We start from the raw sequence: 555,781 nt of genomic DNA on the forward strand, positions 1-555,781 counted from the left end.
GTGTCTCAGTAAACACTGTCAATATTTATGACGTCATAGCGTTGGATGCAGACTCGGATCTTAAAATTGCTTCGCCACCGCCATTTTTCTTTTTTCACGTTTTCTCGCCTACTAAGCATCTTCTCGCGACGAGCGTGGTAATTTTTGAATTTATTGATTGTGGAGTTTAACTTAGAAGTGTGGCAGTTTGGGCTAGTTGGTATGACATGACGATATTCATAGCGCGAGAACAGAACGACGACAAAGAGACAAGAAGGACATGTCTGTGTCGTTGTTCCGTCCTCACGCTATAACTATCGTCATAGAGTTTAACGTTCCAAAACCACCATATGATTATGAGAGATGCCGTAGTGGAGGGCTCCGGAAATTTCGACCACCTGGGTTTCTTTAACGTGCACCCAAATCTGTGCACACGGGCCCACAACATTTCCGCCTCCATCGGAAACGCAGCCGCCGCAGCCGGGATACGATCCCGCGACTTGCGGGTCAGCAGCAGAGTATATTAGCCACTATAGACCACGGCGGCGGGGCAACTACACATAAAGAAGCTGTGTGCAAGTTGGGGGACTCGCATCCTTACTCCTTGGCAAAAACGCAACCACATGACGGTGTCACAGCATGCTTTAGAGCAGTATAACAAAAATCCAGTTCAACTTTCACGAAAATTCATAATAGTAGATAAAATTTGAATTCACCATTGCACACAGGGTTCAAGACAACACTAAAATCAGTGGACTGAAACCGGCTCCTCCTCATCAACGAAAGCCAAGTTGGTTCCTCAGCAGAAAAGGTGATGGCCTCTGTTTTCGGGGCCGCTAAAAGCATTCTGCCTGTAGAATAACCCGAAAAATGTGACAATAACTGCGTAGTATTATTCGAACCTTTTAACACGATTGGATCAGAAAATTTATGGGAAAAGACCAGATTTGCACAAGATGAAAATCGGCTTTCATGAAGACAATCCACCGGTGCACAAAGGGCATATTGCAATGGATAAATTGGGACGACTTGAAGTAAGAATTGTTGGAGCATCCCCCCCCCCCCCCCCCTCTATTTTCCTGACTTGGCCCTGTCTGACTACCGCCTGTTCCCAAAACTCAAAATCTCTGTGAGCAACGTTTTCCATCATATGAAGAAGCGATTGCTGCTGGGGTACGAGTACTTTTAAGTACTTCCATAAAGTCATTTTAAGAACAGAATCCTGGCTCTGGAACATGGACGCACCAAGTATGCAGAGTTGAGAGGAGACTATGTTGAAAAATAAAAATAATTTCGAAGGCCCATGCTTTTTTTTCTACATCAGGTGGAGAGCTTTTCTGACCGCCCTTGTGCACTACCCACCAACGATCGCAGTGCCTCATTTCCCTCTCGTAGATGTTGTGTAAAACTGTCGTAATGTACACGTGACAGCACGTAAATAGCTTTAGGTCTCGCTTTCAGCAACGTCACAAAAAGAAAAAAAAATTCAAGGGTGTATCTATGCGTGCTTCTGAACCCTCCCCCCACCCCCAAAATCTACCCCTTGGTGTGATCCGTTCATACGGCACTGTTATAACCAGATGAAGTGCATTACTATGCTAGTACGAAAGTAAGTAGGAGAACGTCCGAGGGGCTTGTTTTCTGCATTACAAACTAGTGATACAACTACTCGGCGAGCTTTCGAAAAATATTCGTACCCACTTCAATATCGGAATTTGCTTCGCACCCAGAATTTCGATATTCGCGCACCTCTATATGTTTCAATACCACCCAAAAAGTGAAAGCATGAGAAATTTTTATGAGGTCATAAATCTCCCAAACCCACCTCACCCCGCACATCATTGTTAGGGCCCTGTATCAGGGCCGTACCCAGACATTTTTTCCAGGGGGGGGGGGGGGTGAGGAAGGGAGCACCTCCATTATTCTGGGGAGGGCACCCCTTAAAATGGTCATTTTCCGCTCTCTATGCCATGGTGAAAAAAGTTTCCGAGGAGGGGGGGGGGGGGCACGGGCCTGGTGAAGATTTTTTTTTTTTTTGCCGTTGCACTATCTCTTTGATCTCATGCGTTGCGCCGATGCTCCTAAGAAAAAAAATTGCCCGCAGCTTCCCTCGGGGGAACACTGAGGAGGATGCGGACCATATAATTGGTTAACGGGTGTTAAAGTGCGACTTACTTGGGTCGATGGCTAAATTGGTTAACGTGGTTGTGAAATGGGGTGTTAAATTGCGACTTACTTGGGTCGATGGCTAAATTGGTTAACGTGGTTGTAGGAGGGGGTGTTAAATGAGTGAACACGTACGACACGTATGCGAAAGGGCGGCGCTGGTCGAAGGGACGTCGATCGTTGTGTTTGTGGATTCGTTGGAATTCATTTCACCGCGACGTTGGACGTCGACGCGCCGTACAAACCAACCGACGAGCGGCAACTGAGCGAGCGAGCGCCGACCTTGAGTATATATACAGCACGACGGCGCATGCACTGTCAGCTGTTGAATGTTCTCGAAGCGCGACGCCACATGCGCGTCCACTGGAGAATCAGGAGAATTGTAGATGTCGAACGCGGTGTGTAGAGGAGGAAGGGTGCACAGATGGTGGAGGAGTGAAGCGCGCGCGGTTTGTAGAGGAGGAAGGGATGCACAGATGGTGGAAGAGTGGGCGACGGCGCGACGGCGCATGCGCGCGCGTCAGCTGTCGAATGTTCGAGAAGCGGTGCGGACGGCGCGGACGGCGCACTACAAGGCGCGAGTATAAGATGCTTCCACATCTAAAAAAAAGGGGTGGGGGAGTGATTTTTAAATGAAAAGAAGATATGAGTGCGCCCCGTAATATTATCTCATGGAGAGGACACCTCAACAGTAGCTCACGAGGGATGGGCGTGAGGAGGGATTAATAGGATAGGGAGGAATTAACGATATAGAGATAGTGGGAGGGGCAGGGACATCCACATACGGAAGTAAGGAGAAGATAAGAAAGATGAACCCGGTCGCAGGAGTCCGAGGACGGGGCACCACTAAGCGAAAGCTCTTGTCGGCGTCAAGAGATGGCGTAGGGCGAGCCAGTCGGCCACAGCTGCGCTGTCGTCGGAGATCGGGTGGGTACAACTGGTCAACACGAAATCCAGCGAGCGACTGCCAAGGAAAAGTCAAAAGGATTGGCCTTACATAAAGAAGCTTCGAGTTCCAAGGCCAGTTGCGTGAATTGCTCTCTCATATATCGTTTCTCTAGTCTGCAGGTGCTGATGGTACGAGATGTTTTGTGCAGATGCAAGACCGAACCAACTGTTGCAGATATATGTACCTGTGGGGCGGGGCGGTCGAATGTTGCCAGGCTATGCTGCTACAAGAATAAATGGACCTGGGAACATTTGGCGGCTTCTGTACATCGCCGGGCTGATGCATTCGCTTTCTCTCACTCAAATTTCCCGGTATAACTAAAAATGTAAGATTCTACGTGCAAGACAATAGAACGGTAGCGCCATCTCTTTTTGTTTTCACAAAACAACGTAAGACTTCTTAGAGTGCACTTTTTAATCAAACTAGAACTGCTAGAACGTCTCGGAGTGCCTGAAGAGCAGCGTGTACTTCTTTTGTTTTAGCAACAGATGGTACTACATTGTTTTTAACTTTTATTTTTTTTTTCAATTCATCATCATTATCATCATCAGCTTGATTTCGCCTACTGCAGAACAGAAAAGGTCGTGTGAAGGCCTGCACACAAAGTACTGTTCATGCTGCGGCGAGACTACAGTTGTACTTTTGTATAGGAATTTGCGTGAAGATAACAAAACACATGGCGAAAGCACAACAAGGTCGAAACCAGAGCCAACGTTACTAGATTACTAGTAACGTTGACCAGAGCGACCTGAACTAGCGTTGCCTTGAAAATAAGCACAAGCGTTATCTTACCGTCTATGTAGCGACGATTCGCCTGTCTGTGTTTTGGTCGTTTCGGCAATTTTTCGTTGATGAGCATGGATGAAACGAAGCTGCCTCAGAAGCGATACTACCGACAGAGAGCTCATTCAAACCCGATAGCCGACCACTGTTTCGTTTAGTGAGTACATCCATCACTTTTATAGCTGAGCACTCGCGTGGTGCAGTGTTTACTACAATTCTCCCCCACGTGCTCTGCGAAGTGCTTGGGTCCGCATCGCTTGTAAAATGCGTTCTGTCGATTCATAGCTCGAAATTGTATTAGTGGCACAGAACCTGCGTTTTTTGCGGAACTGCCGGAATACGGCTGTTCACTCTGGATTGAGTGTTCGGAAATAGGTTAGCACCGTCCGGCATCTTTAGCGTAACTGACAGCTTTCGACTGGAACATCCATCCCATCGTGGAATACCCGAGTACAGGTCGCCAAAAACCCTGCAGGACAATGTTGTAAAGTTTCAGCCAAACAAATAACTGAAGTATTTGCGAAATTCGATATTTCTATGTGACTCGCCTGAACTGTATCTTTCAAGTACAGTGGCTTGGCTTCTTTGAAAATATTGGCTGCTTATTATTAGTGATACCACTTGTTATCTTGATGTAATGTAGTGAATTGGGCTACTTGGAACATACTCATGACGACCAGCGCAAAAAAAAAAAGACGACGAAAAAAACAAGAATGTACACAACACAAGTGCTGTCTAACAACTGAAATTTCATAGAGCCATAGCTAAGGCTACAGACTTGGTGAAATTTCTTTTTCGGTTTCTGTTCACTTCAAGCAAATAAAAATGAGGCTGTTGACGTGGCTCGCAGAGAGCGACACATCGAGTAACGCATCAATCAAGGTAGTGTTTTCAGCAATGTTATCATATGGAACACTACCTTGCCAAATGAAGGCATGCTTATTATGCGGGATGTTCATTTCGTCCAAACCCCACCAATCGGCACCGATTGCAAGATCAAGTTGTATGCACAAATGTGTACACAGCAAGTTGGAACGGTCGGACAGTCGTAATCAAGATTATGGCCCTCTCTGAATTTAAACCTTTCTTTACACTCACAGTCCACCGTGCCCCGATGACATGGACTGGGGCAAGTACTTTCCTCAACCAGACAAGCCGGTGGAGTTTGCAGACATTGGATGCGGGTATGGGGGCCTTCTCGGTTAGTCTCTTTTTTTTTTCTTCTATTCTGACGCTATCTTTTCCAGTGTTCCATGGCTTTGTTACATCAATGGGGAATATGGCGCAAGCATTGTATTGTTTGTATTTCCTTATCTCTCTATACTGGGGTGCCCTGCATGCTCACACCTGATATCGCTACTTTTGCTAGTGTACTCCATGAAAAGGCAGTAATCAGCGTTCTGGTTGATAGTCTAATGAGCTTCCTAAAGATTGAAGCCGGGTACCTGATGGCTATTTTTGAAAATTCGGCCACTAGAGGAAATGGGGATCAATGCTTTTGTGTGCATTTGTCACTAAAATGTATCATTTCTTTTGATACATTCTAAGAAAGGGTAATGATGTTGCAATGTGGTCAGATTAACTGGATTATAATCATGCAATTTGCTATTGTGTGCTGGGCAAGGGACAATATTACAGAAAGTAGAGGGAGATAAGAAACACATGTATAAAACACTGCTTGCACGTCATCCGATTGCTATAGCACAATGCTGGTGAGTGAATAAATCGTCTGTGCAAAAGTTTGCAGAACCAATTATGGAAAGATTGCCCCACCGTGGTGGTCTAGTGGCTAAGGTACTCGGCTGCTGATCCGCAGGTCGCTGGATCAAATCCCGGCTGCGGCGGCTGCATTTTCAATGGAGGCGAAAATTCTGTAGGCCCGTGTGCTAAGATTTTGGTGCACGTTAAAGAACCTTAGGTATTCAAAATTTCCAGAGCCCTCCACTACGGCGTCTCTCATAATCGTATGGGGGTTTTGGGGTGGTAAACTCCACATATCATGAATTATGGAAAGATCATTTGCCAAACCTGTCACGTTTCAAGAACACCACAATTTTCGAGAAAGTTAACCACGCACTCAAGCATACATTGATAAATATTGGCCTATCAATGCTTTATATATGATGAATTCACTGTTGTTTTCGGATCTCAAGCGATGTGTTAGATTTGTGTCAGTCTAACTTGACTGTGTGCCCTAACATTCTCAGATGAAAAGTGACCAAGCAATGCCTAAAATGTGATGAATTCAACACTGCTTTCAGATCCAAAACTGTGTGTTACATTTGTGCTCTATCTAGTTTGACTTTGGTTATTCGCGTAGGTAGATACCAGTTATGCTATTCATTGCAGTCTTGATATCTGAACTTTCTTCTGTTTAATATGTTACCAATATTTCTTCATTGTCACCCCGCCATGCTAGGTTTTACGTGCAGGTTCAAATACGGGCTATGGCCGCCTCATTACAGTAAGAGTGAAATGCATTAACACTCATGTATTATAACTTCTGCAGCTAAAATAACTCCTGATGGTCAAAATTACCCAGGCATTCCTCACTATGGTGTGCTTCGTAATGATGTCATGTTTATGCCATATAGAAGCCAATATATTATTATGTATACTTTTTGATGCAAAATAGTCTATTTATTATTATATACAATTATTATATTACTATATAATATATATTATATTATTATAGTTGGGCTGAACATCCCAAAACGACCGTCTGATTATGAGAAACGCTACAGTGGAGGGTTCTGAAATTTTCGACTTTCTGGGGTTTTATAGCGTGCACCTGAATCTAAGCACACGTACTTAAGTATTATCACCTCCATCGAAAATGTAGCGAGATTCAATCGCGTCACCTGTGGGTCTGCAGTTGAGCGCCTCAGTCACTACTAGACAACTGTGGCATGTCTAGTTTATTTATTCTTGACAGTGATGCTCTTTTAAGCTTTGACAAATAAGCGCAGTACCTTTTCATAATCCGTTTCAGTAAATAGTTGTGTGAAATAGCTCAGTGTGGCTTGTAACGAACTTAAGCGTGTGCATCATAATAACACCTGAATTTTGACGTGCCCAAACTATGGTATTATTATGAGGTGAGCCATATGGGAGGTGTGATGTAGTAGCTTAAAAAAATGCAAGCATAGCAGACGACAGCGCCACATCACCTGGAAGATGAGAAGAATGAAAGGGCATTGCAGCGCGCCCATTGAAAAAAGAAGAGGAAACGCTCGCGGAGAACGAAGCTGTTCGGACGTCGGCAAGACGATGCAAGGGAGCCTAGGGCGATCCCGCAACTACGCGCGAGGTTCGAAAGGCCGGGTTCCTGTCCTCGAGCCATTGACGTTCTCGGGGCATGGCGTGGCGATGCGCGAGTTCTGGGTGAGTGGTCCTGTGGACATCTTCGGTACGGCGAGCGCCCTCGAAAGACCGGAGCTGCTGACCACGTCCACCGAGCCGACGTCGCTGACAGTGTGCGGCTACTGCTAGACCTGGTGATGCCCTCGACAGTGGTATGCTGACCTGGAACCCAAGCGACGACAGCATCCGAGCACGCAACGGGTCCCACTTCAAGGCACCGGTCTACGGCACAGACTGTGAGACTGTTTACTCTTTTCTTTTGTGTGTGAACTGCGTGCGTGTACGACTTATAGTATTGCATGTGCAATAGTTTTTTTTTTTGTTCGTCCAATATAACTTCCTTTTGTTTTCCTCATTGTTTCCATCTTCCTCACGTCACACGCCTTGCTATGTGACGAACCTAACCACGACATATCTGGCGTCCGCGAGACAGGACTACTCTTGTTACATCTAAGGAGAGCATCACATCGCATATGTGTGTGTGATGGTCGATGATGGAGGCAGATAAGCTGACGGCAATCGGAAAGGAATTGGGGTTAAGTGGGTCAGCACTAAAAGAATGGATGGACCAAGAACACGCACGCAAAAAAGAGGCACGTGACGCTCGTCTGGCTGAACCAAATGCCGCGAAAGAAGCCGAGGCAGAGGCAGTTGCTAGATTACAAGCAGAGAAGGAAGTTCTTGAGCTCAAGTTAAAGTTGCATCAGTTAGGTGCGACAGCAGGTAGCACAACTACTGGGCAGCTTACCGAGGGTGCGCCCGTAGGCACCACGCAGAGCTACCAAAGTCCACATAAACTCATCCCAGCCTTTAACGAGGAACGCGATGAGCTGGACGCATATATACAGCGATTTGAACGCGTCGCTACTAGTCAAGACTGGCCGCAAGACAAATGGGCCCTATCACTAAGCCTTTGCTTGACCAGAGAGGCCTTGAGTGTAGTTGGTAAGATGGCACCAGAACATGCCACAGACTACATAACGTTGAAGAAAACGCTACTACAACGCTTTAGGTTCACAGAAGAAGGCTATTGGACAAAATTTCGATCAGCCAAACCAGATAATTCTGAAACGGGCACGCAGTTTGCCGGGCGTCTATTAGGTTATTTTGACCATTGGCAAGAAATGGCCAAGACAGACCGGACCTACGATGCTCTGCGAGACAAAATTGTCTCGGAGCAGTTTCTCGCACCATGCCATGAGAAACTTGCTGTGTTTCTTAGAGAAAGAAACTGTGAAAGCCTTGAAAAACTTGCGGAGGCTACAGACCACTACTTGGAACCCCAGGGGTTGATTAACCTTGGCAAATGTAAAGGCGATATCCTGAGCAAGCCTCCAGATCAAGCTCGAACGTCTGAGCGGCAAGATGACAAAGAGAGACGGCAGTGTTTCTTTGCAACAAAAAGGGTCACAGAGCTGCTGATTGCTGGACCAACACAAAGGGTCCAGGTACAAAGCCACCCTTTTGTGGAAAATGCCGCCGCATTGGGCATAAAACAGGTGACTGTTCCAAAAGAGCCAACAGCGTTGAGAAGGCCTCATGCTCTTTTCAACAAAGAGATGGAGCCAAGATAATTAATTCAGAGTCGCAGGCTTCGCTTTGTGTTCCTTATAGTCCGGAGTGCGCAGAAATGCACCCAGCCAAGCTGAAGGAAAAATCGATGCCCACGGGCGAAGGTGTACTCGAAGGATATCCCGCAACAGTACAGCGAGATACCGGAGGATGCGATTCAATCATTGTCAAAAGGCCTCTTGTGGCGCATAGCAAGCTGACTGGAAAGATTTCCTCGATTTACATCCTGGACGAACGGTTGACGAAGCTGCCTGAAGCACACGTGGAAATTTTTTCACCTTTCTTCACTGGCAAAACTCGAGCCCTTTGTATGGATACTCCTCCATATGATGTTGTCTTGGGAAATGTGGAAGGCGTTCGAGATGCTCACAATCCTGATAACGATTGGAAGAGCCGTCTTAACACCCGAAGCACTGCAGAAGAGTATTCTGGCGCAGAAAAATCTGGTTCTGCACACGGATCCTTGTATGCAAAGACTTCGATGTCGGCTGCAAGGAAAACATGTTTCAAGACAAAAATTGCTGCAGTAAACTGACAGGCAGGAAATCCACATATACTTCCGGCTCCAGTTATTAACTCCTTAGACATCAGCCCACAGGACTTTAGAACCAAACAGGAGGAAGACAGCAGCCTGCGGAAATGCTTCGAAGCCGTTAACAAAGAGGTCAAGACAAGGTTTGCTAAAATATTGTTCTTCTTGGAGGACGGAATCCTCTATCGCAAGTACACCCTTCACTCTAAAAGGCAGGTGAATCAGGTTGTGGTACCAAGGCGCCTCCGACAATTTGTTATGAAAATGGCCCACGAAGGCATCCTTTCGGGCCATTAGGAAATTAAACGAACTACAGACCGGGTACTCGAAAAGTTCTACTGGCCAGGGGTTCAGTCAGACATCACACGATTTGTTAAATCGTGTGATATATGTCAAAGAACTATTCCCAAGCACTTGGTGGGTCGTGTACCTCTCGGCAACACTCCTATAATTGACACCCTCAAGAGAGTAGCCATTGATATTGTGGGTCCATTATCACCAATGTCAGAGGGCGGAAACAAATACGTACTGACAATGGTGGACATGGCAACGTGTTATCCTGATGTAGCACTGCCGAGCATCGAGACGGAGAAAGTCGCTGAGGCACTTCTGGAGATGTTTTCTGGGGTAGGTGTCCTACGAGAGATAATCAGTGACAGAGGCACGTCATTCTCGTCACGCCTAATAAAGGAGCTAAGCCGACTTCTCTCCTTCAAACAATTGCCAACAACCCCATATCATCCAATGGCTAATGGCCTTGTAGAGAGGTTCAACGGCACCCTGAAACAAATGATAAGAAGAATGTGTCGGGAGTGTCCGAAGAAATGGGACCGGTACCTGGCGCCCTTACTCTTCGCTTATCGCGAAGTTCCCCAGTCGAGCTTAGGCTTCTCCCCGTTCGACTTGCTCTACGGCCGTTACGTCAGAGGTCCCCTGGCGATATTGAAAGAAATACGGGCCGCCGATCATCTTGATGATGATGTAGAAACATCCTACGTATACGTAGTCGAACTGCGGAATCGTCTTGAAGACACCTGCCGTCTAGCAAAGGAGGAGCTTCAGAAAGCGAAGATAGTACAAAAGAAGCATTATGACCAAAAGGCCAGACCACGTCAATTATCCCCTGGAGACAAGGTTCTGCTTCTGCTTCCATTGGATACCAACAAATTAGTTCTGACGTGGAAGGGACCCTTTAATGTCCTTGAGAAGAGAAACGATGTCGACTATTTAATTGACCTCGGTACCAGAAGCACGCTATTTCATAGAAACCTACTGAAAAAGTATGAGGAACGGCCGCCTGCACCACCGCATGAATCATCAGCTGTTTGCCAGGCGGATGACACTGAAAGTGACGAGCTACCATGCGTACCATTCCAACGAAAGGAATCGTCTGCTGACGTAAGCATATCGGAGTCACTTTCCCCTACCCAGCACGTGCAAGTCACCAACTTATCGACCAAGTACGACAACGTATTTGTGGATGTTCCTGGCAAAACGCACCTCGTACAGTGCAAGCTAAGATTGACCACGGATAGACCCGTAAGCATACTGCCATACCCTATGCCATTTGCTACCCAAGAAGCGGTACAGAAAGAAATAGCAGACATGCTACGACAAGGCATCATAGAACCATTGGAGTCTGCTTTCATTTCACCTGTAGTAGTTGTGAAAAAGAAGGACGGAACGATGCGTTTGTGGATCGATTTCAGACAACTTAACAAGATTATAGTCAATGATAACGAGCCTATACCCCTTGTAGACATCATCTTTGGTAAACTTGGACAAGCAAAATACTTTTCAAAGTTTGTTTTCGCTAAAGGCTACTGGCAGATTCCCATGGAACAAGGCTCAAAACCAATGACTGCTTTTTCGACAGAATCAGGACTGTATCAATTCAGATTCATGCTGTTTAGCATTAAAACCGCCCCAGCTGTGTTTAACCGCCTCATGAGGAAAGTGGTAGCATACATACCGCACGTTTATTACTACTTTGACGATGTGCTCATTGCTACTGAAACCTGGGCGGAACATATAGCTATACTTGAGTCTTTTCTCAAGCGAGTTCGCGACGCTGGTTTGACGATTCGGCCAACAAAGAGTGAGATTGATCAAAAGTCAGTCAAATTTCTCGGTCATCTCGTTGGGCAAGGCGTTATTCGACCGCAGGTCGAAACGCTCGACAAAATACAGGCTGCGAAGCATCCACAAACTAAAAAAGAGGTACGCTCGTTCTTGGGCCTTACAGGTTATTACAGAGATTTCGTGCACAACTGCTCTGAAGTTTCTTACCTACTGACCGAATTGACGAAGAAGAGGGCCCCAAACAAAGTCCTCTGGGGAGAACGAGAACAGAAGTCTTTTGATGAACTCAAGGTTTTGCTATCTACGCCACCCATTCTAAAAGCACCTGATTTTTCAAAACTGTTTGTACTCCGCACCGATGCATCATCGAGAAGTGTAGGTGCCATACTCATGCAGCGTCATGAAGGAATACTGCATCCAGTGTCATACGCAAGCCGTAGACCACAACCACGTGAAGCTGCTTACGCTACAGTAGAGCGAGAGGCCCTGGCTCTTACGTGGGCGGTTTAGAAATTTCACATCTACCTATTTGTACGCACATTCATTCTACAGAGTGACCACAAACTGCTTCTGTACATCAAGTCAGCCAAGCATGTGAACAGCCGCATGTTACGGTGGAGCCTCATTCTTATGGAGTACGACTTTTCGGTCGAGTATATCAAAGGCAGAGACAACATAGGCGCAGATTACATGAGCCGTTTGCCAACTCTGTGAGCAACGTCTATATGAAGAATCGATGCTCAATGGTATTCGTAGCTTATGATGTGAACCTTGAAGTACGATACAAGTATCATGACGCTTTAGTTCTGTGACTTGTTTCTTTTTTTTCTGGTGTGTACTTTTGTGACCGAATGTGCCAAGTGTGCGGGGCTCGGAACTGCTATATTGTGCAGTGGTGCTTACGTGTGTGCTTCCAACTGCGAACCAACATGTCCCCAGTGCCCTCAAGTTCTTCTACCGGAAGAACTTTTTTAAGTGGGGGGTGATGTGATGTAGTAGCTTAAAAAATGCGAGCATAGCAGACGACAGTGCCACATCACCTGGAAGATGAGAAGAATAAAGGGGCATTGCAGCGCGCCCATTGAAAAAAGAACAGGAGACGCTCGCGGAGAACGAAGCTGTTCGGATGCCGGCAAGACTACACAAGGGAGCCTAGGGCGAGCCAGCAACTACGCGCGAGGTTCGAAAGGCCGGGTTCCTCTCCTCGAGCCATTGACGTTCTCGGAGCACGGCGTGTGGGCGTGGCCAGGCGCGAGTTCTGGGTGAGTGGTCCTGTGGACATCTTCGGTACGACGAGCGCCCTCGAAAGACAGGAGCTGCTTAGCACGTCCACCGAGCCGACCTCGCTGACAGTGTGCGGCTACTGCTAGACCTGGTGATGCCCTCGACAGTGGTATGCTGACCTGGAACCCAAGCGACGACAGCATCCGAGCACGCAACGGGTCCCACTTCAAGGCACCGGGCTACGGCACAGACTGTGAGACTGTTTACTCTTTTCTTTTGTGTGTGAACTGCGTGCGTGTATGACTTATAGTGCTGTAAGTGCAATAGTTTTTTTTTGTTCGTCCAATATAACTCCCTTTTGTTTTCCTCACGGTCTCCATCTTCCTCGTGTCACACGCCTTGCTATGTGACGAACCTAACCACGACAGGAGGGCTTCGGAGATTTCGATCATCCGATGTTTTTTAACGTGCGCTGACGTCGCACAGAATACAGGCCTCTAGCATTCCACCTCTGTCGAAATGCAATCGGCGTACATGGGTGCTTTGTAACTAACAGTGTGTTTCCGGCGTTTCCAGTTGCCCTTTCACCAATGTTTCCCGACACACACATGGTTGGCATGGAGATAAGAGTGAAGGTGTCTGACTATGTGCAAGACAGGATCAAGGCCTTGAGGGCGCAACACCCGGGACAGTACGGAAACGTAGCCTGCATACGCACCAATGCCATGAAGCACCTTCCAAACTTCTTTAGGAAAGGACAGGTAGGACTTCCTTTGTCATGAGAAGTGTGTGTGTTCATTGCGGGAGACAGCAAGGTCTCCAAGCATGGACAGAACTGAGGAGACTATAGAAGTGGCGACTATCCTAAAGGGTTCTATTCCCGATGCTGACTGGTAACCCACCGGTCTGGGTTCTATTCCCGATGCTGACTGGTAACCCACCGGTCTTAAGGGCAAAGCTCCTCAGAGAAGAGGCTTGTCCCCCGTAGCGTCGTAGCCACCCTGTAGTACTCAGAGTGCTCACTAAATGGCGCTCGGGCGCTCGCTTTCATCACCAGCTCTTTCACGCAGCAGCAACTCGAGAGCAACGGGCGCGACTCCTCGTAGTCACCCTATAGTACTCGGAGTGCCCTCTAGATGGCGCTGCGGCGCTTGCTTTCATCACCAGCTCGTTCACGCGGCAGCAACTCGAGGGCAGCAGGCGCGAGTCGTAGCAACCAGCAAGTACTTCGAGTGTTCACTAGATGGCGCTGCAGCGCTCGCTTTCATCACTTGTTTGTTCAATATCATCAGCCTGACTACGTCCACTGCTGGACAAAGGCCTCTCCCATGTTCCGCCAGTTAACCCGGTCCTGTGATTGCTGCTGCCAATTTATTTCGCAAACTTCCTAATCTCATCTGTCCACCTAACCTTCTGTCTCCCTCTAACCCGCTTGCCCTCTCTGGGAATCCAGTTAGTTACCCTTAACGACCAGCGGTTATCCTGTCTATGCGCTACATGCCCGGCCCATGTCCATTTCTTCTTCTTGATTTCAGCTATGATATCCTTAACCCCCGTTTGTTCCCTAATCCACTCTGCTCTCTTCTTGTCTCTTAAGGTTACACCCACCATTTTTCTTTCCATTGCTCGCTGCGTCGTCCTCAATTTAAGCTGAACCCTCTTTGTAAGTCTCCAGGTTTCTGCTCCGTAGCTAAGTACCGGCAAGATACAGCTGTTATATACCTTTCTCTTGAGGGATAGTGGCAATCTACCTGTGATAATTTGAGAGTGCTTGCCAAATGTGCTCAACCCCATTCTTATTCTTCTAGTTACTTCAACCTCGTGGTTCGGCTCTGCCGTTATTACCTGCCCTAAGTAGACATAGTCTTTTACAACTTGAAGTGCACTATTACCTATCTCGAAGCGCTGCTCTTTTCCGAGGTTGTTGTACATTACTTTCGTTTTCTGCAGATTCATTTTAAGACCCACCTTTCTGCTCTCTTTTTTTAACTCCGTAATCATGAGTTGCAATTCGCCCCCTGAATTACTCAGCAATGCAATGTCATCGGCGAAGCGCAGGTTACTAAGGTACTCTCCATTAACTCTTATCCTTATGTTCCCATTCTAGGCTTCTGAAAACCTCCTGTAAGCACGCGGTAAATAGCATTAGAAAGATTGTGTCCCCCTGCCTTACACCCTTCTTGATTGTTATTCTGTTGCTTTCTTTATGAAGCACTATGGTAGCAGTTGATCCCCTGTAGATTTCTTCCAGGATGTTTATATATACTTCATCGACGCCCTGATTACGCAGTGTCTGCATAACGGCTGATATTTCTACTGAATCAAACGCCTTCTCGTAATCTATGAAGGCTATGTATAGTGGTTGGTTATATTCTGAGCATTTCTCTATTACCTGATTGATAGTATAAGTGTGGTCGATTGTTGAGTAGCCTGTTCAAAATCCTGCTTGTTCCTTTGGTTGATTGAATTCTAATGTTTTCTTCGCTCACACGGCACCAACTCGCGAGCGACAAGCAGGAGTCGTCGTAGCCACCCGCTAGTACCCGGAGTGCTCACTAGATGGCGCTGCGGTGCTCGCTTCCATCACAAGCTCGTTTACTCGGCAGCAACGAATAATGCAGAACTTTTGCATCAATGGAAAAACCGCGCATGCCGTAGTTCTTTATCCACGTGGAATCTCGCACAACTTGAAAAAGGTTGGAGAGCGGGCCGATGTAAATGTGGTTTTTTCTGCCCCAAAAAAGCTCTCGTACTTGTGTATGAAAGTTGTTGCAGATGCAAAACCAGGTTATTCTCATAGGCACGAAACTCTGGTTGTCACGTGCGCAGAAAATATAATCTCTCAGATACCTGGTTCATGCGGCAAGCACTACATAGGACAAACTGGCCGCTGTATTACTGACCAGCTCTGTTAACAAACTTGTAAAGTCAGAAATGGTCGCGATGGTTTTTTTGGCACTGCATTGCAGCACGTGTGGCTGCAAGCCACGTTTTCATGATACCGTGATTGTTGGTAAAAACAGAAATAAAATGAAAAGGGAGATTATTGAGGCAGAGAGTATTTGCAGATTAGGGTGGAAATGTGTCAGCACACCCTGCCTCAGTCTTTGTCAAAAAAAAAAGGTGTCCTTCCTGAATATTGCGCATGGAAATTGTGTGTTTCTAATCTGTCTTGTCTGTGTTTTCCCATTTTGTGAGCATATAAATAAATTTTGTTGGAACTAAGTGCTCCCTTTTGTCCCTTTCTTTGTTCTGTGACACATATTTAACGCGTTATATCATTAGTTATTCTTGGTGGGTTTAGCCATCGCCATCATGTTCCATATGTGTGTTTGGGTTCGAGCAGTGTGCGGCAACTGTCGAGCGGTGACAGTTGTTAGTTTGCACGCATCATGTGTACGTTCTCTTCATGCATCCTTTGTACTTGAGTAGCATGCTGCAAGTTTCGGGCTGCTTGCCATTCTTCGCGTGACATTCCAATTAGTTTCTATCGAATTATCTGCTTTGCCCTTGCAGCAAAACTCTGACCATTTTTTTTCTGTGTAACTTGTGGTGTGATTTCTATTACTCTATTTAGATGGGATCTGTCAGTCTTAGTAATTATCAGTAGCAGTAAATGTAAAAACACGATACCAGTACCTTTCTGCCATTACTCTAGCAGCCTGGTTTCATTATTTCTTTTTTATATACGAACTCAGAAAAGAGGAGCGGAGCACTTGCATCACTTTTGCTATTGTACGCTAGCAACAAATTGCGGTGTCAATAATAAATGCGATGCCACATAGTCCTTTATGAAGGTTCAACTGTAACCTGCGTTCTCTTTCTCCTCTAGCTTACAAAGATGTTCTTCCTGTTTCCTGACCCCCACTTCAAGAAGCAGAAACACAAGTGGAGGATCATCAACAGGCAGCTGCTTGCCGAATACGCCTATGTACTCAGAGTCCAGGTGTGTTGTACTTTGCACATTCTTTGCTTCTGGTGTATGCACTTGGAGTAGACAAGAGAGGTGCTTCTATTCAGGTGACCTTGATTGCACCTCTTTTCATTCCTGGAAGACCTGTTCCCGCTTCACTCATACAATTCGTCACGATGCTTCCCCCTCTCCCACAGTCCTGTGTTCACAGTTTGCCCTCTCCCCTCCTTTGTTAGGATAAAGGAGAGGGTATGAAGTGTAGACACGCTATCGCTAAAGAAACGCTAGCCTAGAGAAAGACTAGTCTGCTTGTCGAAACATTGGCTTGAGCACACAACAGCTGTTCACAAATCTTTTTATTGCATAGCGGACAGGTACATAACTACTTCAGCGCATTGCTTTATTTGCGTGGGATTGGTATTCCGTCAGAACACAGCCTGATCCAAGTATGATTCTGTAAAGCATACATCATGCCACTTACATATTGCACATACACGCAGTTATGGAGGGCCAATGTTGTGATTTCATTGCCTACTTTGTCACTTCTCAACCTGTTACTTTACAAAGTATCGAAGTGAAAATGTTTTAGCACGCATATTACTGTTTAATAATGTTTATTACTGTTGTTTATTAATGCATAATAATGTTTAGTAAGGTTAATAATGTGTAATAATGTACATTACTGCATATTAATACTTAGCACGCTTTAAGGCTCACGCTAGTTCTCTCCTCAGTTGAACAACATTGTCAAGAGTCAACTTGCAGCTGCCGGTGAGATTCACGCACTCAATCGAGTCTTTTTGACTGATTTTTACACTTTTGCCGGTTTCTACATCAATCGCTGCTCTAGATACACTATGTCAATTGATGGAAACAAGCACGCGCATCGCTCAACACAGCAGAACTTGCCCGCTGGATTTCGTGCCGACCAGTTGTGCCCCCGCGATCTCCGACCACAGCGCAGCTCTTGTTTGCTGGCTCTCCCTACGCCACCTTCTGGCGCCGACAAGAGCTCTCGCTGAGTGGTGCCCCGTCCTCGGACTTTTGCCACCGTGTCCATCTTTCCTATCTTCTCCTTACTTCCGTATGTGGCTGTCCTGGCTCCTATCTCTATCCCTATGTCTGTTTTTTCATCATCATTATCATTCATTCATTATTATCAGCCTGACTACGTCCACTGCAGGAGAAAGGCCTCTCCCATGTTCCGCCAGTTAACCCGGTCCTGTGCTTGCTCTTGCCAATTTATACCCGCAAACTTCTTAATCTCATCTGCCCACCTAACCTTCTGTCTCCCCCTAACCCGCTTCCCTTCTCTGGGAATCCAGTTAGTTACCCTTAACGACCAGCGGTTATTCTGTCTAAGTGCTACATGCCCGGCCCATGTCCATTTCCTCTTCTTTATTTCAACTATGATATCCTTAACCCCCGTTTGTCCCCTAATCCACTTTGCTCTCTTCTTGTCTCTTAAGGTTACACCTACCATTTTTCTTTCCATTGCTCGCTGCGTCGTCCTCAATTTAAGCTGAACCCTCTTTGTAAGTCTCCAGGTTTCTGCTTCGTAGCTAAGTACCGGCAAAATACAGCTGTTATATACCTTTCTCTTGAGGGATAGTGGCAATCTACCTGTCATAATTTGAGAGTGCTTGCCAAATGTGCTCCACCCCATTCTTATTCTTCTAGTTACTTCAATCTCGTGGTTCGGCTCTGCGGTTATTACCTGCCCTAAGTAGACATAGTCTTTTACAACTTGAAGTGCACTATTACCTATCCCGAAGCGCTGCTCTTTTCCGAGGTTGTTGTACATTACTTTTGTTTTCTGCAGATTCATTTTAAGACCCACCTTTCTGCTCTCTTTTTTTAACTCCGTAATCATGAGTTGCAATTCGCCCCCTGAATCACTCAGCAATGCAATGTCATCGGCGAAGCGCAGGTTACTAAGGTACTCTCCATTAACTCTTATCCTTATGTTCCCATTCTAGGCTTCTGAAAACCTCCTGTAAGCACGCGGTAAATAGCATTGGAAAGATTGTGTCCCCCTGCCTTATACCCTTCTTGATTGTTATTCTGTTGCTTTCTTTATGAAGCACTATGGTAGCAGTTGATCCCCTGTATATTTCTTCCAGGATGTTTATATATACTTCATCGACGGCCTGATTTCGCAGTGTCTGCATGACGGCTGATATTTCTGTTTTTTATTCCTCCCTATTCTTTTTAATCAATCCTTACCCCCATTTCCTGTGCAGAACTGTGGAGGTGCCATCCATTGAGAGAGAGGCAGTAACGGAACTGCGCTTATTTCTTCCTTTTCCCCTTTCAAAAGTCACTCATCAGACGAAGCAGCAATGCTGATGACATGGCAGTAGGTGGCCAGGATGTTATTGGTATTCGCACTCACCTGATAGTGTCTGTTCATGAGTAGGCCAAATACTGTCAAAACCACACACCTCTTCTGAGTGCTCTTCGGCATCGAAACTGCCTTCGGTCGTAACAGACAAGCATGTAATTAAACATTCGTCTCACAATGGGGCAAACGAGTTTTATTGCCGCTATTAACTAGTCACTAACCACTGATTAAGAGAAAAAAGGTACAGAGGCTCATAATTTCACTGTCAACCCTTCTACTACTGAAAATGAGCTGAGCTCGTCCACACGGTATTTACTGCACTTACTGAAGTGGAGTTGTGCTCATCCACCCTGAGGAGAGCATTTGGGGGTGCCATAGTTAGGCTACCTTAATTCTTTTTTCTGTGTTCTGCTTCGCTCCAACAGATGGTACAATAACATATTTTAAAACGCACTGAACCGCGCACTTTTTAATGAAGAATGACTTGATTCTGGTAACCAAAGTGAGGAAATCACATCTCCCTCTCTGCGCGAGCAGTGCATGCATGCCAGTAACAGCTTCGTTCTGAAAAGAAAATGCTGTTGTCTGCCGAAATTTTGTGAAACAAAGAACTTCAGTTGCTGTGTGAGTGTGGCAGCAAATGTACATAACAGAGCTTTGTCTCTCGAAATCATCAAAATTGGACGATGAGGATGTCTCGGCTAAGCAGCAGTGGACGCGGTTAGATGCTAGCAAACTCCCATGGGGTGCGCGAGGTTTGTATTCACATACTGACTTGTCCCTGTACATTTCGAGGAGACATTTTCCACACCAAACACTGGAAAGGTTAGGTCACTTTCTGTGGAGCAGTGCGGTGAAGCGAATACAGCGCATCTGAAGCGAATCTTGTGCATACAGCACCTTTTAATAATTTTCTCGTATGTTTCAAGATGCATCAAATCAAAGAAGTGAATAAAAAATCTCTAATTTTGTATCGTTTTCAACAAAAAATTTCGCTAGGAAAAGGTCATCATCACACGGATGTATGTATCCTGTGTGATGATGTGCTCATTCTTGGCCACACTGGAACAGTATAGTGGCATGCCACTGCGGCCGTGGCTCATTCCACCCAGCTGCTCGCCCAAAACACATGCGACTATCATGGCTGTACTGAAACAAGCAGTGTTGATAGCAGTGCTGCTGTTCATGACATGCCCGCCTTGCTAGGGAAGTTTGGCAATCTGCTGCAGTGGAGCAGTAGTTGTGGCACTCAGCCGCTGACCTGAAGGTAATATGCTCGATCCCAGCTGCAGCAGTCGCATTTTGGTCAAAGTAAAACGGTCCGGGCCCATGTACTCTGTGATGTCAATGCGCGATAAAGAACACCAGATTGTCTAAATTTGTGGAGCCCTCCACTACTGCATCCCTCACAATTGTATTGTAGTTTTGGGATGTATAGTAGGCTCCTGAGGTGGGACTAGCAGAATGTGCTTTGCTTAACAGGAGTTTCACCTACTGAGAAATAAAAAGGGTGCAGAATTCAAATTCAGAACGAATCATATTAGAGGCAGTTGTTTCATATAGGTGGCAGTTTCGTTTTCTGAAAGTCTAATGTCAAATCCCAGATATTATTGTCAGAGAAGTTTGGCAAAGGCGTTGTAGCATCTATGCCCTCTCCCATCTGCACAAGCACACAGTAACACTGGTTACCTTTTCCTCCTCCGAGTGAGCCTTTCTCTTATCACTAGAGGCAAGCCACACCGTTCCTCTCTTCCTAACACACCTTCACTCTCACCACACCACAAGGCCACACTATCCATTGGAGTCACAGCCTTCACGCGACAATCAGAGTCCTCCTACGGACATGGATAGCCCCTATGCAACTCCCCTGTTAAAAAATAGTCATTGTTTCACTCCTTGTGGATGATTACAGAGCAACGTGCACAGTGCATTACTAAAATACGGACAAATTTGTTCAAAAGTTGCTTGCTTAACCATTGCTTGCCCACTTCTTTTTAGGGCCTCCTGTACACAATTACAGATGTCAAGAAGCTCCACGACTGGATGGTTTCTCACTTGGCCGAGCATCCACTCTTTGAACGAGTGTCTGAGGAGGATTTGGTGAGCAGTGATACATATTTCTTTTGTCTGTGATTACTAATATCGGTTGCCAGTCCTCCCCTGCCCCCCTAAAAAAAGGCCTAAAATAAACTTTGTCTCTCATGAAAAATGGTTATGAATGCTGGAATATTAACCCTATTTCACAAAACTTCTAGTTTGAGCATAGGGCAGCCCATAAATTGTAGAACTCGCTCAGACTCCCTCAAGATATGTATCTCACGCTTCGGACGCACTCAAACTCGCCAAAAGTTTCCCAAGCCAGGCTCATTAAGACACGCTCACACATATTTCCTTCAACCAAAGACACTTGGACTCGAACTCATCAAAATATTACTCACCCAAACAGTTGCAGACTTACGACTCAATCTGAGTCTGATTGAGCCAACTCATGAGTGAGTTTGCCGACCTATGAGCGATTGTCCGTGATATATGTAGCTTCTTAAAGGTTGCTAACAATTTTCCCCACGGGAAACGTTGCCGGTGAACCTTGAAGAGCCAGCTGCACTATTCTTGAAACTGCAAAGCAAGAGTTTTCCACCCCTTCTTGTGGGGCCCGCATTACAGGGCATTGCATGGCATCCCTCATTTTCCAAATGAAGTAGCAACTGTTCGTATGACACATTCAGAGGTGTAGCTGAATTTTTCTACACGCAAAAGGAGCGCACAGAAAGGTTGAATTTTTGTCTGACAACAGTAATCATCATCTTTGTTCAGCGCCTTTTCTCGTATTTTTGCCATGCGCCGCTATTTAAGGGTCAAAAGCGGCCTGTGGACTGTCACCGTGACATAGCATTATTGATAGGAAAGTGGCGAGTGATGGGTTTTTAAGGAAGGACTTGCAAGCTAGCCAGACGATGATTGTTGCCGTGGGACAGAAAGACACCCTTGTTAAGCTGTCTTTCCTTAGAGCGTATAAAACCTATAGCTCTTAATGCTGAGCATAATGTTATTCTTGTCTTCAAGTCACCTTTCGACCTTATCTCTTTCGGACGCTTTGTACGCAATTGTGCGCACCGCTTGTTCTTGCTGCAGTGTCATGTAGTGGCTAAGACGGCATGAGATGCATTGAGGTTTCGATGAAGTCGACTTCCTGCGTAATGAATGTGTCTGCATTTAACTTCACTTCATGGTATACTGTTGAACACGGTCACTTTGCTCAAAGTGCTACCATATTCAATGAGTAGGCAGTTCGACATGCCACTTCGCCCAGGCCATGATAAGACCCTAATTTCTTTTGCTAGAATTTCAAATTACCAAATGCGAATTTACATTGTGCTTCTATAGCCGGTCATTTGGTCCCTTTTATGCAAAAATGGAGCAATAAAGACTTGATCATTAGGTGTGTAAGCACAATTTAGTTAGGATTAGTTACTGTAAGACATATAGATCAACCTGTTATGACAATATTTTTGATAAAATAAAATATCTACTGTATTGAAGCAATTTTATGTCAATTTATTGCATTTAGAGAGAGTTGTTTATAGACCGTTTCCACAGAGAGGAGGAGCAAAGCCTCGAACCGGTGCATTTTCGTCGCTCTCTCTCTCTCTCTCCAACGGCCATTTGGCCACTGCCGCTAGTGTGTGGGGATTGCCGCACTGTGCATGGGCTGCGGGTGAGAGATCACTGTGTTTCCTTTTTTGTCTTCTTTTATTTGGTGCACTAAAGCAGTTGTGCTTCCGAAAATCGAGATATTGATCAGGAACAGGTCGACAGGCTACCACAGCGCTGTGTTTGGCTGCGACGACTATCGCAAGCACGAAAGGCTGACAGCTGAGACATGCGAAGTGCACCTTTCTTCGAAATGACGTTACTTAGGTCACAGGCCTTCTGCTCTGACAAATATTTTATTATAGGTAGTGTCTGTCCTCACGGTCATTCCTTCATTACACCAGTTTGTCATTCTGGTGGGTTACTGGCACACTCCAACATCTGAAGTCAAAAGAAGAAGTGTTAAAGCCGACATGAAATGTTTGCATGAAATGTTCTGCCCAGAGTTCTTTTGTTGTAACATCAACATTCCCCATTTCTATGCAACAGCACATGAGTTACAATGCTTGGGGCTTCCAAAATCGAAGTGCGTACAATTTCAAGATTATCGAAATAGCACTTTCCGAACTGCATGGCAGAAAGGCCTGCATGACACAAATGCTCAGGAATATTCCTTTAGCACTTTTTCGACGGCATGTAATTTCTTGACTTGTCGATTTTGCGTGAATAACTGGGGCAGTTTTATGACGACCGCACTTCTTTTTTTTTTCGCAACGGCCTGAGTATCGCGAAGCCCACCATTGTTAAATTTCGGCGTATCGTCAGTGGGGGCTGCTCACGCCGAACTGAACTTACGCAATGCCGTGCTTCCAGATGTGCGAGACGTTTATTTTCATTTTCTCTTTGTGTTGCTTTTACGAGGAACTTTGAGCTTATCTGTCAGACATCCGTTTTTTATCATGCCCAACTATGATTACAATGACGACATGTGCAGGCATCAACGTAGGCATCGGTGTTTGTTTTTCCTTCGTTTTAAAAGCTTTCTTTTGCGGCGTTCTGAACCGAACCAGATGATCTGCCAGCAACTGTAGAGTTACGTTAAACTTAGCAAATCACGACAAAGAAACCCGACAGTCATTTTCAACCATAGTGCACGCATTTAAAGTGCAGCTGGACAATAACGCACATATTCGGTTGTCTGCGCTAACGTTTCACCCATTATGGTTCGAGAAATGTACGAAAACTTAACGCTAGTGCATACTGCCAGAACCCCACGAGGCGAGCTATAGTAAAACATACTGGACAATTACTCAGTTGCACTTGCTGCTTAAGGAATTCGTCGAAATCCTACTCAGCTCCTGTCTATTATTGGCACCACTGCGGGAACGTTTCGTGGGTCACCGCTGCTTTCTATTTCAGCCATTTCGAATCTGACAGCTTAGCGATTACTTGCTAGTGCCTTTACACTCGCGAAGCGTTGCTGTGTTCTGACTGTGTACCGCGAAGTTACAGCAATGCCATGTGTAGTCAGCACATACGCTGTGTACACTGTCACTGATCACCGCCCACTGACTCGGCAGCACAACATCGCAGACGCTAGACGGCACTGTGGGGGAAAAAATTGCAGCCTCTTTGTGAAATTGGTCTATAGGTAACGTATGAAAGGGCTATTAACAAATGTCTGTCACCTTGTAACATTGAATGCTGAGGGTGATATTAATTATGTGTTTGAACTACATACCACCTTTCGATCAGTTTGATTTCTCTGTGCACCTCAGGTTTGTGAAAGCACTAAATGAGGTAGAATAATTGAGAGGCTTATTGTTTAGTCTAGGAACAATACTGCTTTCATGTATACATGATTTTACTTTTTTTCCGCAACCATCTTTCGCTGCGCAGCTATTACTGTTGTGAAGTCATCACTCAGCGGAAGCCATGCCTAATGTATCCACCTTTTACATTGTTGCAAGAAAGTCACAGCCGTATTTTTCACTGGTTAGGCGAGCAGCACTGTCGATACAATGAGCTCATGCCAGTCTATCTTCTGTCGTCTTCCTCTTTATTGGTTTGGGTGCGGTACCACTGGCACGTAGCAATATTTACTCTACAATCCCACTTATTGTTATTGGCAACTGTTTTCAGAGTTTTTGCTTGTCCACAAACTTAGCAGTGTTTGGCAGCCTGCGGCCAATGGGCCAGATGCAGCCTGCTTGACAGTATTATCTGGCCCCTAGCATGACGTAAGAACTCCCCGTTCACCTCAATCACATCCCACGCGAAAGTCGACATGGCAGTTTCGACTTTGAATGGGACCAGACAGGAACAAAAAAAAATTTCTTCTAGTTGGCATCATCCCCCTTTCTCGCACTTTGCCGGATAAACTATTTCTTATTTTAAGAAGGTTCAAATGAAGGGTGATAAAAGGTTTGTCGAAACACTAGGCCAGGAAAGGACGTTTATTCCAAAATCTCCGTGTTTACTTCAAAGGTTACTCATCCCCCAACCCAACACAATGGGTGACTCTCCTCGTTGTACCTTAGTGAGAGTGATGGTGAATTAGCTTTAGTTTTGTTGTGATGCACCGCTTTTTTGTGGCTAAGGTTGTTGGAGAACTAGCCCCCAACAGCTTAACAGCAAATCAAGCTTGCGTTTTTGACTAACCAATAAACACTGTGATTTTCCATGTCTCTCAGGGAGCAATCTATTTGCACGTTGGCAAATAATTTTCAGCACCAAAAGTTGCATTGAAAGAGTTGGCGATTTTCGCTTGTGACCTTCGTTTGTAAATTGCAATCTTGTGACGTGCGTGCTCAGTTTGAACATCACTTCTATTTCAGTTTTGCACATTACTGTCAATTAGCCGAATTTTTCTCTTTGCCTGCTAAGCACTTCCCCCTAAACCGCACAATCGGCCGCGCTACTCCGACCATGTTGTCTTCACGCAACTCGGCCCTGCCCCTCAAGAGGCTGCTTGCCTGTCCCCTGTCCTTAGAATTTGTGGAGTACCAATTTACCGAAAGACAAATCAAGAACGGCCGGTTATGCTGCAGCATTTGGTGGTCACCGTGGTGCTGTCATCAATCACACAAACACAACGACGTGCATGGCCTCCAAAATGACCCTCACGCCAGTGGATGGCTGCAGAGGGCAGAACATAGTCTTCACGCTTGCTGAAGAAATTCACAAGGGGAGGGACAACTTGAGAAGAGTGGTAGCACTTAATCAATTTTAGTGTCCATAATGCCACATGCCTTGGTTACTGACACATGCTCAGCGAATATATGCCTATGTACATTGTGAATGCATTAAGAAAACAGATGTTCTGTTCTTGTTAGTAATTGACTGGTTGATATGGCACATTAAATTATCGTGTGAATGATTTTACTTGCTGCTGCTTATGTAATATAAAAAACCGTGACAGGTATGCTTAAAATTGAGTAGATCACTGCATACCTATATTCAAAACTACCACAGGCTGGAGCGTTGGTTTCAAGGCTATGTCTCGACAGTCTGTGGGAATTCCTTTTTACCGTAAGTTAGGTTTCATATATATTTGTGCCCCGCTCAATTCGTGTGTGTTATGTTGTAGTACAAATACACCACAGTATCAATACCCAAAGAAGTTATTTTGGAGCTCTTTGCTTGTTTCACATCCTCTTCAACTACAGTTCCAATTATTTACTGTGGGTTTCTTTGCTTTCTTAATGATGCGAATTCTACGTCATCTCCTATCGCCATTGGCTTGCTGAATAACCATATTGCACTTACGCAAATTTTTTGCAGAAAACGGATGTTGTCGTCGAGAAACTTTACGAGAGCACCGAAGAAGGCAAGAAAGTGACGAGGAACTCTGGAGAAAAGTTCTTGGCTGTGTTCAGGAGGATAGAAGATCCTTATGCTGAAAGTTCTGGTCAAGAGTCTATTGAGATGAAAGATGACTGTGAATAGGTGTTGACTGGCAGTGCCAACACGTGATCGGTGTGGACATTTCGGGGTGCGACATTTGATATTAAATACAGTGCTTCATCTTCAAACTACATGTTTATAGGGTTGAAAATTTGTGGCACGAACCCTGTTACTTGCTTCCATTATTCATTTGCTGATTCTGGTTGTCATTTTTAGGTTCACTTTCTTATGCCGAATTCTCTTTATTTAAGCACTATTTTGCACCTGTATTTTGAGATTTATGCATATGCCTATGCTATCTTCCTTGATGCACTGCATTCATGGGCAAGTTAATGGACCTAATGTAGACAAGTTTCTTTTCTAAATATCTGACAATATGCAGGGCACAGAACCTACGAATAATTAAAACCATATCTAGATATGAGCTCAGTAAGCTGAATCTTTTTTTTTATGAACAAGTCATGCCTAATAAATAACCTGTATTATATGTAAAAAAACTGCGGCGACATTTCGTAGGCGTTCCATCATGTAGTATGTTTGTCCTCCCAGTAGGCGATTTCGAGAGTCATCCGTACATGCCCTGTTTATTACATTTGCATGAGCTTTAACAAACTGTATCTGACATCTGCGTTACTATGGAGACGCACAAGATGAAATCAGCTGTGGTGTGGGCATAATATTGCCCGCACCGCCAAACAAAGCTTGTTCATTGAGGCAATTGAAGCTTCCATCATGTTCGAGTAATAGTTAGCTCATTTAGCAAGCCGACCCATGCAATGACCAACTCAGTCATCACATATGTAAAGCTTTCAAGTAAATCCTCTTGCAAAGACTCATGACAGATCCACTTGATCAGTTGTCAAGTATATAAATCCATGTTTATTGTTCTTGAAATGTTGTACATTTCAAAAAGCTCGCAAAGGCCATCTGTGAGCACAAAAGCATGTGCGAAATATAAAAATCCAGCATATGGTCTGTTACATTATGTTACAAAAATATTACACAGCACTTTTGTGGACTACATAGGTATTGCATGCTTTTAAAGCAGTCACATTTGGTAGATTGTAATCATTGCAGCTTAAATAGGTTAATTCAATATGTGGGCTAAGTATATAATAAAGCTTTGAAGGAGGGTTGATACATATACGTCAAAGCCTTCTTTCGTATGAAACGTCACAACTCTTACATGGAATGCTATACACAATTAAGTGACTGCACGCAAAAAAAAAATTAAGAAATGTAAGTATATAACGCAACAGCAAACTTCCATGTGTACTACACCTTGTAATTGCCCAAGGCACTTTATAAGTGCGTTAGTTGTCACTGAGCATAAAATGCGTGCACTTTTGAGTTCAGTGCATGAAGGTAGCATTACAAATGACGAATTTGTCCCGTTCATCTCAACATCAAAGAATAAGGAAAAGTTAAGATTGACACATCTGGAATACTACGTGAAGATATCACAGGCCAAGACTCGGCATCCCAGCATCCACAGCAGAGAAGTTCAGTATAAGTCTTAAGACATGGCTCCCACCATCAAGGTGAATTACAAAATATATTAAAGTTTTGTTCAAGCAAAAAAAAAGTGCGAGCAATCGCTTGCATTCACTAAATCATGTGCTTTGTTAACAAAATGTTGGTGTCGCTTACTAAAAAAAAAAGCGGTGCTTGTTCACGATACACAACTCCTTAGGATATATTGCTTCTATGAAAATTCCACAAGTGCACTGACTCTACTCGCCGCTCAGATTTGAAACATGTCGTGTGTTTCTGCTTCCAGCATCATCTATGACTGCTGGTGTGTACGTTAGAAATCTATAGAAATCTAAGACGGCGCCATTTTCGAAGGTCAGGATAAGCTTTGACCACATTCGAATTGTGTGCAAATGCTGTCATGTGTCTGGGCTCACTACTCACAGCAGTATTTAAGTGGTAGCCTTGTATTGAGTGTACAAAAATGTAAAATGTGCAATAGGCGTCTGAAAGAAAAAAATAGTACAGTTAATAGAATGGCCGGTTTCTCAACACACATTCAAAGTTCTTATCACTTAAACGGTGCCTCGGTAAGTGTTGGGCAGGCTTGTTCAAATGCGCACACCAAGTAATCTTGAGTAAGATACATGTTGCATGCAAAGAGACGCACTGAACATAGTAAAAATGTGCAAAATCGCACAGCATTGTGGAAGCTAGCAATTTTCAGCCAATCAGGGGCAGAGCTGAAACTGATCAAAACAATAAATGCATTGCGACTGGTTAGCCCCTACGTGCCTGGGCAATACCGGTAGCTACGACGCCAGCTAATCACAGGTGTTCACACTCTTGGTACGGGTCCTTGTTGCCAAAAAGGGGCATTGGAAAATTATACATTCCGAATACAAATCAAGCATTTCATTCTTCTTAATTCAGGTTTTTTGGAAAATCTGACTTGTGTATTGTTGCCGAGTAACAGGGCAAGATCATTACTAACACCCAAATAAGGCAACTGGTGGCTATATAGAAGAGTGTCACATAAAAGGTTTATGCAATAGCAATTCTTTTGCTGTTCATGTATTACATTAATGACAATGTACACCCTCATAACCTAGCTCAGCTTTGGAAACATCCATTTCTTTATTTTACCATTTTCTTGATCAAATTACCATTATTTAATTTAATCTTCAAAGCACCTGAGTATGTATACCCTAAATTACATACTGATAAAACAAATTCATGTAAGGAACATTCATCAGGTTTCTTTCTCGCCCACTGTATCCTTGTTGATGTATACATAAATATACCAAATTGTTCAATCTCAAATGCTCACTAGCGATTAAATCCTGATTTTAAAACGATTTCATCCTCTACTCCACTGGAAATGTTCAATAACGCATAGCTCTGCCTCTCATGAGCTAACACTGACCGCAGCCTATCACAATGCTGCACAGCTTCAGCCAATACGGCAACGAGGCACATTCTGGAAAAGCCACCTCGGTGCTTTCAAATGGGGTTACCATTAAACAACAGCACTTGGTGTGCAGTCGTATAACAGAGTGAATGAGTGGCTTCAAAGAAAATGGCGTTTGTTATCACAATCAATCGACGACAGCAAGTTGTCTTGGTCTCAGTTGTGGGTAACGTAAGGCATTGCACTGTAGTTGACTCCGGCAGATGACAATCGATGGCACTTGGGACTTTCGCGATGCCAAGCAAATGGAGGGGCAGTTTGCCGCAGTCGGTCTACTTTGACGGATCGTCGGACAACTCCGGACTGCCACACTCCTGCACCTTCCTTGTTGGCAATGAGTTGCGTATTTCATCTAGCTTCCGTAGCTGCTCCTGCAATGGGGAGAAAAGTCTAGCTTCATATATAGGGAGAAGAAAAATGGACTACACGAACATCAGCTATCAAATTACTGAAATGCCACACTGTGACAGAAAGAATGACGTAAGACTTATACACATATTCAGGAATTGAACACTGTTCATCAATCTGCGACGTGCGAGTCTGCACAGATGATAGCTGCTAGAAGCACGGCATTTTACCCTTGCACAAGGTGATCAGAGGCTTTCTTACACACTCAACTCCACTGATAGTGATATGCCAAGCCTCAACTACAAGACATATTTCTTCATTCTGTGTTTGCGTAAAAACTGCATTTATCACATTTCGGTCTGAATGCGCAATCATGGCAGTGTAAGAAAACGATCAGACACTGATCCTTTAGTGGACGACTTTTTACGCTGAATTAATAAACGGTGTGTACAAAGACCTGTGTGTCCTACGTAGGGCAACCACAGCTGAAAGTAACCTCACATGATACATGCATGTATAGAATTCTGTAAACTCAGTGGTAAGCTTCATGAAATTCATGTCAGCTCGTTTTTTATCATTCACCAAGCTGCACACGATTTCAGTCGATAGATCCCACATGGATTATCTGTTTCCCCATCTTTCGCGTCGATGTCTGCATTGCTGTTTCTACGATAACTGGCCCCTGACTCGCTCTAGTCTCTATCATCCAAAAAGAAAATGTAATACTATGCTTTTTGTTACACCAGGATGCATTCACAAATGCTATGACCATCGTGAATGGCCTCTGCCTTTCTAGCGCGTGCATCCGCCGTGATGGAGCGGTGCTTGGCTGCTGACCCGGAGGTCGTGGGTTCGATTCCGGCTGCGGCAGTCACACTTCAATGGAGGTGAAATGCCAGAGGCCTGTGTACTACTGTGGGATGTCGGTGCGTGTTAAAAAACACCAGATGGCAAAAAATTTCCCGAGCCCTCCACTACGACATCTCTCATATGTCATAGTCTGGGGACGTAAAACCCCAGATGTTATTATTATTATTTCTAGTGCGTGCAACACAACTACTTTGTTGGCGCATGCTCTCATCATCCTCTTCATTTCCTGCTCCGTTAACCAAACATGTGCACCGGGGGCACTCTCCCGCTGCTTCCATTTCTTCAGCATGAATTGCAGCAACTAGTGCGGGCGGGAGAGCGAGTACAGAAAGAGAGAAAGAAATAGAGAAAAAGAGAGAAAGAATGACGATAGTGTCAATGAGCTCAGTTCACAGAAATTCCAGAGAAGGTGTTGTAATCTTTGGTTGCGAGCGAAAAAGCAGCATTGATGTAAATGAGGCTAAGAGCTGAAGTAAGGCAATAAGTGTGCATGCATGTGTGCGTGCGCGGGGGGGGGGGGGGGGGGGCAGGCATAATGATATCGCTATCATATTCAACTATAAAAGGCGATGACTAAGCGTTTGCAAATTTTTCTCTTCTGCTTTCATTTTAAACCGATAAAGTACCTCTTCGTTATCATGTGTCTGTCATTTCACATCACCTCATAGTTACATGCACTGTAGTTATTGACATGTCATGGAAGACTGCATAACATTTGGATCGCTCGCATTACATGACAACAGTGTTTGGTCCAGCGACAAATATATCTTCACATATCGTCACGTAAGTAAATAGTGAAATACCTAACATGTTAGCAAAAGTGTTACCATAAACACATGGTGAAACGCAGAGGCAACATAGGTAATACATATGTAATTTGATATTTCGTTCTTTTTGCTCCCAATATTTAAAACATCTACGAATGCTTTGTATTCAACTGTTGTGAGAGTGATTTGAATAGCGTGTATTATTGAATTCCTATTCAATTTCAACATTCATCATTCCAATTTGTCAAATACCCACTTCACTCGCCTAGGCGAGACATTTTTATAAACACTTGTGGCTTCTCGCACATAACATAACAATAGCATCTGTTTAGGAATAGCGCAGGTTGTTGCAAAGTTCAGGTAACTGCTGCTGATTAATTACCAGTTACATATTCAGTGACAATTGCTTATTTTTAGACAAGTCATACCCAGATTTGCTGTGTTCTATTCTCAGTCTCGCCATGTCAGACATACAGTGCCATAGTATAATACACTGCTCCAGTGGCCACGACATTGCATTTGCATTGGTCCATAATTTTCGCTGCATATATTATTAACATATGGGGTATTACATCCCAGCTATACGTATTATTCACTAAGCATTCATAAACACGTATTCAATGCTTTTTGTCAGAATGCACTGAACTTCATTATGCTTTTACCGATATGTGGGTGCCACATGACGAAAATCATTACGTGAATTATGAGCATGCTTAAGGTTCCGAGAAAGGTTAGTGCGCTTGTCCAACCAACAGTCGAGTTGGTGAAATGAGGCCGTGTGGAGAGTGCTACTAATTCTGGAGCACAGTGATACTCAGCCATTGAATCTAAATTCTTTACATCAGACGTCTTACCATTGATTAGCCACTACAACCACGTACTACTCGTCTCACTGTTGAGAGGTAAGCTTTCCTGCACAGTTCCCCTGCTTAGTGGCTAAGCAAGCTGCGTTGTAAAGTGTGAAACTGAACAGAATGGCCCCAGGACGGAAGTATTGGAAAACGTACATTTGTTCACAATGATCGATGCCAGCGTCCGCTATCAGTAAAAAGGCTAGAACCATTGCGCGTTATGCTGACCATTTAATGCATGTATTACGTGGACATTCCTTTTTAATTTAAGAAGCATTAACTTTGACGGTGACAATTCCTATTCTGCAGATTTAGAATATTTTTTTTTATCAAGCGAGTATGTTATGCCGTTTCAGCTATACCTCACTATATTGGCCAGTGCATATCTTTTTACAGGATATATCCTCACAATCGTCTTCCCTTAGATGGGTCTTTCATATGCAAACTATCTACATGTAATAAGACATTATGAAAGGCGGGTTTATATTTCATTGTTTATTCTTTGCACCACTCACTACTTACCTTGACAGCTTGCATGTGCTGCACTCTCTTGGCATTGATGACTCTCATCGGGAAAGGATTCAGGTCACCAAAAGCAACCTGCGTAGTGATAAGAAAAAAAAATGCAGAGAGTTAAAAAGCAACGTAAGAAACTAACCAATAAAGAAGTTTGCTACAGGAATGTTTTAAAAAGACAACTCCTTCGCCCTTAAAAAGGCTGCAAAACGAAATCTGCATTATTATGAAGATGAACAATCTGAAATCAGCAGTGATATGTAATTGAAGTGTAGCTGTACGCCCAAGAGCATGTGTTGATGCAGTGGAGTCATTAGACATACCTGTTGTGCTAGCGAACACCAGTAACAGCGTTTGGGACATTTGAATATGGCGCGCTAACATAATCGCTACGTCGCCGCATTTAGGCCTCCGAGATAGTAAGGCCTCAAAGACGCTCAAGGCTGCGTTGGCAGTCTTTGAGGCCACTGCGATCGACTCGTATTGCCTCGTACGGCACGACGTGGCGCTACCATCGCACTGCATGATAACGTGCGGCTTGTTTTGTGGCCTCCGAGATAGTCAAGCATCAAAGACCACAGAGGAAGGAAAGGTGTCAAAGACGCTCAAGGCTGCGTTGGCTGTCTCTGAGGCCACAGCACCCGATCCGAGTTGTCTCATACAGTGGCGGTGTGGCGCCACCACCGCACTGCGCAGTGTTCGGTCCGGCAAGCTTTCAGTTACATATACCCTCTCGCCTTTTCTCTCTTTCTTTATCATCCATTCTCCTCTCTCCTCCGTATTTCTTGGCCAATCCCGCTCGCGGGACAAGTTTTGCTCCGAGAGAGAGGCCAGACGCCCGCATCTCGCGCATAGCGTGCTGCTGTTCGGTCGCAACCGCCACCGCCGACCAACCTCTCGTCTCGTGCTTCGACGAGGAACGAGTTTTCTTTCTCTTAGGCCGTCGGTAAAAAGCCGAGCGTGCACTAGGGTAGTTAGAGCACGAGTGTGTTGCTGCCGGCACCCAATAACGACGACAGACCAAACCATCGGCTCGGCGGATTTTTCGAGTCTTTCCTCCCACTTTCGGGGAAGCTGGTTTTGTCTTGTCACAAGTTAACGACGACAACGGTTGTTCCGCGGAAACATGGCCCGGATCGCTCTATACCTGGCGGCCGTCATGCTGGTCACCTTTGCCTGTCTGTCCGCGCTGGCTAGCGCAGACCACCACGAACCGAAGGTAAGCCGCTGTTAGCTTGCTCTCCTCTCGCCCCAGTCGCGCTTGGACTGTGGCCTGTCCTCGCCAAGTACCGTCTCCCGCCAGTTTTTTTGTGTTCTTTTCGAAGCACGCCGCTTCGGACGTAATCCGTGAAGAAAAAAAGCGGGAGCCGTGACGCCCGTGTGCCGGTTTTGGGACACTAAACTTCAAAGGCATTCTTCCGGCGGCTTAGTGGTGCTAAGAGGATAAGCGACGCGTGCCACGACGAATGACAGTTCGAGAGACGGGCAGTCGGCGGGCCGCTGTGTATATTGTGTATTTGTCTTGCTCCATCCGTGCTTTATCGCGCAGCATTGCTACATGTCTTCAGTAATGCACCGAATTATTTGAATAACTTTACGGCCGCTGCTTTCGCAAGTTCGCTCACGTGCGTTTCAGGTGTTCCAGATAGAAGAAAGCAGCGTAGCGAAAAATGTTGAAGACCTGCCTCTCATTGTCATCCGTATGATGCCTCAGTGGCTTCGTACGGGTCGAGTTGTGTTGCGTTGTGAATGCGAATCAGCGCATGGCTTTCCGTTTCACGTACGGACTCCAAAATAAAGCGACGGAAGAACAGGCGCTGAACTGTGAGGGACGTGCTCGTTCCGCGTAAAAGCCGAATTTTCCCTGCCGCGAACAAGAGTCGAACAACGCGTAGGTGCGCAATAGTGTTGCACGTTCTGTTTCACGCCAAATCTTGGCCGGCAGACACGCCTTCAGGGTGAAATTCGTCGAGTACACCGGCGTAGCCTGCCGACCTCGGCACGAGGGCGGACGGCGAAAGTGGCCCTACTGTTTCGTCGTTAATTCAAACGCAACGGACCAAGCCCGTGCATTGCGACACGATGTTCAAGCCTACTTCGAAATTCCAGCACCCGTCCAATGCGCCGGCGAGATAACGCAGCATCCGAATAAATTCTCGCACATATACGGAGTAGAACGGTTTTGCACTTCGGACGTCTGTCGATTGATAAGCCGCACCCGCCACGAGTTTCGTCACAGCCTTGATCTTTACGTCCAATTTCTTTTACTTTTTTTTAAAATTTAGATCAGTTATCACGGCACACTTATCTCTAGCGGTATAACCGACAACAGGCCGAGTAGTTTGAACGCATAGGCTCGGCAAAAGATTCAAGCAACTCTTAACTATTCTACCAGAGCACAATTGCTTTTCTGAAGCCTAGTTTCGTGTCACTGCAAGCGAAGTTAGTTCTCGACGACGCTCTAACAGACGTGACAGTCAAACGACAATTAATTTGACGATTCGCAGTACCCCGTACAGTTGCGGCCTGGCGCTCTTGGCCAGACATTCGCGAATCGAACGGCACAACTTGATTTCGGCTACAGCTCGACGTATGATCTTGTCGTTATCTCTGTTCGTGCACGCAGAGGGGCATGTAGCGTACGTTTATGCGATTACAAAAAAAATATACGTGGAAAATACTATAAGAACGCGCGTCGCACGGACGTCACATTTAACTCGTAGCGTGCTTGACAGTGAAGCAGAACTTTCCAGCTATTGCACTCACTGTGAAGTAAGGAAATGAATTTCTCTGTTACTTTTTGGAGGGGGGGGGGGAGGGGTCGCTTGTTTAATGTCCTAGATGAGTCTTTTTTTGGGGAATGGCTGCTTCAGAATTTCCGAGATTTTGTTTGCCGACATATCCCAAGACCGATTATTTGGTTTAATAACACAACCAAAAGGATGGTACACCCACCGACGGACAGGGCAATCTTTCGTCCACTTTAATTATCTTTAAAACTACGCCATAATTATCACGTTACTGCTAAGAACAACGACCAATAGCCATGCGCGATTTCCCTGGTGTAATTGTCCGTTCGACGCACTTGGTTATGCCTTACTGTGGAGTAAACGACATAATTGGTTTCGGGGATAACTCTCCAAACGACCCCTCTGAAATTCGCAGGCAGCCCTTTCTACGAAGGAAGGGTGAAATGAAAGCGGAAACTCGGGGCTTGTGATGACTTTATTGCCGGCATAAAAAAGGCGAGAAAAACAGCGGCTGTGTATATTCCGCGCACCACAATTTGCATATCGCCGCCCTTGCAGACTAACGAGGCTGCAGACCCCCCCCCCCCCCCCCCCATTGTTGCTGTATTTTCTTAATGATGGCTAATTCCATTCTCCTCTTTTTAGCGCTTTAGATTTGCGCTACGCGATCCGTGAGGTACATCGTCACACATAACCGCGTTCGCTATAAAGAGAAACGAAGAAATAAAGAAAAAAAAAGAACCACAAAGGACACGTCGTTGGGGTCCCTCTCTTCATTAGCCATCCCTGGCAGTGCTAAACTGCCAGACAATTTTATCTTTATATTTTCGGCGCCATAAACACAATCGCTTTACAGTATAAGTAACGTGTTTTTGTTCAGAAAAGGTCGCGGCCGGCTAACGCCCCCAGGCGAGGCCCCTGTAAGCGCTGCTCGAAAAAAATCGGCGACGGTCCGGTGCCACTGACCCACATAATCGCGGTGGGCGCTTTTACGACTCCTGGTGCGCCATGATGGCCTTGCATGGAGGATCCCGAACAATGCGGGCATGCGCCGAGCTGTATCGCGAACGTTTCGCTTGTGCACTTCTACCTCCCCCCCCCCCCCTTCCTTCCCACATATGATGTAGCTCCGCAAAGTAAGGCTCTATACGATTGAATGAAAATACAGCCTTAAATCGACACTATAAAGAGAAACAACGAGTTCTTTTATTAGATTGATAAACTGCACTCTGAGAACTTTTATTGTCATAAGTTTCCGTGTCGTAAGTTCATTATTAGCGAAAAAAAAAAAAGAAGGGTTGAAGTTTCATTTTCGTGAGGCAGCGAATTTCAAAATGTATTTTTTCGAATTTTCGCGAGATTGGCTCGATGAAATTTTCCGACACTTTTCCTCTGCTCAATCGTCTGTTGGTATTCCTTGATTCGAATCGTTAGAACAGCTAAGAAACGCGGCATTTAGGTTAGTGGCATCCGATTCCAGCTGACATGCACGGGGTATAGCGAATGGATTTTAATATGCCAGCATTTATAGGATTCGCAAAAAAGCGTATCAGTGCACGAGTTTTCTGCATAATATCAGCACTGCTGTGTGGCTGCCGAACTCTCGTCAGCTACTCGGGTAGCTGTAGCTAATTAGAAGCGAATAAAGGTAATATTCACGCATTTCGTTCAAGATTCACGTTTTTTTTTATTTTTCATTGGTTTTTATTTAAGCTTCAGCTGTCGGCTGCACTTACCGTGGAATTCCGAGCAAGCGCCATAATCTTAATCACGTACTGGGTATAGTAAGAAGACGTAAGAATATAGTAAGAAGACAAAGTTTGGTTTTCTGGCTATGTTTAGAGCTCTACGCGGGATACACGAACACACACTTCTTTCTTCTTGAGACATGTCTGTCTGCGAGAACATTCTCCCGCCAGACAGTAACCTTGACGCTGCTCGTGAGCAACGCTGTTGTCCTTTAAGGGTAGATGATATACACGTTCCCGCTTAGCGTATTTAGCGGAATCGCTTGGCTTCACACAGACAATGACTGGCAGTGACTAGCTCAGCGGCACTCGAGTTCGGTCACGTGTCAATCAACGGCGTGGACGGCGGCCTAAGTTCCACGCGTCCCTGTTGTAGTTAAGAAGACGAGTATAATTAACGATCACGCTGACTGTGCGTGGCTATAAAAAGGGCCTAGTAGTAGCGCTGGGAAGCGCGTCACTGTTTATTCCAACAGACAGTCAAGCATACCGCACATTTTGGCAGCTAGGGGTCGCGTCACCCATGCGTAACTTCACGTGTGACGTCATCTGTAAAGCGGGCACGTCGCTATCGATCGTGGCAGTATGCGGATATCATTCCGCGTCGCAGTTAGTTCACACGCCCACGATAATCGTGCAACACGGACTGACGGCTGCTATCAGAGTCCGATTGACGGACTCTCGGGTGCTATGGGTGCCTTTGAAAATGGGGCGGTGAATCGTGCGCCAGCAAGATCGAAAAAGAAAAGGCTGCTTTTGTTTGAAGTCAGCCTATAGTACCTTGGGTATACGTCTATTAAAACTATCATCTTGTAAAAAAAAACTTAAAACCTATAACTCCCTGCGCCTTACGGCACACTGACCTCGTTTGTCCGATCATCTTTGTCCTTTACAACCCCACTGTTGTGACACCAATCCAAATGTTTTCATCATCATCATCCCACCGCCTCTTATTTCTGTCGCCGAATGACGACGATCATAGTGATATCTGTGGCCAATTTGTACCGGGCGGACTCGCTATTGCTGTACCTAAGGCTGAAAACCCGAGCGCCATCTACAGTGAAGGTTGGGTGAACGCTAAATCAATTCGTCTCTATCAATGTATTAGTTTCGAAGGCCGATTTGACGCGCGCTTTGTTCTGGACCAGAAGCGTTCAAACTCGCCCCAGTCCCGAAATGTAAAAAAAAAAAAAAACGAACGTATACACAAAAAAGTCTACATTGTGGCAAAGAGATAAACATTCCTCCTCAGTGCCCTCGCTTCTGCCAGCTCTCCACTTCAGATGGAGTCTTTTTCCCCCTGGTCTCAGCACTCTGCGCCAGCTCGAGCGAAGTTTGCGGAATACACACACGTTTGAACCAGGGCGTCGGCAGGATTTCCTCTTGAAGGGTGCAAACCCATGTTGCATTGCATCGCGGGAAAGAGGGAAAGGAGGCAAGTGCCCCGCTGCCCCCTCCCCGCCTACGCGTTCTTAGCCTACGGCTTGATCCGCAAAAACTTCGGAGTCGTTGCTCCACGACGTTCGAAGCAGGCAGGTCGGCTAGCAGGGCCGTTCAAATAAACAGGGCCGCTAGCGGTCCTCTCGAAGCTTTTTCGCGCGCTTCGGCGCTATCTCGAAATAGTCCTTGGGAGGTCGGGCGAAGGCGTGCTTTTGAAGGAACCCAAAAGTCCTCGGAGTGCCTGTCAGTTTCATTTTTTTGCTTGCTTATTTTTTTTTCTTTCGGCGTGTGGTAAATCCCGCGGAGAGAGAGAGCGACGTGGTGGTTTTTATCGTCTCGTCTGACGGGTGGTGTCGTCGTGTCGCCCCTTCACTGCCCTCTCGTTTTTTTTGTTTTTTTGAGGTATTCTTTCCCTCCAGCGAACGTTTAGCGAACGTCACCTCAGCCCTTCTCGCTTGCAAACGACGAACGCGAAGCGTTCGACCTGGCGGCTGTCGCAGTTTTTTTTTTTTTTTTTTGCCCGCGGTGTCAAGTTACGAAACCGGGCTGACTCCGACGGGCGTAGTGACAGATTCGATGAGCAAGAGACCAGACATCGACATGGAATTTGCTTCCGTTTTTGTGCTGCATCTAAAATGATACACTGAAGTAATCTACACTGAGAGCGAGAGAGAGAAAGTCCTCTGACTTGTTTTTGTAAGTACTAACCTTACCACGAATACGATTCTCTTTAAAGGACCTTAAAGATAACCATAGAAAATGTCGGACAGCGGAGAATACCAAAAAGTGAGTCGACGTCTCTTTATGAAGACTCGTTTGCGTGGCACGTAATGAAGTCACTGAGAACAGTGACACATATTCTTTTTTTTTTGTGGAGTATAGCTCAGTTTTGAAAAAAGATTGATTGATCTTCGTTGAATTAAGGTTAACTGATACTCTCGTTCAATTATTCAAAACTGAATTACATTCACCTACCCGCGCGTACAAACCACAGCGTACCATTACCATATTAACATACGTAACCATGCGAAAGGGAACGATAGGTGTAACCTTCAAAAAACAAGGCGATGACGGAGTGGGTCTAGGAACAAACGGGCATCAAGGACATCTTAGTCGAAACCATAAACACGAAATAAGCAGGGCACGTAGCGCGAAGGCGAGATAAGCGCTTACCGCTTGGAAGAACGGACTGGATTTCAAGATTAGGCCCAACTCGGTAGGAAAAAAGTCCGGTGGGCAGATGAGATTAACAAGGTTACGGGTATGGCGCGTAAGCAGTAAGCACAGGACCGGAAGGAGGGGGGGGGGGGGGGCAAGCCTTTGCCTCAGTGTGGGCGTAGTCGGGAGCTGATGGTGATTCCGAAGAACTATAAAACAGGTGTGGGTGAATCCCAACGGGAAAACGACCTGAAGTAAAGTTGGAAAACGTCAGATCAATGTGTCCTTAGTTAGTTTATTTTTGTCCTTGTCAAGTAATTTCATGGCTAGGTTATCATTTCATCGGTAATAATCACCGCATCTCGTTCGTCTGACTGCACATGCTGGCCGCTATAACTTCCTGATCGAAGGTCGTGATGCTATATCCAAAAGAAACTACATGCAATGCGAACTTTCTTTCGCTGATAATTTGTATGTGCTAAAAATAACGGCTGTTCCTGCGCATACCTATAATTTACATTTCTCGACGGCAGATCAATAATGCCGTGAGCGGGCGTATTTTCCGTTCTTACTCCCCAGGCCTTCCCCAGGTCGCCTCTCTCGTTTCGTTACTTCACGATTTCGTATTCTTAGTTTGTGTTTTGGCCTTTCCTTTCAACCTCCGGCATGAACCCTTCGAGCTCCTCCGTCGATGAGCGGCTGTACCTTTATCGCGCGTTCACCCTCGCTGAAGCGGATATTCAAATTACGCGCATATTCGAGCGCGCATAACGCACCTTATACTCTCATTTTCTTCCCCCCTCACATTTTTTTACGAAAAAAAGAATATTAGCGAAGCTATACAACTAAGCCGATGAGAACGCTGCTTTTTCTATGCGCCGTCTCAATTCCCCGGGAGGCTATCTCTTTTTCACAGCTCTGACGCAGCGGCGCTGTAGCTGGTGTGTGTACACATTTCATACCACGTGATCCCAGTTCTGTTTACCGCGGGCCTCAGTCAATGGGATCTCAGTGAAGATGACGTGGAGGTTGCGCTGTACAGTGAAGAGGCACACTGATGGTCCGCAGTTCCGGTTAAACAAATCGCGTTGTTATGACCGTTACAGAACTGTTCTCGTGTTATGAGTGATGCACTGATCTGTAGAATAGGTGAATAAGTGAAACAATAAGTGAAAAGAGAACGCAATCGTATTTTTACGTAATGTTGTGCGTTTGAAAACGAATTGTTGCTCGTGTCGTGTGCACGGCGACAATGAATTTATACGAGATATGTCGATCGCACACTGCGCCTAAATTGGGAGTCAAGCCAGTAAGTTGAAACCGGCTGAAAACAAACAAGATTAGCGTTTGCAACTTCCCATGTGACTCGCGTTTCTGGCAGAGCGGATGAAGACCGGACTCCTTAACTTCTTAGCTACACCTTCCAGATCACCTAATGGCAAATCGCGACCACCAACAACTGGATTATATCAGTCGCCATGTCATATTACACCGAAGATCTTTGCACCCCCTCTTTCTGTCAACGTTTCATAGAAAAACTGCGCGAAGGAGAAGCGGAGAACGACAAACAACGACATGCACTTTCAAGCGTATACACTCATCACGTGAACCAACCGGTCCGTCCAGTGTTCGACTGAAGGGTACAAATGCAGATCGTGGACAGGTACATCGATCTAATCACACCGCCAAAGAGAACTCTCATTACAGCCGCTTACTACCTTTTTACAGAACAGAGCCCTTTGTACGCACACCTACGTGTTTTCCTCATCTGACGCGTAAAACGAGTCGGGCATTACCGAACGCCCATCTTCTTTAACCCTATACTGCGAAACGGCCACTTACGTCGACGCATTGCAGTAAAAAAAAAAAAAAAACTCCGCCAATCCATCAAAGCGGCTTCGGGTTTAGCCACGCCGCCGTCTCTATGGGTAAAAAAAAGGAAAAGGCGACGACCCAGCGCGTTCACGTCAATACCACTGTCGAAATTCCCGGTGAAGACTTCCTTTGCACATTCATTCATTCATCTATTGAAGCGAGGTCAGTACAAGCTGCGCAACCAAGTTTCACGAAACTCGATGATAGTTATAGCGCGAGAACAGAACGAACACACAGAGACGAGAAGGACATGAAGGACACTGCGCTAGAACAGAACGAACACACAGGGACAAGGACACGAGCGCTATACTTGCGCAACGTCCGTCATGTCCTTTTTGTATCTGTGTGTGTGTGTTCTGTCCTTACGCTATAACTATCATGTCATACCAACTAGCCCAAGCTGCCACACTTTCGAAACTGGTCGCGTTGTTCGAGAAAAGGTGGCGGTTAGCTCGAGTCTCAATTAGGAATTACTGACAGGCCACCGCCCTTCACTGTTGCTGCCCGCTCTGTTGAACGTACGTGGCAGTGAGCGTCTCTTTATCATAAGTTTCTTTATCGTAATTTCTTTTTCAAAGTGCAACTTGCCGTTTCCGCCCGTTAGTCCTCGTTCGTGTCTTTCTATTCAAGTGTAGAAGCTTGCGCTAGTTGGTATGACATGGTGATTGTTATAGCGCGAGAACAGAACGACGACGCAGATACAAGGACACGAGCGCTCGTGTCCTTCTTGTCTCTGCGTCGTCGCTCTCGCGCCATAACTATCATTTCTATTCAAGCCGTCTCTTGGCTATCTCCTTGAACGTAGGCTACCCTGCACAATCGAGTTTCTTATAGAACACTCCAACACCACCCGCATCCATTGAAATCTTCTCGCTTTCTCTCAAACGAATCGACTGCAAACTCGAACTGAAACGACGCGTATCCGCGAAGCTCGAAGGAACGCGTCGGTGCGCATCGAATCGAAGCTTTTTTTTTTTCAACGTGTCTTACTGCGAAGTCCATGACCAGGCGAGCGCTATCTCTGTACCAACGTCGCTATATTTCAACAGAATCGCATGCGAACGCAAAATCGAATACAGACAAACATCGGGAAGACTCAAACGAATACGTCGCAACAAGTCAAAGCAAAACAGAAGCCGTTACACCTAATTTACAGCGATATACTCCTCGTCTGTCCTCCAAGATGTCACGGAGTTCGAGAAACGCTTTCTGGAGAAACGCTCTTCAGAAACACACTGCAGAGTGTGTGTGTGTGTGTGTGTGTGTGTGTGTGTGTGTGTGTGTGTGTGTGTGTGTGTGTGTGTGTGTGTGTGTGCGCGCGCGCCAGGGAAAGGAAGATAAAACGCACGACGAAGCTGACGCGCGAAGGGGGGGAGGGGAGGTAAAGGTTAATGGCTGCGAAACCAGATAAGCCGCAGACGACCTTGCTGCCTCTCGAGAGATAAATGAGAAAAATGCCGCAACGGAACTCTCTTTGGCAAGGCGAGCACCTTTTGTTCGGCGCGGCGACAAAAGAACTGCGACTAACTCCCCAAAAACAGCCGACCCCCCCCCCCCCCCCCCGACCCCCAACTTTCTCCCCTCCTAGCTCTCGCGTGCGGAGGATCACGGAGAAAAGACTAATCACCTTCGTGACAAATGACTAGCGTATAGCTGATATACGTATAATTTACTCTGTACGTTGTAAGAGAGAGGTTGGAGAGGGCAAACAAAGTGTTGTTTGTTTCTTCTTTTTGTTCGAAGACGAGTCGACGACTTTCGTTCTCTCCCTGTAGTACGTTCATTTCTCCAGCGCGAACAACCGACACGAAGCGCTAGCTACTCTACACTGATTTTTCAAAAAGAAAAAAAAAACCGTTAACGATCGCGAGGCTGAGCCATCCTCCGCCCGCCTGCCCCCCCCCCCCCCCCCGCCCTCCTCACGGTAATCGTAGTTTCCCCGCCAGCGCACTCGGTTTCCCGCTCGTGTTGCCGCCCGTTAGTGGTGTGTGTAATCTTCGATCGTCTCAATTAAGGTCGTACGATTCATACCGCGCCAGCTTCCTCCCGTAGCTCATCTCCTGGTACTCTCCTCCTCCCCCACATTTTTTTCTTTCAACTTTCTCTCTCTCTCTCTCAATTCTCCCCGGCATCACGTTGGTGCTTACAGTTCGCCAGACCACCCCCATTTTGCCTCACTCTCGCCCATGGCATGCACTTGCACTTCGCCAGATACCACATCATGGAAGCTTCAGGGAAAGAACTCGAAAGCTAGAAGAAAAAGGGGAAGGGTCTGATGAGCTAGCACCAGGATCGCCGAGTTTTCGTGAAGACGCTAGACTTCGTGGTGTACTACTACACGTTAGGGCTAGTACGTACTCTGGCGTCCGCCTATACGAGGCGCTTTCGAGAGCTCAAGGTCTCTCCTTCTCTCTGCGAGACGAACGGTCCCGCAGGAACCATTACCCTAGCTGACACAGTGCCTCAGGGACGCCGACGCGCCTGCTATCGTGGCGCGGTCAGTACAGTAGGTGTGTGTGTGTGCGGCGGGGGGGGGGGGGGGGATGAAGAACGCTTCGGCGTTGAATTGATGAACGCGAGGAGAGAAGCCGGCTGCTGCTTGCTGTCTTGGCTGTGCTACGACTTTGACTTCTACTTCGCCCAGATGAACAAGGGGGAGGTGAGATGATCGTTCCCGTCGATGGTGGCGTCCCTTCGCCCAAGGCCTGCATGGTGCGCTCCACGCCCCCGCGTCAAGATGCAAGTCTGGCGATTCTGAACGCTAATGGTTGGCTGCGGCATCGGCTATGGCTGGGGTCGAGCTATGTGAGAGAGAAGGAGGGGGTGAGCAAGATATAAGGGTATATACGTTATAGGCAGGCCCTTGGGGGATTCGCTCGCAGGATTTCGAGCTGGACGGTTGTGCCCTCGCGATCTCCGACTTCAGCGTAGCTCCCGCCGACTGGTTCGCCCTCCGCGGTCTCCTGACGCCGTGTAGCTCTCGCATTGTGGCACCCCGCCCTTGGACTGCTTCGACCGGATCCCCACTTTCCTATCTCCTTCTTTTTTTCCTCTCGTTGGCTGTCTTCTTCTGCTTCTACTTTCCTTCTATTCTTTTTATCCCTCCTTATCCCCACCCCTATAAGGCACTGCGCCGTGTCGCCTGAAGGCAGACAGAAATTAGGTGCCTTTTTCCTCTTCATTCTAATCACTACCACCACCACCACCAGGCCCTTGCCCGGCCAAGGGACGATGCTTATTAGTGCAACCACGCACAACACGGCTGCATCGTTCGTGGATGAGAGGTACCTGCTCTATCCAAAGGTGTACAGAATTATGATAAACTAGAGCGCTTTTTTTTTTAACGTGTATCTCGCGAATGAAGCCGAGGCGCTGTTGGTTTGAAGTTATGTGCGTACAGAGCGCAATAAGCATTCAAATGGGCGTTGCACAATAAAGGTCATTTTCAAGCGGAGGCTGCATTCCCGAGGTATACATCGCATTCAGCGTACAAACCTCTGACGTTCGTTTGAACATACTGATCGGGTGAATTTTAATTGGTTCGAAGCTTGTCTGCTGGAATACGTTTTTTTTTTCTTTACGACATGAGATTGTCCACGACTCTGCGTTAAGCTAATCAGTAGATTGGCGCACATTCATGCACAAAAAAAAATGTCATCTTCGTTTAAAAAATAACTCCACTACGGCGTCTCTCATAATCATATAGTGGTTTTGGGACGTTAAACCCCAAATATCAATCAATCGTTTAAAAAATAAAACTGACAAAATAGTGTAGCCACACTTGACGAATATGCTTCGCGCACCTACACCGCGCGCTCGAAAAGTGAAACGAAAATGCGATCGAGGAACTCACTGTCGGATATCAAAAGAGCCGCGCAATACGACCAACCTGTTGAAGCACGTTCTTCCGGCCGTTGTATGCGCACGCTTCCGGTTTATGAGATCCCTCGCCTATGCGAACGAGCGTATCCCACTGAATATTTATACATCACAGAAAAGTCGCCGCCGTCTATTTGCTCTCTTTTGTGCGAAACAAAAGCGTGAGTGTACACAAGAGTCGCCGTCTTTACTGCACGCAACTAGTAACTACACACCAAGCACGGTGCAGAGTTCGATGGCGAGGAGGAGATACGATTCGAGGGGCCGTTCTTGAAATTCTCTCGGGAAACGAACTGAGTTATGCTGATGCCTGGCCGATTCGCTAATGTATGCGTGAGAGTATAACCCTGGAGAGATGACAATAAAACAAAAGCTACGAGCTAGAGAGAGAAGGAAGCGAAAAAAAATGGAAAAGTTGGATCTATTGCGCATTCCCCCCGCGCGTTCCGTCGCCGTTCAGTCGTCTTTCCTCTCTTTCCCCACCTCGAGTCGAGCCTCTTCTTCACCTCGAGCTCGAGATCTTCGGACGAAAGAGCGAAGGGGGGGGGGGGGGGGACAAAGAGAAGTTTTTACGGGCTTTAAACCTCCCCAGTGACGGTGATCGAAAGCACCCGCGCGACTTCGACCGTGTAAAGTACCGAAGACGCTGAGCGATGCTATGGCGTGAAGAAGAGAACTTGGGCTGCTGCGCGCGCAAGAACGCAGATTCGGCAGATCGCTGCTGTGCAGTTCTTTAGAAGGAGCGAAGGCGGGGGGGGGGGGGGGGGTACACACTTATTTTTCTTCCCAGAGAGATAGAGAGCGCGAGATTAGGAGACAGAGACGTTAATGTCGGCTGTAGAGTTGCCGTAAAATTTACAGCGTTTCTCCAGGGGATCACGGATCTTAAGTCATGTTCCCGCTCTTTCACTTACGCAACCCCCATGCACACTCACTCACTCACTTTCGTCAACTGCTAAATAAGGAATGCCGCCTTCATTTTCTACCGTATAACAGTCTCTGATATATAGACGCAACAGTGTTGCTGGGGCTATAGTACATCATTTGCACTGCCTGTAGCAGTACCTACCGTAAACAAGCGGGGCGCAAGCTATCCGGCTTCTCGCGAACTACACCGTTGTCCACAATACAACGGGCAACACTGGCGAAAGTTCAACAACATACCTATCTATGCTGGCTCTCTCTCTCTCTCTCTCTCTCTCTCTCTCTCTCTCTCTCTCTCTCTCTCTCTCTCTCTCTCGTCCCGAAATAAACTCACGCCATCGCGCTCGAATCCGCGTACACACCCGCTCCCAGGTACACACATCATGGGCTCGCCAGCCGATCGCGCCAAAGAGTCGGTGGTGTTTTCCAACAACGCGGACGGACCAGCAATGGATGGCTTTGGTAGGTGCGCGTATAAAGCAACCGATGCAGCGTGGGAAACCACGCACCTGTTGGGGGAACAACCCGCGGCTGGGTGAATGCGTGGTGTTCCTTTTCCTGGAAAGAAAGACCACCCGCTTTGCCGACGCACGCAGTCTATGCTTCTCACGTCAGCAAGGTTTCGTGTGACCGAACGCCGATGCCCCACCGGTATCCCGCTTCAAAGTTAGCAGTTCCCGGTTCTTCCTTGTATAAGAGGCGCACACACCGTCTTGTACGAGATAGATCCCATCCCATCTGTTTGTACGTACAATAAAGTGGGCGGGCATATATCGCCTGGTCGCTACACTGTCGTAATTGCAGCGCTCATTGCGTGCAGGGCGCTGCGAAAGCTGTAACAAGAGGGCGTCCGTTGCGTACGTTTCTTTCTTACTTATGAGTTCGTGTTTGCAACATACTCTCGTAATCTACAGTTGTTTCTCGCTGCCCGCCCTACTGAAACGTTCCGTATGCGATGTCCAATAATTCCATATGTTTCCGTAAGAATCTTACGGAAATATATGCAAAATATATAGGAAACATATGCATTCTTTATGGAAACATATGGAATTATTGGACTCGCATACGGAACGTTTCAGTAGGGCGTCTATTGCTGCAAGAGGGTAACATCGCATAGGCTGCCCACTTGTGTCTGTACCAAGTGGAATCAATCAACTGGAATTTCATTTCACCAGAAGATACTGAGGGGTGCGGGGGCGAAATGTTACCCCGAAAAACGTGTTATCTAGAATCGCATAAACGGCATCTCACAGTAATGCTGATTGCGAGACGAACGTTGACCAAGAAATAGGTCTGGTTAACTGCCCTGATAAATCATTTATTAATCACAAGCCGCGAGCTACCGGTAAATTAGCGGAAGCCGAAAAGCACCAGGCCTTCGAAGGCCTCGCGTAGTGGATGCACGCTGTAGGAATGAACAGTGCAGATCGAACGTGTTTGCGTGCGTGTACTGATTGGGCATAGCTTGAATGACAATTCTGGGCGCTTGAGTTTAAGCAGCGAAATTATGAAGCCGGCCAGAAATGGCAGCGGAGAACGAAGTGCACTTCGTTCGTGCTGATCTTCTCGCTACAAATCAGAGCGTACGTAGGACGCTACGCAAGAACATGAACACGAAACCGCAGACGTTATGCATGCGCCGACGCGAAAGGCACTCAACGTAAGGAATGGTGTTGTCAGTGTCTTGGGATGACATTGGATGTGTTACAGGTGGCGAGGGGGAGGGGGTCCGGTTTTCCGCGAATGTGTTCACCTGGGCTCACAAGTTATGGTCTATGTCACATCACGTGACCTGCTTTCGCACTGCCTTCGTGATCGGCCCAGTTTTGACTAAGCGAAGGAGTCATCCTTTGACGTCATTGTGTGACGTCGTGAAGGCGTTATCACGCTATCATGTCTTGAATAACTCGCGTCGACGGCGCGGGTCGATTTCAGCGTCTCATGATGGCATCTGAGGCTTTCGCGTTAATAGAGAGTTTTAGTACTGCGGACTGGTGCTACGTACGCATCACGCAAGCGCCTTGCGTTACGTGGCGTCGTTTGCCACTAATCGGCTTTTAGTACGCCGTAGTACCCGCGTACGTAACGAGCGTGAAGCGTGTTGCGCCATCTGGAATATCAAAATAGAAGCACGTGTTGTTGACGGCCAATGTGAGCCAATCGAAGTGTTATAGCCAGTTTATGGCCATATTTTGAGCCACAGAGCTGGTCGGTGCTTGCCTTCGATGCCGCCATTTTGCAAAACGAAGTCTCGCGCTGTCGCGAACTTGTTCGAGAGCGGCGCGATCACCTCATACGTACGCACGCACGCATCTCATGCGTGCGTACGTAGCGGCTGCGTACGTAACGCGATACGTGCGCGTTGCGGTCTGCGCATGCGCACTACGCAGAACGTGGCGTCCTTACGTACGCAACGCCGCCACATACGCAGCGTACGCAGTACTAAAACTCTCCAATAACGTGCGCTGCTCGTTAGGATGATATCGCGTACGGCTCGCAAGCCTCGATGCAGTGTACAGTGCATGACACAGCAAGCGGCCCCATCGCGGGCTGTTTGCCTGCAGGGCACCTCCGCGGAGCGCCAGCCACCTATGGGCCTTTCCGCTGGCACGCCGGGACCGGTTTCCTTCTTGGCTGGCTCGGTCGCGTATCCAAACAAGCACAACGGGGCGCCCGCTCCATTGGCCTCGCCGTAGAGCGAGCAAATTACTGCCGCTACTCAATGAGTGCGGCCAGAACGGCCGCGAAGAGCTCGAGCAGCCCGGCTGGTGTTTGTTCGACAAGGGAGCACGCCCGAGTTGGAATAGGAAAACGAAACTTAACACGTGGGCGCAGCGTGTACCTAAATTGGTTGCGAAGGGTGTCACGTTTTTTTTTTTTGTGTGTGTGTGTGTGTGTGTGTGTGTGTGTGTGTGTTACATGTATGCGCCCGTGTGCAGCAGCACTTTCCCGGTGTTTTTGTCGGTCAACGGTATCGAGTTCGACGTTCAGCGAGTTCGACGGTCCTATAGATGCCTCATCGAACGTCAAAAGCGACCGTCGGTGGCGTCAACCCGAGTGATGCTAGAAATTTGTGCGATTACGTCACCATAAGGCGTCGCCGATATTTGTGACGTCATCGCGACGTCTCAAGACGCGAAGGCGCATGTCGTATGCTTCCGTCAAAGGTGAGCGGATCCCGGAGGCGCTGCATTTCCTATATACGTAAGGTGCAAAAAGCTTTCAGCGCCTCCGATTCCCGAGGCAATGCAAAACAACGTCAGGTAGAGGAAGCTTTTGGAGGGGATCAATGCAATCGACTTGAGAAGACGGATTTCGCCTTCCCGTCGTCTTCCGCAAATGCATGAGAGACAGTGTGGGACTTTTCCAATACCGTGCTGTGTGAAATCACGTTGCCCGAAAAGCGTCGCGACGGTTCATTGCCAGACGTCTTTTATTTATTTATTTATTTATTTATTTATTATTTTTGCCAGGGTGTATGTTGCGTGTACGACGACAGCGCGAACAAGGTTTGAAAAGCACGTAATCCCACGGAAAAAAGCCAGAAATTTGGGGAGGGGGTGAGTGGGGGGTCAACCATAAATTGTGTGCGTTCGTGCGTGCGTTTGTATGTGAGCGTATATGTAATATATATGCAAGCAAAATTGAAAATTTTCAGGGGAGGAGAAATTACCCCCCCCCCTAGCTACGTCACAGCAAGCGTACGACTACACATTTCAATCAATTGATAACCGTCCAATGCGCCCGTGTTCCGCTTCGTCAGCCTTTGTGCAACGCAGGAAGCTGCCACGAACTGAGACGATACAACTCAAGGATTAACGGATATCACTAGCCATCTCGGGACGAATAGAAGTAGACGCAAATCTTCAAGCTCTATCCCCGTACAGTCATCTTGGCTACTCCTACCCGTATATATTCTCTTGGTAAACTAAAGCTGCAGTTTCAACAATCACCCTCCGTTCACTATGCTCACACACGTTGTACGTCACTCACGATTTGATAACCGTTTTACGCACCTCTAGCGCACGAAACTTCAGGCCCCTATACAGCCAACAAAACTAATCGTCGGGGCCACACCCCATATCATAACGAAGCGCTCTTAGGTGATCGCTGGCCCTTGCGCCATCAAACATGGTATAATCATCATAATCCGTTAACTACAACGGAAGGGTTGACGGTGGCGACCCGTTATATCTCGCCTCGACCACGAACGAAGTGCACAGTACCGACAAAAAAAAAAAAAAACACGAAAAGAAACCACGAATCACCCAAAACGCAGGGCACACTGTCACGTATTATGTCGCTGTTGTACATCGATGGACGAAGCTTTTTTTTTTTTCTTGTTGGCCGAATTGACCGGAGCTGTCATCTTTGCCGAGATCGATTAAAACGAAATCGCGGCACGCAAAGGCGACTTGAGGACAAGTGTGCTGCGGTTTGTTTTGCCGGCGCCGCTGCAGTATAAACGCGACCATCGATTTATTCCGCCGTCTTTGTGCTCTCTGACAAAAGCCTTCTTTCTCTCTCGTCTTGCGTTCTCTCGCAGGAGGGAGGGCCTCCCTTCCCTTAATTCCGTCGGCGGCGGCCATACATTGTGGCCTTGACGTGTATAGCTGCGTCGTTCTTTGTTCCAGCAAACGTCTCGTTGTTCGGCGGCGCCTTCATTACAATTCTTGGCTATCGTCCCGCCCCGCCGCGGTGGTCTAGTGGCTAAGGCACTCGGCTGCTGACCCGCAGGTCGCGGGTTCGAATCCCGGCTGCGGTGGCTGCATTTCCGATGGAGGCGGAAATGTTGTAGGCCCGTGTGCTCAGATTTGGGTGCACGTTAAAGAACCCCAGGTGGTCGAAATTTCCGGAGCCCTCCATCATACGGCGTCTCTCATAATCATATGGTGTTTTGGGACGTTAAACCCCACGTATCAATCAATCAATTGGCTATCGTCCCGTTCGCTCAATGGCTTAGCTCGACTTGACGCGCCGTCTCCTTCTATACCGCGCTCATTTCGGCTTCAACACCATTTCGGCAAGCAAATTCACGGCCTCGTCCGCACGTATGCAGGGCCTGTACGACGTCGAAAATTATGAAATCGATAACTTCGATCTTCGGGTGTCCCGTTTCCGCGTTACCCGTCGCAGTGGTTTATAGGTATACTGTGACTTTCGACTGCTAACCCTAACGAAGGTCGTGGGATCGAATCGCGGCCACATTTCGACGGAGGCAAGATGCTAGACGCCCGCCCGCCTTGAGTCACTGTCATCCGTGACTGCAACTTTTTTTTTCCGTATATGTTCAATTGACGTCACTGAGAACGTCTCCGCCGTAACTTACGATGCCAGTTTCAAGTGATGCCGGTACGGATAACGTTTCCGATAAATTATGAAGAAGGTAATCTTTTCGCACTCCCTAACTACCACTACAGTTTCTAACGACTTATACTGTGGTAACTGTTGCTGAAGGTCGCGGGATCGAATCCCGTATCGGCGGCCACATTTGAATGGAAGAATGATGCTAAAGGGCCAGTGTGCTCAAAATTTACGGATCCCTCCGCTACAGCGTCTCCTCTCGTAACTGTATCACGGTTTCGAGACTTGCAACACCAACAAATGTTTACTAAAGCGTCCTTATTAATGTGAACTGTTTCGTTATCTATAATGCTGTGCCTAACGAAGAAAACGAGCCTTCGAATTTCCACTTTTTTTTCCTTCATTAAGGCTTCTAGTAATTCTAGTAATTCTTGACCTAGAGACAGTGTGATCGTTGCAACTTTCTAGTTTACAATGAGTTTTGCACTGTACAACGTTTTTTTTTTACCTGGAAATGTGTGTATGAATGTATGTATGTGTGTATTTGTTTATATATCTATACTGTTCGTGTGTATGACCAAAACATGCTAATTGATATGTATTCGCCGCTATCATGCGATACATGTAACTTTCCCATCTGCCCTCCTGCTTGGTCCTTGTAGGACTGCAGTATGTAATAAATAAAAAATAAAATAAAATAACAAGAAGATTAGAACGAAGACGGCACTTTTTTTTTCTCCTTCCCTTTGTCACGTCTACACGCATGGATAGATGGATGGATGGTGAACTTTATTTACTCTTTCGGAGCGTACTGTAGCACGTTGCGGGCCGCTCCCACGTCGCAACAAAAAGACCAAGTCTCTGCTGCCTGTGTTCAAATCCGGAGCTTGCAATAGCACCCTCCCATTTGGACGGCGTGATGACTTCCCCACAGCGTAATGCGGGGCACCCGCCAGAGCGTATGTTCCAAGGTAGCTATGTCGTGGCAGTAAGAACGTGTATTAGTTGGCCGTATTTAGGGATAAATTTTGTTCAATAGCGCGGTATTAGGGTACGCCCCGACCTGAAGAAGCCAGTGTCGGAGCCATGAAGTCTGCTTAGTTTTCTGTGCGGTGGACGGTATTGTCTCCGCGCCGTGTAAATGATGTTTTGTCGATTCATCGTACGAAATTGAAGGGTCACGGTTCTCCAAGACATGCAGCGCCGCGCCCCTGATAGCTACGCGGTTTACTATAGTCCTCGCACAGCTATGTCTTGTCTTGTAGCCTAGATCCGACTAAGACAAGACATGCATGCACTGTTCAAATACTGACAATGACATCATCAACAAACTGCCGCCAGAGTGTACAACAAATGAGCAAATAACGCTCTCAAATAAACCCGAGCCACACTCGTACGACTCTGCCTAATGTGTTACAAGCCTAGTTGAGTCTTATGTGTCTTCAAGTCTCCGCAGCCGAGACACCTGAAGGAGAGGGGGGAGGTCGGAAGCTGAAACCGCTGTGCTCTGTGCACACTTTTATTTTCCTTGGCATTTTTTCCCTTTCTTTCTTCACCGGATGTCCGCTTTCGCGTGCTCCGCAGCTAGCGCCCCCGCCTCCCGTGCATTTTTTTTTATTTAACTTCTTCGCTTCGCCCGTTTCTATAGCCACCGTCTAGCCTGTTTTGTTTCGACGTAATTTCCTTTTCTCACGCATGGCTCAGCATGCATACCGCGGGGAAACATATAAGCCTGCAGAGACGACGAGCGAGGCCCCCCCCTGGCGAACGACCTTTCGTAAACTCTCCCGACGGGGCCACACCGCAAAGACAAAAAAAAAAACGAGAAAAAAAGTTGACACTACGAGAAGAAAGCAGCAACGGCAAGAACCCCGCATTTCTTCAAGAATCGGGGAAGGGGAGCTGCATTGCGAGGCCTAAAAACAACCACCTTAGCTATGCCACCACCCCTAGAGGAGTGGTGTTCCACCCTGAAAAATTTTTTTGGCTACCTTTATATTTCCCTCCCACGCTGATGCGAGGGAACATGGCGCGACGTGGTTTTTGGTGCGGAACCGTGCAGCGCTCCTGAAAAAAAGTTGGCACTTGTTGGCGTGTCACGCATGTTTTACAAGGCGTCGCGACGATTGCACGTAACTACGTGAAAGAACGAGAAAGATATAGTAACCGCTCATAAATGATGTTCGCAAGTATAAGTACAGACGTAGCGCTAGAAGTTGCGTGCAGTGGCTCGATCAAAGTCAACGAGATAGGACAAACAGTGTCTGACTGCTCGGTTGACTCCACTGTCACGTCAGCACCGACTAACGTGGATGTTCCGAGCACGGGCGCTTTGTTGAGAAGCACGAAGTCGCGGGTTCGATTGCAAGCGGTTCTGCACGTTCTCTGATGGGGAGGAGGGTAGGTGAAAATGTATCGTGTTTAGCGCATCCCGTGTGCCTTAACATAGGTTTAGCAGGTATAAAATATTCTGGCTCGTCTGGGAAGCGCAGGCAGACTTTGGGCCACCGTTTGGGGGGTATGGGGCAAAAGCCACCGAAGCAGCTGCACCTTGCAGTCACGTGGTAATACACTCTGAAACGCAGGTTAAAAATCACGTGATAGAAAACTCCCTACGTGGTAAAACTGGATTTTGACATCCTTTTACTACTTGCCTGAGAGGTGGTGGTAAAACTATGTCATGTACCATCTTTTACTCCTCTACACGAGGTAGTAATTTTAAACGCGAGAGAGTTTTCAGAGGTCATGAGCCGCAAAAACACCGAACTTCGATAGTTTTCGCTTACAGTGTATGGGCGCGTCGCCAGTATACAACGTCTCTGCGATACGGCGTCCTCGGGACTTTAGGTGCCGTATTTTTACGACTTCGCCAGCGTAACTTGCGAATGCACCGGCCCCCTACAATAATCTAGACTGTGTGGTTCGTGGTTAAATGTCACAAAAGCCCTGGATGTATACAATGGGACAAGCGGAAACATCACACCCACTACGCTGCATGATCATAGCCTTTAGTAGCACAGCATTATATATATGGGCGACTCACGCTGACGTATTTGCTCGGCGCACAGGGCAACCAATCAGAAATGATAGAATTTTTTTCCCTTTTAAGTGTAATCAGGCTAGACGTGCGGGTCTTGGAAGCACCGCATTCCCGTCGCTCGTTCGCCACAGGGGGGCGAACACAATAGCGAACTGGAGGTAAGCGGAGCGAATGGTTAGAGCGACGGGAGCACAATGGTTCAGACTGCGTTGGTGCGTGCTTTAATGACATTCTCACCAAAACCACCGGCAGTTTTTTTTCATAAGCTACCGCGAACGATAAAAACAAGATATAGGTCTGAAACCAGTTGGTTCTTCTGGTTCGACGCATTATCATAGCGTGCAGTTTGGGGGGGGGGGGGGGGGGCGGTATCTTGAAGCTTTTAAAGCTCACCTCTCGACCCCTGGTTCGGCCAGAGGGCGCGGACCACCCACGTAGAATGTTTGTCCTCTGCATCCGCGCTGCTAAAGTTCTGCAGCCCGTAGAGGTTATTTCGAAGGTGTAGAACCTCGGCCGAACCCGTCGCGCTTGTTGAACGAATTCTCATCGACTGCACCACATTCCTGAAGGCGTACCCCTCTTGCAAGGTCGCGTGAAATTCTAGCCATGCACCACGATCGAATGGAGAGGAGAGCCCTACTGGCAGAGTAATACACTGCAGCGAGTATTTACGATAAAGTATTGCCACTTATAAGTTATTACATTATTTCGAAAAGGTTGCATGCAAAATTGGCAGCGCAACGACTATGCAAGGATGCAGAAGAGACGGACGAGGGCTAACTTAACTTTTCAACGTGGCCAACAACTTTCCAAGTATGGACCAACTGGCCCAACAAAAACTTCTATTGAACCATACACACGCGTATTCGCGACGTCGGCCGATTTTCATCTAAACATATGACCCTTGTTCTGCAAGGCGCTCGAAGAATAAACAGCGCTTTGTCATCGAGTGAACCGGACAACGTGTCACACGTAGTCGACGTACACGTAGGCAGCGCACGCATTCCGTTACCACCTCGTGCACGACTCCCATTCATTCATTCATTCATTCATTCATTCATTCATTCATGCCACCTGAGTGGCCGCGCCCCACATTCTTCGCGTGGACAAGGGCGCGCGAAATACGCAGAAAAGGAGGGCCCGCGCTACGCTAGATGCACGCCCCTTAATATGGGCTGGCCTCAACGCGGCACAGTTGTGGGACTCGCCTCTGGAACGGTAGCTGCACAGCGGGCTGTTTGCCGCCGCAGCAGAGACAACTCCACCCCTTTCGCCCCACGCAGAAAGAAAACGCTCAGCTCGGCCGAGGTGCACCCCCCGCCGGTAGCTTTCAGGGTCACCTCGCCCTGCACCCCTTCACGTTCTCTCGCTGTCAGCGGGACGCCATTTTCGAAGGAGCGACGGACGACGGCTGAACGGTTTCACTGTTCACGCGAAGCAACGTACTTCCGAGCCGTACCGTGACAAAGCGGGGCACACAGCGACTCCTGACGATCCGCGAAAAAAATGCATGGTGCACCTGGGTCGCTGTCTTTTCCTCGCCTATTCTGACACCCAGAACAGGCAATGAGGCTTTATAGTACGTCGTCTGCTCTAAGTTGTCGTCTGTATCACCGTTCACAACAGACGACCGAACCGAGAGGTGCGTACCGAGCTGTTCTTGCAGCCGGAACAGACGCCACCATCATTAGGTCGTCTCGTCCTTTGTCCTCTCTCTGTCCTGCTCAAGACGTGTACGAAGGATACTGCAAATTAGTTCTGCTGAATCCCGCAAGATGGCGGATTGGCTATGATAAGAATAGTCGATAAGCACCCGTTCGTGGCACGAAGCCGCAACGCATTCCGCGCGAATTTCACCGAACGGAAGGCATCAAGTTCAAGAAAGATTCGGCCAGGTCCGGGGATTGAACCCGGTAATTTAACGGCTGGAGGTGGTCGCTCAACCAACTTGAGCTAACCGGGACGCTTTGTACGAAGAATCTACGCTCCGACGCGAAGGAACCCCTTCTCACAAGTCGTACACACGGAACTTGGAGGCACAAGGGCGTCTTCTATATACTCTCGTTCACGCCTATAGGTAGTGCACCTCGCGACAATAGACTTGCACCCAGACGGAACAAGCGGTGCCTCACGTCTAGGCTAAGCCTTCCTTTTCTTCACTCTTCTATACGCCATTCTGTTTATTCGATTTGCCTTTTTTTTTTTTTTTTGAGCACGCGTGCGACCGACATCAGTCTCCTACATATATACTCGTTTTCCCGTGCGCGACTCTGCGACCTCGTTTGGCTCGAGATTCGACGATATACACGGCCGCCGATATGAGGAACGGGACGACACATCGCCAAACCCCTTTCCCACTCAAATGTCGTCTATAACGGGGGCCATGAGCCTCCGGCAGTATTCCGCAGAAGCAATGCGTTTCGGTTAACCGGCTTTGCCCGTGATTGAGTATAAATCTGGACCAGCACTACGTCTGCCGAATCTTGCGTAACGGGTTATACGCGGCGCAAAAAAAGCTGCCATCCTGTGCAAATTAAACGGGCCTCATAATTATAGGTCAATGTTCTTCGAAGATGTGTAGCGCTGAGAAGCCGCGCGAGGTGCGGTGCTTCAGAACTGCATTAAAATTGATCGTGTAGTATCTTCTATTGGCTTCCATAAATGCTATAGACAGAAGGCCTAGGGATAACTGCCCAATACCCGCGGTCGAAGTGATTTCTAAGCGATTTCGGTATACCTGTGAGAATTCAGCGCGAGCCGCTCTCACAGAGGACCGCTCTGGGCCTGTTCACGTGTATCACCGCAGTCCGATACGTTGTTTTCGATGACGTATTGTGAAAACATTTGCCGAATGTAACGTCACCAAATGAGCACGCGTGATTGGCTGCACGGTGAACTTACGCGGGGCGAGTTTAACATGCACTCGTAAGTTGTCACCGAGTAGTTCCATGCCGTTATGAAAAGCGCTCAAAATCGTGCAAGGCTGCACGCGCGCTCTAATAAAAAAAAAGCATATGCCTCGTAACTCCGCATCAGACGATAGTTACAGCGCGAGAACAGAACGACGACACAGAGACAAGGACACCAGGTCTCGTGTCCTTGATGTCCTTCTCGTCTGTGTCGTCGTTCTGTTCTCGCGCTATAACTTATCGTCATGCCATACCAACAAGCCGAAGCTGCCACACTTCCGCATCAGAATGGCCGCGCACTGACGGTATTCCGTAATAACACTTCCTGCAGCATCTTTGTTGTCCTCGCAGTGGCCACCTGCCCTGACATCATCTATCTACAATGCTTCCACGCACGCACACGGGCACACGCATGGCAGCCAGCCCGCGGACAAAAGCATTCGATTGTCTGAGCGTCGCCGCGTCTTCTGCAGCCTCTCGCGTTGAAGGCGAATCGACGACGACGCAGCGAAGATTCTATGATGACGTCATCGTCCTTTCTGACTGAGATATGTCACCGCGCTAGCATTGTCCGCGAAGTCGCCAGCGGGCGGCGACGCGCACAGTCGAAACGGGACGAATAAATCAGCGTGCCAGGGAAAAAGAAACGGCGAACAAAAAGAAAAGTCCCACTCCATGGCTGGCCTACTTATAATATATATATATATATATATATATATATATATATATATATATATATATATATATATATATATATATATATATATATATATATATATATATATATACACGACGCGATTCTTATTTTTCACTGGTCGGCCTCGAACGTCGGGAACAGCTCGAGGCGAAGCAAACGCCATCTATCGGAGAAGCTATTTCGCGTGCGCGGCCCGTTTATTACACTTATCGCTGTCACCTATACTATATTATTTTTCGTTTGTTTGTTTAGACGTTCTATTAATCGCGTGACGTTGCTGCATCGGCGTGAACGAGAGAACAATCGCAATTTAACGATGTTTCATATGAAAAGCGCATGAAACGAGAATATATATCCGGAGTGGGGACATCTGTTACGGATAACGCGCGATAGGTGAACAGATTTATCTGAACGGTTGCGTATCTGTATAGATAAAGAAACCGCCCTTTATGTATATGGGCGCGTGTGTATATATATATATGTATAAGCGAAAACGTAAACATACGAAAAAAAAAAAAACCTTAGCGGGTTTTAACATCCACCTTATAGGCTGGTAACCGTGTTTCTTAATATATATATATATATATATATATATATATATAAGGGAAAGAAGCGTATACCTAAGGGCTCGTTTTTCCGTGTTTTTAACACAATAATAATGAGATATAACAGACAGTAATGCCAAGGAATGTACAGGGGAAGTTATTAACATTAATGGAATGTAAATAAGAAGAAAGAAAAGTGGATGAAAAAATTACCAACTGTAAGCAGGAATCGAACCTACGACCTTCGAATTACGCGTTCGATGCTCGTAATTCGAAGGTCGTAGGTTCGATTCCTGCTTACAGTTGGTAATTTTTTCATCCACTTTTCTTTCTTCTTATTTACATTCCATTAATGTTAATAACTTCCCCTGTACATTCCTTGGCATTACTGTCTGTTATATCTCATTATATATATATATATATATATATATATATATATATATATATATATATATATATATATATATATATATATATATATATATATATATATATATATATATATATATATCTCGCGAGATGAATAAGGCCGTGAAACTTAGAATATATCAATCCAATAGCTTTCATGCGCATGCGTCAACCGCAGCACTGTTTGCTTATTTGTTGAAGATAAATTGGCAATGACGGCAGTGAAACCCATTAGTAAAATAATCTATACCAGAACACAAAACACGCAATAGCTCAGCCCACCAGACTAAACGAAAAGACATTGAATTCTCGGCTGTTATACGAAGGTTCGAAGCTACAACTATACCTGATCGGCAAACAAATTGGAACAACGATTTCTTGCGTCGCCGGAAGCGCGACCCACTGCCGAGTATGTGATCGCAGGTGCATACAGTGGTCCAAATCTTCGACTATTGCATACGAACGGCAGTCCTTGCTGTGTGTCTTGGCCATATGACTGAATCAAGTTCCAAGAAGGACGAGGAAAAGAGCGTGTCCACAAAACACGTGCTAACAAATTATTTTTTTTTTTGTAACTAGGTTCCGTTCACATGTCGCTGACCGACCGAAAAGTCTGGTTTGCATAAGATAGTTAAAGGGGGCGCTAAAGAGCAAAACGATTTTTCGCGCATTATTGTAAAGTACAATTTCACAATCTCGCAAACACAACTCTTACGGCGACACGACGCTTAGCGAGAAAGCGCGCGAAAAGAAAAAAAAAAATGCCGGTGGAGACGCCACCTTGAGATTCCCGCACCTAACTCCGTGACGTCACAGATTTTTGAAGGCGTCTACTGGGCCCCACGTAGCTTCTTAACGATAAAAATGAAGCGCATTTTGATCTGTGGGTGCGATAGAACTAGCATACGAAGTTTCGGAAGATTTCATCGAGCCAATGCCACGAAAATACCGGAGTACACATTTCGAAATTACTTACGTCACGCGCGGATATTTAGGCGCGAAATTTAAAAATGAAAATTCGACCTTGATTTTTTTCCCCTCTAATAATGAACTTATGACGGCGAAACGTATTCCATTAGAGTTTTCAGAGCGCAGTTTGTTAATCTAAACCAAGTCATTGTTTCTCTTTAGCGTCCTTTTAAAGATTGGGGTGGCTGTACGCTACGCAGCGCTAAGCGGTTAGAGACGAGTCGCAGTCTCGCATTTCCCGCTGTGCGTGGCCGTGACCCACGTGGCGGAAAAGCCGCGCCAGCGAACGTTTTCACGCGCCGGTCTGTAAAGGAAAACCGCACCGTGTGCATGCGAATATGCGGCGCGCACAATTTCGACCTTGCGGGCGTCGGCCTTGGCATGAAACGCAATCTCCGAAGACAAATAAAATCGTATGACGATGCCTTTTACTATGTATCGTCGCCCTTTGCCGAATCGGCTCAGCTTATAGCGGCTATATAAGGTGTTGCAACTGCTGAGCTGCTGTCGCATCTGCTTGTTAAGTGGGCATTAAAGTTAGACAGTGATTTTTCTTGACTGAGTTGCGCAAAAAATTCAAGTACAAAAGGAAGACACCCGGAGACACAGTTTCAATTTTTCGCGCAACTCAGTTAAGATGAATTGCCAACTCGCACAACAGTCCGTGCTTCTTAGACCGTAAATTGAGTTAGACTGACCAATCATATACTATGAAGACTCTCGTGTCGTTAATTTGACCACCACATCAGTTTATTAACAGATAAAAAAAATCGATTTCAAAAGTTTCGCTTTAAACTTTCCAGCCGAAGTCTCCGATGACGCTCTCACGGATTTCAAGCTTTTGTTTATTTATTTTTTGGGGGAGGGGGTCACATTGACCCAAGCAAATTTCTTGAAAGTTGGTACGTTAAGCCACTGGCTCTCTCCGAGATGACAACGCACTTCAATTTTACTCATTCGAAACTACGCAGGACATTGTAGACGCCGACAGCATCTATGACGCCATGACCTTCGGCGCATGAACTCCAAGGTGGCGCGTCGCCAGCCGCATTCCCTTTTTGCGCGTTTTCTCTCTTATACCATGCGAGCCGTCTCGCACTGCCCTCCTCAACTGCTCATCACTAGAGTTTCAACGGGCTCTGTTGAGACGGGCGCGAGTAGGGGCCTCGTCATGCGGTGTCCCGGACTAAGGACGCCGACCATGTAGCGGGGTCATGCTTTGGCCCCGTACCTCTCTCTTTTATAATAAATGTTTTTCATCATCATCATCATCATCTCGCAGCAAGCGTACTGATTTTTTGATGTCGTGAAAGAATATTTAACTAATAAGAGAAGAATCTTTTCTCTTCAACGTCCTGCAGGCTGTCAGAATTAGTGTCCCTTCAATATATTGAAGCGCCTGTTCCACTGTTTCTGAAACCAAAGCTAAAAATCCAGGCCCCACCTGCGTCGAGTCTAGGGGGGACTTGTATACGCGAACGCCGTCTTCAAACTAAATACCGTCGACACCTCGCAGCAGCAGCAGCCGGTGCGAACACGCGCGAAACGCAATCTGTTGCACGCGCACTTTTTGAGAAAGGGGGGTGGCTGGGGAGGAGGGCCCTCTTTTTCTGAAGTGGCCGGTCCCCGTACGCATTCTCCTCGGCGTCCCTTGTTTCGAGTTTTCGACACGTTCGCGCCAAAGTCGCGTTTACGTATGCGTATACAGTACGTACACGATACGCAGGTGCCGCCACATTGCCCGCTCCGTGTAGCGCTTTGTGCGTAAACAAAAGGGAGTAGGAGGAGGAGGAGGAGGAGGTAGTCCCGTCTTACTTCGTACGGCACGACTCACCGGCGGGCGTACTATAGAAGCAGCGCGCGCATCCGAGACGCTTGTACCGTCCTTTCCGCGATGTAACCAGCCATCGACTCACTCTGCGATTCTCGGGTATGCGTGTACACGAATCAAGTCATCTATTAAGAGAGAGAGAGACGAGAGAAAGGAAACGAATGGCGCAGAATCACCGCTGTTCATTCGGATTGTAACAGGATAACACTTCTCAGTGCCACAGAGTTTTTGTTGTAGATGCCGTTTAATCGCCGCCAACGTCGCTGTTTTGTATCTGGGACGACTGAGCGGTATAAGCGCACTATAACGTAGTGAGACCCGCGAAAACGGCTACTATATGGATGCATTCGGCGATAGATGACCCATGGTTATCTTCACAGCGCGGCGTACAAAAAAATTATGCTGAGAAGTCGTACGTTTAGAGACACAAGATGGCAGCGCCTATGACAATAGCGAACGCACACATGGCTGCACGTCTCGGCTTATATAGAGAGTATTGTTTAGGGAGTATATGGAGTGTCAAATAACACGTTTCCAAAGTTTGCAGACGCATACCACTGGTCATATGGCACGCATGATCAAAACATGAAGCGATTTGCCGTTATATATCTATCCCCTTTCCGACCCTTTTCCCCACCCCCGTACAGGGTAGCAAACCAGTTCGTCTAGGTTAACCTCCCTGTCTCTTCCTTTTAATTATCTCTCTCTCTCTCTCTCTCTTGCCGTTATATCGAACAGAAATGTAAACCACTACAAAAAACTAAAAAAAACAAACGAGAACGAAAGAATACCAAGACACTTGGGTGTACTCTCGCTAAAAAGCTCGTACAGAATCGAGGGAGACCAGTCCGATTGCATGCCACACAGCCTGGTGTGGAAACGTAGTGAACTGTGGACCGACCCCCTTCGCTTCCAAGCTTCGGCAGCAACAACGAAAGATCTATTTCGTGCGCGAGGGTCCGGCTGCGCACGGCGAAGCAAAGGCAATTTCGTGGCGAACACGTTTCAGCGTTCTGGGGAAAAAAAAAGAGCCGCGCGAAAGATTCCCGGCGCATCGAGCGTCGCGCGTTTCACTAGCGCCGCTCCATTTTCCATAAACTGAGGCTGTGTTCCAGTACTCACCGTAGACGGCTAAATAGACAGCTAAATGAACGGCGGCCATTTTGAGTCTCATTCCAATTCTCACGTAGCCGGCAAAAATAGACAGCTCCGAGGAGACCGCATCGTAGAGAAACACGATGCAGGCTACTCTGCTGTCTAAACAAGATGGCGGCCCAGCGAATCGCTCGGATAGATCAAATCTCGCCGGAATGGTCGTCTGCACACGGACACTTTCCCGGACGCTCAATGTGAGTAACGTTTATTTGTTTTGTTTTTATTTCAACACGAAATAAACCAGAAATTACAACTGTTGCGTTTGTTTATCTTGGCTTCTTCTTCTCGACGCGAGGTGGCGCATCGTCACGTGAAAACCGTCTAAATGTGTTCCATTTCTCGGACAGCATGGGCTCGGTGCTGTTTTCTAAGCAGTCGTTGTAGACTGTCTACGTGCAGTCTTAGAATTGGAACGCAGCCTGAGTCGTTTCCCACTCGGGCCACCGTCCGGCTGCTCTAGAAAATGTTCCCGAGTTTTAACGCGCCGACTCGGCGCTACAAGAAGCTCTTCGCCGGCTGATTTATGCGCGCGCCGGCTCGCGCGCTTTCAGTAAACAAAGCTGGGCAAAGCACGACGGTGTTTTAGCTAGCTAGTTGCATCCCTGCAGTGTATAGCCGTTTGCAGGTCGTATACAACACGAAGCTATACACACGACTTGACGACGTGCGAGAAAATGAGCGTTCACTTTGGAAACGCTAGTTGAACGTACCGAAAGTATTACTAATCGTTGCTGTGTTCTGCTTCTCTGTAATGTCTCCTTTCGTTGTGCACTATAGAGCGACCGTACGGGTTCCTTCTATGCTTTTCTCGAAGAAAAATTATTGAAGGACCCCCCCGTACGATATTACCAGGTTACTGTGTACTACCAGGGCTCATTGCTTTATTATTTATTACTTTATTATTTATTAATTATCACTTTATTAATACTGCGGGCAGTTAGTATACGTATCCTCTTCACTGGTACATTATCATCATTATCACATGTGACTCATCATAAATGCCGGTGTTGGAAAGATTCTCAAAAGTAGGTAGAGTCGCAGGAATGTCGGGAGGTAAAATGAGAAGTTGTACATGTTGGGCAAAAGCACACTGAAGCGCCCAGTCTCCTCAAAGTATGCAATGTTCCGGAGAATTATCACCCCTTCACACAGGAATCCAACAGGAAACAGAGGAATCCACACAGTGTACCGCAGCCAGGTACCGCAGCCAGGTACCGCAGCCAGATAATGATGATAATGTACCGGTGAAGACGATGCGTATACTAAATGCCCACAATACCAGGGCTTATTACTTTGTATTACGAGGGCTTATTACTGTGTGTTATTACTCTGCATTACTATGTGCGATATTACCAGGGCGATATAACCGTACGATATTGCCAGGAGGGGGGGAGGGCTGCCCCCTCACCTCTGACAAGTCAACCCTAGTACTGCGGCACCCACGCGCTGGAGTTGAATATGTGCCGCCGCATATGACGCCTCCCCACTCCTCCTTCCAATGAAGGGAGAATTTAAGCTCCGTGCATTCCCACATGAATGAGAACGCGTGTATAATAATGAGTCCCGTGACGCGTTAAGTTACAGATGCACAGTTTCCAACGAGGCGATACCATTAGAACGTGTACTCTCGTCGAACAAGAACAGCTTACCCGCTATTTATTTATTTACATAATACTGCAGGCCCAGTGAAGGGCCCAAGCAGGAGCGACGTATTTACAAAGCTCGTAATAAGGACAACAGAAGATCAAGAACATGAAAAGCGCGAAGAATAAGGACATGACTCAAACAATGAATAAGAAAGACATTTAACACTTGAACAATACAGGTCAAGATACAATATGTTCAATTGAGTCTATGCTATTTATGAATAATGCTGGTAATTGATTCCATTCGGTTACAGTGCGCGGTAAAAAGGAGAATTTGAAAATGTTAGTTCTAGCATCGAAGGGCGTTTCGCAAATGTGCGTACGTGGCACTGGCTCGAAAGCTTGTACGCAGGAACACGCGCACTATACTTCGCGAATGGGTTTTGGCGCCGCCACGTCGGGCAGTCAAACATTGCCGCTTTGTATCCTTACTTGTAACAACTAAGCGAACAATGCTACACGGTAGATGCATGAAAACGGTTGGGTCGGTGAATTCGACGATGCGTTGCGTTATCGATTCGCGTCTCGGCGCGCACAACGATAAGCAAACATTCCTTTTAACGTCCCAAGCTGGCCGCGCCCGTATCTTACGCAAGTTCGTCTAGGGACGATTACGCGAAACCGGTAGTGCGGTGCGCTGCTAAAAGTCCTACGCGAGAACAAGATTTTAAAAGCGCAGCCCACGTTCGGGGGAAAAGGCCGCTAGCAGGCACTTTCACAATCGCCTCGTGTCTCTCTCCTTTTAATATCGCCGTGGTCTGACACGCTGCACCTCAAAGGCACCATGGCTGCAGCCCAGTGCGTATAACTTCTCCTTTCTAAGGGCCGTAAAGGAAGCGCGCCGTAACCTCCTCTCCCACTCCCCATTTCCCTACTACATGACGTTGTTTCCCACTCATGATTTACCTGTTGCATGCCGCTCCCCTTTGCCCTCTTTTTTTCTTCTAAGTTCTAAGCCGTCGTGCGCATCGCAGTTTCCTCTTCTACACATGCTCACCTCTTTATTCGGCGACTCAAAAAAAATTAAAAAGCAAGACGCGTCGCTGCAGCAAATTGTTGCTTCCAGCCCCCGCGAGCATCGCCTCTTTGTTTCCGTGGACGTCAATCCGTTCTTTCATTTTTCACCCTTCACTCAAGAAAAGAGCCGTACCTTCGTTGCGTTGTTTCCCGCGGCCTGCCCGACCCTGTATTTTACGCTTGTCCTCTCGCCGCCCGTATTCCTTCCCTGCTGCGAAACACCGCCGGCTTGCGGCGAGCAATTTTGCGCGCCAGGCGCATGCCTCACTCGCCTTCTACGCGATCTCCTTTTTTTTTTTTTAACGAGAACAAGGACATCATCCCCGGTGCACGCAATAATGGGAACGGTTGAGAGGCGTCTTTATATTGGCATGCCGAGAATCGTGCTTCGTCTTTTTCCATATACAAGCGCGCCCAAGCGCTTGTATATACCCAGTTTCGGAGAAGCAAGTTGGGAGCAGCGTTGTTGAAGCTACGGTTACACTGCGATAACGACGCGTTTATACGATCGAGGACAAAAGCCGCGCGGTCTTGGTTCAAGATGCATCTCGTATTGTTATGCGACGGGCCGGTAAACAACTGCTTACATTTGATGCCCTCGGTTAGAAAATAAACTCAAATACAGAAGAAAGCTTTCGTAGCATGTGGATGTATTGTGTATTGGACTCTGCGAGTGCGTGGTGTATCTCATACCTGGTAAACATGTGCGTATTAATCAAGCGTGTAGGCGCTCCGCATTGACCGGCATCCTTGCGTAATCCACGAATGAGCATATCTTGTCAACTATCCGACAAAAGCCCGTTGTGTAGAAAAATAGTTACGTACTATAAAAGCTAGAGGAGAATCTATAGCGCTGGTGGGTGCTTCATGACGCCCGCGTGTCGCTTTGTGTAGAAAAATTGACGAACTTTAAAGAAAGGCGAAGTATATAGTCTACGAGACTTCTATTTCTATACGCGATTTCTTTACAACACACGGTAAACGCTCAGGCCTTTCTAAAAGCAGCTTCGCCATGAGATAAATTGCGTTGTCTACTTATTATTACTGCACGGAATTCCGGTCGACATGAATCAGACCACAATGCGTATTGAAGATATCAAGTGCATCTTGTCAGCGTAATGTGATCCCGATGTCTACATTTGTAAACGTCTTTTTGCAGCGGTTTATATACAACTTCCGCCCCGCCGCGGTGGTCTAGTGGCTAAGGTACTCGGCTGCTGACCCGCAGGTCGCGGGTTCGATTCCCGGCTGCGGCGGCTGCATTTCCGATGGAGGCGGAAATGTTGTAGGCCCGTGTACTCAGATTTGGGTGCACGTTAAAGAACCCCAGGAGGTCAAAATTTCCGGAGCCCTCCACTACGGCGTCTCTCATAATCAAATGGTGGTTTTGGGACGTTAAACCCCACAAATCAATCAATCAATATATACAACTTCCAGAAACTCTTCATGTGTTGTCAAGGAAAGCAGACTGAAACGTATACAGACCGTAATATGAAACACAATAAGGCGTCAAAAGCGACACTGTAGCGTTCCCATAACGTACATGCAAGGACAGCACGATTTTTTGTTTCTACAGACTACGGAGCATACATGCATAAAGCGCCCAAAGACGTTCGTCGTATCTGATAAGAAGGCTATCGCAATACACGTATGTGCGAAGGTTCATTCGCAATGACTTTACATTAAATTAAGGAACTCAAGCTATCAAAGCTAGCAGAACGGAAACGTAGGCGTCAGTATATATGCGTCAACAGGGCTACAGAGCGTCAGCATCAGCTTTACAAAGTCGGCTAATGAATGAATGGGCATGCATCCTCGACGCCGGCGTATTGTGTACTGATCAAAGCGTCGTGCCGCGCGATCACAACCTTGTTGATTGTCGAAACCTTGTATTCAAATTTCAAGTTTCTTCAGGTATTTTACATGTCTTACATCAGTTTTGTTTATGTCCTCTACAGTTTGCTTCATTTGTCGGACACGCATATGCTTTATTGATTTCATTGCCTGCGCAAATTTTCGCTCATTTATGTTTTCCTGTACATGTTTTGCATGTAGAAACTTATTTATGCGTAATTTCTTATTGACTCTTTACTTTACACTGAGCACTGTGTTATTTTAGTGGGTTTTGTGTTTACAGGGGGCAGGCGCTTTGTCAGGCAAAAGTTTTATGCCTTTTCGCCGGTCCCCTAGGCAAATTGTACCTTCTTTTTTTTTTTGCTTTTGCCTGAAATAAACTTCAACTTCAACAATCTCTCAAAACATCACAAAAGGCGCGGCTTCGACACATAATGTATATACGCGCAAGTCCAGCCATGCTGCCTCGTGGGCGCTCCGTTGAAAGGTTCGCCGTGTTTCCCACCTGGCGTGGGCTTGGCGTGTCCAGAGCCGTTGCACGCCGCTGCCTACGTCCAGCTCTTTGATATATACGGCGCGGGGTGTGGTCAATACGATGGCCTCTATTAAGAGACCACGCTCTTACAGCCCACCACGTCTCGTCTCGTATGGAAGCAGGGGTTTTACTGCCGGCCTTGTCGTAATTTACGAGGTGACAATCAAGCCCATGTAATTCGGGCTATTTGTGCACAAATTAGACCCACAAAGCACAGGTCCGGCTTGGTGTGTGCACGACGCTATAGAGGTCCTGATCGATTCACCAGCGTGCTTTTGTTTGCACGGTTCATCGTTTAGCGTAGATATTTAATGCAGATACGACCGTTTTTTTCACGTGTTCTGCGTATATACACAAAGCCACATGCTTAGCCTTTCTCGTCTAACTTGTGTGTGCGGATCTGCCGCTGTATCGGCAGTTGCCTCTTGTGCCGTCGAAGCTATACGTGCAACCGCAGCCACGTGAGTGTAGGTAGCACGCGAAGAGCCGGTTTTCGCTCCGCGGGGAGAAACCTCGAGTCAGTTTCGGGCTCTGAAGTGCTGTATCAGAAGCATGTATAGCTGTCAAGGCTGACCGCATCAGAGCCCGAAACTGCCTCGAGATTTTGCCCCGCGGAGCGAAAACCGGCTTTCGCGTGCTCTATACACAGACGTGGCCGTGGTTCTGCAATTAGCAAGACTCATTGCTGGGCCAGTTGACTGACGTTATAAAGGCATGCGTATATTAGCGTAAGCTGGGGGAATTGTCTGCTTTCTCCTGTTTCCTTCTCCAGTCTTTGTTTCCCAGTTAACGCTAATGTGTTTCTGATTTACATACCGACTTCCTTGAAGGAAATGCCTTCCTGGGATTCTCTCGCATGCTTTGTGCAACGCGGGAAATACGATTATGTCCGCGATCAATCGATAACATCTGACCGAATTCAACGTGCCTCTGAAAATGACCTTCCGTACACTCTAAGCCAAAACGGAGCAACAGGGGTATAGGGGTTGCTCCTTTCAGAGAGCAATTGCATTGCCACTCCCATTACTCTCCTAAAAGGAGTAACTGCAGAGGGAGGAACCGTTGCTCTCCTTTCAGTTCCTCCTTCGGGGGATGAACAGTTACTCCCTCCAGTTCCTCCCTGCAGACCAACAGTTACTCCCACCAGTTGCTCCCTGCCGACCAACCCTTACTCCCACCAGTTGCTCTTCTAAGAGCAACAGTTACTCTTTACCGTTCCTCCCACGTGTTTGCAGTTACTCTCTGAAAACCAACTGCACATGCTTCCAGTTACTCCTTGGGGAAATGAGTATTTATCTCGAGTATGCTTGTCACACGCTTAACACATGGCGAGAGCTCCTTGGAAGAGCACTGCTTGGGTGCTTCTAACACAAAAAGTGGACAATATTGAAAGGAAAATAAATGCTTTATTGTTCTTTTTATGAGGCGACGTGTGACCACACGTAAAAGTAGACTTCGCCACACCACAGCCAGCACTAAACAAACACCATAATACATCAAAGGTTTTCTGCGTCATCCGTGGAAAAACAATCTTGAATTTCTAGCATAGGGCAGTCTGTGTCATCATTGGTGAGAGAAGGGCAACTTCTCCAATTCTGAAGAACTCAAGTTTCGCAGCTGGTGTTTCCATCAGGCTAGCGCAGCAGAACGTCACCGCAGGCATATGTGAAGCATCTCATTGCTGCAAGAAAAAAAATAGAAGTGTGAGGTTAAACATGCCAGAATCAATTCATAACAATGAGTCACACACACTGAAGCAGCGCTTACATTCTAGGATGTCTACTGCAAAACGAAATGTGAAAAAAAGGAAGGTTCGGCCAAACGTTACTTGGCAAGCCATATAAATGCTGATGTGGTAGACGCTCTTCACATGATGTCTCGGACAGCAATATTCTGGAAGAAAATGTGCAGCACCTCAACAAGGCATATTTGTAGCAGTTAAAGATACCCTTAGGTTCAGTTAACTTGTTTCCTATACACAGCTGAGTTACATTTCTATGAGCCCAGTCACCAATGGGCATTCTAAATGAGGTCATGTGTGTGGCAAATAACACGTACTGTCCGCTCATGTTAAAATACTTATTTAGCTCGTGCACATAGTTGCTCTCGATTCTACTGTTCTATCATACGCTGCTGCGTCTTGAATTGTGCAATACCTGTAGGCACAAGCCAAGCATGCAAAGCCTGCTTGAAAGCAACCATTTGCAGAGGCTACATGATAATCTTCAGTATATTTCTTTGTACCTGACGCAAACGGCTGGACAAAACTATAGACAAATAAATGTAGACCGTGCTACCTTCAATAAATGCTTTAAACTTGGAAAACTAGGGTGCATTTGTTCACTCGGTTGACGAGTCACAGCCACGAGATATGTAAACGAAGCAATATATCTTAAGGCATGCACAGATATTCTGATTCTTTGTTTGACAGTATCACAGATAGCTTGCCAATACATATATATTTGAAAGCAACAAGATGTGAAGCTTTTATTAGTTCAACGTCTTGTTGGTTCACAGCCAAACAGGTTACTGCTTGTTAGACAAATTGGAATAAGCACACCATGGTTTCCAAAAAAAAAAAAAGCATTATTAGAAGTTAGCTCCCGGTGTGAATGTCTGCCTATTTATTTTGTACTGCCTTCTACATGTGCCACAAAGACATTTGTTGAGGATGTGCTACCAGTCAAGCCAAGATCGCATACTTGGTCAATGTGATGGAAATACAAACATTAGAAACACTGCCACCTCTAGTAAGAGCATAACACTTCAGTATCTTGGACTAGCAAAGAGGTGCACAAGAAAGTTAAGCCCACTCTTGCGGAACTTTGAACGCGAATATTTCAGAGTGGGGGAGGTCAACATGCTGTGGCACTTTTAAACCCACGAAACATCTGCAGAAAACAGGGTAAAGGCAAGTCAAGAAACGCTGTAATGAAGGCCTGCGCATGGACAGCTTTGTGAATCTAGGCCCAAGTGTTATGCTTTGTGCAAGCCAAAATCCATGTAAATAGGGAAAGCATACTTTTAGGAGTACCAGCGTAAACAAATCTTGGCAGTTGGCTTTTTAGTACAAACAGCAATCCCTGCAATGAAAACATAAACATTTTATCTTAACGGTAACAGTGTGAGCACACACACGGGCCAGCGGAGCCATGTCGAATTGTCAGTGCCAGTGTAACCATGTGGCATAATGAACTATTCTCTGGCCAACACATGCACAGTTTGCCCCTAAAAAGCGATGCTTTCATATACGTAGTACAAAAAGTCTGCACTTACCAAAATTCACTTGCTTTCTGTACTTTAGCATCGTTGGGAGCATCTTTATCTGCAGTATAACCAAATTTGTGTCATATCCCTGAAAAAAAGTAAAAGACATGCATCAAATATTGTTTCATTTGGTAGCAGTGAAGTCAGGTTAAGAACAGCCAAGTGGGAATCAGCCGAATTATGTGCATGCGGCGAATCCCAAATGGCGTTATTGAGGTTGTCGAAATTTTCGTCGATTGGTATTAACGTCGATATGTGACTTCAACGGCATGCCAAGTTTTCACAGCGCATAAAGATTTCATGATGCAGAATAATGACAGCGCTAACGAGAACATACAGCATTTATGATTGTCTTTTACAATATTCAGTTTTGCTAAGGTTTTACATCACTAAAGAAATCTGAAAGATTTGGGTCATTCCTCCTCCAATTGTTCTGTCAATATGTAAACTGCTCGCTTGATGGTGCGCTTATAAAATAGTACGTTCAGCGCAGAGGTGAAGCAAGTGACGCAGTGATGTGGGCAGATTTTTTTTTTTTTAGGCGTGCGGGGAGGGGGGGGGGGGGTCCGCTTATCTGAATAGGCCGGGCAAGCGAATATGGTCGTCAATTTGGGCTCCCTACGCACGGCTTAAAAAAATTCTGTGCGCAACCGCCTGGCTATGCCAGTGAAGTGATGCGACAATAATTTGTTCACTTACTGATTTACATACACTTTACATCTCTAAAAAATGCGGTCCAAGGCCCCAACACTCAGCCGTTAACATTACATAAAGCCAATGGTAGAAAAGTGCCAGTATGAATGCAGCTACAACCCCGCCCCAATGTTTTTTCAAGCGAGGTAGTGTTGCGGAAATGAACTTTTAACTGCAAAAGTACACTGGCACTGCAGTGGTGACAGGGGAAGCAAGAGGGTATGCAGGCGGTAATAGAGGTAATTTAGTCCGATACGGCTAGCAATGGATACGGTGAATAAGAGCAAATCATTTCTCTTTCAATAGCGCAACCACTCAACAATGTATTGTAAGAGCATTAAATGTTGCTGGAAATGCCACTCACCTGCACGCTGATGCATGCACAGTCCTTTGTCCGACGAGCGAACAGGCTTGCAGATAGCTGAAGACGTGTTTACGATGTGTTTGTTCCACCCAGCAGCAAAATCCACAACTACTTCGCGCTCCATAAAGATAAATATACACTAACCTTCATCACGAATAAGCAGAAACGCAAATCTGCGGCACACACACACGATCAAAACATAGCTCACAAGCTCGCCCGTCCATGTGCTCGCCAACCACAGACCATATGAAAATGAGTAAGTAGTGCGAACGGGAACCTAGTTGCGCCGAAAAAAAAAAAAAACGTCCAGCAGTGGCAGCACAGGCGTCAGCGCAATAATTTCAGTGTGTTCTCCTAATACAATTATAAAAAAAAAACTAAGGTACACTAAAACTCATAAATAAATATAAAAAGTTGAGTGTAATTTTTATTTAGTGCTAGTCAACATAAACACTGAATAAAAATTACTTTGTAACTTATATCGTTTGCTACACCAGCGCCACTTTTGTCGTGCGGGCGCAGATGGCGCAGATTTGTCATTCTGCCCTCAAACTACACGGTGAAGCGTGCTACTAAGTGTATGGCTGATGAGAAGCGCGTCTGGGTCCGCTTTTTTTTTTTTTCTTCTCCGATATATCTGGGCGGGGGGGGGGGGGGGGGGGCTCCTTATGCACGTGTTTCGGTGCTTGATCGACTTGACGCCCTTACTTCGCGGACGAACGGCGTGTCTAGGCTTTTTTATCGTTGTTTTGCACGTGTTTCGGCATTCGGTCCGCTTTGACGTGCCAACTCTCCATTCTGCTGCTGCGTGTGTTAGGTATTTGCCGTACTGTATTCTCAGGCCTTCTGTGTTCAGCCAGCGCTGCTATCTTATTATCTACGGATGCTAAAATAAATCACTGTTTTGGTTTGGTGAAGTTTGGCACACAGAACCAACAATAATCTGGCCCATGAATATCAATGTGGGCGGCATGCATATTTTGTGTGCGGTGTCCTGCCGGGGAGTAACCGTTGCGTGACGAGAGCATTTACAGCGGTTCCTCCTTCCGTTGCTCCCTTACAAACTTTAGATGAATACAGTTGCTCCCCCATTCTCGAACAAGTCGGCCATCTTGTTCCGCTTGGTCTTTTCGGAGAGTAACAGTCGGTCTGAAGGAGTAAAAACAGCCGTTGCTCCCATTTTGGCCATTTTTGGCTTAGAGTGTAGCCAGCAATACCGCATTTGCTCACACGCGACTATAGCAGTGGCTAATTTTAATGATTGATTTGTGGGGTTTAACGTCCCAAAACCACTATTTTTGATTATGAGAGACGCCGTAGTGGAGGGCTCCGGAAATTTTGACCACCTGGGGTTCTTTAACGTGCACCCAAATCTGAGCACACGGGCTTACAACATTTCCGCCTCCATCGGAAATGTGGCCGCCGCAGCCGGGAATCGAACTGTGGCTAATTTTAGCTGCTAGATAACGCAAGACGTTGTCTTTGTTAATCCTCTGTCCAATGGCTGAGCTGTTCTCTTTTGCTGCTTTTCAAGGCTGCAATCTTCGCCGATTTCCAATGTTGAACGCGCTTTAAGCGATCCGTGAAAACTGGACGTGCCGCTTCAATGTACCGCTTCGGTTTCGTGGATTATATGCGGCAGGCCATATTATAGTGGCTGGCCACTATAGTTCACGCACAGGCTTGCTGACTGACTCTAAGACGGTGCAGACTATCAGCACTTTCTTACACCTGACGTTTCGGGGCGGTGTCTTCAATCGCTAAAAAGTGAGAACATTAAAAAAAAAAAGAGCCAGGTCTTCCCTGTTTGCCCATTTACATGCTGTATACCCGCCTGATCTCAGTGAACATATGTTGTAGGAACCGTAGAAAGTCTATGAATGTACAGAGCTTTGTGATCACGAAGTCGCATAGGGACGACCAATCAGTTCGTTATGTCCGGTATTCGTTATAACAGTAGAGGCGAAACTCGTGTCCAACGAATCAGCGATGTGGCTCGCGGAAGAGTCCTAAATACGGAATCGCATATATTGTGGCCTCGAAACCCATATAAACGAGATAATCCTTATCTGTCGCGTAGTGGCATTTTATTCCAAATAGACCAAAACATTCGAAGGTGAAATCGTAGAACGAAGTTTGCTCGGGAAAACAGGCCTGAAATGACAATTAGTTATGAAAAATGCGGTTGTGAATTCGATGAAAAAAATGCGCTTGCGAAGTCTTTCAATTTTAGTTTTTATTTTTTCAACCTATATTTCGAGTTTAGGCCCTTTTCGCAAATAATACATTTCTTCGTTACAGCCGATAGCTTGACGGCTGTCGCGTTCTCAGCTTTGTAATAAAAAAAAGAAATGCCACTGAAACGAAGCGTGACCAACCGACGTTCGTATTTAGTTCGCTATAACCGATAATTCGCAATATAGTATTCGTTATAACGACTGTAACGACCGTAGGTTAGACCGTAAAAAGAAATGTTGACCGCTATGCATGGTACATCTTTGACCTGTTCGACCCAAAGTTTCGCGTCGAAACCTAGCGAAGTCAGTTTTCTTTTCGTACCGTTTTTGCTACCCGTCAAAGGCGCGCTAATTACCGGTAAGAGTACACTGCGACCCAACAGGCGACCCGACAGGCCCATCGCGGCCCGTCAAAAAATAAAGCAGAGCAACCGAAAGTGCAGTAAAGTAACCAGACAGTAGCCTCCTTATAACCGAACCCCTTAGGTGCATCGCGTTTTTTTTTTTTTGTTCGTACCCCACGTGATACACGAACAGTCATCATCACCGTGGATGGGTGCATTCCGCGGCATCCGAAACGGGCAAGCGCTGTAGCCAACAATCTCAAAGCACAGCGCGAGTCTCTGTTCACCGCGTTACGACCTCTCTCCGTTGCCTCTGTGCACTCCTTTCGGTCTCTCAAAGGTTGAACAGTCATCAAGGGGAAGCCGCCGTCAAGGTCTTCTCAGAAGGCGCGCCGTAACCCCCGTCACGGATGATCTCCCGGCGTAATCACCGGCTGCTCGCCCACGTGTACAACGTTAAGAAAGACAGGCCCAACCTCTTGCAAGCCTTCTCGACAGCTTCGTCAATGACGGCTTGTCTGCCCCCCCCCCCCTTCCCCCACTTCTTCTTTCTGCCACAACGCAGCATCGACCGCGGCTCGTATTTCATTTGCAGTGGCTGGCTGCGGCTGAGGTGAAGACTGGAGGCTACCGAGAAGAGAACTAAAGAGAGAGGAAAAAAAAAAACAAACGACAAAGCACGAGAGAAAGCGAGAAGCGACGAGAGTATATAGGCCCACGGAGAAAACGGGGAACGTCTGTCTGGTCAGGCCAGACGAAAGACGTCGACCTCTTCTTCCAAATACGTGACGCAGTTTCGCCGCTACGTGACGAAAGCGAAAGAGAGGGGGAATAAAGGGGAGTACCAATAGACGGATGCTCTTAACTTCGTGACGTCACTAGATCGAAGTCTGCGGCGTTTACTGCAAGCCATGCCAAGCGGTCACCCACTGTTCGCAAAGTTTTTCGACCGCGAGGCTGACGCTATGTAACGCGTATAAGCCGACCGTCTGACGCAGTCGGGCGTATGTACTATACGCGTTGGCAGGTACGCGGTATACACACAAGCCGCGCCCCAACACGATCTTCATCTACCCGTCAATCAAAGCGTCGCTTGGCCGGTTGCCCGCAGCGGCGGGGTGTCCTTGTGTGAACGCTACCACCATTGATGCCCGAGGTGTACCGGCGGGGAGGGCTTTGGACTTAAGCAAACGCTGCGCTTGAGCGCAGGCCCTCCAACGTACGCGAACTCGCTTACACGGGGACGCGTGATTGCGGTTGTTCGCACCCGAATGGGGCACTTCTGAGTGCACTCACGCGCGACTGCTGCAGCCACTCGCTTGTTCGTCATTAAACGCCTCCTCGCGTCACCGGCCACACGCGACGACACGCGAACTTTGCACACACACACCTTTATGTACGTTCGCACCCTGTATAGACGGTGTACGCATGGGAAAAACCCGGCCACACCGATTCGCGCGTGTCAGTGCTCGTGTGTGTGTGTGTGTGGTTGTGATTCATCCACAACCGACTCTGCGCGAATATGCTGGCGTCGTTTTTTTTTTTTTCGCTAAGTATAGTGTCTGATTGCAGCTGTCGTCGCTCTGCTGTGAACTCTCTCGCTTCGTCTGTAGGCTTAGTCACCTTCTCGGTAGGTTATTGGCCCTTTTTCTTTCGAGCTCCGCGAGAACAAACGAGAAGAGACGAGAGCGTCGCGCACGGATTCGAAGTGAAAGTGTGGCTGCTGTCGCGGCGGCTTTTTATGCTCCGTGAAAGCACAGTATGTATAAATGTAGTGTCACGCATGGTCTACAGGGTTATCCATTGAATTTAGGGTATGTGGGGGGGTGGGGGGGGGTCGCGTTTTACCGCAGTGAGCCCCCTGCCCATGAGTCGAGCGCGATACAAGATTTGAAATTCACGCAGAAAAAAAGAAACTATCGAAATAAAGAAGAGGTGACGTAATTTTCAAAAGACCTTGCATGCCTTCAAGGCCCGGATTTCGAAACTTGCACAAGCCCGACTGAGCAAATGTGTAGAACAGACATGGCCCCCTTTTTGTTACACGCACACCTCTGGTGTCACGTTTATAAGTGGGAACACATAGACCGAGCTTCTCGCTTCGTGTCGGTGTAACTTTGGTGCTTCTGGTAAGCAATGTACGCTTGACAGTGAAATCCGTCAAATACGCTTTCGTAATTTGTACATTGATTAGTTTGTTTATAACTACTTTATCTTCTCTGCCTTCGGTTGCCAGGTATTCGTATACTTCTACGACTTGAACGTACCACCTAAACGAGCGCCGGCTTGCTCATATCATTACATAGAAGCGGTTCTTCTACCTAGTTCTATAAAATTCGCAAGCTGATTCCTGGCACTATATTTCAGTAGGTAGAAACCTCCCATGGTCCTTGTCGCCACTAATCACCGTGTTCAATTTTAGCGCTGCATCACTCATCAATCCGCAACTCTTCTAAGGTGCACAGCTTGAACCGCGGACAGCCACCGAAATTCGCAGGAACTACCTGTCACATGTTCGAGGGCCATCGAGCGCACAGAAAGGGCACCGCACGGACTGGAGGACGGAAGAGTTTAGAGTCGAAGCGCAGCACCGAAAAAAAAAAAAAAAAAGGTGGCCGGACAGCCAGCGGCGCATCTCGTGCGAGGGAGCCACGCTCAGCGTTGCGTGCGTTCAACGGAAGTACAGACAGGGCGCCTTTAATAGGGAACACGTATAGAGCGGCGCGCCCCGTATTAGCGAAACTACTGCCGCGGTGGCGTGATTCGTGGGCGGCGTCAACTCCCAACGGGAGAGCAGCAAGGGTGCGGGTGCAAAAAAAGAAAGGAAGACCAAGAAGAACGAAGTGGCGGCGGCGTTGATTGACGGGAAGGCAGCACAAGCGAGATGAGATCAAGGAAAGTGCCGGTCATCCAAACATCTTTGGTTTTTTTTTTTTTGTTTACCGTCTGCATATCGGACGCCTCCCTCTATGTGATGTTAAGCCTTCTTCACCGCAACAAGCGCCCGTAGGCGTGGACGCTTGCAGCAGGGTGACAGAGAGAAAGAAGGAAGGAAAGGGGGACATGTCGAATGCTGTAAGAGTGAAGCCACCATGCAGCGGCGGTCGTGGTAGTATAGCAACAAAATTTGCGGCAGGAAATTGCCCCGACGCACAAGGCATTTCGCGTGTGTTCCTTCGCCGTCTCATCCATATGTGCCTCAAGTCATCTTGTATAAACCTGACGACCCTTCCTCTCCCTCTGTCTACGTCTTTCGTACACTTACAAGAGGGCGAGGGGCAAGGGGGGGGGGGGGGGGGGTATAGGTCGTCAGACGTCTAGACGGGTGAATGGCTGCTCCTGTCCACGTCTATACAGTATGTTGAAACATAATGTATCGGTATCGGAGTAAAATACAGAAAGGATAGAATAAAACGCCGACGTGTATGAAGAAAGGGTTGATTCAGAGGCCGAGTACGTCGGGGAGGGAGGTGGATGGAGGAGTGAATGTGGAGTAAATTGATCGTGGGGTTACCGAGAAGTGAGGAGTAAATGGGGAATAAATTAGTCGTGAGGTTAGAGAAGAGAGGAGTAAATTTGGAGTAAATTGGTCGTGGAGTTACTGAGAAGTGAAGAGTGAATGTGGAGTACATTGATCGTGGCCTTATTGGGAAGTGAGGAGTAAATTTGTCGTGGTGTTACCGAGAAGTGAGGAGTAAATGTGGAGTAAATTTACCGTAGGGTTACCGAGAAGTTAATAGCCGTCACGGTAAGACTTACGACACACTTTCCGGGAACGATGCTAAATTTCTTTTAGGCCTTAGAGAAACGACTGGTCGAACGTTGGGTGAAAGTCGCGGGATCGAATCCAGGCAAACTCTTCGACTGAAGCGAAGTGCTACGAGCCCGTCTACTCAGATATAAGTGCTCGTTAGAGAACACCAGATGATAAAACACTTGCGGAGCCTTCCACTTAGGCGTCCCTCGTAATCATACGGCGATTTTAGGACGTAAGACGCAAGCAATTACTGTTATTATTAAAGCGATCAAAACAGTCGGAAGAAGGCATCGCAGCATGTGCTCCCTTGCGTGGCTCTGCGTTCGACTCTCCTTCCCTCAAAGACGCTCATACAGCGCGCATCATCGGACCCAACACAAGCCCCCCCAACTTCTGTGCGTGCCGGCTTCGCAGTTCAGGAACACGAAAATCATTTGCATGCGGTTTGTATGAATTAACCTTCGCACCGGCGGCACACCGTTCACAAGACCACCCGCCACGATTCGCGTCGCTCACGCCACCCCTGCGCAGCACGCGAGGTTTGTTTACTTCGTCCGTTTATAATACACCCCCTAACTCTCCTCCTTCGCATGCATCGTAGTTTCTTTTTTTTTTTTCACCTCGTTCTCGCTTTCGATCATCTGACTACTATCGCAAGCTCGGAAGATTCGTTAAGCCTGGTGGTAGCACAAGTCTGCACGTACGATGTATACAGTCGGCTTGGCTGTGCCTGCAATGACCGGCACGTAATGCTTGTACGGGATAAAAGGCTGTACTGAAACGAAAATGTGCGGTTGTCGTTGTCTTGCGTCAACTAAAAGACCAAGCACTTGAAGAGCCTATAGAAGATGTACTGCTAAGCGTGATCGCAGCCTATAAAATTAATCAATTAACCGGTTTTTAAAACCTACTTTCATTTCCTGTAATATACCCCGACGTCACGACACGCTATACGAGCGTCCCATCACGTGCTCGCTCAAGAAAGCGTGACCTTTCCACGGCCGCTCCGGTCAGCCAGCGTCGCACAAGCGGCCATATTTAACATGTCTGACACCTGACGTCATCACAACTAGCAAGGCTGGTGCGTGAGGTCACCATAATAGACACTGCAATCTAACGTCACGCCAGTTTAGATTTCAGCAGGTACGCCATGCGAAAATTGAATGTAACGTCAAGATATCCCACCAGGCCCCGCCGCGGTGGCCTAGTGGCTAAGGTACTCGGCTGCTGACCCGCAGGTCGCGGGCTCGAATCCCGGCTGCGGCGGCTGCATTTCCGATGGAGGCGGGAATGTTGTAGGCCCGTGTGCTCAGATTTGGGTGCACGTTAAAGAACCCCAGGTGGTAGAAATCTCCGGAGCCCTCCACTACGGCGTCTCTCCTAATCATATGGTGGCTTTGGGACGTTAAACATATAAGATATCCCACCAGAATTTCCCGAGCTTCACACTTGCTCGGAGCGAGTGTGAGCGGGAGGCCTTTATGGCGGAGTAAAGTCGGGCTCGGATTGTGGTGTTCGTGCCCGCGTAAACGTCACATTAACGTGCCCATTTAAACGCCCTTAAACGTTCCCATTCAAACGTGATATACACCGCACAACCAAATCGCTATACCACCCTGTGCATGTTCTTCACAGGACAAAGACATCTTTGACACCTATTTGTCCATTCAGTTACCTTGCTCCTGAGCATATCCACTCCGCCCTCTTCATACGCCTGTGTAGCTGCAGATGGGCTAATCTTATCCCGATCTTTCCGCACCTATCCGTCGTGACGTCACACGCGTAAATTGATTGATTGATATGTGGGGTATCATATCCCAAAATCACCGTATGATTATGAAAGACGACGTAGTGGAGGGCTCCGAAAATTTCGACGACTTGGGGTTCTTTAACGTGCACCCAAATCTGAGCCCACGGGCCTACAACATTTCCGCATCCATCGAAAATGCAGCCGCCGAAGCCGCGGGATTTGATCCCGCGACCTGCGGGTCAGCAGCAGAGTATCTTAGCCACTATAGTGGCTAAGATACTCAGCTGCTATAGTAGTATAGCAGATATAGTATAGTATAGTATAGTAGATACTATAGAGGCTAAGATACTCGTCGCGGTGGTCTCTATAGAGACCACCGCGGCGGGGCGTCACACGCGTAAAGAGGGTGAGCTATAGCCAATACAGTTTTTTGAAAGATTGCATAAAAAGTTTTGGAAAGCATTGTTGCATTAATATGACAAAAAAATGCCTTCAAGACCTTAACGTCACATCTACATTCACATCAGATCTCGGCGCAAAACTCGAACAATAAATTCTACAATGACCAAGCAAAGGACAACACGGTAGCGTCTGCGAATAATTTTAGCCTAAACAAATTGTCTGTTCCGCTTGGATTGACTTTTCATCCCCGGTAAACGAGTATACTGTAGTTTGGATGACATTCTTTACTAGTATAAACTGATTTGGCATTGCCCTGGCCCCGCTGTCGTCCGTTCAACGGCGGCACTGAAACGTTGCTTTGTCGAGGCTCCACACAAAGGCCTTCCATAGCGAGACGCTTTGTGTATGAAACTGCCAGGCTATACAGGGATGAAAGCAGGCCGCCATTCGGCGCTTCGTTAACTCACTCGAAAAGCCTTTAGTTGTCTGGTTTACCTATTCTATAGGCGCTGGTTCGGTTGTTATACTAGTAATTGTAGCGGACTATGTGGAGCGTCTCGCTCAGGCGAGCATCGTCGTTATCGAACATATATTTTCAATTCCTCCCGCTATTCATCCGTCGGCTAATGTACACGCACTATCCAATCAATCAATTAGGCGCATTCGACTTCGGCTTTGTACCGCGCTGGCCAGCTTTCTGACAGGACCATTTATATGGCGTCGGTTTGTCGAGCGTCTCCGAGTTTAGTGAATGCTGCTGCCTATATATGCGTGCAAGATTGGGAACCTCATTGCGATCTTTTCTGGACGATGTCCGCCGTGTTCTGAGCCAACCAGAGATGATGTATAGCTGCCTCGACGATCTGAGCTGCCAATAAGGCAACGTCCAAGATCAAATTTACTATCATAATGTAGATTCAATATCACTCGTTTCAGTCTGTTTTGGTCGTTGCGCCACTAAAGTTCACTCATCATCATTATAGCTGCCACTATTTTGTAGGCTTGATTTAGGCGACGAGGAAGGGTGTGTGTGATCAGTTCGGTCAGTCAATCGGCGCCCATGGATATGACGAACTTGGCAATGTGGCGAAAATTTTGAGGTGTGCACAAACGCACACTCCTGTCATTTCCCCTTCCTCCGTTTCGTTGCATCCAGCACTGACATCGTACTGACACCAAGTAGACTATACACGGATCAAAAAGCAGCGAGCCTAAAAAGAACAAAGCTAAATAAGCAAGTGTACAAAAAACCGCTGTCGCTATGGGTGACGGTTTTTCGCCTGTCTATTATTTCGTGGTTCCATTTCATTCGCAGCACCTCTATTTCTTTCTTTCGAAATCAACTGGCAATTAGACTTTTGCTTTCGCGCTCTACTTGCTGTCCGTTACAGCAAAACACTGCAGGTGCGTTTGCGTACGTGCGTGTATACGTAGGGTACATCTGCGTATAGTGCGCGCTCATTCCACACGGTCAGAGTAAGTGTACACTTTCCAACGTTTACAGTTCCTCCGCAAACACGAGAGGAGAAAAAAAAAAAGGGAAGCAAGAGTTATCGAAACAGGACAAACGATACAGGGCGGGGGATTTTTGCAACCGAAGTAAGTATAGGCAATACACTCCTGCAGACCTGGTCCGAACAAACTGCATGGACGGCCGCCGTGATTCGGCCAACGGACCGTGCATCGTAAACCGCCGTTTTCTCTCTCCAATTACTGGTGGAAAACTTCGGCGCTTTGACCCTCGAGCCCGGATAGGAATTACGTAGGTTTGGAGCGCGGATGTTTTCTGTCTTCTGGCTTGCGGATCGAAACGCTTGAACGTGGATTCACGTAGTGCACAGAGACGGTTGTCTAAAACAAGGCCGCTACGATATACGTTTTCCGGCAACCGTGATTGAAAGGCGGCCCTATGTAGCGGCACACAAAAAGTATATATATCCTCTAAAATACGTGGATTTTCTTCTAGATTGTGAAGTAGCGTTCGTATTTAAACGTCGCAATATCATCGCATCTGTGGCGCAGCTGTAGAATGAGCACTGTGAAGACAGTTTTCCATATCCAGAAGCTGGAAGTTAGAGCAAGTCGCCACGCTTGTATATTCCAACATACACAGTATATACTTGAAATGTTGCTCCTGTCGCATAAAAACGTTACGGTGAGGCTTTAAAGAACAACGTAAGAGGAAGTGCTTCTGTCCATGCCACTCCTGTCGCATACAGTCAAGGGCGCAAGAAAATTCACGTGGACATTGTTGAACCTTAGCGCCCTGTGTGCTTGTAGCCTTGCTTCATTTGTATCTGCGGCTATCACGACCTTATTCAAAGATGGCATACCTACGAGCCCGCATCGTAACACTCAAGTTACTTCATATGTATACCGCTGTATGTACCATCTTGTACGATTTTGTTTTAAAGGAAACTCGAAACACCTCCCAGATTGACTGCGCTCGCAAAGTCAGAGTTTTATGCTATGAAAGGCCGAATGCCTAGGGATATTTCGGATGTAGTACTGTACGTACGCTACGCACAAATACAGCGAACTCTCCTACGTCCGTGCAAGGACAGCCTGTAGTGCAAGAGCGCGCAGAAGAAATGTAGCAAGACTAAGTGTGCGTACGGTATTCACTAATCAACGAAGCGAGGGCGGCTTTGAAGGCGAGGGTAGAAAGAACTGTGCGACAGGTGTGTTCGCGTTGACGCGCGCGAATCCAGCTTATCCTTTACAAAGAGTCCCGCGGCCCGAAATCAAACATGGCGGTTCACGGCTGACCATATAGAACAGACAACAGTCATGGTCAAAAAAGTCAAGCGCCAAGCCGGACGCGGTCTCTGCTGTGTTGAAAAAAAGCGTTGATTCATGGAGCTAATCGAGCGCGTGCGTGTTCATCTTTACACATGTCGTCCAGTCGCGATATACCGTTAGAAAGCTTCACATACTACAACCGAAACTGGCGAAACGCGACAGAAATACCTGTAATGATTCCGACGACGGACTGCGGCGAGTGAAGCGTTGTACGCCATAAAACTTCCGGTCACCTCATTTACCGGTTCCCAACGCCGAAACTGAAAACACCTTTTCAAGTTCCTTTTAAATGTGAGAAATGTCCCTCATTAGTTTTTCAGATAAAATAAACGTGTGTGAAGTTCAAGGGAATCTCTTCGGATTATTATGTAGCTCAAAAGAACATCTATTTCGATAGATTTTGCCAAATAAGGGGGAAAAAGTGTAGAAAAGCAGCGGGCTATTATTTTCTAAAGCTCTTCGTGTCCACCTATGCCATTTTGGCTGGACGAAACCGGACGTCATCGAGAGGCTGTAAACATGTTCTTTCAACGTCATCTCATATCCATGTTCATGTAAATGACGTCTGTCTTGTCATCATCGTTAGAGTGTCTAAGACGGAAATGTTCTGTTGAGTGTTATTGACGTTTGTGGCAATAAATTTTTTCTAAACAAACAGTGAAATAGTCTATACAGAACTGGCAAATGGACGCGACCGCGGCCTCTGCCGATGACAGGAAACTGTCGCACGCTGTTGACCGGCACGGGCGGCTGGTCTATATGACGCCCCAGGCCATATTCCTGACGGTCCTGCTGCTTGCATTCAACGCTGTGTCTATAGTGAATCTGTGTTCCGGTGCTCGACTGGTGTCTGCCTTGTTTGCCGAGCCGTTCGGACGATCGACATCGCCCACTCTTAATAGTGAATGTGCTTTGGGACGGCTGCTGCGTTAGCGGTCATCACGATGGTTCTTCTACTAACGTGTTTGACGTCGAGTGGAGAGGAGGGTATACATACAAGGGATCGATTCAGCCGACGAGCCACAAGCGCCACAAGAGATCAATACGTTGGCTCGATGCTTAAGGGACCCTGCGAGTTTCTCAACAACGGAGCCGTTCCAAGTCGAGCCTGCGCAGTCTTTCTGTCTGTCCGGTTTCATGCACGTCACGTGACTAGAGGTAGAGTGGGAGGTGAATGAACAAATGCGTAAAGCTAAACGATGATGATGATGGAATTTTTTTCGCGGCAAACACACTAGTACACGCGTATCGAGCGGTCAAAACTAAATTGGGTCTTTTCATCACCGCGACACAATTCTCGTAATTGGCCCGGGAACTTCAATAATAATTGATAGATACTTAATAAATCAATCAATCGTATACACATGTACACGTCTCGAGCGGTCAAAACTGAATGGGGGCTTTTCATCACTGCGACACCTCTTGTAGTTGACCAGGCAACTTCAATATCGATCAATCAATCAATCAATCAATCGATCAGATACACATGTACACGTCTTGAGCGTTCGAAACTAAAATGGGGTTTTTCATCGCTCCGGCATCCCTAACAGTTGACCGCGGAACTTCGTTATCAATCAATCAATCAATCGATCGATCAATCAATTCGTGAATGCGCACAGTGGCCTTGTACACTTCGAAAACAATGTGAACGACAGACCTAATACGTTCCCAACGAGGCGTGCCCAGTTGCGCTATAGCTTTGACCAGGAGGGTCGCTATATCAACCCTACCCAGATATTCTCGCGAGAAAAACGAAGGAAAACTTGAAGAAAAGAGATTACCACGGAGCACGCACGAAAACCACGTATGAACGCAACGTGTGCATACACTTGTCGACACCCGTGTAAAAAAACGCGCGCGTCAGCCCTTTTAGCGGAACGCTGACGCGGCCCCTATTAAAACGGACATGCGCGCGAGAGGCCTGCAGCCTCGCTAAGTCAAACGTGACCCGTACGACGGCCCTCGTTTCGCGGCCTGTGCATGCACACGCTCTGCCGCACACCAGGAGACCCACCACAAACGCGGCGTCGTTAATATACCTGTAGCGCGCTGCGGCGGCCAGGTTAATGGTGTCGCCCTTTATGCTAATAGTGCGAGGAACCGCGCGGGTAGTACCTCCCTTCGTTATGTTCGTTCCCCCTCTCTCGGCAAGTTCCACGGCAAGTTCTTTTCACCCTCAAAGATTATATATATATATATATATATATATATATATATATATATATATATATATATATATATATATATATATATATATATATATATATATATATATATATATATATATATATATATATATATGCCCACGGCAAGTTATCTTTTCACCCGCTTTTCTTTCTTCGCATTTACCTTACAATTAGGTCTAATAACTTCCCCTATACTTTCCTTGACATTGTCTGCTAGATGTCAGTAATATTGTGTGAAAACACGGAAAAACGAGCCCTTAACTATACACTTCTTTTCCTTATATATATATGCATGTAATGTAGCGTAACAGATTTTCTTTCTTCAGGTTAAACACCCCTCCTTTCATCTCTCCACTCTTTCCCTTTGCTTTCTCCCTCTTCTCCGTTACACCTGATGTGCTATAGTTATCGTCACTTTTCCGACTGCGTATACTTCTACAGAAGGTGGGGCACCAAGCGTTCTCACGTTACATTCTGGTGTATGGCAGAACTTGTGGCACGGGGACGGAACTTCCTTGGACGAACTTTGTAATCAGCCTGGCGGTCCGGACAACGCGTGCGTCATTGAAGACGCGTTCGTCATATCCACACGGTCGATGCGAACATACCGCGCATGCCTCATTCCTTCGTTCCTCCCCCATAAATACATGCGCGGCATCTATAACCTCGTCTGACAACGCACAAGCAGCCGCTACTGTCACAAAGAATCTACATGAAAGGAACGCTGGTGGTCGGCATGTCGGATTCCTTATACTTTCGGTTGTTCCCACGTTTCCGTTGTCCAGAACTGGTATACAGTGTACGCTATAGCTGTTCTGATAGAAGCACAGTCGAGCGCGCGGTATACAGTCCTGAGTATAGTGCGGTGTGCTTGCGTGGCCTTCACACGAGCACTGTGAATACGTGCGTACAAATTTTTGCTGCTTGTGCTTTTTTAGGACTCCGTTGTTTGAATAAAGAGAGCAAATTAACGTGACAACATATGCGCAGGACAAAAAACGTCAATTGCACCTCGTGACCTTGAGCATTTTCTTTTTCTCCGAATACACGGCTTTGTCAGTGCGATCGCGCGCGCACGCGTGTACAAGTGACGGCCTCTCGCGGCGACCTCTGTAACTACCGAGTCCAATGGCTGATAGATGGGCTTACTGGGCTTATTTTCCGTGATTTGTCGAGAGAAGAGAAAGCTATTTTTTAGGTGACTTTGATAATTTACTGTGAATTCCAGGCGGCGCGGTGCGCTATAATGTTTGGCTCGCGTATTGTCGGGAGCCTCTACTACCGATCGGCAGCGTTTTTTTGACCATGCTCAAAATGTGTTGCAGGGCGCCTTTAAGATTTTGGTACTCTAGACTGTTGACCTCCCAGGTCGCGGGATCAAATCCCGGCCGCATCTCGATGGAAGCGAAATGCTTCAGGAGGCCCGTGTGCCTAAATTTGGGTGCACTTTGAAGAACCCCAGGTGGTCGAAACGTCGGAGCTCTCCACTAAACGGCGTCTCTCATAATCGTATTGTGGTTTCGAGACGTTAACACACCGACGTTAAGATAAAATTCTTAGATGTCTCATCAAACGCGAAAAGTAACCGGTGGCGTCGGCATCGTTAACACTGATGGTGCGAAGTGCATGACGTCATTGTGACGTCACGCATAGCTAAAATTTCTGACGTAAAAAAAATATGCCTTCCACCTTCCAGTCGTCTCAGGCAATTGTGCAAGAGGGGGACAGTGTGGCTTTATTATTATTGTCATTATTATTTTTACGGCAACAATGTACTGATTTTCAATTGAATGTTTAAGTCGCCGACTACTTTTCTATTTTCTAGAGGGAGGGACGTAGCACCGCACACACACACGTGTATATATATATATATATATATATATATATATATATATATATATATATATATATATATATATATATATATATATATAGGGTTCAGGTGTCCAAAGACGCAAGTATCCTTTGAGACACTAGACTTGCGGTAGTTTTACCTACACATCTCCCAACTTCCGTTTCTATCTTCGAATCGCCCACGTCATTGATGACTCGAACAACTATCTCATCGTCCTCCCGCCGCGAGGGGTCGTCATTTCGAGAGCAATCTACGACGTGCAGCAACCACAGCTAAACGAGTGAGACGTTAAAAACTCTCGCAAGATCGGTATAAAACGTCGCGAAAGTCGCGCCAAGCCCACCACTCTTCTCCGCCCGGCGTTGTACACATACCGGCCGTGCCGGAGTGGTATTTCCGTACCCGCGAGAATATGAAGTCATGAACTCATTGCGTGTGCAGCGTTGGCAGGAAATGTACCGAGAAATGGGAGTGCGTACACGAGACACACGGTACGAAACCTGCGACCATAAGGGCCCTTGCTCAGAGGAGCTCAGTGAAAATAGCTAACTTTTTTTCTTTTACGTAATAGATACGTTGTGTTTGGCGCATCACATACATGGCTTCGTTGCCTATTTGCCGTTAAAGCCAGCAAAATAAATCAAACGCAAAACTAAAATGTACGCGCGAATGCGTGCAGAAGGGTTGACGAGTTTTCCGTAGACTCAAAAATGGAACTAAAAACGTGAACACCAGGACATCGACGAAAATGAGACCCGAGTTGTTTGTATATATATAATAGCGGAGCTCTATTTGGGTCTCTCGAAAATGACTCCCAACAAGAATTGTTACTGCTACTGTAACAACAAATCCAACAACAAATCCAACAACAAATCCAACAACAAATCCAACAACAAATCCAACAACAAATCCAACAACAAATCCAACAACAAATCTACAGTGAACTAGAAGGTAGCAAATCCAACAGCAAATCCAACAGCAAATCCAACAGCAAATCCAACAGCAAATCCAACAGCAAATCCAACAGCAAATCCAACAGCAAGTGCAACAGCAAGTGCAACAGCAAGTGCAACAGCAAGTGCAACAGCAAGTGCAACAGCAAGTGCAACAGCAAGTGCAACAGCAAGTGCAACTGCAAGTGCAACTGCAAGTGCAACTGCAAGTGCAAGTGCAACTGCAAGTGCAACTGCAAATGCAACTGCAAATGCAACTGCAAATGCAAACTCAACTGCAAATACCACAACACGTACTACCAGTTCGCAACGACACTGTCATTTCACGCGCGCGCGGACGACAACGAGACCGGCGGTGAAGCCAACTCGACGAGAGTGCCGCTGCGCGTTTATAAGTACACTGTGCGCGCGCGCTCGAGAAAAACGTCAACTACCGACAACGACAAACAATAACGACAGGCATGCACGCACTTTTAGGAGCAAGGGATACACGTCCGGGTGGTGCGTATGCATCTGGCTCTGATCCCATTTCCTGGGAGCGTGCTCGCGCGGGGGGGTGGGGGGGGGGGGGGTCTGCGGCGTTTTATTGCTGTGTATTTGTATACATTTACTTCTAATACTGACTGTTTTTTTTTTTTTTGCTCGCGCAAGAACAGCTAGCGCATTCGACGTAACACGCGTCGCGAATTTCTCGTTGACAATCGTCGTCGTCTTCGTTGAGCAGGAGTTTTCCTCGGGCTGCGGGAGAAAGCAGTTTTTCTCTCCTCGGAATGCGTTGCAGGAAGATGCTGAGCATTAGTTTCGGGCGAGTAGCTATATCGTAGCAGAGGACCTGATGTGTCGTTTATGTTGATTATTATTGTTGATGATGATGGTGGTGGTGGTGGTGGGGGTGGTGGTGTTGTTGATGATGATCGTGGTGATGATGATGATGATTTTACGCGGCCTCCGGGATCGTACGAAGTGCAGGCTTTCTGCGTGAACTTGACGTGGTTTATCCAGTGCCTCCGGAAATGGGCCCGCCATTGACCAGCAACGATGTAATGTGATAGGACATCACATATTTTGAATACTTACGGCGGCACGACGATGTCGTTACATTTATTTTTTTTTCGCTCAACTCGCGTTTGACGTTGTCGACGATAGCAAATCACGTTCGATGAGACATTCAAGGTTTTCGCCGCCTCAATGATCAAAAATAAGTGTACGTCGTATAGGAAAAGCGAACGCGGCGAGGGCCCTCCCTGCATTCGGCATTTCCTCGTTATTGTACGCCTCCTCCGCCGCGCAGACAAGAAAGGCATTCGATTAAGTTCAAAATATTATTCCGATTCTGTCTCGTCACGAATTTCGCAACACCGCGTAATCCGTATACCACTGTGTCCCGCCCGACAGTGGAGGAGTAAAGAAAAGAAAAAAAAAAAAGTGGCAGATCCCACGTACAGTGGGAATCGATGATATGCGAAGCACAAATAAGAAATGTTGATATGTCACTTTAAACTCAGCACAACGTTACGAGGTGGAGGTAAATGATGCCGTACATGACTTTCGTGTCGCGATTATCATGTTTGGGTGTGTAGTTTCCCATCGTCGTCTATTCAAATCACGTGATACCAAATTTGGCATATGTGGAGCTAGCGAAAAGGCCGCGAGCACGTATGAGCGTGGTATGTTGTCATATCCTTGCATGACGCGCATCTCATGATTATCATGTTTGCACCAGTCATATAACTTCGTCATCCATTCACGTTACTGTAATACCAAATTTGCTATGGCTGCATTTCCGATGGAGGCGAAAATCATGAGCGTGGTATGTTAAGATAGATACGCTCAATGTCGCCGAGAAGCTCGCTAAGAAATGCTTCGCGTTTAAAACGAAACTGCATAATAAACAATGCATAGGTTTGGGGGGGGGGGAGGGGGGGTGTTCGCGAAAAACAAAGCGCATTATTCGGAATTTTGTTTTTCGCGGCGGCTGCTATATCCCACTTGCTTTCTTTTTGTCAACTGGCTCGGCGGGGAAGCCAGCTCAACTCGCGTTGCGCGCGTATCTACTACACGCTACGTCGTGACGACGCCCTACGTCGAAGCAATACATCAACGCTGAGCGACCGCGAAAGACAACGCACATTTCGGGAATAGAGTGAGGCAGGCGGTCTTGCACAAATAGCTGTCCGTACAGAACGGTCGTTTTTTGGGGTGTGGCGACGACGCCGTCAAAAACGCCATTCCATTACGTCCCTTAGTCCCGACATTTATGGAACGGCTTCAGACCCTCTTCCCGCATCTCCCATCCCGAACTTTTTTCCTTTCCCCAGCTTTCGCACTGGCGTCCATTCTCTGTTCCATCGCAGTAACCACAGCGGCAGTGGAGCGGTTTGAGCATACGCCTATACGATGTAGAAATGTACAGGGTTGGACTCCCAGGGGCGCTATAGGCAGTGGTTGTTTTGATGGAATACAAGCGGTGGTCATTAAGTCTGCCTGCATTCCAAGAGAAGGCAAACACCGTGTAAGGGAGACACAAAATTGGGTGTATACGTGATATTAGTGGCAGCAGAAAGCGTAGAAGCGGCTTGATTGGCGAAACAGGGGAAATAACTTTGGCCTGCAGTGGGCGTAGTCAAGCTGATCATGGTGATGATGATGCATTCGCTAGACTGCTCGCATCCTGATCTCGCGTGCAACATGACATACGTAATGACAGTAAAGTTCTTATTCTTTCGAGGCAAACAATACAAGCCTATGCAATTCTCATGTGATTCTTAAAGAGAAAAGAGAAAAGTGTGCCCCGTAACTGTCTGCATCAGAGTGCGACACCTCAACAGTGACTTACGAGGGATGGGGGTAAGGAGGGATTAAAAGGATAGGATTAAAAGGTAAATAGATGTGGAGAGAAAGGAGAGAGCGAGGCGCAGGGACAGCGAACGACGGAAGTAAAGAGGAGATAGGAAAGATGGACACGGTCGCAGGAGTCCCGAGGACGGGGCACTACTCGGCGAGAGCTCTTGTCGGCGTCAGGAGGTGGCGTAGGACCAACCCAGGCTCTCGTCGGAGATCGCGGGGGCACAACCGGTCGGCCCGAAATCCAGCGAGCGACCGTTAAACGCTGCAACGCTCCCTCGTGAAGTCGGTGCCCCAATATAAACACGTCGCAGGCTCTTTGGCTAATTCGACGCCCTATAGCGATAAGCGCACCAGCCGAGCTCGGCAAGTTGTAAGCCGGAAATAACGGTACAACGCGAACAAGCAGGCATTCTCGAGCACTCGAATAGGCAGCAGGCATCACCGGTGCTCGCGTTCCTACACAAAAACCGAAATGAATGAATGAACAACTTTATTTATCCCTTGTTAAAGGGAAGGGGGCAACAGGAAAGGGTGTGGTGGGGATGAACTACTTGAAGTAGTCCTCCTCTACCCTCTCAGCCCACTCCAGGATGGCCTCCTGGGTAGCGGGCCTCGAGCTGCGCAAGGCAGCCTCCCACTGCTCCTCACTAGAAATTAGGCGTTTCAGGAATGGGGGAAGAGGGTGCTTAGGGCAGCGCCACATGATGTGGTTCAAGTCTGCTGTGGAAGAGGCACAAAATTTACATGAGGGGGAAGGATAACAGGATGGATGAATGCGGTGTAGGAGGTAAGGCGAAAGAAAGGTGCGAGTCTGCAGCTGTCGCCACAGAATTTCGCACCTGCGTGAAGATTTGCGCGTGAGTGGCGGGAAGGTTAATCGCTCTAAACGGTAGTGTGTGCAAATATCGTGGAATGAAATAAGGCGATCCCGCGCTGTAAATGGCGCCTCATTCGTAGCGAATTGCGACACATCGGATGCGTGTGCCCGGACTGTGAATCCTCGGGCACTCGCATGAGCCGCCTCGTTTCCGGCAAGGCCCGCATGCGCGGGAGTCCAGATTAGTGCTACAAGTCGATCAAGGGGATGATGCAAAAGTAGGGAAAGGGCTGGCTTAGAAACCCTGCCCGCTCCGAAATTATATATAGCTGTTTTGGAGTCACTGATAATAACGGATGAACTAGGTATTGTCAGGGCCAGGGCTATGGCCGCCTCTTCCGCTTCCTCCGAAGAAGAAGCAAGAACGGAGGCGGCCGCAGCGACCTGGCCGTGAGAGTTGATTACCGATATTGCATAATGATGCCTGTTTCCGTAATCGGCGGCGTCAACATAGAGCACATCATTGGAGGAGGAGAATTGTTTTTTGAGGGCCCTCGCGCGCTGCATCCTGCGCTGTTTCTGGTGCTCAGGGTGCATGTTTTTTGGAAGTGGTGGAATGTATAGGTTCTCGTGTATGTGGTGTGGAATGGTGTACTTGACCTTAGTGATGGATGCCGGAGTGACAGAAAGGGTTTGTAGAATGTGTCGGCCTGTCACGGTGTTAGAAAGTCTGTTATACTGAGATGCAATATGGGCTTCTCCTAGTTCAGCAAGGGTGTTGAAGGTGCCAGTACGCATAAGCCTTTCAGTGGAGGTCCGTATAGGCACCCCTAAAGCGAACTTATACGCTTTGCGTAAAAGGATGTCTATCTGGTCGGATTCTGATTTAAGAAAGTGTAGGTAAGGCGTTGTAAAAGTTATTTTACTGATAACGAAGGCTTGGACCAAGCGGAGGAGTTCGGCCTCCTTTAGTCCGCCATGTTTATTACTGACCCGACCCAAAAGTCGCAAGGTATGATCAACGGTGGTGTGAAGTGTCTTTAGTGTGTATGTGTTGAGCCGATTGCTTTGAATGTGTAAACCGAGCACGCGGATCCTATCCACTCGAGTAACTGGTACGTCATCTAGAATTACCTGTATATTGGATATGTGTTTTTCGCCCCCTCTGTGAGATGGTAGGAGAAGTAGCTGAGATTTCTGTGGGGAACATGAAAGATTCATAGACCCTGTAAGTGCCACAACCGTATTTGCCGCAGCTTGCAGGGTGTCTTGAATCTCTCCATCGGAGCCGCCAGTCATCCAAAGAGTGATGTCGTCGGCGTAGAGTGAAAACTTGAGGTCAGGGATAGATCTCAATGCTTGCGCCAACGGCATCATAGAGACATTAAAAAGAAACGGTGACAGCACAGACCCTTGTGGCGTGCCGTAACTTCCCAAAGCGTAAGACTGAGATTGATCTGCGCCTATGTGTATGGTTGCGGTACGGTTGGCTAAAAAAGTAGCTATATAGTTATATGTCTTTGCGCCAACCCCTATGAGATTAAGCTCGCGGAGGATGGCGGAATGAGCAACATTGTTGAAAGCTCCATGGATGTCCAGACTCAAGATTGCTTGCGTATCTAGGCTGCTGTTGGGTGTAATGATATCATGCTTCAGTCGAAGCATGACATCTTGACATGACAGAGATTTTCGAAAACCCACCATTTCTGGTGGATAAACATTGTTGTCTTCCATGTATTTATTCAGACGGTTGAGTATAACGTGTTCAAGCGTTTTACCAAGACAAGAGGTTAGTGAAATAGGCCTGAGATTGGAAGTGTTCACTGGTTTGTTTTGCTTTGGAATGAAAATTACCCTGGCATCCTTCCAGGAACTTGGAAGGGTGCCAGTGTCAAAGCAGTGATTGAAATAATCTGTGATTGCCGTGACGGAGTTGTCGTCCAGATTGCGAAGTACTTTGTTGTTAATGTGGTCTGGGCCTGGTGCTGACGTTGTGCGCAGAGTGGCCATAGCATGCCGAACCTCTGCTTCCGTGATAGCGGCGCTCAATAACTCGTTGGGCTTTCCAGTGTACTTTGGTGTGTTATACTTCTGAGCAGGAGGCAGATGTTTATCGCGGAGGTCGTCGAAGAGTCCGTTTAGATCGTTTTTGTGAGCATATACAAGTTTCTTTATGCTCTGGTTTTGATGTGTGCGTGATGTGGTAGGGTCTAAGAGGTGGCGCAGTAGTTGCCATGTGCGTTTGCTGTCAAGGTTTCCCTGCATGCTGTCACACACCTGGCCCCATTGCTGGCAGGCCAGTTGTGTGGCGTACTCCTGGATCTGCAGGTCAAGCTTGGCTATTCGGAGTTTTAGCTTTCGGTTGTGCCGTCCTTTTTTCCATCTCTTCAAGAGAGACTGTTTGGCTTCCCACATATGTAAAAGCTTGGCATCAACCGTGGTGAGGGGGGTTTCGGGGGGCAAAATTGTAGTATGCACCCCAGCATCTGAGTGAAGTTGCTTCACCCATTCTGAGATGTCTTGGATGTTTCTGGGAGCTGATATCTGGCGGGCCTCTCGAAATTTGTCCCAATTGGTGTGACTGATTGGCTTAGGTGCGAAGGGTTTGTGCTTGAAATGTACTGTAGTAGTAATGATGTAGTGATCACTACCGAGATTAACTTGCAAGTTGCTCCATGTAACGTGCTGAATTCTGCGTGTAAGGGTAAGATCGGGAGAGGTATCTCTCGATACGCTGTTTCCTAGCCTGGTTGGTGCATCGACGTCATTATGTAGCGTGAGTCTGTGGTCTTGTATGTGTATCCACAGGGCTCTGCCCTTAGGAGTAGAAACAGTGTGACCCCACAACAGGTTGGGTGCATTGAAATCACCAAGAATTAAAAGGGGATGGTCTTTGGCAGCGGAAATGGCTTGAGTAAAAAGGGAGTCAAAGCGGTGATGTTTGTCTCGAGGGCGGCTGTAGACATTCAGAAGGTAAAGAGCAGATGTGTTATTCTTATGAGGAATAATCTCCAAAAAATCATGCTCTATAAAACTCCACTTGAGATGGCGCTGCATGCTCCCGGGATGCGAGAAGAAAAGAAACACCTAAACTTTCTCGAAGTTGTGACAAGTCGCCGCCGGGTGGTCGTTGTATAATGCTGGCGCGGGCTAGTTGGAAGCGCAAGCGTGGATGCTACGCGCTTTTAACATGGAAGGGAGAGGGTGGCGGGTTCGTAGGAATGGATGATTAGGCTACGGCCCCTCGTCTTTCTGTATTCGCCAGCGTGCGCTGCTGTTCTGGAAAGTTTCATTTGCATAACTACAGCCGGGCCGAAGTTTCCCAACATCTAACACCTCGACAGAAATAGACGACGTTAACAACATCCTGTAAACGATGTTTTTCTGTCGACGTCTGCGCAATTTAGGTCAAGGCGTAACGGTTTCCTTGCGTGAGCAGTTCAAACTAATTATCGTTCGAGCGTCCGTTTGAAAGTCGGCCGTTGTTCCTGTTTAACGTCCAGCGCTAAGTTAGGGGGAATCACACGACCTGCGTTCGCTCACCACGGGGGAAGCTATGTGCTATGTTTATACAATGGTGTTGTTGGATTCATCACAATCATGTTTTATTACTGAAGTAGTAGTAGTAGTAGTAGAAAACTTTATTATATACATAATCCAGACAGGCTTGAACTGAAATGTTCCTGCTTATATGTCTAATCTTACGCATTCAAGCTTGCTAAATTACTTCTAGTACATTCATTTGTATTCCGCTACTTTATCGTTGCTGCTGGTCATTTAGTCTACTTCTTCATCAATGTACTAATAGAAAGTCCCCCTGTCAGTTTTTTTTTTTTTTTCTCTCTTTAGACTCCGTCATCATCATCCGTCTGAATACACCCACTGGAGGGCAAAAGACTCTCTCGTGATCCGCCAATCAACTCGGTCTTCTGCTCTCTTCTACCACGTTATACTTGCAAACGCTTCAATCTGATCGGCCCACCTAACTTTCTGTCCACCCTCGAGCGTTTGCCTTGTCTGGGAATCCGGTCAGGTACCCTTAATGACCAGCGGTTATCCTGCCTACCCGCTACGTGTCCGGTACACGTCCATTTCTTCTTTTTTATTTCAACTGCAATATCCACGGTTTGTTCCCTGACCCACTCTGCTCTTTTCTTCTCTCTCAAGGTTACACCTATCATTTTACTTTTCATCGCTTGCTGCGTCGTCCTCAATATAAGCTGAACCCTCTTTGTATTAAGCCCCCGGGTTTCTGCTCCGTATAAGTAAGTACTGGCAAGATGCAGCTGTTATGTCCCTTCCTCTTGAGGGTTAGTGGCAGATTGACATTCATAATTTGAGAATGCTTTCCGAATGTGATCCGCCCCATCTTTATTCTTCCAGTTATTTCACTCTCATGGTTTGGCTCCGCGGTTACTGCCTGCCCTGAGTAGACATATTAGCGAAAGAAATAGGAAAGAGATGAAAGATGGTAAGAAGTCGGAGTTAGGAAGGTAATGAAGGAAATCGGGAAGTGATGAGGGAGGGCAGCAGTGAGGAAATGAAGAAATGAGGGAAACAGAAAAAAGAGAAGTACCGAAGGGAAGAAGTCGAGGAGGAAACCTCGAGAGTCTTTCCTATAGCTGTGCGGAGAGAATTTCGTGAGAGAATTTGAGGAGCGCGAGGAATCCTTAAAATGGAATCGAAGAAGTTAATACCGCCACACGTAGATGTCGCGCCAGAAACGGAAGCGGCGTGGCTGCACAGATACCGCGTCATACGCAAAACGTCATAAAATGGTTTCTATTGAAATTTCCAGGGGCCGCTGCGTTCCGGTATAGCAGCGGGTGGAAAAAAAAAAAGGCGAAGTCTGTAAAGTGGCCGCGAATCTTATTGGTTTTACACCGAGAACGAAGCACACACACCTTTTGTCAGCCTCACGACGGCTTTCTTTTTCTTTCCTTCTTTCTTTCTTTCTTTCTTTCTTTCTTTCTTTCTTTCTTTCTTTCTTTCTTTCTTTCTTTCTTTCTTTCTTTCTTTCAGTCCGCTCCTTACTGACACAGTCCTTTTCGCATCAGTCGTCACGTTTCTATACCCATATCCTATCAAGGGGGCCGCGCCTAGAGGCTGGACTTCAGCGTAGCGGCTTCCGCCGCCGCCTTTAGCCACGCTATCGCATACTTTTCAACTTTTAAAACAAAAAAAAAACGACGAAAGACAGAAATACGACGTCGACAACGGCTTTCCGTCCCTGGCCTCGTCTTTTCACGACAGCGTCGTCGCTAGCGGGACGGCGATTCGAATTGAATTCTCCCCGATTTTTTTTTTTTCTTCGGAGGTCGCGAGCATCAACTGGCGCGCTAAGAAGCAAGAGGGCGAGCGGGAGTTTTGTGCATCCTTGATCCTGCGTTTTGTTATCGCCAGGGTCTTCCTCTATCTCACACCGACTCTGTCCATTTTCTTTATTTTCAGTACTTCGCTCTCTCTCGGTTCTTTTTTTCTTTTTCTAATCTACGTCCTCTTTCTTCTCTTTTGCGTCGTCCCAGTCTTGTGCATACGTGTGTCTAAACTCTTCCGGGCAAACATCAGGATCTCCCCCCCCCCCCCCCCACTCTCTTCCTCCTTGTAGTGATAACTTGCGATGCTCTAACTACTCTCAACGGACATCAGTTTAGTTTTTCTTCCTGTGAACCTTGCATCTGTTTTCTTTTTGTTGCATTCTTCTATTCGTTTTACAGAAACTATTTCAGTATTTTGTTTTCTTTTTCTTTTGTATTGTTCCTCTACAATCAATCAACAATCTCCACAGACATCAATTTTGTTTCCTTCCCTCGTTGCCGTGAACTTCTTTCTCTTTCATTAATTTTTACAGTGTTACCGTCACTAGCGTCCTCACGCGGTCTCACACGGTTGCACCTTCCTTCGGCGGGCTAAGTGACGGGGAGAGAGGTCTGGCGCGTGTGCACCATTTTTATTAAAATGACAAAAAAATCGTCGACGCTTCCGTCTAACGATATTTGAAACCGTGTAGTCACTAGGACTCGTTTTCTTAGTCTCTTTTTTACTCTTTTTTTTTTTCAATATTTGTCCCTCGCTTGTCGTTTGCCTCGTTTGTCGATGGCTCCCAGTTGGGTTTGTCTATAGCCTTCGTCGTATTGGCGCTGTCAAATAGAGATGAACAAAAGAGGACAGAGGAAAAGGCCGTAAAGAAGGGTGTGTTTCGGACACTTAGCAATGAATGGCGCTACCGTTTCAGAAGTTGTCGCTGGGCTTCGTACCCTATATTTATTTATTTGCTCCGTTTTATCGCTTTTCTTCGCGTCGGTCGTTCGGTGTTTATTTGCACGCCCTTTCGTTGTTCGCACTTCCAATCTCGGAGGAAACAGAAAGAAAACCCCCGAGAAGGAACGGCTCCGCGGCGAACGCGCGGGTTTACGGTCATTAGAGAGCTCTAGTACTGCGTACGCAGCGTACGTGGCGGCGTTGCGTACGTAAGGACGCCACGTTCTGCGTAGTGCGCATGCGCAGACCGCAACGCGCACGTATCGCATTACGTACGCAGCCGCTACGCACGCACGCATGAGATGCGTGCGTGCGTACGTACGAGGAGATCGCGCCGCTCTCGAACAAGTTCGCGACAGCGCGAGACTTCGTTTTGCAAAATGGCGGCATCGAAGGCAAGCACCGACCGGCTCTGTGGCTTAAAATATGGCCATAATCTGGCTATAACACTTGGATTGGCTCACATTGGCTGTCAACAACACGTGCTTCTATTTTGATCTACCAGATGGCGTAACACGCTTCACGCTCGTTACGTACGCGGGTACTACGGCGTACTAAGAGCCGATTAGTGGCAAACGACGCCACGTAACGCAAGGCGCTGGCGTGATGCGTACGTAGCACCATTCCGCAGTACTAAAACTCTCTATTAGGAGAGGCGACACACATCGGCGCCGCTATTCGGCGTCCAGTGTTCCTTACGTCAACATCTTTTTCTTTTTCTCTGTCTCTTTTCTTTTCGCTGTATTCGTTCAATGGCGAAGAAGGTACGATGCAGTGCCGTGACAAAGGTGCGTCATCTGCCACAGCCTCTCTAAGTGACCGGGTTGCAGCATGGAAGCCGCGTTCCTTGAGTGGTACCGCATTCGTGGCCCCTGCGCTGAAGTACTCGCTTCGGCTGCGGGAGGTCGCGGGTTCGAATCCGACTGCCTCCGGTGACGCACCGGCTTTCCGCGAAATCGGCTCCCCTGGCATTCCAGTTTTGCTTTCAACAGCATCAAACAGTGCGGCCGGAAAACGTAGATTCGAGAGACGAATGAGCCAAGAGGAAAAAGTCCTTTCTTTAAATAACGCTGCCTCCGTAAAACGATGCAGCGTTGTGGACGGCTAGGGTCGGGTCCTATTTTATATTTTTTTCTTAAGGGAGCGTTGATTGTCGTAGCGTTCTTCCGCGCGGCCATAGCTGGTTATGCTATATCAACTAAGCTGAGCTAATCTACAGACTTATGCGACGGAGACGAGGATCTTCTCCTTCCTTGGCTCTTGCACGGCAGTACAAAAGTTGATGTCGCAGCCTTGGCCGTGCTTTTTTTTTTTTTTTTTTTTGGGGGGGGGGGGGGTCGATTCAGCATGTTAGCAACATCGCAGAGAGCATTGTGGCAGCGTCCAGGGAGCTTTCGTTGACAGTGTGCATACACTAACCCGCGCTAGTCATCGGTTCATGACGTAAAAATAACGCACCGCTGAAGAGCAACAAAACCAGCGCGTCTTCCTGTCTACTTTTTTGTGACTGCTGTTAGCAGTAGTACCGATACTTAGAAAACTTCACGTACATTATCTGTGGGTCAAGCACCGTGTTTTCTTTTTCGCAACACTTCCGGTCGGGCGCTTCCGGTTTTCCAAATAGTCGGGAAATTGCTCGGTAAAAATAAAAAAGACAAACGCTTTTTGTAAATCGATGGTTCTGAATTTAAGTCACGTTGGATGAACATGATGTCGGAGTACAAGTCTACTTATGAATGGGACCAATCAACTCTTGGAATAATAAATCAAAACTAATTCAGTTAGTTTCACGAAAGTGCAGACGATTTCTTCGTGTGCAGCTAGGAACATTGCGCCACCTAGCGGAGCAGCTCTCAACCACGCGCTGATTTCAACGTGGCCTCGGTGATATGCCTCGGCGGCGCCTCGAAACCAACCGAGTTACAGCGGTAGTCGTCCTCTTGTGCTTTTTATACCCCAATAAAGTGGACAGGAGCATGACCACCGCCGTAGCCCAATCAATACATCATCGGGCGCATTATCTCAATGTTTCGGGTTCGGTTCTTGTCGGCGACAAGCCATCTATTCCTCCACATTTAATCACATCTATGTCATAACTTCTGTAAGGTTAAATAACTTACAAATATTGTCCCTTATACTTTCCTTGGCTTCATTCATTGTGGGTATTCGCTGTCATAATCACGTCAGAGTTCTGGCACGTCAAGCATCATAAATTATTATTATTATTATTATTATTATTATTATTATTATTATTATTATTATTATTATTATTATTATTATTATTATTGCAACGACGCATTAACGACGCGCCGTCTAGACGGGCATGTTGCCTCAGCTCCCTGCGGTTGACAAATGTCAAGTCGGTAATAAGGTTCCCGCGAGGGCTCATGGATGTAAAGCCCAAAGTTTCGATATCCCCCCCCCCCCTCTGGCTAAGTACGTTGCGTTACCGCGCTTGCAGTTTCATCAAGGAATAAGCCGCAAGCTCAGCCGCTAGCGATGCGTCGCCTACGTTCTTGCACTCGTTCGCGCTTGCAGACGTTGCAAAGCCAAGAGAATTTTTTCACGGCGCATGCGTCGTCCGTGCCCTTTTCCGTTCGCGCGTCCCATAGCCGGGCCGCAAAGCGTTATAGCTTCGAGAACGCTGGACGCTTTTATCAGCTCGCTGTTTCTTAGTGCATCTTTTTTTTTCTTCTTTCCTTGGGGATAGTTCCCTTTGGGGAGTCGCCTACATCTTTTCTTTGGCGAAGTTCCTGTTTAGTTCCTTTATTTCCCTTAATCTTCTCCGGGGTCTTCGCGCGGTCTCGCGGCTCCGCCATCGATCTAAGCGAGAGACTGATTTGGCCATCCGCGGTCTGGTGGGTCGTCTCTTATCGTCTTCCACGCTTGCTTGATTTTCTTTCTTCCCGGAACGACCCCCTTTTGGGGAAAGGGGGCGAACGATTCTCTAGCACCCGGCTCCCAAAACACAAAAGCGGAGGAGAGGGAAAAAAAAGGAAAAGGGGCAACAGTCTTGACTCGCTCGCCGCCATTAATTTTGCGCCCTTTGCCTTGTAACGGAAGGGACACCGCTGGATGGATATATGTACCCTTTTCGTCCCTCTTCGTGCAGGAAAAAAAACTGATTTTTATTCGATTTATTTCTCGGAAGAAGCGTCTGTTCCAAGGGGTAAGTGTGTAGGGCTAGTTATGTAAGGCGCGACAACTCCAGGAAGGATTACTTTAGGGAAACCGAAACACATTTAGGGCTGTTCGTTCTCCTTACTTGTCGGGTTAGGGAACGGGCTAGAAAAATGCCGTGTTTGTTCGATCAAAAATGGGACCAAAATTAGTTTGAGAAGATAAACGCCTGCAACGTTTGTTTACAGACATCCGGCTAAGAAAGAACGGTGCGTTCTTTTTCTTTTTTTTGGGGGGGGGGAAGGAAGCGTAGAAGCAAACTGGAATTTGCAGCCCCGCTTTTGCATGACGATAGTTGTAGCGCGAGAGCAAAACGACAAAACTATCGTCGTGCCATACCAACTAGCCCAAGCTGCCACACGCCCTTTTGCAGCTAGAAGCCAAAAAAAAAAAAAATCCATAGCAATTTTCAAAAAGAAACCTTGCTGAAAAACTCGTCTTGGTGCGGGGATCCAACCAGGGGCCAGCGCTTTGCCAGGGCGGTCGCTCTACCGATTCAGCCAACTAAGAAGCATTAATTGCTCTCGGAATAAAGGGAGAGGCGAGTTAGTTGGTGGGCACTCGTGTTATCAAGAAGACTGATCGTGCCTACACGCGGACACATGCAAAAATACTGCGAGAAAAAGCCGAAGAAAACCGCGTATGCAGTGTTTTGCAACTTATCTGTTGTGTCCTTGTGTGCAGACGATTGGTCTCGGATTCGATCTCCAAGCCAGGAGGAATATTTTGGCAGCCAATAAGCACTCTGTGAAAAAAATCCGTATGCATTTCCTTGCGACTTCACTCTGGAGAGGGTGGCTTTCAATTCGCCCTTCTCCTCCCTTCCACCATCTTGGATGATTCCGCAGATTTGCAATACATAACGCCTTTTCTCTTTCTTTCTTTCTTTCTTTCTTTCTTTCTTTCTTTCTTTCTTTTTCCTTTCTTTTTTTCTTTCTTTTTTTCTTTCTTTTTTTCTTTCTTTCTTTTCTATTCCTGACTGAACATCTCGGCAAACTGAGTGATCTCCTGCAAACAGTAGTTTGCTCGAAGAGAGTGGCTCAAAAGTTCTTCACAATGCATTGTCTCTCTCTGTTTCTCTGCAGCTCTGCGTCAATAGCGTGCGGTGGTGCTTGTTCGCGCTTGAATCCTCGTTCGTCTCGATCCTCAACAACCTCGGTTTTTTTTTTGTTTTTTTTTTTGCCCGCGGTGTCTGGAGCACGGTTAGAGGCGAGCTTTTACTTCTCGCGGCGCCCACGTACTTGCGTCAGTTCAGAAAAAAAAAAGTCAGCGAATTATAACGGAAGGTCTAAAAAGAAACACGTGAAAACGAGAGAGAAAGAAAGAGAGATGGAGAGAGAGACGCACCGCAACTGCACACAAGTTATTTTCGCGAAACCTCCTTTTTTCAAAGCGTTGTTCTTTTGCCCCCCCTCCCCCTTTTTTTCCCTATATATTTTGTTAAAGATCCCTCCCCCCCCCCCCTCCCGGTGCGTTTCGCATTCGCACTCGGCGAGTTCTGTGCCCGAAGAACGTTCTGACGCCCACGCGTCAGCGTTCCCGGTTTAGAAACCGATTCGAGTGCGGGTTCGCTTTGACGACCAGGGGTGCAGTAAACCGAGCCAGACCCCCTTCTCCCTCTTTTTCTAAGCTGTCCGTGTTCTTCGACCCTCTCTTCTCTCTCACATCCTCACACCCATTCTTTCTTTTCTGCCAACTCCTTGGTTATCTCTACCCGTTTCGATAGTGGTGCCTCGGGGTGTGCAATGCCCCTGCCGTATCATTTTCGGCTTGTTTGGCATCGCTCCGCGCACGAGCAAGCAAGCGGTCGTGCGGACTTGAACCGGTCGCGTGTACCGGGCCTGCGCTTGACAGGCGTGAGCCGCTGCTGCTGCCTGAATGTCATAACGTGCCTAGTTCTTTTATTATTTCTTTCCTGCTTATTAACGAAGTTAGAAAGGAAGGAGACGGGCTGGGTGTCCCACGAAACCTATGGGCTAAAGCCATTTTTCGTTCTTTATTTATTTCCTTAATTTTTTTTTCCATTTCTTCGAGCATTACGCATGCTCATAATGGGTGACGTGCGGAGCATGGTGTGTGTGTGTGTGTGTGTGTGTGTGTGTGTGTGTGTGTGTGTGTGTGTGTGTGTGTGTGTGTGTGTGTGTGTGTGTGTGTGTGTGTGTGTGTGTGTGTGTGTGCGTGTGTGTACGCGTAGATGACTCCCTGTTGGGTGGCGCAGTGTTTTTGCTGAACAAAGTTGTTTTGGGTGTCGAATAACACGCATGGGTGCATACGTGTCCGCAAAACGGTGTATGACTGCGCGCGAGGAACTCTGCGCGTGCTGCAAAAGTCAGGCTAGCCCTTCAATATATATATATATATATATATATATATATATATATATATATATATATATATATATATATATATATATATATATATATATACGTAAATCCAGATGTCGGGGCGAAATCGTGCTCATCTATTACTTTTTAGTATTCCCTCCTCTGGACGAAACGTCATCTTGCGCTGGCGTTATATACCATGGCTTTCCTATTTTATAAGTTATAGCGGAAGTGAACGCAGTAGCGCGGGTACGATAGTTTCAGTTCGAGAGGCGGCGTCGGCATTTCACCACCCACGATTAGCGCGTCCTCTCGCAAGAGAGAGAGAGAGAGAGTTATACTAGTTCTGGACACATACTCCCTTCTCTCCTCCGTAGAGGGAGCCACTGTGAAAACCACCGCGGTGAAAACACAACTTATGCATTCTCTCTGGACTATCGTGTGTTGGCTCTAACAGGGAGCGCCCCCTGTTCCGTTTTGACTTTTCTGTGCGCGAACGCCGAATCCTGCCTACTATGCATTTCGACAGGGCTATACTTTCGAGGCGACGCGGTGGTACACTTCTCGAGGTGCGTGAACCAAGACGCGACGACGATTTCGCTTCGCAAGCAGAAAAATTTGTCTCAACCCTCGAAATATTGAAAAAAAAAAAACGAAAACAGTCCCAGGTGGTGTGCCCTTGCATAAATTTGTACGCACTCGCATGTATTTGTATATATTTAGCTGTCATTCACCCCCTCCCCCACCTTTACCCCCCTACTCTTTCCTTCATCCATATCTCCGCCGCCATTCGGGCGAATTCCTTTAGGTGGCAGTTTGTAAACAGCTAACGTCAAGGTTACTTCTAGCTGCTACGATCCGCCCATCATTTCCCTAAAAAAAATGATATTACTGGTTTTGCGCGCCGAAAAGCACGACACGCGTATGATATACACACTGCGCGCTTGATTCTCATTAGTGTGCGGACGCCTTGACCGGAAGTCGAACTCGCGTCCTTGGTCTTAGAAGCGCACGAAGTTACCGCTCCAAGATCATTTTCCTACGTCCTATTTCCTTTGTACACAACTGATTACCGCGGTACAAAAAACTTTGAGTCTGTAATAAAAATTAAAGCACACTTTGTGAATTCCAAAGTGTGATCGGCAAAAACACGTGATCATTCGACTGACCATGTCATGTCCTTACTTTTACCGTTTTTTTTTTCTTTTAACGACGATAATCTTTCTTGGGCTACTTCAACGCAGAAATTTTGGCCTGTCTGTCTGTCAAACGAAACGATTCAGCCAGCCGGCCATATAGTTTAAGCACTTGCTGAACGCCGAGCCATCTTGAACTGGTTGCTGCGTCAATACTTTTGAACGTAGTCGATCAAAATGCAAATATTACGCACATCAATACGTAATTCTATAGACCCCAGTGTTTCTGAGGCTGCGCTGAACATTCCACGCTCTGCACAAAAAAAAAAAAATGCTATCGTCTTTCGACGCCATTTGCAGCGAAGCACGCAGCTACAAGGCCTTGTTTTATAGTTTCCTTAGGTGTTTTTTCTATATGTGGGCACTGATATTACGTGATTGCTGGGAGAGTGTGAGGGAGAAAGGTAACACCCAGCACCGTTCCAGGGCACGGACGAACGCGAGTATGAGACATTAAAGCTTTTCGCCGTAATACATGAACTGGAGCCCGTTACATGGTGACGCTTGGCATATAGCTTCAATTTCCCACTGCTAATCGTTAGCACTTAATTGATGTGTATGTCTGCACGTGTACGTATAAGGACGCGATAGTTTCCCACCGAAGATATATCAGTTGTGCATGTCCACGTGTTCTGTCTTCTCGTTAGGCTAACTGGTCCTGTGCTCGTTTTCATACACGGCACAGCCACGAAGTAACACCACTCTTAAAAAGTGAAACGCCGTAGTGGCAATATGCGGCATACCACGTTAAATTTTTCACCGCATGCTTAAGAACATAAATAATGTGGCATTACTACACTGGTTACCCTAACGCGTTTGCTTCAAATAACCGAGTAGCTGTATTTCGTATTTTTGTTATACGATTTCGTTTTTTTTTTGCTTTATTTCACTAAGACCTTCAGAGGCGACGCTGCGAAGCGGCAGAAATCGGATTAACCGTAGGTAGCTGCATCGCCGCTCGAGCATCTTTTCCGTTGCCTTGGAAACCGCAAATCCGTTTATGATGCTACGTCTAGCCAGACGCAGGCTCTGCCAATATGGACGGTGTTGTTTCTGTGCCATTGTATAGCTTTTTTCCAATCCATTTTTAATACATATATTTTTTTTTTCGTTTCATAGCACACTGGCATGATTGTTCCTGTTGTTCATCTATGTCGTTTGGTTCTTTAGCCACCAACAGTCGTGCGGCCAGCTTAAAAGCTTACTCTAAACTTATTCTTCTAGCTTTTCTCTCGTAGCTCTCTAGTAGTATAGACAACTTCTCTGTTTTAGTCGTACACTACCAGCGTTGCCCTTGCTTTCTGCCCCTTCCCATAATGGATTTGTTCTTGCTTCCTACACAACTGATCTTCCTCTCCCTAGTGTACATCTGTTATACTTATATTACGCATAATTATTTAATCTACTTCCGTTATCACCGATCCTAACGCTATCGCACCAACAGTACTCCTCAACTAGAGCTTCTACTGATAGTCTAATATTCGTCTTACAGCATACTTCCTGTTCTCTCTATTATCTAGTGCCAACACGTACTTGTGCACCGCAAAAACAAATGAACAAACAAGTAAGTTAACTAATAAATCCCAGCTTCACGTATGTGCAACGCGTGTAAGCAGCGGAGCAGGCTAGCAAGTGCAACGGTGTGGTGAACGCAGATAGTTCTTTCTTCATCACCCTTCGTACTCTCCTCTTTTCTTCACGTTTTCTCACTTTTGACCTCTTTCTACATTACCCTAGCTCTTTTCTATACCTTCCCTCCTCCTAACTTTCTCTTTCACACCTCGATATGCTATACTATACGTAGTTTACCGTCATGATTTGGTCCCTCACCTCCTTCGTTCTGCTATCCTCACCATCAATTTCATTTTCCTTCCCTGTGCTAAATTATACTATACAAGGCTATCCCATAACTCGCCCTTTCCTTCCTTCCTCGTCACCACCGCATCACACCCCCTCCTTCCCCACACGCTCGCTATACTATACTTTGCGATGGTATCTGAGGAGCTGCTTGACACGTACCCACTGTATGTGGCGCATAAGCTCTACTACAGGCTATTCCATGCTTTACCCTCTACCCTCCTCCTTTCCTTCCTCCTCACTCGCTTACCTTTCCCACCCTCCCCCTTGCTATACTATACTAAGCACCACCTACACTGCACATACATCAGCCTTACTCCAAGCTTTAAAGAGCTGCTCTGTTAGAAAAACCCCGACGCAATTCGTTTCTTCAAAAGCGCTGGTCATCATTAACAGCCTTGTGAACGTTTCACAAGCTATATCAAAAGGGGCCAGCACTCCCACACTCTTTCACAGGCTCATTTTTTTTTTCGACACATCGCTGCTTTTGTTCACATGTCATTTCCTTTAAAAATGCGAACTCCACGATTCCCTGAGCCTTCGATAGAATAGCGACGTTGTACCTCATACTTTTTTATGTTACTACATTATTGATTATGCCTACAGCAAGCGAACATGTCAAAACTCCAGATGGAAAGAAAACACCAATGTCTTCGTATTCGACACCTTTCTGTAACTTTGGCAAGTTATGTTTGCTTGTTCTTTTGTTTTTCTCAGACTGTTTCGCGCTGCATCTTAGTTCTCTTTCTGCGCATGCGCCGAGGGAAAACCCCGCGGGCACACGATCGCACACAGACGCCCCGCCGCGACACACGTGACGTTTGTTAGGCCGCCGTCACTGGCTTCGTTCCTGACCTTGTTTTCTTCTTTTTTTCTTGGCTTCTAAACCTGGCAGATGGATAGAGAGGCGACCCTACCCCCATCCTATCCTTTTTGCCCCTACACAACACTCTGGCATTCAGTTTCTCTAGCTGTTCACCGTTTATTTTCATCTATGTCTTCACTTGCACCGCCGCTGGCGCTGCGGTGAAGTGCCCTTTCCATCGCGTGTCGTCTGCTGCTTCCAGATTTCTTCTGCTCCCAGAAGTGACGCCACTGCGCCCGACCGAGAAATGGGGGCAGCTACAGCCTTTGTGACAGCTGTCTCTGCGGGGGTGTCAAGAGCAGCGCGCCAACGGCGCCGAGATGATTGACGCTTAAAGTAAAAAATAAAATAAAATAAGAAACACAATCGCGAAGAGGCGACGACGTATTGTTGAGCGCGCTTTCCCGAGAGAGGACTGCTATTTGCAGTATATGACGTCGGCATGTTTTGAGGCGGCGCTCGCGCTGCGGAAAGCCGTCACCACACGTGATCGAACTGGACGCTTCGCGTTCTTCGAGGAGCTGCTTTTCTCCGAGGTTCTCGTAACGCGGTCTACACTCGGAAGGACGTGTTATCCCGAGCAGCCGCACTTCACCGAGATACGTGAACGAGATCGATGTCCGTCCGTCCGACCGTCTGTCTGTCTGGGGCATGTTACGATCTGATTTGTCGACGCAGTTGGTATCTGTTCGAAAAGTCCAACTGAACTCGACGCACGACTAAACCGAGGAAAGCACAAAGGACATCATTCGACGGTTTCTCTTTAGGTGCGACGTAAATTGAAAGCAATTGAAGTCGACGAAGAGGCACGCTTTCGCGTCTGCGGAATCCGAACGCACAACCTTCGAAAACCCACGAGATCCTGCAGCGTTTTCCTTACCTGTCTGTTGTATTTATTCGGATGGGTTCGTCGTCTTCGCGGACTACAAAGCACCTGCTAATCTTGAGGATCCTCTCTCGCCTATTAAGACAGTTGCACGGTTCCTGATTTCCCCTAAGACGACTCTAAGGCGAAAAACAATCTGTCTTCGCACTCGTTTGTGACGTCGGTGCAAGTCATCTATGGGAGCCAACTGTCTGTGCAACGAAGTAAACAAATGACAGACGAAAACGAGGGGAGGAGGGAATGTTAGAGGGTAAGGGGGGGCGGATAAATAGGACGCGGAATGCGCTCGCTATAAACCCTCTTCCTTCCTCGTAAATATAAAGAGGGCTGGACTGTTAGGTTGGCGCCACTGCACGAACGCTAGCTAGCTTTGGGCGACGATGGAGTCGTGAAAGCAGAGAAAGAGCGGTATCAAAGGAAGAAGAGAAAAAAATTTACGCTCGAGGCAAGACGTCTTCTTCTTCTTCTTCTTCGTCGTCGACGGCTTATGAGTCGGAATGGCGCATTGTAGCCGCGCGTGCAGACTGTGAACCAGACGGGGCGAGACGAAAGCGCGTTAGCGAAAACAGACGCGTGATTCACTGGCAGCCTTGCGCACGAATTGGGGACGAGGGTGCGCTATGCGCGCAAGCTGCTGCAATACGCTACACGCGCTCGTCTGAAATATGGCGGCTCCATTGTGCCTGTGCGCGCCTCAGTTTCGCTATAGTATACGCACGTACGCAGCTTGAGTTTGGTAATTCGATTACGCAAGGTTCATTCCAGCAGCGTAGTGAATGGCTCGAACGCAATGCACCCGCTATTTGGGGTCGCTAACCTAAATGTTATGCGTTGTATACTTGACCAACAGACGAGACCCAGGAAAAAGAAGACACGCTTTCTTGGGTCCCATCTGTTATGCTGCAGCAGTCCAAGTACTGTGCATTTCCAGCCAACTCGGCCAGTATATCATCCAACTTGGTATCCCCCCCCCCGCAACGTACATAAGCCTTACGGGGGGGGGGGGGGGCACACACGAAAGAGCCTTAGGTGGCATACCGCATGAAAAGCATCAGTCGCTGTCACTAGACACGGTGCAAGCAGCACGGAAAATAAACAAATACAGCTGCAAATAATAAACAAACACCCGGGAAAGCCTTACCCCCGTATTCATAAACCTAACTTAACCTTATCCTTATGACTTAAGTCAATAATTAGCCATAAGTCCGCCCTTAACGCGTTTCAAGATCCTACTTTGTACTTACCGCGGAACTTTCCTCGTACTTAAGTGTGACTCAGTTAGGGTAGTCTATGACCTACCTCAAGGCTTCCTTAACATGACGATAGTTATAGCCCGAGAACAGAACGACGACACAGTGACAAGAACACGAAGGACACGAGCGCTATAACTATCGTCGTGTCATACCAACTAGCCCACGTTGCCACGCTTCCTTAACATGGCGGAGGACGACAACTTTGCGTATTCCGTTTATGTGGACCGCAAAGCAGAAATATTGAACGGGACAACGCACGCGTGCAGCCGCGGCGAGTCCTCAACGATCGACGGAACCTGGTTGAGACGAATACGACAAGCAGGAATTTTTGTGCCACCCCCGCTTCACAAAAAAGTGCCGCGAAGAACCTGCTCGCTGTGCTGTTTCTGCGGGAAGATATACATCCGTGGTCGTGGGTTCGTTGTGCCCCGTCTCGTGCAGCTCCTCATCGCATCGCACTTTTATGTAGTCGGCACATTCCAACTTGGGAGCGATGCCCCGCCGCGGTGGTCTAGTGGCTAAGGTACTCGGCTACTGACCCGCATGTCGCGGGTTCGAATCCCGGCTGCGGCGGCTGCATTTCCGATGGAGGCGGAAATGTTGTAGGCCCGTGTGCTCAGATTTGGGTGCAAGTTAAAGAACCCCAGGTGGTCGGAATTTCCGGAGCCCTCCACTACGGCGTCTCTCATAACCATATGGTGGTTTTGGGACGTTAAACGCCACATATCAATCAATCAATCAATCAACTTCGGAGCGATGACCTTGTCAGTGTCTCGTAGCCGACTGTGTCACGAAGTCGAGCGGTAACCGCTATGCTTGCAAAAACACTTTCGCCCGTATACCGGTAAATCTTCTCGAAGTGGCGTAAACACTTTTCTAGTTGTTTGGTCAGCCGTTCACGGATGCACAGTGGGTCGGCTGTTGAACTCCATCACGAGCTGCTTCCGCGCTTTTTTTTTCGTTTTCTCTGAAAACACACGGCGTCCGTCTTGGTACTTGTTCACGAAATCCGTCGGGATGTAGCCAAGTTATCTCCAGTGCACCGTTCCACAATAAATGCAACTTCGTAAAAAAAAAAGTTGTAGAACTAGGCTGAAACTATCAAATTAATCTAGTGAAATTTGAAAAAAAAAACGAAAGAAAACAGCAAACGCTGAAGCGACCACGACAACACCACCGAAAACAGCAAACACATACAAGACGTCAAAATAACAAGTGACCAGTATCGACGGGAGGTGCAGAAAAGTGGCCAGACGACAAACGTGTATTTTACCAAAAGCTGCCGGTACGTAAACAAACATTGCTACTGTTCATGCTTGGTTGCTTCTGTGAGTACTGTTGTTGGTTTCTTGCAGTAAAGCTAATTTATTGCTGCTCGAGGTAATAATTTTGTAGCGAAAATTTACCTACCGCCCACCCAGGGGCTATACTTGACAAGTTAATGGCGCCTTTCTGAAACTCGCCTTGTACTTTTCTTATACTTGTACTTTTCTCGTTTTTTCTTAAGTAGCCTCACCGCCATAATTAAAGGTCGGTTCATGAATACGGCGGTTAGTCTCGTGGTAGCACGCGAGTTACTGCGTTCGAAATTGCGGAAATCTTTCTGGATTTTGCTTTTTTTCGCCTAAACAGCTGGCAAGACGACAGTCGCGAAACGTTAGCTAGGCGGGCGGTCGGTATAGGCAGCGATTTGTTCTCGCTAAATCTTCGCACGAATGGCGCCTTCGAGGTTCCTTCCATTGTTGCCAGATTTCGACGCCCGCCTGCGAGCGCGTTCCTAATTACGCACTTCGCCCGTCTTCCTGTCAAACCCGCGACGGCGAATTCTTCCTGGATCGCAGCACGAAATGCGCGCGAGCCGTGCCTAAACAAAGGGCTGATTTACAGTACAATACGAAGCCCTGGGCTGGGAAAGCTGTACGCATATATCTTTCAAACTCTCTCACTCTAACTCACTTACTCACTCATTGCATAAACGTGGTTATCTCGGACATGTAGTCATAGATTCATTGTGTAACAGCTAAAAAAAAAAAGAGAAAGCTCCGAATGAGATACAAACAAGCGGTGTTTGCGTCTTAACCACTGCAGCGGCTGTCTCTTCCTCTGGTATTTTGTCCTTTCTTTTGCGCGCTTCCGCAATGACTCAATCACTCTCTCTTTCACTCACTCACCTGCTCACAAACACAGTCTTCCCTCTTAGTCTCTCACTCGGGCATTCATTCACTCCGCTTGTCCGTCACTCTCATTAGCCCACTCTCTCTGTGTCTCTGACTCGTTCGCTCTTATCGTCACTCACTGAATCAGTCACTCTGTTTCGCGCTCGCCCATTCAATGTTTGTCTCTCGTTGACATTCGCGCGCTCACTGATTCACTCTCTTCGTCTAATCACGCACTCATTGAATCACTACAGTTGTCTATCGCTGACCCGTTCATTCACTAACCTCCGTTCTATACCTCTTCTATGGTGAACTCATTTAGCGACTAAGTATATATGTCTATCACTCACCGATTTATTCACGCTCCTTTCCACTAATGCTCTCCTCCATGCACTGTCTGCGTCTGTCACGTACTGATTCAGTCACTACATTTGTATATCGCTAGCTCGTTCGTTCATTCATTCATTCATTCATTCATTCATTCATTCATTCGCTCTCTTTGTCTATCACGCGCCCGCTTTCATTGCTACTCAATTTTCACATTCATTCACCCTCTGCATGTGTCGCGCACAATCGCCGTCTCTCACAGCCTCAATTAATTCACTCTCATTGTCACTCATCCTCTCATTCTTACTCACTCTCGTCTCTAACGCTCACTCATTTTCACCCCTCACTCACTGACTGGATTCCCCTTTGTACCTCGCACACTCTCACCGAGTCCCCTGTACTTCCGGCTAACGAAAGCCTCCCAATAAAGCGAACGTCTAATTGACCCAATCCGTTTTCCTTTGGAGAAAAAACGACACGGCCCTTTTCTCATCTTATCACGCTGGACAACGCAAACCTTTTTCTTTTCTCCTTCCTTCTCTCATTTTCCTCTTCTCACTCTTTCCCAAACGAATCGACAGAAATCTCGCCGAGGGCTGCTGGACTGAGACCATACCGAGAGACAAAAGGATAAAAAAGAGTCCGCCCTGTTCTTCACTCGTATTTGCACTTAAAACCCAGCGATAGCTTTCTTTTTTCTTTTTTCCTCGAGCAGCCCTAACTCAATAATAAAGCCGTTCTGTTCTTTCCTAGCTTTTGTTCTCGTCAACTTGCTCGTTTGCGTTACAGTCGTTTGCCACTGGTGTAACGAGCGGACTCGTCAACGGTGATTGGTTCTTCCGGTCACGTGACGTCGATTCGCCGCGGCAGCGCCCTCTCGTGGGCTTTGATGTAAAAGTTAGTGTATAACATTGAGAAAAAGGAAGCGTGGTACGAAGTGGTAGACTATACGAGGACATTCGTATCTATAAGGTTTTGTCTCCTGCACGTAATAATACGAGCACTGAATCGTACTCGTCTTGCCTTGGGACATGCTCTGCTCGCTGTGGCGGCGTCTCCCCCCCCCCCCCTTTTTTTTTTTGTTGCATCGTTACCTATGTAACCACTGCAACTTCGAATGACCTTGGGGCTACGGCAGACCTGCTATTAGTACCTTAGTACTAATTGGAAAATAATGACCAGAAATTAAAATACAACTATTGTATTGGGACAGGACGACGATGATGATGTGATAACAGCGAACAGCGACTGTTTCCCAAGGTAGGCACTACCAGCCGGTGTTAGCCAGACCCGGTTGCATGCGAAGAGATGCAGTAATCGAATTCGGTCACATACCGCCGTTACCTCCGTGATACCCCTCTTAAAGAGCGCTTCGAAGAGTAGCAGAAAGATATTGTCTTTGCGGAGAAAGCTAGTTCGTTAGGCTTCAAAAAAAAAAAAAAGTCTTGAAATGTTCAAGAAAGTGATCCTGGTGTAACTGGCATCAGCGTAATTTTTCCTTATTTTTGTAACGTTGGTGATTTCGTGAAACAGAGTTGGTTTCCGTTACTACTTCTATTTGACTCCTCATATCAGTTTTCTACCCCGCGGAGCTGTACAAACAGATGCACCGGAAAATTCAATAGGCGGTTGGCTTCGCCGCACAACAGAAATTTCGGTCGCCGTAAAGTTTGCTTCGTCGCACAACGCTGTCGCTTGCGGTGAAAACTCCTTGCCAGAAGCAATAAATGCGGGTTAAAAAAAAATGAGAGTTTTGCCTGGCGTGTTCTTTCCGACATTTATAGCACGTCCGCCCTTGATTTATCGCGACTGTCTTCGACGCGAAGGCGGAGGCCGCCTCGGGCGCCGCGTTGCGTTGTGTGTCAAATTCAGCGTTTTAACCAAGATTAACGCGTGTACGTTGACCTCCGAAAGCAATGAGGGGGGCCCCCTTGGTTGTATAACTTTAAATTACGGCTATTTATTTCTCTATGACCACTTCTTTTACGGAGCCTCCTTTTGTCCGCGTTTTACAGAGTGTGACGCATATAACAGACCCAAATGATATACCGCATCTATTCTCATACCATGAGCACTGGTTGACGCCTTTTAATGTTGGCCAAAAAAATTTAAAAAATGGTTAGTAATGTTAGTATTCGCAAGTTATAGGCAAAGTACGGCCAAGTGTTGCCATACGGTGGCTCATTTTTGGCTTGTATGGTAAAGTATGCCAGTTAAAGGGGCACTCAAGAAAATAAGATTGCTTTCATATATTGGTGATCGCCCCTTCCCAATACGGAAATCAACCATACTTGCCGAGAGGAGGCGTTTTGTAAGCGAGGAAACGCGCGAAAAGAAAAATGGCGGCGGCGAAGCCACCCTGAAATTCCCGCACCAAACGTCGTAGAATCTAGTAGACACCGTCAAAAATCTACGTAGTCCTCGAATCTATAAATATGAAGTGCACCGTTTGCTAAGGGGGCCATAGACTTGAAACATCGAGTTTAATTTAATTTCGTTGAGCGAATGTCACTAACGTACGAAAAATGGACCTCGAGATCCGCGACGTCTCACGCGAAGATTTCGGCAGCAACTTTAAAAATGAAACTCCACCTTGAATTTCTCCTCGGCTAATATGCCTAGGATGGTGAAATGGACATTAGAGAGTACAATTTATCAGTCTAATCCGATTCGTTGCATCACTTCAGTTTCCGTTTAAAAGGCGCGTTGGTCGTTTAGCAGTCGGTTTGTCTCGCACTTTCAACCATCGCACTCCTAATACCGCAGCCTCGAAGTATCAGTAACACAGTCAGCAGCGTACCCATTTAACAGTCATAACTGATGCGCAGACCTGCGAGGCGGGTCGCGATTTCGTGGTTGTGCCGAATGCAGCGCGCCCACCAAAAGTGAAACGCACGATGCTGGACCTGGCTCGTATAGTTTCGTTTTATTTCCCGATCGCTGGTTTCGAGCGTATGCAACAAAGCAATGAAAACGACGGCGTCTAAGCATTATTTAGAGGATCGCGTTATGCGTTTCTGCTCCCCCCCCCTTTTTTTTTTCCACTGTGCGCGCCTGTTTCTAGCGCGAACACCAACGTGATTCTTTGCCTGCCCGACCGTCGCAGAGCGGGCCAGCGCGCAGAGTGCTAATGGTTATATATCCATAGCACGCGCGGACGCGAACAGAAGAGACTGAGAAGGGGAAAAAGGCGAAGTGGTCTGCGGGAAACTGAAAAAGAAAGTGCCCGGGGCTGTTTATCACCTGGGAAAGAGTGGAGAAATGAAACGTAGTGTTGGAACTATGGCAGGCGCAGCGCAGCTCGGTGTTGCACGTACGTTGCCTAGTACGGTGCAGCCTTGCGAAGCTTACTGCGGCCGCGTCGGAGGAACGGAGGCGCTCGAGTTTATTATGTATTCACGCTCGCGAACTGAAGGCAGCTAACAATATGTAACATGCAGAAAATTCTAATTAACATTTGCGACTTAATTAAATTACTTTGTCATTTCGGTTTTAACAAATATGCGGCTAGTTTAACACTGTCGGTAGCCGGCACTATTTTCCTACGTGGAACGCAATAAGTTACCGTGAGCAGTAGCATCAAAGCATCCTCAGTGATATGGATCACGGGAAAAAAGATTGCCGAAACTTCCAACACCTCAAATGCTGCAGGGACAGTTTTTTCGACGCTAATACATTGGAGCGGACGCTTTGGAGTAGAGCTATCTTTTAGCTGCAACACTGGAGTTGACTAATAATATGGAGCGGCTGCCTTCGAGTAACATACATAGTGTGGTGACGGTCGGAATGGCCACTGAGCTGTGGCTACAAAGAACCAATCATTTTGGAGTGACCGCGTAGCAGCAACCAGTAAGGAGTGCTTACGTAGGAGTAACCATTACTAATTGACTACGCAGGAGTATGACAGTAACTGGGCCGGAAAAACACACGTAGTAGGTGCTCAGGATGAACCACTATGGGATACCCGCGTAGGGGAGTAACCGCTGTGGAGTGACTGCGTTCAAGTAACAGATACGCAGTGATCACTACACGGGAGTAACCACTATGGAGCGATTACTGAGCCGTGACCACCACGAACTTCGACCCCGAGCATTTCACACTCGCTGCGTGCAGCCTTCCGCAACACTGCTCGCTATTAGACACAGGAGCAGCATGGGATGGATGCCTGAACGCGTGGCGTACATTGGGGTCGCTTCACAGACGGCGCACGCAACACAACTCCGTTTTTTTTATTTTTCAGGAATGGGTCGGGGGGGGGGGGGGGGGGATGGAGCGTGTGTTTTCTCTTGGGAACGTTCTTGTCTCCACATTTTCGTTTCGTATTGTTTTTGTTTGTTGTTTTTTCTGCTTTAGTCTGGCAGCTGCTGCAATCCAGCGCAACATAAGAGCAGTCGCAATAAAAGAAATGACAAAGGCATTTTGCTGTTCGCCGCCGACTAGAGCAGCCTCTTGTGGGACCATAGTTTGTCTTCATTTCACCGCTACGCGCTGGCAGAGAGCTTTTATTCAAAAGAGGGGAGGCGACGCGCAGCGCGCGGTCTTGGGGGAACGGCTCGCGAGACGTGAATGGAGCGAACGAGAATGCGCGGGAAAGAGATGAACCGGCCGGCTTGCTAGCCAACTTGCTAGCCGGCTTTTTCCCATGCATGTCGTCATCCTCTTGGCTGCAATGCGAAGCGGACAAGACAGCGATGACGACAGGCGAGAGGGTACAGGGGGAGAAAATGCGGAAACGGAAACTATACAAAACAACGGAGTGGGCCGTCCGTACGCAGCCGACCGCTACGTATTTTGCGGTGGTTCTCGAGAGAATGCGAGAAGAAAAAAAAAAAACTACTTTCAACTCTTGTCTCGCTGTTCATTTATATTCCAGCGCTGCGTACTGTTCATCGTCGTTTTTTTTTTATTTTTTTGCCGTTGTTCCTGACGTACGCGGCTTCAGTGAATCTCGTTCCGGAGCTCTCACAGTGCGCGAGGGAAATTCGGGAACCCCGTCAAGAGTGAATAAGGGACCACGGTTTTTTTTTTTTTTGCTTCTTCTTTGGTATGATTCAGTGAGAGATGGAAGCGGACTTCGTGTGATTTATAAGCGAAAAAGACGCACCCGTAGAACAAAGAAAGTAAAAGTAAAAAGCAAAGAGAGGTAGGCGCGCGAAGGAAAGACACAGAGTGGAGGTAGGTTATTAGAAGAGCAAGTTGTACAGGCAGTCAACTTAACTAGGGGGGACTTCGTTAATCAACGAAAGCGAAGTACTTCCTACTCGGACGCACACACACACAAGAGTAGGAACGCGTCACAGCTAAGTGTATTTACTTATAGGTGGCAGCACCTCTGCGGTCCGTACGTGAAAGATGGCTTCGAGCGGCCGCCCTCCCACCTGTCGGCGAAGGCCTGAACTGTTCTCGCGGCGACGGAAATGAGCGCTTGACAACTTGCGAGGACCTAATAAAAATGGTCGGAGAATAACTGAGTGGGGAAACAGGTGAGGAACGCCCCGCTGTAGCTATACACGTGGAACATGGTAAGAACATTTTTTTTAGAGAGGTCATGAATGATGAAGTGCCAGAGACTAACGAAAAAACCGGTACCCTGTGGACCAATACGCATTCTAGGTCTAAAATTCATCATTTGGCGTCGCGAAAAAATGGCGAAGACGTCAAGTATGGGTAGATTGATCAATACACTTTTCCGACTGTACCGTACCGTTTATTGTATTTTGTGGTAAAATGTGTGGTACCGTGCGATTATACAGGTTTTTTTGTATATGCTATGAGGCGCAGCTCCCTGTTTCCTTTCCTAACGTAATTAAATATTACGTAGCTTGGTACGCCGTAAAATCCTTTGTAATTGCATTTCTGCTACAGGTACCACACCATAGCCTTGGCGTCCATGAACCCAGATGCTCTTACACGTTCGACGAAGTAGACATAGCGTAAGCCAGCAAAAAACGTTTCCACGCGATGACGTCGCCACATGACGTCATCGCGTGACGTCGTATGAGATGACGTCATAGATCGCCAAAAATATGACGACACGCGTAATCGCTAGACATCGTCACTGACGTTACCATACGACGTCACAGATCGCAAAAAACATCATGACGTCACTTTACGTGACGTACCATTGAGCGACGATGCCATGCGATTGCGTCGCAGTCAGAGGTGGGCCGATCACAGAGGCAATGTAAAGTCGGGTCAGACGCAGAAAGGATAGAACGCTTCCGATCACAGAGGCCATGTAAAACCACGTTAGATGCAGAAAGCCTTCATAAGAAGGTAGGTGTGATACATCAACTAAGAGAAACAAAAATACAAATCAGTGTCGCCTTGGAGTCGTCTTAGGCGATTGCTATGCACCCTGCGAATTTGTTCATCTTTCGTCCCTTCGTCTCCCCCCATTTACCCGTGAACCATCACATGAGCGCACATTTTTGACGCTTCAGGTAATCAAGTATCGTGTGGTGACTGATTCGATTGATCGATATGTGGGGTTTAACGTCCTGAAACCACCATGTGATTATAAGAGACGCCGTAGTGGAGGGCTCCGGAAATTTCGACCGCCTGGGGTTCTTTGACGTGCACCCAAATCTGAGCACGCGGCCCTACAACATTTCCGCCTCCGTCGCAAATGCAGCCGCCGCAGCTGGGATTCAAACCCGCGCCCTGCGGGTCAGCAGCCGAGTATACCTTAGCCACTAGACCACCGCGGCGGGGCTTCGCGTGGTGACGACCAGTGCCGTAAGGTAGTGTTAGACATCGTCATCACGCATGTCACCCATACACGCTCGCCGAGAGTCCGACCAATAGTGCACCAGACCGACGCAGCGGCAGGCAGGATGCGGTGCAGATAGCGCGGTGTCGTACATCGATCACCCCCGCTGGCTCGCCTTGTGCGACGCGCGTCTCCGGCGTCGGGCGGTGTTGCTTTTCGCATCCTGCATGCCTCCAGCTGCCGCCTCTACGCACGGCGACCACAGACGCTTGTCCTGAACGTCTCGCGGTATAGCGTTACGGTCTTCCGGTAAGTACACACCGCGGATACGGTATTACATTTCACGCCGAAACCACCGTCCGGCCTGGAAAGGAAATAAGCGCGGCTTCGTCCGTTATGCGATAGTCGCGGCGCTAAGGTTTTTTTTTTTTTTTTTACTGCGACCGCACGCGATTCGTTCGAGAGTTTACGCATATTCCGCGAAGCACTACCGTCTTACGTGTCTGATTTAAAGCTGACACATCGTGGAAAACGTCATATCCATGAAGTGAATGATTGAGCTTGCTCCGGAGGTTTAACCCCTCGTATTCTAGAACCTCCCTTCACTCAACGCTTCGCCTTCACTTGAGAAAGCCAATGGGAGCGCCATATCTAGGCACGTCACTGCATATCAGCGATAGTCTGCTGCGATTCTTGAGTAGCGCAGCGTCATTTTCAACCGAGTGGTGGCGCAGTGCTCAACTCTGTCAAGCGAAGGGCTCGAGTCGAGCCGAGGAGCGTTTGTGAACACTTGGGTAAGTCTGGTAAACCGTGAATCCTCCGTACGTCCACTCGACCATCATACAAAGACGCGCCCTATGAAGGGCAGCGAAGGTTTTAGGACGTTAAACCCAACAATTGTTAGATTATTATAAGACGAACAAAATAAGCAGACCACGGCTTTTACAAAACGAAAATGATTTCTCGGCCAAGTCGGACCGATGATGCGAGACTCCTAGTTCAGGAGCTCCATATATGAAAGTTACGAGAAACCAAACAACGCGGCATACCAAGAAACAAACAAATAAAGAGGTCGATGAATACGAAGGAGAGCGCGCGTTTGGGTGTGGAAACTTATCTAACGCCGTGTCAACGAAACATCCTATTTTGCTGGCTGCGCTGCGATGCTTGCCGTAACAAGTGCGACGTCCTGTTTTATCCCGTACGTCGCATGTCAATTGAAGTATCGATGAAGATCTGTCGCCTTTATTTGCGAGTTTCTGGTGCGCGTACATTTGATTACGCTTGTGCACGCACTTGGTAGTCAGTATAGTACCCGCTGTGAATCCAATTTGACCATCGTTGCTAACAGCCCAGCAGCACGTGCGACACGGTTGCTTGTTAGCCCTCACGTTTGTACACTGCAGCGGTGGTTGTCCTGCAAGAATGTAATTACGCTTTATCGCCCCGTACGCCCGAAACTAGGAATTGACCGGCGCTCATAGCGCAGATGCCACGACCGATCGTTGGGCGATTCCGACTGCGACCGATTCGCGACCGACGTCTTTTCGTCGCTTACATATCCGTCCGCCGTCTACATTATGCAATCGCACACACACACAACGAGTCTTCGATCCCAACACAGGCGGGTCATCCATCGTTTTCGAAAGACGGGGACGCGTGTTATACGCGGTTGACACGGATGTTTCCGAAGACGTCGACAATCCGATAACGAGATGTGACTGACGTTCTTCTCTCCCCCCCTTCCCCCCCTTTTAGTCTTCAGTTAAGCCATTTATGCGAGAGACGGGCAGCTTCACCGCGTAGCACCCGTGTTCTGCGTGTCGGCGGGCAGTATAAGAGACGACGTGCATGCAGCGTATGATAAAAAGTTTTCGCGCTGCTGCTGTCAATCAAACGGTCGCTGCGGTGTCAAGGGCACGCGCATACGAAACGAGATAAGCTAACGTGGATGACAGCTGCGCATGCGCCGATATGTAGCCGACGTCACAACCATACCCATAGGATTAGTAGACGGAACTCTGATGTTAGTGTCGTATATTTACTTTTTTTGCTCCGCGCGCATGTGGTGAAATCGCTAAACACCTTATACGACGCTTATTGATGCTCAAGATGAGCAAGGCCCGTTGTTACGCTTTCGTATAGCGTATACGGAAAAGAAAGCCGCACGGTGTTTGAACGTTTCTTGTTCGGCTCAGTGGTCAGATCTGACCAGTGGTCAGATTTGTCTCGGCGGAACCGCAGCCGTCTGCAAAGTGTGACGTGAATCATTACGAACACGAGTGAGAATAAAGGCGCCATGTGCGATATAAACGGGAAAGCCTTGACAGGAACTGTCGCAAACCTCGAACAGGGAGAAACCGTCAATCTTAACACAATACGGCGCAAAAGTATAATCTAGCACAATATGGTAAAATATAGTACAAAAGTGCAATCTAGTACAATGTGGCACAAAAAGGAGACGACATATACAGGACGTGACTCCGGCAGTGTTGTTCCAGTCTGGCCCTCACTGTCGTACTTTATCTTTCACGTCTTCCGGAACCACGTCATCCACGCTGTCTTGTCTTCCGGGCGGCCTATATTCTTCCACGTTCGTCTTGTCTTCGTAGCAGTTTACTCTGCCACGTCATCTTGTCACCTATATCGTCTACTCCTCCACGTAGCTTGGTATTCTATGTCCTCTAGTATTTCGTGTAGTTGGGTCTTCGGCGTCGTTTTTTTTTTTTTTTTCTGGCGCTTCAAACGAGAATTCGCGTACCCAACCAGGCCAACAGAACACCGTGCCATTCGTGCAGAAAGGGTGACCCACAGCGTCGAAATACAGCGCGAAGTGGCGCTTACTCTTCCTCCTAACAACGAAGACAGGCCGAGCGAGAACAGACGGAAGCGAGGAAGCGTACACACATATACGGGAAATACGCGAACGGATATTACGCCGTCCCGCCGGGCGCCCTGATAGTTCGGCAGCTCCGTCATACAGGCGCGAACGGAACAAGACTCGCAGAATGAACGGCCGCCGGGAACACGACGACGACGACTGACTGTGGCTGCTGGACGGATGATGGCAGGCCCTCTTTACGTAATGCGTGCTGTTCGCTAGGAGCCAGTCGCGATAGAAGTGCGAGCGTACGTGGCGAGGGGGGAGAAACACGGAACCGGAAATGACAGGCGGCTCATTCGACCGGAAGAAGAGAAACGACGATCATGGCAGCTTCCGCGCGGCCGCACGATGGCAGCTGCAGAGAGATGGGAAGCGCCCCCTGCCGGTGAAGATGGGCTAATTCAGGGTCGCACGCACATACACGTACACGCACCAAGATATATGTAGAAGCGAAACGATTAGGTCTATACGCGCGCGCGGCAAATGGTTAATTTCGAGGCTGACGCAAATAGAAACAACGGAGAGGAACGACTTGTCATCTCTCTGTTGTATCCTCCTAAACTCTCTCTATCGCCTCATTCTTGGCTGTACCAACCCTTGTCCGTAGAAGCTCTACACTGTCGTAAAGCGCAGGATGTACTACCTTGAGGCGTCGGCTAGGCCTAACGCCGTATCTTGCCTCCTTTATTCTGTTCAGGTTTTTTGTAGAAAGTATACGTAGGTATTTAGTCTTTCAGTTTCCATTTTTTTCCTTCTTTTTTTCCCCTGACCCTCGTCTAAATAGACGAGACGGACGGACGTGCAATACCGAGATAAAGGGAGAAAAAAAAAGCCATCCCACGGAAATGAATGGTAGCGACAGGGCGATAAAAATTGGCTCTGCGCCGTTAAGAGGGGCGGCAGACGAAGCGAAGCAGACGACAGCCTGGACGTTTTGCTCTAACACTTCCTTTTATAATCTTCTGTTCCTTGACATTTCCCGCTTCCTACGTCGTCTTCACGCCGTTCGGTTTATTCGCCGCTCAACGTTGTTCCGACGTTTGACGTGTCTTTTTTCTTCTTTTTTTTTGTCAACAGGGGTGTCGCGCCTCTTCTAAGGCGGTTGCGGCGGGCAGCTGCGCTATCGGTTTCTGCGAAAGGCCAGCAAAAAAATGACGGCCTTCGCTTGTAGCGTGCAATAGGCACCGACGACAACAACACACCCTCCCGATCTCCTGCGATGAAGGTAGTGGCGCGTCCGTTCTCGAAGTGGCCTCAATATCTCGTCGTCGAACTAAACGAAAAACAACCCCACCCACATCCCCCGACTCCTCTTCGCGCTAACTTCATTTCGTGCCCGAACAAACACGGCTCTAGTTGCCCGCGTTTTTTTTTTTTTTGTTTCTCTTTTTCTCTCCTGGGGGGTCAGTTTGGAGCGTCAATGTAGATTAGGGCGACTGGAGCGCGCTATTCTGTTGGCGCGCCGAACGCAGTTACGAAAGTTACCGCAAATGGTCGGGTTACCAGAACGTTTCCGCGCGTCCAGCATCCCGTTATACGCAATGGCGTTAGCGTAACATTGGGTTAACGAACGCAGGCCAGCAAAACGACGCAGGCCAGCAAAACGACGCAGGTCACCAAACGCAGGCCACCAAACGCAGGTCACCACACATTGGTTAGCGGACGATGCAGTTTTCTGTCACGAAAACTTCGCGCTAGCCGTTTCGACTACCGTGGTCCGGCACGGTGATACGGTTGTTACGGTGCTACGGTTGATACGGTTGTTACGGTTGTTCGACGGAGGCGAAACGCTATAGAAGCCTGCGTACTGTGCGATGTCAGTGCACCGTAAATAACGCCATATGACCGAAATTTCCAGAACCCTTCACAACCGCGAGCCTCGTGATTATGTCGTGGTTTCGGAACGCAAAACCGTAGTTATCATTACTTTGGTGGTTCCCGAGCGCGCTACATTGCAAAAATGAAGGCTCGCGAGTGAAACATCAATGTATAAGTGTTGTGGGCAAAAGACTTCCTAAAAAGAGATCGATAAGAATAATTGTTCGGATTTTACAAATCAAAAACCACAATATGATCATCAAGGACTAGTGAAAGGCTCCGAAAAGTTCGACTACGTAGGGTCCAATGTGTAGCTAAATCTAAGTATCCAGCTTATCCGCATCCATCGAGATGCGGCCGCCGCGGGTGGGACTTGATCGCACGACTTTCGCGGTCAGTTTTAAGGCAGCCTAACCACTAGTCCACCTAGGCGGATGATCCCAGACAGGTACCCTTGTATTTAGAGTGCAATTTGTCGTAAGCCCACTTTTTGAACCGCACTGCATTTACTTGCGCAAAACCGGCGACGGCTGATGCTGATTAGCACCGACTGAAGTGAGAGATAACACTGGCCATCGGGGTAACTACAGGTAACGTTATCGCATTTCGCTCGCGCTGAACGCGAATGATAGCCGTTCAATCTTTCTCGTTATAGACACAACGTCGGCGCAACCACACGGCGAGCACTCCACCATCTTGCCCTTCTAGGTCAGCCCTGGGTCGGCACTCCACGTCGGCTTCATCTACGCTTACACTCCCCGAAACAGCGGCAACGTGTTAACGACCAACCTTGCGACGCCGTGGTCTAAAGCGAAGCGTCGTACAAGGGACGAGGGGGGGGGGGGGGGGAGAGCAGTGACGTGCTTCGTCAAGCTCGTTACTTGTGTCCCCACGTATCGCCGGGCCGCTTATAACCGTCTACCTGCTATAGACGTGAAGTACCGGGACCCGTCAGTAAAGAGCGCGGCCATTAAATCAAGCGACATTCTCCAACGCTCTTCCTCCCTCCCGACGACGAAGGCGACAAGCTTTCGTTTATATATACTCTACGTAGCGTCCTTTACATTTAGTGTACGCTGCATGTCAACGCACGTCCACCTCGTTTTCACGGACGCAGCGCCGCGCGCCACGATGTAGTTTATACGTAAAATTAAAAAAAAGTGCCGCTATATCCACGAAGTGAATGATGATGAGTGGGCGAAGCTCCGGAGGTAAACCTGGTAAACCATGAATCCTCTGTACATTTTGCCCACTCGATTTTTATTACATCGCTCCCCCTAGCGTACGTCGCCGCACTAAATCGAACGATTGCCTTCAACCAGTGACACGCGCCATATGTGACATCATTCCTATTTTATAAGATCTCGCGTCTTTCATCAACTACAAGTACCGCTTTCTAGTTTATAACATCTTGCATCTTTTCATCATCAGCTACAAGTACCACCATCTAGTAAACACTACAAGAACTAAACTAGAGGTGGCTACATACAGGGGACGCACAGCCCACGCCCTAAGGAGCTTCGCCCCTAAAAAAAAAAGAAAGGTTGTGGAGCTTATAATTGCACGCTCCGTGCGTGGCACGTGCCGGGGTCGCAAATTATGCAAATTGCGACTCTGGAAGTGCACGAGTACAGACGGGAGTGTGCCTGCGCGTTTTCCCAGGCTAGTGACCCCCGTGGGGTAGCGGATGCTATAGCGTCTTATCGTAAGTTATCGTATGGACAAATCGAGCAAGCCGGATGGGGGGGGGGGGGGGAGAAGTCCCGTCTATGGCCTTTCCATCCTCACCCGCGGCACTTCACTGAGACGCCTGATCGAAACCGATATTGTAACCGATAATATATTATTGTAATATTTTCGCTATCATTACGCGCTATTTGTATCAATTTTCAATCCGCACCGCCCGTACGTGCTCCCATGCTTTCATATTTCTAAGCTTTTCTCTTGGCTGTTTGTTTGACACGTGTACCAACGTAAACGACATACAATGAAAACATGACATTCTGTGTTTTTTTTTTTACCTTGCTAATGCTTGGGGAGCGCTTTATTTTTATAATGCTATACTGTGATTTCACCTGCGCGTTTTTTTTTTTCTTATATTGCATTCAGCGTGTCACGTTTGAGTTCGCCTCTGCATTGGCACGGACTTTTTCACCACGGTGCAATTTCATCTTATTGTGCCAAAGTGAGCATTCCGTCTTATGCAGTATATGGCTATAAGTTGCATCATGCGTTTACTTTGCGTTTCATGTTGTTACATTGTGTTTGTGATTAGGTTATTATATTGCCCCTCAAGCATGGGCCAGCGTATGGGTCTGCATTATTAATAAATAAACGAAACATTGAATCTATAAAAATGAGCAGACGTGAATTCAGTTTGACGATGAACGTAAGCTGCACGCAACTGCAGGAACGTCGGCCGCCTTGGTCGCCATCGCAAACGGCCTCGCCACCAGTGATGGGCGCAGGTGTGAATGAGGTCTTTACTCAATTGCTCGCTACCCCCGCTGACACGCTTCGCGAATCTTGCCCTGATCCAGCCTACACTGAAGTGCCCCACACGCTCTAATCAGCAGCGTCCGTAGTGGCCTCTGAATCAGACTGCCTGGCCGCCGCCATTATCGCATTCAAGCGGCATCGGCGCTCCTGAAAGAGTATGGCAAACGAGCCAGGGACTCTTATCTTCATTCACGTATAAGGAGCCCCTTCATTACCGAGCACCCGACGGAAGTGACCCAATGTGCCCCCTTAGTTGTGCGTATAGTGCCTCGGCGTGACCGCGAACTCCCACACGTCAGCCTGGCTTCTTTTACGCAACGCCTTAGTTACTCTGATCGCGCGAGAAACGCCGAAAGTAAAAGAAAGCGATTGATTGATTGATTGATTGATTGATTGATTGATTGATTGATTGATTGATTGATATGTGGGGTTTAACGTCCCAAAACCACCATATGCGACCACCAAAGAAAGCGAGAAACAGACCTCAATTCGACGCCACATTCCCGACGAAACCTCGAGTTCTGTAACAAGGACGGAAGGTAGTCCCGGTGTTTATATATATATATATATATATATATATATATATATATATATATATATATATATATATATATATTGCAGTATCTAGAATTCTGCGGGCCAATTCCACGTTCCGAAGGGGGGGGGGGGGGGGCGTGGCAGAGGAAGCTGAGGTTAGTCTATAGAATATTACAGAGGTGTCCTCAGTGCCGCCATGCTGGGCTGCTCACCCTTGTGTTTTGCATCCATAACAACTAAACGAACAATGTTGCGGTATAGGCACTTATCCATGTAAACTAATAAGGTTGCGAAGCATCGTATATATGCACCTACTGAAACGTTTTCATCTCAATATAATAAGGAAACGTGTCGACTTAACACCCCAAGAAGCGGCGCCATATGTCTTAGATAAGACAGTTTATACTGAGGGCGTCGCCTATTTAGGCACTGCCTGAAATATAGACGGATATACTTCACTTTTTTTTTTCCTTCCCTCGGCTGACTACTATAACCGTGAACTCTGTTACAGAGCCTGCTCCTCTCATTGCGGGCGTTGAGAAAAAACGACGCAACGCGCATGCGCCCCCCCCCCCCCCCCCCCGCGAACGCACACGACACCTGAGGAGAAGAGCTCGAAAACGAACGACATTCACTCAGTTTCGGTGAACTGCCGCGTTTATTGCGCTTAGGTTTGCCCTATACTCTCCGAACCGCCAGCACTTTGCACTTTCGAAAGTGCACTTATGCACTTTCGCTGTACCGTGAATGGGTCAATTATCGAAACACGCTATAGATAGCGCGTACAGGCGTTGTAGTACAACGAACATGGATATATATAAACACATACTTGCCCCTTTCTGACCTACCTACCTACCTATACCTCTCTCTGGTGTGCGATTCCGCCTTAACAGCTAACCTTCCTCGCTTTTTCGCTCGGTTCATCGGCAGGAACTCTTTATTTGCATACCATTTTCGGGAAGGCGGGCGGCTCTTTTCCTAATTACTTAATTTCCACCGCGCTCGCGCGCCCCGTATCTCGTTCCCCTCCCCGGCTTTAATTAGCTTGGCGAGAGATAAGCGCGGTAACAAAATAATATACGCTACCCGTCGCGCTCCTGTACAGGGCGAGCGAGTGAGCATCTCTCGTAATGAGATAATTCCCCCATGTCCGACTTCCCTATTCTCTCATGCCGCTAATCGTATCAATGTTGGGAGTGAATGCAGGTGAACTTTTCGACTGTCCGTTCTGTGTTGCAGTTAAGGGGAGTGTGCGTATATATTCTAGTAGCGCCATCTATGCACTCTGCCGCGATAAGCGTGGACTCTTCAGTAGACCACCGCCCACTCCTCGTATCAGTCCTGTTTGTCTTTCGAATGTCTTTGACCCAAGCATCGTCATATCGTGGTTATAAAATTACTGGTGTCTTTTTTTTCTTATTCTTTATTTTTATTTTAACGAAACATCTATCCAACGTTTTTTTTTACAAGACCCACCTACTAGCTTTTCAAGAGGAACTGCCCTCGATACGTAATTTCTTCGATTTGTGAGATCTGCAAATGAAATATTACCTAAATTCTCCAATACGATCGACTGATAAGGAAAAGAGGTGTTTTATTTTTTCCCTTCGAGTCGCCTTAAACAAATGTATAAGTGACTGAGTGGATGATTATTTTTTTTCATCACTAGAGTTATTTGAACACAGCACCAGTGAAAGTTCGGGTGCCGCAGTGTCGTATAACGTCTTTTTTTTTTTTTTTTTGGAGCTCTTACTGAGCCATCATTTTATAGTATTTCGCTCGTAGACTATTTCTAAGCGCTCTGCGTGCCAGCTATACGGCGAACGCGTCGTAACTGTATGAGCAACGAGAAATATGACGTCAGAGAACGAGAAAACGCGCCAGGGAATGGGCGAGGGCGCGACACGTGCCTTCCTTGCCAGAGAAGATGAGCGGGTGCCAGATAACTATATAAACTATATTTTTACGACGTGTACTCGCGATTTCGTTTGTCGTTTGCGAAAATTCGGCGCACTGAGCCCACACACTGCTCTCGAAACGGCGGAGGTAACTGGACACGTTATAATTTCGCACAAGGTCGTACGTCTTTCCGAGCTATTATTATTTTTTTTTGAATCCTTCCGAATATGGTTATCAGCCGAATCGCGCAGCGCCGCGCGAAAATTCGAGTCTGCGGGGAATCGGATTACGTGCCCCGGCGTTGATTAGAAGAGGTGAGGAAAGCTATATTTTCGCTTTAATGTTTAAAAAGAAAATTCTGCGAGGACATTTTGATCCACAGCCGATATGACTAGTTGAGCATCCGTTACGGAAAAGGCGTGTTGCGGTTTAATTATCGAGTACAACCTTTACACACGAAATTCCATCGTGTTCCATTACATGTTCACATACGCTCATTTAAAGAAAGAAAATAAAAAGAAATAAAAGAACGGGTGTTCTCTGGGATGATTCTTTTTTTTTTACGATTATTCTCGCCTCTGTGCGGGCGCGCAATAAACCAGTTTGCACACCCTTAATGGTGCTTTCCGCGTCTATAACCAACACCCTATACACTATAAGGGTGTTTTGAACAAACCAAAATACCCATGCCATGGGTGTCTTGCTTTGTCGGAAACGGTTCTCTATAGGGAACCGACCTTGCTCTATTTTCTTCATATCCCTCCCCCTTTTAAGAAAGAAAAAAAAAACAAGGAAACGCTACTACTGCAAACAAAGTTTTTCGGACAAGGTGACGCAACTCTTCCGTTCGTACATCCCACACGCCTTCCAAAATGCGACAACCCCTTACACTTTCCGGAGCAGTCTCTGCCGAAGCAGCTCTGCTCGAGGCTCGGCACGTTCCTCTATCGAAACGTATTGTTCTAGAGGGTTTAGCAGTCCTTTCTGTTACAATAAGGTGTACCGCGTCAGACTTCCGAACTGTTTACACACGTGGCGGTGTATCACGTCCCCGGCAAAGGCTTTCACCTTCCTCCTCTCCGACGCCGGCGCCAACGTATTAAACGACGGGCCATCGGAATCACCGGGCGTCTGCTCAATGGCTCGTAGCGATAAGTTCACCCCATCGCGCGCGCCCTCTGGCCCTGAAAGGGACAGAATCGTGCACACGCCGACGCCCTCACGCCGCCACACACACGCACACGCTCACTCACTCTCTCTCTTTCTCTCTCTCACTCTTTCTCTCTCTCACACACACACTCTCTCTCACACACACTCTCACTCTCTCACACACACACACAAACGCGACGCGAGGTGGCAATTACTGCGAGTAATGGGTCACTTCGCAGCCGTAGCTCGCCGTATATAAACACGGCCACCAACGAGGCCTCGCTTGCCACAATGCGACGCCCTGTTTTTTTTTTTTTTTTTTTGGCCGCACGATTGCGCCCCTTTTAGCGCAGTGCGTGCGCGGCAGCGCAGTTTGTTGACCGTTCCTGACTCGGAGCAGCGAAAGAAAAGAACAATAGAGCAAGCGTATCGAGTCGTACGCGAGGAATAGTTATAGTTGTCGTTTTAACAGACTGCCAATGGCCTGTCCACTCCGAAGCATGCGAGCCTCGGGTTATTCCTCGAGGTTCGCGTGGCTTACAACGAAAGTACTGATCACTTCCGGCTCAGCGAAACGGCGAATTAAGCAACGGCGGTGCTGATTTGGTTTATTAGCCGGGCCTGTCCTGACTGTGCACATAATTTTATTGCACTATTTTCTTTTATCTCTCTTTCTCGTTACGATCGACACGTGCCAAATTCTTACATTCGGCAATAATAATAATAATAATAATAATAATAATAATAATAATAATAATAATAATAATAATAATAATAATAAAATATTAATCATAATAATAAAGACTGAGTGGTCTATAATATCCGATACAATGAACTTTGCACTTCCATTCTATTCCTTTTTGATTTTTATTATCTACCACTCGGAAACGGGCATTCCAGCAGATAAGTTAAAATCGTGCAGCAACAGTGCATGAGAGTGAGGCGGACTGCCCAGAGCAGTAATAAAGTGCGATAAGTAATTTCGCTGCAGTGTAATTAGTCGTTCGCTGCGTCGTCCTCAATTTAAGCTGAACCCTCTTTGTAAGTCCTGAGGACGACGCAGTGAGCGATAAAAAGAAAAATGGTCGGTGTAACCTTAAGAGACAAGAAGAGAGCAGAGTGGATTAGGGAGCAAACGGGGGTTAAGGATATCATAGCTGAAATCAAGAAGAAATGGACACGGGCCGGGCCTGTAGCTCGTAGACAAAATAATCGCTGGTCATTAAGGGTAACTAACTGAATTCCCAGAAAAGGCAAGCGGGTTAGGGGGAGACAGAAGGTTAAGTGGGCAGATGAGATTAAGAAGTTTGCGGGTGTAAATTGGCAGCAGCAAGCACAGGACCGAGTTAACTGGCGGTGACATGGGAGAGGCCTTTGTCCTGCAGTGGACGTAGTCAGGCTGATGATGATGATGACGACGATGATGATGATGAATTAGTGGTTAATTATTCTGACCTTTCTTCTTTCGCGGCTTATCTCTGAAGGGCGTACGCACTAGCGCTTTTACCGCTTCCGCCAAGTTAATTGTTCAAATAATAAGGTATCGCTCGCGTTCGAGTTGTCGTATAAGGTTGTTCCGACCGGCAGGACATATATATCATGCGACCGCGTACTCAGTGTCCAGGTAGTCTCAATTTCGAAACTCGTGCCCACGGCGTGTTCGAACAGTTTTGGGTGCGATCGGGAAAAGAGCTCGAAGATATTAATTCCAATTAGGAGCGCCGTGCCCGCCCAGTCCGGTCCGCTTCCTCGGTTTAATGTCCGGCGTAATAAAATCGACGCGTACGGCGGTATATCATTCTGCGGAGCGGGTTTCACCAAAGCCGAATCCCATAACAGGTGGCTCGCTTCGAGGCAAAAAAAGGGCGTGACTTAGGGCAGCCTACCCCCCGTTACTCTCTGGAAGGCTGCGCGGCTCCCCCTATCATTCAATCAATCAATCAGTTTATTATCATGTCATAAAAGGATGTTACAGGGAGTAAAATATACAGACGAGGGTCCCAAAGTAGACGACTGCAACGGGACCTACTTAATACCGTGCTCTGCTACCGACGATGTATGAGTAGCGTCCTAATTTAACGATATACTTGCAAGCTCGATTAAAATGCCGCGCTACAGTTACTGGGACATGAGAAAGTTGGGACACGCGTTATACGAAGTGGACAAGACACGCTTGTCCTGTCCAAGCTAGTCTGCCTTTTCTGACAAGCTTGTCTTGTACACTTCGTAACTGGTGTCCTCTCGGACTTTGTCATGCCCTGTGACTGCAGCGCGGCATTTTAATCGCGCAATACAAATTGGCCCAATACGTCACCTTGATGTTACTTGAAATCACAGCTTCAAAACGTGTGAAAAAAAGGGCACCGAACTCGGAGCGTTAATTTGTGTTCAGTGTGGTTATGTCCGGTGTCAATAGGTAGGCTGGTTCCTGGATGTCAACCTACAGAGCGTGGGAAAGAGGACCTCACGAAGAAGGTATCAAGTCTTCCTCGCCTTCACTTTTTCCTGTCATTAAAATGTCCCCAAAAAAGGGGTACCGCACGATACAATCATGGTCGACGTGATTGTACATGTATTTTCTCGCGTACAACCCGCATTCTTAATTACTTTCTCAAAATGATAGCCGCGTATTTCCGCGAAGCTAGCTTTGTTGCGTAGCTGTGAAGCACTGCGGTAAAGCCACCTTTGCAGCAAACCAGATATTGTGTTTTTTTTTTCTTTTTCTTTCGTGTTTTAATGTCACGCCTGTATAGTTCACGACACCACTTCTGTCTTGTACAGTGAGTGCAACGGTTCACAACGGACGCTAACTGAGCACAGTCAACCCTTACAGACGTGACGCAACGGTCCTGCCAAGAATATCGCGCGGAGGCGTGACGTATTGGGACATCGACAGCGAATACTCGTAATCCCTTATACAGCTGACGGACATGTAAGCTCGCACCTCCGAGTTATTTCATGCCGCCCAGTCGGCGGGCAAAAACATCCGCTAGCGTTCCGCAACGCTGCACGGTTTTTCACCAGAGGACGGGGACGCGCGTATCGTGTAATTCCCTTCGACCGCCCGCGCGCCCAGCTTCAATATGCAACGTGGCTCCACGGGAGGGCGTTGCGTCATTACGAAAGAGCGCCGCGGCGCGTCATATGCGTACGTGTGTAACGCATGCACGAAAATACGTAGGGACGCCCTTCCTCGCGGGCGGCAGGGTGACAGGTGTGCAACTACCTGATGTAGGTGGGCTGCGCGCGACACGTACATGAAAGTAATGAAGAAAGAAACGACTTGTTGTTTACGACAAGTCACGGGTCTTAGTCAATATTGCATGTTGTCCGCCCCATGCGGCGCTGTTTTGTCTGCTCTAGCACGGTGAGCAACGCTCGGACGCAGTGGTGTGTGTGTAAACGGTAAACGCGTGTTTGGGAGTGACCCGTTTGTGTTTGTGCGCTTGCGTAGTAGTATACGCGCGTTTGAGTGTAACGTATGTGAAGCTGCTTTCGCTACAAGACTTTGCGAGAATGATTAGTCGGCGCATTCGTGTGGCAATTGAAGGCTCGCAAAAGTGACCGACATAGTAATTTAACAGCCGAGCGCCACGGTACTGCTACAGCTGGAAGTCGATTTATTCCCGCGGGGAAAATGTATTGTTCCTCGTAATCAGACCTTCGCTTTTGCTACGTTGGACCACGTCAATTGTTTTTTTTTTTTCGGCGAAGGCCTACCATATACGAGACTATGCGCAGCGCGTATTGCATACGTGCGATGTATACATTGTGCATCAACGTAAACACCGTCCATAAGTTATCGTGCAGCCATGAATTATACACGAACAGCTGGCATCCGTGACACAGACGCCACCGTATGCTTCTGCGTTCTTTCATCTGTCTCCCTGAGGTAGTCTGCGGGTTCAATCTATCTCTGCGCGTTCATCTATTACTGCATTCGCATGCGCGTTTACCTGACTTTATGCGTTTCGCCGTCTCTCCGCTCGTCTGCCATTTATTCTCTGTGTCCGTCTGCTCACGGGGACGTCTGATGCTCCGCGCGTTCAGGTCCATTCAAGCGTCCAGGTCGTTCGTGCATGCGTTCAGGTCAGTCACATGCGCCCGCCCGCTGACACGTTTGACTTCGCTTAACTTAACAGTTGGGTGCGAGTGCACAAACACGCCGAACTTTCTCGCTGTTCGCAGCGTGCACTATGGCAGTTAATGGATCACCCCCCTCCCGCCTGTACGGGCTCCATTAATCCGTATTAATGCCACAACCTTTATTGTATACGCACTCGCCGACCACGCGTTATTCCGGATCAGTTGACCTCCCTCGAGAAACGGGAGGCGCGGTGCTGCGTTGGGGGTAGCTATGCGGCATAAAGGGTTAGGTCGGATTAATCGAACGCCGCGCGCGCCGAGCTGCTGTTAATTAGGCCGATTGATTCACGGCCGCTCGGGCGAAAAGGCATCGGCGCTCGCATTAAAACCGGCCCCGGTGTATACGTGCGCCACGCCTGGACAGATGGGGGCGTGCGATAAATCTTGCGAATACGCTAAGGCTATTACCGCGGCCACACTTACTGCATCCGAGGGAGAGCGACCCCGGCGGGCCACCGTGTGTGTTTTTGTGGCGATCGATGACTGCGAACTGACGCCGCGGTAAAGCAGGCTGTGAAGTTGAGCGTGCACGGTGAGGGGGGGGGGGGGTGTATAGAGGAGACGGCGCGAGTTTAGCATACCGTGACAGCGCCCCGCTAAGTGACGTTGATTATTACCGATCTTTCGAGTTACAGCAGAGTTACCTACAAAAGCTACTAGAGAGGCCAGCACTATAGCGCTAACCTGCCGTGCTGGCCAGCTGACCCTCGTGCTTGATCGCTGACCCGAAGGTAGCGGGAACGAATCGCGGCCGCATTCGTGATGGAGGGGCGAAAACCGTCGAGGCCCTCGTGTCCATAGATTTAGGCGCAGCTTAAAGAACCCCGGATGGTCGAGATTCCCGGGCCTCTAAAATTTTTGCCTCCGTCCAAATACGGCCGGGATCAAATCACCAGACCTTCGGCTTAGCAGTCGAGCAACATTAGACATAGCAATTGGACCACCGCGACGTTTAACCCACTGCCTCAAGCCATCCATGAACTGTAGTCGACTAAGGTTCCAGCTGATTAGTTGAAAGGTTCCAGCTGATTGTTGAAAGTTAGCGCCGTGTATGTGTTCTGTGTCTTCTTCTCTGTCCCGTCCTGGATGCGCTATACCTCGAACACCATCCATGAACGGCGTGGTTCATCTCGTCCTCGATCGTGTGTGCTGTGATAAACCGATAATCAATCAATCAATCAATCGAACAATCAATCGGCATCCCTTTCAATGCGTGCCCTTTTCGAAAAGCCCACTGAAAATTGTGGCAGCTTGGGCTAGTTGGTATGGCATGACGATAGTTATAGCGCGAGAACAAAACGACGACAAAAAGACAAGGACACGAAGGACACGCGTCCTTCGTCTCCTTCTTGTCTGTGTCGTCGTTTTGTTCTCGCGCTATAACTATATCGTCATCTTACTGAAAAAGTACGGGTCGACACCTGAAAGACGAATTTTTCAATCCGCTCAGGATGCCGATGTTCACCCCTGAAAAAAACGAACGCGCTTATTTATAAACGCGGTTCAAAGGCAGCAAAAAAAAAAAGAAAAATGCATGTCATAGTGACACCCGCAACGCGTTTCCGGAAAGCAGTTTGCGCCACCTGGCGACGTATCGCGTACACAAAAGCGCGCACGAAAACGGCGTTGCACGCACAAACGTCGGTTGCTTACTTATCCCGACTCTTCTGCGCATTACAGATTGACGTTTAAGCGTAAAAAAAATAAAAAAACGAAAGCCTGACAAGACATCCCCCAATTCAGTCCAAGCCTTGTCGAAACGCCGCGCCCTTTCTCGACGCTCGTCGAGGGAGATCGCAAATCGATCAGTCTGCAACGGATTCGTTCTCCGTAGCTCGTTTTTCTTTTCGCCTTCTAGCACACTTTCGTTTAGTGTATCGATACACCTGGCCATCACGTCATTTTCCTTCACACCATTACCTACTTTGCTCCCGCGTCTCCTTTCTCATTTTCGTTTTGTTTTTGATGTTCTAACACACTTACGATTCTCGCCGACATTCTTTTTTTTTTCACGCACCAATCTTTTTCTTGAGTCCCTACGGGCACGACTTCCTTTTTTTTTTTTCGTTTTTCTGATCGGCTCTTCCCAAAAGTACGTGTCCTGTCTGGCGCGCGACCTCTTCCATCTCGGGAAGAGACTCGTCGCCATGGCAACCTTAATGGCAGCGGCCTTGGGGGGGGGTGGTCCCGTCCGCGACCATGCTCGACATTATACGTCGTCTCGGCATCTTTAGTTGTAGTTGTTGTTGTTTGCACTCCTATCTAGCTGTCATCGCTTCCCACAAGGACTAGCTCTCTCACACACAAACACATACGCCGCACCATTTTCTGTCACCGCGCCTAACAACATCACGTTGGTAACAGCAGCAGAATAGCGCTGCAGCAAGGCGTCTTGCACAAGAAAAATAACGGTAGTCTCAGTAAATGTACCTCGCGTGTGGTAAGCGATCGCGTGTCCGACGTTGCAGCCATTAAAAAAAAAAAGAAAAACTGTTCCACGCAGTAAAGTCGAGTCAAGGCACTCGCCAACGCAACGGTAGAACGTACCGTATACGTTCGTGTGCGTCTGTAGCTTCCGAGAGCTGCAGTTTCCCTAAACTGCACCCCTCTATCCCCTTGCGTTGCTCCCCATGAATAATAGAAAAAAATACCTTCGAAGTGAAATTTAACCATTCGTCGTGCGTGTAGCGTATTCACGTAAGGTATGTGTGAATTTGCATATACGTGTATATCCAGTGCAAGACTTCCTACGTCACCAATGTAAGTTTGCGCTCAAGTAATTGTTGTCATTACTGAACTGCTTCTTCTTGCGTCCAGAACGCTCCCTAAACAGACTTTTACCGCGATGGCGTTAAAGAGCTAGCTTCGCAGAAATTCCGGTGGCGTCGGTTGTGAGCGAAAAATCATATTAATGTAACCGAAAAATCAAACATCTTTGCATAACCGGAAAATCGAGAAAGATGCAAATTAAAAAAAAATAAGAATCGCGTGTCCGAGTGGGGATCGAATGCGGGTCGTTTGTGTAGTGAGCGGGTGTTCTACCACTCAGCCCACGTCTCTGCTTGTGAATACGGCGAAAATAACTTTCTGTGTTCGGAAATGCAGTGCAAATAACTTTCGTGCTTTGCTAAACAGACGCGTTCTGTATACATGCTTCACATTACAACGCGAAACATTGGCGTTATAATGCGTGGTACAAGCGTACATTACCATCGGGCGTCAAAAGTTGGGATTTTCACGACGACTTCATAGTTTGAAAAGGCAGTCGTCCACTACGAAAGGCACACGCACTACTGTACCCTAAAGACCACGCACTGGGTGCATAGCAAGTTGGAAAAAAAATTTCATACACCCAGTGTTTGAAGTACGCACTAGGAACAGAACATCACCATCGATTTCAACTCTTAAAGGCGAATCTTGTAGGCGAAGCATGCGACTATTCGCAAATTCTGGTGGCAGCGGCGGCGTAGTACGTGTTAAACATCGGCACCTCTCGAAAAAGAAGGTAAGTTGGGCCAGTTGGTTAGGATCCATCGTGAATTTATTTACAGCGCAACACCAGAAAACACTGGAGAGGGAAGGAGCAGCGCCATCTTTTCTTTTTCTTTTGCTCCTTGCCTGTCTGTGTTTTCTGGTGTTGCGCTGTATATATATAAGGTGTTGCGCTGTAAATAAGTTCACGATGGACGTCTGCAAAAATGCGGCGCTCTGTGGTGCGCCGGTCACATTCGTGTTAGTCACGTGCCGTTTTCAGATGACTGATTCTCTCGCGACCCTTGAATTGTCGGTGGTCGGCCGTTCCTGTTATTTTATCGACCTGTCTTATCATTTCACGTTCCATTTCACGCGTTTCGTGTCGCGAGAAAAATTCTGCATAAAACATGCAGATCGCACTTATATCGATATCTCTTTTCGCGTTGAATTTAGAACGATAAGGTCTGTTCCTCCAACTGATCAAGTTCCACGGGACTTGGGCTTTAATACGAGGTCAAGCGCCGAGATTTGCATCGCCTTCGCCGATACAATATTGGAACAGCGTGGTGTGGAGAGTAAGCACATACACGCGCACACACGCGCGCGCACACACACACACACAGAGAGACGCCGCGGCCGACAAGAACCGTATTTTCCTAACCACCAGAGCGCCGCAGGTTCCCTAATTTCCAATACCGGGACCTTAACGTTATTCCCCGGCCTGCTTTCCCTACATCTCGTTTGCAAGGCTTTCCGCCATCGGCTTAACGCCGGCAGCAGCAGCAGCAGCAACGAAAATTTCGAGCCACTAGACCTTTAGTCCGATGGAGCCGCAACTCCGGGCCACCGAACGAACCGTGGGCGTCACATCGGTCCCTTGACCAATTTTCTCCAATAGCTTTTTTTTTTACGCTGGAGTGCGGAGCTTCCCAATTTCGAAGAAGTAGGGAAATGCGAGGCTGAGAAGGAAGGACTGAAAGGGGACTTGAGAAACTTTCCCGCGCGTCCCGTGCCCTCTTCATTCCTTTTCATTCACTGCCGGCCGCTCGCTACGAACGACACTGCGCTACACCATCCCTGCACTGTTTCCCTGAGCTTACAATCCTATACTTCCCTTAATTTCTGTTCCCTCTTCTTTTCCCGGTTTTCACGACTCCTCGGGAAAAAAAAAGTTCCTTTCTAAAGCTTGCACTTGGTGTGTCCTCTAATACATTTTTTTTTCTAAGCCTGTACGGCGCAGAGAAGCTCGTTACCTTCTCCTGCGCCCCCTTTTTTTTCTTTCCTTCCCGCGACACTTGTAGACCGAAACAATATTCCCACCATCCCTAAACCATCCCTAAACAGAGGTGCTCTCTGAAACCACTGTAAGTTCTCCCACATCCTCTCTTCAGCGCACGCTTTTTCTTTCGGTCAGTATATGGTTACACCTTTTGAGCCGCGACGGTCGACCCTTCTGCTCTTTCCACTTCCCCAATTTCCCGTTCTCCCTAAAAAACCTGCTCTCCAAAACCCTCTTCCTTGTCGCAATCGTCGCCTAGGCTTCCCGTTTGTCGATTGCCCTCGCGAGTCCATCTCCATTCCAGATAGCGCGGAAACCACCTCTCCCATCTCTCTCTCATCCTGTCTCCGTATAAGAAAACGCGCGACCTTCTTTTACCTTTCCCTCCCCCGGAATCCCGGCCGGCGCGCTCATTAGGGACTCTCCGTCGGGGGAAAACTGGTCACTCGCGCGCTACTGCTCAGGGAACCTGGCTCGCTGCCCGCCAGTGTGGTTGCCGTGGACACACACGGCGACGACGTTTGCGACGGCGCGCCGCGCATGCTTACAACACCGGGGAAGCGGCGTACTTTTTCTATCGGGGTCGCCCCAGCAAACCCACTCGATTTTTTCTTTCTTATCTTGTCTTCGGTAGTTTGCTACATGCGTGCATTGTTCGTGCGTGCAGCCTTTCTTTTCACACACTCTCTCTCTCTCTCTTCCCGAGCTTTACGCGACCCCTTTGAGCTGCGTCCGTTAAGCAACGCTAAGGACGAGAAGCAATGGACAATGAGGGAAGTGATGGAACACATAGAAGAGAAAAAAATGAACGAAGTAAAAACGCTGCGGTCACGAAGGAAGCCCCGAAAAAAAGCCATGAGATTATCGCGCGCCCAGTTTCTCTTCCCATTTAGCCTTTTCAGACCCTCCCACTTTTCCCCTTACTATTCTTCAGCATCGTCTCGTTCGGCCGTTCTTCGCTGAAGACTCTTTGTTTTCACGCTGAATACCACTCGCTTTTTTTTTTTTTTTTGCGGCAACACGAAACGGGGCATGTGCAACGGTGCCTTGCTTGCCTGCCTGCCTGCCTGCTTGATTGCTCCATTGCTAAGGACCCGTGCATTTTCATGCTGCTCCCGCCACTCTAACGGTAATGGCTGCGACGGGCCCCCTTAGTCGACGTTGCAGCAGGGCCTCCCATAAAGGCTGATCGCCACCGCGCTCATAAAGGACAGGACTGCGTTAGTGCTCGGATGAACTGCGTGAAACATGGGGTCATGCGTCGGGAGCGCACCGACAATCTCATCTCATTCGGCGCGTGCGTTCTTGGCGGTACTTACTGACAGTGCTCTTCTTGCACGCTTTCCGTATACTTTCTACAGCGCCACACGCTCTTTGGTTTGCCGGTTAATCGAGAGCTATACGCCTCTGCATCGCTACAGTCCTCGCTTTCGCCCCTCAGTGCGGCTCTGCGTGAATACACGCATTCGCAGTGACGGAAGCGACTTTGTACTTTTTGCAGCATGCTTCGGAGCAGGAAAAGTACTGCTTCAGAGCAGACGTGCCACGCCGCGGCAGCTAAAGTACTCGGCTACTGACCCGCAGGCCGCGGGATCGAATCCCGGCTGCAGCGGCTGCATTTCCGATGGAGGCGGAAATGTACGCCCGTGTGCTCAGATTTGGCCGCACGTTATTGGTGTTTTAGGATCAGATGTTAAATTTGACATATATGCATTAATTGGAGTTCAGAGCATTGTCGAAGCATCCCGTAAAGATCAATATTTATTATGAAATCTATTCAACGGACAACAATTATTGTAAATTTCATGTAGAAAACAAAGGCAGCTTGTCAAAATGTGCTGTGAAATGAGCTACGATACAATTATTGTAAATTTCATTTAGAAAACAATGGGAGGTTATCAAAAATGTGCTCTCAAATGAGCTACAATTTAAAATACCAGTATTTGTGGCAGAAATTGAATCAAAGCGAAAAAAACTGAGTACGACGTTTTACAAGTAACCACAGTCCCATATAACTGTTGCCAAACAACCAGTGGATAATCATTGTAAGGTAAAAGCAATCCTGCTCATTTTCACATTTCGCCACACTATATAGCCTGCATGTCTAGGTGAGGAAAAAAATAAACAGCCAATGGAGCTTAACACGCCAGTTCTTGTCGCACAGATGAGATCAGAGCCAAAATGCTGCACACTATAGTAGTACGGTGGGATGATAGTACACAAATTCTTTTCAGTTTCTTTAAGACTTATCAGTTGGTCCAACAGTATATGTTCGTCATTCTCCAAGTGCCATTTTGAAGCAGCTTTGGAGCAATTACTATAACAACAATTACTGTTTGAAGCAGCGTGTAGCAGCATTCTTCTTTTGGAGCAATCGGAGCAGCGCTTCCATCACTGCATTCACGTGCATATATGGTAAATCTGCTCGTTAGGACGCCGATGTTTCCGCGTGTTATCGCGTAGTTGTCTTGTACTTTGCCATCATGCGTGTTTCAACACACATGCTGGCAAAGTACAACTGCACCCTGTGGTTCTTATTTGGACATCTTTAACGGTATAAACCGGCAAGGCGATGATCACCATCATTACCGAGGATAGACCACCGCTCCCAACACAGACGCACTGATCGTTCTTTGTGAAACACTAAAGTATAACTACACCCTGTGGTTTTTATATGGACGACATCTTTAACGGTATAAACCGGCAAGGCGATGATCACCATCATTACCGAGGATAGACCACCGCTCCCAACACAGACGCACTGAGCGTTCTTTGTGAAGCACTGCCGTAGCGCCAGGGAAGTAGGTAGCCTTTATGTGCGCGCGCCAATACGGAGCCGGCACGCACATGAAGGCTCCCTACAGTGAAGTGGATTGAAACTATGCCTAAAACGTGACTCTCTCTTCATTTGAGAGCTTGCTGCCAGCACAAAATCTTGGAGGCCATGCCTCCTACCGCGTGTTGCGACCGTCCGCCGCGTGGGACCGCTCGCCTCCGTACCGCTCTGTCATGTGACATCACAGCTGCTCGGAGGCAACTGTGAGAGCATGATGTGTTCGCAGGAGGCGACCGCCACAGGCGTTCGCCTTCGTACCGGAGGGGGAGAGTAAAATCCGAGGGTAGGGCGGCGCATTCGCGGCTCATGTTCCAGGAATAATTTTTCTAGGAGGCGTTGATTGAACGTCCACCACCCGAAAATTTCACATGCGGAATATTTCTTAGTCGCACCACGTAGCGGATTCGGCGTCGGCGGCGCCGTACACACCCCCCACTGCGCATGCTCGCGTCTCGTGCCAACTGTCGCATCCCCCCCCCCCCTTCTCTCGCCTCGCTACCCAACCATTCACTGGCCCAGGATCGCGCGTTCGGAATTCAGTCCAGGGCGTCTTTACTTGCCTTTCGCTCGACTTGACGCTTTGCTTGACTCGAGTAGACGCGATGGAAGCAACAGTATACCTTCAACCAGTAGTGGGGCACAACCAAACATAAGCATTAGCGTCTCGCCGATTACGCAACGTTCATGCGATACCCTCCCCCTTTCGCGGTGCATTTGCTCGAGCTCCCTCTGCGGGAAGATGCGGGCGGCTTTTTTCCGCTTTTGCGTGTATACACACGCACACATACAAACACACGCAAGTAAATACATACACAAAGAGTGGCTGAACCCCGAAAAAATGTTTCTGGGTGCGTTCCTGCTTTTTGTTAAACAATTTTGAGCAAGACCAGTGCTGGTATAAGACATAAACCATTTTCGCTAGTATCGTCTGCGCTTCTATATAACTATACAAGCTCGAGGCCACGCTGTACGTATGCCAAGTTATGGCTGAAATTCCGGGTTATTTCTGCCATAGCTTTACTTTTTTTTCCCTCTCTTGCAGTACCGCCATCTATAAATATTTGCGACCAACGGAGGCGCTGGTTCACATCTGTCGCACGAATTCGAAGCGACACGGTCGATAGGCTTCGCGCTGGATTTACGCGCAGTCGCGTGAACGACTTTTACGCCACACTCGATATGGCCGCGCCGTTCTGAATCGGAACAATCATCTCTTCGGCACAGGACCACCATTAGAAGCGAACAAAGCCAGACAAAGCCGCAGACACGCGCGGATCTTTACTATCACAACAATGAAACGACGCGCCATTAGCCATCTCAATTTAACGCGTGCGATTATTTTATGAAATCACGTTTCGGCGCAGAACTTCCTTACAGTAAACAGTATAAGCTATAACGCCACATCAGGAATGCAGACGCAAAGGTACACCCGTATACCCTGAGGGATTTGGCCAAGAATCAGGTCAGAAAAAAAATTATATAGTTAAATCTTAGAAAACAGAATTTCTCGTTTTGTACACCGAAAAATCATTTTTGTTTATTTTACTTGCTTTTTGAAATTATGCACCAGCTCGAACATATTCAGTAGCGCTCCCTCCCTTTAGGAACAGAGCTGATCTTATTCAGTACTTTTATTTATTTATTTATTTATTCATTTATTTATTTATTTATTTATTTATTTATTTATTTATTTATTTATTTATTGAAAAAAAAAGGGTAGGCAGCGGCACTGGGTGAACTTTATCATCCAACATGGATATCAGACTTGCCTTGACTGTATATATGACGTATACAATGCGGCCTTCCTTGCCATATATATATATATATATATATATATATATATATATATATATATATATATATATATATATATATTATTTATTTATTTATTACCGCGAGTAGTACACACAAATATCAACCGGCGGCTGTTCCGGTGCACTTCCCCACCCGCCTCCGCATGCATCTATACGCTCCAAAGAGACTATTCTGTCAACGAGAGAAGTGTCCCAGGAGATGATGCTACATGGGAAGAGCAGGAAGAAGAAGAAAAAAGCAGGGGGGGAAGCAGAAGAATCTCTCTCCCCATGGGAAATGACTTCGTTCTGTTTGCTCCCGCGTGCTTCTTCAATCGCATACTATATACGCACTTGTTCTTCGTCCAGACGGCTTTCTCTTTTTGTATGCTCGCTTATGGCCTAACCTGGTTTGTGCTGCGCAGTTGTTGTTCGTTGTTCGGACGGTCAGGGTAGGGTAGTACCATATACCAACGCAAGACAAAGCACGGCAAAACGCGCGCGCAATCGCACAATATATGTCGCGGACTTCTGTTTGGCGAGAACGAATTCGTTTTCGATGTCTGCTGTTCGGTGCCAGTCTTTCGCCTCGAAAAACTGCACGGTTCAACGGTCGTGCCGCGTTTTCACGCAGCTGCAAGTTTCTTTCTTTGTTCAATACTGCAGACCTTATACAGATCCGAGCAGGGTGGGGGTCAAGAAAAAAAGAACAACAAAATGAAGCAAACACAAATATAGTTGATACAATTGCAACGATCTCAATGTGATTAAATGCTACAATGAATCGTTCCAGTCTGTTATGGTTGACTGCGATGTCGATCGGGCCGTCGAGCCCCGCCGCGGTGGTCTAGTGGCTAAGGTACTCGGCTGCTGACCCACAGGTCGCGGGCTCAAATCCCGGCTGCGGCGGCTGCATTTCCGATGGAGGCGGAAATGTTGTAGGCCCGTGTGCTCAGGTTTGGGTGCATGTTAAGAACCCCGGGTGGCCGAAATTTCCGGAGCCCTCCACTACAGCGTCTCTCATAATCATATGGTGGTTTTGGGACGTTAGACCCCCCACATATCAATCAATCGATCGATCGGGCCGTCAAGCGCTACGTTGGACAAGCGTCGCACGCGTCATTTCTTGACCCTCTCGATCCTCCGCGGTATAACCCTTATGAGGCGTCGCGCTTGCAAAGCACGAGGGCGCGGGTTCGATTCCACACGGTGCACAGCGGCCGCCTCTGGACGGGGGCGAAATTCAAAGACCCGTCGTGCTTAAATTTTAGGTTCAATTTAACCCCAGCTGGTCTAAAGTAATCTTGGCGTTAAACGTTCACATATCAATTTACCAATCAATCAATCAATCAAGTTAATTTAGAGTACCACACTAGGCGTCATGCCTCATTATCACGTCATCCCCGGCAATTATTAATATGAAACCACTGATAACACGCTTCTTCACGCTGGGATTCAATATAAGCGGACGCGAAGTTGTGAACAGTGAAATACCTCGTTGCAGCGAGAATTTACTTCTATTAGTTCGTCATATCGATGTCGAACTTTATAACGACCTCGATATAACGATAACTTCCCTTGAACGCACCGGCCAGGCCGCGAATTACGATCTGGAAACGCGCTTCGTCCTGTGTACGTTATAACACCGTCGACCGCACCTCAAGCGAACGCCTCGTTAACACTCAAGGCGGTACAACTATGAGATTTACTCTCTACTTCACGAAGGTTAGAGTTTTGCGACACTTATCGTGGCGTCGGTAAACTCAATATCTTTCGCATCATCATCATCATCATTCTCAGCTTGTGTTTGTCCATTACAAGCCTCTCCCAATGATCTCCAGTTTACCCGATATCCTGTGCGACAAATATGCACTAAACCTAAGCTTACGTGAGCTCTTGAATATTAACAAGGTGACCCCCATAGATACGGACAAGGCCCCGTATAGATGCGTGGAAACCGTGGAGGCTTTGCGTGTGCTGCCGAGTTCCTCCCTTCCGGGCGAAGGACCCTTGGAAGAAAAGATTTCGAAGTCCCTGAGGACGCGGCCGGCGCGCGGGGATTATACGCGCACTTCGTGCGTGCAATTACAAGGAATCTCTCTCTCTCTCTCTCTCTCTCTCTCTCTCTCTCTCTCTCTCTCTCTCTCTCTCTCTCTCTCTCTCTCTCTCTCTCTCTCTCCTTTTCTCTCTCTCTCGCTCTCTCTCTATCCTTCTCTCTCTCCTTTTCTCTCTCCTTTTTTCTCTCTCTCTCCTTTTCTCTCTCTCTCCTTTTCTCTCTCTCTCCTTTTCTCTCTCTCTCTCTCTCCTTTTCTCTCTCTCTCTCCTTTTCTCTCTCTCTCTCCTTTTCTCTCTCTCTCTCTCTCTCCTTTTCTCTCTCTCTCTCTCTCTCTCCTTTTCTCTCTCTCTCTCTCTCTCTCCTTTTCTCTCTCTCTCTCTCTCTCCTTTTCTCTCTCTCTCTCTCTATGTTCGAGTTAAACGAACGCGTAGATGAAGCTTCCCTGTTGTGAAAAAAACGAGCGGCTGATCGGGGACGCTATTCGCATGCAAAACCTCGCCGGCGTCCGCGCGAGGGATCGGTCTCGGACGTTATAGGACGCATTCTTGACAAGGCGTTCCGCCTCGCGGGCAGACAATCTCAAATCGTGACCCCCCCCCCCCCCTTCTTCACTCTCCATGGGTTTCTTCGTGATATCGCGCAGCGGCGGTGCGACCATTGCGATCAGCACACCACCCGCCCTTTGTCACGCACAGGAAGAGGAGGAGAACAACTTTATTTATTTAGGGAAAGGTGCGGTGGTGGAGTGTCAGAGGAGCCTACCCAGCGTAGGTCTCCGCTACCCTCTTGGCCCAATCCAAGATCTGGTCCTGGACCTCGGGCGCCGAGCTGCACGTAGCAGCCTCCCACTGCTCCTTACTATTAATGTGTAGAGCATTGGGTGGTTGGTTTCGAGTACACCCGCACATCATATGGTCTAGGTTAGCTCTTTGTTGACAGAAAATGCACAAAGTGGAGTGGTATATCGCAGGGTGTATAAGATGGCAGCGCGGCTTCTGCGTCCCGGGTACGTTCACACTCCTCGCGCTCTGAAGATCGGTTCAGGTGTGGTTCAGGTGCACAGCGCCCGTGGAAGCGTTCAGGTTAGACACACCTGCATGGCTCTTGAGGGTGTGGATAAGCATTTTAGAGCTGTCCTGTAATACTTTTAGAGTAGTCGGGTTAGTCACACCTGCACGCCTCTTGAGGGTGTGGATAAGCATTTTAGAGCTGACCTGTAATACTTTCAGAGTAGTCGTCAAATGGCGTCATTATAAAAGTGTTTGTTGCCTCGCGAATCGAATGTCGCAGAAATTGTTTGAATGTGCGAGTGGAGTTGCAAGAATTTGTCGCACACTTTAAGCACTTTTTTTATTTACCTTACTGGCGAACGCTCTGAAAACTCCACAAGGAGATAGAGGGGGTAAGAAGATCCGTGTCTTCGTCAGCGCGCGTCATAACCCTAAGCACGTTCTTTTTTATTTACTTTTCGTACGTGCGGCTCATTACGAATGGTGGCTCATTTAGCGCCTTTTTTTTTTCTTTTCTTTTCCTGTTTCACGAGACAAGAACGTTGCCTTAAGTGTATTGTTACTATTCATGGTGGCTTTCGTTGCATGTTTTCATTAGCAGAATGAACTTTTTTTTCCTTTATTCTAGTATGTTACTAATAAAAAACGGTTCTATGCATTAAGATACTTTATTAGTGTCACCTAGTATCGCAGTATTTTTTTTTCGTAACGTTTCCACCCGTGTGTGCGTTCTTTTTTCGTTTTGTTTTGGATGACTTAGTTATTTTCAAATTTTGTGCTTGTTTTGCCGTTTGTATTTGATCACTCTGTACAGAGGGTCCCGGTACGGTCCCCTGACATTCGGACCCTCTTCTGTATATCCTTCACGCTGTAACAACGCTATGCAAAAAAAAATAAACTTTGATTTGATTGATTTTGAAATATACCAGTTAATTGCGTACAATAGTCAAGCGAAACAATGGAGAACGGGCGCGCCACTCCATGGCAAAGCAGGTTAGCAGATAATTCACGACTGATATGAGTTGATATCCCTCATACACGAACCAACACGGACAGGGTGGTATTTTGCAATGACGATTCTGCAACTATCGATGAAATATGCCTAAAAGATATGATATAGATATGTGAGGGCAAGCTTGTATTCCATGCTTACATTGAGAACCTTGAGCCCGTGGCAACGACTTCCTAACAACTGACCAAAGTATATAGTAGCTTTCTACGTGCTGTTATTTCATCGCAAAGTTTGCGTTGAAGCCATAGACCACAGGCACGTCACTTCGCTGCACATGCCGCGCTTGCTAAGGCGGCGAGCTTTTAGGCTTTCTTTGTGTGACATTTTTATTTGTTTATATATCATGCGTCGCTTCGCGCCCTTGTGGCGAAACTGTGATGTTATTTTTTTTGCTTCTTTTCCTTTAAACAAACACCGACGGCTTAAAGCGTTCTGTTTTCCTTCTCGTTGCAGAAGCACCACTCCGAGAAGAAGGCGCACAGCGAACTGGAGGGCAGCGACACCTGGCGCAAGCTGCACAAGTCCAACAAGCACAGCAAGGAGCGCTTCCACCACCACGAGAAACACGTGAGTGCAGCAGTACACACGCACGCACCTCGTAGTGGTCCCGCCGCGGTGGTCTGGTGGCTAAGGTACTCGGCTGCTGGCTCGCAGGTCGCGGGTTCGAATCCCGGCTGCATTTCCGATGGAGGCCGAAATGTTGTATGCCCGTGTGCTCAAACTTGAGTGCACGTTAAAGGGGTCGTGAAAAGCTCGCTCTAAAGCGACAATGCGACGCCACCGACGTCCACACGCACTAACTAGGTGACGTCATCATAAGTAATGCTTTGCCTATCGAAGAAAGCGGAACTCTAGAACACTTGCGAGTGCGTGAAACCTGGACACCCATCAGCGTATTTGCCATACAAAATCGCCACTACCTCGAACTCTGACGTCATATCAAGCAGCGTTCTTGTGGGACGCGGATCGCGTATGGCAGACGCCGATGAGCGCCTCTTCCGCGCGCTCGATATGCCATATATAGTTCCGCGTTCCTCGACTCGTAGGCAAAGCATCTATGCAGGTCCGCTCGGGCTGATGATATGGTTGGCGCATGTGGCTGCCGATGGTGTCGCATTGTCGTTGTAAAGCGACCGTTTCACGACCCCTTTAAAGAACCCCAGGTGGTCGAAATTTCCGCAACCCTCCACTACGGCGTCTCTCATAATCATTTGGTGCTTTTGGGACGTTAAGCCCCACATATCAATCAGATTATTTAGGCACGGCTGGTCTCGACAGGCGAGCGGGCCCAGTCTGGGCTTGGTTTGGGCATGGCCTCTTGAGACTGCGCGCCGGTGGGTGTTTCGGAAGCCATGGTTTGGTGCATAGACTCTCATAATAGTACACCAGCGGGAAGCTTAGCACTAGCGTTTACGGGAGCTGCAACGCATCAAAAGACCCGCCAACGTGGTATTGACAGGTACATGAATTCGCCTAAGCTCGTACCGCATGCTAGGCCCTTCTGCTATAATTGAAGCACGAACGGAAGCTTGTAGCCAACGTGAAATAGAAGCTGCGGCCGACAACAGTGTCGACAGCAACGCGGTTTGCTGCGACAGTGGACCAGAGGGCGCGACGACGTTTTTTGGGCAGCCTCAGCATTGTTTGTATCGACCACCAAGGATACCAAGAAAATGAAACTCTCGCTGCACACAGAGACACGCCGAAGTGTCAGTGCCCTTTTTGGCACGTTTTCAAAGAACGCTTCCTGGGCGCTTACATAATCGGCCGTGACCACCTTGCTCACAACTAAAAAAAAGAAATTGATACGCACGTGCAAGTCTGGTTTTGGTGCGTCTACTCGCTAGGCTGTCTGTTCTGGCGCTATACCACCAGATCACGTAAAAACTACATTGCCGGGTGCCCATGAATATGTCCATATTACCCATCATTCCCACGGTGGCTGAACGATCGCAGCGCCACAGTTCCCTCTAGTGAATATTCTAAGGAAACTCTATGGTTTAGGGGCCCTTTAAGCGATTCCGCCGTGTCCGGGTTTCTCAAGTTTTCCGTGCCGGCAGACTGACAAGTGCTGCAGATTGGGCGAGCTGGTGCTTCTAGCGCTCATCCTGTTGTTTCTTTTTCCATTCTTCGCTGTTCCATCATTTTTTTTTAATGCTCAAACTGAGCTGCGCTATAGCTATACGGAAGACTGACGTCGGTGCTGTTCATTGCCCTAACTTATTTTATCTACAAAGCAGCGCGATGTCGTGACGAGAAACATTCCACCCTACCAGACGCGCTCGCCTCCAGACGCTGCATGGGTGCACGGCAAGAACGCTCACGTCCGATAAGATAACGCTCTTTGGCGGAAGCTGTGAAATCTCGGCAAAACGCGTTGCGATGTATGTACTCGCGTGACACTCCGTACCGCGTGCTGTAAATAAGACAAACCTTACACGCACGTCTGCCCCCGCGCTGAATGAAACTGTAAAAATGAACAGACTGTACGGCTGTATTTTTTTTCCTATGTGTACATACGGCTGTTGCTGAGACGACGTTCTCTGAAAATGCCCTTTTCTCTGTACATGTCGAATAAGGAAATTTGAGCATTGCGAGGGCTATGTGAGATGGTCCCTCATAATCATAGCGTTGTTTATGGATGTAAAACCCCAGATAGAGCTATTTGAGGAGATGAGAACGTTCCTGCTTACGCGGCTGATCACGCAAAAAAAAAAATATACACGTCGCGAAGATAAGACGTCATCACGGTGTAACGTACACGTTGATAAGCGACCACTCCGCAAATTCGTGAAGTGACTGCAAACACTAATATCTATACGCGGTGTGCTCTTCCAAACGATGTCACCGATGGTCTTTTCCGCACGCTGTTGAAGCGGTGTATGGTAAATATTTCTACCCAAACTTGACTACGTACTCACGTGCGGCAAGCCGGTATAATTTTTAATTTTTTTTAATTTGTAAATATACACACAAGCATACAAACGCACGCACGAACATACTTGAAAGGTCTTTGGTTGGTCGTAACCCCCCTCCCCCCACCCCTCGAAAAATGGCTGTCTACGCTCCGCGCTGCACGCACTGGCTAACGCCGACTTATAGTGTTTCAAGACGGTGCCGTAAGTAATTCATAACGTCGGTTAGTGACAGCTAACCATTATGACATGTTGGGTATATGCCCGGAACTCGCGGGCACATTCAGGTACACGAAAGGTGGCCACGATAGCCGAGGCGTTGCGTATTTTGCTCGCCGAACTTGTTGCACATACATCTTGCACTGAGAGCGTCGCACGCTCATTGAACGATGCAGGCGGAAATGTTAGGCCCGTGTGCTGAGATTTGGGTGCACGTTGAAGAACCCCAGGTGGTCGAAAATTTCCGGAGCCCTCCACTGCGGCGTCTCTCGTAACCATATGGTGGTTTTGGGACGTTAGACCCCACATATCAATCGACGCTCATTGAACGCAATAAGCATGCATGCAGCGTTGAGTTTGCGCCGCTTCATCTACTGTTGGTACACACGTTCGTGCAGCGGACGTAGCAGTTCTATCGAAATAAGTGCATGCTATGCATCGATTTCCCTATGCGTACCCATCCTCACAAGTGTGTTGCCTCACAAGTGTGTGTAGAAAAAACTCCCAAGCATTTCCCCGAGGGTGAACATGGTTAAGTGCGAATACACGGGGTGATGCTATGAGGGGTATTTATTAATTCGCACTATTATATTTATTAATCACACTATGGTGCCTTTATGGTGTAATGGTTCCTGGGAATCGCAATTTGATCACACGGGGGAGTTTACGTTAACTCACTGGCGAATGCCAACGGATTTTAACTTAACTCCCCCTCACGACCCGCTCTCGACGGGAGACTGAGAGAGAAGGCGGGCGCGCGAGAGAGAGGGGTGCGCGCGCAGCTGCAGCGAGCGAGGAGAGCGGAGGAGCGAGCGAAGGGGAGGGGGTATAAGGCGCGTTACTGACACCGATATCAGCGTCGCGTCCGTGGCTTATTCGGTAGAGCGTCGCGCTGCGGCCCGCCAAGTCCTCTTTCTTTTGAAGATAGAGAGAAGACTGCGGACGCCGCCGACGGCGGTGGATGGTTCGGGGTCGCTTATAAAGTGTATTCACACTTTAAAAAGTGGGTAACGATTTAGAGTACTAGGTACTCTATCTACCATTGGCGGGCGTCGTGGCGTGTGCGAAACAGGGAAGTTTATTGCGAACTGGTAACATTTCAGGTGAGTACAACTGTCTGGTGTAACAAAATCACTTCAGTGAAGTCTACAAACAAGAGAACATAGACAGGATGTAACACACAGCACTTCCAATATTCTCACAGATCACGAATCACTCAAGAAAACAAATGCGAGCGCTGACATAGTAGTCTCAACTGAAAATGGGGACGAACAAAAAAAAAAGAACCTGGCACCCGCGACCGCCATGAAATGCGTCCTACAAAGGTGCGCTAGTCACATGCGCATTTGTATGCGCCGTTTTCCGACACCCGACGCCATCTCGGTCGTGGTTTTGTCGGCGATAAGCCGTTTCTGGTATGACACACTGATGGTTTATCGAGGTAGCTTCACTACACTTCGGCCCCGCCGCGGTGGTCTAGTGGCTAAGGCACTCGGCTGCCGACCCGCAGGTCACCGGATCGAATCCCGGCTGCGGCGGCTGCATTTCCGATGGAGGCGGAAATGTTGTAGGCCCGTGTGCTCAGATTTGGGTGCACGTTAAAGAACCCCAGGTGGTCGAAATTTTCCGGAGTCCTCCACCACGGCGTCTCTCATAATCATATGGTGTTTTTGAGGCGTTAAACCGCATATATCAATCAATCAAAAAACAGTCAATCGCTACGCTCTACTACACTTTTTTTAAACATTTCCACACTTCCTTGTCAGGAGATTAACGAATGGCCGCGTCTTTGTTGCCTGTAGCAACTAAAGTATTGCGCTCCTAGTCACGTGGATGAAGGTGCATTTCCCGGCATCGAGGAAAAAAGAAAAGTGAGGACATTGCGCAATGCGATAGAAAGAAGGAAAAGAAAAATAGTACGTCAAGCACAAACACGCCAAGCTTACTCGATTGCCTCTATTTTTAAAAAAAAATGGGGGGGGGGGGAGGGCAAGGACTCCTGGTTATTTTTTTTTTCCTCGTCGCCGTGACTCAGTATTACGGAGTTGGCAATTGCTCCTTTGTCTCATCCACGCATGCATAAATTTGCTCGTGATAAATTTAAGCCCTTTCCGGGCGCCACTATATAGTTGCGGGACTACCACACTCTGGCATTGAGATATACGTTCTGTCCGCTGGCAGCGCCTCCGGTCTGTCTCGCTTCGTTCGCTCTAATTTATCACCACGTCCGAGCTGTATACGGGAAAGGCCGAAACTCGGCCGCACTATATATATATTCACCGAGGATATGCGCATCGCAATGTGCTGCGCCGACCGTCGTGGAAGTGAAACGGGGTGATACACACGTATATACCACGCAGAAGCGGGCACGCCGTATCAAAATATGCGAACACACGTGGTTTATACACACACTTCGAAAAGTAAGTCTCTACAATCTATACATAGATAAAAAAGGATAAGAAAAGCAACGTGAAGGAGACGGGACCATCAGTATACGGTTCGTATATTCCAATGTACCGACGGACAGAACGCGAAGAGGCTTGCGGAGATGAACTGGGCGGCTCCGGGGCTGACCGTGATAGTCTGCATAGCTCTTCATAAAGAACTGTCGAGAATATATATATATCGATGAGATGAGAAGAAGGCGGCATATTTTTCCCACTATGCGGCTAAATCACGATACAGGTACGCGCACGCGCCAGTGAGCAACGTCATCGATTCGCGTGTTTCAGCGATGCCAGAACATTTCGGCTCTATAGGCGACGTCGTCGCCTTTTTCAACATTTCCTATACGTTGGCGGCGGCGCTGTAGATATGTTTCAATCAGAACTGTATACGCCGGTGTTGAAATGACACCTGCCGAGCCCGTATATATGCAAAGGGAAACGAACGTGTCGGCGCGCTCTTTCTCTTCCAGCAGCTTCAGTTTTTTCTTATATCCTTTTTTTTTTTCATTTGCTCTGTGACGTACTTCGAGAGCAGGAGCCACGATCAGTTGCGGCGACGCGGGCTGCGAGTTTTCGCAACTCCGTCATAGCCCGATCTGTACTGCGCGTGCGCGAGCGTTGCCAAGTAACGCGCGCAGTATACACGGCTCTTATCTCACGCCGCGAAGTGACCGAGACAATGGGGAATTCGCGAAGATTACGTCGAGCCCCCGGATCTCGCCCATCGGTGTCGACGTCGCGTTTCGAAATGCGCCGTCTCCCCCCGAACGACAACCTCCGAGACCGTTCTGGCACCTCGAGATTTGGAGAGATCTACCGCACACTGTATAGTGGCTGGCCCAATATACGCCGCGGATGAATAGGATTTCTTCACGCCTTCGCCGCGTCACTCGCATTTTCGTGAAATAGCTATAGTTTCTCGTTTTACCCAATCTCCCTCGACTGCGAAATCAACCCAGTCTTCTTAGCACCCATCGAGAGAGAATACGACGCGTTATTACGTAAGAGACCGTGGTGACGTGGGCGGTGTGACGACACCGCCTGGAAGTGTGTATCATGTCCCAGATGTGTCCGAAAGAAGCAATCAAAGAAACACACAAAGAGCGAAGGATTTTCCAGAAAGGGAATGGAGGATAGACACAGAATAGCGCGAAGAGATTGTGGCCAGCTCGTCTGAAATCAGTGTAACGTATTCACGGGTCGCGCGCTGCTATATAACCTGCCGTTTCTTTCTGTCTCTTGCTTTTCTTTCAAAACCACAACAAACGAAATGTTCACGCGCACGTAGTCGCTTATATCGTATATACGCTGGGTAAACCATCTCGGAGGCAACGCTCGGCGCCCCGCTATGCATTCGGTAGTGCAGAATTCGAAATGTGAATGCACATGCAGCACTCGTCTGCAGCGGGCCAAGTGTGTGGAACCCGCGAGACAAGAAAACAAACACCGGCCGTCGCCGCGAACCGTCTGCCTGCCAATTTGATCTGCATGCGCGCCCTCTTTACACAATACGACGGCGCATGCGCCATTTTTTCCCTCTAGTCTCAAAACTCCTCTCAATCTCGGAGGCCTTCCTTTCTGTCGATACCAGTTGTCGCGGGCCCTCCTAGCGGAACGGCAGGGGGCAGCACTGGACGTGGAAAATGAGCGAAGTGGTGCGTTGTGCACCGCGTGACACGTGTAAGGTATCCCCAGGCGCCCGTCTGGTTGGGTCTCGTATTCCGTTCCGAACACGTCGCACCCATTGCCGGAGAAAACGAGCCGCCACCGGCCACATTGCGCAGACGCTACCGCGTCCTACCACCTCCGCGTAGTTTATCGTTCCAGATCCGCTCAGCGCCGCGAAAGGCGCACGATAGCGCCCCTACACGAACATTTATAAAATGGCAAACTCACGCGCAAGTAAGAAATCATAGTGCCCATTGCGGATAAGTGCGCTCAGGTCAACTTGTTGCATTCGGTCGTCGGAAGCGCGACTCTTCGACAGAGAGTTGACATGACTCTTTCTAAAGAGAAATATGCAAAATCTTGGAACACGGGCTGACGCTGGTGCCAACGTTTCGACGATCGGTGTTGTCTTCTCTAAGACAGCAGCTTCGAGAAAGACGACGACGATGATGATGATGATGATGATGGAGGAAGACAATAAGAGATATCTTAAAGAAGACAAGACTGCTCCAGAAATTCGCGTCTCATCAAGCTTCGATCTTGCCCTGAACGTCCACCTTCACAGACAGTCAACTATGGGACAAGCGAAGAGTCGTCAGAAAGAGTGACGGACAAACTTCCTTTTTCTCAGAGTGAATGTTTACCAACGACATACGTGCTAACGTAGTTATCGGTCGCTCGGCACCGAGGATATAATCAAAGCACTACTAGCCGTGCGGAGGAATACAAGTTACCGCTCTCTCTCCTCAAAGAGGACACACCGCTATAGCCGTTCTTAATGCCGCACCGCTTTAACGTACAGGCGGCTTTGCATAAAGAAAAAAAAATCCTTCTCCTCTCACATTATTCTTCTCCCATATCTACCTTTTCCGCCGCACTCTTTGATGTGGTTTGCACGCGTATACCGACTCCCCGCGTGAAGTGTCTCTCGTTCCGTGGCGGCAGCGCCCTTTGCGGTTGGCTTTCCTTTGATGCCTCGGCGATATCGTTGCAAGAAGTTCCTCTTTCCGCTGCGCCGAAAGGTATACTGCACATCCGTGCGGCGCGCATTACTATACCGGGGCGGCCGCAGTTTCAGTTTTTTACGACCCATCCGCGCGGGGACCATTTTTCTTGCTTATCCACGGCGTCGGCAATTTTCGAGTCGCTTCGTTGAAAACGGGAGGAGTGCCTCGGTGACGCAGTAGCGAGCTAAGGTGAATGGGACGGGGGCGGGGAAATGGGGGGTCTCCTTCAATGATTGCTGGCTGACGGACATTTTTGGGAGCGCATTCTGAGATGAAATAAGACAGGCTACCTCGCTTTCAAGCGCTTGCCAGTTGATAGTGTGCGCGAGATAGCGAAGCGTGTCAGCCGGGACCCACTGATGCAGTGATTTTTTTTTTTACCTCTATTAGATTAGGAGTGCGTGCGGGAGAGGCTGAAATAGTTGACGATGTTTACAAGCTAGTTTAGGTGCGAAATTCTTTTTTGCGAGTGCTGACTGGCGGCGCTCAATGAATGAGATTACCGGAAAAAAAAAAGATAACCATAAATTGCAGCAGGATGAATTGGCCCAGTTCACCGTACGCTGCACCGTACGCGCACGTTAAAAAAAAAACGCACCCACTTTATAAGCGAAGCAAATGGTTAGTAACTTGCGGATGATAGCATCCTAACTACGCGTACCACCAAAAATATCTTGTTAGCGCCCATAACACATTCCAGTGGCTACTTGACAGGCTTAGAAAAGACCGATGAGCTGATATACAAAGTATTCCTAGAGTTCTCCCAGATTACTGTGCACCTGGCAAAACTTTTAACCGTTCTACGCGAACCATATGGAGGCGCACTGCATTTATGATAACTTACCGATTTATGTGCAGCTAATCTGTAGCTTCAAGGCCACACAAGATGAAATAAAAGTTATATTTTTTATGATCTTGCTTATTCAAAATCGTATTACTTATGGATCAATAAAAACTCTTATCATGTCCCTTCAGCTCTATCTCGCTACAAGTCTGGCGATAAAGTTAAATGACTGCTTCTGGCTTGACTTCTGGCTTAACTTCTGTTTCCTTTCCAAATCCACCCTGCGGCAACAACCCTGGCTGGGCTATTCGTCCTTGACCGCGTTGCGTCACCGCGTAGATGGAATGGTGCGGACTCTATACCGGGCGTTTGTCTCCCCAAGTCTCGCGTCAGAGCGCGCCACAGCTAGATATAAAGTAAAAGAATGGTGTTGCACCACGGGAAGATCGAATTGGGCGGATTACAGCGGGACTTGACCCGTGCTCGGGTGTTCGCGTAGCTCGGGACGCTGACAGGGATTAAAGAGGAAATATAGGCGACGAAAGGGGGGCTTCGGGACTTCTCCGGAATCGCGGGGGGGGGGGGGGGGCAAAACCGCGTCGGCCGCTGATCTATCCGGCTTTAGCGTGCTCTATGTAAGCGACCACCACTCGATAGTTGCGTACAGCGTGCGGTGCTCGCTCCTTCGGTGGTGTCGGTTAGTCGGCATACCAATCACTCGTACAGCGGCCCTCGTTTGTCATCGCGAATTCGTAACACGTATACTCTTTCGCAGGCCGTCCTTCCATATTTCATTCCTTCAACGAATGCAAAGTACCGTTTCTTTTTACACGATTGGTCGTCGATACATTTTATTTGAATTCGAAATATGAAGTTGAACAGGTGTCCACCTATGGTCGAACCAAAACTAGTTTCGGTTGTAAGGACGACCGGCAACCGAATACCGAAACAAAAAAAAAAAATCAAGTACACTGTGGCATGGTTACGACGTTATGTTTACGCTCCGGATGTATATGTAATATATACCGTATTTTCTCGCGTACAACCCGCATTTTCAGCAACGATTCGTTAAAACAATTTTCTGAAAATGATTCCTGTCTATTGCTGCGAAGCTAGCTTCTCTGTAGAGTTGCGAAGCACTGCCGTAAAGCCACCTTTGCGCACCAAAACGTTTGTGTGTGTGTGTGTGTGTGTGTGTGTGTGTGTGTGTGTGTGTGTGTGTGTGTGTGTGTGTGTGTGTGTGTGTGTGTGTGTGTGTGTGTGTGTGTGTGCGCGTGTGTGCGTGTGTGTGTGTGTGTGTGTGTGTGTGTGTGTGTGTGTGTGTGTGTGTGTGTGTGTGTGTGTGTGTGTGTGTGTTATCGTAAACTAATTCACGTTACAAAATACGGTTACGTTTTTTTTGTTTTTCCTATCAGGACTTGAAGGCAAAAGCCATGTTTTTCCCCGTATTTTTCATCTTAGCCGATTTGAAAGCTTTGCCCACCTTACGTTGTTTTGCATTGCCACAGAGATCGCAGGCACTGCAAGCTTTTCGCACGTCACGGAACCTTGTGGTGTCTCAGAGACCGGTGCACTTCTGCCAAACAATGTCGTGTGACACAGCCATCTTCTGCCATCGTGGTGACGTCACCGATTTCTGCGAGCAGTGACGTAATGATAATGACGTCAGCCGATCGCGTTGACCCCGCCGACGACGACTGCCGAATTTCGCGTTTGATGCGGCATATAAGGCTGTATGCAACGCGTACGTATCGAAAAAAATCTTGGCCTCACTGTTGAGGTTGCTATATACAATGTGTACTCGCGAAAAAACAAATAACGCTGAAAAACGCAAACCAAGTATTGATTTTTCGCTAACCGAAGCTCGCAAGTTACGATGCAGCTTCAATAAAGCTTGCCAATACTTAATCAACGTTCTGACTAATAAATTTCTACAACGGAGCGTGACAGGGTAATCCAAATGCAACTATCATCACTCCAACCTGTACGTTTATCTGGTGCATACTTTATGTATTACTTGCAGTTTCTCTACCGCAGGCTTTCTTACTAGGACAACGGTGATTAGAGGCATAATTCATACCGTAATTCCTGCAATGCAGTTAAAATACTGCAGGTGATGTCCTCAAACACCTTCCGTGGCCTCGTTGTCAGTATAGTTTTCATTACCATATTTATCAGTGTGCAGCATACGCGAGTACACACGGAGGCACTGCACGGAACTAAAAGCTAGCCTTGCGTGTGACGTCACTGGAAAGGCTCAGGCAGCGCGTCGACATTACTTCTTGCAACATTCTTTTTTTCTCTTTTCTTTTTCATTGCGCTGTCGCGCGGGAACCCAGGAACAGCATCGCAGCCGCTTCGACACTAGTTTTCACTCCACTCGGCGATAGCTGTTGCTTGGATACCCGGGGAAAGACTGCCTCTATGACAGCGCGTTCGGCGAAAAGCACACGACAAACTGACGGTCTTCCCGTCTTCAATTATTATTTATTTCTGAATCTTTCAACAATGAGCAGCATCTCGAAAGTGCTTCCTAGCGCTGATTAAAAGGGACATTGGAGAGTGCAGCGCCATGTTTGTTGAAACTGTCTAGCTATTTCGCTTGAAAATTAAATTTCCCATTTATATGGAAGGTTCGTGACTATAGAGGCGCGTGTGTGTGTGTGTGTGTGTGTGTGTGTGTGTGTGTGTGTGTGTGTGTGTGTGTGTGTGTGTGTGTGTGTGTGTGTGTGTGTGTGTGTGTGTGTGTGTGTGTGTGTGAGAGAGAGAGAGGGGGGGGGGAGAGAAATTTCTAATGGAGGCGAAAATGTTGTGGGCCCGTGTGCTCAGATTTGGGTGCACGTTAAAAAACCCCAAGTGGTGGAAATTTCCGGAGCCCTCCACTACGGCGTCTCTCATAATCATATGGTGGTTTTGGGACGTTAAACCCCACATATCAATCAATCAATTAGTTTTGGGACGTTAAGCCCCAGATTATATTTCAAAACACGAATGAGTGCAGGATAAATAGACATTCAATCACAATTTCAGTACAATAGTTACCGTAAAGCACAAACATCGACGTATTATGAGCTTATTTTTGTGGCAATGAAATATCGAGTGTCTTCAATTAATGCGCAAATTTGACATTCATAGAAAGTTCCTCATAGAAGGCTGATATAGCGATAGTTCCTCATAGAAGGCTGATATAGCATATGACTTGACTAAATTACATTTGTTTAACACCGTTTTTGCAGCAAAGCTTACTTAATCCGGTGCAGTGGTTCGAGTGAATGTAAACCCCACAGATCAATCGGTGCAGTGGTTGATGATGGAAACGTTATCTCCGTTATTCCCGCGCATTTAGATAACAATCCCCGAGCTTACAAGCTTCCCAAGGTACTGCACGGAAGTACGTTATTCCGGGACAATTGCTGGCATGGCTGCTGGACGGGAAAGGCAATCGGGGCCGGCTATAGGCTTTTGTCGTACGGCGGCGGCGGCTCGCTTCTTGACTTTGGCGACGAGAAAATAAGGGAGAGGGGGGAGGATTCACGAAGTGCCGTATATATATGGAATCTACGAGGATAAGCCCTGTGCTGTAATATAGCCGGACCAAGCACTGAGAGAAAGGGTAAAAAGTATATAAAAGGGGGAAAATCCGATGATCCATCGGCCCACGTGCGCACAGCCGCGATTGGATCGCGCGAGTGTTATGTAGCGATCACCGGGGCAACAACGTTCTTCGCCTCCATAAACCGTGGGGTACGAAAAAAAATGGGGTTAAAAAAAAAGTGAATCGCGGGCAACCTTTAGTGAAATAAAAAAAAGTAATAGTAGCGGAAGGAATGAATGGCGTCAACACGCATATATTGCCCCTTGGGCTTCATCGTGATTGTGTGGCTAACAGAAAATCAAGCCTTTGATTCAATTCCCCTCTTCTCGTTCGTGATGGCATGCATATATATATATATATATATATATATATATATATATATATATATATATATATATATATATATATATATATATATATATATATATATATATGTGTGTGTGTGTGTGTGTGTGTGTGTGTGTGTGTAACTTTCTGAGAGGGCCTGCTTATCAGCTGAAGTCCATGAAGCTTGCCGCTGCAGCGAACTCGGCATCGTGAAAGGCTGTTAACGAGGCTCTCAGGATGACGCGACAGGGTCAGCTGGCAATATCTTCTAAGGCGCAAGCCTTATAGATGCCTCCTCATCAGACGTGACAAGTGATCGGCGTCGACGGCGTCAACCTCTAGTGATGCAATAAAAAATGAAAGCGAGTTGACGAGGTCACCCTACGACGTCATCACACGTAATCGACTGAGAAGAAAACAGTAGTACCTTTCTCCCTTGTCTTCGGTGAAACACATCAGCGACTGTGCGGCTAGGTCGATGAGAATTTTTTGGGGCCCGTAATGCTCGATATAAAGTTGATTCCGTGTGAAGGCACGCGTGGTGAGAACGCTCATAACTCGCGCGCGGTATGGCTGCGGCATATATATCGTATAAGTGCGCCGTATAACTAGCTCACTCATTGAACATAACGGGGCGCGAGGCTCGTTCCTTTAATGCAAATGAGGAGGTTTATTTAACGGTGCGCGCTACTAAAAGAGCACGTCTTGGTGAGAGCCATGAATTTTGATACCATTTTTCATGCTTATTTAGTTATGTCTCTCCGCGTGTGTGTGTGTGTGTGTGTGTGTGTGTGTGTGTGTGTGTGTGTGTGTGTGTGTGTGTGTGTGTGTGTGTGTGTGTGTGTGTGTGTGTGTGTTAAACGATGCCGTTCGGTCTTGCAAGATGTTTCCGTGTACCTTTCAATTTCCATTTCAGGTTATAGCACCCCCCTCCCGCCCCGCCCCCCCTCAAAAAAAGACCACCCGTTTTAATTGCAGACAGACCGGATAATTTCAGCTCAGTATTCGTGTAGTGCGAAAGTCCAGGGGAAGATGGAAGCTTGAATAGGCGAAATAATCTCTCGGCACACGACGGGATGTCGCGGTATCTGACGTTTCGGTAAGTAATCTTGTCTTCCTGATAAAAGCGGTACCTTTTGTCTTGAAGAAGAAAGTACCACTTGTCGAAACGTCGGCACCAGCGATACCCCGTCGTGTTCTCAGTTTTTTGTTGTTGTTTTTTTCATCAGTACAAAAGCTTGATTTAGCGTGAACTTACAAGCCACAAAGAGGCGCCTGAGCACGCCACATCCCAAACAAGCTTGCCAACATAGCAACCCTTATCATTAGTATTCGTGTAGCACCACTTTGCGAGTCTCCCGAAGGTTGAGTTGTTTTTGTTTGTTTTTAATGCGATTCTATAAATAGCAGCCCTGACAAAAGATCGATAGATTATTTGATAATGCAATACATGTGAGCGCACGGCGTGTAGAGTACAATCGATATGGACAGCGCCGCGCGAATATAATAAAGACAACAGACGTCGCCATTACGGAGCCTATAATAAAGACAACCGTTTTATGTATGATCCCGCATTATCACGAACTTGCGTATAGTACACGCCTTCTTTCCCACCATGGACTCGTCAGTTATGATAAAGAGGCATTCCACAACAAACCTCATCCCACCCAAACCCCGTACCACGAGTTAAAAAAAAAAAAAAAAGCGCGCCCGTATCTGTCAGCGTTTGAGACTCGGCGTTGAAAGAGGCTTCGACAGGACCGGCAACAAAAGATTTGTGTTAAAGGACCCACATGCAGCGTTGAAATCGAGCGAGCGCTACACATGGACGGTTCCGCTTTCTTTCTTTCTTTCTTTCTTTCTTTCTTTCTTTCTTTCTTTCTTTCTTTCTTTCTTTCTTTCTTTTTTTCTGTCTTTCTTTCTTTTCTTTCTTTTTTTCTTTCTTTTTTATCTTTCTTTTTCTTTCTTTCTTTCTTTCTTTCTTTTTATTTTCTTTTTTTCTACGTTAAGCATTCATTGCCACTAGCTTCCTTTCACTTCAGCGAGTCTGCGGAACGGGATCGAACGGAGATAAATTATTGAACGAAAAAAAAAACTTAATGTAATAAAACGAGCGAGGCACGGTTTGTAACCTCAAGGCGCGCGAATGAGAAGAGATATGACGACGACCGCGAAACAGCGGCGCGCCCGATGTCTTTATACGCAGCATAGACGCATGCATAAGCATGCATGCATGGCCGTGGTTGCCCGACTCGGTCGGTTATTGTGTCACAGAGGATATGCGGTTATTTACTTGCTCGTTTTTGTTTTTTTTTAATACTCGGCCCCCACGCCGCTTATAACACGCAGGTGTACGCAAAACGCGAATCTGGAGAACAGCCAGCCAGCTAGCATGCATGCGGAGGAGGCCACTATATAGATGCACAAAAAAAAAGAGCTGGGATGGCCAAGTTATATAAACCGTAGAAAGCAAACTCGCGCTTCAAAGAGGGAAAAGGAAAGTGGGCGGGCATGCGGCAGTGGTTTTTCTAAGCGAGTCTGTGGGCTCTTTTTTTTTTTTTTTGCGGGAACAGAAATGCTTGCACCTATCGGGCAAACAAACAAATGAATCCGGAACCGCCTGCTTCCTTTTGTTTTCTTCTTGCTGTTATTTTAGGTTGTCTATCTGTTTCATGCCTCCCACCGGCACCCTCGCTCCACAATCCCTTTCATTTTTTTTTTCCTATCTTTCACTCGGTGATGGTGAAACCGTTACTTGAATCGAGCGTTGTTTCCTTTAAGACGGCGGGCGGTTTTTCTCTCTCCCAGCTGGCTTCCTGGTGTTTCTTTTTTTTTTTCAACCCCTCGCTATCTTGGTCTTTTCTGGGTGTTCTGCGGTGTTCCCGCACAGAAAAGATCCTGATAAACGCTAGCGCTCGACACTGTGAAAAAAAAAAAACGGTGGCCTTTACGTACGGTACGCTACAGCGGAGAGATAGTGGGAAGACAACGCGTATAAAAGAATCGGCAAAAAAAGAAATTCTGAGGAATTGATGCAGAAGGCTGGAGCGGAAGAGCGGAGCGGAGTAGGTCGCGGAGCGTAGAGCGGAGCGGAAGACTGGAGCGGTGCCAAACGATGGTTGAGGAGGTGAGGGGGGGGGGTTGGATCGTCTTGCGTCCGTTGTCGAAGCCCCATCGCCAAATCTTCACAATACGTGGCGCATTGTTTGCAAGATCAGATGCAAGCGGAACCTAAACCAACCAACCAAACAAAGAAACAGCGGCCTCCGGCATGCGCAGCCACAACCGCCACCTGACCTAACCTAAACCAACCAACCAACCGGTTGGCCTCCGGCATACGCTGCCACAACCACAACCTTCACCGCAGGCAACCGCCACCGGCTCTAAAACAGATCCAACTCGCCTTTTATACGCTATAAGGCTTTACGTATCGCTACACGCCGCGCCAGAAAAGCAGCAGTCGCGGTAACAAAGAACTTGCGCACGAGACCCGGCCCATCTGATGGCGAGAGGAGGGAGGGGTCTGCATCCGAAATCAATAACAGGCGCGTGGAAGAACCTGGCTTTCGTTGCCTTATATACGCACTGTCAAAGAAGCCGCCGCGGTCGCTACCACCCTCCCCCCCCCCCCTCCACTTTCACTTCGTTTTCTCGCGCACACACGCACGCACATCGGAGCAATCCCGCTGGCTGTAGGCCGGGCCCGCCTTCTTCCCAACGTGCACGAAACGGAAGCGTTTGTTGACTCTCTCCTTTCTCGCTTTATTTACCGGAGCAAGAAAAATCTCGTCTCGGCGCGAAACCTTCTCTACGGATTCTTTGTGTCGGCAAGCCAGTACGGTAAACACAGGATTGCGACCGCGTTCTCTTGTGTTTCTATCTCTCGGAAGCGAGCGTGTGTGTGTGTGTGTGTGTTTGTGTTTATAACAGAGGGCTACAACGAGATCTAGCGGCTGCCTCTTTACGCTGCCAGCAGTGGAAGATTGTGGATAGAGAGAGAGATTGGCGTGCGTGCCATCCAAGCTTTAACGCTTTGCGTTTCTCGTTCTTGCTTTTTGTACGGGCGCACCGAAATGGCCTCGACTCTATACAGAGTGGGTGGACAACAAAAACAAACGGTCGACGTTTTTTTCTTTTTTCCGGCGACGACGACCACGCGCGCAGGGTTTTCCCCTTCCCTGCTCCTCCTCTTTCAAGCTTCTTCGTCCTTTTCCCACCCGTCCTGTTGTCCTTCACCGTGGCGCTCAGGGAGTTCTCGGGCGGGTCACGGTCTGAAACCTCGGAGACGGCTCCAAGACTGCGGGTGCACTGAGTGTACGCGACCACCGCGGCAGGCCTAAGTGTGGGTTCAATCCAGATGCGCCACGCAGTGTCTGTCTGTCTGTCTGTCTGTCTGTCTGTCTGTCTGTCTGTCTGTCTGTCTCTGTCTGTCTCTGTCTGTCTGTCTGTCTCTGTCTGTCTGTCTGTCTCTGTCTGTCTCTGTCTGTCTGTCTCTGTCTGTCTCTGTCTGTCTGTCTCTGTCTGTCTCTGTCTGTCTGTCTCTGTCTGTCTCTGTCTGTCTCTGTCTGTCTCTGTCTGTCTCTGTCTGTCTCTGTCTGTCTCTGTCTGTCCCTGTCTGTCCCTGTCTGTCTGTCTCTGTCTGTCTGTCTGTCTCTGTCTGTCTGTCTGTCTCTGTCTGTCTGTCTGTCTGTCTGTCTGTCTGTCTGTCTGTCTGTCTGTCTGTCTGTCTGTCTGTCTGTCTGTCTGTACTTCATTGTATCCTGTGCGGCCTCACTGTAAAGCAACGTACAGGTGGCGACGCTTCAGGGAGGAAAATAATGCTCTGCCTTTAGCCTTGCCATGTAAGGGCTTCTGTGTGTGAAACACTAAAATAAATAAATAAATAAATAAATAAATAAATAAATAAATAAATAAATAAATAAATACACGGTCTGCCATGCATTCACCTTGCGTGAAAGCCCCCCCCCCCCCCCTGTTTTTTTCCTTTTACTTTTCAATTGATGTTTGGTCCTCTTCATCCTAACCCGGCAACTTTCTACGCCGAACGTGTTTTTGCATTGCCTCTGTGATCTGGCCACGCGGAAAATTACACGTGATGACGCCGTTGTGTGACGTCACGCTGCCACAAATTTTGTGGCAGCGTGACGTTTGTGAGTGCGCGATAATTTTTTCTTTCTTCTACCACCCGTGCTGACCCCGCCCACCGAGTCTGAGCTTCATCAGTATATATATATATATATATATATATATATATATATATATATATATATATATATATATCCTGCTCATAGCTGGTAATTTTTTCATCCACTTTTCTTTCTTCTTTCTTCTTATTTACATTCCATTGGTTCTAATAACTTCCCCTGTACATTCCTTGGCATTACTGTCTGTTATATCTCATTAATATTGTGTTAAAACTCGGAAATACGAGCCCTTAAATATACACTTCTCTCCCTTATATATATATATATATATATATATATATATATATATATATATATATATATATATAATATGTGTGTGTGTGTGTGTGTGTACGGTCGAGGCGCCCGATTTGCATACAGGCACGTGACGCGCCCTGCGGCATCCGATGCGTCACCTTGAGACGACGACCTCTCTGTCGTCAACGGGCGCGTCGGCTGCTTCTCACGGTTCCGTTGTAACCCAACGCGTGGTGCGCGCTCGCGTGAATCCATGTGCCGGCATCAGCGCCGGCGTCGCTGTGTTTACCAAGACCGCCGCCGCCGGTACGTGTCTCGTCGTAATCGGAACTCCGGCAGGCGCTCCTCCTCCTCGGCTGTCTCGGGCGAGATAGCAGAGGAGATCACGAGGTAGTACACTGATCCGCCTGGGACAAAACTCTCTCTCTGTCGCACACAACAATGAGTTCAAGCTCGAGGAGTCTCCTGTCCTACATCTAATCCAGACACGAACGCACACGCACGCACACACACATTTCCGTGAACCTCCTCCCTCATCCTCCCCTTCCTGCCAGACTCGCAGGCAACCACATACTCCCATTCCAGAACCTCACGAGCCTAACCACGACAGATACCCGGTATCGTCTTTTCCAGTCAGGGCGGACGGGAACAATCAATATGCGCAGCCCGAGTATCCTTGGCCCTGCAATATACTCGTTATGTTCACATACATCGTGGGAGGCTGCCATGCGCAGCTTGAAACCCGACGTCCAGGAGGCCATCCTGGGTTGGGCAGAGAGGGTTGCGGAGGACTATCGAGCGTAGCAATCTCTCCTCATCTCTCTTCCATTGCACCTTTCCTTTACAAAGGAAAAATAAAGTTTATACCTACCTACCCACATACATCGTGCGCCCAACGTCGAATTGATATGTGCGAACAACGCGTCCCGCTCTTAAGTGTGTGTGTGTGTGTGTGTGTGTGTGTGTGTGTGTGTGTGTGTGTGTGTGTGTGTGTGTGTGTGTGTGTGTGTGTGTGTGTGTGTGTGTGTGTGCACGCCCTTTACGTGCATGTGTTTGTACGCTTATCAATGACCGTTCGCAATTTACCAACGTGCGCGATGACGTCAAACGGCGTTGCAAAACAAATTTCTTACCAGACTCCCGCAAAGCCCGTCACTGCGAGGTCGATTTCACCGCGAGTGCTTTTGGTGTATGTTTGGCAACGTGAAAAATTATGACGTGACAACTTCGACGGCGTGACAAAAGAGAAGCGGCGGGACGCTGTGGTCGCATCATTCGCTCGTGACGGTCACACATTGCGTCATTCCGCCATTCCAAACGTTAATCGAGTTCGTTGCATCGCAGTCGTAGTTGCGTGGGCATCCACTGTAGTACACTTATTTCAACCATCACTCGTTTTCCGGCGACGAGCTCGCTCCCCCGCGAACTCGCAGCTCTCCGATCTTGGTTCGTGACGTCGAACCCCCCCCCCCATACCATTCCGTGGGTGAACGAACGGTCAACGAAATTCGCGACGTACAGCTGACGACGACTTCGAAAAAAACGCCCACTTGAGCCTTCTTTAGTTTTAAAGTGTAGTCTTACTTGGTCTGTCTGTGTGTCCGTCACCCGATTCAAGCCATTTGGCGAAAGTTTAAACACTTGCTCAATGCCCGCCCATTTTGATCTGGTGGCTGCGTATATACTTGCGAGCATTGTCGGATCAAAAAGCAAGTATTACGCGTATCTCAGGCGTAACAGCAATGCGTAAGTATTAGGTGGTGTGTTCCTTTACTAGAAAATGCATAGATGCGCGACACTAAAGACACCTGTGTTTCTTACGGACTGCGCTGACGATGCGACGCTATGCACGAAAAATGCGGGCGTTTTCTACGATTCTATATAGGACAATACGGTGCTGCCACTTGCCAGTGGCTCTGCGTTCTACACAATGCTTCTGTTTCCCAGCATTACTGCCAGATGGCGCCATATCTGACGCAGCGCCTCCAGACAGAAGACTGTCGTCTTTCGACGACATTTGCAGCGAAGCACGCAGGTACACGGCCACTTTTTTTTTTTTTTTCACTGAAATAATATTCAGTCTGGAGAGGCTTCGCCCAGATGACCAAATCGACTGGAGAAATAGTTTCGTTCATGTACCCGACACTGTTCTCCGAAAGCGGACTCACCGGCCGTCATGAAGCCAGTCTGACGGGCGTCAGTTTGAGGTCCTCGTACCGGAACCAAGGCGTGACCAACATTCATGACGATAATGGCGGCCGAAGGCCCTGTGGCCTTCCAAAAACTGTACTTTCCATGTATATTTCAGCAAATCCAGGGACCAAAGGCAAGACCACTGTGAGAAGCACGCCATTGCTTCATTTTCCATTTTTCAGCCATTATGAAGCATGTTGTTTTTTGAACTCGACCAACAGAGACGGAGGGCGGGAAGGGGGTTCGAGGGTGCCCCTCCATTAGTGAAATACCTTAGACACGCCTATACGTACCCGACTGTATGCTGTTTTAGCGATACACTCGAACTTCGATATAACGAACGCCGATATAACGAATTATTTGTTATAACGAAGTAAATTAAGCACAGTCTTGCAATAAATATAGTGTTAGGAATGTATCTTTATAACGAATTTTCACATACAACGAAGTTATTTTGCTGCAAGGTCTGCAAGATACAACAATGTAGTAATGAAGTTATATACTGCGCATTGAAAATGGGTAGATCCAGTTAAGGTAGCGAATTCATCGCCGCAGGTCTGAAAGCCGGCGCATTGGAAACCTAACAACGAACTATTAGTATCTGGAACCATCCGTAGAAGCGACGCTTCTAAAGCGTGTTCGCGTAACGCGTGATAGCGGCTGTATCAGTATACGGCATGACGTAAATACTCCCGGCTGTATCGATTCGCGTGCTTTGGTAATCTGTGACGTTCGTCTATCGTATATCAACTGCGTACACGTCCGGAAAAAAAAGAAGGCAAGTGCCTAAGTACATACAGAGCAAACACATTTATGGCTTGTTTTTACGTGGCGCAGACTCGTATATAGGCAAGGCAGAAACTAATGGAAAGCTCGTCACACGGCAATCGCCGCTGTCGCAGAAACAAACGTATTTTTTTTTTCTTCTTTTCGCGCGCGTTTCGCTTCTCGCTATTTCCTTCGCGATTTTGTAGCGATTTCGCGGCGATTTCTTTTCGGGTCGGAGGGGGGAGGGGGGCTACACATTCCGGTGTTTGTTCTCACTTTTTTTTACGCGCTCGCTTTTTATGTATTTTTTTTGAGGGTGGGTGCACCACGGGGTTCTATCGACGGGAAACTGATTTCGTGGCAAGCTGTTGCGAGAAACGATGCCGCCGCCTGTTTTTTTTTTTTTGTGTGTGTGTGTGTGTTCGTGGAGACGTGCGGCTGAAAAAGTAAGGGTTGCGAGCTAGGTCAAAGGTTTCGTTCCTGTGTCGCTCTTGTTCTTATACTTGCCACCTTCGCGCGTCCCAAAAACAAACATCGTCACTCGAGGGCCAGTTCCGGGACCCGAAGGCGCAGCACCGCGCCGTACGTGCTTCGGTATTCTCCTTGAGGCAAGGTATAAGGACGCCGTGAAACAAATCAATGAGCAGACGACATATCAACATAACGCTGGCGAAGCGGCCGAGAAGTGTGGCTCGAGTAGGAGCCGACAAATAAGGCTTAACGAAAGAACAGCAGAGAAGGCTCAGGAAACGAAAGACAAAATTGCGAGGCCGAAAAAAAAGCGAAACATATTTACAGGCTTACGAAGCAGATGGCAAGTAAGGCTTATAAAAAAAAAAACATGAGACACGGCCCAGGAAACAAATTCCGCGCGACCAAACAACCAAAAGAAAAGTAAGGCTTAGAAAGCAGACGACAAACAAGGCTTAAAGAAACAGCAGACAAGCTCGAAAAGTGCCAGACGAATTACTCATGGCCGAATATCTAAAAGACAAGTAAGGCTTAAGAACTAAACGATAATAAACGAGCCTGGAAGCAGAGTAATGGTTGCAGCAGACCACCCTCGCCGCAAGGGCAGCGATACGTGCCGCCATTTTCTCGTTGTTCTCGACAATTTTCGATCGCGCGCTGGCGCGTACGTGCGTGCTGTGCCGATCATTGTTTCATTTCTTAAGCCTTTCTCGTGTCGCCGAGCGAGCCTGGATCGACGCGCGTGCCCGAGAAGAAGGTAAACGACGGTAACTGCAAATGGAAGTACTATGTCTGAGCGTTATAGTTGCACGAGGGAAGGAAGTTTGGGCAGAGTGGAACGTGATGGGGAGGACGGGTCTTGGCCTCCCGTATACGAACGTATCGAACTGAAGTTTTTCAGTTTTCCTCGCACTCTTCGTCGCTCGCTGTTACACGTGTGTGTGTGTGTGTGTGTGTGTGTGTGTGTGTGTGTGTGTGTGTGTGTGTGTGTGTGTGTGTGTGTGTGTGTGTGTGTGTGTGTGTGTGTGTGTGTGTGTGTGTGTGTGTGTGTGTGTGTGTGTGTGTGTGTGTGTGTGTGTGTGTGTGTGTGTGTGTGTCCGTAGCGCGTGCTACGACCATGGGGTTCACCAGATTCATTAAGATGACTGTTTCATTCGTTCAGCAGTGAAGTGTTGGGGGAACTTTTTTTTTTTGGTGGCGTTGCCCGTTTTTCACCAAGGCCGAACGGAAAATTTTATCCGCAAATGTAGCTATGCAGTGTAGAAAAAAAAAAACAATAGCACTGCCCGCCAAAGCATTCTTCGATATTAATATCTTGTTGTTGCGTGTTAGGCCTTTCTAAACACGCCGGTGAAGAAGGTGTACATTTGCCGCCCCGCCGCGGTGGTCCAGTGGCTAAGGTACTCGGCTGCTGACCCGCAGGGCGCGGGTTCGGATCCCGGCTGCGGCGGCTGCATTTCCGATGGAGGCGGAAATGTTGTAGGCCCGTGTGCTCAGATTTGGGTGCACGTTAAAGAACCCCAGGTGGTCGAAATTTCCGGAGCCCTCTACTACGGCGTCTCTCATAATCATATCGTGGTTTTGGGACGTTAAACCCCACAAATCAATCAATCAAGGTGTACATTTGCCGGCATGGAGGAGCGAAAGAAAGTTAGGAGAGAAAGCATCGCGAAATGCGATAGACAGAAAGGGGGAAAAAAATAACAGTAGCGTAAATCCGGAACGTGCAGTCGTTACCAAGCTTAACGCAAACGCTTCGACGCGTGACCTGGGCTATTTAGACTGATGCCAGCCGCGAAAAGCTGGGTGCTGTTGCCGAGATATCTCGAGATATGCTTGGGTAGAGAGTATCGACAAGCGCGGTTAACACGTCTGCAATCGAATACGCGGCACTAGCGCCAACCAAACTGTTTCAGGACACGCTGCGTAGCGTTCGCGTTAAGCTTGCCGACGACTGTACATGCCACTCTTCGCTTGACCCCGTTCTCCCGGAAGAAGAGCTCCTGGATTCGTTCTTTCTGGGGGGAAGCCGTATCCGTGGATTCACCCTGCGGCTTTGTGTCTCGAAGCGGTGGATGCAAGTGCTCCGCTCTCTATATCGTACTGTTTTTTTTTCTTTGTTCTTTCTTTCAAAAGAAAGAGCGTGACGATACATTCAGTTTCCGATAACGGCCAGCCAATTGATTAGTTCGACTTCCTGGCGGCACCGGCCGCTCCGCGACATACTTTTTCGTCGTGTTATGAACCGCCGCCGCTGCTGCTGCTTCAATCGACCATCGAGATACGCGTTTGTACTCGGGACCGAGCCCGTCGGTGGCCGAGGTCTATCGGGAGGGGGGGTGCCGCATATGCATAAATGCATATGCGGGCGGGGAATACCGTCTTCACCGCGCACTCCGCAAATGAGAGGCGCCTCCTTCTCGCCACTCGACGGACACGGCGCTAATTATAGTGCCCGCGGCGCGATGCCGTTGGAGGGTCGCTTCGCCGTTTCAAAACGGTGCAGCGTTGCTGAAGCTACGGAAGACCTCGGCCAGTCGGCAGGACGACCGACTACTTACGCATGCAACCTCGCGAAAGTCCGTTTTCCTCTATGTTTTTTTTTTTTTTTTGGAAAGCGTGAACGAGAGAGAGAACAGAGGGAGAATGTTTAAGGACGGCCATCAATTGATCGTCCGTTTTAGAAAGAGGGGAGGAGGACGATGGAAATTGGCGTAGGGAGGGGGGGGGGGGGCAAAAATTTACGCACTGCATTGTTTTGCACCGTAGAGCAAGCATAGCCAAACAAAAAAAAATCGACGCGATGGCGAATTGGGCTAGTTGGTGTAGGTAGTTGGTTCCCATTGAAAATAATTAAGATAAGGCCCCCCGAAGGAGTGGACAGAAGTGGACAGGACAGCGTTTACCTTGTTCACTCTCTACCGTATAAGCGTTGTCCACTTCTAATGTCCACGTCTTCGGTTAATCCTGATGTCAGAAAGACAAAAAAAAAATGATTCTCTGCCTCGCCATTTTCCCCCTTCCCCCCTTAAAGTGGTGGAGCAGCTGAACACACTTTGTGATATATCCTGTCTTTTGCGGATTGCGTTTGTCCATGAACGTTCCGTCGGAAGGAAAGTAATATCTGATTGAAAAATGTCATTGATATTCAACGGTGTGACGGAGCGCGCCTGCCGGCACCGCGCACTGGGCGGACTTGCCGCGATTGATACAGTCCGCCTGTTGAAACCAGTACACTACTGGTAGGCGTGCACAGAGTTCTATATAACGTGAAGCTATATTTCCCACAACGTGTGCAGGCATGTGCAGGGTTTTTCGTAAGGGAAGTGAAATACCGCAGTGCATCCCTCCCCCTTCTCGAGAGCCACTCACTGAGGTCTAAGGGTCAGAACGCAGGGACAAGTTAAGGTATTAGGGAGGTAGGGGAGGGGCAAGGGCTATGGAACGATGCGTGCTCCTATGGAAAGATGCATATTCACCGCTGCGCGCTCTACAGTGAAGAGCGAGGGGGGGAAGAGTACACTGTAGGCAGAAGGAGGAAGCCTACCCCCCCCCCCCCCCCGGTCTTCCCGACCCCCTTCCACTGAGGCCCGTACGACCAGAACGCAGTACAAAGACCAGGTATTGCGTAAGCTGATGGAAAGGGGTGAGTCCATAGAAGGGTTTCCTTTCGGGGACGGGGGGGGGGGGGGGAGGCGAAGATTCTTCGCAAGGCCCCTCCTATCTATTATGTGTATGTATATGGAGCTGACTTTGAAACCCCCTCTTTGGTGAATAAGGGGGACGTACCCCCCCCCCCCCCCTCCATGTGCGAACGCCTACGGGTGAAGCAACACAGCGTGCAAGCTCTGCGACAGTTGTGTTGACTCTACCACGAGCTTTCAGTACGTAGCGTGCTTCTCTGGCGCCACGGCGCCGCTAAGGGCACTGCACCGAACTAGAACAGATTTCAGGTTATTGCCGTCTGTACGGCTCCCTCCCCACATACATACATACATGCATGCATAGCTCTGACCCTGTCGAGCTCGAATGCCGGTTTGTTTGCGGAGCGCCTGAGAATACCGCGTCCGTTTTTGCGGAGCTGTCATAAACACGCGACCAATAAGCCCTCGCTTCACGACACCTTCTTCCCGTTCTACCGACGATCCCCTCCGTTTACGAGTGTTATCTGTCCATATGCGAGCGCATAAAACCCCGCAAATCGCGAAAGAATGAAAACCGTCGTACTCAACATTTTTTTCATCTACGTTCCGCCGCCGAACGCTCTTCTGTTCGCCCTCGTGCTCTCAAAACGCCCGACTGCCCCATCTCTTTCTCCGTTTTGAGCCCTCATTCACAGAAGCTGCGTACAAAAGGTTGGAACGTTCTGTAAGGACGTTAGTGCCGCAAGAGAGGTTCGTTTGATTGGTGCCCCCAACACAGCACATGCAGTTGGCCACGCCCAGTGGGAAGGACATAAGATTACGAAGTTTAGGGTCCGATTCCCGACTGGGGCTCTGTCCAAAGATTTATACACCATCACTAAAGCCCCAACAAATCCCTAACACAGACACAAGGGTATAGAGAATTTTTGGAGGGGGCAAAGAGAGGGGTGGGGCACCCTTAAAATTGTCTTTTTTTTTTTTGCTCTTTATGACATCGCGAAAGAAATTTCAGGAAGGAAAGGGGGGCATGGGCCTGGTGTGCCGCCCCTTGGCTACTCCACTGCATAGACACCACTCCGCGCACCCTATTATTCTACACCAAATTAACTCCACTCCTCTCTTTAAAAAACGCACTCATTCACACCCCTTTGCGTTCTGGCAACCCTCCCACCCACCTAAATATCGAAACTTTGGTGGATACACCTCTGGGTCTGCTGCGATTACACAAAAGAGAAAACGCAGGGAAAGGAAGGAGAGCCAGGGAGGTCAATCAGACACCTTTTTGCTTTGCTGCTCTACTCTGTGGAAAGGAGGTTGAGATGCAAGTTCAGGGTTAGTGAAAACCCGGCAGACATTCGAGACCAGTTCAAAGGCGCAACGCCGCAAATCGCGCGTGTGTACGCTTGCGGAGATGGTGCGACATAATGGGCAAGCCCAAGGTAATTACAATGATCGTTGTGATCAATACGTATGATGGTGTCGTTACCGGTCATACATTGGGAAGGCTTGTTATACTTAGGCCGTGCTTTGTGCGCATACTTTTAAAAGTTTGCGGATGACCACATAAACAAAAGTGACGAGGATAGTGGCACCACCTGGTGTCGCAGAGTTCAACCAGGCGAAGGCAGCTATAATTTTTATTTGCGAGCGTTAATTTGCTGCAGGTGAAAAATTTTTTGTTGCAGCATCATTGTGAAAATTTTGCACCTTTATATGTTTTTCCTCCCTAAGAAGACTCTTGAAACAAAAGGGGGGGGGGGGGGGGTGGATAACTTCTTGCACGACAAAACATCACAAGATGCCCCTGCCACCACGTGGTAAGTCTACATAACACGAGCACCCTAGCATATCCCAGGCTTTGACATGCTAAACATGTCTAGCACATCAAACTGAAACATTTAAGATGCAGATGCATGCTCCTTTGAGTCAAACAAGGTCTATACAGAACTGCATTTAGGTGATCTTTGAGTATGCACACGATAATGGGGAAGCTCTGCTTTCGAGAGGAAGGGTGAGTGGAATTCTGTTTTGCAAGTATAGGTTACTTCAGCACCACAGAGACATGCTAATCCTTGCAAACACGACTGCCCTTATTGATCTATGTACTATGCTCGTTGGTTTGCGATGTAGACTTGGTGAGAGGCTGTTCAAAGGGCCCCGAAACGACCTCCAATATGATTTTTTTTAACGAGTAGCACTTGAGATGAAGGTTTATAGATACTGAATTACCGCTGAATGCATGCATCATGTTCGGAATGCCATCACTGTTGGCAGTGCCAAACGCAGCAGTGCGACACGCTTCGAGTGTGCCAAAAAATAAAACTAAAATCCCGTGCTCTTGTTTTAGCTTTTCGGTATCCCCCCCCCCCCCCCCCCCCTCCCGAGTTGGTCCTATCATCACGAGTACAAACTGATAGTCTCGGAGCCAGAAAAAAACCTGTTCTTCTGCCTGCAAATACGCACACTCCCTGCTTACTCGCACGGTAGGGAAGAACATTTGGCCAGGAGGAGAAGCAAGCCAACGAATGAAGTGTGGTGAAGGAAAGGGTGAAACTATCGAAGAACACATTTCGATCGTCAAGCGTGTGCAACTCGCTGTTACAACACTGCTGTTACGGCACCACTTGCAGACTGGTGCAACACTGTAGCTCCACGACTAAATTACAACCTCTGGTTGGTTTGGGGTGACCATCATATTTTGTAGTGCAAGAGCCAATCTTGGCCTAAGAGCGCCAAATGGTACTTAAATTGTCGGAGATGACCTGGTCAATGACTGTGGCAGTGTGTAACAATAGCTGTATATAGGCCTAAATACTTCCGCTGTAATGTGCATAAAACAAAAATAGCTGTTAAAGGAATGTTAGGATTAATGAGACATACAATGAATGTGCAGATATAGTATGCATAAGTGAACTTATCAAAGAAATTGTAATGAAGAAAGGACATTATACCTTGTCAGGGTCCTTAAAAGCATGGACGACGAGTATGTGCTGTATAGTGTACAACCATCGCAGCAGCAGCCTTTCAAGGAAGGCTGTGCAACGATTTTTTTTTTTACTAATAATCAGTAATTTGGTGGTTTTTAAAAGGTACTGACCCTGCAAAGCAACTATAACCACTAGTAGACGAATAATGATTGACGATTGACTATCTCGTAGGGTGGCGAGAAAGAGCTGAAGAACATCCAGAAGCACGCCCTGGGCTCTGTATCCCGGCACGAAGCTAGCCTTCAGGGTGACACCCTGGTCAACCACAGGGCAGCCCACAGCAAGCGCCAGCGGGACCCTCATAGCACCGACATCCACCTCCAAGACCTGGCCCACCCTGCTGGACAACACCACGGCCACAACGCGGGAGGACACGCCCAGCCACACCATGGTAATGTATATGTTTCAATGCTTATAGTGTAGAGGCATATTAAGGAGCACACTAAAGGGAAAAAATAATTAGTTTGGACTGATAAATTATAGCCCGAAAACTTGAGCATGGCTGATTGCACTGCCGAAGGTTCATTATTAAACTCCTTAACAGTTTTTTACAAGATTTCATAATCAATATTTTGCTTCAAAACATGATGCTTCAAAACATGATAAATACAAAGCACATATTAAGTCAAATTAGCATAGTGACGTTTATTGTTCCAGGGCTTACTAGTGTCGTTCTCGATTCTCAATATGACAGAATCACCGAGAAACTGGCGAATATCATCAGGCTATGTTAAATGAAACGCCTTGGCACACCCGGAAAGAGTACCTAACCACAAAGGCTTCAGGGTGGGGGGGGGGGGGGTCAATTAATGCTGTGTTGGACCTGAAATTTGCGAAGGAAGTCCAAACATATGGAATGGCAAAGATTTTTGGCATCTGAAATTTCGGTCGTTCTTATATATTGATGCCTACAAAACAGATTTGTAATTCTGGACTCGAAAGCAGCACGCCATTGTCCCGCAACTACCAGTTGAGCTTCCACAGCTGTTGAAAGTGGAGGAGTGGCGGAGGAAATAGCATCTTTGGCTTTCACATGTACAGTGGTGTCGGCAACACTTCGGTTGCACCAAAACATGTGCATAAATACAACTAGGCCTCTGCATTGCCTCATTCTTGATAAAACAACTATAAAACTCCACCCTGCCAGCGCTTCATCAACCTAGCCAAAAGAAGCACTTTGGAATCCTCTACCAGATTTTTTTTTGCGATGTCACTTCGATGCCTTTGCAAAGTATTCTAGAAATATTTGAGAAATATTCAAAAGATATTGCATGCGATTCACCCTCGCACTTTAATATTCAAATTCACTTGACACTCAACATTTTGCTATTGGCACAGCTCTACCTTTAGTCCTTTCCAGTGAAGTCAGAATCATTCCACTACAGTTAAAAAAAAAGCAGCACATAAGGCTCCCTCTATGCTTCCCTCACTTCAACTGTTCGTTTGTTTAATTAGTTTAGTCCAACGTCCATACTTGTCTCTCTTCTTTCAACCCCCCGATGCACAGAGAGGCTGACGCACGCCAACAAGCCTTCCAAGCGGAGCCACGACAAGCAGCAGCACGAGCGCCACTACACGGTGTCGATGCCCGTCCGCTCGGGACACCAGATCCACCGGCCCGTGGCGCACCACTTGAAAGAGGCCGAGGATTCGCCGCGCCCCTACCGCCTGCACACCAACAGCCACGCCCGGGCGGCACTGCGCTACGCCAAGCAGAGTCGACGCGTCCACAAGGACTCTGGCAAGGAGCGCAAGTTCAAGAAGGCCTTCGAGAAGAAGCAGCATTCCAAGCCCCACTACCTCTGGTAAAGGGCACGAAAAACAACCACGCAATGCAACCTTGTAGGGAGGGGGACGGGAGGTAACACGCATCTCTTCTTGCGCCAACAAGCGAAGGAGAAAAGGGCAGCTTGCGCTGAACTGTAAGACGCAAGGTGACATGTACGCAATAATCGCAGCTAATGCAAGGATATAGGACACTTCAAGTTTTTCATTATGCGCCGAGTAAGAGTCGCAACCAAGAAGACGGACGAACAAAGCTTCACGTCTTCTTCAGTCTCCTTCTTGTGATTCTTTCGATCGGCACATAATCAAAACCCTGGCACGGATCAACTAGACCCAATTATAGCTCTAAAGGCACTTTTATGCAACAGGACTGAATGCCATTGCAAGTGAAACTGTGAACATTGAAAATGCAATGTATTCACATGCGTCAAGCTTCAGTCTAGAAAATTTATGCCTCATGCTTGTACAACTAGTAAGACGGAGGTTTATAGACCGTGCCAGAGCACTGCATGCTACTGTATTCGGGAGAGCGATACAGGCACAGCTTAGCACAGTGCCATAGAAGACTCAACATGCGAATGTTGAGTGTTCTATGGCACTGTGCGAAGCAGTGCCTGTATCACACACATCTGCTCGATTGTGTGATAAATGTCATTCTGGCACTATGGCCTTAACGCACAGTGCGCAATTATGAATGCACCAATGCCAAGGTGTGTAAAAGCGAGACGTTTTTTTTTTTTTTTTTTTCATAGAAGCTGTCTGTGTTCCATAAAGTGGCACCAGGAAAAGGAGGGGAAGGTGTAAACAAACCAAACACAGCCGGGCAGCTGTGCAAAAAATTATCGAAATTTGTGAGCATGTTGCGAATCAAATGTAGGTCTTCCCTTTCCACCGTCGCAATCATCCTCTCAGAAGTGATGTTCTGCAGGCGAACATCGGTCCTAAGAATTGAGAAGCAGGCAGGCGGAAGAAGTGCGTGCGGCCAGAATATGGGCGGCAAGCGTCGTACGTCATGTCTGCCATTATTGCGTAGATGCCACCTGTCGAAACAGGCCAGCTTTGCACGTTACAGACTCCTGCCACGAGTCTACATAATAGGCAGAATTCAAAATGTGTTCAAGTTGTGCTCCGTCACCCTCTGGGATGCCAGCGTGGCTCCGCAGCCTTGGGGAGAAGAACCCTTCCTCCCCCCCCCCCCCTTTTTTTTGTGGGGACTGAAGCTGGTGGGCGTGATTTAATATGCAGTGGGGGTATGCTCATCACAAGCTGTTTTTGTTAAGTGCATTTTGGCGGTCAGATGTTGTCATACAAAAGTAATTCTTCAGTGGCTTGTCTTCTTAGCTGGGACAGGGACACGGTTTTCAAACACAGGCGTTATCTTCCGTAAAAGCATTGACTGAATCTGTGACAGAGAACTTCAGATCACGTTTACAGTCCCATAGGTTCCCAGCCACAAACCTAAGATCACTAAATCATAGGCACGGCTAGAGCTAGAAGATGTCTGGCAATGACGGCTAAAAGTACATTTAAAAGCCATTTTAATAGTACTGCCTCACTGCGGGTGACTTTAGTCAACTGCACGGGATGACAGCAAGACTGCTCGAAATGTGCTCAGTGCAATGTAGGCATTTTACACTTAAAATTCACTTTCCACAAGCATAGCGTCGCGCTTCATAGTGCACAATCGTGACTGAACCAACCTGTGCCAATGCTACTGTACGATCAAATGAGAGAAACAAAACAAAGTTTGAGAGACAGACATTAAAAAGTCTTTGCTACAAGCAAATATGTGAAAGCTTACACCTTTTTTTTTTAAGCTTCGACATAAGCTTGCAGGAAGAAAGCACCCTTTTTAATAGGTCTCTACAACCTCTCAGCGCGACTGATAATTGAGTAGGTTATACACTTGTAGCTGCAGCCACTGTTTCCAAAGAAACAAAAAGGCACACCATAAGCCCATGCAAGATCAACTTGCAGATGCATTTGGAAGTGCTGTGATTTCAAGCATGTTACTTAATAGCACGAAACAGACTCTTAGAAATACTTCGCCCACCAGAACATCCTTGTTTATTAATATCTGCTTTGTGTTTAAGATTGTTGCTTGATTTCTGTTACTTTTCGTGCATGTTGATGCCAATTACTTAGACGGTTCACACTTGCATTTGCTATCACATTTTGTACTCAGTGCAAGTAGCTCATGCAGTTGTGAAATGTTGCTGGACCTTAAGTGTAGCATTTCGAATTAGCATGAAAACTGCATATTTTCCATTTAGGGGGCTTCCTGACAGCTGCTTGTCTATGTTGACAACTTTTGTTGCTTGCATAGCGAATGAAGTCCAACACCGCTGAGAGCCAGACAGGCCTCAATGTTACTTTTGCCAGATGTGTTAGCGCGGTTTGTCGCCAGTTCAATTCTCAAGAAACGGCCTGCTTACAATGTTAGCACGATGTGCTTGTTGAGAGGCATCGCAGAAATGTTCTCCTTTACAATGACGCTGCTCTTTCATTACGATCCCGCTGCTTAAGAGATGGTTCATGACGAAACATGAAGCACTTGACGTTCCAGCAGAGGCACGGCCTTTTGTTCACTGCATCGAGGCAAGCTATAATGGTCGCGTCGTCTATCTCAAAAAGGTCGACGACGGGGCCACCTGGTTCCTTATTATTGTTGCATCTGGTATGCGCACTATTTCTACCCCAATCCTTCGATAGCATATACGCATATAATTATTATCCATGCGCATGCATGTTGGTTGTTTTGGTGGAGGTTTTGTAGCATTCTTTTTGCCTCTTCCTCAAGAACAAACTTTTTCGCTTTCCGTGGTCCGTGCGTTCCTTATTGCGTGCGTGACTTTGTCCGTGGTCACCATTTATGAAATGCTCTGTACAACATTGCTAGGTGTGTTTTTTTTTGTAGCTTTCTCTTTCAGTGTACGATCAATTCTTAATAAAAAAATCAAACACTGACAAGAACTGTCATCTTGCACTTTGTTCTTCACTGAAACGTCCAACAACACGACTGATACTCAAGCCGGCTATGGCAAAACAGGACGCACAGAGTATGGAATACCTGTTTCGACATGGAAGGGTTTCTTGGGTAGGTTGGCAAAAGTGTTCAGCCAAAAGGTCTCAACCAAAGCTAGGTATGGAAAGCACATGACCGATCCCACAGGTGCACACAAGGGCTATCACATCAGAATAGTCTGCACACTACGTAAGCTCATCAACATCTTCAACGCGTAGTCATCAACATGGCATCTAATACCCGTGTCGCACGGGTGATTTTAAAGGCTATAGAGTCGGTAGTCTGTCAACAGAACACCCCACACCTCTGTTGAAGCTTTGATGGATATTGAGTGACAAAAACAAGTGGTAAACATGTGGCCACAGTTTCACTGCTCACCAACTTAACCAAAAAATTAAGTAACTTAGTGAAATGTTTAAATAAATATAAGAGGTGCATGTGTGCTCTTAAGAGTACAGTCGAACCCCGCTACAACGAAACTGACGGGGCGCGGAAAAAATTTTGTTGAAGTGAAAATTTCGTTGTAGTGAAATCGAAAAAATATAGCTGATCTGAGCTAGCGAAACAAAAGAACGTTTATTCTCAGAATTTAAAAAATGTCCGCGGCTTCCTATTCGTTCCCAGCAGCGTCGGGACGCGATTCTCATCCATGCATAGCGAAGCCATGGTGAAAAGCATGCTGAAACACCTAAAACCACCTTCGTGAACGAACCAAACAGTTGCATTAACACGTTAACACCGGCAGCTGTCTGCCGTCAAAAGTATCCGACAACGCCGTGATGGAGGCAGGGTAGGCAGGCAGATGTAGCTGATTTTGTTGATAATGCAGATGAACAGCCGCTCTGATTTGTCACCACACTGGCCAAGTGCGAGCATAATGATAAACATCTGAATCTGAAAAGGCATCGTTCCGTGGTTGCACCCTGCAGCTTCGTGAAAGGAACCATGAACTGAGCAACTGAGCTTCAGCTTCGTGTCGGCTGCGACTCAAGCAAGACAGAGGCAAAAGCAGGGCAGTCTCATTGCCATCGCTATCGAGCAAAGGTGGCGCCCGTGCTTGCTGAACAGCGGCGGTATAGCGCCGGTTCCTGGTGGTGCCAACGCTTGTATTAAACTTACCGTATTTACTCGATTCTACCGCGCCCTCGATTGTAACGCGCACCCAATTTCCACCGCGAAAAAAAAAAAAACGTAAGACATCGATTGCAACGCGCACCCATTTTTTCTCGCTGGCCCGCATGATCACACCACTCGAAAAAACGACTCCTTTCGGGAGCGTCTTCCATTTAAATATGAGGTACGGGCGAAGCTTGTGCCCATCTGACGTGTAACAGAGCATTGCCGTCACTGTAGTTTTACCGTGGACCGATGTCAGCACGCGAACTTGCTTCGCCCCCTTCTTCTCGACGGTTGTGGTGCCAGGCATGTCGAAGTAAAGAAGCGTCTGATCAGCATTCCCGATTTGCCCAAGCAGGTAGTTGTTGTTGCGCCGCAAGTTTAGGACGAACCTCTGAAAACTGTGAAGCTTTTCATCGTACTCCTCCGCAAAACTTTTCGCATATGCATGTTCCCCTTCGGAGGGAAAAGCCTTTCCTCTTCATAAAGTTAGTTAGCCAGCACCTGCTCGCTTAAAACTGGCTCCGCATTAGACATTTTTCTAAGACTAATTGCATAGCCCGCACTTGGAGCAGTTCTGCCGTCACGGGCCGCTGTGCTGCTCGCTGCTAAAGCACATACTCGCCGAGCAGCTCTTTAATTTGCGGAAACCGACCCTGCTGTGGTCCACTGAAGCCTTTGCATAAAGCTTTGCTGTCGAAAATCTTCTGCTTTTGTTTCCGCCGGTCCCGCACGCACGTTTCGGGAACTCCGAACGACCGCGATGCGGCCCGATTTCCGTCCGTTTCTGCACATGCGATGACTTTTCTTTTAAAAGCGGCATCATGGTGCACTCGAGTTTTTGGAGTCGGCCATTCCACGCCGTCGATGCTAATGCACTACTAGATGACGAACTCCTCAGCACACGTACGAAGTGCCGCACATGAGAAACACATAGGCAGAAATGGACGACGCGCCATGCCGACGCACGTAGGGGGCGGCCATTTTCGATTTGCCGATGGCAATAGATTGGCCGTAATTTTTTTTGTTCGTACTCGATTCTAACGCGCATGCGATTTATGAACTCGCTTAACCGGAAAAAAGGTGCGCGTTAGATTCGAGTAATTACGGTAGATGACGCATTTTCAGGCTCTGAAAATGCACCGAAATGTTAAACATTGGTTTTACTGCATAGAAATAAGTATCTAAGCCTGGAATTGCATTGTAAAATTTCGTTGAAGCGGGATGATCGAAGAAAAAGTGTTCGTTGTGGCGACAATATTTATGCATTGACTCCTATCGACTGCTGACGGGGAATCGTGAATTTTCCTTGTAGCGGAAATTTCGCTGAAGCAGAGCTCGACTGTATCTACACTAATTCACTTGCAATAAGATGGAAACAAAAATAAAGACTTGCAGCACCAGGCAACTTCTGTGAGAAATCTCTGCACGACTCAACAGCCATTGAAAACTGCCAGGCAGCAGCGCGACAACTCTATAGAGTCAATGGAGCTGCGTTGTTTTGATGGCCGTCATCACGGCCTTTCAAATGTGCTCATGTGCACAGTTATAAAAAGTGGGCTGAATGTGTGGCATATCAGTTCGCCTTACATTTCTGTGGAGGCACTGTTGCAGCAGGATGCATAGTGATACTTTAATGCCAAAAAAAACATTCATGTTCGCATCTTGCAAGAACATGCATGAGAATACTCGGAAATGTTTTCTATTTAAATATCAAAGAAGCCTAATGCAGTCCTTCGATGCATGTGGAGATAGCAGCAGTCTCTTCAAATTCCTTGTCACAGAAACCATTTTTATTAATCCAAACGCAGAGGTGAGCCGTCAAATGGTGTCATAGGCTCACATGAAGCTGTATCCAAGACTGCCGGGACAACTCAGGCCAGCACAAAGCGCACTACCATAAAAACAGAGTACAAATATCGTCTTTCCTTGAATATGGTCGAGTGGTGGTGCCGCGGAGGTTATTCAAACGGTCAAATTATTGAGTGCCGACAATTAACGGAGAAATCGAATAACACATACTCAACTCCCATATCAAACTATTTGCAGAACTACTGTTCGATCTGTATTTGAATATTCAGGTATTTGCACACCTCTAATACTAACCCAAAGTTTACAAAGATGATATGTGGGTTTTAGTGGCCGAAATGCACCATGAACAAAGATGTCCAGAGAAAGGTAAGTGGTCAATTGGCCTTTTTCTTCAACTTCGGCACGCTCGGCATGTGGTTAAGCGCTTCGGAGCCTACCGTCAAGTTCTGGCTTGGAGCATGCGTATCCGAAACATGCGCACTCTACCTGAGCAAGCTGTCGGATGTCTGTGATCCTCTCGGACATGGTTCGCAGGTAGCGGTTGATTGCCATGTAGTCCTCCTGGGCCAAGATTTCGGCCTCGCAGATCTTGAAGATGGCTAGCGCAAAGCGAAAGAGGACCTGAAAGCAACAGCCAGAATCATGACATGGGCACTGCTGTTGCACCCTGATGTAACAAATGCTGATACACTGAATTAAGGAATACTAATTAACAAGACAAGTCATGAATGGTGAAAATTGTAGCTTTCAGTTTTCTTGATTTTTTAATTGTACACTGCGATCGAAAGGACTTTGTGCGTCGTCTTGCCCCTTTTCTGTTAAAAATGTGATTTTTCAAAATTTATCTCCAATACAAGCATGTAAAAAATAGTATAACTGATTAACCTTATCTAACAAGTGTTTTTTCATTGGCTGCTATTTTGCTGTAGGCCTGACTGTGTTCGTGTCAGGCATTTACAAGGTGTCGCACTAAACTCGTACTTCTAGGAACCCTAAACATTGGAAAAGTTTCCCGATTAAAGACAGGTGCACAGAAGAAGACAAGATGAAGCGAAGATCGCAAGCACTGAAAAATGAAATGGTTTCTTTCGCATAACTTCGGGCTTTAAATACATGTGTTAAGTACGCCTTTTAGTGTTTACTATGACTACTCTTCACACTGCCACACATCCCATTTGTCCACAGCTGGTGTCTAACAAACATGAACAACAATCTTCCATGCTGCGAGCTCAGCAGTGAAATTGTAATCTCTTAGCAACCTTCATTTCGGGTAAAGGCACGGCTAAATCAGGGCCAAGGATGATCAGCGTGCCTTACATGAACAGCGTCCGCTGTTAACATGTCGGCACCTGACTGAGGCTCTTATGTCGTTCAATTTTTCATCGCGTCATACATAGCGTTGTTTGCAAGTGTAAGTTCAGGTCTCAATTTATGCCAGCTATGACTGGTACGCTATGGTAAACAGTAGCATAGACGTTTGGGTGAGTTGGTATGGTTCCATTTCGATTAATATAATAGCACGGCACTAACGGAGACGAAGAAAGACCATCCAAAAACAAGCACCGATATGTCCACCTAAACTTCATTATAACAAAGTTGAATTTTATGCGAAAATAGGTTCATTACATCCAAACATTCGTTATGAAGGTATATTCCTAACACTCTATCTATTGCAAGACTACATTTCGTTTACTTTATTATAACCGATATTTCGTTATGTCTGGGTTCGTTATATTGAGGTTCGAGTGGCTGTCCTTGCATGTCTTCATCTTTGTTAGTGCTGCACTACTCCATTGATCAAAATGGAACGTTATGTGCGTGATTAACAAATGCCAAACACAAAAAGACATGCTTACAGAAAGGAAGCGTGACCCTAAAAAAATTGCGAACCTTTGAAGAAACTCGACTTGTTCTACTGTACACTAAGCACCTTGTTTCCTTCGTAGAGGAACACGTCCCAGATGTAGAGGTACGTCTCAGCCGGTATCGTGTCCACGAAAACGGTGAGGAACCAGTTGAAGGTGAACAGGGACAGGTCCACTTTGTTGGCCTCCAAGTGGGCACTGAGGCGCGGCAGCTTTTCGGCCATCAGATCTTTGAGGACTCGCTGCACGAAGCAAACAAGGTTCCGATCGAGCCATGTACCCCTGCTCCTAGCTCCTTAATTAGACAAGCTTTGCACAATCTGGATGCACTAATTCCATTGGGCCGCTACAAACATTTGGATATCATTTAGATTTCGATGTGGCGACGTATTAGTTGGAAACACTACTGGCGATTTATAGTTCACTCTCTCCTCTTCATTTTGAGATACGGCGCCCGGCAACATACGTGCGATGTTTGAACCGCATAGCTGGCAGCACCCGTGCCCAGCAAGATTACTGTGCACAAATCAAGCCAGTACAATGGTCTGTACGATTAGTGGCAGCATTTATGCTTCGTTATCAAAGGAGTGTGAGCAAGCCATCAGCACTTTCACAGGTACGTTATCCAGCACTCTTAAAGGGGTCTTCAGCCTATTTTCATGTAATCATCAAATTACTTAGTATTAGAGTTTATTGCCCTGCCAATTGATTGCCGAGAAAAATTACTCGAATTGATCAAGACGAGCGGAGTAATGGGAATTCCTTGTGCGCTTCCTCTGTTCTCTCAACCCGAAGAGCTCACGGGAAGCTACTCAAGGACACGGTGGAAAGGTGTTACATTGAAACATCATTATAACAAAGTCACATCTGCCACAAAAATACTTCATCAAATCTAAAGTCATACGTGCCATGAAAATGTTTCATTATTGCTAAAAGCGATTATTCCCAACACTGTATCTACGACAAAGCTATTCATCACTTTGTTATAACTGATAATTAGTTATATATAGGTTCGAGTGTACATTGGTTTGAGTCATGACGACGCCTCCTCTATTTTATCAATGCCAGCGAGATGCGCCCGATCCAGCCGTTTACCACCCAATCCTTCAGCCTTTTCCTGCTCTCACCCATCGCCTAGCCTTCACGTGTGCTTTGCGATCACTGGGCAGAGAACCCCTCGTGCAGTGCCTCACGATGAACATCATACGAAGTAATTTCTTGTTCAGTTGTGTACAGATCCATGGGGTCGCATCTTGCATTCCTCGTGTTCACAATGATGTGGTAATACTGGCTCTGTCAAATATACGGCGTTTTGAGATACCCTGCCGCCATTCGTGGCACTCTGTGGGCATCCAATGGGAAGTGTCACAGCAACGCACATGCACGCGTTGCTCTGTGATGCGGCGGCGGCATTGCTTCGAGCGACAGAAAAAGGAGCACGAAGGAACTAATCTGACAAACGTACAATATTGGAGTGGGAAATGTGTCTATCGCATCTCTGGAAAATGCGTTTGGAAGCTCGTGTGATGCAAGCAACGCCACACATCATGTAGCGTAACATCATGACCACTCTCTGAACTAAGGCAGACAGAAGGCTCCTGCTGAGAAGCGCGCGTTTGCACTGGCATTGAAAGAAATAAAGGAGGCGTTGGTCATGACCTTGAGCGCACATCATGGAACACTATCGCTGTCTCTCAATGATATTCCCTACACGAGTGTGGCTCGCTCTGTAGTGTTAGCAGACTATGGAGTGTGGCACCAGAAAATGGCTGAACCTCATGGCGAAAACGCATCTGATACAAACACGCTTTTAATATTATGTTGGCTACTGTCCAATGGCAAGCTATCTGTCACTCCAAATCAAACGACAGGCGCCAGTAGCTCTGAATAGAATGAGATCGAGCGTTAGTATGAAAAGAGGGAACCCGAGGAAATAGCAACACTGCGTGGCACTTGTAACTGTTCCATCCTTCACAACTGCAAGATTTGGCTTAACTGCTCGTAGCAGTGTGTACTATCCGCAGGACATGTATTCTCACCATCCCAAAGAGTTGTTCTTGAACTCTTCATAAAAGCTGCTACTAGGACGGCTTACCAAGTAGCCCAGCTGCAAGCTTTTCTAGGTGACTCCCCCAGGAATCGAAAAGATGGTTAATTAGAAAGCAGGCCCAAGGCAGCTATTGCAGTACTATGGTAACCTCGCACAAAAAAACCCAATTAGGAATGAAATCTAAGGCAAAAGTTTTTAAAAAAAGCCCTTTAAAACCAGATGCAACTATTGCTAAGGCTTACCTGGTCGACCTGAGAGGCCTCCAGAGTGCGGCTGTAGTAATCGCGCGGCATGATGTACTCGACGACAGCAACAAGGCACCAGAAGGCGTCCTCTTCGGACATGAAGAGCAAGGCGATGGCTGCCAGCCTGTTCAAACCCTGCACATGACCACATTTTAGGGTTATTCTCTGCTGTAACTTGCACCAATCCTATCAATTATCAACATGTTATCAATTTTGTGTGAAAGGTTGCGCTACCGACACCAACAGCAAGAAATTACCCCTTCAATACTTTGTCCAAATCTACCCCAATAAAAACAACTGTTCAGAGGAACTTGATGGATGTTTATTTCTTGCCATTGACGTAGTGTTTAATTTTTTAAGCTACAGTACTTATGCTGATTGGGGTGCCAGAATAAAGACTGATGTGGCTGTGTTGCATTGTCAGAAGGGGCCCGACAACAGACTGCAAAGGGTTAAAGTAAAAAAATGCAAAGTTAGGCTCATAAATTTAGACAGCGTACTTTCAATACTCTTTTACTAACTAAATAACTGGCATTATGCAAACATTGATAAAAGAACATAGCTCACTGACCAAAATGCCATGCAAACAATTGAGAGCACGTTTATTTTCCCCAGGGATGAGGGAAAGAAATTGGGAAGCTGACACTGTGTAGCCAGCTTTTAGAAGCAGATATTTCATGCCACATCTCAATCTACCATTTCACCGTGCCAAGCCTCAAAATGGCAGATCATGCGACCCCCAATACACTCAAACCTCGTGATAACAAAATTGCAACTTACACTAAAATAGGTGTTAATCCGAAAATTCATTATAAAAGCGCATTCATAACACTATTTACTGCAAGGATATTCTTCATCCACTTCCGTTACGACAAATATTTCGTTATATGCAAGTTCACTATATCGACGTTTGAGTAGTTGCTACAGTGGAAGAAGGCACACATCCATCTGGTGCACGCACACAAAAAGAATACCACAAAAAAAAATGTTCTGCACTAACATTTCAGCAAACAGCCAAATGTTACTAAGCATCTAGTTCCAGAAGTCTTTTTTTTTTTTTGCCACATTAGGTTGGGTTTAGTGTACAGACGCTAGAACGTCGTACAGCAACGGCACATGTGCAGCTAGAGTATCTGTACACTTAGGTCACAATCATTCGGAAACACAACCCCTCTAGCATTTCTTCAAATCTGATACAAGTTTATTAAACAGCAAAACCTGACAAGCGCTGCAGCTGTACCTGGCAGTATCCTACAATGAGATTCCTTCGGCTGTAGGCAAGCAGCACTCTACGAAGAGGATTGATTCCAGGAGCATCGGGAGTTTCGTAATGCCGGTTGTTCGGCAACGTTCTCAGCAGGTCGAGTTCGATCTTGAAGACACAAGAAAAGGCAACAGTTAGTCAATTGCACCTCAATCTACTCGGTAGCATTTGAAAATTCCGCTTTGAAATAAAACCTTGGAGTTTTTCGTTTGCAGCTTAGAGGAAAAACTTATGCGTACTTATGAATCCACATAAATATACATAGATTACACTCAACTTTTCTACTCTGATGTCAACAAAATCACTCGTAGATATGGGAACACAATTGTACACAGTCATGTACATCAGTTTTAGTTCTTTGAAAGAGGCCGTGAAAAGATGAAATCGTACCGAATTATAAGGGTTCAAAGGAGCGCTGCAACACTTTTTCCAAGTAACCATTGAACAGCTTCATTAAAGAAGTTCATTGCCCAACGAATCGACCAGCACAAATATTTTGACAATCCAACGAGTATGAGTGGAGTTGCAGATATCAGGCGCACGCTGCAATTGCTTTCTCTCTGCTCTCGTCCCAACAAGCGCGCTGGAAGCTAAGCAGGGAGGGGTGGCACTGAAAATGGCGTGAGAAAAAGTTATGTCATGCGCTCGTCATGACCTTAAGTACTTTTTATTTCTTTTTTTCCTTCGAAAGTACAGCTTCGTTAGCCTGCGACCATGAGTACGCACGCGCTGACATGTGGTGGCCTCCTGTGTCCGCAGCCCAATACACTCAAATCAGCCAATGGTCGTGAACTTCAGGTTTATGGCGCAGTCATTCGGGTTCATGGCATAATTTGTAGAAAGAAGAGGGAACCATTTCTAGGTGACTGAGAATTGTTTTTAAATTCCAAGCCTCGTGCTGCGCTATAATGTTTGGCTCGTGTGTTCTCGGGAGCCTCGATTATCGATCGGCAGCATTTTCTGGCCGTGTTGAAAAAGTGTTGCTTGCAGGTTACAAATGCGGTTATTGTGTAGTTAAGGCACTGTTCGGTATACACTTAAACCTCATTATAACAAAGTTGCATCTTATAGAAAAACAAGTTTGTTGTATCCGAAAATGAGTCATAAAGGTCTATTTCTAACACTATAACTGTTGCAAGACTACTTTTAATGTACTTTGTTATAACCGATATTTTGTTATATCTGGGCTCGTTATATCGAGGTTTGAGTGTTGGTTTAATGTGGTGTCGGTACTAACCAATCCTCAAAATGTCTTGTGTCATAGCTTAGCATGATTTTAGGTCATTTTGTGGGCAAACAAAAGATCAAATCACCTGTTTTACAGCGGGGTCGCAGGTATTTGTCAGAGGCGGGGACGTCACCAAGTCTTCGTAGTAACCGGTACCTTTTTCTGCTCTTTCCTGGCCAACGTAGAATTCAACACACCTGATGATCAGATGTGTCAACAATTATTTCATCTGGTATATCGCTGGGCGAATTCAAACCAAAACACCAACCGAAGTACTACGTAGATTGGCTTGCTAGATGAAAAATATCTCTCACCCTTTCCATATCTGGCTCCTGAACTCTTGGGGAATGCTTGTTCGTATGAGGGCCTTCAGCTCTGGAGTCTTTTGGAGCGGCCGCCCAGGGGCGATGTTGGCTCTGTAGTTCTCCCATTTCACTCGCCACGAGATTTGAAGTGGGTCCTTCAAGCAAAGACAATGACCAAGTTCTGTTGAACACTTTAGCAGCTATAGCACCGTAAACATGTACAGGACTCGCAGATTTAAAAGCGAAAATTTGGAGCTATGTAATGCTCATACCTTCGTTTCCAGCGTCTGCGTTCAGTGTCTTATCGGTGTGATTTTTGCTTGAACAGTTGCATCGCGGCGAAAATTACATTAAAGCCCGATTTGCAGCGACATGACACGGTTATCATGAGCAATCACTTATAGCAGTCATAACAAAAAAACACTGCTTTTCAATTGGTGAACCCTTTACGACAAGTGCACATACAGAACCAACATATGTTTTTTGTGGTTGCAACTACAGCTCGTGCATTTTAATGTAACACTATCGTGATCAACATAGCATAGTAAAACATAGGACAAGAAATACTTCAGAGGTCTGTTCGGATGATGAACAACCAGTTCACGGTGCACTCGCATGTTGTACTCGTGACATGTGCAGTTAGATTCTTGTCGGTCGCAATGGAGGTTGGCCAGCAAGCCCAACTCTCATCTTTTCTACATTATCAACCATATTCGTAGCGAAATGGCACAGGAGTTGGTGCAGTTCAACGAGCACAGCAAAAAATCCGCAAAGAACATTTAGTTATAGCATACGAGGTGGTATAGCATTCTTTCACTTATGTTTAAAGCAGTGAGAGAAGTTGCCGAGAGGCGATTTCCTCAGCCCTTTGGTCATGTGATTGAAATGTCCCGACTAGTAATTGCGCAGTTTTTAGGCAACTGGTATAAAATCCATACCTTCAAGCTATTGTCTATGTGCCGCTAAGTACTTGGTCATTGGTGATTGATGATGCTAACTTTTTTTCGTTTTTTTTCCCCCATCTGATGAGATGACAGTCACAATCTAATCTTGAATGTTAAGTTTAAGCTAGATAGTAGTATAGATTTTTTTCTGCACGAGTTGCACGAGTGCGGTATAAAGAGAACGAACTGCACCCCACTTTGTCAGTGTCTTCGTACTGCTTTTGTGTAATTTTCTCGTTGGAAAATACTCAAATCATAACTTGCTCTGAGCTCTAGCTTTGCCTCTGTAATTTCACTTGTTTCACGAAACCTACAGCTTCATGGTTACAGCCATGAGCAACACAGACTAACACTCCCCAGGTAAGAAGCATGCACATAAATACCCTGCAAAGTGGACAAAGGGACGACTGCTGCCGTAGCTCAATCATTAAGAGCATTGGGAGCATAATCCGAAGGTTGCAGGTTCAAATCCGTGCTGGTGACAAACTGTCGTTTTGTCCACCTTACTGCCTTCCCATATGTATAACAATTATTACAATACACAAAAAAAAACTGCACAATTAATGCTTTCACTGTGGCAAGCTTTCTTGAGGTCTCATTTTATGTGCGGAGTGACCCACCTGTGGACTACAGGGCATATCTTACAGGTAGGCAGAGAACCATCAATGGGTCGCCAGTGGGTCATGGCATCTAACACCAGAAAAAGTATCTTCTGACAGCTAGCGCATGAGTACTGGAACGTCAAGGCCGCACGGGAGGAGCACATTCCGTGAACTACTGGCGATCCATGCTGCAGTGCTCGTGTTAACGTCCCCTATACCTTTCTTGGCTTCACTATTTGCTGGCTTTCATTAAGGTTATGTCAAATAACATTAAATTAAAAATCCACGGGGAATCTTCTTTGAGAGTTGTCTAAGTGGTCTGTAAGCACTGCATTTTACTGTACGTAGCGGCTGTCCCTGGAACGCCATTTTCGGGCGGCATTGGCATTGCGTCTGCCATCTCTTAAGCACTCGTGTACCTGCCATGGGACACTGTCCTGTCGCAAGCACATACCACTGAAACGAGTGTCATCTGAATTTTGCAACACTTGGGAATCTTTCTGATGTGTAGTCTTTCCAGTCAACTTTACAACTTGTCCTGCAGAGGACAACTCCAATTGCACAAACTGCAACAAAACCCTCATGAAGAGTGTTATCATGATGTGCTTGTTTTGCACCACAGGTATAGGCAGTCATGTAGGTCACATATGTTCACATTTTGTATAACGTAGTGGATAAGACACTTGCCTTCAAAGAGTGAGAGTTCAGGTTCAAACCCATGCACCAGAGTGAAAACTCATTTTCTTTTGATTTATTCCATTACAATGTCGATCATCTTATGCAACAGACAAATGGCAGACAGAGAGATTTTTCATTTGGTCTACATAAATATATGCTTGTGCATTTATATGTCAAGAGACTTCAAATAAGTAGGCTTGTGCGATTATTCAAATGCTTCGAATATTTGAATGAATAGTTGAGTATTCGAATTCGCTTCAATTCGAATTTAAATTATCGAATATTTTCGAAGCATTTGCAATAACCGAATAAATGTATATTAATCCGCTTGTAAAAGTGGTTTCACTGCAATGTAGGGGTGCTAAGCCGTGAAAGCAACTATCCAAAAAATTAGTTTTGCCACGAAGCCCCCTTTCTGCAACACTTACTGAGCATGGTCTGAAAACGCTGCCGATCGGTAGTCGAGGCCACCGAGAACACGCGAGGCAAACATTATAGGGCAGCACGCGGCCTGTAATTCACAATAAATTTTCAAAGCTAGAAATTGCTTTCTTCCCTCAGCAAATGACATTACAAGCCCAAAGGCACTTGTCGCAGCCAAGAAGCTAATTTGAGCGTGAAGCGCTCGTCGTTTACCAAGGCCGCTGCTTGTCCACGAGTATGTAGGCGATCACACTGAAAAGCCGCCTATTCAAAAAAAAAAAAGGACATGCTCAAGGTCACGAGGTGCCTGTGGAGTATTTCTTTTCGCCGTGCCATTCCTCTCTGCTTAGCTTCCAGCTATTTCGTCGGGAGGGACGAGAGTAGAGAATGCAGTTGCAGCGTGCAACAAATTTTTGGAACTCTGCTCGTACTGGACTAATTCTAGAAAATTTGCGGCGTTAAACTTGTGAGACAACAAGCATGTTTACTGGTTCCACGGCTACTTGAAGAAGTGTTGCAGGGCTCCTTTAAAGGAATTTTTCATTTTACTAAACTTGTTATGACTGCTTATATGCTCCAAGTATAATAAATTTTAAAACGTTAAGTATCTTACAGCTTATCACTCGCATCCTACGGAAACTACTGCTCAAAGTTGTTTCGACTTCCTTCGAATGAAAAAAATAAATGGCATTTGCACAAAGCCCCTATTTCAATTCAAAAGAAATATTGTGCAGGTTAGTTAGATCATGATAAATATTCCATTTTTTTTATATGTCGTACATACCATGCGAATTTGATACGAAATTATTCGATCAAAATCACTATTCGCTTCGAACCTAAAAATTCACTATTCGCACAAGCCTACAAATAAGGCAAAGTTGTGAAAGTGACTGGAAACTCCAAATATGGTTGTCTTCTCGTGAACAAGTGCAGTAGCGCTGAAATCATGCAAAGCTCTTTTTAAACATAGCATGCAAGACAACCAGCAGTTCTCCAACTTATCTGCTCATCTAAGTGTCGCACAAATGATATTCATAAATCAACCTAATTTTTATTTATTTTGTGTTAATTCAGCCATTGAGAAAGGTATGGCTAGATCATGAAGGACTGCGCTTAAGTTGCCCGCCAACTCTGTCTCAGCCAATCCGAAGTCAGGCTGCCAGGTTTATTTTGGGACTATGTAGAAACAAAACAGCGGAAGGGGGAGTAGTTGCACGACAATGAAGCATGGACTCTTGTCAAGTATCCCTGTCTGCTCATCATAAAGAACAGAGGTTGAAGCTCTTCTGATGAACTTACAATAGTATAACCAGAATCAACAAAGAAACTCTCGTAACAACACCACAACGTAAATTGAGATATAATCATCATGGCTTCCAAATCAGAGTGTAGGAAGCGAAGGCTAGTACTTATGCTAATTACTTTTTCATCTGCAACAGTAAACAAGTGAAACAGGCTCAGTGAAGACATCTACTGTACCAATGAAGCTAGCTTTTGCTTTTACACCTTAGGGCATTTCAGGTTAATAAAAAAAAACATCCATTTTGTGGCCTTATGTCAGTGCTTGTCAGCGGAGCGTGAAGTAAATTACTGCCTACCGCCAAGAGAAACTCACTTAAACTTACCAGCCATAAAAGTACCCGCAGAGAATTATTGACACCAAGTTATACAACATCAAAATGGTGGCGAGTTTCTTTCAACCTTGGCACAACTTCAAGAAGTGCTTTTTTTTTTTGGAATTTGGAGGCACACGAAACGGGTGTGACACAGTTTTGTTGGCGGAGCTTGACACTAAATTTTTAGTCTAATAAGAAATGATGGGCAGCCTTTAAAACATAGCAATGCTGATGGACCTTTTTTCCTAACTCGGGTAATCTCCAAGAAATGGGTCGATCGAACGGGCCAGATAAAAGTGCACCTGGCTTGCTATCAATCGCTAGTGCCGTGCATACGAATAGCTGTTGTGACAGATGCCAGGATCACAAACTGTTTTTCGGCTGCTTTAAGTCGCAACGAGTTTCTAAGGCAGGTTATAGGGGACAGCAGAGAGGTCAAACTCGAGTAACAAGTCTTAGGTCAGCATGCAAGCTTGCCGATTTCTTCTAGTGCGTGTTCAAGTTCTATTGTCGCGCTTAGAGGCTCAAGGCATCTGGTAAGTCGGTATACTGCAGCAAGATCCTGTAATATCATCCTGACCTCTTAGAGTAGCACTTAGCATCATTACAGGAAAAAGTCTAGATTGGTCAACATCAGTGCTTCACAAGCACCCTAAACAGGGGCCGATATTCCAGTGGGGAAACTATTTTTCAGCCATCTGCACAAATGCAATGATTCGAATTATAGTATGCAGATTTTATGCGAATTGTTTCTTGTCTGCATAATTGTGCAAATTCACTGACATATTACGGTTCAAATCTCCATATTACGGTTCTGCATTATGGTTTGAATCATTCAACATTACACCTAATATAGTCAACAATTTCATTTGTAAAAACAAGGGCTGCTCAATTACCTTCATCCGTGTTCAGGCACTGAGTTCGAGTGCTAAATTTGGTGTTTTCATGGCGGTAAGGCATAGCCTTCAATACAGTTGATTTGTCGGCCATCTTTTTTGCGCTTGTGCAGCGTAATGAATACTCTAAAACCATTGCGAAATGCTTGCCAAAGGTTCGACATTATACCTTCTAGTGTGTCACAACTACAGAAGATAGACAAAAGCTATGAAAAAAATGCAATTCTTGCTGCATGACGACTGCATATTTTTATGATCCTTTTCTGGCCAGCGCACCTCCTCACCACACTTGGCCACTGGGAGAAAACGTGGCGCTGCATGTTTGGAAAGATTAATAGTGTACCTTCGCAACTGTATTTATGCGAATTCCCAGAAACACTCAAGCAGACAACACATTTCTCCATATGAAAGACACCACCGTATGCATTCCCACTGGATGGCAACATTAACGTCAAAAGTAGGATTTGTCTCGCTTGAACGCACTGGGAGATAACAGGCGTCTTTCCGTTAGGACCTCCAATGTTAAACGAATCGCAAACTCTTGACCACAGGCTAAGATAGGTGAAAGGGGATGCTAAGAACAGATAAGCTTAGGCGGGTAAATAATCTTTCAGAGCTCAATTTTTGTTAATTTGGAGATAGATTGCCTGTGGAGAGAAAACAAAAAAAAAAATGAAGCAGGCATAAGTTTCTTTTTATTTCAATGGTACTTGAGCCCAAAAATCGAGACCTCTGGCTTCTCGCTGCAAGAGGGCACATTTTGCAGTGTCTGCTCATACTTGGAGCAATATTTGTCCATATGCGAGATAATTATTTTGAAAACCTTCCAAGCTGATTCTTTCTTTTTTACTTTAGAATACGATGCACCAAGTTTAATCACCAACAAGATCATCAAGGCACAAGCAGATACGGATGATGTCGGCCACCGACGATATCGTGGCATGGGCCGTACAGTAAGCCACCTGTCTTTGAATTTTGCTCTATTTATGGTAAGGCTGGCTCTGTTAATATTTTGAATGGTTAATTAACTAACATAGATCAACACAATTGTCCCCATTAAGTACTTTTAAACACCAAATGCTGTTATTTCACACACATTCCCCTCATTACCTTTTCCCTTGATTATCCTGTTTAGCTCTCTATAAGTGCTCATTTCACTACACAAGAACAAACAAGTTGTCGTTGTTTTTATTGAATAATTTGAAATTGCGTATGCATAAATAGTGTATTAGTCACCGGCGTAGGCACTCAAGTTGGGTTTTAATCTTCCAGAGGCAGCTTTTATCAACACTGTCCCAAGGCACGAGTTCGCGTCAGCTACGTGCGGAAGGCTTTGGATCTCCTCGAGTTTCTACCTGCATGGTGCTCGAGATGTGCTCGGACTTCCTCCGCAGGTTCTCCGCCTTGGAGACCACGACGTCGCACTCCTTGCCCCACTTTCGGTTGAACCCATACGAGTCGTAGACATCGTCACTGGAGTGAAACAGAGTAGTTAACACGAAGCATTTTACAGAGCCAACAAAGCGACCACCACTCTGACTCTTAATCAACCAAACTAAGAAATGCGCTCGTAAAAAAATATTGATCGATGTGCTATCGATGAGGCGTTAACATATACATGCACCGAGGTCAAAGCATTAGTCTACAACACTGCACGACACGCTACAGCACAATTCAGCGTGCTATATACCGATAACAAGAACTTTAAGACAGCCCAGACTTGAGTATTAATCCTTAGCAGCCATGCGTGCTATTATTTGGGCTCTTTCAAATCGGGTGCAATCTGCAAGCGTTAGTGGAGTCCAGAGTGTGCCGTTGGTGGCTACTTTGCACCTAATTGGCTATTTTACTACCCATCTGGTGACAAGAAATTCTTGTTGGCACCGTGTGTACATTCCAGCTAGCTTGAACTCTTATTCCGATGTCCAGCTAGCTTAAACTCTATTCTGACACATTCAGTAGCCATTTTTCTCATTATTTGCAGATGAAGTACGGAGCAACGTTACGGCTACCATTTGTTTCCAAGCTTTTCTGAGGTGTCAACTCGCATTCGCATGTCCTCCCACCGCCAGCAGGCTGGTGCCCATTGAGGCACCTCAATGCAACACGCATCACGCCTGCTAACACGGAGTGATGAAGTTCGTCTATAGTCAATGTCACTCACGCTCATTGTGGGGGGACTGGCCAAGAATCTGGCGGTTCTATAAATTAAAAAAAATTTTAATGGGGAGAAGGTTTGCACTATAGCTTGGGAACTACAAGATTGACTTCTGCAAATCAAATATGAAATTTGAGTGCGCTTTTTGGCTATCAAACTGATGATGTTGCGCGCACGTTGGCAAACGCATGTCTGGCACGCTGTGAACGCTGTCCACCATCGATGCTGGCGCTACGAGCCAATTCCTAACGGTGATGCAAAGAGCGTGTTTCCATGTAAACTTCACATTAACAGAGATCTGCAACAAAATGAAGCTGGACAGGTAATATTCAACCTAATACCACTACATGACGCTAAACTGGGATTACGGTAACCACAGCTAATTTTCGGTCGGTGGCTTCAGGTACGACCCGCTTCTGCGATTAACGTTCCTACTGACTGTGCTGTTGTAATGTTCTATTCTTATTGTGTCGGGCAATTGCTTCATCTCTTTTTCACGGACTATATGCAGGCACACGGAACTTGTAATGCATTTGTTTTCAACTCTGTCGTGGCTTGAAGGCCAAGCAAGAGGAGAAAAAGAAACTGTGCTCTTATTTTTATTCTATTGCCAATTCAAAATCATAGTGTTCATTGTTTATTACTAAGAATAAATATATTTTCATTACACCGCTTTTGTGCCAATATGCTATGAACTACGTGACAGGATTAAATGGCTTGCCTGCTTTGGCCACTTTTAGCTTCACTTGTGGCTCCTTTTCAAAACTACCCGACGGCAACTCTGGTTCCAGTGTTCTAAATGAGCGTGCAAGTTCTAGAGCTCTGTACATATATGCAACACGTCTAATATACAACACCATGTAAAATGCAACAGGAATAAAAATGCCATTGAAAGCATGATATGCACAGGCAAACCTCAATATAATGAAGTCAATAGTGTTGGCTATTTACTTTGCTATCTGAAACTACATCAAATTAGAATTCAACATTCTAAAACAATGTACATTTGCCACAGGCTCATTTTTTGCTCAGGGTGTGCCACACTATTGTTTGAATAATATGGCAGTAACAGAAAACTAACTTCAATAATGTGAAAAAGCACAAAAGCAATTTTCTTAAACCCGAGATCTAGCGACCTCAGCTCAATGCTGTATCGTCAAAGTCCTCTTAACAGCGGCTGGATGTCGCACGTGAACCCGAAAGAAATGTAACTTCAATGCATTGAGGTATTGCGGGATAAGCGAAGCTAATCGTGCCTGTTCTGCCACGGTGAAATCAAAATCTCATGTGTAGCACAGATTAGTGTGATACCGACGCTATCATATTTGCCGAGGCGAACCACTTGCTTACTTACTTTGATGAATACGCATCAAAAACCATCGTATGCTACAAAACTAATAGAGCTGCGAAGTAATAGAGGTGCCTCGTTTTTGTGCAATTGCACAATAACGAGGCAGCAACTTGAATTACAGCACCTCTCTTTATGGTAGCAACGTTTTTTTGTTTTGTTCTTTGATATCCCGTGCACATGTGTCCAAAGAATCCAACAAGACTCGCTGTGGTGGCACGAATTTCAGCCACTGCTATCGACTGGTTCAACAGCAGTCTTGTATCCCTGAATGTCCACGTATAGTAGGTCCTACTCCTTGCTAATCGAGATCGCTTGGAAGTACCAGTCGTGCTGGTAACGCAACCTGAACAATCGCTAAGAGGGCTAGTCATGATTGATTCATTCATATGTGGGGTTTAACGTCCCAAAGCCACCATATGATTGTGAGAGACGCCGTAGTGGAGGGCTCCGGAAATTTCGACCACCTGGGGTTCTTTAACGTGCACCAAAATCTAAGCACACGGGCATACAACATTTTTGCCACCATCGGAAATGCAACCGCCACAGCTGGGATTTGATACCGCGACCTGCGCGTCAGAGAAGAGTGCTAGTCATGGTGATTAACTGTTCAATCAACTCATTCATGTGATCGCTATAATGCTAGAAGCCAAATAATGAAGAGTCATTGCAGTATTAGAGGTTGTGCTAATAGTTCAAATACACTAGTGTACTTCTGGACCTAATGTAATTTTTCAGGGTTCCACTGCGTGCATACCTGGTCTGGAAAGACTCCTGAACCTCTTTAGGAACTGTCGGGTCGTGCATGGCTTCTTCCAGAAGCTGGCTCACGATGGCCTGGACACCGGCTTCACCTGAGTGAACAGCATCCATTATAAAAACACATCAGTTCACATTATCCTAGTCTTACAACGAACAACAGTCGGCAGCAAGTGGCTTAAAAATACCGACACAAATTTTCGTCGGCAAGTTCACTCCGCCTTATAAATTTCCTGTACACGGCACTGAGCAAGTATAAAGTCCAGTAAAAGCTCATAAGATATGTTGTTCTGACATAACAGTCAGTTTTCGTGTGGATGCGCCTGCTGGAATCGACACTATAACGACGTCGGGCTGCAGTATCAATTTCGCCGACTTCACACACCAGTATGGTTAGTGGTGATTATGTCGGGTGCCAAAACCTTCAATATGGCGTATTATGCATCACCGAAGACATTGAAAATAGCTCCATGTGCCAATGGAATCGCAAATCGGAACAACCATGGAAACATCGCAACATTTAGCGGGAGCACATGATGAGAAGCTAATGCAGAGTTGTCACGTCAATGTACAGCCGGACTGAAACTAGTTTTTAAAAGCTTACTGTAATTAATTTTTCAGGGTGTACTTGCACTTAGTGGTACATTTTCTAGGCTCTTGAGGACCTGTCCTTTTATTTTACCCCCCCCCCCCCCCCCCAAAAAAAAGAAACTGAATATTTTCACGTCGGCATGCCTTTAAATGCGAATTTTTCTGAATCCTTGCTTATATGCACACATTACTTTTTCTAAGGCTTGTAGTCCAAGTGTAACAGGAAGAGAAATAAGCAAAAGTATCGGAAAGTTGCATTGAGTAGCGCAGTTAAAACACGAGTCGTACTAAAAGTGTTTTGCGCGAGACCTTCTCCGATCTTGGTCTTAAGTGCCTGCCTCTGTTGCTGCACAAACAACCTTCCATCACTGATACGCAATACCAATTCTCGTTTATTTCAATACCACAGCTAACATATATATAGCCTGACAGCTACACATCAGATCTAGCTTAAGCCGTCTCAGATTCTAAACCTCTGCCTTCATTGCATGGTTCAAAAGTTGTAACATTCTACCACCAAGCCAGAGGTCACCAGTTTGATCATAGCTGCGTCAAATGTAAAAATGCTTAATTTCTTAGATTCAGATGCATAATGAAGAACCCCCGATTACCAGACCCTTTCATCACTAACAAATGCACTCCCATAAACCACATTTTCACCCAACAAATGGTTAAAGTTGTGGTTTAGCTGAAGACAAGCTTATAGCTGCACGTGCTGGGGTTTGGCTATTATGCATGTTTTTGTATTACAAAAGCAAACTCAAAGTTTGCCACGTCATGGTGCAGGAAAACTGCACTCGTACATGCTGTTTCAAGATATCACTGCGGCGCCATTATTCTGGCAAATTTCTGTGTAGGAAAGTCAGCTTTAACACTTTCACAACAGGATATTACGGCGCTTTTTTTTTTCCCTGCTCTATATTTACTCATTTACATTTCACCTACATCGCCGTGAGGCATTACGTAGGGGAGGTACACATAATAATTTGACTACATAGTTTTCAATCGAAACAATAGATTCAACAAATAAAACAGCACTCAAAATATTTTAAGAGAAGAAAAAAAACGTTCGAATATTGTTATGCAGAAAATTTCTCTTATCAATATAGCAGGATGCTGTTAAGGACATCTATACACTTTTATAGGGCTTATCTCATTTAAAAAAAAGTAGCAATTATTACAGGCAATGAATTTGTAAGCTAAATAATTGTTTGTAAGCAATTATGTACCAGCCTAACGCTTTCAGATGCTACCTATGAAGCGCTGCCTGTAAATGTGTCAAATCACAACGTTACTTTAGGGCAGTCAATAATATTCTATTACAACAAGAATAATAAGATAATGGTTGAATTTATGTGTGCTGTAGTAACTCACCCTAATTAAGATGTAACTAAATATATCCTTACCCTGTTGTCATTGATGCTTACTTTTGGCATAAACAGAATAAAATCTCAGGCTAGAAAAATATCCGAAATTCGTCTTTGGTTACGTCTAGTTTGAGAAACAAAAAATTCTGCTTTTCACGTCTCGCAGCAAGCGGCACGTCACAGGACTCGTCGGAACGCGGTAGTGCGTTCCAAAAAGTGACCACATGCAACAGTACACTGCAAAATGAAGTTATATAAAGACCAGCTTACTACGCAGGAGGTTCTATTAATCCAAAGTACGATATATCTCGCTCATTTTCAGCCTCTACTTGACACAAATAGCAAACACGGGTGGCGTACACTATGGCGTACATAGCATCTTAAAGTGTTGAAGCTGCCGAGTCAATAATTATTCATTTTATTCCTAGTCCGAAGCAGTCAAGAGCTTCTGAATCCCGTTTTCAGTCTCGTAGCGCACACACCTGCCATGCTGGCTAGCTATGGCTGCACTGCCGAGACGCTGGCAAAGAGACTCATGCCAACGCTGACATGCAAGCACTCGCTCGCTCTTTCGTCGAAAAATTTTACCACAAAGTGTTTGTTTATGCATTCTTCCTATAGACGGCAGGACACACCAGAATTATTATTTTATTTCCTTTTACAGGAGTTGTCTCGCAAGTAGCCAGGAGGGATTTAGAGAGGCAAAACGAGCATAACAGGATCAGGAGGGCTTGTCCGTAAGTGTTCGCCCGAGTTATTTTGGGACGGGCAGTGAAAGGGTTAATTAATACTCAGAAAAAGGGAAGGCTTTGCCGCCGCTACAAGACGCCTCACAGTTACACTGCCGATGCAAAACCTCGTCTTTTATAAACGATCTCGTCGGAGGTTTCGAAGATGTTTATTCGCTCCTTCATGCACGACTACGTAAAACGCTTCCAGCTGGTGTGAGAGCAGTAAGATGTGTGAAGCGAATCCCCGCTTACCTTCCTCCGGACTGTTGAGCTCCTTGAGGAGGAACAGAAGTTTGCTCTGGGTCTGGTAGTGCCTAGCTTCGGCATTCGAGCATTTTCTGGCGAGTGAATGGCAAAGGGAAGAACGAAATCGAGAAACGCTCGGTGTTCTCTACGATCGAGACAAAGTTATTTAAACAGCGAGCTCGTGCGAACGAAATGCTCTCACTTGAAAAGAAGCATGCAAAATGTAGATGAGCAAGCTGTGCTTTAAAATGTGTGCACAGTAGTAGGAAAGCGAGGGCAATTTTCAAGAGCTCTTTTTCATTTCTTTGTTAGACACAACATCACTGAAAACTAAAAGACAATAATGCCAAGTATAGAGTATACTATCACTTCCAGAAGTTATGGCATCAATGCAAATAAATGAGAGTGGGCAAAAAAGATGACTTGCCGTCGGCAGTGACCGAACCTGCAACTTTCAAATTATGGATCTTTCTCTGGAAAACTCGATCCCTTCCCGTAGAATGCGAGGGGTTGTCGGTCAGCCGCCAACGCATAAAGAGTTCGCGTGCTACGTTACGCCAACAGGCAAAAAAAAAAGAGTGATCTACGCTCACTGCCACGGCTGCAATCGGAACTGACTACCACTCCCAGGTTTAAATGCACGGACATACCCAATGAAGTGAACAGGGAGATGACCGCCACCGTAGCTCAGTTGGCAGAACATTGTACACTACACTCAGAATTTGATATAATGTACCCGAATATAACGAAATATCGGGTATAAGGAAGTAAATTAAGAATACTCTTGCAATAGATATAGTGTTTGGAATAAACATTTATAATGTATTTTCATACATAAAGAACTTCTTGTGTAAGATGCAACTTTGTTATAATGAGGTTTGAGTGTATTGCATCTGACTGCCAATGTACGGGAGCTGGCCGAGAAAGGTGCAGACATAAGGAGAAAACTTTGGGTTCATTTGCATTAGAGAATTAGAGTAAAATAATATGATGGTTTGCCCGTGGAGACACATCATTCAGTCGGCAGCAACTCGTACGCTGCGAACCTCAGCCATGAGAAAACGATCTCTGTTGATGGTTGTCCTCCTCATAAAAGCCTTAAATCGCGTCACTTCCAACAAATCGCTAAGTGGGGCGACTGACGTCACGTTCGTCCAATCGGCAGTCCCAAATAGATGGCGTTACTCTCGGCCAATGGGAGACCCAGGGCCGTGTTGCCGGGGGACTGCACTCTTTGCAGTAGTGATCCGCTTTTACGCAAGCAAGCACCCGGAGGTGGTGACAAGCTTGCGTCCTGCTGCACCAAGGCAAGGCCATCGCCCTCTGGTCGCGGAACATAGAATATCAACCATCACAGCTCTAGCGAGAAGGCGTTGCTCAGAAGACGGCTCGCAGCGCCAGGCCTCCGGGTAAATGTCCCTTACCCACTGAAAAGGCCAATACTGAAATCATGTGCAGTCTGTGTCTCACGACACTTCATCTGAAGGTTGCCGGTCCGGCCCCTGTCAGCAGCAAGTTTCCTCTTAGTCCATTTCACCATATTCATATATATATAGTAATAACTACCAATGGGATTCTTTTCCGCTCGCTGGTTTTATTAATAAGTCTTTAGTTCTCATCGATACCGTGCACAATGAAAGATAGGTGGATGGCAAAGAGAGCACGAAATGGAGATAACAACTGAGACAGAAGAAAGTAGACGGAACAAACGTGTTCTTTTTCTCTACTCGAACTGAACTTTTTGAACCAGCTTAAAATGTATCTAGAGCACAGTTTCCGTTAAAAGAATACCATAGTGATTTACATAATGGAGGTGTGCGAGAATAGTAGTACTAGTGAGCAATTTGAAGCTTGTGATAGTAAAACTGGCATACTGACATAAAGATTGTTAAATTCTGAAGCCTTAACAAGCATTAGTTATGAACTTACTGCACTCACCAACAATAAGCTTTTAAGTAAAAATATAATAATCAAAACTGAAGTTTTCAAATCTTTACAATGAAAGAGAGAAAACCACTAGAACACATATAAAAACCTTATCAGACTATAAATGAATTGCCTTATTTATATGAACGGTATGCACTAAACTGATGCAAACCAGTGCGAATTCTAGGAAAACATCGTAAATAAAATATTAAAATTCGTGCTTGATTTCCTAAGCCTGGGCCATAGTAAGCAACAGACTGACTTTGTTTTTCCACTTTTTTTTCTTTGTGAGATGATCGCCGAGCGTTAACACTGAATTCAACATAAATTTACCGACATAAAACAATTTACAAAAAAGTAACAAAAAACTGTTGTAGCAATACATTTGTAGCCTTGCAGGGGCAGAGGCATAATTTTTTTCGGGGGGGGGGGGGGGGGAGGGCAAGGGGTTGGTGTGTTATTCCTTGGCTAAGCTTCTGAATATCTGGTAATATGTGGTTACCAGTTCACAGTGCACTGAGTAGTACCTGTCGGAGCTTAGCCCCAAATATGTTTTTGGCTAGGCCCCTGGAGGAGCTCTTTGGAAACGTAAACAACAACAAAAAAAAAACGCTCGGTGCTGCTACCTAAATCGAATTAAAAAAAAGCAGACGACCCTTTGGTCTGTATTCCTTACACATACGCGTACTGGGGCACGGCCCATCGCAAGAGCGATATCGCCTCAATTCACGCGCCCTCGCATACTCCAGCCAACCTTCCTTTGTCAAAATGCGACGAAAATAAACCGATATACTCACAGACGTCTCTGCTGGCCCGCCCCACATTACGGTCGTAGTTTACGCGCAAGTAACAACGATTTACGCCTTATCTGAAAAGCCTCGGTAATGCCTTTCTCGCTCCGCTAGGTCACTAGCGCCTGTTTTCGCAACCGTAGCTTCGCGCCGGACGCGCAAGCACTGGCAGGCAAATCTGGCACAAACCGACAGCTACAGCTAATCAAATGCATGTTGTCGCGGTTTGACACCGCAGGCGGGCACTTCAACTTGACGTAGCGATGGTAAAAGCAAACGCAAAACGAGGACACCGGGTCAAAAGGCACTTTTCAAAACGGACGGCGTGTTTTGTCTGCCTTATTCACAATGTACAAGAAGCCTAACCGACAAACCACGTTCTCAGGTTGCTCTTTTAAACAGCTAGCTGAAGGTCGCACTCCGGAAGCTGAGCAAATTGATTCTTTCCTATTCCGCGCCGAAGTTATGTGGAACAGAAACTTGAGAACGGAAGCCAAAATCGCGACACATGCGCGGCATGTCGACAATCAAACCGATTTGCCTGCCAACTTTGAACGAGTGCGGGTGCGCGAAACACGGCGGGCAGCAAAGCGCCGACAGGCTTCCGCCAACGGGAGGACGCGATTCCAGTCACATGAGCTCGCCTCGCCAATGGGCTCGTGCGGGAATTCGTTACGCGTAGGATGAAAACGCGAAGGGATGTGCTGCGTACGCGCAGCGTCAAATCGAGCCAGCAGGTCACTATATTTTTAGCAGGGACAAAGCTGTCGTGACAGAGAAAGTACAGCACTCGCTATTTAAAAGAGCACTGACATCAAATTTACTCATGCCAAAATTTTTGCGTCAGCGAGTAGCTATAGACACCCCCCCGTAGCATCGATTCGCGACCTAAAACGCAACTGAGAGATGAATAACTATCTCTTTTGTTGATTTATATTACTGGGATCTAGCACTATTCAAAAACGGCCGGCAATCTCGCCACTTTTAGCGCTGGGAGCACGAGCAGTGGCGCTACCTCGGGGTCACTTCCAGATCATGCCACAGCTAACCACTTCTCCACAGAAAAGAGTGACGTCAGGCTCAGCTGCTCCACAAACAACTCGTCTGCTAGGCAGACACATTCAATCATGCCTAGTTACCTGCATTGCTGCCGTCACTGTACAAAGTGTCGACTCGGGTTCAATACGATAGTCTGGAGCTTGGAATCCCCGCGATTCGCGATGCCGCGAATTAATTTTGCTTCGATCGACCTTTTGCAGAACAGTGATTTCGAAATGGACGCCATTCCAAGCACCACTGCAGAGGTGCCCGAGGATGCACGCTTCAGCCATGTTCACTCGTGTGTCTCAGTTAGCTATTTCGGTGTGTTTTGGCATGCAAAGCATTCAGGTATACGCAGAGGGGCCAATGCAATATAACTATCGCGAATGAGCATCAGCGAAGAAATAGAATAAGTTTCCTGCTTGTGAGGTTATTTTTTGCGCCTTCAGATGGCCCCACCTGTCCAGCCTCTCGCGGTTAACACGGTATTACCACTTTTACGTGGAAGCAAAGTCTACAGACGAACTAAAATTCAAGGATACTTGCATGATACTTGTTAGCGATGATATCTCATTACTCGCTCTTCCACTTTTGATAGCTTGTGGTCGTGTTGATGTGTAACACATACGTGATATGAAAAGATACCCTCATTGCGCTTTTTCCATGCTTCGAACTAGACGACTGCAACTCACCTGCAACTAACAGCGATTCCCCGACATGCTGATTGACAAGCACACGTTTAATCATGCTCTTTTCTTTCGCCATTCTTTAAAGGTGGTGTTTATCATGGTAATTTCACGAAACCATTCAAACCGGTGCGATGAAGATCAGGCGCGACGAGCCACGGCCAGGCTAGACTGCATGTGCGCGCGCTAGCACGCCGTGGACGAGCGAAAGCGTTTCTGCACTTCGGCGCCAGTCGGCACCACAATAAGAACACTCGGATCGTACACGTCATCGCTACTAGGGCATCGTCACTCAGTGTTGTATTTGTGGAATGTATCACACCGAACATGTAACACTAGTGTCGATGTCGCAGGGCAGCCTATTTTTCGTTTTTCTCCTTAGTTTTTCTATGCTGTTTGGCATCGAATTAATATACCTTCCACGCGACGGATGCCATTCAAATTTGGCCAAGAAGACCTATGCATACCACGTGATCGAATGATGGGCACATCTCGATCGTGAAGTTTGATGTCAGTGCTCCTTTAAAACAAGACATTGTTTTTCGTTAGCGTAACAACTGCTATGAGCAATTGCTCGTAATAAAAGCGTGATGACGTCCCAATACCTGGCCGCTAAAGGTAGTGTTAGGGGTGCGATCAAATATACACCCATATTACAGTGGCTATTCTAGCTACTGTACCAATATGGCGCGAGCTGGTACGCCGCGAACGAAAGTACGTGCATTACTCAAGCCTAAATTTTCGCATCTCAATCTATCTGTGCCTCGCAAGGAAATGACATGGCGCTGACAAAAAAAAAAAGTCCCACCTGTGTGCACACGTCGCTAAAACTTCATTTCGCAACGGTGATTACGACTAAATGATCTCAGCAGCGAAAAGTTGCGATGCTATAGATAATTTTCATCAATAAACATCACCATGATCGCCATCTTAGGGTACCAGCTGCTTAAGGGTACCCAGCTGCTTAAAGGTACCAGCTGCTACTCGAACACAAGTAGCAAGAAACCGTGACATCCGAGTAATACTCGTCCCCCTCGCGGTGCTTTGTGTTATCCCTTGGCGCGGCTGGCGAACAGTAGAAATGGGTGAGAATGACTGCAACATGTTCGCCGCTTCACTGACACACTCTGAGATAAAATTTCACGGTGGGTCGCCATATTGAGGTACCCTAGCGCAAAGAACCTGTTTGTGGCGTCACATGAAAAGTATATATATATGGTGAATATAGCAAATTTGCTCATGCAACTCGTGCATCAAATTGTTTGTGCTGATTTTATAAGCACCTATGCACCCTCCAAGAGAATCGTCGTACACAACAAAAATGTTCAGATTAATTTGCTATTTTTTTCTCGCAATATTTGGTTTCTAATAGCCACTTACATTTTAAACTTCGTTAATTTAACTTGAACCAACTAGCTTAGTTTAATTAATTTATAGTTGTACAATATGAATGAAATAAGGCAATTGCTATGCTTAATGTAATGGGTTCCATTCTTTGGTATAGCCAGGGGGAGGGATAAAAGTGACCCCCTTCCAGAAGTTTATTTTGATTTTGCATGTGGTGTGTACATACTCATACAAATGCACAAGCAAACATGCATAAAGTACAATTGATCCCCCCCCCCCCCCCAACCTCCCAAAAAAATATTGCTGGCTACGCCAGTGGTCCCGCTATTCTGTTCTTCTCTCCATTAGGAATATCGTTGATAATGTGATTGAAACCACATTGGCAGGCTTTCCAGAAAAACTTTGAATGATTGCATCGTACGTGAACCGTGGGACGACACCTTGCCAAATGATGTATGCTGTCTTCATAAAACACTTTATGGCATGGCTAGCACCTATGGTATCTTAAATACACACACAACTGAACTTAAAGGAACACTAAAAGGAAAGCTCGTTTTTCTCATATTTATAAGTTGTTTTTTCACAAATTCAATAAGTATGGCTTCTGCTGCAGGAGAGACAACTAGCGAAAAAAACTTTCAAGTGGCAACACCTCCTTAAAGTTTGCACACCAACTAGCCATGAAATCGTAGATTTAAACAGCATTTGCTTGGACCTACAAGTTTTATCAGTAAAAATGAACTACATCCAGATGCAAATGAGTAGGAACCTTAACATAGTGGCAAGTCTATAGAAATTTTACTGAGTTGACGAGACCAAAAGACACACTAGAGATCTGTGACATCACAGTGACACTCGGGTGTTAGGGTTACTATGCGAAATTCGAAAATGAAACCATGACCTTTGTTCTCTCTTCTCATAATGAATACATGGTGGTGAAATCAATGATAGCAGAGTTCACAAAGGGCATTTTGTCGGTACATATTGCATTACAGTTCGAGTTTAGTGCCCCTTTAAGTACAGATAAACACATGCGAACGATACAAATGCGAAGAGACCAATTAGCACAAACACTTACATGATGAGCTGCCGTTCTCTCTCCTCCGAGTTCCACCGAAGTTCGTTCAGTTCGAGAATTTCCTTGTTGAGGAACTTGTTTTGCACGTGGAATGCTGCAACTGCATCCTGAAATGGGAATTCGCGAAATCCAATATAGAGAAGGCAAGGAGCGAAAAAACTATGACAGTTGTTATTACGAATTGAAATCGGAAGGGCCAATCAAAATCGGGAGAGCCAATCAGACTTTTGTATTCATGAATGAGCCTGCTTTTGGCATTCAAGCTCATATTCACTCAGCAGCACCATGCGGTGTTCTCACTAAATATGATGCATGTCAGCGACATTTTGCAGTGATTGTTACAAGCAGCCTTGTCCGGGAACACGCATTTGAATATGTAGCAAGAGCAGTTAGTTCAGACCTAGTGACCTACAAATCGTCGTGGCATCTTAACGAAACACAGCGAACGCTTTGATCGAGGGGCAGCACTGTCACTCACTTTTTCGCGTTTTTCGACCTTGAGCACTTTCTTTTTCTGTTTTCTTTGAATGCAGAGCTCAGTTCCACCGCGTTCACGAGCGCTGTGGCGTAATTTTGGCGCAGGACATATCACAGCACGCCCTGGTGGCCACGGTAACTACACAACTTGCGATGCTCAAGTCAGTCAATTGGTATATGATTCAGTTGATTTTGGGTATATGGTATGATTTGCTGACAGAAGAGCGAGGAATTCTTAACTGACATAGAAATTTAATTTTGAATTGCATGCTGCGCTGTACTGTTTGGCTCACATGTTCGCATGAACCTCATCGACCGATCGGTGCCATTTTCTGACCATGTTCAACACGAGCCACAGGGCTCCTATAAAGCTTTTGCGGATACGCATAGCAACAACTACTCAGGTGTGCCACAAGAGGGCTCGTTAAAGTGAAGGTTAAAGGAGAGAACGGCGACTACAAATGAAGGAATGTCGCACGTGCCTTTAGCTGCTCTATCTCCTCGGCCATCTTTGCCATCTGGACTCGACAGGCGTTCTCTTCTGCCTGCTCGGCCTGCATTATGGTGGCCTGCTCTTCCTTCTTCTCCTCCTCGATGTCGTGCAGTTCGTTGGTGAGCGACATGAGGAGCCTGTCTTTTTCTTTCAGCACCTCCTGGTACAGAGAGCTCTGGTCTTTCAGCTCGTCAAGTTCCCTCTCTACGGAACTACGAGAAGAAATATATGTCGGTGTCAATGAAAAGGTAATGTCCCATTAGAAGAGTATGCGTTGACTTCCTTATATATGATTTAACATGTTCTGGCTTTTCTCTCTCGTTTTTTAAAAGGACACTGAGAGAAACACTGAATCGGTTTGTACAAATACTACGTCACACTTTGAGAACTCTTTTGCAATTAATTTCATTATTATAGGTTGCCTACAAGGTTGATGTTTTGAAACGCCAGCACCTATATGTCTGCGGGATGTTGTGAATTTTAAAGCTTCTTTTTTTATCTTATCTTTTTTCTTAGTTCAACACAGTATCTTGATGGAATTTGCCGAATCTTGCCATGTTTAGTCTATGGCTGTCCTCGTACACAATTCAGTTAGTTTTACTAATAAAGAAATACGCAGGCCTAGCAGACATCGTCGAAATGCACGTCGTCACGGCAAGCTGGTGCGGGGAACTGGAAGGAGGTGGTGTGACCTGTATTTCCTTCTTTTTGGAACTTCTGGCTTCTCAGGAATCTCCTCATGGCAAAAGTGGTGTTTATCAGTACTTCAGAAGGATTACTTACTGGTGACACTAGTGAAACTATGCTTTTCTCTAGCGTCACATTAGGCAGAACTACACCAAAGCGAAAAGCTATAGTAGTGGCAAGTATAATTGGTACTCGCTCGACCCGAGACCTGATTATCACCGCCGTCAAAACCTGCACCATGACACTGGCATCCATCGTTAATGACTGCTTTCCTGTGACTAATTCCCGACGAATGACATGCCTGTGATAATTTCAAATGCTGTTAACATGCCCTGCATCAAATTTTTAAAGAAAAAACTATGAGAAAATTCTATCTCGTGACATGGACAGATGCTAAAACAAAGACTTGACAGCAGAAAGGCACTGACAAAGGCTCATGGACAGAAAATGTGGAACTTAGGTACAGCAGACTTTTGATAATGCAACCACCCAAAAACCTCAAGATTTTCTGGGATTTATCGTAAGCTTGAATTTCCAGAAGTTTTCAAAGGTATGACTCGGGACAATATTACCACATTGAATATGCAGCACGAAGAGAACAACGAAGAACACGCGCAGCGAGTGAAGAAGACGAGGTTCTCTTCTGATCAGTTTACCTGTATTCTAATACAATTAAAGTGAGTTCCCTGGATTCGACTGCTGCTGTTTCTGCATTGTGACACTGGTGGAGGCGCTGGGTACATGTTCGGGACGCCTGACAACAGCCCCGCATCTGGTCAAGAAAGACTTCCGCGCATCGACACCCCCGTTCACCGCAGCAGCCGGCGCCTGTTAGGCCTCAGCCCGGAGTTTGGTCCATTGCGGGAAAGCGTGACTGTGCCAGAAAGCATGACGGCGCCTGGAAGCACTGGCCCCAACATGTCCAGCCCAAGAACGACACAGGTGACTGTTTTGAACCCTCGACTTCCGGTTGACTTCCACGGAAACGCATATGAGGATGCACAAGACTGGCTCGAAGAATTCGAGCACACAGCGAATGTTAACGGTTGGAACACCACACAGATATTGGGCTACGTTTATTTTCCGCTTCAAGACGGAGCCCAAACGTGGTTCACGAATCGCGTGTGGTCGTCTTGGGACGAGTTCCGGCAGAAGTTTCTCGACACGTTTGCGAGCACTGAAAGACAAGAAATTGCACAGCGTCTCCTCGAGTCACGAATTCAGAAACCAAATGAATCCGTTACGATGTTTGTTGAGGACATGGCGCGGCTATTTCGTCGAGCAGATCCTAATATGCCCGAAGCCAAAAAGGTTAGCCACCTCATGCGGAGCGTTAAGGAGCAGCTGTTCGCTGGCCTCGTACGAAACCCGCCTACAAGTGTGGATGAATTCTCCAAGGAGGCGACATCTATCGAACGCGCACTGCATCTACGTTATCGCCAGTATGACCGCCCAACCCACAGTGCACCGATCAGCGTGGCAGCCTCTACCACAGCAACAACACCCGACGAAGGTTCTTTGCGCCAACTAATACGAGAAATCGTACAAGAAGAGGTCAAGAAACTCGTCGCCAAACCGAATGACTGCGCGATCGCCTCAGTAACGGAAGTTGTACGCCAGGAGATTAGGCAAGCGCTCTCACTTCCTGAGCCGAACACGAGCACTCCCAGGGCAAGCTATGCAGACGTAGTCCGCCGACAGCCAGCGAACGTGCCGACACCACATTAGTACCACCAGCAACATCCGCCGACAGCGCCTTGGTACTACAGAGAAACTTCGATGCCGAGGCGGCCACCACTTCGCAAAACTGACATCTGGCGTACCCCTGATCATAGGCCCCTGTGCTTTCACTGTGGGAAAGCAGGCCACATCGTTCGGTATAGCCCGTATCGCGCCGCAGGGTACCAAGGGTTTCCTTCTACGGTTCCTCGGCGCCATTTCAACGGAACACCTGACGTCGACACGAGTGTCATGACCCCGCGGGATGTTCCTCCTGGGTTTCGGTCACGCTCACCCTCTCCTGGGCGTTATTCTCCATCCTCTAGACAGAGCACCACTGACATGCCAAGAGGGAGATCTCCTAGTCCACGCCGGGGAAACTAAAAGCAGCGACCTCAGGGGGGAAGGTTGCGAATCTCGAAGTGCTGAAAATCCCCCATTACTGCCGAGCGAAGAGAGACACATTTTCAATGAATCGACGAAAGATGGGGTTGTTACTGCCGAAGTTGCAATTACGATTGATGGACATGACGTCATGGCATTGGTCGACACTGGCGCGGACTTCTCAATAATGAGTGAGAGTCTGGCAGACACGCTCAGGAAGGTTAGAATGGAATGGACAGGACCGCAGATTAGAGGAGCTGGAGCGCAGCTACTCACACCTACCGGAAAGTGCACCGCAAGAATGAAGATAGGGGATGCATCCTTCGTCGCAACTTTTGTTATCCTTTCTGAGTGTTGCAAACAGGCAATCTTGGGGATGGATTTCTTCGTGAATATGGTGCCATCATCAATATTCCGGACGGTGTACTGACCTTTTCAGTGGATCAAAGCGCAGTGCTACACCGAAAATTTTTACGAGTCATTGACGATGTGACCGTACCTCCGTTATCGTGCCGCCTTGTTTCAGTCACGTGCAGTGAGCAGAATACTGGAGAAGGAATCGCTGAACAAGTATTGACGCTCCTACTCTCTCGCGGTGTTGCAATTGCCAGAAGTATCGTCAACGTTGTGTGCGGTGAAGCAGAGGTTCTGTTAACGAATTTTACCAACGAGCGACGACACATTACACAAGGCACTACAGTTGCCTACTTCGACGACATCACTTAAATCCGCGAGTGCTGTGGAGTACAACAGGACGAGCCACAAGCCACGTCAGCCCCACCACCTATTGACGTAAGCTCGGATTTGTCACCAGCACAGAGACAGCGTCTAGTAGATCTTCTTCACCAGTTCAAAGACTGTTTTTCATCGACCTCGAGGGTCAGTCAAACCCCACTGACGAAGCATCGGATAATAACGAAGGAGACGGCAAGGCCAATACGACAGAACCCATACCGCGTAGCACCGAAAGAGCGTGAAGCAATCCAGGAACAAGTGAAGAAAATGCTCGATGATGACGTCATCCAGCCGTCAAGAAGTCCTTGGGCATCGCCGGTAGTGCTGGTTAAAAAGAAAGACGGAAGCTTGCGATTTTGTGTCGACTACCGCAAGCTGAACCGTGTGACAAAGAAAGACGTGTACCCATTACCGCGCATCGATGATTCACTCGACAGGCTGAGGTATGCACGCTACTTTTCGTCAATGGACCTCAAAAGTGGGTATTGGCAAATTGAGGTCGACGAGCGAGATAGAGAAAAAACGGCTTTTGTAACGCCTGACGGGCTTTATGAATTTAAAGTCTTGCCATTCGGATTGTGCTCAGCCCCCGCAACATTTCAGAGACTGATGGATACCGTTCTGTCAGGCCTTAAGTTGCAGACATGTCTGGTCTATCTGGACGACGTCATTGTTTTTTCAAAAACATTTGAGGAACACCTGAGCAGGCTGCTATCGGTATTCAGGGCAATAAGGTCTGCCGGCCTGACGCTGAAACCCGAGAAGTGTCATTTCGGTTTCAAGGAGCTTCAATTTTTAGGCCATGTGGTAAGCCATGAAGGTGTTCGACCTGATCCCGATAAGATTGCGGCCGTCAGAAAATTTCCGGTACCAAAAGACAAGAAAGCAGTCAGGCGTTTCCTTGGCCTATGAGCATACTAGCGAAGGTTTATTGCCAATTTCTCCCACATAGCCTCGCCGTTAACACGACTCACAAGAGAAGACGTTTCGTTGACGTGGGGCGACGATCAACAGGTGGCATTTGACGATCTCCGACAATGCCCGCAGACTCCACCTGTGCTTGCTCACTTTAATGAGGATGCTCCTACCATGGTCCATACAGATGCCAGCAACGTGGGTTTAGGCGCTGTACTCGTCCAGTGGCAAGACTCAGCCGAGCGTGTGATCGCATATGCTAGTAGGACGCTTTCCCGCGCCGAGTCCAACTACTCCACAACGGAAAAAGAGTGTCTTGCTGTCGTATGGGCGGTTATGAAGTTTCGTCCGTACCTCTATGGTCGTTCCTTCCACGTAGTCAGCGACCATCATTCCCTCTGCTGGCTGACCAACTTGAAAGACCCGTCTGGTCGGCTCGCACGGTGGAGCTTACGCCTCCAAGAGTTTGATATGACGGTCGTGTATAAGTCCGGACGGCAGCACACCGACGCCGATTGCTTATCAAGGTCACCGATAAAGCGCGACGATGACACAGAAGATGACAGCATGGCGTTTGTAGGAGTCGTTGACACCACTACGATTTCGTGCAAACAGAAAGAAGACAGTGAGTTGCTTCCTCTTATTGAATTTTTGAGTGGCCGGACAACAAACGTCCCTAGAAGATTTGCAAGGAGCCTGCCGTCATTCTGCTTACGTAGTGGTGTTCTCTATAAGAAGAACTTTTCTCCCAGAGGAAGCACCCACCTACTTGTCGTTCCGACGTCACTTCGTGAGGAGGTACTTTGTGCTTGCCACGATGAGCCAACGTCTGGTCATCTCGGATACACACGCACATTGGCCAGAATCCAACAGAAATACTACTGGCCAAGACTTCCAGCTATTGTGAAGCATTACGTGCGCACGTGCCTCGATTGCCAACGACGAAAATCGCCACCGTTAAAACCAGCTGGGCTATTACAACCAATTCAAGTGCCCACGGTACCTTTTGCCCAAATTGGAATGGATCTCCTTGGACCATATCCGACTTCCCATGCTGGCAACAAGTGGGTAATAGTCGCCACTGATTATCTTACCCGCTATGCCGAAACAAAGGCTTTGTCAAGTGGCACCGCCGTTGAAACCGCACGATTCTTCGTAGAAAATATCGTCCTGAGGCACGGTGCTCCAACAATCATAATAACGAATCGAGGTGCCGCTTTCACGGCCGCGCTCCTGAAGACAGTGCTTGAGCTAAGTGGAACCGCCCATCGGAAAACCACTTCCCATCATCCACAAACCATTGGCTTAACAGAACGCCTCAACAAGACTATTGCCGACATGTTGAGTATGTACGTTGACGTGGATCACAAGAACTGGGCCGACATTCTACCGTACATCACGTTCGCCTATAATACAGCGCAGCAAGAAACTACACGAAGAACGCCGTTCAGTCTCCTTCATGGCGATGAAGTGACGACGATGCTTGACGCCATGTTACTGCACGACTGCAATGACATAGATTTGGACGCTGCATCTTTTATCCAACGAGCAGAAGAAGCAAGGCAGCTTGTGCGCGTCCGAATCACCCAGCAGCAAAATTATGACGCCCAACGTTATAATCTGCGACACCGACATGTTGTCTATCGGGCCGGCGACAAAGTCTGGGTATGGAGTCCTATCCGCTGCCGGGGACTGTCTGAAAAATTGCTGAAGAAGTATTTTGGCCCCTACACAGTTTTACAACACCTGAGCGACGTTAATTACGTGGTCGTTCCTGACAACCCCTCGACAACTCGCCAGCAAAAACCAGAAATCGCGCACGTTGTGCGAATGAAGCCCTACTTTTCGGACTGATTTACATCATACATCTACTACACCGTCTCTTGTAGAAGAGCATCGGGACGCTGCTCTCTGGAGGGGGGGCAAATGCCACATTGAATATGCAGCACGAAGAGAACAACAAAGAACACGCGCAGCGAGTGAAGAAGACGAGGTTCTCTTCTGATCAGTTTACCAGTATTCTAATACAATTAAAGTGAGTTCCCTGGATTCGACTGCTGCTGTTTCTGCATTGTGACAATATGACTAGCGTCATTGTTTCTCAGTGCCGTGGCAACAACGTAGACAGCACTGCGAAATTGCCAGGGATGGCTTTGGATTTCAGGAATCATACTGGTACTTGTTGTCATTCAATGCGTGATTCCATGTGTAAATAAGGGATGAAATGTATTGCATCTAGTGACAACTGGTAGCCCCCTTCCCATTCTTAGGAAGCTTTCCTGCATGACACAAGTATACCACTGCTGTACACCTCAGCCAGACCATTCCAGTTTTTTTTAGGGGCGAAGCTCCTTAAGGCGTGGGCTGTGCGTCCCCTGTATGTAGCTACGTCACGTTTAGTTCTTGCAGTATTCACTAGATGGCGGTACTTGTTGCTGATGATGAAAAGATGCAAGATGCTATAAAATAGGAATGATGTCACATATGGTGCGTGTTATTGGTGGAAGGCAAACGCTCGATTTAGTGCAGCGGCGTACGCTAGGGGGAGCGTTGTAATAAAATCGAGAGGGCAAAATCTACGGGGGATTCATGGTTTACCAGGTTTACCTCCGAAGCTTCATCTACTCATCATCATTCACTTCATGGATTTGGCAGCGCTTTTTCGTTTTTCTTTTTTTGTTATTTTTTCTTAGTTTACATAGGAATATTAGTGCATGCAGTTTGACAATGGGCTTTATCAGCGACTGTTAGTGACAATGTTCAGATTGAAGCAACAAACCTTGAAGATATTTCTAGCCGTGGAAAAGAATAAGTTTGAATATACTGGATCGGTGCAGTGGGAATGTTTGAATGAAGCGGCTTTGATTAAAGTACATGGAAAGCATAGAGGGTCAACCAAAAATGTAAGATTTGTTTGAATGAACTGGAGGTATGAATTATCGAGAGTCCACTGTGCTTCTCCTAGTAATATTAGTATCTATAATGCATTCCATGCAATGGCGCATCTCCAAAGCCTGCTAAGCAATAGCGTGGCCACTTACCATCGCCTGTTCTGCGTGGTTTCAAGCTGCACCTTGCACATGTATAGCTCATTTCTGAGCTCTAGAAGGAGCTTGTCCTTCTCGTGAAGCATCCGCGTGTAGTTCTCGTTGCTTGAATTTGCATAGAGCTTGTTTCTGCAAAACAAGGGGCGGTTTTAACTCTGCCAAAAAGGGTAACGGAGTTGATGTAGATGAAACATTGACACCTATCTACCAATGGCATAGCTAGGAAGCCTGGGAGGGCCCTCCTTAATGATTTTTAATTTTGTGCATGTACATATACACAAATACCTACAAACCCATGCACAAGCATAAGAAAAGCATAGTTAGACCACCCCCCACGGAGAAAAATTTCTGGCTACACTACTGGTATCGACACATCTGTGTAACATGTACTGAAATGAAACTGATCCTGTTTTTAAGAAGCCATGATATGGTCACCAAGCAATTTAGGGCTTACAGCAAAAAAATAGAAGTGCAGGGCCTGTATATAAATGGAAAACAGACTGTAAAAAAATATTTACAGTTAATGGCGCGAGTAACGTGATGTGGTCCATGTAGTGGAGCAGTTGTCTCCTACCAAAGTTTCAGCCGGCACAAATTGTTTACTTTCAGTGCCAAGCTGAGAAAAGACGAGACAGCTCGATAGCACGTGCTACTTACCATGGAGGGAAATCGCTCGGTGAAATGCAGGCGCTCGGAAAGTGAACAGCTCGTTACATCTCACCTTACGAGTACATTGGTCTTGCCCTAACCTTAGGCCGCTCGCGCATTTGTCACAATAGTCAAGTTAAGTACTTGACCAAATGCTTTGAAATTTTGCCAGTTTATGTTTGAATGCACAAGGATTAACCCACATAACAGAGATTAAGATGAAAATTTGGGTGTCATGGCATCTTTACCAAGTTACACGCGATGAAAGTGCAATATTAAGAAGTGTAGAAGTTGCCGATCCCTTCGGCCAACCCCTTGTTTGCATGATCACTACTCTTAATCAGTCTCAGACAACAATGCATGCTATAATCTGAATGTAGTGCACTCAAACCTCATTATAAAAAAGTTGCATCTTGTAGCATAGTAACTTATAACTTCGTTATATCCGAAAATTCCTTATATAGGTATATTCTGAACACTGTATCTATTGCAAGACTATTCTTAACGTACTTCGTTATAACAAATAATGCATTATATCCGCATTCATTATATCGGGGTTCGAGTGTACATCAGGAAGCAGGATTTCGATGAGATAGCAATGTGGTCATTCAGAAACATTGCTTAACAAAAAGAACAGCTTACAGTGTCTCTTGTTCCCTGCTTCCCAGCTCCAGCTGCTGACGGAGGACCTTGATCACTTCCTTGCTCGCTGTCAGCTCATCGTCTTTACACTGCAGCTCCTCACGTAAGGCACTTGTTTCGCGTTCAAACTTAAAACAAGGACGACGCGAAAAGAGTCAACGACAAGCAGGAAATAAGTCAGATACACGATACTGAAGACAATTAGTGTCAATGCACAGTGCAGCTGTGGACAACATACACGTTCAACGCAAGCCAAGCAAGACCCGTTTATTTCAGCATGCGCTCACATATCTATACAATCAAACCACAGTACAACAGTGACGTCTGCCATGAAAATACTTCATTACATCTAAAGCATAACAGCACGAAAATAACACACGGCGAACAGGAAAAAAATAAGAGAGCGCTTGTCCCGTCTTTTTTCTGTTCGCCGTGAGTTATTTTTGTGCTGTTGACCTTAAACGAGCACAATCAACTAGCCCCAGTGAGACACTTTGTTATATCCGAGAATTCGTTGTAAGCAATTATTTGTAATGCTGTATATATGACAAAACTATATATGACAATAACAGAAAGTAGCTTTGAAAGACATACTCTAATTGCTTTATCAGGGCACACTTAAGCTCACCAATACATTTTCTAGGCTCTTATGAGCTTGGCATTTCATTAAAAAAAAAACTGAAAATTTGTGGCAGAATTCCATTTGAATTGGAATGCGAGTTCCCACATCAATTTACCTTCCAGCCCTCTACTACATACCTCTTTGCACTTGCAGCACACTCCTTCGTGGAGCTTTCGCAGAATCGGTGGAGCTGATGTGAACATCTCGACTTCTACCTTAGGCCGAGCCCGAAACGAGTCCTGCAGCTTCTTCTTGAAAGACGTGAAGACCGCGGGCGACTTTAGCTTGGAAGGCGACAATGGTGTATCGCAGTCTTCATACTCATAACTGTCGTCCTCTTCTCCCGTGTAGAAGTGGCTCAGTCCTTCAGTTTTCCCGTCTGCAAAAGGTTTTGAAAATGCTGGGAAATGGCGCATGACATGAAAGGCTGGGACGTGTTCTTGTGTCCCTCTGCCTGGAGAGAAGCAGCCACAAGTGAAACCAAACAAATTATCTCTTTATTCCACTGCAACTTGCATTAAAATTGATTTTCAACAAATGCAGAAATATACATAATTTTATGCCAAAGCACTGGAAACTTAATTCAAAGCAAGCAGCAACATTACAACAAATTATAGTGAATTCTACAGGTAATCATTGTAACTACAGGGGAAATTATTCTCTAATTACTCTACCATCAGTCATGCTATATTTCTTCATAACCCAAATTTAGTGACCAACTCAAATTGCACGCGAGTTACCTGCTGATAGCTAGCATTCTGGTAGCTGGTGTACTAGTTTCTTTTAGACATCCAACTCTTAAAAAAGACAGATAAAAACTGCCAAGTGATAAAAACTACCAAGTGCAATAGTCGAGTGTTTTTAAAGGAAGACAGTGCAGAGATATTCCACAAAGACTGCATATTCTTTAAATGAACGTGGTGTTAGCACTCACCGTCGCTGCTGAGAGACCGTTGCTTCTTTTGAAATGAGTGTTTGAAATTGGAGAGCACGTTTGAGGCAGGGGGAGCTGGCGGCGCCTGCACGGCGACGTGCTCTCCCACAACGGTCGCGGGGCACTCGACCGGTGATAAGAGCAGTCCTCGGTCAGTTTCCTCGCTTCCGGACACTTCCTCAGCCTGTGGTGGCTTCTTGTGCAGAAGTCCACTTGTCGCCTGCAATGATAGTTGCCGTCACCCCCCGTATTTATGTACGGCCACTCGTCGACATAGGGACAGAACACACTGATGAAATAGGAAGGTCGGGTGTCGGTTTATTTCAAGCTACAGTCCGCGTTTATCACAGTAACCGGGGCTGGGACAGTGTAACTATTCCATGCCCATGAGACTTCTCAGGCTCCATCGGTAGTCAGAGCCCAAGCTGAACGTCATAATCGACTGGCCATAATAAGAGCAGTAGCACAGATCAGCATGTCAGTAGAGTGTGCTGCTCCCTACTGCTGAGGGATCCTGAGCCCAGCCTTTCCCCAACAGCAGTTGTTTTCCTGCTTCATAGACGAAAACAACTATGGTCTCTTGTACGGCAGCAGGCAGCAGTAGTAATCAGATTAAGGTCTGATATACAGATCTGATACCTAAATCTCAGTGACAGGCTTTTGATAAAGCAAGAGATGTTAACTGATGCCAATCTGCAATATCACAGAAATTATAGTGTTCTCTACACCGTAATGCCCGGGCTTCTTCAAGTGTATGCTTTGACACACAAATGATTACACACATGCTGTCTCAGTTATGTCTAGACAAGTGAACTGGGTTAACATTTTAACACTTCAAACTCACAGCCTGGTTCAAATCATGGTTCAAAAGATACCGCACAAGGATGTGAGCTGTACAAATGTTTCTGTCGTTGAAGGGTGAGGTCTTACTACTTCCAGGATAAGAACGCAAGGCTGTGTGATCTTCATATGCATGCAAGCTGTTTGTTACACATCTATTCGGACATTCCCACCAACTCGCACTCTCACGAATCCCCCGTTGATACTAACAACAGTTCATGAAGCTCTTATAAAGTGATAACCAGTCAGCGCTCACCTGAACAAGCCCAATGAATGACGGAAAAAATAAAGGAAGGTTTCAGGTGCCAACTGCAATCCACGTCGCCCGCCTCTCAGACGACAGCAGTGGCATAAACATAACTGCCCCATCTCCAGGAAAGAATGAATGACAGATAAGGATGGCTTTCCTGAAGACCGACCCACTTCTTATCACTGGAGGGGTTTTTTTTATCTTGGATGCTGTTTCTGCTTACAAGAACGCAGGTAAGCCTGGAAGAATGCCGGAGAATGTTTGTTTGGTCGGTCTACAAACTGCAACTGTCTAGGCTTGGCCGCACGTTGTTCTCAAGTTTCACTTTGTAAGCCTGTCTCTCTCAAGAGTGCTTTGGGAAGTCATCTTGCTTACTTCGTGCAGCTGAGATGCTATGTGAAAGACACAGTTCAACGTCAGATAGTTATGATACCAAGCGGCACAGTGTGCTTTCAGGTGCATCCCAGCATGCTTCAGCCGTCTCTTTTAGCAGTATCTGTTAAGGGGAAGTAGGGGTGTTCTTGATACCCCCCCCCCCCCACTTGTCCCCGGCTGATACTTTAATACCTTAATACTGATACTGATAGTTTAATAGTCTTTGGTCCTAGACATATTGCATCTCTCTATAGATAATAGCCTTGTACATCAGATGGCTTTCTCCTTTGTTTTTCTTTCCCTCAATTTTCTGTTCGTTTGGACTAGATAGTTTTTTCTCAAGATTCAGTCAAGAATGAACATTCAGCTAAAATACAGGTAGCTCAGAAGCTCTCGAGGCTAAACTACTGATTAATACATATCCACACTTACCTTTAGAAGTATGCAGCATTTCCTCCTCAAAGGCTGATGAACCGAAACTGATGTCACGAGCAGTATAACCGGTGACCCCCCCCCCCCTTTGGAGTACATTGCTGAGTGCATGGGCAGGACTATTTCTCAAGTCAGAGAGTCAATTGGCTGTCGTGCTTAGGTCATCCAAACAAGGCCTCTCTGGGCCCGAACTACTATGGTTAAAACAATTAGCACAGCTTCAACTTGCCCTCGTTTTCGACCACTAAACTATATTTTTTCATTTACGATCATCCCCGCATGCATGCCCCGTTTTCATGTGGAAACTGCAATGAGTTGTGGAAATGAGGGCTAGCAAAAGCCACGTGCAGTCTTTGGACCTGTGAGGCCATGCACTTCTGTGTTGCAATTCGTATTAAGTGCAACTGTACGTACACATATGTATTTGCCTGATCTCGTCTGTGTCTCGATTCACTCTTCACATATCAGGATATACAAAGCAAACTAGTAAGGTTGCCATGATGAACTGTACGTACACATTTGTATATGCCTGATTTCGTCTGTGTCTCGATTCACTCTTCACATATCAGGATGTACAAAGAAAACAAGTAAGGTTGCCATGATGGAGAGACATTCACAGCTTTACAGAAACTTCATCGCTTTCATACGGGTGCACATACCTGCGAAGATGAACATGTCTCGGAGACCGAGCGGCTGTGTTTTAGGTTGAGATTCCTCTGAAGGCTAAACGCTCGACGATGCCGCTGCAGTTCTTGCAGCCAGTACAAGCTCGCCTGGCGGTCTTTGGCTTCCAAATGGTACTGCCGCTGAGGCGTTCTACAAAACCACCGTGCCAGAAAAATCAAAAAGACATGGTTTGCCTGTTCCGCATAACAAGGGTCAATAAATAAAAGCAAAAAGAAAAAAATAGACTATAAATGTAGCACATGTGAAAACATTGTAGCCTGTCAACCTAATAAGATTTGTAGAGTCATCGCAGTTTGCATTTTGGAACGGAAAAGATGCATCGCACCAAAAAAGAGGTGAGATATTTATCAATCTAAAGCATACTAGCGTGAACATGTCTGTAGCAAATTGCAAGTAGTGACCTTGTGACAGCCATTTCAGAGTTTACGAGACATTCATTATTGTGCACAGTACACGAGCATTTCCAGAATCCTGATGCCATCTGCAGGAACATAATTGAGGTGTTTTTTTCCTTTCATCAAAAAAGATGCATTGGGCAGCACACTCAAAAACATTTCTGATCTGTCACAGCTTCATTCCATCACTTCATTGCAAGATTCTGCTCCCAGATCCTGAGTACAGCTACCACAATCCTGGAATGTCTGCCCAAGCATACATGCCTGCTATTGTTGAATTCGCTATTTAATCATGTTGTCTTATCCAGTTCTTGTGCTTACAGATCATGAAGACTGGACTGTTACATGTCTCGAAATCCCATTGCAAAATCTACTCTAGAAGTATTCTAACGTAGAAACCTGTATGCATCTTAAGTTCGTAGCAGCACAACACTTTGCATGGGAAAAACGAAGGAAAGTGAACAGCATTCTGTTTTGTCTAGTGTTGCACTGTCACGAAGTTCAAGATGCATCCCAACCAAGTGGCACAACTTGTGGTCTAGCTACGACGGAAAGCAACATTAGATATGCATACAGACATACAACTAGAAAAAGAGTTTTTCGGTGATATCGTGTTTCGGAGTTGTCAGTACTAAGTGTGTGACTTAGTCGGTGGTACGCAATAGACAAAAAGCCATTTATTTATTTTTTTTTCAAAGCCTCTACTTTCAACCACTGAAGCACCTTAGTGGTGCCACGCATTGAAAAAAAAAAGTAAAATGTGGGCGTTCGCAGGAACATAATCCAAGGTAGACAGAAATCTGAAGACGCGCAGGTCTCTTGCGCAAAACTGATTCTTTCCTTCTTTCGTGGCTCGCAGTTGAGAGGTGTGGCTCGGCGGACGCGTACCGATCGAATAAATAATTCAAGGAATGTCGGCGGGCGGCGAAGGCGCGTGCAACGCGACGGCAAACTCGGCGATCTCCAAAAGAAGAAAACGCCGAGCAGTCGTAGGTGTCGATCGACGAGAGAAAAAAATATATACTAAAACAAGATGGAGCATCAACTTTCCCGGTGTGCGCAGAACGATCGTAGCTCCGGAAGCGAAATGACTTGATTCGCTTCAGTCGCGAACGCTCTTTCATCCTCACCTGTGAACAATCGGTTCAATACGAATCGCGCGATCAATCGATACTGTTATCGATTGTACTTGTGCAACTCGTTTCGTAGGGGAGGCGTCAATGCCAAGCGCTCGGCGTGATAGGTTCGCGCGTGCACAGCGACATGAACGTTTTGAAAAGCTCGCTTCTTTTATGTTTCAAACTGACACTTGGCAAGCTTTCCTGCCGTAGTAACACGGTATTGCGATCTTCGGCGCAATCAAACAGCGGGCAGTCAACTTGGCGCTCAAACTCGAAAAGTGTCAGTCACAGACACGTCACACTGACATCTGGCTATGCTAGCAGGTGGCCGAGCGAGACGAAAGCGATCGGGATCTGAAGTAGGTTGATACGGCGTGGGTCTGCGCTACTCGAGAACCTGTCAAACCACGACAGGAGCTCAGCCGACGCCGCAAGTGCAACTAGCGACTCGTCGGCACGCGCGTGTCGGAGACCGACACCACTCTATAAAAACTCACCGGATCACGAATACCCCCGGCTTTTCCCAGTTCGTAACGTCGAGGTAGAAACTGGCCGACTTGATGTCGATCTCGCCTATGGGGTTCGCGTCGTCCGGATCGCGGTAGTAGTACAGCTTGCAGTTGCTCTCGGCGAACTCGAACCAGCGGCGCTTGTAGACTTTGACCAGGCTCGTGCTGCTCAGCTTGTTCAGGAAGCCGCACAGCTGAATGCCGGGCGCTGCGGACCGTGACGCCGGCGCGCTAGGCTGCGACAACTCGCCACCGGCAGCCGCACAGTCGTCTTCGTTGGAGAGAGCGATCACGTTGCTGTCACCACCGTCTCCACCGCTGCAGTCACCTTTGTCGCTGGCCATTTCGGGCGCATTCCACTGCCCGACAGCGAGGCGCGCAGTCGGGAAAGTAATCGGAGACGGACCCGTAGGAAGCCAGTGACACTGACCACCCAAGCAACGTCGACGTCGGCAACGAGACGCGATCGAGACCGCGAGGGGTCACGACGTTACACGTTCGGCTCGGGGAATCGTTTCGTCCTTGGGTGCTGTTGTTTCGAGCGCGCCGCGACACATTATACGGTGCCCGAAGGGGAACTCGGACCGCGCTTAACGTGTCAAGATCCTCGCGATCACTTTCATGTTTACAGCTGCGATGCACACGCCCACGTGCATCCAGTTTTGTCGGCCAATGGGACAATAGGAAGTGTTAATCAGTTTCGTATTCAGTATTTATTATTTGAATACTGTTATTGAGACTACTCAGACTTTAGTACTGTAAATAAATTGATTTATATTATATTTAAGTTTCGTTTAAGGTGGTTTAGTTTAGAATACCTAGATACGAGTGTTTTCTCAGGGCAAGGACAATCTCGTCGTCTGCTAGCGCATCCGCCATTTTTCTGCGTCCGCCGGTCGCAGCTCGCGCGTTGGCGGCAGCAGCGGCGGGGCGCGCCTTCGGTAGGGTGGCTAGAATCCACCTTAGCAGCGGTGAATAATGCTTCCAGTAAGCGCGGACATTCTACTTTAACTAGAATATATTCATTCCTTTGCAAGAGTGTATGGTAAGTAAGGGTAGATTCAGTGACGCGTCCACTAGTTCGACGATATTATTTTATTTGACACTACATGATTCTATAACGGCAAACTGTGTCTTGCATACACCAGGTTATCAAAACAGGCTTACGCGCGAAGGGGTACATTTATTTAATACCTTGGCAAGGTATTCTGTCAGCGAGCGCAGTGTAAATGTGTGAATTGTTTGTTTGGATAAATCAAGGTCCGTTCATCCCTCACATGTTCTTTGAGAACCATTGCTGGCTGCGCCAAGGATGGCATCCTTGCATTGAGGACAGAATACGGACTTCAAAACGCTTTTTAGAATGAAGCATTCAAGATAATATGAAATGCAGATTCTGTTGACGTCAGCGCTCAATGAATAAAATCTTGGCATCGTGCATTTCTTATAAGTTTTCTGCTAAATCAACGATATCGAACAAACTGAGACCAACACGAATGTATTTCACATGCAAGCGTGAAATTGAGGCGCGATTCCTCTCCAAAATTTTTTATCCCTCATGCGCGGCTTCTATTACATATCTAATGAGTTTGAAAATGTGTCTTCAATAGCATGCTATTTTTTGTGCAACGAAACCTACAAAGGACATTAATATAAAACAACGCGGTGAAATGCGAGCACAAAACAACATCCCAACAAAGCACACGTTGGATCTCCCGAAATGACCCATACCAAATTTGGGTTTCTTAAAAATTGAGGAAATGTTTTTTTTTTTGATATATACAAACAACTAGAAGGTTTCTAAGAACCAAAATGAGTTCCAGAAAGTCGTCGCATGATGAACGGCTTTCACAAAAACATGCAACAGAAGAAAACAGCCCACACTTATCCGCGAAATGGCCTTGTGGGAGCTAAACACTTGTGTGAGTGAGTGAATGAAACGACTTCATTTTGTCCACAATAAGCGTGAGTTAGCTTGACGTCACCTGGCTAGGTCGAGTCAGGGAAGGTCAGGTTAAACGTGACCGCCCTCACGCAGGCCCTCTGGGCCGCCAGGTTCTGGGCCTTAAAGGAACACTAAAGTCAAATGGCAATTTAAGTCGGAGAGAAAGGTCAATGTATGACAACATCTAAAATGACAATATTTTCAATAACAGTGCTTTACTTACCGAGAAATTACGGTAAATGCCTAAGAATGCATGCGCCAAAGTAGGACATTCTCAGAATGATCCTGATGACATCAGACGGACCACCTACAATTAATCACTAATATTCGATCTAGCTGTCCTAAATAATTAAATTTCCGTGCATCAAGAGACGCAATCAAAAGCTACATCTTAGTTCCTGTTTGATTCATGGAAAAAAGAACCGCTGGACGTTACTATGGAGATAGGCGCGAGTGGTTCGAAAAATCAATTTTCGCGTAGTTATACTGGACAGGTGGTGCCATCTAGCGGGGCCTAGTTGAACCAAAAAAAAAAAAAGACGTCTGCAATTTTGGAGCCAATGGCGGAAAATTTATCATTGGCCATTGTTGCTGCTGTGGCTCCTGTTGCTTTCGGTCTGCTGCTACTAGCGCAGTAAAGCCGGGCAACGTTGTGCACGGTAACAGTTACGTGAGACGGTCCGGTTGGTCCGCTTTTTGAGGCGGGTAATTTGAAGTGCGCTAGCCCGATGCGAACCACTAAAACGTGATTTTATTTCAAAATAGGCCTTTTTTTGACACAAAAGTGATATTACGGGGTTTCCGGACCACTATTTTAACAACCAACGTCGACCTAATAGTTGACTTTAGGGTCCCTTTAATGAGATTCGTCATTTCGTGTTGGTGGAAACTGGGACCGGCAAGGGTGCAGCCCCACAGGATATGCTCGAAGTCCGCATAACCATTAAACAGAGGGTAGTACGGTATTGGGAACCATTCGGAGTCGGCTATAGGTGGTTGCTTCGAGCAATCTCGCAGTGGCAGCTTGGGCACTGCACAGCGAGGAGTGTGCCTGGGGCAGCACTCTTCTAGAGAGTTGATGGTGCTTGCATATATCTCGTTGTACGAAAAAAAAAAGGGGGGGGGAGCGGTGAACCATGCATGCGCACTTTCTGTATAGCACGTGTGCGCTTGCTTACGTGCTCAGTCTTCGTTGTCTGTCCTCTTTGTGAACTTTGCAGTGCTGCCTTCATCTTCCGTTGTGCAGCCGCACTTTTTCGCTTGGTTTCTGTGCTCCAGTGCGTGTTCTGTAGATTTGTGCTGTTGCGCAGTAGTCATCGTCAATATGGTTTTTGTGAATCTGCATTGCTACAAAAGGTATGTACGACTATCTTGGTGCGACGAAGTTGCATTCGGACGTTTGTGTAGTGCCTGAAAGTGGTGCAAGCTCAACAAACAGTGTGCGCGAGTACGAAGTTCCGAGTTCTCCCCTGCTGTCTTTGTTTCCTTTTTCGTACTCGGAAGGAAATGCGGGCGCAACGAAAACCTAACCTAAGAATCAGTATGTGGTGATCCGTGCCTTAATTGGCTTGTTTTAGGCTCTATTAATATGAATAAATGTTGTCTTGACTTAGGCTTTGTTCCGGAACTGTACAGCCGCCTATTTTTTTTTAGATGCGAACCAGCTCTGAATCACGTATGTAACGCCGTACGTACGTGCGTCCATACGAACGCACGTACAGCCAATGATCGCCAATATACTGCTAAGTCGCGCGTACAAGAATAGTTTGATGGCTGCGACTTGTCCCGCTTAGTTTTCACAATCTACATGAGCCGTCTTTTTTTTTTAGTTTGCGAGGAAACTAGAACATTCTGAAGTCATTTTAGGTTTGTTATAGTATACGGAACGTATAGTACCAAAGCAACCTGTATACTAGGTATAGTACCCAGGTGCTATATATTGTATAATCAATTTATACATATAACTTATTAGGGATTGAGTGGTCACACAACTTCAGAGCGGGAAAACGTCCTTGGAAGCGCTTGAATAAAACGTTCTTGGATGACTTGAATGGAAGTGCTCGAACTATGAGTCCATAAGTTTCAACGTCCTATAAACCAATGGTATAACGACCTTGAACTCTAGAATCAGGGCTGCGGCGGCTGCATTTCGGATGGAGGCGGAAATGTAGACCCGTGTGCTCAGATTTGGGTGCACGTTAAAAATCCCCAGGTGGTCGAAATTTCCGGAGCCCTCCTCTACGGCGTCTCTCATAATCATATGGTGGTTTTGGGACGTTAAACCCCACATATCAATCATCTCTAGAATCTGTCCCATTATATACTCTGTTAGATGGTGAAATCTCATGTCATCCGGCGTAACGTGACAAAGCTCATAGCGTCTCGCTTCTAGACACAACGAAAGCTCCTGATTTTTTTACCAACGATTTATTTGCGGCATCTGACCCGGTTCTATCACAGACTGTATGATTATCACAAAGGTTGTACGTTTCTCCCCATTTCCGTTAACTAAAACAAAGAGAGAGAGAGAGAGGAAGAAAGATATGATGCGGAAATGCAGAGGGGTTCAACCGGGACACAACTATTTGGTTGGCTACCATGCACTGGGGAAGAACTAAAAGCTAAGCAATACAAATATTGCTGTTAAGTTAGCACTGGTAACGTGTTCGGTGGCTTCTTTGGGTTCTGCCCGTGAAATGTGGCACGATATTTGTCCGCAAAATCGAACTCCGCTTAATTCTAACAGCTTTATTTAAGTCCCCTTCGTGTTTGCTTGTACTAAAAAGTTACTGTCAGAGTCATTAGTACAAAACGACAGGAACTGACGTAATTTTCTTCCGTCACACACCCCGTTGTTTAAAACACGCACAGTCAGACAGGCGGACAAACACGCGCACGCGCATGTATTAACGCGATAGCGTTAAAGAGCTCGTGTCGCAGAAAACCCGCCGCTGGCGTAAGCCCCGTTGGCTGTGAGCGGAAAAATCAGCTGTGCGTCTGTGACCGAAAAATCAAATTACCCAGATAGCCGCGGGAGGCCGCTACTTGTCCACGCGTGCGCGGCCAATCACACGGAGAAAGCCGCGCATTCGAATAAAAAAAAAGTGCTCAAGGTCACGAGGCGCGGTAGTTTCTTTGCCCTGCCACCCCTCCCTGCTTAGCTTTCAGCGCTTTCGTCTGGACGAGAGAAGAGAAAATGAAATTGCAGCATGCGACAAACCTTTGTAACTCCATTCGCAATGGACGGATTCTTAAAGTTTTTTGGTTCCGCTCTTCAAATGATATAACCACCCCTTGAAGAGCACTTTCTTTACAGGGTTGTAGGTGAGAATATTTTAATGTCACTGCGCAACTTATTGCACTATTTAGCACGTGTCTACCATTTAGGATACGTTCTCTATGCTAAGCCTTTTCGTAACTTTTCTCAGAGCACCTCTACACACTGGAGGCCAAAAGCCATCATTAGCCTTTGACTAAAAAAAGCAGGTAATGGCAGTGGATTAGCAATTCTATTAACACATAGCTTTACGTGGACGTTGGCTGTTTCGTCGAGCACGCCGCTGCATATAAATGAGACAGAATCACATGGAACCATGGTATATGCGCGCGCGCACTGCCATACACAGCTATACTGTATTTAATGCGGGCGCACCGCAAGTATAGCGGCGGAAGCCTGCCGGCTGTCAAGGCTGCCGGCGTGATGGGGCAATTGGGTTCAGCAGCTGGAGCACGCCGAAGAACAATGAGGAATACGGCGCCACTTCGGTGCGGAAATCGTGCGCCGAACGCTTCGACAGGCACGACGATTGCGTCCGCGTGGCGTTCGTATCGATTGCGAGTGTGTGGGTTGGTACAAACACGCAGGAATGCCGCAGTTGTTGATTGCTACGTTGGCGCTCTGTTTCTTTTTTATATTTCTTTCTTTCGCTCTGATTACATGTCGTTCTGTACGTGTTTCTATAGTGTAATTAAAAGTAGCCGATGATGATGGTTATGCAGCCTCGGTAGCACAGGGCGGCATGGTGCCCCGCCGTGGTGGTCTAGTGGCTAAGGTATACTCGGCTGCTGACACGCAGGTCGCTGGATCGAATCCCGGCTGCGGTGACTCCATTTTCGATGGAGGCGAACATGCTGTAGGCCCGTGTGCTCAAATTTGTGTGCATTTTGAAGAACTCCAGGCGGGCGAAATTTCCGAAGCCCTCCACTACAGCGCCTTTCATTATCATATGGTGGTTTTGGGACGTTAAACCCCCCATATCAATCAATTATTCAATCAACCAGGACAGCGTGGTGTTGGCACTGCAACACCGTTTTGCTACGTTGATGCTTAATAATAATAGTGCTACGAGACTCTTGTAAACGAGGTTGAACATACCGTCAATTTTCCAAGGAACCCCCACCCCCCCCCCAAAAAAAAAAAACAAAGTCGTAATTGCAGGTTAAGCGGCGAGAGGGGTGCTATCTCGGAACGGCACCAAAATTCAAGATGGTGGCAGAATATTTCATGCCAGAAAAAAAAACGCAGTGCGCATGGATTAAAAAAAATTATTGCAGTGAACATTATTTAGGCCCACGATTTGTTGTAGCTTTTAATAGCTTTCAAAAGCATCGAAATACACCTCCGAGTCACTTGCGAAAAACAGGTCGCAGCATTCCGCTTAAAGTCCGCCATGGTCTTCTTAGGGTTCCTCGATGCGGTGGAGGGGGGCGCGCGCATCGAGGAACTTTCCTCTAAGGACCTATAGGAACCCTACTGCACCACAGCTCCAACATCGGCCAGTCCGTTGCGCAGGTCGCCGTCCTCAGGGCCATCGAGGGCGTTACTACAATGCCGCATTCCTTGAAGGACCATGCCACTGTCTCGCAGATGTTGCCGCGGCATTTTCTTCAAGCTTCCTTTCGGTGTTCCTGCTTCCTACGCATACACTGCTCCCACAAACGGCGCGAGATGGACTTGAACGGTCTATTCCAATACACGTCAGCAGGCTGCAGGATGCTCGGGCACCCCGCAGGCACGTTAGTGTCGTACACCTCTCACCGCAGGCACAAAGCAACAAATGGCGGGCTATCATACTCGTATCTCTATCATAAGTTCATAGTTAGCGGAGAAAATCAAGGTTCAAGACTCACCTTTAAATTTCGTGCCGAAATCGTCCGCACGTGACGTTAAAATTATTTTTCGTCTTTTCGCGACGTTCGCTCGATGAAATTTTCTGAAACTTCGTATATGCCAACTCTGTGGCACCTACCGATTACAATGTACATCCATTTTTATCGAAAAGAAGTTACGTAGAACCCAGCGAGTGCCTTCAAAACCTAGCGCGTAACGTTGTTTGGGACCGGAATATCCAGCTACAGACTAAAACATTTGCCAATCTAGTATCACTTCATAAATTCTACCCGCAGTGCGACGCAGACCATTTCCCCGGCTGTGGAAACTCGCCCACGGCCTTCCATGTCTCGATCGAGCGCACTGCAAACATGTTCCCTAGCTCCCTTACCTGCTTTCCTTCACCCTTTACGTAACGAGGAGCTGTGGGATGATGCTCTCCGCGATGGACTTCCCGAGGTCCTCCGAGCTCTGATACAGCGGACCTGACTCGTCGCTCAAGTCGTCCCAGGGACCCCGTACTAGGGGTTCCTCCCACGCCCTCCTTCTCCATACTTTTGTGAATAAAGACGTTTCTCTCTCTCTCTCTCTCTCTCTCTCACTCACTGCGGCGTCCTCCCGCGTTTTTTTTTTTTTGTGCGCTTTCTCGCATACCAAGCGTCGCCTAGAGGTAAGAGTTGCCCTCTCGAGACGGCGGTATTGCACTCTACTAATGCGCCAAAAATTACTTTAATAAGGTCGCACGGATGACGTAGCCGCAGCATGTGCATGACTGGTTTGATTGGACAAACATGGAAGATGACTTTGTCCTGTGGTACCTCCACTGGCCCTCATCTCAAACTTGATAGGTCACAGGCTCTTACGCTCAGGCTACTGCAGAGATGGACACAAACCGTAACCTGAGCTCCCTTCACGCTATTCATCCAGACGCGTTCCGCAATGACGCTTGTCCCCGTATGTGGGGACGTATAGCCAGGCTGGAGCACATGCTCTGGGAGTGCAAGGCATGTACGCTAACCCCGACACTACTTTGGTCAAGCGGCAGGTGGCTCTACGAAGATCCCTCCGGGCCGACCAACTTTGCGCCGTCCAGCAGGCTCGCCGAGCGACAGTCCCAACGTGGGAGTCACCCGCTGCGCGCACCTTGCAGGACCATATGATAAAGTTTCGCAACCAACCAACCAACTTGCAGTGGACGGAATCAGAGCGACGATGACGATGATGATTGGCGTTCCGAACTGATTTCGCTGCCGTTCGTTATACAATAATAAAGCACACCACTCGCTGCTTCTATCCAAAGAGACAAGGCGCGCATACAAAAATATAAGATGGAAGCCCCGCAGGACCCCACCAAACGCTCACTAACAACTGTAGCTGCGAACAACGGTGGAAAGGGCAGAAGGCATGAAAACTTATCTACGCATGATCGTGCGATATGCGAACCTATCATTCCGGCACACATGGGGGTCTATATGGAAGATGACTGTTAAGGTCTTTGATTTCATTTTTATGCAAGTTAATAACGACGGTTGGTTCACGCATGCGCTATCACTATTATCGGGGCCTCAATGATCAGACGCGTTTCTTCATTCCAATACAAAACTGCGCATTCATTGAACCTTGACGTGCTTGTACATTCTCGGCCATGTAAATAAGGATTAACAAAATGACAATATCTGGGGTTATACGTTCCGAAATCAGGATATGATTAGACACTTTTAGTTGGGCGTATGGGGAACTTGCGTGCACTGTGAAAATGAGGTTGCGCACGCTGCAAGTGAAACGTGCAACGACACTTTTCGTACCTTGATGCGTTTCAGTCAACTAGGCAAGTGGTATTCGAGATGCAAGGGTTTGGAATGCTCATAAGCGTCACCCACGCTAGAAGTATACATGCTATAGGTCCCAGTGGCAACGTGGCCTCTGTGATTTGCGCGAAAAACATTCATGACCTTACGACGAACTACCAGCACATTGAAGGCGTGAAATCTCGCACAACGACCAAAGCGTGTTACGTTGCACCACGAATAAAAGTGTACGTACAAAGCTGCCGTTTTATTTACGGGTTCATTCGCGGAGAGGCCTGGCGGAAAAGGACGCGTTCCCGCACACAGCCCATCGGAGTCGATTCTTCAGGGTTTTCGTGGGACGCCAGGTGATTTCTCCTGGACCACCAGGATGCCGAACGTACCGCTTGAATTTACCTTGTCGGTCATGAAAACATCGCCTTTCATTGTGAAATACACGTGCCTTGAATCAGATCCGCTGTTGCGGTTTGCATCGAACGCCACTGCTGCTGCTGGTGGTGGTGGTAGAAACATTTTATTACAGAAAATGTACCAGAGAGTTGCGGCATATTGCATGATTGAGTGGCAAGACCCCGGGATGCCAATGGAGTTGGCCGCTGCTCGAGCGCGCCTCACCAAGGAGCGTTGAGCATACAAGGTCGAGCAGGTACTCCTTCCAAGCCTCTCTGCTGTCACCACGTGCACCCGTTCTGGTTTCTCCGAGATCTCGCGAGAACGTAACGTAGTAGGCATTGCGTTACGTATACGCAGCATCTTGTTTCGAGCGCACGCGCGCCTCTCTGAAATAGGTACGCTACGTACTGCACATGCTTAGTTCTCTCCCGTGGCAGTGCTGCGTACGTGGGCTCGGTACGTACGCCCAACTAAAAGTGTCTATTATGAGAGACGCCGTAGCGGGGAGCTCTGGAAAATTCGACCGTCTGGTGACGTAGCACGCTGTACATGGACGTCGACCATTTCGACTCCATCTAAATGCGAGCGCCATTTTCGTAACCAAGGGATCAAATCCGCGAACTTTGGATCAGCAGCCGAGCACCGTATATAGGCGCTGTTCAACTGAGGTGGACCAATGTAAAGAAGGATTAGAAAATGAGCTTCCGGCTAGCCATCTCTTGAGTTTCAATAATTTGTGGTCAATGCACGTCTTTTCAACGTAGAAGCCACTGCAGCTGAAAGGGGCCTCATAAAATAAACTTGCACAGCAATTAATGATTATATTGGTGAGCTTTAAGAAACAAATATCGACCCGCTTCTTGTATTTTATTCCATCATTCTTTGTCTGCACTGCGGCACAAATCTTATACCTCGGATATTGGCAGCCGTACAAAACAACATTAACGCCGTATCTACATGCTACTTTCTTTAGCCTGTGAGATACGCGATTCATTACGTCTCTTCTCATAGCTTTCTGCATCCATGCTCGGACTTGACATAACGGACGTTTTCATATGTTCGGTGGCAGTGGCTGGTGCATCAAGTGGATAACCTAAAACTAAAATATGTGCGACTTTTGCGCTTAAGTTGTCACTTACTTAGTGCTCACACAGCTGCGCGAGGGCCAACTGAAGGCAAGACATGTACCGTTTTTTTTGCAACCATCAGGAGCTTTGAGGAGAAACCTAACAACGGTAGTGAAGATCTTGGAGCAAAAGTGGTTCATGTCTATAGGTTGTACTGCACTATTTTGAGGCAATTTTTCAGTAAAACTTTGGCCCTCCTCCATTTCATACAAAATTTTTAATTTCAAGGCCCTCACTACTACAACAATCAAGTAATACCCCACATAACAAAATACCTAAATAGTAGGATCACCTCGTAAGGAAGAAATATTAAGAACGCAACCCACATAGTCACAAAAAAGAAATGCGACAGGATGTAGGGCACGCACGAACATATTTAATGATCGAGGTTGGGGCTTATATACGCCAATGCACCGGTAAATGAATAAAAGTGCTTGCCTTCGCTTTTTCTCCGTGTGTGTTGAACGTCCTTTTGTTTGCCAAACGGCATCACTTGCGCAACAAAAGATGACCAAGAATTTTGCGCTTCCTGTGAAGGAAAACGCACATGAAGCCGTAGAGCACCAAGTATGGCCACTAAAATAAATTTAACTTCGCCGGGAGCTCGTTGTCTTCTCGTCTTCTGTGTGCGTCTCTCTCTCTTTTTTTCCTTACTTACTTTATTATTATTATTATTATTAGTATTGGTAGTAGTTGAAGTATTTGTAGAGCAGTTAGATTCATTTTAATATAGGTATGGATGTGTGGAACTTTGTTTACAGTCCTTAGATGTGAAGCAAGCAATTACTACAGCCTACAGGGACTGTGCTACAGAATAGAAAACGGCCACTTCGCGCTCTTGGGTCTCCCACGGGTGTCACTAAATTTCGAGTGCCCCAGCTATCCTTGTTCCTGTCTGTACGCGGACGACAGCGTACGCGACCGCGCGCCCACCACTCGCGATCTCGCTGGACAAACCCGTCCGCTAACGTTTTTCGCTCCTCGCAAGATTTCTCGCGCCTCACGTGACATTTCGTGACAGGTGCTCGTCACCGTTGGCGCGTCCCGTTGTGGACCGGTCGATCGACCGTAGCGCGGGGCACAAGCAAACCCCTTTCATCCATATCACTGTGTGTGTTTTTTTTTTTTAGTTGTTCGCACGCGTCGACTCGCCGCTTGCTTACAGCGCACCAGCTTCAAGGGAGGGGGTACAGGTGAGTGGTGGGGGAGAGAGAGGATAAATCAGAAAGGGAAAGAAAGGGACGATGACGTCAGTGGTAATCATTCCGGCTACGGAGAGGCAACCAGCGGAGCCGGGGGAGGCGGCGGCTGCTTTGCGGCGAGAGAGCCAGCGACGCGGCGGGGCAGTTGCTGGAACGGCGGCGTCGACGGCCCGACTCGTGCTCGACGGCCGCACTCTCACAAGCCAGTGCGTCGGCCCGAGCGGTGGTGGTGGCACAGCGAACAGGTTTGGCAATATGGCCGCCTAGACCGCGCTTCGTCGCCGTCGGCTCTGTGTGGAAGAAAAAGGAAACCGCAGATGCGAAGCAGGACCGTTTCGTGAAACTTCTTCGGCGATGGTGAAACCTTCGTGCCGTTTTCGCGTCGACGACGAGTGATTTCCGTTTGGCGGTGTGTTCGGTGTCTGCGCCCCCCCACGGAAGGGGAGTGCGTGTTTGTGTGTGTGTGTGGCCGTGAGAGAATCTCGCCCCGTTCAGGGGAGTGTCCGGCGACCGCCGCCGCTTGTGGTCGGTGCACAGCGCGACGCCGGGGACCATGAATTCGTACGAGAACAACTGCCTGCGCTGCGGTCAGACCGTCTACCAGGTGGACAAGGTGGGACCCCTGAAGGACTTCACCTTCTACCACCAGGGCTGCTTCAAGTGCCTCGTGTGCGGCACCAAACTGACCCTGAAGACGTACTTCAACAACCAGCAGAGTCAGGAGGACAAGGAGGTCTACTGTCAGAACCACGTGCCCAAGACCGGACCGGGCCACCTGGACGGCATGTCGGTGGGCATCAAGGCGGCGCTGAGCGTGCCAAAGACCAACAACCTGGTCAACGACCAGATTCGCGGCTCGGGCAAGGGTACGTTCGACGCGGACGCGCTTGGCATCAAGTCGGCGCTCACCAGGAACCACCAGCAGCACCACGAGCAGGAGTACAAGCACGCCGTGAACAGGGCCGGTCGCTTCGACGCCAGCGCGCTGCACATTACGCACGCGCTGAACGCCACCAAGGTGCACCGGGGCAAGCTCGCGTACGAGCGCAACATGGACGAGTATCTGGTGAGTCTTCCAAAGTCGTTTACGGGCCTTCTAATCTCGTGGCGTGTCGCTCGTACGCAAAGCTTCAGTTTCTATTATCTAGGGACGTCACATTTTGTGATGGCACACAGCTGAGCGGAACTTCCGCCTCCTCGCTGGAGCTCGTTTCTCCAGCGCTTTCACTGAGGCGTGTTTGCCGTTGGACACGAGTTTTCGAACGTCATGGTTCGTCGTTGACAAGCAGATCGCCAAGTTGCGATCATGGGACTGTCATATTGTGACATGTATTGACACAGATGATGCGGAGGGCCTCCGCGCTGGCGTCGTCTTGCACTTTCGAATCGTCGTGTTTTCAATTAAACATGCTCTTCAATGTCATGTTCTCTCTCTTGTTTACCCGTGAAGTAAAACACGTGAATGAAAGACAGCGTCATTAGACAAATAACGTGGGAGGTGGTTCGCACTAACGTAACCAAATTTCTGGAGGAGTTTCTGGTTGTTATCTCGCGCTTCCTATTATGCGACTCTCATTGGACATGTTTCTGAAACTCTGGATCTATCGCTGGCAGTGTTTGCTCGAAAATGACTGCTTCGGGCTTCATTCACACTGTGACGAAAAACATCTGAGTGGACGATTCCAGCAACGTTGTGTTTTTTGATATAAAGAACGTAACCAAATCGCAGGACAAATACAAGGGGTGCTTTTATCGCTCGTGCAATTTGTTGAGGCTGCCATGGGACAAGACATTGAAACCTCATGGTTTGTAGTTGGGGTTGAAACGTGCAACAAGCGAGTTTATCGTCAAGGAATCTTGTGGTCCTCAGCGGCTCGCGAAACTTACTAAATTGCTCGATTAGGGACTCGTAGTGCGTGTGGCGTTCTTTTGCATTTTTACTTTGTCGTTGATGTCTTTGTTGCACTTCTTCGGTTCGTGACGTGCCGCTAATCGAGCTGTCCTTGCTTTAGGACTTCTGGTGTCAACGGCCAGATTTTCGATGCGACGACTATAGCCGCTACGAAGGTGCTTGCGCTGGAAAGAAAGCAGCGTTTTATGAGCAGGTTTTTTTTTTTTTTTTTTTCAACAGCTCGCAAAGCGAACACTTGATATCGCGCTGACGCTGTTCACCGTTCGTGGAGTACAAAGTGCAAAGACGCTTGCCGGGGGCTATATCGATCGAATCGAACCGGTTACACTGCGCCAAGTTGCCCGCTGCCCATTATATACGGGGACGCTCAACTGCAAATGCTCAGCTTCGCACAGCTAAGCACTTCGCGCCGCAGTAAGGAAAACCGCGCTAGCTGGTGTGTAGTTGCATTGCAGAAAAGAGCAAAAGAAAAAAAAAACAGGCAAGGAAATCGTACAATCAATCGTCTTTTATGAAACATGGCACGTACGAAAAGTTACTTGTACCGCAAAAGGGCGTGACATTCATACCTACAGTGTTAATGAGAACAGACAATGATTAGAAGGGAAGTGTAGGGGATGTCATTGGCAGTAATTGTAATGTAAATGTGAAGAAAGAGAAGTGGACGAAACGATGAAATGCCTCCGGCAGGGGTTGAACCCGCGACTTTAGAACAAATCGTGCGACGCTCTACCATTGTCTGTTAGTTCTTTTTATTATTCCGTCTAACAAAAGCAAACCAGCCCTTAAGTTTGCACTTCTTCCCTACTAAACCCTACGGCGATAAATGTGGCAACTGAGAGACAGTAGAGCACACAGTTTGAACGTGCTGCGTACCAGGACGAGTGAAGTGACAATTGCTTGAGCGACATATCCATGATTTGCTATCATAGGTTAACGTTATGCAGCCGGTTAGGTTCAGTGTCCGGCCCTGTAGAACGGCGAGTGTGTTTTTCAACTATTATTCAATTACCTGTCAGAATTTGGCCAATCCGAAAAGCTTTAATGATTCACTATTTAGTATAGAAGAGCCTATAGACTTGCCTGATATCCCAGTTGTCAATGCTAAGTGTCACTTGCGCATTTCATATGTTTATATCCATATTTTATATTTATGTTCCCTCTCTTCTGGAACCTTCTAATCTCATTCCCAATCTCCATACTGACCAGCATGCATGCCAGCGATTATGAGTGCAGGCAAGTATCTGATTTTGTGATGTTTTTTCTCACTTAGGCTAGACTGATGTCACAGGCGCTATTCTATACCTGTTTCCATGACCTTTGGCGCTGTTACTGTGATCAAACACTTCTTGCTCGTGACGTGACCCTCGTAGCCTTTTCAACGACTTTATCAACCGCAAGTTTCACTAGACCATGCCGCAACACCTGTTTGAGCATGGCGAAAAGCTGTGTAAGAACAAGTACCAGATACCGCCACCATGCCTCCTCCTTGTATTGAATCCGGTCGTCAAATATTGTAATTTATATTTCTCCTTTTTTGTTATACGCCTTAAATAGCACCCCGACGTTGACGCGGGGGCCCGTGAATAGGCTCCTTTGCTCTACTTTATCGACTTTATCGATTTGACGCTCATGCAGCTACCGGCAGATCGCGCTGATAACGCTGCCGGGGCGAAGCTCTGACTACTGAGGAAGCGCGCAGAGGAAGTTAATTGGAATGGAAGGCGGCAGATTATATTCGCCGATAAGCTCCTTTTTTATCGGACAGTGACGTTTTAGTGCATTTATCTCATGTTCAACGAGACCGACTTCCGCGTGTCAGACATCATCCCACCAATGCGGAACCGATATGGTATATTTTAGATGCGTTTGTGAAGCCGACAGTTGCTGAGGCTTTTGGCAACGTTGTGCAGAGCACGTTCCTGTCCAGCGGTAATGCAATGTGCGCGACATTTCCCACTTTTGAGCAGCCTGTCTCTTGCGTTTAGTGGCGCGAATCACACGGCGATAAAATTTGAGTAGTTTGTGTAGCATACTTTGAAGAATTGAAATCTTGCTTTTTAGAAACTAACATCAATGGACGGTGCTGAAATTGCGGGGGAAAGGGGGGGGGGTTCAAATTCACTTGGAAATTTTCAACTTGCTTGCGTGCATATGAACGCGTACATACAAACGCACGCACCAACATACATAAACATAGTTTAACCCCCTCCCCTTCCCCCGAGAAAAATTACAAAAACGGGCGTTTTGTCTGTCGCGGCACAATTCGTGACGTCGGCAGTTTGTTTACGTGACGTCCGAATGAAATAAGGCCTCGACTGGTCAATAAGTGAAATATATTTATTGCTAAATGTTTCGTGCTCGCGTTATGCACGACTGCCGTGCAAGATAAACGGAATTCGCTTTGTCTTCTGCGTTTTGCCACTGCGCAAGCAAAGACAGCAGCAGCGTTTGGTCGAAACGCGCGAAATGCTAACTTGTTTAACGCTTAGTGTGGGCGTTCCAAACGTTTTATGAAAAAAAAAAGTGAGTGGCGAGGAGGAGATAGCGCTTCTAGGACATGTTGTGAAAGCGATCAAAATAGAAACTACCTACCGCTGAGGACGAGCCCCTTGCCACCCCTACCCTTGCTTCTGGACTGCTGCTTCTGTTGATGACGACCGTTCCACTGCTCACTTAATCTTTCCTCTTCTTTCCACTTTTCTCCCTTTTCCCTTCCCCACAGGCACTGCGCCGTGCTCCCGACCGGATTGCAGAAATTAGGTGCCTTTTCTGATCTTCTAACCACTACCACCAAAATAGAAACTACAGCCTCGCCTTTGAACTCGGGGCGGTTAAAAGCCACCGAGGCATTATCCGTGAGACCATAACGCATAATTTACGTTCTGTCGCGGCACTTCGTAAGTGGGCTTTGCCGCACTGCGGCTTCCATTCGTGCGAGTCTGTCGCTGGACGTGGTTGTTTGGCTGCGTGGGCCGTGCCGGCGTGCGCTCTCGGAGCTGTGACCTTGACCAGCGCGTGCACCACCGGTCCGGAAGTGGTTTACCGCGCGCGAACGTGGCAGGAGGAGAGGCTATACCTGGTCACGTGGGTGACAGAAGGCCGCACGGACCTTGTGTATGCGTGTTAGAGAGCGGGAGAGGGGGGGGAACGTGGGAGGCGAGGTTGTCGCCCAACCCGTTTTCACCTGACGCAACTCCTCGCGACGTCCAACGAAAGCAGCCCGCTTGCTTTCTTTTCCAGCGAGCTCGATCATCGCAAGTGATCGAACACGAATCTCATTGATATTTCGCTTTCGCCGCATATCTGACACGTTCTTATGTGTCGTTCCAGTCGATGCCACTTTCACATAAATTCGCGGACGCAAGCTTTAAATGGACACAAAAGAGAAACGATGACTTGATTTATATTGGCAAACTGCACTCTGAGAACTCTAATGCCTTGTGTCCTAATATATTGGGTTCCTAATTAGCAGAGCTAATTATGAACTCGTACCTTTGAATTCATAACTATGAGTTCATAATTAGTGGAGCTAATTATGAACTCACGATAGGTTCAATCTTTATTTTTAAGTGTCCACGTGTGACGTCGAAAATTTCAAAATGTTTTTTTTTCGTATTTTTGTGACACTGGTTCGATAAACTTTTCTGAAACTTCGTATGCAAGGCCTGTGGCACCCACAGATGACAGTGTACTTCATTTTTTATCGTTTAGAAGCTACGTAGGACTCTGTGGACAGCTTTAAAATCTATGACGTCATGGTGTTCGGTGCAAGAATATCAAGGTGGGGTCTCCACCCGTATTTCTTTTCGTCAGTTTTCTCGCTTGACAAGCATCGTGTCGCGGTAAGAGTTTTTTTTTTTTTTTCGGGATTGGGAAAATGTGATTTACTAATCCGCGAGAAATCGATTCGTTATATTGTATCTCTACCGTGAATTTGCTTCGACATGGCGACTACGCCCCGCCGTGGTGGTCTAGTGGCTAAGGTACTCGGCTGCTGACCCGCAGGTCGCGAGTTCGAATCCCGGCTTCGGCGGCTGCATTTTCGATGGAGGCGGAAATGTCGTAGGCCCGTGTGCTCTGATTTGGGTGCACGTTAAAGAACCCCAGGTGGTCGAAATTTCCGGAGCCCTCCACCATGGTATCTCTCATAATCAAATCGTGGTTTTGGGACGTTAAGCCCCACATATCAATCATCAAACATGGCGACTACGATGGCACCGCCGCAATAAATTACAGTTCGAACGTAATGGCAGAACTTGATGGCAGAATAATGGCAGAATAATGGCAGAACGAGCACTGTCGCGATAACGTTCATGTGACGTCACAAGCCGAATAGTAAATGGAAAGGCGGTTTTCACTTCGTTGGGAAGCTATTTATCCTCTCCCTCCCCCTCTTTTTTTCTAACAACATAGCTTATCTTATGGTGGACTCACTGTACTGACCAAAGTTAGCCGTATGACGTAGACGTTTCCGTTTCAGTTTTTTTTTCTCCTAATATATATATTTTTAACTCGTCGATTTTCACGACGCTCACCCTCGCACGAATTTACCTGCCTGCAGGAGGCAGGGGCGTTGCCAGAACTTTTCTCTCTGACGATTGGGGGGGGGGGAATTACCGTTTAAAAAAAATTGAATGGTTGTTAGGGGGGGGGGGGGGCTTCACACGCCCACTATCCCAATGGCAGAAGGGTTCCACGCAAGGCCTTCCCGGAGCCACATGAGTCTTCAACCCTTTTGTTTTTAAAACTTGTTACATTTTCTTAGTATTCCATTCTGTGTTAATGATGCAAGCCACAGTTCCTATGTACGTTTAAAGCGCGGTCCTAGTTTACACGTGTAAATATTGAACATGGACAGTGGTCAGCGACCTTTTGCGTATCATTTCAGAGGAAGTTGATTCGAGAATTACACTTTAAAGGCAATTTCAGTCCTCTCCTATGTTCCCTCGCTCGTGTGTAAGTAATGATAAAAAGAAAGCGCTGTAACAAAAGCTGGCTTCATTAGTAACAACAGGTCTGCACATGTCCCCGGTCCTTTATTTGTTTTCTTTTGCTTTCGTTTCAGCTTTTACTCCCCCGAAATATTGTCCAAGTATTGAGGATGATAAGATTGTCAAATTTTGATAAGTGACTAATTGCTTCGCGCTGGTTGCGGCTTTCATAATCTATTCCGCATTCAGAATCGTCTCTGGATCCCTATCGTTTCATAGCGGGCAATTAGTTGCTCACTTTGCAACCAACCTTTATTGTGAAGGCTTGAATACCCCGATATCTTTGTTAATCATTTGTTGCAGAACTCTTGATTGTAATTGTCTGTTGTATAGCAATTAAAGTCGATCGTCATTCAATCGCGTTTCGATCTTGGTGGGCAGTAACCCGTTCCTTCTCGACAGATACATAAAGCTAGTCATAAAGCTAGTCATAAAGCTAGTCATAAAGAAATGACGTTTCTTGGAATGTCACCACGTGCAACAGGAGGTGTGTTTCTACGCATGTATAAGATGGATGTCAAGGACATGAAATAAACAGTTGGAAGTTTAGCGCCTACCTTCCTGGCCATCTCTGTCGTCTTTCATTTTCATATGTGCCGCGCTAATACAAGTTCATGGATAACCAAGTCGCCCGAGCCACAACACTTTTGAACAACAAAACACTGTTAATAGTTACTTTCAAACATATCCTCATCAATACATAGATACTAAATAACTTTTCACTGGCATAGCGTTCATTCTTTTATAATCTTTTTCAACCGTACGTGCTCGGTAATAGGTTGATTTTGCAAGGAGAAATGGACGAATGTAATCATTTGTTCCAGTCACTACTGCCTGCATTTAACTTTAGAATTTTTGTTTCTCAATTTTTTAATGTTCGGCCACAAGAAAGCGTGCGGTGTTCGAATCCAAATCGGGAGCGCATATTTTTTAGAACAATCGTCTGAAATTCGACTCTGGAAAGTTTTCGAACATCTCTTTGACCGATGTTAATCGGACGTTTTCAGAAAGGCGGGGTCACCTCCGTAAAACGGCTGCGTTATACATGTATGTATTGATTATTATGGGGGTTTAACGTCCCTAAAACCCCTATGTGATTATGAGAGACGCCGTAGAGGAAGAATCCGGAAATTTCGACCGTTTCGGGTTCTTTAACGTGCACCCAAATCTGAGCGCACGGGCCTACAGCATTTTGGTCTCCATCGGAAATGCAGCCGGGTATCTTAATCACTACACCAGATATATATATATATATATATATATATATATATATATATATATATATATATATATATATATATATATATATATATATTAGCGGTGATGCTCACCCGCTCTGCATACCTAAGGCGCAGGCAGCCAAGCGTTCTTATTACGCCCATGCCGGTCGTCTGAAGAGAGCAACAGCCGGCGTGCACACAGTTCTGCTTCACTGAGTCGGCGCAGAAATCATCCTCGGTTTCGTACCAAGCTGGTCGCCCATGTGGTTTCGCACGGCCGCTTTTGCCGTTTGCAGTAAGTAGTTCGTTCGATTCGGGAGAACACAGCGAAGAGCGTGTCTCGGTTATTGACTCCGCGTCGGCTTGATGCGTCGTTTCCATTACCTTGGATGGGCTCGTATAATAATCAATGGCGTGCCCGGAAAACGGTGTTTGCGTACTTTCCCACTATAGACCGATGACAGACAGGATGGCGGTATGCCGATTGAGATTATTGTAATCAATGCGATTATGATTTACCAAGGCCTCTTCCAGCCGAATCGCAATGACGATAAGTGTGCACTGGCGTGTGTGAGCCGTGAGCGCGTGTTACCACTCCCTCTCAGCTCCATATCGGATAAATTATCTTGCTCTGACGTCACTGAAACAGCCACCTCGTAGCACCAACATGGCGGGACGCGGACTTTCCGATGTCACGTTGGTGTTATCAATACAATCCCATGCTGGTTCCATCGTTATTCATGCATTAATGACCGAGCACGATCCAGAGCGCCTGGTATCTGCGCGCGTCGCCACTGCAAGGACCCCCCCCCCCCGCCCCCTCCCCGAAGCAGAACCCTTCGCATGCTTATGCGCAGAACGCCAACAATTATTAACCTTGTGGACCGTCACCGGAGTGTGGGCATAAAGCGTGTGCCTTCACTTTGCAGGAGCATTGAAACGGCAAATATTCAATCAATCAATTAATCAATCAATTAATGTTTCTTTATTAGCATCAGAAATGTACATTGTGAGTAAGTATGCAGGAGTCAAGGTAGTAAACCGCAGGCGGGACCTCCTATGTTAATACAATGAAAAAGCTAAAATATGAATAACGAAAGAGCAAGTCCATTGCTTCCCCATTGCTGTGTATGGGCTTTTGGGACGTTAAACCCCACATATCAATCATCATTGCTGTGTATGGGGCTCCCATACATCCTGCATTTGTCGTTCCATCTTCTATATAGTCACTATACACTATTCCACCGCGCAGTTGGACTCGCTCGAGCGTTTCCCCGTGTACGGTCGTCATCGCCTCGTATTCGAAGTCGAAGAACCCGTGCCAGCCGAGTCGCACTGGCGCCATAAGTCGACTACAGTTTGTCGACTCCAGGGCGCGCGTGTTACATATCGGGTGTGATCACTAAGGTGTCTTTAATGGTGTTTACGAAGAGCTGCGAGAGCACGTGTCGCGTGGAAAGGTCAAACTTGCGCAGCCGTGACTTCTAGAAGAGGTTGCAATGAAGCGCCGTAGCACTCTTCTGACGTCGTTTCATTGTCACGTAATGTTACGCTTCGATGACGTGCGGATGCTATAAAACTAAAGGCCTTCTGCTCTGTCGGTTCGTAGTGGGAGGTTACGGGTTCGATTACCGGCCGCGACTGCAGCAGGCGTTCACAGCAAACGGAGCATCCATAATGAATTCAACTGTATACCTCTATAGCTCTTTGTCCGGCGCACTGGTTTTTGAGCACGCAGCATTGGTGTCTGCCAGATCTCGCTGTATTGGCCATATTTGGATTTGTATCGGTGCCCATGCATTGGGCTGTTAACCTTAGCGCCTAGCATATCTATAACCACTAAATGGTTAAGCTGATGCACTACGACGTTGTGTAACCTTATCAGTTATTGTGACGATGTACAAAAAGTTGATACTAGCCGTGTAAGCGTAGCTGATTGTTGTTGGCCTCCTTGGCTTATGATAGGTCTTTCCCTGCCGTAGACGAAATAGTCGAACTACCACCTGTCACAGACAATGCAAGAATGTTTCTCCAGCGCCAGGACCCGCCGCGGTGGTCTAAGGTACTCGGCTGCTAACCCGCAGGTCGCTGGATCGATTCCCAGCTGCGGTGGCTGCCCCTTCAATATAGGAGAAAACGCTGTAGGGCCCGTGTACTCCGATTTGGGTGTACTTTAAGAGAACCCCCACGTGGTCGAAATTTCCAAAGCCCTCCACTGCGAAGTTTCTCATGATCGTATGGCAGTTTTGAGACGTTAAACCCCACATACCAATCAATTCAAGCTAGTAATGAATAATTAATTAATTATTCATTCAATCAGTCAATTAATCAATCTGTAGAGAAGCTTCCGAACACTGAAATTGGTGAAGAGCGCTACGATCCCCTTCGATGCCCTTGGAACTACGATCACGTATACTCTGCCATCTACCATGTTCCACGACGCCTCTCAGCAAACGCCTCCTCCCATGCCAACCCCTTGTCCCGGTGTCCCCCGGGATCCGCGATCCACCCATCTTCACTGGCGCCGATGGCACTGACGTGGAGGACTGGCTCGCCATTCATGAGCGCGCGAGCGTCCCCCAACAAATGGGACGCCAACAAGTAGGAAACAAATCAATCAATCAAACTCCAGCGTCAGAACTATAGCGTGCAAAGCCTCGCTGTGGCACCCCCGGTACATAAGAGCGCGGGAATTTTGTCGCTCGTATATAGTCGGCTCGCGTGGACTGTCTCCGAGGTGGGCGCTGCTCACAAGCAACGGCGCGCGATCAGAAGAAAAAAAAAAAAAGCGCGGAGGGCTTTATTTTAGGGCTTTTTATAAAACGTCGGAGGGCTTTTTATAAAACGTCGGACACCCGACGTTTTATCCCGAGATTTTTAAGAGCTTCGCACTCAAAATACGGAAGAATTTGTTTAACAGCGCTAGGATCGAGGGGGAAATTTCGTGTGTCTTGAATAAAATCGTCAGACATTTCTAACAGAACGGAGGAGCGTTTTCGTTTTATTGAAATAAAAATAATTACTGGTGGTGCTGTCAGTATTACATGGCAAGGGCTACGCCTTTTCACTCGTCTGCAACGAAATAATGAAGTTACAAAAATAAAAATTTATATTTATATATACAGTCCTACATAGGTGAGTCCACAACTTCTTATTTGGGCCGACCGCGAACACACAACGCGAGGGCGCTTATCTAAAGGGGAATGGTGAAAGGTGTAGTATAGCTGTGCACAGAGGGCGGAACACAATATAAACTTTTACTGTGATTAAAATGAGAATTTTTAAACTTACGCAAAGGTCATTACAATATCATATGCATGTCTCGAACTTATTATTTTAGTGATTGAAGACGGGATGGTTTATAACTTGGTAAAGTCGTCCTGCCCCGCCGCGGTGGTCTAGTGGCTAAGGTATTCGGCTGCTGACCCGCAGGTCGCGGGTTCGATTCCCGGCTGTGGCGGCTGCATTTCCGATGGAGGCGGAAATGCTGTAGGCCCGCGTACTCAGATTCGGGTGCACGTTGAAGAAACCCAGGAGGTCGAAATTTCCGGAGCCCTCCACTACGGCGTCTCTCATAATCAAACGGTGGTTTTGGGACGTTAAACCCCACAAATCAATCAATGGTAAAGTCGTCCTCGCACCTCTGCCCCGCTGATAACCGATGCCTCTGAGCAAGACAGAGTAAGACCGTTACCCTTTACGCCAATTACGATTTACAGACGGTGTTGCGAATAGCGTGTGTTCAGATGAGGTCCGCCGTGGTTGTGTGTAGCGGTTACGGTTGCTCTGCTGCTGGCCAGAAGGTCGCGAGTTCGGACCCAGCCGCGGAGATCGCGTTTCAATGGCGGCGCGCGACGCATGTGCACGCTTAAGAACACCGGATGGCCGCAATTTTCCGGAGCCCTCCACTATACCGCGTGCCTCGTAATCGCGCCGTTGTTTTGGCACGCAGAAGTCCCAGGTTACCAAACGATCACCTTTATTTCCAGCTGTTGCTCGCGAGCAAAAGGCAGCAGCCATCTTTTTTACAGCTTCTCTTTTTTTTTTTCTTGTGGGGGGGAAGCGGTCATATTTACCGAAATCTACAGGATAATGTGACAGTGTCCAGGGTCCTCTCGTTGGAATGAGCCTGCATATGAGTTCATGGAGCGGAGCTGAGCTGCATTAAAAAGTTCAGAGATGAGGTATATGTACTGTCTTTCGACGGGTGAACTATAGCTACGCTTCGATGTAGCTTTGTAAGGCTACGTCATAATATACAACAGCTTTCTTGTATACCGACTCTGAGGAGTACAGCATTCAACAAACGTTACTGGAAGCATCATAGGGTTGCCCTTTAGTTTGTTTTAACTTTACATTAGTTTGCCCTTTACATTGTTACTTTTTAAGCACCTTTCCCTTATTATATGTCTTATGGTGTGTTGTACCTTCTTTATAGCATTAATATACCCTGTGACTCCCAAAGATTACAAAGAACCCCTTTTGCCTCCAAGCAAGACGAAGTTTTAATGGAGACTTGAAGTCGCCAACATTGACAGGGCCAACTTTGGGATGACGGGACCTCTTCAAGACTACGCTAGTCAAGACTGCCAAACTCTGTTAGCAGGTGTCCCTTCTTTTAACCAATTGTTATTCACTACGTTTGCCTCTGTGTGTTGTCTGCACTGTGTAGTGTGAGTGCTCCTCATGTATTAACGAACAAGAAAGCTGTTGTAAATCTATAAAATCTGACCAAAAGCTGACAGGGATTCCAATACTTGGCGCCTGCGCGTGTCGACCCCGTTTAAGCCCCTTCCATATTGCGGAGAAAGTGATCCGGAAGCAGGAACGTCGCTTCTGGCGCCCTTGTGTATTTTTAAGGTCTCGACTCCTTTTAACCCGATTCGTACGCAGCCGAGCGTCGGCGACTCCACTCGGTCTGTCGGTCGGGCGAACGCGGAAAGCTGTGGGACCGTGAAATATGCAAATTGTCTCGTGTGGGCCCCCTCGCAGTGACACAGCGTGGTTTCTCGGGCTTCGGCTGCTTGCGCGCTCGCCAGGTCTATTTATTGCTTTAGCGGTGTCCCGCACCAATGGACGACGTATGGTGTTCTTTTCCGGGCTCGTTAGCGTCCATGACAATCAGCGACGGGACACAAACTCAAATGCTCTCTCTCTCTCTCTCTCTCTCTCTCTCTCTCACACACACACACACACACACACACACACACACTCACAAACGTGTGTGTGTGTGTGTGTGTGTGTGTGTGTGTGTGTGTGTGTGTGTGTGTGTGTGTGTGTGTGTGTGTGTGTGTGTGTGTGTGTGTGTGTGTGTGTGTGTGTGTCTTTATCCGCGCTCATCCGCGCGAAAGCGATGTCATTTGCATAGCTTATAGTGGGAACCAAACATGCCCCGCGTCGTGTTCCTTCTTTCATTCGTGCCTCAACTGCCAACTAACTGCTTGTGAGAAAGAAGTCATGCGTAAACAACTTTCTCGTATGCATATATATGCATACGCCGAAGTATCGTTAGCTTAATTTAACTTTAGTAAATACAGGGTTGCCGTTATAACAGCGGATTGCCTCTACATAAGTCCACATCAGACAGGTTTAGTGCCGAAACCCGTAAGGTGTTTGTGTTCGCAATCCCTCGTATTCCTTTGTGTTCGTTTTGGGTGTGGCTATCGATTAGAAGAAAGATGGGGGGGGGGGGAGATATACAATTGGACGAAATGAAGCGCGCACCCAACGGCTAGAGGTTCCTGGCATTAGATCTCTCTATTAGGCAGCACTTGCATTATTTATCCCACACTACTCGATATAAGCCATCAGTCATTAGAATCAATGCTGGAAGTATGCGGGTATATAAGTAGGGCAGCCAAGCACACAATCGTAATTACCGTTGTTCGTTCACAAATTACAAGGTGCGTGCTGTGAGCTGTATACGGTCTTGCGCGCAAAATGTTGTCAATATATGGAGCGTGACGTACCAACAAAGCACACAGGCTATGTAGCATTTTTCTGCGTTTATTTCGATCATCTATGTTCATTATAAGAACACGCAGAAGAATATTGAAGTGTGTTAGTTGGTCGTCAACGCAATCATTACAATCTAGCTCAACTTCCCGCGGGTACATGAATACGAACGGGCATAATTACGAAACTAAACTTGTTTCCCGGTAATTACGTGTACTTATTTGCAGCGGCGACCTACCTCATACCCCGAAATTTACATTTTGAACGTGCTTACGAATTTGCTTGAGAACGATTACATCCCGAACATTTGTGCAACGATAAATCGGTCTAGGGTTTCGCTTAAATATGTGATCACTTTACGGTCATCTGCCACGGGTATAGCCTTGCTTAACCTTCATCATGACGCTTCAGAAAGTAAGAGGCCGGGCTAAGACGTTATTGAAGACAGAACGAGCACCCTTCTCTCGCGAATTCGTATGAGTGTTTTTACCACATGTAACCCGCAGGTCGCGGCATCAAATCCCGGCTGCGGCGGCTGCATTTCCGATGGAGGCGACAATGCTGTAGGTCCGTGTACTCAAATTTGGGTGCACGACAAAGAACCCCAGGTGGTCGAAATTTCCAGAGCCCTCCACTGCGGCATCTCTCATCATATGGGAGTTTCGGGACGTTAAACACCACATATTAATCAATCAATCAATCAATCAATCAATTTTTGTTACATGTAGTTTGTGAGTGGTTAGGACGGGTAATAAATAGCTGCATTTATGCAGCGTCACAAGCATGTAGCCAAAGGGGGGAGTTTCGGGGTGGGGGTGGGTGTCTGCCCGCCCTCCGAAAATTTTCGATTTCGCTTGCATTGACACGCCGAACACATACAAATGCACGCACGAACACACAGAAAATATGGTTTTAAAATATTGGCTACGTTCCTGGTGGCGAGCCATACATTCCGTGGTTCACCGTAGCAACAGGACTGATGATATCATCATCATCGTCATCATCAGCCTGACTACGTCCACTGCAGGACAAAGGCCTCTCCCATTAGTTCCGCCAGTTAAATCGGTCCTGTGCTTGCTGCTGCTATCACGCTCTTAATTTTATAGCGAAGTAAATTCCTATGAACTCGCAGTTCTATTGCTTAACCTTGAGCTTCTTTCACTTTCAACGGGGGCGGAGACGAAAATTTTATGCTATATTTTTTTTATTTTCTTTGACGTCAAAGGAAAGGATAAGCCCTCGAAAGCCTAGAAAATGTATAGTAAGCGTGAGTGCACCACGAAAAAGTAATTACAGTGTGTTTTTGAAACACAGTTCTCGTTCCCAGTCTACTCTGACGTCGCAACACAGTACGAGCTTCTCGTCACGTGCTTAAGCAAAGTGTGACGTTGCCACGCCTCCTCTGTTCCGTGGCATCCATTGGTGAAGCACAAGCGGCCATTTTGTAATATTCTGGCACCTGACGTCATCACAAGTAGCCGTACTGGTTTTGTGAAGTCACCAAAATCAACACTCTAGCCTGGCTTGACGACAGTGTCGATGTCATCAGGTGCGCCGTGGGAAAATGACTTTAATGTGGATAGAAAATATTACCGTTCACTCTTTAAACTGGCCTTGAGACGCATCTCTATGCGATCTGTATCAGGCCTTTTAGTAAACACCTACAAAAATTGCTCTCACTACCCGTGTAACGTTCCATCGCACCCTGTCTGACCCTGTCTGTATCTGCATGCAACGAGCTTTCTAAAATATGCTTGCGTGCTGCTAATCATGTGCGTCAGTTTGACAGGACAGGGAGTACAAGATGGCCGGCCGATGTTCCGTCCATATAGCCCGTCTAATGAGCCGCAACAATCGTTGCCCTCTGAAGTCGGCGATCCGGCCGTTTACCCTTGCCAGAGTCCGCACTAATTCGACCTTGATCCGCCTTCACCGCAAGAGTCGCTATAAGACACCATTGTTCCGGACGTCCCGTATACGCCACCGGGATAACTGACAGCAGTGCAGCTTGGTCCTTTTTCCAGTGAGCGTTTAACACGGCACCAGACGCTGTTTTCTTCGGCGGCGAGGCCGTGAACGGATGGAAGGGCTGCGTTCTTTTTGTTCGCGCCTGTCAGATGCGGTAACCGAGAAGGGGACATCCGATGCCTCGTCTGTGGGCGTACACCGCAGTGCGAACGAGTGTGCAAACACAGCGTTTCGTCTCGCACGAGGCGCAGCCGTTTTTGCTCTTCCGTGCCGTATCTCTTGCCTCTAATGGCGATACGTTTTCTTCGAGGGAGAGGCTTGTTTCAGTAGTGACAATGCATCGTACGCGAAAAACCCGGCGTCGGCCCGGTACGGAAATACGGCCCTCGAAGTTGCTTGGAGCCGAAGGCACAAGGCTGTTTCTCGTGCGTTTTATAATCTTAAAAAAAAAAAACGTTTTCCACTAATTGGTGCTCTCTCGAACGTGGGTTCGTCGACCACCAGGCGTTTCTTACGCGGCAATCTGGTATCTTATCGAGGTCACGTGTCATTTAAAAAGGGCTCTGGAATACGTTTTCAAGTAGCCACGGGATGTAACAATTGAAGGAGCTTACTACCTCAGGAATTCACCCCCCCCCCCTCCAAAAAAAAAAATGTCTTTAGAATCCATCCAGTACGGGCGGAGTTACAAAGATTTGTCGCACGCTGCAATCGCCTTCTCTCTTCTCTCGTCCCGACAAATGTGCTGGAAGCTAAACAGGCAGTGATGTCACGAGGAAAGAAAATATGTCACGTGCGCCTCGTGACCTTGAGTGCTCTTTCTCTTTGGTCACGTGATATACGCGCTATGACTTGGTAGTTTTACGCATAGAGTTTCTCACAATACTTACTAGAGGGAACTCTGGCGCTAGTGTCTATGGGAGCTGCAACACACAGCGCTTCACCGAGCATGGGAATGATGGGTAGTACACACATTTGTCTAAACTTCGTACTTCTGGCCTGCTTTTGACTCCATGTGTGTTCGTGTGGCTTGAAGCTGTTTTCTCATGAAACAAAAATCGGCAAATGTTCAGCGATTGCGCTTCACGACCCTATTTTTTTAATTACATTTTCAAATTGGGTCACAAAGTTTAAAAGGGTTGAATCTTTCTTTCAAAACAAAATCGAAACACAGCAATGAACGAAGCCGCAAGTACGATTCGCCGCCCGCAAGTACGAAGAATAGGCAAATGTGTGTACTACCCATCATTCCCGTGGTCGCTGAACGATCGCAGCGCCAGAGTGCCCTCTAGTTAATTTTGAGAAACTCTATGCCGACAAATGCTCTGGAAGCTAAACAGGCAGTGACGTCACGAGGGGAGAAAATACGTCACGTGCGCCTCGTGACCTTGAGCGCTCTTTCTCTTTGGCCACGTGATATACGCGCTATGGCTTGGTAGTTTTACGTTCCTGGGGCGCTTGTACATGGGTCGGAGATGGACGTTGCCAAGGATCCGACTGACATCCGCAGTCGCCGAGAAGGCGCGTCGTCAAACGAGGCTGAAAGCGCATCAGATGGTCGTACGCTTTTACGAGGCGGCAGCGGCGTCTGCTCGCAGTCGTACGGGTTCCGGTGCGCGTTGACGCGCGACCGGAGCATGCAGGACAAAATTTTCTCGGCGGCGATAAGTTCCTCTTGCCGCCGCATATTCGGTGGAGCCGCACTTCCGCTGTTATGAAGGGGAGAGTCCGCTTTCTTCTTTTTCCTCCGCGCCGCGGGCGACAGGATGCCCTCAAAAAGAAAGTTCGTGCCGAGCTCCGCACACCTCCCGAAATTGCGAGGAAAACGAGATTAAACACGTGCTTGTGAAGCCGCTCAGAGACGAGGCACTGAAGGAATGAAAGACAGCCCCGCCGCGGTGGTCTAGTGGCTAAGGTACTCGGCTGCTGATCCGCAGGTCGCGTGATCGAATCCCGGCTGCGGCGGCTGCATTTCCCATGGAGGCGGAAATGTTGTAGGCCCGTGTGCTCAGATTTGGGTGCACGTTAAAGAACCTCAGGTGGTCCAAATTTCCGGAGCCCTCTACTAGGGCATCTCTCATATTCACATGCCCCGCCACGGTGGTCTAGTAGCTATGGTACTCGGCTGCTGACCCGCAGGTCGCGGGTTCGAATCCTGGCTGCGGTGGCTGCATTTCCGATGGAGGCGGAAATGTTGTAGGCCCGTGTGCTCAGATTTGGGTGCACGTTAAAGAACCCCAGATGGTTGAAATTTCCGGAGCCCTCCACTACGGCGTCTCTCATAATCAAATGGTGGTTTTGGGACGTTAAACACCACATATCAATCACTCATAATCACATGATGGTTTTGAGACGTTAAACCCCACATATCTATCAAGGTCTGAAATACAGACAATCGCTGCACTCGAAACTATAGTTCGTTTCGTAGAAAACGTGGTTAATATACAACATGATGGCGTACCACGCGTGACAGTGACGTTCGAGCAGGAACGATTTCCGGTGATCTTCTAAAAAGGGCATTTCGAAATCGTTTATAACAGATGCTTCGGTGATGCAACATTTTTTTTCTTCTAGTGATACGGAAGGGCTCGATGACTTCCCTGCTCAGCTGATCATTGTGATTGGAAAGTATTTTAGTTTCAAAGATCAGCGGCGCCCAGCCACATTCTAAGCAATCGCCAACTCGCCCAACTTTCAACGTTATACTGAGATTAGACAGCAGTAAAGGGTATTCATTTCTCCATGGTAAAAAGGCACCGACTGTCTGGTCTACATTTCGATATGTGCAACTGTTCTCGTCAAAAGTAGTATCTTCAACCTTAAATGGCAAGTTTTAAAGGGACACTGTAAAGAGAAAAAGCGATTTTTTCACGTATGAGTGACTTACTCATTCACAATACCAAAGACATCACGCTTTGCGTGAGGCCGCTCTTGGTAAGCGAGAAAAAGCCCCAAAAAGAAGTGCTGGTGGCGACGCCACCTTCAAGTTGCCGCACTATTCGTCGTGACGTCATAGCTTGTGACGGCGTCTATCAAGTATTAAACTATAGTTATTAGTCTGTAAAAATTTCGAACGTTTCCTTTCGAGGGAACCACAGATTTAACGTTGCCATGTTTCGGTAAACTTCGTTGAGTAAATGTGGCCGAAAAAAACACAGGGGGACTTGGGCGGGAAATTTAAAAGTTATACTTTTCACGTTATTTTATTGTCTATAAATAGACGTATGATGCTGAAATTAACGACAATAGGGTGTTCATAGCACGATTTGTCAGCGTAAACTAACGTACTGTTTCACTCCGGTGCTTCTTTAAAGTGTTGATGCGCCACGGGGCTTTACAGCTGATCCGAAGGTTGTGCGATGGCATGCCGTCCGCGGCGACCGCAATTTCGATTTAAAAAAAAAATGCTAGAGGTTCCTATACTTTGGTGTATAGATGCACGTTAAAAAAACCACACGTTGTTGAAATTTTCGGATCCCTACACCAATGCATCTATTATAGTCCTATCGCGGTTTTGGGGCGTAAAATTTCAGCATTTATTAGTTTAAAGTGTTCAGCATAGACGCCACGTGGCGTCGCTGTGTTTAATCCGCCAAAGACTTCGTCAACGGGGCAAGCAATGACATTGCACATTGAGTTTCAATCTGTCGGCTCCGATCATTGCGTTGGATTCCCAGGAAAACCAGATATAATTAATAGTTTTCAGTAGTGGTATGAGTTAGTGACGTGACCTTTTTCTTTTTTTTTTTGAGCATTGATGCAGACACGGTGCTCTGGTTTAACGCTATTTGGCAGTATACTTATGAGTCTCTTCCATCGTATTAGTGCGATTAGACAAGGAGAACAGAAAATAATGTCTTAAAATTAATCTGCAGAAAACAAAAGTAATGCACAACAACCTCGGAAGAGAACAGCGCTTCGAGATAGGTAATAGTGCACTTGAAATTGTAAAAGACTACGTCTACTTATAGACCCTTCTACTGTTTACAAACAAAGACCCTTGATGACATCCGGTTTCGTCCAGCGTTGTGCCCTAAAAGCATCGGTGGGCAAGAAGAGCTTTAGAAAGCCCGCTCATTTTCTACATCTCTCTTCCCTTGTGTGGAAAAATATATTCAAATAAATGTTTTTTGAGCTACATAAAAATGATAAGAGATATTTCGCACGTTCCTTTTACCTGAAAAACTAGAACTAAAGAGAGACTTTCCTTACCCTTGAAAAAAAAAACTTGAGAACATGATTTCAGTTTCCATGTTAGGACCTGCGTAAATGAGGTGACAGGAAGTTTTTTTGAGGTACAACGCTAGCAGTCTTGAAACCGTCTATAGGACAGGTAGTAACCTCGAAGCCAAACCACGATGTTGAAGCAGCTAGAAGAATAAGGATGGGGTGGAGCACATTCGGCACGCATTCTCAAATCATGAATGGTATATTGCCACTGTCCCTCAAGAGGAACGGATATAACAGCTGCATCTTACCTGTACTTATACCTACGAAGCGGATACTTGGAGGATTACAAAGAGGGTTCAACTTTAGTTGAGGGCGACGCAACGAGTAATGGAAAAGAAAATGATAGGTGTAACCCCAAGGGACAAGGAGAGCAGAGTGGGTCGGGGAACAAACGGGTGATAAGGATATAATAGTCGAAATCAAGAAGACGAAATGGTCATGGGCAGGGTGTGTAGTGAGAAGGGAAGGTAAACGCTGGGCGTTAAGGATCACAGACTGGATTCCAAGAAAAGGCAAGCGGGTTAAGGGGAGACAAAGTTTGGTTGGCAGATGAGAGTAGGAAGTTTGCGGGTATAAAGTGGTAGCAGCAAGCGCAATCATTGACTTGACTGGCTAAACATGGGGAAGGCCTCCATTATGTTGTAGACGTAGTCAAGCTGCTGCTGTTCATGATGACTATCATAGGTGTTCTTTATAAATTTTATAAGGCAGCGTTCGTCGGTCCCTCTTATTTCCTCGTGTCCTGTTCTGGCTGTTCAAAAACAAAGGGGAGGGGGAGGGGGCACCTTCGTTGCATTGCCGAGCTATGTAGGCACGTGTTATTGATTCGCTGATATATGAGAAACACGGGTTTTTCTAGACTACTTCGCGCTTAAAATCACTTCTGTATGTGTAGACGTTTCAGCTTAGTCGCAGAATGCTAGGATGAGACGGTTTGCAGGCTTTTACTGTTACTTAACTGTTGTTTTTCTTTACCCCATAAATGTTTTGGCGAGATTTGTTATACGCTCATTATTTCAACATGTTGACACGTTCGGGGATTGGGAGAGCGGTTGCGTCTCCCAACCCCTCATGACTACACCAGTTCAATAGAAGCCGTAATTCCATTTAATTACGGTTCAATTAACCGTAATTCACATTTTGGTCGAACTGTCGCCCCTGGAGCTCGCGTGTATAGAAACTGTAGCACCAGTGTTTGCTCTGGTGACTCTTGTAAGTTTATTCTTTCCGACCTTTTTGTATGAGAAAGGGATCTTGCGTTGGTAACGGAAGAGAGAGGAGGGGGGGGGGACGCAGAACCAACGCCACCTAGGTGGGGCTGGCGCCATGCGGGCACTCGAGTTGCTCCATGTGGCACATCAACGCAGCATACGCGGTAACTCAAGTGGGCACGCCATCCAGGGCAGGCGGGCTTGTGCACGTCCTCTGAGATGGTTGCGGCTGCTCGAAGCTGGGTCATCCTTCAAGACGCCCCTTGCGTGAGTGCGAGGGGAGGGTGCGGGGTGATCGCGGAGAGAACGGTGCCGCATTCCTGAGGCCGGCGCAAGTGGCCGGTCCGGACGCGTAGCCCGCGGGCATCCAGGCGCCTTCTTCCTTCCTGAAATGACGCCAGACGGGCCCGCAGGTACACACTGCAGAGAGCGCGTAAAAGGGAACGGTTCGCCGTTAATGTTCGCGCTGAGAGGCTGGGAGGCCCGTTTCCGCGCTTCGCTCTCTTAGATTACGACTATACGAGAATTTACGAACGAAGCACACACACAAACGCACACGCACACACAAACGCACACACTCACGCACACGCACACACTCACGCACACACACACGTAGCATGCCGTCACAAAGATCTGGCAGGCTAACGAACTTTCCGGAGCCCTCCACTACGGCGTCTCTCATAATCGTACGGAGGTTTTGGGACGTCAAAACCCAACCAATATATTTAGGAGATTTCATGCACGTCTGCTTGTCCTTGCCTTTGTTCCGTGCAGTAGAAGTATTTGCTAGAGCAAGTTTGTTTTTGTTCTCTGGTTACACGGGAAGCAATAAAGGCAAGAGCTGCACGCAAGACTAGGAGGCTCGTAACCATTACGCTATAAGTTAAGCAAATAAGCAAAGCAGTTTGAGAACAGCCGAGCGATTATATGCGTAAGGAAACACGGGTGAACGAAGGTGCATGCAAACGCAGGCGCCGAACCTAACGCTATATCGCATTGCATGCAGCTGCAGTAACTATGTATACTGGTTTCTCCATGTTTTCTTATATTTTGTGCTCAAGTTCTCAGAATCGTATACAACCAACTAGGCCGACACTTCCACCTAAGTGTACAACGTTGTTCTTTAGAGTGTAAATAAAAATTTCAAAAAAAAAAATATGCGAGCAGTACACGACTGCGTACTCTTGGCCGTGGCCTTGTTAGTATCAACAATAACCTCCAATTACGCGGAGATTGTTTCGTTGTTTACGCTGCCGCACATGCCCTCATCAACGAGTAGTGGCCCATGAGGCGCGGCTGACTGCGCTAAGGAGAGAGCCGAAACGTCGCAATTATGCCTTATTCAACGTGAGGATGTACTCGTTAAGTTATACGTTAAATATACGCTACAATGGTTAAGTGCGACGCTTCTTGAGTACATCTGCGGGGGCGCTTTTCGAAGCACCGCTGGAAGGCTAGAGCGGGCACACATGCGCAGACGACGGTTTAGTTAATTGCCGTCGCCGCATTGTCGCTTTACGGGACCTTCTTAACTCTAATAACTAACACTCAACTAGTTATTATTGTCATTGCGCGCAACAAAGAAACACGACTTCTTAAATTTCCGATAGTTTCTTTTTTTTTCTTTTGGTTGATTTACGGCATGGACACGTTATTCGCCCCCTCCTGGCGGTGGTGTGGTATGAACTTTATTTCACCTAAGTCAGCTGTGCTATTGATTGTGGTATGAACGTTTTCACCTAAGTTAGCTGTCCTATTGATTGTGGTATGAACTTTTATTTCACCAAAGTAAGCTGTCCAATTGATTGTGGTATGAACTTCATTTCACCAAAGTCAGCTGGCCTATGACCACCTTTATTTCGGGAGGGGCACCCACTTAAAACAGCCATTTTTCGAGGGCCACCTCCTGGCTATGCTCCTGGGGTGAAATGAGTCACGGCAGCGCGTGTCATGACCTTGAGCGTGCCTGATGAAACGCTCTCTCCCGTTGCGATTCCTTCGCACATGTGTGGCTCACTGTGTAAGAGGAGCGCGAAGTCGGCAAGTGGCGACGCCACGTGGCAGGAAGTGCGTCTGATCTAAACGCCGCTCTTTATTCATGTCTGCTATTGGCCGATGGGGTGCCGTCTGCTGTGTGACGTCAAGTAGCAGGCGCCGGCAGCTACGAAGAGAGTGACAACACGCTAATGTTTGAAGAAAGGACGCCTGAGAGAACGGCAAATTCGTGCTCACTTCGTAAACTCTTCGCCATGCGCGATTGCAAGAGTTCGCTGAGATGTTCGACCCTTTGACTGTTTAGCTTAGAAAAAAAAAAAACTGGTGAACGATTTAGAGTGCTTGGTACTCTACTATATGGGAGAGCACTAGGCCGTCCCATGGGCCTCTCGCCACCAACGCACTATCACTCCACAAATACGAACTTTGGTGAAATCTGGTTTCTTCCACCAATGTGCCCTGATAGTATCGGTGGGCAAGAAGGGCTTCAGAAAATAGACCCCTCATTTTCTGCACTTTCCTTTCCTTGTTTGGAAAAATATACTCAAATAAATTGTCTTTTGAGCTGCGTAAAAATGATGAGAGATTTCTCTGAACTTTACGCTAGTTAATTTTACCAGAAAAACTTGACTTTCCTTACCCTTGAAAAAAAAAAACGCGCTATAGTTTCTAAGTTAGGAACTGGTAATCGAGATGATCGAAAGTGTTTTAGGGTACAACGCTTGCAAGGGAACGTTACGGAGGTGGATGCATTTCCGATGGAGGCGGAAATGTTGTAGGCCCGTGTGCTCAGATACGGGTGCACGTTAAAGAACCCCAGGTGGTCGAAATTTCCGGAGCCCTCCACTACGGCGTCTCTCATAATCATATGGTGGTTTTGGGACGTTAAACTCCAAAAATCAATCAATCATTCATTCAATCAATCAAGCTACGGAGGCGGAGCTTTTGCACATGTAGCACTACGCGAGGTAGTCCATTTTGCGCGCGTCTCGTAACGCTATGGGAAGTGACGTAGGCGCACCGTCAGCGTTTCATGTAGGCGCAGACGCCGCTTAGCGTTTGAGGTGAACGTAAAAAGGCGGAGACATTCTCGCGCGTTCAAAAACGCGAAGTCACAACAGATAAATTAAATACGACTACCTTAATGGTGGGAGCTGCGTCCTGTCTCAAACAGCTCCACGGGATAATAATAAGGGAACTTCTATATTTCACGGTGCAAATACGGGCGCTGTTGTGGACCCACATTCATGATGCCCCCGATTTGGCTTGGTAGCCTTCGCTCCAATGCCAAGAGAAGTAGTGGCCGAGTTATAGTAGTGTATGAAATCCACAGGATGTTTTCTCACCAAGGTCAAAGGGTCGTTCGTGCCCCCTTTTTAGCGGTACCGTTTCAGATTGCTAAACTGTATGTATGTGCTGCATGTGCGTCTCAAGTGTATGCACGAGTTTGATATAAAATCTTTCGCAGCGATCTACCACTGTCGCCTGTCGGTCGCGCCGCCACTTCAAGCAACCGTTTTAAACGGGCCTTCAATACACACGCACTGACCGAAGAACTTCCCACGTTGTCCGTTTTGGCCTCCCAGTAGCCGCGCTGACCGTTGCACTGGCCGGCACGGCCGTCACTCGGTCATTAAGTAGAGCTGCGATGTGTTTCTTTCTGTTTGTTTCTCCGGCAATGGAGGGCGACGGGCCCCCCAATCTTAAACCGGTATTTCGGCTGCACGGTGCGGCGTCCTCTCTACGGTGTGAGCGTTTTTTTTTTTTTTTTTTTTGAACCTGGGCAGGGAACGAGCCACATGTTTGGTGTAAGGGCGTACGTACCGCTAGACGGCGGCTCCTGCGTGCTGTCCTTTTTTTTTTCCATGCCGCTTCTGTAGCCAGCTGAAAATCTCGATACGTCTTGCAAGTTGCTCATTGGAAAATAAGAAGCAACCATGCTCCAGCATTTATTCATGCCGTCACGTGGTTTCTTCTTTGGTGTGGTTTTCGCTGGCTCTGACGTTGATATGCACCAGGCCCGTAAACCGGGGGAGAGAGCTATGACCCCCCCACCCCCCCCCCTTATTCCAAAGGGAGGGAGCGAAGGTTTTCTACCCCCCAAAAAAAGTAATAGGTGTTTTTCAAGGTTTACAAGAACTGTCCCCTTACCCCGAAAAAAAAAATCCTGGTTACGGGCCTGATATGTGCTGTTGTTGCTGTTCGCTTATAAAACCTAACCTAACCTCGTTCGCCAAACTCTGCATCAAATGAAATTGCGGTCTGACTTGGTTAGTTTGCCAAACTCTGAATCAAATAAAATTGCGGTCCGACTTGGTTGGCTACTTGTGTAAGCGTTATAGCCAGACTGATAGCGCACGAAAAGAAAAAAATGTAACACGCGAGCAAAAGAAAGCATAAAGAGAAACTGGCATGCCTTGTTTACTCGTCTATAGTGCCCCCTCTCCAGTCTCCCTCTATTGCTGTTTTCTTATTTCTTATTATTATTGGCGGCTGCATTTCCGATGGAGGCGGAAATGAAGGAGGCCCGTGTGCTCAGATTTGGGTGCACGTTAAAGAACCCCAGGTGGTCTAAATTTCCGGAGCCCTCCACTACGGCGTCTCTCATAATCATATGGTGGTTTTGGGACGTTAAACCCCACACACCAACCAGCTGTTTTCTTATTCTTTCAGTTCTCTATCCCGTTTCCACTCTCATACTCAAGCGCTAGGTGTGATGCCACTTCCTACAGCATACAAATGATGGCGGTGTTTCCATGTAACCACACTACTAATAATTACCAGCAAAACATACCCTTACACACGCAACTGTTCGTAGTGGCTTCACACTGTGCATTCTTACTGCCATCTTCGTTTAGAGACTTATCGACTGCCTTGAAAGTAGAGCCAGCAAGGTGGCCAGATAAGGCTCTGTAATCGAAGAAACGGGAGCGGGCTGGAGACGCGAAGATGGGGCAAATCGACGAACTCGCACGTTAATTCTCTTACTGGATGACCGATCGCAGCGTCAACTTAGCGTCATTTTAGTGCAGTTTAGTTTCCTTTAGTGTAGGAAACTGAACCATGCCTGATGTGGGAGTATATACACGTATACAACGAGCTTTCTAAATCTTCATACAAGGCAGTTGGTGTGTGAGGAGAAATGACTTCGGCTGTCGTTTATTATAAGGCGTTGTAGAGAAAAGTATATATATATATATATATATAATGAGAGAGGAGTGAAAGAGCCTGTGATTCCCGTATATAACTTATAATATATATATATATATATATATATATATATATATATATATATATATATATATATATATATATATATATATATAAATAAAATGAGAGAGGGGGAGAGAGAGCCTGTGATTCCCGTATATAACCTAATATGCCAACAGCGCAACTTAAAAGTACTTAGAGTGTAACTACGGAACCAAAGAGCCCCGCCGCGGTGGTCTAGTGGCTAAGGTACTCGGCTGCTGACCCACAGGTTGTGGGTTCGAATTCCGGCAGCGGCGGCTGCATTTCCCATGGAGGCGGAAATGTTGTAGGCCCGTGTGCTCAGATTTGGGTGCACGTTAAAGAACCCCAGGTGGTCGAAATTTCCGGAGCCCTCCACTACGGCGTCTCTCAATCATATGGTGGTTTTGGGACGTTAAACCCCACAAATCGATCAATCAACGTAAGCAAAGATACTAGAATAGAAAAGAGCGCCGACTCTGTTGAAAGTCGGCGCTCTTTTCTATTCTTGTTTGTTCACTTCCGTAGTTACACTGTAACTACTCTTTCGAGTTGCGCTGTTCGTATATTCAGTTATGTCCTATAGATCAACTTGCCCAAGTTTCCACGTTCCCGTAATATAAACCGTGCACGAGTTGACAGATCGGCACGCGTGTATTGGAGGGGGGAGGGGGGGGCACAGGTGAGCTCTCCAATGGACAAGCGCGAGTACTTCGTTCTGTACGCGGCTCGATCGAAAGTGGTTCCTGCTGCCGGGCACGCTACTCAAAATGCGGATCCCTATCGCAGCACACGCGGCGTTCCTTTTTGAAAGCATGCCGCTCACGCTATATATACTTCCTCTTTTCGCAGCGACAAAACGCTCTCGCATGACCACGCGCGGGCTGGGTTGATCGCAAGTTGCGTGCAGTACAAACCGCTGCCGAGAATCGGTATTTCCGATCGGAACTCTGTTCTTGAGGAAAGCCCTTTGGCCGTTCTTTCCGTTGGCGTAGCCCCCTTTATATCATCGAAAACTACTTCTGGCTACGCCTCGGAAATTTTTTAGTACTTCCTCCGTGCCCATTGGGGTTCTACTAGTGGGCTCCACCTGGGATTAATTAACCACGGGTTCTCATTTTGAAATAATGGTGAGGATAGCCTCTCTGTACGGCTCACGCCCAAATAAAGTTTGTTTTTTCGTACTTTGTGAAGTAGTTATCGCGAATAAGTCGCTGATGTTAGGCCTAGCTTTGTTCATTAAGGTGAAAAAACGCCAAGTTCCTTTACGCATTCGCTTTGCAAACTCGAAGGCCTCGAAGGCAAAATTAATCTTATGTTTCTTATCAGTCGACGTATTGATCCACCCCGGGACTCTTCAGAAGCTTTCTGTACATATACACCTTACACGACCTCCGGGACTGGAGGTGTTGCGAATGTTCCACGCCTCGCTTGGTTTTCCACAGCCTCCGTGATCGGCCCACCCTTCCACCAAGCGACGACGTCATGCGATGACGTCGTGTCGGGATGTTTGGTTACTTCGACGTAATAACGACGCCACAAGTTTTGGCGATCTTGTAAAGTCATCTTTATGTCACATGGCGAAGTCGTCACGTGATATTTTACATCACTCGTGTTGCCGCCGTCCACGTGAGACGCTGGTCAGTTTTCGCGTTTCTTGAGGCGTATACAGCCTCTGCCTTATAATAGTACGGCGTTATACAGCTTGTCGGCATTTAAAATACAAGTCCATGGTACTATATAGTAACGTTCAAAAGTCAGTGAACATGCGTGCTAGCGTATTACTAGTATTACTTTACGCCGTGGTGAGCCCTCCACCACGGCGTCTCTCCTAATCATATCGCTGGTTTCTGACGTTAGGCCTCATAATTATTGACAGCCTTAAAGTTGTTGGGGCCTTGAACAAGACGAGACCCCTTGCCTAAACGTTGGATCATTTAGGATATTGCTTCGACTCAAGCTTTTATCTTCCACTGAACTTCTGTTGTACAATCGAATTGGGTTTTAAGTGTTCATTGTGGGGGCGATACAACTGTAGATGGCTGGCATGTGGGCAACCGTAGTTGTGACGCGTATGTAGTACATATCAGCATATATATCTGAAGATTAATAATAAGTGACGTAGGCTCTCACATCAGCAGGTATGTACTATCTGCGTCAAATGAAACCCGAACAGCGGCAAGTATTCGTGATGGTATAGTGCGCGCCGTCCACTTATCACCACGGAGAGACACGCATATATGCGCAGAGATGCCAATGGTGATAATTCAACATGGTGATAACTGTCAATGGCGATAACTGGACAGCGCGCACTATACCACCGCGATGGCTTGCCGCTGTCCGGGTTTTATTTGACGCCGATAGTGCAGACAGCGGCGCCACATCCCGATAGGTTCAGTTGACATTCAGTGCAGAAGTCGTTCAGATATATGCTTTGTTTCGAAAAAGTAGGTAACGGTTCAGACTACTACATATGTACTCTACTATGGAGCCCCGCCGTGGTGGTCTAGTGGCTAAGGTACTCGGCTACTGGCCCGCAGGTCGCGGGCTCGAATCCCGGCTGCGGCGGCTGCATTTACGATGGAGGCGGAAATGTTGTAGGCCCGTGTGCTCAGATTTGGGTGCACGTTAAAGAACCCCAGGTGGTCTAAATTTCCGGAGCCCTCCACTACGGCGTCTCTCATAATCATATGGTGGTTTTGGGACGTTAAACCCCACATATCAAATCAATCAATCAATCAATCAATCAACTCTACTATGGGAGAGCTTAAAGCCGCCCCGTGGGTTTACAATTATAGCAAGCTGGAGTTCCCAGAATGGTCTGGGAAAACGTGCTTGATCCAGGTTCACCAGACTGTGTGATCTCACGCCATTCAATAGTCACTCTAATATAGACTTTTGACTGTCGGTCCCCAATGAATGTTCCTGTTGTCGTTATCTTTTTTGTCCGAATATTTTTGTTTCTGAACACTGTTTATTATCGTTTGCAAAAGTGTGCTTTACTAGATCTCTACAGTGCAGTCTATTGTTATATTAATTATTTTCTTTTATATCTATGTTTGTTCCCTTGATGCTGCTAGAGCTTGCTACAGTACTGTAGGCTCTGAAATAATCTTTGCTCCCCCCCCCCCCCCTGTAATGCCAGGAGGCGCTTTGATTATGCAATAAATAAATAAACATAAATGAATAATAAATAATAGCATGCGTGATATACAGATAGCGCGTAAAATCTGGGCAGTGGGACTGGCAACAAAGCAGTATACCAACGAACACTATAGGGCCAAAAGCGCTCGCGCAGTTTCTGCGCCCACCTATTACACTGCAGTATTAAAAAGTGTTAGTACTGTGTACGCTGCATGCGTACGTGGCGGCGTTGCGTACGTAAGGACGCCACGTTCTGCGTAGTGCGCATGCGCAGACCGCAACGCGCACGTATCGCGTTACGTACGCAGCCGCTGCGTACGCACGCATGAGATGCGTGCGTGCGTACGTATGAGGTGATCGCGCCGCTCTCGAACGAGTTCGCGACAGCGCGAGACTTCGTTTTGCCAAATCGCGGCATCGAAGGCAAGCACAGACCGGCTCTGGGGCTTAAAATATGGCCATAATCTGGCTATAACACTTGGATTGGCTCACATTGGCTGTCAACAACACGCGCTTCTATTTTGATCTACTAGATGGCGCAACACGCTTCACGCTCGTTACGTACGCGGGTACTAAAAGCTGATTAGTGGCAAACGACGCCACGTAACGCAAGGCGCTTGCGTGATGCGCACGTAGCACGATTCCCCAGTGCTAAAACTTTCTATTGTCGCTAGGGCCTTAGGCACGTGCCGCCAGTGGTGCCGGTGCGCGTTCTAATTATACACCGACGCTTGTACACCGCGCGTGATACGTGCCGCTCGCTGACGGATCGCGCCGATGTGCGCACGACCGTTCCGCAATCTCGTTCGCGGTGACGGCGTTCGGAAATACCGGCAACAGACGCAGACGCCCGCGGCGCGCCGCTCTGCCAGCAGACTCGCTCGCTGGATTTCGTGCCGACCGGCCGGGACCCCGCGATCTCCGACGACGGTGCAGCTCTCGCCGACTGGGCGCGCCCTGCGCCATCTCCTGACGCCGACTAAAGCTCTCGCCGAGTGGTGCCCCGTCCTCGGGACTTCTGCGACCGTGTCCATCTTTCCTATCTTCTCCTTACTTCCGTATGTGGCTGTCCCTGCGCCTCTCTCTCTCTCTCTCTTCCTGCTCCTCTCTCTATCTTTAATTCCTATCCTTTTTAATCCCTGCTTACTCCCATCCCTCGTGAGCTACTGTTGAGGTGTCCTCCCCCTGAGAGACAGTTACGGGGCTCACTTTTATCTTGTTTTCCCATTTAAGAATCACTTCCCCGCTCTACCAGGAAAGGAAAACAAACTAACGAAAATTCAGCCTGTTCCACGTCGTCAATACACAGTCAGACTGCGAAACATTAAGCGTGCGAGTGTGTGTGTGTGTGTGTGTGTGTGTTTGTGTGTGTGTGTGTGTGTTTGTGTGTGTGTGTGTGTGTGTGTGTGTGTGTGAGAGAGAGAGAGAGAGAGAGAGAGATTGGCAATAGTTAGATCACGTGATTTCGCAAATCCGCCGTTAGATTTTAAATTAAACTCTATTTGAAGTACTTATTCCTACGAATTTCGAGCACAATAGTCTTTTTAAGTAATCGTCATTTTTAGCGTGATCATGTTAATTTCGCGTATTTGTTTGTTCACTCACCCACTGTGGTGCATGTCGTCTGTGTAACCGAAGGACGCGGGTCCGAATCCTGGTTGCGTCGGCCTCATTTCGATGCAGGCGAAACGAATGAGGCCCGCGTACTTATAGAACACAAGATTTATTTATTTATTTATTTGTTAATTTAGGCATTTTCGCAAAATACTCAGGAAGCGGGCAAAAGGAGAGTGTCTCCTGGATTGGCCTATACTCTTCGCGTGGAACCTTGGTCAAGTATACAGCAAAACAGTGCATAGAAATATTCAACAACATACGTACAAATAATAAATAAACGAGCAACACTACAACAAGCGTGAAAATATCAGTTAAATATTCAAACAAAGCTGTTCCTTGGCAATAAATACGAAATGCATTATCATCATTATTAACATATATTGAAATACGTACGAATTGAGTGTAATATGAAAAAGATATGATGAAAAAACAATTATGATGAAAAAACAATAAAAATTTCGAAAGCCCTCCACTACTGCGTCCCTCAGTCATATCGCGGTTTCGGGACGTAAAACCACAGATACTACTACTACTACTACTACTACTACTACTACTACTACTACTACTACTACTAGTACCACCACCACCACCTCACAGGGCAGACTAAAAGACAGCCAGCTTGGCTCGAAAACAGGAGACTTGTTTGTGTACACGAAGGTGGGTGCGGCCATTGTTCTGTTTATAGAAGGCGAGTGTCTACGCGGACGCCGTCGTGGATGCCGAGAGGGGGCAAGCTTCCCCCTCAGGTTCGTCTTGTACGCCGCACCGTCGTCCGCATCGTCCGACGAGAATTGTCGACCGTGTGGCGGCGCCACGTACCACGAAGAACCGCGAGGCGGAACGAGTGGCGGAGTTATTATTGTAACGAACGTGGGACAGCTTCAGGCAAACAAAACTTCTCACTCACTCCCTCCCTCATCTCTCTTTGTCTTCAATCGCTTGTCTTCGATCGCTTGGCTGGACAGATGACGCGTCTCTCACCACGAACTACTTACATGCACTCCATGTCCAGAAAGAGTCCGTGTCTCTCGGTGCGTGCTCTATATCTACGCGTGCATGGTCTTCCGCCTGAGTCGGGAAATGTCCGTCCCGTTTATACACTATCGACGCGACGCTGTACATGTACACAGCCGTAATAGGGACGTAGTTTCACGAGCGGTTTGCGGCGAAAATGAGAACTATTTTCGATCGCGGAGCAGCGTGGCGTCGAGCGGCAGCGTGATCGCTGATTAGTGTGCCCGTCTCGTTGGTCTGTCGAGCCCATAATGAGCGTGCGATGTATTGCGGAGCAATATCTTCAAGGAGGTGTGCTGCCTCGCCGAACGGTGTTTAATTAAGGTACGTGTGTGTGTGTGTGTGTGTGTGTGTGTGTGTGTGTGTGTGTGTGTGTGTGTGTGTGTGTGTGTGTGTGTGTGTGTGTGTGTGTGTGTGTGTGTGTGTGTGTGTGTGTGTGTTTTAATGAGCTCTTCGCAGTCGCCGTACAAAGTTGCACCGCTCGCAGAATAGGCGGAAATAAAAACCCACGCGAGCGCATTACGTGTGGGAAAAGCGGCGCTATATAATAAACTAGCGGTGCCGGATGTACGTCGATAGGCTATGTACCCTCACCAGCGCTTTCGTAATGCGAAGCGGTTGGAGCCATGGTATAGCTATAGTGAAGCGGTTAGAGCCATGGTATAGTTAATTCTTACTGAGACGTCTCTTGGAGTCTCCACAGTATATATATATAAACACAATTACTTCGCATCTCTTTCTTTGTTTTGCTACACAACTATGTATAGATCGGTGCTTGTGGGACTGATAAAAAAAAAAACGCTCTTATACTGACGGCCTTTTGCCGCGCTATCAACTACGGCTTCTTTAACCACAGCCACTTAACGAGCGGTAAACGGCTAGTTAAGCACGTTGCGGAAGTTAATTATGCGCACCGAGTAGCGAGACGCAGGGTAGATTTTTTTTGTTGTTGTTGCAATGGGAGGCCTGTATGCCCATTGCATATCGCTTCCTGGGTAAATACTAGCCCATGACTACATCTTTTAACTGAAACCATTGTTTTATTCTAATACATAGGCTCAGGACTGGAAGGAGAGGGTCGTGTGCAGTGCTATAAGGGAGGCACGAAGTGATCGGTCACTGATACCTGGTTGCGTAAAGTGGCACTAATGTCTTGTGCGATAATGCTGTCCGAAATAGCGCTCAAAGGGAATAACTGGTTTATTCGAGCCTGCAAGTCAATTAGGGAAAAGTGAGGGGTTCGAGTGTGTGAGGCACCGCAAAAAGCGCAAGTTTACATCCACTCGTATCTGCAGGAACGCTGGGCAGCACGATACGGCACAAACCTACTACGAGCTTCCTAAACGGCCTAATTCGAAACACCGCTTTATGTTCGAATCCTTTAAATATTCAGTGTAAAGTGACATACCGACATTAGGCCTGACCACGGGTGCGCGTTAAAGCGCGTCAGTGCGACGCCGCGTAAAAAAAAGCCGTGCGCTGACGGGCTGCGACGCGCGCATGTGGTCAGGCCTTTAGCGAGGTAGCGAGATGTCACTGTGATCAAGAATGTCATGAACAATTAAGCGTCGATGCTTACATCGCTGACAATTCCAAGATCTCCGAATTCGCGTGCGACCGGTTCAATCTGTTGTTTTTGTACATGCGAACGCGCGGTTGTAGCCGCGTATAACTCGAATCACCCATCATTTAACCAACTCGCGTGTCGACACTAGCCGAGGTTTACCAGTAGTGCACGCCAGCGCTGACCAACGTATACGCCACCCTTTCGTCAGCAGTGTAGACAGTGCATATCGAAGCTGGCAATGTGCGAGTAAACATGGTACTCCAGGTTACCGCCACTTTTTGCCGTTCACAAATTGCAGGGGCGCGTGATAATGCACGCCGTTGCTTGTAAAAAAAGAAATACAAACACGAAGAAGATACCAAGCGACTTCTAAGCCATCACTTCCTTTCAGCGTCCCTTTAAATCTCGACGCCGAAAACCGCAGGTGGGCCCGCGCGCTTCACTTCTCTGAAACCTCGTTCCGGAATCCGCCGCCGCTGCTGCTGGCCAACGTACACAAAATATACACGTGCGCACAAACAAACCGAAAGGGGGCGCCGCCGCTGCGGTGCGTCTGCTTGGTGGCTAAAGTGGTGGCTTGGTGTATCTGATTGGTGGCTAAAGTCAAGGCACGAGTGAAAATTAAACTCTTCACTGCAAAGTACGAATCCTCAAACTCACTTTTTAAAGAAAAAAAAAATAGTTTTTGGTTCATTAAGTATTACGGCTTGATGGCGCTAGCCACCGCCAGATCTAAAGGGTACAGCCATATCCATCCATCCATCCATCCATCCATCCATTCATCGTCTGCAGCAAATTCTCGCGCGAAAGCCGCGCCAACGCCTCCTAGATTTCCCGTGCCTGCCGGATTATCGGCAATCACTTGGAAAGCGGCGGTCGTCGGAACTACGTTGGTGGCGACACTCAAGTAGGAGTGTCTTTAAATAAGTTTTTGCGTTTTTGGAGCTCATATGCAACAAAAATAACGTAAAAAATTTTTATAAGGCGTAAACGTAATTATAATTAACCCTACGTAAGTGACGACGTCATTAAGCAACTTTTTTAATACAGGGCATCCTCAGAAATTAGTAGCAAACGTCAAAACTGCCAATCTCAAAGGCCGAGTACAAAAATCCTTACCCCCCTACGTAGGCAGCGCCGCCATAGATGACCGGCGTTTCGCGCTCATCCGGCAGGCACGGGGAATCTAGGAGGCGTTGGCCACGCGTACCGCCGCGCCACAGAAACACCTAGCCCCGCTCGCGGGAAGAACACGTGGGAAAAAACAACTTGTGGGCGACGTACGTACATGCGAACGAGGTCAATCTGTGCCTACTAACTTTTTGGGAGGCCGGCTGGCTGTGCGAGTGCTCGCATATGCATGCGTGCACCCATGGCATGTGCGCGACTGCGGCGGCGCCACAATCTCATTCTCAACGGCGGGCGCGCACAGATTTGAGTATGTGGAACCGCGTTTGTCTTCTGTTGCCTACGCGACCCAAAGGCACGCGTTTGCAGCCTCCATGGCGGCCTCCCATAGGCGGGTAGGCGGTGGCACCCGACGACGAATGTCGTGCCACCCGCTCCCACGTGTAATGTGCGCGTTCCTCTGGTAGGGTGGCCCATTCTGCGGCGTGAGCCGTTTCTCAGTATGGTTCGTCAGCGACGTTCTGTTGGAGGGGGGCCTTCGGTGCCTCGCTCTCCGTTGTCTTAATTACAAGGACGGGAAGGAGAATTAAGACGGCTGCTAATTACGCGGAGAGGTCAACCACGGCGCTATAGGTGGGAAGCGTGAGCGAGCACTTACTCATCTTTTTTTTTTTTTTTTTTTGACAGCCTTCGCACTCGTGCTGATACTCGCGTATGTATACCGTGTACTCATTCGCGTCCAGACTCGAGTACTCTAACACACAAATGCTGTCTCCTAATCACTAACTCGCGTTCACATTAACACTCGCTACTCCTAATTAGTGCGCAACGAAGTTCCAAAAAACAATCGCAGCTTGTCTCCCGTTCTCCTTAGCTGCTCTGTCTAGCTGTTAGCTACGAGGACGTGTGATCTGAACTGTAAATAGTATGGACTGAATGTCAACTTCTTGATTTAAAAAACAAAACAAAAAAACCGCTGACCTGACATCAAACACCTTGACGTCTTCATATCTCTTCAGTAAATACGCGCAAAGATAAGCTGTGTGCATTCAAAACAAGGACGATTGATTTGCTGATGGCGTTCAACTCTTCAAATCGAATGCAGAACCTTTTAGATAGGTGCTTTAGAGCAGGCCTTTGAATTGTCGACTCTGCAGCGTGCTCCAAATGCAAAATGATAGAAATGAAATTAGCTAGATTTAATTACCTCCACGTTAAGGGAATCCCTGGTCAATATTTGCCGAGCCATCCACTACGGCGTCTCTCATAATCATATCGTGGTTTCGGGGCGTTAAACCCCTGCCATTATTATTATAAATCAAACTTGCTCTCATCAGGGAGACTCCATTTCGAAATGTTGGCTCCAGCGACACCCCGTGGTCAGGGATTTTTCATCTTTGCAAGCCTCCGTCCTCTACTGTACTTCCGCTTAGTCTATTAAGGCTGATTCACCATTGATACGAGCCGCCGTGCTCGTAATCGAACCTGCGACATTATGGTGTGTTATCAAGGTGAACTTATACAGTCCAGCGTGACTCGGTGTTAAGTGTGATGGTTGATTCGAAGCATAAGTTACTAGGAGCATTTAGAGTGAACGCCGATTCGAAATACAGTTTTTAATTAGATTCAACTTGCTTTCGCCTTGATGTTACTTTTCGTGGCAACATGAAAAATGTTAATTTATACGACGCCTAAGAGACACTTCATGGTCGTAATGACGCGTGGCCTTAAGTGACGCTAGAATGTCTGGTGCTGACGTCGGAGCTTGTCCTGTGCGATCGGGATTGGTCTACGCTGTATACGGGGTATAGAGCGCGCGTGGTTCAATAATTGCGTAGGATGTACGGTGAACTGAAGTCTGCAGATAAGAAAATTAGATCGTGAAAATAGATAATGACTACTGTTTCATTGATGGTAGTGTACGTGGGCACGGCCATGGCCCATATCGCGTAGCGGAGATTACGAGTTTAAAACAATGGGACATCTTACTCGGCCGCCTTTTCTTTGTCAGTCGGGGTTAGGGTATACGGTGCGACTAGGGCGCGGTTGATTGCCGACAACCTTGAGAGGAACTTTAAAGTGTGTACGCCTGTGCATATCCGAATGAGTGTACGAGGTCCCGTTCCGATGCATGTGGCGATAAGTGGCAGAGGAAACTTAATTTGCTTCCTTCATGTTGATTGGTGTGCGGCGACTTCTGCTTAAAGGCCAACTCCGGCGATTTCTTGACCACGTCAGAATAATGGTGGTTCTGTGTTCCCGAGACACTCTTGTCACGCGCCCGATAGCTGAAATACTCAGCAAATTTGGGAATAATTTTTAATAACCCCCCCAAAAAAGGCGCAATACTGAAACCGAAACCCAACCGAGCGCACAGTGTATACATATGGCGTAACGTTTGGTAGGAACGTAAAACTGGATGTGGTACGATGCATGCTGGTCCTGCTGGCGCGGTGTATGAAAACTGTGAATGCCGGGCCGAGCAGACGCTTGGAGTTTAGCTCGTAAAGAGATAGATAGATAGATAGATAGATAGACAGACAGACAGACAGACAGACAGACAGACAGACAGACAGACAGACAGACAGACAGACAGACAGACAGACAGATAGACAGACAGATAGACAGACAGATAGATAGACAGATAGATAGATAGATAGATAGATAGATAGATAGATAGATAGATAGATAGATAGATAGATAGATAGATAGATAGATAGATAGATAGATAGATAGATAGATAGATAGATAGATAGATAGATAGATAGATAGATAGATAGATAGATAGATAGATGACTTTAGTCACAGGATCCTGCGTAGGGTAGGTGCCGGCCCTTCTAATGTTCTAGTCTATGCATCCTGAAAACACTGGGCCAAGAACTCGAGGGTTGAACCTGACGCGACAGAGGTTACTTGGGTTCCCGCGCCCCGCACTTGCGTGTCACGAGATCCCGTTCTCCTCTGCCTGGCCAGGGCCCCCTCGAGCCCAGCTGGATCGCCCATTTCTGAGATAGGCAGTCCACTGCGCTGGCAGTTCTTGACGGGCGGGGGGCTGTCGTCGGCACCAGGAGCAGAGGTGAACGCGCCGAGCGTCAACTAACATGTCCGAGACTGACAGTGTACCAGAGCTGTACGACAGTGACGATTGAACTGATCCACTTCTCACGGAGGGCACTGTTACGTGTAAAGCCGTCATAGCAAACAATTCGCGTCTTGTGCCAGTGATTTGGGCAGCCCACAAAGCAACACCAACTGCTATCCATCGCACACTCATCCACAGGGAACAGATAATCGCGCGTCAAACCAGCGAAACACCGGCCAAACAGCGATCTTATACACCCTGCGATACTATCGCAGCGTGTATGCACAAAGGGGAGGGGTAGTACCCCTCCCCTTTGTGCATTTTCTGTCAACAAAGAGCTAACCTAGACCATATCATGTGGGGGTGTACTCGAAACCCACCACCCAAGACTCTACACATTAATAGTAAGGAGCAGTGGGAGGCTGCTATGTGCAGCTCGGCGCCCGAGGTCCAGGACCAGATCTTGGATTGGGCCAAGAGGGTAGCGGAGACCTACGCTGGGTAGGCTCCTCTGACACTCCACCACTTTCCCTCTTGGGATAAAGTTTTTCTCCTCCTCCTCCTCCACGAAGGAAGGAAGAACACCATCGAACGCCGCCGCCGCCGCCGCCTTGTGGTCAGCACAGTAAACGCTGCCGCGGCCTAAGTTAGCGATGCCAACGCTGTGCGTCACTTCCGTTGACATGCCAAGCCTGACGACGCATAGTCAGTGTTGCCAATAAGTCAAGCCAGGTGAGTCGTTCCAAGGCTCTTTAAAATTAATTTGCAAACAATGAAAGCATCTCTCAAGCCTATAATTTAGCAAAAATGACGGTAATGGGCAAAGGAACGTACCCAGCAAATTTCACTGAGATCCATTGACCTAAAAAAAATCACCGGATTTGGCTTTTAAAGTGGGTTGAGAATGTAGAACACAGGCTTCGGCTTTGTTTACGCTAAGATAACGTGCAACAAAGGCCTCGCCGCAGTGGTCTAGTGGCCAAGGTACTCGGCTGCTGACCCGTCGGTCGCGGTATCGAATCCCGGCAGCGGCGGCTGCATTTCCGACGAAGGCGGGAATGCTGTAGGCCCGTGTGCTCAGATTTGGGCGCACGTTAAAGAACCCCATGGGTGGTCGAAATTTCCGGAGCCCTCCCCGACGGCGTCTCTCATAATCATATCGTGGTTTTGGGACGTTAAAACTCGCGTATCATTGTTTCTTTTCACAATGCGCGATGCTGCCATGCCGAGTATTGGACCCTCACCCACGGTCTTAGCAGTGCAAAACTTCGGATTCTAGAAGCAGCGATGGTAATACGCTTATGTCAAGGCTACTACGAAGTGTGGCAGCGCAAAATCACAAGCGATCTCGATAAAAGATCATATTCTCGTGTCAGGAACGGCTGATCACTGACAAGTCTACCATCGAGAAAGCATCGGTTATCAGAAGACGGGACGTACCAATGCGCATGCCACCGGCGCACTTTTGGGGGCCGCCTTTCGTTAGACTGGCCTGCATACGCCACAGTTGCATTATGTGGGTTATCAAAACGTATCCTCTCACGTTGAATTCCTGAGCGGGACGGCTCAGTGCTCTCCCATAGTTGAGTACGAAGTACTCGAAATCGTTAAACATGTTTTATAAAACCTGGCTGCTGCTTCAGGCTCTGGAAACGGGACGGCTTTAGGCTCTCTCATAGTCGAGTACTAAGTACTCGAAAACGTTAACCACGTTTTTCTAAACACACATCATATCCACGGAGTGAATGATGATGAGTGGGGGCGAGGCTTCGGAGGGTATTATTGGCAACCCGTCCGTCCGTCCGTCCGTCCGTCCGTCCGCACCTTCCGAGGGAGTCACCGAGCGAGGTGGTCACGTATACCAAGAGAGACATGCGTGTACAGACACTCGGCTTAAGAAGCTTCGCCCCTAAAAATTGACAGCATATATGTGTGCCTATCTGAAATTTATATGCATATATGTGTGCATATATGTGTGCATATATGAAAGCATATATGTGTGCCTATCTGACAGCATATATGTGTGCCTATCATCGAAAGATGATAGTCTTCTTCCGGCCTTTTTTTCGTGCGTATCGTCGCATTTTCAGCGCATCCTAAGAAACACTAGCGTCTTTAGAATTACGTATGTATTTCCTAGTAAAGGAACGCGCCACCTCATACGTACGCATTGGTGTTGCGCCTCAGATGTGCGTAATTTTTACTTTGTAACCGACAATATTCACAAGTATATATATGGACGCTGTCACCAGTCCGAGATGGCTGGGCGTTCTGCAAGTGTTGTGCAACTTTGGCCTGATGGCTGAATCGTCGTTTAGTGTGACAGACCAAGATATCCGTGTTCCAAAAAAAATCTTTATTCTCATCGCACATATTCTGTTAGAACTTAGTGCTTTTTGTGTTTCCTTTTCTCTTTGTTTCCTTGAGTGATTCGCGATCTGTGACAGTATTGCAGTACTGTGTGTTACATCGCGTCTACGTTCTCTTCTTTGTACGTGCCACTGAAGTGATTTCGTTACAACAGACAGTTGTACTGACCTGAAGTGCTGTTACTGGTTTGCCATAAACTACCCCGTCTCAAGCATCGCAAGAAAACCTATCGTCTTTAAAAGCACGTGTCCTATACCCGTTGAACTGTATGCATAACAGCTGGCAGCGACGGATATTCTTCTCCTACACGTCGACCTACAGGCCTCGACGAGCGTTCTTTAGGATGGGTACAGCGTGCGTTGAATAACGCGAGGCACGCGCCTCGCGGTAAGATCGCAAGACCGGAAGACGAAGCGTAGGCGGCGCGCTTCCGTACAGGTAAACCCGTGCGTCGTATATAAGCTTCCTCCGCAGAGCACCCACCCAATGAGCGCCATTGGAAGGCGGCCACCTCCACGTGCTCAGTATCGCCTGTCTGTAATTGCGTGCAACGCGTTTCTCATCGCATGTGCCTAATAGAGAGAGAGAGAGAGAGAAACAACTTTACTGATGGCATAGCAAGGTCGGTAAACTTAATTTGTCAGTGGTTCGAAGGTTGGTGGCCAAAAGCTTGCCACGACCGTTTTGGCCCAGTTAACCTATAACGAGGCGCGATAGTGGACCGTAGGCTCGCATCCACGTTTCTTTTAAGCCTGCACCTATACCCCTTCTACAGGCACCGTGTATCGATACTGTATAACTGTCTTCCGGTCGACTTCGCCGGTTTTCGCATCTTGTATATTGATCTCTTTCGAATGGTCAATCGAAGACGGTTTGCGCGATATTACGGTATTAAGTGGGATACTGAATGGGACAGTAAATTGTTGGACTATAGTTGTTCCGACAACTTTCCTGTTCAGTCTTTTTTTCACATCGCTTCCACACTAACCCTTGCTCCTTACGTCTAGGCTGTGTTCGAAGCATTCGAAAAGAGTCATTAAAAAAAAAGGAAAAGATCCAAGTTACCTGATGCGGACAGGACAGGAGCCTGAAGATTGGCTGCCTCGCCTAGGACGCCAGGATTTTGGTAGCTATAGGTATAGCACACGTGACGTATGACTTCGTGAGTGTGTACTATATTAGCGGGATCATTCAGTAATGAACCAGTTCTTGAAATTTAGCGCTGTGTCGAATCGAGTATGCCTTTCTTTTGTCCGCGTGCTTGGCCTGCGCTACTACCAAGTTTTAGGTTTAGCCTTTCACTTTTCCCGGTCCTGCTGGATGACGCAAACTTGGTCTCGTATGTCTGAGCTATAGCTCGCGGTCGTCGCGCCATCCTTCTTAACTCTAGACTTTTTGTCGTCAATGATGTTGCGTGTGTTTTCATGTGATGTGTTCTATGTCTGGGTATTCGTGTTCAGATAACCTACATATAGTCACGGATTCCTGTGACTTTTTTTGAGTCTCTAGTATACATCTCACACACCCTAAATTTACTCCAAAGTAAGCGGTTTTGCTCTCTCTCTCCGCTTCTCACGATGTAAACGACGGGCTCTGTACATACATGTAGAACTGCGTGCAACTCTAAACGCCCGCATCGTTGTGTTCACATTCACGATGTGTACAGAGGTCGTCTAAAGAGGAGGCGCGTTTCTGCTGCAGCGTAGAGTGCTTGCCTTTTCTTTGCCTGTAACATAACGAGCAGACTGACAGTTGTGTTCAGTGCCGTGTGAGCGTTTTGGCTTTTTTTAAGGGTTCCGTAACGAGTGAGACTGCCCCGCCGCGGTGGTCTAGTGGCTAAGGCACTCGGCTGCTGACCCGCAGGTCGCGGGTTCAAATCCCGGCTGCGGCGGCTGCATTTCCGATGGAGGCGGAAATGTTGTAGGCCCGTGTGCTCAGATTTGGGTGCACGTTAAAGAACCCCAGGTGGTCTAAATTTCCGGAGCCCTCCACTACGGCGTCTCTAATAACCATATAGTGGTTTTGGGACGTTAAACCCCACATATCAATCAATCAATCGTAACGAGTGAGACAAGAAAGGACGCGTTCGACATTTGGGCCTTTGGCCTCTTCCGGTCCTGTATGATACTGCATGCGACCGAATCGCGTGTCAGGTTCGGGTTTACCCTTAAGCTGCTTCAGTGTGCAAAAAAGTCGCGCATTCGAAAACCGGCCGTGTCGGCTATCACCCTCTGCCCTCCCGAATTTTTTTTCTTATTGTACGCGTATGTGACAAACGCACTAACATATATGGGGGAGGGGGGGGGCAGATCTTTTGAAATAAGTCTGTACGCCCCGGTAACAGCCGTTTCTATAGTTCATATTCAGATGTATTCATTATATCACGAATAAAAGCCGAAATAGAGTATGTGGAACAAATTTGAAAGTGGCAAAAAATCTGACGATTCTTCGAATGACGTATAGTCTGCGCACCATACGTTAGAGTTCATGCTTTACAATATTCCACATAAAATAAAGTTTGTGTGGTATACTTTCGGGCTTAGTTCGGCGTGTAGTTCGTGCGTTGAAATCTTAATAAACATTTTGAAGTGAATTCGTATCCACGAATAGCGTCTATTCGGATTCGAAGACTAAAGCAGAACAAGACTTATTCAAAGATTTCAGGGATTTTATTGAGGTTGTTTTGATTACATTTCATGAAATGCACAACACTGATTAGACCCATAGCCATAGGCTAGTAGGGGGTCTAACGGGAAAAAAGTATACAAGCAGAATACAGTTTGTATTAAAAAAACCAGAACATAAAAAAAACGTTTTTTTTTTTCGAAAACAGGAACAAAAATACACGAGAGATTTCATTGGGATTTAAGGTGACGTAAATGCTTGACAGAACGTACAGAAATGTATACAGAACACATTGTTGCACTTTATTCATGAATAATCAAATAAGCAAGTGCAGACGAAACATCAAACTATGTGTAAGGTTATGTACATGGTCAATACTGTTGTTCTACATGTTGCAAATATTTTTCGAGTACACGCTCGAGAAATCCCTAGAATCTTTAATCTGAACTGGTATGTTACTCCACACTTTAGCTCCTACGAACTGTAGTAAGCGTTCACCATACACGTTTTCGATTTCGCATTCAATATTCACGAATATTCGCGCTTTCCTTCTACTCGGTAATGCAGAAAAGGTAATTTACTGTAATTGCAAGTTGCAACTTTACTCGGTGTTTCTCTCGAGCCTCCAACTCTGTATGCTTCGGGCTGCTTCAAACACTATACTGCACGTAAACGTATCGACCACATAACGGGCCAGACTATATAGCACGCCCCCTCCGCTGCTTCCAGTTCGCGCGTGCGCCGCTCGTATAACGGAGGCGTGCGCTTAAAGCTCGCGTAAATGATTGGGATGCAAAGGGAACAATGACTGCCGTCGCGGAGGGGACAACTGCGCCCCCACGCGATCCGCCTCGCTGCGTATATGTGGTCGGCGGCGGCGCCAGGATTGCGCAATCGAAAGACGTCGCCCTCGAGCGCCTCTGTGGCGCTTTGGGTTTCCTGCGTGGCGCGCAATGGTGGCGCGGAATCGGGGACGACCGTTAATAATCGAGTTTGGCGACGAGAAGTGTGAGCTCGCGCTGAGCAGTCTGTGCGGGAGCGTCGATCCCCGTAACGTTTATATAGAACCAGGGCGTCGATTCGGAGCGAGCGATGGCGGTTACGTTTGTCTGCACGGCGTGTTAACACTACAGAAGCTGCAATGTGTGTGTGTGTGTGTGTGTGTGTGTGTGTGTGTGTGTGTGTGTGTGTGTGTGTGTGTGTGTGTGTGTGTGTGTGTGTGTGTGTGTGTGTGTGTGTGTGTGTGTGTGTGTGCAGGGGAAAAGTGGCATGGTCTCTTACCCAGCTGCCTAAGACGTTACGACGGCGTAGAGAGAGAGAGATAAAGATGCAAGGAAAGGCAGGGAGGTTAACCAGACGCACATCCGGTTTGCTACCCTGCACTGGGGAAGGGATATGAAGGGGAGAAAAGAGGTTGCAGAGAGATGAGAAGGTACACACAATCACGAGCACACTCGGGGAGCACACACAGTCTACAGGCGGTCGCTCAGGTTTGCTGACTTTAAGTAAAGTAGCAGTGTTTTAGTCGCTTTCTGCGCAACTGAGACAGATGCCCAAGGTCCTAGTATCTTCTGCACACAAAATGGTCCGGGGTCAAGTTGATTCAAAACCATCCGGAGCTGGCATCGCTGTGTGTCGTAGCAAGCGCAGCTTCACAGGACGTGTTAGATGGTCTCTTCAGCTCCGCAGTAGTCGCATGTAGGAGTGTCTGCTATACGACGGCGTAAAATAATCTTTTTCTTCCCAGCTGATTGTATTGATTGCGCTGGCTATATACTTTCGAGCAGTGGAAGGTACAGCTCGCCAGCTCTTACTCAACGAAGGTACAGCTTGCGCTCCTGGGTCACGTCAGGCAGGCGGCGGTAGCCAGTGGAGCTCTGGACTGGGAGCCCCACCCATCGAGCTCATAACCCTTTGTCCCAAACCATTATCAAAGAGTTTGGATCTTGCACTGCCACCAACATGTCATGCATTGAAAGCGTTCTTCGAAGGCATTGGAAGCGTTGGAAGTGTTGACGTCATTGCATGACGTCAGGTTCTGGGACGTCGTGCCGTCATGAATTTTAGTGATCTGTGACCTCATATGGTGTGGTTACCGCAAGACCGTCGGTTTATGTGGATTAATATTCTGCGTTTGGCAGACAAGCTGGTGCCAATATAGGGCATTTGGTCCAGCACTTAGTTTATAAATCCGTACTTTTATAAACGTGTGAGCGGCCCAGTGAGAGCAGGGCAACACTGATGCACAAGCCAGCCGAGACCTAACAAGCTGCTTGACGTGTGAGCGTCTTCATTCAAGCGAAAGAAATTTAAGCTTTAACTTCAGCTTGCCATTGAAATTGAATGCTTTGTGCGGCCGAAACTTTGGGAGAAGACGACGGCTTCGCTCCGTGCAAGCGCATGACGTCACACACGCCATGACAAAATGCCGGTCGCCAGTGGTGGGCGGGATTTATAGCCGATGACTTTTGAAGGTTATACATTGCACTGAAATATTTTTGTACACTCTATTTTTCATATAAGCATGGGCGCAATAGACTCTGTACTTCTATTTCTCGCTGAAAACTGCAAATCGTTGACTGGCCGTGTCATAGCTTCTTTAAGCAATGAATTGCTCTAGTAAAAAAACAGTGCTTTCAAAAGACCAGCCACGCCGTGTGATCATTGTAACGGCATGAGATGGTGTATCAGAAATTCACAAGTGTAGCCCCCTCCCCAATTTAAATCCGAACCTGTCTCTCGAAAAAAAAAAAAGTCACGCACGCATATATCTCGCCCGCGTCACACAGCGCAAGACCGTGCACATGTCGTCGCATTCACACCTCCGCGCTATAGCTGGAACCCGCACACATACCGAAGACGGTTTGGCAATGCGCGCCCTCTCGCGAGCTTCTGGTGGTAACTGGTTAACGGGCATAATGATGCAAAGTGAGAGGAATAAGCCCCCTACAGTCTATTGTTTCCACTGACCGCCGCCGCCCGCGCCGTTAGCAACCCGGGCCGGCGACGGTGTCGTGGCGACGACGACAATGACTGCGACGCCCCCTGTGGCGATGTGGCGCAACATTATAGTTGCGTCATTAGCGCCTTCGTGTATATGCGAGCGCATATCTAACGACGTTGCGCGGTCTGCTGCGCGGCAGTCGGGTCACGTGCGTAGGTGCTGTTTCGAAAAAAGCTCGTTAGCATGTACACTGAGGCTCAGTGGGTCTCAATGCCGGCTCACGGAAGGCGTTACATTCGAGAGTCAGTGGTGGCGCAGGCAGCAGAGGCTTAGCGACGTAGGTGTGCACCATGGCAGTGGCGTATACCTATAGGGTGTATAGCACACCTCTGCTCGGAAATACAGTGAAAGTAACGCATGCTTTACAAACGCACGCTTGCTGTATATATCGCCGTAATACATGATACAAGCGTACGTTGCCGTCGGGCGTCACATGTAATGACTTCGTGGCTTAAAGCGGGCCACCCACTACAAAAGGCACGCACGTTACTGCGCCTTGTTTCCTTAAGCACAAAACGTAGTGGGTGCCTAGAAAGCTCGCAAAGAGTTCACGTGCGCCATTGCCCGTGGTTTCAAGAATGCTACCCATTACACAGAATGCAGCCGTATGCGAAAGCTTCACTAACACAAGCCATTTTGAACTCAGCCCCCCCACCCTAACCTGAACCTTTGAACCCGCCACATCTCTGCGCACCCCTATGTAACAAATACGTAAACAAGTGCGAATGGAACGAATGCGCGATCTGGGTCAGTGCAGTCATAGCGCCTTATACGGACTCTTCCTCGCGAAGCCCGAATGCCGACGCTTATGCCACCTTCCCTTGCGTAGCCGCCGTCAAAAACAGGAGCGTACGCCGTACACCACTGGCATTCAAGTCCGGGTGGTGCATTGGACCTGGCGTATACCTGCGTGATAACGCACGGTAGCGTTGCTCGTACGTATTGTATATACATACTCAAAGTGCGTGCGTGTGTATACGCTCCATTCTAAAGCGTTCTATTGTTCTTGAATTCACTTAACCCACTTTTTTCTTCATTTTTTTTTTCATGCGAAAGTCGAATACGCGACGCCCTTTTGTGTGCGGTGGCCTTCACCGCATTGTTGCCGCCCGAAAGCCCGGCGGCGCGTTCCAATCATAGCTTCTCAGCGTCGTTTTGCCCAACCGGCAAACGGTCGTTCGGCGTTTTCTTCGTCGATTGTGTTTGTTGCTTTACTGATCGCGCAGTGTATGCGCGGACCGTGTGGTTGTGCGCTACTGCGCAAGTTTGTCCCCTCGAGCAGCGTCGATGTAGAAAAAAGGGAGAAATTAAGAAAGAGAGAGAGGAACAAAAATAGAAAAAGAGATGGATGGATGGATGGATGGATGGATGGATGGATGGATGGATGGATGGATGGATGGATGGATGGATGGATGGATGGATGGATGGATGGATGGATGGATGGATGGATGGATGGATGGATGGATGGATGGATGGATGGATGGATGGATGGATGGATGGATGGATGGATGGATGGATGGATGGATGGATGGATGGATGGATGGATGGATGGATGGATGGATGGATGGATGGATGGATGGATGGATGGATGGATGGATGGATGGATGGATGGATGGATGGATGGATGGATGGATGGATGGATGGATGGATGGATGGATGGATGGATGGATGGATGGATGGATGGATGGATGGATGGATGGATGGATGGATGGATGGATGGATGGATGGATGGATGGATGGATGGATGGATGGATGGATGGATGGATGGATGGATGGATGGATGGATGGATGGATGGATGGATGGATGGATGGATGGATGGATGGATGGATGGATGGATGGATGGATGGATGGATGGATGGATGGATGGATGGATGGATGGATGGATGGATGGATGGATGGATGGATGGATGGATGGATGGATGGATGGATGGATGGATGGATGGATGGATGGATGGATGGATGGATGGATGGATGGATGGATGGATGGATGGATGGATGGATGGATGGATGGATGGATGGATGGATGGATGGATGGATGGATGGATGGATGGATGGATGGATGGATGGATGGATGGATGGATGGATGGATGGATGGATGGATGGATGGATGGATGGATGGATGGATGGATGGATGGATGGATGGATGGATGGATGGATGGATGGATGGATGGATGGATGGATGGATGGATGGATGGATGGATGGATGGATGGATGGATGGATGGATGGATGGATGGATGGATGGATGGATGGATGGATGGATGGATGGATGGATGGATGGATGGATGGATGGATGGATGGATGGATGGATGGATGGATGGATGGATGGATGGATGGATGGATGGATGGAATGTCGTTCATAAAAAATAATGAAAAAAAATAGACGGTTGAGGGGAGTACCACTAACGACCTCATGTGTGCACAGTCTATATATATTGGTCTTCGCCGAGTCACCGCTGTTGGGAAGTTCTCGAAGATAAAAAACGGAATCGGACTCGAGTGAATCTATGGAGTGAAGGGGGGGGGGGGGGTGTCGTTGCGGGAGGCCTTCGTCTTGTAGTGGAAATAAATATTCATAAGCTATACGGTGTTTGTGACGGCTCAAATAGAGTAACGAAAACGCTGCCAATATATACAATTATCTTCATTCCTGCAGTTTCGATGTGACTGAATCCACTAATATGTGCGTGTCTGGTGTGACTCATTGTCAATTTCCCCGTGTAGGTGAAAGTGGTGCCGTCCCATTTCGAGAAGTACATAGACGAGATTGGGCTGGCTGCAACATGAACTCTGGTGTCGTATGCTGCTTGCTCTTTATCTATTTCACTTCATCACATCCCCTCCGCACGAGCAGAGTATAGAGAATTGGGAAAGTTTAGCAACCCCCCCCCCCCCCACCTCTGCCTATCTTTACTGACCTCGCAATGCTGTGACCCCCATCGCAGTTTCGCTCGAATGAACTCCAATATAACGCCGATGTCTTCCCGCGCCATATTCATATAACGAAATTACGATCACTTCGATATCGATTCTGCGTCATTTCACCGTGGCAGTCAAGTACGACACAGGTACGAAACTGTGAGGTCTGAACGGATGGCTGAACGTATTCAAGAACATGCGCAGTGAAGCTAAGCCACGCCCACGGTGTGGCCACGCCTATAAGGGCTGCGGGTCGCGCGTGCTGCAAGCACCACGGCGTGCTCGATTCGTTGCCGATTATAGCTACGTACGGATCGCATTGTACACGCTCGCCGATCCGTCTTCGCATAGCGCGCGTGGCAGCAACGAAAGAACCGCGCGAACTGTGCCCACCGAGTCGAAAGAAGAGCTTTTGGGTATTTATTTATTTATTAGAATACCCTCAGGGCCCGTAGGGCATTACAGAGGGGGTGGGTACAACATTTATAACACACAAGAAAAAGAAAACAAAATAAAGAAACAAGTGTCAGATGCGCAAATCAGGAAGGCAACATAAGTCAACTAAAAATGTATAAGAATTCAAGCACATACAAGACAAAGATAGATAATGGAAACTGCGTATAGTTACAAGCATTGCTGAGAAATTGCAGTCTTGAATAACAAAGGGTCTGTTATTGATACAACGGAAGAGGGAAGTTCCAATCGGCGGCTGTTTTCGGTAAGAAGGCTGCTGAAAAGAATTTGGTGCGGCAAAACGGAATGGCAACCTTATGCTGATGATCAATGCGCGATGAGTGGTATGACGGTTGTGAAATGAGGTCTCGCTTCATTGATGGATTGTGAAAAAATATCTTATGAAAAAAATGCAGTCGCGCCAGCTTCCTCCGGACAGTTAAATTGGGTAGGTCAAGGTTAGATTTCATTTCTGATATGCTAGCAGTACGGGAATAATTAGAACAAATGAACCGAACTGAGCGGTTCTGAACAGATTCTAACGCGTTAATTAAATTTTGCTGCACGGGGAAGTATACTGTATACTTCCCTGTCGTTCGCACGTGCGTTCAATCTCTAGCGGTAGCAGCCGTTCTGTCGCTGCGTGCCCGTCTTGCCTGTCCCCTCGTCTGCTTATGTAGTCTCTAGTTGCACGCACAGTGCCCAGCGAAAGCTGCTGGCTCGTTGTTCGTGCATGGTTCGCGTGGAGCTAGCTTGTTGTGAGCATCATCAGCACTTCCCGCTTTAGAGGACACGACTCACTGGCTGCGCCGTGGTTGTTCGGAGTTCCACAGGCGCGCCTGCGAGAACGCGCGCCGTGTAGACAGCCCGTGTGCTTTTCGGTGGTGGTGTACATACGCGAAATCCGGTTTGCGCGTACTTGTCTTTTTTTTTTTGTTTGCGGGCGCGTATTATATTTGTAGCATCGATTTACTTTTGCTTAGTCGTCTATCCTTTCTCTTGCATCCGTATCATCCGCACGCCTTTCCCCTTTTTATTTTTTTTTCTTCTTCTCGTCGGTGCGAGGCGACGCGTTGCTGGGTTCGCGGAGGTCGCGTGTGGTGGCGGACATAACGGGAAAACGCGAGAACGGGCACGTCCTTCGCGCTCGAGAGGGGTCATTGTCGTCGGCTTCTTTCTTTCCTGTCTTTCTTTCTTTATTTCTTTTTTCTTTCTTTCTTTCTTTCTTTCTTTCTTTCTATGTTGGGTCTTCCTTGTTTTCTACCCCCCCCCCATCACCCCCTCTCGATCGTATTTTTCTTTCTAAGTGTTTAGCGCAGCTCAGAGTAAAAGTTAAGTTTTCGTGTTAATCTATTTCGTTGATTTCTTGGTGCACCATTGCGGACGGCGAGCTACCACCATAAAGTAGGGAAAACGAAACCATCGAAGGGAGCAGCGCGTCACAATATTGAAACCTGGCCATAAGATATCTTAAAGGGGGATGTGCCCTGGTCGCATGATAGGAAAGCGCTAGCATTTCTCGGTTCACTTTGCGTCTCCTGTGAGCACTGCGGGTGCCCAATATTACCCGGAATGCACCGCGTTACTGCCCGGAAGGGACGGCGTTGCAGGGAACTAGAAGAGGGTTAGTGGGCTCAGTTCAACGGTGATCTCGAAGGTCCTGACACCTGTTGCGCAGCAGTCTCGGCACCCTTCCTTGTTCGGCTTCGCGTGTCCCTTTTAGCACTGACGCGCATCAGGTGTCCACTGTGGAAATCAATGTAGAATCCGTGACCGAGGCTGAAGGCCTGACCACATGCACGCGCTGCAGCGCGTCAACGCGTGGGACGTAAGTCCAGCGGCTACACGAAGCTGCGCACCCTTTCTCTCTCCACGTCGCTAGCCAAGGGGTAAGCTAGGACCTCCCCCCCCCCCTGATAGTTCGGATGGAGGGAGTGTTTTATCGTGAAAGAAAAATTAAAATAGCCTTCTTTTTTTTTCGAAGCATCCAACAGTGTACCCCCTTCCACCGCTCTCTATAAGAAGAGGGGCCGTCACAGAGTCCACGAGCCACTCGGTGACTAGCTGCAACGCGCGTTCTTGTGGTCAGACCTTAAAGGCCTTACCACACGCGCGCATTGTAGAGCGTCAACGCGTGTCAGCGCTTGTCAGCGCCTGTTCATCCCTCTATTGGCATGGTGGCGCGTCAAGGTCACGCGCTGACACGCTGTTGCGCGTACGTTTGGTCGGGCCTTTAACATCACCGACTTCTTCTCCCCGCTACCGCGCAGTGAACCTCCTCTTCTATTTCACTTCAACGGCGTCGGTGGATCCAGGATGATGTGTCGAGACTAGCAGAATCACGTGACGTTCCTTTCCGGCGTTTTCTTTTTTTCCGTTCTTCCATGCCACGCTCTCTTTTTCCGACATTTCTCATAGTTTCGCTAAGTACGCCAATCCCTTTGTTGTCGCCCGGCTGCATAAACAGAAAGTGGCGAGCTACTACACTCTAAAAAATATCGAGTAAAAATGGTGTCTTTTTGTTCCACAACAATAATCGTCACCAGGCTTGCGTGCGCTCCCTTTCTTGAAAACACGGCGCTGGCCACTTTCCTATCGAGAATGCAATGTAACCCTGATAATGGGCAATTCGATCGTGACCGGAATGTACCGGGCGCGGGGCGATAGCTCAAGGATGGAACGCAATATAGATGGCGATGATTATTGTGGGACAAAAAGACACCCTTTTTACGCAATATTTTTTAGAGTGTATTCGCACCCTAAGAAGAGGTGGATTATGGCGTCCGAGAAAAAAAAATGGGGGCGGGGCACCGGCTTTTGCCGCAGATATACGCGTGCGTGCGTCGTGCTCGTCTGGGTTTGGCTTGGATTTGAGTCGCTCGCTGATTGCTTTTAGTTCGTGCGCGTTTCAGGTATTGATGCACGTTCGCAATCAGTCGGCACAATACTATACCGCTCGTGGTGATGGAACGGTGGCTTCACTGCTGCACACGCAGTGGTATAGCGTGTAATAGCGGGAGTGGTGGCTGGGAGCGCCTGCGTGCGTCCATTGATATGTTTATACTACACTGAGCGTTCGCGTAAGGGTAAGTAGCCCTACTGAAACGTTCCGTATGCGAGTCCAATAATTCCATATGTTTCCATACGGAATCCACATGTTTCTCGTATATTTTTTTATATATTTTCCATATGTTTCCGTAAGACGCTTACGAAAACATACGGAATTATTGGACATCGCATACGGAACGTTTCAGTAGGGAGAGCACTAGCGGCTAAGTAAAGTATGGGTTTTCAGCGAGGGGTCCCCAGGTTCGATGGGCAGCGTTGTCCATTCCGGACGAGTCCGGACGGACTTTTTCTTTTTTCTTTTTTCGAATGGGTAGTATTCACGGACGGCAGGCTTTACAGACAGCGTCCCTTACGGATATTCGACGAAAGTGCACTCTACAGAAAGCGTAGATGACCGAGTTGTGGATGACGGGTTAATATGCTTTACGGACACATTGGTTTACCTAATGTCGGGTTTTAAATTGTTGGACCTACTTTAGCGGATTGATTGGTGTTACAGTATGCCATGTGGTTTTTTTTTTTATTCGGTCAATATCCGCAAATTGCCCTAAGAGTCTAAAAGGAAGTTATGTTTCCCTAAATTACTAAAATATAGTTTGTATTTAAATAAAGTGCTAATTAGGCTCACGTGTGTATGCTAGCGAGCTTCCTCACAGCTGTAAGCTATTTGTTCGGCTCACACCACCATCAATTTTGTCGCGTGTGATCACAGAGGTGACGTATTTGTTGCCAACATGGATTCAACGATAAAGTAAATCACTTGACATTTGATTAGACGGGATGCGAGTGGATGAGGTGATACTGCAGTTATTAGGAGTGAATTGTATTTAGGTGGATTGATGGACCTTCATGGGTTTATTTTCGGGTGAATTAATCAATGCATGAATAAAACAAGTCCATTGATTGATTGATCGATTGATGTTACTTATAATGGTGGCTTGCTGGATCGATAATTAGAATCGAACACCCCCTTCTAAATGTATGGCGGCATGTTCTAGAAACGTACTTGTTCTTGTTTTCCAGTTTTCCTGATTTCATTTTATTGAATACTTAGAGATAAAACGTATATAGATAGTTGCCTGGTTAGTGCTGGTGATGGCTTCCCTGGCAGTCGTTTTTGTCATTGAACTACTGTGCTTCGGGGAGGACCGTCATCCAATAGAAGCTGCAGTTATCACCTTTAGGGCGCACCTCGTTACCTCACGCAAAGGCCTTCTACATAGCGGATGAACAGGACTCTGTAGCTCATATGAATCTGGTAGTTAAACACTGGTAGTTATGATCAAAACAATAATACAAAGAGAATATTTCTTACAAGCGTAACTGAAGAACGTTCGAGAAACGAACAGGAACCTCTCGCACAACCATTTACAATCGTGCGCATATGCTTCTGGCACCAGATAAATAATAAAACGGCATTCGAGGAATTTCGGCGGAAAGCCGAAAATAAAACGGCAGGAACGCGGAACGCTAATCGTGGTCCGTATGAGAAAAAAAAAATGGCGGCAAATGACACTTGGGGGGGCACCCACGCCCTGATATACCGCCGCCGCTGCGCACGCCGTTATTATACGCGCCGTCCCACCCCGTGTAACGCGCATGCGTCGGCCGGTCGCTCCCGCCCCTACGTTGACGCAAGAGATAGCGTTGGTTGTTTTTCCTTCCGGGATACATCAGCGTGTAACGACAGGGCGAGCGGCTCGCGTGTCAGCCGAGGCCTAGAGCGATGTATACACGGTTGGGCCTGGCCGTGCCCGACTCCGACCGAGTACCATTAATGCGGATGCCCCAAGCGGTGTGTTTGGACGGTGTGACAACTCCCACGTGTAGTTAGCTTCTTCTCTTTTTGTTCGTTTTGTGTACTCACCTATGCGTTCCTCAATCTTCGCTTCTAACTTATCCGTCTCGCGCAGTGTGCGTTCTTTTCCGCCAGGTAATGTGCCGAGTAAGCGTGTATACCTGCAGGGTCCCGTGTAGACTTTCCTCTCGATGGCCTGGGCTAAAGCTATATGCCTTGACTGCGCAGTTGCTTTTATCATTCGTTTTTTTAGGTATGTACTACGTATACCGGTGTACTCCATTGTCAGATATAGTCCGCCGCGGTAGAGCAGTGGCAATGGTATACGTGCCCGGCTGCTTACTATAGGAGGAAGCAACAAAAGGGAGAAGGCAGGGAGGTTAACCAGAAAGACATCCGGTTGGCTACCCTACACTGGGGGGATTAGGGAAGGGGACAAGAAAGACAAGAGGGAAGAGAGGGAAAAAGGGGGTGGGGGGACTGACAGTAATTTCACTGCAGCGTGTAGAACTCTACCGCATGTCAGAGGCGTTCACAAAAAAGCCTGTCTTTCTCAGGAAACGCAGCAGGGCTTTCACTGCCTTGTGGGCTGTCGAGGCATGTGGACGTTGCTGTAATAGCACCTGCACAGAAAGAGGCCGATCATCCAGTCGCCGCATCGCGTTGGCAAGTACTTGTCTGTCTGAGGCAAAACGAGGACACTGGCACAACAGGTGTTCGATATTTTCGTCGGTGCCGCAAACACCGCACGCCGCACTGTCAGTAATTCCAATTAACGTGGTATAAGCTTTCGTGGCTGCTATATAACGAAGGTCGCTGGTTCGATCTCGGCCGAGGCTGTCGCATTAAGATGGAGCCGAAATGGTAGTCCCCGTGTACTGCGTCATGCCAGTGCACGTTATAGTATACCCGATCGTGGTCGAAGTTTCCGGAGGCCTTCACGACGACGACTCTCATAATCATACTCTAGTTTTGGGACGTAAAATCCCGTATGTTAGAAAAGCCCATTTGTCATTATTTATTATTGCTAACGTCAGATAGTGGCTACATCTGGCTATAGCTGCAACTCTGGCTTACCTCTTTTTGTCGTGATACTCGTCACGGTCGTCTACAGTGGTTATGGTGGTCGAGCGGTCACTCGCAGGTCGCGGGGTCGAGTTCCGGCCGCGGCGGCCGTATTCGAACGGAGGCGAATTTTCGAGTGTTGCAACACCACGTGATCACAATTTCCGGGAGCCCTCCATCGCGAAGTCCCTCTTAGTCGTATCGGGTTTCGGGACGTAGAATTTCTATAATTAGTATTAATCATTCAATTTTATAATGCCCGCGTATATTTTTTGTACACCTTTAAGGGCCGCTCAACAACTACAACAATAAGTTCAAAGAACGCGGGCGTTATTATTTTCTGGGTGTTTGTCGTGTCTTCGGCACGTTTCGTGACACTGGCAGTCTGTTCACGTCAAGTCGCGAGGAAGTAGGCACTCCGTTGTATACCACATGCGAACTTATATCAGTTCTCGATTTTCTCTTACCCCGCTTTGCCATGCAGTAGCACGCTCTTTCTGCCTGGTCTCACATGACTATCGTGCATGCAGGATCGACTGATTTCATTGCGTTTTGTGCGTTTCAGTCCTCGCTGTCGTTGAACTCCAGTGAGCTTTGGGAGCTCCTTAACGTGAGATCGTCGCCTTATTTGGCTATGACAAGAACTCTGGCTTCTTTCTTTCCCCGTGACAGTCGAAGCGGCTCTGGTGGTCCTAATTTGTTTGTTGCATATTTACTGATATCAAATGTCTTTACAGGAAGTCGCAAAAAAAAAAAAAAAACTGCGGACGCTAAGAGTTTCGACCAAAGGACTGCCAAGCCATCTTTAAAATTGATGTAATTATTGTTCAAACTACAGCGTCGAAGCATACGTTGGAAACACAACGTGATATAGACGCTGTACGAGCAGGAAAACGTGTTTGCGACGCTTGACCATTGTTCGGTCTCTTTTGCCAAAAGTACGTCGTCATTCTTGGCTTGTTTTAATTAAAAAGTCTAGTCATTGACGTCACATCATTTGACGTTGGTAGCAAGTATACCAATGGTGACAAGAACAAAGTGGCAGTTATAGGAGAAAAAAAAAAGCGGGGCAATAGAGACAATTTCCCGCTTCTATACGTCTGCCCTTTTTTTATCATTTAATGTTGTTTTTAGTAACTTTGCGTAGAACACCGCCAGCTACAGTGCAGTATAAAAAAAAAACGAAGATATACAGCAACTAGACCTATTTCATGATAAACTTATGTCAACACCACCCAGCCTGTAGTGACTTCAACTGACGGTCATTGTCACTAAACGCATGCACCTATATTACACTGTACCTGGTGTGCTGCAAACTATACCCATTGCGGTTATATATTTTTCAATCTCTTTGTCACTCTCTCATGTGGACACGTTTCAAAAGTCGACCGCGCCCGTGCTTATACTATACTAGCCTTCCTCCCATTAGTTGTAATTAGCGAGTGGCTATTTGTGCTTCGCACAAAAAAACGAAACTATACCTCGCATCAGTTGTCGGGCTCTGGTTGCAGGACGTGGAGCCTACATAAAACACCGGTTGGCCCTGCAGTTATTCGACGAGCGCTATTTTACAACGCGCGCAGCCCACCGTGGGGGCCGTCTGAATTTTAATTACTTCTCGTTTCGCGCAGCCTTTCTTTGCGCGTGAATAGCCCCGATGTGCGGTGGTGGGAGGAAAGTTCCGGCCACGCACGACTAACCTTTCCAATGCGTATACGTTGCGTACGTGTACGCACACAAATGCGTGCGTCGTGTGTACGCATGCGCAACAAACCGCCGCGTGGCGCCATTTGCTCAAGGCCGTCGAACGCGCATCGCCCCAACTAACGGCTTGTCGCTGAAAGAAAAAAGATCGAAAGAAAAAGAAAGAGTCTGCGTACAGTCGTTTCCGCGTCGTTTAGTTCAAATTACGTCCAATTATATTTGAGCCCCACGTAACGACATCGGCGTGGGACGGGGTGAGGGAGGTGGACGGGACCGCCCACGCAGTTCTATAGTGCGGGTTGTGAAAAAAAAAAAAAAGTGTTCGAGTTGGGGCAAGGAAATCGCGCGTGGTACCGTGTTAGCACGAATGTAACAGTGCTTTAGAAGTGTGGAAGCTTGGGCTAGTTGGTATGGCATGACGATAGTTATAGCGCGAGAACAGAACGACGACAAAGAGACAAGAAGGGCACGAAGGACACGAGTTGGAAGTTAGCGCTCGTGTCCTTCGTGTCCTTCTTGTCTCGGTGTCGTCGTTTTGTTCTCGCGCTATAACTATCGTAACAGCGCTGTTGCGTGTGTCCTCCTTTTTTGTTCCCGTGTGCTCAGATTTGGGTGCACGTTAAAGAACCCCAGGTGGTCGAAATTTCCGGAGCCCTCCACTACGGCGTCTCTCATAATCATATGGTGGTTTTGGGACGTTAAACCATACATATCAATCAAATCCTTTTTTGTTGTGTTATCGTGGTTTTTGGACGTTAAACCGTACCTAATAATCGCCCCGCCGCGGTGGTCTAGTGGCTAAGGTACTCGGCTGCTGACCCGCAGGTCGCGGGATCGAATCCCGGCTGCTGCGGCTGCACTGCATTTCCGACGGAGGCGGAAATGCTGTAGGCCCGTGTGCTCAGACTTGGGTGCACGTTAAAGAACCCCCAGGTGGTCGAAATTTCCGGAGCCCTCCAGCACAGCGTCTCTCAATCATATCGTGGTTTTGGGACGTTAAACCCCACATATATCAATCGATACTTAATAATCAAATATTGTGCTCAGTCTTTCACGCTGTTTTTTTGTATCCGTCATGCCCTACCAAAACACCCAAGCATTCACTATATGACCACCCCCTTTGGAATTGAACGAATAATTCGGTGAATGGAGTAGATGAGTGATGTAGGGGATCGCAATACTTGACCTGACAGACTTGGCGGGACTTGGCTGAATTCGGCGATGGCATTGCCACGTTGGTTCAGAAATTCAGGTTTATAAATATTGAAAAAGTTCACTGAAGGTTGAACTGCAGTCCTTCTTGTGCAGCCCCCCCCCCCCCCCCACCCAGCCCCACCACTTAATTTTTTTTTCTGAGATCGCGTTGACCATATGGTACAATTTCACCTACTTGATGATCTGACCGCTTTGCACTCGCACGACTCGTAATGCTTTTATAACCGAACCGACAGTGGCTCTTACAATGTCGCGCTTATATCCGTGACGCTTTGCGAACTTATCCGTATCACACTGCACGATCGCCCATTCTACACATCCACGCATGTGCAACTCGCGGAGATTTACGGTATACTGCCGGGACACGTCTGTACCCTAATGCGGGATTCACGCACAAAAACGACACGAGTTGAGCCGCTGTTGTTGTTGTTTGTTTTTGTTTTTTTTTTGCCCAACCGCGCTTTGGCGGCCTCATCTCTCGACGTACATGCCACCAAGGCTAATGAATGCACGACAGCGGCCCCCGCCTCTCCAGTTCCTCCTCCCCTGCCCCCTGGAGGCCTTGGCGGGAAACGCTACAGCGAGGTAGTCCTCGCGGCATCTCTTCTGCGCTAATCCTGCGACTTGTATTTGTGTAGCGTTGTCTTCGACTGCAGGGTCGAGGTTAGAAGCATGCTGGTAACAGTTTAGTTTCCTGCGTCTCGGCTTAGTATCCCGAAGCCGTCTGCCGCTGGTTAGTTAACGTTGCGTCACCGTCTGAAAGCGCTCGCTGATCGTCTCGGTGTTGGCACTTCGATTGCGAGACTTGTTGGCACTTCGATTGCGATTGCGAGTATATATGCGGTATGCGCTCCTTCGTCGAAACTGTGTTGTTAAACCTCGTAAGCTTTCAGGCGCTGATGCTCAGCTGGTGTGGCGTATACCGTTGCGCGAATGCCTATATAGGGCGCGTGACAGGTACGTCATAGCCGTTTTTCCGAATTTTTTTTCTTTTTTGGGTGCTAAGGAGAGGTCACCAAAGTTGAGGGCAGGAAATGAATGTCACCGATGAAAGAAGTACGCTAAACATTCTTTCCTTTGGGTCTACACTGAACATTTGGCTGTGTGTAAAGGCAACGGGTACAGACACATGAAGACACCCCTTGAACACATGCAATGGGACATCCTTTGAATGTGTCCCTCACCACACGCACAACCCCTCTCCTTCCAAAGAGCACAAGTCAAGTTCAAAAGTGAAATCAGCTGCTTTCTGTTTCAGAAGGCACAGTAGAGCGCAATCTTCAAGTAGTGTTACAGGTTACCTTGAAGGTGCTGCAAAGATAATGAATACCTGATAATCTACCTTTATTTATATATGTCGATGGTTCAGCGAAAGTCATTGATAATATGGTATGAATATGAAGTATGTTTGTTTGTTTGCTTGTTTGTTTATTAATACTGTTGACCCTACAAGGTTCTTTACAGGAACGAGTGAACAATACATTCAATAAAAAAAAATTCACGTGAACATGATGAAGGGCGCTGCTCACTATAGAGTTAAGCTAAGAACAGAAAAGAAGACAAAAAGTAAAGCACGAATGCACCCGTCTCGTACACAGTGTGAAGTTAATGATTAGCGTTCAAGAACGTTGAATGACCTGAATAGGCAAGTGCATGGAGCTCGTTTAGGAATGCGCTAAGGGAAGGAGAGGAAACCAGCGAATCAGGCAGCATGTTTCATTCTTTAGTTACTTGATGAAGATAGCTATACCTAAAGGAGTCGATTCGCGTCGGCGGAGCTTCAATAAACATACTGTGCCTGTGCCTGAAACGTGAATTCGGTGATAATTTGGTATTGGTAAAGTCGGGACCATTAATCTTAAGCTTAATATAGAGAATCAGGGAAAGGATTTTCAATCTTTCCACTGCTGTCCTTGTTTCTAAGGCAGGAAGGTTGGTATTTTGCCACAGCTCCGTAGGGGAGTAGCAGCGGCATTGTTTGTTAAAAATGAATCTAGCTGCAAGACGTTGGACTCCGCAAAAACAAAAAAAAAACTAAAACTATATGACAAAAAAAAACTAAAAACCATATCTTTACAAAGTCGCGTACTTTTCTAATTCTTCTGGCACGACAAACTTGGAACATGAACTGGCAGTGGGTACTCTCCAGAAAAGAAGAAAAAAAGAGGTAGTTGGAACGATCGTGGAATAAACCGCGCTGTGTTTCGGAATCAAGTCCGGGTTACCAGTAAATGTAACACACTGAGACGCGGTTCCGAACCACAGCGCGGTTTATTCCGCCATCGTTCCAACTCCCTGTTCTTTCTTTTCTGGAGAGTACCCACTGCAAGTTCATGTCCCAAGTTTGTCGTGCCAGAAAAAGAAGAAAAGTACGCCACAACAGAGAAACAAAAAAATGAAATAAATAAAAATATATTCGGGATTAGACGGGATTTGAACCCGGGCACTCTGCATGGCAGTGCAGCTTTTTACCGCAGAGCCTGGCTGTTTCTTGAAACACTTTTGCAACACCACCCTATACGGGCGTCTTGTTAGGCAAGTAATCACGTTAACATATGTGATATAGCGTGGCAGAAGAGTAAGATTACAGCCAGGCTAACTGCGCAGCGATTGTGTGGTTTAAAGCTTCTAGCCCACTAGGGAAGTGCTGAGCCATTATTCATAATCGTCAGCCACATACGGCATCGTGCTCTTATAATGCCTCACAAACTGTGTAGCGGGTACCTCGCTTCCCTACTTCACAAAAAAAAAATGTTATAGGCGATACCTTGCATGTGTACTTGTGTTTGATTCCGCGAGAGAGTTTGAAATGAACTCTCGAAAGACCGCTCTTCGAGCTGTGACTGTTCTGCGTGTTGCTCGCAGGCGCGGGGCGTTTTTTCTTCAAGTGTAGGTAATGGAGACGCAGTAAGTGTTCAAGACAGAAACGTGATTATTGGCGGTGCAGGCTTAAAAGATTGTACAAAGATGCACATAAGTGCAGAGGAACTGTAATGCAATACTAATGTATGGAGCATTACGTTAAAAAACCACGATATGATTACGAGAGACGCCGTATAGTGGAGGGCTCCGGAAGTTCTGGCCGTCAGGTCTGTACCTTATTAGCGTGCACTAATAACGCGCAATATTCGGGCCTGTACCGTTTCGACTCCAGTGAAATGCGACCGCCGCGACCGGGACCGAAACCGCGACCTTTGGGACGTATAGCTATACTGTTCCACCGAGACGGACGAGCTGTTACGCGAAAAGTGATATATACGCCTCTGCGACATGGATTTCCTTTCCGTTACACCAGCCAGAGTTCTATATCTGGCCAGCCAGCCAGCCAGCCAGTCAGTCAGTCAGTCAGTCAGTCAGTCAGTCAGTCAGTCAGTCAGTCAGTCAGTCAGTCAGTCACAGTCAGTCAGTCAGTCACAGTCAGTCAGTCAGTCACAGTCAGTCAGTCACAGTCAGTCAGTCACAGTCAGTCAGTCAGTCAGTCAGTCAGTCAGTCAGTCACAGTCACAGTCAGTCAGTCACAGTCAGTCAGTCACAGTCACAGTCAGTCAGTCAGTCAGTCAGTCAGTGCCATTCCACGCGCTTTCCGCACAGCCGCAACGCACGTGCCGGGACCCCCACCGCACGCAAGCGGGGGGGGGGGGGGAATAAGCCAATTGGCGACGCTGCGGAGGGTGAAAGAGCGTCGCCAATTGGCTTATTTCTCCCCCGTTTGCGTGCGGTAGGGATCTCGGCACGTGCGTTGCGGCTGTGCGGGAAGCGCGTGGAACGACCCTGTCAGTCAGTCAAGAACTTTATTAAATGGTCCTGAGGAGTGTAAGCCACCAGGGTGTCCACGAGGGACATTCTAGCAGTCGCTACTGTAGGCGATGCCCGAGTCGGGATGGGAACGTAGTAACACTTCCCCCCCTTCCCCCCCCCCCTATAATCCTCCGGAGTCGAACGCTCCTTTTATCAATCTCCGCACGCTTCCACGCGTCGGCGAAGACTTTCTCGCCCACACCAGGCAGACAACGGACGAATGCGACGCGTATAGGAACGTCCCCTCCGCGTACTCGGGCGTTCTTCAGATAAGCACCGCGCGGCATTCGTTCTCGTTCGGGTCGAAAGCGGCACACGAAATAACGAAGCACGAATGAGGAGATGGGGAGGGGCGCCAAAGAACGTGAGGCGAATGTCCGGCCTTCTCTCGTCTTTCTTTTTTTTCTTCCCGTTCGTTGTCAGTGATGCAAGAGCGGTATACAAGTGTGGCAGGCTATATAGGCGAACCAGTTCTTCGTTCCGTTCACTGTGGGTATATGTGGTGCTCGGCGCTGTCGACGCGCGTTGGCACACATTCCGTAGGCGACGCCGTCTGTATACCACCTGAATCGCTAGAGAGTTTTAGTACTACGGAATGATGCTACGTACGCATCACGAAAGCGCCTTGCGTTACGTGGCGTCCTTTGCCACTAATCGGCTTTTAGTACGCCGTAGTACCCGCGTACGTAACGAGCGTCAAGCGTGTTGCGTCATCTGGTAGATCAAAATAGAAGTACGTGTTGTTGACAGCCAATGTGAGCCAATCCAAGTGTTATAGCCAGATTACAGCCATATTTTAAGCCACAGAGCCGGTCGGTGCTTGCCTTCGATGGCGCCATTTTGCAAAAACGAAGTCTCGCGCTGTCGCGAACTTGTTCGAGAGCGGCGCGATCACCTCATACGTACGCACGCACGCATCTCATGCGTGCGTACGTAGCGGCTGCGTACGTAATGTGATACGTGCGCGTTGCGGTCTGCGCATGCGCACTACGCAGAACGTGGCGTTCTTACGTACGCAACGCCGCAACGTACGCAGTACTAAAACTCTCTACTATCATATTCGGACAATCTCTGGAGTAGATGGAGGGTCTGTGGATGTTCCACTGTACGAAATGTACACGCATGGCAATGCGCACGTGCTGTAGCGTTGTGCAGGTTCCACCCTGCGCCATATTTATTGTCGATTTTCGGTACGTTTTACGCAGCGTCCCGAGCATCCGATGGGATGAAGGAAAAAGCTTCGAGCTTCGCGCCGGAAAGCGACGAAGGCGATGCGGAGGTTTCTGCGAGTGACCCCAGCCGCCTTATTGAATGATTATTAGATTATTATGTGTGTCTTTGTACTTATCTCCTCATCTCTTTCTTACTTTTCTGTCCAACCCTTTTCCTTCCTATAGTGCAGGGTAGCAAGCGAGTTTTTCATCTTCTGGTTAACATCCCTGCTGGTCCTCATATTACTCCTTTCTCTCTCTCTCTCTCTCTCTCTCTCACACACACACACACACACCTCCCACAGTTACTCTCTCACTCACTCTCACTTTCTCATTCTCACTCATTCTCATCACTCTCATTCTCATCACTCACTCACTCACTCACTCACTCACGCACAGAAGGACAGATGGAGTCATGAGTAGTTGGACCAACGTTGGCTATGTTAAGTGTTATTCTATGCCGTTCGATTTTCGCTCTTATAATCAAACTGTGCGAGGCTCTCCTCTGCCTCAATCCATGAGCGTTTCGCTGAAGGAAGTTTCCCCTTAGTGAAATCAGACGCAATATCGGTTTACTTATCACCGCAAGTCTTTTCATTCGCACTTTTATTGCGAACTTCCTTTGGTTTTTTTTAGATGCGGAGCATCTAATACTCGAGGCTTGTAGTGCAGCGCCGTCCGCAAGCTTCCTCCTCCTTCTTCCACCATCTGTGCATCCCTTCCTCCTCTACACACCGCGCGCGCTTCACTCCTCCACCATCTGTGCACCCTTCCTCCTCTACACACCGCGTGCGCTTCTCTTCACGAACATTCGCTAGCTGTATAATGTAGCGCGCATGCGCCGTCACGCTTCGAGAACATCGGCAGCTGACGCGCGCGCATGCGCCGTCGCGCTTCGAGAACATCGGCAGCTGACGCGCGCGCATGCGCCGTTGCGCTTCTACCCTTCTCGAACATTCGACAGCTGACAGTGCATGCGCCGTCGCGCTGTATATATACTCAAGGTCGGCGCTCGCTCGCTCAGTTGCCGCTCGTCGGTTGGTTTGTACGGCGCGTCGACGTCCAAGGTCGCGGTGAAATGAATTCCAACGAATCCACAAACACAATGATCGACGTCCCTTCGACCAGCGCCGCCCTTTCGCATACGTGTATACGTGTTCACTCATTTAACACCCCCTCCTACAACCACGTTAACCAATTTAGCCATCGACCCAAGTAAGTCGCAATTTAACACCCCATTTCACAACCACGTTAACCAATTTAGCCATCGACCCAAGTAAGTCGCACTTTAACACCCCGTTAACCAATTATATGCTCCGCATCCTCCTCAGTGTTCCCCCGAGGGAAGCTGCGGGCAATTTTTTTGTACGAGCTGTTGTGGGACGGCACGTTACGTAAGGTGAAGCGTGACAGTAAACGGAGTGACAATGGAAACACGACTCTCGATCTTCGTCTTCTTTCCCAACGGCGCTGTTATGCGAACGATGATGCGTGCGTCGTCGTGCGTCCGTTTAATGACCTAAACTGGCCCCCCTTTCATGCGTCCGCATTTTATGGCCAACTTGTTGATTCTTTTATTATTCCTATAGCGTCGAATTCAGGTCGACCACAGACCGAGCCGTGCGGCCGATTGAAGGTCGGTCGCACCGCATGCTTCATTCCTCACCCGAGAGGTCGAAGCGGTTTTGTTCTTGCTGCTGTTGTAACGATCAGAATGCGAGTATGGCTTCGTTGATGGTACGGGTCAAGATCATATGGACTGCATGCATTTGGTATGCGAAGGCAGTCCTGACGGGGACGGCCGGCGCGGCCTTCTTTATGTGGCATGGGTAAACAATGGAGCAGTTATTTTGTGTTTCGATCGGCGCACCCCCACAAGACTTCCACGCCTCCCAGGCCCACTCCCTTGTCGTAATATCTCTTTTTACGACCACTTATCGCCGTTGAACGGGGTAGACCGCTTTCAGGGGATGCACCGAATTAGAATTCTGTTCTATTCAGGGGCATCATGTGGTGGTTTTGGGTCGTTAAATCCCACATATCAATCAATCATCAATTATTCTATTCAGGGGCCGCCGAGTTTGGTGGCCCTTGTGTGGGACTATAGCTGCGTGGCGCGGGATCTCCCTTTCGTATTTTCTGTACGGAAATGAAGTTTTATTCATCATCATCATCATAGGTTCAGCCTCCAAGGCATGGCCAGCAATATTTTTTGAGGGTGGGGATTCGACCGAACTTTGTGTAGGTTTATACGTGTTTTGTATGTGCTCTTGTACATATACAAACATACGAAGCTGAGAATTTTCGGGAAGTCTGACGTACCTAACGTAGTTTCGTACTGCCTCTGGGATCCACCCCACCGTTGCCCAAGTGACCATGTTATGTAATGTGCCATCACGTGACGTCACCTTGCGTAATGTCATGGTGACGTCACAAATTTTGATCACATGTGACGTCATCGCCACTTCTTGCGTTTCGTGACTCGTCAGGCGTCTGAGGTTTTCGACCTAGAAAAGTACGGATTTCAACTGCCTAGATAGCTTTGCTTTCGTGTGGTTGGCCGTATATATGACACACCCAATGGTTTTAGACAAGCAGAACCGGACCACAAGTTCCTGCATACTGCGGCTAGTTGAAAGTGCATAAACTAAATAGCAGGCAGGGACATGTTTACCAATTACGAAGAGGGTGGCTGGACTACTAGTTTATTACACGAGTCATTTGCGTTTCCATTGGCGAGGTGTATTCTTGGTTGCGGCAAATACATCGCTTCCTGCCCGAGTGTTGCGACAAAAAAGAGCCCATCCCGACTCGTTTATTCTGCGTCCGGTGTACGGGACACGGCGACGTCGAGGTCAACTCCTCCTCGAAGGCATTCCTTCGTCTTCAGCGTGCAGCGACTTGCGTGCAGCGACTGCCCTTGGAACAGCAGCCTTCGTCGTTTGTCATTCCGTCTCCTCTGTATGGACTGCGCACCGTCAGTGGGTGGTTTCATTTTTTTTAATGACTACGCAGGATCGCAAAAAGGACACAACTATAATGGCTGCAGGCATCGCTGTCTTTCATGACGAACTCTTACCTCATTAGACACTAGATATTGTGGATTCGGTGCACAGGAATGGGAAGGAACTGATACACAGACCACGCTCTTGCCCTGTGCATCAGTGTTCTTTGTCTCGTGTCAAATTTATGATAAGACAGTATTTAAAGGAGTCCTGCAACAAGTATTCAAATGCGCTTCCAAACATAAATATATCCTCCGCAAGTATTATCTAATAACTAGTGCCTCAGGAAGGCGTTATCTGCGAAGTGCCAAAGGTCTCGTATCGCCGCAACAGCAATTTCAAAGGGGCTCTGCAATACTTTTTGGGCATGGTCAGTATACGCTGCCCATCGGTAGTCGAGGATTCCGAGAACGCGTGTGCCAAATAGTATAGCGCAGCACGTGGCCTGGAATTTACAATATACATATTCTCAGCCAGTTAAAAATCGCTTTCTGTTGTCTCGACAAGTGATGCCATACCGGCTCGAAAATCGCTGCGTCATATATCGGCCAAGTATGAGTCACTAGCTGATTTGCGCACGGCGCGCTTGATTCGTGGGCTGCCGCGACAGGCCGCAATTCGTGCTTGCTTGCGCGCCCGATCGGACTGAAAAGCGCCGTATTAAAAAAAAAACATACACCATCTCTCGCTAAATGGAACCATGTGTAGATGTGAATCAGCGGGCGCTAACGCTTACACTATAGCGGCAGCGTTGACGCTGGCGCTCATCACGGCGTTGCGCAGGAGAGAGACCTGCGGAAGCTCAAAGCACGCAGTGATAGACCGGTATTTCCTACTGGAACATGCCAATCGCCGCTAATGGCCAATGAGAGACAGAAGATTCCGAGACGAAAGATCAAGCTAGATGCTTCGCATCTAGCTTGATCTTTGAATTTAGTGGATCAACCATAACATGCTTCGCATTTAAGAAGTGCTCAAAGTAACGAGGCGCGCGTGACGTATTTCCTTCTCCGTGCCATCCCTCTCTGCTCAGCTTCCGGCGCTTTCACCGGGACGAGAGAAGAGAGAATGTAATTGCAGCGAGCGACAAATTGTTGTAACGGATCCGCTCGTACTGGAAGGATTTTGAAACTTTTTTCGGCAGGTGAATTTGTGGGATGATATGTTCCTTTAGTGAATGCTTTCCATGACTACTTATCACGAACCGACTAACTGAGCAACTCATCTTAATTTGTTTACTATTCAACATACAAAGCTTCATGGCTGGTAGTATGAACGCGTTCAGTCATACCACCTAGCTCAAATTTATGACGTTGTATGTCGGGGAGTGGCACTGCAACTGAGCAACTGCAGTTCGTTGACGTATCTTCGAAATGTTTGTTCACGTTTTACGCGAACCCCATATCGGAACTGCTCGCTCCGAAGGCGAATCGATTATCACCGGATCCCATCAATGTATTCAACGCCGTTCTTTATTTTTTCGCGTAACTTGTTCGACTGCTTTACGCAACCCACTGGCCCATGCATAACTTGCCAGTTATTAATGGTCAAGCGCTCGCCACTCACTCATTCCGAGCGTTGTTCAGATTCCTGGCAGCTACACTCGTTTTGCCGACGCAAAATATGTATAACGTTGACTGTAGCTATCCCTGGAGAGATTACTTGCCGCATTTTTTTCCTATAGGTGTGCTGCATCCTTTTTGGTTTCCATCATCGCCGTTTTATGCATGTTATTCTAGGGAAATATGCGGTCACTTAATTGGCGTTAACTTAATTAGGTTAACTTAATTAACTACATTATGCAAATTATATATGTAGGCACGCTGTTTCAAGAGTAATGCTGAGCGCAGTAAAAAATATGTGTAGCATTTCCATGGTGCACCTAATTTTTGTTGCACGCGAAGGACTCCCAGGGCGCCGAATTTAATTGGTGGTTCCACCAACAGAGTGCTTCACGATTGTGGCTTTGACCGGTGAAGTTCAAGAAATGAATTACTTCATTTAAAGTTTTCCTTCGCTGTTCGCGAACGCTTAGTAGCTGCGCCGAGACTAAACGTTCCAAGAATATTTCGTTCTAACGAGATTCACGTGGTTCATTGAAAGCTGAAAACGCGAAAGATAAATGTGCGGCTAGGTGTGAATCTAGTTACATCGAGAGAACCTAGTTATATGAGGTTATGACATAACCACGCCAAAGATTTCAATGCTCGCATGCATTCTGCTTTTCGCTCGCTTTGTCACTGGCGAAGCGGCCGAATACCCACCTGCAATCGACGTCACGCTGACGTCACTGCCGCCGCTTCAGCCACAGGTTCGAGTAAAGCAAGGTTCAGGTTTATTTGTATTGTGAACGGTAAAAAAACCTCAGATGCCGCGCCAAACTAAAAAAAAAAAACCGTCGGCGTACTCTGGGGTCGGCGTTAACAGCAAGTAATGAATGAATGAATGAATGAATGAATGAATGAATGAATGAATGAATGAATGAACTTTAATTAAAGTCGGGCAGTTTTCACCAGGCGCCCCGCCGCGGTGGTCTAGTGGCTAAGGTACTCGGCTGCTGACCCGTAGGTCGCGGGTTCGATTCCCGGCTGCGGCGGCTGCATTTCCGATGGAGGCGGAAATGTTGTAGGCCCGTGTACTCAGATTTGGGTGCACGTTAAAGAACCCCAGGTGGTCAAAATTTCCGGAGCCCTCCACTACGGCGTCTCTCATAATCAAATGGTGGTTTTTGGACGTTAAACCTCACAAATCAAATCAAGTCAGTTTTCACCAGGCGATGTGGGGGAAGAGGGGATTAACCCTTGTCCCTTCCCACTCTCCGTCGATTATGATGGCGGTGCGTTAGGTGGCCGCTCGAAGTCCTTGGACCAGGGCGGCATCTTCGGCTTCATCGCGTGAGGAATGCGCCATATGACGTCACATGATGTCATCAAAAGGCGGTGTCGCTAGCTTGAAGGTGGGGGTGATCACGGGGGCTGTGCGAAACCAGGTGATGTGCACTAAGCTTACAACGCCGAAGGCAATACAAAAGCTTATTGTGTTCTGATAGCTTTCGGATGGAGGCCGGGAAGGCCAACCGGTGAAGAACACTTAGTTTTACCATCTTTTTTCGCTATATAGAAATGGAACGGTTTTCTAATAACCTTGTTGCACGGGCACACTAACCTCGGCTGAAGTTATATCTTTAATTGTGAAACTGGGTATCACATGTTTTGTTTCAAGCTTAAATGTATCATTAGTTTGGGGTTGTGAAGCAAGTGATGTGACACTGCTGCGTGATTGTAAGTACAAACGTTAACTGAGATTTGTCGTAACTGAGGTTAGCGTGCTTATGTAACGATGGTATAAACGCTTAAAACTGGTTTGTCGTTACCCTAGGGAAGGACCGTTAATTTAAGCGTTGCGGTAGATTTCTTTTTTATTTTGTTAATTTTTGCTCCAGGGTTTAGCTGTGCGGAAGCGAGCTTGCATAAGGAAAGATCCGATCCCGATGGGAAGCTGTCTTCAGCGTTCTAAGAAGAAAAAAAAGTGCCATCTGGCAGCTATCTTCGAAAACGAAGGCGTGCAGCCCGCGGAGAAAGTTGCGCGCCAGTCTCGGAGGTGATAAGGTGTAGAACGCAAAGCGACCGGCAGGTGCCACCACCGTGACGTCGTAGCAAAGCGTTGGAAACACCTTTTTGAGCATCGCGTTGCACTGTCAGCGCAGCGCGATTAAACGCTACATTCCTTAGTTACTTGTGTGTGCCTCTTCTAGTATAAAGGCAGACATAGAAAACATCGAAGCGTTGTTGTGGCGCCTCAGATATGCGCAATAATTGCGTTTTAATTGACAATCGCACATCTATAAACGCTGAACCTTGAGAAATATTGGTGGGCGCTGCGGATTGGATTGGCCGTTTGAGGTGTCGTTAGGGCGGACAGACAAATGTACAGACAGATAGATGGACGGACGGACGGACGGACGGACGGACGGACGGACGGACGGACGGACAGACACAGACGGACAGACACAGACGGACAGACAGACACAGACACAGACGGACAGACAGACACAGACGGACAGACAGACACAGACGGACAGACAGACACAGACAGACAGACACAGACAGACAGACACAGACAGACACAGACAGACAGACACAGACAGACAGACACAGACAGACAGACACAGACAGACAGACAGACAGACAGACACAGACAGACAGACACAGACAGACAGACAGACACAGACAGACAGACACAGACAGACACAGACAGACAGACACAGACAGACAGACACAGACAGACACAGACAGACAGACACAGACAGACACAGACAGACAGACACAGACAGACAGACACAGACAGACACAGACAGACAGACACAGACAGACAGACACAGACAGACAGACAGACAGACACAGACAGACAGACAAACAGACCAAAATTTTTCAGTCGAAGGTCCCCAGGAAAGACTATCGTCGTTAAAAAGCGCGTGTACTTGGTCGTGGCTCCTCGGCCCTTGTCTGTGAAGACCATACATGGGCTTCACAGACAAGGGCCGTTATATATATATATATATATATATATAGGGATTATAGGAAGTATCACGCAGGCTCTGATGTAGAAAAAGGAGTAATTCACACACAACGAACGTTTCAGCACAGTTTAGTCCGACGTTTCGACCGTGGGACCGGTCTTCGTCTGGGAATACAGGGCATAAAATTCGCGCGCTTATATATGTCTATATTCGAGACCCCCCCAAAAAAACACACATGCTCTTGTGTAACGAACAAGGCTCATCTGTATCAGCACGGTTATATAATCAACGCGGTTGATTATATAAGCGAGGCCGAGAGGCAACTTTCAGATGCCACTTTTTACAAAGCTTTGCCCTCCGATCCTACCAGCGAATTTAAATCTAAGCTTAAGGACGCACTTACGTCTTTACTAGAACATGGTAAATTAGATGAAAAGACAGTCCGCTCTTTGGTACCACTCAGTCCCGTAGCGGGAAGATTTTATATGCTTCCTAAAATTCACAAGCAGAATAATCCCGGCCGCCCCATCATTTCCGGAATCGGCACCGTTACCGAAAATTTATCTCGTTACGTTGACTCCCTCATAAACAAGATTCCAGCCACATTTCCGTCATTCATCAAAGACACCAACCATTTCCTTCAAGAAATTGTAGATCTTCATGTTCCATCTGGTTCAATGTTAGTAACGCTGGACGTAGCATCACTATACACCAACATACCGCATAAAGATGGTATTTCTGCAGTAATAAAGGCCTATGAAAATTCCCCTTTAGATAAACCTATTGATAAAGAAGCGCTTGGTACTCTTTTGAAACTTATCCTTGAATTAAACAATTTTGAGTTTAACAACATTCACTATGTACAAGCCAACGGCACCTCAATGGGTACGAAAGTAGGCCCTAACTACGCTAACATTTTTATGGGCATTCTGGAATGCGAATTTTTAGGTAAAAACATGCTTCAACCTCTCTACTATAGGCGCTTCATTGACGATATTTTTCTTGTCTGGACACACGATGAAGCAGGTCTGCTTGGTTTCATTCAAAAGTTTAATAATTTCCATCCGTCTATTAAGTTCTCGCACCAATTTTCGCGCACTTCTGTAAATTTTCTCGATGTCACAGTCACCATTTCCGAAGGACAACTTGCTACGAAGCTGTTCCGCAAGCCTACTGACCGACATCAACTCCTGCATTTTCAGAGTAGCCACCCCCGGCATTGCAAAACAGGAATTCCCTATAGCCAGGCTCACCGCTTTAAACGGTTGTGCTCTGACCGTACAGATTTCATTGAAAATTGTAATAGGCTCAAAAGTTCTCTAGTAAAAAGAAAATACCCGGAAAAACTAATAGACGATGCCATAACTCGAGCTGACCAACTCAACCGCACCGAGATTCTGAAAGGAAAGGACGGGAACGATAGCTCTGCTCAAACTAACCTTGTTCTGACATTTTCATCATCAGCTCCTAAGGTATCTGCTATATTGAAACGGCACCACAACATCTTAACCGAAAGTGATAATCTCAAAAAAATTTTTTCTGTTCCGCCTCGTGTTGTTTACCGACGGTCAAAAAACCTTCACGACATGTTAACGTCATCTAAAATTGGTACCCGTAAAGAGAGTGGCTGTGCACCTTGTAACAAACCACGGTGCAAAGTGTGTGCGCACATGCAAACCACGCAAAACGCCGCGAGCACGTCTTCGGACTTTAAATTAAAGATTCGTGGTAGCTTCGACTGCGACACTTATAATGCCGTATACATGTTGGAATGTAGTGCCTGTTTGAAACAATATATTGGTCATACTGAAACTCCATTCAGAATACGCTTTAATAACCACAAATCCCATGTAAATATATTCCCTCATCTACCGCTATCACGACACGTTCGCATGCCGGGCCACTCTTTCGATCAAATGAAAGCGACCATTCTTGAATCTGGTTTCCGCTCAAACCATGATCGTGAACTCCGGGAATCATACCTGATATTCAAGTTCAATACTGTAGCAGATGGTATCAATGAGGATGCAGGCACATTGACGTGTCTTCCTTCCACGTAAGCTTATTGGTCAACAATATAACAAGTATACGCTAGTCTGCTTCTTTATCAGAGAGTGCGCTGTGCTGATAATGTATACAGAAACAGCGATTCTTATATATATATAATAGAATTATTTATCATCGGCAACGCGTATATCTTACACGCGAACCATTATTGTAAGAAAAGAGCTTTGACATCCGTAATGTCGCGATGCACACGTGTATCCCGCAAAGCCGTATCAGCTGCCAATGACTTACAAATGGTGACATCACACAGTGCTGTATAGATATATATTTTTGATCACTGAAAACCGTTTTTGTGCTGATACAGATGAGCCTTGTTCGTTACACAAGAGCATGTGTGTTTTTTTGGGGGGGTCTCGAATATAGACATATATAAGCGCGCGAATTTTATGCCCTGTATTCCCAGACGAAGACCGGTCCCACGGTCGAAACGTCGGACTAAACTGTGCTGAAACGTTCGTTGTGTGTGAATTACTCCTTTTTATATATATATATATATATATATATATATATATATAAACACAGCGTCGTCACCTAACGGGCCCGGTCGCTCTCTCTCTCTGGCGTCTGGCGCACCGAAAGCAGCCGCAACGAGGAACAGCTTTAAGCGGCGCCGGGTTGTTTCTTTCGTTTCCTTTCTCGGGAGTGAGGCAACCGCGGCCGCGGCTTCTTTTGTTGGCGACGGCGAATGAAAGCCGGAAGAGAGCCGAGAAGCGGAGACCGCCTCGTGGCCCGCCGCCGCAACCACCGCAACACGTCTATACGGCCACGGAGGAACCTCCATGTCTGCGGCGAAAGCGACGGCTGTGCTCTTTGTTGGGCCGCGTCGCCACTACACCGTCCGCACGTGCCGTCCGGACGTCTCACACACACTCTCTCTCTCTCCGGCTTCACTGCCCCTTTTTGTGGCTGTTGCGAAAACAAGTGTCCACATAAGTGGCTGCAGGAAGCGTCGCAAGATGCGTCTAACCCAATATTCCGTAAGCAACTTTGCATATACACCTCAACACCGGAGAAGCTAAATATTGGCAGTGTCTTAGCTTGGCTATGCTAGGGTATACATAGCGTGAGCTACGGGCAGATGGGACGGACGGATGAACGGACGGAAGGACCAGCGGGCTCGTCAAGCGCCAGCCCACTCGTTAATACCCACAGGCCACATGGGCACAGGAAATGACATTCGGTAGTGAAGGCATTCAGTTCCCGAATGACATTTTTGGGGGCGGAGTTGCTACACTTCCAAAACGAATGACATTTGACTCGGATGATGTCGATCGCACCCATCTTCTGTAGTAATCAATTGTATAGTAGTAATAGAAAAATAAACATGTGTTTACAAGCTACATATACATATGAGAAGAAATGAATGCAGAAATAAGCATATTACACAGCCGTTAGATTTAGTTCAGTACATTGTTTCACGACGTTGGATCCGACCGTGTATCAACAAAAGCTAGTCAGATCCGCAGCGTAAGAAAAAAAAGTACCTGTCGCATTTATTTTACAGCGTCTACAGGCTGAAGACAAGTTTTTACGCACTTGCTCATTGGTTAGTGTAAATAAAAGAAGCAAAAAGTTTCCTTTCAGCCCAATAAAGTGTCGTATTATATAATTACTTCATCTGCTGTACGTGCCATCGAGAGTACGCATTTCTCAGTCGAATGAGTTCTGGCGATGACATTAGGTGACGAATGGGATTCGGGCGAATGTCGTTTCGTTCTTCCGTGTGGCACCACGCGAATGGCATCAAATCTGAACGCATTGGGAGGTAAATGCCATTTTCTCTGCCCGTGTGGCTCGGGTATAATGACACGTCACTCCGGAAGCTTCTGCGGACCTCCGCCGCGCCAGCGGTGCGCCGTGTGACGTCACTGCTTCTCGGGCATGCGCGGCACGGCTCTCGATGAGCCACGCGAAACTGCTTCGGTCAGTGTAGCTTACGCTACAAAAACTCGAGATCTGCGCGGATGGCTCGGCACAGTCACAGTGAAAGCCGAAAAAAAAGCGCCCTTTGTACAGAGCGTTTTGTAAACTGTCCTGGGGCAACAACTTCAGGTACACCTGAATAGCAACAACTACGCCATAAGTTAACATAATTTATGCGTAGTAGTGGGGCACCCATGACGCCATCATTCGTTGTCTTTCGAAGAAGCGCGCACATGTAGTACCCGCTACACACCTGTAAGTCGTTATGTGCGCCTTTATCCTCTGGCTAATGATGATGAACAATTGTGGCTGAGCCCTTTTGCAATGTGTTTAAAGAGTTCAATGACCCACTGGTTACATAATTTGCATTGTAATACTTGGTTATGCTACTCATCTAAAACGCCATCTTGCACATTTTAATAAGATAACTTCCATAACGGGAAGCCTGCATATGGCCTGTTTGCAAATGAGACGAGCACCGGTGTGTCTTTGTGGTAAAAACACCCGGCTTCCACGCAGAGCCAGCTTCAAATTTCTTCTTTTCGGAATATTTTTTTTTCTTTTCTGTGATAGCGGTTACGGACACCGGTGGTGGCGATGGCGGACAACTACGACGCCAATAACTGCTGTTGTGATCTCGTAATAGCTTTCGTTGTAAAACCTCTGATACCGTCCTCGTTTCGTGAATGGCCTACTACGATTTTCTGTTGGTAAAGGTATCCTGCTGCTGACCAAAAGTTCGCGCGTTCGAATCCCGGCACTGGTGGCCCCATTTTCGATGAAGGCGAAAATGCCGAAGGCTCTTATGCTTGGATTTTGGTACATGTTGAAGAACCTCAGGAGGTCGAAATTTCCGAGTGTATTTGAAGCTGCGTCTCTTACGTAAAATTCCCAACGATTATACTACGACAAACGCCCTAGATCAAACTCTGCAATACTGTTGAGAAACATGCCATGCGAACAGACGTCAAATGTTGTCAGCTTCCGTACTATAGGCCGGCAGCAGTATCCAACCGTGTACCTGCTGGCCTTGTCTTCGCTCAACGACCACAACATGTCTGACAGGCGTGCGGCGTCCGGGCGCGTCCGGCCGAGACCGCAGCGAGCGAGCGGGTTTATATTTGTCCTGCAGTAGGGCGGGGAGGAAGAGATGGACCATTGTTGTCGGTCGGCGACGAAAATCTTCCACCGTGGAGGAGGGGACCACCGAAGACAGCAGAACAGGGGAGCTGGCCCGATCCCCTTCGGTACACACGTCGCACGCGTGTTGTCGCGCCCCGGAGAGCCGTGTAATACAGGCATGTCGGCGTCTATGTACGTGTGCGTACGAACGGGGAAGTGGCGTCTTCGGCGGTCTCGTCGCGACGACTTGTAATCCGACGTGGTCGCCATCGACGGCAGCGCGTGCTGGAAGCCTCGCGACGTCCGACCGGAATGCAAAGCAACTTGCACACCGCTAAGCGGAGGCAGGGGTGTGTCGTGTCTGACAATATGTAAATGATCGTAAAGTTACGCGTGTGCTTTGCATGCGTGTGTATGTATATCAGTGTGATGTCTATAGCTTTCGATGAGACTTGACGACACGGCAACAAAGTTTGTCGACGAGAATAGCGGTGCTTTGAAACGGGAACGGTTCCGTTTCGGCCGTTCGTATAAGATCGAATAAGTAATTTATTTGTGTGTGTGTGTGTGTGTGTGTGTGTGTGTGTGTGTGTGTGTGTGTGTGTGTGTGTGTGTGTGTGTGTGTGTGTGTGTTTTCGCTGTACGAAGCATTGGCGCAGTAAGAGGGGAAGGGGTTCATCCTCCTTCTCCTACCCCTTCCCCGAATTTAATCTTACGTGCACACATGAACGCACAAACGCTCATAAAACATGGTTGCACCCCCAAACCCACCCGCCATAAATATGTCTGTGCCCGTAGCACAAGGGTGGACTTGTGCGCGCATAATTCGTTGGTATACATAAGCTGCGGAACTTTGCTTCTACGCTAGCAAGCACCGGAATAGAAATAGAGTTGCATTTTGTCGGCAATGTACGACCTGACATTGTCAACAACTGCTGTAACGGCAGTTATAGATTTGTTTCGGGAATACTGGACTGAACTAAGAAACTAGTGCGTTACGTGAATGCGAAAGCGTCCTTCATCACGGGGTGTCGCTGAAGTGAACGTTTCCGCAAACGACCTTGTTTTCCCATATTGTCTTATCCGGATTCCCGGATAAGTTCATTGACCTTATCAACGCGATGTACACTAATTTAGAAAGTACCCTTTACTTAGATTCCCGTGAGAGTCACGCATTTAGAGTCACGCGTGGGGTCCGTCAAGGGTGTCCCCTCTCCCCAGTGTTATTTATCCTTGCATTAGAGCCCTTCTTAAGGGCCGTTGAACATCACCCGCAGATTCGTGGCTTACCTCTACCCGGTAACACTCAAGTAAAGGTCGCTGCATATGCAGATGATATCACTCTATATGTACATAATGAACAGTCGCTGCAGCATGCTCTTGATACATTCCATGATTTCGGTATTATCTCCGGTGCAAGGTTAAACTTTTCTAAAAGCCAGTATTTTTTCATTGGCAACCCCAGCGGTCGCATCAACATCACGTCGCCTTTACAGTGGTCTCCTGAGATTTCAATACTCGGGGTTACTTTCACTGTATTTGGTATACAGGATAGCATCTGGTCATCCGTTGTACAAACTCTTCTAAATGATATCAAAGCAGCCAGGCACTTCGAATTCCCCCTCTTGGAACGCCGATACTTAACTCAAACGGTGTACCTAGGAAAATTTTGGTACCTTTGCCATTCTGTTAAACCACCGCTCCACGTCTGCAGGAAAGTGCAAAGCTGCACCAGTTCATTTTTTTTGGTCTGGTGGCACAGAATTGTTATCGCGTCCAGCGTTAGCTCAACCGCGAGATCAAGGCGGTTTTGCATTCCCCGACGTTTCCGTCGCGGCTTCTACATTGTGCCTCCGCACTCTATTGCGAATACTAAGCAATGATGACATACCCGCTCAGACACTGGCTCGCTACCATCTGGGGCCATCACTACGTGTCTTCTTGCCGGATAGCCAAACAAACAAAGGTCCCCAATCAACTGAATTACCACCTTTGTATCGAGCCCTTCTGGCATTTCACCGACGTTTGGAAGCTACGTGCCCAGAGATAGAGGTGGCCGATTCTAAAGTGGTGGACACAATGGCCGCCCTTCTACGGCCCCTGGTGCCCCAGCATCGTCAATCTGTATTGAACCGCGCTTGGAAACCAATAACTGCCGCAGTGTTGCCAGGGCATCTCAGAGACTTTGTCTGGAGGCTGGGCTGGGGCTTGCTCCCCACGCGAGATCGGTTGCAGCGATGGCAGGTGGTTCGCACTTCCACTTGCCCCAACTGCGTCATGGTAGAGACCAATCGACATGCGACGTTTGAATGTGTGGTTTCCCGCCTTTTTTGGCGTGCGGTTAATGCTGGTTTTCGGGGACAGGGTGTGCGAACTTTCGTGTCCAACGGCCGATTTCCGCGTAGCCGCTTCTCCGCTCTCTTAATAGTTGCGGGGCTTTTCAGCCTTTGGAGAAACCGATGTGAGGCCGTAGCTGCCAATTGCCGCCGGCGTGCTTTGTGGCCGATACTGGGGAGAATGAGACGAGAGATCCTCGCGTTCCTCTCTGAAGAGCTTTTCTTCCTCGGGGAGCAAGAGTTTCTGCGGCATTGGTCGTGCCCTTTCGTCAAGGTGGAACACGAAAGGATACAGCTAATTTTTCGACCAACTTGGTGCTAAGCAGCACCCGTTGAGTTGTTATATATGATATAATTTCATTTGTTACAAATTGTGTTTTATTTGGATCTATTGTATCGTTATACCCTTGTATCGTGATATCACAATGAATTTTTGTGTACATGTATGCCAACATAATCATGTATATTAGAGCAAATGTCTTCACTGTGACGTAGTGATGTTAGTCGTGAAATATAGATGTGCAGAAGTGTATGTGCCCTGTTGCCGGAATGGTATAAAGCCTTTGTGTTCTGTACATGCTGTAAATAAACTTTTTCTAAACAAAAAACAGGACCACTTGTTGAAACTGAAGCAATAGTGACCCGCGCTGAAGAGTTTTTCATCACTTCAAACTTCCATCTTTCGCTGCACTTCTGTGCTTAAGTGTCACTTTCCTTCCCCGCCATCACGCGTCATCGCCCTTTTGCTACCACTACACCTCCACCCCGTGCAGAGAATCAGGCCAGTGAGTACAAGCTAAGGCCGAGCTCTCCGCCTTGGTGAGATGAACGTCCCGCTTCGAACTCGGCGAATGTTTTTCCTGTAAGGGCTCAACCGGTGTCACCTTTGCCGCAGGAATACGGTCATGAGTCTCATCGAGGGGTTTTTCTTGAAACAAAACAAAACAAAAAAGACCACTGTCTCACACCCCTTCACTCATCACAATCGTTGTAGGAACGGCGCTGCTCGTGCGGAAGGGAAAAAAAAACCAATCAGTCGGCAACGGCATGCTCGGTGGCCCGTTCACTTTCGGCAAAGATTGACGAGCCACGCGCCTGTCGAGGTCTGTGGGACCTCTGTACAAGAACCGAGAGGAAAATCTGGCTCCTGTGACCCGCTCATTCTACAAATGCGGCCGCACTGGTGGTCTATGAGGGAGGGGGGGGGGGGGGGGACCCGCTTCACACACACAGACAATCCCACATAGGCGACAAGTCGTCGCGCCTCGGCTTTTCCACGAGAGACAATGAGGTCGTTCGTCGCGCGAGGTCTCTTTTTCCCACAAACGGAACGGCACACCCGTCTCACTGCCATTGTCCCGCTTTCTTAACCGTTACTTTGATTTATTTTTTTCTATATTTTTTTCTTTTCATCGTCGCCGGTAAGGGCCGTACTACAAACGAGGACAAGTCGCTCGCTCCGCTGATGACGTCCCCTTCTGTGAGATGCATTCCCAACTCCCGGCTTCTGACTCGCACAGTTATGGTGCAGCAGCGAGAGAATTAAAAAAAAAAACTGCCTGTCGTAACGATAGTATGTGGCATACTCGCGTACGGTGTTTATATACATTAAGTAATGATACTAAATCTAGTAAGTATTTATTGATCCAATCAGTACATATTCAAATGCTCCAAAACATTGTATTCCTTCGGCGTCGTTATACCAATTAATAATTCCGACGCTGCCCCGTCGCGGTGGTCTAGTGGCTAAGGTACTCGGCTGCTGACCCGCAGGTCGCGGGCTCGAATCCCGGCTGCGGCGGCTGAATTTCCGATGGAGGCGGGAATGTTGTAGGCCCGTGTGCTCAGATGTGGGTGCACGTTAAAGAACCCCAGGTGGTCGAAACTCCCGGAGCCCTCCACTACGGCGTCTCTCATAATCTTATGGTGGTTTTGGGACGTTAAACCCCACATATCAATAATTCCGACGCTGCGAATGCTCCGTAAAAGTCGGCGCTTGTGACCTCTCTCAACGACTGTGACAGCCCGTTGAATGGCGGGAACACCATCGACATGGTGACATTCCTGGCTACACTTCAGATTTCAAACCGGGAAAAAGTATGTCGGGTTCACGTGAGGGTTGTGTCAGGACTGCATCAGCCCTTATGTGAGCCCGGCACACTTCTTCCTTGGCTGATGCCGTCAGAGCTGACATATAGTCCTGACAGTCCTGGTGTGAGCCTAACACACTTCTTCCTGGGCTGATGTAGTGAGGAGTGATGCAGTCCTGGCAACCCTGATAGGATTTCGGCACACTGCCTGGGATGATGCATTCTGGGCCTTGCCTGCATCAGCCCAGGAAAAGGTGTGCTGGGCTCATATAAGGGCTACCGGGCTGCATCAGCCCTGACAGCGTCAGCCCAGCGGCATAATTGTATCAGGCTCACATCAAAGCTGTCATCAAGACTGCATTAGTCCTGAGCCAGGGCTAATGCAGTCCTGATGACAGGTTCTCTGGTACAAGTACTCTGGTACCTGGCCCTGAACCTGGTACTCTTCTTTGTGAGCTGATGCAGTCCTAACACAGCCCTGGTGTGAGCCTGACGTACGACTTCCTGTTCTGAAATCTCTAGAGAAGCCAGTAAGGTCACCAGGTCGACGGCGTTCCCGCCATTCAACAGGCTGTCGGTCCTTGAGGGAGGTCACAACAATTGACTTTCACGGAGCCTTTGCAGCGTCGGAGTCGTGTCGTATCAAGGGTAACAACGCCCAAGGAAAAATATCTTGGAGCATTTGATATGCACTGATTGGATCAGTAAGTTCTAGTCAGACCCAGTCTGATTAGTTTACGAACAGACCGTCTGAATTACTCGCATCGGCACCCCATCGTTCGCCATGTGTGTCTACACGCATATTATAAAGCTGATCAGTGACGCACGCATGCGCAAACGTTTCCAGACTGTCTACAACGTTTCCAGACTGTAATAATTTTCCGCGCTGTGTCATTCGTTTGCGAGCTTCGTTTTACTTTATTTGGGTCGCCGGGTATGCAAACGACCGGACGCACCCTCTGGCGTTGCGCTGTCTCCTTGTCAGGTTGTCTACCAAAGCGGAACCCGGCAGCCGCTCTTTCTACTCTCGCATATAAGATAGGCCGGCCGGCCTGTTCGAAAGGCGTGGCATTTAGCCTGGAGCGCCGCGACAGATGTGACTAATCGTCTAGTTGTACAGTCGTGGTGGACCAGGCATACGTGGAGTTCGTCGAGATTCGTGCTACTCCGCTTGCGTTTATACATACTCCTTTTTGACTCCTTTTTGAGACTTCTGGCTTGCCACTTACGACTCTTTAAAGAGGCACATCAACTCTCATTGAAGCCCATCACGCTCCATTTGTAGAGTTGTGGGACCCACACATGCGTTAGTTTCTTTTCAAGGAGAGTCATACACATGGCAAGTCAGGACTCAAGGAAAACAATCGCTTGTGCTTTTTTATTTAGGGATGAAGCTTCCTGCAGCGCCGTGGGTCATATTGACACAAGGTAGGCTGGCAACTATAGTAGCCAGCCTCTGAGGAGGACAACGAAGGCTACTATAGTTGCCAGCCTACCTTGTGTCAATATGTCCCGTGTCCTTGTAGTCGTTGTAGTCAGCGTAGTAGCCGTTGCATCATATCGCATGTCAATAAAAACGAAGTTGCAGCATATCCACGGAGCTAACGATGAGTGGGGTGAAGCGTTCGTTCGTCCGTCCATGTGTCCGTCCGTCCGCCCGTTTCGCGCCATTCGTCATCATTCACCTCGTGCATATGCTGTGATCTTTTCTGTCTTAAAGTGTACTGGTATCAAAGAAATAAGGTATCGGCGTGTGACGAGTGGCTTTGATGCTTCTGTATGCTGATTTGTATGCTCCAGTCAAACTGCTCTGTGATCCTCTACGCGGCTGCACCAAATTTAGTGTACTCTTGCAAACTGGTCATACATATTTTGCGGCAAAATTTGTAGGGAATCCGCGTACCTGGAATGTCCGTGTAGGAAGAGTTTGCGAAGAATGTGCGACACCGTCAACGCAATCCACTGAGAAGAAGCTGAACATGGCTTTCACCTCCGAGTTCTTTTGGGCAAGGGCATAAGCGACCATGCAAGTTTTGTTTCTGTTTAAACTTTCCGTCGCGCCGGGTTGTACGAACAGATATTACCAGCATCATGAACGGGCGCGCTCTCTCTCTCATCTTTATCTTCTTCATATTTTGCTCCTCTCTCTCAACACGTGCGCCGATTTGTCCGGAGTGGGAGGCAATAACTCTAATTCAGCTTTTTCATTTGCCAGACAAAACTGGAAGGTCGCCGAGGCTAAGTGCCGTGAGAAGGAGTGCAGAGACGAAGAGAGGGATATATAGAGAGATAAAGAGAAAGAAATGAAAGAGAAAGTAAGCCAGAGTTGGAAACACAAAAAATAAAAAAGTAGAGATAGACATGAAAATAAAGAGAAATTGACGAACAAATAGAGAGGATTATGAGAAGAGAGAGAAGGAAGGAAGAGGACTGGAACGAACGTAGCATCGTGCACCACCACTCGTATGACGTGTACCCACCGAAATCACGTAACACAGGTCACGTGACATGTTCCCGCCAATCCCATGTAGTGGGAAAGTAACGTGACGAAAGTTACGTGACTTTGGCGGGAACATGTGAAGTGACTAGAGTATATATGGCGTGAACATGCCTAGCGGGGCAGTAACACAGGTTTAGGAGAGCAGTTTTTTCCTCGCGAGTCCGAACTCATCTGTCGGTTCCAGTGTAAGGTTGCGCCAATTACTTCTTCTCGGCTTTTGTAAATACTCGTGGCCTACTTCTTTGTTTTCCAATTTGTCTTTTTTTTTGTGAGACCTATGCTATCTAGAGATAATCTATATGGCTCAAGGAACATACAGCTAGCCTAATGCTTCAATACTGCAGGCGCCATCTACTGAACCGCCTGGGAACCTCTTCGTGTAAACAATTATGGCGACATGCGCGATTTCCATCGCGGCACCCTGTCCATGAATGGTCTTCCCCGATTTCTCCTTGGTACACGTCCTTGGTTGCAAGCTGCTTGTCCCGCTGCCAAACGGAGGTCCTCTCTCGGAGCCCCCCGTTGGCGCGGCGTTTGTCTTTCGCTCGGCTTAAGGCAGGTCCGCGGCCCACGCTCCGCAATCGACGTCTTTATTTTTCTCTCCTCTGTATTTTTGCTTTTAATCCAGTGCTCACCGTGTCGCCTCTTTCTTTTGGAGGTGCCACTACTGCAAAGCCCCGCCCAATGCGTGGTCGTAGACGCCGCACCTGTTTCGCGTTCGTCTTCTAGCGCGTCCCGTGTAACGCGAGGAGTACGGCCTATCCTGCCGTCTGCCCGCTGCATTTCACTTCGATAACCGTTTCGATAACGCTTCGATTGGTATCAGTGGACGGAAAGTTGCGTTCCTGGAGAAAGGGAAAGAGTCGGCCACCATGGAGGTTTTGGTTGTGAGTACTTCGATGCCTTCGCTCCGTATTTTTTTTTTTTTCTGTGCCTGCGGCGATCGCACGCTTAGGCTTAGCGGTCCAGCGTATTCATTCAAGAACGACCGCTTGTCTATTTGTGCTTTCAGTTGTGGCCAGCCCTTGACTGAGATAGGGTACCTACCAATGGCTGTGCATTCTAGAACTGTGGCACCTTTTTTGGCACTTGACCGACTTCTCTCTCTTCCATTCTTTCTGAAGAAAGCCAGGTCTCGGCTAGCACATGACTTTGAAATGCGGAGGTCTTTAGTGGCATGTGCTGCATGTGAATTAGGTTCAGCACTTACTTTGTGCAATACCAATACACTTTTCGCATTTATTCTTAACAGTGCAATTCCTTGCGAGTTTTTCGATTGCGCTCTTGCTTGCCTGAACACGAACCCATGGGCACACTGACAGAGAGAAAAGAGAAAACGCTACTTATTGAAGGGCAGAGAATTTATCCGGCGAACCTAACAGTTTCGTATACAGTTTCATGCTTGTATCAAGTTCAATACCAAAATTGTAGCGAAGATGGCTGAGTGGACAACCAGCTGGTCAGCATAAACACTGAAGGTAAACTGTACTGTAAACACACAGGTGCCAACAATACTACGTAAAGGAGTGTTTGACAGTATTAAAACATAATTTAATAATCTTTAGCTTACTATATATAAATATTCTAAGCCATGTAATTGTTCGACGCTGTGCAGTGAGCGGTACTGCATGCTACTAATGTTAAATATGTCAGGTTCCTCCTTTTGGAATGAATATAGACGTCTCGACCAATCTTGCGCATTTTTTTTTGTGACACCTTGATCCGCAATGCGAGTGTGACACACTTTCTGTGGATCTGCACAGGCCCGCATTTAAGCTGTACTCGCCTCCTCGGTGCAACAGGTCTCAGTCCTGGCTGACCGGCCGACCTTGATCGCTGGATTCATGGACCGTTCCACCGCTCCCCGTCAGACTTCAAATGCGAGGCGAATTTGCATGTGTATTTTTGACACCGCGTATTACTACGCCAAAGGGCAGGCTTTAGTGATCACAATAACAAAAAAAAAAAAAGAATTCAGTGGGACGAAAAGAGCGCGTGCCGCCCATTTTAGGGCTTGGCTTCAATCGACTTTCTGTCCGTATAGCGGGTCGTACGAAAGTCCTGGCACTTGAGAGTTAGACGCGGCGTTTCTATGTATAGAAAGCTTAGTTCCAAGCACGGTGGTTCCAAGTGATGCAGCCTTGAACGCCGCCACTCCTTCGGCTCTATGTGAATCGAGGTCGACGGTACGTATCGCCACGATCGCAACGCCGAGCGAAAATGTTCGGCCGACAGTTTCTTTTGTGGGTTGCCGGGCCCATTAATAAGTCGCGAGGCGCACAAGACAGTCACCGCTACCTAATGGCGAGGTTAATGGAAAATAAAAGGATAAAACGAACATCCTCCCACAGGAATGCGCGCGTGCCGCGGTCTGTATGTGGGCGTCTGCTCCTTGCGTTCACGGCCTTTTTTTTTTTTTTTCGTTTGGGGAGACATCCTGCGGTGTTGCTGTGTACTACTGTAAAGAGTATCTAGCCTTGTTTTCGTCGGGCCGATGTCGCCTGGAATGGAGGCTAGCCCTAATTGCCGCCGTTCGTCCACGCCACTGAAGATGAATCGACGCCAAGGTGTGGTTTCAGCACAACTCGGGTGTGGATAGTAGCATCGCGGTGGCCCTGTTTGGGCAGTTTGGAATGTCTACCTCAAGGGGGCGATTGAATGGCTTCCTATACCGTTGTCGCAGGGCTGATTGGTCGCGTGCTTGAGGTGCCTTGGGAACGTTGGAGAACCGTGGCATTATTCGCGATCTCATGTATGTGCACAGTCGGCCAAAACTTCTAATATTGTGCGCAGGGGCCACTTTTCTGTCTCTCAGTGCCATATTATGGAACAAAGGTACAAAAAAAAAATGTTCCGTGGACGTATGTTTTGTGGGTGTACACTTGTCCTCACCTTTCTTGTTGAACCTATTTCAGTCGTGTGGCAAATATACGCAAAGAAAAAAAAACTGCCCATCATTCACAATAGCTAAAGATTTGGCCGACAGTACCTCCTCGACGACACTCGCGTATCTGGTGGTTAAGGTCCTCGACTACTGACCAGAAGGTCACGGAATCGAAACCATGCTGCGACGGCCGCATTTCGATGGAAGCCGAACGCTGAAAGCCATGGGCGTAGTCTGGAGTTAGTCTTGGAGGGTGCAAAGCCGTTGTTGCGTCGCTGTGGAGAGTGTCGCAGTGGAGAGGTGGGGAGTGCTTGTGTAACTTGAGCGGGGCGCAACGGTTGGTTTAGCTCGGGGTAGGCGGGTGTAGGGGGGGGGGGGGGGGGGTTGGAACGTGTTTCTTTTGTTCTCTCACGCCAGCGTTCGTGCTTGAGGCCCGGGTGATGGACGTGCACGTACAAGAACCACAGTCAGTTGATATTTCCGCAACCATCCACTATAGGACGTCTTTCATAACAAAATCGTGGTTTCGGCAAGTATAAAACCCCAACATTTATAATATGCAGCGCTTTCAGAATCAGAACGGGGTACGTATCTTCGCGATCTCGAATCTCAAGGAGTCAACGGGTATTGCGTATAGCTTGGCGACTTTTTGGCAAAAAAGACCGTTGCAAGGCTCTCGACGTGCCAGCCGGGTTTCCGTTTTTTCGTTTCGTTATACAAAGACTTCCTACGTTCACGCCTGTGTTGAGAAGCGTGACGCCTTTGTGAGACTGCTTTTGGCCACCCACGCGCCACTGAACGCGCAAATTGCATGTGTTCTGCGCAGTGACACTTCAAGGCTCAAGGTATACAACTCCGCACTTTAGACCCTCCTCTGCTCGCAAGTCCCGTTCTTTCTCGCGCACTTGTCTTTTGTCCGCGAAATACAGGCCGTGTGTTTTCATGGTCGGTGTAGCTTCCGCCGACCGGTTGGAATATATAGGTATACGGCGGTTCACACTTGCGAAAGTTGACGTATACTGTGGAGCACGGTGCACGGTTTACGTGTATCACGCCAACCGAAATGAGCGCCGATTCGGTCTTTCGTGCCCGAAACCGAATTCCTGAAACATCGAGACCCTTGACGCCAGAAATCGAAGCTTTCGGCCTACCAAGGTCTGTCATGAAACGGGTATTCGCAGTGGTCATTATATTTTTTCTGTGAGGAATGCGCCCTTGCATGCATGGTTCGGTGCCACTGCCTGGAAAATAAAAATAAATAAAGGTGCATGTCTATTTTTCGCGCTGGAATCGAATCAACGTAAAGAGAAACTTCCTTTCGCAGAGTTTTTTTTTCCTCTCTACGTGCGACACATTGTCCCCCTCCCCCCCCCTCCGCCCCTTCCCCTTTTTTTACAGCATTCTGTTGCTCTGTCACGTTTTGATTTGGTCTCAGTTCAACCAGAGCTTATGGGCCATGGCCATGAAACTGGAACTATGACCAAAGTTTCGTATATGCCGGGCTTGACCCAAACCTGGCAGGGCAGCACAATGTCGTTCAAAAAATGAAAAGAAACTGGATCATGGGACATGGTTCCACTGCAACCAGATCGTACGAATTTGACGGAACTATAACCAAAGTGACACCTAGTTTCATTATTTGTTTTCGTTAAAACCCCCAACTCCAAATTTCGGCCTGGGGAAGAAGGAGGCTAGATTACCCCTCCCCCCCCCCCCCCCCCCTGGCTGCAGTCCAGATTCACACAGGCCCGAAGTTGTGGCTGCCAAACTGACGGCCCTGGGCTTCCACATTGGCCCACAATCACTCGTACGCATAGAGTTTCCCAATATACACTAGAGGGAACTCTGGCGCTAGTGTCCATGGGAGCTGCAATGCACGGCGCTTCAGCGAGCATGGAAATGATGGGTAGTACACACATTTGTCTAAACTTCGTACTTCTGGCCTGCTTTTGGCTCCGTGTGTGTTCGTGTGGCTTGAAGCTCTTTTCTCGCGAAACAAAAATCAGCAAATATTCAGCGATTGCGCTTCACCACCCTATTTTTTTCGAATTACCTTTCCAAATTGGGTCACGAAGCTCAAAAGGGTTGAATCTTTCTTTTAAAACAAAATCGAAACATAGCAAGAAACGAAGCCGCAAGTATGATTCGCCGCCCGCAAGTACGAAGACAAGGCAAATGTGTGTACTACCCATCATTCCCATGGTCGCTGAACGATCGCAGCGCCAGAGTAGTGCCCTCTAGTTAAGTTTGAGAAACTCTATGCTCGTACGCACGTGAATTGGCCCCTTCCAACTACTGTCAGTTTCCTGCTCCGGGTACCTTGCTTGAAGACCTACAACAAGCATTCTTTTTCATCGTCGAGAAAAGACGAACGTACATTGTGGAAAGGGCATCTGCTGGAGGAGGGAATTTGAACAACTCTGCTTGGTGCGAAGCTTTGAGTGTACAGTTTATGTGCGAAGCCAGGAACTTTCCAGCCACCCCTCGTATATAGCAGATGTGCCGCCACCTTGTTGCTGTGATAACGTGACACTCCGGCATGAAGGCGACTTTGGCGACCCCTTGTGGAGCAAACCTCGTAGGTTCTCTTATGCAATCGCCTAAGGCGAATCGAAAGCGAATGCCATCTTTTCTCAAGTTCATGCGTTATTCCTCTCCCGCTATCCCCCGAAAGTTTTGGTTTTGCAAGCTTTCTGCGTTTAATCTTTGGACGGGCAACAATGCTATGTCATGGTGTCATCACGTGACGTCATAAGTTTGGGTGGTTTGTGGCCTCATTGAGGACGTAATGTAGTAACGTCATCAAGTGATGATATTTTTTTTTTTGCATCACTCCTGCTGACGCCGCGGTACGATAGTCGGCGCTGACGGTGAATTTTCGAGATTTGGTGGGTGAGCGAGCAACTTTATTGGTGCTTGGCAAGGCGGTTTTATTACGTTAGGCATATATAGGCTCCTACCAAAGTATGTTTCTCTAAGCTCCTACTCCTTAGACTCTTAAGCGATTGGATTGGATTGGATAAACTTTTATTTGGTCCTCCAAAACACCGATCACTGTGCTGCGGGCAGCTCCCACGTGGGAACTGAGATGCCAAGCTCCTCAGCCGCCTCGCGGGCTTGGTGGACAGCCCAGAGCTGATCTGCCAAGGATGAGCTGCGGATCCTAAGCGAGTGTTTTCCGATTTTAAAGATGATAGTCGTTTATGGGATACTTGAACGCAGAAATTTTGGTCTGTATGTTGGTCTTGTCGATCTGTCTGTTGACACGATTCAGCCACCGGGGCCAAAGTTTGGCCACTTGCTGAACGCCCAGCCAAGTTGAACAAGTGGCTGCGTTCATACTTGCGAACATTGGCGGTCAAAAAACAAGTATTGCACATATCTGAGGCGCGACAACGATACGCAAGTATTAGGTGGTGTGTCCCTTTAGAAATACGTCAAAGACGTAATTATAGAGACACAAGCGTTTCTTAGGCAGCGCTGAAAATGCGACGCTATGCCCGAAAGAAATTCAGCTGAAAACTATAGTCATGTCTGAAGACAACATATCGTCTTCAGACATTTGCAGCGAAGCATGCAGATATGCTGCCAATTCTTTCATATATCAGGACGTGAATCAATAAAGTCATAGAACTTAGACTCCCGCAAAACAGTGATCTGTGTTTTGGAGGACCAAACAAAGTTTATCCAATCCAATCCAAGAAGGATGAAATCGGAAACAACTGAGGACCTGAGAGCGCGCGGTCACGACAAGTTCGTGCGCGCCAGACGCATTCAGCGACGACTGCGCATGTCTCCCAAGTCCACCTCGGCGTCGTGCATAATACTGCACCGCAATATACGACGTGGCCAGACGCGGATTAGCCCGAGTCATAGGCGAGGCGGGCATCACTTGCCGAGGAAGCAAGGGAGGCGAGGTTGATTATCTGTGCGTGTTCCATGGCCTGTTTTTATTTTTCCGGCGACTTGCTTTCTTTTGTACATAATCTCTCGGTCTGTATTTCTGTTTCTTTGGCCTCGTGTTCGAGGTTCTTTGTTCGGTACAAATCGTTGTAGGCCCCCTTCTAGAGTTCGTTGTAGCTTGGGGGGGGGGGGGGGGGTGAGAAGATAGGGCGGTAGAAGTTGAGGAGGAGTGGAGAGGTTGTCGACGAGGTTTGTAGGGACCGTTGCACGATGTCTTCGCGTGCCCGGTCATCTCGTCGCGTTAGCTGCGAGCTTCCACGAGAACTTTCCGGGAACAGGACGAATCTCAAAGCTGTCTGTATACGCGACCGAACCAAAACACGACTCCAGAAACACGTAACAACGAACAAAAAAAAAACAAAAAACAAAATGTGCACGCGTGTGCTGGGTATACGTCGTTTTCGTGTCTATACCTACCTTCCTTGATTCCTCCGTTCATGTGTTTTTTTTTTACTTCGGCGGTATTTTTATTTTCTTTCTCCATTTCGTTTGATCGTGTTGTCACGCATCGTGATCCCTCCACGTGCAGACACGCCAGAGCCGTTTTGATGGAGGGCCCTCATCTCGACAGCAGTCGGCGCCAGTGCTAATGTGAGCCTCAGACTGTCTAGCTGTAGCCCTCGTGTGTGGGAGGTTTCGTGTTGCGTGCGGCTAACGGCGTCTTGTAATCGTTATACTTTTTTGTTTGCCTGTTTATTCGTTCCGTGGTCGCTTCACTTCCGGAAATAGCGCCGAGTTGCTGTACGTATAGGAGGGAGCGGAAAGAACAGCGCAGCGCTGTGCAGCGGTACCCGGAAAAAGAAGTGCCCGAGTCGTCTCATTGTTGTAATAAAGGAAATAGTGAAAACGTAGTGAGAAACGTCTTCAGGCACGAGCACTTTCTTTCTTTGTTTTCCTCTCGAGCGAAACAGTCCCAATCGTCTGGATGACACTCACGTTAACTTGAGTCATGCGTGCGACGGTTATCCCTGCATGATTTTCTCTCTCCCACCGCGAGCGTCTTGTTTTGAAGGGAGAAAGCTGAAGACCAGCTAATCTGAAACCACCCCTGAAACCTAGATATCGAGCTTTAAAGGCGCCTTTAGCGAAACATCAAGTCACGAACAATGAAGTTCAGCGTATTTATAGGTGCGCGCGGGGTTCTCCATACTGGGTCCAAGATTTACCGCACACCCCCACCTCCAACTATATTGCTTTAGTTCAAAAAAAAATGAACTCCGCAATGGATGCAAAAATGGAAATGAAGTGATGAATGGCTGCCCAAGAAGGCCTGTCTTTGTCCATTAAAAACCGTGCGCATTAAAAAAAACTCAATGTTCCGAAAGAATAAACAAGGTTATGGGGCACAATCAGGCCCCCTTTAGATGATTGAGAGGGGGAGGGGACACACACTCTCTGGTCCCCCGGCTATGTCAACACCAATTTACCTCTATTTACATCGCATAGTTTCAGTTTGTGCCTGCTTCAAGTACACGATCGCGGCCTCAACGCTCGTCATTTCAAACTGGCGTGGCTTGGGAAGCGCTGTATTTGTGAACCTCAGTCTATACGTTTCTGGATTGCCAAATGTACGCATAGGGCCCATAGGAGTATACCGCATGTGAGCTCCTTCACGTTTTTTTCGCTGTCATTTTTGCTGTAATGATTACATGTTCTAATGTTTCTGATAGCATTAACATGTTGCACTCGCCGACCAAAAGTTTAACGTTGGCCTTTGCCATGGGGCCATTGTTGACTAAAAGGAATGTTGATCAAAACACCTTCATTCCACCACGCTTTGTTAGAGTGTCTTTAGTACACGACATGCATCATTGGTACTCATTTTTGTGGCAAAAGGCATGTAACAGTGTGACCGCGTTACGTTAAACGCTTTCGGTACTCCGTTTGGGCTATATAATGCTTCAAGTTTCCACTGTTGACACAATCTCTTGCGCACTGCTTTGTTGGCTGAACTTTCAAAATCTTGCGAAGCGTTTTACCGAAGGGCTCATTCGAAACGTCTTGCACCTCCTTGCGGAGATAACTTCCTTTGTACATACTTTGTTAAAATGTCCAACTGCGGCACTTGTGGGTAGCCATGTGTTGGTGTCTGACCACACGGATTCCGAGAAAAGGTCAGTGAGAACAGTATCAGTACTTTCATGAAAGTAAAAGAGAAGTCGAGGTTCGGAGATGTTAGCAGGAGGCCTCCTGAGTGTCTGTTTGCTATTGGAATTATTATATTTGCGTATACTTCTTTTGTTTACGGTCCGGTCTGCATTTGAGCTCGCGGTATTTTCAGTACGAATGCGCGTCTTGTATGCAAAGCAAGCTGCATAATATGATAAGGCCAGCGTGAATTATACACAGGAACACGTGAACGGCATCCTATAGAAAGAGCTGCAGGACAGCGGCGCACGTGTGATCAACATATAAAACAGCTATACGGAGGTTGCTGCCCGCATCTCGAAGCTGCTGGGAGAGGCTTACGCGGTTGCGCTATACCATTCCGCGCTCATTGTGATTTCTGTCTGTGAACGCGAAGACGTTCCAGCGAAACCAGGACGGCGGCCGGTTTTAGTTTAGACTCGTTCCAACTCCACCCCCCTCGCCTTTTCTTTTTACCGTATATACGCGCGTAATGGCCGCGCCCGTGTAATAGCCGCACCCAGAACTTTCTCAAAGAAACCTCACAAAAATATATTTCAATAAGACTCGTGGAATAGTCGCACCTTAATCTTTTTTAGCCTTTTTTTTAAATCAGGAGGAGAAAAGAGGAATGAACTTTATACGTAGAGACCGGCAAGTTTAGGTGGCCGTGCCTAGGCCTCTAAAGAGGAGGAGGAGGAGGAGTAAGGGAAGAAAATAAAGGCAGGGAGGTCAACCAGAAGCACGTCCGGTTTGCTACCCTGCACTGGGGGAAGGGGTGAGGGGATTAAAGGAGAAGAGAAATGTGTCAATGGCTTGCCTCGAAGCCGCCTCACGGGCATGGTCGAAGAGTAGAAAGTTCCGAAGCTTTTTTTTTTTTTCATTTTCCTCGATTGTGATCATTGCAGCACGTGTTGTAGTCCAATTAACTTCGGTCACTTCGTTTATTTAACACCAAGCGGGAACCGCGTCTTCAGTTAGGTTGTGCCAGAGTATGGAAAGTCTAGTTTTACGTTTTCCCATAAAACAAGACTAATTCATGGCTGTTTTTTTTTACGCCAGATACACACGGACGAAAAGAAACGGACACCACGGGCGGTACCACAGACACCACCGGCGCTTTTTGCGCTCGTGGTGTCTTTTCGTCCCTGTGTGTGTTGCGCAAAAGCAGCCATGAACCAGTACCTTCAACTCGCCCAACTTTCAGTATTCTTGGTAGCTGCAATCTTGTGCATGGCTTAGAATAATATTTAAGATATGTGGCCAAGCAGATGAAGAAAACTGTTTGAAGAGAGCGGGCTACTAGGCAAGGCTTTCCTTCCTTGTCAATGTCCTACTCGATACTATACTTCGGCGGACGAAACCGGAAGTCGTCCAGGCGGTATGTCTGTCAACACTGAAACTGTGTATACATGGCAGCTTGTCCAGTTTCCGGCACTCGCTCTGTGTATTCCGCACTGAATGGTTGTGTACGTCTGAACGGTTGTGTACGGTTGTGTAGCGTATAGCTCTCGCCGATCGGCCCGCCGTACGCTAACTCCTAGTGGCATGTAGCTCTCGCCGAGCTTTGCCCCGTCCTCGGACTCCTTCGACCGTGTCCTAATCTCTTTTTTTTTCCTTTCTCGATTTTTACTTCTCACTCTGTATCTTTTAATCCCTCCTTGTCCCATTCCCTTGTGAGCTACTGCCGAGTTGTCGCACTTAACGATGAGGATGATTACATCATCGGGATGGCGCGCACCCATAAAGGGGGAGATGGGCCAAGAACCGGGCGGCAGGATTCCTAAAGTAATTGCCTGTGAAACTAAAATCAATCGGAAAAATTTGTTGGGAGATAAACCTTCGAATAAATGAAAATTCTTACTGAACAAGCGTGAACTTACTTGGTCGCACTTTGCTGTGGACAATTGCTGGGCTCACTTTTCTCTTTCTTTTCTACTATTTTACCCCCCCCCCCCTTCGTGGCGCTGCCATCCGCCAAATAACACCGTCTGGGCGGCTGAGGAGAGCATTCCTTGCGGATGTTTAACTGGATTTGTCAAACTGCGGTCGTGTTTCCTTAAGAACGGTGCGAAAAATGCTTGAAGGTCACAAAAATTGAACAAATTCGACCTTATCTGGGGCCCGAGGCGTGTTTCTGTATATGACGAGTAAGGATGACGAGGGCGAGGAATGACCTTCTTGCAATCGCGTGATAGTGGTAAAGCTCGATTTTCCCTTCTCTCTATATAATATACTACTGCAATTGACTAAATACAAGTAGCCCCGAAACATGGACCTATTTAGAAAAAGTGGTTAAAACTATTTAGAATATGTGGTACTCTAATATGGGAGAGCTGCCAGCTGAAAGCCGTCCCGTGGGTAGCGAGAACCAGTGTTTAGAAAGAAGTGTTGAACGATTTCGAGTACTTCGTACTCAACAATGAGAGAGCTCTCAAAAAAATTCTAAGATTCAGAGTACTCGGTACTCTACTACGGGAGAGCATAAAGCCGTCCCCTGGGCCTCACATCGTTTAAGAGAATTTTATTTCCGTATATATCATACACAGCTTATGTGCACACATAAAAATGGACACTGGTGAACAATGCGTATGTACAATGCAAGCTGTTATATACAGCGAAAGAACTTAATGCATATGCAGTGGCGTACAATGCAAAATTGTACAACAGATACAGGACATTCATGACATCGAGATGATTAAATTTAAATAAATAGTAAGGCTATGTGAATAAACAAGGGGGGGGGGGAGTCATTCACAGTGTAGGGTGATGCTTAGCATTCACCTGTGAGGACAATTTGCTCTCACGCTCAAGAAGAATATTTCACCAAAAGGACATGTTTGTAAGGAAGAAAAGGAAAACACACACTGTAATGTCACAGTGGTACAAGCTCTAGCCTACCTCCTTAATAGGGGAGGAAAGGACTCACGTGCCACCGCATTTAACGAAATTTTAAATGCAAGCTCACAGTATTCGCCGAACCTCCTACATTTCACATCCATTCTGTCAGCCCTGATGGGTGTGCTGTCCGCAGAGATTATTATCCGCCAAATCACGAGACGATGAAAAAAAAAGTACAACTACACTCATTTCTCGAATGTACATCGCCAAGAGCAAACATTCTTTAATTACATGATGAATGAGAGTACGAAGAAAGGACGTGCTGGCTGGCCGAACTATCGCCTATAGCACGAACTTTTCTTGGCATTGAAGGGAAAGCTACGGAGTCGGTGCTTTTGCACCATGTAGCCCTACGCGAAGTAGTCCGATGTTGGCGCGCGTCTCGCGAGGGATGTGGAATGAAAAGAAGAGAAAAGTGAGCTCCGTAACTGTTTCTCAGGGGAAGGGCCTCAACAGTTGCTCACGAGGGGTGGGGGTGAAGGAGGGATTAAAAGAATAGGATTAAAAGGTAAAGACATAGAGAGAGGAAGGAGATGGTGAGGCGCAGGGACAGCGAACGACCGAAAACGACGGAAGTATAAAGAGGAGATAGGAAAATCGGACGCAGGAGTCCGCGGACGGGGCACCACTCAGCGAGAGCTCTTGTTCGAGGACGGCGCACCACTCGGCGAGAGCTCGGCGAGGAGATGGCGTAGGGCGAGCTCAGTCGGCCGGAGCTGCGCTGTCGGAGATCGCGGGGGCACAACCGGTCGGCACGAAATCCAGAGAGTGAGTCTGTGTCGCCTATAACACGCACTTTTCTTGGCATTGAAGGGAAATGTACGTGGTCGGTGCTTTTGCACCGTGTAGCCCTACGCGAAGTAGTCCGATGTGACGTGCGTCTCGTATAAATAACGCTGTGGAAAGTGACGGGGGCGCACCATCAGAGTTTCATATTGAGCTATACCCGTACAATGGCGGGACTTTCTCGCGCGTCCGGAAACGCTGTAAAGTTAAATAAATACAACAGTCTTGCCGGTGTGTGCTGCGTCCGGTCTCAAACGCTTCACGTATAAAACAAAGGATGAACATTTATATTTCACGTCGAAAATGCGGGTGCTATTGTGGAACTACATTCACTGGCGGTAGGATGTGCGCGATCTGGCTCTGTAGCCTTCGCTTCAATGCCAAAAAAAGTTGTCGCCGAGTATAGGCGACGCGATATGCAATATAAGGTAGAGGCCGGTCATAATGGCGACTATGTAAGGGTGGAGCCAAAATTTTCTTTGGGGTGGGGGGTGGGGTGAGGGGGGTTGGGAGGGGTTCAGTTATACTCTGTATGTTCGTGCGTATATATATATATATATATATATATATATATATATATATATATATATATATATATATATATATATATATATATGTGTGTGTGTGTGTGTGTGTGTGTGTGTGTGTTCCCTTGAACTTTATTCGCGTTTCTTTGATGTGAAAAACCAAAGAGAGACATTTCTTACATTTCAAAGGAACTTTAAAACGTACTTTCAGTTTCGATGTTAGGAGCCGGTAAATGAAGTGCCCGGAATTTTTCTATAAGGTACAGCGCTTGTGACCTTGAAACCGTCTACATGCAGGCAAAACTGCGAATTTCGGAATGTTCGGCTACGCACCCTGCTCCCCTGGTGGTGACAATTTGATCGCGCGAACCGGTGGAACGAACAGCTTACACAGCTCCGCTACTTAGAAGTTCTCGTTTTTTTTTTTTACCGCGTAATGGCTGCTCCCGAAACTTTCATCCCAAATCACGGGGAGAAGCCTTCGGCCATTACTCGAGTATATGCGATACCTGCCACTTGTTTTTATGAGCGCGCGCTCAACGCTTTAATCTATACGCCGGCGAGCTAAATCTCCTCCCAGCCTTTGGACAGTGTCTTCCACATTCTCAAAGCGCGCTTCACTCTAACTATGGCGAACTCATGCGAATGCGCACGGTGTACTGGGAGTGTACAACTAGACAACGCCGTCCACAACTAGAAGTACAACGCCGTGTACAACGCCGTCCACAACTAGAAGTAATCACCACCTTAATATCAAGCCTTACCATTGTCGTACTAACACATTCAAATTTAGTTTTTTTTCCTTTCACTGCCGAAATGTGGAATCAACTGTCCGGTGATATTCGCTCACTTCCGCTGGAAAATTTTTTACTTGCCCTTGCTGATTTGCGTTAAGTGTTCTTTTGTTTTATTGCTCTGTTGATCTGTTTGTTTGTTATTTTTTTTTCATTCTGTAAATGCTCACTCCTGCCATAGCCCCAAATTGGGGGCTGCGGTATGTATAAATAAATAAATAAATAAATAAATAAATATGTTAACAATCACCGCCAAACCTTGCTGGATATCCCTGCAGCAAAGGCGAGCTGCAGCCTCTGTTGTATAACGATTGAGTTTCGGTGCATAATGTTCATTTCGTGTATAGGAGCGGCCCATGGAGGGAATGAGACTTATTTTATGATCAAGCGCGTGTTCTGTTCGGCGCGTGGCAGAAAGAAAAAAAAAAGAAAGAAGATATGCTTTGTAAGTTTTTTGGGAAAATGACGTGCGAGTTTTGATTCGTGGCGATTGTTTTCGGATGCAGAGAAGAAATTCGGCGTTCATTTTCAAGAACCGCGGGTAATGTAATAGCGCGAAGTCGGGACGGACAGACGGAGGCAAACGAATCGATTTTTCCCATTACTTCACAAACAGGAATACATAGTTTCTTTTATGAAAAGTTCTGTACAAGGAAGCGAGGAATGCCGCGACAAAATTTTTGCGCACCAAATCAATGCTCACAATCGCCTTTGAGTCTTTTCAATATATGCAGTATTGAAAACAGTCGCAGGCATAGGTCAGCCAAAACTGTGGGGCTCACTCAGAATCACGCGTGAAATGTATTTACCGCTTAGTACCCTCTAGGACTGAGAACCACCAAAATTTTCCCGAGCCGAACTCGCCCTCGCGAAACATTTCTTCAACTGGACTCACATCTGACTCACTCGTAAAGACATTGCTCACCAGAACGCATTCAGACTCACGGCTTGATCTAAGTCTCAGTGAGGCCTAGTGAGTCGATTCACGAGCCCTTTATCCTAGAATCGGCTTTTTCGATCGTGGTGTCAATGTTTTTCAGCACCAATATCTCACGTAATCGGTGCTCTTCTATAGATGCCCTTTCATGTAGTACCTCGACCTATGAAAGCAACGCCGACTAAATTTCAAGGCCGAAAGGCTGCCGCAGTGACGTCAGAGGGTGGGGGCCCAGTTACGCCGCGAACGCGGCGGAAAGCCTGCGTTTTGTTCACGTTTTAGGAGAACCGACGCTCCCGTTCTCGCAGTTGCTGCGGCTAGATTGGGCCGAAAATTACTCGTCTGAAGCCTTGAAAGGCTTCAGACCAGTAAGGACATTTTTCTTGAGATTACAAGTTAATATATATTTATCAAGAACTTATCCGAAAAATTTGGCGACGGTGAGTTCATAGCATCCCTCTACGTGATTCAGGCTTTTGATTAATAAATATTTAAATGTGTATGACCGAAACTGCTTTAAAATACCTGTGAGGAGGAGGGAGCAAAAATTGGAGGCGTAAATGCTGTAGGCTGGTGTGCTCAGATTTGGGTGCACGTTAAAAACCCTAGGTCGTCGACATTTCCGGAGCCCTCTACTATACGGTGTCTCTCATAATCATGTGGTGGTTTTTGGACGTTAAACCCCGCATATCAATCTATCAGGGACCGTAAAGGGAAATTCCGGTAAGCCGGATAGTAATGAATATGAATAGATAGCAGTGGATTGTGAGGTCTCACTTGATTCGCGGATTTGATTCACGCACTCTAGTTTAATTTACGCCTCCATAATTCGCACGTTCCCTTGTCGCTATAGTGATCGTAATGTAGCAGGCGAACGCTGACAAATGTACGGCAATGACCGTGCGGCAGCAACCAAACGGTAGTGCGGAACATGCAATGAAATTTCGCCCCCACCCCCATCCACAAATGAAGAGCTCTGCGCATGCCTATAATCTCAAGTGACCTTTCACTGAGTTAGAGATGGAGAGAAAGAAGCAAGAAAAAGCAGAGAGGTTTGCCAGACACGCAGGGGTAAAAGAAAGATAAGGAATATAAAGGGCTTCAAAGACAGGAGAAGGATGAGGGATGAACGGAATCGCGAGCACAGGTCGGCGAGCACATCTATTCGATGGGGAGTCGCTCAAACTTATTGATTTCAGGCAGTTCAGTGGCGCTTTGGTACATGAGTAATGTCCTATAAAATGTTGTCTACAGAAAATGGTGCGGAGTCCAGTTGGTCCATAAAGAATAGGAGCTACACAGGACGGGTTCGATTGTTTCTCTTCGGTTCCCCAGGAGTCGCATGTAGAGGTGTCCGCCGTATACCGCCCTGAAATGAGTACGCCTTTATGAATGCAACATCCAACCAAAGGCGGCATGACAGCGTCTCGTCGGAGCGGGAAATCGAAGACTGATACGGCAAGGTATCTTTATTTGCTAGCTCGAAACCTTACTAAGTGGTTCTAAGAGAGAAAGGAAGAGAAAAGGGAGCCCCGTAACTGTCTGCTTCAGCGAGCGACACCTCAACAGTAGCTCACAAGGGTTGGGGGTGAGGAGGAATTAAAAGAGTAGGAATAGAAGTGTAGAGAGACAGAGAAAGAGGCGTGAGGTGGTAAGCCAAAGAGAGCGACGACAAATCGAGGGGATAGGAGAGAGATAGGAAAGATGGAAACACGGTCACAGTAGTCCGAGGACGGGGCACCACTTGCGAGAGCTCTCGTCGGCGTCAGGAGGTGGCGTAGAGCAAGTCCAGTCGGTCATAGCTACACTGTCGTCGGAGGTCGGCGTCAGGAGATGACGTAGGGCGAGCCCAGTTAGCCAGAGCTACGCTGTCGTCGGAGATCGCGAGGGCACAGCCGGTCGGCACGGAATCCATCGAGCGAGCTCGAAACCTTACAGGCGCAGTCATCTACGAGCTTCCAAGTGTTCTAGCTCTACAAACTTGATCCCTCGCTCCAGCTACAGCTATATATGCACTGCTTTCACTGGATAGTTTACCTTCTCGGTCAACAAACCTGAGCGACCGCCTGTAGACAGTGTGTGCTCCCCGAGTGTGCTCGTGATTGTGTGTACCTTCTCATCTTTCTGCAACCTCTTTTATCCCCTTTATCCCTTCCCCAGTGCAGGGTAGCAAACCGGATGTGCGTCTGGTTAACCTCCCTGCCTTTCCTTGCATCTTTATCTCTCTCTCTCTCTCTCTCTCTTACATTCTCGGCTTATTCAGTATCGCCTGTTTTAAGCCTCTCCAATGCACAACAAAGCTCCGATAACGCTGTGTTCGGTCACCTACTAGGCAGAACGCCGTTGTTTCTTTTTTCACTGTTTTCAACGTCTCTGGGTCAAGTCCATGCGCATCGCTTTTGCAAGCTCGTTTGGTCACCACGGCGGCCTCGATTTGCAAGAAAACAGATCCCACGAATCACTCGGCATTATCATTGTTCTCCTCGCGTGTCTCTCGGCGCTGCGGTGTTTAGTGGAGACAATGAAATTACGGGCGTGCGCGCGATTAACTCTGAGCCGTGGTTGTTTTTTGTAGACAGTTTGTGCTTTATTCGGGGTGTCCCTGCTAACCCTAGCCACAGTTTTGAATACTGCCGGCGCACTGTGCAGTATGTACAGGGCAGTATGTGCAGAGCACAAATGCTTCATAACATACCAGTAACAGGGCACGTACACTTCGGCACATCTATGTATCACGACCAACATAATAACGTTGCAGTGTAAAAGATAGTTGCATTAAACATCAGCGCTTGTTGCAAATTAGTATTGTGCGGATTATTGCGTTACCAGTGGTGCTTTGTTGGTACTGACTTGTTTGTCGCGTGCATCCGAAACTGCGACCAAGTCGAATGTAGTGGGTCCGGATCCCATCGACAGAAAGAGAGCATTTTCGTCCACTTCGATTGCTATCAATTAAAGTCATAATCATTTCAGTACAAATAAAAACAAATAATGTTCTTCGTGCCTTCTTTATTTGCCTTACTTGCGTGCTGGTTTCACTGGTTCTAACTTACTACGAAGTTGATCCACTCCCTTTGATGTTCCCCTAAAGAATTGTAAGCTATACGTCTTTGAAGTAATCGCGCGCTACTATGTGATGTAATTGGCGTTGCATGCCTGCGCACTTTTTGAATTTTCCCAGCTACTCAACATCGCTCACGCTACTGCACGCAACTCTGCCCTTCGTTATGTGGAAACATAGTTAAACTACTTGCATCGTCTTTAAGACACGTTCGTGGGCATTTCTGTGTAACATCGCTGTCTTTTTTTTCTCTCTCCTTTTTTTCTTGTCTACTATACGTATAGTCTTCGAAGAACACTTTGCCCTAACCTAATCCAACTTGCACACTGCTGTGAACCAGCCTGCTTCGGCGTTTCGTGCGTGACTCGCGTTTATGTGCAGCGTACCGCAGGATACTGGGTCAGCGTTTTCCAGAAGGCTTCAGAAAGGAGAGCGTGCCGCCGTGGCTACCGACGTAATTGCCTTTGTTTTCGTTATTTCCAGTCTGCAAAGGGGCTGAAGCGCCTTCCTCTCCCTTATTTCGTACGTAATGCAGAAAAACGAGAGAGAGAGAAAGACGTCCACTGCGCGTAATGCGTCCATAAGGGGTCCATTAATGGCCTCGCACTGGGCCACTGTTCCACGCAGGCAGCAGCATTGTAGGTCAGGATGAACCGACGCCGCGTGAGGGTGCGGTGTTAAATGTATACATACAAGCGCGGTCAAGGCTCGGTAGGAGTGCAATCTCTGACGTCACCACGGTCTGCTGCTTGGCTTAATCGCCTCCGCGAACCCCCTTTTCGGCCCCCTTACACGGAGGATGTCAGCCGAAAACGAGCGAAGCACTTTATGCAAATTCACGTCGGTGTTTGCGTTTGATGTTGGCGGGTCCGTCGTGTGTGCGCGTATACAGGCTAACTTGTCTGTTTCGGTATTTATCAGCGCGCTCCTTGGGCGGCGCCAGTTTGGAGAGTTGGGGGGGCAAGGACTCGCTGGACGTGGACAGTGCTGAGCATACGTGCACTCTTCCTCCCCCCCCCCCCCTTCCCGAGGAAAAGGTCTGACATAGCGCAAACATCACTTATGCGTCGTGTTTTGACTGCAGTGCTCTTAGCCTTGACTATGGGGGATGAAATCTCGGGAGCAAAAAAAGAAAATTAAGTCACTGTTGCCACCAAATGCAACAACGGTTCAGCGCTTGTCATCTCACAGTTGGCGAATCAGTCCAGTATCCCCAAATATCGCCGCAGTGCCTTCACTGCCTTTCATAAACGGGGTCGCGCAGTCTCATTTTTTTCATGACATATGCGCGGAGGTCAAGGCTTTTGTGTTATGCAGACGAGGCTTTACCTCCGGTCCAGGTATGATGTGCCATACGATGTCGGGCTGCTATCTGCGAGTTCCATCATACGCCAGGCTTTGATTTTCACTGTTCAGCTTCAGCTATGGCGTCGAGTGACTTGGCTTTCTGGTATGGGCTGTTCCTTTTCGCTGTGTCCTGTTTCTTTACTACTCTGCCCCCATCAGTACGCTCTTTATCTCTTTCAAAGATACTGACGCAAAAATTTTCAGATTTCTTTTATTTTGCGTGAAAGCGGAAGCACAAACTCTCTGAAGCCTTTGAAAGGCGCAGGTAAGCGGGAAATACAAATATTATATATTTTTTAAATGACGGTTTTGGCCCCGCCGCGGTGGTCTAGTGGCTAAGGTACTCGGCTGCTGACCCGCAGGTCGCGGGTTCAAATCCCGGCTGTGGCGGCTGCATTTCCGATGGAGGCGGAAATGTTGTAGGCCCGTGTGCTCAGATTTGGGTGCACGTTAAAGAACCCCAGGTGGTCAAAATTTCCGGAGCCCTCCACTACGGCGTCTCTCATAATCATATGTTTTGGGACGTTAAACCCCACATATCAATCAAAGGACGGTTTTGGTTCCTACTGGAACCTGTAATCGCAACGCGATGTGGTCTTATCGTCTCGTGTTCACGCGATATATCGCGACGTTTCCATGTCTGACCCGTTCCTGGTCCGTCAGTGACGTGCAAGCGGCCAGTTTGAATTCTTTGGTTCCTGACGTCATCACAACCAGCCGTACAGGCAGGGTTGGCACCTGGAATATTTACCTTTTTTTTCTTACCATGAGCGATCTTCTTCAGGGGGGGAGGGGTAGGAAGGCGGGGACTTTATGCGTTGTGTTTGTAATATGTTTGCTCTTGGGGGAAAAAGGCGGGGGGGGGGCACAAAGGGGAGCAAGCGAAAAAGAAGGGGGTGCTGCGGGCCCTCCCTGGCGCCGTTCCTGCATATACAGGTGCGTCAAGTCAGAACTGATAACGTAGCCTGACGTCGCGATAGTGTGGATGCCACTGGGTGATCTGTGCGAAAATAGACTTAAATGTCAAGATAAAATGCATTATCAGCGTTCACTGAGCTTGACACTAGCGCAGAGTGGCATTTGAGTAAAGGAGATTTGCATGGATCAAGGAAATTGCTCCAAGAGAAGATATCCAGCCGAAAAATGAACGAACACGGGAAATGGAGACGACGGGTGTAGCGCGCCCATGGTGCTTTCCGCGCCGGGAAAACTGGGTAATTTATGCGCACGCATTGAGCAAAAGAAGTCACACTGTGAGGCGAAGCATGAACAGACCTTTGTGAAATGTGTTGTTGGCGTGGTGCATGAAATACCACTGACTTGCGGGATGGTTTACATAGTCCAAACGACGGGTCGTTGTGTGAACATTATAGGGTCTGCATGTGAACATTTTAAATCGTTAAGAAAAAAGAGCAGGCTCGAATTCGGCCTTTCGTTGTAAACAGTGCAAATGTAGGCCAGCGCTGAATGAAATCGGGATCTGGGGCAGAAGCCATGAAAAAGATAGCACGTGAAATACTCGAATCGTTCAACATTGCACAGAATGGATAGACATGTAGCAGTGATAGCTCTGTGGCGTTGCGCTGGAAGAAAAAAATATTTCTTGCAATATTTTTTATATTGATTGATTGATTTGTTGGCTTTAACGTCCCAAAACCACCATATGATTATGAGAGACGCCGTAGTGGAGGGCTCCGGAAATTTCGACCACCTGGGGTTCTTTAACGTGCACCCAAATCTGAGTACACGGGCCTACAACATTTCCGCCTCCATCGGAAATGCAGCCGCCATGGCCGGGATTTGATCCCGCGCCCTGCGGGTCAGCAGCCGAGTACCTTGGCCACTAGACCACCGTGGCGGGGCAATCTTTTGTATAATCTCGAGCTAATAATAATACCAAGATTGCATACAGTGATCGTACGTTGGTTTATTGCATTTTGAATTTTTTTCTAGAGCTTGAAGTTTATTCATGGTTGAAGCATACATCAATATCTAATGGTTTAATGGGAAGGGAGCGGCGAAAAGGCAACTAAACTAAACTGAGAGATTGTAACATGACCATGTTACCGCACGAGTGTATTATAAACTTGAGTACTTGAGCCTGGCGTTCGCGAATGAACAGTTGGTAGCCTGGCCGATTTTCTGTCTTCTTCTCCGCTTCCTGTGTTCGTTCATTTTCTGGCTGGATATATATACTTCACGGCAGAGCAAACTCACCGAAATGTCGTGCCAGTACCCCTTTAAGAAGCAGTACCGGCTAATTCGCCTGTATCGCTAACCTCCTTGCTCGTAATACGATGCAGTGCGACCTTCTTTGCTACGCTACCATGTGCTAGGCGTCACCGCATTGTACTCTGCAACAATACGCTGTAGTTAGCATGCAGTATTGTTCTGATATAACATTGCGGCGCATCGCAGTTCTGCGCTGCGATGTTTCCTTTTTTTCGCTCGGGGCCGTCCACCTGCATACGCAGGTATTCTTCCCTGCGCGAGTGTTAAAAGCAAAGACGACGTGCGAAGGATCTGGAGCGTGGTGCGAAACCGTTCCGCGCGTAATCACTCCGGCGCGTCCGTCCTTCAGCGGGTCAGCTCGGCGCGACGGTCACGTGGCATAGGCGAAGCGCATGCGCGCCCCGCGCCGATAAGCACGCATCCGTGCTCAGCAGCGCCTGCTGTGTGTGTGTGTGTGTGTGTGTGTGTGTGTGTGTGTGTGTGTGTGTGTGTGTGTGTGTGTGTGTGTGTGTGTGTGTGTGTGTGTGTGTGTGTGTGTGTGTGTGTGTGTTGCGTGAATGCGGGCTCGCCCTCGCCTGGGCTGTACCACACGCCCACCGGTAGTAACGCCCTGATTCGCCGCCAAGAAGCTGTGTCGCTAATACACGCGCGCCACGTGGTTGTTCGTCTTCTCGGAAGTCGTCGACTTTTTGTTCGGAGACCACCTCTTTTTGTTGGCCTCTAGTGATCCTCCCCGAAGTCACGCTTCCTTGTTTCACGACTCTTCGGTTTGAGTGAGCGATGGCGTCACGTGACGACGTGATCACGTTACGTCGCAAATGTTGGTGAGACGAGAAGTCGTGATGACGTCGTCTAATGATTTCCTTTATCAGTCGTGCGGACGCCGACGGTTAATTTCTGGGATTAATAATAATAATAATAATAATAATAATAATAATAATAATAATAATAATAATAATAATATTTTTTATTTCTTCAAATAAAACTACATGTGACTAGGGCTGCCAAAGCCAATTGGTTGCTTGAGTGGCAGAGCCTGGCAGACAGCAAAACAAACCGGACGCGTTAGGCCTCTAAGGCTTTCGCCTTGAAAACACGGCTCCTACAGATCCTTATTTTTCTTAAAGGGGCCCTGAAACACTTTTTTGAGCAACCATGGAATCGATTCACTTAAAAATTTCAAGAATCCGTCCAGTAAGAGTGGAGCTCCAAATATTTGTCACGTGCTGCTATCACATTCTCTCGTCTCTCGTCCAGACGAAAGCGCTGGAAGCCAAGCAGGGAGAGATGGGAGGGGAAAACATGAAACGTCACTCGCGCCTCGTGACCTTGATCATTTTTCGCTTTTTTTTTCCTCTTAGAAAACGCGGCTTTCTCGGTGCAATCTCGCGCGCACGCGTGGATAAGTGGCGGCCTCTCGCGGCGACCTCTGTAACAACCGAGCGCGCCATGTTCCAATCAGCCAATGGCTGATAGATGGGCTCACTGGGCCTAATTCCGTGATTCGTCGAGAGAGGAGAAAGCTATTTTGAGCTGACTTTGATAACTTAATGTGAATTCTAGGCCGCGTGCTGCGCTATATTTGGCTTGCGTGTTGTCAGGAGCCTCTATTACCGATCGGCAGCGTTGTCTGACCATGCTCAAAAAGTGTTGCAGGACCCCTTTAATGCACGTGGTAGAAGCGAATGCGGTAGTCCAAAAAGTGTTGGAAACATCGAGCTTCTGAACGCCTTGCTCTATACTGACGCAGTAATAACGTCTAATTATTTGGCGAACCCTCCACCGCTTAGACATCAGTCGAGCAAATACAAACCGAAACTATGGAATTTGCATTTGAGTTACTCCGTTAAACAAATGTTTCGATCTCGGCGCAGTACAGCCGCGGCCAAGTCTGTGTAGAGCACGCGAACAGCCGGTTTCCACTCTGCGGGGCGAAACCTTGGGGCAGTATCAAGCTCTGACGTGGTCAGCCTGACAGCCAGGCCGTGCATGCTCCTGATGCACCACTTCAGAGCCCTAAACTGCCTCAAGGTTTCGGCCCGCACAGCAAAAACCAGCTGCTCGAGCGCTCTACACAGACAAGGCCGCGGCTTCACATAAGATGCTTTGGGCATTACAGGGTTAAAAAAAGGCTTGCAATTGTAGTCTTGCAGTTGACAAAAGTCTTAATGAGATTATGTTTTTGATGCTTCTTTTTGACATATCTTTTCTTCGTCAATTTCAGGATCCAGAAACGCAACGGACGTTGGAGATGCGACATCGGCTCGAGGAGGACGACCTCTACCGGCAGTTTGCGAAGAAGCGGCAAGAAGAAGAACACCACATCACGCACCAAATACAGGTACGACCTTGAACTGCACATTTAATTCAATGAACCTGAATTTGCTACAGCCAGGCAGTGCTAATAAATTGGGGTGACTTTGGCGCCGATCAAAGCTGTGTAAGTTCGTGTAGTGTGCTTATTTCGACAGCATGACAAATCTGCGTAAGCTAAAGCAATGACGTAAAGTGAATCAATGAGATTAAGAAGTTTGCGGGTACACAACGTGGCCGCAGAAGGCACAGGACTGGGTTGCTTGACGAAAGATGGGAGAGGCCTTTGCCCCGCAGTGGGTTTAGTCAAGCTGGTCATCATAATGGTGAAATAATTTGATTGATTGATCGATAAATCAATCAATCAAACACAGTCATTTAATCACAACTAATCGGCGAAAAAATAGATAAAGGATCATAGAATACTAGCGAGAGCACATCGCTCACTCAGTCTGTTGAATTCATTGGCTCACTCTGTTGATAAAAGAAGTTATCGAGAATCAATCAATCAACGAATCTTTATATTTGGTTTTTCGGCAGCTGCAGCATATTGATGCTGGGAAATAAATCGTAAATAAATCACGTTAGTGCAGTCAGTCAGGCAATTTATAATTCAACCTACTGGTACATAAACCAGCTATGGGCTGGCGGACTACATGTCTACAGATGTATCGCTTGATAATTACTTGTACCGATCGGTCTAAAAGTGAACAAGCTTGCTTATCGATATATCAATTCATTTATTACAACCAAGTCGCGAGATGGGATTCCTGCTGCGGAGCTTGCATTTCCACGGAGAATAAGTGGCAGAGGCCCATATACATTGATTGAGCTGCACATTAAGGAACACCAGACGATCAAAAATTTTCCGAAGCCCTCCGCTGTGGCGTCGCTCCTAACATTGTGTTTCTGGGTTGGAAAATGTCAATAATAATTATGAGTTATAACAACCGACCAGTCTACAAGTCAATCATATCAATTAATCATTTTATTGACTACATGTGCTAATAATCAAGCCACAATACCTGAGTGAGTCCAACCAGTCCATCCGCCCGGTATATATCCGCAAGTCATACTGAACTATCCAGATAAAGTTGTTACTCGCTCTGCTAAATCATCTGTCTCTTCAATCAATCAATCAATCAGTAAATAAATCGCCCCGCCGTGGTGGTCTAGTGGCTAAGGTACTCGGTTGCTGACCCACAGGTCGCGGGATCGAATCTCAGCTGCGGCGGCTGCATTTCTGATGGAGGTGAAAATGTTGTAGGCCCGTGTGCTCAGATTTGGGTGCACGTTAAAGAACCCCAGGTGGTCGAAATTTCCGGAGCCCTCCACTACAGCGCCTCTCATAATCATATGGTGGCTTTAGGACGTTAAACCCCACATATGAATCCATAAATAAATAAACAAATCTTTCTACAAATCCATCAACAAATCCAATAAATCCGTTCGATCAATCGATAGAATAAGTATTAATGCAATCGATCAATTCAATCAATCAATGAAATAATAAACAAATCCAATAAACCAATTCACTCGATCGATCAATTTATTCCATGAGTAAAATTCATCAATTCAATCAATCTATGCAATCATTCAATTTACTCAATGTATCAATCTATGCACACAGTCAATCCATCAATCAATGCCAAACAATAGGGGAAAATTCCCCCCCCCCCTCTAACTCTGAATCGTGTGGCTCCCTTTTGATGCGCAGGAAGAGTGGGAGAAGGAGCTGGAGCGGCTCACGTACCGCTACCAGCAGGAGATGCGTCGCAAGAAGCAGCGCCTCATCAGCACTGAGGAAGAGCGCATGCTCACCGTTCGCCACCAGAAGGAGAAGGAGGACCTCGAGAAGAACATGACCATCAAGCTGGACCGAAAGAAGGAGTCGCTCACGCGCAAGCTGCTCGAGCAGGAGCGCGCCGCCACCGCCGACCTCGTCGAGAAGCACAGCGAGGAGATGCTCAACCTCATCAACGAGAAGAGGGACGAGCTCATACGGGTACGCGTTGCACTCCGAAAACTCGTTGCAACGAACCCTGACTCTACGAATTCCCTGATATAAAGAAAATTTATGACATCTAGCAGTCAATTATTACGAAGAAGGTATAGGGGAGGTTGTGTTCTAGTATAACAGCCCGACAACTTCAGGAAGAGACAAAAAGGAGAGAAAAGAGCGCTGTTTCATGTCCATTTTTGTCTCTTCCTGAAGTTGTAGCGCTGTTACTAGAACACAACCACGTTGAACGAACTTGCCCAAATTAGGCTCTTGTATAGGGGAGGTTACCTTTAGTAATTCGCATGTCTCCGCTTATCAGTGCGCGATCTTGGAGTGTTTCACCGCCGAACGTGTTTCAACTGCCTTAATATATATGCCGTAACGCGATTCATAAACAGATCGCCACTGGTCCCCCAAAAAGAAGTTGACCTACTGCACTGCGTGTGTCGTATCACGATTTATAAACGGGTATGTTCCACAAGAATATAGTACGAACACATGGCTGCACGGTGAGTTTCTCTATGTTTGCACATCTATCTCGCGTCTGAGACGGTCTGCGGTTTGACTCGACCCTCTCTGTGCTGAAAATAAACTTAGAAACATCCTAGAATTACCTAGCTAAAGCCTAGCAGTGACCTAGAAGCAGCAAGATTATACAATAAAATCTTCAAGTTTTGATCTTACAACCTTTGCATGGCTTTGTGCTTAGTTGAAACTTCGCCTATTTTTTCTATTTTTTTTCCTTTGAACACGCCGCTCAGCTTCATTGATATCTCGAGCACGCTGGTATAATTCAGTAAGCGCGATGCTAAAGCTCGAGGTGCGGGCACACTGCGCCACACCGCGGCAGCCGCGGTAACTGTGCCACTCGCGAGCTACGGCTTGTTGCCGGAGCTGAACGCGAAGGCAACGTTCACGATGCTCAAATAAGCCGACGGCAGCGTCCATGTGCTTTTCTCTATATGACGCAGCTAACTTTGGGTGTACGGCACTGTCTACAGAAGAGTGAGGGACTTCTAGCCGAATACGAAATTTACTTGTGAAATCCGTGGGGTGCGCTGCACTGTAATGTTTGGCCCACGTGTTCGTGGGAGCATCGATTACCAATCGGCAGCATTTTATAACCACGTTCAAAAAGTATTGCAAGACACACGCGAGCCAAATATTATAGCGCAGCACGCGTCCTGGAATTCAGAATAAATTATCAAGCTCAGCTAAATATTACTTTCTCTTCTCTCGACAAATCGCGGAATGAACCCAAAAATCACTCGTAGTAAGCCCATCTATCAGCCATTCGCTGATTTGAACATGGCGCGCTTGCTCGTTATATAGATTGCCGCGGGAGGCCGCTACTTGACCACGCGTACACGTGAGATCGCACTGAAAAGGCCGCGCATTCGACGAAAAAAAAAAGTGCTCTAGGTCACGAGGCGCGCGTGACGTTTTTCTTTGCGCCTGCCATCCCTCCCTGCTTAGCTTTCGTCTGGACGAGAGAAGAGAGAATGCAATCGCAGCATGCGACGAATCTTTGTAACTCCACTCGCATTGGATAGATTTTTAACATTTTTGCGCCGTTTAATTCGTGAGGCAATAAGCTCTTCTTGAGAGTTCATTCCAGGGTTACTTGAAAAAGTGTTTGAGGGCCCCTTTAAATATCTGATCTTTTGTGCAGCGAGAAGGCGAGGAGTTCACGAACGACGACATCAACACGTACCCGAGCCATCCGCCACCGCCGACGCCGGCGTCCATCTCCAAGACGGACATCTACACTGACCCCGAGGTGTTCTCGGAACTGGACCAGATCGCGATAAACGTGAGTGCAATGACGGCAGAGATCGTCTCATCGCACTACTTCTTCCAACCATCCGTTAATTTTGTTCACTGTGGTGGTGAAGTGTCATCTTCGACTGAATATTCACTTTCTTGGCAGGACAACAAAACAAAAAGGCTCTTTATCAGTAGAGAGGAGGGTGTGTTCTTCCCTTCAAATTACTTGCGCAGCATCAATCAATCAATCCATGATAAAAGGCTGGTTTGCAAATATTGGGTACTGCAAACCCAGGTCATCAGTTTTATTGTGATAGCAATTACATGGACAGTCTCGGCTGGGCTTTGCCGTCGCCACCACCGCCGCTGTCATTCACACGTGTATATACATACATATATATATATATATATATATATATATATATATATATATATATACATATATATATGTATATATATATATATATATATATATATAGGAAAGGCAATGTTCGCTCCACAGATTATATATATATATATTTATTTATTCAATAAATAAATAAATATATATATATATAATCTGTGGAGCGAACATTGCCTTTCCGGCCGGGGTCGTATGCGCGCGCGCTTATCTCGTGAGCGAATAGGGGAAGGGGGGGGGGGCGTTAATGGTTGCTGCGCTATCGCGGGGCAATGATCAGCTCGTGGCTCTTGCCCCCACAGCAGGCGGGGGTTCTTCGGGCTGCGCTATCAACATGAGAAAACGGTGCCAAAAGTGTACCTGGAGCGGCCGTCCACATATAGATACGCTCCACGCGTAACAAAATGTCACCAGCGGCGACACGTGACTTATAGCCCTTAGTACCAGCATGCGCTGCCCACGGGAGGCACTTCTCATCAACGCCTTCACTATGCACGAGCCTTGGTGTGGTCATCTACTGTGCCCGCACCGCACTAAACTTAGTTACTTAGCAGGTGCGTGTTTGCTATCAACATCATTGCTCCTAAATATGCTAGCCTTGCTTCGTAAAGCGTTCAAATATGTTGCTATTACATTCATTGCTTCTCCATTTTGACGAAACTGTGACCTTTTTATTCCTATTTCACGATTTCGGCTCCTGCGATACTGTCATTAAATGAAAGAACGATATCCCATGTCCCAATCCTTCAGACTCCGAACCTATGCAAAGACAGCAAAGACTCTGCGACGCAATTTCCATTACCTCAACAGTTGCAACGGGCAGTTTGTGCTTTCTATTCGGTCCAATTGCATCAGAAATAATGTTTATGTTCATTAGAGTGTGCCCGCTTCACCTTGCCTGTGATTCATTCGAAGAACGCTGGAAAGGCTGAGAGGTTCAGTGATTGCTTGCTGGTCCAACTATCAGCGCCCCTGGTGCATCATTGACATTAATTTGCATTTACAAAAGAAGTGTATTGGTTGCCGCGAAATTTATACTTGCTGAATGCTTTTTTCAACCTCGGCATTTCTACCCTTTGACCGACATGACAAACACAAGGTGCAATGAACTTGGGAGTGTAAAGTGTTCGAACAGTTGGGCCCAGAAGACCAAGTAAAAATACAAAGGTGCACAGTCTTCGGACAGCCTTTGAAGTTGCCCGACTATTTCTTATATGCAACTGACTGCAGACAAGCGTTTCGGCTTTCGTAAACAAAGTTTTGTTTTCAGAAAATGAACTGTAAACACGGGGTGTAAAAGGGCTTGCCCTAGGAAGGGGGCTCACTCGCTACTTGCTTTCTGAAGATTACCGTTTCAACCACAAAAAAAAAAAAGCGTGGATGTGTAAATTATGCACAAATGAACAACCTCCCGAAATTTCAAAGGAGAAAAGTGATTTTTTGCTTTAAATTTTGCCTTACCCTGTCTTCTTAGATAAACATGAACCCTATTTGGAGCTCAATCCGTACCCTCGTTAGAGATCTGTGGTTGGGAGACCTCAAGAAAGAGGTAACGTGCTTCTTTGAATAATCATACACAAAATGTGTGTTTAATTTTCCTAGGGTAATTAAATAGGGTGAAAGAAAAAATTTGTTAGCATCTGTTTTACATTGCTAGCTGTACTGGAAGAAATTTGTCAAAGTTCTGGCTGTTGTCGAACACCCTAAAATTTGACGTCGGCAGTTTCATTGCTCGCAACTACTGGGGTGGGGGCGTGCACAGAAGACACCATTTAGTCTTTAGCACTTTTTTCTTCAATGGCATTTGTTTGAATTGTTGTAACTGTAAATGTGTATCTTCGTCGTCTGAATTGCAGGTGGCGCAAGCAGATCAGCAGACATTCACAGACCTGGTGCGGCAGTTAATATGCAGCTGTGTGACAGACGTTGAGAAAGCGAGGTAAGAAGCTTTTTTTTTTTCAAACGTGCTGAACTGCTGAGTGGATAAGTTAACCGGTTTTTAAGTACGGGCGAGTAATTTTGCATATTTATTACTTCCGGTTGCAGGTTTATGAACGGTCTGAAGTAATATAACAGTACACCTGCCAACTCTCCAGATTTTCCTGCCAGACTGTCGATTTCAGGCCTGTCCTCGTAATTGTATGGATGCAGCCATCCCAAATGCAAAGCCACCCCAAACAAAACCAAGTTACTGCTATTCTTAGTTTTCTGGCCTTGGGGAATCAGAACCGCTGGACGAGTGAAACCTCCTTCGCCATACCAATGATTTAAGGGGAGAGGAAGGGTTCATGTTCGTATGTGGCGCTGATGATTTACTGTTTGGCATATTACCTTAATGTTGATGAACTACTCGCTCTGGAGTGCACGCAAAGTTAGCTTCGCTGCCGCACACTGTTCTGCGGCAAAGTGTGCCAAGTGTGAGGAAGGGCTATTAGATTTTGTGTGTCATGCATTGCATATCTTGTTCTGCACGCTGGTGTGCATGCTATAATTAACAGCACTGTTATGATCCCCGGCGTGTAAAAAGCAGTACTTTGGCCGTTCAGAGCTGTGTATGTTGTCACTGCAGGCCTGAGAAGCAAGAAATGAATTTGTGCATTTTCACAGTGTGAAAACGCCCCCACCCCCTTCCATTTTTTTTCTCATTCTCGTTTTGTGAATCGCGCGATTTTTAATGTTACTATGTCGGCAGGTATGTAGTAGTTATCATAGAAGCCCATGCAAGTTGCCTATTTTATCTCTTCCAGAACAATATTCCGGTGGATCACCGTCAAGAACTTGAATACAATGCACTTCGACGAGAACGTTATAGCAGACACGCCCATGGGCATTCTCAGAGGGATCAAGCACGGCACCGAGAGCTATCACGTGCTCTTCAAAAGGCTTTGCAGGTGAGAAAATGGACGGTCAGCACTCGTTACTACGATTGTAAGAGCATCGAGGTCAGCATTAAGCTTGTTATATCCGATTAAACATGTTGAATGATTTTGCACGAAACAGATGAGGGCAGAGACAATTAAAGGATACTAGCATTGTCCCACAATGGGTTTATTAGCATAATAACACATTTTAAGGGGCCCTGCAACAGTTTTTTTCAGCAGGATCAGAAAACTCTACCAATCGATGGTCGAGGTTCTAGATAACATGTGAGACAAACATCATTGCTCAGCATTTGGCCTGGGATTTTCAATAAATTCTCAAAGTCAGCCATAGATCATTCCAATTTCTTGTAAATCATGCCATATAATCAACTGACTGCGCCATACACCTAAATTCAAGGTCATTGGCTGACTTGAGCATCGTGAGCTGTATTGTTCCCGGGGCAACCGCAAGAGACCACCACGTGCGCGCTCGCGATTACACTGAAGGTAAGTTACGCGTTCAGAGAAAAAAGAAAGTTCTCAAGGTCGTGACGCTCGTTTGACGTAATTTGTTTCCCATTTGCCATCCCTCCCTGGTTAGCTTTTAGCGCGCTCTTCGGGACGAGAAAAAAAAGAAGGCTACTACGGCGTGTGACAGCTCCCTGCAATTCAGCTCGTACTTTACGGTTTCTAACCTTTTTGTTTGTGGCGATGCTATCAGGATAAAGTTGTTACTAACCAAGTTGATTTGGAAGGCAATAAACTTTCTAAATGAAGCCATGTGATCGTTACTTAAAAAAGTGTTTCAGGACCCCTTTAAGGCACAACCTACACAACGTGAATGCACGCCTATTGCGTCGTTTCATTGGAGTATAACTGAAAAGCATTAAAGCAGGGGACGAACCATGTACAATCTCTATCTTGGTGACGAAACTACTTTTTAAAAACTGCCCTGATGTGATTTTTTTCTGCATTACATCTGATATATGTTGTAAAGTAGCGATTAAAATAGACTCTTACCAAGTTGGCAGTCCTATTCCCGTAAAAATTCTAGACATTGAAAACTCGCTTTTTTAGGCGTAAAGCCAGATATAAACGACACATTTCAAACTTCAAGCATTTCAAACTTTGGTCTATATGGTGGCCCAACCAGTCAAATCGTCTTGTTTTTAAGGATGACAGTCTTTTGTGGGATACTTGAATGCAGAAGTTTTGGTTAGCCTCTATGTCTATTTGCCTGTCTGTTTAAAAACCACAGAGAAAACTACAAAGAGGCCATGCAGCGATGCTTATAGGCTTCCACAGATGGATTCGTATCTAAATGTGACATTATTTTGTAAAAATTTACCCAGATATTTACACTAGAAGCCCGCGCCCCCGTTGTGGGGAAGTAGCTAGTTTAGAGCATATACGATGGCAATGTGCCTCATTACTGGGCAGTGATCAAGCAAACCTGGCTAAGTGGTGCTTTGCCATCGGAAGCCCAATAAGGGGAATCGGCTTTAAGCCGTCCAGAAAGCCCATGAAGCGGCGGTCGGGCTTAGCAATGCGGCGGTTGGAAAGGCCTATCGCGCGCTAGTCGCTTCTTTCAAAACTCTAAATTGAAAAAGTTTTACCATCCATGCATTCCTCGAATACTCGTCGAATATGGCCACCAAGTTAGCAAGGAATGCAAAAACCAAACCAAGAAAATTTCCGAAAATCTGGCTTGAATCTCCATGACTTCATGAACCGACCTATAGCTAACATGCCCACGGCATTCCTTGCGTCTCTAGAAGTATGCGGCTTTCATCAGTTGCAGAGTATATTAATAATGAACACAGAGCTCGGCCAAACCATTTCGTGAAGTCTTCTGTCATCCACTCGTCCGCAGTCTTTTGAAGCCGCTACTTGCTCGCTCTATCCTTCGCAAGCGCTGCTGTGGTCCAGTGGTTATGGTGCTTGACCGCTGACCAGAGGAGTATGGGATCGAATCCCGGTCGCGTCTCTCATAAACATATCGTTCTGCCCTTCTCTTTAGCTATGCCGGCCTGCACTGTGTCGTCATCAAAGGCTACTCCAAGAGCGCCGGCTATCAGCCCGGTGTGCGGTTCGAGGACAACCGGTTCCGCAACTCTTGGAACGCCGTGTACGTAGCCGGAGCATGGCGGTTCGTGCAGTGCAACTGGGGTGCTCGCCACCTGGTCAACGCCAAGGAGGTGCCCAAGCCCGGCAGCAAGGGCAAGTCAGACTCCCTCCGCTACGAGTACGACGACCACTACTTCCTGACAGACGCCCGCGAGTTCATCTACGAGTTCTTTCCGCTCCAGCCTGAGTGGCAGCTGCTCAAGAGGCCCATCTCTCTGCGTGAGTTCGAAGAGCTTCCGTTCGTGAGGTCGCTCTTCTTCCGCTACGGACTGTACTTCCCGGACACTGACACCAAGGCCACCCTGTACACGGACAGCACAGGAGCGGCCACGGTCCGCATCGGCATGCCTGAGGACATGTCGCACAGTCTCATCTTCCACTACAACCTTAAGTTCTACGACAGCGACCGCGACTCGTTCGACGGCGTCAGCCTCAAGCGGTTCGTCATGCAGAGCATGGTGGGCAACGTGGTCGCCTTCAGGGTGCATGCGCCTTGCTCGGGCGCCCTCCTTCTGGATGTTTTCGCAAATGCTGTCACGCCGCGCGAATACCTCACGGGCGAGCCCATGAAGTTCAAGAGCGTGTGCAAGTTCAAGATCGTTTGCGAGGACCTGCAGACAGTCATGGTCCCGCTGCCCGATTGTGCGTCCGGAGAGTGGGGTCCCATGAAAGCGACGCGCCTATTCGGTCTCGTTCCGGAGTCTCACGAGGACGCCCTCATCTTCTCGTCCCGGGAACTAGAGGTGCGTTTCCGCATGACCCGACCCCTAACCGACTTCATGGCGACGCTGCACAAGAACGGCGTTGAGGAGAAGAAGCTCTCCAAGTTCGTTTCGCACACTGTCCACGAGGACCTGGTCACTTTCTTCTTGGCTTTTCCGGACGACGGCCAGTACGGCATGGACATCTACACGAGGGAGATGAACGGCGAGATAGAGACCGGAGAGAAGCACTTGCTGACCCACTGCTGCAAGTATCTCATCAACGTCTCCAAATTATCTTCGAAATAAAGAATGTCTGCCTTGAGCCACCGGTACTGAGGCCGCCATAGCCAACCTCGAAATGAGTCTACATCGTGCAGCTATGCACAAAGGCTTCAAGAAAGCTGTCGGCGTTCAAGTTCATGCGATCAACAGTAAATGACCCACTCCAGGACTTGGCCTCCGACTTCTGTGCACAGAACGACGCACCAAGTTGAAGGCGGTTGCTGCCATCAGCGTCAGGATGACTGGCGTTACTGTCGATGACTGTTCCTGAGCGCCTGAAACATGCACATGTCAGTGGTCTTTGTGTATCACGTGACCATGCCTTGCGTCAGTGTGATCTGCTAGCTTTTTTGCACGTGCACACATATGGTTCGACGCTTCGGACTAATCGCATTTCTAATGTGAACAACCATTTCAGAGTGCATTCCATTGGAGAGAGTGACTACTTCGTCGCCATGTCCATAACGTGATTTACTTCTGCCTCTCTAATGCGACGAGTTCGAGCTTTTTTCGCAGAACATTTTCATCTCTTACACGTCAGTGTGGATGTGTTGCTGTGTTCCACTGCTACTTATTTAAAATTTAATGCAGAGTGCCTATACTTCTTTTTTGTAAAAAATTCATATTATACTTCAGCTAGATTACATAAAGATGCCTTTACCTTGTTTACATACATTCTTCCCTTGTATAGGCTGTTGCAATTCTTGCATATTTTCTTTATCGACTTGTGCCTTATGATGTCAAAAAAAAAAAATATGTTTCGATGATGCACAGACCAAAATGTCAAACATCTAGTGTCCATGATGTGCCTTGATGACACTGGGTCCAATTCAGTGACACACTGCTTTTGTACTCCACAGTTTTTGTTTCATATTTATACGTTGTACTAACTCTGATATCTACACTGTAAGTTAATAAAGTTTAATATATTTTTACAGCCATGTTGTATTGAGCGTGATGTCTTCAACAGTAAAAACATGCTTGCATCGACAACTGTGCTGCCAGTTTACGAGAAGACGCTATAGTACCAAGCTGGCGTTTGGAGGTGTTTCAAACCGCTGCATGTGGCGTTCTGGTTAACCGGGACGGAGAAATTAAAGCCGCTCGTGGCGAAATATTTCAACCGTGCTTCATTGATTGATATGCAGGGTTTAACGTCCCAAAACCATCATGATTATGAGAGACGCCGCCGTAGTGAAGGGCTCTAGAAATTTTGACCACCTGGGGTTTTTTAACGTGCACCCAAACCTGAGCACACGGGCCTGCAGCATTTTCGCCTCCATCGAAAATGCCTGTGGTTCAGCAGCCGAGTACCTTAGCCACTAGACCACCGCAGCGGCCAACCGTGCACGTCGGAAAATACAGGGCCGCCTAATACGAAAGGCGGAAGTCTCTCTCTATCCATGGCTGAACGTCGTATAGAAAAATTAGCAATAGACTTATCTTACAGTTAGCCGTTTCAATCACGCTAAAAGAAACGCAAAAAAAAAAAAACGCTTTCGTGCAGCTGTACGCAACAGCAATGCATGGATATTCTGTAGGTGTAGGAAATGTTTTCGCTTCAAACTGCTGGCAAAGTTCTTAGTGGCCATGCTGGAACGGTCCTTGTATTGGGCTGACCCGATTAAAAAAAAAAAAATACACGCTGCAAAGCCGGTGAAAAGAAAATGCCATGCGACAAGTAATTCATACGAGGCAGGAGTTTTGGGCTAGATGGTATCCGGAGGAAACTAAACAACCTCGAATGCGAGGTTCCGTTGGAGCCCACATTTCGATGAAGGGTGTTGCCTCTCTCGATGCAGTAAACATGTATACATACCTTGGCGTGCGTATTTGCACTCTTCGCACGTCCCTCTCCCCCAACGAATGAAAACGATAGATGAGAGGGCGAGTGCGTAAACTGGTGAGGGGAAGAATATCCGGCGTGCCGAATGAATCGGGTAAAGAGCACACGCAATTCAAGGGGAACACTGAAGAAACGAGGATGACCGCCCAGCGCCACACCTCTATCGAGCTCGACACCGTCAGTTCGAAACTACTTTGACTTTTTATGAGCTCTTCATTGACGGTAAGAGCACAGAACACCTACCAGTGTATGGCGTCGAACTCGGTCAGCGTCGGCAGTGATTTTGTCGTCCGCGATCGCTGACAGCGTAGCTCTCGCCGATCGGCTTGCCGTCCGCGATTTCCTGACGCCGTACAGCTCTCGCCGAGCGGTGCCCCGTCTTCGGACTCCTTCGACCGTGTTTCTAATCCCTTCTTTCTGTCGCTCCTGTGCGGTGAGTGCTGTCTTCATCTCTCTAGTATTCTTTTTACGCCCTTCTCCCGTCGCTTACAAAGAGCCATGTTGCCAGATTGGGCAGACGAAACCACACTGTGCGCGCACGTATACAGCGGCTCGGATGACGTCATACACCAGGACGAGCGAACACCGCCGACAAACGTGCTGTTAAGTGCCCCGCTCTGCTATCTCGGCCGTTCCATCTGCCCGTGCCCTAATGCTCCAGTAGAATATGCGCCGCCATAATTTCACGTATAAAAAAAGACCATTATTTCGGACTTCACATGACAGAAAAAATAGGTCCACACTAACCAAACGCCAGATTATCAAGTTATTAGGAAACAAGCGTCTGTTCCATCAGCCCACCTTTTCATTTGCTTGGTTATTAGGTGATGTCTGTACTTATTTTGAATAAGAGCAGTATGCAAGAACGCGCAATGTTATGTCATCCTGCGACTTCGTTCCCATGCGACCCCAGTGCTAGACAGTGCTCAACACATCTTCCTTACGTACAGTCACATCAACCTAGTGACGACACACGAGGACACACAGGGGCGATTCAAGAGTGATTTTTTTTTCTGTGTCGACAACACATGCGATAAAAAAAAGTGCTTGACAGAGCGACGTGGACAAATGTAAACAATACATACGAATACCTTATTATTCGAAGCAAAACGCAGATTTCGCGCGATAATTTAGCAGTCCCGGTAAAGGTAAACGTCGCGCCTGAAACGCGCAGGAAAGGCGCGACAATTCCTGCAACCGATCGTGCTTGGGGCTCGCTTGGATCGCCGCTTCCGTGAACGGCTTCCGGTCGTCACTGGTAGAGCGAAACCGTTGATGGTAGAATCACCAATTCTAGAGATTGCCCGGAGCGTCGAAACCGGTGATAGGACCGGCCGCGCCGTTCTCGAAGTACATGAAGTCCTGCGCAGAATCGAAATGCCACTCAGTTTATAATGGTGCTTTAGGTTGTTTTTTTTTTCGAGATGATAGAGATGAAAAATAGATTCATTTGTTTATGCACATCACGTGTGACGCGCATCGATAAATTGAAATGACCAGCCCGTTTGAAAAGCGTAAAACGGGCTGGTCATTTAAATCCAATAATTCCAATGAAGTCCAGTAATTCCATATGTTTCCATATGGAATCCATATGTTTTCCGTATATTTATCAGATATTTTCCATATATTTCCGTAAGATTCTTACGGAAACATACGGAATTATTGGGCATCGCATACGGAATGTTTCAGTAGGGTATACTGAAATACAAACGCACACACACAGACGCACGCTGCTGTCGCGCGCAGCCATAAAAAAGATTAGAAGAACCGAGGGTTGGGTGACTTCGAGGGTTGGGTGATTAGAAGAACCGAGGGTTGGGTGTATTCCACCATAGATGATTTTTCGCGCAAAAAAAAGAAGAAAAAACGTACAAGAAGTCTGTGCTCTCTCGTCCGTTTTTTTTAGTGCAAAATGCCATCTACTGTAGCATAGACGCTCGCTTGCTGCGACTGTTTACGCTTTATATAGCTGTCGGGCTCTGCCCAGGCGGCACTGCATGCGGAAAAAAAAAAAAACGCCACCAGCGCCTTCGTCGCAGCCTTGGTGCTAACTGGGTAGTGCAAAGAAAGCTGTCCGCAAGTGAATATGCGTATACCACAATAGATAACCCGCCCTCTTTTTTTTTTTTTTTTTAAGAGCAGAGCTCCTTTAGTCCGGCTGTCGCCGTCGAAGCTCCTTGTACTGGGCAAGCGCGCCGAGCAAAACAACAGGTGCGCGCTCCCGGTTGATGGCTCTCGCTGCGCTGCACTGCGCCGCACACTCTCTCGCACAGTCGTTCCCGCCACACAGCGCCGCAAACGCTCTCCCCATACGCTCCACACTATACAGACTTCACGACAACCAGCAGAGAGATCAGGTGCATAGTCGATTGCGTCCCATTTCTTAGGAGCTTCGCTCATTGGCTGTGTTCGTACACGTGACAATTGCTGTTTTTTTTTTTTGTGCCGAGGCCCGGCTTAGGGAAAATTGAGGTCTTCCAAAGGTTATAGGCCAATCAATGCTTCAGAAAAGTGGGAAGTTCATTAAAGCGAACAGCAAGCGCAGTACAAAAGGTAGGTTGCAAGGTAGTTGGGTGAACACTTTTTTTTCCCCTTTTAAAAGAAAAGAGGCAAGCTGTTAGAAGCTTCAGTATCGCGGCGCGCTGCAATTCGCAAGCACAAGCGAGCGTAACACATCGAGTTCGAGCCGTGCCCTCCGGCATCCGTTCTTTAGCTCCTAAATGCGGTAAATTTGGGCGTATACATACGTGATCAATTTAGCTATCTATACCGTATGATCAGTGGTTCAAAGCTATAAATGTCCGCTGAAACGCTATCGGCTGAGCCGGCTCGTGATTTCACCAGTCAGGTGTAAGCGCAAGTATTTCAAAACTAGCGACGCGTTCCCGACAACACGTGATCTCGCTAGCCAATCGTTATAAACTGGCACCTATAGACATTGCCTTATTCTACTTAGACCTCTTGTGGTCCGCCCCACCGAGCGGCAAGTTCCTTACACACGATGTGACATTCAGTGATACATTCGGTGTAAGACAGGTTCGCTGCACGAGCACCTTCACGGGGCAGGTAGGCGGAGGATTTTATATGACATATTTCTAGTGTGATGAATTAAATAAGCAATAATTTGATAGCTAACTTAACATCACAATAAAAGTTATCTTTATTCACGTCGTTACCCCAAACAAAGCGCCGTCGCTTGCGCCTTCGTATCTCTAGAGCCCCCCCCCCCCCCCTGTATATACGTCAATACAAAAGTGAAAGACTGTGGTATTTCACTGCGCTCTTTTTTGATTAACTTGACCCGAGGTAGCTTGGACACATACGGTGTGAGTGTTATGTGCGTATGTTTGTGTGGGTGATTTTTTTTTCCAGCTGGCCCCATCTTTTTTCATCTTCAGCGAAAGATCCACAACACCGTAACGCAGTTACACACAGTGAAATAGATGAAATACTAGGGCATCAACTGATCAGCACTAGTTCACTACTTTGTTAGAGCACGCCATAGTGCTCAAGGGGCTCAGGCACTCGGCTGCTGACCTGCAGGTGACGGGATTCAGTCCCGGCTGCGTCGGCCCCATTTTCGATGGAGACGAAAATGCTTGAGACACTCGTGCTTAGATATACAGGTTCAGGTCTCTGACGATCTCCGACAACAGCGCAGCTCTGGCCGACTGGCTCGCCCTACGCCATCTCCTGACGCCGACAAGAGCTCTCGCCTAGTGGTGCCCCGTCCTCGAAGTTCTGCGACCGTGTCCATCTTTCCTATCTTCTCCTTACTTCTGGATGTCACTGTCTCTGCGCCACGCTCTCTCCTTCCTCTCTCTCTATCTCTTTACCTTTTAACCGCATCCTTTTAATCCCTCCTTATCCCCACCCCTCGTGAGCTACTGTTGAAGTGTACTCCCCCTGAGAGACAGTTACGGGACTCACTTTTGTCTTCTTTTCACTTAAAAATCACGTAAGAACCCTAGTGGGTCGAGATTTCTGGAGGCCTCCACTACGGCATCTCTAACAAATCGGGGACGTTAAACCTTAATTATTATCATTAATCATTACTACCTTGTTTGCATGGGCACATTCAAACCGTCGTGATAACAATACCCACAATCAAGAAGACAGCGCCGAGCAACACGGCCTTCATCTTGACGTCCAGATCGATGGGGAACGCCAGCGTGAAGTTGTCGACGTCGGTGAAGGCCTCGCGAAGAAGTCCCGACCAGTTCTTCGTTATCTGGCCGATCTTTGTCTTGCCGTCCCTGGTGGTGACGTCGAAGACGATGTCGTTGCACACCAGGGCCGTCGTACAGAAGGGTCCCTGGATCTGGAGCACCACGTTCTTGTCGCTATCCAGCACCGAGAACAGCGGGAAGATGACGGTGCAGTCCTGGCGCAGCCAACCGATGACGGTGCCCGGCGGAGCGCAGATCTCCATCTCCTGCGCGCGCAGCACGTTTCAGTTCCAACCTGATGCAGGATGGCGCACATATGACTCATGCAACAGCGTGAAAAAATGCAAAGGATAACGATGGACAGAGAGAGAGACAGTGATCCGCCATAGTGCCTAGTGGTGACGACGCTCAACTGCAGACGCTAAGATCTCGCGATCCAATCCCGGCCGCATTGAGACTGAGGTGAAATTCTAGAGGCCTGTTATCTGGAGTCCTCCATTACGGCGTTTCTTATAACCATATCGAGGTTTTGGGGTGCGAAACCCCGGAAGTTATTAATTACAGGAACAAAGTGCAACCTTTTCGGGATGTTACATGAATTGCGGTGGACCAACTATACCAGGAAGCAACCATTGTTGACATGCACTACATGATTGTACCTGATAACGTGCACCGTCCGAGAATCTTTCTTTTCCTAGACGAATGTGCCGTCTTTCGTAACAACATGGACAATTCAGACTCGTGGGATCGAATCCCGGCCATGGCAGCCGCATTTTAGGCGGCAAATAGATACGAGCCCGTCTGCGTAGATTCGCGTGCACGTTGAATATCCCCATGCAGTCAAAATTAACACGGGGCCTATCTCACCAAGCTGTGCCTCACTGATATTGTGAATTTGGTGCGTAGCTCCAGAAATTATTACTGCACTCGCAGCTCTATAGAATAATTATTCTCGATACCATTGGTCAACGCACAAGGAGGCAAGGTAGAGTGCAGCTGCCCACCCCCTCACTTTTAATATATGCTAAGAGGTGTGCGAGTTCTGCCCGATGCGATGCTTCTACATAGCATATGACCTGCGCCCCGTGATTGCTCAAAGTGCTGGTTTGTCCATGCAGTCTTTTTTTTTTACGACAATGACAGCCTGATGCTGCATTCCAAGAACTGTTTAATGTCTGGGCCTAAGAGCAGGTCGTTCGTTGTGACAAGCGCGTCATCACATGAGTTCGAATTTTAAGACTTCCCCGCCCCCTCTGATCTCGCCCACCACCGTGGGAGGGGGGGGGGGGATGAGCAGGCGTTTTTAGAATAGCCTGCTTGACAACGCTGTGTTTCAGTCCAACCAATCTTCAAACGCATCACCCAGAAAGCTCGCCCTCGGAGAAAGTTTGCATACCCTCAATGAGAAAGCATATCCCTTCCTATTTGAGGCATAGTTTCACTAAGAGACGGAACTCTTGCGCTCGTGTCTGTGGGAGCTGCAACGCACGGTGCTTCACAGACAGCATGGGAATGATGGGTAGTGCACAAGTTTGTCTAACATTCGTACTTTTGGCTCCGTTTGGCTTCGCTTGACTTGCAGCTGCTTTGTCACGAAGCCATGGTAAGCAAATGTTCACCAGTTGCACTTCACCACGTTAACATTTTAGGCTTATCAATTGAAATCGGCTTAAGAAGTATGCGGTGGTCTGTTTTTTTTTTTTATTGGAAACAATACCAAAGCCCAGCAACATAAACGAAGGCTCGAATGCGTTCGAAGGCCACAAGCACGATGACCTTGGCAAACTTTTCCACTACCCCTAATGCCCATGGCAAACGATCGCAGCGCCACGGTGCCGCCTAGTCAGTCTTAGGGAAACCCCACGCCTTTGAGGCATACCAGACGTCAGTAATGCCGTCGGCGCGTACCTGCAAGCAACAGAAGCAACAACAGGAATCGCAGCGCAGTGGCCGGAACAGCCGCATCACTTCGATGTCGCGGTAGTCGTTGAGCGACATCTCGAAAGGACGATTGCTGCCGCAGCAGCAGCGGGTGGCCAGGTCGCACTCCTCGACGGCCGTGAAGACGAACTGGGACATGGTGTTCTTGACGACGTACCTGTTCCGCTGCTCGTACGGCACGAAGACTGCGCGCGTCGGTATACAGTAGAATTCAGAAATTTCAGGGCTCAGTAATGGCTTCATTTCGTCATTGAGTGAGTTACAAATTGTTTGCATACATAAGGAGGTCCCACAACCAGACAGTGAATGCAAACCTCCTACTATAATGAATACAGAAAAATTCAATTAGTGTAGCGAAACAGCAGTACAGAAAATAAGCAAAAAATACATCGCAACCTGGAAAAAGGTCAATTTAAGAAAAATAACAGGAGAAAGCAGAAAAAAAGACAAAGGCCAAAAGTAGACAACATACAAAACAAAAATGATTTAACATTCGTAATTTTAGACCAAATTCCAAAATCAGCTAATATAAAAAATAAAGGTAGCTCAGCACTCCTAAAATTATACGAAATTACACAATAAGACAATATAAAAAATAATGCTAATTCAGCACTCAGAGGCAGTTTTCAAATAAATGCAGTGTGAAAGGCAATGAAAAATACACAATAAACGGAAAGAAAGGGAAAAGAAATGTGACATTTAGTTTAGGCAATGAATGATGATGATGCGATGCTTCTACGTATGTTGTGAATTGGTACGAATAGGCGATGAGGTCGTCAGAAGGCCGGCACCTCAGTTCCTAGCTTTTATTACGTCTGAAAGATATGTCCGTGCACTGAAGAGGTGCGCACAGACGAATACTCACAAGAACACAAAACAGACACGGCTAAACGTTCAAGTCTGTTCTTGTGTTATTTCTAGGCGAAGGCCTTGAATGCCTCATCAAACATGACAGTTGACTGTCGGCTTTCAGCCATAGCTATGAAAAAAAAAAGCATCATAGGATGGTCTCAGGATCGTCGAAACTTGTGACATCCCCGTGACGACATCATGACGTTCCTGTGGCTTCTCATAATGTGACGTCACATTACGAAGTCATCACACGACATCATCGCTCGATCAAAGGTGTACCGATCACCGAGGCAATGCCAGAATATATAGGTCAGGTGCACAAATTCTTCAATACCTCCGATCCGGGAGGTAATGTGAAATCGCGTTGAGAGAAAGCTTAAGAAGGTGTGCAGGGAAGGATCAGCAAATCGTCTGAGAAGAAAAAGAATTAAGAGGTTTTCACATTTGAGTCATCTTCGGCGAATGCGCTAGGAACCCTGTGAGTTTTTCGCATGTGTGCATCTTTGCAGCGAATCACTATCGCTCAATATCAACTAACCTCAGCTCGGAACTTTCTGTACGTCATCCATTACTTCAATTGCATCGTCACCGTTCTTGCACGGCGCGTTTTCCTGAAACTTTGATATGGTAACTAGATATACACAAGTCCAACAAACGTTCGAGATCAATGTTCAGCTTTCGTCCTATTCAGTAAGGCAACGGCATGCAGTTGTATAGTCAGCGTCTAAAGAGGATTAACAGAATTGATAAAGCAGTCGAAGATAAAGCAGTCAGGGGTATAAATCTTATGCCAACGTCACACGGTTAATAATTCGATCGCGATAAGGGTTAGGCTCGATCCGATCAGGTGTTGTCACGCGGTAACTTTTAATCGTGATCAGGCCGTATCATGGTGGGCTTGGTGGAGATAAAGAGTATCGCGATTTGAGTGAAGTCTGCGCCAAACTGCGCCTGGATCAGGTTGGGCCGTGTAGCAGCACGGTTACGAACAGAAAAAACTCCAGGTGAGTTTAGTAAAACACTTGGGAGTTTTCGCGTGAAACACGAGTGGAATGTTACCTTAAGGTAATTTCTGATTAAAATAACCACACTCTTCGCTACGTCTGTCACAAGTAATTGGAGGCATGGGCACTGGCGGTATTTCGCCTTGGAGCCTGGGTGGCCTGGGTGGAGCAAGCGGAACGCCGTTGTAGCTTGGGTGCAGCAAGTGCAGGATTGGCTTGACGGGGCCGCTATAGCTCCCCTCATGGCGTCGGATATGATTGGAGGTCGCCCAGAGACTATGCTTCAACTCCTATTGTAAATGGCCCCTGCAGTCGATTTCACTTCCGGACCCTTGTCTGCATAAGATCTACAACCAATCTGTGTGTTTACAAAAAGTTGTCAACGATTTAGAGTTCTTGGTATTCTACTATGGTAGAGCATAGACCGTCCCTTGGGTTTGACACTCGATGAGGCCCTGTAGTCAAAAATTAGTCGTAAGGACTCCACGACAATGACGTCGTCTTCACAATCGCTACGTGTTTAAAAAATGTGGTTAACGATTTCGAGTACATCAAGGGTGTCGCGGGATCACGTGGTCACTAATGGGCATGGCCGTTATCAGGGCGCTGGTATCCAATACTCTAATTCGATCCTGTCCACTATGAAGATGTTAATTTAAGTGAGTATCGGTCTGTTATGAGGTGCTCATGCAGAAAGCAATTCTCTTAACCCAAGTTCTCCGTAACGAAACGTTCGCGTACTTTCCAAGAGTTGAAGCTGCTGGTGCACAAGTAGCTGGTCGACGCACGTCAGGTACTCGAGTCCAGGCGGGCAACCGGGGACCGGTTCTACCTCGGAAATCGCCGCCCCTTTCACCGGCATCTGCACGAACGGACCACGTGTTCTCGCGGTCCCAACGGCTGCATTTTGTGCGGTCACTACAGAGGGCATGACCACTAGAGCTGGCCTCGCCGACGCTGCACCGGTCATCGGGATCACAGGCACCGCAGGTGACGGCACCGGAGCATTGGGTCTCACAGAGGGCGCTGTAACCGCAGCCTCTCTCGGTGACGTCGTTGGCGCCATGGGTCTGAATGGTGTAGCCACTGGTCGCTTTGGCTGCATCGTCGATTCGGTGAGACCTCGTCTGCCCTTAGCTTAGCTCTTGGCCCCACCGTGGATATGCGGTTCTCTTGAAAAAGAAACGGCGGCATCAACATACGACGTGCAAACGCGTCTTTACAAACAATAAGGCATAAGTTATCAGGGAAAGTTTGATGTGACGAAAAATGTGGGACGTTGACTCCAACGATCATTCCGTCTTCACGAATTTTTCATCTCTGCACGTTGAAGTGAATTAGAAATGCATCCCTGATTATTCAGAAAAAACTCACTTTGGTTGCTACTAATTCGAAGAAATCATGGGACCGGTGACGCGCCATTTAGAGAGGGAGCTGCAACCGCCCATTGTACGAGCTCGACACAGTTGGCTCACAACGCCACTCACCCCGACAGCCGGTAACAAGGTCACAGGCGCGAAAGCGAGTGCCAGTTCCCAACGGTATCGTTCGGAGCCAACTGCTGCCTCTGGCTTGGAGAACCCCGGGCCGGCACGAGACGATTATGATGATGATCCTTGAATGATTGACTCGCTCGGAGGAATCTGCCAAGAGTCTGGCGGATTATACAGACTGATTTTATTACTAATATTTTTAAGTGCTAATGGAGGTTACAAATGCAATAGTAATGAAGAGTTAATTATGATGGATCCTTATTCCTAAGCCAGGGAAGCCCCCTAAGTTAGACAAACCTCACATCATTTATCGACAAGGTTGCAGAACACGCCATACTGAAGCAAAACAGGTTGAAGGGTTATCTTTCGGGCTTTTCCATAAAAATTTTGTCATATCGAGCAACCTTTGAAACCAGAATACTCAAAGGCGTCGAGTTCAGTTTGTTGCCGTCAAATAAAGAAGACGTGCACTTGTACTTGCTGCGGCGGAAAAGATTCGTCGCTAAGATATCCTAGGCGACAAAACAAAGTAGCGGAAGTGGTACATAGTACTAATAATCAGTGTTTTAAGGCCCAAAACGACGAAATGATTGCGAGACACGCCGTGGTCGAGTGCTCCGGAACTTTCCCAATCTAGGTTTTTTTTTTTATGTGCACCTTTCTAAGCACGCGCACCACTAAAGCGTTTCGCCTTTGTGGCAATGCGACTGAGTTTCGATCCCGTGACTTTCGGTCAACAATCGAGCAGTAGTTGCCCATCGAGGTGGGTCCAGGCAACACAGATGTCGCACAAAGCACGAGCGGTGAGCACCAGCGGTGAAATCTAGTGTTGGGTAAAACGCGTGGGCTCATAAGTTGACCATGTCATGACTTGGCAATCTTTGCATTGTGTGCACTCGAACTTGGCGTTCGCCATAGCAGGCGTTGTATCTGCAATCCGATTGAAAAGAATATTCGACCCTACGGAATCGTCCAAAATCGTAACCAAAATAATGAAGCGTGAAAACTTGGGCAAGTTGGTAGCTGGGACATGACTAAATATACGAGCGCATCCAAGTAGTAGTTACACAACGTTCTTTCCTGTTCTTGTTTCTTGCTTCCGTAGTTACGCTGTAACCACTACTTGGTTGCGCTGTTCGCACATTCAGTCATAACCAAAAGATTGGTGGTTCGAATGACAGAGGGGGGGGGGGAGTAATTTTAAAAGAAAAGAAGAGAAACGTGAGCCCCGTAACTGTCTCTCAGGGGGAGGACACCTGAACAGTAGCTCACAAGGGGTGGAGGTGAAGGAGGGTTTAAAAGGTAAAGAGATAGAGAGAGAGAGAGGAAAAGGGAGTGGGGCGCAGGGACAGCGAACGACGGAAGTAAGGAGAAGATAGGAAAGATGGACACGGTCGCAAGAGTCCGAGGACGGGGCACCACTCGGTGAGAGCTCTTGTCGGCGACAGGAGATGGCGTAGGGCTAATTCAGTCGGCCAGAGCTGCGCTGTCGTCGGAGATCGCTAGGGCACAACTGGTCGGCACGGAATCCAGCGAGCGACTGGGTGAACGGCCACGTGGAGCGGTGCTCTATGTTTCTGTCGCCGGCGCGATGACGAAGCCCCGCCCCTACAAGAAGGACCAATCAAATATCTTCACAGAATGGTAAATCTGCACGTGTTTTATAACCACACACGAAGCCGAGCTTCGTGCGGTCGTCGCTTTGCCCGCTGGCACAGGCACAACAGCGAAAAAGAAAAACCGCTCAGCATCACAAAATCTATTTATGTGGTTGTCATGGCAACCAGCCCGACGAAAATTCTTTCCTTGAATTCAGTGCGTTGCAAAATAATATCAACGTCGTGTTCGTGGTGTACTAGTTGATTAGATTGATATGCGGGGTTTCACGTCCCAAAACCATCCATATGATTATTAGAGACGCCGTTGTGGAAGGCTCCGGAAATTTCGACCACCTGGGCCTACAGCATTTTCGCCTAATCGAAAATGCAGCCACCGCGGCTGGGATTCGATCCCACGACCTGCGTGGTGTACTAGTGAACAGCTAAAGATTTTACTCTTTGCTAACACAATCAATACACGGCAGGCAAATAATTATTCAAACTGTTTGATGCGAAATGCTCGTTTCGAGACCTGGCTTAGCTCTGTGGTAAAATGCTTCATTGCCACGCAGAATGCTTGGGTTCGAAATGCCCACTTTGTTTCTCTAGATTTAGGTGCGACCAGGGGATCAATCCGTCCGCACTGCACAAAACGTGTGCTGCTGTTGACGCTATTGCATTGCCGCTGTCGCCTAATTCTACACTGGTCCGTTCCGCCTGCGGTACGCTTTCTTGACCTACTGGTGACGCGACAGGACGTTCTACAGCATTGCGAATGATGCCTAACACTGCACCGCAACAGAAAAGTCGTTCTGGCCAGCACGGCACCATATAGTGCATCAACGCGTGTGACGGTGCGGTGAGTACAACACTGACTGGGGGGCGTTGCTTGGCATTTGGCGGCACTGACAGTAAACGCGTCGTTTGAGTTCGTCGGACCGGGCTGCCGATGGCCATACCATGCTGAATGCGCCGGTTCTCGTCCAGTTCGTCCGTGCTACATTTCAAGGGGACCGACGTTTGCAGCCCGATTCTTCGACGGACCACATTGCTGTGTATGCGCTGCTCTAACTGCTGTATTACGTGACCGCCGTCTGGGCCAACGCTTCTGTGCGACGAACCCTGCATCGCAACTTGAAAGTCATCCCCGGCCAGTGCGGCAGCATGGTGCATCAACGCACGTGACCGAGTGGCGAGCACGACTCTGACTGCGTGGCGTTGCAATTGGAACCTGGAGGGAGCAGCACTGACATTAAACCGTGACGTCGTTTTCTTCCTTGCCATACTTACAGGTTAGTTACCTTCTCTTGTGATTTGTGTTACTGCACGCTGCCGCTACTGGGTCTCACGTTTGGTTATTCGAACTATGACCGAGGTGGTCGTGTATGTAGACTCCTGCTTCCTAAAAATGGGCTTTCATAACCCGTGTCGAGTGCAAGTTTCATTTTGGTGAATGCTCAGAAGTGTCGGAGGAGCAGTTTAACTCTAGGCGGGACGGCACTAAAAAAGTTGGAAATGTTACCTGTAAGTGAGACAATAACAGAAGCGGAACTGCCGTGGAAGGCTCGAAATATGAAAAAAAAACGTTATGCACGCGCATGCTTGCAATTGAAAACAAGCTTGAGTCTCCTTTTAGCCTTTCCGGGAGAAAAATTGAGACAATTGAAAAATGCATTCAAGTGGTATAAAACAAGTTTGACCTATTTCAAAAGTGTCTACCGACCCAAGAACAATCAACCAAACAACTTGAAAAAAATGGGTTCGCATCCTTGAAAAGGCCCGCTCTAAGGATGATGGAATCAACTCGGGCTAGATGGGGATAGCTTGTAATGGCGTAGCCGATGTCTGAACAAAGAAGTTGTAATGAAGTAGCCGACGTCTGAACAAAGAAGTGCATGGTGTACAGGAAAGTGAAAACTTATTGGAAAAGTTGAAAGGCATTGAAGACAAGGTTCATCAACTGCAGATTCCGATGGAAGATGTCACAGCTCTGCATAGACTTGCCGCGAAACCAGAGAAGGCGCTTGGGATTACCGTTCGCTTTAGAAGGCAGGAACAGCGTTACGCATGGTTCCAAAAACAAAAAAAAACGTAGCATATCCCCAAAGTGAATGATGATAAGTGGGGCGAAGCGTCCGTCCGTCCGTGGTTCCGACTGTCCATCTGTCTGTCCGTCCGTCAACTATACAAAAACCACTAACGCCATCTAGTGAAGTTATTGCCAAGGACATATACACACAACGCCATCTATCGCATGACAAGGGAGACGCTACTGGGTATACGCCGGAGGGACGAGGAATCGCCCTAGACCACAAGAAGCTTCGCCCCGAAACAATATGCACAAATTCTCCCACTAAAGGGAACCATGAGTAGCATGCGAATCAGCGTCGATGTTAACTCGTCCTTGCAAGTGGAGCACACCATGAGTGCGCTGTATAGTCTGTTGCTGCTACTCGTCCCGAACTCTTGTTGGAGCACCACACGCCGTTGCATCGCCACGCGGGAGCACGTAGGTTCATCGCGCGTCTGCAGTCACGTGATTGCTGAGAGAGTGTAAGGGCGGAGAGGCCACACACAGCCTTAGCCACTTACGCAGGCCTCGATGCACTAGCGCGTTCTGGTAGTGCTGGGCCAGCTGTTGCGCGTGCGCAGTACGTTGCGCGCGCACTTGAATAAACTTCGCCATGAGCTGCTTTGCATCAAAAGAATTAATGAAAGAAAATGGCGGAGTGCTCGTCTGTGAAGGGCCTGTCTCGCTAACTATTGTCTGCAACTGAGAATTGGGCAAAAAAAGCGCTGGATAAACGTTTTTCTGGTACAAAAATGGAAAGATAATCGTGCGAAATAGGAGTGGTGGGAAATAGGAGTGCAATGGTAATCCGAAATGAGCGCGATTTAGCAGGTTTGACGCAATCTGTGAAGCGCTTTCGTAACTTCGTCAGAACTGTTTCTTTTTTCATGTAACGAAGTATTTTTTGTGCCAGATGCGACTATATGAGGTTTGAGTGTATATATATAATATCTATAATTTTTTAACAGCGAAAGCTGTTATGAAATCAAAACTCGGGTCAAGTGCGGCGCCGTAGTTGTCCGCCGCCGCCGCCGGTGTCCGTAACCACTACCGCGAGATAAGAAAAAAAAACTGAACCAAGGACACAGTGGGGCTTAAACCCGGGTCCGCTGCTTGCCAACCCAGTATACCACTGAGTCACGTCGGTTTTTTTTATTTTTAAACTGAGCCACGCCGGTGCTTCGGAATAGTTTGCAAACTTGCATTAGGCGGGCTTGATGCCGGGAAAGGAATCGCGTTAATATGAGTAATAAAGCGTTTTAGAGCAGCAAAAGAACAACGAGGTGTCACACAATGCAAATAGCGTAACGAGTGAATCGTCCAATGTTCCAACCCATGACAAAGGCTTGCTTTTGATCGCCTATTAACTGTGGCGCATACCCACTTCAGGCACAATTCGCCGTCGTCGTCAGCCACTGCAGAAACAATTGGCACAAAATTTGCAAGGATACAACGCTTCTCAGAAGAATGACGAAAAATAACGTAGTGAATACTGGTCTACTACTCAGAAATTATTAATTCCGTAGTGGGTACCCAACAAGTGTGCTTTCAGCAGTGACCCAATGAGTGTTTAGAAAAGGTTCTGAAAGGCCGCTCTTCTAGCTTTCGCTGCGATTGTGCTGAGCCTTCCGCGCAGGCCTCTCATTTTGGTTCACATGCATATTTGAAATGCAATCTATTTAATCGTATAATTGTGTGAATTGTTCAAGTATCGCTCTTTAATTTGGTATTAAGTGTTCTTTCCCATTTTGTATGCAACATGCACCTCCCTTCCGTAATTTGCAAACCCCGAGGAATAAATAAATTAATAAAGAGTTTGGCATGACCAATACGAACTTGGCTATACAGGTCGAACACTAGAGCTCCGCTGTCGTTTCCAGCCCCCCCCCCCCCCCCCCCCACTTTTTTTTTCGTAAGCTAACTTATGCACAGTAATCGTACATATCAAAAATACAAGTCTACTGATGGAGATGGCTAACCGAATTCAGCAATCTGCAGATCACCACAAAGTCGTGGCTTCGACTCTCAGCAGTGGTAGCGGAATCGCATGTGCACTGCATGCGTTAATCAGGTGCGATATGGGAAAATTCATAGAATGTATACAATAATGCCAAACTGATTGTAGAACTGAGGTCACTGTGGCTCAAGATACACCATATACTGTATTGCGTCGCTATACGAATGCAGGTAGTACTTGTATTGCACTACTTCTGCAAGGTCGATTCAACCTGTCCCGGTTTTCCTTCGTCATTTATTGCTGATAATACCGCATAAATTCACGTCACACGTGTTTTGCACAAAATTACATTCACTTTGCGAAAATGGATGCAGAACTTTATGTGCTATAGTAGAGGGGATATACAATGGCCTCCACACAGCATGACAAACCTTCAAACATGTCGAACACATTTTGAGGAAATCCGTAATCTACAAAAGAGCTGGACACGAAATGGCTGCAAAATATGTAAATAACTTTGTGTCTGAATTTCCTGCTGGTTTTGCTCAAGTTAGCAGCTTTATCGACAAAGTCATTATTGTTGCAAGACGGCGCGCTAGAAAACGAAGAATAGTCGGCTTAACTGACTTGACAATTGTAATGAAAAACGCAGATTAGAGGCGTTCGCCCACATCCAACGAACTGCCGACAGGGCCTGCGATGTCGGCCGCTTCGTTGAGCAGCCTTGGCTGGTTCTATAGACGCAGCACTATGGATCGCAGATCGCCGGACAGCTGACTAATTGAAGACGTTGCCGGGAAGATCAGTACCGCCGATGGGGCCACTTGCGCCGGTCTCAAAGTATATGAAATCCTGCACAGAGCAATCACAAGTAACATTGTCACGACGCGTTATCTAAAAAAAAAGTCACAGCAATATATCCCTCCCCCCCTCCCGCCGCGCCTTATGGTTAAGAATAACCTGGTAAGATTCAGAGGGGAGTGCATTAACATCAGCATGGCGCACCGCCATTCTAGATTGCCATATACCGTGCAGGCCCAGTAGCATAACTAGGTCGAAAGGTATTCCTTCTTCATTTGATACTGGTAGAAAATCTGATGTCATAGGCATCGAGAGGCAGATCCTGATGTTAATGCACGTCCGGTTAGGCAATACTTTTTTCAATCTGTCTGTTCGTTCGTGGAATCACAAAAGGTTCGACAAGAGGTGCCCGAATGGCTTCATCAAGTAGAAAGCCTTCTACAGATGAAGGAATTTTAAAAAAGCCTGTTAAATATGACGATTTTTACCTCTTTGTTTCATGTTTCTACTTTGTTTGATGTATACATGTTTGCGAATGTTGTATGTACACATGCAATAAAGAAAGAAAACAATTCAGAGGGAAGGCTGGGTTGCTTTGCTAGGGCGCGCGTCAAAATTGAAAGCGGTTGCGAAAGAGCCGTTAAACATGAAGAATGCACACCCGTGCTTCTAATGCAATGCTTTATTAAATACACATGTATTCAATGTTTTCATTCGCCCCACGTCAGATAAAAAAGAAGCCTCCCTTGTACTGATTACCAGAAAATCCCGAGCAAGCGCCACCCTCCCCGTTTTGCCCTCATATTCCCTCTCACCATTTTCACTGTTTCATTCAATGTCCTTATTCTCCTGACGCGGGTTGAACGAAAACATCGAATGAAACAGTGAAAATGGTAAGAGGGGATGTGAGGGCAAAACGAGGAGGACGTGGCGCTCCCTCGGGATTTTGTGGTAAGCAGTACAAGGGAGGCTTTCCTTTTTATATAGTCTGCGTGAGAGAGATAAAAGGTCACATGGTTCCCTATGCATTCTCTCAGACGACTCGAAATGAAAGCCTGCGTCATTTTACTTCATGGTAGGGTGTATTGGTACCCCAGAACTGAAAGCTTCCGCAGCGTAACCTGCAGAGCCTTCGAGATGCGCCCTCCTTCGACACAAGCAGCGATATCGTGGGATGACGGCATCACGTGACGTCACCGAAACGCGACGCAAAAAGTGAGCTTCGGCCACGGTGCGTTGGCGTCAGCACGAGTGATGCGAAAATTAATTGCGTGATGACGTCGCAATATGACGTCAGTCTGACGTCACCTGATACCGCTATCACATGACTTAATCCCCCGGTCTTAAAATGACACTGAAGAACAAAACGCATTTTCGCGTATTAATAAAGTACGATTTCGCAATCCCGAAAGCACGACTCTAACCGCGACTCGATCGACACTTGGTAAGCGAGCAAATGCGCGAAAAGAAACTGCGGGTGGAGACTCCACCTTGAGATTCCCGCAAGAAACACTGTGACGTCATCAATTTTTGATGGCGTCTACTGGGTCCTCCGTATAGCTTCGAATCGATAAAATTGGAGTACATTGAAATCTGTGGGTGCCATAGACTTTGAACACAAAGTCTCGGAAAATTTCATCTAGCTGATGTCGCGAACATACGAAAAATACATCGTGGAACTTCTTATGTCACGCGCCAAGATTACGGCACGAAGTTTCAAAATGAAACTTCAACCTTGATTTTCTCCGCTAATAACAAACTTATGACAGTGGAACTTATGACATTAGAGTTCTTAGAGTGCAGTTAATCACTCTAAAACAACTAATTATAGTCCATTTAAAGTAAGCTGATCACGGAGGCTGTTTAAAACTAGGTGAGGTGCAGAAAGATTTCGGGGGGGGGGGGGTATCAATACAATTAACTGAGAAGGAAAAGATGCCTTTCGTCTTTGTGTTTTCAAGGGTGAATGTATCAAAGGCCATGCGCTTAGGCGCGCAGGGTTATGTATAAGGGGAAGGGGGGGCAAAGATTCTCGCATCGACCCCCCTTCCTATTACTTCAGTGTATAGGGATCACCGTGCGAGTTTTGCTTATACGGTACTCACAATCAAGAAGGCCGCGCCGAGCAGCACGGCCTTCATCCGGACGTCCAGGTCGATGGGGAAGACCACCGTGAAGTTGTCGACGTCGGTGAAGGCCTCGCGAAGAAGTCCCGACCAGTTCTTCGTTATCTGGCCGATCTTCGTCTTGCCGTCCCTGGTGGTGATGTCGAAGACGATGTCGTTGCACAGCGCGGCCGTCGTGCAGAAGGGCCCCTGGATCTGGAGCACCACGTTGCCCCTGCTGTCCAGCACCGAGAACAGCGGGAAGACGGCGGTGCACTCTTGCCGCAGTGAGCCGATGATGGTGCCCGGAGGTGCGTGAACGTCCATCACCTGAACAGCTCCGTGCTTTGAGCTCGAATGACTGAGCAGTTAATGCAGTAATACGTACGCACAGGTACGACGGGAGGGGAGCAACACTTGTTTTAGGTTATGTCTCCCGTTTCCCCAACCAAGGAGCCTAACAATGCGTGCTAGTCGTTCTATGATGCTGTTCTTGCATACTGATTTTAAAAGAATTGAATGTAAACAATCGATAGATGTCTGTCTGGTTGAGTTGGTGAACTGAGAAACTATTGTAACTGTATACAACCGAAGTAAAGTACGCGAAAATACGTAAGAACCCGAAACCGACTTGGTTCCTTCCTCAGAGGGCACTGTGGCGACATTGCAGCGTAGTCTTGAAGGCACTCGCGGGGTGGTTAATGACCCCCTCCCCCCCCCCCACGCGTTTTGGAGCAGGACGTAGTCCGTGCACATACACAGGGGAAAGGGTTCTTCCCAGAGAACGGCTGATGTTTTGGGCCGTTCGCTGTATAGTAGTAGCCTTCTCCAGTTAGTCGCGAATTAATCGCGAGACTAACTGGAGGAGCACCGTTTGGGCAGCTTACACGAACAAAGTACTATTATTTACACTAGGCGATAAAATAATGTGAGCACTCTTTAGCAACTAAGGTCGCAAAACTTTATTTGGCTTGAAGCCGTGGGCAGCTGGCTAAATATGCACGATCCACGTGTTTCAGAACCCACGTATCTCGGGAATCGACGTAACGCGAAGGATGTGATTTGGAAAAATGACTTTGTTGCAAGTAGCTAAACGTTACGAAATGACGTTAAAGAAATGTGCGAATGCTGTGGGCACGGACACATGCTCAACAATGACGTAGGTTTTATATAACCACGCAGTTGTTTACTCTTGCATGCGTAACGACACCGACAGCAACACGAGTATTGGCAACATCGGAAGCGGTATAAGCTGATATGTAGCGCCATGTGCTCGCGAATATGGTAGCCCACCTGCAGGCAGCAAAAACATAGGCAGCTGTCGCAGCGAAGCGGCCGGTAGAGGCGCATCACTTCGACGCTGCGGTAGTCTAGCAGCGCCATCTCGAAGGGACGACAGCTACCCAGACAGCAGCGGCTCGCCAGGTCGCTCTCTTCGTTCGCCATGAAAATGAACTGGCCCATGGTGTTCTTGACGACGTACTTGTTCTGTTGCTCGTACGGCACCAGCACTGCGAGCGCCGAAACGCACATGTGTGTCCCAAACCGCATGCGACGGTGTCGCACTGCCAGGCGCAATCGGCAAGGCGATGCGATACGGTCGACATAACGATGATGATGATGTTGTGGTTTCGCTCTTTATCCCTTTGCGACACGGGGTTCGTGTATGGAGACGCGACTTACTTTTGCCATTTCTTAGAACTATTGCCAAGGAAAAGACCGCAAACACCGATGTAAAGTAAATTGAGCATTGTCGTTTCCTAAAGTTCCTTGATATTTTTTTTAATGAGAACTAATTTAGTTCTTATAATTATTGCGTCTAAAAAAATTGAGCCCCCATATTCCCAAATCTTTTCTTGATATAACTTTTAAAATTTCAAGCTATCTTTTTTTACGTGTTTAAGAATGCTCTCTGCCAGCAGATAACTATCGCAGGTGATTTAAATATGTTGTTGAATTCGGTTCATGAAGAACCATATCGCGACTGACTGCATGTGCCATAATTTTAGATAACTACTTATATTTCGCATAGAATTCCCGCCACATTTTTTTCTCTCATTTGTTTTTTTAATGAAGAAGTTTCGAGCAATGGTTTGGCTCACTGTTCTTCAGTTTATTTCTTAAAATACGCTGTAGTTTACTCCGCATCCGCTCGCTTTATCTTTGGTCTCCATAACCTGGACACATTATCCTCTTCACTACTACCGTCTACATTTGCGGACATGAGTTCTTAAGCAAATCACACAACACAAAACGGCTCAGTGTTATTGAAAACCCGCGAGTTTGTAGCCTGGATTGTTCTTTACCCATAATCCAAGAATGCGAAGCAGAAGTCAATTAATATTAGCGGATCAGTGTACGAACATAACGAAACGCAGTGGACAGATCACGCGGCTTGTGGCTGCTTGGGTATAACTGTGGGTTGGTACATATTACGAAGAATGCAGCGTGACTTAAACGAAGACGTCGACTTACAAATGAGTCGTGAGTCGGTGCTCGCCTGTGTTCTATGTGTCCTATTGTCTTCGCCTAAGCCACGCTGCATTCGTCGGTTCTTAATGACCCACAATTCGCCTTCATACTTAGACGTTCAACCTAAGAATACACCGTCGTGCTAACACACTTTATTTCTATATAGATGATAAAGGGAAAAGACTTGTCTCTAAACGATGCCTCAGAACACTGCGTGCGCGCCTTGCGAATGCCTTTAAAGAGCCCCTAAGCCAAACTCCGGAGTTTTGCTAACATTTAAAGCAATTGATTGATATGTGGGGTTTAACGTCCTAAAACCACCATATTATTATGAGAGACGGCGTAGTGGAGAGCTCCGGAAATTTCGACCACCTGGGGTTCTGTAACGTGCACCCAAATCTGAGCACACGGGCCTACAACATTTCCGCCTCCATCGGAAATGCAGCCGCCGCAGCCGGGATTCGATCCCGCGACCTGCGGGTCAGCAGTCGAGTACCTTAGCCACTAGCCAGCGTGGCGAAGTGCTAATATTTCAAGCAAACACGCGCGACCCACCGCGGTAACTTTGAGCTTGGGTATTACACTGCTAAGCTCGAAGCCACACGTTCGATTCCATAATACGGCGCCAGCATTTCAATAGGAGAACCCAGAGGAGTCAAAATTACAGGAGACCCCATTTATATACGGCATCTCTCATAACCATGTCGTGGCATGGGAATATAAAAAAAAACAGCAATTCTTATTAAACAAACACGGCCATCGGGTTCACAATGCCGTCACGACCACACCTACATCGCGTCCTGTTAGCAACAAAGGGAACCTGTTTGTCTGCAGCAGATACACGTGCTTCCTGCTCCTCCTTCTAGCACAGCGAATTGGATGACCATGCGAGAAGGAGGGACTAACACAATGCAGCGAAGGAGAGATAGAAAAGAGTGAGGCTGTTGTTTGATAATCAAGCGCGAGTAACTCGGCTATCACAGCACCACTTAGAGAAATTCTCACATCTACTTGTTCATTGTTGTCTTGTGCAGAAATGCAAAAGCTCACCCCCTTGGTCGTTGAGGGGCCTTTTAAATAATCTGCTGCGGGAGTTATCCTGAGGAAGTTATTTCCAGCGGGTGTCTGCCACTAAGCTTGGCGTATTTGATAAAGAAATACAATTCGCTTTATCCTAGTTTTCTTATAACGAAGGCGGCCAGAACAGAACGTTCGCCTACTTTCCAGAAGCTGGAGCTGCTGGTGCACGAGCATCTGGTCGATGCGCGTCAGGTACTCGAGTCCTGGGGGGCATCCCGGGATTGGTTCTAGTTCGGGAACCTGCACCGGCATCTGCACGAATGGGACGCCCGGTCTCATAACGGCTGCCGACGGTGCTCTGACGCCACCTGGCGGCACGGTCACCACAGGAGGCATGACCATTACGACGGGCCTCGCCGGCGTTCCGGCGCCGCCGGCCATCGGGATCACGGGCGGTCCAAGTGGCGCCATGGTTGCCGTAGGTCCAACAGGTGGAGCCGAGGGTCTAGCGGTGGCGGCCTGTGGGCGTGTCGGTTGCATCCTGCTTTGGCGATGCCCGGATCAGTGACGTTCTCGCTTGACTGGCTTAGCCGTGACACTGCGGATCGCTTGGAGGAGAAACGGTGGCACCTTTGTTATAAGGGAGTTTCTTAGGCTAACTTCCAGCCATTTCGACTGATAGACTAATCCGCCTTTTTCATTTGCCTATGCTTAGCTGTTTGATACTATAACTGCCCCCTGACGTTTTCGTAGAGGGGCGGAGCTTCGCGGGGTGATTTGGGACGACCGTTTGTTCTTCGTGGTCGTCACGTACGGACGTCGATATTACAACGTGCTCACCAGAAAAAAAAAGCCTCCGTGATCGAAAAGCGTGCGGAGACCTTATATAGCAGTGTGTTTAGCGATGATTGCTGTGAAGTGCGTGCGTCGTGGCACAATGATAAAGGCGGTCTATCCACGAATATCTGGCCTCGGGTGACGTCACAATATATGCACATCAGAGTGATGTCATCTTACCACGAATGATGTCAGGCGCACGCGTGCACAACATGGGTTCACGTGAACGATTGACATCAGTTCTGCGTATAAAAGCGCAGTCACTGACATAACCCTTACTGCTAGTGAATGAAGAAAATGTAAAGTAAAAAATAAATGCTGCAACTAAACGCGGCAACCAATGTACTGATTGGACCAATAACGACGGAAGGGGTAGTATATGTGTGGCCAAGGACGTAAGCCGAACTTTTTTGCAAGGAGGGGGAGGGGGTGGGAATCTGCACCAGCAGCCTTTCTTTTACTGTCGTTATATGACTGGTAAGTCAAGTCGAGAGAGTGTAATGTGATAAGTTGGCCGCAATATGCAGGTCTTTTCACGCGGATATGTGGAACCTGAGTGAGCTAATCAATCTTGATAGCCTACTTCGTATGACAATATTATCCGGAGTTCCAGAGGGGCAGCACCGCCCCCCCCCCTTTTACTTTTCCCCCTTCAGGTGCCCATGCGTGTGACAGACTGCCCAAACGAACAGTGAGTCTCAAGGCCCGGTCAGTTGAGAAATAGGGGCAAGACAAGATGAAGCAGTTCATGTCTGCTAAGTGCAGTGCGAATAATTTCTGAAAAGGTCGACTTACCCAAGCTGCGCTGGGAACAAGGTCGCAGGTGTGAACTATACGGTCGTGCCAGTTTCCAGCGGCACGGTTCGTAGCCAACTGCTGCCTCTGGCCCGCTAGACCCCGCGCCGGCACGAGGCACGCGAAATTCGGCACCTGAACGATGGTGATGCTGATGGCTCCATGATCATCACCACCAGCCTGACTGTGCCAGGACAAAGGCCTCTCCCATGTTTCACCAATCAACACGGTTATGTGCTTGCTACGACCACGTTTTCTTTCTTGTTTTTTTTTTGTTTTATCCGCCGTCCGAACTTTCTGCCTACCCCTCGCACCATTGCTCCCTCTTCGAATCCATTCTGTCAGGCGTAATGACCGGCGGTCGGTCATCTTACCTGTCTAGAAAAAAAAAATGATTTACTATGTACAGAAAACAAATGTGTCATAACATTCCAGTAGTAGGGCACATACACTTCGGCACATCTATGTGCCACGACAAACATCAGTACGTTGCAATCAAGAGATCATTGATTCAATATACATGACACTGTTGGCTTACATGTACAGAAGAACTCATTGCAACATCATGATACAAGGGTATACAACGATGCAATAGATGCAATGAGACAAGTGGTTGCAAACGAAATCATGAATAACTGCCCCACCGCGGTGTTCTAGTGGGTAATGTACTCTGCTGCGGACCCGCAGGTCACGGGATTAAATCCCGGCTGCGGCGGCTGCATTTCCGATAGAGGAGGAAATGTTGTAGGCCCGTGCGCTCAGATTTGGGTGCACGTTGAGGAACCCCAGGTGGTCTAAATTTCCGGAGCTCTCCACTACGGCGTCTCTCATAATCATATGGTGGTTTTTGAACGCTAAACCCCACATATCAATCAATCAAATCAATCAATCGACCGTCGTATCAGTAGCCGATCAGCGTAATTGCAACATGGCGGACTGTCCACGGTGGTGTGGCGGACAACACCACCGTGGATAAATGTATTACTTCCACGCAAAATGCAATGGTTCGATTGGCGCTCCACCCCGCCGCGGTCGTCTAGTGGCTAAGGTACTCGGCTACTGGACCACAGGCCGCGGGATCGAATCCCGGCTGCGGCGGCTGCATTTCCGATGGAGGCTGAAAAGTTGTAACTCCATGTGCTCAGATTTGGGTGCACGTTAAAGAACCCCAGGTGGTCGAAATTTCCGGAGCCCTCTACTACGGCGTCTCCCATAATCATATGGTGGTTTTGGGACGTTAAACCCCACATATCAATCAAATCATGAATAACTACTCAACGGGTGCTGCTTAGCACCGTGTCGGTCGAAAAATCAGTTTTACATTTTCGTGTTCAACATTGACGAAAGGGCACGACTAATGCCGCAGAAACTCGTGCCCATTTCTTTTTGATTTCGACCAAGGTTTCCTTAATAACCCATTGTTTCCTGTCCTACTTATGTGCTCTCTTTAAGATGTATTCCAAACTGTGGCAAGAGCCCACAAAGAAGCGAGCAGTTTCATTTAAAATTAACGATAGATTTGAGAAGAATTAAGGCTACAAGGAAGTCAAAGTAAGAGAGTAGATGACGCTCAATAATCTAAAAATGTTGCATATATGTACACGAAAATTACATCAATCAGACTCAAAATTTTGTCGCAGCACGACGCAGTAAATAGGACATTAGGTCCGCCTAATGCCATTCGTTGTAAATGACATATTTTCCGGGTGACAGGGGTATTAGAAGGAAGAAAGAATCGAAATAAATAAATAAATAAATAAATAAATAAATAAATAAATAAATAAATTATTGGAGACACTTCAGGCACCGCCACGCTAAGCTTCACTGGCTCCTATTTTCTCGATGCGGCAGGGGCTTCTGAATCAATTTTTTTTCCCTCTATGGATAATACGGGCAGTCCAGAGAGCCCACGGGCTCTCTGGACTGCCCGTATCGCGGGCCGCTCCCCGTTCCTACGTGGGAGCGGCCCGCGACGTTGCTCTAAAGGATCAGCATTTCTCAGGACCCAATAAAGTTCTTTGTCTGTCTCTATGGATAAACTTGCGTCTCTCTCTCTCTCTGTTTGGGCTAAATATAGGGCTGAAAATCTAGGTAATAAAAGGGATTTCCCTGATCGGCATTTTTTCGGTGTCACCAAGATGAAGATAGCAAGTATACAAAACGACTACGTACGTCAGTCTTCTCACCCAGACGTGGGAGGACAATATTACGCACGGCACGTGTAGAAGTCCAACGAGAACTCGTCTTAGGACCCGGGAGGCGATCTCGGCCGGAGGGTTTCTGGAATAAGGGACCCTTCCGCTATAGGGCGATCCCGAGCCTACGAGCTCGGAAGTACTGTTTCGGAAAAAAAAAAATAATAGCAGTGGCTTAGCTCGGCTATGCCAGGATATGCGGACGCACAGGAGCATGGATGGATTGATATGTGGGATTTAACGTCCCGAAACCACCGTATGATCATGAGAGACGGCGTAGCGGAGGGCTCCGGGGATTTCGACCACTTGGTGTTCTTCAACGTGCACCCCGGAAGCATGGACGGGCTAGCTAGCGAGTGTGAAGCACAAGCCCACAAGACACGTCACCGCGGGAGCTTACAGGCCTTCCCGGCGTGCCAGCTGTGAGCCGCGTGACGTCAGTGCTCCTCGGGCATGCGCAGCTCTCGATAAACATGATGATATATATATAGCATGGTTTGATTGATATGTGGGATTTAACGTCCCAAAACCACCGTATGATTTTGAGAGATGCCGTAGTGGAGGGCTCCGGAAATTTAAGACCACCTGGGGTTCTTTAACGTGCACCCAAATCTGAGCACACGGGCCTACAACATTTCCGCCTCCATCGGAAATGCAGCCGCCGCAGCCGAGTACCTCAGTCACTAGACCACCGCGGCGGGTCGGAGTTGGCCTTTAATGCAGCGACAAACAGATCAAAGCCAATTGATATATAAGTGGGCACCAACAGAAAAAAAAAAAAAGCATGTTTCCGAGATCTTGGGTGGGCGAAAGCTGGCTGCATTTTGCTGGCAAGGCACTGCGGGAGCTTCCACTTCAGCCATTTTTTTTAAAATCTTCCTTGGTTCCATTTTTTCTCGCCATGAGATGACGTCAAAAGAGGCAGTGGTTGCTCTCGCTCCCGCTTGAACGCTCGGCAAGCAGCCGCTGGAGCACGCAGGCCACGCGCTCGCGTGTTCCCTTTCATAAAAACGGCTGTACATGCACATGTGCGCATATAAAGGGGTGCCCATCGGCGAGAGCAAAGTGGTACACCCTCCCCCCAATACTTCGTGTTTGCTTTGCGTTCTTATCGTAAGCGCCTCAATGGGAGGTGCCCCTAGAAGAGCAGGAAAGACAGTGTCGAAACATCTGATAACTCCCGAAACACATGTTTCCGTCAGTGTGCCACTGATACATACAATACCGCCTCGTTCTTCTTGAAATTCTTGCGCCAGCACACGGAGACAAAGATGAAAAACGCCTGTGTGTTTCTCATCTTTGTCCCCGTGTGCTCACGCAAGAATATCAAGATATGTTCAAATTAAGCAGAACTGCAGTTGTGCTTCAACCCTGTTCGTACACTTTTGAAAAGTAATTTTAAAAAGATCAGGATTCGCCGAAAACATCATGCAGTTTCGCTTGATAACGATGTCACAAACATCAGCACCGGGAAATTGTACGAAACGGGAACGCATCATTGAGGTTTTACTTACATGTATACAAAGTAGAGCTCCCGAGGGAGGCTCGAACCATCTTGTTTGTCACCTCTATCACACCTTGTTTGACCCCGCGTAGACTGTAACGAATGCAATTCATGTTGTTCGTGCTCATACAAAGGAACAAAAGTGCGCACGACAACCGTTTATTGAAATAAAAATAAAATTTGCAGACTCTTTGCAAAGCAGGTACCACTTAAGAAACAACAATCCACAGAGTATTGTCCCTCAGTTTTATTAGTAATTGATTTACTGTATAATAAGTGGTTGCACCAGAAATATAGAGGCATCTTCATAACACATGATAAACAATAGACATATTAAGATATTATATATTCTTTCTACCATGTAAAATCAACATTGCACAAGAAAATGAATAAATTGTTTCCTATACGTGTAGCATTGAAAATAACATAACAAAAAGACCGAGCAATGAAACCCTTTGCTACACTTAACATTCCAAGAGACGACATATTATTCAGGGCGCACTGTTATGTCTCGAGACTACATCTTTTAATATAGTTTAAAAACGTGCAGTATCGAGTTTCAATATTGCGTTAGTAGCGTCCGTAGTGGTGTCGTGTACGCAAGAGTGCATTGTTTCACATGGAGCATTTGCACAGAACTTCTGCTCATGCGCACCATGTGACACGTGGTGCTCCTACGTACGTAAGGTATGGAGTACTAAGGCTTTCTGTTATCAAGATAGTTGCTACTATTTCATCGCTGAACACATAGGGCATGAGAAACAAGAACACGGACAGTGCATACATTAAATAGACATAAGCAATGTCAGCATTGGTATCATGTGCTCCTGAAAAGAAGAAACAAAAAAAAATTTCCATCACAGTGAGCTTTACCTACAAGAGCGATTACTCTTTTAGATCCATGTTGCTAAGCAACAGGTGCTGGTTATTAGTGTATTTCATCTTTAGCAGTGTAGCTTTCATCTTTAGCAGCGTAGCTCTGCCACCGCCACCTGACCCAGAAATGTGCAACACAGTTCAGTAGTGAACAAGAAAGATAAGGGGTACAGAGGTATTAAATTTTTTTTTTTCAGTTATGGCCACAAGAAGCAAGCACATGACGAAGTCATAAAAGTTATACGGGGAGTTAGCTATTACACTTAACTAAGACGCAGAAACAATAAGGGAAATAGACACGAAAGTTAACGAAAAGGCAACCTATCACAAATAGGAGCCAAAACCACATTTCCTACATTACATGTGCAGTACTTTGCCATGTGTATGACTGGCTTAAACTTATCTACTGGCATAGCATCTTCAGAATTATGTAAGTGTAGTGGTCCTACAGTGTTTCTTGCTTCTACAAGAGGCCAGTTACTATTCCAACATATAAAAGAATTGACACAGTACACTTGAAGACAGAATCAGCGACACTGTTGTTTCCAGTGACATGCCCATTATCACAACCATGTGGCAACAGCAATGTGTATAAACCAGGTTCAGACCCTTTATTAACAACAGGTAATGTATTGTAAGATCCGTCTTTGTGCAGCAAAATTACACTTCAGAAGATGTAAAAAATTCCAACTACTTTGCACGGTTCTGTTTGTCACACTGTAGTCGTTTCTTTACCACACATAGAAAACCGAAAATACTCCGCTAAGATTGTATACAGCGCTTAGTCTAGAATGTTAATGCAGTGAATGAAACTCTTGATTTCATAACGCAACACATCGTGTCATGTTACCCTATATTTCAGGGTACAATAGGAAAGCAGCTACTATAACTACAGTTGTAGCTCAGCGGAGGTGAATCGAGAAGTCCTCCACAACACCACGGACACGTTTCCGCAAAAAGGCAGTGACTAGAACTATATCATTGACAGCAAAAAAGAATTGAATCTAGCGATTAGCTCGCGCTTCTTCGAACGAAATATGCAATGATCTGAGCATCTGGAAATTTGCTTCCATCAACCTGCGTATCACTACAAATAACTAACACTTAGAAGACGTCCATGATTTGGTAACTTTTCACTATCATGTTAAACAAAATGACTCCGAGGCAAAAATATAAAAAAGTAGTCACGGAAGAAGTCTGCTCATCGATGCTACTCAGGGGAAAAATATAAATAAAAGAACCACAAAAGGGCATAAAAATGCTTTTACAAGAAGCATAAACTCATGTGCCGGTACAATGTGTGAATTCCTCTAGCTAAGTTCAATTGCTTTCTTACTGTACACTACTAACAGCTGGCTAACTCGGGCCACTCATTTGTAGCAATTTCCTCCAAACATTTTTATGCCGATATGATCTGTCACTCGAGGTCACGAATAATGAGAGCAGACCATCACTCGGGCAACTGCAAAGAGCACTGATAGATATCACACTGCAAAATGAAGACCCTGGTGGCAAAACATGTAAAGAATAGGCTGATAGAAACATTACATTATCCTGGTACTGCACGTTCGAAGACAATAGCGTGAAAGGAGCACGATAGCCTCTGTACCATACCTGCACTCATTTCGCAAAACAAAATAATTTTTATTCAGAACGATATTAGGTTGTAAAGAAGCTCTAGCTTTGGCACTGGAGCTTAAAATTACGGTGTTTTGGCCACCACAAGAGTTGAAAGGAGTGTCTCAAACTCTTTACACATCATAACTTTTTTACAGTATGAACCCACAAATGCTAAAAAACATATGCGATGAAATGTGGAAGCGAATATCCTTCACAAGTTTTTGTTACTTGAAACTTTGAAACTTGAGTAATTTCGGTGCGCTGAATATCCAGGGCTCTCAGGTTCCCAATTCTGAGGCATTGTGCAATAATTGCACACAGTTTGTCTTAAGAACATGCTAATGACCATGCTTCTATGCTTTCTATGCTTCGCGGCAATATTCAGGGTGCGTCATAACATTTAAAAAATTTTTTCTTTCGAGGAGTGTGCATAGGTCAGCAAGTTCCATGCACTCGAGGATATGGTATGCTGTTAAGGTGTGATACTGTCAGAACTGTCAACTTTTCTTCGTGTTTAGTTTGTTTTGCGCTGTTGACCGCGACAGAACTTGCGAAACGTTTATCTCTGCTGCTAGTGAATGTGGCACAGTGCAAGATTTACAAAAGTGCAGCAATGAGCCCTAGTATTAAAAAACAAAACAAAAGCTACCTAGCATTACGTATTTCTTCAGGCTGCTCTTGTGTTTCACGGCCATTTGAAGGCAGTGAGTCACGGCGTCATGATGCACACCCCCGGCAATCTTAAAAAAACAAATACTTTGTCGTATTATATAGGGCTCCCAGCTCAACTGCTGAGTGCTCGGACTCACTTAACGCAAGAATGACAAGCCAAAATCAATGTGTCGATGCTCGTTTGAAGTAACATTTGTCAACTGCAGTCAATGGCTACGTTGTGGAAATGACAGCAGTGAAGATATTCCCAAGCTAGATCACACCTACAGCGAACCAAATCTGTTTAAATGTGAAAAATAAGCAATAAGAGTAAGGTGGATTTGGCTAACAGTAAATAGGCTTGATCGGCAATAAAAGTAATAGGCTCGATACGGCAATAACAATAAATAAAACTGCATGCCTGTAGCCCAATCTTTGTTAATTCTTGTTTTCAATGTGCAGAATGTAAATGTACATGCCTGTGTTTATTTCTTACAGTGTAAATGGTTTTGTTCGCTGTATATCTCTATTTTGTAATGTACTTCATGCCCATTTCTTTTATTTATTTTTTCCCTTCAATTTTCAGCATTTAAGTGTATGCTATTCATTGTATGCGTTTTCCAGTCCTGTGAAAACCCTAGCTTGGTGTTGACAGTATTAATAAACAAACAAACAAATTAACAAACAATAAAGCTACAAACACCCACTATGAAGTACTGCACTACAGTCAAATCATTGCCTTGTATTTCAAGAGGTGCAACAAAGTGAGAAAGAATCTAAAAAAAACAACAAGACAGCAGTTGACAATCTAAGAAATTCGAAATGAAAACAAGTGATCAAGGTGCTTTCAATTAGGTAAAGTCTGTCTCAAAGATCTTTGCGAGTAAATAATAATGCACTTTCTGCTGGCCGACTGATTTCAATGAATGTAAACAAATGTTGCCACAATGTCATAGATAAAGCTGGCTGTATCAATTACAGCTAGCACAGTGGTAAGGTGCACTTTATTTCGATTGCCTTATCTCCAGCTGCTTGGTGAAAGATGTGAAAAGAGTTTTAGAATGGCACATGGCAACACAGTACAAAATTCTGACTGAGCACTCAAACCAAATTACTGTATTTCCCAACACATAGCCCGCACCCCTAACTTGGTATACAAAAGAAAAAGCATATAAACCATACACATAACTCACACCCACACTATTTAAGCACTCTTTTTCTGTTTTTTGATGTGGGTTACACGGGAGAAAATGTGGCAAGCTTACATGCCACCGTTGCCTTGTACGGGATCGTCCAGTACCCCAGCAGTTAGAAGCGATGTCATACAAATGTTCCTTCCAACCAAAGCTGTTTGGGAGAAAGACTGAAATAAACAGTAATGCCACATCTGAATGTTGCAAGAAGACAAGTCTTTTGTTGTTTCAAGCATCAGCCACATTTTTTTTGTTAGTGCATAACTTCTTGTTCCTGCATGTGGTATTTTGATTAGCATCAAATATGGCATAATCCATTAGGTTCCTAGAGGCTCACAAATTCTTCAAGATGTCTTCAAGGACCTCTATACTATACCTAACAGCAATACACCCAGACCTCGATATAACGATCTCGTATATAACAAACTGTCAGTTATAACGAAGTGAAGAACAGTTTTGTATATATACAACTTTAAGAATATACGTTTATAAAGAACTTTCGAATATAACAAAGTATTCTCGTTGTAGGTGTGACTTGTTATATAACGAGGTTTGAGTGTACTGTTTTTCAGCATTCCTCAAGTGCATACATAAATTGTGAGAGCTTATGAAAAAAAAAAAGGTAAAATTTATCAATATTCAACAAAGAGGTAAAGGCACTATTGATGACGTTGGCATCTATTTCCATGAGCAGTGAGAAGACATCACGACATGGTGTCCCCACCGACAAAATCTTTATTTGTCGGACAAAATGAAGAGCTAAAAGAGACACTAAAAAGATAGAGGATTTCTCTCATATTAGTAAATTACTCTTTCACAATTCCTAGATTACCGTGCTTGCCACGTTATGCTGGGCAAGCGAGAAAACATGTAAAAAAAAAATGTGGATGTCATTGCCCTATTGATGCTCCAGCACCAAAGGATGTCCTGGGGTTACGAGTTTTGAGCACGTCCTAATCAGTAAAAACAGAGTACAGTGTCCTCCGAGAGGGCCATAGACTTCATATAACAAGTCGCGCAAAATTTCGTTGAGTCAATGTTGGCAAGATATGAATGACACTTAGAAATCGGTGACGTGACATGCTGCGATTTCAACACGAAATTCGAAAATTAAACTTTGACCCTGATTTTCACTTTTATTGATAAACTTAAAATGATGAAATTGACATAAGAATTCTCACAGTACAACTTATCAACGTGAACTTATTCACTGTCTCAAATTAGAGTCCCTTTATTTAAACTAGCGTTTTACATGCCAGAACCATCTGGGAATGTTTAACGTAAGCACCTAAACCCAAGTTTACATGGCTATTCTTGCACGTCGTCCAGGTAATTTAGCACTGTAGCCGACACAAATGCTGAATATCTACAATCACATCACCACACAGATAAGAAACGAGACTCAGCATTTTAATCTGTGTTGGAGGGACCCCCTCAAAAGCAGCATCGACAGAGATCCTGATCTTAGTGTGACAAAGATGCGAAGGAAAATTGAAAGACAAGGTCAGCATTGTATATCTGCGTCAAACGTGCTTCAACTGCTCGCAACACTCGAGAAATATAAAACTCTCCTAAACATTCGACCAGCTTGTTTTGTCGATTTTAAAAGTAACAATGAAACCTTGAAAATAAAACTTATGAAAAAGTGTTTAGATCAATATCCCATAGAATCAAAAGATGTGTAAAAATATGCACTGTGACACTTACGATGGCCGACTAAAGTAGTGAACTAAAGGTCTCGCTAATGGCTGCGATACATAAATGTGTGCACTTCACAAAGGTGCGATGCATCTGGTGAGCTTACCAAATAGCGTCAAAGCTCCCTCTACATAACGATTCAAAGAACATAAAAAGAAAGTGTTTCTTGCATCAAAATTGCCTCTTGTAATGTTCCTCTGGATAAAATATGGCATTTGATAACGTTTCTCGAGATTAACATACAATTAATGTGTACCTCTGGAATAACATAGCATTAAATTGTACTTCTTTGTACATAACAGCATTATATCACCATGGCCATTTTCATGCCTGTAATGAAAGCGGTGCAGATACAACACGTTGCCACACATGCATCCCAGCAAGAATTTTTCAGTCCACTACATCGCAACAACATACACTATAATTATTTATTTCAAGTTACTTTGGTGAAACAAGCATTTATACCTAAAACAACAGACCTTCTAGCAAAGAAACAAACAAAAAGGTGGGGGAAGGTATGGTAGGGAAAGTTTCATTTATAAACCTATTTAACGTAACCAACATAAACAATAGAAGTATATAACTAGAAGATCGGTAGCTCTCTATTTACAGTTCCACAGTGCTCTCAAAATAGTGGTGGAACAATACCAGCATACCTTGGCATGTATGCAGCACAGTTACGCAAGCACTGGTCCTTACCAGTTCCCTTGCATTATAACAAAAGGCAAATGAACGATGAAATGCTGAAACCAGGCTTCCCTATGATGGTTTCCTTTTTACTGCCGCACTGCAAGATCGTCAACTTGCCTTAACATCAACTGCGCCCCGTCATCTTGGCAAGAGGTAATGCAGTTTCTGCACAGTTTTATATGCAGCCACGAAGCTGCAACCCTATTAATAATCACACACCATGTGACCTATGTATGCCGTAATTCCTTATTACCGTGTAGTGAAATTTCACAAAGTATTTCTACTAAAAATCCTGAATAAAAACTTCTTTATACCAGAAATAGAAGGCGATATAAATAGAGGCATTGGATTACACAGGTGCTTTTTTTTATTGTAGTGTATCCAAAACATAATCCTGGTTAAGAACACCTGACAATGCCGTTTGGATATCCGAGTAATCACGCATGGTCACACAATGTGATAACAGTATTAAGCAATGTAAAAATGGGCAAAAAAAAGTTCGAAATATCATGTCTGGAGGTTATGGAGGCGCACATGTACGCAGTACCATACAGTACAACCAGACAATCACATAAGATGTCTAGCATAATAACAGAAGTTCTTACAAGGAAGGCCTAAATTTTTATATAATACATGCTATAGAGGGGATAATATTAGATACAGAGGTCACATGATGTGTGGTTTTGTTTTATTGATAGACAAACCCATATTTACGGTCGGCATTTTTTCAGCCGAGATGGCAGCAAATGGGATGAGCAGGCACTGGGCAAACGATAGAATTTAGTCCAAATCAATGCTCAGAGTATGATGTACTCTTCGGAGTGCCGGTGGTCCAGGCTCTCCCTTGGGCCCTGAAGGTAATGGGCAAAGTTCGTCCCGCCAGCTTCCGATGTGTCCGTGTGATCTGCGCAGCTACCTTCGGACACGAGGAAGACTGGGTACTCATGCCGCGACTCCGTCGGCACAGCCAACTGAAAGGATTGAGAGAGAGCGAAAACTGGATCGTAACTACGTCGTGCATAACATTAAGACACCGTACTACACTCAAATTTCAATGTAACAAACACGGATATAATGAAACATCGCTTATAATGCAATAGATATAATGTTAGGAATACATCTTCATAACAAATTTTCGGGCATAATGAACTTATTTTGAGTTGAGTGGGTTGTTTGTTTGGTTTATGAATAAATGTGGCATGACTGACTGTGCAACAAGTAGATCATTTTTGTTGTAATTACAATTATTGGCTGCAAAATACACCCATAATTTATTTTAAAACTTCCACTTGCTTTAAATAGCCCAACATTGGCATAAAATTGTGCAAATTTCACACACTTATACACAGTCAACGAAGCAAAAGGTTGTACTCCGACTATGTAAATAGTACGCAGGTCTGCTAATGTACATCTTTTTAAAGCTGTTTTCACGCATTACTAGTTCAATGCCAAAAAGCTGTAAAAAAAAGGGATATGTGGCACAGCGTCGAGATAGATGCTGGCATGGTCCTCTATGCTGGACCGAAAATTACGCATAATATATTGCATAAACTTAGGCAAAGGTAATTGTATCTTGAAAAGTGCCAACTTGAGAATACCATCAAGGAAACATAGCTTCACTCACCTGCTTGGCATCCTTTACAAAATGATCAAACTCGTCCTCCGTTTTGCAGTAGAAACCCATTGTGCAGCTTGGATCCATCTTGTAAAAGGACATCTTGCGTGGCCACGAACAGTGAAAGGACTGCGACAGAGAAAAAAAATCTCAATACGAAGCTATGAGGTGCAAGGTTGCAGACATACTACTGTATTCTTGTACATGTTAAGCATTAGTTTAGCATTGACGCCAACACGGCCATCAAAATCAGTGAATGGGAGGCTACTCCCAATTTGAAGGAATGTTTGACATACTAAGTTCAACATCCCAGAAAAACAGCTGACCCGCAGGTCGCGGGATCGAATCCCCGTTGCTGCAGCAGCTGCAATTTTGATCGAGGCAAAAATGCTGTAAGCCTGTGGGCTCAGATTTGAGTGCACGTTAAAGAACCCTAGGTGGTTGAAAATTCCGGAGCCCTTCGCTACGGTGTCGCTCATAATCATATGGTGGTTTTAGGACATTATAGCTCACATGTCATATCATCTCAGAGAAACAGTGACATAATCGGAGATACCACAGTTCGAATTGCAGAATTCATTATTCACAATGATAACTCGGATCGTGTTTTTTTTTTCAAGCTGCTCTTACTGCTTTTGTGTGTTGTTTGCAGTGAGCTGGAAGTTGATTTTGCTTTGACTATACTACTTGGACTTGTATCGCACAGGCTAAACTATAAATGTTTATGATTAAATGTTCTCTGCCCTTGTAGGCACTTTAGGAAGGGTAACCGCTTGTACCACCAGCGCCGTTGGACCACTGGTGACCGTAGCAGCCTCGTAAGAGGCCTTGGAAAATGTCTAATTCATTATTAGTAGAAAGCTAGGCACCACGTAAGTTTGTGAAATCTATTTAAACACAATCGAGCTAACTATTGGCCCATAATGGGTAGAGCGAAACACAAAATAGGGGCTAAAGAGGGTAACTGAAACACCCGCCACGATGGTCCAGTGGTTGCGGTGCTCGACTGCTCACCCACAGGTTGCGGAACGGGATCCCAGCGGCGGCCACCACTCTTTTGATGAAAGCAAAACTGCTCATGACCCATGTAATTAGATTTAGATGCATGTTACCATGCAGTCGAAATTTCCGGAGCCTTCCACTACGGCGTCTCCTAATCATGTCGTGGTTTTGGGACGTTAAACCCAGTGGATCGTTATTATAAAAGGTAATCAAATCTTTCTGAAGTTTTTGATGTGTAGAAAGCTCCCGGACTAGTTGAGATACAAAGGCTCATTATAACAGTGATGTGTACACGTTAACCTCGTTTCCAACAAATCCTTCTTTGAGCTCTTCCTCATTGTTGCTTTCGAAAGAGATTTTAGTTCACTTATTCCTTGTACTGGCGTGAGCTAATGGACGTTTCAAACAATTCAATGAAATTTTCCATCTCTCGATGTTCCGATTGACAAGAGTCAATACCATCTGAGTTTAACTGCATCCAACCGTATAACTGGTTCACAAAGGTTACAATACAGAGTGCACATGAAACTCAGTGTTAAAGAATATGCAAGGTTTTACGTACATCTAGGGAAAAATCGCATGTGCCTACATCCACTGCTTCTTGAACATAGTGAGGGTCCAGGTAGATCACCTTTTCACCTGAAATAATGCAAAGAAAATTCATGTTTTGATAAGCAGCAACATTATACTTATGTCTTCAAAGAGTCAAACCTAAACCCCCTTGCTTAGCACTAAGGGGCAGTGCCATCGCTTTTGAAGCAGTACAGCGAGTGCCACGCCAGCATCCCCTCCCCCCATAACCAGAGATCTTTAATCGTACCAGATGCGAAACTGCGCTGCCAAATCCATATGTGCCGATCAAGAAGCTTTTGAAGGGCAGCAAACTGATGCGCCCAACTGGGAGTGATGAAATAAATAGCCGCACACTGTGCCTAATCACTGAGGTCTTGGCTATCAGTGTTCAAGTTGCCATAACAAGAACTAGGAAAAGTATTTTTGGGAGAAGACAAGGAGTATTATGGCTGCATTATTTTCTCTTATTTGTAAGCTACAAACAAACACACTGCTCCCTTCGTAAATGTGGCACTGCTTGCAGGCTCCAGCTACACTATGCCAAAATGCCCTTTACTAGGCGGTTTTTACACCTACAGGTGGCATCACAAAGAGCAAACCTCTATAATTCTCGCCAATGGTGTACCTTAATTATGAAACATGTGCCTATAAACCCCCCGAGAACGATTGGTAGTTATGACGCTCCAACGTTGACACAAAAGTTGCGGCATCGAATCCTGGCCATGGAGGCAACATTCAGATGAAGGTGAAATGCTAGAGGTTCGTGCACCTAGATTTAGGTGCAGCTTAAGAAAACCTGAGCTGGTCGAAATTTCTGGAGCCCTTCAGTGACGTGTCTCTCGTAACCATATTGTGGTTTTAGGACGCAAAACCTCAGCGATCACCAAAGCAGTAGTCTTCGATGCCTTATCAAATGCAAACATTGACAGTCGGCGGCATCGGTATGAGTGATGCAAAGCATCATTATCACAGAACATTACCATGACAGAACAGACTGCCAAAAATTTGTGACATTATCATGAAATTACAAATAGCCCGAATGGGACGTTATAATGACACGACATTATCGCACGACGTCACCGCTTGGTCAATGTTAGGCCAATCACGAAAGCTGTGCAATACCGCATTAAATGTATACAGCTCTCGAAGAGGGGCATGAAAGGATTTATTAACACAAGAAAAAAAGAAACCCTCATCCTTTCACCTTCAATTTGTTTTGGGCGAATGCATGAGACTCTGCGAGTATTTATATTCTACGCGTTTGACAACTTGTATGATTAAAAAACTCTGTGCATAACTGACTGTGGCATGCAAGTGCTGAGACTGCTTCAGCACTCCTCACATTCTTTTTTTTTTTCCTCTCATTCCAATACGAACATACCCTGCCATCCTAGAAAGTAGAGCGAGTGGCGCGGTCGGCCTCCTATGACACCTATGCAGTTGGGGTGTGAGAGCATGCCCTTGACGCACGGGATGTATGTGGTGTTCAACTGTTCACCACCCAGGCGCACGGGCACTAGGACGATGAGAGAGCGCCACAGCAGTGTCCCATTGGACCTGGTGTCCCTGCACAGGGCCCGCACGTCCTCCAGGTAGATGGTGCAGTCCTGGGCGACGTAGATGCGCAGGTCTGACAGCCGCTGATCCGTCTGGCGGGCACCCTCCAGGGCCTCCTTGAGGATGTACGCGGCGCTGGATGGACCGTACCAGTCGCCCGCCTGTTTGCCGCTCTCGTAGCCCATCTGCACCAGCTTGTGCAGCGAGAAGGGGCTCGCGTCGGCCATCTGGTCACCAAACCACCTGCTCAAAGTGCACAAACCATCATCACAATGATTTTTGGAAACGTAAAACGAAAATTAATTTGCAGCTTAATCTTCCTACTGAGAAATTGTCGTATGGCACAAAAGCATTACTTCTAACTGTATCTCTTAACTAGCAGATGGCAACAGTGGTCGACACTAGCCAGCATAAGCCATAACTTTATTTTATTTTATTCTATTTATTTCTACATACTGCAGCCTCAATGAGGCTATTGCAGGGGCGGGAAATAATAAAAACAACAAGAACAAATCAACATTAATGAGCAGGCTTCCGAAAATTCTTGAAGTGAAGTCTTTCACCCACACATGTCAGTGTGGGTGAAAGAAGTTGCAATGTTAAGGGCATGCTAATGTCTCGTAGACAAAGGTCTGGAAAATTTGAGATATGACACTCTACACAGACTAACATTCTTAAAACCGTAGTCAAAAGTCAATGGGCATGAACGTCTGGTGAATGACATAACTGCCGTGGAAAAGTTAATATTCATTTGCCAAGATTTGGACCACCTACAACAATCAGAAAATGAATCGTTGAGAGTAACATGATCCAGTGGCGCTTTAACAGCATGATAGAGGACGCAGTCATCTGAAAAAAAAGGCATATTTTCACAGAAGCCTGCAAAGGGAGGTCATTCATGTAAAGTAGGAATAAGAGGGGTCCTAACACAGAACCCTGGGGAACTCCTGATGAAACCGGCATCGAAGGCGAGTTAGTAGAATCGAAGCAACCATATTGTGAATGCTGCAAAAGAAAGTCGGATATCCAGCCAACCAATGATGCATTTTCCAGTATGACAAACAATTTGTACAATAGTTTAGGATGAGATACAGTGTCAGAGGCCTTGGTAAAATCAATAAATATGGTATCAACATGGTCACACATGTCTAAAGAGCTGCTGATGTCACGAACAAATTCTGTCAGTTGAGTAATGGTGCTAAAACCATGTCTGAATCCGTGCTGAAAAAGTGCCCAAAATATTGTTCGTTTCAAGGAATTCCATGATATGTTTGAAAATAATATGTTCTAGCATTTTACAAGAATGTGGTGTTAAAGAGATGGATCTATAATTGTTTAATAATTTAACATTACCTGATTTAAATAAGGGAAAGATGGAAGCACATTTACATAAGGATAGAAGTGTCGCTGACGAAAGAGATTTCTTAAAAATAAGTGTAAGATATCTGCTACACCAAAGAGCGTATCTAACTAGGAAAGCTGTCGGGATGCCATTGGGACCGCATGATTTTTTTGGTGTCCAAGTTTAAAACGAGATTGAGTACGCCCTCAAGTGACACTGACACATTGTCAATTCCAGGATGAATTTCAAAATGAAAAGCAGAAATGTCCGAGCTGTCAGTGGCACAGACTGAGTGGAAGTAGGTGTTAAACGCTGAAGCGATTATCTCTGGATCAGAAACTGCAACATTGTTAATTGTCATTGTGTGTGATGAAGAACCAAATGGTAGAATAGCCTTCCAGAATTTATGGGGATTTGCTTTCATTAGCATCGGCAAGGTAACTTTGTAATAATGTCCTTTAGCAGCCTCCATTTTAGCAGATAGTTCTTTTTTAGCGCTAATGAACTGTTGAAGCTTTGTCGAGTCACCAGAGCACTTTGATCGACATAGTCTGGCCACTCGACATGACAAATGTAAGATATCCCTAGTCATCCAGGGTAGGTCAGTGTTAGTTTTCTTTGTTTTCAGAGGAATAAAACTATTGATACACTTACTGACAAGGCTTTCTCTTGAAAAAAAAAAAAAAAAAAGATAATGTATTGACATCGCTGGTTGTGCTTTTCAGCTCAAATTCTTGAAAAGAGTCGTAAAGGGCAATGGTAATTGCTTGATCATCAGTGCAATTAAAATCACAAAACGTGCAGTAAGTGTAACGGCATTTCGGGACGACACCAGGAACTGAGAACAATACAGCGTTATGATCGGATATGGCATCAATATTATCACACTCAAAACCAGACATAGCTAAGGATGTAGTGAGGAAAACCACATCAAAGACAGCACCATTATGAGTTGATTGCTTAAAGATTTGGTGAAGGCCACATGACAACGAAATGTTGAGTAGCTCTCTTCCAATGGATACTTCGTGTTCAGTGGCTGTCATAGATGACCATTAAAATCACCCATGCAAATAAGGTTAGATGTTGAAGTAACGTAGCTTTGGATAAATTGGTCGATGTTGTGTAAATGTTTGATATCAGAACCAGGCAGGCAGTAAACCAGCTGTTGCTGAATTAAGCCAACTGTTGCCTACAATAGCAGTTATTTATCCAGAACTAGTCTACATTAGCAACAGTTTAGCTAAAACTTATACTGCTGTCACATGGTGCACATGATTAGGTTCTATCCAGATAGAATTTAAAAACACTGATCGGCTTCTTGAAGCAGTTTGCTTAAAAGAGCCAATCACAATCTCGAAATTCGATACGTATCAGGCACAGCTGCGATCAAAACTGACTGTGCGACACTGGTATTAGGCAATGCAAGCCATTTTTAGCCGACACCAGTCCATACTACAATGGTAAGTCGCTTACAGCTTTAGTGGACTATTTTCAGTGCCAAATGTGTTCATTTTGCCTTCGTGCTGTAGGAAACACACACACTTTCCCAAAGAATGCTTGAATATTAAAGGGGCCGCGCAATATTCAATCTATATTTAGTAACACTCATTTGAAATTCTAGCATTCTTGTGCTCCTAAAATGACAATGCTAAAATGACACTGGCCGCCATAAGTACTAACATGATGATGGCGTCTCAAGACACTTGAAATCGTAAATGTATTATTAACTTTTACTTGTGCTAATACACTTATAAAAGAGCTAGGGCGTAACAAAAAATATTACATCAATTTTTTAGCTCACCAGTAGTGTTCAAGTCTAAAAGTTACTGCATTCTGACCCGGTGGAGGAAAGTTGGAGGTGTCTGAACGACGCCCACACCAGCTTGTAGCAGTTTCTATAAGATAGTGCACTCACCTGGACCACTTTGGTTCAGGGCACAATGCAGCAGCTCGGAAAGGCTGGCATATGACGCTTCAGCCCTCAAAAGTCAGATGGTGGACACGGTTTATTTGCGCGAATTCTTAACGGCGCGGCAATTAAAATGGTATCACCCTTTGAACCGTACCAAACGTATCTCAGCAGGCTTCGCTGAATTGCCATCTTTTACCAACGACAGAGACTTTTGATTGGCTGAATAAGTTGATAAGGGCTGAAGACTTGAGGGAAACACAGGCGGGGAAATTGAATTATGCTTTTAAAGCCATTAAATGGAACCGGTGGATGAAACAAATCAAAGCATATAATTGAATGAAAGACCAGTATTCCAAAGACACATACAGTTGAAAAGTTTCTGAAAACGTTTCACAACCCCTTTAAATATAACATGAACTGAAGTGGCATTGCACAATGCATCACTGGTGTGAATTATGACATCTGTTACACCCTATTCACTTTTTCATCACTAAAGGTTGACTACATTTAATTCTTAGAAAGCTGCAGAGTAAAATTTACAGCTTTCTTTTACTCGGCCACAATAAAGGGTATGGCATAGAGAGACCAGCACTGGTGCAAAATGTTAGCTTCTCATAACGGGGTATATTAAAATTGTGAAGTTTTCACATTGAATCTAGTATGATTACTCATGAACTTGGTATATAAAATTTAAAAACAAATATTTAAGCAAAGTAAAAGGTTCTGTGGAAGATGAACCATAGTACAACTACTATGCTGTGGATGTAACTGATCTACAACATGGTTTGACAAACCTGGCCTGCAAGTAAGTGCGTGAATATTTCCTCATTCATGTTACGGTACCAAAATGCAATGTTTCCATTGTTTCAAATGAGTTCTATTCATTAATAGAGCATATTAACATACCATTCCTACCTGCTTTCTTTTCATCAAGCCCAGGGGCCTCTATGTAGTTGATATTTATGCTAAAAACTAACAAACAAAAAGAACAAAAAACACTGACAGCAGGAGTTGTTCTCCACATGGCCCAACAACGGTGACGCGAACAGCTGACACAACACAAGTGTTTTGTTTGGCGAATACAGGAAGCACCCGTAATCTCCTGCCTTCTCATGGTGGTCACGCAGATAATGGCTCGCTCTTCCTAGAATGCACGGCAAGACAAAAAGCACTCAATGACAAGCCTATTGCTATGGTCTATATCTGAAGATAGTTGAGGTACAGATGCTTTGATATACTGTATAGACCAGTACATCCAAGATTTACAGTGGGGTGAAGGAATTTGGAGCATTAAATTCATTGCAGACAATGTTAACCAGTTTTTTTGACACACTGAGGACGTCGGCAGGGTTGTCAAACAAAGGTAAACGGCAGTTTTTGTGGCAAACTTTTTTTTTTAATTTTACAATCAGGACATGTTAGTGGTATGAGAGTCCTAACTGCAATTAATGGCATGTGTTATTATACAGAGCTTGCAAAAACCATGAGAGCGACACTAAATAAATGAACTTTATATTTAGGCTATATGTACATTTCTTGCCCACAATTCAATTACCAAATTTAGTCTTCGGCACTTAAAGTAAAATTTGGTGTTCCTTTACCGATAAACAGCCATGTGGACTTTAACGGACTGTAAAAATACATGGCCTGGAGTTGCAACAAGCAGCTACCTAGCTTTTGCTTTTTTTGCGCTTCTTGTTATAGTAAGAAAACATTTTCTTGGTACTGTACTAGCATATTTGACTAACACAACTTCATTTACTTTTATGAAAAAATGGCTTTAAGTTGAATCAATGATAGCTTGGAGCTTGAATAATGTAAATGTCACCATTGAAGGTGAAAAAAAAAAATTATGCAGCACCACAGTACCAGTTTCCACGATTGTAGCGTGTCCTAGGACTGTGTCTTGAATCAATCATGTTCAATCCAAATAAATAAGATGAACAAAATTACCAGAAAAGTTGATAAGATGAAAGAATGAAGTGACTGAACACTATTATGGCCCTTAATATTAATTTTGTGTAGTACTACCATACTCAACTAATTACAGAAAGATTAACACTTTCATATTATTTCTCCGCAAACAAAAATGCAGTTGGGTAATGTTTCTTGGAACTAGCACACAATCATTTCAGCTTTTGATCTAGTTTTTTTTTTTTTTAAATATAACCGAAGCATGGTTTAATTTGTGCGTGGGCCCACGTGCCATTACAGGTGGCTGTCGCTAATATGAAGTGATGTAGTATTTACTTTTCATAACCCTCTGACAGTGTTACAATTGTAAAAACTTGTATAACATAGCGGTACTTCCATGCACTTTGTTCCATGAGCAAATTTAGCCGAAATACCTTGAGCATCAAAGAATGAGCCCCAATGGCTAACATCAGGAGTACACTCAAACCCCAGATATAATGAAGCTGGATATAACGAAATAAACAAAAAATAGTCGTGCAATAAATATAGTGCTCGGAACAGACCTTTACAACAAATTTTTGGATATCACGAACTTATTTTCATGTAAGATGCAACTTTGTTATAATGAGGTTTAAGAGTGATTGTTTATGCACACTCAATTCTTAAATGAATCTTGTAAGCAGTTTGTAAAAGATGGGACAGAAAGGGACAAGTAGGCTCGAGGACAAGCATTCATCTCATTTACTTCTCTCAGTATCAATTTTCTTTGTCTTATTTATCTTGCTCATAGGTAACAAACTGTGCACTTCTCTTGCATCAAAGTTTAGCAGTACACAACAGTGTTGCAAGTATTGAACACGGTGCTTGCGTGTACGAGCAAAGCACACACACGTACGCCATAAATATGTGAGCAGCTGTGTGCTGTACAATCACAATTCCTGAACAGAAGCACTCTATTATGACTTCGCGAGTTTCTTCCAGAAACATGCCTCTAAACAAAAGCCAGTACACAAAGTCAGAGCCTGTTGTAATGCACAGTCACTAGAACATGTTAATGAGGTACCACAACTAATAAAGACACAAGGCAGGAAGGACCAGTGTACAGCATTGTGCATGCCCCGCCGCGGTGGTCTAGTGGCTAAGGTACTCGGCTGTGGACCCGCAGGTCGCGGGATCGAATCCCGGCTGCGGCGGCTGCATTTCCGATGGAGGCGGAAATGTTGTAGGCTCGTGTGCTCAGATTGGGGTGCACGTTAAGAACCCCAGGTGGCCGAAATTTCCGGAGTTCTCCACTACGGCGTCACTCATAATCATATGGTGGTCTTGGGACGTTAAACCCCACGTATCAATCAATCATAAGTGTGCATTTCTTCTTTTTGTGCCACCCCATAACAATGTTCAGCGAGGAGCAACTCTCCCAAATGTCGCTTATTTATTAACACTGAGAGGTTGTTACAGCGTACCGATAAAGCGTCGGGCTTGCATGGAACACGCGGCACTGCCACAGCGAAAGCCGGAAGAGCAGCATTCTGTGAGTCCATTGTTAATGCCCTTGTGGTGAATGAGGCAAATGCAGCTGCAAGGTATCCATTATGCCATACATTATAATTATTCGAAGGTTGCCCACTACGCTACTAACTATAATTGTGCAGAGTAGTGCAAGTACCACTATGCGTCTATAACACATTATACTTTGTTAATGCTGTAGCTTAAGATTTATGACTGAGCTCTTTGTAACGGACGAGAAGCTTTAAACCACACACTCGTAATTCAATTTGCCTCATGTGACGCTTGGTCATTATTTTACTCTTCTAACATGCTACGATAAACTTGTTAACATGATTCTTTGCAAGAAATGATGCCAGTATAAGGTCTTCTTGTGAAAGAGTTTCAAGCAGTATTGTGACCACGTGGAAGAATATTTGGCTGCCATGCAGAGGGCCCATGTTCCAGTACCGGTCATTTCCGATTTCTTCTTTTTTGTTGTTGTTGTTTCTGTGTGTGACTGTGGTTACAGAAAATAGTGGCAGTCAACTATGCCATCAAAATCGGCTGTTTTTATGGTCTCGCAGCAGCTCTTGCTTAATGATGTGCAGTACAGTATTGCAGGTATGAACACAATGGACATACACACGAAGTGGCACACCAACCACGAAACAGAAGAAATTTTGACGGTTTGATATGCCCGTGAGGCTATTGTAGAAAGCACGTGAGCCGCTTCTGGCGACATCAAACCGCACTCTAGCAAGCAAGTGCACATAAAAAACCTCCATACAGCGAATCGGATCGATAAGAAATACTCGGTAAAACGAATCGGGTGCCGATTCCATGCACAACGCACACTAACGTGTCGAAAAGACACACCAACACACAGTGAAATAGCAGAGCAAAATAATCGCATCACATCGCTGCGGAACCGATTCGGAATACCAGCCTTCACGGGTAAGGCTTTCGGAGCGCGCGAACTGACCTGACGACCTGACGGTGGACGTAGTCGGAAGCCTCGGTCTGGTTCCTGCGGTAGCGCCACTGACGGCCCAGTACGTGCGTCACGACGGCTTGCGCGAGCATCATCTGGCTACTGCGAAGCATGCAACCCCAACCGCAGTCGGACGTGATGTCCGTGCCCGGGATGGGCGGGAACTCGCGCCTGTACGTGAACCACAGGCGGCTCGAGAAGTCCTCCAGAAAGAGTTCGTAGCTCGCGAGCCGGCCGTCGTCTTCCTGCGTCGCCGCCGCCTGGCCCCTGGTCGTCCTAGACCCGTGCGCCACGGGGCTCCGGGGTTTCTGCGAGGCCGCGGACGGCCACAGGGGTGCGGAACGCTTCGTCTGTATCTTTCGGTGGTACATGATCCCCAAAAGCCAGATGGCCTCTTCGTCGCTGAAGTTCGCCTTCTTGCGCATCGTCCAGCCGTAGCGAACGTTGTTCCACACCGACATCAACTTAGTCTTGACCTTTTCTGGCGACGGCGGACGCTGTTCTGAAGCTGCGGCCGCGGACGTTGGTACAGGTACCGAAGCGCTGAACAACGACCCGAATGAAGACGACAGCGAGGACGAGATGGACTGCTGCCGCTCGTCCTCGACGAACCTCAGGTCGTCAGAGGAGCTGGTGCGCCGATGTCTTACGACGATCTGGTTGGAGTTGGGCGCGTGGTCGCAGAACGGGAACATCGGCGGTAAGTTGGGCGCCGTGGTCTGTGCCGTGCGCCGGGCGAGTACGTCGGCACCGTTAAACATGGTCGTTCAATCGGCGCGCCGACGCCGATAACGGGAAAACGGCGAAGAACGTTCCGGGCCACTTCCCCAGCTATAAGTCGATCGCACGAACACCGAGCTCGGCCAAGGCGCTGCCTCGTCTGGGGTGTGACATATCAGCAGGTTGACACGAAACACCAACAGCTAAGGTCAGTCAACGAGAATTTCTCGCCTCGTATCTTGTCTAGCGTTTGCTTGGCGGAAATGAGATTCAACCTAGGCACGCTAACTTGCACGAAAGTGACTTCGCGGCCCGTAACACGGCATCCGTTAACTTTGCCCCATTCATGAAAGTAAGAACACTGTACCGAAAGCAGCTTTCACGGAGCTGCTTTTTCAATAAACAAAACAAAACATCTTATGCCAGCCTCTTGCGATTGTTAGGCGTTATCGTTGTATGTCTTTCATAAAACAGCTTATCACATAGGTGACACTAGCAGCTAGTCAGGCTTTGTTTTTTTTAAGTTGAGAAAAATGAGCATGAACAACTCTGAAAAAATGACTAAACCAATATGCATCGCCTGCGTTTAATCACAAAAATGTACTGCATTGCTGCAATTTTTTTTTATATCAGTGCGCGATATATAAAGCAGTTCAGCATTTCTCATCACCATTAGAAAATGTTATCACTGATTGGAAGTAAATAGCAAACGTAAATCATAATCTACGACTTTTTTCTCAAAGTTTGCATACCAATAGAACGCAAAATGCAATTTTTTAAGTTTCTTTGGTTATGCGACAGTGCTGCTACGCTATTTGGCTCAAATTGCTAATGAAACAAACGTAAGGTCAAGCCTAGTCATTTAGAGTCCATAGTATTTTGTGCACCCGGCTTGACCGAGCAAGGTATGTTGGTGCATTTTGTAACATAGTTACAAACTTCCGTGAGTGTCTCTGCAGTGGAGAATTAATCGTCAGTCTTTACATTAGTGTACTTACTGACCGTTCAGGTAAAGTGTGCCGACGGCGCTTCATTAGGAAGCGACACCAAATGAAAAACTCTCCGCTGTCGGGGTAGCGACTTCACATGCTGCGGTCATTCCATTTTTTTGCTTATTATTTTTGATATTGGGTGCTCCTGATGTGCGCTCGCAGAGCTCCTAGCATCGTCGTTTTGCGGTAGTTGTGGAACCCGCGTCGAAACTTTTAAACGCTTGTATTACTTTTAAAGACGCTGCTCTATAGAGCGATCTGTGTTTACGTTCGTTTAGAAACGCCGGAACCCGGAATTGCAGGTGCCCCATCGCAAAACTTTCAGCTAGTTTTGTTAAATTTGTGACGTCTATCAGACAAAATGTCGCCGTTGAGCGCGTTCTTCGTACGTTTTTACGTTTAAAAATGCGGTTTCCAAACTTCAACGTGCTTACCCGAGTGGTTTTAACACGTGTCCTTAAGTGGTTGGTAGTTGAGCGAATAAGCGAAAGAAAAATCCGCTCGAAGCGAATGACACCTGCTTTCATTAGCGATGGTTCAACACATAGCAGTGACGAAATCGGTTTCGCCGTCCAATGCAGGTGGTCAGTGCAGCATATGGGTGCTGTGTGGTGAAACTGCGCATTTTTAACTGTGTAACTTTGTGGCCCTATTCGCTGATGTAATTTTGCGCCGGTTTTGCGCTTTCACGAGCACTGAGCCGCAATTTGACTTGCGATGGCTCGTGACCCTTGTGCGAATTCCGAACGTAATCTTTATTAATATAGGAACGACGAAGACCTTGTTAGCACATTGCGATTCTAGGGTCGCGAGTGTGTCGCTTGTGTTTACGGCGGAAACGCCTGCTATGATTGACAGAAAAACCGCACATGACTAGTGGCGACGCCACGTTGAGATTTCCGTGTTAGTGTAGCTGCCGCTGCTGGCTGTCAGTGGACTGTTTTAGTTCACTTGAAAAATAGATAAATTTGTTTGTAGGCGTGTATGGTGCAAAAATAAGAAAAAAAACTTCGTTCAAGGAAATATTACAAAATCTGTGACGGTGCGCAATGACGTCATCGCTTCACTTAGTGCGTGAGGGAAATTGAGAAAGGGAAGTTTTGCTTTGAGAATGCAGTGAAGTGAATTTTCATTATGGATAGATTGCACGTTACGTCGTAGCCACAGCTTCATGTTATACTGGTTCACCAAGGCGGTCTTGATGACGCAAAGGCACCATAATTGCATTGAGGTCTACTTCAATATGACACCGACGCAGTCAGAATTTGATTGGGCTCTGTGTGTTGATAACGAGAGAAACTGCAACTGATGTAATGATGACATTAACCGGCGACATCTCAAACCTCGCGTGTGCCATGTGGTGCATCGTCGTGGTGGTTTCAGTCACGTTAGTGCAAGACATCTATTAATAAAAAGTTAGAAGCTAGCATATTTCGACCTATCACGTGGATGCAGGATTTGTGTGTGCAAAGAACACTATGGAGTTACGACTGACCAGTGCGCACGCACACTGGCCCTTCGTGCTGAAAATATTCTTTCAGTGCGTGGTCCTTCGTTGATCAGCTTGCCATGAAACATTGGGAGGCCATTTGTTGCTAATGTGTATGTCTGTTTGACTTTTGGGCTGCGCCAACTGCCACTGAACTAATGGTAGTGTGTTCGAATACAGCAGCAATGGTGGCATTTAAGTGGTGGTAGAAAGTAAAACACTCTCATGTACTCAAATTTCGGTGCATTTGAAGAACCTCAGGTGGCCGAGGTCATTCCGGAGTTCCCCCTAAGGCAGGCTTCATTATAGGGTCGCAATTCCTTAAACATAAAGTTCCAAAATTAGATTTTATCTTATTTTATAGGCCAAGTTAATCGTGGAGAACTCTGCTTGATAATTTGTACAAGAAGGAACGCTCAAGGATGGGCACTGGCCAGCAAATGCATTTATTGTGCGTGTATGATTATGTGGCTGGTGAAAGAGAGAATGGCAGATGGAGGAGAATTTTCGCTGTTGCACATGGATGAGACTATAAAAACAAGATGTGGCTCAGCATGGTTAGGGGTGGAAAAAGCTGTACTTTTTGTCAACTAGGATAAGTGATGGAGCGCTAAGACACGCTAACACATGCTTGCACGTCATTTTGAGGATATCGAAAATATCTTGAGCATGATTATCCCCGTACCTGTAAAAATCTTGTGTTCATTTTCAAGCAGCACTGTTCATCATCATGATGGATGTATACCACATTGAATGTAAAGTCCGTAAGTTTGTGAATGCGGACAATGGCCACTGTGTGCTTTTGCTTCTTTATGTGTATCTTTTTCTAATTGCCTGCATTTCCTCTCTGTACCTTGCTGAAGATTGGTGAACGACTGGTGACCGGGACAGAAGCAATTTTTACAGCTGTCGGGAATGTCGCACGTCAAGAGGCTCGTGCTTTCCATAGTCCAGTTCCTGCGTCAGCAACTCCAGACCGCTGACTTGACCATCGACGCCAAGGAGAGCTTGGAAGGTTTGTTGTTCATTTAAAATGTCTGTATGAATGCAGTCGCCTTAAAAGGCGACGCCGAAGAGGACTATTACTTCAGTTGCGTTATACTCGGATACAACATAACAAAAGGGGGAAAAAAAGCAGTTCCGCCCACAGAACTGCGTTGCTGCAGTCTTCGTTTCAGCCTTTTCTTGGCTAACGTGAATACCATGGATAATAAGAATTGAAGGCTCATCGTTACTACCTGCAAAGTTATGTTTTCTTGAGCAGGGATTTCAGAATACCCTACAAAAGCTATCACAACATTAGTTTTTTACGTAAAACTAGCGTTGCAAAAGTGTAAATTAGCTATATAAAACTCCAAAAAAAGTTTGGCCTCTCAAAATTGACGTAGCGCTATAGGACGGAGCACTTAAGCAAACTCTCTGTGGGAAATACAGTGATTGTTGCGGGTGGAGAGGACATTGTTTCTTAAATTGCACTAAAAGTTGTGATGTCACATTGATGTTCAAGGGCTGGGGTCATTACATAAAATCGTAAATAGAATATTCTACATTCTGTGAACCATGTCACAGTCTTCTTGTTTGTTGAAGGGCTATGGTACTTTGAAAAGTGTGCATTACACCAATGTAATGGTTCCAGAATTGCTACACGGTAGTGTGCTCCCCGTTGTTGCATGTAACGGAACTCGAAAGATGGCGCCAGGCCATTGCACGAGCCGGCCGGAGGCGGGAACTGTTATCTGACACCAAAGTGAACCCCTGTGGCAAGCGCGAGTGTGCAACTATGCGCGGGTTCTGAGTCAAGGCAGAAGAGGGACGGCTGTGGAACTGGAGAAATGCCGTATTCTTGTCTCTCCAGCAGTTTACCTTAAACGTCGTTTTTTTAAGGTTACCGTTGTTTCTTTGCCAGTCTTTTCTCTCCCATCTCCCGAATCATCATCATCGTTTTTGCATCTAACAATAGTCAAGGCGTTGAAGTTTGCCCTACCTTTGCTCTTTTACCGTTCAAAGTAACATATTGAATTTAAATCGGTTATACATATAAAATATTTTTAAACCAACTTTTGTGTCACTGTGAGTGACTGTATCACAGTCACTCACAGTATCACAATCGCTCACATTAGTGCTTCTGACAGTGACACTAATATTTTCATAATATTTCATTGGTCTTTACTTGCTGTCTTTTTTCAAGCAGTTTGTCAGTTAGCAATGCTGCAGTAAAAAAAAAAAAAAAGTGGCATATGAAGTTTCTGTTCTCGTTTGTGCTTCAACTGTGCAGTTGCTGTACAGTGTCTGGAGACTGCCTACGGAGTCAGCCCTGAGGACCTTTCAAATGAGAGCCTGGTAGTGTCGCGGCCGTTGCTAGAAATCTTCCGGGACGCGCTTCCTCGAGAACATGTAAGAGTTTTTCATCTCTGTTTTGCTTTCTCTTTCCCCATAACTTCAGTAGCATTGCCCGCTATATAAAACAGAATTGGTGATAGTGCCCTAAGGGGTAAAAAAACGGACACAGAGAGATGGTACTCATGTGGCGCATTTTGTGTTCATCTTCAAAGGAATCCTGAAACTAAAACTATTTTTGCAGCAAGGTTTTGTCTAACCTGTGCCATAATCACAGTAGTAGTAGTAGTTTTAGTAGCAGTAATATTTGTGCAGTCGAACCCTGCTACAACGAACGCCGCTTCAACCAAATTTCCGCTACAACAAAAAATTCATGGTTCCTTGTCAGCAGTTAAGGAGTCAATGCATAAATATTGTCGCCACAACGAACACTTTTTCTTCTGCTGTCCTGCTTTAAAAAATTTTCACGATGCAATGCAAGCTCAGATAATTATTGTTATACAGTACACACAATTTTTATCATTTTGATGCATTTTTAGAACCTGAAGATACGTCGACGAAGTCTAAAAAATGCGCTGGCACCGCCATAAACTGCCGCTGTTCAGCGAGCATGGGCGCCGCCATTGCTCGATAGCGATGGCAATGAAACTGCCCTGTTTTTGCAACTGGCTTGCTTTTTAGCCGCAGACGATACAAAGCTGAAGCTCAGTCGCTCAGTTCATGGTTTCTTTTCACAAGCTGTGCGGAACGATGCCTTTTTCGATGCAAATGCATATCATTTCGTTCGTGCTTGAACATTGTGGTAACTAATCAGAGTGGCTATTCGTCCTCATTAACAAGTTCAGCTAGCCGCTTGTAGTGGATGGTGAGAATGGCATAGAATAAGGCAAAAGTCACCGCTCCACGATACCCTGCCTTTATGGCGGCATTGTCAGATACACTTTGACTGCAGACAGCTGCTGGTGTTAACGTGTTAATGCAACTGTTTGGTTCGCCCACGAAAGCGGTTGTAGGCATTATTTTAGCGTGCTTTTCAGCATGGCCTCGCTATGCATGGGTGAGAATCGCGCGTGACGCTGCTGGGAAAAAATAGGAAGCAGCGGACCTTTTTTGAATTTTGATAGTAAACATTCCTTTGTTTTGCTAGCTAAGATGAGCTATATTTTTTTTATTTCACTGCTACGAAATTTTTGCTTCAACGAAATTTTTCCGTGCCCTGTCAGTTTCGTTGTAGCGCGGTTTGACTGTAGTAGCAGTAGCACTAGTAGCAATAATAGTACTAGTGGTAGCAGCAACACTAGTCGCAGTAATAGAAGCAGCAGTAGTAGTAGTAGGCATCGCACAGATCGCATGACAGTATCGAACCCACTACTCAATTAACTACACCATTCTCCATCCCTTCATTGCAGTGAAGCTGTCCTAAGTCTACCCTGTCATCGTAGTACTAGGCGTCACGCAGTTTGTGTGACCAAAGGAGGGAGTAAATAGGAAAAAAAATACAATACAAGTTTGATATCTCCATCATATGAATCGGTATGATACGTAACTAATCTTTGTCTGTACAGAAGTAGTTGAATACTTACGGTACATTAATATAAGAGAGCTTTCACAATGTCAGTGTTTAGCAGCTATAGCACCATTAACGTGTATGCAGCCACAGTGACGCTTGGTGGACAACTAACATCCCTTGTCAATGATTTTAAAAATTTTGGTTGTAACTGTAGTTGTTAACGATGAGAGCTTAATCGGAGAAAGCGGTGTGACAGCCAGAAGAGCGCCGCTGACTAGACTTGAAAATTGGGACGAGGTCGCCTTCCGTGATATGTTAAGTACGATGGCTGGACTAGAGCGAAACACAGTGCGCGTCAGGAGAACAAAAAAGCGCAGGCGGGGAACGTGGTGTTATGGTAGGGTTGTTACTGTCGGGCATTGCAAGCACGCGTCGCAGAGGTATTTTTAATATGGATCAATGCTATGGGGGGGGGGGGGGGGTAGGAAGCAAGGCTCGGGCTAAGGTCGCCACCTCGTGGTCTTAAGGCAATGACTAAATTGCACTTCTTCCATTGAAAACACAGTGAATGAAAGGGATTCATAGCAATGACGTGATGCAGGAGCTAATTACAGGAGCTAATTTTTTCTATGCAATTCCCGTGACGGAAATATGTGAATGAATTTTCGATGGACCCTGGCATGAAGCACTTTTGTGCTACAAAGCTAAAGAAATTTTTTTAGTGAGTTAGTGTTTGAACCCGGGTTCTCATGGTATAGAGGTAGCGTTGCAAACACTGGGTTGTACACCCGTGCTTCCAGAATCGGGTGTAAGCACAGGCATTTCAATTCTAGTGGCAGATTTCCACCACCACCTGATCTTGCTGGCCAATAGCACAAACGTAATCAGTTACAACTTGGCTGTCTAATGGTTTTTGCGGCATAAAAATGGCTGAAATATAGTTTTCTTTCTTTTTTTTAAGCTATGCAAACGATTGGGCGACAACTAGAATAAGTCGTTTGTACTTTAACACAAGTTCTTGTGTAAAGGGAGCTGTGGGCTTTTGAAGATTGTGGGGGTACTATCACCTGCTGTAAAGTGATTTGTGCCTCGTGGCGCACACGTGTCCCGTGGATAAGCCACGTTTAAGGACAACAGCCACTGAGCGGTAGGTGGTGCGATGTTCGCACGCGATCGTCATTACCACCATCATCATCATTATAGTTAGCGCAGTAGCACCAGCAGTGACACCTGGCGGCAAGTTAAGGCGTGTGGGGAGAACAGATTGGTGACTCTCTTGCATGTAGCGGCTGGGGAAAACTGTTGTCTCCTGCGGTGAGTTCATAGGTGGACGGCAGAGCGGTTCGCCTGTTATGGGCCCTCGGGGTGAGTCTAGCGTTAGTGGCGCCACTTTTGCACTACCTTCTGTTTGTCCTCATGTTTGATTGAGTGTATTCGAATATTGTGTAAGAATTTTTTAGCGTGTTGGGTGATGTATTTTATTCAGCTGGCGATATTGTCGATCTAAAAGTAGTAGATGTGTGCTGTTTGGCTTTAGTCCAACCGTGTCTGCTCGGTTCGTTCACTCCGAGAGCATGGTGCCTCATTTCCAAACCCCACAAGGTTAGCCACTTTCCAACCCATGCTGAGTGGTCAGGGCTTAGTTGCACTTAATGTGATCCTTTGCGAGTGTTCACTAGCTTGCGAACTACGCGCTTCATGTTTGGTTGATCTCTGCACCTCAAGTTGCCGCTGCAAGTTCATTCACCGAGCAAATCTCTTCTCCTTTACAAATGAAAATCCAACCAGAATATACGCTGGGGTGACGTTCCAATACAGTGGAGTGTCTAAAAAAGTCGGTTTTAGCACAACGCTGAAACAATGAATGCGATAGCAACACATCGGACTGTTATATAAAGTAAGGCTAGGATATTTAGAAGCCATATGAATTGTAGTAGTGAAGACGGTCGAGTGTGCATTGAGCTGCAGCGTTTCTCACACACGCAGCGGCACATTCTTCCGGTGTCTGGGCACGTATGCGAGCCCGCCTTTCTTGAGCGCGAATAGCATTCCATTGGAGATGCCCCGCAAATGTTCGTTTAACACGCGATGGCATGACAAAGGCCAAAATACATAGAGCGTTCTCGCTGGAGTTTGTCCGGCGTTTCCTTTCTTGGTGCCAGTCGACGTCGATGATCCGGTGGAGGTAGTGAAAAGTGCAGTTTCAATGCACTTTACCAAAACGTTCATCTCAGATTGTCCCAGACATTGCAGTGTGGGCGTCAACACTGGAAGCAGCTGGATGGTGGAGGAAGCTTGCTTGTTCCTTGGTATATGGCTCCAAGGAACAAGCAAGCTTGTTCCACCACGGGGGATCGGCCATAGAACCCACCACGGGGGATCGGCCATAGAACCGGCGGTTAATATAAAGAAAATTTGTAATTTTGAAAAGGGATTAGGTAGAAATCAATTGCCACATGAATAAACGAAAAATTTTGAATAATCAACAAGTGGCTAAATGTTCATTGACCTTAAGCCAGTGGTAAATGGTGTGTGTGTGTGTGTGTGTGTGTGTGTGTGTGTGTGTGTGTGTGTGTGTGTGTGTGTGTGTGTGTGTGTGTGTGTGTGTGTGTGTGTGTGTGTGTGTGCGTGTGCGCGCGTGTGTGTGTGTGTGTGTGTGTGTGTGTGTGTGTGTGTGTGTGTGTGTGTGTGTGTGTGTGTGTGTGTGTGTGTGTGTGTGGCTCGTCGTTAGTGAGGTGGACAGCGTGAGCAATGTGGCCAAGTTAACGCGGCATGCAAAGGAGCGAGGGGTCGCTGGTTTGAATCCCCAGTAGGGTGCCTTAGAATTTTTCCTTGTTTATTTTTTGTGTGTCTTTTATATAAGTATATGTACTTAAAAATATGTATCCAGGACATGACGACGACGGCAAAAGTCAGCTGAGTGTGTCCATAGAATTGCTATCGCAATAAAACAGCCGGCTGAAAGCTGTAGGCATGATGCAAACTCATGCAGCTTTAGTAATGATCATGCTGCAACTTTCACACGTCTAAAGCCTTGTTATAAATTATGCACATTTTAGAAAGTGCTAAAGTCAGTTTGTTAATGATCTTAAGGACCTAACCTACAGAAACATTTCAAGGTCGTCCTGGCGAGCCCATTCTAGGAAGATTGTGAAATGCTTTTAGTGGTTTGAGGTTACGCATTTAAAGGAATGCTTAGCTGTGCTTTCAACCCGCTTCCAGGTACAGACTAGCTATGAAGATGTACCTGAGCCCACCGAAGCACAGAAAGCTGAAGCCGAGAAGTACAAGCAGGAAGGTAAGTTTTTGAAAAAAATGTCAGTTACGTAGTGCGCACTCACTTAGTTCCATAATTTGCATTTTGTAATTGGATATGAAGTCTGTGTACAGTTCACATTCATTAATTCGTCCCTGGCTAAACTTGTAGAATTCTACAAGTTTAGCCAGGATTTAATTAGCAGAAGTTTCTGATGGTTTGATTTATGCAGTAGACAAAAATATGCTGGGTCTACGCTGAAATTGCAGCACAGCCACAGCGAAAGCTAAAGGAGCGGCATTTCTAGAGCCTGCTGTAAACTCTATTGGGGATGCTGATACGAGTACACTTCCAAGGTACCCACTACGCCATAAATCATAACTTTTGTCAAATTAGTAAGCGCGCACTATGCCGTTATTCGTCAGAAATTGAAGACGCATCCGATATTTTTAGAAAGAAAATCTTGGCTCTAATTCTGACAATGTGGAAGAGACATCACCAACCCATTTCATTTTCGTGAAATGAAACTTTACACTCAATGTCCATCGTTATCACTCTTAGCTCATGGCTATGAAAAACCATGTTATATCATTCTTTGTAAGATTAGTAGTGCATTCTACATCTCGCACTTATGAAACCTAGAAACATTTGTAATGGGATTGTGGCACACATCAAAGTATTGTGTCAGTTCTTCCTGTAATTTGTGCAGTACTGGAACGTCACGAACATGTGACAGGCCTTGACAGGTAAAATAGCATTGTTACACTTGCCTTCATTATGAATGTTTTGTATTACCACTTTGCGATGCTCATGACTACTATAGTGGCTGGACTGTCTGGTTACGGTAGTTTGTTAACCTACATGGTTTTCTTATTGTATAGGATTGGCACAGCCCAAGCCATTCTCACGATAAATTTCCTCTGGAAAAAAAAGTGTTACAATAGGTAAAATGCTGAGATAATTCACTGGGAGGTACCAATCCCACTTATAAATTTCGCTGGCGACAGCCCAAAACGTAAAATGCACCTTGTTCGGCACATTGACGGCCAAGATGGTTGGACAACTGCGGTCACCAGCAGGGCATAATTGTTTCTTGCCACGAGTTCTTCCAAATGGTGTTCTGCCTTTTTATTTTCCCATTTTGTTTTCATTTGTCCACGGTGTAGTACAGTGATGCAAGTTTCAGTTCTGTTTCAGTTTATTTTTATTCATTACTGTATACAGTAGACCAGTGGTTCTCAGCCACGGATGTGTCGGGGACCCCTTGCGGGCTGCTGGAAGTGATGGGAGACCCCTTGCTGCGGAGGGAAAGGAGGGAAGGGGGGATACGTAGGTAAATAACACAACTGGGTGGTGAAACAGGTGCCTTTTATCGCTGCCAATAATTAATACAACTGGATCGTATAATCGGTGCCTTTTATTGCTACCCAAAACATCAAACAAACGTGCCACATCACTTCATTTCGAACAGTTCATCAATACGTGGCACAGCCACGCTTAAAGAAAAATGGGGGTGAGGGGTTCGCAGATCATAGAAATGGCTTCGCAGACCCCCATTTGAGAACCACTGCAGTAGACTACCAATAAACGAAAATTTGAGAGCAATCGTCTCTAGTATGATTGCTTAGGTACTTGAACTCTGCATTGTTGTTCATCTGAGTGAATGACAGTTCTGTTGAGTGGAACTAGCTTTCCTGGTCTCTTCGTGTTCCGCGTAACGAGAGTCCAATTCGTTACAATAAATTACTTACAGACACACAAGCGTCTCAAAGTGTTGGAGAAGTCTCAACTGCTCTCTTTGTTGTTTCAGGCAACCACATGATGAAGCTTGAAATGTACACAGCCGCTCTGGAGTGCTATACGAAGGCCATTAGCCTGGATGGACGCAATGCTGTTTACTACTGCAACAGGTGCGATTCCTTCTGATAATGTACAGTTAAACCCCTTTATAAGAGGCATGCTCCGAGCAGCAATTTTAGTCTTTTACATGAGATGTCTCTTATAAGCAAGGTAGCTCATATGCATTTTCAAGTCAACCCATACTTTACTGTAGGCACACTGGTGTCTTTTATACAATTTTTTCTATTATATCAATGTCTCTTATAGAGGGGTTCGACTGTATTTGTTCTTGTTTTGTCTCTAAACCATGATGGGACGCCATGTGGGGGAAGGCTCCAGAATTTGCGATCACTCGGAGTTCTGCAATGTGCACCTACATCTAAGAAATATGCTTGTGTGAATAGTGAATTTTAGATTCGAGGCGAATTTGAAGCGAATAGTAATCCTGGTCAAATAATTACACATCGTGTACTATAAATAAAAATGGGCGTATTTCCTGCACAATTCTTGAAAAAAAAATTAAAACAAGGCCTGTGCAAATGCCTTTTTTTTTTAGATGCAAAGCAGCTCTTGGGTTAGTCTGTGTAACGCTGTCCCTCTGTAGGAACGCGCTGCAGGTGTTGGCACCGTGCCAAGTAGGTAATGCCGCTGCGCGTTGACGTCGCTGTCTCCCTTGCCTGCTGCGGCGGCCGCAGCTGCCGCCTCGTTCGTTTGCCCGCAACACCTGCGGGGACTGTCACTTGCTACACAGTTGACTCGTCAATTCATATGCATTATTATTATTATTTGTTTGTATACACGGGGATGCAAAGGAAAGAGCCATAAAGCAAGCTGGCAACTGCTACCTGGAGGGGCACTGATTGTGTTATACTGATTCCTAGAAGAGAGAGATCAACCACATTTTTTGAAAATGTGTATGATAGTGCAAGCAAGCGATGGAGGTCGGTTGGGTGTGGTGGCCCCATCTTGGTTTGGTCAGACGCGCGGTGCATGGGGAAGTGCACGTGCGGCTCTTGCGTGTAATCTATTGGTTCGAGATTCCCAATAACGTGTCGTAGGGTCTGCAAACTATTTTTGTGTGTGCACGAATCGACAGGGGGCGTGATTGTCACGGGGATGTGTTGCATTTTTGTTTCATGTTTCATGAATGGCACCAATGCAAGTTTGTTTATCTACTACTTTCACAGAGCCGCAGCCCACAGCAAGCTCGATAACCACCTGGATGCCATCGAGGACTGCCAGAGGGCGTTGGAGATTGACCCCAAGTACGGCAAGGCATACGGCCGAATAGGGTAGGTGCCACTTGCTGCAGAGGCTACACACTGCTAGCAAGTCTTGTTAGATCTGTTTTGCACCTCTCCTATCGGTGTTCATTCTCGTCAACTATTGTCACTGTTCCAGTGCTTACGTTTTATGCTAGTTACAGTGAATAACTTTAGGCTGCCGTACGGCCACTTCCATATATTTATTGTCATTCACTATACCATTGTTATCACTACATCATTCACTTGTGCTTACGCAAACCAGTTATTTAATAATGATATTGTAACGAAGATCAGTGCTATTCTGAAAGGCAGAGGGTACCGCTCTCAGGCAGAAAGACGACGACTTTCTTGGTTGGTGCATCGCGACGCTTGCACCTGCTCGGTTGTTCCTTCCCGACCTGCTGCAACGAACCATACGATTTATTGAAAAAGTGCTGCTCCAAGACACCTTATTTTAATATAAACAGTTATAATAGGAATGGTAATGAGGCATTCAAGGTGTTTACCGAACACTTGTTGCACTATTGCTTCTTGAAGATGCTACCGTGTGCTCATTTTTACTTAAATCTTCCAAGTTGATTGCGACTTACCCCTATTTATTTTCTTGTTAAATCAATGGGCAATGCTTAGCACCTTAGCAGTGCTCTGCGTGTATTATCTATTTAATTAGCTGATTGTGGAATCTGACTCAATCAGTTGCTACGAAACTGCTGCCTGGTATACGTGTTCCCAGTGACATATAAATACACTCAAACCTCATTATGACGATCATGGTTATAACAAAATATCTGTTATAACGAAATAAGCAATAAATAGTCATGTGATAGATACCGTGTCAGTAATAACCTCTGTAACGAATTTTTGGATACAGTATAACAAGCTTATTTTCTTGTAAGATGCATCTTTGTGTTAATGAGGTTTGAGTATAGCACGTATTAGTTATAGAAAGGATCCTGGTGATGGCAGGTTGCTGAATATAATTTGTGCTGCTGCACTGATGTTTGGTTTTTGTTTCTTGCAGTTTAGCATATGCTAGTCTGAACCAGCACCAAAGGGCAAAGGAATGCTACCAGAAGGCAGTAGAACTTGACCCTGAAAACCAGAGCTATATCAACAACCTTCGAGTCGCCGAGGAAAAACTCCGTGAGCTGTCGGTGAGTTTTTCACCGCAGCTGAGTGAGAAAAGCAGCTGTCTCTATTTTTTTGTGGCGCCGAGGTTCTGCTTGACTGACCCTTCCGAAAGTATCGTGCAAAAGTGTAAAGCCACCTAATGGCCACTTGCGCACTTTGCAGAGCCCTGGCAATGGCGATACACCCAGGCCCGCAGGTGGTGGTGTGGGCGGTGGCGGCGGTTTAGACTTTGGGACCTTACTGAATAACCCCACGCTCATGAACATGGTAAGCACCTTGGCTAAGACATGTTGAGGCTTAGGATGGAGGCTGTTTTTTAATGCACTGCTTGCGCCGAATCACGGAGATATGTTGACGGCAACAGCGCTGTTTTGCTGGCAACTGCCTCAAAGGAGAACTGAAACATAAATTTGAAGGTGAGATAACTGGTGCAATAGCTTTGTGTGGACAGTCATAATCTATTATATATGTTCCAGGCTTATATAGCTTAAAACATATTTAGCACACATTTATGGTGCGTGTTGCACATATGCACACAAAATGCCCCACTTTGTGACCTTGCACCTATTTGGTTGTATTGTAAACAACCAACAACCACCTGCATCTCGAATTTGTGTAGGCTGCGATGGTCCATGTGCACTCTCTCTTCTAGCAGACCTTTTCAATGGTAACATGGGCTTTCACAGGAGCACATATGTGGATCACCTTGCCTTGGCAGTGCATATTTCGGGGAGAGGAATGGGGGGGGAGGGATCTGTTATGCATATTTACAATGTCTCGACGGGTGTTATCTCAGGTACTAGCTCATTATGTCTTAGTGTGCATTGTAATCTGAAGCTCCACATCCTATTGTATGCAACTCACCGCATGTTTCCCTGTTGAAAAAAGGTCAAGTGTACTGCTGCTCCAAGCAAGCAACCAGCTATTTGAATGTGTGTGTGAGACGTCAAAGCCACAGGGCCAAAAACATGACAGTGCCTTTTAAGGATGATGCTGTGGTGTACGGAAGGCATGGGCAGGTGCAGAGTATTTCTGTTTTCCATGGTGACTTTAAAAGGCAGAAAAAAGTTACCTAAAAAAAATGTTGTCAGCTGTAATTAACTGACATATTCTCGAATGTGGAGCACAGTTTCGCATGAGAGCTTCGACAGCTATCCGATAATAAGTAACTAGGGTGGACACTTTTGATGGGTGAGTCAATTATTATCTATAAAAAATTCATCTTTAGAAGTCTCTTGGGAACATCCAATTGTCACGTATTGTTGCCCTAGGTCCATTCATTGTGCATCTTGCAAAACGTTGCGATCGTGCATAGTATCTCCAACAGTGACTGCACTAGTGGGAGTGCCCTGCTCAGGAGTGCTTCGGATGTACTTTGCTTCATTTCGCTTCACTTCACTTTATCTTTTAAAAACCTCGTAGGGAGGTAATACATAAGGGTGGGGTCAACACAATACTAGTGGCTACGTACATTTACAAGATAGTGGCTACAATACATGTACAGGATAGTGGCAATAATGCGTTTATTGAGACATGATAAATTTCGTTTTTTTAGAAAATGACGATATGCAGACAGTTTCGACGATATAACAACACAATTCCCCATGAAAATGTGGACAACTTGCTTATGTTACCAGTAAAGGCGACAACACACTTCGACGTGACCCGGCGCGCGCGCGCACGGTGGTTGCGCTGCGTTATGCCAGGTTGGCTACGCCGCGCCAGGCGTATGTCCGTCCCCCTACAGTTCAACGTCGCGCAGCTGCCGCAGCCGGAGTAGCGCATGCGCAGAAAACCGCGCCGCCTGTGGTGGAACATCGAAACAAATCTTTTCGCGCGCTATCTCTGTCGGTAGCGATCACCACCGCGGACCGGACTGTTTTCTCGGCGATGGCACGGACACAGACACATGCGGCAAGACGAAAGATTATTCTCGCGTTGTTGGTGCGTCGTCTGCGTCGCAAGAGGAACAGGTCTCTCTACATAAGGGATATATTTGAGAAGCGTCCAGAGTATGGAGAATACCACCACCTAGTACAGGAGCTTCGGCACAGTGATCCTGAATATCATTTCAAGTATTTCAGGTAAGTGAAAACGTTGCTCCTTTCGGAATTGTGTAGCTTCAGCTCGGATAAGTATGTTATACGTAACTGTCATGCATTTGTCGCACGCAGGATGACAAAGGCATCATTCGACAAGCTGCTGAGCCTTGTTTACCACAGGCTTGTTCATCCTCCAACTCACAGGAGACCCATTTCACCGGCAGAGAGGCTCGCGGTGACATTGAGGTAAAATATATGCTGATCATATTTGCTAGCAGTTAGCCAATGCGGCCACGAGCCGACGTGCATGCATGTGTACTGTTGTTCTAGAAAATTACGCTTTTTGCTGACATGTCGCAAGAATTCGTTCCCGTAATATGCTTTTTTTTTTTCGTGTTCCCTACTTTTCGTAATTTGGAAGATACGGAACCCACGTATTCACCTCCCTAAACTTCCCCGTGCATGACATTAAAGTAAACACTGGTTCGCGTTAACTTTTTTTTTCTTGATCGGTTATATTTCCGAAAAGTTTCACCGCGTATAATAGTTCTTCCTATGCAGCCTATATAGAGTCACCGACGAACTATTCTCGCTACTGTCTGTGGCCCTATGGCGTCTGTGAAACACGATGCAGACATTAAAGAATATAATTATGCTGATAACACTTTCGTTTAGTGTAAACATGTATGTCAAAATATTTGAACCGTAATTATATGGACTGTTCTTTTAACAACTTTGCAGATTTCTGGCCACAGGAGGGTCCATGGAGGACATTGCATTGAGCTTCCGAATGCATGCTTCTACTGTAGCTAGGATACTGAAGGAGACATTACCAGCAATCTGGGACTGCTTGAGGCCCCCTGGTACTCGCACGCCCAAGCACACAGAGGTGGCGCGACATAGCTAAGGAATACCATGACAAATGGGATTTTCCAAACACAATAGGGAGCATTGATGGCAAGCATTTTGCGATCAAATGTCCTAACAAGAGTGGCTCCGACTTTTACAATTATAAAGGTTTCTATTCACTAATTATGCTGGCTATAGCAGACGCCAAATATAGATTTCTAATGGTGGACATCGGAGCCCAAGGCCGATATTCAGACGGTTCTTTATTCAAGGGAAGTCCCCTCCAGGCAGTTTTTGAAAAGGGTGCTTTGGGGCTGCCTTCAAATATTTCGGAGTGGCCACTTTGTTTGGTTGGTGATGCAGCCTTCCCTTTGCGGACCTACTTGATGCGGCCCTACCCTGGGAGAAAGCTGGATGATAGGAAAAAGGTCTTCAATTACCGCTTGTCGAGGGCACGCAGGTGCATTGAAAATGCTTTCGGCATTCTGGCCTCCCGGTGGCGGGTGTTTCTTGGAACGGTGCAAGGCGCGCCAGAGCTCCTCAACAACATGATTCAGGCTGCCGTATGTTTGCACAATTTTCTTATGGAGGACACTGCCTACTGCCCTGACGAGTACAGCGACACGCTGTGCGGCGAGACGGTGCATGACGGAGAATGGCGCCACACTGTCACTGAAATTGGCACAAAGACAGTGCCGTCAAACAACCGCCCCACCTCAGCTGCCATGGCAATGAGGGACGAAGTAGCAGACTATTTTATGTCTCCAGAAGGTTCATTGCCGTGGCAGCTGAAGGTTGTCGGGCGATGCTAAAATCTCCTGTAAACATACATGCATAGTTTGTACCCTTAATGTTCTCTTCCTTTATTCCTAGCAGAATACAGTGCATTTAAGTACTGTGTTTTGTAAAACTGTATTATATGTAATACTTTAAGTATTTTTGCCGCATTTCTCTTAAGTTTAGCACTGCCTTACAAACAGATTTTTTGTGGATTTTTCATTGCTGTTTGTTTATGTGCTTGAACTATGTGCATATTTTGCTGGTTTTATACGCAGGCAATCCACCGCTTTTTATGTTACCAAGGATTGTAGTTTTCATTCTTTTTCTGAGTAATCTGATTATTTCCGCATTCAGTTATATTTGTAACACTGTTTTTCAAGCACATTATTTTAAGCATTTTTGGCTCTTATGTGTTTTTTTTGCCATTTTTCTGTGGTGCCCCCTTTCCTAAGGTACCTTGAAATAAACAAATAAAGCATTCACGTTTTTTTTTAGTCTTTCAACTAATACAATGTGATTTCGGAAATGTCACCCTGACAGGTTAATTTCAAACCCTTCTTGCATAGGGTTTGTTAGCAATGTACGCCAGTAAGTGAAAATCGATGACCAACAAGCTGTTATTTTGTTATATGTAAGCTAAAAGCACACTGTAGGAATGTTTCGAACCGCGAGGCATTTGTGTGTCTTTTTATATCAAGTGTGCATGGCAGAGGTCTGTGAGCTCGTTGTTTTTAAAAACATTTACCGCATGCATAGATAACATAGAGAGCATCACGTAGAAAAAATGGAATTTAATGATCACTTTCGAATGAAGTGCACAATAAATCAAGAGCAGTTACACTTACCTATGTGTTAATAACATGATATACTTGTGTGCAACACAGAGATAAAAATGCAGCAAGTGAAAAACAAAAATGGAGATATTCAGATAATTTTACACACACACAAGGTGTACGTATGCATGTTATCTCAACTGCCAGCCTGCGTTGTCTGCTTGTTCTGGGATGTTGCATTGGAAGAATATGAACAAACCTCTGAAATGTGTAGAAAAAACACCTGAGAATAAAACATTCATTGTCACGGTGGAATGGAGCCCTTTGTTTGATGCTGCATGAAGTCTGTTCCCTATGTATTAGACATATTGTGAAACTTTTGTACTACTATATACAATGCTCAAATACATTGCATGTGGCAAAAGTGAAACGTTTGATAAGGTGCACAATAACATGAAAAATAGGCAAAAATATCTGTCACATATTCTAAGACATTGCCACATTGGAAAGACAGACTAGACATGCAAAACAAGTGCACTTTTTAAAGCATGTCATGCTGGAAATTTGCGCAATAAACAGAATACCACTCTTAATTTAATGCCAGAAAGAGATCTTGGCTAGTAATGGAACACACATCACCAAGAAAGAAATGCTCACAGTAACATACTATGTGGTGTTCAAGATACATAATGTTGTATACATATTGTCCGTGTACTGGCACTTAATATATTTTTTCACAGCATTGGTAAACAGCGTATCACACTTGCATTATATCACATTTGTATTCTCTGTATTGATAACCCGGCATGGAAGCTTAGCAGGCGAAGTGTAGCTCTGCGAATAACGATGGTTTGTTTCTGAACCTTGTGGCCGCATATGGATAGGGGCGAAATGGCAGAACACCCATGTACTTAAATTTAGCAGCTTCATAGTGTATCACAGGCAGTCAAAATTAACTCCATTTACAGTGTGCCTCATAATGAGATCATGGTTTCGGCATGTAGGAAACCATAAGTTGCATTTATATCGATTTGCTACTTTTTAATGCGATAGCATTTAGGAAATTGTTTCGCAGAATATTCGGTGTCGGCATTGCCCACGAGCAAAAAGAGAAGCATAACAAACAAGCAAGCAAGTAGACCTTACATGATTTCTGATGCGAACATAGTACATTTACGCTATCCTGTTACCTCTAGAAAACTTATAATTTTTGAAGTGCAGCAGTACTTAAAGAGAAAAAAACATATTCAAGAATTATCATAACCAAAGTTTAACTATTGTTGATGGTGTGCACATCGTTTTCTTCCTCCATTTCTGCAATCAATGTCATTATTCGTGCTTTGCATTTCAGTGCCACCTTACGTGGCATGTTGTCTAAGCTGAGGCCAATGGATATTCCAAATGCCTCATTTTCTCCCATTTTGCTGTCGAGTTTGCACAACAGCTGCTCTTCAAAGTTGTCGTTCTTTTTCCCTTTTTTATGCTTTGGTGCAGCCTCTTGTTTACCGGTTTCCGGTGGCCGTTCTGCCAATAGTGGCGACGTTGCTGGCATCGATAGCTCCTGTAGGGAATCTATGGGACTTTCAACACCTGAGGGTGATGGCGGCGTATTTCCCATAGTTGCAAAGATGCTCTCGGCGGTCTCGCCATCATCACCATAAGTGGCTGGCTCCAGACTGCATGTCATTCTGCAGAGAAAATGCATACATTGTTGCAAAGGGAAACAGGTGCACGACTGTCAACTAAAAGCATACTTCTGTCCCCTTTAAATTTGGATGCATCGCTCGCTCAGAATGCCGAAGGATTATTCGGACCAATAGTATCAAGTGTAAACTACAATACCGCTCTACTCACTTAAAAAAAAAACGGGTTTCATAAGTGGCGTGCCAATCGCGGAGCCGTCCACACGCGGATAACTCAGCTATGTATACTTCCAAGGGAATTGGCACTAGCTTTTGGCTATGGGACCGTACAGTTTGTGCCTATTTTGTATAACATATGTGTGCAATAAGGAACTCAAATGAGAGCAGAAATTTTGTCGAAGTACTCAGTGTTCATTTGCTATTTCGTGCAAGGATTAAAGGGACAGTTGTATAGTACCCTGAACATTCTATGGAGGATGAAATAAGTGGGCGCGGGCCGAGGCAAGTACAACAAACTCGTATATCTTAAGTGAACACACACAAAAAATGTTACTGATGTGCACTCCGAAAACGCAAAACGAATCACGATCGCGTAAAGGGCACAGAAAACTCCCTCTGCTTCACTGCATGACACGATTGTGGTGTGCGGAAACCTTTATACAAGAAAGCAAGAAACCCAGTCATAAAAACATAGTCGTCTAAGTGTACGCAATATAAGCAGGTATGAATGTGATCACACACACAACTTCAAAAATGCGTAACTTACTTCCTCTGACGGCCGCAGTGTTTGTAAAAGGCCATGGACTCTGTGAATTCCCAGGCCCGTCGAGACACGTAGCCGCTGCCACTCCTTTTCGTGTCTTCAATAGCTTTCAGTTCGCGATTATACCGATCCCTCAGCCGCTTCCACAGTTTCAGGCACTCGTCGACTGAAACAGGGAAAACAAGACAACAAACAGGCGCTGAATGCACAGCATGTCCGGACACGTATACAATGCCAGAGGAGGCACTGACAATACACACACGTGTGTTGCACCGACGTACCTTTTGAGAGGCCGGAGTACACACGTATCTGCTCCCACGCGTTGTTTTTTCGCTCCGCATCCCGGTAGTCCATTCTTTTGGTGTCGTAGACACAAGGATGTTGCTGGACGGCGTCCAAAAACCTCTCGATTTCAGAGCCGCACAGGTCCGGTACGCTTGCTTGCGAAGACGCCATCTTCTTCTGACAGCTTGCCGAGTAGCGAGTCTCTACTTCGACGAGAGAGGGCGCTAGGCGCTAACTTTTTTGGCGTGGTCGGCGCGAAATGCACTCGGTTGCATTCGGCGCCGGGCGACGCCAGAGCGCGCTAGATGCCGCCGTTCGCGTCGGCGCCAGGTGCCACCGGACTATAGAGGGTCGCGTTTTCGCCAACGTAACGTCGCCATGGCGCGCGCGCGCGCTACGTTGGAGTGTATTGCCTCCTTAAGAGCAGTAAAAGTTCACTTGGCAATCGAGATAAGAACCCCTCAAGTAAAGTATCTCTCAAATTGATTCTTGCTGGGAATTAATCACGATTTTCTTGTATTGGAAGAAAATATTATCCCAAGTTGTGCAACATACCAGTTGGAACTTCTTGAGGACCTGGTTGGTCCGCTTTAATAACGTGCTGATAAATGCGTGAATCTGGAAACGCTACAACACACAAGAGGAGATGTGCATTGGCGTGCAGCGTACTGTTTCAAAGATTGTCGCATTTATCAAGAAGTCTCATTGTACACTGGACTCTTAATAACTCAATTTTAGGTAATTCAAACAAATCTTAAGTTTTTGGCTGGCCTGCTATACTTTTAATCTGTTTTAAGCCACTTAATTCAAACAGATTGTTATACAAATTTGATTAATTTGAATTTTTTGCCTACCCATGCCTGGAAATATCTGCAGCCTTTATTGCTTCTAGCTGAACATTTGCATTTCTACCGCTAATAGTCTCAGCTAAAGGGAATCATCCCCTTCTATAGCCTAACCAAGTGCCAGCGATTGCATGCTGAGGTAGGCAGCAGAAAAAAGAGAGAGAGAGAGAGAAGCTTGCCTGGTTTTTGTTTAAAGCTTTTTAATGTCATTTCCTCCTAATACACTGTTGTCACGAAGGAAAGCGGCCTAACATAGAAAGTGGCTCTGAGCTGTGACGAGACACCAACTCATTTCGTTTCTTATTTACACTCTCATGCACGCGTTGTATAATAAGCATTGTTCATAAGATTGCTCATGTCTAAAAACGTTACTGGAAATCACGCAGAGCTGTCTATGACGTTCCTGTTGCATTGGGAAATGGCGAAAGTTTCAACGCTAGTTAGTATGTTGTTGCGAGTCATATTTAGAACTTCCGACTATTCAAACGAAATCTGGAGGTCCCCTCAAGTTTGAGTTATCAGGAGTCTTACTGTGTCTTGTGTCTGGAACCTGGTAGGCAGCGAAGGAGGGGGCTAATCGATATTTTTTTTTTTTTCCAGGCTGCCACACTAATGCAGGACCCCAGCATGCAAAACATGTAAGTCTGCTGTCTCCTTAAAAACCCAATAATAATTATTGATGTTACCACGATTCGATTACACGAGACGCCGTCGTGGAGGGTTCTCTAAATTTAGGCCATCTAGTGAACAGTCCGATGCCGCACAGCGACATCGTACAGTAGACTCCCTTTGAACGAAACTCTCTTAAATGAAATTGCTGTTTAAATGGAACTGCCACTAATATGTTTGGTTTCTTACTTGGATATTGTACCCCTTTTTATCTCTCAGTAAACAAAACTCCTCTTAAAGGAAACACGTTTTCCTCGTCCCTTCAGGTTTCGTTTAAAAGAAGTCTACTGTACGGAAGAAAATGTGCACTCTCTCTTCAATGGGAACATGGACTTTGGCTTACCATTTTTACACTGGCTTACCATTTCGTTTTCTTTGAAATGCGACCGCCGGGGTCGCTATTCGAACTTTTGGGTCAGCAGCCGAGTGCCTAACTGCTGTAGCGCAAGTCTCGTTAGAACAGCAGAGGCGCCGCTATGAAAGTTCCCTCGCGCAAATCGGAGCAGTGTTTACATTTGGTTTTTTGTCTTTTCTTGGCAGCATGAGCGGACTCATGTCTGGTGGTCTGAGCCAAAACACTGGTGGAGGACTGGATGCGCTCCTTCAAGCGTAAGCATTTGCTATCACTGTATACATTCGCACATTCGAGGAGTGTGAAATACACACTCAAGCCTCGATATAACGAAATATCGGTTATAACGAAGTAAGTGAAAAATTGTCTTGCAGTAGGTATAGTGTTAGAAATAACACTCTATAATGAATATTCGGCTATAGCAAACTTATTTTCGTGTAAGATGCAACTTTGTTATAATGAGGTTTGTGTGTATTTCATGAATGACGCTAACTGCACAAGGACTTGAAGCAGGCAGATGATAAGAGTGTTAGTTGAGCTTGTATACTGAAACGTCATCATCACGGAAGTTGCATCTTAAACAAGAATAAGTTTGTTATAATGGAAAATTTGTTGTAAAGGTACATTCCCAACACTATATCTACTGCAAGACTATTCTTCATTATGACCAATATTTTGTTATATTGAGGTATGAGTGTTAGTCATGTTGTTCCTTGATATGTAAGTACAGTAGACTCTTTTTAAACGAAACCTGAAGGGACGAGGAAAATGTGTTTCCTTTAAGAGGAGTTTCGTTTACTGAGAGATAAAAGGGGGTACAATATCCAAGTTGGAAACCAAACATATTAGTGGCAGTTGTTCCATTTACACAGCAATTTCATTTAAGAGAGTTTCGTTCAAAGGAAGTCTACTGTACTGTGTACAAGGTTACGAAAAATTCCAATACGGGATTGTCATCACTGAACAAATTTACGTCTGTTTGTGTGAATTACACTCATACGCTCTCTACAAACCTTACATAGTATTATATATTCAACCTGCCCCTCTAACCTATTTAATTGTATACCTTATGTCTGAAGTCTTGTTCTGAGATCTTTAAACCCCATCTTCAAAGTGAGCTACTGCTGCGTGATGGCTGACGCCACCATTTAACGTTTAATTTTTTTTTCTAAATGTGAAGAGAACAATATATTTTTTTTAAGATGGAATGAAAATCTTTCAAAAAAAAAAAAAAACGTCCTTTTGTTTATTATGCTGTATTGATGACAGTTGGACGGCAAATGCATTAGTGCATGAAGATTCCAAATCTGCAAGCAGATTTCAAATCAATCATTTAGAAAAGAACTTATGGTGAAATACCACATTGTAATCGACCAATTTTGGGGGCACCAGTATCGTAATTTACAATTAAAAAAAGGTGCTTTTAAGAACTGCGTGGTTCCAAAAGGTCCACCCCACAGGCTACAGCTGATTGAATGTCCCAGCAGTTTCAATGATCAATGATCACTCATTGTTTTCAAAACTTAAAAGGTAAAATTAGCTTTGATTAATCAAAATACCCAATAAAATTAGTTGCATGAAGATTACAAACAAGAAAATGTTGCCTTTAGTTCACTTGTTCCTGAAAAAGATAATACTACCAAGTCTGTCAAAAGCTGTTCATGGAAACTTAAAAAAAAAAAAAACTTAGATAGAGCAGATGCACTTCCAAAAATAGCAAAGTCTAGGAAATTGTGTTAGAAGTTTTGGCAACATTTGTAACCTTATCTGTTGAGCTTTTAAGAAAGGCTATTTTGCTAATGCATAATTTTTTTTGCCAGAGATGCATACATAAAGGCTTCAAAATCGCTATTGATGGTGAGCACTTTTTATGATTTCTTGCTAATTTGAGATGCTCATCCTCTCTTAATATGCTAAATTACTGGCTTGAGATACAATCCAGCAAGGTCTCGTCCGTCTAGAGCACTGGTACAGATATTACTGGTACAATCGCTCAGGCACTGAACCTAGTTTGGTTCTGCTTGCATGATTTTTTTTTTTTTTTTCAATTTGTGACTGCTTCCTAAGACCTGCTGCTGTTGTTCAATGCAGAGGCCAGCAGCTAGCGTCTCAAATGCAGGCGGCGAATCCCGAGCTGGTGGAGCAGCTCCGGCGCCAGATGAACAACAACGCAGGTAACCGCGACCCATCCGACCCAGACGGCCCTGACAGGAACATGTGAGAACCTCCGAAGCGTAGCACTTCAGGGATCACTCGAAATCTTCTCTCGTTCCATGTCCTCGTAGCAAAAATCTACTCAAATGCATTAAAAAAAAAAAAGAAATGCGTAAGAACTTGACAACAAGCATGTGTAGCATGGTGTGGTGGAGTGTTGCAGATGGCTGAAGACCAGCAGGAAATAAAATTTCATCCAGCGTTGCCGCATCACTCTGGAGATGGTTTTTCTAAAGGCTGTTAGAAGTTTCTTTTACTCTCGGGGTTGTCACTGACAACGAAATCGGTGTTGTATAGACTCTGGAACGGTTGTCCTCATTAACATCAATGCTGGTCTAGCTCGGTGTCCGAGAGCGAGCAGCTATGGGCCCATGCTTCAGTGTACCAAGATTCGCGTGGCTTAAACCTGGATATCAAAAAATTGATAAACTTCCGAAGAAAGTTTGTTATAAACAGGTTTTTGTTATATGCAGTTTCTGCTCAAATATTTCAAAGATAAATTCACAAATTAAAGAAAAGGGAACTGAAGGTGGAGCTCAGCCAAAACACTTGATTTAGTAATAAAAAACTGCATTGTTACCGTTATAGCAATTATACAGACGCACTCGATGGGTTTTTGCCGTTGCCGCAGTGTTCTGTATCCGTAAGTCGTTTTGTGTTGAGAAAATATGAACAGGCACACACTATCTTTGTCCTCTTTATGTTCTGCTTTGCTCCCAGAACACGTGCGCCACTTTGTCTGGCATGGGATACAATCGTCGATGTGTGGAAGAACGAGTAGAGAGAGAAAGAGAGAACGCAACTTTATTGCGAGTACAGAGAGAAATTTTTGGTGGAAAAAATTTATTGAGGTGGGATCATTTTTTTTTTGGTGCCAGTATTCCTTACGGCATGAGTTAAATAAAAAGAAAGTTATGTTTCCTGTATGAAGGCTAGGAGTGGTCGATGCAGTGTACTGTGTGCGTCTAGCGCATCAAGTCAGGTGGTCGGCCGGGGTGGTGGGGAAGGCCGCGTAGGTGGCGAGTGCGAGCCTGGTGCAGGCCCGGACAGGTTCCCAATGGGTGATCGAGCGTTGCCTCTGTGGCTGGAGCAACGCAGAATGGGCATGTTATTGGGGGAGGCTGTGCACCGGATGTCCATGTAGCCCGAATTGCAGGAGTCAAGGCGGCGCCCACACGAATCCTCCTGAGCGCAACCGCCTCTCGGCGAGTTAAGCCACGGGGAAGGTCTGGTCCACGCAGAGGAATGAGTGCACGCGTGGAGCGCTGGAGGGTTTCTTTGTGCACGAACAAGCTGCCCTTCGGAGACAAACGAAGTAGAGGCAGCGGGTGTTGAACAGCCGCTGGATGCCAAGCAGCACCTGCTTCCGGCGGGTCTACTATACGTGGACAGGACAGTCGCGTGAGTGAATCAGTCGGTGTATATCAGAGGCTATATCGAGGGAGCTGGTCACTTTTCACAACTCTCGAACTGCCTGCATGGAGTCCTTATATACAAGCAATTTATCGTGTGACAAAAAATCCATTTTGAATATCATTACTGTTAACCCGACCCGTATTGCAGTGAGGTCCGCTAATACTGATGGGAACTGTGCCTCTGTTACGTAAGAGCTGATATGTTGAGTTTCAGGTAACGCGGGGCATACGAGACTGGTGTGCAGAACGCAGTTATCGATAGCTGCGTCCACGTATACATACCGCTAGTGAGTTGTCGATGGTAGTGGTGACGCCCTCCTGCGCCACTTGTCGGGTGGATTGTCGCAGACGGGCCAGTGGTCGGTTATTGCTGGCCTGTGCCTTGAGCCATGGTGGAACTTCTGCCAAGGGTGCATCAGGCTGTGGCAGCGTTGAATTATAGTAGTGAGCTAGAGCCGCCGCCGCAGGAACAGCGTGACTCTATAGGTAGCCAACGACTCGACGCTGGTGTACAATTTCGTTGATAGTGTTGAGGTGCACTTCCGCCTGGAGGGTCGCGATAGATGTTATACAAGGAAGGCATGTAATCGCCCTCGTGGAATCTCGATTGGCAGTTTCGAGCAAGTCCTAATCTCTCAATGTCAGTCGTTGAAACTGAGCTTGATAAACAAGCCGAGATTGTAGGATCGATTGCACCAACACACAGGCCATTTGAGAACAGGCACCTCCAATCTTTTGAGAGATGCGACGAATGAGGTGAGGGGTATTAGCACTCTTCCGACTAGCAGAGCGAACCCACGCATTTGCAGAGCCAGATGCATAGGATTCAAGCCTCGGTATCGTCGATCCGAAGGCGAGCATCATAACCGCTCCACTGTAGAGGTACTTACTGAGCCTAACATGCCCTTGCATTGTATAGTATAGTAACGGCGTGGGAAAGTGAAGAGGGGGATGAGTAGGAGGGAAGGGTAAAGCATAGCATAGAGAAATACAAGTAAAGACAAAGTATCAGAGACAAATGTACTGAAATAGAAAGAGAGGAAGTGAGGAACAGGAAGGGAAGAGAGGGAGAAAGAAAAATATGTAGATATTAATGGAAATAGGCAAAATAAAAAGGCATAAAAAAGTATAGAGCAAAAGAATGTGGAGAAAAGCCCACCCAACTATGCACTTCAGACTTGGCACCACAAATGTCAAGCTGCCCGATATTTTTTTTCTCTGCGATCTCAAAAAAGCACAGCTTTTACTAAAGGCTCTACCATTAGCTCTCAATTTTTTCATAAATATTTCGTTAGGTTGCGACTAACAAAAGAAACAAGCACATGGTTGATCCCTCCTCTTTGAGTGATTGGTACGAGTGGACGTGGGTAGCTTGAGAACATCGCTCCTGAATAACGCTTGCCTGTGCTCTGCAAGTGACGCTGCAGCGGGACGGCGTGGCACTGTCAAGGCTGGTGTTCTTTGTTGAAAACTGCCGTGAGACTTCCTTTGTGAGGGGCCATTGCGCCTTGTCGGCTTGTCCAAGCTTTGTTTGCAAATGTCTACGCCATGTGGGATGTCCACAATGCGGCACGCACACTGCCGTAGGAGACGACGCGGTTCAACCCTACACCCTTGAAGCATCTGCGCATGCGTGAGCTGATGCCGGCGCGCGATTGCATCGCTAGTCACATAGCAATGCCAGGCACTCCGAAATTTGCCCCCCCAAGTACGTACAGCCTGTACATAGACTTGATAGGAAGAGGGGACGCTGCAGTGAACATTTTCCCCCACCTGAAATGAAACCTAGCGCAAGCTTCTGGACTCGGAAGCAGATTCGCCCGCAATGTCTCGGCAGATATTTAGAGGGGCACTGACAGCAATTATCGCAATCGAGTTTACTTTGCTATACAAATCTATGTTCAGAGACAGCTCTAATCAAGCGGGAAGCTCAGTAAGTGCCGATACAATATTTAATTTTGACATTAAAGCCAATTTTCGCATGGCTCACCTGCTGAACTACACACTAGCTTGACGTAGGACTGGAGTGTCCATTCTGGTGACTTCATGCACCAGTTGTGATTATGTAAGGTACCAAAACCTGTCATATGCCCCTGGTATGTACCAGCGGAGCCATTCTCTTGAACATATTAAAATACAGAGTGCCTAGAATACGAACCAAGAGATAAGGGTATAAACCATAGTGCTGAGGTTCGTACCATGTTGTGGCGTCGATGTACAGCAGGAACAGAAGCAGTCTCTTAAAGGGGACCTGCCACACTTCCGAGTAATCATTGAATGGCTTCATTAAAAGCTTATTGCCTCAGGAATCGACTACGGCAAAAGTTTTTAGAATACACCAAGTATGAGCAGAATTATTGCAGGGGTTTGTTGCAAGCTTCAAGCGCTTTCTCCTTTCGCATCGAGTGCGCTGAAAGCTACGCAGGGAGGGGTAAGATAAAGTGCCAAGATGATACGGCCATTCGAAAGCGTGCATGACCTTGGTGCTTTCCCTTTTTTTATTTGAACCTGTGACACTTTCAGTGTGACTGAGTGTGCAGACATGTAGTGGCATCTTGTGGTGGCCACAGTAACTATAAAGCTCACAGTGCTGAAATCGACCAACAGGCGTGAACTTGAGTTTATGGTGCAGTCATTTTGGTCTGTGGCATCCTTTGTCAAGAAAAGAGGGAGCGATATCTAGCAGACTTTCAAAATTGATTAGAAATTCCATGCCGCGTGCGGCACTTTAATGTTGGGCTTATGTTCTCAAGAACCTCGACTACCCATCAGCCGCGTTTCACATAACCATGCTGAAAACGTGTTGCAAAACTTCTTTAAATCATAATCGTACTGGGCTCATTAGAGCATTCGGAGTGCAGTTGATGTGAAATAAGAGTGCCTACTCCAGAACATTGCGCATCAATCATGGGCTTTAATAATAACATCAACGTGATACAAAGAAACAAAACGGGTAACGACTCTGCTTACCACGCAGAGAGCTGCATTTTGCCCCCAGTCACCTCTTTGCAAACCCACATGTTAATTTATACACATATATATGTAGGGCGCCATATATTATCGTACTTCTATAATTCGAGGTTAATAAGACCACCGGCACGGCACTGCGGCGACTGCGTATTGTCCTGGCTAACTGGTCTTTGCTGTGTTCTCGACGATTGCAAGCTGTCAACATGGAAGAGGTAGTTTTATCCCCCTTCCCACTCCTAGTCTATAGTAAAGCTGGGAGCCCTTGGCCTGTCTGTCCAGTACAACATCCACCATGTTGGCCTGGTTTTCCGAGCGCAGCAATCTCGATTGCGAAGAAGACGACAGGTGTCCCTGCTTGTCCTATGTACAATGCGTAGTAAATGGCAACAGCGGCACCAGGAGGAGGAAGGTGTGTTTGCATTCTGGCATGATTTGCATCATAGTGAGGAGGCCCACCTACAGGATTGAACACTGAAAGAGAGAGGAGATGGATGACACCGTGAATTTTGAACTCCAGGCAAAGTGGCAATGGCATCTGATGTAGCACAGTAGAACCTCGATGCAATGAGCTATTACAAACCAGGCAACATATCTACAGCAAATCTAAAGTGCACAAAAAGATGCCGGCTCCACCGACAACTATCTCAGTCCCTCGCACAGAAAATTAGTACACAAGCTCCACCCAATAGCACTAACTCATTTTTGTGACGAAGCATTCCTTGAGTGTTTACTATAGTTCCCCCAGACACACAGTTGTGTTGCTGGTTCAAGATGGGAAACTTGAGTGTCCTGGTGAACTTCTCGGGGATTCTGAAATCGGTGCTCAGCCAAAGATTATAAAGTGTAATCTACAGCAGCATTCACAGAACTCACATCTTTCTTGGACGGTGGGCTACTGTTGCTTTGCCTTTGCCGCCCCGTTGATTCGACAGCGTCCTGCGCTGAACCTGATGCGTTGCGCGTGGGGGGACGTGACAGTGCCCTGTGGTGCTCTTCCTCCTGAAGCTGCTTCGCGAGCTCCTCGCTGCAACATCAGACCAGAAAGCGGCGTCCACTGAAATGCGCTGCCGAGGCAGTCTCGTCGATTCTGCTGGACTTATAACAGTCGAACAGAATCGCTCGAAGTAAACGCGTGCCAAAAACTTTCTGAAACTGTACAGCTGTCTTTTACTCAGCGGACAAGACACTGAGCAGCGCAATTAGTGCAGTCATGGGTGATTTCCTCAGTGCTTTGCAGTAAACAAATTAATACCGGAAATTTACGAGAAAATTGTAAATTGTACTTGCAAGAATGGTAAAATAATTTACACTCTGCAGAAAGCTTTACAGTATAGATGTACATTTGTTGACACTGCATACTATCCTGCCTTGAATTCCACGCCAAGCCCTGACCATTAAAAGCATCCCAATTTGCCAATAACACGAAAATGAACATGGGAGGTGAATGATGAAGCGCACCACTTTGCAAATAAAAATTTTATGTTATGGCAACGAGAGGGCACTAACAAAAAAAAAATGCACATTTCTTTTTTGGGAAGTTATAACAACAGACCAATAAGTGACTGTCCACAATTGAACTAAAAAAGGAAAACACACACGTACAACCATGCCTACAAAAATCTTGCAAACGAACAGCGACAGGCTGTGACGGGTCACAAGCCAAAAAGCAAGAAAGTAAATTCCGCAAAACAACGAAACCAGTGACTGGTGTAGCGACTACACAAGCAGCCACGAAACAATGTTGAAATGGACAACAATGAATGATGCCAGCATGTCACTTTGGGTGCAGAACAAAACCAAAAAAACAACGGCTCGCACTACACAAACTTGCACACATGTGACATGGGAAGCATGTGACTAGGGTGTCGTCATCAATCAAACCTTGTCGACATGAGCAAATTGATTGAGCCATGTGGATGGGAGAATGTCATCACTACCCGTTGCTGGCTTACATTATAGAAACAGCTGCATTCTTTGCAAAATATTTTAGGCATAACACTAATCGTAAACTATTTCGAATTCCTTTTAGTCCTTTGACACCGCGTGTCTCATACTTTTACATCAAGAATGACGAAAAATCATGCATGCATGATCAATGCCTCCACCATTCCTGAAGAAAACTGGTACAGCCACTATTTATAGGCATTCATCAGTGTTCTACCAATTTCTGTCCCAGTTTCCATCATCTATTCATTGCCTGTTTTCTTTCCTCTGATCGCTATTTTCACAACTTATTCCATCCTCCTTTAAGAGTAAGCAGGTTTTATGCTCCTTTTGGTGGCAGCTGTCAGCCTTTTTATTCTGTGTCCTTAGGTAGGGGCTAAGAAGCCTCACATTGGCTGCATTCTCCCAAGCCCCTACCTCAATCACTGCATGCAATGAACTCTGAATTTTCAGCGAGATGTGCTTTTTCCCCAACGATGAGACGGCCAAGCCAGCGCATGCTCATGTCGAACAAGGGGGGACTCGTGCAGCGGTGTGCGACGTGCAGCCGTGGCCCCTTCTCCGCTTACTCTGCGCGGATGGCGTTGTGGTCGAGCGGCTCAACAGGTTGGACGAAGGACTGCAAAGCGTCGTTTTTCGTTCGCTCATGGTGCACTTGCTCGTGGTGCAAGCTTAAGGCAACCAGGTAACTGCAAAGAACCACGGCTCAAGCCTCAGCTGGGCCGGAACACTTGGGCTACCACTCTGGCACATGTTTCTAAAGCGCCAAAAAATGCGTACGAACCCCACGATGGAGTACTGACGTCAATTTACGTGTGCGTTTGCTCTGCCATACAAATCTCTTGTGTACAGAGATGTCTCTCCTTAAGTGTGAATGAAGCCCGGTGAATGCTAATAAGATGTTTCGCTTGAGCACTGAAGTCTACTGTCGCAATTGCGCACCTAGTACTGACATCGACACTGTCGTGACGTCGGGCTGTAGTGTGAATTCTGGTGACTTCACACTCCAGTATCGCTAGTTGTGATGGCCTCCGGTACTAAACGTTTAATATGCTGGCTTGTGCGTCACCAAAAACGTTCAAAACAACCACTTGTAGATCGCTAACAGAGCCTGCAATGAAGCAAGCGAAAGCAAGCGTACTGTCACGACATGACATCTTGAGCAAGCGCATGAGAAACTCGTACCTTGTTGTTATAAGCTTTTAAACACATACTGCGCCAATTACTTTTTCGGTGTGCATTGGGGCTTACCAGTGCATTGCCTAGGCTCTCGATTGCACAGCCTTTCAATTGACGCACAGAATACCGTAATTACTCGAATCTAACGCGCACCTTTTTTCCGGTTAAGCGAGTTCATAAATCGCATGCGCGTTAGAATCGAGTACGAACAAAAAAATTACGGTCAATCTATTGCCATCGCAAATCCAAAATGGCCGCCCCCTACGTGCGTCGGCATGGTGCGTCGGCTATTTCTGCCTATGTGTTTACCATGTGCGGCACTTCGTACGTGTGCTGAGGAGTTCGTCATCTAGTAGTGCATTAGCATCGACGACTTGGAAGGGCCGACTCCAAAAACTCGAGTGCACCACGATGCCGCTTTTAAAAGAAAAGTCATCGCGTGTGCAGAAACGGACGGAAATCGGGCCGCATCGCGGTCCTTCTCGAAACGTGCGTGCGGGACCGGCCGAAACAAAAGCAGAAGATTGTCGACAGCAAAGCTTCACGCAAAGGCTTCAGTGAACCACAGCAGGGTCGGTTTCCGCAAATTGAAGAGCTGCTCCGCGAGTATGTGCTTGAGGAGCGAGTGGCACAGCGGCCCATGACGACAGAACTGCTCCAAGTGCGGGCTATGCAATTAGTCTTAGAAAAAAGTCTAATGCGGAGCCTGTTTAAAGCGAGCAGGTGCTGGCTAATTAACTATATGAAGAGGAAAGGCTCTTCCCCCCCGAAGGGGAACATGCATATGCGAAAACTTTTGCGGAGAAGTACGATGAAAAGCTTTACAGTTTTCAGAGGTTCGTCCTAAACTTGCGGCGCAACAACGGCTACCTGCTTGGGCAAATCTGGAATGCCGATCAGACGCCTCTTTACTTCGACATGCCTGGCACCACAACTGTCGAGAAGAAGGGGGCGAAGCAAGTTCGCGTGCTGACATCGGTCCACGGTAAAACTACAGTGACGGCAATGCTCTGTTACACGTCAGATGGGCACAAGCTTCGCCCGTACCTCATATTTAAATGGAAGATGCTCCCGAAAGGAGTCGTTTTTTCGAGTGGTGTGATCGTGCGGGCCAGCAAAAAAAAAAATGGGTGCGCGTTGCAATCGATGTCTTACGTTTTTTTTTTTTTTTCGCGGTGGAAATCGGGTGCGCGTTACAATCGAGGGCGCGGTAGAATCGAGTAAATACGGTATTATTTTCGTGTCAGTACCCATTCAAAAGGGCACTTCAGGGCATTGCCGTTATTCAACTGTCACAATACATGCACAATCTTCTAAAGTTTTCATTGTTCTTTCCTGCATATGAATCGCACCGCCTGCTCTGCTGGTTGCATTGTTCATTTGTATCCCTACTGTCTTCATCCTCGAGTTCCAGCAGTAATAATGCAAGACTCGAGAGAAAAATATGCTATTAATGAAGTGAGCAATAATTTGTAGACACACAAGCCAGACGCAGTGAATTTTTTTCAATACAGATGTTCCTTGGGAACTGCGAAAAGTTGACTTATATAGTATTGATTCAGTTCCACATGCATAGCTTTTAATGATACAGAGTTATCGGTTAATTGGCTGTCGACGGTCTCAAAGGTATTACAATGCGCATCCCACCAGTAAGCTATTGATTGTGTTATCAGTAGCTTTTGTTATGCTATCGCTGGAACTGGAAGCATTAGTTCTGCAATGGTACCTAAAACTTTACGATGCTTCAGCCACCATCGGCAACACTCAATTTATGTAGCTGAAAACAGGAGAATGTCAACAAGCTTGTGCTGCAGGGTTCACACAAACTATGTTGGGAAATCTGACACTGTCGCTTGTATTATACTGGGTGGTACAGTCAGTATTAATTGGTATGCTGTCAACCTTAGCATAGATGGCTATTGTAATATTGTAGTATAATAATCACTTGCTATCAACAGTATTGATATTACTGTGGTATAGACAGCTTTTCATCACTAGTAGCTTCCAATCAAATCCTGTGTTAATGGGCATAGTGTTCGAACGAGTCGTAGTCAAGCACAATGTTTAAGAGGTAGGCACAAATGTGTATCACATTTATAGTATGTTGCTTGATGGCTCTAAAAACTGTTTTTGGCTGATCAACGAAGGTGTTCGTTCTCTCTCTCTGAATTCCAAAAATTAACAGGTAATTCAAAGTGAAATTCAGCTTCAACAGTGCATAAGTATTTGTACAAAAGTACTAGTTTTGAATTTATGTACTCTAGTCCCCACTTCTCTCAGTTTGAACCAGGAAGTACGTACATGATTTTTCCAAATTGAAAAGTCTGAACTGGAGTGACATCCCGTTTGAAAAGTTGTATTCTTGGATTTTATTGTCACATTGATAAGAAAACTGAAATGGTGCTGCTTTGGTATTTAGGCACGCATTTCGACCTCTTAATTTCACTGGTAAATCAGTAAAAAGACAGCAAGATCCAGGATAGCTTGCAGGCTCCAAGTCAGGTCTAACTGGTGCACAAGTACATAACTATCATTTTCTTAATGCTGTATGTTCTCTTGTAATATCAGAGAAAGAGCTGTGCCTGCAATTTTCTCTTTTTTTTCTTTGGGGGGGGCAGGGGGGTGTACAACAAGGAAAAGACATTCCAGAACCTACTTGCCAGCAAGGAACAAATACTTTTGAGGTGGCTGCAGTTTTGTGGGTTCTCGAACACACATCTTAAATGGTTATAAAGCACCGCCAAAGCATAATGATGCAGTAAAAAGACGCGCCACTCACTCCCGATCGATTTGCTGCTCAGTGGTGAGGCACCGAGGCTTGGGCGGGTTCACGATGAAGTCGGAATCTGCAAACTGGCCGTCGCCCTCGACGTTGATCAATGACTCCCAGACTACATCTGGCTCATTCAGGAAGCCCTGATCCGTTACCAGCTGATACAGACGGTCCTGTTGTGATAGGAGGACAAAAGGGACAGACATTGCGTATCACTTTTACAGCTATATTTTCGACTTAGTCCTAAACAGTGTAGCTACAATGAAGCTTCCTTATGAAATTTGTTTGAAATGAAATATGAAAATAGCAATAATAATAAATGGAATGGTGATATACCTTTCGTTTATACAAGGTGATAAAGTGGTTATTGCGAAAGAGGACACACAGTTCGTCTTCCGTTATCGTGGAGTTCAACTCGCACAGACCGTGGTAGGTCAGCTGTGATGCTGTTCGCTCCAGGAAAGCTTCAGCTAACAGTGCTGCAGAAAAAAAGAAGTGAATGTTAGCCAAAACATATTTTTAGTCTCACAGAACAATAGTCACAGAACAACAAGACAGCTAAATGTTCTGTCTTAGCATATGTGATAGTGTATGAGCATTGTTAACTGTAATTGAGTAGACACAGCAACTGGCACTCGTTAGTGCATGAGTACCAGTTGCTGTGTCCACTTAATTGCAGCAAACTGGTACTGACAACAGTATAACTGGTGTCATGATCTCATTACTGTACTCTTAAAGGTACTAGTAATTAACAGCCATGTCTATGTGAAAAAGCTGAGATAAAAACAACTAGGGGCCATTAACATTGTTACCTGCGTCAAATGACATGCTGGCAGCAACGGTAGTAACATGTACAAAGTGGCTGCACCAAATCAATCGGGGCAAAACATTAAGAATGAAACAAGACATGCCTTCAGTGACCATTTCTGGCTTTGTAGAAGACTTGTTGTTGATTATCTTTTCCACGAGTTGGTTGTAGCTGCAGCTGCCGACCGCTGCAAGGATCTCTGGCGACTCGGGGTCGAGGAGCCAACCGTGGTACAGAGAAATTCGCAGCAGATCGAACACGATGCACTCGGGCGTGTACTCGAAATCCTTTACACTGAAAGGGGCAAACGAGCACTAGAGATTTGTCATGAGGAGACATGGCATTGAATATTCACATTAGGGGGAGGAGTGGTCTTTAACATTGTATTCGCTTGAACAGCAGGCTATAACACATACAGAGCTTGACACTACTGAAAGCACACTGCTCGCGGTTGAAGCACAAGAATTAAGGGTGAGGCAACTCGCGTACTTTAGTCTGCATCGTCTTCAGTTTGTGTATAACATTGCCGTCATTTTGACTCGAACACTTACATCTGAGCCAACATTACCTTTAGCGGCCGGATTTGTAGCGGCATGACAGGGTTATCACGAGCGATTGCACATACCGATTCATACTAAAGGTTTCCATGTTGCACTTAAATCCACAAGCACGACATGTACAACTGGCATGCTGTCTGCTTCGCTTTTTTGGTAGCCACCTACTGCATTATCAAGTATAATTACAAATGGCACAACATAGCTAATGTGCTCACTGCTACTGAACTGAATGTACGGAACATTCACTAAGAAGCCTTGGAGGTCATAACTGTGCGGTATGCACACGTTGAAATCACAAGCTCATAGTCGCGAGTCGGACAAACACCTATGCGCGATCGACAATTTGCAACAGTCGTGGAAACGTAGCATGAAATGGGAGACGTGAATACACAAACTTACCCTGTGAATCGAACGTTTACGTCCAACCCCGTTTGCAGCTTCGGCAGGATGGCAATGGCATCGTGCATGTTTTGCTCGTAATTAAGCTGCGCACTTTCTGGAATGTCCTGCAAATTAATCAATAATCATCAATGTCTTATGGCACACTACAGTATAAACTTGCCAATACAGTTTAAAACTATTACTCATTCATTGGCATACTGGCTGCTAATCATAGGTCGGTAAACTCACTGATCAGTTAACTCGCTGAGACTCGGATCGAGCCACGAGTCTGAGTTCGTGAGTGAGTCTAGGTGAGTAAAACTTTCGTTAGTTTGAGCGCCAGTGAGTCCGACTGCGAAAAGTTTGACTCTAAGTTCGAGAGTCCGAGCGAACTCCATGACACGAACAGTAAACTTTCAAGTGATGTAATCTCGACAACGGTTCATTAGCAGTAAGAACGAACTAGGCCAAACTCGTGTTCTACATGCTAGGCTGAGCTCGCTGCCTCAATTTGCCGCACACAAAACTAAATACAGAACTCCAAATTGCAATTTTGTATGCGGAAAACAATTTAACACATTCTGCAAACAAACCAAGTTCAAGATCAAACACTATATATTATCATTCTTCTCAAAAGTACACTCCTAATGACTCAACCTAAGATTTCAATTTTAGCTCATATTCATTGATGTGAAACTGTGCTTAGACAGGGTTACTAACAAACACGATTTCTTTTACAGTTTACACACAACACAGCAGTGCCTACAGTCGAAGAAAAAATAGTCAAATGAATACTCCCACATGCAACGCCTACAGTAACTTTGTCCTGTGTGTACCTTCGGTATAGAGGACAGTATGCAGTCCCCCAGATGCTCCATGAGCTGTTCAACGGTCACAATATCGAGTGTTTGTGGAAGCTTGACGAGACCCTTCAGGGTGAGGACGTTGATGATGGCAATCAAGGGACAGGGCCCATTCTCGTTCTGTGGAGGACACAAGAAACCTAGGTTAACGTTTGGTTAGGTGTTTTAGACAGCTTTTCCCAGGCGATGCACATTAAGCGCACATATTAAAGGGGCCTTGCAACACTTTTTGAAGATGGTCGGATAATGCCGCCGGTCGCTAGTAGCTGTCTTCTGGCAGTATTTGAGCCAAACATAGTGCAGCACATTGCAGGCAATTTGCAATTAAATTTCAACGTCGACTAGCAAATGATCGCTCTTCGATTGGCAAATGATGCCATAATCCAAAGTGACCCTGTCGTAAACACAAAAACCATGGACACAGTCTGATATGAGCACAGTGAACAGCCTACTTACGGCAGTCGTGACGCACCCGTGCCACAACATGGGCTAGGAAGCTGCGACCAACATTTATACGTTGTCCTCATATGCATTCAATGAAAATGAGAAAAGAAATTGCTCAAAGCCATAATGTGCTCATAATGCCGCTCTTGTCGCTTGGTCATCTCCTTTCCTCCTGTGTAGCTTTGAGTACAATTGATAGCATGAAAGGAGAGAGAAAGCGCTTAGAGCATGCGACAGACCCTTTTAACTCTGGCCGTACTTGACCGATTCTGCATCTTCACGCATTCACGCATCATATTCATGCATCCACTTATTCTCTGAAGCGTGGAAACTTGGGCAAGTTGGTAAGACATAACTGTCCTTGTTTTTTCGCTTCAGCAGTTACGAAGTAACTACTACTAGGTTGCGCTGTTCCTGCATTCACTTATTCTCCTTATACCTACCCGAGTGAGTAAACATGCACAATCACAATACATTGGAGTCTCGGCAAACAAAAATCTCTTAAACAGAATTGCTGCTTAAATGAAACAGCCGTCTATAATAATTCTTGGTTATATTCTTAAAGTGTGCAGCTTAGCTTTGTTTATATTTCACAGAAATCTTTTTAAATGGAACACACTTTGTGGCTCCCTTCAAGTTCTGTCCAATGAGAGTCTACCAAACTTCTCAGCTTGGATAGCGCAAAGAAAATTGTCCTTGCCTGTGTGACAATGGGCGTCTTCTGATTGTTCCACCGCACCCACTTGATGTGGTACACGGACTGCGGTGGCTGCTCGGCGCTCGGGCTGGTACACGAGGTCGTCGTCTCAGTGGGGAAAGCTGCTTCTGCCTGTGCCGGCGCAGCCGCGTCGCTGGCCTCGCTGACCGATGCAGTTTCTGCTCCTCCTCCGACAGGTGCAAACTCTTGCTGCTGTGTGCTTGGCTGTTCCATTCTACCTGCAAGTGTCCGGAGAACAGCACATGTGATTTCTTTTCTGCGTGATGAGATACTGATTTCCCTGAGAGCAGGGTTCATTGTTAAAACTCTATTGTCAGTCCCAAGAGATGCTATTAACACGCAGTCTGTTGCTGCCAAATTGGGACAAGCAGGCTTATTATAAGCTAGACCGTCGCATCGTAGGCTCTCTGAACGACTTCAGGCTCATCCCTACCATTGGGTCTTCTTATGGCGAAGCACCACTAGGCTTGGTTGGTTTTATGGTGCCATGTGATGATGGGCATTGCCAGAACATATGATCTAATTAGCTACCTTCCTGAAACGGCGGCACGTGTTGCTAGTGTAGCAGTCCAGATAAATTTTGCACAATAGGGCTAAATTTGGCTACAAGCTCGTCTGTAACTAGGTATTGACACGAGGGACAAATACGCCGGGGTGATGCAGGGATTGCAGATCACATGTAAATGACGTCGCGGATTAGCGAGTGGGCACGGCCATCCCACACGCTTTCGTAGGAGACGGGGACGTTTTCGCCAACGGGACGAACGGTCCCCTAGCAGTAAGGAACAAAAAGTATTTTAGAGCACATATTTGGCCCAGTTGCTCCTACAGCTCTGATGCACATTATGCATAAGGCAGCAGCACGCATCTTGTATATGCCATGAGAATAGTCTGGTCTCTCTCTTTCCTTTTTCACCTTGTCCGTATGAAGGGGAGGACATTTGTGAGGAATTCTCCCCACCAGCTGACGTCACTAGGCTCCACCTTTAAATCCCTCGAGTATATTCCCCGTTTGATTACCCCTTAAAGGCCAACTCCGGTGATTTTTTGAGGCGAATGAATCTCAATGAAATTCGCTGGGTATGTTCCTTTGCACATTTTCGTCCTTTATGCCAAATCACAGGTTTGAGAGATGCACTGATCATTTGCAAATGAATTTTAAAGATTGCCTCAAAAAGCTCACCTCACTTGCTAGAATTATTGGCAACACAGTCTGTGTGACGTCATGTTTGGCCGATGGCATCGCTACTTTGTCCGCTACAGCGTTTATTGTGCTTTCCACAAGGCGAAGGTGGCAGTGTTAGGCACGGGTATAGCACGGGAATACTTTCTTCCTTCCTCTCTGGTGTTGGCCGGTGCTTCGCTGGACTGGTTTTCACAGTTTTCATACTCCGCACCGGTGGAGCCAGTATACGGCCTCCGGCTCTATTAAATAGTACGTCATACGTAGGCAGGGTGCTCAATTGGGTTTCGGTTTTGCACATTTTTGATTATTACAAATAATTCTTAAATTTCCTGAGCATTTCAGCTATTGGGCTTGTGACAAGAGTGTCTCAGGAACATAGAAACACCATAACCTAGACATGGTCAAAAAGTCGCCGGAGATGGCCTTCGAGAGCAAGTGGAATAATGACAGTTCTTGCGTGACCGTCAGCAGTTTAGCCAGTGCGAAAATTTCTTCTAGGTACTCTCACAAAAATGAATCCCCACTGATGTATTACAACACTGACAGCTTAAAACTAGAAGTGTTAGCAAGTGCTACTCTCAATTACAGTACAGCAGGAAAAACAGCATTCAAAGACATGCATCGGATTATCATTATCCTCAAGATGCTGTCAGTCCAACGTGTTGCAACTGCCTTGAACCAATGCTGGAGACGACTGGTGAGAGGTATGTAACATGCTCGAAGCAACATTTTCGTTTGGCTGTGCTCTGCATATTAAGCAACTTGTGCATAGTTAATAATTTAAAGATTTAGACAGGGTGATGCTTCAACCAAAATGTAAGCCTGGCCAAATAGTAGGTGGATGTTTTAATATATTTAAGTGGAATGCCTCAGAGGGGCTTATCTTGAAAAGCACAGCAAAATGCTCGAGACGTTTCCGCAGTTTTAGCCACACAATTTGTGTCCTGTCACTCGCAAAAACATATTCTTGCTTGAGTACAGAATCAGCTTAACACACTGCAGCTATGTGCAAAAGTTTACAGAATCAGCTTAACACACTGCAGCTATGTGCAAAAGTTTACAGAATCAGCTTAACACACTGCAGCTATGTGCAAAAGTTAACTAATCAATGTAGCCCATGAAGAGACCTTTTTTTAAATGCAGTGCTACAATGGAACACTCTCAAATTAAAAAAAAAAAAAATAACACCTGCTTACAGGCAATTACGTGATGAACACACACAAACCATAACTGGCGCAACCCACTGGTGTGATGCCACGGAATGTAGCAGGCGTTTCAAAATCGCGGCGGCTAGCAGTTACAGTAAAATCCTAAAGCGGCTACGTTATTAGCCGGTCCGCATACGCAGCCACATCTGCCTAATAGCGCTGTTACACGAGAAAGGGGCACAAATATATCACCTGAACGAGTCAAATGACTATGCAGTTCCAGTTTAAGAGGAGTGGGTAAAAGAAAAAAAAAAACTGTTTAAACCAACACCAGCGCCAACGCGAGTTTCTTCTTTCTTTTTTCGCGCATCTGGCCTTACGTGACACTGTTAAATGTATTCGCAACGTGACAGCGCTTTTTATAGACCAAAACGTTTCTGTCCGTAATGTCATCAACCTTGAACGTGATTGCTCAAGTCCGTCACGGTTTCTTAATCTAATATAAAACGGAACACTGTAAACGTAACCTTTACGATCGAGGGACAGTGAGACGCCAGAGTTCAAGAGGCGATGAGGAGGGAAAACAATCGCGCAGCTGCTCACGTGAAATCGGTTGGTTACAGCGTAGTAGTAATGATAGTAGTAGTAGTACGGGACTCGCATACGGCGAAGGTCAGCAGCTGTGTAGCGGTATTCGCAAATGCCACAAACCGTTCGCCACGCCGCATTGCATGCGCCGTCATGCGTTTGATTGGGGTCAAGCCTCTTTAAACGAAAACAGCCGCAACATAGCGCCAAGCCCCCCCCCCCCCCCCCCCCCCTTGCTTTCGCAATGTTTCATCACAACCGTGGAGAGTTTTCAAGAGGGTAACCTAATTAAGCCACGAAAGACACTACGCAGCGCGATCAGCGATGAAATTCGTCTACGACGCAAAGGCAACGAGCACGAAAAAATCGGCGACTCACCCGAAAACCACGATAGGAAGGCGATTTTTCAGGTGAATAAATATTTGACATTGCAATCCTTGTTCAACAGGTACGATGCACTTCCATGTCAATTTACACGATGGCTGGTGCAGGGTTTACATGGCAAAAAAAAAAAAATCAAACGTAGAGTTTGGCAGTACAACACTAGTGTTATGCGCGGTCGGCACTCTCAGAGATGCGATAATCACAACAACGTTGCTTTAACGACGAAGACGCGAGCTCGGAAAGCGCATCACAGCAGGTCGACTGGTTTGCTTTCCGAAACGAAACCAGTCATCAGATCGCAACGCTTCTGTTCTCAATTTCGTATTTTGGATTGCTAGGGTGAATTCTAATGACAAGTTCTTCCCACTGTGCCGCCAGCAAGTTATTTATTTCAAAGTATTTGAGAAAAGTTGCATGCCATGAAGTAGAAGGTAATTAAATTACCGAGTAGACAATAATGTTTATAAAAAAAACTAAGCATAGCGAATTTTGCAAATAAAGTTCTCAACTATGAGCTCGCGTGTTTTGTTTGTTTTATTTGCAAAAATAACAGCGTGCAACATGGAGAAAAAAAAAAAAAAACGTGGGAAAAATTTTCTCCGTGGCAAGCAATGATTTAGAAACTTCTATAAATGACAGACCCCGAAAACGCTGAAATTCCAGCGATGACCGCAGAGGACGAAAAAATCGACCACGGCGAGTTCCGTCAAAATTTCTAAGAGGACTGAGTGTCGTAGATTGATGAAGGCTATGAATTTTTTTTTTTTGTCCCCTACAGGTGATCAGTGGAACTTGAGTTTCCGGTGTTCTGTGTGCGCTCTGTGGTGCTCGGCGTGTGTTATGAACATGTCCGCCGGGAAGAAATTTGTGCCCATCTTCGAACGATTTCCGGCGCATTATCGCCGCTTTCTCGAAGATATGAAGAGAAAACCCGCTCCCGTACACTACAAGCCTCCGGCGGAGAAATACGTCAGGCATCCCGTAACGCAAGTCATGTGAGCTGCACATTGCCGTCGTCCGATCTCCGGCGCATGCTTTCGCAGAAATCCTCAACAAAACGTAACGTGGCGTGACGTTAACAATGGTACTGCGCACCGCGTCGCTGTATGACATGCATCGAACACAGACATGCTAAGCAGCGGGGTGAACCTACAGCTGATGTTGAAAGAAAATGGGACGTCTTTCTAAGCTGTAGAAGGGAAGCATCCCTTCTGATCAATGAAAAGATTAGAACAAATGGGGCTCAGTGGCTGGCAGAAGTACATAAAAAGTATGGAAAGGCAGCTGCGAAAATTTTGGAACCATCTAAACTCCCTAAGAAATGAGACAAGCCTAGAACAGAGGTTTATAACCACCACAGATCAAGGTGCTAGGCTAGAAGGGGACGAAGCTATTGAATATATAAAAACAAGGGTGACAGAAAAACTTCAACAAAGAAGTGCCTTATGCACCACAATAGACAAGGATGAATCAAGTGGCGCAATGGCTTCATTTTCACAACGAGAGTGGGAAAGGGCTGAGAAGAGGGTTCCTAGTAGTACATCAACAGGCCCAGATGGTATTCCAATTATGCAGATAAAGACATTAGGTCCGAAGTGTAAGCAGGCTTTGAGAGAGGCAGTGAGCAAAACAATAAACGAAGGTGAAGTTCCCGATGGATGGAAACTTAGCAGGATGAGCATGATCTATAAAGGAAAGGGGGACAAAGCTGACATAAACAACTACCGACCTATAACAGTGACATCAGTAGTCTACAGGCTGGCGATGCAGATTATAAAGGAAAGACTGCAGGCATGGATAGAAGATGAGGGGGTGCTGGGGGAACTGCAGAATGGGTTTCGGAAACACAGGAGGTTGGAAGACAATCTGTTCTCACTGACGCAGTGAATCAAAATAGCAGAAAAGGAACACAGGCCCCTGTGGCCAGCATTTTTGGATATTAAGGGAGCGGGTACGATAGCGTGGTTCAAGAAAACTTGTGGGGAATACTGGGCACACCAGGTGTGGAAGATGGAGTCACTAATCTTTTAAAGTATATCTATAAAAGTAACAAGGTAGTTATAAAGTGGGAAAACAGGTGTTCAAGCCCACATAGGTAAAACAGGGGTTTAGGCAGGGGTGTCCTCTGTCACCCTTGTTATTCATGATGTACTTACAAGGATTTGAGGCCAAAATAGAGGGAAGTGGACTTGGCTTCAACCTCTCTTTCGTCAAACAAGGAAAACTCATTGAACAGGCACTACCAGCACTGATGTATGCAGATGATATAGTGCTAATGGCCGACAGCAAAGAAGATTTGCAGAGATTGATGGACATCTGAGGTAATGAGGGAGATAGGTTAGATTTCATATTCAGTAAGGAAAATCAGCACTCATGATTTCTAATGATAATGAAGCTAGTGAGCTTAAGATACAGGAGGTCAGGCTAGAGATAACAGATAAATACAAATATCTGGGCGTATGGATAAGCAATGGGACTGAGTACCTGAGGGAACACGAAATATATGTAACGACTAAAGGTAAAAGGAATGCAGCAGTGATGAAAAATAGGGCTCTGTGGAATTACAATAGGTATGATGTTGTGAGAGGAATGTGGAAAGGCGTCATGGTTCCTGGTCTGATGTTCAGCAATGCGGTCTTGTGCATGAGATTAGAAGTTCAAGCAAGACTAGAAATTAAGCAACGTGGAATAGGTAGGCTTGCTTAAGGAGCTCACGGGAATACACCAAATCAGGGAGTACAAGCTGACATGGGATGGACTTCATTTGAGGGCAGGGAAGCTAGTAGCAAGATATAATTTGAGAAGCGATTGAGAGAAATGGGGGAGGAGCATTGGGCTAAGAAGGTATTCAGCTACTTGTACATGAAGAATGTTGATACAAAATGGAGGAAGCGAAACAGAAAATTGATGGGTAAATACTTAGAAAACAGCAGGGGGCCAAACCAAAAAAAACTATCGGTTAAGAAAAAGGTGCAAGAAATGGAGACCGACATGTAGAAAATTGACATGATTAAGAAGTCCGCACTAGAGATCTATCAGACTTTTAAGGAGGAAATCGCCAAGGAAAGTATCTATGATAATACTCGGGGTAGTTCTCTACTGTTCGAGGCCAGGACGGGAGTATTGCGAACCAAGACATATCGGGCCAAATACGAAAGGGTACACACAGCATGCAGTGCATGTGGAGAGAAGGAGGAAACTGCTGAACATTTGATAATGTTCTGTAAAGGGCTTCACCATATAGTTCAGGATGATGGCGCAGAGCTTTTCAAAGCACTGGGGTTTAGGGACAGGGAGGGCAAAATAGGTTGGTTTTAAGCGTGTAAAATTAACTAGAAGGAGGTTATCTGATTGGTGGCTGAAGTCAAGGCACGAGTGAAAATTAAAGCCTTCACTGCACAGTACCAGTCCTCAACTTCACTATTTAAAGGAAAAAAAAAAAGAGAAATCTAGTTGTTGGTTCACTAGGTATTGCGGGTAGGTGGCGTGAGCCGCCGCCCGATCTAAAGGGTACAGCCACATCAATCCATAGAACTACCGCTTGTGCAAGGTATGCATGCTGCATGAAAGCGATGAGGATGAGGAAAGCGATGAGGAGGAAAGCGATGAGAAGGGTATAGTAGACTGAGCACTCGTCGGACACAAGTGAGAGATAGGTAAGATGGGGGACAAGGTCGAAGGAGTCGTAGGACGGGGCACAACACGGCGAGAGCTACAAGGCGTCAAGAGATTGCCGAGGGCAAACCAGTCGGCGAGAGCTGCGCTAGTGTCTGAGATCACGGGTGGCACAACCGTTTGGGACGAAATCCAGCTAGGAAAGCCAGGCTGTTCTTTATGGCTTGGCAGCTCTATTGAAAATCCCACAGCACATGACTGTTGTCCAAAGAGCAACCACACATGGCAAAATTCAGATCCCTGATGATGAAGTCAGAGGGGCATAGATAGTAGAGGTGGCGTAACGTGTAGTATGGATTGCTGTCTCTACCTGCATCTCTATATGCGTCTCTATATGCATCTCTCATGATTGCTCTCTCTATATGTGTAACATGGTTGTTGTCTGCTATTCTTCATGTTGTGCTGTGTATTTAAATATAGCCAGTTCAATGTTGACCTCACAATTACAACACTTAAATTAATAACAATGATTTAATTTCTTTATACTTTTCTTGCCTTCTTTAATTGCTGTCTAATCATTGCTTATATCGAACAAAATGAGGTCTTTTGTCAACTTCCCCTTTATCCCATTCATTGATCAGAACACAGGACGCACGGACGTTAAAATGTAGTAGGCCATTGCTTTGTGGGTTAGTGTTCTAGTGCATGTTACTCAAATAGGGCAGCTGAGTCAAACAAATGGGGGGGGGGGGGTTACATAATTGCAAGCCACCTACTCATATTGTTGGCAGTAACTTCAGGAGCAGGTCAACTGAGTATAGGAAGCTGTTGCCCTGCAATGTTTTCGAGCTTGCACCAGCCTGACCATTGCCTTTGTCAACAAACGTTTCAAGTTATTGACACCTCACTACAGTGATATGCAGCTTATCTGCCATTGAAATGCATTTGTTGGATCTTTTTTTTTTAACTGTAAAAGCGCTTTCATGCCTGTGACTAGCACAGGGCAAACATAAAAGCTAGTTGCAAAGAGACTGGTTGCAAATAGCTGCTTTGTTTGAAAGAGTCACTGTTCTGGCACAGTTGCTGACTCCTAGCTTTTTCTGTCATGCAGCTATACTTGCAATATTCTGATCCATTAAGACGTGCAGAAAGACATCTGGTTGGTTACCCTACACTGGGGTATGAGGGAAGGGGACAAGAAAGAGGGAGGAGGGAAGAAAAGGAAAAGAAAAAGGGAGAGACAAACAGTGAATTCAGTGCAGCATGTAGAACTCCACGCCAGTCAGAGGTGTTAACACAAACCCGTGGTCCTCAAAAAACACAAGAGGGCTTTCACTGCATTGTGGGCTATCGAGACACGTGGACGGTGCTAATAGCACCTGCACAGAAAGTGGTCGGTCATCCAGTCGCCACAGTGCGTTGGCTATACTTGTCTTTATCGGGCGAATCAATGAAAGAGACACAACAGGTGTTCGATATTTTCATCAGTGTCGCAAACATCGCATGCCGCATTGTCAGTCATTCCAATGAACGAGGTATACGCTTTCGTGAAAGAAACTTCCAGCCAAAGGCAATAGAGAAACGAAACTTCATTTCGATGTAGGCCGGGTAAGGGCTGCAGAGGTGAAGGATCAAGTTCGTGCAGTCTAGTACGTCATATGCTTGGTGTATTTCACTCAGTTAGTGTGAGACTGCGGGCCAGTTGATGAATCTGCCTCACAGCGTTTGCTCTTGAAAGCAGAATTGGAATACTGGTTGCTTTCTAATGTGACGCACGAGGCAGCATGATCTGCAGAATTATTACCATTGATACCACGATTCCCAGGTATCACTGAAAGACGACGTCATGGTCTTTTTATGTTAAGAGGTGGCGAAGTTTCATAGTTTCATATGTTAACTGGTCGTGGCATCCGCACCGGAGAACTGACCGCAGGCATAGTAATGCCAGTTTCGAGTCAGAAAATATGGCTCATTTACTTGGTCTTTCTTCAGAATCTATTAGTTCTAGTGCGTTACGCAGACCCGCAAGTTCTACCGCTGTGGACCTTGTCGCATGTGAGGTCTTAAAACGCAGATACCCCTAATGACGGTATAACCACTGTTTTACCAGAACTGGACGACGTAGTCGAGTCATCCGTGTCGATGTGCTTGTGGTTACTGTAGTTCTGGTCCAGTATGAATAGACTCGGTTGTTTTAGGGCATGCGCCGGTAGGTCCAATTTTCTCTGTATTCCTGGAATCTTTAAATAAACTTGCAGCTGGCTCAAGCCCAAGGCAGAATCAGTGAAGCAAGTGCATATGCCGCAATAAATGATGAGCGGTGCTTGCAGACTGTGGCGCCATATGTCGTGTGGGGCTGTACGGCAGCGAGGTCTCGCCAGAGGATGGGAAGGGGTCCCGGCATAATGTCTGACGTGCATGTGCATTGTCTCGGTAATAATATGTATCTTTATTGAGTAATCTTGGGCGATGGCAATGGTTTCAACCCAAGGCATATCGTAAGTGCTTTGGTTTGAATGCTTTGAATAGTGTGCAGGTTAGTCTTGCCGGTGTTAGATGTTGCAGGTGAGCTGTACCGCTGAGAGCCGTAGGCTATTTCTAACAGCTATACACGATGGGGAATAGAGCTGAAGTTAAAAACAATAAAAGCTGTACATTTTCGCGTTATAACAATAACGTCCTAGCATATTCAGGTAATGGTTTACTGGAATGGCATGCTAACGAGAACTTTGCGAAAGTCTACCTACGAGTTACCCTTAAAAACTACTTCACAAACTTATGTCACTACTATAGCCTTCAGTGTTTGGTTATGTTGTATGACCCGTTGCCGAGGCCCAAGCTCACGTTTTGGTTTCATCTTAAAGCATATCAATTAATTTTATATAATTAAGTATAAAACCTATATTTGCAAACTCAAATGGCTATCTTGGCAAGATGCGTGTCCCTCCTCATATTTCTTCTGGATTTACACCGCTACTTGACATGGAGGATAGCTGGGATTCATACTATAATGTCTCGACTATTAAAGCAGTCATTGTTACGTTATTGCGCACTGCCTAAAGGACGAAAACTGGGGAGAAAGGCCTAGACAGACACAAGTGTAGTTGTGTTCGTCTGAACCTTCATCCCGAATGTCGATCTTTTAAGAAGTGAACAGTAACATACCAATGAATAGCTACCAACGTGCCCAAGAAAGTACCCTTATAAATTCAAGCACTGTTGCTGATATTGACATTTTAGACATTCTCAACTGCTAATCCTTTACAATTACTTAAATTGCTATTTGTGCTTAGTGTCCCTTTAAAAGGACACAATGGTAGCAAAAAATTGTTTTAGACTCGTAAGCTATTCTCTGAGAACTTTGTTGTCATTAATTTTGATGTCATAGGCTCGTTTTCAAATGAGTGTGTGTTGCTCGAATTTTTGTCTTTGAAGGGATCCTGCAGCGGTTTTAGGCGATTTTGTACAAACACATTGCGCCGGTAGACCGACTCCAAAGGGCTATTTAGAGACCGATTTGAGCTCTCTATGTTAACCGTGTAATTTATTACAACACTTTAAAGCTGAAAATCGCTGCAGATGGGTGCAGATCGTTGCGACTCCGTCAATCGCGTTTTCAGCCCCCCATTCACAGAGCAACATGCTCTGGCTATACTATGGCCACTTTACGAGGCCAGAGCACGTCTGCAGCCACGTCACCATGGCTGCTGATCTGATTGGCTGTCATGGGCTGTAGAATGCGCGGAACATAGAGTTTCATACAATAATACCTAGATGGGAATCTGGCGCTATTGTCTACGCGGGCTCCTTTAGCGGTGCTTGTACTCATGGGAATTATGGGAAGTACAGGCTTTGGATCCGCTTTGGATAGATTACGTTCTTGAGATTCGCGACGCTTCGTTTCCGAGTGCAAAACAAAGCAACATGAACTTCTATTCATTTGAAACTTGCTTTGTTTGTTTGTATGCCAACTTTATTGCAAAAAGTTTTTGTGACAAGGTGGCAAAAGTGAAACCTAGGCAAATTTAATTATCAGGGTATGCATTGCTCTGCTATTGCGTTCCAGATTTAGCATCAAGATTTAATTATTTTTTACAATACTTGAAAACAGACATGCTTGTTTTTCTTTCAAATGTACGAATTATCTATTTATGGAAATAACAGTATAGTATTGAGTGAGAAACACTTGAAGTTCTGTCTTCTGCAATGCTAGGTGCGTATGTCCAAGTGGTCTGCCCCCAACGCACCTTTCATGCTGTTGTGAAGTCGAGTCAGCGGAGCGTGACGGTGCGTCTGCTTAGCTTCATCATCGTTTTGCAGTCGATTTAAAACGAGTTTAGGCAAGACGCGCTCATGAAAAAACATGAACTCGATGCAATATCCTGCACTGGCATGAGATGCTACATCTATGTGGAGCAGTGAGTGGACGACGGTTCGTTTAAACTGTGATATACGACTCGTAAAGATTCAGCGTCGCAGAAATAATTATCCTGCACTGGCATGATACGCTACATTTATGCGCAGTGGTTAGTGGACTTCGTTTAAACTTTGAAATACGACTCGTAAAGCTTCAGCATCGCAGGAAGCTTCAGACCTAGTGGTCTTGAGCCTCTTTGAAGAACAAAGGTGCTGCTTCTGTGCTTTTTATCGCACCCCACTACCTGCACTGTGCGAAGAACGAAACTGAAACCTCAGAAAAAAGTCTGTAGACAGTTCGCCAGCTAACGCTATCCAATCCGAAGCCTGTCCTTCCCATAATTCCCATGAGGGTACGCGATCGCAGCGCCAGATTCCTGTCTAGGTATTATTGTATGAAACTCTATGGCGCGAAAGTAAGATTGGCTTGTAGGGGGGCGACACCTGTCGGAGCAGATATGAAATACTCCGCTATCTTTGTCTCATTTGCCAGATGGCGTGCGCGCTGGCGGGCGCACTATGTGATGGCCTTCGAGACTGCGTGCAACCTGTCGGAGTGCAATTTCAGAGGTCTAGGCTTGTAAAAGCTCAAAACGTCGAATGCGATCATGAGAGCTCTGCGATCACCTGCGATGCCAGCATGCCTCATGAGTTGAGGAGGCCAGGCAGAGGTGGGAAGGATAGTATGGTATAATTGGCTGTAGCGGCCTTGGTACACAGCGCGTCACTAAATTAGTGGTGCAAATGGTTTGATGATGCTCTAGTCGAAACGCTGACAAAAATTTAAAAAACCGTGTCGGGGTCCCTTTTAAACTTCATGTCAGAACACATGCACCCAAATAATAATGTGACCTCATGGATTTTTTTCATTTGTGTATTTGGCCCAGTAAATCTTCCTTGAACCCACTGTGCTAAACCAATGGCTTCCTTATAACACATTGTGGCTCATTTTTTACACAATAAGCAACTGGGCAGGCCCAAGTGCACGCTGTCTATATCATGTTACTGGGAAGTTGGTGTGGGAATCTCCTAGCAGGTTTGTCACTTGTATTTTATTTCTTCATCATTTTATTCTTTAACTTAGTGAGCATCTTCTCTCATCAAGAGTAGTGCTCTCGTTTAGCGGTGTGAAATAATTATTTTCTTATGTGGGAGACATGGCTTTTCTCTTTAATAAGCGTACCTTTGAGAGGTGTACTGGCACGAATATATTCAGTTGTGGATTTTTTTGCATCAAATCAAAGGCCAAGTCCTCAAAAGTCTAGAAAATGTACTGCAAAGCATGCGTGCACCTTGGAATGGTAATCACAGTATGCTTTTAAAGACTAGTTGCGATTCCCTACTACACTCTGACAGTGGATCACGGTGTGAGCTTCTTGCCATATGCTCACACGAGGTGTCGTGAGGTTATCATAGCAGCTCCGCTCCATGGCACCTTTAGTGCACACAAGTGGCCATTTTGAATGATTTTATACCTGATGTCATCACGACTATCCATACTAATGTGAAGTCACTACAGTTGATACTGTAGCCTGATATCGCAATAGTGTCTATGTCACTAGGTGCACCATGTGAAAATCGACCTGACTGAATATACTGTCAACATTTACGGAGCTTGCCACTTGCTCTGAGGTGTTTTTGTATGCAGGATATTTGTATGGCTGAGTAAACTAGCCTTGAAAATATGTTGTCACCTCTTAAAAAATCGCAGCATATCTACGGAGTGAATGCTAAGCATCTGTCTGTCCATGTTTCCGTCCATCCATGTGTTTGTCTCTCTGTCTGTCTGTTCGCATGACACTGCCTGTCACGCCTGACGCAGGACAAAATTAGACTAAGAAGAGCTTCGTCCCTAACAAACATTTTTGCCCTTGTTCCTTACAGCTTGAGGACGGAGGAGAGACCAATTCGTGTGGTGTACCCAAGGGAATGTCATGAAGGCATCTGGGGTGGAGAAGGCATTGTACCCGGTTATGCTCCGGATAGCAGCGGGTACCACGTCAAGTACTTCACGCCGCAGTTGAAGCGGTTCGTGGTTTACAGCGAGATCCTGGACAAGTACATGCGTGTCACGGTTACCGAGAGGACATTGATCCTCATCAACGAACATTGCGGGTTCGACCTGTACATCTTGAAGGTGATCTTCAGATTCTCAGCGATTCTTCCCGTGTTTCGGCAGTTGCTTGCAGCAGGTCCGCACCTGCCAAAGCTCGCTGTATGCATGTCTGTTTCGCGACACACGGCACACTCGCTGTCGTCGTACGGCTGATGTCATGATGGCTGGCCGCTGTCATGGTGCACTGTTTTGGATAGGCGGTCCAAAGCTGGGACCCCAAGCTCTTAAAAGTAACAAGATTCCCAGAGTTTGTAAAGAAATCTAGACGGCCCGAATCGACAGGTTGAAAAAGGGCTTACACAATATTGAGACATCACAAAAGGGACATTTTTAATTTTCTTGGCCTGCAGTATCAACGCTCACCAGACGCCGGAGTCGGACAACTCCTATGAAATATTTTACTTTGATTTTAAACTCTTCGGTGCTGAACATCTGCAAACTAGCCCCGTCGCAGTGAGCATTATGCTGACAAGTTAACACATTTGTAATGAGCTTGCAAACTTTGCGTTTTGCGAAAAGCCTAAGTCACAGAAATCAGTGTTGAGGTCACTGGAGACAATTCGCTCATTATCGTTCAACCATGTGAGCCGTGAGTTGCTGTCCCCTAATGGCACCAACTGTTATGACTCGTCACTGAGAAGCTGCCCTCCCCATGATATCGAAACACTAAGGGTTCTTTTACAAGGTGGCAAAATTTAAAGTATATGCGATGCAGTTCTAGGCTCCGCAATAGTCTTTTTAGGGTTCTCGGCACTCGTGTTTTTATTTAGAGTGACCACGCGGAAATATTTAAAATTCGTGTTGGTACTCCTTTAAAAATACAGCTGTGAATGAATCCTTACTCAGAGTATGGGTAATACCGGCTATAGTGCGAAAAGTCAGTGTCCACAGCAGCTCAATTTTAACTGCATAGGCAATATTAACTGCATAAGGGCTTATTTCCACTGAGAAATGGTGTATCGACAAGGTTAATGCTTTCTTTCTAACTAAACTTTTCAGAAAATTGCACTTTAGAAACACTAATATCTCTTGAAACCCTTCATGGTGCAAATGGTGCAAAAAAAAAAAAAAAATGAAACCCTGTCACATAGGCATAATCAAACAATTATGCATGCTAATTCAGTAGATCAGCTTTCGTCCTGTATGTCTGAAAGTGAAACACTTTGACGTTTTTTTTTTTTTTTCATTGCAGGCTGTTTTGAAAGGGTGGGTTGTGTTTGATGGCATGAGCTCAGTCTTTTATCTCATCTTAATGAATCTCATCTTAATCTTAATGAATTTATCTCATCTTAATGAATCTGTGGCATGAAGCATAACTGGTCACATGCCATCTCATCACTTTATCATTTTAATTTGCTACTGCATTGCTTAGATGCGCGGCTGATACTGATTGAGTAACCAACAAAAGAGTAGAAGACTAGCTGAAGACTTTCATGGTAATAGGCCTCTCCAACTACCCACTTAAGCCCGAAAGTTCGAGTTTGCTGGAATCGTAGTACGGTGTTGCTACAGATAGTCATACATCGTACCTGTCTATTCTGGTGTGAATGCATGGGCATTCTGATGAAGGAGGAAACGAATTTGGTGGCGCTGTGCTGTGCACGGTTTTTGAAGTTGGCATACATTTCTACTACTGCACAGCGATTTCTAGCCGCACAAATACACGTGTAGAAGAGTAATAGATGTTTCGATCTAGAGTTTTTCTTTTTTCACAAGTCGTTCTTTTACGTTCTAGTGTGAGGAAAAGTTTGAATTGTTGTATTACTGCTGTAAGCATAGTGCTCATCTTCTTCTTCTTCTTTTTTTTTTTTCAGACTCCAGTGCAAGATCTACACTCACAGCTTGCACTTGATCTCAGGCGGAAAATGTTGCTGGCTTTGGCGAGAAAAGACCTGTACCCTGACAACCCGGAGAAGCAGAAAGCAATGCTGGAGAAGTACAAGGACTTTATTGTATCTGTGAGTAGGCGAGCTTCTTGAAATCTGTCATTGTTTTGGAAAATGAAGAGGAACTCCTAATTATTATGTCGAGGTGAAAGATGTGTAGCTAAAGCTTTGCAAGACCAACCAAAATGTAGCCAACCTGAGCCAAGTGTAGCCACGCATGTGTCAAAAACAGCTGCGACTTGTTTATTTGAACGATTAAATGCAACAGTTCAGTGGAGACACAACTACAGGAAGAACCCTTCAAAATCTTAGCTGCAGAGACTAAGGAATAAATTCTTGGCTCTAGGTAGCATTTCGTGCAAGATGACAAAGTTTCTTGCCCTGTTCAAGAAATGACACTCTCTTCGCACGTCTTGCATACCAGCCTTGTGGCAAGACCTCAAGTTGCTGGTATTTGCTCAAGTAGCTGGTATAAGTTGCATAGCTGCTGGTATTTAAGCATCGATTGTAGTCACTTTCCCAATAGTTTCTCACGAAATAATGAATGGTGAAAAAGTTCACATTCCCAAATCACTGTTTATATCTTATTCTAATGAATGACACAAATAGCTTGTCGAGTTCATATATAATATGATTTGTAATGTGAATAAGGCCGAGCATCCTGAGTGCAGAGAACTTTCGATTGGCCTGTTCACTTTCAATTACAGCATGAAGTCATGTTTAGCAGTAGGTGATCGGCATAATAAAGCCTAGTGCAACAGTTCCCCCCCCCCCCTCCCCCGATCCCACTCGGTCCACAGTCAAGTCTATTCTTTAGTCTATACAGAAGTCTATTCATTAGTATAAAGTGAATGCCAAATTCGGTTTGAGGAACTGAAAAACATGCCATGGTTCTGATATTTTGGTGCCACATACTTGAATGCCAGCCACTGTAATGTCTCAGAATAATAATAACTTGGTTAAAATTGAGGAAACAAGAAACAAGCCAAAGCAGAGCCAAGATGCTTTTTTTTTTTTGCTGCTGCCACCAGCATGAAATGTAGCCAAATTCGCTTAAAGTAGTCAAACCTGGCAGTCGTTCTCCAATGTACACTGACATGGTGCTTTTTTTACTCCTGTTTGTTTTCGATAGGTTTGATAGAATAGCCTTTCACCTCGTGATTGATACAGGCTTCTAGTGAGCCAGCGCGAAGTACCAAGCTCTGTCGCCGTTAGCTAGCACACTAATACCCCTTTCGCACTGGACATTGCGGTTTCAGTTGAAAGGAGTGTCTTTGAATTCGTCTGTGATTTATGTGCTCGGCAACCAAGTCGGAACTTCTAATCTACAAACCTACAAGTAGAGGTCGCAAAACCCCGCGCGACGAGGAAAGGGAGTGCTACAAAATAAGCGTTCTATTGGCAGATGGCACTCCCATTCCACACGTAGACAAAATTAGAATTCTGGGGTTACACCTGCAGGCAAACGGCCATAATGGTGAGACGGTGCGAAGACTACGTCGTTCGGTAGACGACACGATCCGACTCCTACGTCGTATCACGAACAGACGTACTGGTATGCGCGAACACTGTGCGATCCGTCTAGTGCAGGCGTACGCAATAAGCCGTATAACATACGTTGCCCCCTACCTCAAATTGCTAGGCTCAGAAAAAAACAAGATCGAATGTATAATACGAAAGGCTTTCAAGAGAGCAATTGGAGTTCCACTGAATGCGAGCACTGAAAAGTTACTAGAACTTGGACTGCACAACTCACTCGACGAGTTAATTGAGGCCCATGTCGTTTCGCAAAACGAACGCTTGTCGGGGTCTAAGACGGGTCGACACATCCTCGAGTCACTTGGCATCCGGTACCACACTCAGCAGGGAGAAAAAGCGGATGTTCCTGCCTCAGTTCGCTACCGCCTAATTGTTCCGCCGCTTCCTAAGAATATGCACCCGACGCACCACGTCGGGCGCCGTAACCAGCGAGCTAGTGACCTTCAAAAGAAGTACGGCACTAGCGACGAAGTTGTGTACGTAGATGCCGCGAGATATGGGGACGGGAGACACGCACACGCCGCTGCGGTCGTTGACCGTGCGGGCAAATGCCTCGCGAGCGCCACGGTGACCACGGGACATACGGAGGCGGCCGAAGAAGCCGCGATAGCCCTAGCAATCGCCACGGTGCCGAACGCTACGATCGTAATCAGCGACTCGCAGGCAGCAATCCGCGGCTTCGCGCGCGGCCGCGTCTCGTGGGAAGCGGCCCGCATCCTTAAGAGGTGCGGTGATGGTGACTCAGCGTCGCGATCGCCACAACAAAATTTAACAGTCTTCCTCCTTTGGACCCCGGCACACACCGATGTCCCGCTTCCGGGCAACGAGGCGGCCCACCCCGCGGCTCGAGGTCTCACTCGCCGAGCCGCGGCACATTCCGTGGCCGCCGCCTCCACTCCCGAGAATGGGGCTTCTGATCTGCCGGATCGAGACACTTTGACAGACACGCAGCGACAACACAGACCACAATGGTCGTGGGGTGATCGTCTCATCACGTTCCAAGATATAACGCAACACTACAGACTGGAAAGGCGAAAGTTCCCGCCACCGCATGACAAATTAAACAGACACGATGCCGTAAGCTATCGCTTACTACAAACCCACTCTTACCCCAGCCCGGTCGTCTTACGCCACTGCTACCCGCACTTACACATTACCGATCTATGTAAAGCATGCGGGCACAGAGCAACGCTGCGCCACATGCTCTGGGAATGCGCCGATAACAATGGTCGAGAAACGGCCGCCGTTCGCGATGCGCCTATGGCGGCGGCCAATACCAGGCAACAGGAAGCCTCGAGCTCACTCGTTCCCGCCGCTGTCCCGTCTGCGGGAGCCGCGGGGGACCTTCTCCGTCGGCGACGCCGCCGCTGGGAGGCGGCGCTCAGAAGCTCGGAGCTCAACGACCAGCTCTGGGCTGTCCGGCAGGCCGAAGATGCCGCCCGAGTTCAGGGACTCAGCGCCGTCATCTGAGGCCACCAAGACCAAGCTGCCGGCCAAGTTCTAATAAAGTTTCCTCTCTCTCTCTCTAGGTAGCATTTCGTGCAAGATGACAAAGTTTCTTGCCCTGTTCAAGAAATGACACTCTCTTCGCGCGTCTTGCATACCAGCCTTGTGGCAAGACCTCAAGTTGCTGGTATTTGCTCAAGTAGCTGGTATAAGTTGCATAGCTGCTGGTATTTAAGCATCGATTGTAGTCACTTTCCCAATAGTTTCTCACGAAATAATGAATGGTGAAAAAGTTCACATTCCCAAATCGCTGTTTATACCTTATTCTAATGAATGACACAAATAGCTTGTCGATTTCATATATTATATGATTTGTAATGTGAATAAGGCCGAGCATCCTGAGTGCAGAGAACTTTCGATTGGCCTGTTCACTTTCAATTACAGCATGAAGTCATGTTTAGCAGTAGGTGATTGGCATAATAAAGCCTGGTGCAACAGTTCCCCCCCCCCCCCTCCCCCGATCCCACTCGGTCCACAGTCAAGTCTATTCTTTAGTCTATACAGAAGTCTATTCATTAGTATAAAGTGAATGCCAAATTCGGTTTGAGGAACTGAAAAACATGCCATGGTTCTGATATTTTGGTGCCACATACTTGAATGCCAGCCACTGTAATGTCTCAGAATAATAATAACTTGGTTAAAATTGAGGAAACAAGAAACAAGCCAAAGCGGAGCCAAGATGCTTTTTTTTTTTTTGCTGCTGCCACCAGCATAAAAAAGTAGCCAAATTCGCTTAAAGTAGTCAAACCTGGCAGTCGTTCTCCAATGTACACCGACATGGTGCTTTTTTTACTCCTGTTTGTTTTCGATAGGTTTGATAAAATAGCCTTTCACCTCGTGATTGATACAGGCTTCTAGTGAGCCAGCGCGAAGTACCAAGCTCTGTCGCCGTTAGCTAGCACACTAATACCCCTTTCGCACTGGACATTGCGGTGTCAGTTGAAAGGAGTGTCTTTGAATTCGTCTGTGATTTATGTGCTTTGCTTGGAATGTAAGTACAGGAAGGGTGCGGGGGGGGGGGGGGGGGGGGGGCAACTGCGGTCTATAATTTGTGTGTGGCCCTCCTCCTGGGCTGTCCTAAGAGCGAGCATATTCAAAACAAAAACCAAGAATTCCCTGGTCCCCTGAAAGAGCCAATCTGTCTTTTGTGCCCTCCCCCCCCACCCTCCACTGTAAAAAAAAAATCATGGCGTCTTCCTCGGCGAATTTCTGAGTGAATAGTAAATGCTTTATCTGCTGCAATAGGCATAATTCAGTGCTGCCATATTACCCATATTGGTTTTGATGAGCTTAATACCCTATGAAAAGTTGGCTAAGGATTGCTTTTGCTGATGTTGTCCATATATTGCAAAGTCTAAGGTCTCTCGAATATTTCAGGTATACTCCGAAGTTACCTACTGCAAGTTTTTTTGAACTACTGCCATTGACATGATGACCAAATGGCAGTTGCTACATTAAATGTAATTTGGACAATGCTATTAATGTGGTCTATTGGTAGGGGTATAACTTCACTTTTGAATGAGCAGTGTTCGCACTATCACTCACTGTAGGAGGAAGAAGCGGACTGGTTTGGCTTGACGCTCTGGAAGGCCGAGAAGAAGCTCATGGACTACGAGGATGCCCTTCCGAAGCCCAAGCCTCTCAAGTATCAGTTCCTGAACGACTTCATTGAGGAGTTAAAGCGTGAGCTCTTGTCTTTTTCTTCTATGGCATCCTCCATAGCTGCAAATTTTCGAGATTTACGTGGAATAGTAACTTTTTAGGTTTGCCAAAACAACCACTGAAGAGCGATCCCGACAAATGCCCTGTTGCGCCTTTGGGTAGCGTGGTGCGGACTCGGGCCATCCGAGTCCCCGGAGAGGACGAGTAGAGAAGCCGGAGAAGGAGAAAAAAATGTTTATATACAGTATTTACATGGTAGCGTGGTACAACATGAAAAGAGAATCACACACGAGCGCCTCTGCGCTAGCGTTTTTATACATCGTCCGCCTTCCCAAGATCCCTTGCAAAGAAAATTTATGCGCAGGATACTCCAATGAGATCGTCGTCTTCCTCTCCGTCCCCGAAGAGGGAAAGCCAAACACCGCCTCCCTCTGAACCTAGGAAAGGGGCAAGACATGCCCAGTTCGCTGTTTGGTGAGGGAGACCCCACGCGCCAGCGTGGCACCACAGTGAGATGACGTGGAATCCCATGCGCAAAGTCGCTCCCTGATGCAGCCAGGTTGACTCAAGCAAGGCAGAATACCCCGTACAGCTGCTGGGTCGACGCTGCTTCGGAGTGTTGCTCTCGGCGGCTGACAAAAGCTTGGCCAACGACTTTTGTGTCAAGAGGAGCCGGCGACGTGGTTTTTCCAGATTGTCCGCGTCCGTCGCCGTCCCGGTGCAGGGTTGACTCATCAACAGCTGCCAGGTGCCAGCAGGCCGCGAAGACCACGTGGAACTTGGGCGAGGCACAACAGCACCCCCGCCGCCAGATGATACATCGGGAGGTCGAGTTGTTCCATGCAGCTCGGCCGGGTCGATGTCGGCGACGTTCCGGCAAGGCTCTTGCTTTCTCGAAGGGCCTGGTCAAACTGGAATGCTCCAAGAGCTGGCCTCTGCGCCCCGCTTCGGTGAAAAGTGGGTGACAAGCTCCAAGAAACGACCTTTGTCAGCCACACACAATGCGACAAGCACCGCGTGCACGCCACTCTCATCGCCAGGCCTCCGATTTTACAAAGCAAACATCTTATCTTAATAACTTAAGCTCAAGGAAACAATGTGCATACCAATCGGGACAAGTGTCCAGTAACTCTTTCATACGTAACTCCATTTGGAATCGAGATAACATTATAATCAAGCTAAACAAGCAAACTGTAGAGCTCGGGACAACGAGGGAGTCAGTGAAAAATTTCTCTACGCCCTCACTGTAACACATTGAAAAAAAAAGTACACATAAACTAGGTAAAGGTAAACAAAAAAATCAAACAAACCTTCCGCGTCTTTTGACGAGTCAAAACGCTCGACTTAGGGCGTCTGCATTTGTATGAAGGCCACCTCTCTTGTAGCGCACCTCGAAATTGTGCTGCTGCAGTGCTATGCTCCATCTGAGCAAACGACCATTCTTAGGTGACATTTGGTGTAACCAGGTTAGTGGAGAGTGATCAGTTTCTATAATAAACTTAGAGCCAGCAACATAGCAGCCTAGTTTTCGTACGGCCCAAACAATGCAAGCACATTCTTTTTCCGAAGTGCTATAAGCCTCTTCCCTGCTGCTCAATTTGCGACTCAAATACAAAACCGGCCGCTCCTCTCCACTCTGGTCCGTCTGACATAGCACTGCTCCTAAACCGCGTTCGCTTGCATCACACTGAATAGTGAAAGGTTTTGCAAAATCCGGTGCCCTCAAGACGGGTTTCTCACTCAATGCGTGCTTCAGCTTCTGAAAAGCGTCTTCCTTTTTAGAGTCCCATTGAATGTTCACAGGTTCGGTCTTGCGTAAACTATCTGTCAAAGGGCTGGCAATCTCGGAGTAATTCGGGACGTAATGCTGATAGTAACCTGTGAGGCCGAGGAATGCTCTCATCTCGGTCTTAGTGCTGGGACGACGATAACCGACCACCGCGGCTACCTTGAGTTCGGACGGTCGACGACGCCCATTTCCTACAATGTGCCCTAAATAGCTTACTTCAGCACAGCCCAAATGACATTTCTCTCTCTTTACCGTAAGACCTGCATTTTTGACCCGTTCCAAAACCATCCGAAGGTGTTCAACATGGTCTTCCCATTTGTCCGAAAATATCGCCACATCGTCTAGGTAAGGCAGCGCAAATTTCTCGAGCCCGTGGAGAACCTTATCCATCAGGCGGCTGAAACAATACGGCGCGTTCTTGAGCCCAAAGCTCATCATCAAAGGACGAAAAGTGCCCAGGGGTGAGATAAAAGCAGCGTATCGACTCGCGCGCTCTGTCAAAGGGACCTGCCAATACCCCCTAACAAGGTCTAACGTAGAAATGTATTTCGCCTTAGACACTGTCTCTACCCTCTCTTCAATGTTAGGAATAGGGTAAGTCTGGTCGACTGTTACAGAGTTCAGGCGGCGATAGTCCACGCATGGCCTTGGATCACGGCCCGGAATCTCAACCAAAATCAAAGGCGAGGTGAAATCACTGTCTGCTTCGATGATAACACCTAGGTCGATCATGCGGCGAATTTCGGCCTCTAGTATCTCTCTCTGTCTAGGTGACACCCGATACGGCTTACAGCTGATCGGCTTGTTAACCGTCAGCTCAATGTCGTGCTTAATCACATCCGTTTTGCCTGGCTTCTCGGAGAAAACGGTAGCGAATTCCTGTACTAAAAGCTCTAAATCTTCCTCTTGAGCCTTACTTAGGGTGTTCCCTGTGTCTACCCTATCGGACAATGTGCTGCTGACCGTGCCATCGGAAAGACAAAGGATTTCCGCGCCCTCATCCTCAGGAACATTGAGTGCAAAGTTTACTACTGCTTTTCGTCGCATGTAGGGTTTCATTAGGTTACTGTGATACACTTTGGGGCATTTCCGGCCCCACTTTACCTCGTAGTTGGTGTCTGAAAGCACTGACAACACTGTCGCTGGTCCCTCCCATTGTACGTCCAGCTTGTTTTTTCTTGAAGGGCACAACAGCATCACCTCATCGCCCACTCTAAAGACTCGCTTTCGAGCTGACTTATCGTAACGGGCCTTGGAAAGCGCCTGTGCTGCGCGCATGTTGCTCTCCACCACTTCGCGTGTAGTCCCCAGTCGCCCCAATAAATCCAGTACATAGGAAACTACATTAGGGTCCTCCCCATATCCAGTCCATGACTCTCGTATTAAGTGCAGCGGACCTCTCAAGTTCCTGCCGTAGACAAGTTCAGCCGGACTAAAACCCGTACTCTCGTGTGGGGCCGACCTCAGAGAAAACATCGCAGCTGGTATACACCCCTCCCAGTCACTTTTATGCTCAAAGCACAAAGCTCGCAAAACGCGTTTCATGACCGAGTGCATGCGTTCCACAGGGTTCGACTGTGGATGGTGAATAGAGCTATGCGCGATTTTTATCCCGCAGCGTTCTAGGAATGTAGTCGTAAGGCAGCTTGTGAACACACTTCCGTTGTCACACTGTATCTCCGAGGGAAAACCCACCCGAGAAAAAATAGACAACAATGCGTCCACCACGCATACTGAACTCAACTCTTTCAGTGCGATTGCCTCCGGGAACTTGGTGGCAACGCACAGCGCGGTCAGGACGTACCGATATCCTGATTTAGATGGAGGCAGAGGCCCCACGATGTCAATCACGAGCCGACGGAAGGGTTCTGTGACTATTGGCACTAGTTTCATTGGTGCCTTCCATTTGTCTGTTGATTTTCCTATCCGCTGACAAGTGTCGCATCCACGGACAAACATCTCTACATCCTTCCAGCACCCGGGCCAGTAGAACTCCTGAGCCAGCTTAGCTTTCGTTTTCTTTATACCTAAGTGGCCCGCCCAGGCGTTGCTGTGGGCCAGGTCGAGAATGTTCCGCCGGTATTTTAGTGGAACTACCACTTGGTTGTAGACCCGCCCTTTAGCGTTCTCATACCTGCGATGCAACACCTCGTTTTGGGTGTAGAACGAAACGTTCTTCCTAGAGTTACCTTCCTTATGTATGGCATCTAGCAGCATAGAGAGTGCGAGATCCGCCTTTTGATCGACCACTAGCGTTGCACGGTCGGTTCTGGCTAGCTGACACCAACTGGTGGACGCGGGTGTTAACACCGAGCCTGTCACCAAGTCCTCGTTTTCGGGCGTTAGAGATATTTCCTCGCTGTTGTCGACCATAGCCCCAGTTTCCGTCTCGACAACTCGCATGGCAGACTCATTTTCCGTCGCAACTACCTCAGGTTTTCCTACACTGCCCTCGGACGTCTGTTCCCCAGAGGGTGAGCTGCTCAGCTGTTGCGTCAGCTCGCGCGCCTTCGAACGGGTAAGGGCCATGCAAGCTATTTCGGTGGCAAATGATTCTCCACGTGTTTTTAACATTTCCTCAGACTTATTTGAAAATAGGTAAGGGAAGTGCTCCGGGAGGTTGGCTGAAATTGCTGCTTCCGTACACAATTGGCCGAAAGGGCCCTCGATTACAACCCTCGCTATCGGTAGGCAGACGCTTTGCTTTTCTGCCACTTGCCGAATCCAGGCACACTCTCCTATATAGTCTTCGGAAGATACGCAACTTGGATGCGCTACATCCATTGTGGCCGCCGAGTCCCTCAATACCCTACACATTCGGCCGTTCACTGAGAGTGTCCTCATGTAAGGCTTCAACAGCTTTAAGCTATCCTCTGACTCCTGAATTGTGGCAAATGCCATGTGCCCCTTACAGCTCCTGGCCATGTGGCCCTTTTCTCCGCAGCTGTAGCAAACAACTGGCTTCCGCGCTTCTAACGCATGCGCTATGTCACCAGGCGCCTTTGAACCTGATGAAGGTGCCGCCTTAGTCCCCTCACTGTCCTTTCCCTGCTGATTGTCTAATAACTTGGAATTTTCGGGTTTCCAGTTATTTCTTGCAAACCTCTTGCGTCCCTGGTTTCCCGACCAGCTTTCTACCTTTTCATTTTTTTCCGAAGTTCGTGGTGTATTGCGGAGACTACGGCGTGAGCAGTAATCTTCGGCGAGTTCTGCTGCCCTGTTCATGTCTACGTCTTTCATCCTATCCTGCACCCAAAGCCTTACCTCCTCGGGAATTCCCCGGTAAAACTGCTCAAGTACCATCAACTCAATGACCTTGTCATGGTTGCCATAGACTTGCGCGCTTTTGAGCCACTCTTCAAAGTTGGCTCTAATTTGGTAGGCATAGTCTGAATGAGATTCGTTGCCCCTCTTAGAGTGCCTGAACCGCAGGCGGAAAGCCTCTGTCGATAGGCGACATTTTCGTAGCAATGCAGCCTTTACCCTGTCATACACCTCGGAGTCCTCTTTATTCATTCTTGCGATAACATCGGACACTTCGCCTAGTAGTACGCATATCAGTTTTTGTGGCCAAGTCTCCCTACTAAACCCTGCATTTTCGCATGCTCGCTCAAAATGCACGAGGTATAATGCAATGTCGTCACCCGCCTTGAAGGTGTGGATTAGATCCTTTATCTTTGATTCTCCACCCCCTGAATTTTGATTTCCCACGGACATACGAAGCTCCAGTTCTTTCAGACGGATTTCATGTTCTTTATCCTCGCGATCCCTCCTTATTTCCTCCTCTCTTTGTTCACGGGCTAAGCGCTCACGCTCCTCTTTCTTTGCCAAAATGGTTTCTCTGGCCTCAATGGCCTCTTCTAAACTCACTTCCTCTTTTCCCAAGTGCTCCAAAATTTGTTGTTTTCTTTTAACCGAGCCGACCGAAATATTCAGCTCCTGACAAATTTCGAGGAGTTCTTGGACCTTAAACTTCTCCATCTTAGATATGCACACCGTTTCTCTTCTAAGGTAATTTTGCCCACGAGCCACCCAATTCTTGGTCTGCGAATCAAAATTTACCAAAATCACCCTACCACGTTACCGACCATCTGCGCTAACGAGTCTGGCGAAAAGAAGAGCAAACACGCGGCACTCACCACTTCGATGCAGCCGACGCAGGCGAATCCCATAAGCTGCCAGCCACTGTTGCGCCTTTGGGTAGCGTGGTGCGGACTCGGGCCATCCGAGTCCCCGGAGAGGACGAGTAGAGAAGCCGGAGAAGGAGAAAAAAATGTTTATATACAGTATTTACATGGTAGCGTGGTACAACATGAAAAGAGAATCACACACGAGCGCCTCTGCGCTAGCGTTTTTATACATCGTCCGCCTTCCCAAGATCCCTTGCAAAGAAAATTTATGCGCAGGATACTCCAATGAGATCGTCGTCTTCCTCTCCGTCCCCGAAGAGGGAAAGCCAAACACCGCCTCCCTCTGAACCTAGGAAAGGGGCAAGACATGCCCAGTTCGCTGTTTGGTGAGGGAGACCCCACGCGCCAGCGTGGCACCACAGTGAGATGACGTGGAATCCCATGCGCAAAGTCGCTCCCTGATGCAGCCAGGTTGACTCAAGCAAGGCAGAATACCCCGTACAGCTGCTGGGTCGACGCTGCTTCGGAGTGTTGCTCTCGGCGGCTGACAAAAGCTTGGCCAACGACTTTTGTGTCAAGAGGAGCCGGCGACGTGGTTTTTCCAGATTGTCCGCGTCCGTCGCCGTCCCGGTGCAGGGTTGACTCATCAACAGCTGCCAGGTGCCAGCAGGCCGCGAAGACCACGTGGAACTTGGGCGAGGCACAACAGCCCGGAGAGTATAGTTCAATACAGTTTGAGAAAATATGTGAGCTCCACCCTCAGCCATTGCTGTGCCTCCCATGGAGAATTCGCTACTACTGGATGGAGCGTTCATGGATGAAACTAGCCCAAGTATCCGTCTCATCAAAATATCAAGATCCATCCAGTAGTACTTGCTCGTTTTGGTCTCGTGAAGCACTAAATGTGCGTTTAAGTTCTCCTACACAATTGTGTTCCTGACTTTAGGCTGGAAACTTGAATGCCCTGGTAAGTTCTCTTGGCGATTGTGACACCGCTACTATGCCAAATGTAGGTTCTTAGGTGATAAAGATGAACCTAACTCTAATTATTTACACTAGCCGAGAAAAAGTACTGACAATTGCAACACAGGCCAGCAAGAACGACTGTCATTCACAGGTGAAAGGCAAGTGTGCCTCGACTCTGTGACAGGAGCTGACAAGTTTTCTTTGCCTGTAACTCATTATAGTTGCCATACTTACCCACGTATAACCCGCCCCTTTATATGGGCCACATCCCAGGATACAACCCACAGAAAACTTTGTAAATGTTGTGTGCACTTTACTTTCTAGATTCTTCATATCTTATGTCAACTCTCGCATTACAATTGAATATCGTGATTCAATAGAATAGAATAAATAGTAGAGAAGGAAAGGCAGGGAGATCAGCCAGTCCAGGACAACCTTGTGTTACGAAAATGGTCGTGCTGCAGTGTGCAAGCACTGTACTGCTTCATCAAAACTTTGTTTTGGGTGAGTTGGTTCACTGTAGGGAGAGGGGGCAATGGCGAGCACACACCCACAAGAATGACAACATCGACACGCAAGCGCCAACTTACAACCGGTTTTAATGGCAGAATGACATACGTTACATATGCTTGAGTGAAGCTTGAGAAAGAGGGGTGTGGGTAACAAGGCTTCATAATGCACGGCGTCAACAACGCAAAAACAGCCACCTATGAAATAACCGCAACAAACACGTGATTTTTTATTTTTATCTAAGATTTAAGACTTGACAGCTGCATATAAAAGATAAAACTTGGCATCAAAAAGAGCAAGAGATAAGATGCTAGCGCATTTGCTACAAAATTTTACAATACCTTGATATGCCATTAGAATAATGCATGCAATATTGTCATCGTTCCCCCCGAAAACTGTCATCTTTTCGATCCAGGCCGCACATCTTGTGCACTTACTAACATACTCAAATAAATGTGTGTACTTGTTATGTAGCTTTCGAAATTTTTGAGCGTGTTCTTCCGGACTGTCGTTGACATAGTGCCCTGTTTTGCCAACGTTGAACATGCCACATGACATGGAAGTGCAGTACACCACTGTAGTGGAACACCTAATGAATGGCACTTTATGGTTCTGGCATCCACATTTACTGGTGTTGCTAATATATTGGCACGGCTTTCCCAGCCAACTGAGGGGGGGGCATTGAAACGTATTGGGACTTCGTGCCCACTTGCCGACTTCTTAAGGTTGCGAGAAGGCTTATGAACGTATGGTACGACCTCGGGCCTTCCGGTGATTCTCAGCTCTGTTGCGTGTCCCGTTCCAGGTTTCAACTTTCGAAGGAGGGCTTTAGAAACGGCACTTGAGGCCAAGCGAAGGAATACACGCAGCGCTTGTGTGTGTGGGCGCTGTCACTCGTGTGTGTGTGTGTGTGTATTCAGGCTGTCGCTCCCTCACTCAGTGGTACTGGTTGCCATCACATGCTTTCCCTCACGATTCCTTGCATCGCACCCATCGGCCCATTGTGCCCGGTCACTGTTAGCTTCTGCATGATTCTCGGTTCCCTTTGTGAACGTGATGGTTCACGTGAAAAGGCTAAAACCTGCAGTTCTTTGCAAGGCTGGTAATAATCAACCACATTTTAATGTGGACAAAACGTTCCACTTCGGATGATGAAGCGCTGCTTACATCAATAATGTATTTCCTACAGTGTAACCCTCCCCTGGTTATAACTCGTGCTAACGCGAAAAAATAAAAGCCAGAAGAAAAAAAGAAACTGCACATTGTCGTGATGCTGCAGTCTTTGCGATATCATGAAGCAAGTGCCATTAGGCAAACTTGCGCACCAAGATGTGCATATGAAACTTGGTAAAGTTTTTAAAAAGCTTTATATCCAATTATAGGACACATTGAACTAATATCCATGTTTTTGCCATTTCGAGACTTGCGGGTTGATTCGTATTCAAGTGGAATTTATGCTGACATGACACAAAGTGAGAGCAGTAAAAATTAATGCATGTGCACTACTTAGCCTTCAATCGTCGCATTTCATTTAGTGAACAAATTACTTACATAGTGAAGTTTTTGGGTGATAAAAACCACAAGGCGGTATGATATCCTTTAAAGTCTTTTTGCCCCTCCAGACCAAAAGAAAAAAAGATGTAAAGAAAGCAGTGTTTGGAAGTGTACTGGTACCCTATAATCTCAGTAGGAAGGAATAAAATCGGGGATCTCTTGTGTGGTTCCTTTTGTTGGAACTTCACAACTAACACCAATTTTTCTGCCACTTATGCTGATCATCCTGCAATTTAGCGATAGACTTATTCAGTAGTAGTCCATTGCTCTACAGTGGTTATTTAAAAATTTGATTGAGCCAGGAACTTGGGCAGTTTTTTTTTTATTTTATTTTTTTTGTCGAACTCGTGTGGGTTTGGACAAAGGGTGACGGTTAGAATTTCACTTTGCAGTGAAAGAGGTGAAGAAGAAGCAGGAGGAGGCAGCTGCGTAAGTTCACCAACAACGTTTCACTTCTACAAATTTTAATTCGCTGTTAGATGCAGACTCAATATTCGCTTTTTTTTTTTTCTTTGCAGCGAGTCGCAGAAGAGCTGGGTCTCAAAACTCAACCCATTTAGGCGGTCACCATCGTCGGACACAAACTCGTAGCCATCATCACCTCCATTAGTTCAATTTAGTCAAACAAGTCAATTAATAAAGCGTTTTCGTTACCAATGAGGTTTTCGGTGAAGTTCCTCACCACTTTCAATGGCTTCAAACGGTTTCGGAGTCCTTGACGTGTACTTCTCCAACACTGAGATACCGAGGATGTTGTTCTATTCCTCTTTTAATTTGTTCCAGAAAAGTTCAAAAATTACAGTATTTTCAAAGCCCTGTCACAGTTTGTAGCTTAATTGACGAAGGCCCAGAAAATGGACACAGAGCACTGCTTTGCTTCATGGCCCACTATCGTTGTAGCACGTGTGGCATGGATACTTACAAAGTCACATCTGATATGTAAATAACTTTGCCATATCCAAAAAAACCCTAGGAAGTCGAAGATAAAAGCTTGCGATGTAAATCCACGAACAGGGGTTATGTCAAGCTGACGTTTCGATTGACAAGTGTATTTGTCTTTGCCAAGGCTTGGGGAAGACAAGTCCGCTTGTCGAAACGTCGCCTCGCCTCGACTCCTGTTTACCTATTTGCCATATTCAAAAGTTCAACTTATAAATTCCTATCATTATTTTAAAGCATGACTTTTTTTTTTCCAGGAGGTTTTACATCATCCTTTATGAATGCTGATGCTTGTCTTGGACGTGTCTCTGTATATTCACAAAGGCAAAGTTTAAAGAACTTTGGGGGGAGAGAAAGGGAGAAGGTTTACAACCCTGCACAGCTTTGGCTTTGCCTGAATTAGCTTCCAGAGTCCACATCAAATGTAGGCCAGCTTTGAAACAAATTTCAGCAGCGAAAGCGGACTCCTTATTAGGCTTATCAGTGGAATCGGTACCACGAGTTCTACCGTGGCAAACTGACGAGGAAAAAAGAAAACTCAAGGTTAGCTTGATTCTCTGAGCTGAGTGTTGGGCTAGCTTTAGTACAGTGTATTTTCGCCTATATGCCAGAGTAGAAAATCATCCTGCATGTCCTTTGTGGAAAGCTTGAGATGATCTTCCTGGCATCATGTGCTCTTGGTACTTGTCATCATCACTAGCAGTAGTTAACGAAAGTAGTAGAGCCAAGCATAAAATGCCATTTATTTTGAAACAACAACAATAAGGAGTCGGAAATTCTGCACAGCCACGACAGACACATTCGGTTACATAGAAGACAGTATGCTTTATCTCACTTTAATTAAATTTACGATGGGTGAAGGCATTGTGGGACTTCTCATAGCCGGAAAGGCAAATGATTTGTCATTATTGAAAGAGACACTAAAGAGAATAACAAGTTTCTATATATCAGTAAATTACTGTCAAAATTTTAAAATTACTACTCTTGTGAGAAGATACCTGGTAAATGAGGAAATGTGCTAAAAGAAGGTGCGGGTGACAATACTGCCTTGAATTTACCATACTAAACGTCTGGTTGTCACAGATTTTGATGGCTCCTACTAGGTACTTCGTAGGTCCGAATCAGTCAAATGAAAGCATATTGTCTTGGGGCCCAAGATTTAACATTTCCAATTTCACGAAATTTCGTTAAGTCAGTGTCACTAAAACAGGAAAAGTGCACTTTTGAAATCTGTGGTATAATGCGCAGTGATTTCAGCATAAAGTTTAAAAATGAAGCTTTTAATTTCTTCTTTATTATGTACGTGACCTCTGGTGGTCAAATATTTACATTAGAGTTCTCGGAGCAGAGTAGATCAATCCAATCCGATTGAATGTTTTATTTAAGTGTCACTTTAAACGCTTGAATATTTGTTTATACACTTGTTTATTGTATCAGCCTGTGAACATAAAGCTTTAGTCATTTCAACATTGTTGCTGTTTATCATCACAAGGTAGTAGCTGTGTACACAGAAATAATAGCATTTCGAACTCTGTCGTATGCACAAAGCAGTCCTATTCACTCGCTGAAATGTATAGCGTTCTGCCATATACCGAGAGTGTCGAGCAGACAACAGTATGGATGTGGCGAAGGGTCTTAGAGTCATGAGACCTTGTGGAGCACACAAGGCGCCGGGGAAGAGCAGGAGGCTTGGCCACTCTTGCAGGAAGGCATAGGATGCCCCGTGGTCCACACATTTGTAGTGGGGTCGTACACTTCCACGGTAGACAGGTACTCCTGGCCATCGTAGCCACCTGCCAAGGAAGAGTGGAGAACGGTGGGCACATTGGCACCTCGGTCACAGTGGTAAATTTAGTGCCGTTTTGAGCGAGTGCATTTACGCACCCAGAACGTCCCTTTGGCAGTGTGCAGCTACACGAGAAAAGGGAGTGCACTTCGGAAGTATGTTTTAAGCTTAAGAATATTTGTGATAACGAAAATAATATTAAAACAACATGCTCTGAACTACAGCTACTCTACACTCCATCGCAATTAACCGAGTTTGGCGAACGCATTCACTGGCAAGTAGTTCGCGTTGCAGCGAGTGTCGCTGAGCATTCCTGTGTGACAGCATCAAATGACTCTCCACCCGCCATGTTCAAAGAAAGCTAGCAGTATGAATTGACAAAAGAACAAGGACCGGTTCGGCTCCACTCTGTTCCTGCTAATGTGTGACGTGGCTGGAGTGTTTGAAAAGGTACCGAACAAAATTTTTTTCCGCCAAGATATTCAGCCAAGTTGGAGGATTGAGCGCTGAAGTCAATAATCACGACCTTCATTTCAGACAGAACCCAGAGGAGAGTAATGCATTCAATGTGTTATTCACAAACTGCTGCATATAGCGGTCGTGCCGTGAACTAAAGGAAATGATATTCGGCAATGTTTACCGCACTAGAAAAGCAACATGTCAACAATATCAGGCGCTCACAGAGTTTCTCAACTCGCACAGTTCTCGCTACTGTATCTAGCATTAAGACGATTGGCGCTGGCAGCAATCGATGCTCCCGGCCATGGTAAAGCCCCTAGAAGTGGGGCATGCCTTAGTACCTTTGTGGAAGGGGCACAGTAAGACATAAGGGAGAGGTGGAGAAAGGAAATTAACGGAACAGTATGACGGGCACCCAGCATCTGCTGCGGTGGTTTTGATGTCGAGGCTCGCGCAGGCATAATGCCACCACCTCGCACTTACATTTCTTGAGAAACGCAATCAACTCTGCAAAAATGTGTGGAATAAACTTTTTATTGCAACGGGCACGTCTTCAGAGAAGAATTCGATCGTTTGTATCGGCATTAATAATTTTTGTTCAGTACCCCTTTAAACTGGTGTTCAAGATGCTGTTTTTGTTTGTGCTGTTTCATTTTTTTTAATTGTCTCCTTCATGAATATCTCGTATGCCTACTAGATGTGAAAAATTCTTCAACTGAGGGTGTCAGCAGAACCAGCGTTAGACAAGACGTCCCGTGTGCAAGGCAGCACAAGACCAATTGTCAAAGCGGCGGCTCTAGTGACAACCCCTGGTCAGGAATTTGCGCCCCTGCTAGCTTCTGTCTTCTCCTGAATTTCTCTTGTATGCCTCCTAGTAGTAACTAACTGCATATTCAAGTAAAACATAAATGACAAGATGTGCTGCTGATTGTGATAAAATTGGGTAGTTTGTACAGTTGAGCATTTGGGAAAAGAACGCAACATGCAGAGGAAGACTGAACAGTTGAAACGTGATGCATTGACTTTGCGGTTTTGAACCTTCTTCCTGCGATGTCTATGTGTTGAATTGAGCTTTTTGGCACAAAAAATAGCTGCGGTAACTGGGCATACCTTTTACTGTTAGTGCTTATCTTGTACATTTTTACCACGAGTACTCCTTCACCGTAATGCTGCGATAATAAGCGGGGAGGGAGCTCGCACAGCATGCACGCTGTAGAATGCATAAGCATTGCTTTGCTAAGACAACCGGAAATTACAATGAAGTAGTTGTTTCTATCTGTCCACAATTAGAAATTGATTCATTGATTGGTTGGTTGATAGGCTAATACCAAGGATTGGTAGATGGAGGGTCTGCACAGGAATTGATTAACTGTCATTCAAAAAGAGGTCTCTGTCCTTTTCTGAACTTTGCTCTCTCCTAGAGCGATGCTGTCTGCTTGGCTACAAAAGAAACGATCCCACTCATAATTGTCATTTTATCAATCAAACTTCCAAAGCTGAATGGTCCACCGTACTTCATGTGGAAAGCCACTCTTTGCTGTCCCGCATATAAATCAGATAAGCTTGAAGAGACGCACTTGGTGAGGTCTCAGTTTTTTTAGCACCGTGCGCTGAGCTCGTCGCTTGAATTTCAGTGAAGGTATTGTGCTTTGGAACATTGCTCTGAGACAAAACATCCCTTGAACTGACCGTTTGCCTGAGTAATTACGGTATTCATCCACAGAGTAAAGTTGACTGCGGATGGAATATGGGGAAGGTATCTTGGCATCCCCACTGCTTATGCGTGTACAGGGTTCTAACTCGGGATAGGGTAACACGGCCTCTCTTATTTGCCGAGTCTGAAAGAAAATGCGCTCACGAAGACCTGCCATTGGCCCCTAGCATTGTGTAGTTAAGGGCAAGAAGTAAGCAGGCCATTAAGATCAACATCAGGGTTCCTTATTGCCATTATATTAAAAAAAAAAAGTTAAACGAGCAGTGTCATAGTTTTGCACATTAAAAAATTATGTGAAAGGTCCGATTGTGTAAAGGTGTGGGGCACGATTAGTACCCATCTATAGATGAAATAAAGTCTTTGAGAAACACTTTTATCGCTACTGAAGGCAGACAGCCACCCATCATGCCTTCCCCCCTCCCCCATGTGGTCACCTATGCCTGCTGGTACTAGACCTTTCCTAAAAATTTTTTTCAGTAATATTTTGCTGAGAGGCACTTGACTCGTTCTAGAATGCACAAAGCTCCTTTTAGGGGCTCTTGAAGATGTATTTTATTGGTAACTCGACATACAAGATTCTCGACCGGGACGGCTTACCTAAAGCAAAGATCTTTCCGTCCAGGACAGCGGCACTGAGCGCACTTCTTCGTGTGTTGAGGGGGGCCACCATCTCCCAGAAGTCGAGGTCCGTGTCGTAGCGCTCGACGGAGGTGACCTGGCCTCGACCGTCATAGCCGCCAATGACGTAGATGTGCTTGCCAAAAGCAACGGTTCCTATAATTGTTGGAGCATTGAGATGGCGTTCATCATCGGCCTGACTACGCTCGCTGCAGGGCAAAGGCGTCTCCCATGTCTCACTGAACAATCTGGTTTTGTGCTCGCTGCAGTTACATTATCCCTGCACACTTCCTAATCTCATCTGCCCAGCTAACCTTCAGCCTCCCCTTCTTATGCTTGTAACCACTGGGAAACCAATCTGTTATGCTTAATGACCAGCGGTTATCTTGCATTTGCACTGCATGCCCATGTCTATTTCTTGTTCTTGACTAAGATGTCTTTGATACTTGTTTGTTCCTTGACCCACTCTGCTCTCTTCTTGACTATTAAAGGGCCCTGAAACACTTTTTTGAGTAACCATGAAATTCATTCACTGGAAAAGCGTATTGACTCACAAATTCAACGCCGCAAAAATGTTAAGAATCCGTCCAGTATGAGCCGAGTTACAATGATTTGTTACACGCTACAATCGCATTCTCTCTTCTCTCGTCCTGACGAAAGCGCTAAGCAGGGGAGGATGGGAGGGGCAAACAAAAACGTCATGTGCGCCTCGCGACCTTGAGTACTTTTTCCTTTTCTTTTTTTTTCGAATACGCAGCTTTTTCAGTGCGATCACACGTGGACAACTGACGGCGTCTCGCGGCGATCTCTGTAACAACCGAGCGTGCCATGTTCAAATCAGCCAATGGCTAATAGATGGATAATCTACGTGTGATTTTTGAGCGTCTTTCGTTATTTGTCTAGGAAAGAGAAATAAATTTTTGGCCGACTTTGATCGTTTATTGTGAATTCCAGGCCGCATGCTGCGGCTATAACATTTGGCTCGCGTGTCAATCATTTGGCTCACGTGTCAAACGCTGCCAATCGGGAGCCTGTACTACCGATTGGCAGCGTTTCTTACTAAGCTCAAAAAGTGTTGCAGGGCCCCTTTAAGGTTATGCCTGTTATTTTCCTCTCCATAGCTTGATACGTCATCCTCAATTCAAGTTGAACCCTTTCCTAAAGCCTCCGGACTCTCGCTCCAACATTAAACAATAAAGACGGCTTTGTTCTAGACACAGGCTTCTTGTAGACACAGGCTTCTTGCTTCCCGACTAAAATTCACATCGAATGTGCCACAGGAAAACCTCATTGCCCTTATGTCAGCACTGAAACACTCATACCTCATTATAACGAAGTTCCATCTTACTCGCAATTAAGTTCGTTATAAAAGTTTTTTTTCTGACATTATATATATTGCAAGACTATATTTAATTTACTTTGTTATAACCGATATTTTGTTATATCCGGGTTCATTATATGAAAGTCTGAGTGTATAAGTGCTCTATACAGACAACACGTATAAAATATTTTACTTTGATTTCAAAAATTTTGTCGGCCAGCTTTCCGAGCCTCACTCACAATAGACATTGTTGTGACAATTTTATGCAGTTCACTGGGTTTGCGAAATTTACATCCGACATGCAGCCTGAATCACAGGAATCGCTGTCAGTCACTTGTCGTTCTTTACATGATATATGTTTGACTGACAGCGAACCGACAGCTGTTGATAGCATGTTGCGAGTTATAGTCATCCCGTGATGTCGGACCTGTGTTGACACGTCATTGTGAAGCCGTCCCGTCATTACCAAACCGAAATTGCTGATTCAAGCTAGCAGTGTTAAAAAACGTTCAATTCGTTCCAAGAGCAACTACATTCCTTGTAGGCTTTTCGGCACCTTTCTTTTCATTTAGATTGACAACTAAAAAATGTTCAAAATTCATGTCGGTGTTCGTTTAAAATTTGCATGCTGGCGTGCCTCGACATCACACAATAAAACTTTGTTAATGGCTAATTGACAAAAATTTATCATATAAAGGCAGCAGGCATTGAACATGTTAATGGAGACAATTTGTAAGCTGATTAATTACAGATTACTGCATTTTCATTACACTGACACCAATTTGCTTTGAAACTGGTGTCACCCATCAAATAATTCAGCTGATGCAACTATTGCTATGTTTGCCATGTTTTTGTTATTTTTTAATGGTAAGTCTACTTTTGCGAGATGAGGTAACTCAGCACTTTCTGTACGATGGGAATCAATGTTTCGCCGAGAAATAACTCGCACAAGTAACACACGTGGTTCGAAGCTTTTATTGAAACTCTTGAATACAGTGTATTGTGTCTATATACTTAACAAACTGCAATGAAATGAGCATTCGCATAAACTGTTTGGGTGAAGTAAAACATTTAAAAACCACGTGGTCGTGGAGGCTGCAGACTAAATTTAAAGCTAGGAAAAGTATATTCTATGGCTGCACTTAAGAACTGAAAAGTTGTCTGTGTTATAAAAGAACACTTTAAGACATTTAGAAGACACACGTTATACACCGTAATAATTTTCATAACACATTTTCTAGCTATTTCAGGTAACTCAATTCTCCACTCGTGCACAGTGGAAGTTGTTCCTGAAGAGTAATTTCAGTGAGCATTAAATTTATTTAAATACTGTCAGTCACGAAATGTTGGACTGCACATAATGAGTTTATCTTACTAGGCTGATAATTGTCCTGCAGGCTGCAAAAGCAAAGTTCACCAATACAAACTTTGCACGGTCTAACACTAAAAAATAACAGTACAAAACTGCCACAAGAGAAAATGAAAAGTTTAACGACTAAATAATGACATCGTCTGGCCTTTAAAGACAACGAAAATGAACTGAAGCATTTTAGGAACTGTCATTAAAGCAAATATGCAAGTTTACCGTACATACCTTATAATGTCAGTAATAAGATGTTAGACTACACACAACAGCCTTCATAGTTAGTTTACTAGAATGACACATATAGACATTTAAGCAAGTATGCAAGTTTACCTTACAATGTCATTATTAAAATGTTAAACACTGCACACAACAACCTTATTAGTAAATTGACTGGAACAATAATGTAATGTTGTTAAAGAAGATAAGCAAGTGTAACTTACAATGTCATTAGTAAAATGTTGTTAGTAAAACGTCATCAGTAAAGTTAGTAAAAAGTAAACAGAGTGACCTTAATAGTTAGTTGACTAGAACAACATGACAATATTAAACAACATATGCAAGTTTACCTTACAATGTCATTATTAAAATGTTATGCTACACACAATGCCTAAACAGTTGGTCGACTAGAATGATAATGTAATGTCCTTCAGGCCACGAAGACAAATCGAATTAGCATAAACTTTGCAGGAATTGTTAATTTGAAAAAAAATAGGTGTATGCAAGTTCATTAGTAATGATACTTTCTGATAAATTGTTGTGTGCAGTTCAACAGTTTAGTGAATTACACAACTTCCATGTAAATTTATGAAAAGTAAACGATGTATGGATTTCGTTTGACCTGCAATGACGACGAAAACTAAACAGGTAAACTTTCTATGAACATTCGTTAAAAGCAAGGTAATTAGTCTATGCGAGTTCACCCTCTGTTATATTATGGTAAAAGGCTAAACATTGCACATAAGAAGAGAACTGAATAAAGAATTTAGATGTTAGTGAGATGTCGCGCAGCTTGGATGACAACGAAAAACAAGAATGTCCGCATGAAGACTCTGGGACTAACTAAAAACAAAGTAAATAATGAATGGAAGTTAATTAGTAATACTATAAACTACCATGTAACAATGAAAGAGTATACTATAAAAAGATGTCATCTGGCCTTTACAAATAACAAAGATTAGCTAGATGAACCATCTAGGGGCTGTAATTGAAGCAATTATGCAAGTTTACCTAGTATCGTCATTAATAAAGTGTTTAACTGCACATAATGGCCCTTAGCGTCCAATGACTATATTAGTAAACTGTCCTTTAGTTTTCCAAGACAAGAGGTAATAATGAAAGCTTGGCAGGAACAGTTGGTAAAAAAATAATGTATGCAAATTTACTATATGTGCTTTTTAACGAAGTGTAATGTGCATGTTGGCAATTAACCAAATTACAGAACAGCCACGAAATAGATCAAAAAGTAAACAAAGATGTAAAGATGTTTGGCTTTTGAAGACAATGAAAATGAACAGCAAATGTTTCAGAAACCTGTCATTAAGAAAAAAGATAATAATTCTAGGCAAATCCATCTTCCGTCATGATATGTGATAAATGGCTGAGGCGTTTGTGTAGTGGAAGACAAATGAAGCGAGATATTCATAAAACATCAGGCAACAAATGCCGGTAATTAAAAAAAAAAAGGTTGACAAGAAAACTTTGGGTGTAACGGTCTTTAAGGCAAGGCAATCTGAGCGCACGCTGCATCTTATCCTGGCAATGGCAGTTCCTGGCACAACAAAGAAACTGAAGGAGAGTTTCAGAAAGTGAATCTAGGCCCAGGGTTGATAGCACCAGCCTTTGAGAAAAAACCGCCACCTTGTCCCGAATCGTCGTCATCTTCAAACAGGTTGTAACCAGCGCTCCCCACACTTGCTGTAGGGCTCGAAGGTCCTGCGACAAGGGAAAACTCTGGCGGAAACTCCTTTGAGATTTGGCTGTCTGTGGTCTCTTGCCTTCCTCCTTGCTGGGGAAATTGCTCGCCCTGAATTTCCCAATGGGATGACGTGACGAAGGACTGCGCTGGCTGCTTGTGTTCAGCATGAGAGAAATTGGCAGCGGCTGTTTCTTCTAAGGCATGCCCACCTTCTGGAGGCTGTCCGACGGGCTGTGGCTCCTGCATTTTTTTGCTCCTGCTCGACGATGCAGTTGATGGATGCAAAGCTTTCTGCATTGCACGAGAAGAACCGGGAAGGTGGGTCAGTGCAGATGTCTGCCGCTGGCCACGTGCAGGCGCGGGCTGCGCAGGGGGAACAGTGCGGTGTAATTGTGGCTCTTGCAGACTCATACCTGATTTAGCCAAGACCGCTGCGGCCTTTGCAGGTGCTCCTGGCACCAGGTTGGGAACAGGCAGGCCCATTTGTTCTGTCAGCTGCCATTCAAACTGCACTTGGTGGGATCGCTGCTGTTGCAACCCCATCATCCATTTAGGCGAAGTGGACAATAACTTAGCTGGTTCTCCTTGCGCAAGGTAAGAAGGACCTGCCAGATCAATTTCTTCCATTGCCTGTTGGCTGTCTGAAGGGCGTGCACGCTGAGCTGGGTGAAGAGGCCTGTCTGCCTGCACTTCATTGCTCGAAAGGCGAGACGTGGCCAAAGATTGCAGAAGAGGTTCTCTCTGTGCTGTACGGGAAGGACCAGCCGTAGACAACTCTTTCAGTGAATGCTGGTCAACTGAACACTGTGAAACCTGTGCTCTGCGGAGGGTTAGATCCTCCTGTTGCCTTGTATGTCCGGCAGACATTCGGTCTCTTGGCGTAGAAGTGTGGATACCCATGGACGAAGCTGCTACAGGGCGCTTGTCCTGTGGCGTTTTCGATGAGGCTTGCATGCTGATGGATAAGGCATCATTAGTGGCAGCACTCTGAGAAGGAATGACTTGACTTTGGAAATGTGCCAAATTGCTCTTGTGTTGGGCATCGGCTGGCACAGAAGTGGTTTTAACTGCCAGGGAGGATGAGGTTCTCTCACTGGAGGGAACCTGGGGGTGCTGAGGTGCTGGCTTAGAAGCTGAAGTCGATGACGAAGCACCATTATCACCAATTCGTGGCTTCTTGCAAGAAGGAGGGGTCGTGTCATAATTTCCAAAAGGGATCAACACGGATTTCCTCTGTGATGCTTGAGGCTTGGGCGAACAGGCTGACGGCAAAAGCGATTCTAACTTGCCCAAGTGCATTAAAGTGTCAAGCTGGCGTCCTCCTGAAGTCGACCTCGGCCTTATCGGAACTCTGCTTTGTGGTGGCGGCATCAGTTGTGGCGACAGGTTTGGTGTGGGACAGTGAGGTGGTGGTCCTTTTTCAAGGCTCTTGGGGGCCTCCACTGGGGCACTCTGCCTTGAGGTGCTTGGAAGGGCGAGCACTTCAAAGTGGGATGAAGTTGTTTCGTCGAGCGACGTGGAGCATGGCTGGTTTTGCGGAGTCTCGCCAACAGGGTGAAGCTGAGATGGCCAAGTGACTTGAGGAGCTCTTTCCTGTGTTTGTTCCCAAGCTTTGCTCTGAAGCAACGCCTTCGTGGACTCCAACTGTTGGACTTCATCTCTGACCACCTCAACTTTTTTTCTTCCACATGCACGCTGGACATAAAGTCTGGCGATTTCAATGAAAAAGTTGTTGAGACTGTCTTGGGCGGCTCTCTTCTTCTCTGCGCGTAGCTTTTGCAGTGCTTCGTCGCATTCTCTGACAGCTGCCCGCTTCATTGCAATAGCTTCTTCCAGTTCAGCGATTTGCTTTTCCATGCTGTCGATATTGTAAGGGCGCTTCACTCTCTCCTGCAAGTCTTTGACACGCCGACATCTCTTTTCAACACGCTTCGTTGAAGCTTCCAGATTTGCCGATTGTTCCGCCGAGATCCGGCGCTCTTCTTCCAGCTGCTTCTCCAGGGCGCTGACTTTTTTCTCCGTTGGCTCCTGCAATTGACGATGCAATTTCGTGTTCGCTTCCTTTGTCTTTATGTTGTCTTGCGCGATATCTACAGCATTTTCGTCGCTCTGCACCATTTCGCGGTAGTGCTGTACCTCCAGATTGATCCCTTCGAGTTGCTCCTCGAGCCTTCGTTGGTGCATTTCGTCAATGCGAAGTTGTTCTTCTGCCAACGCTGCTTCGGCGATCGCGGCACCTATAAGCGACCGTACTCCTTGAGAGGCTTCGTGGCCTTGCGGTTCCATCGCTTCGTGGATTCGCAGTCTCGCACAAATATCACCGTTCGAGATCGCGATTTCCTACACAAGGCAAAAAAAAAAAAAAGTTCAGTCGTTCTTCGAGCACTTACGCACGAACGCAGTTCTCCAATCACGGGTTATAAAATCCTTACGGCCTCGCCGCGTCAAGTCTAACCTCAGGAAATAACGGCGAAGACGCTGGATGCTGGCAGAGCAAAACTCGCTCCTTCGCGAGAAACGGTTAACCGCGAAAAAGGACGCCCAAATCACAAAATCACTGACAGAACACCTACCAAACTAACTTGCAATTTTTTTTATAGATTACTTAGATGCGCCGTGTGCCCTCTCGTTTTCAGTGAATAAGCAGTTTTATAACCTCATTGGTGACCGCTTACCGACTTTAGCGCCGCCTTTGTTTCTAAAACGCATTCAAAAAGTGGCAGGACTGTCTTTGAGTTACAACACGGCTGCTGTGGCTCTTGTGGGTCACTCCGCGCTGGTGATAGTGTGCACTACTAAGCACTGTAAGCACAACTACAATTCCTGCAAGAACCCGAGTTTCCGGTTGGCGCCTTTGCCACCGTTGCGTCATTGGTCGAAGACACGGAAAAGAGAGAGTCATAGAGTAATATAAAAGGTTACTCTATGAAAGAGCTATGGAGAGAGCAGACAACCTAATTCAAAAGTGAACTGTCTTAGCGTAGTGCGTGTCCGCTTGGCGATTCTTTTTGCGACGTGGGCGTAACCTGGGTCTCGGTGATAACGTGATAATCTGGGTGAATTTGGAGAAGCAGTTGCGGTATACGTGTGCGTCAAGTGACGGAACTCAGCTGGTTACAACGTACACTTAATGAGCGAATGCAGCTGGTGAAACTGGAGAAACCATAGGAAACCGGTGAGTGCGTGGCTCAGCTAGATGTAGTCAGGTGACAACGTTGATTGGTTTAAAATTGTGTATTTTTACAGCGGCTACTTCGGTTGATTAAGGGCCGGTACGATGGCGACGCATGAAGAGTTCTTCCGTGGGCTGTACATACACTCCCCCTTTTTTTTTATGAAAGGGAACACGTCTGCGCGTGGCTTGCGCTCCGCCGCGGCCACCTACAGCACCATTAACCGACAGATAAAAAAAAAAGCGCGTCCGTTTCGCGTCACGAACAAAACGACACGCCATGGCCGTTGGAGAAGCGCTGCTAGATTGCGCTCCTTCTTCGGTCTTGCAAGATCGTGCAACGGGCGATGCCGTGAAAAGCGGTAGCGCTTTTCTTATCTGTCGGCTGATTGTGCAGCCGGCAGATAAAGCTCGGCAGCCGCGCCAGAGCGCAGGGAGTATGCTCGCGTGTTCCCTTTCCCAAAGATGGACACGTGTTCAGTGGCGGTCAAAATTTTGCGGACCACGGGAACGCGTGTCCAACTAGAACGCTTTGATGCCTCCGCGCGCGCATCAAGGCACTCTAGTTTGACAAGCGCTCCCGCGGTCCGTAAAATTTTGGCCGCCATTCGCTAGGATTGCTCAACCACCGTGGTAGTATTTTTATATACTCGAATTTGCCTACTCTTCCTGTTTCGGGCTTGGAGTGCAACCGTGGCCTTGCTTACTGTTGTCTGGTGGCGCTCGTTTTAGTTAGAATAACGGTTCGTTGTCTACCTCGTGAACTGGTCTACGTCCAAAAAAGTCGCAGTTTCGTCTCGAGGGCGAAGCAATTAAATGCGATAGCGACTTTTGACAGATATGTGGGGTTTAAAGGCCAACCCCGGCGATTTTTCGAGGTCGGTGGATCTCATTGAAGTTCACTGGGTACGTTAATTTGCACGTTTGCGCCAATGATGCCAAATTGTAGGCTTGGGAGTTTCGCAGATTCTGTTCACATGAATTTTATAGCTTGCCTCGAAACGCTCACCTCGCTTGCCAAGAATAATGGCAACATTGTGTGTGTGACGTTGAGTTTTGCCTGGCGGAAGTTGACGAACTGATGTGCCACTGCAGCGTCTGCTTGTCTGCTATATATTGTGTGGGTTTGGATAGAGTACTAGAAGTGGCTTCTAGTACACTGTAGTTTGGCATGTGCTTCTTTGGTTGAACGATCAATTTTCTTTTCCGCGTTGGTGGGTGTGTGATACGTGCCAAGTGGTGTTGCGTTGTGAGCCACACACGATTCGCCATATATTCACCATAAGGGCCAAACCACATAAGCGCGAAAATGCACGCGACAGCGACGAGCGACGCTATGAGCGACGAAACAGGCCGTTCGCGCGACGTGTCGCGTGCTCGTTTTCGCGCGATCGCTCGGTTCTCCCGATTTGGAAACCGTCGCTCATCGTCCGGAAGTGCTGGGCTCAAGCAGCCAATAGCCAAAAACCGGAAAAGACAAAGACTACGTAGGTGCACGTGACCCTGCCCGAGTCACGTATGCGCAACAAAAAATAACGCAATGTTTATTACGCATGTGCATATAAAAAAGTGCTGCAAGGCAATAATAAACACTTTCCGTTTCATTACACAACAATATATCTTATTTTTAAATTGCATACCGCTCGCTACGCGGTTTTCTTGGTGCGAGTAGACGGCCTCATGCCAGCAACAGTGAAGTTCGCTCGCCGAAGGCGTCGCGTGAATGAGGTTTGCCTGCGCTAGCGACTGATCGCGCGAAGACGATCTACGTCGCGTCGCTGTCGCGTGCATTTTCGCGCTTATGTGGTTTGGCCTTAACAGCGCAAGCGTTTTAGCTGATCGCCGCGGGTGGCGTGGGCAGGTAGTGTCATCTAGCGGGCATTATGTGCAATCAGGCAAGTTCCGGCAGCGTCAGGCAAATCTTTACGTCACACGTAGAAGCGCACGTGGTTGTGTTTCGGTTTCGGTATTGCGGTTTTTCGGCAATTAAATGTTATTTTCGATTTTTTAGCATTTCAGTTATCGGGCGCGTGAGAAAAGTGTCTAAGTAACATAAAAGCACCATTATGCTTTCATGGTAAAACAATCGCCGGAGTTGGCCTTTAACGTCCCAAAACCACTATATGATTACGAGAGACGCCGTAGTGGAGGGCTCCGGAAATTTCAACTACCTGGGGTTCTTTAACGTGCACCCAAATCTGAGCGCACGGGCCTACAGCATTTGCGCCTTCATCGGAAATGCAGCCGGGATTCTATCCCGCGACCTGCAGGTTAGCAGCCGAGTACCTTAGCCACTAGACCACGGCGGCGGGGCAAAATGCAATAGCGACAAATTCAAATGTTATGCGAAGTAAGTCTAGCGGCTAATTCTTTTGGGTCCTATGTCGCGTAACTCTTCAAAACGCTGGTGTAATGGAATAAAATTCTGCAGCAGGGGCGTTGGCAGAAATATTTTCACGGTATGGGGGAGGAGACACCTTTTTTTATTTCGGGGGTATAGGGGGGGGGGCGTAAAACACGTCCTGGAAAGGGTAATTTTCCGCTCGGTGTGCCACCGCAAAAAAAAAAAAAAAATCAGAATGGGGGAGGGGCACGGGCCCCGTCTGCCATCCTCTGGCTACCCCACTGCGCTGCAGGGAGAGAGGAGCTCTTGTCTCAACACGGTCGCGACCGCGCCGTTATGATCAAAGTTGGCAGTTGCTGCAGGGGTCGCTGTTCTAGGGAGCGTATATCCGTCCATCCATCCATCCATATCCATCCATCCATCCTATACATGACAGGCCGTTTTGGTCTTGCATGCTGCTCAAGCCAATGTTTGTAGAACCAACTCAAGCGTCGCATCCCCCTGCGACCTACACCCCGGCATCTCTTCGTGTTCCTTATTTCTGAGAAAAACGCGTGCTTGTTTTTCTTTCTGTTTATAAAGTAATCGAAGGTACGTCTCACACGCAGGATAATGCTATCGCATGTGCCCTCCGTACGGCTTAGATAGGCGCCTTGTGTAATCTCTGCTGCAGCCACGTTCGTCCCCAGCGCTCGCGCTCTTTTACTCGCGGTCAGAACATACGATGCGCGAAGGAATGTTTACCGATTTTGACTTTATACGGAACATGACGGCGACGGCGAGAGTCTTTCCAAGGTGTCTGCAATGGCATAGCCGGGGGTGGCCCACCAGGTCTGTGTTCTCCCACCCGTAATTTCGTTTTCCATGACAATCGACCACATCTGCCTGCCCGGCCCCCACTTAAGAATAAGGTGGTAAAAACAAGGTGGTGCCCCCCCCCCCCCGGAAACTTTCTGCCTATGTCCCTGGTTGTCTGCATAACTTCTATCGCAATAAGAGGGTCAAGAAACCGAACTGCGACGCTGAAATTCGGCTGACCTTCGTCTTGAGACAAAGAAGCTGCATGCCACGCCGGAGCGGAAAAAAACGAAGCTTAGGCATTCTATGTACTAGCCATCATTCCTACGCTGGCTTCATCGCGACACGTTGCAGCTCCCATAGACGCTAGCACCTAGTTTCCCTCTAAAGTGCATTATTATTAAACTCTTCTTGGGCCTGGCTATATTGAGTACTGATACCAGACAGACGAAACGGCTGCACGCGGTATCATGACTCGATGTCACAGAACGAGCGCTAAAAAAGGGCGTGACGCCAAATTCTTGCGATAACGGGCGGGAGAAACGCCGCGAAGTCAAAAGAAAAAAAAAGGAAAGAAAAAGAAAACAAACGGCCAAGGCTCCCCGGGAGCGCGCTCTCCCCGCAGAAGCGTGGCTTCATCGACGAACCTCCTCACCCCACAACGGCGGCCGAGCAAGCCCGCGATTTTTCTAGAACGAAGGAGGCGTGGCCACGCCGAGATGAGTCATCCGACGCGGAGGGCAGTCGAACCGTCTCGCGCCTCTCCCCAGCCTTCGTTGCGCATCGCACCGACGAAATGAGGAGAACTTTCTGGAAGGTGGCGCGGAAGGTATTTAATCGAGCAGCCGAGACGAGAAAGCAGGAGGAGACGGAAGTTAACGCCAGAGCGCGTAGGTATTCCGCCGTGTAGTCGGCGAAGGTTTTGGTCCGTAGGGACGAAGCCGGAGATGAAGAGGATTTCCACCTGAGGGGTGAAGGCTCGGGCTACAGGCAAGAGCGTGTGTTTACCGCTATCGAGCGAAGACCCGTGGCAACAGCTGCGGGTGTGAAGCCGACGTGTTCCGGCGAAGAAGTTGAAGTTTGAAGAGGGGCCAATTGAAGACGGGAGGTTTCCTGGAAGAGAAACTTCGAGGGCTGCGGAACGACAACGTTGGACTTTGAGTGAGTGATTCTCGGAAGAGTATCATCTCGACTTTGGTTCCAAGAACTTTGGACTGAATAGGTTTTCTGCCTCTTTAGTCTTTAAGTGTCTTGGTTGTTCAATGCATGCGACTGCATTGTAGTGCGTATTGTTGTCCGTGTCCGTTGTTTCAAGTGTGGCTGATTGTATTGTGTAGTACGTTGATTGATTGGTTTGATTGGTGACATATTGTATGCAACTATTGTGGAGTGTGCATTTTTGTGTATTGCTTTCGATCTGCCATTATCGAGAATATAATTTGTTTGTTTATCAACTCTCGGCTCTGACTTGTTCTTTGGACCACAGCCGGCGTCCGCTGGCGCGCCAAAAAGGACCACTTCTAAATTGTCCACGCTTTCGTGGTGCGGTTCGGGGGGCCGATACTTCGGCTCTTGGAATTAGCCCGGCGATCGCCTCCCTAATTAACGGGACAGGTGAGACACTCGATAAGTGTTTTATACTAATTAAATGCGAAGCAGGTTATGCTCGGGGCTATGTCCGTCCCTTGGCGACCGTCCGCTTCCTACTGCGCATGCGCCAACAATATCCCTCTCCTCGCGTGAGCGCGTGCAAGTGGGAGGAGGTGGCAGAGCGCTGCCTCTGCCTCGTTTCTCCTCTTCCGTTCATCTCTCTGCCACAAATGTGCGCTCGTAAATAATGCTCCGTTGCACTCTCCAAGCAGCACTTGGTGTTCACTTTGCGGCACACACACGGTAATAAACACAGACGGGAGGGGCCAACATACACAACTCCACACAAACGAAACATACACGGAAACATACGAATGGAAGCACTAGTGAACACCCCCGCTTCGCAAACCCACATGCTTCCCTTCAGTGGAAGATGGTGTATATATATTTTTTAATTTCACGCACTGTGTTAACGCAAGTCCCGCGTCGCTTTATTTCAATAGGAGCACGTTCGCTTTGAACAAAATATCGCTTGAAACAAAGTTCGTGTCCTGTCCGGATTACTTCGGTGTGACTGTAATTTATTGTGTTGTGAGAAAATACGCTTAGAACGCTCCGACGCTTGTTCGCATAATTTTGAAGTTAATGTCGCTTTAACCGAAATCCCGCTGATAGTGAAGTTCTGTCGCGATCACTTGGGTGTGACTGAGGTCTTTTTGTATTTACGTTGTCGGACGCTTCCTGTATGGTATTGACTGATCTGAAGTTGGATTTGAGCGTCACATATTGTAAGTAGGAATGCCAACAACTGCTGAAAGAACTCAGTAATTTCCACGCCTTGAAAGTCGTTGGAGAGTCAACCTGTAAGCGTGCAAATGTATGCGATTGGCTGGCATCTTTATCGTAATTTAGTTTTATTTATTCACTCCCCTCTTTGCTCACATGACCTGCGTGACTGCTACTGCTACGCAAACAGCGCTAGGCACGGGACGGTGAAAGACAGACAGACGTCTCTTCATCACCGTGCCGTGTCTAGAATCGGTCTCGCGCCTGTAGACATTTCACAATCGCGACTGGCTCCCGTATACGCATGCTGCACAAGGGGGTCAATCACCATAGGGAACTTTCATCCTGATCGTGCTCTATCGAGATCAATAGGGCACGGTGTGAACTGTTATAATCTATAACACTGTGTTTTAGTCTTAGTGATGTACCAACCAGACCAGTTCGCTCATGTACTACTACTACTACTACTACTACTACTACTACTACTACTACTACTACTACTACTACTACCACTGCTGCTGCTGCTACGGCGACGACGATGGCATAGGGTAGATTTAAACAGCTTTCGCGTAAAAGCAGTGATATGAGGATGTGGAAAGCGTATAGTGACTCGCCTGCTCCGCTGCGGGGCACCTTCAGGGGTGCCACGACGTCCCAGCGGTCAAGCTCGGGGCAGTACCGCTCGACCGTGCCGAACTTCGTGGTGCTGTCGCAGCCGCCCACGGCGTAGAGCCGCCGCCGAACGACGGCAGCGCCCAGGCCGTACCGCGCCAGGGACAGGCTGGCCACGCTTGTCCACTCGTCCGTCGACGGGTCGTACCTGCAGCAACACGGTGGCCAACCGAATAATGCGCCCGCCTCCCGTAGGGGCAAAGTTTACAGCGCCCAGCGAGTTCCTATAACCATGCAGGCCAGAGATACCTACGGGTTCCAACCGTAGGTGTGTGAAGGATCTCTTACTGTTGCGTATCGCACCGGTCCTTCTGGTTAACATCCCTAACTTTCCTTCCTTTCCTGTCCCTTCCTTCCTTCATTAGCGGGGACGTAGTATCACCGCGGCTTGAGTTACTGTACATGCTACCTTTAGGGAGCATACACAGTGACTCTAATCGCGGCATCTCCCCCAACCCTCTTCACTTTGGTCGTTTTCGAGAAAAACAAGCTTCCCAAATGCTTTCAAAAATGGCCTTGAAGTGATGACGTGCTTCTCACGACGGTCTGCCTTTGGTCCTCGACTTTCCGAAGGTGAAAATGAAAAAGGAAACATTTCTTGGAATGCGACATCAGTGGTCCTCGGCTGCCGTTATCGTCAAAAGCCTTCTCGGCTCACAATCTTGCACTTCAAAGATGATGGAGCAGGTACGACTGAGTAAAGATATTGAGTGCACTTGGCGTTCCGGTCTGTTCATTAAGAGGGAGGGTGACCACTGCCTATACCTCCTCCCTCTCATGTGCACCCTTATAGATTAGCAGTATAGGCGTGCGCAGAGTCCTTCGTTTGGCGGGGGGGGGGGGGGCAAGTGTCTCTGCAGCACTTCTCCATCTCCCGTTTTCATTGGTCGAATCTGAAAGATGAGCCGAGCTGTGGTTGTAAAAATGGAAGTGATGAAGGGATTCTCCCGATGGCCTGCCTTTGGTCCCCGACTTCCAAGTCTTCAACGGTGGGAAGTAAAACAAGAGCGTTGGCAGCGGCGGGGTGGGGGGGGGGGGGTGTGCAAAAGAGGCACTTGCCCTCCTCAAGCCTCACCAGCACTTCCTCTCACCCAAGCTACACAAGTGATCTCCCCTTCTCCAGCCGTGCTGCAAAACGGCTTTGCATCCCCGAAGGCAACATCCTGCCGACGCTCACGGAAGTGAACAGTTTTTCAAATGTAACATCAGTTGTGCTGGGTCGCCATCATCATCAAATAGGTGCATGGCCCTATCCCTGCACAACGAACAATGGCGGAGCAGGTCTGACAGACGTATAGGTTGCGGCGTAGACTTGGTGCTCTTCTTAGATGATTGGGTGGTGTGGCTGCTTGCCCTCTTCCTGAGTCATGCCTATGCTTGGGACGGCCCCTGGTTTTCTGTTAATGAGTGATACGGGTGAGGGTCGTGTTTCCAGTTAGTCTCGGCTATTGATCGATCATTCCGAAAAAAAAAATACTCGTGGCTACGTGGACTCGTGCACAACTGCAGCACGACAACAAAGTTTCGACCTTTGAATGACTCAGGGATGCTTTAATGGCGAGGTTTCAGATTATAGTTAAGATGGTAATATATATGCACAATCATCTTACCGGTACTTACCGGCATATTACCGCACTTACCTTCGGATCAGAAACCTGGAGCATTACAAGGAGTGTTAAACTTAAGTTGAGAATGATGCAGCGAGCCGAGCCGTGGAAAGAAAAATGGTAGGATATAATCCTAGGAGACAAGAAGAGAGCAAATAGAGCAGAGTGGATCAGGGAACAAACCAGGCTTAAGGATATCATAGTTTAAATCAAGAACAAATGGACATGGGCCGGGCGTGTAGCGCATAAGCAGGATAACTACTGGTCATTAAAGATAGCTGAGTGGATTCCCAGAGAAGGCAAGCGGGAAGAGAGAGACAGGAAGTTAGGTTAACAGATGAGATTAAGAAGTTTGCCAATATAAAGTGTCAGCAGCAAGCACAGGACCAAGTTGAGCGGCGGAACATGGGAGGAACCTTTGTCCTGCAGAGGGCGTGGTCAGGCTGATGATGATCATACACACCTTCAACAAACAGCGCTAGAGCAGGCTACGGACAAAGAGGGTTAGAGCTAAAGTTGGTAGGTGCTCATGTTGAAGAGAGAGACCTGCATTAAGAAATCAAGTGTCTGAACAGTCATGCCTCACAAGTGTAAACCTCGATAGGTTCCATGGCTTCTTCCCTGGGCATGCACGAATAAGATTTTTTGGCTGCCATCTTTCTTAGACGTTGTGTGCCTCTTCAGCTTTTTAGTCGGCACTTGCGGTGCCCTGACTTCGCTGTTTTGTCCGTACTGTCTTTCACTTGCATAACTTGCACAGCGAAGCGCTTTTGACGTGGCATTGTCGAAGAGACTGTTTCGCGAAAATTCCGGTGTTGACGGCGTCATTGGTTGTGAGCGAAAAAGCTGCGTCGGCCGCGAGTGAAAAAGCTACGTCGGCCGCGAGCAAAAATTCGAGGTAGTTGCAAATTAAACAAAAAAAAGAAGAGCCGGGGGGGGGGGGGGGGGGGCGTTTGCATTTCGGCTTTCCTTGCGGCACATTTTAGGTGTCCGCCGAGAAGCGAAGGCAGGCTGGCGGTTGGGAAGTCGATAGCGTGTGCGTGCGTGCGTACGGATATCGTTATCGCACTCAACTATTAAACGGCCCCTGAACCAGACTAAGTTAAAAGGAAAGTAGTTTCTTTCTCGCCATCGCTACCTTCCTCCCCACAAGCGCTTCCTCTCCACTTATTTCTTCGCGAAACACGAGGCATGACAGCAGAAGGCGTTGAGGCAGTCAGGATTTTGCGCCTTTCCCCTGTACACGCTGCTGTTTCCGCTTGCGCTGTCGCGAAAGCAGAAAGCGAAGTGAAGTGAAAGTTTATCGCGCACGATAGACGGTGCGAGAAGAGGCAGAACGGACATTCGACTGCATATGACAAAGCAGGGTATAGGCGATAATTCACAGCCGATATATCTGACACACCGACCAATCGAGAGCTTATTTCGTCCTGACGTCACGGGAACAGACTGCAGACGTCACGAATCGTGTCGCAAAGACGGGAAGTGCCCGGAGTGAACAAGACGCTCTTAGTATTTTGGCGAAGGGTCTCGCAGTTTTATTTGTCGTCTGCTTGATTGCGCGCTGTTTGTTGAATTCGTCAATGACAGTGTTCGGTTAACAGCACGGTGCAAGAATTCTTTAGGTGAGCGAACTCCGGGACTATCTGCTGCCCGATAATGCTCTGCTTGGCAAGGACCCCGAGAGATGACGCTACAAACTTTGCCCCGGCTCTTCCCCCCCCCCCCCCCCCCCTCTTGGTGTAGGAATCAACACCCTCACCGCACCATCAACCCTCTTTCGTGGCGCCGCTCTAGGCGTGTCGCGTGGCTGATATCGCGCGATAACCCGGTTTTCTCATATTTTGAAACCATCGCCCACGTATCAGATGTGCTTTGCGGAATTTGCCAGCAGCCCGCCACGGTCCTCAGTCCGGCGAGCCATCTGTCGGCAGGTCGCGAACGAGAACATACTCGGTCCCTCCCCGCCAAGCGCTCGCCTTAAAGTATTCTTGCACCGTGGCTTACAGTTCTCGTTCGGCAAGGCCGCTTGCTCGACTCGTTGAACGGCTCTCACCTCTCGACGCTGCTGAGGCAGTTTGTGCCGTGTGATCCAGCGACGGCGTACAGAAGACCGTCGAGCACGGCGACGCCCAGCCTGTGCCGCGGCACGCCCATGGGGCAGCGCTCGCTCCAGCAGTTGCGCGCCGGGTCGAGGCAGTGCACCACGGGCACGTCCTCGCCCAGTTCGGTGGGCGGCCGGAGCACTCGACCGCCGACCACGTACAGCAGTCCTCCGAGGAAGGCGCCTCCGGGACCGCTCCGCTCCAAGGGCAGCGGCGGCAGCGCGCTCCACGAGTCCGACTCGGCGCTGAAGCAGTCCACCGTGTTCAGCGAGCGGCGCAGGTAACCGCCGGCCACGTACAGCAGGGACGGCACGCTGGGGCATCGCTCGCCGCAGCAGCTGCAGCCTCGGTGCGAGGTCAGGTCCTGCAGAGGCAGGGCAAGGCGACAGTTTTGTAGGGGCTCCATACCTTTCGTGCCTCCCCCCCTGGCGCCGCCACCGCGTGACTTGCGCTAAGTGCGTGTTTTTTTAATTTAGCGCACGCGAAAGAAGAGATGGGATGGAATGGAAAAACTTTATTTTTGTCCCGCAGGACGCGCGTAGCGGGCGTCTCCCACGAAGCGGCCGATAAGGAGTACCTGGCTGCCGCTTCGTGGGCCTGCTGGACGGCCCATTGCTCTTCGGCGTGAAGTGGGCTTCCGAGGGACCTCTCTCGCTTGTTTGAGGTAGTCGGAAGGGGCGTTTCTACACACTCGGAGCATGTGCGCCAGTGTCGCCGTGTGGCCGCCTGCGGGACACGTGTCGCTGGGGTACGCATCGGGATAGGAAACGCGAAGCTTGGCAAGGTCTGCGTATACGTGTGGGTTCGTAATAGGCGTAGGGTTAGCGCCCGTGGTCTGTTAAGTTTCGGATGTGGGGGTGGAAAAATGCGGCGTTCTGTCGGTAAAATTGCTTGATGTCGTTGTGTGCTTCCCGACTGGTCTCTAGCTCAGCGAGATGGGGTTTTATCATAAATGAAATATTCCGACGTTCTTTAACAAGCATTGCACTTTTCTGCTGAAAATTTGCTAAAGTGACGATTTTGAGGGTAATTTAGCTGTATTTGTTAATTACCAAGTTTAAAGATTGACAGTTATAGCATAGATGAAATATTCCGACATTTTGGAAAGAAGTGCTACAACTTATGTATTGAAATACCTGTTGCTATGCTTACTGATCAAACAGTTCATCGAGGAATCATTGTTAATTACTCAGATTCACGTGTCAGAAAAAATATGTCTTGCTCCATACGGTTGAGAAAAATGATCAATTAGACAGGTGTAGCGTATGTGCTTTTCTTATTGTTAGGTGTAAGTTAGCTGAAAATGAAGCACGTGTTTGTGACGCGTTATGAACAGCCATAATCATGACTAGCGTTTGCGGTCCTGCACCACACAAAGGCATGGCCTTCGTAACTAATAGTAATTATTAGGGTTCGACCATAGGCCTGCAGTGGGTTCCCCTTCAGGGTGTCGGGGGGGGGAGGGGGAAGGTTATTCGCAGCGCCCCCCTCGCTATCATGTCAATGAAGAAGGCCGACTTTGCGCCCCCCCCCCCCTACCCATGCTTCATAGGTTTGATGTCCCAAAACCATGGGACGCCGTAGCGGAGGGCTCCGGAAATGTCAATGAAGTGTGGCTATTTAACGTCAATCGATGACAATTGACTTTAGTTTCGTTCATCTCAAACAGAGGAGCGGCTGTCTGTCGATAGGTTGACGAGCGCGCCGCCCCCATTACAACGATGACGGCAGCGCGGCGACAGGTATACATTTTACACTGTGCACATAAGTTCTAACATTTCATCTTTGTCGAAATGTGGCCACCGTGGCCGGGACTATAGATCCTGTGACCTCCGGGTTTACTGTCGGGTGCCATAACCATTAAACCACAGTGGCGGGTGGCCTCCGTGATTCTTACGCTACGTTGTGCATATGGGGCCTTCGAGCCTGCCACCCGAAGTGAACGAGAAGTCGCTTCGCATAGTCTTCTCAATCAAATGTGCTAGCGTTCTGTATGCGCCAGGACCGATTGCAGAAGCCGCGAAGGCGCACTGCGACCGCTATGTACTGATCATGATGGGACGATTTTGCCATTTTTGAAATTTGCTGCGATATCGTATGGATTTCCTGTTCCGTTTCGTCAAATACGATAGAGCAAAATTACCTGAAAAGGGTAAAACAAAATCCTACATGGAAGCATCGTCCCAGTTTGACTCTGTTACCTCAGACGTAGGAGGGAAGTGGCGGCGAGGTTTTTTGTATTAGCCCCGTGCTCGGAAACGCTCCTCGACTTGAGCTTTCCACCGCGTTCTCAATGCAGCGCAAACGAGTTTCGAGCGCACTGTCTTTAGTCGGTGCCAAGGCAGCACAAACGCGCGCTGCTTTGGGAATGGGCAGTGCCAGGACGCCACGTATCCCGAAGAGGTGGGAGCATGGATACGCTCCCAAGACTCAACTGCACAACGAAGGGCCATCCAGCGGCTTGAGGAGGCCCTGGCAAAGCAGACGAGAAAGGGAACCGACGCCCCGGACAACGGGAGCGGAGAAGCCCGAGTATCCAACGCCTAGCCAGAGCACAACGTCCTCAAGATCTAGGGCCTGGGACTATAGGACTATTAGCCATAGTGTTTAGATAGGGAATACCCGCGCCCTGCGCGGCCGGTGACTTCCCGCACGCCGGATGCGCGAAAAATGTTGTTTCTCTCTCTCTTGACGCGGTACACACGCCATGTCAAGTCAAGGAGCACTCACCCGCACCACGTCCGCGAGGTAGTCGGCGCAGCCGGGCGTGTCCCTCAGGAGGGCGCAGTGGGCCAGCTGACGTCGCAGGAAACTCGGAGCGAGCCGGTGGCAGCGCACCGCCTTCTTCAGGGCGCGCTCGAGGTCTCCGGCGCGCCGGCGCTCGTCGTGGCGCACCCAGCGCACCAGGGCCTCGTACACTTCGACCTCGCTGCTCACGTTGAGACCGTCCCTGCGCAGCAGCTCGAACAGCCGGCAACGCGGCAGGGAGAGGAACTCGTCCAGTCTACACACCTGCGTACGTGGTGGGCCACGCTAAGAACCGCGCCGGCCGGCAAGCTTCACGAAACGCGAAAAGTGATCGCCATCGTCTAGTAACACATAAGAATTCTCATCATGTGCTGAAGGCACCATATCACGTCACTATAACGCCTCGCCGCGGTGGTCTAGTGGCTAAGGGCCGTTCCAAGCGTTTCCCGCAGCGTCGCCAATTGGCTTATTTGTCCCCCGCTTGCGTGCGGTAGGGGTCGCGGCACGTGCATTGCGGCTGTGCAGGTAGCGCGTGTAAAGGCCCTAAGGTACTCGTCTGCTGAACCGCATATCGCGGGTTCGAATCCCGGCCGTGGCGGCTGCATTTCCAATGAAGGCGGAAATGCCCGCGTGCTCAGATTTGGGTGCACGTTAAAGATCCCCAGGTGGTCGAAATTTCCGGAGCCCTGCACTACGGCGTCTTTCATAATCAATCATATGGTGGCTTTGGAACGTTAAACCCCACATGTCAATTAAATCAATGTCACTATAACACCAAAAATGCGCAAAATTTGTGACGTCACTTCGACGGTGCGGTGACGTCGCATGAAGTGATGTCGCATGCTGACGCCATCGCATGACGTCGTTGCTTTGTCAAAGGTAAACTGATTTCGGAGGCACTGAATGCAAGGGGCACGTGAAATTCAGACAGCTTTCGTAGGGAAGAGAGGTGACAGCGATACAATTCACTAAGATGAAGAGACCAAGGTGACTATTGCCTTTGGTTCATCTTAGGCGAACACGGAAGGGACAGTGTGATTTTTTGAACGGATGCGATTGAGCTACGACATCGGGCATTCGCAGTGGAGATTTGTCGCCGCCCTTCCGAAGAAATTGCGCGAAAGTGAACTTCAAGACGGTAGTGGTGGCCAGAGTAAAGAATTCGCGCCAAAATTTAAGCGAGGCATTTCGCATCGAGGGAGCTGCCAGGGATTGAAGGTAACGCTTTGCTTCCCCCCACAAGGCGTGCCTTTTTTCCTTTAAACTTTTCATTGAAAGAGTTCTGTTTCTTGGGCGAGGTTGAAATTCATACTTTGAAGGGGAGCGCTAGTACACACGGACTACCAATCAATGTACTTCTACGCTACATATAGCGAAGCCTTGCTAGTACCGCAAAGCCAGCCAAACCTACCGGAACGACTTGGCAGGCTCTGAGCTTTGGCCAGGTTGGCCACACGTTCAGATTTATTTTCCAACTATATGCACCACTAGCGCAATCTGTCCACATTATTTTTTCGATGTTATACCCACGCTGTAAGACAAATAATAATTTAGGCGTAAACACTTCGCCAGACGGCGCGTCCATATAATGTTCGCCTCTTTCATCCTCTCTGCCCCCATGTCGCAGCGCCCCCGACGCAACTGCGGCCGATGCATGTACTAGAGCCGAACATTATCTGCACGCGCACTCCGTCGCGCCGGGCGGAGAGTGTCTACATTTAAATTATTTTTCTTACACCGTGGTTATACCGAATGACGTAGTATCTGCGCGCACGTGTTACTGTAACGTGGGGTACCCACCATTGAGAAGTGTTGCTCGGCGAAGCGCTCGGCGCGGTCTTGCAGTTCGCGTATGTGGTGCTGCTGGCAGAACTCTGCGATGCCGATGCAGTTGGAAGGGTCCAGCTGGCGCTCGAGGAATCTGCAGCAGGCGTTTGTTATGCGTTGCACCTAAAAACGGTGCCGCTCGGAGAATCACTTCCACTGTCCCCACCACGCGGGAAAGAGAGAGAACATGTACATCAATGCGTTCGGCCACAACGACAGCCATGCACTGCGACAACAGTTGAACGATTTCGCTTGTTTGTAGCCTGGATACTATGTCAAATTTACTCACTCAAGAGGATTGGCCAAGATAATATAGTAACATATGGATAGTAACGGCACTATTGCTTACCAACAAAGATAATGTAAACATTATTACAGAAGTAATTGACAAGGAAAAAACAAAATAAGAAAGTAAATGAGTTGCTTTACAAGAACGATAATTTCATGTTTGCAGCCGACGAGACAGCTATGTTTACCTGCCCCGATTATTTTGGGATGGATGCGTTACATTTCGTATATTTTTAAAAAAATTGCCCCACGAGTATTTTTCGACTATTTATTAAAAGACCTGTAAACAATCCCAAGGCTCAAAAATTGTTATATAGAGAAATATGCGCACTATTGCTTTGTGATCGCGCTGCCGCAAGAATTTTGCGAATACGTGTCATATTAATTAAGGTAAAGGGGTTAGAACATCGGTTTCAGCTGGTTTCAAATTTTCGCGCGGCCTCACCACCCTTCTCACTCGCAGGGAGGGGAAGGCGTTGCAGTCGTCGTAACTGGTTTAGACCAATCGACGGGCTGCGTGCTACGTCAAGTCGCCGATCGGCGGCTTTGCGTCACGGCGCGTAAAAGGAGGATTGGTCAGGCGTAGGAGAGGAGTGCGGCGGGAATCTCTTTTCGAAATGCGAGCTCTGTGCGGTGTTCAACACTGTAATATTCGGAAAACATAATTGCCGTGATCTACTCTACAAACTGCTGAGCTTCTTTGGGGACTGTAAAAAAAAAAAAAAAACTGGAGCCGGTTGACTGGCCCTCTAAAGTGAACGTTATGTTGGAATACGTTTAGTGGCTTCAATGAAATTACACACAGCATCGAATACGTCCCTGGGGCAATGTCCCAAAACGGAGGCACCGGAATTTAGAAGAGTTCTGTGGTTAAACCTAATTTAAATCTAGCTTCTAGTTACTTCAATCTCATGGTTCGGCTCCGTGGTTATTACCTGCCCTAAGTAGACAGTCTTTTGCAACTTGAAGTGCACTATTACCTATCTCGAAGCGCTGCTCTCTTCTGAGGTTGAAGTTACTAGAAAAATCAGAATGGGGTGGAGCACATTTGACAAGCACTCTCAAATCATGACAGGTAGATTGCCACTATCCCTCAATAGGAAGGTATATAACAGCTGCATATTGCCGGTACTTAGCTATGGAGCAGAAACCTGGAGACTTACGAAGAGGGTTCAGCTTAAATTGAGGACGACGCAGCGAGCGATGGAAAGAAAAGTGATAGGTGTAATCTTAAGAGACAAGAAGGAAGCAGGGTGGATTAGGGAACAAAAGGGGGTTAAGGATATCATAGTTGAAATCGAGAAAAGGAGATGGACATGGGCCGGGCATGTAGTGCGTAGACAGGATCTTCGCTGGTCATTAAGGGTAACTAACTGGATTCCTGGAGAAGGCAAGCTGGTTTGGGGGAGACAGAAGATTAGGTGGGTGGATGAGATGTAAGAAGTTTGCGGGTATAAACTGGCAGCAGCAAGCACAGGACCGGGTTGACTGGCGGAACATGGGAGAGGCCTTTGTCCTGCAGTGGACGTAGTCAGGCTGATGATGCTGATGATGATTATGGTGATGATTAAATCTAGCTTCGCAAACGGAATAGCTAGCAGTCTTTTCCCAATTAATGAATAATTACGACACGATACAAAATAATGTTAAATAGTTTCTGAATCGTCGCGGAACGGAAAGAAGGGAGACATCGCCAGACCAGTTCGGTTTGTATGACTCTCCTTCGCTATAGAAATAAAGGTTGCATTCGATGCATGTTACTCTCGCCCAATAATCACCTATCTCGAGTGCGTAGAGGCGTGTGCGCAAGCCTGCATTGATGATAGTTTTTGACGATAGCCATGATTGGTATTGCCATGATACTAAAAGATTCCCGAATATATGCGTACTGTTGTGTCGAATGTCGGGAAGCGGAAAAAAAATGGAGCCGGAACCGACGTCTTTGCGTTAATGAGAACATCACTGGATTGATATAGAATGACGACTTTGTTTCTGCCGTCAGTGCAGATAGCGTATACACTTGTATACAAGCGTATACACTTGTATACGCTTGTACCGTAATTTCACATAAAGTAACCGAAGTTACTCATCGCTTAGGTAATCCAATCATCTATTCATAATGTAGCCAATATCAATAGTCACTTAACAATCTTAAAACACTACTTAACCGCCATAAATGAAGGCTGCCAGTTAATAAGTAGATACGGCTATTCAGAAAATCCGTCGTACGCCACTCATTCTTAACAGCGTTGGGCTGTGCTGTGATATTCCCTCACATTTCAAATCAAGAGGGACAATGTAGCGCTACAAGATTGAAGTAAACAAAAGAAAGTATCCTCCCAATACGCGATCCCCAATTCACTGCGCGCGATATATTCACGCGATTTTCCTATTTCAATTTTGTTCTGTTTACGCCCACAAAAAAAAACTGTTGGGAATGCGCGGTGCAGGCCGTGCCTCATTGTTCGAGAAACTTCACGATTGTAGTAAGTCGCTTTGTTATACGATTGCACGAAAGACACGAACAGTCACGCCGTCAGGGTTAATCCAGAGTTTGGGCGACCACCAGGGCTAACCCCCGTATTCTAGAACGTCCTTTCACTCAACGCTTCACCTTCACTTGAGAAAGCCGATGGAAGCGCCCTCTCTATAGGCACGGCAAGTCACTGCATATCAGCGATTATGTGGTGCGATTATCGAGCAGCGCAGCGTCATTTTCAGCCGAGCAGCGGCGCAGTGCTCAACTCTGTCAAGTGAAGGGTGAAAGTCGAGACGAGGAGCGCTTGTGAATACGGGGGTGTCACATAACGAGCGCTAAAAATGGGCGCGCCGCCAAATTCTTGCGATAACGCGCGGGAGAGACGCCGCGAGGTCAAAAGAAAAAAAATTGCCCGCAGCTTCCCTCGGGGGAACACTGAGGAGGATGCGGACCATATAACTGGTTAACGGGGTGTTAAAGTGCGACTTACTTGGGTCGATGGCTAAGTTGGTTAACGTGGTTGTGAAATGGGGTGTTAAATTGCGACTTACTTGGGTCGATGGCTAAATTGGTTAACGTGGTTGTAGGAGGGGGTGTTAAATGAGTGAACACGTACACACGTATGCGAAAGGGCGGCGCTGGTCGAAGGGACGTCGATCATTGTGTTTGTGGATTCGTTGGAATTCATTTCACCGCGACCTTGGACGTCGACGCGCCGTACAAACCAACCGACGAGCGGCAACTGAGCGAGCGAGCGCCGACCTTGAGTATATATATAGCACGACACGACGGCTCATGCACTGTCAGCTGTTGAATGTTCTCGAAGCGCGACGCCACATGCGCGTCCACTGGAGAATCAGGAGAATTGTAGATGTCGAACGCGGTGTGTAGAGGAGGAAGGGTGCACAGATGGTGGAGGAGTGAAGCGCGCGCGGTGTGTAGAGGAGGAAGGGATGCACAGATGGTGGAAGAGTGGGCGACGGCGCGACGGCGCATGCGCGCGCGTCAGCTGTCGAATGTTCGAGAAGCGGTGCGGACGGCGCACTACAAGGCGCGAGTATAAGATGCTCCGCATCTAAAAAAGAAAACAAACATCCAAGGCTCCCCGGGCGCTCCCTCTCCTCTCGGAAGCGTGGCTTCGCCAACGAACCTCCTCACCCCACGTCGGCGGCCGAGCAAGCACTGGAAATTTCTTGAAGGAAAGGGGCGTGTTATGCCGGGTTGAGTCATCTGTCGGGGACGGCCCTCGTACAGTCTCGCGCCTTCCCCCAGCCTCCGCTGCGCATCGCGCCGACGAAATGACGAGAACCTTCTGGAACCTCGCGCGGAAGGTATTTAATCGAACAGCCGAGACGAGAGAGCAGGAGAAGACGGAAGTTAGCGCCAGAGCGCGTAGGGATTCCGCCGTGTAGTCGGCGAAGGTTTTGTCCGTGGAGACAAAGCAGGAGAAGAAGTGGATTTCCACCTGAGGGGTGAAGGCTCGAGCTACAGGCAAGAGCGTGTGTCTATCGCTATCGAGCGAAGACGCGTGGCAACAGCTGCGTGTGTGAAGCCGACGTGTTTCCGGCGAAGAAGTTGGAAGCTTGGAGAGAAGCCAACTGCAGACGCGAGGTTTCCTGGAAGAGAAACTTCAGGGGCAGCGGAACGACAACAACGCTGGACTTTGAGTGAGTGATTCTCGGAAGAGTATCATCCAGACTCTTGTTCCAAGAACTTTGGACTGAATAGGTTTCCTATCTCTTTAGTCTTTAAGTGTCTTGGTTGTTCAATGCATGCGACTGCATTGTAGTGCGTATTGTTGTCTGTGTCCGTTGTGTCGAGTGTGGCTGAGTGTACTGTGTAGTACGTTGTTTGATTGGTGACATTGTATGCAACTATTGTGAAGTGTGCATTCTTGTGTGTTGTTTTCGATCTGCCATTATTGAGAATATAATTTTGTTTGTTTATCAACTCTCGTCTCTGAATTGTTCTTTGGGCCACAGCCGGCGTCCGCTGGCGCGCCAAAAAGGACCACTTCTAAATTGTCCACGCTTTCGCGGTGCGGTTCGGGGGGCCGATAGTTCAGCCCTTGGAATTAGCCCGGCGATCGCCTCCCTAATTAACGGGACCTGTGTGACAGGGGGTAAGGCTGCAAAGTTCTATGCGTGATGTATATAAGACGACTTGTCCCATCGAGTATCATATGTTCGACGACCGACACTCTGGTCACCGATGTCAGTAGAAAGCGTGCATTTCTTGCTGTAGTTTGAGTTTTTTTTCCCCCCGGCTACGAGATTGGCCAAATGAAGGGTTTCAAACTGAACGCGTCGATTGTAGCCCTCGCCGACGTCACGACCCCGTGACATTATAGATCGCAGTGCAGGCAAAGACTGTCTCTATTAGAGATCACGTGATTTGTCGATGTGCATGCATGGGGCACGATTCTCGACGTGTCCGCCTAGGGGCCTCCGCTGATTGGCTGGAGCTCGGCGAGCAGGCAGCGACGCGCCCCGTTTTCTGTCCTTCTTACGCAAAGTCATTTAAACGTTACAAAGATTTCCCAAATCTCGACACAAGCGAGTTGCCACGCACTTCGGAATCGGAATGAGTCCGAAATCGTTCCACATTTTCGTGACCCCCCGGGATAGACTGGGAACGGAATCGCGTCCTTTTCCGAAAATAGAGCTAATTTTCGTCGACGGGCTGACTTTCAAACTTCGGACATTAGTAAATGAGACCCTGGAATTTGGCAATAAAGCAGTAATTTAAAAAAAGGCTTGGCTGATTACGAGCGTGGTACAGTTATAAGCAACGCACCTACTATAAATATGTCGTTATATGGACCGTGTGCCAAAGTTTTCCCTTATTCTTCGTGCTTTTTTTTAAGGGCCACTCACCAGACTCTCAAAATACAAAAAGAAAAAACGAATACTCTCAATATTTATTTTCCTTCTTGCGCACTTCTGTGACGAAAACAATATAGTTCCCGTGGCGTCTGTAGCGTACATGCTCTTGATTGGTCCATATACGCGAAATATCAAACGTGACATGTCTCCTGCATTCATTTGCCAGGCAGCCGCCCATCCTTTCTTCCTTGTCTGACGTGAATATCGTGCACGATCAACCGATAACACTTCTTTTGGTGTGCTTACAACTGCGCAAGCGGCGCCAACGGCGGGTATCCTGACAGGCCCTAGCCAACGACACCTAGATAATTCCTGGCCTGCTCACTGTATCGGCTGTGGGCTCTGACGTCACTCCGTTTAAGTTGCCGTGTTTTGCTATCACAGACGTGCCTTGCTCTCGTCGCTCGACGGACACGCAGTGACGAACGCTGTCGTGGCGTGCTGGAGTGCTTGTTGGCGACTGAGAAGAAAGACCGTGCTTTCCCGCGCCCGAGAACTGCAGCGTCCATACGTGATGCGCTTTGTGCGCTGGATATTAAGTGTGAATACACTTTATAAGCGACCCCAAACCATCCACCGCCGTCGGCGGCGTCCGCAGTCTTCTCTCTATCATTAAAAGAAAGAGGACTTGGCGGGCCGCAGCGCGACGCTCTACCGAATAAGCCACGGACGCGACGCTGATACCGGTGTCAGTAACGCGCCTTATACCCCCTCCCCCTTCGCTCGCTCCTCCGCTCTCCTCGCTCGCTGCAGCTGCGCGCGCACCCCTCTCTCTCGCGCGCCCGCCTTCTCTCTCAGTCTCCCGTCGAGAGCGGGTCGTGAGGGGGAGTAAAGTTAAAATCCGTTGGCATTCGCCAGTTTGTTAAAGTAAACTCCCCCGTGTGATCCAATTGCGATTCCCAGGAACCATTACACCATAAAGGCACCATAGTGTGATTAATAAATATAATAGTGCGAATTAATAAATACCCCTCATAGCATCACCCCGTGTATTCGCACTTAACCATGTTCACCCTCGGGGAAATGCTTGGGAGTTTTTTTCGCAATGTGTACAACTTCAAATCCGGACAGTTGGACAATGCTGCGTGGCTAATTTTCGCGGCAAACGGACCAAAGTTGCGAGTGTTCTCGTTTCCGTATAAGGACAACCGAAGAAAGAAACGGTATAGCGTTTTGTTCGTCGAGCCGCTGGCGTCGACATCCGTTTTCTTCGTGACCCGAAGGTACGTGTGCCCGTACTTCGTATTTTGAAGTCGTTCTATAGTATATCACCATCTCCACCGTGTTCCGTTCTTGCACTAAAGTAAGTGTTTCGTGTGTGTTTCTGACTTGTAAACGTAAGCCCTGGGCACGGCCCTGGCATTAAAGTAATAAACGCGCGTGGCAGTACATTTTCAGAACAGGCGTTTTCCCTTCAGCGTTGGTAAACATTTTGTTATTGGTGATTTGCACCGTGGACTTGTTGCGTTACCTTCATTTACTTGGTTCAGAAAAAAAAAAGGAAGGGATGCTTTTGCATTGCTTAGTGTATCAGTTTTGTGCATAGTGTTTTCTTGCCGGCGTTCCAACCAGGTTATTGCGGTATTATAATTTTGCGCCACTCTCGCCAGCACCTTCGCTTAATAGGTTTCCTTGAAATTGAGATATCTGTAGACACTTACGGTAAATCACTTTTTTAGTTTTTTTGGTGTGTAAGTTCTAGTTTAAGCTAGAATATTTAAGAACCACTACCAAATATAGCGATCCAACTAGCGGCATTGATGTAGAAGTGCCCACGCGGGCTAAACGGTTTAATCGAGACCCAGTACTAACATTTTTTTCCAGGCTCAAAGTAGTATGAGCGACTACGCACCAGTGCGAGTCGCCACTTCATTTCGTCACTTCGTTTAACCATCAAATCTTAACCTTATAAATCCACCGCGTCTATACGATTGCGCACAGTCTTTCTTACTTTTTCGTGAAAGAAATGGCTCACTCATAAATTCTCAAACGCTTTTAAGCGTAATACATATTTTAAACAAGCGCCTTTTCTGACGCAAGGGGCAGAATAAAGCTTTTAAGGATGTGAAACTGGCTGCGAAAGTTTTATCTTTTAACGGGAGATAATGGTGGCAATAGATCCACAGCCTCCCATAGGTGCATTCGCTCGGCCCAAACGAGTGACGTCACGGCGGCAATGAGCAGGCTTGAAAGTATTCTTCTAGGTGGCATTGCTCTAGCGGTTAGTGCTGACATTGTTTACGCGCTTTTAAGAACTAAGGGGGCGAGGAGGATGCGTCACGTGTGCGAAGGGTAGCGAAGGACAGGAGAAAAAAACGCCTCCCCGTCTTTGAACGCGTGGTAATGAGTGGCCCTTTAAGAATATACTGTCGTCTCCAATTTTCTTATGAAAGAAAAAAGCGTGACGTAACATTAAGGCCTTTATACCTGTAGCATGTTGGCGGCGAGCAGTAGCTGGCAGACGTTCTTCTCGTCCACTTCGATGCGACCGGTGTACGCGAAGCGCACGATGAGTTCCATGGCTCGCAGGCCGACGCCCTTGATGGAGACCCTGTGCGCCTGCGACTCGCGCAGGTTGCTCGTGAACATGGCCCTGAAGTACGGGATGCCGGCCGCCAGCACCACTCTGCGCATGCCCAGGAGCGGATCCAGATGGAGGGAAAACTCATCTCGTGTACGAGACACTTTCACAAGAGAGATAAAAGAACTCCATCCTGGACTCTGGCATGACAGTACAAAGAATATCTACCGCAACTCATGCAGATGAAATTATGACTTGAACATGCGCGTGAAACAAAGACAAGGAACCGACGAGGATCAGCGCTGATTGACAACTGAAATGTATTATCGGGAACATAGAACACATGATCACCATTCATTCAATCTCGCATGATGGCAGGCATGGAAGGAACCCGAGAGATGCAAAAAGGCATAGCAATGAAACCATAAATGCAAAAACAAATCTCAAGCAATCCCCTGTGCTCTTGCATACTTCAAAGCTCCTTGGACACCGCCCATTCAAGCCTTCTGTCAAAAGATGTTTTCTATATGGATGCAACGGTAGTGCCAGAAAACACTGCCTGTAGCGTGTAGAAATAGCAGCCCTCGGGGCTTTTTTTTTTTTTTTGAAAGAGTTGGGGGTGGGAAGTCACGCATATTTATTACTGCCCAAAGGGCCTTATGGTGACGCCCAGTGAGACTTCGCTGAAAGGTGCGCAGGAAGGAGATGCTTGAGCGCGTTCAAGTGTTTTGCGAACTATAAAGCCCTGCAGCGAACGTCTATAGTATTATTCTTGGTATTCCTGGCGGCCGATGTGCGCGGTACCGAAGCGGCAAATATAGGAGCTGCTCCAAAGGAGTAACGATTATCTTTGCTCGATCGGCTTACTTGTGGCGGTCAGTCGTACTCGTGTGTAAAGCACAAAATGCAACGGAGAGCAGTGCCCGAAAAATCTTATTAGTCTAGTTATACGCTTCCGCATATGCTGTGGGAGTGCCCGGCACAGTACAGACACTAACACCACGACCCTTTCGTCGAAGCTCCATGAGGATCTGCGGAGCCTTGACGACCAAACCTGGGCGACCCAGCACGACCGTGAGGCGGCGTCCAGGAAGGCCTTCGACGTCCCCTCATGGAAGGCCCATAGGCCCAGCCACCTAAACCTGCTGGCTTCTCATAATATAGTTTATTCCTTCTCCTCCTCCTAGTTATACGGTACGTCTGAACGCGTTTTATGAGTGTACACACGTTACGCATACCTGTGTGCCTGGACGACGCCTTCGCCGGACGCGTCGATCTCGACGTCGCATAGCGTCCGCTCTCTCCACAGGGACTCGAGCGACGTCAGGACCTCGCGGGGGTACGATGACGACCGCCGCTGCTCGGTCAGGTCTTCCCAGTCGCCGTCGCCGGACGACCACAATGGCTGCGGCGAGGACCTCGGTGAGGAAGCGTCTTGGTCGTCGTCCGCACGTCGCGCCCCCACCCGGAAACACCGGCTGCCCGGTCTGCGCCTCCGCGCGGACCACGGTCGGCACACCCGGCACACCAGACCACGTCCTTCACTTTCTTGACAGTCCGGCCGCGCGCCAGATGACTCCGACGGTTGGTGTCCGTCCATTGCGAGCATGCAGCACGATCTGCACCAGGAGTGTATGGTGAAGCTATTGACAGCTAGCAATAATGGTTACTGATCATGCGTTGGCATGTTCATTTTTTCATACGTGCAACCTCAACCACAGAGCAGACAAAGCATAAGCGCGTAGCAGTCGTCCATAGACTTCAAATAGGGTGTATGAATGGATGGATAGGAAACTATTATTAGTCATAAGGCGCACTACTCAACGCGCTGCGGGCTGCTCCTACCTTGGGACAGTCAGGCCAACTCCGACTGCCGCATCGTGGGCCCTCTGGACTTGGACGTGTGAATCGGTGTGTGACATGCGGTGCATGACTTTGTGCTGCGCTTTATTGACTTGCTCCTTGTTACGGCAGTTGAAATACTGCAGCGAGTCACGTCACATTGTTTTACCTGATTCAGGTGTAGCGACGTAGGCAACTGTGGGAAGAGCAATAGCGCGCTTGCGTGGCGAGCCGGTGGCGGCCTTTTTTTGGGTGGCATAAGCGTCGCGTCAACCGCATGTTTTTGGAGTGTCTTTAGCCATTTTTAAGGAAATCACCGAGAATAATTATTCGTTATTAGTTTTAGTTACATTATTTCAAATCGTTCATTTTAACTTGGTTTCGAGCTTTGATGGCCTTTCAGGCCTGTGTCGACCGTCTTGTTTTGAACGTAATCACACCACATGAAATCTACGGATGGGTGACAAGATGCGTGGGCCCCTAAGCTGCATGCTATACTCAGTAAACAAACAAACAAACACAAACAAACAAAACTGTTTAAGCCGCGCAAAGCTGGAGACAACGAAACTGGACGAATATTGAGGACAAATCTGCCCGCTCATGTTGTTTCTATAAGGCCTTAACTGGGTGACTCAGGTTGTTTCTTCGTTGCTTGTAGGTTTTTTTTTCTAGGTTTTCGCTAGATTAGGGTATATACGTTGTTTCTGCGTTCATTTTCGTAGTAGGGAGATTCGCGTTAAACCGCAGACGGTCAAACACAGAAGGATGTCCAAATTCCAGGCAGAAATTCGCACGGAAACCAAGCTTTCGACCTACGAGCACGTGGCCGTTGGCATATAGGCCTTCCATCGCTTCGGGCTCTTCTCGTAGCCGTCATCGCTTGTGCTTCTCTCTAGTATCCTCTCGTTGGGCGTACTAGGGGTCTTCGTAGCCGTCATTGCTTTTGCCTTTCTCTAGTATCCTTTCGTTCGTCGTACTCGGGCTCTTCGGGTCGCCGACATCGCTCCGCTGCCATATGTTGGGCTAACTACGGCATTCCTCATTTTTAGTGGGCCAGTGGCTAGTGGTGGGAATTAGCCAATGTTTTTGACACTCACCCCTTTATCATGATAATAGCTTTCCTGAAAGACACGCGCACAAATTACGGCTAACTTAGCTTCGCCAATGAAACGACCTTTTCTCGCGACCCACTTACACATCAACGCGAACCGACCGCAAGTGCCAAGTTGCGAGACGAACCTTTTCTTCGATTACTTTCTGCCAATGACGTCTCAGTGAAACCGCCTACCCGCCTCCGTCAACGCCACGCAGAACTAATACATTAAGATTAATGTTTTCAAAGTATCTATCATAGCAATGCATGAGGACTGTCACACACTTTGGGTGAGGTCCCGCCGATCAAACATCGACGTGCGGCAGACTCGCAGGCTTCCACTTTACGCTTCGGCCTGCGACGCCTGAAAGGCCTCGAAGGGGTACATCTCAAATTTATTAGCAGGTTGGTCGACACGTGCGGAACCCGGTTGCACGTTTGGTGAGGTATGGGCCTGACCGACGCACTCGCAGAGCAGACACGGAGATTTGCTTAAAGACAAGCAAGCGTTTAATTAAAACAAGGGCAATGGCCAGGAGATTACAAAAATAATAGAGAGGAAAAAACATTAATACGCGATGAAAAGAACAACAAAGCAAACTATGCTAGCCCTAAAATAACACTACAAGTGGTACAAACAAGACAAATACGTGCAGTGTTAATAAAATAAGAACATGATGAATTTGAAGAAGATACAGAGAAAAATTTACAAAAAGATCATGGTCGCGCTTCCGAATTTTTGCGAGTGACGCAGTGCACACAACTAGAATTAATAGCTAGTTAAAATAATATAACAGTTTAAAAAAAAGCACAATAAAAAGTACCATACGGACCAGGCCAGCTTTTGGTACACGTAGGGGAGTTGACGGGGGTGTCGCTGAAGATCTCTCCAGCTTAGTAGACGACGAGGGTGTCCGGTATTGCATCCGTCTCGATACGTGGCGGGGGTCACTCCATGCTCGCCGCCTACGCGAGACTCGCGACAACGACGACCGCACTTCTTGCTGGCTGCACGTCAACTGCTGAATCGGGTTTCAAAGCAGTCAAAACTCTTTCGGGACGTCCCGTCCCCTCTCGAAGTCATTTCTTTTTCCTCGAACACATGTCCCTCCTTTCGGTACAGGTGTAGGGAAGACGCGGCGGGGCCGCTGCTGCGTCGTTAGTCGCCGTATGTCCTCTTCCCAATACAAAAGTACCCTTCCTTGGACGAAGGGGCGCGCGGGCGAAACGAAAATTGCACTCGTTTGTGACATAGCCTCCTCAAGAATATTGCTGCGTGCACGTTAAAGAACCCCAGGTGGTCAAAATTTCCGGAGCCCTCCACTACGGCGTCTCTCATAATCAAATAGTGGTTTTGAGACGTTAATCCCCACAAATCAATCAATCAAGAATATTGCTGCGTAATATTCAAGGAAATCATGAATGTCCACTGTCCGAGAGCTTTCGGTGTTTCGGTCGTCTACCAATGCGCTTTATTTTTTTTTTCGCACGCCATTTCACAGACGTGGACGACACCGCACAGAATCCAAGACGCCCCGCACTTCACTGCCACGCCATGACGAAAGTAGTATCTCACGCACTAGGCCATGGCCACACATACGAAAAGAAAATGACGAAAATAGTTTTCAAAGCTAAGGCACGTAAGCATCTTTTGGTGCCACATATTCAAACATACACGCTATAAGCGGTATAGAAAAGTAACTCATTGGCACGCAGCTTTCGAAGATGAATGAGAAAAGAATCGGCATGATCGCCTGTGCGCAGTTCCTGAACTTGATGCACGCTAAAGCGCCTCATTTCAAAATTATAATAGAAAAGAAAGCCTTGAATAACATAGCGCCACGTTCATCACACATGCGCACCGCGATACACTTCGATTGTACGACCAACCAGTCTCTTAAAAACAAAAAGCCCAAGTAATTAAAAATAACAATATCCCTATAACAAAGCTTCCCTAACTGAACGGGTGATAAGTTGAAACAACAGAACATCGTCTACAAACACACAGACGACACAAGAAAGCCAATGAATTGACTAAGCTATTGGTCTCCCCATTTATGGACCGCTCCAAAATCGAAAAACACTAATCAATATTGTTTAAAAAAAATAAGTCATTTGCCTTAAACGTTGACGTTTCGATGAACGCAACTTCTATCCGCGCTCGAGGTGGTTGTGCTCTTGCGAGAGCCGTTCGAAGCATTGATTGATTGATTTGTGGGATTTAACGTCCCAAAACCACCATATGATTATGAGAGACGCCGTAGTGGAGGGCTCCTGAAATTTTGACCACCTGGGGTTCTTTAACGTGCGCCCAAATCTGAGTACACGGGCCTACAACATTCCCCCCTCCATCGGAAATGCAGCCGCCATAGCCGGGATTCGATCCCGCAACCTGCGGGTCAGCAGCCGAGCACCTTAGCCAGTAGACCACCGTGGCTTTTTTTTCTCTTTATTGCCACTAGACCACCGTGGCGGGGCGAGCTGTTCGAAGCAACCAGGGCAGACAACACAGTGGAGGGCCGCTACCCTGACGCCTGTTTCCCGCTAGTTTGCCCCGTGGTTACCAGCCATCGTCGACACATGTAGCGTTCTACGGAAACGGGTCTCCGAACCACGTCGCGTCGCTCGGCCGAAAGGCTTCGCTTCGCAATGCGACCCGCGCTTCGAGCAGGACAATGGAGCGAAGGGGGTGGGCTCTTCCGAGCTCCACGAACAAATGCCTGCCTCCTCTACCTGTCGGGCGGTTTTAAAGCGTGGGGACCCACTCTACTGGCGAATGCTACAAAAGAAGCTTTCGTTGCGTTGATTGCCGTTTGGCAATTCCTCGATTTTCCGGGTTGCTTTGCACCTTTCGTTTTCCTTCTGCTTTTGCGGCGTCTTTTTCTCTTTGCCCGTTGCCCCGTGATTGCTTTCGAGAAGTCCGCTTGCATCATTTGCAAAGGAGAAATTGTTTCGTCTGCCTCATCTGCCGTGCTGTCTATACAGCCGGTGTCTTTCTCTAACTTGCGGACACACTGACTTGCGGGTGACTTAGCTGAATGCTGAGCAATGCAAGCGTCTTCCGCAGGGCTGCGGCGCTGGCAAAGAACTACTTGCTCCAACATTGCCTAGCTCACAGTGTACGTCAGCACACGCCTCTGTCCGGCTGTCTGTACAGGGGTCCTCGTCTGCCGGGCCGGTTGTACTGTGAACACCACAGTAAGCTGCCATGGCGACGAACATACATGGTGACTGTGCCTAGTCTCAATTACGGATGGCTCTTCTGTATTGACAGGACCCGGCCGACACAGCCCCTCGTCGCCATTATTGCAACCTCCAGTGGCCTCTGTGGCCATCACGGCGCTTTCAGCAGCTAACACGCCTAGTTCTGACATGAACTGGCTGTTCGCACCCCACGTCCTATCTTGTCCGGCCCTCGGCGGTTTGGAGCCTACTGGCTCTTCGCACCATTCGTGCATAGCATCTACTGCCTCAAACTCGCGCCGCCTGCTTTGAATCTTTAGGCGCAATTTGTCAACGTACTCATGGTACGACTGTACCAACTTGTTCGGGGCACGGACGGTAGCGCTGTTGGAAATGCCAGAGCCTGAGCAGGGGTCCGACTGTGTAATGAGCGGTCCTAATTTCAAGCGCTCTGTCGCTTCCTGTATTGTCACTACCCCGCACCTCCACCAGATGTTATGGGGTCGTGACGTGGCCGAAGACAGGGGACTTCTTGTTGGGATTTAACTGTTTATTTGGGCGAACCTGTGCCCGGTAAACGGAAAGTCCAATTACAACTGTAGTCTTGCACAGATAGCAGTCTCGGACTGATAGCGGCGAACGGAGCGTCGGCCTTCGATCAACAACTGACAAGCGGCGAAGCGCGTCGGCATTTATACTCTTGCCGTCGAATGTTCTAGCTTTATCGCTGGCGGTGGCGTAGGTTCAATCTGTATCGTTCGCACAGTGGGCGTGATCTTATCGAAATACTACAGTCCGGAAGCTTCTCGAAAACTGCAGGCGCGGTTTGCGCTGAGAATCGTGTGGTGTTTTGGAACGATAACAAAAACTTGGGAAATGGAACGTGGCAGTATTCTGAGTCTGTACCGCTCTTTTTCTCGTTCTATCTCGAGTTGCATATTTTGCTCGTACCACTTTCGTTCAGCATCGCGCTCCTCTTTCTGTTTATTTCGTTCTCTTCATCGGCGAAATCAAGCAACTCTTTGCGTACATAACCAAAGGCTTTGCCCCCGTTCAATTAGCTTATCAAACTCCGTGTCGTCCGTTGCTATAAACGGTTGTCAACCAACAAAGCAATAACAGGACGACTACATACTGAACGCTCAGAGTTACGTCAGTCTCCCAGACATCACCACGTGGTCGGTCAGTTCTGTCGTGGACGCCAGATAATGCTGCGCATTTCGGGTGAGGCTCCGCCGATCCAACATCGACGTGCGGCAGACTCGCAGGCTTCCACTTTACGCTTCGGCCTGCGACGCCTGAAAGGCCTCGAAGTGGCACATCTCAAATTTATTTGAAGGTTGGTCGACCCGTGCGGGGTTGCATGAGTGGTGATGTATGGGCCTGACCGACGCACTCGTAGAGCAGACACGGAGATTTGCTTAAACACAAGCAAGCATTCAGTTAAAACAAGGGCAATGGCCAGGAGATTACAAAAATAATAGAGAGGAAAAACATTAATATGCGATGAAAATAACAACAAAGTAAGCTATGCTACCTCTAAAATAACACTACAAGAGGTACAAACAAAAATACAAATACGTGGAATGTCAATAAGGAGATACAGAGAAAATTTACAAAAAAAAACTATCATGGTCGCGCTTCTGATTTCTTAAGTGCGACGCGGTGCACACAACTACAATTAATTAAAAGCTGGTTATAATAAAATAAGTTTTAAAAAAGCACAATAAAAAGAAAGACTATCGTCTTTAAAAGTTCCATACGGATCAGGCCAGCTCTTGGTACACGTAGGGGAGACGACGAGGGTGTCCGGTATTGCATCCGTCTCGATACGTGGCGCGGGTCACTCCATGCTCGCCGCCTACGCGAGACTCGCGACAACGACGACCGCACTTCTTGCTGGCTGCACGTCAACTGCTGAATCCGATTTCAAAGCAGTCAAAACTCTTTCGGGAGATTCCGTCCCCTCCCCTCTCCTCTCGAAGTCATTTCTTTTTCCTGGAACACATGTCCCTCCTTTCGGTACAGGTGTAGGGAAGACGCGGCGGGGCCGCTGCTGCGTCGTTATGGCGTCTTCCCAACACAAAAGCATTCTTCCTTCGACGATGGGGCGCGTGGGCGAAACGAAAATTGCAGTCGTTTGTGCAGTAGAATGGAAAGTTGGGCTGTAGTTGGAGTGCTTGCATGACGGGCGCAGCGCTATACAGGCGAAGAGGGGGGGGGGGGGGGGATGTTTATGTTTAGAAGGAAAAGAAAAGAAAAAAATGAGCCTCGCAACTGTCTGCATCAGGGTGCGACACCTTAGCAGTAGCTCACAAGGGATGTGGGTGAAGAGGGGTTAAAAGGATATGAATAAAGGTGTAGAGAGAGAGAGAGAGAGAGAGATGAGATAAGCCAGAAAGCGACGACATATCGAGGGGATAGGAGAGAGAGGAAAGATCAGGCTAAGTGGTCGCGTCCCCATGTCATTCTCAATGACACGCGTGCCTGTTAACAATGGCTTAGACTCAGACGGTGGCGCCGGACCTGCCTCCCGCTAGACGCTTTTCCAAGTAAGCTTTCCCCTTCTAATCCCGAACGGGGGCGACCTTGACTGCTCCGTTTTTAAGCCGTAAATGCAGCGTGTAGGCGCCTGTCCCAGGCTGGAAAACACGATTTATCCCACATTCCATTAAAGTCAAAAGCCGAAGCTCTGTAATGGCCAGAGAAACAAACCCAAAGGTAGAAGAGTACAAAGAAAGACTTAAAAAAGAAGCAGAGGAGTTGGTTTTGCACAAATTTCCTGAGAAGATACTGGAGCTGGAAACCTTGCTCTCGCGACAATATTTCTACCTGGCTGCCTACATCTGGGCGCTCCTATGACCGTCTCCTTTACCCGATGCGCGGTAAAATGTTCATGGGACGGCATTAGTATATAATGAACACGACGAACAGGTAATTAAATGAATAGCATGATAGACTTCTCGCGTACGTCATGAAACCTTTTTCGTTAGTCACGTGGGCACATACCCGTATACCATGGCTCATGAAATGTGGGTATGAGGTGACAGACCGTTTACATCGGCCCATGAGGCCGGCGCTAACAGACGTTCAAAAATCTTTAAGCGACCGCGTTTCCAGCTTGCGAGTCGCAAAAAAAAAAAAAAAAAAATTGCGGTGCAGGCATCAGCAGCGTTGTCGGGGGGAAGGGAAATATCAGATGCGCGTGCGGAAAGATTGAATGAAAATCGTGACTAGAGCCCCAACTGATTGATTGATATGTGGGGTTTAACGTCCCAAATCCATTATATGATTGAGAGACGCCGTATATAGTGGAGGGCTCCGGGAATTTCGACCACCTGCAGGGTTCTTTAACGTGCACCCAAATCTGAGCACACGGGCCTACAACATTTCCGCCTCCATCGGAAATGTAGCCGCCGCAGCCGGGATTCGAACCCGCGCCCTGCGGGTCAGCAGCCTAGTACCTTAGCCACTAGACCACCGCGGCGGGGCACAGACCCCGATGGTCGCGTGTTCGATCCCAATCGCGATGATCGCATTTCGATGGAGGTGAAAGCTATACTCCTTTGTATGCTATGCGATGTTAGTGCACATAAAAAAAAAAAAACACTCCAGGTGGTCACAATTTCCGAAGCCCTCCATTACGACGTCCCTCATAACCATATAAGACATTTTCGAACGTATAACTCCTGATAACACTATAGAATGTATGTGATTATTATGTCAATGACGACTATTTCCTAAAAAAAAAAAAAAAAAAAAAAAACGGGCCCATGCAGTCGCACGGTCACGGATGTAGTGCGGAGGGAAGCCAAGGACGGTTTCGCGCGCGGGCACTCTGATATCAGTTGCGGCTATAAGCGCTGGCCCGGCTGATAAGGAGCGACAGCGTGACAGACAAGCCGCGTGGGATGCCGCTCTTATCGCCTCGCGGTTTGCAGCGATAAGTGACTCGGCGAATATTACTGCTCCGAGCCGCGCGCCTCTGGCCCAGGTCGCGCGCCTGTATACCTGTAAATACGCGCAGGCTTAAGGAAGGATCTTCGCTAATCCCGTGGATCGCGGCACGCGCACACTATCTCTAACAATAATAATATCCGAGGTTTATTTTTTTTATGTCACGGAACCACGATATGGTCGACGCCGTAGTGGAGGGCTCCGGAAATTTCGACCACCTGTTTGTTCTTTAGCGTGCGCTGAGATCACACAGTATACACAAGGTTCAACCATTTCGCCTCCTCTGAAATGCGACCGCGCGGCCGGCATCGAACCCGTGACCTTTGAGTCGGCAGCCGTTCACTTTGCCCCCGTATTCACAAACGCTCCTCGACTCGACTTTCACCCTTCACTTGACTTAGTTGAGCACTGCGCCACCACTCGGCTCAAAATGACCCTGCGCTACTCAAAAATCGCAGCAGATGATCGCAGATATGCAGTGACTTGCCGTGCCTAGAGAGGGCGCTTTTGTTGGCTTTCTCAAGTGAAGGTGAAGCGTTGAGTGAAGGGACGTTCTAGAATACGGGGGTTAGCCACTGATGCACCGGGACGGACACGTGCGAGACAGACAGGAAAGGGCACGTGAATTTTATTTAGTGTAATTGCATGAATTAAACTGAAAGGCGGAGGAGCAAAATAACTACGTCACGACTCGTGAGTGATAATAATGGTCTGCACGAAGGGTAGTGAAAGTCTCCGAGAAGCTCGTTTCTTTGTCAGTCAGAACCAAATGAATCCAATACAAACTTAGGCTGCTGGTAAAACATAGGAGACATTAATTGCAGTCCTTAATGTTAGTGTAGTAATAGTGATGTTATACGTTGATGCGAACTATAAAGTGTTAAAAAAATCGCCCTTTCACCACTGGCGGGATTCGAACGCACAACCTTCAAATACGCCTGCGATGCTCGTTCAGCCAAGATGAAAGGCGCCTTCACATCCATACAGTTGAGTGTTTTTATTTTTTCTGAGCGTGTAAGTCTTGGGAGTGTTATAGCTAACGCCGCACGTAAGCCGCGACGGCGAGTGTGAAACTATTCTGGCCAGAGGGCGTCACGTGTCACGTGTGTCACGTGACTCGAAGGTTCCGGGTTCGGATCTCGCAGACGAAAAATGTTGCGAAAAATGTTGCGTTTCAACTCGTGCTGCAGGGTAGCAAACCGCCCCGCCGCGGTGGTCTAGTGGCTAAGGTACTCGGCTACTGACCCGCAGGTCGCGGGTTTGAATCCCGGCTGCGGGGGCTGCATTTCCGATGGAGGCGGAAATGTTGTAGGCCCGTGTGCTCAGATTTGGGTGCACGTTAAAGAACCCCAGGTGGTCGAAATTTCCGGAGCCCTCCACTACGGCGTCTCTCATAATCATATGGTGGTTTTGGGACGTTAAACCCCACATATCAATCAATCAATCAATCAATCAATCAATCAATCAGGGTAGCAAACCGGATGTGCGTCTGGTTAATCTCCCTGCCTTTCCTTGCATCTTTATCTCTCTCTCTTCAACTCGTGCTATAATTACTACGCTGCAGTTATAACTCATGCTATAATTACTACGCCCCCTATGCCCCCCTTGCCTGACCTAAATGTGAAGTCATTGCGACAATATTTATTTACTGATCGTTAATGAAATCGTTTTGCTCTTAAGTGTGTTATGACCGGCATCAGTAGGCGCCATGCTGTCGCTGAGAAGCGTGGCCGGGCCGCGTTCCCACGCCTGGAACCCAGGTTTTCTTGGAACCAGCGTCGAGAGCTGACGGGGGAGCGGCGCTCTTTCAATCCTCAAACAAGTAGCCGTCTCGCCGAATGCCTATGCCCGCCAGGTATTGTCCCTGCTAGCCGGCGGATGAGACGTCATGTCGCCACAAAGCTGTAAGCCGTTCCAGAGGGGACAACAAAGACAGCGTATTCCTTTGAAGAAACGGCGACCGCCGCCACAAAGTGCCCTGCTAATTGAGCGGACAGATTGGCGGACCGTTTGATGTCTGCTGTCCGAAGCTTGGAACCCCTCGACCAGCGACATACACGACGAGCAAGAGACTCTCTGGCGCCACCTTTAAGTGCAGTGATCTTGACTCGAAATTGGCTGTTCACGTGCGCCGTGCATGCTCGTACCCCTCACCTGTTGTGTGTGTATGTGATTGGTGTTCCACTGAAGAAGGAGGAGCCCGACAGGGCTTATAACGGCGCCGCAGAGTGCAGGACGTCGCTCTGAACCAACTAAAGGTTTAACCACCACGCTCGTGGTTTGTGAACTCTTAACCTCATGCTGTAAATATTTGTAAATAGTGCCATAAACCTTGTTTGTTTTTCGTATCCCCATCTTGTAAGCGGTCGTTTCCTCAACCCGAAGCTACACCACGCTACCACAGCACCCCGGGATCACAACAAGTGACACAGTTGAAAAGCTAACGTGCAAAAACATTTCTTGACATATCCATGCTTATTACTGAATCGGTTGTCTGCATAAATATGTGAAAGTGATCTAGTTAGAGGTTCTTGCTAACACATTTGTAGAAAAATTGAACGTTTCATATAGACCGCTGTATCATTTCGATGGTCGATTGTTCCGCCGGGAAAGCGTTGAGAATCGCGAAACATTTGTAAATAAAGGAAAAGAGTGAAGGCTCAAGGTTATAACTCCAGAACTTCGCAAATAAATAAAATGAAAAAAAAAAGGCAGGAGGGAGAGGTCGCCAGTCTCTGTCACACTGCTCTGAATGTCGATTGTAAAAAAAAAAAAATTAACCAAATTTATGTAGCGACTTGTGTGCAAAACTCTTTCTAAATCAACATTCGCAAACATTGCCCCGCCACGCTGGTCTAGCGGCTAAGGTACTCGGCTGCTGACCTGCAGGTAGCGCGATCGAATCCCGGCTGCGCCGGATGCATTTTCGATGAAGGCGAAAATGCCGTAGGCCCGTGTGCTCAGATTTGGGTGCACGTTAACGAACCCCAGGTGGTCGAAATTACTGGAAACCTCCACTACGGCGTCTCTCATTATCATATGGTGATTTTGGGACGTTAAACCCCACATATCAATCAATGTAAATCAATCGAAAACGAACCAAACTTACGTAGTAACTTGTGTGCAAAACTATTTCTAGATCAACACTCGCGAACACTTTTCATGTAAACTGCAATATCATTTTTACGCGGGCTGTCTCAATTACGATGCACCGATATTTCTAGGAGGACGAGCTACGTTACGCATGTAGACCTTTTCAACGGGAAAGAAACCTCCTCTCTCGACTGTTTCACGGCAGTACAAACGCTTGCGTTTGCATTGACGTCATGGCTTTACGTCACAGCCTCGGCAATGCATTCTTGCGGAGTCGCGCATATTAAAACAACAGCCCAGAGGGGAGGGAACATGACCGCGCACACAAGGGAGCCTTTGTGGGCGAGGTTCATGCAACTTGATAGACATGGTTTCCACTGTAGTTGAGTTGTCGCCTGCCAGCTACCTTTTGGTGAATGTTTAACGCAGTTGCATACGTCTAAAACAAGCGTAAAGTCTACAAAGATGTTTCACCTCACTGGGCTCTCCAATTTCGCCGACCTGTGTATGTATGTGTATATAGAATTCGAAAGGCTTAAGATTACCAATCTAGCTCTGCGTCAGTGCTCTCATTATCAGTCACGAAGTGATTCATTTGTAGACATTTATTTCCTTAGACACTTCTAACTGCAGTATTTTCAGCCGCGTATCGTTTGTTCGCAAATTTTGCCGGCTGATAAAGACAACCCTCGAATTGTGAACAATGATAAGCGACTGTCACTTTTTTTTCTCTTCGATGTGGCTATCTTTCAACGAGTCTGTACCAGTGCGCCTCCGTTCCGGAGAGGCCTTTCTGTATCAGCTATATTTAAAGTGAGCACGTAGTCTGTATGCTGCTGAAAATCTGGAAACCTGGTATAGAACCTGGTGATGTATGTATAGAACCTGGTATATGTGAACCTGGTATAGGCATGACGCAGTTATATGCATCTGATACAAGCGTAAAATCTGCAAAGATGTTTCACCTTTAAATATGTTTCACCTTTAAACTCACTCGCGAGTCTACTTACTCGGACTCGGGTCGAGCTGTGAGTTCGAGTGAGCCATAAACGCGAAGTATATTTTATGAGTGAGTCTGTCACTGAGCTCCGCAAGTTTCGCCGACCTGTGTATGTGTATATGGAATTCGAAAGGCTTAAGAATTCGAAGCCTCGCGTTTGTCGACTATAAGCAATTTTTGTTCAATCGGCTGACGCCTGAGGTGTACGTAGATTACCACCGCAATGAACTCGACGTTCCTCTTCGCGTTACCGCTCGCATCATTTCCTGCCTCTCTTTCCCACGTGTTAGTGACGCGCCTACACTCGTTAGTGTATATATTGTGCAGTATAGATTTGGCGGTTTGTTTAACCGTAGTAGTCCGGGGGAATTACGAGGCTCGTTAGCTGCGTTTTTAATGTGTGTGCAGTGTGTTGTTATGCTTGCCTCTGTCACCAATTCCTGGTTAGGAGAAGCACGCCATTCGAAGCACATGGTCGTCTCCGTAAAGTGAACACCAACCTATTCCTTCGAACTTTCATAGAAGCCGATGTTTAATACACATGTCGGAAAATTATTAACGTGCTTGCCGACACCTCGATAACACGTCGTGTAGCGAAATTTTTTCTCGTGTAGTGTAATGAACTTTCTACTTTTGTCCGTCTGAGTATACCAAGAGGGTGGTCAGCTTGGAAATGGCCGATCCTGTACGTGAGAAAAACAATGATCATGGCGCAGATTCGTTTTTTTTTTTTGAATTTTCAGTTCAAGTCAAGAGGCTCGTCACGTTATTGCCCATAAAGAGTTACCGCGCGAAGACTTACCGTAATTCTTGGCGACTATCGAAAAATCCTCTGCTCCAGGCGTCGTTATGTTTCCAATCGTCCGGCGACACATTCGGAGGGCGAATCGACGCACGGCTTTGACGACGTCTCCCGATCGCGCAACCGTTGTCGTTTCCCGGGACTGCGGACTTTCCCCGTCGTCACTCGCTGCGACGTCGTCGGGAAGGGCCCCTTATCGTCGCGGGCAAGCAACGCCACTCCTCGCCGGTCCAGATAACGTCGCGCTGCGGCGGCGTTGTCGACGCATGCAGATGCGTTGTCGCTGTGTAGGCCCCCCACGATAAGGAGACGCCGTCGTAGTTGGTCTTCTGCCAACCAGGAGTGCGAAGAAGTGTCTATAGTGGTGACGGGTGCAAACGTCCCTCCACCGCCCGTATCGGCGATGCCATGCGAGAGCTCTCCGCGCTGAATCATCCTCGGCCGCGCCGTCGAATAACGCGTCGGATTATGCTTCATCCTCGGACGACGACCCGGGACCGTTTTGCATGTCCCACCGCCGGCCCTGCTGCTGCATACTATTTCGGTCGGCCAATCGAGCGCCCGCAGCAGCGCAGTCACTTTCCCCCGAAATATATATACGGCCCGGAGGGAAGACTCTCGAATTGGTTACGCGGTGGTTATATTAACCGGGAGATGCGAAGAGACGCGCGCGCCCTTTTTGGCAGGCTGCGCTGCAATTGTGGCGTAACCGAGCCGCGCGTGGTGCGGGCATTCTGGAAGAGTGGTTTGATAGAAAGCCCACTGAGGGGACAGGTGGTTCAAGCGAATACCAGCAGCATTGAGACAAGGAAAAAGAGAGAGAGAGAGAGAGAGGAGGAGGATGGATGCTCTCTTTTGGTGCTTCTGGTATTTACACAAGGCCTATCGACCAAAGTTTGCCAACAAGCCACTTTAACGAAAGAGGGACTTAGCGTTGATAATTTCGTTCGAAGACTGCGGAACGGTAAACAGCTCAAGGCTCCGGTGAGGCACAGAAACCTGTAAAGTGGCTCTGACGCAAGACTCGGGGAACGAGAAGAGGTCACAATCTTAATATTAAGCTCTTTTTTTTTCTTTTTGCACGTACTAACATGTTCAAATACAGGTTTCTTCCTCGGACAACTTTTACTGTAAAGATTTACCTGGTTTTCGTGAAATGAATATAGCCCCGCCGCGGTGGTCTAGTGGCTAAGGTACTCGGCTGCTGACCCGCAGGTCGCGGGATCAAATCCCGGCTGCGGCGGCTGCATTCCCGATGGAGGCGGAAATGTTGTAGGCCCGTGTGCTCAGATTTGGGTGCACGTTAAAGAACCCCAGGTGGTCGAAATTTCCGGAGCCCTCCACTACGGTGTTTCTCATAATCATATGGTGGATTGGGACGTTAAACCCCACATATCTATCTGAAATGAATATATCAAATTTTTAGTCATTTGAGTGACGTTAATATTTTTTTCTCTCATTCTATATTAGGTTCTTGGAGGTGATGCTATACTCACTTATAACAATACTCAAGTTCCACGAGAATTTCAGTGTTATAACCGATAATTGATGTAAATGGGTTTCATGAAGAAAAGTTAAAAAAAATAGGGGAATGGCAACAAACAGTACGTACCAGTGACAAGGATGAAAATGTTGCCGATTTTTCGGACCTGTTTGAAAATTCGGCTGCTTTCACGAGAGTACCACTAACTCCATGGAACTAGTGTACGACGTCTGAAGTTTTAGACGCTGAAACTCGTCGAAGTTGTTTCAACTTTCTTCTCAAGTTGTATTTATGAAAGTGCATCAATATAAGCCACTTCACCCAGGGACGGACACAGCCACTCACTTTAGGGGGAGGGGGGGGGGGCTTGGTTATGACTTCTTAGTTAATACTGTTAATGTGTGCGCACATGGGTTTCACTTATTTGTCATAATTGGTGATAGGAGGTGGAATACGACTACGAGCACTGATGTGAAGGGGGGGAGGGTGCTGACACATATTTTGGGCGAGGGGGCGATCACCCGTACCGTTCCACATCCCCCCCCCCCCCCCCCCTCTGTATCTGCCACCGACTTCCGCTCCCGCGCCGTTGCAGATTTCAAAAGGGAGCTCTGCCGCAATGTCTTCGCGGTGTGTGGCGAAGCATACTGTGAATCCGAAGGGTTGCTGTGGGACGCTGAAGTTCTAAGCTGGGGTTGAACAGTTTGAACTTCTCGTTTCCTCAATTTTGTTCAAGGATTTCACGTTTAATTGCACTTTAGCCAAACAGCCAGAAATTATAGATAATGCGTCATGCAAGCACATGGTGTAAATGAATTATTTCGCCACAGAAATTTAAGCATACTAGAAGCCGACGGTGCAGCAGCTCCTCATTGTTATTGCCGACAGATCGCTAAAACCGCTATCGGTATTAGTGGGTTATACCACTCGCGATTCTGATATTTGCGCACCCCCCCATTAAAAAAGTAAGCCTAGCAGAACACAATGCTTCGCAAGAGCGTGGCACTATATCCACACTATCGATTCCACGTACGTTTCATGCAGAAAAAAAAAAGGGGGGGGGGGAGGGTATATATTAGTGATGTGAAGACTGAGGGATCAGCGCAGATGGTGACGTTGCCCTCCTTGATTTCCTTCCCTCCGCCCCGAGTTCTCCTTGCCACCCTTTGCTATGCTACGCTTTACCTTTCCCCTCCTCCTCACCTTCTCATCTCTCCTCACTCATTCCATTGCGAAGCCATTCATATACTGCACTGTGAACGGCTACCCTTGCTGTACTACGCAAGTCTGCTTATGCATCACACTTTCGCCTTCTTCCGTCTCTTTCCCACACATTCACATATTATACTGTACGTATAGATATATGCTGTGCCTCACCCTCTCCCCTCCTCCTGTTTCTTACATCCCCTCTCCACCTCTTTGCTATGTTTTATTTTTTTTTCATTCGCTCTATATCTTTCTTTTTGATTCTCTCTTCGCCTCCATTTTTCCTATCTCGTTTTTGTCTTCGTCTTTCTTTCTGTGGAAATTTTTGGCTTTCTCTCTTTTTGTCATTCTTCCATATCCTTCTGTCTGCCTGTTATTTTTTTTTTGTTTCCTCTCCTTACTCGTTGTCTCGCCAATCACAGTTGTTGCACCCCACGCCGGTCAAATCGGCACACGTGTTGTGGAAGCGAAACAGAAAATGAAGAGAATCGACGAAGAGAGCACGTGACAGCTCACGATGGTGATAACTTCTGTTCGCACTGCGCGGCACCAGTAAACAATTGCTAAAAGCACGTACGCACACTTCCGTGTCTACAGGAACCACCCTCATCTGGCTGCGTTATTGGACGTCGAGTGGTTGCAGCTAAATGAAGGAAAGAAACTCGAAGGCCGAGCTGACAGCGTTTTATTGAAAGGAGGTATTCACTTGACATCACCCGCAAAGAGGGGGTCAAAAGTTCCCACGTGCACTTCTATAGGAATACACGGGGTAGTGGCCTGTGAACTTTTGACCCTCCCTGTATATCGTACAGCTTATACACAAGGGAGCCCTGTAGAGCACACAGTAATAAGTGCCTATGGCATGTGCAACGAAAGGCATATCTGCAACCCCCTTAATTTTAATTATGTGCATTTAATGGTGTGTTTCGACTAGCCACTCAGAGCTTGTCAATTGCACTTTATAATTATTCAAAAGAATTACAGTAGCTTAATTGAGTTTATTACTACACTTACCTTGTTGCAATGTATTGTAGTCAATTTAGCTAGATTAACCCATTATCATTATGAATTCTTTGAATGATGATGTGTGCAATTTTTCTTTGCTCTGGAGTACCCTCAAATGTAAAGTCCACAATGGATATGGATTATATAGTACACAGATATAGTACACAGATACTTCTGCTTCATGTATTCTGATTAGAATGGCCATGAAATAAACTTTCATTTCATAAGATTGCCAAGACGTGGAATCTGTGACCACTATAACTGCTACATCAGAGTTGTAGGTGGGTCTAGTCATTTTAGGCTGTGCTTGCTATCGTGCAATGTGCTTTAATGTTTAAGAAGAAAACATAAATGTATATATAAAGAAAGATGCATGCCAAAAGAATGGTCCTCCTTGGGTGGAGCCCTTAGTTCAGGGCCTCATTGGCTCACGCCATACCATGTGCCCGCGGGATCTACAAATGCAAACTTATGAGCGTCTGAAGGAGATAACTTGCAGTTTGTGTGGCCGACACGTTTTTACTGATCTGGACAGTAAAATGGTCTAGGTTTAGTTGGCACCTAAAATAGAGAATCAGCATACTGTGAACCACCCGTATGTACCCTTTAAAAGTGCTTTGCACTGTATGTTTAACAGTGGTTTTCTGGACCAAGCTGGTTCTGCACTGTAACATGCTGGAACCCTTTACTTTGTGAGCACATCAGTATTCAGTAACGAGTGCTACAGGATCACTGCCACTGCAAGCTGCTCAGTCATATTCACTATGCGATTCCATAGTTTAGAACATACTCCAATATGGCCTCCTGGTTTTGGTGCAGTAAGTGTTTAATACACATTCTCGATCATTATTTTTACCTGTCGCACAAAATTTATTAATCATGCTGCTTATTTCCCGAATGCATTGCCTTTGAAACCCTACTCAAGATTGAGGAATTGTGCATGCGTCATCTGTTTGTGTTGTGTGTAGTGATAAACTCTCCAAAGAACATGCTAAAATGAGTAACAAAGGGAGGGTAGAAACAGCTTTATTCGTTCTTGCAATCACACGTCGCGTGCCACAGTTTTGATGGGCACACGTTCGATATTGTTGTTCATTTGATTTGTTCAGTACACAAAGTCCTGTTCGATGCTGGCATGGTTGCATCGAAGACTACCTAAAGAATGGTAAAATGGAAAATGAACAGCTGCACGAAGCTACTTTGAGTACGTTCACAGCAACTGACAACACACCTTCCTGTCTGTACAAATTACGTGCATGAAGTTTTCGTGCATGGCACCCCATACACAAGGTAAGGAAACGCTGAACTTATCACTTGTGACTCTGAAATTTGTTTTGTGAATACAATTTTTGCAGCCTGTGCAAAGTACTATGACCACGCTCGTGTGTTGGTCAGTAGTGCTGTCATCTGGAAGCTGTGCCAGCACATTGAGACAAATTGTACCTACTTTGAAAAGCACTGGAAGCGTTAGTCGCTAACAATTAAGAAGTGAGGCCACATAAGGGGAGAGGCCTTGAAACAATGCATTCGTAGAAATGAGTCTGTTCCAATAGTTCACAATCACATGAGCTTCAAAATAAAGGTTACAATGTAACTGATGTGTGCGTCCTTATGGTGATAGTCATTTATTAGGACGGTATCTTTTTCAAAAAGCAGAATCGTTACTACTACATGGACTCAGCTAAGCAATGGGCTACAGTGCCGTTATGTCAAATATAAACAAGGATATTAAAATCGAGAGGCCTGTAATGTATACATTGAGATCACCCTTGTAAAACATGTGGCTGCTGTACATACTTTGTTGGGAAGCAGTACAGCTTTGCAAATATAGCTTCTGAAAACTCGGTGCGCAGTCGGACACACTCAATTGTGAACAGTTTGAACACTAGGTGAAGGAAGTGCACATGCACAGAAAGCCATATTGCCGGCAAATGTGGGTCTATGCGCGTACAAATCCTTCGAAAGTCTTCTAACATCACAGGAGCTATGTGTTTTCACATGGCTATTCACAGGTAAATTGACACACGTTAAGTCACTGCCACAACATAACACGCGTGTTTTATGTAAGCCTAGTTGCATCCCCATTGAAAATGGTCTTGTACATGCTTGTTCATGTTTAGAAGTAAATAATGGAGGTTATATACATTTAATATAAATCTACCATTTCATGTACTTGAGAATAATGCTCGAAATAAGAACGTAATCATTCATTTTTCAATATAAAGGGAGCTTGTAGCACAGCTTGCTCTGCACTGTTGATTCAGCTTCCGATATGTAGGTCGTAAACTAGATGTGCATGGAATGCTTCGAAACCCTTTTTACAAAAGGTAGTGATGTTGTTTTTCATCAGTACTTAGTGATCATGTTGTGCGTTTGATGCAGTCAGGAATGTCAGTTGACGGAAAGTCTTTAACGGGTCGAGCTTTCTGATGCACCGCAGACAGTGCTCTTGCTCGAAAATGTGCGACTGAAGAACATATGTGAACCTGGTGTATAAGGACACCTTATGCGAGTGCGTAGCATTCGCGAAAAAAAAGTACATACACTAAAAGAAAGGCATCGTATACATATAAAAGAAATAGAGCGATGACGTCACAATACGGTCCAAAAATAGTTGTTCACACTGGTCCCACTGGCGATGCGAAGGATCCAGGCTAGAAAGAAGAGGAAGGTCGTTTTGTTTTTAGATGCTCAACGGTATGATGAACAGTCTTTGCAGTTTCAGCATGGCGTGGCATTGCTCCTAGGAAAGGGCTACCTTACAGGCCTGTGGAATTTCAATTGGTTGCGTCGTCGGGGTGTCCTGCATTCAGAAAAAAAAAAAGCGGTGCCATGGTTTTGCTGTTTTCATTCTCGTGCTACTGTAGTAATTTTTGTAAAGAAACAAACTTTTTAGAGTACTTGTCCAAAGCTAGATTACTTCTCACCGCTGCACAAGCTGCTTTCTATATGATTTACAACATGGTTCTGAGAAGGACCCATGTTGCTCATCGACATATTCCACACTGAAAATTAAAATAGCCGCACTGAACAAGTGATGCGAAACCCACAGAAAGTGAAATACTTGGCATGTAACAGTTGGGTGTTTCTTTAGTTTTATTGAAATATCTAGCTATATTAGCGGCGGTTATGTCAAGCAAATGTTGCCATCATATTTCGCATGAAGTCCGCCATGACTGGATGCTGTCAAGCCCTGCATTCACAACACTGGGGGATGATAGAAAGGCATGTCTTGCTATCTTTCTGTACACTTGGCAACAGAAGCAAATGAGATTGGTTTGACTGGTATCGAAGAGAATCTGCCATTAGCATGAAGTGAGAAGATTATCGCACGTGCTCTGAACGGGGGTCAATTTAGAGGCATGGTGGTGAATTCTGGTGAAGCTTGTGCCTGCTCATGTCAGCTTGGGCAGGGAGCGGCGATATTGTTGCTCCACGCGGAGACAGTTGTTAAAAGCAGCAGGCGCCTTGCAGGTAATAAGTAGTGATTATTCAGGCTGAATTATCTGAGATGGCTGGCTGGGCTCATTTGCTCTGTCTCTGTGCCCCTAATGTTGCAGCTCCAGTTATCGCAGACGCAAAAGGTTATGTTATGTATTTGCTCACTCTTGTTCATGCTGTTCTTTGTGTTTGTCTTCACCACTGCATGCACAATATCAAATTGTCAATATCATTAACTTGATTAGTTTATGTTTAATACAATATGTAGGTTCGATGAATTATGAATGTTACTTTTATTAGCTACAGGTGAACATTGCACTGCACTACAATGCAGTGCACACTCTGTCAGCACTTGTCCTTCTGGGTAAAACTGACTGTTTCTGTACGCAGTACGGTACTTCATTGAAAGATCAAAATCAATTCATTGAAACAGGATATTAAGTTCATAGATATCTAAAAACTGTATTAAAACTGTATTTAGTTCAGTGCACACATTACTTCACCGCTTGCATTTCATTTTTGTAAGATTATATGCATGTTATACAACACTATACAGTAGATTCCTATTGAACAATACTCTCTAAAATGAAATTGCTGCTTAAATGCAACTGCCACTAATATGTTTGGTTTCGTACCTGAATTTTATGCGCCTGTTTATCTCTCAGTAAATGAAACTCCTCTTAAAGGAAATACATTTTTCTGGTCCCTTCAGGTTTCATCATTAAAAAGGAGTCCACTGTATCTAGTTTAAGCTGCAAACAGTGCTTTGAAACTTTTTGCCTTTATAGCCCTCGATACAATGAACACTATCACTCTCTCTCCTGTGCCCTTTTAAGATGTGCAATGACAAAAGAAAGATTTGCAGAGTGAGAGTGATGATATCTGGTGTGGCGAAGCAATCAGTGGCGACAAATATAGTACGGAATTGTACAAGGCTTCAGCATCGTTCAATGAATGCAGATGGGCCTTAAAATAAACGCTTATGATCCGTTTAGGCTACTATAAGGAGGGTGCAAGCAAGACCAGCGCCCTTGCAAGGCAATCATTCAATTGCTTCAGCAGTCTCAGTTTATCTTTGTGAAAATCAGCCCACAAAGGACGGAGCACAAGGTGACAATGACACAGTACGAGCACTGTAACAACTCAAGTTTATTGAAATGAAAGTCGAACGAGACTAAAACAAACACCATGTGTGCACAGAAATTTTAGTTGACATTAGGGAAATGGTTAAGCATGATTAACTCACAATCTAGCAAACAGATGGTTCAGATATGTGGTCATAGCCCTTCAGCTTGACAAAGAATGCTTTTATGAGTTGACAAGCCCTTCTGTCCTTGTGCTTCAGCATACTGACTGTGTTATTGAAGAAAGGTTTTCACCTGCATCGTCTGCAATGGGCTGAAAGATGTGACATTGGTGTTCCTTTCAAAGTATTATTGTGCTGGTGATAGTATAGCGTTAATGCATTTACCTGACTGGCCAATGTACACCTTTCCACAGGAAAGGTAAATCTTATGTACAACACCAACGGAGCAGGAAATATTGGGGATCGAGATGCTCCACAAAGAAACCTGCACCTGCTGTTTCTCTAGCCAATGCCTCCTTTATTTCCCTCACTGACAGTGCAAATGCGCCTCTCCCAACAAGAACCGTTGATTCGCTTAAGTTCAGGGAGTGGTTGTGATGCGACGCTACACAATGGGTAGCGCTGTTTCGGTCGCACGTGCTTCCGAGCGCTTTTCCCCGCAGATGCGATAGACGTGTTCCCACTTTAAAATCGTACGTCTGTTAGATTTGTCCCTTTGTGCTCCTTCTTAGTGGTTCGAAGCAATGCCGGGGCCACATCTTAGTACACCGCATGCAATAGCATTGCAATGGCACTTCCCTATTGGTTGCCTGCATAGTGGCACGAATGGGGATACGCTATCTCAAAACATCGTATCTTTTACAGAGTCAGCGTCACTGTCGTTATTGTGTACATGAGGAATGCAAGACGCCACCCCACGGATCTGTACTCAACTGAACAAAAAATTCCTTCATATGATTTCCGTCGAGAGGCACTGCATGAGGGGTTTGCTTCCCCATGACCGTAAAGCACACAAGAAGGCTAGGTGGTGGATGAGGGCAAGAAAGGGTTAGAGGAGAGGGCAGTGAATGGCTAAAACGGATGCATTTGGCTAGCATTGATAAAATAGAGGAGGTGTTGCTTTAGTGTTATTCCTTCTGCATTAGCTTTTCAGAGTAATATTTTAATAACACCGTCATTATGCTGAAGTACAAACACAAAACTTGTGAGCTTATAGAAGTGTTCTTTATCAAACTGAAGGGTGATGAGTGTGTATCTTAACTGTTTGTTTGCTAGGTTGCGAAGTACACACATTTGACTATTTCTTTGACATAACAAAACTTTCTGCGTACGCATGGTGTTCGTTTCCGTTGTGCTCGCTTTTTATTTCAATAAACTTCATTTGTTAAACAGCGTTTCTACTGTGTCCTTCTCATCTGATGCTCCGTTCTTTTCGCGCTGATCCTGACAAAGATGCTTCGTTTCCGAATCGAGCACCTCCACATTTCTTAGTTGATTGTATTGTTACCTCCCCACCCACCCAGAGCTTTTCATTAGCCTGCCTTAGAACAAGAAATAATTTTACGTGATGGTGTTATAATGAGAGGACAAATTTTCCTGATTTATAACACCGTTGTGATGTCACAGCATGATATCGTGAGACATTTTATTCATGACATTAGTGTGATTCGTGTTGACAACTATGCCAGATTTTTTTCAACTCGTGAGACATAATGAGGCTTTGGCTTCAGTACTTGTTTATTGTAAGCTAGCAGTTGCTATTCGTTATGACTGCAAATGTTCTTTTGTAAACACTATCACTGCATATTAACCATACTGTACTTCGATCACCAATATGATTTTGTGATAAATATGATAAACTGCAACCGGCCAGCTGACTTGTATATGTCATAACACTGCATATTAACCATACTGTACTTCGATCACCAATATGATTTTGTGATAAATATAATAAACTGCAACCGGCCAGCTGACTTGTATATGTCATAACAGTTCCTACTTTAATTGCCGTGTAGTAACAGGACTGCTTTTTGTATGAACCTTGTGTACATACCCCTGTGCACAGTGTGTTGACCATGCTTCTGTACTCCTCGCACAGCGTCCTCTTGAAGCTGGTGAATGCGTCATACATCTTGTCCTTCTGTGGTAAGAGAAATATCGAGACAACATTGATCACATATCTGGAAACCTAAACGAAGGACTAAAAAAAGTCTTTATAGAAAAATGTAGAGAATCAGCTCTTTACATTTTACAGGATTATGCAATGTTACGGTAAACATTAATAATTTGGGTTCACCTTACTGTTGTTGCAGCATGCTTTACAAGTAAATTGAGAGCATGAACACGTCTCTCATTGCTCTTTGGACTTTACAGCGGTAGTTTTTTTTTATTGAAAAAATTCCCAACAGGTAGCGTACTTGATTTGAGAAGGTATAAGCAAGCTCGTGAACCACGCCATCTCGGTGACATCAACCGTCGCAGAAACAGTAGGTGTAATATAAGCATAAAAGCAATATTTTCCTCATTAGTGTTTGAAAAACCAGAGATATTGTTGCTTTCATCTTGTGTATAGGTAGCGTTTCAAAGGCGTGCATTGACACGCATTTAAAGAAGTATGCTGTAATTGCTCCCACCCCCTCTTTTGTACCTGCACCTTTACCCTCCTCATTTTCAAATCTGCAGATTTTGGCATTATTGGGTCTCCCCGATAGCCATGTATGATTTAACCTTGTCTTCGTTTCGTTATGGGAAATAGTGGCTCAAGCCTGCTAAAGTAAGAAAAATACAACAGCAACGTGCTGGTCACAGTGCCACTACATATAATTCTTTGTTATTTGACATTCAAACCAGCCTGATCGATGTGCACCACACATAAATGGCTTTTTATGCTTAGTAGATGTACCAATACCTTTGATATGGCTAGTTTTCTCAAGGTTTTGATGTCTGCACTGAATTGTCCCTCATAATTTTGGCAATTGCAGTGCACAGACAGTAGGGCATTTCGTTCACGGCATGCTCTTTTTATGTGGGCTCCTTTATGAAGTGGTTTCTTGGCACATAAAAATCGCAGAAGTATATTTTAGGCCTTATCATCTGAAAGTTGAGTATTTCGTTGGCACCAGTGCCATGGGCTATTTACAGGAAGTGCATGTAGCGGCGCTGGCGTGATGCTATTGCAGGCTGTAGAAAGCATGTAGTGAAAAAATGCAGGGTATAAAGGTTGTGAGGAGTAGCGCACCAGTGTTTTGTCGCAACCGGTGAAGTTAGAAAACCTGCTTGCGAGTTTACGTGACACTGAATTGCTCCTAATGCTTCCTTTTTCTGGGGACTGTCCTTTTTGTATGCAAAGGCATGACTTAGTGTAATATTCCTTCTTTTTGATTCCCCAGCTCGCAATCTGCGAACACTGAGGAGCGAACGTTGGGGTGCTGGTCCAGTGTATTTACTCGCTTGCTACTAGCACTCTTCAGCACTCGGTAAGGCTGTCAATGCTGGCTCGTGTTAGGTGAACGGTTGGTAGTTTTACCAAGTATTGGGTTCTTCTGCATACTGTCTGAAATTCTTGTATGTTCAACGTATATTAATAGATAGAAACTGAACAATAATGCCCAGTGTTGCCACATGTTGTTCAAGTGAAGAGTAGGTTTCGCTAAAAAGAGTTTGTCAACTTATGCAGGTCATTTACTGTTATTACATTAGCAGTCTCCGTTTAGTTTCATTGCGATGGTGCTCCCGCATATATAGCTAACAGCCTTCCTTAGTTGGGTCCTGCCTGAATTTCTTTTTGCATATTTAGGCTGCGTCGTAATACCTGCTACGATACTTACCACTACACGAGGTTAGCAATCATTGCCGAGGCATTTTAAGTGCAGCATGTGTCAAATCAGGTTTGACACTCGAAGGCAATGCTAGTATGAAATAAAGTATTGTGAGAGGTATTTCATTTTGTAAGGTACTTAATACTCCTCTTACATGTAATAATGATGTGTTAGACTTTTTGCAGCTTAATAAACACTTGTCGACATCTTTTAACGAGGATCAGTACTGTCCACAAACAGTTATGTCTATACTGTAAGTGAATAAAAATAGTATTACCTTTGTATTGAGAACAATCTGTCACATAATTCATTGTGAGTGTAAGAAATAGTTTAGTAAGGACACCTTACTGCATATTAAGTTACCAAAAAATGTTTCCAATATTTCATTCGCAATTATGAAAAGTGGTTCTGGTTGTGCTCACAGCAAGGCAATAAATCTAAGCTACAAATATTATCAGGTATGCCTTCAGGCTCAACTTCAGCTTTTGAAAAGTAATCTTCACGTTAATTCTCTCGTGCAGAAACATTGCTTCGGCATCTATGTATCTTTATTGCATGTTATCCTTCGGTAATGCATATTACACTCACCTAGATGCCCTTCAATGCTTTAAAGATTAAGCTGTTTAACTTATGGCTTCTGGTCACATTGTGAAAGCACTGTAAATCAGTACACCAACACTTGAACAGTTCCTAACAGAGCTGTTCAAACAGAAGGCCAAACTAACTTATCTACAAACTTAATTATTGTAAAACGTTTTTCCCGACTTCGCCAAACGATATCGTTAAAAGGTACTTGCATTACGAAATTTTCTGTAAGCAAAAATTCACCTCTTCCTCGCACACATACAGATTATCTAAAATTAGTTGCTCACTTTTCCATTTAACTTCTGCATTTATTCTTTACAAAATTCAATCATCGGTACAAATATTTCTAGCCATCAACGAGAAATATGCTGTTGATAATCTAAGTGAGAAGTTGCACTAGTTTGCAGTTCTGATTTCATTCCTTCATTTAATGTTCTTTGTTGCTTCAATGTTTTTTCTTTGTATATTTAGAAATAATTTCTCATTAGTATCTTTACTATACTCAAACTTCAACATAAAGAACACGGATATAGCAAAATATCAGTTATAATGAAATAAATGAAAAATAGTCTTGCAGCATTTACAGTGTTAGAAATAACTTTTACAACAGATTTTTGGATATAACGAACATATTTTCTTGTAAGATGCAATTTCATTACAATGAGGTTGCAGTTTAGATCATTAAAAAATTATGGAAGTATTAAATATACTTTTGCTTTATAGCTAGACTGTTTTTTATAGCTCATTCTTTGGTTTTATAGCTGCTTTTCTTTTCCGTATTTTCATGGTCTGCCTGTTGTCATTTTATCAGTTGAAAATATTTTTCAACTTCTACTAACTAATGTGTACTGTAATGTATATTTGTATCGTCTTCATGTTACATAGATTGACTTTTGTTCTAATTTTTCTGCAGTCCGGAATTTCTCCCACCAATTTTTTTTAATTGTACCTTCATTGCACAATTTAGCACTTATATGCATATTGTTTAGCGCAATGCACCCATGAAAATTTCGCAACTTCATGATCTTCAAATATAACAAACTTCATCATAATAATCATGTTAGCATGTTTGCAACAAAAAGGTCAATTGAATTTTACACTCTAAGTAATAAGAAATGAGAGACATACTGGCGTACCTTCTACAAAATATTGCTTGTGTGTGTGTGTTTGTGTGAATACAGAAAGACATTGTAGTGAGAGTAAGCTTTAATAGTAAAGATATACATGTAAATGCTGCAAACCCCGAGATTGACTGCTGAAATTATTCTTTCAGTGATGAAATTGAGTGTCCTTCTGTTTCCATACAGAAGCATATTAGTTTCCTTTGTTCCCATTCTCGATTCCTTTTTAATTTAGTGTAGATATAGATTGGCAAGTGATTGAAATGTGAATGAGTAGGCAAATCAATAATATCCTACATATTCATATCAAATGGCAGCGTACATATCTGAAGTTGTGCTCGATCATTTTTTTTTATTGATTAAAAAAAAGCGAACAAACTACAGCAATTGGAATCATTTTTATCGAAATTTTTGGACATCAATTTTCGTTGGTACGAATTAGTTTGTGTGCAAAAGCAAAACTTGAAAACATTTAACAGGCTATGAAACCAATGTATGCATGCTCCCCCCCCCCCCCCAAAAAAATAAGTGTAATGGCATTTTGGACAACATAAGCGACACTGCACAAAAAGCAGATATGTAGAAGCCACTTGCATCTAAATATGTGCATGCACACACAATCACACACACGCATACACTCACACAAACATACACACACACATGAACACACACACTCATGCCGGCACACACATATGTGCATACCTACGATTTGTCCTACAACGAAAATGGGGAATTTAGTTTTTATTTCACACACCTTACTCTTCTCTTTACCGTATCTCGTTTCACTTTTAACCTGTTAATATTTGTAAAGAGTTCTTTTTTTTGCCTAATGCGTTGGAAAGAATATTATTTCTTTATTAAAATAAGATAACCTGCTGTGATATGTAGTACATATTTATATTCAGCTAAATTATAGTTTTCTGCTTATAAGAGTCAAGTTAGTAAAGACGTAAAGGTAGGCCACACTGAGCCTATGGTAAACTTACCTCTGGATGCTGTAAAGCAAACATTTTTTACATTATTTTGGGCTGAATCATCGTGCCGTTCAAAAATTACGACACTTCGTACACTGAACTTGAATACTTCTCTGTGCAATGAAATAACTCGTAGATTTTGTGTTGCTGAGAATGGGTTGTTTTAACTTACTCAAGCTGGCTGTAGCTGCAGATGAAGTGTGAGGCTAATCACGCCATATTGTTAGCAGTGCCCCCTTTTGCTGGGTGTGCCTATTTTGGTCCCCATTTTTTCCTGTGCCCAACTACGTTGAATGAAATGTACCGGCAAGCTCAGGTCTCCACTCTTGCTAATACTGTTACTGCTTACTGTGACTACAAAAAAAAGTTTTTGAAAAACGGATCACCTCTTGACAAAGCATCACCGAACGTCCTTATCAGCATTGATATTGTGAACCAGCACCCATGTGGGAATTCTATCAAGGAATATCTGTATATGCGAACGACTCCTCGTACCAAGTGTTCTGTTGAACTCCAGTACGTCGTGTGTGCCTCATCACAGAGCCATTGCAATGTAATGCCCTGGTAAGACGCGTATTAATCAAAAGAACACAAAACTTGCCCAAATTGACTGCATAAATCAAGAGATGCTTTTTCCAAGGGGTAGCACAAAAAAATAAAAAAAGAGGAGAAGGAACTCTAAGTGGAAAATATGTTCCACACTTTAGGAACTTTTATAAGACATCAAAGCAACAAGCCTAACAAATTGCTGTTCAAGAAAGATACCACTTCACAAGAACAGCTGGGTCTGTTTCTGAATATTCATAGTATTGAAACATTCAGGTGGGAGGTGGGAAGGATGGTTCAGATTAAACAAAATTAGGTGCAAGTGAGCTGAGAATAAAAAAATTAATTTTGAAAGTCATAAGTTTTGAGCATCTTTTGTCACCTGTGCTAGTAAAAGTTCTGTATTCTTTTGAAAGAAGCATACTTTCGTGTACATTGTGTCAAATGCACAGTGAGATATTACCGGCAACAATGTACCAGTTTACTTCGGGAAACTCTGTACAATAAGGCTGCTCACGAAAACAATATACAGAATTCTTCAGGTTATAACACAGTGTGAAGAAAGAGATGCAAGACGAGATGAAACGAGATGAGTGGCAGCCAACCCAAACCACGTTCCTGACAGCGAATGCTGTTCTCTCGGGTATAACAGGCAAACGGATCCAACATCGTGTGTGGGGCTTTGCACAGTTTATATTAAATTGTGCTCATACGGTTTAAAACAGTTTCTTTGACATGTGAAGAGACCGGTATACTTACTCCGTTCATGCGAATCCAAGGAACAAAGTCGAGCCGGCCCTTGCTGTTGACGCTCTCAGTCCACTCGGCGAATCTCAGCTGGAGGTCGTTGCCCTCTTTGCCGCTGATGCACTTCTGCAGAGCCGTGAGGTCGAAACCCTGCTTCTTGGCGCACTGTGCATGTCGGTAACAATGAAAAGACACTGCAATTACGAAGAAAAAAAAGCAGTAGTTCACAAAAGCTTGTTTGCTATTGTATCATTCAGCTGAATCAGCACAGTGAAAAAAAATTTCTTTACCACTGGCGGCGACGCCGCCGCTGGGAGGCGGTGCTCAGAAGCTCGGAGCTCAACGACCAGCTCTGGGCTGTCCGGCAGGCCGAAGATGCCGCCCGAGTTCAGGGACTCAGCGCCGCCATCTGAGGCCACCAAGACCAAGCTGCCGGCCAAGTTCTAATAAAGTTTCCTCTCTCTCTCTACCACTGGCGTCTATACCGCTTGCTGTGGCGAGACTTGGAGGCCATGGCGTAGCTCTACTAAGCACGAGAACAGGGCCTCTATCGTCCAGCCACGGCTGCTTCGCGTCGATGGTGTCGAAAACACTTGTTCAAAATCTTGGTGCACACCAGGCAGTCCAAATAAAGTTAGAGTATTCCACTGTTTGGGGCTTCATTTGTAGTGAGATACTTGTATTAGTTTAGTAAGTAAAATCAAAGGATGTAATTCTACTTTTAATGCCTTGTTTTATTGTTGTTGCAAATTGCAATGCATATTTGACGCATGTAAAGTGCTGCTGCCCCAAAAAAATTTGCATTGGTTTGTACCACCTATCGCCTAGTCATTCATAGCAAACATATTTTCTCGACCCGTCATCAGATCACCTCATCGTCAGCACCTCATATCAGAGTACAATGAGCTGTTGTCCTGTCATCGTGACACTATTGGTTTGTGTTGCCACTAAATGTGGCTTCTGTGAGACAACAAGCCTGTCTCATCATAACAGTGCTACAGGCTTGTAAAGAAAAGTATCTGCCGAGTTCGGTCTTCATATTCGGTTATCGCTATGACACGAGGAACTTCTCACTTGAAGCTTTCCAACATTCAGTGTGCGGTTCTCGCACTTTGAAGCCAGCATGGTGTATAGTGCTGAATTCTCTTGGTAGACAAATCGGCAGCTAGCATCAACGTCTACTGCATGACGTCTGAATGAAGCTGAAACAGGAGGTTCAGCTTCAATGTTTCTAAGAATTGCTCTACGCTTATCACGACAACAAGGGTGATAGAAGTGTAGTAGGAAAGAGGAAAAATAGGTGACTACACAACAGGGTACATAAAGAAAAGTAGTGACCCGTAACTGACTGAGCCAGTTGCAATCGAGGAGATACCTAGGAAAAACGAATGCTAATAATAAAATTAGAATAAGACATACAAAAAGAAGGCCATTGATGGCCAAAAAGATTTACTCACCGATTCATAAGCCCGGTTTGGATTTCTGGACGAAAACATGCATACGACGAGGGGCAAGTGTTGACTTGGCTCTGGGTAGTACTTGATTACACATGTCTGCAAGATGAAATACGAGAGCAATGTAATGAAAAGCAATTATGAGTGACTTTGCTATGTTGCATGCATTATTACTTTTTGTGTGTTGTAATGTTCTTGGTGCACATGCACGGTGTAGTGCTGGGTGTTAGTAGGCGAGACGACACTGGATATTGGTGCTTACCTGCAGCAGATTACCGTAGCATTCTTTGTCTCCGTGCTGGCAGTCGAACGTGTACCACTTGTTTGGCAGTTCTCTCCTCTGGAAGCATGGAAAGTGAGAGAACAAAATTGGAGATAATGGCTTAGCCTTATGTTGGAAACCTCTTTAGATTCAGTTATATCACTCCAAAGTTCTGCTAAGACACAAAAAAAAAGTGAAAATTAAAATTGTAATGAATATTCAGTGGCAAGTTGCATACTTACCCAAAGTGGTAATACAAGTGATAAATGCTTACCAACTGTATTTGTTCAAAGAAAAAATAGGAAGCGAGAAAAGAACATTCAACACCCTTGCAAGTGCAAGTCGGCTATAGACAAAATACAGCAGCAGTTGAACTACCAAATTATGACGTCATACTATCGCTGAGCCTTTTTGCGTGAAATAAGAGAATAAAGTGGCACCTAGGACTTCCCCATCTCTTTGAATTCTTGTAGCTAAGCCACTTGGCTGCTTGTCAATCAATCAATCAATCAATCAAACATGTCAATCAATCAATCTTTGAATTGTAGAACCAAAATTGATATGAAGGTTTCAATCAATACATCAATTCATTTCAAACCATGAATTGATTTCCTATTTCTCTTCACATCACTATTAAAGACAGACTCTAATTGTGCAGACCTGGCCACGGCATTGCTTGGCCAGCGATGTTCAGTATTTCGGCAGCTGTCGCCACTGTAAGCAGCCGTGGCTTATAGAGAGGAAAGCGTGCGACTGTGGGCTGTGCACTTACAGATGCCTTTCCGTATGGGACGAGCTGAAGCTGCATGATGTTTGGGAGCTCGGCAAACGTGGAGTTGAGCTGCTCAAGGACGAAGTTCCTGCTGTCCGGACAGTAGGTCTCGTAAAAGACCTCCACGGAAACCTTTGGATCGTGCTCGCATGCCTGCAAGCAGGAATCAGATGGGAAGAATGAGCGACATGGGTGAGGACATTATTTTTGCAGCTGCTTATGAAGCCGACTATTAAGTCGACGTTGATTGTTGAAATGGCGGTCCAGAAACCTCGTAGTGTTACTTTCGTGCCAAGGAAGGGGCAATTTAGAAATAAAATCATGTTTTAGTGCTCCGCATAGGGTTAGCGCACTTCAAATTACCCGTCTCAAAAAGCGGACCAACCAGACCGTCTCACGTCACTGTTGCCGTGCACAGCGTTGCCCGGCTTTACGTCGCTAGTAGCAGCAGACCGATAGCAGCGGGAGTCACAGCAGCAACAACGACCATTGATCAATTTCCCGCCATTAGCTTCGAGATTGCAGACGCTCTTGTTTCAACTGCGCCCCGCTAGATGGCATCACCTGTCCTGTTTACGTCGCGAAATTGAATTTTTGGATCACTCGTGTCATTCCCCATAGTTACGTCCGGCGGTTCTTTTTTCCATGAATCGAACAGAAACGAACGGGCAGCATTTCATTGCGTCTCTTAATGCGCGGAAGGTTCTTTATTTAGTGCAATGAGAACGATTACTAGTGATTCATTGTAGGCGGTCCGTTTGATGTCATAGAGATCATTTTGAAAATGTCCTACTGCGGCGCTTGTGTTCTTGTGCATTTACCTTAATTTCTCGGTAAGTAAAGCACTGTTGATAATATTGTTTTAGATGTCATACATTGAGTTTTCACTCTGATGTAAATTGTTACTTGACTTTAGTGTCCCTTTAAATTCTGCTTCACGTTACTTTGTTGTCATGGGTTTGTATTTTGTACAAAAACTGGCATGTCTAATTATCATGTTGATGGCAATTTTATGGACTCTCTCGGCGGCTTTTGCCGTCGCCGTTGGCGCCGCCATGCCGTTCTGTCTATCTATAAAAAACATAATGTTCCGAAACGCACGACCGGGGATTCGAACCTTTCGACACCTTGCGTTAAACAACTCTTCTACAACGCATAGATCCTCCGTACTAGCGACGAGCTGTTATATACACCATTTACCATTAATGGTACGTGCACATCTCAGGTGCTTCAGTGTGGCAAAGGGTGTCCACTATCACTCGCGCGGTGCCGCGAAGGGCCAAAGGGTTGCCAGACGCCCGCTCGTCTTTCGCCGAAGCGGTGCTGCGCGCCTCCGGCGCCGTGCTTTGTTTGACCTACAGGACGTGGTGGCTGCTTGGGCGCTTATCTCTTGAGGGTGGGCTCAACAGATGACGCATAGCTTTCTACGTGTTGTGATTTCGTCGCAATGTTAGCGTTAATGCCATGGGCCGCGCCGAGGTCACTTCGCTTGTTGCAGCGGCGGCCGTGTTTGCTTGAAGGAGTAAGCTGCTAGCCTTCATATAACAATTGAGTTTGTCGCTGTCGCATTCTTTGCTGCGTCCTTGCGGCAAAGTTGACATTTTTTCATGTTAAAACTGCTGCTAGGGCGAGTTGGTTAAACGTTGCCGTAAATGGAGGAGTGCGCTTGCTGGATTGTGCTTGGTTGGACGCATGGATTGACGCACGCACGGACGGACGGACGCTTCGCCCGGCGAATGATTCTGGATGCAAGTCACGAACGAAAACTATACATGTGTGCTTGCATGGGTGGTACGAAAACGCTTTTGCACCTATGCAGCGTCCGCTAACTTGTGGTTCGCTATTTCAAAATCTTTTATGCGTGCTCCGAATGACACTTATCTAGAAGTTCCGTCGAGAGGCTGGTCACGCAGGTTGCGGCTGCTATAGCTCTAGGAGCTACAGAGTTTCTGGCTTTATAATATGTATTATGGACCTATAGCATGCGGTGTGGCCGTGCGTGGTATTGAAGCGTTAACCACTGCATTTTTCTTTAGATGTGAAGCAGCTTTTAGGATCGAGCTCAATCCGATGTGCGGCGTGACCACCCTAACTGCTCATGCGCTCCCCCTCTCTCCCTTCTCATATACTCCCCATCTCTCGCCTCGCAATGTCAACGCAGGGAGCGTCTGTTAACCTACGCTCGCTCCACCTCCCTCTCTCTTAGGCATTCCTCCGCGCAGTGTTTGCAACTCCATTGCGCATGCGTGTCCCGCCCTCTCACCTCGCAACGCCGACGCAGGCAGCGGCTGCTAGCGAGTTTTTTTTTATTGAAAAAACTTACTCTGCTTGCGCTGCACAACCATTCGCTGGCCACAGCGAATATATATATATATATATATATATATATATATATATATATATATATATATATATATATATATATATATATATATATATATATGGGAGTAATAATTCAATGGGCCAGTTAGTCTTCGTGAAGGTATGGGATATGGCACAACGGGAGCGTTGTCAACAAGGATAAATATATTTATTTCCCAACAGTTTCGGGAGGGGACCTCCCTTCATCAGGGGATGAGTTATACTGACATGAACTTCCTTGCTGCCGCGTCCCTCTCGCCTTGAAAGACGTTTGCGAGAGTGATGAGAGGGAACTGGAAAAAGGAAAAAAAAGGGGAGAAAAAAGACGAAAAAAGAAAGAAAAGAAAGAAAGTAAAAAAGGAAGAACCACTGTCAACTTTCTTCTTTTTTCTTTTCTTTCTTTTTTCGTCTTTTTTCTCCCCCTTTTTTTTTCCTTTTTCCAGTTCCCTCTCATCACTCTCGCAAACGTCTTTCAAGGCGAGAGGGACGCGGCAGCAAGGAAGTTTGGAAGCTCATGTCAGTATAACTCATCCCCTGATGAAGGGAGGTCCCCTCCCGAAACTGTTGGGAAATAAATATATTTATCCTTGTTGACAACGCCCCCGTTGTGCCATATCCCATACCTATATATATATATATATATATATATATATATATATATATATATATATAGTCATAAACTTCGAGAATAGTGCAGTATAGGAAACAAAACAATAAAATATTTATTTAATCCTAACAGTTTCGGCTGCTTCTTCGGAGGATGTAAGTGAAATGATACAAGTTCCCGTAGCAGAGGGTCACCCTCACAGTTTAAAGACCCTCCAAAAAAAAAAAAAGAGACAAACAGGCGAACGAGGTAGCAACAGACAACAAGAAGCAGAAGAAGGAGAGGAACTAGAAAGGAGCGACGGAGAGCCGCCGGGTAATTCTGGCATTGTTACTGGGCTCGCTCCTTTCTAGTTCCTCTCCTTCTTCTGCTTCTTGTTGTCTGTTGCTACCTCGTTCGCCTGTTTGTCTCTTTTTTTTTTTGGAGGGTCTTTAAACTGTGAGGGTGACCCTCTGCTACGGGAACTTGTATCATTTCACTTACATCCTCCGAAGAAGCAGCCGAAACTGTTAGGATTAAATAAATATTTTATTGTTTTGTTTCCTATACTGCACTATTCTCGAAGTTTATAACTTTTTTTACGGTAGCCGGAAGAAACTCTGATCATCTATTTCATATATATATATATATATATATATATATATATATATATATATATATATATAGGCGCTGTATTTTGACCTCCAAGGAAGTGGCGGTGAGTGTTTCCTACATGTGCGTTGCTGAACAATTAAAGATCGCAGCGTGCGCGTTCGCTAAAAGCGGACTACGGGTCTCTGTGTCTAATCGAAGTGTTCTGTCTATCATTGCCCCTTGGCAGTGATTGACATGTTTTGACATGTTCCAGTATCCATCACTGCGTGCTTTGCGCATTCCCAGGTTTCTCTCCTGCGCAAAACTGCAGTGAAAGCCATCGTCAACGCCAACGTCCGTGTAAGCGTGAGAGCTCTCTGCTCCGAACGTACACGCAGTTTTCCTTTAAGCATGAGATATGATGGTGAACTTTTTATTTCATTCTTTAATTTGGTGCAAAGTATGTAGAAACATTAGCGCTCACGCCTATGCGATTTAGACTGCACGTGAGCTCTCTTGTCGATTGGTCCAGAGGCCCTGGCAAAGATCAAATCCACTTCCATCGGTGTGTTCCATTACTCACCGTAGACGGCTAAATAGACAGCTAAATGGACTGTGGCCATCTTAAGTCCCATTCCAATTCCCACGTAGCCGGCAACATAGACAGCTCCGAGAAGACCACATCGTAGACAAATACCATGGAGGCTACATTGCTGTCTAAATAAGATGGCGGCTCAGCGAATCGCTCAGATGGATCGAATCTCGCCGGAATGATCGTCTGCACACTAGCAGACGCTTTCCCAGACGCTCAATGTGAATAACGTTTATTTGTTTTTTTATTTCAACACGAAATAAGCCAGAAATTACGACTGTTACCTTTGTTTATCTAAGGTTTTTCTTCTCGTCGCGAGGTGGCTCATTGTCGCGTGAAAGCCCTTGTAAATGTGTTCCATTTTTTGGACAGCATGGGCTCGATGCTGTCTAAGAATTGAAACACAGCCCATTTTTTTTTTTCTTTCGTTCAGCGTCTTCGGTCAAAAGTGCGCCCGCTCGATCACGCATCGCTGAGAACGACAACACGGCGGCAGCGGTCGCGGCTTCACATGCCGCGTTCCATCTCTAGCCGAGGCCGGACCGGCCGGACCAGGTGCGGGTCCCGGGGTCGTTGCTTTTCATTTTTGGCCACTGTACGGCGCGCGCACGAAGGGCGAACGCGCTTGCCGTTTTGGCGACCTCCGCGTGCGCAAGCCGTCACACGCGGCAGGCACGCCGACTGGCCCGCCTCGCACCTGGAATAATACCGTGCAGCAGGCGCCAATGCTATGCTTCAAACTTTTCTTCAACTCCCGTGAGGATATTACATTTTAATGATATCCCTGGAATGGATCGAGACAAAAAGAAAAGGCCGGCAGCTCTATGTGAAGTCAGTTTGCGGACAATATTGCTTTTTATTCGTTGTTTCGCGTCCTCAATGTTTGTTTTATTTCTGTTTTTTTAATATTTCACTAGGCTCTAGTTTCATACTTTGCTGGGCAAAGGAGTGCTTTTATTTTATTTGGACAATGGGTAACTGACTGGCCTCCCAGAGAAGGCAAATGCACAAAGGGGAGACAAAGTTAGGGGGCTGATGAGATTAAAAATTTCGCAGCTATAATGTGGCAGCAGAAAGCAAAAAACTGGGTGTATTGGCGGATCATAGGTGAGGTCTTTTCCGTAGTCAGGCTGATGTATGTATGTATGTATGTATGTATGCATGTATGTATGTATGTATGTATGTATGTATGTATGTATGTATGTATGCATGCCTGTATGTATGCATGCCTGTATGTATGTATGCATGTATGTATGTATGTATGTATGTATGCATGCATGCATGTATGTAATGCATGCATGCATGTATGTAATGTATGCACGCATGTATGTAATGTATGCACGCATGTAATGTATGCATGCATGTATGTAATGTATGCATGTATGTAATGTATGTATGCATGTATGTAATGTATCTAATGTATGCATGTATGTAATGTATCTAATGTATGCATGCATGTATTTAATGTATGCATGCATGCATGTATGTAATGTATGCACGCATGTATGTATGTAATGTATGCATGTATGTAATGTATGCATGTATGTAATGTATGTATGCATGTATGTAATGTATCTAATGTATGCATGTATGTAATGTATCTAATGTATGCATGCATGTATTTAATGTATGCATGCATGTATGTAATGTATGCACGCATGTATGTATGTAATGTATGCATGTATGTAATGTATGCATGTATGTAATGTATGTATGCATGTATGTAATGTATCTAATGTATGCATGTATGTAATGTATCTAATGTATGCATGCATGTATTTAATGTATGCATGCATGCATGTATGTAATGTATGCATGCATGCATGTATGTAATGTATGCACGCATGTATGTATGTAATGTATGCATGTATGTAATGTATGCATGCATGTATGTAATGTATGCATGTATGTAATGTATGTATGCATGTATGTAATGTATCTAATGTATGCATGTATGTAATGTATCTAATGTATGCATGCATGTATTTAATGTATGCATGCATGCATGTATGTAATGTATGCACGCATGTATGTATGTAATGTATGCATGTATGTAATGTATGCATGCATGTATGTAATGTATGCATGTATGTAATGTATGTATGCATGTATGTAATGTATCTAATGTATGCATGTATGTAATGTATCTAATGTATGCATGCATGTATTTAATGTATGCATGCATGCATGTATGTAATGTATGCACGCATGTATGTATGTAATGTATGCATGTATGTAATGTATGTATGCATGTATGTAATGTATCTAATGTATGCATGCATGTATTTAATGTATGCATGCATGCATGTATGTAATGTATGCACGCATGTATGTATGTAATGTATGCATGTATGTAATGTATGCATGCATGTATGTAATGTATGTATGCATGTATGTAATGTATCTAATGTATGCATGTATGTAATCTATCTAATGCATGCATGCATGTAATGTATGCACGCATGTATGTATGTAATGTATGCATGTATGTAATGTATGCATGCATGTATGTATGTAATCTATGCATGCATGCATGTGATAAGCACGAAAAGAAAAAAAAAAGAAAATGAGGCCAATAACGTAGTTGATTTAATAACACGCATTCATTTCATGACAAGTTACCTTTATTTCTTTCCGAACGTATTTTATACCCATTGCCTCAAGAAATGCGCTGTACGCATATATGCTACGATCTTAGTCTGGCCATAATAATGGTTCGTTCGTACATCGCCTTATGAACAATACGCTCTGCAGCGGAAGCAGACGAGGAAAAAATGCATGGGAGCGAGGGGGGAGGGATGAGTGTAGAGGGGGGTAATAATGACGACGCACTCGACTGACTGCTTTTGTGGAACAGCTGTCGCGACCACGCGAGCGTGTCTTCGTTTTGTGTCTGCGTATCACCCCCTCCCAAATCCTTCTTTTCGAAGCCGCTCTCCCTCTCCTCCATGTGTTACGCGCAGATGTGAAGTCGACAGGGTCGACACAGCGTTGAGATAGCGACGAAAAACATTCAGGGATGATTAAGATCCTCTCTCATGTTAATTTTGAGCGCAGCTTCGTGCTGGGGTGGCGCCAACAGCATTTGAAGTTTAGCCGTCCGCGTGTTGTAGCAATGTAACATTCGATTGTTACACATTGCCGCACCCGCAGGTCGCGGGTTCGAATCCCGGCTGCGGCGGCTGCACTTCCGATGGAGGTGGAAATGTTGCAGGCCCGTGTGCTCAGATTTGGGTGCACGTTAAAGAACCCCAGGCAATCGAAATTTCCGGAGCCCTCCACTATACGGCGTCTCTCGTAATCATATGGTGGTTTTGGGACGTTAAACCCCACATATCGATCATTACACATTGCCGCAGAAACTGTCAGTAGGCGAGCGCTACAGACGGTGGCGTAGCCAGGAGCTGAAACCCCGAGCCGTGCACCCTTCCCCCACGAATTTCTTTCTTTAGGGCGTATAGGGCGAACAATGGCACACTTCATAAATGTGACCCCTTCCCCTGAAGAAAAAAAAATTCTGCCTAAGCCCCTGGCTACGGGCACCCCTTTGTGCAATACAGAAACCGAGCTAGCGAAACGCCGACATCCCGGTTACGACAAGCGAAGGCATCCGCAGTGCACGTGCCAGTCCTGCACGCGCGCGAGCTCTCGCCAAGGCCCCCGGTGGCACGAGCGCCCGGTGTGCCACTTCCTGGCTACGCCTCTGGAGAGGTTATGTCCGCCGCGGTGGTGACGCGGTTGCGGTTCCCGGTGCTAGAGCCAACATGCCTGAGGGCCCGCGCACTGCGCTATGTTAGTGACATGGTTTGGCCGCAAATAAAACACACACGAAGTAAAGGAACACTTAACGACAAGCACAAGCGGCAGTTGGAAGTGCCGCTTGTGCTTGTCGTTGAGCGTTCCTTTACTTTGTGTGTGTGTGTGTGTGTGTGGGCGTGTGTGTGTGTGTGTGTGTGTGTGTGGGCGCGTGTGGGCGCGTGTGTGTGTAGTCGCGTGTGGGCGCGCGTGTGTGTGGGCGCGTGTGGGCATGCGCGTGTGTGGGCGCGTGTGTGTGCGCGTGTGTGTGGGCGCGTGTGTGTGTGTGGGCGCGTGTGTGTGTGGGCGCGCGCGTGTGTGTGTGTGTGTGTGTGCGTGTGTGTGTGTGTGTGTGCGTGTGTGTGTGTGTGTATTTGCAGCCAAAGCATGTCACTATGATGCAAGTACCAACTAGGCCGACAATCAGTATTGTTACGATGTTAGTGCTCGCTAAAGAACCTCCCACATGATCAAAACTACCGCAGCCTTCCCTCGTAATCATGAATATTGTCGCGAGACTTCAGAAGTGAGGAAATCTTTGTAATTAACCTCGGTGCAGCCATGCAGCTCTCTAAAAGCGCGTCCGTCGCCGCTGGCTCTCGAGCGAAGAAGCACACGCGAACTTCTTTGAGAACCGCTCTTGCTCTCGACCCATTACGTGCAGGGCCGCAATATTGTTGTTTTGGACCGTTAAACCCCACATATTACTATTTTAAAGTTATACTGAGAGGCAATGTTGTCAACCAGATTGCGCCGCGAACTACACTGTCGACGTGTCGCAAGAAGGGCGGCTGCGTCGGGCGTACTGCAAAACTGTGCGCGGACCGGTTTTCCCTTTTTTGTTTGTTTTTCTTGAAAGGGAAATTCCGCCGGACACGCATTCATTCGGAGTCTCGCAACGGCGACGACCGATAACCGATCGCTGCGACGACACGGCGCCTCTGCATGGCGGCGGCCACGTCTCAGGAGCTTGGCAGGAAGCCCTCAAGAGCAATCAATACAAGCTGCAACTACAGGCGGTCTAGAGGGCCCGGGACATCGCTACAAGCCTTCGGCTCCCAGCGCCATCCTGGGCGGAGCCTCCAGGTTGAATTAAGGGTCGGAATTGCCCTTTCTCAGCCTCCTCAGGATATGTTCAATAAAGTCAATCTCTCTCTCTCTCTCTCTCTCTCTCTCAAGAGCGTATGCAACTTTCGGCGACCAAAAAAATATAATGATCTTATTGCCGGCTTTCAGAGGACGGGTTTTGGCAAAGACGAAGGAGCTCGACTGCTGGCCCGAAGGTCGCGGGATCGAATCCCGGCTGCATTTCCGATGGAGGCCAAAATGCCGGTGGCCCGTCTGCCTGGATTGAGTTGCGCGTCGAAGAACTTCATGTGGTCGAAATTTTTTTGTGCCCTCCACTACGGCGTCTTACATATTCATATCGTGGGTTTTGGACGTTGAGCACCAGCAAACTAACCATAGAAGGTCAAGGCATTGGATGTCTCGTCAAGCATGAAAACTGACCCTCGGTGGCGTCGGCGTCAACACGAAGTGATGCAGAAGTTCATTACGCTGTGACGTCAGAGGTAAATAAAAGATCTGCGTCACTCTTTCTTTGTTACTATTCGTACAACAACTTGTAGGTGTCGCACGGCCGAGTTAGACACTCAAGACGTTTACATCGGTGTACTGATTCTACCCTGCCATCCTTCGAAAGTTTTACGCACGTTATGTGCTTTTCCACGACCTCGAACGTCGTTTGCACTTCACCTAGTTTTAAAGGCGAAGCTCCTCATGGCGTCACCCGTTCGTCCCGTTATCGTTTGTAACCGCCGGTGGCACATACACCCGAGAGATCGGGTATGTGCCACAGGGGATAGACCTTTCGGGGCGAAGCTCCTCCTTAAGCCGCGGGTCGTGCGTCCTCGGTGTATGTATGTAGTAGGTAACCACTTCGTATAGTTTTATAAATGCCCGCAAGATGGCGGTACTTGCATATAATCAACAGATGATGAAAAGATGCGAGATGGTGGTACTTGGAGTGTTCACTAGACGGACGGACATACAGACAGACGGGCAGACGCACGGACGGACAGATCGACCCACGGTTGGACGGATGCACGAACGGACGGATGGACGCTTCGCCCCACTCATTATCATTCAGTCCGTGGATATGTTGTGATTTTTTCCCGTCATCCCCGTGACCGGAGCATTTTTTGAATTAAGTGCGACGCCATGTCATGACGTGCCACATGACTTAATGATGACGTCATGATGACTACACAACTTTAGGCTATTTGTGACGTCATTGTGAAGTCATATGAAAACGTTGTAACGTAACTTCCGTAGCCAGAAATTCTTTTCTGGGAGGGGGGGAAGAAATGCCTACAATATTTTTCCTAGGTAAAATGCCCCCTCTATATTTCGGGGGTGGGTGGGGTGGGGGGAGCACTTTTCTGGCTACGGGCCTGCCATAACGTGGTCTTCTCCATCACTCGTCCCTGATGCCGCAGTACGCCGGTACTACGCCGTGCTCCCGACCGGGCTGCAGAAATTAGGGGCCTTTCTCCTCTTCTAACCACCACCACCGGTCAATTTTCACGTTTCATGAGGCCTGGAAGACTGTCGCCTTGATAATGATTAGTAAATATAATGACGCCCGTGTTGTTACATCTACAGGTCAAAGAAGTCCAGGTGATCAAGATTCACCAATCTGTCACAGCCGAGAGCTTCGAGTCGAGTATCGTTGGCGTTTCGGCGGCAATCCTCGTCTTTGCCATGTTTGCCAAACAAGGACAACGACTGGATAAGAGCCGCTCGCGGGACAAACACGTGTGTCGTTGGTTGCGCGCTTACGTGCTCCAGATACGGTGCGACTGACCTTGTCTTCGTAAAATGACTGGCGTTTCTTTTTCTTGTTTTTTTTTTGTCGTAAACACACATCGCCTGTCTTACGTTATCTCCGTTGACAGCAACAAACACTCTGCTCATAGAGCGCAGCAGCTAGAATGTAGCTGATACGCGGCTTCTATTGCTTTCTCTTCGACTCACTCGCAAGGGTAAACGGAAAAGAGGATGGGTAAACAAGCAGCGTTTGTCGTGAATGGGGCACTGGCCCAAAAAAAGCTTGCAAAAAATACTTATTCGGTACTATTCCAAAGCTATTTCCGTGCCACTTACTTTGTTTAAGATTTGAGAACACTGACGTGTGCATTTGCTGTCCTAAAGGCCGTACCCAGGAACGTTTTTTGCGGAGGGGGGAGGGGAGGGGTGTTGTTTTGCGTAGAACGGCTAACTTTGGCAATTGGCGGTCGATGTGACGACGTGGAAATACTTGCGTATCACCCGAAAAGTTTAAACCATTCCAAGATTTTGGGGGAGTGTTAGAATCGTTTCAAACCCCCTCTAATCACGGCTGTCCCCAAGTTATACGTTCGCTCCACTACGAGCCTGCAGCGAAAGCAATGACGTCTGCACGAAAATGCCGCGGCTTGCACAATGACGAATACGACGACCACGGTGGGCCGTCGTATGTGATGAAGTGGTGGGTTATTATAAGCGTTCAGTCACGGACAAAGCGATGCGGCGACAGGTCGCGCTCTGTGTCCAGCTGTGGCGCGTCCTCGACGGAGGAAGTCGGTCCATACACTATACGACGTCGCAACCACGAACAAAAGAAAACGGGGGGGGGGGGGGGGGTCTGCAGTCTATTCTCAAGCTATAACGGGTCGCTCGAGCGCAATACACAGTATACCGTAAGTGCTGTGTAGGCCCTCGCACGCAGGTGCGCGCAGTAACGTGCAGCGTACGTTGCTCGCTGCCTGAGAAATTAGAGAGTTTTAGTACTGCGTACGCTGCGTACGTGGCGGCGTTGCGTACGTAAGGACGCCACGTTCTGCGTAGTGCGCATGCGCAGACCGCAACGCGCACGTATCGCGTTACGTACGCAGCTGCTACGTACGCACGCATGAGATGCGTGCGTGCGTACGTATGAGGTGATCGCGCCGCTCTCGAACAAGTTCGCGACAGCGCGAGACTTCGTTTTGCAAAATGGCGGCATCGAAGGCAAGCACCGACTGGCTCTGTGGCTTAAAATATGGCCATAATCTGGCTATTACACTTGGATTGCCTCACATTGGCTGTTGACAACACGTGCTTCTATTTTGATCTGCCAGATGGCGCAACACGCTTCACGCTCTTTACGTACACGGGTACTACGGCGTACTAAAAGCCGATTAGTGGCAAACGACGCCACGTAACGCAAGGTACTTGCGTGATGCGTACGTAGCACCATTTCACAGTACTAAAACTCTCTATTATTGTCTACGTGTCCGGAGCTGTGAAGATGAAGATTGTGCGTGCTGCTTAGCGGTAATTTAACGTACTAACAGCGACTTCTCTTTGTAACGAAGTCGCCTCACTCGTAATGTATTTGTTCCGAGGTTTCTCGTCGGACCCATCGTGCGTGCATTTTATCCATGCGTGCTTCCTTTCGCCACATAGTTGGGCATTGGCTGACGTATATAGCCGAGCAAAGACAAGGGGGTTTGAACTTTCCCCTCAAAATTTTGCAATACAGCATGTGTACATCTTCGTCATTCATCATCCTTATACTACGCCCACTGCAGGACAAAGGCATCTTCCAAGTTTCACCAATCAACCCGGTTCCGTACTTGCTGCGGTAACGTTATACCCGTAAACTTCTTAATCTCATCTATCCACATAGCTTTATTCCCCCCCCCCCCCTCCTCGTTCGCCTGCCCTCTCTTAGAATCCAGTGTGTCGCTCCTAATGACCAGCGGTTATCTAGCCCTTGCTTTACATAGCCAGCCCACGCCCATTTCTTGATTTCGACTAATTAAGGAGTCCTTAACACCCATTTGTTCCATGAGCCACTTTGCTATCTTCTTTTTGCCTAAGTTTACCTACATCAATTTTCCTTTCCATTGCTCGCCGCATCATCCAAAGTTAAGTTGAACTCTCTTTGTAAGGCTCCGGGCTTCTGCTCTCTAGGTAAGTATATACCAGTAAAGATGCAGCCGCCATATATATGCCATCGTCATAAGGGAATGGTGGTATCCTATAACATTAATGCGCTCCACCCCTACATATATTGTCTCTATGAGATATAGCATACGAAAACACACTTTCTAACACACTCAACAAGTTCGATGACCAGCCTGTGACAGTGAAAGGTATACTATGTCATCGTCCATTCTCAGCGTTGCAGAAGGTCGTACAATCGCTATATACTGGGCTTCATGCGAACTACTCGCCTGTTTGAACGGCTCTGAGTAGATTATCTTCGTGTGTGCGTGTGTGTCAGTGTTTTGTTTTGTTCTTACTTATTTTCTATCTCGCTTTCAACCCCCTATTACCTTTTCCCAGTGCAGGGTAGCACGCCGGATCCTAGCATCATGGTTAACTTCCCTGTTTTCCTTTCTCTTTTTGCATGCACATACAAACACACCCAAGCACATACATGAACGGTAATTGAGCTCTAACCCTTCAATTAACTCTCCTAGTCCCAGCGTTCGACGCGCTGCACGCAAGTAATGATGCGCATAAATATAGTAGGCGTGTATGGGAGGGCACAGAATAGCTACTGAAGAGAAACAGAGAGCGAGTGAAGAGCCGGGCTATTTAGTCTATTTCGAGGGCCGGTCTCGGAAGTGATGCGCCGCGCGCATGAATAAAGATGAATGAATATATGTGCAGTGCGATATGTATGCATACACGTGGTGGCATACAGAGTTGTGTAAGGAGCACCAGACGCAGTGGTCTGCTGCCGCCGGAACCTCACTCCGCCGCGAATGCGCTTGTTGCGTGCAGAGAGAGTACAAAAGATGCAACGGTTTCATTTTCTTTCTAAAGGCGATAGTCTTTCTTGGGGACCTTGGACGCAAAAAATTTAATCTGTCTGTCTGTCTGTCTGTCTGTCTGTCTGTCTGTCTGTATGTCTGTCTCTGTCTGTCTGTCTGTCTGTCTGTACATTTGTTCCGAGAAGGCATCGAAGTAACGGGCCGATACCCCAAACGACCCCATCCGTAGCGCCCACCAATACTGCGCAAGGTGGAGCGTTCAAACTTGTGCGATTGTCAATCAAAAAGCAATCATTGCGAATATCTGAGGCACAATTACAACACGTCAATATTTTGTATGTATATCTTTTACTAGACAAGGCATACAAAAGAAATTCTAAGGACCGTAGCGTTTATCACGCTGCGCTGACCATGCAACGCTTGCACGAAAAACAAGCGTTTCCAACGTTTTGCTAAGACGACACGGTGGTGGCACCTACCCGTCGCCTTGCGTTATACACCTTATCGCCTCCGAGACTGGTGCGCACACACCGCGCGCTCTTTTTTTTTCAAGATAACTGCCAGATGGCGCTCATGTCTCACGTGTGACATGACTTGATGCGTTCGTTGATGCGCACTATAACGCGGCGCCTCCAGAATACCATTCACCGATTTTCTTGCGCAGAACATCAAGTAAACGTTTTGTTCACTCTCTCCAGACGCAAGACTATCGTCTTTCGACGACATTTGCAGTGTAATATGCAGATACGGGGCCAATTTTTTTTTTCAATGGCGGAGATTATTAGAGGCGAAGCATCTTAAGACCACACAATGATCCTCCGTCCATAAACCGCCGCCTGCGTCTACAGCAGATGTAGGAACAGAAACATACGTGAACGACAGAAGGTTATCAAATGGTTGCTAACCAGAACAAGCGAAATAAAAGGCTATAACGCCTGAAAACACCGACATTTAACCGCGCATCTATCAAATCGTATGACAGAACGAATAGTTAGCAGGAGCAAAATAAAAAGGCCGTTAACCA

The 555,781-nt window shown here is 46.7% G+C and overlaps 14 protein-coding genes and 1 long non-coding RNA gene across 25 annotated transcripts in view; 6 read left to right on the forward strand and 9 right to left on the reverse strand.

The window, feature by feature from the left end:
• Positions 1-3,685: 3,685 nt before the first annotated feature.
• LOC119180851 (tRNA (guanine-N(7)-)-methyltransferase) lies at positions 3,686-26,532 on the forward strand. The gene is made up of 6 exons (XM_037431990.2): positions 3,686-4,034; positions 4,978-5,078; positions 13,227-13,411; positions 16,483-16,596; positions 20,906-21,007; positions 26,282-26,532. Exons 1-6 carry the CDS (start codon positions 3,946-3,948, stop codon positions 26,444-26,446), a joined length of 756 nt encoding a protein of 251 aa, XP_037287887.2. The 5' UTR covers positions 3,686-3,945; the 3' UTR covers positions 26,447-26,532.
• Positions 26,533-27,256: 724 nt separating this feature from the next.
• LOC142774622 (TBC1 domain family member 2B-like) lies at positions 27,257-227,027 on the reverse strand. Its single transcript, XM_075875204.1, has 19 exons — positions 226,357-227,027; positions 224,316-224,472; positions 221,760-221,979; positions 220,963-221,204; positions 220,204-220,331; positions 218,908-219,042; positions 211,416-211,638; positions 210,457-210,563; positions 203,594-203,679; positions 200,651-200,747; positions 197,743-197,860; positions 191,238-191,383; positions 191,009-191,120; positions 189,672-189,803; positions 188,429-188,566; positions 186,202-186,378; positions 184,758-184,892; positions 32,707-32,784; positions 27,257-29,719 (listed from the first exon to the last, which is right to left on the reverse strand). The coding sequence occupies exons 1-19, from the start codon at positions 226,710-226,712 to the stop codon at positions 29,621-29,623; spliced, it is 2,886 nt and encodes a 961-aa protein (XP_075731319.1). The 5' UTR covers positions 226,713-227,027; the 3' UTR covers positions 27,257-29,620.
• Positions 33,518-178,867, forward strand: LOC119181356 (uncharacterized). The gene is made up of 4 exons (XM_037432576.2): positions 33,518-33,919; positions 148,521-148,634; positions 176,705-176,924; positions 178,041-178,867. The coding sequence occupies exons 1-4, from the start codon at positions 33,827-33,829 to the stop codon at positions 178,340-178,342; spliced, it is 729 nt and encodes a 242-aa protein (XP_037288473.2). The 5' UTR covers positions 33,518-33,826; the 3' UTR covers positions 178,343-178,867.
• Positions 69,771-73,064, reverse strand: LOC142774621 (uncharacterized). Of its 3 annotated transcripts, XR_012886477.1 has the most exons (4): positions 72,709-73,064; positions 71,661-71,739; positions 71,407-71,467; positions 69,771-70,277 (listed from the first exon to the last, which is right to left on the reverse strand). It is a non-coding gene; the product is annotated as an uncharacterized LOC142774621 (long non-coding RNA). The 3 variants fall into 3 exon arrangements; XR_012886475.1 differs by lacking the exon at positions 72,709-73,064 and having other exon boundaries at positions 71,661-72,470; XR_012886476.1 differs by lacking the exons at positions 71,407-71,467; positions 72,709-73,064 and having other exon boundaries at positions 71,661-72,470.
• Positions 227,028-238,030: 11,003 nt separating the features above from the next.
• Positions 238,031-355,965, forward strand: LOC142774623 (hillarin-like). Its single transcript, XM_075875205.1, has 7 exons — positions 238,031-239,019; positions 344,797-344,913; positions 346,603-346,890; positions 348,560-348,700; positions 350,911-350,993; positions 351,802-351,945; positions 353,936-355,965. Exons 1-7 carry the CDS (start codon positions 238,507-238,509, stop codon positions 355,050-355,052), a joined length of 2,403 nt encoding a protein of 800 aa, XP_075731320.1. The 5' UTR covers positions 238,031-238,506; the 3' UTR covers positions 355,053-355,965.
• Positions 355,966-358,055: 2,090 nt separating this feature from the next.
• On the reverse strand, positions 358,056-366,400 carry LOC119181813 (phospholipid scramblase 2). Its single transcript, XM_037433057.2, has 5 exons — positions 366,215-366,400; positions 365,582-366,012; positions 362,952-363,169; positions 360,980-361,309; positions 358,056-358,236 (listed from the first exon to the last, which is right to left on the reverse strand). Exons 2-5 carry the CDS (start codon positions 365,943-365,945, stop codon positions 358,168-358,170), a joined length of 981 nt encoding a protein of 326 aa, XP_037288954.2. The 5' UTR covers positions 365,946-366,012; positions 366,215-366,400; the 3' UTR covers positions 358,056-358,167.
• Positions 366,401-372,686: 6,286 nt separating this feature from the next.
• On the reverse strand, positions 372,687-378,960 carry LOC119181812 (phospholipid scramblase 2). Its single transcript, XM_037433056.2, has 4 exons — positions 378,558-378,960; positions 376,159-376,376; positions 374,866-375,195; positions 372,687-372,811 (listed from the first exon to the last, which is right to left on the reverse strand). The coding sequence occupies exons 1-4, from the start codon at positions 378,895-378,897 to the stop codon at positions 372,737-372,739; spliced, it is 963 nt and encodes a 320-aa protein (XP_037288953.2). The 5' UTR covers positions 378,898-378,960; the 3' UTR covers positions 372,687-372,736.
• A 12,099-nt stretch (positions 378,961-391,059) lies between these two features.
• Positions 391,060-403,717, reverse strand: LOC142774624 (cysteine protease ATG4C-like). Its single transcript, XM_075875206.1, has 5 exons — positions 402,802-403,717; positions 394,988-395,406; positions 393,596-393,672; positions 392,041-392,160; positions 391,060-391,387 (listed from the first exon to the last, which is right to left on the reverse strand). The coding sequence occupies exons 1-5, from the start codon at positions 403,569-403,571 to the stop codon at positions 391,214-391,216; spliced, it is 1,560 nt and encodes a 519-aa protein (XP_075731321.1). The 5' UTR covers positions 403,572-403,717; the 3' UTR covers positions 391,060-391,213.
• A 588-nt stretch (positions 403,718-404,305) lies between these two features.
• Positions 404,306-428,777, forward strand: LOC142774625 (small glutamine-rich tetratricopeptide repeat-containing protein beta-like). Of its 2 annotated transcripts, none has more exons than XM_075875207.1 (11): positions 404,306-404,435; positions 406,875-407,026; positions 408,287-408,405; positions 413,081-413,156; positions 414,925-415,024; positions 416,141-416,245; positions 417,240-417,372; positions 417,512-417,616; positions 425,930-425,967; positions 426,539-426,607; positions 428,442-428,777. In XM_075875207.1, exons 2-11 carry the CDS (start codon positions 406,927-406,929, stop codon positions 428,569-428,571), a joined length of 975 nt encoding a protein of 324 aa, XP_075731322.1. In that variant the 5' UTR covers positions 404,306-404,435; positions 406,875-406,926; the 3' UTR covers positions 428,572-428,777. The 2 variants fall into 2 exon arrangements, with proteins under 2 accessions (XP_075731322.1, XP_075731323.1); XM_075875208.1 differs by lacking the exon at positions 404,306-404,435 and adding an exon at positions 404,517-404,539.
• Positions 419,110-421,155, forward strand: LOC119177232 (putative nuclease HARBI1). The gene is given in 4 exon segments (XM_037428656.2): positions 419,110-419,433; positions 419,524-419,637; positions 420,133-420,244; positions 420,246-421,155. Coding segments are annotated over 4 exon segments (1,227 nt in total). The 5' UTR covers positions 419,110-419,239; the 3' UTR covers positions 421,053-421,155.
• On the reverse strand, positions 422,925-424,655 carry LOC142774844 (uncharacterized). The gene is made up of 3 exons (XM_075875986.1): positions 424,481-424,655; positions 424,203-424,365; positions 422,925-423,481 (listed from the first exon to the last, which is right to left on the reverse strand). Exons 1-3 carry the CDS (start codon positions 424,653-424,655, stop codon positions 423,064-423,066), a joined length of 756 nt encoding a protein of 251 aa, XP_075732101.1. The 3' UTR covers positions 422,925-423,063.
• A 4,229-nt stretch (positions 428,778-433,006) lies between the features above and the next one.
• Positions 433,007-446,161, reverse strand: LOC119180640 (ubiquitin carboxyl-terminal hydrolase MINDY-2). 2 transcript variants are annotated; one of them, XM_037431751.2, is made up of 10 exons: positions 445,917-446,161; positions 442,599-442,834; positions 441,428-441,574; positions 440,610-440,716; positions 439,757-439,947; positions 439,182-439,324; positions 438,852-439,018; positions 435,463-435,582; positions 433,823-433,973; positions 433,007-433,420 (listed from the first exon to the last, which is right to left on the reverse strand). In XM_037431751.2, the coding sequence occupies exons 2-10, from the start codon at positions 442,827-442,829 to the stop codon at positions 433,406-433,408; spliced, it is 1,272 nt and encodes a 423-aa protein (XP_037287648.2). In that variant the 5' UTR covers positions 442,830-442,834; positions 445,917-446,161; the 3' UTR covers positions 433,007-433,405. The 2 variants fall into 2 exon arrangements, with proteins under 2 accessions (XP_037287648.2, XP_037287649.2); XM_037431752.2 differs by lacking the exon at positions 435,463-435,582.
• A 503-nt stretch (positions 446,162-446,664) lies between these two features.
• On the forward strand, positions 446,665-472,268 carry LOC142774626 (large ribosomal subunit protein bL28m-like). Its single transcript, XM_075875214.1, has 6 exons — positions 446,665-446,917; positions 455,838-456,090; positions 457,884-458,027; positions 462,551-462,683; positions 472,004-472,040; positions 472,130-472,268. Exons 1-6 carry the CDS (start codon positions 446,673-446,675, stop codon positions 472,200-472,202), a joined length of 885 nt encoding a protein of 294 aa, XP_075731329.1. The 5' UTR covers positions 446,665-446,672; the 3' UTR covers positions 472,203-472,268.
• A 998-nt stretch (positions 472,269-473,266) lies between these two features.
• On the reverse strand, positions 473,267-522,767 carry LOC119180546 (kelch-like ECH-associated protein 1). Of its 6 annotated transcripts, none has more exons than XM_075875209.1 (9): positions 522,522-522,767; positions 508,790-509,170; positions 507,458-507,656; positions 499,352-499,501; positions 497,534-497,836; positions 494,755-495,167; positions 491,034-491,239; positions 477,107-477,283; positions 473,267-474,343 (listed from the first exon to the last, which is right to left on the reverse strand). In XM_075875209.1, exons 2-9 carry the CDS (start codon positions 509,158-509,160, stop codon positions 474,192-474,194), a joined length of 1,971 nt encoding a protein of 656 aa, XP_075731324.1. In that variant the 5' UTR covers positions 509,161-509,170; positions 522,522-522,767; the 3' UTR covers positions 473,267-474,191. The 6 variants fall into 6 exon arrangements, with proteins under 6 accessions (XP_075731324.1, XP_037287538.2, XP_075731325.1 ...); XM_037431641.2 differs by having other exon boundaries at positions 497,534-497,815; positions 522,522-522,763; XM_075875210.1 differs by lacking the exon at positions 507,458-507,656 and having other exon boundaries at positions 497,534-497,815; positions 499,352-499,472; positions 522,522-522,764.
• Positions 522,768-528,500: 5,733 nt separating this feature from the next.
• The window catches only part of LOC142774627 (gamma-interferon-inducible lysosomal thiol reductase-like), an 87,620-nt gene continuing 60,339 nt past the window's right edge, over positions 528,501-555,781 (reverse strand). For both annotated transcript variants that reach the window (XM_075875216.1, XM_075875215.1), the window contains 6 exons: positions 541,023-541,175; positions 540,251-540,328; positions 539,992-540,087; positions 538,547-538,699; positions 532,797-532,883; positions 528,501-529,018 (listed from right to left, as the gene is read on the reverse strand). In XM_075875216.1, the coding sequence (XP_075731331.1) occupies positions 528,959-529,018; positions 532,797-532,883; positions 538,547-538,699; positions 539,992-540,087; positions 540,251-540,328; positions 541,023-541,175 (627 nt within the window). In that variant the 3' untranslated portion in view covers positions 528,501-528,958. The remainder of the gene's footprint in view (positions 529,019-532,796; positions 532,884-538,546; positions 538,700-539,991; positions 540,088-540,250; positions 540,329-541,022; positions 541,176-555,781) is intronic.

The sequence above is a fragment of the Rhipicephalus microplus genome, chromosome 10 (assembly GCF_043290135.1).
Source record: "Rhipicephalus microplus isolate Deutch F79 chromosome 10, USDA_Rmic, whole genome shotgun sequence".
In the NCBI taxonomy this organism is placed as follows: domain Eukaryota; kingdom Metazoa; phylum Arthropoda; class Arachnida; order Ixodida; family Ixodidae; genus Rhipicephalus; species Rhipicephalus microplus.

Excerpts from the sequence above, each read along its gene's own strand:
- LOC142774624 (XM_075875206.1), bottom strand. The coding sequence starts at position 403,571 with ATGTTTAACGGTGCCGACGTACTCGCCCGGCGCACGGCACAGACCACG. Across the intron at positions 393,673-394,987 it reads CTACTTTCTAGGATGGCAGG|GTGAAAAGGTGATCTACCTG; the intron begins GTATGTTCGTAT and ends GCATTATTTCAG. Across the intron at positions 392,161-393,595 it reads CATGCGATTTTTCCCTAGAT|TCCTTTCACTGTTCGTGGCC; the intron begins GTACGTAAAACC and ends TCTCTGTCGCAG.
- LOC142774622 (XM_075875204.1), bottom strand. The coding sequence starts at position 226,712 with ATGGCCAGCGACAAAGGTGACTGCAGCGGTGGAGACGGTGGTGACAGC. Across the intron at positions 221,980-224,315 it reads AGACATGTTCATCTTCGCAG|GCGACAAGTGGACTTCTGCA; the intron begins GTATGTGCACCC and ends CTATCATTGCAG. Across the intron at positions 219,043-220,203 it reads AGCAGGGAACAAGAGACACT|AAACAAGCTCTATGCAAATT; the intron begins GTAAGCTGTTCT and ends CTTGTTTTGCAG.
- LOC119181813 (XM_037433057.2), bottom strand. The coding sequence starts at position 365,945 with ATGCAGCCAAAGCGACCAGTGGCTACACCATTCAGACCCATGGCGCCA. Across the intron at positions 363,170-365,581 it reads GCAGCTTCAACTCTTGGAAA|TCTTCGTGCCGTACGAGCAG; the intron begins GTACGCGAACGT and ends CGACGCGCGCAG. Across the intron at positions 361,310-362,951 it reads GTTGCTTCTGTTGCTTGCAG|GAGATGGAGATCTGCGCTCC; the intron begins GTACGCGCCGAC and ends CTGCGCGCGCAG.
- LOC119180546 (XM_075875209.1), bottom strand. The coding sequence starts at position 509,160 with ATGCTCGCAATGGACGGACACCAACCGTCGGAGTCATCTGGCGCGCGG. Across the intron at positions 507,657-508,789 it reads GGCGTCGTCCAGGCACACAG|AGTGGTGCTGGCGGCCGGCA; the intron begins GTATGCGTAACG and ends GGGCATGCGCAG. Across the intron at positions 477,284-491,033 it reads GGTGCCCCGCAGCGGAGCAG|GAACCGTTGCTTTTGGCAAG; the intron begins GCGAGTCACTAT and ends CAACAATTATAG.
- LOC119180851 (XM_037431990.2), top strand. The coding sequence starts at position 3,946 with ATGAGCATGGATGAAACGAAGCTGCCTCAGAAGCGATACTACCGACAG. Across the intron at positions 16,597-20,905 it reads CCTATGTACTCAGAGTCCAG|GGCCTCCTGTACACAATTAC; the intron begins GTGTGTTGTACT and ends ACTTCTTTTTAG. Across the intron at positions 21,008-26,281 it reads GAGTGTCTGAGGAGGATTTG|AAAACGGATGTTGTCGTCGA; the intron begins GTGAGCAGTGAT and ends AATTTTTTGCAG.
- LOC119181356 (XM_037432576.2), top strand. The coding sequence starts at position 33,827 with ATGGCCCGGATCGCTCTATACCTGGCGGCCGTCATGCTGGTCACCTTT. Across the intron at positions 148,635-176,704 it reads TCCACCACCACGAGAAACAC|GGTGGCGAGAAAGAGCTGAA; the intron begins GTGAGTGCAGCA and ends ACTATCTCGTAG. Across the intron at positions 176,925-178,040 it reads ACACGCCCAGCCACACCATG|AGAGGCTGACGCACGCCAAC; the intron begins GTAATGTATATG and ends CCCGATGCACAG.
- LOC142774625 (XM_075875207.1), top strand. The coding sequence starts at position 406,927 with ATGTCGCACGTCAAGAGGCTCGTGCTTTCCATAGTCCAGTTCCTGCGT. Across the intron at positions 408,406-413,080 it reads ACGCGCTTCCTCGAGAACAT|GTACAGACTAGCTATGAAGA; the intron begins GTAAGAGTTTTT and ends ACCCGCTTCCAG. Across the intron at positions 425,968-426,538 it reads GACCCCAGCATGCAAAACAT|CATGAGCGGACTCATGTCTG; the intron begins GTAAGTCTGCTG and ends TTTTCTTGGCAG.
- LOC119181812 (XM_037433056.2), bottom strand. The coding sequence starts at position 378,897 with ATGCAACCGACACGCCCACAGGCCGCCACCGCTAGACCCTCGGCTCCA. Across the intron at positions 376,377-378,557 it reads GCAGCTCCAGCTTCTGGAAA|TGCTGGTGCCGTACGAGCAA; the intron begins GTAGGCGAACGT and ends CGGCGCTCGCAG. Across the intron at positions 372,812-374,865 it reads TCGGCGCGGCCTTCTTGATT|GATTTCATATACTTTGAGAC; the intron begins GTGAGTACCGTA and ends TGCTCTGTGCAG.
- LOC142774844 (XM_075875986.1), bottom strand. The coding sequence starts at position 424,655 with ATGGCGTCTTCGCAAGCAAGCGTACCGGACCTGTGCGGCTCTGAAATC. Across the intron at positions 424,366-424,480 it reads GTACTCCGGCCTCTCAAAAG|TCGACGAGTGCCTGAAACTG; the intron begins GTACGTCGGTGC and ends TCCCTGTTTCAG. Across the intron at positions 423,482-424,202 it reads CACTGCGGCCGTCAGAGGAA|AATGACATGCAGTCTGGAGC; the intron begins GTAAGTTACGCA and ends TTTTCTCTGCAG.
- LOC142774626 (XM_075875214.1), top strand. The coding sequence starts at position 446,673 with ATGAATTTTTTTTTTTTGTCCCCTACAGGTGATCAGTGGAACTTGAGT. Across the intron at positions 456,091-457,883 it reads TCGACCTGTACATCTTGAAG|ACTCCAGTGCAAGATCTACA; the intron begins GTGATCTTCAGA and ends TTTTTTTTTCAG. Across the intron at positions 462,684-472,003 it reads CTTCATTGAGGAGTTAAAGC|TGAAAGAGGTGAAGAAGAAG; the intron begins GTGAGCTCTTGT and ends TTCACTTTGCAG.
- LOC119180640 (XM_037431751.2), bottom strand. The coding sequence starts at position 442,829 with ATGGAACAGCCAAGCACACAGCAGCAAGAGTTTGCACCTGTCGGAGGA. Across the intron at positions 440,717-441,427 it reads TACTGTCCTCTATACCGAAG|GACATTCCAGAAAGTGCGCA; the intron begins GTACACACAGGA and ends ATTAATTTGCAG. Across the intron at positions 439,325-439,756 it reads GCCAGAAATGGTCACTGAAG|CACTGTTAGCTGAAGCTTTC; the intron begins GCATGTCTTGTT and ends TTTTTTCTGCAG.
- LOC142774623 (XM_075875205.1), top strand. The coding sequence starts at position 238,507 with ATGAATTCGTACGAGAACAACTGCCTGCGCTGCGGTCAGACCGTCTAC. Across the intron at positions 348,701-350,910 it reads TGGACCAGATCGCGATAAAC|GTGGCGCAAGCAGATCAGCA; the intron begins GTGAGTGCAATG and ends TCTGAATTGCAG. Across the intron at positions 351,946-353,935 it reads CTCTTCAAAAGGCTTTGCAG|CTATGCCGGCCTGCACTGTG; the intron begins GTGAGAAAATGG and ends CCTTCTCTTTAG.